Source organism: Panthera leo, chromosome C2 (assembly GCF_018350215.1).
Source record: "Panthera leo isolate Ple1 chromosome C2, P.leo_Ple1_pat1.1, whole genome shotgun sequence".
In the NCBI taxonomy this organism is placed as follows: Eukaryota; Metazoa; Chordata; class Mammalia; order Carnivora; family Felidae; genus Panthera; species Panthera leo.
Window position 1 is genome coordinate 75746198 of NC_056687.1, and position 576716 is coordinate 76322913.

Genomic DNA, 576716 nt, shown 5'->3' on the forward strand with positions numbered 1-576716 from the left:
CACACACCCAAATAGGCAGAAGTCGTCACAGATCAGTAGCATCCTCTGACTCTTGACCAAAAACAAAAACAAAAAGCAAATATTCCCTGGAGGAAAACAGCCACAGTAATCATTTTTGAATAATACTTCAAAGAATTAGAGTGCTTTTACTTCCATTATTAGATATAACTCCCAAAGACAAAGAAAGATCCTCATAATTTAAAGAAATAGATTCAGGGGCGCCTGGGTGGCTCAGTCAGTTGAGTGTCCATCTTCGGCTCAGGTCATGATTTTGTGGTCAGTGGGTTCGAGCCCCATGTCAGGCTCTGTACTGACAGCTCAGAGCCTGGAGCCTGCTTCAGATTCTGTGTCTCCCTCTCTTTCTGCCCCTTCCCCTCTCATGCTCTGTCTCTGTCTCTCAAAAATGAATAAACATTTAAAAATTTAAAAAAGAGATTAAATGAAATTTGAGCTTACAGATAACATCAAACTCTTAAAACAAAAAGCCATTCTTAATGAGAATCACCAGGTAAAACAGATAACAAATTTAGACCCTTAACAACCAAAAACTTCATGTATTAAAATTATCAATGTCAGACTATTGAAGAGCGCTATATAAAATATTTAAGAAATAAGATTAAAAAGCTATACATAAAGAAGAAACAAGAGATTTTCAAATGCAACCAAATTAGTGTCCAAAAGGAAAAAATACACCTTTTAAAAATGGAAAAAATAATTAAAATTAAAAATTCAGTGGATGTTTTACTAGCACATCAGACAGAGCTAACAGAATTTGTGAAATGGAAGCCATATATGAAGTGATTACCCTGATTATAATAATACAAAGACAAGGAGATAGAAAATATAAAAGGTTAAATGATAGTGGAGGTCACAATAGTTAGCTCAGAGTCCTAGAAGGAATGAATAGAGGTGACTGAGAAGAAAATTCACTGAAAACTGTCTGGAACTGATGAAAGACTTGTAGATACACAAAGGAACTAGTTTTGTTGGGCTTCCATAACAAAGTACCATAGACTGGGTAGGTTATAAACAACATAAATTCATTTCTCACAGTTGAGGGGGTTGGGAAATCTCAGATGAAGGCATGGGCAGATTTGGTGTCTTCTGGGGCCCACTTCCTGGTTTATAGATGGCCATTTTCTGATGATATAAAGTGTAAGGGAGCTCTCTGGGGTCACTTTTATAAGGGAACTAATCTCATTCATGAGGGCTCTACTCTCATGACCTAATCACCTCCTAAAGGCCCCACCTCTAAATACTAACACATTAGGGATTAGTTTTCAACATATGAATTTTGAGAGGACATTCAGTGTGTAGCAACTAGGTAGGATAATAAAAAAGAAATACACACCTATGTATAATGAAATAATATATCAAGGATTTATAGTGAAATTAAAGAACACTAAAGAAAAAGTGATCTTAGGAATAGCCAGAGAGAAAGACCGACCAGATTCAAAGGAACAATAATTAGGTGAAGAGATCTCGCAAGGATGGAAGCTAGGAGAGTAGAACAATGCCATCCAAGTTCTGAGAAAATCACAGCAAGTTAGTGTGTGCAGTCACAAGAGCCCCTGAACAATTGTTCAAGTCCCCTGAACAATTCCAGGGGAAGTGCCATTCATACAGACTTCAGTTTGTATAGCGTCCCCTAGAGTTAGCCAATGTGCAGAAGATAGAATTTAGGCTCCAACAAAACCAACTTTGAAAAATGACCCCAAATCTTTCAGGAAGTAGAGGAAGAAGCAATTTTAAACTTGATTTATGAGGTCAACATAACCCCATTACTAAAACCTGACAAAAATATTACAAGAAAATTAGCACAGATATAACACATAGCCACAAAAAATTCCTTAACAAACACTGAAAAATATATAAAAAGGATAACAAACAACAGCTAAGTGGACTTTATTTATCTTGGAAACAAGGTTGGTTTATCATTTGAAACTCATCAATATAATTCATCATATTAACAGAATAAAGGTTTGAAAACATTGATCACATGATCATCTCAACAGATACAGAGAAAACATTTGACAAAGTTGAACACCCATTCATGACAAACAAAACAAAACAAAAACCTCTCATCAAACTAGAAATATAAAGAACTTTCTCAGAGTGATAAAGAGCATCTACAAAAATCCCTATAGTTTACCTCAAAATGAATGGTTAAATATTGAATGCTTTCCTTACTAAAACTAGGAATAAGACAAGGATGTCCAATTTCACAAGTGTTATTCCATATTGTACTGGAGATCTTTGCCAAAATAAAAAGACAAGGGAATAAAAATATAATTTATAATGTTGAAAATATGCATATTCTATATATTCTACCCTGAGGCAAATGCTGTGGATAAAACTCTTACACATCACCAAGAGACACATACAAGAATGTTTAGCCTATGTGGTTTAGAGGAGCAAAAGTCTGTTAGCAACCCAATGCAATAGATAAATACATTTTAGTAATTAGCACAATAGAATACTATAGAGCCATGAAATGAATAAGTTAAAACTGTAGTTTTACATGGATAAATTTTAGAAACAGATTTTTGAGTAAAAAAGCAAACTGCAGAAGATTAAGTGCAATATACACTAAATGCATGTGATGATATACCAGATCTTGACACATTCTCTGTAGGGGGTAGCTGTTTTTTTTTCTTTTAATGTTTATTTATTTCTGAGACAGAGACAGAGCATGAGTTGGGGGAGGGACAGAAAGAGAGGGAGACACAGAATCCAAGCAGGCTCCAGGCTCCGAGCTGTCAGCGCAGAACCCGATGTGGGGCTCGAACTCACAAACCGTGAAATCATGATCTGAGCCAAAGTTGGTCGCTCAACCGACTGAGCTGCCCAGGTGCCCCAAGTAGAGTGTAGCTTTTTAGTAACCTCCTAACTACAGTAATCTACTCAATCCCAACATTATTTATCTCCAGTGCATAGATACCTAAGGACCTAATAATCATCACAAATATAGCTTTTTATATGATAGTGCCCTACTCAATAGTCATAATGACACCAAATAAATTTCAACTATTGTAGGCTGGTTTCAGTTCTTATGGTTTGGCCATAAGGCTTTTAAATGTTCTTGTTGCCAACCACGATGCATACTGTGCTATCAAACTGGTAATTATCATGGTGTTTCCATTCTCTCAACTCTTCCCCCAAGACCTGAGGTTATTATCTTTAAATCTCATTTCTTGACACAATGACAGAATACAAAGAAGGTTGTTAGAAAGTCAAGAGACTTGGATTGTATTCCTGTTCATTCTCTCTATATACCTACTGTGTAACCATGGGAAATTATCTAAATGTTTATCACTGAGCACTGTCAGTGTGGAAACAATCATGTTTACAGTTAGGGCAGTGAAACATAACAATAAAAGATTTCTGGGGACACCTGGGCGGCTCAGCTGGTTAAGCGTCTGATTTCGGCTCAGGTCATGATCTTGTAGTTTGTGAGTTCAAGCCCTGCGTTGGGCTCTGTGCTGACAGCTCAGAACCTGGAGCCTGCTTCAGATTCTGTGTGTGTGTCTCTCTCTGCCCCTTCCCTGCTCATGCTGTGTCTCTATCTGTCTCCAAAAGTGAATAAATGTGAAAAAAAAGATTTCTGGTCCCTGAGTAATATACAGCTTCCAAAGAGATGAAGGAAGGTACACAAGTAGTGACCACACAGAGCAAAGCACAGTACTCATTATGAAAGAAGCACAGATAATTCTATGGGGATCCCAATGATGAAGCAATTACATTTTGTATTATTAGTGGAGACTAGGAAATCCTTCATGATCGCAGTGGTATTTGAACTGGGAGTAGGAGATAGTGGTTGACCATTGTTGGAAATGTATTCCAGGTAGAGGAAAGTTACAGAAGTGTGTTGCACATACATGACAAGCTGTGACCAAAAGAAATACTCTGGATAAGAGTTTTAGAGGCTAAAGGAAATACAGGATTGATATAGAGTTTGCTATTTTTACTCTAAATCACTCTAAATTAAGACTATTGGATATAGTAGCTAAAAAATGATCTGTTCACTGTTAGAAGCTGAGAAGGGACCATGGCCAGCCTGGTAACTGGATGCTTAATTCACTGAACTGTATCATATTGATTTTTCTTTGTATTCTAATTTTAGGAACCAATTTTTATTTATATGCTCAGTAAATGGACCTTGACTACTATGAAGGGTCAAACATCTTTTGTACTCAGTTTTGTTTATTTGGGTGAGCCATAAAATGAGTACCTGATTACATTATGTTTGTTACAATTGTACAGTCATTTCATCAAAAGTTAAGATGTCAATATACCTGGTATCCTATGTTGAGTTTTACCTGTGATCTATGTTGAGTTTCATTTGGTGTCCTGTGTTGAGTTTTATTAGTGTTGAGTGTTGCCTATGGCTTCCAGAACTTGCTTTGTGATTAAAATTACATATAGTGTCAGTTTTCACTTTTTGCTCTTTTATAGGTTCCTATAAGTTTATCTCTGTGTAGTGGGGAGTCCAAGTATAACATATATTGTGGTGTGATACTTTTTCTTTGAGTGCCTAAGAGAATGAAGGAGACTTCTATCAAGTGACACTAAGGTTAGCCATTTTATAGAATTAAGTATTTCTTCCTTTCTCACCTGATATGCTTTTATTTATGGAATGAGTATTTCAATGTAGCAGAAAAATCACAGGATTTTGCAATTAAAAGATCTGGGTTTGGGTGTTGGTTTTGTCTGGGCTGCACTTGAATTTCTTCATCTTGTAAGATAGTGTATCAGTTAGGGCCCATTGAAGAGACAAACCACACAGGAATTTGAAAAGGGAAAGTTTAAGATAAAGATTATTAAGTATTACATGGATTGAAGTAATGAAGAATTGGCAGGTAATAAATAAATAGAGTTCTATGGAATGTAGGAATAGCATATATAAGGAGCAGCTGTTATCTGTAGGTCCGAGGAAGAGTGCTAAGGTAGAGTCCCCAACCTCCACCCTTGGCTGAAATCCAAATCCCTTTGAAAGAGGCAAAGCCATAGCTCATTGGTTGATGGAAAGGTCACTGAAGTACCTCACCACTTGGACTTGCTAGAAGCCTGCTTCCTGCAATACTTGGAGAGCAATACACATGGAATTGCTGAACCTCAAGACCTGCTGTAGAGTTGCTGGAGTCAGCACTGGGGAGAGCTGCTTGATCCTGGGCATTGCTAAGCCCCAAGCACTGTAAGAATTAGGAGCTGAAGAAGACTTCCTCTGTGGGAATGAGACATTTGAGTAACTGCATTCCCCAGAAGTGTAATGCTAGAGAAAGCATAGGTATGGTAGGAATTGAACCCTGGAAGATGCACAGAGAGTTGGGCTGACTGGAGCTTGCTGTGCAGGGTGGTGTAAGGCCTGGGATGCATGGTATTCACATTGGCAGATCCATGCCAAGGTGGTTACTGGGATAGTGATGGGACCACTAGCTCACTAAAGGATTGCACATTCTAGGCATATGATTCAGGCCAAACACCACTGGATTCGTCTCACATACTAGCTGCTGGCTTCTATGCAGTGACAATAAGAAGAAAATCAATCTAGTATAGTAGCTCACTAGCAAACAGGAAGAAAAACCCCTTCCTCCAGTGCCCTCTACTGACAAAACTTAATATTTTGCTTGCTGGAAAGGAAAGAAGCTGAAAAAGTTCAAGTCCATTATGACAGCACAGATAATGAAAAATAGATTTGAGCTGAGACACAATAAATTGATAACTTGTACAGATAAAGATGTATCCCCCCGAATGTCAAGATTATTGAATTAGATTTGAATTTAGAAGCATGTTGTGAACTCTCAAACAGAATACAAAAATTCACTGTTGGCTACAGCTATAATTTGCTGAGATTAAACATGATATTGACATAAATTTACAGCGTCAGAGTTGGATGGGTAGGTTGCATTTCAGCAAATCTGTCATTCTGGCTTTTAGGGGATTTATTTCAGGATTATATTTAAGTATTGTTGTACCTGAAATTAAACTTATTTGAGCCTCTTAAGCTAAAATGCCCTGCGTGTTGGTAGCCATTAGTCAGTATAACAAATAATATCTGTTAAAATCTAGTTATATGGCAGACATTAAAATGCATTTACTCTTGCTGATATTAATATTCTTAGCCCCATTTTTGAAATGAGGAGCTGGGGTAATGTAACTTACCAAGACCACACAGAGTTGAACAAAGATTCAAACTTTTTTTAAATGTTTATTTATTTTTGAGAGAGAAAGAGACAGTGAGTGCAGGAGGGGCAGGGAGACATAGAATCTGAAGCAAGCTCCAGACTCTCAGCTGTCAGCACAGAGCCCAACACTGGGCTGGAACCCATGAACCGTGAGAACTGAAGTCAGATGCTCAATCAACTGAGCCACCCAGACACCCCAAACCAAGATTCAAATCAAGGTTTTTCTCATCACACAATCTATGCATATAACTGAGAACCAAAGTTTAGTACCTCCGGAGACCAGGATAGTGTCAAGGTGCTGTAACTTGGGTAAAATGAATATTTTCTTTGGACTTTTAATGTCTATGTGTGGTCGGCCATTCTGGTATATATCATGTCTCCCACTCCACCACCACCACTGCCTTTTTTATTGGTGAGTGTTTCCTTTTGTATTTGGGTGTTCCTCACTAACACATGAATTTGGCACTAGAAGTAAAGAACAGATAAGCAGAAATTGATTTAGAGTCAGTCATCCAGCTCTAACATCAGAAAAGGCTTTTTTTACTTATTTTTAAAAATTTATTTATTTATTTGAGAGAGAGACAGACAGAACATGAGCTGGGGAGGGGCAGAGAGAGGGAGACACAGTCTCTGAAGCAGGCTCCAGGCTCTGAGCTTTCAGCAACAGAGCCCAATGCGGGGCTCGAACAGGTGAACTGCGAGATCATAACCTCAGCTGTGAGTTCATGACGCTTAACTGACTGAGCCACCCAGGCACTCCAGAAAATACTTTATTTACCCAGTGCAGAAAAACTGGATGAGGAACATTCAGGAAAAAACAACTTTCCTTCCACGACGTTGGTAGATGTCTGCAACCCTTTCACTAAAATGTGTTTTGGGCTAAATATATGACTGAAAAAAGTGTAGATAATCATAGAAACTTATATGTGATAGTCACAACCTGGAAATAAACCGTGCATCCATCAACCCTGGAATGGGTAAACATAGTTTACCCAAAACATACTTTAGGGGGCGCCTGGGTGACTCAGTTAAGTGTCCAACTCTTGGTTTCAGCTCAGATCTTGAGCTGTTTGTGGGCCCCGCGATGGGCTCTGTGCTGACAGTGTGGAGCCTGCTTGGGATTCTCTCTCTCCCTCTCTCTCTGTCCCTTCCCCACTCATGTGTGTGTGCTCTCTCTCTCAGAATAAATAAATAAACTTTAAAAATACTTTAAAGTAGTGAAAAATGAATGCAGCACTGCTATACACAACAGTACGGATGAATCTTGCGGATGTAATATTGAGCCAAAGAAGTTAGGAACAAAGTATATAAAGTTCAAAAACAGGAAAAAGTCATTTATGGTGCTATAAGTAAAAAAAATACCTTTGGAGGGTGTTGCTTGGAAAAGGGTATCAGGGAGGCTTTTGGGTGCTGTTAATAGTAAGTATTTGTTCTGAGTAGTAGTTGTGTGAGAGTAGATATTTGTAAATTTCATAGAGCAGAGTGGATAAGATTTATGCACTTGACTATGTAATGTTTCAATAAAGTTATAAAATGTTTAAAATCATATTTTTTGAAATAAGAAAATAGTAAAAAATAATATAGTAATACGATTGAATATTAAATAGCCATTGAATGAAGCTTATGAAAGGTTTTTAAGTAAAAAGAAAAAAAGTGCTTAGTTTACAATGTTGAGGAGAAGCAAAATACTGTCCAAGCTTGACTGCATGACATTATCCCCACTGTGTAAAACAAATGTCTAGAAAATTACTAGGAAAAGCAAAATCAAGTAACAGTACTATAGAAATGGGTTATTTTTCTTGTTTCTACTTCACTAAGTTTTTCAAATTTCCTGCAATAAATGTATACATGTTTTTAATAATCAATTGTAATAGTTATTGAGAAACATGAATATTTGGGGGGGAACTCTTCATCTTTAAAGACCCCTCTGTTTTCTCATTACCTAGACAATAAACCAAACCAATTTATCTGAATGCTCAAGAGCTCTGGAAAATGGCTCCAACCTGACCTTCTAGCTTGACTTTTCTCTGCTGCCCAAGCCTTCTCTATGTCTTGGCCACATTAGACTTCATCATTTTGTTTATTGATTCAACAAATGGTTTTAAGCATCAATTTGCCAAACAGTCTAGGTATATAGCAACAGATAGGAAATGCAATGATTTCTGTTGTCTTGGTTCCCATTCCCTCTCTTGGGGAAGGCAAAACATAAACAATCGTCTTGAAGATTTGGTTAGGTTGAAGACGGGAGAAATCCAGAGTATTACAAAAGCATATACAGCAAGAAGACCACCTCTGGTCTAAAGGGACAGGATTATTGCTAGAAAAACAGTTTTGCTTAATCAAAGATGGCAAAGATAAGTAGAAGTCTGCCAGTTGTGAAAAGGTAGGACATGTGATGGTGGAGAGTGGGGAGAACAATGGATTGTGGCCTCAAGAAGATTGAAGAATTGTTGAGGAGTGGTGGAAGGAAGTACTAGAAGGGTGAGAGGGCAGGAGTCAGAGTTGGGTGTTTGAGTTGAGGGTTTCAGAGGTGGTACAAGCCCACGTCTGACATGGAAGTGGGTTGCTTGGGGGAGTGTGTGTGCAGGGAAAGATCATTCAAGGTGAGGATGCCAGTCATCTGAGAGCCGATGTTGAATGGGTTATATGTGTGGATGCTGACCTCACTAGAAAGAAAGTGGGGGTGGGTAGAAAGAAAGGAATAACTCTGCTTGTTGGCTGCTGTTTGTGCTGTGTCCTGTCTCAGCTACCTACACTGTGCATCCTTTTAGGCCTACATGGGACTTGACTGATTCTATCAGACCATCCCTGAATTGCCCAATGTGAGGCATGCTTCCTTCCTTTGATTCTGCAGCATCTAATGGCTCATTACATGCGTTGGTGCTCACTAAGCATTTGCTGAATTTACTACTTCTGTGAGGCATCACTATTAGAAAAGGACATGTTGAGCCAAACGAACTCTGTGTTTTACATGGAACTATTGTTATGTTCCAGTGGTTCAGGCCAATTGATCTGCCTATTCTGAAAGCAGTTCTGTCTAGACAATAACAAGTCATGGTTTTCATTTTGTATAAAGCAAAAGAGTTGAGAAAAAGTTTCCACACATTTGTGCCAAAAAGGCAAAACTATGGTTTTTTAAGTAGTCACTTAATGTTTTTACTTCTGTTCAGTGTCTGGGTATAGTCTCGCTTTTCTGTAGATAAACCTGCAATATCAAATGAGTTGCACAGATTCCAGACAGATGCCTCCAATGTCTGGAATCAAGACAAATTATATCACTTGGCTGTCACAAAGAATGCCTCTTCTGATGTTATGGGGCAATTTGTTTAATGACACAATTGCTAGGCTGTGGAACAGATGACTGTCTCCTTTGTTGCTCAGGATTCCTGGGGCACTGCAGACAGCCAAGCAGTTGCAACATGATTGGTGTGTCTGGGTAACTGCAGTCTCAGTGCCTAAGTGGGCATGAGGGGACTGGCTGTATTCTGCTAAGGGCAATTGGTCTGCTGCTTTTAAGGTGGGTGGGAGGCTACTTCTTAGTGGCTGTGTTGTAAATCTTCTTGCTTGGCTAATTGCTTTTAGCCAAAAGATTCCAAGCTTGGGATGAATTCTTTAAATCTTGTCATATGCAATATGCTGATGCATGTAGTGTTGTTGGGTCCTCTAAAGAGATGAGTGGGACCCTCCTCACCTTCTGGGATTTCTCAGAAAAAACACAGATCTCTGATGAGCTAAAGTATAAAGGTGGAATAAAATGACTCCTTTATGGGGCGCCAGTTGAGCATCTGACTTAGGCTGAGGTCATGATCTCATGGAGTTTGAGCCCCATGTCAGGCTCTGTGCAGACAGCTCAGAGCCTGGAGCTTATTTCGGATTCTGTGTCTCCCTAACTTTCTGCCCCTCCCCCGCTCATGCTCTTTCTCTCTCAAAAATAAATAACCATTAAAAAACTTAAAAAATATTTTTAAATGACTCCTTTATAACATGTATAAGGATGTGACTGGGCAGAAGGACTCAGAGGAGAAGGCATGTGTTTAAATTTTCTCAAATAAATTGGGAGAGCTTCCTGGACTGTTCCAAGAAGTTGGGCTATGAAAAACTACTAATAGTCTAATACGCAAGAACAAGGCAGATCACTTCTTAAATTACTTAATCTCTGGATCAAATGCAGAGAGTATTGGGGACTTTATATTTTAATTTTATTTTTCATTCAAATATAATTAACATACAGTGTTATATTAGTCTCAGGTGTACAATGTAATGATTCAACAATTCTATACATTTTTCAGCCTCATCAAGAGAAGTGTACTCTTAATCCCCTTTATCTATTTTCCCTATGTCCCCACTCACCACCCCCCCTCCTCCGGGCAACTACCAATTTGTTCTCTATAGTTAAGAGTTTGCTTTTTGTTTGTCTCTTATTTCTATTTGTTCATTTGTTTTGTTTCTTAAAATTTACATACGAGTGAAATCCTATGGTATTTGTCTTTCTCTGACTTATCTCACTTAGCATCGTAACCACTAGGTCCATCCATGTTGTTGCAAACGGCAAGCTCTCATTTTCGTTATGAGTGAGTAATATACCATAGATCAATGGAACAGAATAGAGTCCAGAAATAAATCCACACTTTTAAGCCAATTAATCTAGAACCAAAGAGACAAGAATATACAATGGGAAAATGACAGTCTCTTCAACAAATGGTGCTGAGAAAACTGGAGAGCCACATGCAGAAGAATGTAACTGGACCACTTTCTCACACCATACACAAAAATAGACACAGAATGAATTAAAGACCTAAGTGTGAGACCTGAAACCATAAAATTCCTAGAAGAAAACATAGGCAGTGATTTCTCTGACATGGGGCCACAGCAACATTTTTCTAGATATGTGTCCTCTGGCAAGGGAAACAAAAGCAAAATTAAACTATTGGGGCCTTTAACTGGAGTCCACAGTATGCAGGAGAATCAACTGGAGTCTAACTTGAAATGCCCATTACTAGGTTCCAGCCCCAGAGATTCTGATTTAATTGTGGTATAGCTAGGGCTCAAGGCACATGCATTTAAAAAAAAAACAAAAAAACAGAAACACATTATAGGTGATTTCAATGTAAATGGTCCATAAGCCATTCCTTTCACAATCGCTGGTGTTAAATATGAAAAGGTGACTGTTTTTGTAAAATGGATGGTAGTTCCAAGGAAAGGAGAGATTTCCTGAGGGAGGATTTAATGGAAGAGCAGTAATTAGTCTCTACTTTAAACCATGGGTGGAATTTACTGCTCAGAAACTATGTAAATTTTAGTTTGAATGTGATCTGCATAATTAGTGCTCATTTTTCTTTGAATTTCTGACTGCTTCAAATCTTTTATGTAAAGAAGGGAAGCTAGGGTTGTCCTTCACCTTAAATTTTACCCGAGGACGGATTCATTGTACAGATATTTCTGTTGCCACTCAGAGAATACCTAGGACGGAGAATTCATAAATTCAGGATTTGCTTCAGTGACTGGAAGGTGTTCACGGCATTTTAAAATAGTCTTCTTAAACGTGTTTTGAGAGCTAAACTGAAAACTTGGACCAACTGCAGAGCAAAGCATTTTCCACTAAGTCCACGAGGTGGCACTCTCCTATCATTCCTGGCCTCCCATGCCTGGCAAGCGGGCCTGGCGATGGTGTGTCCAAAAGCAGAATCTGGGGAGATCTTGTCAGCATTAAGGAACAGGCTTGTTTGAATTGTTCCTAGAACATGCGGAATGACAGGATACTTTGCTCTTTTTCTACTTGTTCCAGTCTTGTCTAAATGTGAAGGTCACATTATCCAGTTCCAGAAACAATGTTAGGATCAATTTTGAACACAAAAACAGGCTCACACAAAGCCAAGAGGAAAAAAGACAAAAGAAAAAAAAGTAAGACAAAAAAAAACTGAGGTCTGTGAGTGAAAAACCTGTAATCCTAATAAATACATGAATGACAAAATTGGGAGGTAAGAGGAGAGAAGGAAGTGTGGCAGATGGTGAATTCAGGTTCAAAGACATTGAATCAAATATCTCTTGCTCTTTTTCCAAGGTCAGCTCTCAAGGTCAGACTGAACAGCACAGGAGGGAACGTGGACTGTGTGGCATGCTGGTCCAAGTTCTAGGGTTTGGCTGAAGAACTCGACACAGCCAGATTGATGGTCATTTTTCTATTTTTTCCCTCACAATCAGCTCGTTAAAGTTCATGCAAAAGTGTCTGTGATCCAGTAGAATCTTATTGCTTTATAAGACACTACAGGGACTCCTTGGAACTCCAAGAATCTATGGTCGCTGAATTTAAGGATAGATCCGTGAGTCCCTGGATGAGCCTGATGCCTGGCATTATGCCAATACTGCATCCCTCAGTACCAGTGCTTATCAGCAATTATGCGTGAACCCTCTCATTGCCACCTGCTCTGCTTGCTGCTCTCCTAATTCCCATAAGCTACAGAGCGTTGCATGTACATCATAGAGCAACACCTACCGTGAGGGGGAGTTTTCATCTAGGCTTATTTTGTGTGAAGCAAACGCCTTCAATATGAGCAGGAAGGGTAAAGCAAAGTCCGCACCAAAATGTAGATTATACTGAGCTAGAACCGGCGTTTAAAACAATTTTTGTTTTCTAAGCTTACAAAGAATATTGAGACACATTTTGAACCCAGGACCTAAGCAAAACGTTATTTGAGGCATTAAGCCAAAATGAAATTATTAGCTGCACATCCTCAAGCAGGTTGCTGATTGTGTTGCAAGCTGCTTTTCAAAATCTTCACTAGCCTGCAAGATAAAGTTACTTAGCTAAGTATTCAAAACTCACCATCAATATTTCCAGCCCTACTCCACACTACTGTTCTGTAATGGTTCAAGTTATTTATCTTTTTATGAAATATATATCTTATGCAGTATCATCTACTTTTTTTTGAAGACTTTTATATACAAGAGACAAAGAATATTCCATTCTGACTGTGATTTAGAGGCTACTGTGATAGAGCTGCGGAGAGCAATGAAATCCTCAGTTAAGGTTAGTCCTGAGTAACTATAATGCTTACACATGTAACAAAGAAGATGGAGATCATAGCAAATGTCTGGATTTCTCTGTAATAAGTCTTCTCTAAAATCCAATCTTCCCAAATAAAAGTCATTCTTTCAGCTTATTGATAGACCCATGTGGCTTCTGTTTTTCTATCTGGTAGGATTTAGGGTTTCTTTACATAGGGCTCATCTTGATTACCAGGCAGCGTTATTTTGGCACCATTCAATGACACTCTAATTGTGATCTATGTGACATACAGTAGATTGAAATTAGGTACTAAAATGTATGTACAATTAGTGGGGGTTAAGGCGAGTCAGCAGCAAAGGCTGTGTTTTATTGTCTTTCTCAGGAAAAATAAATTGTATTGAGTTAATGGGACCTAGGAAATAGAATTCTGCTACAACTCTGGAGCTTTGAACTACGAACAGAGACATTCTGTAATGGTTCGAGTTGTTTCTGGAAGCCCGGGGCAATCTTTGTGAGGTAATTGCTACCTGCCCGTCTTTGCCCCACAAGGTTCTGGCTTTAGAATTGCTGAGGACTCACTTGTTAAACAACTGCATCTCCTAAAGTAGAATTTCTCTTGCTGTCCCTTGCACAAGGACAAGTAGAAAGTAACAGAGCGGATCCAAGGGAGGAATCTGAGACCCTTCATTTGCCATTTGAAGAGCTCTTTTCACTCTGGAAATGAACAGTGCTCTCAGATTATCTTCCTACTCTTTACTCTCAAAGGGATAAAGAGTTTCTTGCTGGCTCTGGGGCTGTGACAACAAGGTGCCAGGAAAAATGTGCAGCATCACTGGGAGAGGTTTTGTAGGGGAGGAAACCAATGTACTAAAGAGAAGAGACTCACCTAGGATCAGAGAGTGAGTCAGTGGCTGAACTGGGGTTAGGATTCCAGTTCTCTGATTACATGATTAATAAATACCCTTTCTACTCACTGTATCCTCCATTAACTTCATTCATTCAGATATTCATTCATACTTGCCTTTATTTTTTCTCTATCTACTCAAGAAAAATAAAGAAATCTGGCTTTCATTTTTAATGTTTATTTTTATTTTTGAGAGAGAGTGAGAATAGGATGGGGTGCAGAAGGAGGAGGGGACAGAGAATCTGAAGCCGGCTCTGTGCTGACAGTAGTGAGCCTGACATGGTGCTCAAACTCACAAACCGTGAGATCATGACGTGAGCTGAAGTCAGATGCTCAACCGACAGAGCCACCCAGGCGCCCCCTCTGACAAGTTAGTATGCATTAAGGTACAGGATCCCATTTAGCTGAATCTTCAGAGATTAATAATTCAGGCAACTGAAACTCAGGGAAGTGAACTAATTTGCCTACTTTTCCATAGCTAGTTAAGTAGCAATACTGGCATTTTCTTTTTCTTTTGCCTTATACCATTATATCCTTACCAATACCCAACACACTGTTAGGGATTGGGAAATATATGATATTTATTGTACCTGGATTGAGGTACTTTATCCCAGAGAGTTTTCTACAACGTGTTAGAAAGGTAAGATGTGGTTACTACCATCAGTGAACTTGCACTTAACTTGGAGAGAGATGCAATATACATTAAAATTTAAATAAAACTGTAAGTTTTATCAAATTATCAAATTAGTGTATAATATTTTATGGGACAGAGAAATGTTATCAGCCTCACAATGGATGCTCATATGGATTGGTAAGTTAGATGGTGTAGCTGGTGAGTAAGGCATCATTTGTTTTATTTTCAATTTGTTGAGTGATTAACATGTATTAGAAGGGTAAATAGAGTTGGGTTTTCAAATGTGGCAGATGTTTGAAATCCTCTTACCATCTGCAAAACAGAAGATTTAAAGAGATACTGCCCTATATCTTTGTGCCCCCTTTCTTTTTAAGCTATAGTGATTCCAGAAAAAAAATTGAAAAATGCTTAAAAACTAGGAACAAAGAAGAGAGTTAGTGAAGGAAAATCTTGAAGCTCCGTACATAAAAAATTTAAACTTGTGATCTTATTCCCCCTGGTGTCTTTTGGCAACATTGCCCTATTTAGTGAACAGTATTCAGACTAACCCATTATTCCAGAAACCTAGAGATCACTGTTGACTCATTCTGTAGCTTCCACCCCAAACCGCATCTGCCTAATCAGTAATTACTATACTGCCACTACTTAAATCTTATTTCTTTCACCTAGACTGCTGCAAAATACTCCCAAACAGTCCATCCTGGGACCAAATGCCCCCTTCACTTGATATTTTCCATGACTTCAGTCAGAGTGACTTTTCAAAATGCATTTTTCCCCCACTTTATCTCATCAACTCTTCAAAACCTTTCAATGGATATCCTATTGCTCTTGTGACAAAGACAATTTTTTTTTCAGTATTAAAAAGTTTTCCCTTATTCTTTGTACTCTCACACCACAAAGTCTTCTTACATACTGTTCCCTTATCTGAAAAAGTGTTTACTTAGTTACCTTTATTCTCAGCCCTTGGACTTCAGGTCAACATTTACTTCTTCAGCAAAGACTTTCTTGACTACCCTCTGCTTGTATTATACTTGCACCAACTATGTGCCTTTCCTTCTTTGCAGATGCAATTTCACATTTAATTTGTATGATTATTTGATTCCCTTTTGGCTCTCCCAGCACTAGACTCTGAGGTCAGTTGTGGCAAGAACCAGATCTGGTTTTGCTCACTTCTGTATCCTCATGCATAACACAATGTCAAAAACATATGAGGAAATCCCTATATATTTATGGAGTGGATGGTCTGAGAACACGGGAATATTCTGATTCTACAAAGGAAAGATTAAAGAGTGGCTTAACAGGGATCTTCATGGGAAGCTGTATTACACTGAGAAAAGCTTGATGTTCCTTTTAGATCCACTGAGAAGGGGTAAAAGTTCTACATTGTATAAGACATAAAGAAATATTGAGATGAATTGCCAGTGGAGGCTTTAAAATCCATAAAAATAATACTGATCGTAGCAGAATATGTGTTAACAGGAGAGAATAAAGGCTGGATCAGTGGACTGAAGGGGCTGCTGTAGTCAACAAAGTTTCTATTTCAATAAAAACTTTCAGTCAACTTTACATTTCTGCTTGAATCTTAGACTTAATATCTGAATCTGATTGCCCTCATACATAAGAAGATGATAAAGTCAGGGGAGCCTGGGTGGCACAGTTTGTTGAGCATCTGACTTTGGCTCAGGTCATGAGCAGGTTTGTGAGTTTGAGCCCCACATCAGGCTCGCTGCTGTCAGCACAGAGCGCACTTCATATCCTCTGTCCCCCTCTCTCTCTGCCGCTCCCTTGCTTGTGCCCTCTATCAGAAAAATAAATAAACATTAAAGAATATTTTTTTAAAAAGGTGATAAAGGCAAATAATCCCCTGTTGGTTATCTATGTGTTGGGTGGTTCTGGAAGACCCACTTCAAAGAACATTCACACATATGACTAGACCTACATACTTAGTGCTGCAGGTGAGGACAAAGTGGACCAGGAGGGTTGTGCACACTTTATGACCCCTAGGCCCACAGTGTTTTGTTTAGTTCAGCTCTATGGAGGCGCTTCTCTCTGACCAGAAATAAATTCTATTCTTTTGAAACCAGAGGGCTTTATAAGGTCAGAGAGGCCTGCGGGCCGCAGGAACTCTGAAATGCAGCTCATGCACACAGGCTTCTTTAGTAATACTGTAAATACCACTGTGATTATGTACTGGTCAAGCATGAGCTTCTTTTGCTGGACTTCTGATCAGTTGTCTTTGTCATGAATGTTTCCCTCTTTAGTGATACCTGCCTGATTACAGCAATAACGCTGTGCCTTCTCTGGGGACTCTGCTCTGGCTTTTACCCTTCTAGGCTGGAGCTGGAGACCTCTTAATGAGTGATATGACTGCACTGGCATCAGAAAATAAAAAAGACCAGGAATCCCTGGTTCTACCTCTTGACTGATAAGGACAGCCAAATCTATTCTCCTATTTTCCTGAGGATGGTTGTTTTCTAGATTGGCTGCAGAGTTTCAGGACAGTTTAAAATAAACCCTTTGTAGCAGTCTTTACCTTCCCAAATCAATTTAACAAATGATCAGTGCAAGCCTTAAGTGGCAGATATGCAGACAACAAAGCATACTCATTGTCCTCAATCATTTTAACATCTGAAAGAGACATGCAATTAGGTCATGAAATGTCATTATAATGTTAGAGAAATGAAGAAAGTACAAAGTTGAGAATCATATCCAGTTGAAATCAGAGATAATTTCAAAGTACATTTGAGATTTTTTAAAAGAATACAGGGTGCCTGGGTGGCTCAGTCGGTTAAATGTCCGACTCTTGGTCTCGGCTCAGGTCATGATCTCATGGGTCGTGAGTTTGAGCCCCACATCATGCTTGCTGCTGTCAGCATGGAGTCTGCTTGGGATTCTGTCTCTCGCTCTCACTCTCTGCCCCTCCCCCACTCATTTGTGCACTCTCAAAAATAAATAAACATTTAAAAAATAAAAGAATGGTAGGAGATCATGAATGGGCGAAGATGAATAAAATAGCATCCTCCAGTTTGAGGTGCTAAGAAACAACTTGGGCGGTATGTCCAGAAGGCAATTGGAAATGAGAGACTTAAACTCAGGATAGTTGTAGGAGTTTGAGAGAAAAGTTTGGATTCATCACTACAGAAAATACTATTCCAGTTAATTGAGGTGATATGACTGCCAAAGAAGAATAGAATTCAGAGAATACATCTATTCAGGGACAAAGGAAAGAAGGAGAGACAGACAATGGAGCTGAACTAGGGTGTGTCAAAGAGTAGGGGGCAGTGCCTGAATCTCAAGGAAGCTGGCAATTTTAAGTAGAGGGTTTTTTAATGTTTATTTTTATTTTTGAGAGAAAGTGAGTGGGGGAGGGGCAGAGAGAGGGAGCTAGAGATCCCCAAGCAGGCTCTGCGCTGTCAGCACAGAGCCCGACACACAGGGCTCAGACTCACAAGCCTGTGAGATCATGACTTGAGCCGAAATTCAGAGTCAGACACTCAACCGACTGAGCCACCCAGGCACACCAAGTAGAGGGGTTTTATTCAGCAATGTTTCTAGATTATGGGCGGCTGAAGAAATAAGTCAATTTGGAATGGAAGTTACTAGCAAATATTCTCCCTCTCTTTTTTATAAATTCCACTGGCTTTTCCTTAGAACTTCTGGCTAAAGGGCATTGCTGCTGTCCAACTTGTTCTTTATACAGGAAGCAATTTTCTCTTTAATCGCCTTATATTTCACAGATGCCTTTTAATACCAACACTACTCTTCTACCTTCCTAATGATCTTGCGCCTGGGATTGTCAGGGCTTCATTGTCATCTTTGCAGCTCAACTGGCTTCTTTCTCTAGGCACTACCCTCCTTAATAGCCTCTCATTCCTCCTCCTTTTCACAGAGAGTTCTTCTTCCTCCCTCTGCTTATCTATGACCCTTTCTCCAGCATCTCTTGCTCCAAGTTCCCTCTAATGAATCTAAGACACATGCTGCAAAGATGCAATTCAGATTATATTACTCTCATCCTTAACAAACTCTATTGCCACCCATTTTTTAAAGAAGAAAGCTGAGCTCCTTGGCACAGCATAGAGTGACTCACTCAGGAATGTTTTTTCAATGAATGCATTAACATATTAATCTTCGTGTCCTTTGGCACCAATCCGGTTTGCCGTGGGTCCCCGTCTTTGGTCTTTGTGGTTTCCCAGACGCAATACAATGTTGGGAGACACAGCACCTCATATGTAATCAGCCATCAGAAAATACGGGCTGCAACCTAGTCTTTTCTGGGAAGTGTCATCCTAAGCATGACTTTTCCTACAAGTTTGAACCTATAAGCAAAGAAACCATTAATCAGCAAGCTCCTCAGAAACAGACATAAACTTAAAAGCTTATCTTGTAAGTGCGCTTATTTGGGGAAAGTAACTTCATCTGAATGGAACCAGTGGCTCTCCTAGCCCGGTTGCACATCAGTCCACCTCGGGAGCTCTTTACACCTACCCATGTTAGAGCCTCATCCCAGACTACTTAGCTGAGTTCATCATTGTTCCTTTCAAAAGAGGTTCTCCAACTGTGGGCCCACCTCAGCAACATCAGTGTCACTTGGGAACTTGTTAGATGTACAAGCTCTCGGCCCTACCTTGCACCTCCCGAGTCAGAAATCTGAGAGTGGGCCCCCCCCCCCCCCAATCTGTTCTAACAAGGCCCTCCAGGTGATTCTGAGGCATATGGCCATTTAAGAACCACCAATTTTCAGTACTTTGACTTTCTCCCACTGTATCCAAAGGGGCACAACAAGACGCAAAAGAAGGCATTTCTTTCTGGCACCTCACTACAACGCAGTATATCATTTTGAACCCAGAGGGCTGCTACTCCTTATCAGTTAATATTGGATCATTATCTAGGAGGAGAGTGAACTTCTTCTTTTTTTAAACGTTTATTTATTTTTAAGAGACAGAGGCAGAGTGTGAGCGTGGGAGGGGAAGAGAGAGAGAGGGAGACACAGAATCTGAAGCAGGCTCCAGGCTCCGAGCTGTCAGTGCAGAGCCCAATGCGGGGCTCAAACCCACCAAACAGTGAGATGATCATGACCTGAGCTGAAGTCAGATGCTTAACTAACTGAGCTACCCACGCGCCCCGAGAGTAAGCTTCTTGACAGGGCTTTGGCCACATCATCCTGGGGACATGGTCTCTTTTCCTTGGAGGCCCAGCATGCAGCATAGGGGCTGCTAGGAAGTAGGTGTTCAGCTGGGGCAAGAAGAAAACTTTGGGGCTTACTCGAGCTAACTGAAAGAAGTAGATACATCAGTTGTGGTGTGTTGTTTCCTTAAATTGTGTCATTTAAAAAATACTCTTTACAAGAAGTATTCATTTAAAAAATACCAGGGAATTCTAAAACTTAGTTAGTCAAATGGTAGTTATCATTTGTGCCTCAGAAACCATGATTAACGAGGTTTAACATGGTAACACATTGAACATCATTCTGCACCAGGAAAACTACAGAAACAGATCATATCAGCAGAGATGAAACAGAACAAGAAGAAATTCTCATTTTGACAAAGGCTTGGTATGCTTCAGCAGCAAAAGCAATCATTTATTTTGCTTTCAGAGTAACTTGCCTTTAAAAAAACCCCAGAATTTCTGATGGGGAAAGACCTAAGGATGTAACTAGGTAAGGTTCCTTCCATGATTGATGAGAAAAGGAAGGCTCAGGAAATTCCTCCATGGTGCCTTGGCTGTTAGTGCTGTCCTGGTACCAGAACTTGATTTCCAGTACCTTATCTGTCCTACCATGTGGCCAGCATGGTAACTTCCTGAAACTGCCTTCCTGAAACTTGCAGGCAGAGGAGGCCATGAGCCTGGTGATTATGACAGTGAGAAACCCAGAAGGAAGCCAGAAGAAGCCCGAAGGCCAAGGCTCTTTCAGAGAAAGACCTCCTTTGCTCAGATTTCCTTTCTCATAATTATAAGTGGCTTTCAATCTCAGAATTGAAATTTTCATTGTTTTTTACAATGATTTTACAAATAATTATTCCTTACTTAGTATTAATAGTAGTAGTAATGTATTTTATTCAGTTCAGTTTAATTTAGTTTTATTTAATTTAATAGTAATAATTTATTCCTTATGTGGTATTCAAAGAAATCAAGTTGTGTGTTTTTTTTTTTTTTTTTTGGTTTTGTTTTGTTTTCAGCTAGTATTGCTCTAAATGAAAGAGATCTCAGTTAAATGCAGAATATCCCCCCTACCTCCCAGCCTCAAGTGTTTTCTCTTCTTGAGCTTTCAATTTGTGGTTTAAAGATAAGAACATAGAACATCGGAGCAGCTATGTAACCCTTTATCCCACTGTGGAAAAGTGAGAGCAGGAGGAATAGGAGATATCCAAAATTTCATGGATGGAGTAATAGTGAGGGTAAGACGTAGAGCCATTTCTCCTAATTCTTTCATCAGTGTTCTTTGAACCCTTCAGTGGCTTAGGCTTCTCCACTGGGAGGCTTGCTCATAGATCTGAGATGCAGCTGGATAAAGAATACTGCTGTCTTCACTAAATGCAGAGAGACTCCACTGTAAGTTAGTTTATCCTCTTACTTTTTAGAAAAATTACTTATTTTTTTCAATAATCTCTACACCCAACATGGGGTTTGAACTCTTGGCCCAGAGATCGAGAGTCTTATGCTTCTCCGACTGAGCCAGCCAGGCGCCCCTATTCTCTTAATTTTGATATCCTGCTCATGGGGGTTTTAACTAGCCCACCATGATCTAGAGGGAAACACCCTGAGATGGGCTTTCCAATCGCTGTGGAGTCAAACTAGTTTGTGATTAGCAGTGACTGCTGCCTATGGTCCCTAAAATCAACTCACTTCCCATTCTCTACTCCTATAAGTGAAATCAAGTAGAACAAATAAGAACTCAACAAAAGTCCACTCTACATTAACATTGAACCACAGAACACTTGCTTCCTTTCCTCTCTACCAAACACACACACACACACACACACACACACGTGTGTGTGTGTGTGTGTGTGTATGCATGCACATGTATGCATACACACACATGCACAGTCCCATGCTTGCTCTGCTGGCAGTACGTGTGCAGCAAAGTGGTAAAGAGTGTGAAAGCTGAGTTCAGGCTGCCTGGGTTCAATTCCACCTCCACCCTTGATTTGCTGTAAGACTTTGGGAAATTATTTAATCTTTCCATGCTTTTTTTTCCCTCATCCTACAAAAAAAGCTTGGTTTGTCTCAGTTTTAAATGTAAAATTGATGTCTTTTACCTGCACTGAATAGCAGCTAATCAAGCTTCAGCATCATGGGTACCTCACTTGCACAGACCCTCTCATGGCCCTGGGAAAGGCCCTAGTAATGTGTTCACATGTTCATAAGTTTTTGTAAATTTGTAAAAATAAGAAATTTTGAGCACAATTGTTTAAGGTTGCTGGTTTTTTCCTTTCTGTCATCTCCTGTGTCAGTCGTCCCCTATGGAAGGACAGTGGAGTTATTTCTGTCATTTTTGGGATCTGGCTAAGAGGAAGTTGAGTTGGGGATGCATTTAATTTGGATTCAGTAGGATTATCATCATGTATGTTTACAGTCCCTTCCAAGTAAATCCTTGTTCCCAATACTCCAACTGCCCATTGTGCTGATTCAGTGGGGGCATGACACAGAGATGAGGGCCAGAGATTGTGTTGTGCTTTGAACTTATCCCAGTAGAGGAGAAATGTACAGAAATTAGTTTGTGGAAAATTCTTTCAAATTTTACAGCTTGTATGAAATAGAAATGGAGTTTTTCTTTAAATCATATTTGACAATATACCTAAATATTTACATAGCATTAACAATTGTGAGTAGTGAAGCTGAATTAAACACTTTTTAACTATTAATGATTAAACACAAATAAAGTTAGAGGCAACATTGAATCATTTATTTTCTCTTTAAAAAAATTGCAAAATTGTTATATGAAGAAACAATGAAAGCATATACAGACAAATTATAAGGAATAGGTATTAAAGCTGTGTGTGGATGTTGTGATGATTAGGGTATTTGTAATTTTTTTAAACGTGTAATTTGGTCTGATTTCTTATTTTTTTTATTTTTTGATATATTTTAAATAAATACTTGCTTGGTAAATAATTTTACATATTCTTGAACAATGGTCCCCCAAATTGCATAAGCTTCAGGCCACACAACACTTGGCTATGTTCCTACAGTTGTTCAAGAGATTGAGGGATTAAGGAAGACACTTTCTAGGCCTCATTGTTTCCATCTGTAAAGTGAAGATGGGAGGAGATTACTCCTGAGTACCTCCAAAGATCCTTCTATCTCTGAAGTTTTGTGATTCTGCCTTCTCTACACAATGACTGGTGTGCTAATGTCCCCAGATTGCCCTGGAAAAGAACTAATCTAAGAATGATCAATCAATGTCCTTTCTAGGAATTCCTTGAGTGGAACATATGGGAGGATTGATGACATCTGGATTCTCCAGTGTCTGGTGATCTGAAGTGTATCATTCCTGGGAACTGTGCGGGTGATCAGAGAATTGCTAAAATGATTTGGCATCCTCAGGAAGCTTACGAATTCTACACACCTCTCTGGTTCATTTCATTTAGGAAAGGTATATTTGTTTTCTCATGCTGCATAACAACTTATCAAACATTTTGTGACTTAAAACAACATATTTTTACTACATTCCAGTAGGTCAGGAATATTGGCACATCTTGGCTGGGTTTTCTGCTCAGGGTCTCACAAGATTGCAGTCACTGCTCTCATTTGGTGCTTGGAGCTCCCTTCCCAAGGTCATTCAGGTTGTTACCAGAATTCAGTTCCTTAAGGCTGTAGGACTGAGGCCTCATCTTTTTGCTGGCTGTCAGTCTTCTCAGTTTTTGCAGGCTGTCCTCAGCACAGTACTACTGGGGGGCACCTGGGTGGCTCAGTCAGTTAAACGGCCGACTTCAGCTCAGGTCATGATCTCATGGTTCATGAGTTTGAGCCCCGCATCGGGTCTGTGCTGACAGCTGAGAGCCTGGAACTTGCTTCAGATTCTGTCTCCCTCTCTCTACCCCTCCCCAGCTTGCACTCTGTCTCTCTGTCTTTCTCAAAAATAAATAAACATTGAAAAATTAAAAAAAAGAGAACAAATCTACATGGCTATCTCCATAGGCAGGTCGCAGTATGGCAGTGTGCTTCTTCAAGACCCAACAGGAAATTCTCTCTCCTGCTAAGGAGGAATCTTATACAACATAATATAATCCAAGAAGTGACTATCCATCCTATTCACAGTCCTACTCATGCTCAAGGGGAGTGAATTATATATTAGGGGGTTGGGGAAGCCATCTTAGAATTCTGCCTACCATAGAAAGGAAAAGGCAATATTTTTTAGTTCCAACCATGTACTTCTTTCCTTATGTTCTTTTATTGCTCAGAATAATTCTGTGAGACAGATATGATTATCCCATTTCTCATGATCAAGATAGTAAGACTTGAGAAATCAAGTAACTTTCCCAGACTTAAAGAGACAGAGTGCGGATTTGAATCCAGGTCTATCTGACTTGAAAGCCCGAGATCCTTGCAACATACCCCATGGCCTCAGGAATTATTTGCCTGTCTGCACAGAAGAGCATTTCATGGCCTCTCTGAGCACCTCAGCCACATGGAACATACAACCATCTCATCATGTGCCCTGCTCTTCCTAGGGGCCAGGAATTCATATATACAGGGCATGTGTATGAATTAATTAATACAGTGCATAAGGCACAGTTTAAATGTTAACCATGCTCCCCCCCCAAAGCTTTAAGTTGTCCAATTTACACTTTTCAATTTAATGTAGCAAATCTTTCTTGAGTTTTCCATGTAAAAAGTAGCTGGGACATAAAAATAAATCAGAAACATGTTCTGATCAATGGTTTTCATAAAGACCATCATGGCGGAATATATGGAGCACAGAATACAGCTGGGGGGCCCAGACTCAAGTGCCTTCATTTACCAGTCACTTCAAATTTTTAATCTGCAGTTTTTCCTCTATATAATTGTCTTATAAAGACACTTAGGAGGATCAGATGGAATGATTTATAAGACAACATATTGTTAATGGAAAATTATTGCTACTCAGGTCTTATAGAGTAATACATACAGACTATTCAAGGGAAGCATGAGTCTCCTGGACTGGGGGGACTTGGGAGGCTCCTTGGATGAGACTGAATTTAGGATGGGCCCTGTTTATATGTCTCAAGACCCTTTGAAGAAAATAAGGCTTATGTAGAATGGGGAAAATACTTACCATTTAATTTCACCATATTTATGGAAATATCTCTGGGTGTTGAGTCATTTCCATAGTATTGGAAACCTGTGTTTCATATGCAGCCCTGACCCATTTAATTACTTAAAATTCACTGGGTGCCTCACTGTAATTATAGTGATGATCACTTAAGTGACTTTCAGTTTGAGGACCCCCACCCACAACATTTTTAAGCACAGTTTTTTTAAAATTTCCAAGCTCAAATTATTTTTCAAAGAAGAGGGGTTTAGGGGCACCTGGGTGGCTCAGTCAGTTAAGCATTTGATTTTGGCTCAGGTCATGATCTCGCAGTTCATGGGTTCGAGCCCCACATCGGGTTCTGTGCTGACAGCTCAGAGCCTGGAGCCGGTTTCAGATTCTGTGTCTCCACCTCTCTCTACCTTTCCCCCACTCACGCTTTGTCTCTCTCTGTCTCAAAAATAAATAAACATTAAAAAATTTTTTTTTCAAAGAAGAGGAGTTTAAAATCATTTCCTTCTCAGTATCTTGCCTTGAATAACACAAATAATAGTAGAACTGATATCTACCCAAGTAAGACAATGTATTAATGTAAAAGCAAAGGAAAAGAAATGGGTAAACAAACAAACAAACAAACCAACGAACACAGAATTGGTTTTGTTTTGTTCTGTTTAAGCACAACACTGGAGATTTTCTCTATATATATTCCTCCCTGGCCGTATTAGGAAGGGCTTCTTGGAGGAAGTGGTTTGGAAGAAGTGGGTACTGTGATCTGAATGGGCAGAAAGGAGAGGCTGCTCAGGTCAGGGGGACTAACACAAGCAAGGTTGTTGTGCATTGGGAGGAGGATGCTGTCTGGCAAGGAGAAAAGGGTAATGGGTCTTATCTGAACAGAGTACTGTGGGCAAAAGATACCTCAGTGCTTTATAGGTTAAAGCACTTTATCCGTCATCCCATAACAACCAGAGCAGGAAAGCAGCGGGTATGTGCTCATCCTGCTCTTACACGTAAGGCAGTGGACGCACAGAGATGTCTCGTGCCTGACAGGAGAGCAGGGCTGTTTGTCTTGTTCAGTGCCTCGCACAGTGCTTGTCCCCAGGTGGTCAGAAAATGTTCATTGATTGAGTGAATGATAAGGTATAGAAAAATGGAGGTAAGGAGGTCAAGAGGAATCTATTGTAATAATGAAAATGTGTTTTCTGATGTCACATTGATCTTTGCGGGATGCTATGATAGACTCCTAAGGATTAAACTTTCCCCTGGTGGGGCACCTGGGTGACTCAGTCAGTTAAGCGTCTGATTCTTGGTTTTGGCTCAGGTCATGATCTCATGGTTTTGTGAGTTTGTGCCCCACACTGGGCTCTGTGCTGACAGCTCAGAGCCTGCTTGGGATTCTCTCTCTGTCACTCCCCTGCTCTTGCTGTCTCTGTCTCTCTCAAAAATAAATAAACTTTAAAAAAATTACACTTTTTCCTCTGGCAATTTCTTACCGCTAATAGCATGCCTTTTCTCTGTGATACCCCATAAAGATGGGAATCCTGACTCTTTGCTTGTTTATATTGCATTTTGTCTTTTTTTTTTCATTAGAAAGGCCATTCTTAAAGTTCCATAAAAATCCACGAAAGATGGGGTGACTGGGTGGCTCAGTCAGTTAAGGGCCTGCCTCTTGAATTCTGCTCAGGTCATGATCTCACAGTTCGTGAGTTCAAGCGCCACATCAGGCTCTGCACTGTCAATGCGTTGCCTGCTTGGGATTCTCTCCCTCCCTTTCTCTCTCTGCCCCTTCCCCTCTTGTGCTTGCTGTCTCTCTCTCTCCCTCTCCCTCTCTCTCTCTCTCTCTTTCTCAGGATAAATAAATAAACATTTAAAAAAATACATGAAAGAGATACCAGTGTTCTCAGTGAAATTTAAACACTGCATGTTGAGTAGATTACTGAATGCTTCCACTGCTGTGGACCACATGGGCTCCCCTCACATACCATGCATTCTCATGCTGGTTTGTCCAGGAAGTTCCCCTCCTCTTCTTCCACACTATCACCTGTTCATCAATGTCCTGTTTCTCCTTTAAAAATAACCTATATTGGGGAAAGGACTTTCTTGTTATACTTTTAAAACTTGCTCATTATAGAAAATGTAGAAAACACAGAAAAATATGGAGACAAAACATAAATTTTTCATAGAATTACCAAATAGAGATTAGTACTGTTGATATTTGCTGTTGGCACATCTATTTACAGAAGTTTATTTTTCCTGTATATGCATCTATATAATAATCGAGGCACGTATTTCCTAGATGTAAACTCACATATAAATTCTCATGCATAGATAATATACGTGCAATATGCAATTTTACATAAAACAGAGACGTATGAATTATACAGTTTTGCATTTCACATTTTCACAAAGTGTATTACATTTCCTTTTTTATTTGATTTGGTAATATGATTTTTAAAGATTGTTTCTTTGTGTGTATAACATGCTTTTTAACTCTTAATTTTTGTTTAGATATTTAGGTTGTTACCTTTTCACAATATCTCTCACATGTTTCAAATTGTCTTGTCTTGTAAAGTGGTTGAACTCACCTTACCTCCTATCTATTGAGCATGCCTCACTGTGCCTGGCCAATTCTGGTCTTGCCTTTTGAAAACGTGATCTAAGAGTTCATTTTAAATTGTAGTAAGAATGTGTCTTTTTTTAAAGTTTATTTTTATTTATTTTGAGAGAGAGATAGAGGAGGGCAAGGGCAGGGAGGGGCAGAGAGAGAGGAAGAGACAGAATCCCAAGCAGGTTCCATGCTGTCAACACAAAGCTCAATGTGTGGTTCGAACTCACAAACCATGAGATCGTGACCTGAGCTGAAATCCAGAGCTGGACGCTTAACCAACTGAGTCACTCAGGTGACCCAGGAATGTGTCTTATTTTTAAGGCTTGGCTTTACTGTCACCTCTTCTTCCATCTGAAGTTTCCCACAGCACTTTGAACAAGATCGTATTTTTTTATTCTGTAGCATGATTATCAGTTAAGTTTTGTTATCTCCATTAGACTCTCAACTACTTGAAGGCAAAGATAATTATTCATTTTTTGTCTTTGCTAGCACTTAGGGCAGGGTTTGGAGCATAACAGGTTTCAATAAACATTGAAAGTTGGCTGCTGAAATAAGTCCTTTGAGGAATGGGAATGAACAGGGAGAGAGCACAGGCAGGCAGAAGTGATCTCAGTGGTGCTGTCGGGTGGGCGCTGATGGAGGCCTGCATGAGGAACTAGCAGTGGGAGTAGAAAGGAGACAATAAAGAGACAATGTGGGGATAACATTGAGTGAAGCGTGGCTGTGTGCAGATGTGTGGGCACTGAGCTCAGGGTATGTGAAGAAGAGGTTACAGTCAGACAGAATGCCAGCGCTCCTATTTAATGACCAGGTGGAGGTTAAGGCTATAACCTGATAGTTGATGGGGCAAGTTAGTTGATGGAGCCAGTTTGACACATCAAGTCTAATGTTTCACCCACATTTCTTGATAATAAAAAGAGTAGTCTAAGTTATACTTTATAATAGTGATATATTGAAATTCACATATATAAATAATTTATAGCCTTTATGAAGTAAAAAAAAAATTTCTGAAGTCATTTTTTAAATGAGTAGAGTTGGCATTGGCTAAGGCTCAGGCTAACCTGTTTAGAGGTGACAGAGATGTTAAAATTAAGAAAGGGAGGTGTTAAGACCAGAGCACATTCAGGTAAGAGAGGAGAGGTCTCAGGAGGTTGTGATAATCTATCAGTGAAGATTTTCAAGAATCACCTGTCACATGATGAAGAGTTGGACAATTTGGACTTCCAACCCCAGGATTCTGTGATTCTATCAGAACTATTTTCTATTCAGCAGGTTATATATTCTGAACTGATTTGTCACATTTCCCTTGTCATTTTTTATCCTAAGAAGAATAACGGTGTAAAGACATAAAGACAGCATCTTGATTTTCATCACTTTTCTAGACATATTCACATTAGAAATACAGATATAAACCTGTGGTATATACCTTTAAAATTCTCCTTCCCACTTTTTCTTTTAATATAGTTTTACCAACAGGGAATAAAGCTATTTTGCTTCTCCCCTTTAGCTAAGATCTAATCAGCTCCTTTCTATTTTGACTTCTAAGAAAATCAACCTGCTACAAACCTTGAATTGAAGTGTTTCACCTTACTGCTTATAAGTGCCACCAGCTTCTCTATTCAGGCCCCAGCTTCTCTGTAAGTCTGAGGTTCATTGTGGCTGGTAAAGGCAGCGTTTGCTTTTGTTAGAGTGATCCAAGTAATTTCTCCATCCAGATCTCCTTTGTGCTGGAGTTCTGAAGATAACTCATATGTCATCATCCATTCCTGTGCTCCTTCAGCTTACAGGGTTTCTTCCAAGTACTGTTTGGTGCTTGGGGAAAGCAGTTTGACTCCATTGTGGCTTGGGGCTTACAGGCAACCTCAAATATCTCTTGAAATAAAGAAGTGTTCAGTGGAATTTAGAAATTATTGATATTGGGCACAGACCTAACTGTTCGAAAAACTCAGAAATTCAGCTAGCAAATTCAGATGCCCCCATATACTGGTTATAGTATAGAAGCAGATTTCTTGATTCTGTATTGATATGCATCTTGTCTTTCCTTACCTGTACTCACTAAGACTCACCCAGCACTACCCTCCTTATAGTATTTTCTATTAAAAGATAGCAGTTAGTAAAATGCTTTCCTTCTTTCCTCCTTTCATCTGGAGCCAAATACATAACCTTACACATAACAGGACCTAAATAAATGAATCGAATACCTTCTAGCCAACTTGTGTATTACTCTGAGAAATATTTGTATATTTTACAGTCACTGTTTAGAACTTGGAAATTGGAAACCAAATCAAAGGGTGGAGTGGAAATTGTTTCAGGCATTTCGTTTCAAGGAAGGTTCTAGTTCTTTTTTTCTTAAATTTTTAATGGTGAGAAACACATAACATTAAATTTATCATCTTTACCATTTTTTATTTATATATTTTTAAATTTTATTTTAGAAAGAGAGAGTGTGTGAGCCAGGGAGGGGCAGAGGGAGAAGGAGAGAGAGAATCTTAAACAGGTTCCATGCTCAGCACAGAGCCCATCATGGTGGGGGGGGATCATGACCTGAGCCAAAATCAAGAGTTGGACGCTTGACCCACTGAACCACCCAGGTGCCCCTACCATTTAAAAAAAAAAGAAATTGACGTCTATTTGTTTTTGAGAGACAGAGAGAGACAGAGAGAGAGAGAGAGAGAGAGAGAGAAGGGGAGGGGCAGAGAAAGAGGGAGACACAGAATCCAAAGCAGGCTCCAGGCTGCAAGCTGTGAGCACAGAGCCAGATGCAGGGCTTGAACTCACGAACTGCGAGATCATGACCTGAGTGAGCCACCCAGGTGCCCTGCCCCTATCACTTTAAATGTTCCATGCAGTAGTGTTAAGTACTTTATATTATGCAAGGGAACTCTGGAATTTTTCCAACTTGCAAAACTAAAACTCTATACCTACTGAACAACTTCTCATTCCTCTTCTCCAAGCCCCTGCAAATCACCATTCTCCTTTCCATTTCTCTGAATTGGACTACTCTAGGTGCTTCATATGAGAGGAATCATTCAGTGTTGGCCATTTTGTGACTGGCTTGTTTCAGTTGGCACAATCTCTTTAATCTTCATCCATGTTGTAGCATGTGACAGAATTTCCTTCCAGGCTCAGTAATATCTCAGTATATGCATATACCACACTTTGTCTATTCATTCATCCTTTGATGGACATTTGGGTTGCTTCCAGCTTTTGGCCGTTGTTAATATATGAACATGGATGTGCAAACCAAGGCCTGATTTTCAAAGTAATTATCCTACCTCCCCAAACGAATTTATCTTAAAATTCCTAGGGCTATTTAACAAAAATAGCATAGTGGCAGCTGAGATAATTTTATTACCCTGGAAAATCTGTATGTGGCTTTGAAGGAGCCATCTGGAATATCTGTACCTAGGGATATTTATTTGTTTACTTGTTGCAAAGAGTATCTAAAATGCTTTTCACTTCCTTTTTTTCTCCTTCATGGTATTTCTGGCACAATGCACTACTAGTATTTTTTCAGAATGGCATTAACAGATATCTTTTTGGGGCACCTGGGTGGCTTAGTCAGTTAGGCGTCCGACTCTTGGTTTCGGCTCAAGTCATGATCTCATGGTTTTGTGAGTTCGAGCCTGGCATTGGGCTCTATGCTGGTGTCGTGGAGCCTGCTTGGGAATCTCTATCTCCCTCTCTCTTTGCCCCTCCCTCACTCACGCTGTCTCAACCTTCTCAAAAATAAACTCTAAAAAAATTTTTAAAAACCAGTATCTTCTTAAATCTATAAATATTCTTATCGATCTTAACTCATTTATTAAGATCCACAAACACCAAAGTGTAGGCCATTTTGTGACTGGCTTATTTCACTTGGTATAATCTCCCTAAGCCCGTGTTTTATGATTTACAGTGATTAGTCTGTGTGAGGACTGCTACAAATAAGAGTCAGATGTCTTAGGCTTCACCAAGAGGTGGGCCTGACGTCGGCCTCTTCTCCCATTTCCTTCAGTAAACTTGGATATTTCAGTCCAATGTCCATTTGTGAAGTCTTAAAAAAAAAAGGAGGAAGATGCGTTGTTCTAGGTGTTTGAAGTTAGGTAAGCTAAGCATACTTCCTACCCTAAAGGAATTCATGGTCTAGTTGGGAAAACCACCATGTATCAGTGTATAAATGAAAGTGTATAAAAATGATCCAGGCGGCTTGAAGGAGGACTAATAAATGGAGAAATAAAATCCGGGCAAGTGTCAAGGAGGAGGTGACATCTGAGTTAGGACAAATACAGGAGATATAATTCCTGGTGGAGGGAGTAGCCCAGGCAGAGACATGGAGGTTTAAAGGCATACGAAATGTTTAAGTGAACAGCTTCAGATTCTTTATCTAATATTAAGTTGCTGCAAGACTTTATTCCTGAAGTCTGTTCTTATTTTTTCCATGAGTCTGTAAAATATACAAGTACTGGCTAAAAGTTTTTCTTCCCCCATTTGACCGTTTCAGACTCTGACATTGTCACCAGGTTGGGGAAGTATGGGATTGTGCCCACATTCCGAGTTCCTTCTCCCATCTCCTGGAGCACTGTTCAATTACGAGAACAAAAGAGAAGATTCACTGACAAGTTGTAGGTCCTTTACATGTTGCTAACATCCCAAGTAATGTTTTTTCTTTTTCTTTCTTTCTTTTTTTTTTATTCCTGATACTCTGATATTTTGCAATTTTAAAAGAGAACTCTCTTTGTGTTCGAATTATTTGTTTCGAACTCAGAAGTGTAAAAGTCAAACATCATTATCAGAGAGGTTGTTTTCATAGTAATTTGTTCCTCTTATTTTCATACATGTGAACTTTTATTCTCCTTTATTTCATACCCCCACTGCTTCCTTCCTTCCAACACACATTTAATTAGAACTCCTTCTTCTAAATGAGGAAATTAGATTCCCTGTCTTCTAGGAAATCATAATCTAGTACAGGAGGTAAGACATGACTAAGATACTTATCAATATAATGCAAGGCAGAAAGCTGTCTTCACTGTGAGAATGCCAGGAAGAGCCCTCAACATTCCAAAGTGTGTGTGTGTGTGTGTGTGTGTGTGTAGTGTAGACAGGAGTCCTTTTAGAAGTTCACCAGAGAAGTCGTAGCAAGGATCTGGAGGGGATTGAATAAGGAAAGCATTTTCCACCTGACCCAGCTTTATATAGTATTAACATCTTTTTTTTGGAGGGAGAGGGTTGGAAAAGCACAGATAAGGTTCTAAGACTTTCTTTGTGGTTAGACAGCTGAGTGCCTTGGGTTTACACTCTGGTCTAAACAAATATAAAATTAGTGGGCATATTTTTCAGGTGGCATCAGGCATGAGAAAAAGCTGTGTCCCCCATATCTGCTACTCTGCAGGTGGCTGCATTAAGTGGTCTTTCTCTCCGAAGGACTCACTCTGCCTCGTCTGGCTGAGTCCTAGTTACACTGAGGCTCTGTTAAGACTGTACCAGCGAGTACAGTTTAAGAGCTGCTCAGTATCTCCTCTTCATTTTTTTTCTCAATGTAGTGCTTATACCTTTTTTTCACAAGCACATACTATGGAGGCATCAATGAAATGATCTGAAAACCACTATACTGTTACTCAGATTTCTTTCCCAAATGAAGGAAATGTCCACCCTATTGATTAGAATTAACCTTGGATTTTGTTTTCTTTTTCCATCCAGATAACCCAAATTATAGATTGAAATTCCCATGCTTATTTAAAATATCATTTGTGTTTTTGTGTTTTTGACACCTAAGACAGTTATGCACTACCACATTTTAATGCAGAAATGTTAACACTTACCCACACCTACTCTTGTAACTCTCTACAAATGTTACTGGAAAATTCAAGGTGATCACATCATAATAAAAATAGCTACCATTTATTTAACACAATAAATGGCATGAACCATGCCAAGTAATTAATGTATTTTCTCACTTATTATTCAAAATAACATTAGTTTTTTTATTCCCATTTCTAAGGTGATTACCAGACTAAAAGTAATTAACCTAAGGTTCTATAACTATTTAAAGAATTTAAATTTAAAATCAGGATTCTGATTATAAGTCAAACTCTCTCTTATTCCTGAGACATTTGCTTCTTTTGAATCCTAATACTTCTTATGTAAGTGTTTCTCTTTCAAATAAAGCTAAAGATAAAAGTAAATGTGTATACTGTCTTTCCAGCTCTTAATATAATTACTGGGGTGTTACCATCTTTCCTTTGTATTACACTTTTTATCTTCCACAATTCTCAAATAATTTAGGATGTTAACAAGGAATATTACTATGTATTCCATCCTATGAAATGGGATCATCTCAGGGGTAAAATGGAATATCCATTTGAGTAGCTACAAAGATCTCTAAATTTGAAGTCTAATATATTTTCAGTTGTCTTAGTCCATTTGCGATGATATAACACGAATACCATAGCTCATAACTGGGTAGCTTATAAAGAATAAAAATTTACTTCTTACAGTTCTGGAGACTGAGAAGTCCAAATTCAAGGTGCCAGCACATTAGATGTCTGGTGAGCGCCTGGTGTCTGATTCATAGTGGTGCCTTCTAACTATAACCTCATGTGGCAGAAGGAAGGAATTAGGAAGCCCTCTGGTGTGTCTTTTAGAATCAGCACCCAAAGTCCCCACCCCCAAACACCATCACATTGGGCATTAGGTTTCAACATACCAATTTTGGCGGGGACACAAACTTTCAGACCATGGCACCTCTGTAGCTTCCTGACTTATCTTTTATTTTATGTTTTTATTTGTTCACTTTCAGATGAACAAAGAAGAGAATCTATTGCTTTTTCCTCAGAAGAAGATATTTTCCAAACAGACTATGGAGGGTACCAGTCTACCACTTTCTTTTATAGACGAGACGTTTATAGAAAGATGTCTTTCTTTTATAGACGAGAGGACTGGGCCCCAGAAAGGGGAAGAAAAGCCCAGGGTCTTAGGGCAGGTTAATGATAGAAGCCATACTAAATCCTGTGTCTTTTTCATATGTGACTTTGGAAAAGCCTGCGATGTTTTTACCTGCTTTTACACTAATGTGGCCACCAAGACGTTTCAATAACATTTGGTGAGAGTATGTGTAACATGTTCAAACTTAGTCTCTTAGAGCTTTGTCTCATGTGCTTTTTTTTTTTAAGTTCCAAACGCACTGCACGTTTGTACCTTAATGACACCCTCTGGCTCCAAAGCCCTGTCTCATGTGCTTTTTATGCTAATTTATATCCATGTAAGAAAGTAGTAAGACACTTCCATCCTCATATCATTTCTACATATTGAATTTTAGTTTAATGTGATTTAATTTTAATGTAATGAATTGAATCTGATCACCACTAATTCTCTTGTATCACATTTATCCCAATTGCTTTTGTTAAAAGATGCAATAGTATAGAACTTTATTAGTTAAACTGTACTGCAGTCACTTTTAAAGACTTTTCACAGCTTTCTGCTGCTTTGAAGATGAGGCACAAATTCCATAGCAATATATTCTGTTCTCCAGCAATGTGTCGCTGAACTTTCTTTAGAAACTGATTTCTACAATATGTCTCCACATATCTGAATCTTTGAACCCAATGAACTACCAACCAACACTCTTCAAGTGCTGTTCATTCAGTTATCATTCTGTTTGGTCAGTTTAGTTTTTTTTTTTTTTAATGTCTATTCATTTTTGAAAGGCAGAAGAGAGACAGAGCACAAGCAGGGGTGGGGTGGAGAGAGAAAGGGACACAGAATCTGAAACAGGCTCCAGGCTGTGAGCTGTCAGCACAGAGCCCCACGCGGGGCTCGAACTCACAGACTATGAGATCATGACCTGAGCCAAAGTCAGACACTTAACTGCTGAGCCACCCAGGTGCCCCTGATCAGTTAAGTTTTGTTAATCATGAGTTTGGCACATGAGCTCTAATAGTGCACAGGATACACTGGGTCCCTGGGTTAGAGGACTTTACAGCCTAACGTAATTGTGATGTTAGACACCTTCATGCTTTTCTCTTTTCTCTGTTTGGAAGGCCTTTTTTGGCCCCCTTTCTGGGAGGCCACATCCCACTTATCCTTGAGTGGGAATTTCTCCCATTATTCTTCCTGACAAAACCTTGAAGGTCTCTTCCAGTTGGGAAGAGTGGGGTTCATCTCAGCACAGAGTTTGCCTCTCATTGGTATGTGTTTCATTCTGTCAGCACATAGGATGCCCGATTTCATCCAGTAGACAGTAAGTTCTCTGAGGGAATAAACAATGTTTTATTTTCTCTGTGTCTCCCACATGCTGAGCAGTTTGGCTTGTGGTTAAATGCCCAGTGACTGAGGGACGGAGGGATGGATAAAATGTGTGGTAGAAAAAAATAGAGATAGAGGTGCAGATAGATGTAGAAAGAAACAAAAATACATACTTTGGTACTCCTACCAAATCTTCACATTGGCAACAGTTCACATTTCAGCCCTTCCCTAGTGCTCTCCTCACCTTAGCATTGAAAGTTACATATACAGGAGCCGCCAGGTGGCTTAGTTGGTTGAACGTCCAACTTTGGGTCAGGTCATGATCTCAAGGTTCATGGGTTTGAGCCCTGTGTCCGGCTCTGCTGACAGCTCAGAGCCTGAAGCCTGCTTTGGATTCTGTGTCTCCCTCTCTCTCTGCCCCTCCCCCACTCATTCTCTCTCTGTCTCTTTCTCTCTCTCTCACTCTCATAAGTAAATGAACATTATAAAATGTTTTGTTTTAAATGATTTTGATTTGGGGCACCTGGGTGGCTCAGTGGGTTAAGGGTCTGACTTTGGCTCAGGTCATGATCTCACGGTTTGTGGGTTTGAGCCCCATGTCAGGCACTCTGTGCTGACAGCTCAGAGCCTGGAGCCTGCTTTGGATTTTGTGTCTCCCTCTCTCTCTGCACCTCCCCCACTCACGCTCATGCTCTGTCTCTCTCTCTCTCAAAAGTAAATAAATATTAAATTTTTTTTTTTAAGTTACACATACAGGAGTCTCCCGGTTGGCTCAGTCAGTGAGCATCCAACTTTGGGTCAGGTCATGATCTCATGGTTCGTGGGTTCGAGCCCCACATCGGCTCTGTGCTGACAACTCAGAACCTGGAGCCTGCTTCGGATTCTGTGTCTCCCTCTCTCTCTGCCCATCCCCTGCTTGTGTTCTCTCTCTCTTTCAAAAATAAGTAAATAAACATTTCAAAAAAGTTACATATACATAAATTTATACACAAAATAGACACACAAATATATAAATACACACACACACACACACACATAGGCACATACACTGGAAGTGACCTGTTATAGAGAACAAAGACAGCCATTTACAGGCTCTCCTGACATGTGAGTCAAATTACGTATGTCTAAGACATAGGCAAATTCATGTCTTCACCGATTTCCCCTAAGGTATCGTTGTTTTTAAAGAAGACTTGCAGGCTAATGAACGCTCCAACAATGATTTGCAAATTTTGCATTTAATCTAATCTTTGACTCCAAAGAAGGACAAGGGGTGAACTAATTAAGGACGTTACTTATGTGACTATCAGATGCTACAGCATCCAATACATATATTAAAGGCAGTGCCTGCCATGAAATTACCTGGCAGAGGAGATCCTGAGGCAAGGTTAGTGTCCTGCCTTTCAGCTCACATGTGTTCTTGGCATGTGCTGCACCAGGTGTTTTGTAAGCAGTATTACCTGGGGAAGAAAATTCTCATTAGCATCACAAAGAATTCTGCATTTTGATGATACTTGTAGAATTACGAAGAGTACCATAAGTCTTTTATCCTATGCAGTAAACCAGTAAGAGAATTCCTATGGTGCTAAGGAATCCTGTTTTGTTTGAAAAATAGAACTTGGATGAAGAGGATGAGAGGAAGTGGGTGGTAAGACCACAGAGAAGAAAATTCCTACATTATATGCTAATTGGGGGCTAATGGGGGAAACTGTTAGCACTCCTTATTGAAGATTTTATAAATCTTTTGATCTTACCCAACAGGTAAGTTTAAATAGGGGGAGGGTCTGGAAAGTTCCAAAGAAGGAAATAAAGAATTTCAAAGTAAGATCACAAGTGGAGCGCAAATGCCTTCATTAATTGTGAATATAACCGTGGCCCACACCCTCAGCAGCCCAATCTCTGCATATGCCTATGTAAATCAGGCATATGATAATAATAATAATTAACTTACTGAGTAGTTGTGAGGATTGAGTGGGAAGTATGATATACATATCTCTTTTTATTTGCTTGTCTTTTTTAAAAGAAACCTAAAATCTGTTCTTCAGGTGAAAAATTAAATCTTCTACTGGGGAGACCATTGATCTTAGAATCGGGAAGCCTGAACTGGATTTCAGGCTAAGCCTTCAGTAGCTATGTGACCTAAGCTATGCTACGTCTTTCTCAGTCTTCAATTTCATAATCTTTCAAATGAGGTCATTGGTCTGGATGATTCTTAGGGTCCCTTCCATTCCAGTTCTTATGTTCAGTGATTGTATATAAATCTTTGTAATGAAAGTCTACTATTTTCATGTTCCAAATGGTCTTAAGGGACAAAAGGTTAAGCTGTTTGCCCGGGCTCTCTCAGTAAGCTAACAGCAGTTACGCATTAAAATGCAAACCCCCAGAATTTAGTGACTTGATAACTGCGTTAAGTTGCTTTTTTAGATACATATTTATATAGTGGCTCCCTAAGACTGAATACTCTGAAAAGAAAATCAGAGGTCGGTATTTTATGGATACTGCCAGTAGAATTCTTTTAAGTCTTACACTATTTTACTGGCTCTAGAAGAATTGGTTAGCGAAGCCATACACACTTTAATTACACAGATTATGCAACAGGGGGCTCTCCAACAAAGAAGAAAATTAGCAAGACACACATTTAGGCCTGATTCTGCTCCGAAAGCAGTCAGTCTTGCTCACAATTTTCAAGGCAGTAGAAGTGAGATGCTGTGCTATTATAAGGCTCAGCTAGGAGTATAAACTGAGGGGGGATGTCAGTATTGAGGATTACTTTCTGATTGCAGGACAGCAGTGTGATATTGGATGGTTAGTGCTCTGCCCACAAAGGCAGCCATACCACAAATCATGGTAAGGCATTCTGAGCAAGCTCAGACCTGCCAGCATCCTCTGTGGTGAATTTTTGGACTGAGCAATAATGGAAGGATAGAGAGAGAAAGCTTTGCTCCATGGATGAGCGCTCCACGTGAGAGCTAGAAAGGGTGAATAGAATCAACGTGGTCGAGTGGAGAGGACATCCCTTTAGAAGGCAACAGATTTAAGTAAGCCCTGCTTTTTTCACTAATAGCTATCACCTTGACTACTTGCATTTACTCATCTTTCAATGTTTTCTGTAATCTAGAATAATAATCATATCTATCATGCTTATCCCACAGGATAATTGTGAGGATTGAATGCTTGAAAAACACTTAAATCGTAAGACGGGATATGACTTTTTCTCAAGCAGATCGCTCAGTTCATACATATCTTTAGCTATTTAGAAGAAGAAAGCATGGGCCTGCTTCCAACCTTTCCTACTTGAGAGCATTTTTCATATCACGCTTGCCTGCCCTGCCAAGTACCTCTTTCCTTTTCCTATGGGACAATAAAGAAGAACAGCCACAACCAGCACCATCACCAGTAAGTCACCCCTTCCTTCTCCCTCACCACCGCCAGCACCACATATCTGGGAGGGGACCAATCTGTTAGTAAGAGGCTGGATCCAGACTTTCTGTGTTCAAATCCTGGCCATTCTCTTTACTGGTGGTATAACCTTAGCTGAGTTGCTTAACTTTTTTTGTTCCTCTGTTTCCTTGTTGATAATAGTAATACCCATATCGTGGGGTTGTTATGAAATTAAGTAATTGATCCATATAAAATGCTCAGACTTAGCACTCAAAAAGTATTTGCTTTCATTATCATTGCCTTTATCCAGAGTTATAGAGAGGTGCTTTGTGGTAAAAGATAACTGGTCAGGTTTAGTTCTTCTGGAGACTGAGCATGGTTGAGGGATGAAGGATAGCCAATCACTCTTTTTATTTTAGTTAACCACCCTGAAGTTACTTAGGAAGATAAAGGGAATATCCTAGTTTGCTTCTTATGACTAATATGATGTGGTGAGCATTATAATTAGAGCCACAGAATTTTAGAGAGAGAAGGGAACTCAATAATCAGCTTGTTAATCTCATTCTAAGAATGGGAAAATAGGTACATAGAGAGGAGGAATAATTTGTTCAAGGTTCCATATTGAGTAAACAGCATGAGAATGAGATTTCAGGTCAGACTAGGAGAAAGCCTATTAGAACATACTGCTTCTGTTGACTCTCATCACTGTAGAATTCTCTTTCTTTTTTTTTCTGAATGATTGCAAATGTGCTTATTAAAAGCCATCTAAAATTTCTGGATCTATATAGACATGGCATACAAGGAAGAAAAAAAAACAACCTATGAAGTCCAACTGTGATGAAAATAGCTTTATTTTGTTTTGTGCCATCCTCACAAGTAACAGAACACTTCATCATTTCTCATTATTCCTCCACTTCCACCCACTCAGAGACAGAGGGACCAAGTTTGAACCCAAATTGGGAGAATTTGGCAGCTTCAGAGAGTATCATTGGATTGGGGTCATTTATTATCATCACAGTCTTTGCTACAGGTACTAGTATACTTTTCTTTTCAAGTAAGTGGCCACATTGAAAATACCTGGTACTTTAGATTATATACTATTTTTCTTGTTGCTTAGAATCCCTAAAATTAAATGTCACTCCTGGTTCCAGGACCCTTCCAAAAGTAATCTTCCATTAGAAGATTCAAAACATGATGATCATCTGCTATTCTTTTTAAAATTTCTCATCTTAAGATGAGTACACTGATATACAGAGGTTAAACGACCTTTCTGTGGTCACATAATTCTCTTCTCAAAAACGTCACCTAGCAGGACTCATGCTTACTCCCAAATTTTGAAGATAATACTGTGTGTGCAGTAAGTTAAAAATTGCCAAATCAGGCAACAAGATGGCTGCCTTTCAAAATCCCTAATGTCACATATATGACAACTGTTGATCCACCATCTACAATCTCTCCATCTTCCTTCTTGTGTTTTGGAACATTGAATTGAGAAATAATTTTGTAAGAATTTTTCTCAGTTTATACTAAGTTTTCTCAAATTAGTTTTGAGTTTTCCAGAGTTGTGATTCTCCTTTTTCTTTCTAAAAAATGAAATCAAAGATACTATATTAAAAGCTGTGAATGTGTACATAGATTTAAATATGTCTTTCTTTCCACCATAAATTGAATCTTCAGATTTTTCTATGATTACTGATAGTAGAAATGGTAGATCTTGTAGCAGACAATGGCAACGGAGGCCAGTGTAACTATTTGCTTTCCATATTCTTCATTATGAGCCTAAAAGTTTACCCACAAAAGACCTTCTGTGCAGGGAATCTTACTAGAGTTCCTAATACTATTCTTTGCCTCCTAATCATTTCCCTTTGGCTCTCTGTTCACCTTTAAGCTATTAGCTTTTGGTTCCTTTAAAGTCTCTTGACTCACATTGGATCTTTCCTACACAGGAATCCAGAAGGACCGGTGACCGTCCTCTACGGAAGCCACTATCATTTTGACTAACACTCTAGGGGCTTTGACACTAACCTTTCCTGGGAAGCTTTCCTCACCTGCATTTTAATAGGCTCATGTTTTCTTTTCCTCACTGTAGAACAGTATACCTCATTGGAACATGATCATTTAACCTCTCAAGTGTTCATTAAGAAGCACCCCCCTTTATCGGCTATGTCCTATTAACATCATATAAAATAAATGTTAGCCCTATGCTTTCTTCATATGGCTATCTTGATATTCTTTCCCTGTCTCCTTGGATCTTACATTGCTCCTTTCTCCATTCTACCATCATTTTTTTTTTCACTAGCAATCAGTGTTACCATTCATTCATCCTTACCTTTTCACTTTCTTAAAAGAAAGATTTGCCAAGTTTTGCCTTGGATGCAGCCTGTAGTGGTTTTGGTTCATTCTCTACCCCGGTAATACCAACTGTAACCATTTTATAGAAAGTGCATCTCAGCTCTTGAGTCCTCCTTCTGTGGTATTGCTCTTGACCTGAATGCCTCTGATGATGGGAAGCTCACGTCCCCATTTTGTGAAGCCATCTGTTTCAGGGCTGGTCTGCACTTTTTTATATACAACTGCTTAACTGAATCCAAGTTTGCCTCTGGATGCACAGGATACCTCTTTCTTTTTTTCCAAGAACTCTTTTAGATGCTTGAAGATAGACATCATTTTCCTCATCGTTTCTTTCCCTGGCTCTCGTTATTAAACTAGTGCCTCAAATGAGGCCATGAACATCAGGAAACAAATAGTCTGGATGCTTCTGACTTAGATTCTGAGTGGCCTTATTTCATGGGTTATCTTAACTTTTTTAACACTTCAAGAATATAAATGGTTTCCTTATTAATTCATAGTGTGGATTCATCATCTAAAAACAGTCATGAAGGGAGCCTTGGATTTGGAGTCAGCTAAACTCGATTTCAATTCTTGACTGGACCCATACTTCAGACAATTATTTAACCTTTTTGACCTTTAGTGTTCTCATCATACATGTGGATAATAATGTTGACCTTACAAGATTACCATGAGGATTAAGTAATATAACCTGTATTGAGCCCAGCACTGTGCCTGGTGCATTACAGATGCCTGATAAATTTTAGTTTCCCTTCTCTTTCCTATACTGTTCTTCCTTTCCTTCAAATATTTTTAATCTATACCTTGAACATAGTTTTCATTTGATATTTTTGGAGGGTTCAAACTAAAAGGCATAAGATTTGCCTGAAATTAATAAGGACTCTGTAAGAAAAACCTAATGATTGCTTGACTAAATGAAAAGACTTTACCAAAGGCCAGTGTATAATAGAGGAAATCACAACATGAAGAGTAATTTGCAACTAACATCCAGATAACTTGATATGATTCACTCTCTGGAGCCCACAGCTCCAGACCAGTATTTAGGAGCCCCTATGAGATTGTATTCCTGTATGGCCTGATTCTATTTGGTAGGACATCTCTTCTTTTGAGAGTCAGAACAACCTTAAGCCTGGATGGATTTCTCAAAATCCAGGGACAGGAGAAAAAGGCATACCTTCTTCCTGGAGCTTTAAATGCAACTTCTTAGGCTCAGGGTTTTGTTTGTTTCTTTGTTTGTTTGTTGTTTTTTAATCTGATACCTGAAACTATGACTTTCTACTAACTTTGGAGAGTAACCCTTCCCCTCAGGAGAATGGTGTGAGTTTCCCCTAGGATTTTATCAAGATAACATCATCAGAAAACAGTAGTTCAATGTCTGTCCTATATATACAAAGGGTATAAGGGAAATATATTTCCAGAATAAGACCATGCGTTTTCTACTATAGTTATCAGACATTTGTTTCTTTTTATTATTATTATAGTTACTACTTAAATGATGCTATCAGAGACTCAAGGCAATATCACTATTAATAAAAGTATCCCTCAGGTTTTCTCTAAGGTAAAATTTGAGACTATTTTTATTTATCCTGAACATTTATTATTTTCAAGTTAAAATTAAATCAGCACGCAATTCAGAGTATCTCCTCTAGTCAAAGTACTAGCTCTTTACAAGAACAGAAAATGTAAATCATGATTCCCTCTCCCAAATTCTTTTCCTATTTTTTAAAAAAAAATGTTTATTTATTTTCAGAGAGAGGAAAGGAGAAAGAGCAGGTGTGCAAGCATGCACAAATGCAGTGAGGGGCAGAGAGAGAGGGAGAGAGAGAATCCCAAGCAGGCTCTGCACTGAGCCCAGAGTCTGGTGCAGGGCTAGACAGCATGAGCCTGTGAGATTGTGACCTGAGCCAAGATCATGACCTGAACGAAGATCAAGAGTCGGGCGCTTAACCAACTGAGCTACCCAGGTGCACCCCAAATTCTGTTTCTAATCTATATAGAATATACTTGGAATATTTTTGAATAATGAAGTCCAGTTATTTTAGCATGAAGTCAACATTCAGTCCCTGACTTTTGTCCTCAGCAAATGATAAATGCATCCAGTTACTTGTCTTTTAAAGGCCAGTTATGGCTATTTCCTTGTCTCTTTTTAGAGATGAGAGAAAGAACTGTCAAAATGAGAAAGGAATCTGTTTTCTTTTATTGCATTCTTAGCATATTCAATTAACCAGAGACAACATTCTAACTTACTTTTAAAGAAGTCTCTTTTCTTATGGTTTCTAGCTGATTGCAATATTTATAAATTATCTAGAATAGGTAATGACTGCTAATGACCTCATGAGATCTCTGCTATCTAACACTAGAATTTGAATACAAGTATCTTGTCCAAAACATTACAAAAATATTGCTCCTTCTTGTTTTAAATACTGTTTAAAAAATCCTTAGACAATAATCTTATCCTTTTCTATGTAGCTTAATACTGAAATGAATATTTACATCTATCTATCTATCTATCTATCTATCTATCTATCATCTATCTATACTGGCTTACATTTCATGGACACACAGTCATGTATACCAGTGGCCCCTTGATTTTATGTTGCATATGCTGGAGCAGTGTGAAAAATTAGGCACAGGGGATAGTTTTATGTGAAAAATATTTTTAAGTGAATGACTAAGAATTTTACTAAATTCTTTCATTTACTACTCTGGAATTCTTGAACATTTTCTTGTTTGCCTTCCCAGTATTCTGAAAGGAAGCTTGCTAAATATTTTTTAATTTTTTGAGTAATTTTTCTTATCCTAAAATGTGAATTTAGAAAATTTTGATGAAAGATGCTGTATTTTCATCCATCCTTCCATCTACTCATTGACTCATCCATTTAGTCACTCATTTATTCATTTGCTCATTCATATTTTTCTTAGTTTTAAAACTTAGTGCTATTTTTTCAACATATCGTTTTAACTAATCTAGGTCCTATTTAGTAGTCATATTATAGGCAAATAAACTTAGGTTTAGGCAGGCTAAGTAACTTCATGAAAAGACAAATTATTTACTCTAAAGTACATACTCTTTCTACTTTACATTTTATTTTTAGAGAATTCTAAAAACTTAGGACAGGAAATGACCTTACTGGTCACCTTGTCCAAACTCTCATTTGATCCCCTGACAGTTTTCCCTAACCACTGTGTATATTTCAGTTATTTCCAATAAAATCGTACTCAATATCAAACACCCATGAGCACAGGACCAGTGGGATGTTTCACTAATCATTATTTCAGAGCACCCAGGGCTAAGTGCATACAGTGGACAAAAATATGAATTTGTTACAATTTTCATAATGCAGTTTGAGTGTCAGTCATGTGCTGAGTGCTATATGTGACTGCTACTTCAACAAGATCCATTCCTTGAAATTTTTGAATCTAAAATTAGAAATGAGAGCAACGAGGATGGTCCATGAAGACAGCCGCTCAGTAAAGATGGCTGGCTGATAGCATGGATATTAAGATTATCAAGGCATTTTAAGATCATTTTGATCATATTCTGAGAGTTTAAAAGTTGACTACTTATTTTACCTGATGTCTATGGTCTCTTTTTTCTTTCTTGTTATATTCCTTCTTTTCTGTGAGTGAGTGAGTGTGTGTGTGTGTGTGTGTCTGTGTGTGTGTGTGTGTGAAAGAGACAGAGAGAAAGGGAGAGAGAGAGAGAGACAAAATGAGACAAAATGAGACCAAATGAGACACAATGAGAGAAGGAGAACAGAACGAAAACTATAGACCTAATTATGGGGGATGGGAGTGCTCAGCACAGGAATCTAGATACCATGTTCCCTCTTAGGCTATCAAATTTTAATAGATGGACTGAATTTAGGCAGATAACTGTAAAGGGTATTGATAAAGAAAAATGATCAACTTGGAAATGTGGAAGCTACCCCTGAGTTAGCTGAGTTTGTTTCTTGAGATAAGAATAAATGTTTTATTTTTTACTTAAGATGGATAGATGGATGATTAATTACTTCATTGATGAATTTATCCCAGAATTTATTGAGCATCTGCCATATACTAAATACTCTTTTAAGCAGTGGAGATAGGAAAGTAAGCAAAACAATCTCCCTCTCCTTATGGGTTTTATATTCTAATGGGATCTTCTAGCTACATTTCTTTCTAGAAGGAAGAGATCACTGTCACTGGATCAGTGACAGTGGAAATTAAGAAGGGGCTAAAACAATGATGAGTCAATGGAAGCAGGCTTTCTAACATCCTCAATCCAGCTAGGAAGGAAAATAACCAAGTGCCAACCATGAGGTTCAAGCCAAACTAATGAATACTTTTTAGGAATAAGAATGGAAGGAAAGTAAATTTATCCTCTTATAAATTTCTCCAATTCCTATTTTTATTTAGTTTTCCTGTAGTTTCTTATGAAGCTCAACTTGAATTACTGAGCAAAGGAGGAGGTCACACTCTCAGACTGAAGGGTATCCTTTCATGGCCAAGGGAGGGAACATCACCGCCACCCCCCCCCCCCCCCCCCCCCCCGCCTTAGCTCCCCAGGCCAGAGAGAAATACAAGCTGTGGAAAGAGAAGATTTGGGACACTTGAGTCCTTTCCCTTCCAATATTGAATGATCTCTTGAAGGTCATTTATGAGATGTGAAACCCTGCTAGTGAGTACTAGAGATTGATGGATGAAAGGACATTTAACATTCCCATTTTTTTTCTGTGATCTTAGTTAGGACATGAGAGACACTGAGATCAGAAGGCCTAGATTAAACTCCTAGATCTTCACTCATCTGTTGCGTGACCTTGGGGGAATTTCATCACTTATTTGAGTCTTAGTTTGTCTGTAAAACTGGGTTATTATTATCACCTTAACTCTTTGCTGAAAGTTATTGGGAGTCTCACTGAGATAATACATGGGAAGATGATTTCTAAACAGTAAATGAGTATCAAAATGCAAAGGATATTCACATTCTTGTTTTGTTAATTTTATTACATGATTATAATTATGCATGGTATCATGTTTTTATTGACATCCAGTACAACACAGAGGATAAAAGGGAAGCTCTGGAAATAAATTTCATGGGTTGCATTTGAACTTTACCAGATCTTAACTGGGTGACCTTGATTAAGCAACCGAACCTCTTTATGCCCCAGATTCTTCGTTTATAAAATGAGGATAAAGACAGAACCTACCTCATAGAGTTGTTATAAGGATCCAATGTGTCAATATTTGCAGTACACTTAGAACTGTGCAGGGTGCTTAGCATTCGTTCATATTAGTTGTATCTTATATTTCTTATCAAAACAGACATTCTTCAAAACACTGACAGTTTCTCTACTTCGGCAATAAGGATACCACTCTTACTCTATATCATAGAGAACAGTTAAATCGATTGTCTTTCATATTTTGAGAAATGACCAAAACCAGACAAACATATAACATGTAGAAATTCGATTGAACTATTGAATAAAGAACCACAAATAAATTTGATGTGTACAGGAATTCGCACGTTCTTAGAAAATAATTGTTTATATTGCAACCTATCTTTACCAACATCTGACAGAGAAAAGCAAAAGGAAATGGAAGTACAGCTACCTCATGGAATAAAATTCATGGAGAAATTCTGCCCGTCAAGCTTGCTGTGTCAGAGCCCAGTGAGCTCATATTCACCAAGCTTTGAGTCAGGGGCCTGATCTCAGAGCAGAATGATGTATGAGCAGAATTACATTCCTTTGTGTTCCTAACAGACAAGGACATTGACAATATTCCACTAATGAAAATTTTGTTTGCCATTACAATGTCAAGGTTAATCATTCATTTCAAGTAGATCCAGCCTTTGTTAAATACATTATGTCCAGGAGTGAATGATGATGTGTATGAATCACAAGGTATGTTTTTCTGTTTTGGGAAGTATGGGTTTTAGGGCAGGGACTTGATTTAAATGGATATTTTAATGACAGCATGCTCATTCTAATACTTTACATTATTATCACATCCTTGAGCCTTGTGGTGGCCCACTTAGATAGATATTGCTAGTGTCATGGTCACTGACCTGTTTTGCAGATGTGGTTGAGAGAGATTGAATAACTTGGCTAGTAGTATCCAGCTAATAGGTGATTAAAAGTCAAATATGATCATGATCACATGTATTGTAAGCTTGTTGAGGACAGGGAGAATGTAGAGGGGTACAGGGTTCCCCTTGGTAACTGAAACAGAGCCTTGATGATACTCTGTGCTCAGACAAGTTTTCAAGTGAATGACTACGATAGTCCTAACAGTTTGATATGGGAATTAGAAGGCTTGGCCTGTGAATAAGAGAAAGACTTCTTAACGTTCTGTGTTTTTTTTCCTTTTAAAACATGGAGATGATTAAGACTGTCCATGTTTTATTTGCTTGAGTGGAGATCAGAAGTATAAATACAACTCTATAATTATTCTTTCCATGTATATTGGCAACTTTCTCCAAAGTAATTAAAACTTCTTCCACCTATGATGTCATCAGAATTGTAAAGGGAAATTCTCCAGTTGTTCAAAGAAAGATAGCATAATATCAAGGTATTGATATCTCTGAGATATTGCCCTCTAAAAAATCTGATTGTTTTGCCTAAATCATCAGTAGACTGATTAAATCTCATTCCTGCCACCCAAATACTTCCTTCCATGGAGGAAGATTTCTGACATTTCATGGCCCAGCTAGGAAAGTTATGAATTTCTAGATATCAAAAAACTAACTTAAGTATTGCTTCCGGGCTAAACCGCTGTATACCTTGGTCCTAGATATCTTCTCAAAGGTCCCCATACTTATGTCTTCCTCTCATTGGGGAAATGGAGTAAATAAAGTAAACAATGTTCGGGATGACTTATAGGGCTAAGAAGCTAAAAAAGCACTTTGACAACAGCTGCAGAACTGCAAGAAGAAAAGTAGAGTCTTTGTTGTTTAATGGACTCGAAAACACCATATTCTTTTAATAGAGATCTAAGACAGGAATAGTGTCACTCTCAGAGAGCTCACATGTGTTGTTTTTATTTTGTTCCTTAAATGCCTGACTTGATGCTGGCATGTCAGGACAAAGAGGAGAACTTCAAACAAGTGTTGTCTGCTTTTTCATCTCTTGCCAATCACCCTCTTCTATCCTGTACTACTACATTGTTTACCTTCTGCATCAAAGCATCTTAATTTCTCATAAACTTACAGAAAAAAAAAAACCCAACACTACTCAATGATTAGAGAACACACATCCTCATCCCTGGCTTTTGGGTGGGGGAGGGTAGCACAGGACTGCAATCCTAGAGAAAGTACTAGATTTGGAGAGGTTTTTTTTAATTTTTAATATTTATTTATTTTTGAGAGACAGACAGAGAGCAAGAGCAGGGGAGGGGTGGGGGGGGGGGGACACAGAATCTGAAGCAGGCTCCAGGCTCTGAGCTGTCAGCACAGAGCCTCACATGGGGCTTAAACCCACAAGCCATGAGATCATGACCTGAGCTGAAGTCCGACACTCAACCAACTGAGCCACCCATAGATTTGGAGAGTCTGGAGTTATTTCTTCCTTCTAGTATTACCTATACTGTGTGTGTGTGTGTGTGTGTGTGTGTGTGTGTGTGTGTGAATAAAACTCTCAAACTTTGGCACATGAAAAATTTGTTAAAAACTCAATTCCTGGCCTCTACTCAGAGATTTCTGCTTCATGTTCTGAGAAACCATCAGGGATCTGCATTTGAAAAAAGCATCTCAAAAGGATATCATGCATTTTCTTAAAAAAAAATAAACAGTCATCATCTCTTTCACTCATTTGGCATTTTCCAGTTTTCAAAATGCTTGCGCACACATATTCAGTTCTGTGAGGTAGATGGGAATGATTATTCCCATTTTGAGGATAAGAAACTCCAAGTTTAGCTATGATTTCTTCAGGGCCTCACTACACACCCCTCTCTTTCCCATCTCCCTATAGTCCTCACCTAAGCTGACCTTTTCCTTTTTGGGTGCTGAGCTGCAGAAAGCAAGGAGCCCCCAAACAGCCAGTACTATCCGTGCCTGCCTTCTTCCAGAATGAGACAAATCTTCTGGTGGCCAAGGAAGGAAAATGATTTTATCTGTGAATTGTGAACATTTCCTTAATTGATGGTGTTACCAATGATTTTAAGAATTCCACTAATCCTATCCAGTTTTGAAAAATGTATTGAGTTCACTTTTGGAGAATAGGGGTGTGTGTGTGTGTGTGTGTGTGTGTGTGTGTGTGTGTTTCTCCTGTCTTGTTTTGTATTGTTAGAATCCCAAGTTCACTGTCCTTATTCGTATTGAACTGCCACAGGGGATTGTGTTCTGTATTGACAACTGGGATTCCCGCCTCTCAGGGGGCCTTGTCTATTTGATCCTCTTCCTAGCTGTCTTCACCATAAACTCCTCTGCCTGTGTTCTTCCCAGCAGCAGCATGGAATATCCAGACCCCCAGACACAGCAGGGTTGTTTGATACAGTGCTCAGTCCTAAATAGTCTTACAGGCCTCAATGCTTCTCATTGCCTAAGTGAATTTCTGCTAGGTTTGCACCCACATCTAGAGAGTTCTTGGGACCTGTCCTCTGGAACATTTTCAGTAGCTTCCAGGGCCTGCCTGTTCCTTGTCCTCTGTTAGGATGTTTTGAAGATGCACTTGTTTCTGTTGGAAATCTTCTGGCACTCCCCTTGGTGCTTAGTGGGCAGACTGAAGGGGAAGGATTGGATTAGGGATATTTGAAGATGAGTTGAAGAGAGATTGTAAGTAAAACTAATAGCCACCTCCAGACCTTAGCAAGAGTGGAAGGTGATTACTCCCTCACGTTTCCAAAATCTTTCATGCTGTTATTTCATCTTGGGTGACAAGATCATCTCTGCTGAGTTTTCCCTAACATCTATCTGCCCTCACAAGCATCCTGGAGACCTGACTGCTCTCCAAAGCTGGTTTTTGACTGCCCTTGTCCACAGTTGCCCTCTCACCCCTCCTGTATTCTCTTCTCTGTGCTTGCTGCTCACTTGATCCAACCTCATTTTTAAAGGATGGAACCTGCTTTGCAGCTTTCTGGATAGAACCAAGAAAACTGGGTTTCAAGGATGTAGAAGCACTTTATTCCAAAATGAGCTGAAGGTGGGGCCCAACATGAGGGCCCAAAAGGCCATTGTTACTTTGTCTGGTGTCCACTGCCCTCCCTCCTAAACAGAGAATTCTATGTGTTCCAGCTTATGGAAGAGAGGGTGTACTGCTTTCTCTCACTTCCTCCTCCCCTAACCCCTTGTTTGTGTACTCAGGGTCCTTTAACGGGCCGGTGGTTGTGTTTTCTCTTGGGGGAGGGATGGGACAGAACAGACCGGAGCTGCAGTTCCTTCACTCTGCCTCTGAGAATTTCTCATCCAAACCTCAATCACGTAGGATTGCGTAGAGAGGAGAAAAGGGGAGAGACAGAAGACAGAGAAGGGGGAGAGGGGTGACGGGAGGGAGGAAGGAGAAGAGTCTGGGAGCAGAGGGCGCCTGGGAGGGGAGGAGGACCCGCGCGCGCCGCGCTTCCCCGCGCTCCGGGAGCCCGGCCCCCGGCCCGGCCCCACCGGGGCGTTCGCGAGCCCTCGGGCGGGTGGGCGAGCAGTGCAGGAGGTACTCCGGCAGCAGCCAGTTCTTCGTCCCACCCTCCGTCTCCGCGGCCGTGTCCCCGCCTGGAGTTTTCCTGCGGAGCTAGCGCTCCAGCAGAGCGAACCGGCTGGGCGGCGGCAGCGGCGGCGCCCGGGAGTCAGTGAGGCTCGGCGCGCCCCAAGCCTCAGCCCATGAATGGGACTCCGCCCTGAGCGCCCCCTCTGGGGCCTGGGGAGGCGGCGGCGCGGCGGCTGGGGGAGCCCCGCTAGCCCGCGGCTCTGAGCGGCCACCCGCGCAGCAAGTTGGGCGAGTTGGCGGCAGCCCGCACCTGCTCCCTGGCCCCGGCCCCAGAGTCTGCGTCCGGCCCCGGGGGCGCGCTCGACCGCCTCCCGCCGTCGCCCCGGACGGCCTAGGGGCCCCGCCTGTGCTCCCGGCGCCAGACCATGGTGGGCAGCTCCGGCCGGGAGCCGCAGCCGCTTCGAGCCGACGTCGCCCGCAGCCAGCCCCCGCCCCGCCCGAGCCGACGCGCGGGGGTTCGCAGCGCGCCGGTCACTTCCTTCCTCGGCCGGGATGGGCTGCGCGGGAGCGAGTGATCGGCCTCGCGTCCGGCGGGTAATCCCCATCTGATCTGCTGCCTACGAGCTGCGGACGGCCGGGCCGCGCGAGCCTGGGGGGCCCGGGCACCGCGGCGATGACCTGATCCCGAGCCCGCCAGGGCGCCCCCTCCTTCCCTCTTCCCTCGCTCCCTCTGAGCCTGTGCAGAGACCGGCTCGGTGCGGCGGCCCCGGGCGGACCATGGCGGGGAGCTCCAGTTAAGGCGTGTGGGCGCCGAGCTGGAGAGGACACCTTCGGCATCGCTGCCTTTTGAGGGGGCTTATTTAAACTACTGAGTCATTCCAGATTTAGGATTCCCTAAATAATCACCAACTGTGCCCGTCTTGTGCCAGAAAGCGAGCAGAAAGAGAAAGAGCGCCCGCTCTTGGGACCCCGCGCATCCCGGCGCTCGCCTCTCGCGGGTTTCTCCCCGAGGGGTGCCTGGCCCTCGAGGATCTCCCTCCCTCCGTCCCTCCCTCTATCCCCGTCCCTCCTTCCCTCCCCCTCCCTCGCCTCCCGCTCTCTTCGCAGCGCTGCTGGTGGGGAGTCGCGCGCGCCGCAGCTGGAAACAGCTGCCCCCGCCCCGCGCCCCTACCCCGACTCCGGCTCACGGCTCCCACTTCGCGCCTCTCGGAATTCCAGAACTTCGGCGGCCGGCCCCTGGAGAACCGCAGCCGGGCGCGATGCATTCCGTAGACCTCACCCAGCCGGGACGGACCTCCTAATCTCCAGAACTGCGGGCCGCAGGGAGTTAAATTGCTGCCTTCCTCTCCTTCTCTCTGGCGGTTGGTGGCTTGTTTTCTAAAGGAACGTTTTATTCACTTTTTAGTATTTTCTACCGGGGGCACGCTACCCGCTTCGGTCCAGACTCTGCTTTGTAAACGGGTTTTATATGTATGTATGTGTAGATATACTTTGGACACCTTACAACGCTTGCGCCTCTCCAACGGGGGCACGGCTTGTTGTTTTGGACATCCTTCTTCCCCTTCCATTTGGTACTCTGAACGCAGTGTGACCAAACTCCCCACGGCCCCTCGGACGCGGATCGCCTTGGGGTGCAAGTTTGGGGTGCAAGAGTCTAGTTAACTGGAAGGCCTGGGACCGCCCCGCCCCCGCTGCCAGCGGTTGGGGAAGTTTACATCTGGATTCTCACACATTTTGTCGCCACTGCCCAGACTCTGACTAACCTTGTGGGCGTCGGGTTTTCGGTACTGCAGCCTCCTCAAATATTAGCACTGCCTCCCCGCGCCTGCCCTGTCCCTCCAGGCCGCCGAGGTCCTGCCCTCGCCCCGGTGGAGCGCGATCCCGAGGGCGCAGTGGAGCCCGGGGCCTGGGGCCCACGCTGAGCAGCTATGGCTGCGGCGATAGCCAGCTCCTTGATCCGGCAGAAGCGACAGGCGAGGGAGTCCAACAGCGACCGGGTGTCGGCCTCCAAGCGCCGCTCCAGCCCCAGCAAAGACGGGCGCTCCCTGTGCGAAAGGCACGTCCTCGGGGTATTCAGCAAAGTGCGCTTCTGCAGCGGCCGCAAGAGGCCCGTGAGGCGGAGACCAGGTCAGTAGAAGCCCAAGCAGTGGGCTCCCCAGAGCTGACACCCTACTCCCCTCTTTGCAGAGCACCTGGGGGCACCCACGGAAGGGAACCAGGATCTTCCTGTGCCATTCTGGCCCCCCTGCTCCCCTAATTTCCAGACGTCTCTTTTTCAATCACCCTCTATCAGTTAATAGCTTCTTGTCCCATATTCAGGAAAACACTTTATATCTTGAAGAAACCACGGTTTGACTAGGAGGAAAGCTATATGTGTGGATGCTCCTGGTCCCATATAGCCTGTCGAATTCTTGAGGGCAGCGACCATCTCATTCATTCATATTCCTCTCTCTCTCTCTCTCATCCATCCATGAATCGAGTGCTGACACTGCCTGCTGAGGACCTACATATAAATAAACCTTCTTCCCTGTATCTCCCATAACATTTAGCATAGTTCTGGACACAGACACTTAGACACCAGATGAACTTAAATTTATTCTTTTTCTAACTCTTCCTCCAGCAACACATGATATTGCATCTTTCAGACATTCCAATCAGTTCTCACCTCCCCACTTTCCCATATGCCCTTTCACTTCCTTTCACACAGACCTTTTTCTTATTCTCTTCCTCTGGCTACTCTCCTAGTTTCCCAGGGTTCTACTCATTAACTTTCCTGCCCTATTGTGCCCACCCTTTGTACACTCACAATTTCTTTTGGGACATTAAGGAAATAACATAGTATCTGCAGTTTGGCCTAAGGTAGTGTGAAGAAAACTTTAGACTTATCAGAGATTTTCTTATTAAGGCCTTTCTGAAGTTGATTCCCTTTGTCCCTAAACTCAAATGGTTGGTCTTTGATGGATCTTTATTATCAAAGGGAAATTGGATACCTTGATTTTCCAGGTGCTTACTCCCAGCTTAAACCAGGCCAGTTTGAGACAACAAATGCAGAATTGCCCAGATCTGTGCTTCCACCAGACTTTGTGGATCCTCAGGGTGTGGCCCGCTCTGTCATTTGCAATCCGCAGATACTCTCCCCTTATTGTGGACAACTGAAAAAAATTGTGGTCTAGAACGAAAGCTTGCTCTGTGATCAGTTGACTGGTTTAGGGTAGCATCTTTGCAACTCTGACGGTGATGTTTTCCTGGGTTCCAGAAATGAAACCCATGGGCTAGGGTCACGGGGGTGAGGAAGACATTTGGAAAGTCTGGACAGTGAGGCTCAGAATTAGTTTGGAAATTCAGGATTCAGTCTTGTGAAGAAGCCATCTCGTTTTCATTTCTCCTATGGATTTGCATGGCATGATTCACTCCACAGTGGACTCCTTTTCTTATTCTGTGATATTGATAAAATAGTAAATTTCAGGAGTAAACAAAACGATTGTGATCCTAAGGTGAGCACTACTAAAATCTCTGTTGTTTTACATACAATTAATATAGACTGTGAATGTCATAAACTGAAGATTTATATGAAAACAGAGTTCTATATTTACAGAGTATATAATTCATATTAGGGGAAAACAAAATCATTTGTATTGTGCAATGATCATTTGGGGGTTGTCTTCTCTGAGGGCTAATATGGTCTACAAGGAAATTCAAGTCTCTGAATTCAATGTGACTCTTACAGTTCAGTCTTTGAAGTACATTCTCGTACTCTAGTTGGGATAAATGAATGATGCTTGTGAATAGATCCTACTCAGCCTCCTCAGTTCTAAACGAGGCAGTAAAAATGATAGGTGGATGATATTTGTGAATGGATAAGCTAAACTCACCTGATCCTTGTGGAAGTTGATTTGGAGATGAACAATTTGCATGGCTGAATTTTTACGTGGGGGAAATTGCTTCCTGTGGCCCTTTCCTTGGCATCTCATTAGAAAATAGAATATGAGGGAATTGCTGAGTTTATTGTTTTCTTTAGTGTTTATTTAATCCGCTTCTCTTTCTCATTTACTTAGTGTATGTCTTGGCAGAGAGGATCCTGGCTGGTGACTTCCTTTAGCTAAAGTCTCACAGTAATAATCTGGCAGAGAGATGACAGGCCCAGTTAAGACATGCCCAGTGCAAGGCCCACATGCATGTATCTGTACACCATGGACTTCAGTTTGGTCTGCAGCTTAGCTTAGAAGAATGGAGTGTGGGGTGTGGAAAAAGATTTGGAAAGATGATAGTGTGCTATTATCGTTACTAACAAAGCCAAATAATTAGTCTGTTGATTTGCTGTCAGCAACCATGATTCACATAGCATGGGATGAGCCTATTTATAGAGAGATAGCACCTTCCACATCTCAATTCCAGGGAGATTCTTTTACTGGATTAGGAGGGAGTTGCTAAACACCAAGAAGAAAAGCTATTTGAGGGAATATGTTTTATAAGCATTTGATGTTACCTTCACTTAATATTTGAGTTTTATTCTTCAAATCACTTGCCCTTCTAAGTCATATCCTTATGAAACTATAAACTGAGGCACAAATGGTAATCAAAAGGTGAAACGGAATAACTTGTCCTGATAAAGAATTCCTACTCTGAACTTCTGTAATTGAGACACATGTTCCATTGACCAGACTTTCCAAAGGAATGAGGCTGAGGCAGTGAAACTATGTCACATGTTGGATGAGACAGGCCACGGTTGTATTTCTGATCTCAGGGCTGACTTATTGAGTGTCTCTCACTTTCTTGTCTTAGTTCACCAAATTCTGACATGTATAAGGTTGAAAGTTTATAAACACAGTGGAAAACTGAAATTAAATGGCAAAGGTTTCAGATTTTAAAATCATGATATTGCCAGTTAAAACGAGAAGTCAAAGAACAGGACCTCTCATCGTGAAATTCCAGTGCCATAGTGCACATCAGATGCTTAATAATGCTATCCTGGGAGCACAGTGTGATGGCTTGCCCTGGGACTGTACAGCACAATCCTTATTTAGATGAGAAATCCTAGAATCAGAGCAAGTTGGTGGTCTATGGAAGGTTACATAGCTAGATTGTGGCAAAATTGGGACTAGAACTAGATCCAGTTGATTTTTCTTGTCCGTGCTCCTCACAACACAACACTGAAAAAAGCAGTATAAAAAACGGGGTGTTCTCTATTAAAGAGGGAAGTAATTGTATAGATTTTGCATTTATGCTTACCATTAGGGATTGCTGCTGCTGCTGTTTTTGTTGTTGTTATTATTATTATTATTATTATTATTATTATTATTTTGTAATTAGAACATGAAGAGTGCAGAATACAGGAGGTACCATGCATTATACAATAAATCCATTAGTGAAGATGTGCAGACAGCACAGGAGTACTTAGCCCTTTAGGCACTGGTATTGTAGCTCTTTGAAAATGAGATGTTGCAGACCTTGACCTGGCAAGTTGGCTGAGGTCATTGAACCATAAAAAGCCTTTAGAACATTTCTGTTTGTGTACCTGTTAATTAGGAAAGGAGCATTCTTATGTTATTATTTAAGTCATTATTTATGGGTGAAATACCTGTCTGAGCGAGGCCTGCTAAAATTTTTGCTTAGATGATGATTTGGTGCATCTAGGCTATGACTACATCCATGTGAATTGCATAGCTTATTAATTTCCAACATTTGTTCTACTTTTGAGTAGAAACACCTGTACAATTGGTGGACTCCCAAAACATTTATGTTTTGACTCTAAAGTCACTGCAGGTAGTGGATAGCATTTACAATCAAGAAGGGAAAAATGTTTGTTGACCCTCTGACTGTGGGAGAGGCCATGAACCTTGGAGGTCATTCCTGTCACTCTTTCAGTTTTCAAATGAGAGCCCTCTGGAAGGAATAGAGTGATGAGAAAAGTCTTGATCACGTATTTTAAGAGATTTTTTTTTTGTTTTTATTATTTTTCTATGTCATTTAATTCCTTCCTTTAAACCAGAGCATTAAGAAAAATCAGCAATCAGGAAAAATTCCTCGTCTGAAAATATTAGATATTTTTCATGTCTTAAGTATTTGGTTTTATAGGCCCCTCCCTTTTGAAGATGATATAGTATATTTATACTGAGTGGATAAAATGAATCAAGTAAGTGATTATAATTTTTGCTAAATTTTGTTGCCTTTTGTTTGTCTTATTTTTGAGTCCTTATTTCTGCTTTTCTAAAAATTGTGTGTATTCAAAATATTTTAGTATCCTTCCAACTTGTTTTGGTAGATGTATAGAATTTAATAGCACACTCATTCAACATTTTACTATCAAATACATTCTTTTACATAGATGAAGAAGACATTACAGAAAATAGAAACTTCAGCAAGAAAATTGATGAGAAAGGGGAAATAATGCTTAATCATGGGATCTATGGAACATAAATTAGATTTTTATAAATTGAAATACTTTTGGTCAATATATAGATCAAAAATAGTTTCATATGACAGGTGATATTTTACATTTATAGCAAGTACTTTTATTGTATTTTCTTTTTTAAAAGTCTTACTCCTATCTCAACTACAGAATCAGCCTAATTAAATGATATTTGGCTTGATGTCTACTAAAAAAATAAAAAAAGCAAAGAAGCTTTTCACTTCAGAAACCCGCCGGAGGGTTTAAACTGAAATTTTGAATGTTTTTTTTTTAATCCTATTTTCTCTAAAGCAATGCATTCTCATCGATAAATTAAGTTTCCATTGTAAGAACATTTTAAAATAGCAGGTACTGTGATCTCTTAATTTCTTTCATCCCACAGAGATCTCATCAAACCATAACTCAGGATTAAATCTTTAAAGTTTTAATGAAGTTGATATTTTTGAATAGAATTAGAAAAACAATTTGCAGGAAATGAGGCAGTTTCTATATGTAGAAAAAAAGTACAGGTCTTCCTAGTATAGCACCACATTGCTTCTGTTCCTGGTGAGAGCATCTTTGTGTGTGGATACTACAGTGTGGATTTGGTTTGGGGAATTTGTTAATAGTGATTACTTTTTCTTGTCTCTTCCTTGCATGCTTCATCAAAATGTGTTTGCTATTGACTTTCCATCCTAGAATTATTTTAGATTTTATGAGGACTCTCAAAGACAGCCTCATTAGAGGGGGCCCAGTTCATTTACTACATTTTGCATTCTAATGGTCTACGCAGCAAACTAGAAAACTTTACTTGTTTAAAGAAAGATGCACCGTATAGAAAGGACTCTCATTTCAAGGCCACCTTCTATGCGTCTGTAAAAAGGAGAGCCTTAGATACAAAATGCCTATAAATTAATCATATATAATAATAACTTTTAATAACAATTAACTTGACTATATGACTTAAGAATTTACAGAATTTCTTCACAGCTTTTCCCCCTTTTATTCTTTAGAGCAATCCACTGATATGGGCAGCCCTATCTTTGTGATCAGAAAGCTATGCTTCAGAGTGGCAGGGAGACTTGTTCAGGTTCATGGAGTGAGGAAGTGGCTAAGCTGTCACATGACCCCCACCCCCTACACTGCAGGCATCTGCCCTTATCTTCTACTAAGTTGAGCTAAGAAGACTGAATGTGAATAACTCAATTTGATTTGAAGCTGGGAAATTCTTGTTGGGTGAATCAGATGAAGAGTTCAAGGACATGTGGAGTGTGATGACAGGTTTGTTTTGCTCTGTGTGTGACCTAGAGCCCCTAGGGGGGATCTCTAGTGAGGATGAGGCATGAATTAGAAAGACTGGTGGCTGGGTTGATGGGTGCTGGTCCTAGGCTCCTGGCTAAGGTGTCCCTCTCTGCATGCCAGGAGCCTCAGAGATGTCAAGTATGCCACTTGGGGCACCCAGGCCTCATGGGGAGACGTGGGTCCAGAGGGATGGGCTTTCTTGACTATAAGCATAAACAATTATTTCAGATGTTTACAAATGTGAAGAGATTAATATCAAGGTCAGGATTTAGTCTTCCTGTTTTTTTTTTTTTCCTTTTACTCTTTTCTTTTATTTTCTTCTCTTTTCTTTTCTGTTTAACTGATGGTAAAGCAGAGTAATTAAGTACATGGATTTTGGTGTGGGATCTGCATTCAAATACTGGATATTCTGGATATATTATTTGTAAGAACAGTAGGCACCTTTCTTATTATCTTGAAAGCCTCGGTTTGCTGATTTATAAATGAAGATATGATCTCTAACATTTAGGCAGGAAACATTTCCCTGAGGAAGAGTCATTTAAACTGAGTTCTGAAGGATGGGGCAGGCAAAGGGGAGTGGAAGAATATTCAAGGCAGAAGAGAACAACTTTTGTGCAAATTGAGGTTGGAGGGAGTTGAAGTGTAGATCGAATAACGTGAGCAAAGGTACAGGTAATGTTGGAAAGTGTGGCAAGGGCTGAGTTGTGAGGGATTTTGTATTTTAATCTAGGATCCATAAAAAGTCAGAAATAGGGGATGATATAATATGACTTGCATAGTTAAATGGACGCTCTGGCTTTGGAGAAGAGAACGGATTGTAGGATAGCCAGAGTAGAAGCTAAGGCATCATAAGAAGGCTAGGGCATAAGTCTGGGTCAGCAGTTCTCAAAGTGTGGTACAGAGGCCCTAGGAGCTCCTTGAAAACCATTCATTGGGCCTATGTAGTCAAAACTGTTTTCATAATAACATGTCCTTAATACTAATTATTTACTTTTTTCATTCATTCTGTTACAAGTGTCCAGTGGAGTTTTCCAGAGATTATATAGTATATCCACAATCATCTGGAAGGGCTGTTAAAATTTTCCTCCCTTTTCAACCATGTATCTTTGTGAGGCCAGGTTATCTTTATGTACTTCAACCACAACAACATATTTCAAGAGATTCAATGCAGAAGCAAGTTTAAGAATCCAGCTGATTTGTATTAAGCCAGGCATTAGAAAGATTTGCAAGCATGAAAACTACTTTTTTTTTAGAAATTTTTGTTTTGGAAATTGTAGATATATTTTATTAAAACATATCATGTTATTAATATTTAATAGGCTTATTGTTATTTTTAATCAATATTTGAAAATTTTTGTTGTAAGTTCTAAACATGGTAAATTTTGAATGACATAAGTCACATAAACAGAAGCTTTTTTGGGATTCAATAGTTTTTAGAGGTCTTAAAAGAGTCCTGAGATGAACAAATTTGAGAACCATTGGCCTAGGCTATAGCTCATGTTGACCTGAGGCATTCTGGCAGTCGCCATGGTTATGAAAAAAGGAGGGGGAGGTGGAATGAACAGAGCCTGATAATAGGGAGGTCTGAATCAAGAGCAGGTAAGGTGCCTGGATGATACCTGGCTGAACAATTCAGTAGTGAGTGGGCACTTAGTTCAGATGGAGGGGAGCTGGGGAGGAGCAGGGTTGATGTGCATTGAGTACTACTATTCCCAAACTACAAAGCACTATGGGATGCTAGGGTGAAAATTTGAGTAATGGTATTATTTATTATTTAATAGTTTTATACTATGATGAAGATCCTGATTACCCATCTGTATAAGGCTATCTACTTTATTCTTGAATTCTCACAGAAACATTTTAGAATACTTACTCTCCACCACTGATGATCTAGGGCCTTGCTTGCAAGGGTAATCCTATAAGCAAATACATTTCAGGCAGAGAAAAATATTAAAGAAAGTAGAAAACCTTCATAATTTTTCTAACCTTTTAAAATTGAAACAAAATGTTTAGTATCTAATTGGCGCTCAAAGACATTTAACCTGGTTCAGTCCTAAATATGTCCTGAATATGGTTTTCATTATGTGTGGCACCTCGGTGGATTTCATATGTGAGTTTAGACCAAGTTCATTGGTCTTTGTAAAATCAAGTGAGTTTGAAAAGATAAACTTTGTAAAGTCTTCCTTATTTTACCTGCCCAAAGTTAGTCATTTCATTAGTTTTTGGTATTTATATATCCCCTGGCTCCCTGCTTCTAATCATACTGTTGTTAATGTCTCTTAATTGGAGTTTAAGTGTTTACAATCTTTTTAAATGACTTTTCAGGGGTCATTTAGAGTAGAGAGAGCCCTAAGGCCTAAGACCAAACTTGGTTTCCTAGAGGAGAATGACATGAGACAAATAGGATCTGTGATCCAATCACAAAATGTTAGAGTTTAGAGATTATATAGGCCAGCAGTTCTCAAAGTAGCTGCAAAATGAAATCACCTGTGAGTTTTTAAAGTGTGCTAATGCTGTACCCGGAAAATCTGACTTAATGTGTCTACTCTGGGGCCCAGACATCAGTCATGAGTTTTGTTTGCTGGTTTTGAACTTCCTAGGTGATTCTGCAGGGCAGCCAGGGTTCAGAGCCACCAACGATTCCAGTACCATCCTTTCATATCTTACGGCCCTCAAACAAACAAGCAAAAATGGTTATTTTATTCATTAATGCCTTCAGGAACATATTCATAACCCCTAGAAACTATGTACACTATGTTAAATTATTACGATGATCCTTTCTTTTTGCTTACTGCTGAATCTTTCAAGTGTTCAATGGTGTCCAGAATCTGAGCCACGTAAATGTGGTCTGTGTGTGCTTCTTCTTTCTGACCAACATGTGAGTTCCTTAAGATAGGAGCTGTGCACCGTTCCTTAGTATTTCTCAGTGCCTAGCATCCTGCCCGTGTTGCTGCAGTTCCTCAATGGCTGTTAAAGAAGTGAGGAAATGACATACCTACTCACTGAATCTTACCTTTACAGCAAGCCCCAGAGGAAGAGGGTTGCTCACTGCTATGTCCAGTTGTCTCACAAGGATGCTGATGCCATCTTGGGGCTCCTCACATTCATGAATCCAGTTAGAAGTATGTAGATTATGAGTTTCAACTGAGGTTTGTTTGTCCTAGTCTTTTTTTTTTTTTCCGCACTCTGCCAGCACTGGAAATGGACCCATTTATTTCTTTTCTTTTCTTTTCTTTTCTTTTCTTTTCTTTTCTTTTCTTTTCTTTTCTTTTCTCTCTTCTCTTCTCTTCTTTTCTTTTTTAAAGCTCTTTATTTTTAAGTAATCTGTACACCCAATGTCGGGCTCAAACTCACAACCCTGAGATCAAGAGTCGTATGCTCCATCAACTGGGCCAGCCAGGTGCCCCTGGGCCTGTTTCGTTCTTTGAAAAAACAAGGAAACTCTATTAAAGGACATCTAAGGGCCTTATTTTAGCTTACGAAGTCATTAAATAGCTCCCCTCCCCGCAGGAGAAACACTCATGAATGAGGACATGACATATTCATCTGCTCCCTGCTTTTTACTTACACAGGACTTATAAAAACTATTTTCCTAGTGTGCTATTTAGGATATTCCTAACTGCATCCCATGTTTTAATTACTTGTAATGTGCTATTAAACATATCTTTGTCAAAGGTATTGGTCTTTATTTCTTTTGACCCCAATTTAGTCCCATCGTGTTCTTCAAGGATTACAAATTAAATCCAGTGCACTGTAGTGTTTAAGATTTTTTTAAACCTAAGGTCAAAAAGGGGATTGAAATGAAGTATGAAAGATTCAGGAGAGAAAAACTATGAGCTTGTATAAGTTATTATAAAAAATAAAAAAATAAAAATTTCCAGAAGGTATTTTTTTTATGGCTACTGGTGATTGAATGTTTTATTTTAATTTGGGGAATTCAAAAGATGACCCAGATCACCTTCACAATGCCCTAGAATCAGATAATACTCCTCAAATAATTAAGAACCAAGGGCAAAATTTAAGAAAGTACCAAAAGTAGGGTTCTATATTCAAATTACCTGGTTAGAATAAGTGTCAGATTCTGTTTCTAGGCACATAGAGCTAGCTGAGCTGTCTATATAATATCTATCCCATATGTGATATTTTGTTGGGGAGAAGACTTTAAGAAAAGACAGCCACCCAGAGTACCCGGGTGGCTCAGTCAGTTAAGTGCCTGACTCTTGATTTAGGATCAGGTGACGATCTCATGGTTTATGAGTTCTAGCCCAGAGTTGGGCTCCACACTGACAATGAGGAGCCTGTTTGGGATTCTCTCTCTCCCTCTCTCCTTCCCTCTCCTCCACTCCTGCTTGCTCTCCCTCTCTGTCTGTCAAAATAAATAAATAAACATGAAAAAAAATTAAAGAAAAAAAAAAGAAAAGACAGCTACCGAAAATCACATAAAGAGGTTGGAACAGAAAATGTTAGTCGTGTCTAAGTAATAAAAATGATAACAAATGAGGAGGATCTCAAATATCAAGGAAACCCAGATTTCTCACTATGGAGAGAGTTAAAGCTACATGGTCCTGCTTGACTGTTTCAAGAAAGACTGCAGTGGGATTTTGCATGCAGTGGGACTGTAGCCATGAGGTGAAGTGTTGAATGGCATATGAGGTGATGATGGTCCAGAAGCTCAGAATTCTAGGAAAGGAAGTCCTGTTGATAGAAACCCAGGCTTCCTCTGTAGTCCTTTCCTAATGGGGTATCCCTCAAAGATGTTGGAGGAGATGTATTTTCTCTTCAGGAGAGGGCTCCTGTTTGCCTCCTTGCTGACCCTCTCTTTCCCTGACAGGTCCCAGAACCATTATCATTTGTAGCTTTTGCCCAGGAAAGTAGTCATCAGCATCGTGGCTGGGCTCCTTTCACATTTCACAGCTCTGGTATCTTGAGAGGTTTGACTACACTTCCCTCTCCACCTATAAGCCATGAGAAAAACAGCGCCAAGAATGAAACTCAGTTTGAAATCATGCTTCTTTAGTTTTTCCACAAAATGTCCTTCTTTGAAGCTCCTGAGCTGTATTTTCTGGTTTACTACATGGATTCTTGAGTTAGAGTTTTATTCATTATAGTTCTGCTAATGGGGCTACCATCTTGGTTTGGAACCTGAAGATAAAGGTTCCTTGGACCACTTTTTATTTTCACCCAAACCAGAGTCCTGCCCACTCTCTTTCTCATGCTGAGCAAACACATTCAGTCCAAAGCTTGTTTCCATGGAGCTGTTGGGTACATACCCTGCAAGGGCTGGAGAGCAGCAAGGTTCATGTATCTTGGTTCGGTATTTGAATCCAGGAAATGCCTGAAATTTTGATTAAAAACTCTTGTTAGAATTGGCACTTTGTTGGGGCACCTGGGTGGCTCAGTTGGTTAAGTGTCCAACTTCAGCTCAGGTCACGATCTCACAATTTGTGAGTTTGAATCCGTGTTGGACTCTATGCTGACAGCTTGGAGTCTGGAGCCTGTTTCAGATTCTGTGTCTCCCTCTCTCTCTCTGCTGCTCCCCTGCTCACACTCTGTCTGTCTGTCTCTCTCAAAAATAAATAAACATGAAAAAATTGGCAATTTGATACTTTGTCTCATGCCATTACACAACTGCATTTGAGGATGAGTATCTGTGACATCTGCCTTGATGATGAGGGTCAATCTAATGGGGTATACAACTTAAAGTGTTAGTAGGTTTGAATTGGAAAACATCAGAGCTCGTTACAATCACCCACCTCACAGAGGAGGGAACTAAGACTCTGAAGGGGTAAGTTAGGTTACACAACTACGAAAGGCAGTGAGTACTGAAACTCAGCAGAGTACTGAAACTCAGCGTAAGCCTATGCCTTACTGTCTCCTGGGGGATATTGCCAATGCTAGTAGAAAGATCTATCCACCTATTCTTTGTCTTGAGCAATTCTAATGTGAGTGGTTGTTTTTAAATATCTATAGTCAAGTTATATTGCCAAACACCTTTCTAACATCTGTTTGCCATGGACTTGGGCACGGGATATAGCAATATGAGGAAGACCCTGTCCTTTTCCTTTAGGGAAATATATAATTAAGATTTGTTTACTCTGCCTAAATTTGTTCCAAGTAGTTTTGTTGTGTTCTTTTGGACAGTTTCTCCTTTAATGTCTATATTTCAAGAAAAATAACAATGTTCCTTAATTTAAAAAGTTAGCCACAATCTGTCTTTTAAAAATGCTTTGTGTGGGTTCAAAGCCTGGCCAAAGGCATACTGTTTTATTTATATAATGACAACATGAATGAACTGCACAATCAAGGTTTTTTCTTCATCCCTCCACACACAGTGCTCTGGTCAACTCCGACGTTGTTGACCTTCCTGGAACAGTTGCCACATCTATCCATTTAAGTTCCTTTTGTCTATGGTTGTTTCTGTTTTTTCCACGAGGGATGACATTAACCTCCACACCTATCTTCTACTTACCCACACATAGCCCCTCATTTATCCATCCTGGTACAGTACTGCCCATTATTTGAAGCCTAGCTCAACTGTCATCTCTTCTGCTAGATCTTCTCAGATCCTCCTGGGTAGAATGAATCACTGACAGCCTCAGGCTTCCTTTGGCTTTGTACCTATTCTCTGCAGCTCAGTCTGTCTTGTCTTGTAATTACTATATAAGTACCTATCTCTGTCTTTGGAATCTGAGTTCCTGTAGGAAAGGGGCCATGTCATGTCAGTGCTCTTTCCAAAGCAGGTGGTCAGAAATAACTCATCAAAACAAAATGAATTCCATTGGTGACTAATGTGCTCATGGCATCAATACTAGTAATGCTCCAGCAGAATTTCTGCACAAATGTGAAAATGCTGAGCAAGAAAAGGAATTAGTATTTTAGGCTACTATCACTTTCCTCTTATTTGATGTTATATATAAAAAACCATGTATTATCAATCCATTTTCCTTTGATGTACAGCATTATATACATACAAAAATCTCTTGTGTTCCCTTTCTCTTCAACCCAAATTCCGGTTGTCATCCCTGTTTCACTCAGTATATACTTTTCTCTCTCCTTTTCCTTACCAGAGTAACTACTTCTAAAGGGGGAAGTTGCTATGGGAATGCTAAAAGAGGGAGCATCTTTATATTAATTTAAATCTTTGACCCAGAAACTGAGGGAAAGTGGGTGGTATGGCCAATTTGGAAAAGGGCCCATTTCTATTTTGACTGGCTTTGGTTTCTTAACGTTAGGTTAATGAGGAATAACCTTTGCCATTGATTTCAAATTCAGTCATGTCTGGTCCTTACATTTATAGTTGAGACCAATAAGTCGTTTTAGTGTTAAATACTCTTAAGGGAACATATTCACTCTGGTTTCCACTTTCCTTGGTGAGGCTCTAAGTGATGGGAGAATACAATATTGATTGGGTCTAATGGAAAAGCTTTTTTCTGTCAACTCTTTATTACCTCATTGGTGTTTCTTCTTTCCTCTTCTCTTTCTCTTAAAGCTATTGATGGCAGCATTAAGTAAGTCTTCTGTGTATGCTACCATCCTTGGTATTTATTCTTTGCTTGGTTTGAAACCCAGCCTTTTTTTTTAAGAAGATACAAATAAAAGAGGTCTTCAACTCAGTCTAAGGTAACACAGTGTCACAGATAACATTGGCCGGGGAATCAGAGTCTTTTTGACCTTGGGGGGATCTTTTTTCTTCCCTTCAGCTTAGTTTCCTCATTTTCGGTACAGGGGTTATATCAGATGGTTTCTGAGATCCCTTTCAACTTTATCATTCTTGAGGTATGTTTCTGGTGTTAATACTTATAGAGGACAGTTGGTTGGATTCTAAAATTCTAAGATATCTGTTTGTCAGATGTAAGAAAATAGCTTAATGGTATGTTGAATATGAAATTGTGGAAGATTTGGCATTATATTTAATGGAATAGCAAAAAATGAACAAATATATTTTGCTTAACAACTCTCTTCTATCTTCTTATTTGTTCTTAGTCCCATTAATTTAATTGAACACAAATTGACTGTAGTTTTAAATTTTCCTTGTATTATTTTAGTTTTTAGCAATTCATTAGGCATTCAGAATAGACTATTACGTAAGCTTGGACTTCAGCACTGAAGGAATTCAATAAGATGGTGGAATCATATTTTGTTCTAATGGAAAGTACATTTACTTATTTACTAGTGCAGCTTCAAAGGGAAGATAACAATACAAAATAGACAGGAAAAGGAACTATGAGATTGAGTGAAAATTGAAGACTTATTTCTGAATGAGCTAATGTGAAACATATTTCACAACAATTATAAATTAAGCAGTGGAAATGTAGTAAAGTATAGAGTGCCATAGGAATTAGATTGCTAGTAGAGAAGGAAGTTATGCCTTCATTATATTATATGCCTTAATTATATTTCCCAGACCTTGGGATATACCTTTTTGGTACATTTTACAGCAAGATTTCATAATAAAGTAAGGAAGAAACCAACATTTACTAAATAATCAGGTTTGACATACTCTTAGCAATCATCGCATTTGTATAATGGACAGTTGGTGAAATTTAATTGTGCTCATTAGTGGTAAAACTATAAGATTTAGAAACTAAGGATATAATTGAAATATTTCCTTAAATGATAGTTTAGAGTTTTTGTCAGTTTCATTTAGATATATCACCCATATCATCTATTGTCATAGGCACTATTGGTATTTGACCTTTTCTTCTTTAAATGTTTTCCATTTCTTTATCTGTGCAGTATGGCTACAGTATGCATAGAGGAAATTCAATTTTATCTTTTGAACCACTGATCATGTTCTTTAACCAAAAATAAGTTGGCCTGTTCCTTCAATTTAAAGTCTAACACAAAGTAACTTTTAAGTCTTCCATGAGAAGGGATCTTTTTGTTTCTTTCTTTTTTATAAGTTTATTTATTTATTTGGAGAGAGAGAGAGAGAGCACAAGTACGTGAGGGGCAGAGAGAGGGAGAGACAGAATCTCAAGTAGGCTCCATGCCATCAATGCAGCCTGATGGGGGCCTCAAACCCACAAACTGTGAGATCATGACCTGAGCTGAGATCAAGAGGCAGCCACTTAACTGATTGCGCCACACAGGTGCCCCAGGGATCTTTTTGTTTCTAAAGAGAATGTCATAACAGTCAGGAGGCTCTACCTTACAGTGTTTACCAAGTATGAAGAATCTTCAGGGAAGCAGTTTGGAGGCCTCTTATGGGATTATTTCTTTCTATATAAATATGAATTGAGAATGAAAGTAAGATTCTATTGAATTACTGGCTGGTTTGCTGTTGATTATAACACAGAGCTAATAGTAATTTCTATAGTTTATGCTTATGTAGAACTTGGTTATTAACCTATTTTATGCTAAAAGAGAAAACCTAGTATAGTACTTGAAACATAGATGTCACATAAAAAAATATTTGTTGAATGAATAATCTTACCAATGACATAGACATAACAAAACCAGTTAAAACCATCAATTTACTGGTAATGACAGGGTAAATACAGATTATATTGATCCTTTGGGAGATCTGAGTTTGTCAGGTGACATTTTCTGATTCAACTCTATACTACATCTTAGATGAAACAGGACATAGGTAGAATTAAAAGCAAAACTATACCCATTAATATTGTAATCTTAGAGTCTCAAGATTCTGAGAGACTTTTAAGGTCATGCAGCTTACATGATATTTGTGTATTCTGACCCCATGAACACTGTTCACTTACTTACATGATCATACAATTATCTGCCACACATCCAGTTGTCTACTTATAATCTATCCAGCACTGTGGTGTGGGGTAACAGAAAAAAAGAAACAAGTCTTTCTCTTGAAGTTGTGTGTTAGTGGAAGGTACCGAACATCAAGAATTTCACGTGTTGTCCCGCCTTTTTCTTCAATACTTTAAGAGTTCTTTAGTTCTGTAGTTCTTTAATTTTTTCCATTTTTAAAAAAAGTCTGTGCATTATGTTTACAATTTACATAGGTAAGTTGAGTTTTATCTTTTAAATCATTGACCATTTGACCATGTTATTTTTACTGAAAATAAGCATGGCCTGTTCTTGGAATTTGAAGTCTTTTTATTTTTTATTAAAATTTTAAAAAATTTTTATTTATTTTTGAGAGAGAGAGAGAGACAGAGACAGAGCGTGAGTGGGGGAGGGGCAGAGAGAGAGGGAGACAGAATCCAAAGTAGGCTCCAAGCTCCGAGCTGTCAGCACAGAGCCCCACGTGGGGCTCGAACTCACAAACCATGAGATCATGACCTGAGCTAAAGTCTGATATTTAACCGACTCAGCCACCCAGGCACCCCTGAATTTGAGGTCTAATACAAAGTCACTTTTAGCATTTATAGCATTTGAAAAAGGATTTACAGCACCTAAAGTTGCATGACATATAGTACGTGTGTTGACGATTGTGATTACCTACTCCTGAACAAGCTTCCAATTTATTAATATTGTGGTAGAGGGTACTGTTTGGAATCACATATAATAATCCAGGTTTGGTTTGATAAACCCGGAATAAAATATCCTCAGCCTGGATTAGAATTTCTGTGAGGCCTTTAGGAGGTCACCTAATACTTCTGCACAGTAATATTTGGTTAATTGTTCTTGCAACTGCTGTTTTATAATGTGCTTTGAGAAAGGAACTTTATAATTTCACAGTAGGGATTTTATTATTTTTTAATGTTAACCAAACTCAGGATTTTCAGAAGAGGTTTTTGTCTGCATTCTAAATTAAGTCTCCAGTTGGTCTAGACCTCATGGAATTGACTCAGGCACTTTCACAGGTAGATTTCACAGCATGTAAGCTATATGCTCCAAGGCCTTATTGTGTTTAATTTTAAGAGTTCTGAGCATATCTTTGTTCGCAATTTCACTGCTACAGTCTGTGCACTAATGTAATGAAGAGACATACATTTTACTGGTCCCAAGACAGTAGTTCTTTTACTTCCTGTGCTCATACAAGCCCCACTCATCATCCAGACCTATTTTCCAAGTTAAATTCTTCACCTTCTCCTTGCTGCACCCACTTACTCTGTAGATACGTTTATCATAAAACTTGTAACATTTTATTGAAATGCTCATAGTTTTTGTTCTTCTGCTAGACTCTGAACTTGTTGACAGCTGGGTCCATAAAAGCAGGGTCACCTTTGTAAACAGTAGTGTTTGCCAAATGATACCTTTAATAGAGGTATTCCTGGGGGTTTTTTGGTTGTTATTGTTTGTTTCTCCTTTCTCTGCTATGGTTTCTCCTTGGATGGGCTCATCCTTATTGGCTTCATCTGTCTTTTCTATGGTTCAGGCTCACAGATTGACATCTGAGCTCCTTATCCAAATATCTAACTGCATGCTAGATACCTCCATGTGGTTCTAGTGGTAACTGAAATGCAACCTGCCTCATCTTGAATTTATTATTATTGTTCTCCAGATCTCAGTCTACCCTGTATCTTGTGTTTCCCACCTTAGTGAATGGTACTATCTGTGACACCATCTAGGCATTTAGCAAATATTATATTTAGTAGTTCAGTGACACCAACCTTCCTGTCTGCCAAATTGGCCCCATTTATCTTCGACTCACCTCCTCTTTAGTGTCACATCTAGTCATGGGTTTGATCTCTGCAAAGTTTTATTCCCTCATTTATTCATCAGACACTAACATGAGGACTGTCTAGGGACTGACTACTAAGGTATAGTAAGTTGAACCAGGTATAGTCACCAATATCAGACACCTTGATGATCTTTGTTCCATGTTATGTTTATCCCATCCCTGCTGAGATTTGGGGGCTTTTTCTTACAACGTGGAATGTTCTAAGTCCCCCACCTGTTGTCTCAACCTCTCTTTTCTTGACTCCGTGATCATAGTTTACACAGAATTAAAAAAAAAAAACATACTAAGTATTATGCTACTTCCCCATAAAAACCTCTGTAGTTTCCCAGTTGCTTACAAAAGCACCGTTAAGTGGCCTAAAAATGACTGTGGTTTCCTGAGATCTTGTTCCATCAGTCTCTTTATCCTCTCTCTGCATTTATCTGCAGCCCCCACACTCTGACTGTGGCATTTGAGCCAGGGCAGGGAAGATGAGCATGATTTCAGTAGAAGTCATTGTGGGCGGTAAGCGCATGAAGAAATGATGAGAGATGGGAACATGTATGGCTGCAGGTCCCAGCAGCTACTGATGGTCAAAAATACATAGCACAAAAAGGCTTTTCCCCATTGCTCCGTTTTGATATTTCCCACATAGTTTGTAATCTAAGTAGCCATTTTGGATGTGTTCTGTGGAAGGAAAACTCATGGATGTTGGAATATTTTTCATAAACTGAGGGAACTAAGTCAGTGATCGAGTCAGCCTAGGAAAGAGCTCTTTTTTATACACCTGGCTTATCATGGCACCTTTCTTAGTTTAGATTAAATATTTTAAAATTGAAGTGAGAACCTTAGAATATGATACTAAATATATATAGTTCTTACTTCTTGTTGCCCAGATATTATAGATGATAATTTTAATCTGATATATAATGTTCATTTCATCATTTGTTCCTTAGGTTGAATTTTCTGCCATTGTCTAGTTTAATTGTAGCTTATACCTGACACCTCTAGTTTATAACCTCTCATAGAAATAATGCATTTTGAAACATGGGCCTTGTACTTAATACACTTAGAAGAGAATGCCTACTTATTAATTTGTTGTATCAAGTAGAGACAAAATTGATTTTAAGCAGAATCAAAATAAGGTTAGAATTGATCTAAAATTTTGTCTTTTGCTTCTTTTAACCTTATGAAATCAATTAAACACTAAGCACTAGGAATGCTTCATTCCTTTTTAAAATCTAGGATTAAAAAAAAGAGGTAGTGTTTACGCTGAAGGGATAGCATTGAAATATATGTAAGCAGTTCCCAGACTTCCCCTGGAGGAAATGCTCAGTCCAGATGGTCCCAGACCTCAGGGGAAAAGTGTAGAATAGATGTTGTTAAATTAAGTTTTTTTTACATTTCTCAGCCATTTACTTGTTTCTTTGTAAGATCTTCTTTTTCTTCTTTTTCCTGTTTGTCTTTCTTTCCTTCTTAATTTTTAACTTGTTTGTTTTCAATAATTGGGTATCACAGGTATCAGTCACAAATAAGTGACAAAATTTTGACACTGCTTTATATTTCCTAAGATAGAAGTAAAAGTTTTTGCTCATTTTGTTTTTTTTTCTATTTCATATAGTTTTATTAAAAAAAACCTGAATTTTTAAAATATATTTTCCAAACTTGAGTACTTATTTATATAGTATTTCAGAGTCTGGCAGTGTATAGCAAGGTGCTTTCAAAAATATTAACTATCTGAAAAATAGGGATAAATTTATGATGGTTTTAATTAAAAACAAATGATATTAATTTTTAAATTTTTATTTTTCCTTCTATACTCCATTTATCTCCAATTTTTATTACAGTTGTCACTGTGTTGAAATTATGTGTTTATAATTCACGTCTTCCTTAATAGATTGGATTTTTTTTTTAATACATGGATTCTAGTTGTAGTTCCCATGACATCTACTACAATATCTGGCATATCATTACATTTCAGTAGACCAAAAAAAAAGTGTCTAATTTATGTCAGTTTTTATAACTTCGGTATAAATCCTGACATCTTCCAGTATAACAATTTATGTATTCCACTACACTGTTCTGGATTGTCTTTTTTTTTTTTTTTTTTTTTGGCTTATTTTCATGAGCACTTACATTTTATGTACTTTCAATTACATAAAATAATTAAGAGTAGTAACAAAGTTTAAATTCATGCATATCTATTTTGTTACTCTAATTATTGAAAGTAACTATCCTGATTTATTGAAAAGATGAAGTAAGACACAAAGTCTATTAAAAATTTGTCAAGGATTTTTCAAACAGAACTTGGCTTTTTGAATTAGTTTATCAATTAAGCCATTTTCCTTCTCCAAGCAGTAAAACAAAAGACATTGTTGATTGTCTAATCTTCCAACAAAATGGAGAGCTATACTTTCAGTTCATTTGAATCTTAGAATTTTAGGCTTCTGAGTAACTCCTCTCTGTTTCCTCTCTGTTACATCTATTCTGTGAAATCACAAAAAGGCCAATTCTGAGATGTCATTTGACTTCTTCTTCTGAGGTGTCATCATCAAATATTAACCAGCTTCTCTGTGGGGCTCTCCCACAGGCAGGCATGCCAGAGCATGTTCTGATTCACAGATAATAATGGGATCTGATTACGATCCTTGGATTTACAGTGCAGTCATCCCACGTCTGAGACAGAAACACTGTGGATATTTCTCTATATTCCTTCTCAAACACAGTGCAGATCCCTGCTAGCAAATGCCCTTTTTCATATTCGTATCATTATTATTCATATTACTGTTACAGAATTCCATGATGCCATGTAAGGAACTACTACAGCCATCTGCAGTGTTTAGAGATCAGGAAGCACCAGGCTGGTTAGTGTCTACCTTACGGAAGACAATAAATTATATAAAGGCACTAGCCCTGTGCCTGGAACATTGTAGGTTTCTTTTTGCAACCCCCCGCCCCCCCCATACTTTTGACTCTAATTCCAATATTCTTTCCATTACATAAGATTGTCTCCCTTACTCTTTACTGAGTCCATTAGAAATGCATTAGTTTCATTTTCACTTACCCAATTGGTCATTTTCAATTTGTGCTTTTTACACACTTCTTATTTCTGTTCATACATTGCTGTGTATGTAGAAGGAAAATTAGAAAAAAATATGAAAATTATGTAAATCACTCATATAATGATTGCAATCAGAACCTTGCTTTAACTTTCACATTCTTTTTTATTCTTCTGGATTTCAGTGAGTTATAGGACTCTGTATTTACAATAAGTTTAAACAAATGAGAAGAGTAATATTTGATGAGATTTGAATATTGTTTTGGAGGAGTGAGATGGATACGCATTGCATCCCTGGGTCATAAATCACTCAGAACTTAGATGAGATTTGTGTAGGGAAAAATTAAATAATGATATAGGACTCAAACAGCCATTGCCACAAATCATATTGAAGATATGCTCCCCAAGATACATTGCAGCTAGCATGTAGAGTGTATGTGCATATGTATGTGCATATGTGCATGAATACTTGCACACTAACAAACATAAACGTGTGAGTAAATGAGCTATTTAAAAGAGTGTCTAGGACCATGAAAAACCCACATAGCAATATGTAATCTAGGTCAGCTTAGAGCCATAGAATTAGTTCAGGGAAAACTGTGTTCATGTTCAGACTATGTCACTAAGTGGGTGGCTGTCATTTATTCTTTATTTATTCAGCCAATACTGTAAGCTTACCATGTGCCAGTAATTAGACTGAGTAACAGTGAGTTACTTCACCTCTCTGAGCCCCAGTTCCCTTAATGTTAAAATAATCTAATAAGAATAAAGATGAGTCTTCTAATCTTAGATAGAGGGTCTTTGTCCTGGACTCTACCCTGGCTTTCCTCCAGTCTGGTCTTTCTCTATGGGGCAAGGAGTCCAAGGGGTGAAGGGGTCATATGCACCTGGAGCCCATGCTTCTTCATTCGATCCCACATTCTGGGTATCTAGAAACCTAGAGTTCCCAACCCAACATCACTGAGCCCCCAGCTGGGGGCTGCGTGGGCTTCTCCCCCAGAGTCTGTGCTTCCAAGGGCAAATCACACCAAAAGGGGTACACACCTAGGCTTGAAGGGTCACTGAGGCTGTTTGCAGGAGGTGTGGATGGCGCTTGGCCGTGTAGGCTTCTGTGTCAACATGAATCCAAATGAGGCCCCTAGCAGTGTTGTTTGGATGGAACTGGGCAGTGGGAAGAGAAGAGATCTGAGGTCTGAAACTTGGGGCAGGTTCTCCCAGTGCCTGTTTGGCAAAAGATTCTGAGGAGCCCAAGAAATTTAAGTTTGATTCTCGCTTCTAGTTCATGAGAAGGTATAATATTCAGGAAGCAAAACTAAACATGTTTTATTGAACAGTTAGTTACCTTGATTTATAAATTTAAATAGAAGACATATGGTATGAGAGTCTCCATTTGTTCTCTCGCCCTGGGACCTACAGATATTAGAAGTGGGTTTGAGTAATACCTGCCTTAGAGATGTATTTTATGGAAAAAAATAGAATACATATACTTATATATATTCTATAATATATATATTCTTTATATCATATATTATAGAATATATTCTTTATATAATGTATAACAAATACAATATATTCCATATATATAGTTTAAATTAGAAAAAAATATACACAGATTTATGGTATGTTTTTACTTTGTAATAATATAGAAATAAATAGTAACAGAAGGCGCCCCTTGGTACTTAACATACAACTCTAGTATATAGTGCTCAAGATATTGTAGAAACACATTGTCATAGCCACAGTGAAATGCATTAAACATGACAAGCGTCTTCATATCTGTGTCTTTGCACGTGCTTCATAAAAAGCTATTTCTTCTTCCTTCTTCCCCAAATGAATCATATCTATCTATCTATCTATCTATCTATCTATCTACTTACCTACTTATCTGGCATCTATCATCTATTATCTGTTGCTACTCTATACAGATGAGGACGTTATAAAAGAGAAAGCAAGTGACTTACCCCAAAGTGACATAATTGGGAATACATTCAAGTTTTCCTGACACTTAAGACAGTCCCTTTTTGTTCTTCTAGCCTGCCTTAGGAATACACAAGTAGCTGGCCTTCCAGTCTGTGCAGATGGTGCTCTGAATGGCACCTCTGGAGCTTGGCAATGGGAAACCTGTGGTGACTCAGTGATAAAGTCATTACTCAGTAGATACTCAGTATAGTTTCAGATGTTCAGCATATATATCTTGTGTATATATCAGCATAAATCTTGAGTGAGAATTACCTGCTAGGAACAGGAGCCACCATATTGGGAACTCCTGAACACTTTTGCACCTGAATAAGCAAAATGACATCTGTTCTATCCTTCTTTCCTTCTGTCACAATAAATTTGTTTTTTTTTTTTCTTCTAGCTGAAACCAGTCTTCTGTGTTCTAAATTTCATCCCTTCCCGCCTTCATAGGAAGGAACTTCAACTCCTCTCTTGGATTCTTACTGCTTTCCATTCAACAGGCCTAAGTCTTTCTAAAACAACCAGACAACCTCACCACAATCCCCAATCCTTTGTAAGGTGCTTACTTTTCTTCTTGTTCATGTTCAAAGTTAGAATTCTCTGTACATACTGTCAGCTTTTCTTCACCTCTCACCTCACCTCATATTATTCTAATCTGACATATACTGTCACCACCACCAAAACTGCTCTTTCCATCGTCATTAATGACTTCCAGTTTGCTAAATCTAGTGGGTATTTTACAATCCTCATTTATACAACCTCTTGGTAGCACTCAGCGCTTAGCACAGCCCTCTCTTCTAAGCTATAAACCTGCATATCTAACTTGTATTTGGTGCCTAAAACTGAAAATATCCTCCACTGAATTTGAAGGTTTACGCCTATATCTGTTCCTCTTTTATATCCCTCTTCTCAAATAATGGCACCAATATCCATCTTGTTTAAATCAGAAAACTTGGACTCATCCTTGACATGTTAAGCTAGCTCTGACAACAAAGTTTTATTTGCATTCAAAGACTGGTAAGAGTGACTACTTTTATTTTTTTATTTTTTTTTTAACGTTTACTTATTTTTGAGACAGAGAGAGACAGAGCATGAATGAGGGAGGGGCAGAGAGAGAGGGAGACACAGAATAGGAAGTGGGCTCCAGGCTCTGAGCCATCAGCCCAGAGCCTGACGCGGGGCTCAAACTCACGGACCGCGAGATCGTGACCTGAGCTGAAGTTGGATGCTTAACCGAATGAGCCACCCAGGTGCCCCAAGAGTGACTACTTTGCCCTTTGGTTTACTTCCACACCAGCATATGAACAGTGCCAAGGGTATACATAAGAGCAAAGATACAGGTTAACATTTGCAGGTCCTCATTGCCTCCCTAATATCTCACAGAGATATCCTAAGCTCAGTGGTCAATGTAGCTCTCTCTCCACAGAGAGAGATCTGTATTAGGTCCGAGAAGTATAAACTCTGAGTTATGTCTTTCATGCCATTCTGGTAAGCGTGTGTTATTTTGCAGGGGGGAATAGATTAAGTATCTACTCTATTTTCTTATAAGAAAATTCAGGCTGTGCCATGGTTCCATACTTCCACTTTCTATTTTTACGCCCTCCCACACATTTCCTTCTCTGCCCACATGCAATTAATAACTAAGTGAAGACAATTTTACATCTTAAACCACTCTCCGTCTACAGAATACTGTGATGCAAACCTGTCCATCTCTTGATTGGTCTACTGTTGTTACAGTTGTTGTTTTCTTACTTATCTCCCTGCCTGTCTGTTGTTTCTCTTGCAGTGTCTACTGAGTTTGTAAAATATGGGTTAGGTTATATCGTCTTCAAGCTTAACACTTGTACATCTCTTTTCATTATTCTTTGCAAAAGTTAAAAGTTCAAAATACAACCATTCCTTCCAGAGGGAAATTTTCATAATCCAAATTTTGTAGTTGTATATATTAGATTAATATAGTTGGGAAATAATCCATATAAATTATATAATAATGAATGATAAATATTACATAATTGTAATTTATTTCGGTTGATTACTTATTCTAGGTTAGAAATTACAAAGGAGTAAAAATAATTCTATTGCTTGCTTGCTTGCTTGCTTTGAACGACTTTGTGTTTTGTTTTTTATAGCAATGTATTTTGTTATGCTACAGACAATAGAGAAGACCACACTAATAATTGGTAAGGAAAGAAAGAATATTATTACTGGACAAAGGTACATAAAATCAAAAGCTAGACTTGTACAGTGTTTTTAACAACTATACATTTGAAGTTCTACACCATTGACATAGATGGGAAGGGGTGGCCAGCCTGGGTAGAGATAGACCACTGTTTCAGTGGTTAATTTTTTATGGGCAAGTGCAGTAAAACTGTACCCTAAATTGTCCTTTCTACCTGGCCCTATATCTTGTGGTTTTTCAGTCTTGAGTTTCTCAGATGACTCCTGCTTTTACACTGATTCTTCCAGCATGGTCAATTACATTCTGGATGATCTGGACTCTTCTTGGGTCACATTCCATATGCTTAGTCTCTAAATTCCAGCCACACTTTCAGTTGTTTAAACTCATCACAGTCTTGTCTGTCCTTGAAGCTTTTCTTTTGTACTGCTGCCCTTGTGTGGAATGTTATCACTTTATACTTCTTAAATTTTCTCTCACCTACCTGCTCTATCAAGCTAATTGTGCCAGGTTCTTTAGGACTCATCTTCAACATTATGTCCTGATTTTTGACTCCTGTCTTAGTCTATTCAGATGAACTGGTTTACTTACAAGCAACAGACATTTATTTCTCACACTTCTGGAGACTGAGAAGTCCAAGATCACAGTGCCCATTGATTCACTGTCCAGTGAAAGCCTGCTTTCTCATCAATGGCCATCTTCTCGCTGTATCCTCACATGGTTGGAAAGGTGAGGGAGTTCTTTGGGGCCTCTTTTATAAGGGCACTAATCCCATTCACAAAGTCTCCATCCTCATGGCCTAAGCACCTCCTAAAGTTTTCACCTCCTAATACTGTCACCTTGGAGGTGAATGATTTCAACATATGAATTTTAAGAAGACACAAACATTCAGTAACTGAAACTCCATTGAGACCAGATAAAGTCCATCCTCCACAGCAGCCAGAAATCTTTTAGAGCACTTCTTATATTTGTAATAAATTCATTATAGAATTATTTAAGTTCTCTCTTTCCCTCTACATGGCCAACTTTATTAGGGCATGGACCGTAATTGTCTTGTTCACATGTGTATTACTTAGCTTAGTACCGAGGTCAGAGTGTTGGTGGAAGGAAGGGCCAGTGTAAGGATGGAAGGAAAAAAGGCAGGCAGTCAACAAGCTTAGGCTATAATTTTGTCATGCATCTGCCTTTGATATGTATTTTTCAGGACACATGTGGTCTTTGGTTATCTCTACCTTGTTATTCTGAGAATTCACATTATAGGTCACTGAGATAATTATTGCTTTATGTAGCAGGCACTTAGTTGCTGTTCGGGGAAATATGTCTATCAATATGTGGAACCATGTAGAGCTGGTCTGTTCAATATGGTAGTCACTAGCTAACATGGCTTTTGAGCACTTGAAAGTGGCCAGTTTGAATTGACATAGGCTGTAATTGTAAAATACACAGTGGAGTTTGAAGATTTAGCATGAAGGAAAATAATATAAAATATATCATTTGTGCTTTTTATGTTGATTACTTATTTTGGATATGTTAGGTTAAATAAAATGTTACTAAGATACTTTTAACCATTTATTTGCCTCTTAATTGTGACTGCTAGAAAATTTTAAATTATGTATGTGGCTGGCATTATACTGTCTTTGAGAGCATTGGCCCAGGTGTACAACACAGCATTCTTTCCTTTGCTACTACACCCTGAGGGAGAGGGAATTTCTAGTGAAATGAGGTAGCTGTTTTCAACGATGTTGTTCTGAGGAGTCTAAGAAGTTCTACTGGACTCCTTACTGTGCAACTATGGGCTGGTTTCCAGTTATTTTTACTGTCTTACTATTACAAGGAGAATTTCTGGACAAAAACACTATTTTGGAAGTAATATCATTATTACCTTCTCATAGCTTTATATCATTCATTTTGTCTGTGAATTTCTACTCCAAAAGCCACCATCTCTGTTTCCTTTAGTAGATTCTAGAATGTAGTTTGGTATGTTTTCCCTTAAGTAAATGAAGGTTAATGAAGTTTTAGACTTCGGATTAGCCCGTGAGTTTTCATGTAAAAGAGGATGTTAAAGTCAACTATAAATTATCTTGCAACCAATATGAAGTTCCAGAACTCTGAATTCCAAGTAGATGCCAGTCCATTAAGCAAACAGATGAAATATGCTTTGCCTAAAGGTTTATCTGCAGCACAGGCAATTGTAATTCTTAATAATGAGACAAGAAAGGGAAGCTTGGGCAACTGGAACTGAAACTACACATCACCCACTTAATTATTAGTGGATATTAATTATTATTGCTTAAAGTTGGAACTGATTTAGTGTTCTTACATATTTCTGGCACAGCCTTTATTTTAAATCTTGTTATTAATTTCTGGTGATTTTTTCCCTCAAGCACTGAGCTATAAAAAGGTGTCTGTTATATACTACTGTAGTGTTTGAGTCTGTTCAAATCTGTGTATTTCATGGCACCCAGTGACTAAAATATAATAACATCATCAGTCAAAAGCCTTATAATTGCCACCATTATTGTTTTAAAACCATAGAATAAAATATCTAAAAAAAGATCTTGACAAGCCAACTCCTTTAATATTACATAAGAAAACTGAGGAATAAAGTGAATTGCCCAAACGGCAGAGCTAGGACTAGAACTTAAACCTTCTGACTCCTGGTCCAGTGTTCTTTTTACTAACTTCTGTTGAGAGCATATTGGTGCCATGGTGTAGTGACTAGAAATTAATATTGTTAAATAGGGTAAATAAACCAGTATACTTAGGTATGTGAAATTTAAGAAAAATTCATAATTATTTGTGTGTGGGAAATGTAACATTCTTTTTTAAAACAATTTTTTAATGTTTTATTTTATTTTTTGAGAGAGAGAGGGAGAGAGAGCGTACAAGTGGAGGAGGGGCAGAGAGTGGGAGACACAGAATCTGAAGCAGGCTCCAGGGTCTGAGCTGTCAGCACAGAGCCCAATGCAGCGCTTGAACTCACGAACCGTGAGATCACGACCTGAGCCAAAGTCGGACGCTTAACTGACTGAGCCACCCAGGTGCCCCAGAAGGTAGCATTCTGAGAAGTAAAACGGATTGTAAGTTTCACTGATTTGTTGAGTATTTCCAAGAGAATTAAAGCTTTTTCAGTGCCCTTCATGTCCTCATACTTCTTCCTTTTATTGTTGCAGATATCAGCGTACCAAGGCACATTTTTGACATTATGCCTGGGTAATTCCTAACATATATGCTGCAGTGTTTTTTTATTTATATACTTAATAAATAGCCATACACATATGAGTTTATTACATAGTTATATGAGAAAGGTATGTATGAATTATTGGAGCTAGATAAGAAGTATTTCTGGTTCAGTAGAGTTAGAGGAAACACTACAAATAAAACAAGAAAGAACAAAAAAATGTTATATTTTTTAAAAAAATCAGAATGTAAACTTAGGCCAGCCAGACAAAGTTCTTAGAGGGCTGTTTTGCTAAAATGTAAAAAATGATCCCTGCTGTATTGCTTCTGGAAATTTTGAATTTAAGTCTACTAAAATTATGTTTACCAATAATCTGGGATTTACCTAGTTTCTAACTATAAAAGTAGTCCATATCTTTCCATTTTTAGAAAAGCTGTTTTAATAGGAGAGAGAATTCTGGTTGAATTTTGATGAATATGTAATACTAGAAAATTTATTTTTCCTGCACTGGGGCTCTATCCCTTCACTTGTAAAATAAAGAGGGGGAAGAAGAATAGCTTCCCCACCTGGGAGGTTGCAGTCTTCTAGGGAAAATGATACCTTTTTATATGTAGTATTTTCCTTAAAGCAATAGAATGAATTATTTCAAAAATATTTTTCCTTTAGGATTTGCTTGGGAAGATAGAACTAATGAACTCCCCATGGTACAACAGTCTCTTTGCATAGTGCCTGGCCCTGGTAGGCTCTCAGTTCCTGAATGAACGGCTTCTTGACACTTAGAAGGGATCAGACAGGTGTGCTCTTCTGGCTTAGTCCTTTAAGGTGTTTCTTGTTTTTGTCCTATTTGATTACTCAGTTCTAACCACAATGATGGTTTCAAATATTATATCGTTTTATTTCTGCCTCCTAATGTGCCATTTTTTAAACACAAGAGACATAAAAAACATTGATGTTGAAATGATAAGACTTTGACTATTGTAATCTGAGCTGTTACAAAAAGACTCGGCCTCCCGTTTAGAAGTAGGCAGATTTGCTAGAGGGAATAAAACAACAGCAAAAATTAAAATGCATAGCTGAGCTCAAAACCAAACCAAAGAGGGGAACTTCTCAGGTGCCAGAAATGTAGAGGGAATTTATATTTTTAGAGAAGAGAGCTGATTTCATGTGTTTCGAAGGGGATTGTCAGAGCCAGCCATGGGCATCCATATTTGGGCACTGGGTTTAGTCTTCTTGTAGGCAGCATATAAGCCCCAGGCCTGTATTAGGCAGACAGGGACATATGCTCCTTCTGAGAAATGGTGAGTTAGAAATATTTACACCTGGCAAGGAAAACTGATAGGAGCCCATCTAAAGAAAGTAATAGGTGGAGAGTGTTGCCTGTAAGAAATTAGAAACCTAATCCTGGACCACTCTGGATGAGATTCAGTATCAAATTGTAAAATATTAACAATATTTTCTTGTTAAGCAGGAATACCAATCTGAGAAGGTAACAAAAAAACTCTGCCGTTGGAGAAATCCACAGTGTCATGAGAGACCAATATAAACTCTTCCTGAAGTCTTGGAATGTTGCACATTCCAAGGCAACATAAAACAACTCCCTCTGAGGAAAATCTCATCGTCCAATAGTAGAAACCATACAAGGGTAAAACACAATAAGCTGAAGAATTCATACCCCTACATTCTAAATATTAGATGAATCTGAAACACATTTTAAAATTAACAAGAGTATTTTTAGAAATTTAATGTTTATTTATTTTTGAGAGAGAGAGACAGAGTGTGAGTGGGGGAGGGGCAGAGAGAGAGGGAGACACAGAATCCGAAGCAGGCTTCAGACTCTGAGCTGTCAGCACAGAGCCTGATGCGGGGCTCGAACCCACAAACCTTGAGATCATGACCTGGGCTGAAGTCGGACGTTTAACCAACTGAGCCACCCAGGCACCCTTAAAATAAAAATATTTTAAATGTTTAATCATTAAAAGAAGCAGGAACAGGGTGGTATGGGAAAAAAAAAGATTTAAAAAATCTAAGAATCATTATATCATAATTGCAATATTAGGAAAGAAACACATATTGTGTTGAACCAAATTTTTTACATTTTACAGAGGGAAGGAGGCATTGAAAAATGCAATGGTGAGTGGGATGCCTGGGTGCCTCAGTTGGTTAAGCATCTGACTCTTGATTTCTACTCAGCTCATGACCTCACGGTTTGTGGGTTCAAGCCCCATGTCAGGCTCTGCGATGACAATGCCTGTTTGGGATTCTCTCCCTCCTTCTCTCTCTGCCCCTCCCTGCTCTCTTTCTCTCTCTCTCTCAAAAATAAATAAACATAGAAAAAAAATCTTTAGAAAATGCAATAGTGAGCAAAAAAGACAATAAACATGTTGGTTTATCTGACACATAGTGATCAACAAAGATCCTACGACAAGACTTTCATGGGCTTAAAAAGAAGCTAGAACTGCTAGCCAGTGAGAAGTGAGTTTTATTTGGTAGCAGCTTAGTAATAACAGTTATACTTGGATTTCACTAAATTACAAATTTAAGTTAAATATTTAAGAGTAAGCACTAAAATAATAGAAATAGAACTGTAATTTCCAAATCAAGATAAGGGGGGAAACTGGAGGGAAAATAAAGAAAATGGAATGGATCCAATTGAAAGAACATAAGGATAAGTAAAGAAAGCAAAGAAATGCAAAGTAAATAGAAAACACAAACTGAGATGATAGAGATAAAAAACAACTAAGTCAGAAATTACAGTGAATGCAAAATGATTATAGTCATCTATTACAGGATCTGTTCAGATCAGATGAAAACTCAAAATATATAATGTTAGTATAATGTTGAATGAGATCATCAGATTGCTAGATGTAGGTATGTAGGACTTGATACATTTTAAAAATTTTTTTTCATTTATTTTAAGAGAGAGAGAGAGAGCACATAAGCAGGGGAGAGTCAGAGAAAGAGGGAGAGAGAAAATCCTAAGTGAGCTCCGCGCTGTCAGCACAGAGCCCAACATGAGGCTCGACATCACGAACCATGAGATCATGACCTGTGCTGAAATCAATAGTTCGATGCTCAACTGACTGAGTCACCCAGGAGCCCCATGACATGATACTTTCTATGTAAAAATGTACAACACACAAAATAGCACTGTATATTTTTGTTGAAACTTTCAGAGGAAGTAAAGGGATAGAAAATAAAAAAAAGAAGGCTACATACCAAATTCAGAAATATGGTTGGATGTGACTAGTAAAATAATAGAATGGAATTATGGAGATGACTATAATGTTTTAATTGTGTAAAAAATTTTTGCAGCAATTATGGAATATGTTAGTATTTGTTAAATGTGGGTGGTGAGTTCATGGACGTTTGAGAGGCAATAAGGAGTGGTAGTCTTCATGGTGGGTTCTGGTCCAGGTTTCTTGGCCTCAAATTCTCAAAGCCCTTCTATTTATGAAATGTGGGAACCTGGACAATTACTTGGCTTCCTTGTGCCTAAATCTCATGAACTGCAAAATGAAAAAACAAACCAAAACAAAATGAAACCTCGTAGACCTGGGATAAAGATTACATGAGTAAATACTCTGCACAGAAATCATCTAATAGCCCCTGGGGCGTGGTAAACACCTATTGGGGGCTGTTGTTAGTTCTATATTTTTCCCATTTGAAACATTTTGTGCTAAAAAAGAGAATTCAAAGAAATTAAACAGTTAATGAGTACGGAAAATTATCTAATCTGCAAATTATAATCAAGATATTCTTTACCAAAGCTTACATTGAAAATACTGATCAAAGCTCATGTATGGCACACAGAAGTTTTTAAGGCCTCAATATTGGTGTTAAAAGAGAAAATCTTGTGAATATTCTATCTACTTTGGTTTCCCATTTATACAATAAAGATGATCCACATGAAGAATGGGTTTTGTGTGGATGCATACTTGCAATTATTGCCACATTTATTCTCTTATCTTTTCACTTAGAAACAAAAAACACAGAGATCCTAAAATTAAACTATTTTTATTGGAACAAAGTGCAAGATTTGAAACAACAAAAATGAAACTTTTTCTATTTTTGTTTCTGTAACACGTAGATATAATGTCATATATATCTTAACGCTTAGTTGTTTTTCCAAACATATGGCAATTTAAAATTTTGTTGACAAATCGTGTCTTTTGTTACTAGGATGTGTCATATGTAAATGGGAAAATGTTGATTTTTAAAAATAGGTTACGGGTATTAAAGTCAAGCCAGCCTCCTCTGCAATGTTTGGGAGAATCATTAGCTAATGGGTAGATCAATCCCTGCACATTGAACCCTGACATATGCTTCTTGGAGCTGGCTATGAGAGAAGCAGGCATTGTGTGTGTGTGTGTGTGTGTGTGTGTGTGTGTGTACACGCTGGTGTCTGGAATTAGTGATCACCTTTGAGAGTATTGTCTGAGCACTCTTGTATGAAAACTCTGGTTCATGTTTTTGTCCATGGAATTTTTCATCTGTGTGTCCCTAATAGCCCCCCATTATTGGTCATCGTGGCAGTTCCTGGTACTTCTGTTTCTGTTTCTTTCAACTGGTCCCTGAGAACATCCCAAAGTGAATTCCTGGTACAGTGTACAATCCATATTTACATCACAAGTGTACCATCCACATTTGATAAGTATTTCTACTTCTCTTTTGTGAATTATAATATCAGGTTTTAATAAGTTAATTGCATTATTATGTTTGTGAATATTATATTTTTAACAATTTTTATTAGTAGATAGTGGTGATATATATAATCTATCAAAAATACTCCTCCCCTTTTCAATTGAACTAATTGAAAATAGCTTGTGAGTATCTTTTTCTACTTATGAGTCCCTTGGGTTTCTGGAATCCTGACTTGCAGCCACTGAACTGCTTCTAACACTGTCATTTTATAGATGAAACCTAAATCCAGAGATAGGAAACCAGTTCATTGAACAAATATGTATTGTATTCCTATGTTGTTAGTGGGCACTATGGTATATATGGGTATATTGTAGTGGATAAAAACCACATGGTCTCACCCTTATGGATGCCCATGTGTTTTCCCCAGTTATCCAGAGGGGGAAGTAGATATTAAACACATAAAGAAAATACATTCTAATTACAAATCAACATAAGTGTTATGAAGGGGGAAAACAGTGTGTGGTGACAGAGAATATGAATATAAAATGGATATGGATATGAATATGAAGGCAGATATAGATTGGGGTCCTAGGCAAGACCTCTACAAAGTGATATTTAAGCTGCGACTTGAAGAATTCAATCCACATAGAGGAAGTTGCATGTGCAAAGATCCTTAGGTCTGAGGAAAAGAAGGCGTGTGTGTCTAGAGCTTAGTGAGCCAGGGAGAGAGTAAACTGAGATGATGATAGAATGGTAGGCAGGAGCCAGATGGTACAAAGCTCTCCAGGCCATGCTGAGGGTTTGGCGTTTTATTGTAAATGAAATGGGAAGCTATTAAAGGGTTTAAGTAGGAGAGTGACAAGATCCAATTTATATTGTAAAATATAACCTCCACTGTAGTATGGTTTGGAAGGGAAAATGGGGAAGAGTGTCAGTGAGGAAGCTTTTGGAGGATTGCAGCCAGGATCTGCCAATGGCCTGGACACGGTGGTGGCTTTGGGGACGGAGAGGAGCAAACAGCTGGGATCAGACCTGTGGTGTCTGGATCCCCTTGGCCCATGCTTCCCACCGCACCAGCCTGCCTGGCCTGAACTTGCCACTGAGTTGAAGCTGATGAATGTGCTCTTGGAGTGCTAAACTGCCCTTCCACAGAAAGTATCGTTACCTCTTCAACTCACTCTGGTTGAGTCTGCAAATGCTTCTTGGTGGATGTTGTAGAAAAAGATGACAGACAAAGATCACATTTTACAACAATAGCATTTTACCTGCAGGTAATTTAGATTTGTGGTGTATGAAGGAATTCCCCAGGCCTGCCAACCTGGATGAAAAGATCTCCTTTGAGATACAGGACAGTTTTAGGACAAGCCTAGCATTGTGCAGCTTCTCTGATGTCAGGAAGCTGCCATGCTTGTGCTCTTCCAAATAATGTGTCCTGTTCATTTATTTCTAGTGCCAAAAGATGTGCCTCTGAAAAAGAGGCTTTAAGACTGTAACAGAGAATGTTTCTCTGTGCCAAGTGGGGATGCTTTCATTACACAAGACTTTCGTATGCATAGAAGTGTTTACATCCTCTCCCCTTCCTCCCCATCTTTTTGTTTTTTATACCAAGGGGACAAAAGTCATGGCTTCACCTCCAGTTGAGTGTTTGCTATTTATTCCTGGTCCCTTGCTCCATAGATTTCTACTGTTTCCGTGGCTTGATTACAGTTAAGGAAGAAGAGAGAAGTATCAGCATATTAGACTTCTTTAAGTGACAACTGATGATTAGCAATGAGAAGGTATAATGAGGATGGGGATCTGGCTTCAACACCTGGTTCTGGCATTTATTCCTGTCTGATTTAGAACAAGTGACTTAACCTCTGTAAAGCCTGTTTCCTGACCTATAAAAAAAATACCCAATTATAATGCCTGCCTTAAATTATTTCTATGAGAATGTAGAGAGATAATCCACACCAAGAGTCGGGTATGTGGTAAATGCTTGACAGCTGTTATCTGTGAATAAATCTCAGGAGAGTTTGCTCATTGCTCCTACTCCTAACCATGGGTCTTCCTATCAACTTTAATTCTGTCTGAAAGTTAAGCCTACCACACAGGCAGAGCTACTTCCTGGTCATACAGCACACCATCATGTGTATTCTTAATTCCTTAGAATGACCTTCAGAAACAGTTCCTAGTTCGGACACCTGGATTGCTCAGTGGGTTTAAGCATCTGACTCTTCAGCACAGCTGAGGTCATGATCATGAGTTCCAGCCCTATGTCGGGCTCTGAACTGACAGCACTGAGCCTACTTGGGATTCTCTCTTTCTCTTTCTCTCTCTCTCTCTGCCCCTCCCCTGCTTTTTGCACTCTCTAAATAAACAAATAAATAAACTAAAAAAAAAGCAATTCCTACTCATTCAAACAATTTCACAAGAAGCAAAGTATGTGTATGCACAAATTAAATAGCTTTCCAGATACCATATAAGTAGTGTGGGACAAGGCCAGGATACTTCTGGGAGGATGAAAAATGATTTCCATTTTAAGGGGCACAGAACAGCACAGCACATAGCTCATTAAAGAGCCCTGACTCCAGGGATTGGAAGATGTGTTGCCATGAGGTTTTCCCTTTTTGTTGTTCTGCTTCTTTGTCTATACAATGCTCCTTGACTTAGATCATGGCTATGCTGGTTCTAAAATATTAAGATTCTAGGAAAGTCTTCATGTTTGAAATTTCTTGTGGTCTGCATTCTCCAGAGCTCATTGTTGAGTTGTCTGGAATGCAGTGTTCATTTCCCTGGGTGACAGTCTGAGAAAGACCATAGAGTTATTATTCTGAGGTTAACCAGAGTCAAACTTCCTTTCATGAATGGATATCCTTACAATGGTAGATAAATAATTTGGCTTTGTGGGAATATTCACATTAAGCCTTCTTTCCCCTCACTTTCCATGATATTCTATACTTAAACAGGGCTTTCTTAGAAGACTATGATAGAGGGGCGCCTGGGTGGCTCAGTCGGTTAAGCCTCCGACTTCGGCTCAGGTCATGATCTCATGGTTTACGGGTTCGAACCCTGTGTTGGGTTCTGTGCTGACAGCTCAGAGCCTGGAACATGCTTTGGCTTCTGTGTCTCCCTCTCTCTCTGTCCCTCCCCCCTCATGCTCTGTCTCTCTCTCCTTCAAAAATAAATAAACATCAAAAAAATTTAAAAAAGAGAAAAGGAAACTATGATAGATTTGGAGGCGCATGGGTGACTCGGTTGAGCATCCAACTCTTGATTTCAACTCAGGTCATGATCCCAGGGTCATGGGATCAAGCCCCATGTCAGGCTCCATACTGAGTTTGGAGCCTGCTTAAAATTCTCTCTCTTTCTCTCTGCCCCACTCCCTGCTTGCATGCTCTCTCTCTCTCTCTCTCTCAAATAAAAAAGAAGGCTATGATAGATTTGGGTGTGGGGATGGAGAGTTCATGCATTTTTCTAGAACTTCAGGAAGTCTACACATGCTATCATCTATCAAAAACCACCAACCACAGTCAGCCCTTGGCTGACACCTTCTCTCTACCCTTACCATCACTGCCTGCCTAATGCCCTATGAGTCCGCTCCCTAGGTGGCTTCCTGACCATAGTGCACCCATTCTAATTCATCCTCCTCTCTTGTTCCCCACTTTGGCTTTCTAAAATACTGCCTTCATATGCCTCCCCAAACTTACAATCTTTTAATGTTTTCCCATTACCTCATACACTGATGCCTAATGCCTTTCATATCTGAAGTGGGTAGATCAAGACAATCTTCTGGCCTATGGGAAGAAGCTATTTTAATTTCTGTTTCTGTTTAGTGTTGGTCTCTTTAAGCATTTCAACTTTTATTTATACATTAATTTATTACAACTATTATTATACATATAACATACACGTAATTACAAGTACATTCATGTAATTTATAAGTAATATAGATATATGGAGGCTGTGGACCTGAATTCTTTTACAGATAGGGATGCATAATAAAAACAATTTAGAGATCATTGATTTAAAGGATAAAGTAAAAGTTACTAACTTTGCTTAAGGAACCTCACGTGTCCCGGACCCATATTTTTCTTCTGCTGTCACCTGCAGCCACTGCACACACTCCTTTGTTTTCCCATACTCTGTACCTGTCTGCTCTCCTAGTTCTTAAGCATGCTCAGCTGGGCCATCGTCCTGCTGATGCTGCTCAAAGCAAAATCCCCCTGCCTATTCAAGCCTAAGTTTAAAATGTTGCCTCATCTCGGAAGCCTTTCTTATGTACCTCTTGTCTCAGAACCCACCCCCACCCAGGTAAAATTAGCATCCCTTGCCTGTGATTCCGTGGCATTCGGCTTGTTCCTCTATGACAGCACTTTTCAAGTGCATTGCTATAATGATTAGTTGTGTATGTGTATCCCTGATGAGGCTATGGGTGCCTGCAAGGCAGGCAGTGCACCTCACTCATTTTTGTACCCAGCACCTAGTGCATGTCAGAAGCCAATAGATGGTGTTGAGTTATTTTAAATCTTCATGAGCATCTTATAGAGAAGAGTCTGGGAGGGAGGGGGATGATAGTATCAGGAATAAAATTGGTTTGGTACAAAAATCCCATCCCTGTTGGCATTTAAATCCTAGCTCAATTTCCCTGCCCTGACTCTTCTGCCTTTCCTAGCTCAGACTGACTGCTTCAGTGAAGAGGGTACTCTGGACAAGCGTGCCCTTTCTTTCCATTTAGCTTTGAGACAGCATGAAGGTTAAGGACTGCCCGTCTCAAGGTCACTTGGTTTCCATAGAAGTGCAAGGCAACCCGGGGCTTTGGAGACTATGCAGTTTATGGAGGATGCCGCTGTGCTTGTCAGACTGTGTTCAGTGTGGAAAGGTTGAGACTGAGAAAGGGGAGACACAGACTGAAGGCCGGAGGCATTACATGATAAGACTGTAAATAGCTTCCCTACAAATGAGGAACTCCTCTGAAAGTTACAGGTGACAATGAAAAACCCCAGATATAACTTATTGACTTCTTTTTTTCAGCATATTTCCTCACCTCCTCTGTGCCTGGCACTGTGTTAGGTGCTGTGACAGAGTGATGAATAATTCAAGGTCCCTGACTGTGAGGACCTCATAGTTCAGAAGCAAAGACAGAACACAGGGTAGGCCAGCAGCTATAACCGTATGGGGAGCCCTCTCCTAACCTGTGCAAAAGGCAGCTCCGCAGAGGGAGTGATTAATTGAGCCTCCGGGTGCCAGCGAAGGCCCTCAGAAGAGGGCTGAGGCTAGAAAACTGAGGAGGAGTCCTGGGCAGAGGAGGAAGGCAGGGATTGTGCATTTCGGGCAGAGGGAACTGAAGCTGCAAGGGTCTAGATCAAGGCTTGGTAAATTTTGTCTGTAAAAGGCCAGTTGGTAAATATTTTAGGCTTTGTAGGCTGTGGAGCCTCTGTTTCAACTACTTATCTCTGTCGTTGTAGAGGAAAGTAGCCATAGGCAAATATGTGAATCAATGGGCATGGCTGTATTCCAATAAAACTTTATTTACAAAATTGGCAGCGGCGGGGCTGTAGTTTGCCAACTCCTGGTCTAGACGAAGGATCTTCAGAGAACCTTTAATCTCATGGTTCCTAATCTTTTCAAGAATTAGGATTACTTGGCACTGCTGTGCCCTATGCCTAGAAGGCTCCCCTTAATGCTCTTCTAGATATCCCTGATGGCTTGCTACTTCTCTTCATTCAGGGCTCTGGGCTGCCGTCTTTTAACTACTGTGTCCACAATAGGACACACACCTCCCGTATGCTCCATCACTTTTCATTGCTTTCCTTTTCAAGATAGCACCTATACTCAAACTCTACCTTATATTAATTATCTGTTTATTTTCTATTTTCCTACTGGAACATAAGCTTCATCTTATTCTCCTATAAACAGAGTGGTGTGCTGGAGCCCATTGTGCTCATGTCTTCTCAGCTGCAGCTCTGCCTTCAGTGGTGTTATATGGTCATGGTAAATCCACCATGGTGGGAATATTTACATGGTGGAAATTAACCCCATGGGAATCACATTGGGGTGGTTTTTGCTTTTGTTTTTGTTTTTCGCAAGCTGGTTTATTAGCAAATCACTAGTTATCCCTGGTGCCTAGAAGAATAACCTCTACAAAGCCCAGTGCGCAATGAATACTTGTTGTTTGAATCAAATGTGCCACTAGTATCTGTTTATTGAGAAAATTGATATCCAGTTACAGATACAGAGTCCTCTGTGATTATTATTGCTACATAGGGAGTTCATGTCTCTCATGTAGGTAGCTGCCCATGGCATCTGTCACCTGCATGTGACTGATGGGGAGACTGAGGACTTGGCTCAGGACGTCACTCCCATTACCCCACAGGACAGATTCTGGTGGCCCCGATGACTCATCTCCAGCCTTATACACTCACTTCTACAAGGTGCTCCTTTCCCTGTGTCCCCTGCAGTCGGCTGAGTGAAGGCAGGGCCTCAATCCTGTGTCTCTTTTACTAAACAATATGTATTTTTAATGAATTTCTCTAACTGAGTGTGGTTGTGATTTTTGCAGTGTTTTAAAAAACCCAGATAAGGTCTAGCTTCTTTCAAATGTCTTACTTTATCCCATTTCTGATTTGTCTGGGGCTTTGATTTATGGTATGTCAGTGTGCCCTAGTGTGTACCCTTTAGCTATGATTGGTCCAAAATGTATCTGTTTATGAACAGTCTCCAACCCTAACAGTCCAATTTTGAAATCTGCAGCAGTGTGAGGCCCCAGAAGCACTTGACAAGAATCACATTTAACAGCCTCTTCAATCTTAGTTCCTTTAAGTGGCAACATTAAACCATAATACTGAGGCCCCCTTTCTAAACCCATAGAGACTGATTAGAAAACCCCATCACATTACTCCCACAATCCATGTTGAACACTTACAAAGAGCTTCATTTTCAGGATGCTTGGTAAACAATCTTTTCAATTCCCTGTCCTAAGCACACACTAAGAAACAGAGGAGTGAACTTGTATTTAGAGGGCCATCTGGCTGATCCCAAAGCTTTCCAGGACAGGCTGCTGGAGAGGACCTTGCATTGTCATGCAGAATGCCTTAGCTTTTGTAGACATCCGTGTCCTTCACAGCTGTTCTGATGTGGAGTTTTTCTGCTTCTCCCTATTTGCTTCTGTCCATGATAGAAAACTCACTCTTTCTTTGGGCAGCCTCCTCTCTCTTTAAATACAATTTATAGAAAATTCTTTTTTTACCTGCCTCCCTGTAACTTTCACCTGTTGGCCCTAGTTCTATCCCTGTGGAGCCACTCAGAACAAATTGGCTTCTTCTTACTTCTCTCTTCGGTTAAGAAAGTGAGGGCAGCTCTCATGTCCCCGGAGTCGTCCCTTTTCCAGGTTGCATATGGACTGTTCATTCAGCTATTTTTCACATGGCAGTCCTTTGTGCCCTGTTTATTTGGCTCCCTTTCATCTGGGTGTGTTCCAGTTTTTCCATGTCTGTCTGCCTTTCTTTCTTTCTTTCTTTCTTTCTTTCTTTCTTTCTTTCTTAAATGTTTATTTTTGAGAGAGAGAGAGAGAGAGAGAGAAACAAGCAGGTGGGAGGGGGGCAGAGAGAGAGGGAGACACAGAATCTGAAGCAGGCTCCAGGCTCAGCACAGAGCCGACGCGGGGCTCGAACTCACCGACTGCAAGATCATGACCTGAGCCAAAGTCAGACCAAAGTCAGACATTTAACTGACTGAGTCACCCAGGCGCCCCGCCAGTGTCTTTGTTAAAGCCACTGAACAGTGCTGGAGAGTAGCCAAGACCACAGACTCTTAAGCTAGAGCTGCCTTCGAATTTACTAGTTCTGTAACTTTGGGCAAGTGAGGGAGCTTCTCCGAATCTCCATAATCTTATCTGAAAAATGAGAAAAAAGGACCTTACACACTCAGTTATTGTGAGTATTAAATAAAAATAGGGTAAAATCATTAGGGGAGTGCCTGGTACAAAGTAGATGTGTTCAAAATATAGCCATCGTTATTGGAGTAAGTACTGTTAAGTCTCTGGATATGGCTTCCATAAGAAAGTTTGGGTCGCTATTGTAGTTTTATTTTAGCTTGGTGTTTACATGGGGCATTTTCTCTAATTTTGAGTGCAAATGTTGAATAGGTTGGCCCTAGATAAATACAATCTAATTTTGGTATCAAAGGTATTTGTTGTGTGTGTATATGTGTATGTATACTTCTTGCAGACTTTCCTGTAGCCTCTTCTCTTTTTTACCCCTGTACTCCAATAACTGACATACAACTCAGTGCTCTTCCTCCTCCTTCTCCTCTCTTCTTTACCTTTTGTCCCTTACCCCCTCACTTGCACAAGATATGGATTGTATCTTAGCTGCTTTTTCAAAGGAAAGAATGATGTTCATTCAGTGTATAGGAGAGTAGTTCTTGTCCTAACTCAACTCTGTGTTAGGTGGATGACCTCAGACAAGACACTTTCCTTCTGAGCCTCAAGTTTGCTTTTGTGTTTATTTTATTTTTCAATTTTATTTATTTGTTTGTTTATTTATTTATTTATTTATTTATTTTTTAGTCTTTGACATTGATGAAGGAAGGGATTTTGATGAAGGGAAGTGTGAGATTCCAAGGTCCTTTCCAATTCTAAAATTCATTTTGTTTTCTGCTGTCCAGTGGTCATCCTGAGATGTGTGATTGGCCCCCATAGTCCACCTGCTCTGGGTTTCCAGTATATACTTAGGTAACTGTTCCACAGCACTATGTGCTAAAGCAACAGGAATGTCAAGATAGCTCTTCCATGTCACAGCTCTTCTGAGTGGCTTTGAATTCAAACCTCTGTTGAAGGTGCCATGTCATCCTGAAGGGAAGCATTGTTGAGCATGAATTCCTATCCTTTACCGACTGTCTCACCCAACCTCTCTAAGAATTAAATTTCTAACCTGCTTTGTAGCTGTAATTATCACTCAACTTTTTATTGTGGAATGGTTTTAAATTTACAGAAAAGTTAAGTTAGTACAAAGAGTTCCCATTTAAACTATCCTCAGTTTCCCATATTAACATCTTATATTAGTTTGGTATACTTATGAAAATCAACAAATCAGTGTTGGGGTGCCTGGGTGGCTCAGTTGGTTAAGCATCTGATTCTTGATCTAGGCCCAGATCATAGCCCCGCATTGGGCTCTATGCTGACAGGGTTGATGAAGCCTACTTGGGACTCTCACTCTCTCTCCCTCTCTCTCTCTCCCCCTCCCCTGCTTGCACACTCACACACACACGTGCTCTCTCTTTCTCAAAATAAATAAGTAAACTTAAAAAAATCAGTGCTGACACCTCATGATTAAAGTCTGTAATTCATTAAGATTTCCTTAGTTTTTACCTATTGTTCTTTTTCGGTTCCAGGATCCCATCTACAATACAACATTACATCTAATTGTCCTATCTTAGACCCCTCTTGGCTATGACATTTTCTTAGACTTTTCTTATTTTTGATGACCTTGACAACTTAAGGATTCCTAGTCAGCTATTTTGTAGAATGTCCTTCAGTTGGTATTTGCCTGGTGTTTTTCTTATGATTAGACTGGGGTTATTAGTTTAAGGGAAGAAGACCACAGAGGTAAAGTGCCATTCTCATCACATCATATTAAGAGTACATGTTATCAGTATGATTTATGACTTTTGATGGTAACCTTGATCACCTTGCTGAGGTAGTGTTTTGTTTGTCAGGTTTCTCTACTGTAAGTTCCTCTGTCCCGTCCCCCTTTTCTTATTGTACTTTTTGGAAGGAAGTTACTACGTATAACCAATGGAAGTTTATTTCTTGTACACCTAAGTGTCCAAAGTGGGCATTTCTGATGGCTATTGCCTTTTTTCCATCAGTTATTCAGAAGCCCAGCATTCTTCTATTTTGTTGACATCCCCTAGGGCTTTGTCATCTAAATCCAGCCAGCATTAAGAGAATGTTTGCTTTTAAAAGCCTCGGCCTGAAAATGGCACACATCACTTCCACTTACATTCCATATGACACTCATTCATCTGCCAAACCTAACTGCAAGGGAGGCTAGGACATATGGTCTAGCTGGGTGCCCAGGAAAAAGAGGAAATGGATTTGGGAGAAAAGCTAGCAGCATTTGCCACACCATTTTAGAGTACAAAAGATAACAAACCAAATCCCTGCCACCTCACCATCTAGTAATATAGCCACCATTTCATTAAAAAAAAAAAAGAAGAAAAATAATAGAAGAACATTATCTTAGAATCATTTAAATTGGAAAATATCCATTGTTTATTTGTCTGGAATGCTCTTTCCCTGTTTTTTTTTTTTCTTTTTCTTTTTTTGACTCTGAAAATGCCACTTACTCTTCAAGTGATGGATGAGGTTCTTTCACCCAACCTTGAGACAGAATTAGTCCCTTACTCCTTGGTGCCATCATGCCACTCTGCTTCTATCCCTTATTTAACACCTACATCACACTAGTATTATATATAAATATGTTTCATGTACTAGACTGGGTGCTCCCTGAGGACAGCACAGAATATATTAATCTCTTAGATCCCTAAGGATAATCTGACAAATAAAAAGCATATTTATTGAGTGCCTCCAGGATTTTAGGTATACCAAAAAAGTGGTCTCATCTTTTAAATCCCTTTCTTTAAAATACGATAAAACAGCTCTTTTCCCCCCTCAGTTATAAAAACGACCCACACTTATGATAGTCAAGCCTTCGTGGAGGAGATCTTGAGCTGAGCCTAGAAAGATTGATAGGGTTTGATAGACGGTAATCAGGGTACAGGCCTGGCTTTCTATGACATTCTAGGTTCAAGGCATTTTTTCAATAGATGGTCAAGTCTCCTTTGAAACATCTACAGTGCAAGACATGTGCTTTCATAGATCATCACATAATTAAAACTCGGACTCTGAGCTGGTTCTAGCACTGCTTCTAGGCAGTTGGGGGCAGTATAAATGCCTGATGCTCATTATCTTGAACAGGAATTACCAACCTGAATTCCCAGGGCCCCAACAAAGGGATGGCTTCACCATAGCAAAAGAAGTGTTTAATTACAGCTACAGAAAGAGGAGCATGAAAAAAACAATCATCTGCTGGCATTAGTGACTCAGCTGCCATGTATCTCATTACCAACCCAAACATGACTTCTTAAAGTGACCTTATCAAGCTTATTAGAAATAAAATATCAATTATAAGACAGCCTGTCCCTTTCCTTCTATCCTGTTCTATCCTCTACTTGTAGCCCATTGTTTAATGACTTAGAAGCTTAATTAATATTTTACGAAAACAGAAATCAGAAGATATAAAGTTGGTTCTTAGTATGTTCCTTTACCTCACTTATGCTGTTTTCTTGATTTTCATCACTGAAAATAGACCTTAATTAGGCTTTATATTCTTATGGGTTTGAATTCATACTATCACCTATATTTATTCATTTTATTTCCCAGCAGTTATAATTAGCATAGGAATTATTTTTCCCTTTATATGAAAACTGAGCCTGAAATGTAAAATGACTTCCTCAGGAGCACGTGGCAATTGTGGCTCAAAGCTGGGTCTTCTGCCTGCATATATAGAATTAAGTATGCCATATTAGCACCTGCCTGTCAGTCAGTTAGCCTCATGACAGAGGCACACATGTTCTTTTTATTTCCCCCAATTATATATTTCCCTCAGTTATGATAGCCAAACTTTCTTGGAGGAGGTGATCTTGAGCTGAGCCTAGAAACATTGGTAGGATTTGATGGCGGCACAGGATATTGTTTTACAGTGAGGTTAGCCAGCTATGTGTTCCTCCAGCATGTTCCTAATATGTCAGATTGGGTGGACCCGTGGAGGCAACACACCGAACATTCCTTGATTTCTGCTATCACTCAGGGAAGAGGATTCTAATGTACCCCAAGTCAATAGATATTTATAGAAGGGATCTAAAGGTCACTTAGTTTGACTTCTAGATAGTCCTACAAATTAAATAAATTTATTTAACACACATATATAACATATAGTTATCAGCCAGAATTCCTCATTTCCAGTTCAGTTCTTTTTTTTCATAACCCTGCTTCATTATTCCAAATTTTCTTAGTACCTTCTCTGCTTATTAGGATTGCTTTCAAGAGGACATGTTTATATAGGTAGTGCCTTATATTCCTGAATACGTGTGATCAAGTCATATATGAAAAAGTTTAACCGCAGACATATGCTATAGAGAGCAGGTCTATTCCCAAAGAGTTAAACACACTGAATCCTTAACTAGAATTCTTATGTAGTCACATCAATCAGTGTGTTTGGTGTAACACACAGTACCTAGCATATTGTCTGACAAAAAAGAGATTTGGAGTAATTGGTTGAATAAATGGGTGAAGGAATGAAATTGACTGTCAGTTGAAATTCAGTATGATGCTGAATTTGAGGATAGTATGTTGCTACTTCAGGAATGCGTTAGAATAGTCTAATATTTGCCCAGTGCTGAAGTGGAGACAAAGATGGTAGTGATGCTATAGAAAATGAATTGTCGCTGGCAGCCAGCACCATAATGAGAAAGCTTTAAATATTTATGGTAGCTGATATGCAAAAACCCAAATGTGGTATACAAAGTTCAGTTTGATGGTATTAATGTGTAGGGAGTTTATAAAAGCTGAGGAACACTTCTAATGGTCACTTCTAGTGAGGACAGCTTCTTTCACTTCTAGTGAAATATTTAGAGAAATATACATGAATTTATTACTTCTTTTGGTACTGGAAAAATGACTTTTGTAGTGCTGAGGCTTCTGTCTGGTGAAGTATTTATTGAAGGTGAAGTTTATTTTCACATACTTTTCAGTGACATCTCATGGCCGTGGGGGTTTTGCTTTTTCCTGTGGTTCTTATCCAAGCCATTCTTTCTTTCTGGCTGAAGTTGATCAGAATTTCAAAACCCAGGAGTTTCTAATGGATAGTTTATATTCAGCAGAAATAGAAATCTTCCAGGGCCTGATTTTGACTACTGGAAGCTTAGGAATTATAGTGGCGGTTTGTTGTAAATACTGATTCTAGAATGAGACCATACAGTTGGTGGCATCTTGCAGTCAGACATTAGATGCACGAGGAAGAAAAATAATTCACTTTTTAGCACGCCTCTTTATTTTCCGAGTCATAATTAGTTTTTATCTATTTATATTTGGTTTCCTGATGCATAGTATTATGGCTCTGCCTCTAGAAGGAAAAAGAAGAGTAAAGACATGTTACTGAGATGCCCCTTTTCCATATACTTATTTCAATATTTAAGCCATTGGCATTGGTGACTTTAGAGAATTTTTGGACAATTTGCAAGTGTGTATTTTTATAAACAAAATAAAGACTTGAATAACCATTCTATTTTGTTTTGCAGAACCCCAGCTGAAAGGAATTGTGACAAGGTTATTCAGCCAACAGGGATATTTCCTGCAGATGCACCCAGATGGTACCATTGACGGGACCAAGGACGAAAACAGCGACTACAGTAAGGAGCATTAACTTCTCCCAGTCCAGTTAACGATGATCAAATGTGTGGTCTGGTGTATCTAAGTCTTAGGGTGTGGCCAGGCTGCCTTTTGAACTGTTTAACTGCTAGTAAGCTGGTGTCTGTCTTCTATCCTTTTTGCTGTGACTCCCTAGAGTAAAGACACAGTTGAGAGAGGTCACACACTAAATGAGAAGGTAGAGACTTGAAAGAGTTCCAGATAGTCAGTGGATAAGAAGATTGTCCCATTCCAGTGTTTATAGTCAATATGGTGATAAATATTTATAGGAACAAGGCAGAATTTCCAGCACAAGATGGTGTTTTAATCCTAGAACCAAATAGCGAGCATGTTATAATAATTTTCTAAACATCATTTCTGGCAGGCCAAAATTACTTCTTAAGGTAAACATTGAGTATATACATCTGTATATTACATGTGATTTCATTTTAATGACAAAATTATTGATTTTAATTTTTTCAAGTATTTATTTATTTATCTTGAGAGAGAGAGAACATGAGAAAGGAGAGGCAGAGAGAGGGAGAGAGAGAATCCCAAGCAGGTTCTGTGCTGTCAGTGCAGAGCCTGACCCAAGGCTCCATCTCACAAACCATGAGATCATGACCTGAGCCAAAATCAAGAGCTGGATGCTTAACCGACTAAGCCATCCAGGCACCTCAAATTATTAATTGTAAAAGAAAAATATATTAAAATAGTATGATGATGTATTGGTAATAACAGGATAATAAAGACTAGTAGACCTGAAAGTTTGTTTATAAGTTTTTAAAATAAAGTGCCACGTATTCAAAGTTTTTTAATAATATCCCTGGAATTAGTTTTTAACTAATTTAAGTATAGAGTTGACAAGTTTAATAACTAAACAAAATCATCAAGGTATGACATAGTAGTATATTTGCATTTCAGAAAAAAAAATGGAATATAAGCCTCAGAGCCAAGAGTGATCACTCTCATCATATCTTTTAGTTTCTGCAGAATCATACACAGATACCCAGGGGGAAATTCATGTTATCTTAAAATTATGCAGGGTGCCATATAGTTTCCTAAAGTTTGTTTGGATTCACTGCTAGATCGTTAGTGCCAAGCACATAGTAAATACTCATCAAATATATGTCCCATTGAGTTGTCTTCTGATGGATATAATTTTGTGGTCAGGGTGGCAATCTACCAAATTGCCTAAGATAATCTAAGAAGCCTTATATTCTATGGAGAAATAACTTTTAAATTAAAATTAAAGATTTGGGGGAAGATCTGCAACTCCTGAAGTGTGAAAATGTTCTTGTCCACCCTTTCTAAATCATTCTTTGTTCATTTAATATTACACGTTGCAAAATATGAATTACAATACAGAAAAGATCTTATTATAAAAAATTGCATCCCCAGTTTTCTGCAAAGTGGTTGATTAGCCTATTGTGGTTTGCATTGTTGGTTTGTGGCTGTAGGAATGCACTCTTTAAATGATTCACATTTTCAACTGAGTACCGAGGAATGGGGATGCCTTTCTCTCCATGTAAGATTTTCATCTATTGTATCTGTACTTCATGTAGATTTAGTAAGCTGTTAGTATGGGTGAAATGAATCAGGGAGATTGCTTCACTGTATCACCTCTGCTATCTCTGAGGTATCCCTGGACCTCAGTTTATTTTTCTATAAAATGAAGCAGCTCGAGATAATAATATCTTCTGTCAGCATTGTCCATTCAACTTTTTAAAAAAATTGAAAAATTATAAATTGAGGAGAATAGATTTAATCCCCAAGTAAGCCAAATAGCCACACTTCATTCCACAGGATGCAGCTGTAACCCAGACAGGCATCCTGAAGATGTATGACTTTTATCATGAGGTTGTGGCTGAAGGGCAAGGGCAAAAAATGTGAGTTCAACTGACAAAAATCCTTCCTTCTCCATTTCATAGACAAAGAATTAAACAGTGCTCTCTCTGCAGATGCTGGGTCAGGGTCTAGTGTAAATCCATACCTATATATTTATAAACATACATTTGTATGCATACATATATATGTACAAATATATATGCCTATGTGTGTATATATGCATAGTGGCATTGTGCATAACACATGTTGAGGGTGATACAGTTTGTCAAATACTATTAGAAACTGAATTAATAAATTTAAAATATTTTTTTCTTAAGATAAACAACTACACTCACCTTTTGATATATTGGTATTAAAAGTAGTTCAGGTATACAAAATAACAAGACTAGGATGAATCTACCTGGATGCCCAACCTCTGACTTAAAATTCAGGTAACAGTATAAATGCATTTGAACCCACTGTATGTTCTCCCAATGGAGTTCTGCTTTCCTTCAGTATCAGACGTAACTACTATCCTGAATTTAGCATTTTTTATTTCCATGCAGTTTTAAAAATACATTTATTTCATATGTGTATACTTAAATCATTCATAATATTGTTTTGCATGTTTTGAACTTTGTATGAGTGAGAGCATTGCTGTATAATTTCTATGTACTTTTTCTCCCTTATATTATGGTTGTGAGCTGCATAGATGGTGATATATTTGCTTTCTATTATTCATGTTCATTTTTGTAAAGTATCTCTTTGCATGAATATACCCAAATATATTTATCCATTCTCTTTTTGGTGGATAATTATCATTTCTATTTCTTATAGATATTGAAAACACCCTCCCTAACTATCCTTTATAAAATGACACATCTCACCTTGGCTCTCTCTATTCTGATATCCCCCCTTTTTTGTATTCATTGCTTTTATAACCACATGATATAAAACTATACACATACACAGTTGCTGTTTGTTTGTTTGTTTTTGATCTTTCTCCCAGGAGAATGTAGGTTTCAAGAGGGAAGAGATTTTGTTTTGCTCTTTGAGTTATCTTTAGAATGATCTCTGATGCATAGTAAGTACTCAACGAAAAAAAATGGAATGAATCAATGGATGTCTTCTTGTGCATATGTGCAAAATTTCTCTGAGTCATTGGCTAAATACTTCACTCACCCAAATATTTTTTTTAAACTTTTCTTCTGAAATAATTTTAGACTTCAGAAAAATTACAAAGCAATGCAGGATATTCCTATGTACTTCTCACCTAGTTTCTCCTAAGGGTATCGTTTTATGTGACAACAGTAAAATTATCACAATCAAGAAATTAAAACTGGTACAATACTATTAACTGAGCTATAGACGTTATTCAGATTTCACCAGTTTTTCAATTAATGTACTTTATTTTGATTCCTCTCCCCATACATACATATTTTCATTGAACAATTTCCAATAAAAGCAAATAATTTTTATTTATACTTTTTCTTAGTAGGGATGAAGGGTAGAAATATCAGAAGGATTAAAATTCTACTCATTTTTTAAAAAATAGAAAATTATAAGCTTCTAAGATGTGAAAATGACTTTTCTTTCTCTACTTGGTGTGGGCAGGAGTAAAAGCATTTGATTGTTTGAAAAAAAATCGTGTTACTATGAGCATCTGTCAGAATTGTGCTGTTTGGTTCACTAGACATCATTAGGTCCAACCAACCTTACCGTGGTATCTTGCATTGAATTGATAAAGACACCTGTTCTTTTGTTCATGAAGAAAAGACTAATTACATGTAATTGAGTACAAAAACAAATGGGTTTGTCAGCGGCAACAGATAAGAATCTCTGCAAATGTAATGATAACAAAAGATACAAAACTGTGTTGGAACACTGGCACACAAAAAGACAATTGCAGTTTGGAGAGTATTAATAGGAATATTTTACATAAAATTAGAAAGGTAATTATTCTGCTCTACTAGTTGCTGTAGGAGAAGATGCATCAGAAGAGGTCAAACATGCTGGGGTGAAAACAATTAAGATATTATAACCAAATGCATTCTTCTCTTTCCCTCTGCACAAAATATATGAGCAGCCATTTGAGTATGGAGTGAGCTGCCTGATAAATTAGTAGAATGGTCAAACTGGAGATATGCAAGCAGATGCTGTACTGGCACTTGTGGGGGGTTTTACAAGAAAACCCCATTGGTATGGGAAGGTGGGAGAAGGTGGTGGTGATTGGATAGTTTTAGGGCTCAGTGACTTCTAAGGTCTCCTTCAGTCCTGACATTCTTTTTTTTTTTTTTTTTCAATTTTATTAAGCTTTAAAATTTTAATTCCAGTATAGTTAACATACAATGTTATATTAGTTTCAGGTGTACAATATAGTGATTCAACACTTCAATATATTACTTGGTGCTCATCACAAGCGTGCTTGTAATCCCCATCACCTATTTCACCCATCCTCTATCCGCCCCCACCCAACCATCAGTTTGTTTTCTAGAGTTAAGAGTCGCTTTCTTGGTTTCTCTCTCTCTCTTTTCCATCGTTGTTCATTTGTTTTATTTCTTAAATTCCATATATGAGTGAAATCATATGGTATTTGTCTTTCTCTGACTGATTTTGTAACATTCTACTTTCTAGTTCCATCCATGTTGTTACAAATGGCAAGATTTCATTCTTTTTTATCTGTGAATAATATCCTATTGTATGTATATACCACATCTTTATTTATTCAGCTAGTTAGTTGTGGAGTTCATTCTGCCAGCCTTTGGGTTATTTACACTGATGTGTTACCTAGTTGTTTCCATGGGGTCAGGTGAGCCTAGGTCCTTCTACTCCACCATCTCCCCCAGAAGCCCCAGTCCTGATATTCTTTTAAAACATATTTTGAATAGGTAAGATAAGTATATAATACAAAATCTTAAGGACACAAAAGTGTATACAGTTGAGCAAAATAGTCCCTGACAGCCAGGAACTTTCTTGGCCCTCTATCAGGCCACGGTGTGCTTCTGTTGAATATACACAATTTCAAAGAATAGCAAATCAGACAAGTCCACTGTGATCATGGTGGATTAAGACAAAAATAAGACCGATCACTCTGTAATCATGTCTGAACACAGACAAAAAGAATAATGTTGTCCAAACTACAAAATGATCAACTATTTCTCTATCCTGGTTTATATGAGTGGCTGCTTGCTAATTCACTAAACACAGCTTTAGCTTTGCTCTGTTCATGTCTTTTGGTAATATTTATTAACATACCTAATCATAGAATGACACCCACTTTCTTAGACTAGTCCAGTTGAGAGTAAATCTACATTTCTTTGAGCCCTCCCTAAAATTGCCTAACACAAGACCAAATGCTCTAGGTCCTTTCTTACACCCTCTTACTAAGACATCCCAGGTCTAGCAACATGTGCATTTTTATTCTTTGCTGTGAGTCGTTAACCATGGGTGTGTTTCTTTGTCTGGGATACATTGCCATAGTCAAAAGCAATTTTCCGTTCTTCTCTTATCTGCCACGTGGTCACATTTCTTGGTATTCTTCTAGGTACAGTCTATTCATTTATCAACATATACAACGCTATGTGTTTGTATTTATATTTTCTCTCTTCATCATCTATCTACCTAACATTTGTTAAGCACCTTTTTAAATTTAAAGCTGTTATATCTACAAGATTTTTCCATATTAGTACATATTTAGGAGGAACAATTTATTTAACCTAACTCTCTATCAAAGGCCATTTCAGTTCTTTCTTATATTTTGTTAATGCAAACAACACTATAAAGAATATCTTGGTACATAAGTAATTTTGCATATGTACAAGTGTACTTATGGGATGGATATTGTACTTTTGCATAAGTAATTTTGCATATGTACAAGTGTACTTATGGGATGGGATAGAAACATAATTCCCAGGTCAAGGATATATAAATGCTTTTTTTTAGTTTTGAAAGATATCTATTTGCTCTCCATCATACAAATTTACATTGAGAGTGTTTGTTTCCTTATGTTGTAATCGACATAATGTGTTATCAAACTTGTAGTTCTTTGTTACCTAAAAAAAACACTTCATTTGTCTTATTATGAGTTAGGTTGAGCACTTGTTCATATATTTTAAGAACCATCTTCACTTCTTTTCTGGTAAAATGTCTGCTTATATCTGTTTCTATGAAATGTCTTTTCATTTGTAGAAAATCTATTTATATTTTAAAATATCAGCTCTTTGTTACATGAGTTGTAAATTTTTTACTTATTTTGTTGCTTGTCTCTGAATTTTTTTGGCTGTGCTTTATTTTATAAATATGCTTTTATGCCCTCAGCTTTTCTTTCTTATTTAAAAAGGCTTTATTGTTAGAGAAGGAGGGAGCCAAACCATAAGAGACTCTTAAAAACTAAGAATAAACTGAGGGTTGATGGGGGGTGGGAGGGAGGGGAAAATGGGTGATGGGCATTGAGGAGGGCACATGTTGGGATGAGCACTGGGTGTTGTATGGAAAACAATTTGACAATAAATTTCATATTAAAAAAATAAATAAAGTATCAGACAAGCTAATGGCAAGTTAAAAAGATAAATAAAATAAAAAGGTTTTATTCATTCCAAGATTGTTTTCTTAATGATCTGCCATGTTTTGATTTAATAAATTGTTTGACTTTTGTGCTTAGTATTTAATGAACACAGAGTCCATTTCTTGAGATATTTTGATTCTAGACATCTAATATTTCATGTTCCTAACTACTGTTTATAAATACAAACAGTGTATTCAGATTTTATGAATAAATTAAATTCTTCATGAGTTCAGCATAAAGAAACATTTCAGGGTCTTTTCTGGTTCCATACAAATTTTAGAATTGTTTGTTCTAGCTCTGTGAATGGTCTGTATCTGAGTTTCAGAAATCCAATTGGAAACTTAAAAATGTAGTCATCCAGTTATGTTTTCTATACAATACCAAACATATGATGTTTTGATACCACCAGCCACAAGTCTGTAGACACAGCCAAAGCCAACAGAAGCTCTATATTGCTAAACTATCAACAGAAACATGATCCACATGGTTAGTTGGGAAAAACTATCAAGGACATAAGGGATGCTGTGAAGAATTATAAAGATGTTTTTCTCCCCAGACAGGGGCCTTCCTGGACAGGCAGTTCATCTCCTTCACTTACTCAAGCATACACATTATCATTCTCATGGGAGAGTAAGGGTTACGCTATATCCAACTATAGGGATATTATTTTCTTCTACTATCATCTATACTTTAAGAATATGTCATCAGTTTGTATGTGTGAAATCACACCTACAAGTTGGATGAAAAGAAAACCAACGTATGTTTTCTCCTGCTGATTTTCTTTAAGCAAGATTATTTACATAATCTGAAGCAACATTGTGGTACATGTAATGTTGTTACTCTTGCAGTGGCATATTTTTTCATTATCAAAATTAATAATTATCTTTAGCTTATGAATGCAGTTACTTCACTTGATTTTTTTAATAAAGAAAAAATGCCTTTTGATTTTAATAGCTAGAAGGAGAGTAATGAACATTTGTTACAAATTTGGTTTTGTTGACTATGTTTTAATTTTAAAGACTATGCCTCCAGATGATATTTATGGAGAGCATGAACAAGAAACTATTTCCTTGAATAGTTTGCCCACTCACAGAAAATCATAGGGGGATAGCTTTCTAAACTTTTTGTAACCTTGACCTCTTTCCTTATTAGTCTTGTATTTCTTTTTAATCCTAAGACTTCTGTCCTCATGTGTTCCTCTAGTCAGTAAAGGAAAACATGAGCCATTTGAAATTATCCTTCTTGCTAGTTGCTCTGTAACTGTTTGTGGGCATATTTATAAGCAGTATACATAGAGGTTAAGAGTCTTCTGGGAGCAGAGCGCCTGGGTGGCTCAGTCTGTTAGGCGTCAGACTTTGGCTTAGGTCATGATCTCATGGTTCGTGAGTTCAAGCCCTGCGTTGGGCTCTGTGCTGACAGCTCAAAGCCTGGAGCCTGCTTCAGATTCTGTGTCTCCCTCTCTCTCTGCCCCTCTCCTGCTAGTACTCTGTCTCTTTATCTCTCTCTCTCTCTCTCTCTCAAAAAAATAATTTAAAAAAAGGAATCTTACACAAGTTACTTAACCAAGTGTATTCCTAGAAAGAAAGGAGGGCTAATGTTGTCTTTAATATATTCTTGGCTCTGTGAGGTGACCAGTGTGTTGACCTTGAGCAAATCACATAAAATTTCTCAGCTTTATACAATCTCTGATTACACAAAATGAGAGGAACAGACAGTCTCTCAGATTTTAGTAGCCTTTCCATTAATTCTCGCATAGAAGGGAATGTATGCTCAGAAAAACTGACTGGCAGCTTCCATTTCTTTAAATACCATTTCTTCTGAAAAGTATGCTGCCAGCAGGAAATCTTCACTTTACAGATCCCTATGTGATATTCTCAAGGTGTGTGTAAAGATGTGGAGAGTCACATGCATAAATGATAGAGCCAGAATTTGAATCCAGGCTATCTGACTTGAGATTCTGTACCTTTGGTGTAGTTATTTAACTTCTTCACATCCAATTCTCTCATTTATTAAGTGGGAATGATAATAGAATTTACATCATAGGGCTGTTGTGCAGACGAAATGGGGCAATTCATGAAAAGTGCTTAAAGTTACTGTGCCTAAAACACAGTAATTCTCAATTAATATTATTGATTGTTGTTACTATAATAATAATAATAATTATTATTATTATTAATCTTTGTCAGCATGGATGAAAGAGTGTTTGTTTGCAAGGATCTCATAGATCACAGCCATTTCAACTGAAGTAGAATCCTTAATGGTGGCAGCTATTGTTACACATGAAAGAGTGTAAAGGTGCTAGCTGGGAGTATTGAAGAGTGCTCTAAGTCAGTGGTTCATAAAATGTGTAGTCCCCAGCATCAGCATCATCTGGGAACATTCTTGAGCCTTAAGCTAGACATACTGAATTAGAACCCTGTGCTGTGGCTCAGCAGTCTGCATTTACAAGCCCTCTAGAGGATTCTGATACACTGCAGTAGGTATGACTGGTAACTCTCCTCTGCCCCCAGGGTTTGGAGTGTTCACATTTTCTGATTAAGGCAGTCTCTGTCTTGGGACTGCCATACCTACTTCTACTGGTACCTAATTCCTAATATAATAGGGAAAGCATAGGTCTGTAGGCATACTGCAAACCATGATGAGATTCAGACTTTGTAGTGTCTCAAACATGTACAGAATCGGTTATATATTTTTTTTAAATTTTCTAGTAGCCACATTAAAAAAATTATTTTAATTCCAGTGTATTTAACATGTGATAGATGAATGGATAAAGATGTGGTGTACATATATATATGCACATCTATCAATCTATATATGTTTGCTGTATATATTTATTGAGAATACTGCCTGTGTGTATGTGTATATATATGTACATATATGTACATACATACAGAGAGAGAGAGAATGGAATGTTACATTTGATTTATTATCTGGAGAGAATTAGAGCTCAATTCTAAACAGATGTGTGATCAAGCATAGGTTTGGGGGAATTACAAAAATATATAGGTAAGCCTGTGTCTTGGCCATTTTACACATGCTAATTACATTTATTTGGACTGACTTCACCCGTCTTATCCAATGGCTTATCTAGTAAGCCACTCTTACCCTTTAGTGCCCTTCTCAACTTTTATCTCCTTTATGTGAAGCCTTCTCTAACTTTCCTGACAATTGCCACCTTTATACAACACCCCTCACTAACTCACTTCACCCTACTGTGTTTGAAGCTTGTATATACCTTCACAGCTGCACAAGTCACATTCGACTGGCCATTCCTTATCTGTATTTGTGTTTCCCCTCGTAGAGTGTGATGTCCTTATTTGCCCTTCTGCCGAGCACAGCAGTGGACCGTTTCCAAGATCCCAAACCGGAGGGCTATGCAGATAGGTTTCATTTAGTTGGCATGCTTCACGGGGGAAAAAAAGGAGTGTATTCAAACAATGGATGCACCTCCTTTCCCCCACATTTTCCTCCTACCTGCCTAAGCCCTGAAGAGTTTTGAGTTTGGGATACCTCTTACTCAATGTTGTGAAATCAAAATGACTGAATACAACTTCAAAGGAAGAGTATAAACCACTTAAGTATCACTAATTGGACTGTGAGTCAGATAACCTGTTTCCAGTGCAAGTCCTGTCCCCACTTAGCTGAGTGTTCTTGTTTAAGCCTTTTGTTCCTGGTTATCTACTCTTATCCAAAATTAGGTGTTTAGAAAAGATTATCTCCAATATCCCTGAAAGATCTGAAACTTTGAAAGCCTATAAAATTGGCAACGACTTTTGTTTTTCTCTTTGAAAACTTGAAATTTCCCCTTTTAAACACATTATAAAAAGGCAAAGTTGTAAGAGTGGATAGTACAATAATTTTTGTGATGAGTTTGAAAACTGTAGTGAATTCACTCTGCCTTCAAAATATATACAGAATCTGACCACTTTGCAAAACCCCTATTGCCACTACCTAGACCAAGCTGCTCTTATCTTTGGACTTCTGCAGTAGCCTCCTGACTGATCTTGTTACTTACGGCTTTCCTCTTTTGTCTATTAGCCACACAGCAACCAAAGTGACCCAGTTAAAACATAAGTTGGCTAGGTCACTTCTCTGTTCAGTCTCTTTCATCACACATCATTAAGGGTAAAAGCCAAGTTCATTTTATGACCAGTACGGTTTTACTTAATCCTGCCCATTACCTCTTGTCAATTAGTCTTCTTGTTCCTCAAACATGGCAACTATGCTTTTTCTCAAGGCCTCCCAGCATTCCATGTCTTCCTAACATGTTCTTCCTCCGAATACCTAAATAGCCCTCTTCCTCATCTTCTTCATTCCCTTCCTCAAAAATGATGCCTTTTCATGTGGAGGCCTTTTTTGGTTAGTCGATAAATTTCAATCCCTGTCTTTAACACTTCATTCTGCCTTGGTGACTTGATATTTTCTTCCTCCAGAACACTTGTCACTGTCTAATATACTTATGTGTTTTATTATGTCCCTCCTCCACTAAAATGTTCCCCGTGTATACCACAGAGTTTCCTCATTCATACTTGCTTATGTTATTTTTTTTCCACTAATTACATCATCCTCTAAAAACAAGATCAATTGCCTTTTGTCTCTGAATTTTTTTTTTCCAATTTCTTTAACTGGAAGTCCTGCTTTTTCCTCTTTATACCCTGTACCTCTCTTAAGAAATTCATGCAGTTTGGGGCGCCTGGGTGGCTTAGTCAGTTAAGTGTCCACCTCTTGGTCTCAGCTCAGGTCATGATCTTGCGGTTCATGGGTTTGAACTCCGCATTGGGCTCTGCTGATGGTGTGGAGCCTGCTTGGGATTCTGTCTCTCCTTCTCTCTGCCCCTCCTTGACTTGTTTGCTCGCTGTCTCTCTCTCTCTGTGTGTGTCTCTCTCTAAAAATAAATAAATAACCTTAAAAAAAGAAATTTATGCAGTTTCATCTGTATATATTTATTATGTGTGTGACTTATTTACTTCTTTTAGGTTGTAAGTTTCTTGAGGTCCTTGACTATGTCTGATTTATCTCTGTGTTGGCATGTAATAAGGCCTTAATAATGGGTAATGCCTTAGCAAAGGAAATGAATAGGTTAATTTATAGTAATAATAGTATAATCAGACTACCATTTAAATTTGAAAGGCTTATTAGTTAGAATAAAAGCTCCACAGGGGCAGGGAGGTGTGCCTGCCTTTTGCACTGTTGTATCTCCAGCACCTAGAACAGTGCCTGGGACATATTAGGTTCTCAATATTCATTGAATAAATGAATGAAAGTGAATTCTCAGAACAATGCCATTAAAAATGAATATGACTTTGTTGAACAACACTCAGCATGAAGGATTAATGCAAATTGGATCACGTTTGCCTTTTGTTTTGAGAATGACAGACAATTTAAGAGACTTCAAAAATGGATAAGAAAGTCATTTTCCATTATGAAAATAGGAAGAAAATTGAGTATGGTTAGTGCAGAAAAGTGAACTTTATAGCAATAATAGTAAAAGAAGTCACTTCTGCACAGTTTTAAATATATCCTTAAAGCAATATGTGAATATATATTCATGGTGATAATTACAGAGGCATCATTTCTGAAAGTATGTAAATGGTACATTTACATACTAGAGAGAGAGAGAGAGAGAGCCATTGCTTTTATTATTCATCCAGGACCAGGAGCTAAATTGAAGCTGATTTTGTAGGGAACAGAAACTATAATACTCAGGTGCTTTAAAAGTAAGAAAAAAAGGGGGTGGATTCCTTAAAGTAGAAAAGGGCATTAGAGTTGTGATAAATTAGAGATTATTAAAATCTTTCTGAAATTACCTGCTTGTGGCTCTGAGATGTGAAGTTGATTTGGTAAAGGTAGACTAAAGAAAATTCAGTTCCATTATATCTGTATCCTGTGTTCATTCCTCAATACAAATTATTGCTTGAGAGATTATATATAGGTTTCCCTACATTCTCACACTTAATGGAGATAGTAATTAATAGCATTGAGATTTCTTATATGTGGCTGGTTTGATTAGGTATCCAGTTTATAGCAGTTTATTAAGGAACAAATCATAGCTTTATTCTGATATGAATAGATATTTTCCAGGGCATACTACCATGAACTATGAAAGAATTATATATTTTCCATGAGGGACTTAGAAAAATAAAATGGTAACCTATGTGCCAAGTATTACTTCTTAATATGAGTTTGGGGCATGTCAGATAATAATGGCTAATGTTTACTGAATAATTTTATAAATTTTATTCATTTAAATCTAAAACAGTTCTATAAAACAGGTACTATAATCATGCCCATGTTGAAGATGAATAAACTGAGGCATAGCAAGTTTAAATAATTAGTCACACACACAGATATTAAATGATAGATTCAGGATTTGAATTCAGTGAGTTTAGTTCCAGAGTTAATGCCTTTACCCACACTTTACACTGAATTTCTTTTTCTTGGTCAATATTTCCTAGCACATAATAAATACTTCCTTAAATCATACCATTGCATTTTCTCACAAAACTTTTTGAAAGTATTAAGAAAGAAGTGTGATTTACTTATAAAATATTGTGGTGGTTTATTTTAAGAGTATAAACATTGAACTTGAGGGATTTTTCTTCAATATGCTTGATGTATTTAAATTGTAAATTAAAATATTTTTTGGAGGGGCACCTGGGTGGCTCAGTCTGTTGAGCCTACAAATCTTGATTTGAGCTCAGCTCACGATCCAGAGGGTCATGGAATTGAGCCTTGCATTGGGCTCCGCACTGAGCATGGAGTCTGCTTGAGATTTTTTTCTCTCTCTCCCTCTCTCTCCCACTCTGCCCCTCTCCCCTGTTCAAGCTCTCTCTCTAAAAAAAAACCAAACTATATATATATATATATACACACACACACACACATATATATATATATATATATATATACACAGACATATATATAGATATACATATGTATAGATATAGATATCTAGAATAGATCTAGAATCTAGATCTATAATATTATATACATATACATATATATACATACATATATATATATATACGTATATATATATATATATATATATATATATATAATAGTAAACCATTATACAATAATTTTAAATGTTCTTCATTTGGTGGCCAGTTTCATGTATCTGACTTGGAAGTTTGAGGTGTGTAGGATGTGTGTATTTGTGTGTGTGCATATATTTCCATGCATTATTCAGTAGCCTAGATAGAGTGGTATTGAGCAGGCATTCTGCCAAGATCTAGTGAGGTTGCACTTAGTACATCTGCTTTCCCTGACACCAAGACAGTGTGGAGCACATTCCCATGTCAAAATATGTCTGTTCAGCATTACTAAGCCCACTCCATAGTATTCTAATTGAATTTTTAAAAATATCTTAAAGAAAGCTTCTCTTTGCTTCCTCTTACTTAGGTATTGGCAGAAGATACCATTTTACTGTTACCTTGGTATATACCAGGGATAGGTTATGATCCTTAAGGAAGCAGTGTGGTGTTGTGAACATCCCATAAAATTTCATAGACAGACAGTTATGGAAATTAACATGCATTTCTCCATTTACCAGCTATCTACCCTTGAGCAATTTGTTTAGCACTTTGAAACTAGTTTCTTATTTGCAAAATGGGAATTATATGTAAAGACTTAGAGTATATAACATCAAACTTACCCTACTGGAAGAGACTGCTGGACCCTACTGGAAAGTCTGAAAGAGGAGAAATCTATGTTGCCTAAAGTGTGATCAAGAGAGATTTCAGGGAAAATGTAGGACTGAGCAGAGCCATGAAGAGTTGTATAATAAGCCTTCTTGAAGCCTCATCTGCAATTTCAGCACCTGTCTGGGCCCTAGATCCAGGCTTCTTGTCTTTAAAAAAAATTTTTTTTTACCATTTATTCATTCTTGAGAGAGAGACAGATTGTCAGTGGGGGAGGGGCACAGAGAGAGGGAGACACAGAATCTGAAGCAGGCTCCAGGCTCTGAGCTGTCATCACAGAGCCCAATGTGGGGCTCGAACTCATGGACCACGAGATCATGACCTGAGCCAAAGTTGGACGCTTAACCAACTGAGCCACCCAGGCACCCTGAGTCTTTTTGTCTTTAGGAGGGTTTGACTGAAGTTGACTCTGGATAGGATTCAACCCCACTGCACTTGGAATTTCTTTCAGAGGGGTAGGAATGAAATGTTCCACATGGTCTCTTCTCTGTCATTTGATTCTGTTGCTGATGTAAGCAGGGGAAGTCCTATCATGATGCAAGGGGAGACAGTCTACTTCCCACCACGTCAAAATCCTCTAGAACAATGGCTCCCAAATTTTGAACATTAGAATCACCAAGGTAACTTAAAAAAAAATCTTATGCCCAAGTCAATAAAATCAGAATCTCTGAGGATCCAGTCAGTATTCTTAAATAACACAGATAATTCCAAAGTGCAGTCAAGAGTAAGAACGGTGATTTCTTCCGGAACATTGCTACTTATACTTTAGTGAGCAACAGGATCACCTAGAGGGTTTGTTAAACTACTGATTTGGGGGCCTTACCCCCAGAATTTCTGATTCAATAGGTCTGGAAGAAGGGCTGAATGTTTGTATTTCTAACAAGTTCAGCAGACCACACTTTGAGAACCACTGCTCTAAAACAGTGCTTCTTGAATCTGAAATGCATAGTAATCTCTTGGGAAACTCCTGAAAGTGAAAGTTGTGACTCAGTAGGTCTTAGTTGGGGCCTAAGAGTCTGCCTTTCCCATAAACTGCAGGAGACGCAGATACTGCCCACAACACGCTTTGGTCTACTGACTGGTAAGGTTAGAGAAGCAACAGTAGCATCTGGAAGCTAGTTAGAACTACCCCAGACCTACCAAATATGAAATTGCTTTTTGGCAATGCTGTACATTGGAATCATATGAAGAATTTAAAAAATATATTGATGCCTGGATTCAATCCTGGAGATTTTTATTTAGTTGGTATGGATGTGGCCAAGGTATTGGAATTTAAAAACAAACAAACAAAACTCCTGAAGGTTGTAATATGTAACAAAAAAAAATGAGACAGAGTTATACAATAAGATAATATTTTAAAGTACACTGCAAATCATTGCTGTCCTTTTAGGGAATGTTTCTTGATATTTTATTGTGAAAAAAGCTGGAGATGACCAGTAAATGGCCCCTTCTCGGTCCACAGCAGATATCAGTAAATTCTTTTGCTTTTTGTTTTGTTTTGTTTTGTTTAGACAGATTTTTACAATAGTCATTGTGGCCTAGCTTCATTTGTCTTCTTCTTCTTCTTCTTCTTCTTCTTCTTCTTCTTCTTTTTTGAGAGACAGAGTCAGAGAGAGAGCATGCCACCGAGGCAGGGAGAGGGGCAGAGGGAGAGAGGGAAAGACTCTTAAGCAGGCTCCACACTTAGTGTAGAGCCTGATGTGGGGCTTGATCTTCCGACCCTGGGATCATGACCTGAGCAGAAATCGAGACTCAACCAACTGAGCCACCCACACGCTGCTCATATGTCTTCTTAAGACATAGTTTTGGAGTTTCACATATGCCTGCCATGTTCATGCTTTATCTTCATTAAGACCAAGATATTGAGGGAAAACTGTATTCTAGTTACTAAGTTGCAAAGATGATTCCTATACAATTCCTGTTTTCTAGCTGCTCCTAGAAAAGTAGGTAAGGTTGGGGTTGAACCTTTATGTAAAATAAAACTTAATAATGCCAGGTAGCACTGGTACTACCAAGTGATTAGAAAACAAAACAAAACAAAAAAACAAAATGCTAGATTTAAGAGATAGGAGAGATCCCCAAAAGTCATGGTGCTCAGAGAAAGTGTACCTTAAACTGAACCTTGAAGAATAGGAACAAAATATGTAAGCTAAGATTAGGAGAATTCCCTTTCAGATAAAGAGGCACAGAATTACCGAGTGGAGAAAGGTCCTTCCATGTTGGGCACAAATGAACTGACTAATGGTTTTAGCAAAGAAATTATGTGGAGATATTATAGAACCATATTTTAGAGTGCCTTAACTGACAGCTAAGGGAATTTCAACTTTATATTTTAGGACATGGGGATCCAGTGACTATTATTGAGCAATTGCAATAGAATGATAGGTGAAATGTGGTACTTTGGAAAAATTTTATACCTAGGGATTATAGGAGAAATTAGCTAAAACAAATTTTCAAGTAGAGAATACTGATAAAATCATCCTCTTATTTTTCAAATTCTATTTTTCCTGCTCCGTTTCTAAAAATAAAAATCTTACCACATTTATTTCTATAGATCCACTTAATATTTTTGGAATTCAGCAGAAATATAATTTATATTTATATATTATACCATATCATATATATCATGTAGTATATATTTGAATCATGAGCAGTAAATACAACCTTTGAGTGTCAATGTCAGTATAACTTGAGTGGAATATGAATATTTTTTCTTTGTGGCTTTTTCACTGACTTTCCACTATTTAAATATAATTGCTCATCAGTATTGTGTGCATAAATTTTCAAAAGTGCTTTCTTGTTTTGGTAATTAATGATAATGAAGTACAAAGCTTTGGTTGTGCTTATCTAAACCATCTCAAGAAGTTAGCTTTTGTTGTCTGTGTTTAATTTTAACTAAAAGGAACTAAAGGTTTAATACTTTCTGAGTGGGGAATTTCTGCTTGGCTGACAAATTTATTTATTATGGTTCCATTTTTTTCTCTCTTTACCACTATTTAGGTTGTGGTTACTAGAAATTTTCTTTTATTTCTTAAGGGAAACAATATTTTATAGCTTTACAGCCACCAGAACATAGTTTCACACCCTCACCCTAGTCTGGCTTTTTAAAAAATATTTATTTATTTTGAGAGAGAGAGACAGAGAGAGAGAGGTTGAGAGAGAGAGAGAGAGAGAGAGAGAGAGACAGAGCACTCACACACACAAGCAAGTGGAGGAGGGGAAGAAGGAGAGGGAGAGAGAATCCCAAGCAGGCTTCTTGCTATCAGCGCAGAGCCCAGTGTAGGACTCAATCCCACAAATGGTGACATCATGACCTGAGCTGAAATCAAGAGTTGGACGCTCAACCGACATCCACCCAGGCACCCCTACATCCTAGTCCTTTCCTGGCTGATTTTGTGGCCCTGGGAAAACCACATCTTTGAGATTCAGTGCCTTCATGTGTAAAAAGATAGTTGCAGAGTGTACGAGTGTTTTTTTTTATTCTATTTTATAGACTTTTACCACTATGATTGCAGGTGCCATGTCTGTCTTTTACCTCAGTGTATTACAAGTGCCTAGTACAGTGTCTAGAATATATGGGATGAATTAATAAGTAAACCTAAGAGGCCATAGTGTCACTTTTGGCAAAGTAGTGTTTGATGGAAAATTTGTGGAAGATGTAAATCTAAAACCTGCAAAATGTGTGAGATTTCTTGGAGGGTGTTTCTGCCCTATGATCTTCTGGATTGACACCTGTGCTGTTCAGAGTTCTTCATGTGGACCATAAGACAAATCTGATGTATAAGACAAATTGGCCACAGTGGATGAGTGATGACAGGCATTTGCTTTCATTATCGATGGTGACATGCTTCATTTTTCATCTTAAGGGAAAAAAAGAGAGAATCACATTGAATTGACTTGTTAATTATGCAAGTTTTGAACATATCTGAAATAACACAGGAAAGGTCGTACGGTAATATCAGGTTTAAAAGCCACTGGCAGGATTTCTACAAGAGCTAAGACAACATTTCTACTAGCTTCTGTCCAAGAAAGGGAGGGAGCATCGTACTGCTCATTTTGACTATGCTGAAAATTCACCATGTTTGCTCTTGGCCAAAGCTTAGAAGAAACATTTGAAGTCTCTAACCTCCAAAGTGCTTATCAGTTCCATAGGTCAGTAAATTCATTAGGGAAATAAATCAGGCAGTTGTATTATTTGACCAATTGTTTGTAAAGTAAGACATCAGACTGAAAGCACTGAATCATTATACCCTAAACTATGTTGACTTTTACATGTATTCATTGTTTTATTTTAAACACATAGCTGTTTTTGCTTACTGGGTCTTAAATATATAAGATGAAACACATTGCTTTTTTTCTGCCATGACATCTTAAGAAACTTAAGTTAAAATATGAGATAATGATGGCTCAAGTGTGCCTTACTCCCCAACCCCATTGTGAAAGCTCTGGACCACATCAATAATGCTACTTTGTACTTTACTTTTATAGTTTAATACATATTTAAAAAAATATATTATCTTAACTCATTTTTATAACAAGTCGTTGAAGCATTCAGAGTGGACACTAATGCTCAGTGAGGTTACATTATTTCCAGGCACCAAGGTCACAAAGCTGTTAAATGTTAGAGCTAAGGCTCATGACTGAGAACTGTGTCCTCTGAACTTAAGTTCAGTCCTTATACTAGTTTTGTTTCCTTAAAAGCTAAAGTAGGAACACTCACATATTTCTCTTAATTTATGGAAGAAAAGCTATTTTAGAGAGTTAAATTCAGTGACCACAATTGTTCATGCTTCTACTGTGCAATGTACTTTGGATGGAAAAAAAAGCATATTTCATATTCTTGAAAAATTCCTTATTTTCAGGGAAATTCAGGCAAACAAATAAATATGAAAAAGCAGTGTGATACGTGTTATGTAATGCTGTGGAATTAGGATAAGGGAGCAATTCATTTGCCTGAATGAATACTCCATTGTACCCTAGTTTATACGACCACGTTTGTGTTGGAGGAGTTAGGAGCCAAGACTGTCTATCTTCTAGTTTGTTGACTATTCTGTAAGTTCATTTTCCTATTGAAAATGAAGAGGGGGGGAGGAATTGACCTTAATAAATGATAAAAGCCAGAAGTACACATTATTTTCATGACTAATGAAAAACCAATTGAGTATAACCTACGAATATTATCATAAATACCACAATTACAAATGTTATTACAGAGATTATATATAGGGTTATGAAGAAAAATAACCTGGAACCAACTTAATTTTAGGTTAAAATTTTTGTAGGATATATTATTCACACTCTGACAAAGTATCTTTATTGAGAACATTTTGATAAGAGGGAAATGATAATTTTCAAGACAATCTGATATGGAGAGTACACAGGTTATAAACCCAAATATCTCTATTCTCGCTCAGCATCTTCCACTACAAATTTAACTTGGCATTTTAGTGGGTCATAAAATTTATTTTTTTGCCTTGCCCATTCTGCACATTCAACCCAGAACTTGAAAACATGACTGTACTCTTTTATACCTGTTCATTATTACAAGCAATAAGGAGTCTGTCCTTAGAAGTTGCTTGGGAAGATACTGGATTTACCTGTTGTAAAGAAGAATTTGTAAGGAGCTTTTTTCTCCCTCCTTCACTTTTTCTTTTCCTCTCTTCCTCTTCTTCTCTTTCTTCTTGTATTTTCATTGCTGTCACAGTGTTTTCTGATGTATTTTGCATTATTGCCACCTTTTTGCCATTGGAAAAATTTGTGTGGATAACACACAGGTAGAAATGAAGTTGACTAAGAACATAGCACTTTGGCAAGGTACTTTTTTTAGTTCCAGTGTAATTTTACAAGATGTCTGATATCTGATTATAACAGATTTCCCAAACTCCTCATTTCTTCTTCAATCCTTCTAAAACCTGCATCACCCTTCACACACACTTCAGCCTTACACATCCTATACTTCTGTCCACTCAAACCCTGTGTCATGTAAATCTTCTGGCTTTCCCTTTAGATTCCGTATTTGAATATATTCTATGTGTGATAAATAATATCGATTTTTTCTTGCATGCTTAATTCTGGAAATATGACCAAGAAAAGCTATGAATAAGCAAACTTAAAGAGAAACCATTGCTGATTCATTTATTTATTTGGCAAATATTGAAGAGCGGCTTGTGAGACCAGGATGCTACATGCTAGGCAACAAGGATAATAACAATTTCCAGGGCCTTCAAATTGTACCCAGAATAGTAGGAATGTCAGGAAGAATTACAAGTGAAGGTTTATCCCCTAGGGACCACATCTGTTGGCTACATCACTATTTTCCCATCCCAAGCGTAACATGTGGCATATACTAAGTGCTCAATAAATATTTATAGAAAGAATACATATTTTTTTGAATTGGAGACATTATAGAGATACTTACAAGATACCATATGAGAGTTCAACTGACTATAGCTATGGAATCTTACCCTAAAGTTTAGGATGGCAATTTTCATTCCCTTCTGTATTCATTTGGTACCCAAAAAAGAAGTTAGGACTTTTTATACACTGAAGTAAAGCCAACTAGTGAGATACTTATTTTAAAAGTGACATTTTGCATGTCAGAATGCCTAGCATGATGCCTGAAAAAAAATTAGATATTCCATGAATATACTCTCTTTAGTTTTTCCTACCTCATGCGTTACTTTTCTTTCATTCTCTCCTGACACTTAAATTTCAACCTGATACTGATTGAAATCTTGTAGGTCCTAAAACTTACACGATTTGAGGCATTCTCTCAGAAAAAAATAAATATAACATGATGAAATTAAAATTGGATACAAAAGTGAGTAGGTTGAGAAAATAAATCACAAAGGATTAAATTTTAAAAAACTGAAAGCTATCACAAAGATGATAAAATCTAGGGAAATAATAAAATATTTTAATTACTTGGTGGATGCAAGTCTATTAATTTCTTTTCCATTATTTTGTATGCAGAATCTTTGGACATCTTTTTGTATGTCAAGAATTTCATAATGTATTTCCTGAAAAAAATAATTCAGTCTTTCCTGTAGCATGATTAATCAACAATTATCCTTGATTATTTTCTTTTAATTTATAAAAGTCTATTTTAGCTTCATAGCTCATAATTGGTCATTTCATGTACATGTTAAGTATTGTTATCAAATATGAGAATTTTTTTGTTGTATGATATCAGGGCAATTCAAATCCATTACCTACTTCCCCAAGTAAATAACTTTTGCCAGTCATTTATACATTATTATAATAATGCTACATATTCAACAATCACATAGCCTCAACTGCATGCAATAGCAATGTTTATGTCTCATGTGTCTGAGGCGGTCCACAAGCCAGTTCTGTTGATCTTGTCTTGGTTACGTATCTGGGGGTCAGCTATCTGTTGGTTAATCCAGAATTGCCTTGGCTGGATTTCTGAGGCCACTTTGTTATGTTCTAAGTATTTTATATCCCCTTCTTGGGATCAGTGGGTTAGTCTGTGCATATTCTTCTCAGTGCAGGGACAGAGGAGAAATGAATAAATGGGGGGTGGGTGGGAATGAGCTCTTTTTCAGACTCTGCTTGCATTTGCTAACAACCTATTGGAGAAAGCAAGTCACACGACTGAGCCCAGTGTCAAGGGATAGGGCAGAACATCCTTTTAGAGCATTGCAAATTTATATGGAAAAGCATATACATGTGAGGAAAAGTAAAGAATTGAATGTATGAATACAATTCATCTACTAGGGTTTTGTTTTGTTTTACCATTTTCCCTCATTACGTTTTTAAACAACAGCTTTGTTGAAGTATATTTGACATACAAAAAAACCCTATACATATTTAATATATACAATTTGTTAAGTTTTGATACATGCACACATTCATGAAACTATCACTATAATCAAGGTGATAAACATACCCATCAGTTCCAAAATTTTCCTCATGCCCCTTTACTTCTTTTTTTCTTTTTTAAAAGAAACACTTAATATGAGATATAGTCTCTTGACATACTTTTAAAGTGCACACTGTAATATTGCTAACTATAGGCACCATATATATACATATATATATCTATATATATCACATTTTCTTCATCCACTTTTCCATACATGGACATTTAAGTTGTTTCTATATCTTGAATATTGTGAATAATGCTGCAATGAACATGGAAAGGCATATATGTTCTCAAGATCCTGATTTCAGCTTTCTCCATATATCCCAGGAGTGGGATTACTACATTATATGGTGGTTCTTCTGCGTTTAATTTTTTGAGGAATCTCCGTACTGTTTCTATATTGGCCACACCATTGTACATTCCACTGGTGGTACACACTTCCAATTTCCCCACATCCGTGTCAACACTGTTTATTTATTTATCTATTTATTTGTTTATTCATGGTCATTTGAGGGGCTCTTGGGTAGGTCAGTCAGTTAAACATCCAACTCTTGATTTCAGCTCAGGTCATGATCTCACAGTTCGTGAGTTCAAGCCCTGCATCAGGCTCTATGCTGGTGGCGTGGAGCCTGCTTGGGATTTTCTCTCTCCCTCTATCTGCCTCTCCCCTGCTCATTCTCTCTCTCTCTCTCTCTCTCTCTCTCAAAAATAAATCAATAAACTGAAAAAATGTAAAAGAAATAGTAGTCATTTGAACAGGTATGAGATGGTATTTCATTGTGTTTTGATTTGCATTCCCTGATGATTAGTGATGCTGAACATTTTTCATGTACCTATTGGTCATTTATATATTGTCTTTGGAAATATGTCTATTCAAGTCTTTTGACCATTTTTCAATTGAGTTATTTGGATTTTTGCTGTTGACTTGTAGAAGATACTTATATATGTAAGTCATTAACTCTTTATTAGTTATATGTTTTGCAGATACAGTTTTTTCCCCCCATTTTTCAGGTTACCTTTTAACTCAGTTAATTGTTTCCTTTGCTTTGCAGAAGATTTTTAGTTTGATGTAGTCCCACTTGTCTATTTTTGCTTTTTTTGGCCTATGCTTCTGGTGTTAATATGAAAGAAATCACTGCCAAGACTAATGTCAACATTTTCCCCTATATTCTCTTCTAGGAGTTTTATAGTTTCATGCTTTATGTTTGGACTTTTAATCAATTTTGAGTCATTTTTGTGTGTAATATAAAATATAAGTCCAACTTCATTCTTTTGGATATGGAAGTCCAGTTTCCCCAGCACCATTTTTTGAAGAAACTATCCTTTCCCTTCATTACCTTTTTCATATACTTTTTCCATGTGGTTCAGTAATTGGGTTTGTTATGGATCCCAAGAATACCAACTCCATTATTTCAGTTTTCAAAATATAAGAGTCAGATTTACATAAAGGTTTAGAATGAGATACTCCTTTTGGAAAGGACAAAATTGAGAAGATGTTTGGATATCATATTCGATGCTTGTACTTTCTTTGGCTTATAATTATAGTCTTCGGCAAATGTTTACTGGGATCTTGAATATAAATAGGATATATATTACCCTGTTTATTCTCTGTGTGTGTGTGTGTGTGTGTGTGTGTGTGTGTGTGTCTTTCTCTCTCTTCTGTTTCTGTCTCTTTTTTCTTCCTCTCCCACTCTCTACTCTGTATTATACAGGTGTGGTTTAGATGTGATATTTGTTTGGGGAGCTTACATTCTAGTTGTGGTTAGGACAGAAACATATTTTTTAAGGAAGAAAATTATAAATTGTGGTGAAAACAGTCTAGATTCAGGACTAAGGCAGCTTAGGAGTGAGAGAAAACACTTGGTATTTGGTGTGTCATGTCAAGCATGGCAGGAGGTTCAGTGTGAAGATATGGGGAGAGCAGCATTCCAAGCAGAGAGAATGAAGTAAGCAGAAACATGGGGTTAAAGAGTAGGAAGAGGAAGATCAAATTACTAGAAGCAGTAAGTAAATATATTAGAGGAAATAATGCCATGTAGCAGAAATGTGCGACTATATATAATTTTGATCTTCAGGCTGAGATGTTTTAAGTTTTTAATTTCTTTTTGATATTAAAAATATGTTGATCTTAAGAAAAAAAGAAAAAGCACTTTTATTCCAATAAGAAGACCACAAATTCTGGAAATGTGTCTTTTCATGACCCTTATAATCAATAACATTTGATGAATGTAAGATATGTACATATAACTGGGGTAGAAATTGCAGAGACCTACCCTGAAAAGTCTTCCATTTTAGGGATGGAGACAGATGTGTAAACAAATGGCTATAATGCCCTGTCTTAAATGCTATTATAAAGATATACTGATGAATTACACAATTATGGAAAAGGAAACAGCCATCTCAAGGGTTTGGGTAAAACTTGTGGTGCAGTTGAATAGTAAAGACAGATCTTCAAAAAGAGAGAAGAAAAGAAAAGAAAAGAAAATTTAGCCTACTTAAAGATCAAGGGGGGACTTGGGAAACGGGGAAACTCTATAAAGCTGGTTTTGGTGAATGGAATGCGTGAGTAGCAGGTGATAAACTGGAAATGCCATTTGAAGCCATATTGCAAAGGGTGCTGAGGGTCAGAGTAGAAACTTTGGATCCATCCATAGTCAGTGTAGAGTACCTAGAGGTTGTAAGCAGGAAAATGGCATGAGTAGATTCCAGGGACTGGAACAATGGTGTGGCCCAGTTCCTATGAGTTAGGGCTGTGGCTTCGAGGGTGGAGAGGAAGACTGGAGACACGGGAGGAATTCTTGTGAGTAGCAGAGGGCTCCTGTGAGTTACAGCCTGTGCACTACAATGAAGATAAATAATAGATAAGAGTAAGTCATTTGCCACTTTTCAAGATTTTAGGAGGCAGATGCAGACCTTCCCAAAGAGAGTAGTTTTTAGCTTTTACCACTAAAAATTTAATTCCAAAATGTTTACTGATTTTTTTATAGACTTGCTAAATCTCCCAAAGCATACCATTGAAAAGCCATTATCACTTTCTGGTTTGCATAGAACTTTCACAGTTTCTTGCTTTTGTCCCTGCCTGGCTTTAGTAATTTTCACACTGTCCTCAGGTATGAAAAGTTTTCTAGTTGCTTTGTTATGACTGTTTCAGTTAGATGGATCAATATTCTTAGCATTTGTCCTGAGAAATCTTTAGGTGAGAAAGATGTTCTGCACAATGTTGGCTTTCATTGTTCTTTCTCATAAGAATTTTCACTGAACTTAATATTTTCCAGTAGTTGCATTTATTTACAATGTATAAATACCTTCCTTTAGTTGGTACCTTACATATTCACTCTGCTTCCTTTATCAGTTAGGATTACGGTTGGCTCCACATTACACAGACTAAAATAACAAGGCCTTATTTTTCTCCCATAAAAGCCAGACCCTAGGTAATTGCTGGACTGGTGCCATTGCTCCCCAAAGTCCTCGGAGACCCAACTCTTTCCAGGTTGCCTACCACCACTCCCTGGGGGGGGGGTAGTCTTTGTTTTCATGGTCTCAGATGATCCGGCCACCACGCCCCCATCCCAGTCCACACAACAGTAAGGCAGATGGTTGAGAAGAGGGCGAAGGAAACTTATAAGCTCTTTTTTTTTTGAGTTTATTTGTTTTGAGAGAGAGCAAGTGTGAGAGTCAGGGAGGGGCAGAGAGAGAAGGAGGGAGAGAATCCTAAGCAGGCTTCATGCTGTCAGCATGGAGCCCAATGCAGAGCTCAATCCCATGAACCACAAGACCATGACCTGAGTAGAAATCAAGAATGAGACGCTCAACCAACTGAACCACCCAGGCGCCCCCCCACAAGCTGTCTTTAAGGAAAGAGTCTTCAACTATGCAGAGACCCTTCTGCCAACATCTCTTTGGCCATTACTGAGTCCACAGCCATAGCCAGCTGCATGATATGTATGGAAAGGTAGCTAAGTAGTCTTAGACTTTGTGAAAAGGCAAGAATGGATATTAGGAGAAATTAAACTTAAAAACAAAGAAGGAGGAAACACATGTGAGAGAGCCAGAAAACTTTTGTTCAGGTAGAGTTTCACTTGGGTTACCACATTGAACCTATTTGTCTTCCTAAAATTAAGATAATCATTCTGTCCTAAATGATCCATAGTGTTCGTGGTTGAGGGTCAAATACAGTGATGAATTTATCAACACTTTGAAGATTAAGAGTTGCACAAAAATGAAGTATTATTTTTTAAAGTATTAAACAATTCTGAATATAAACTCAATAGATACCAGTGAGATGATGTCAGTTTTTACATCATGCCCTAAGGTAACCTTATTTGACAAGCAGAAGACATATATTAATGACAAATAACTCTTATATAGAGAGAACACCTCTCTGTTTATGAAACACTTTTAAGAATTTGATAGTACATTTGATTCTTCTATAAATACTCTGCAGTAACAATTATTATGTTCATTTTACAGATAGGAAAATAAAACAGAGGTTAAATGAATGGCTCAAAGCCATGTAGCTTCTGAGTGGTTACTTTAGAAACTATGTTGTCTGCAAACCTCACACTTTTTTTGTAATCTGTTGCTGCTCGAATCTTTATGCGTCACACTTCTTGTTTTCCATTTGGCAAAGTTTAGATATCTAAGATTAGAGTGACAGACATTCAGATGTTTATCCCTACTTTATCTATGTGGTATTCATTCTCACTTATCCCTAGTATGAATCAAATCTTCCCATCTACTGGTCTACACATACATTATCTTCCAGAATCACCTAACCTCCGGTCCCCCTAAAATGTTTTTCTGTTCTTGACTTACTCAAATTCTGCCCTTTCTTTGTGTCAACCTGGGTCCCATATTCCATGTGAAACATTTCCTGAATATTTCAGGCCACACAGATCTTCCATTTTCCTGAACTTCTGTAACATAGAAAATATATATAGAATGCATATATTATATTTAATTATAGAAATAAATTATACACTGTATCAGATTATTCCATATGTCTTAGCTTTCTCTCCCCAAGTAGACTTTAAGGTCTTGTACTTCTTAAGTTATTTCAGTAGCACAAGGACAGTGTGAAGAACAAAAACAGTTCACATTCAAATTGAGATGGCTAATAATTCTTGAGCATCTTCTAAGATTTAGTCTCAACTGTCATGACAAATGAAGAAACAGGTTCAAAGAGGCAAAGGGACTGGTCCAATGTCAAGCATCTAAGAATTGAAACCTGCTGTAGTAACCTGTGGTCTAAGTCTTGATCCTCTACACCCATCAACTGAACATTTGACTGGAAGTCAAACTGTGTGTGTGTGTGTGTGTGTGTGTGTGTGTGTGTATGAGTGTGTGTGGTTAGTTAGCTTACCATTCTACATTGAGAAAAGCCCAGAATAATCAGTCATTCCAGGTAGCCCTTGGTTTGATTTACATACATCTTAAATTCAACACCAAGAAGATGACCAGAACTGATGAAAATTTTATCAGTAGAAAAGCAGGATAAAAATTTCCAACTAAACTAGAATGTTAAAGTGAGCTACAGATATATTCTTTTATGCATGAAGCTGTGAGATATTTAGTTCATAGCCATGTTGCATCTGTAGTGCCTAACTATATGATTACTTTCTTCCCTTATGTATTACAAATTATTTCAGGGAAGGGACGATGTTAATGCTTATGCTCATTTTGTAATCAGAACAATAACTAGAGTAGTGCTAGGAAGATGTAATTCATCAAAATATATTTTTGGAAGAAAAACAGATTATCTTCTTATTTTTCTTTCTGGTATTTGAATACCTTATCCAAGTAGACATATAGATTGTTCAGTGATGGACAACCGAAATATTTAAAGACCACAAACCTGTTCTCATTTCATCGCGGGATACTGAATTCAGTTTAACAAGTTAATTTTTAATGGTTTTAGTGGTTTTGTGCATGTATTTATACATGTGTGTGTGTGTGTTTTCTGAGATATATGTCTATTACAGCTTAAGCTATCAATTAGAGATACATCTGTTTACATATCTACATTTACATGGAAAATAATTGAACTATAAAAAGAAATGCTCTCATTCTACCAATGTAACTAAGAATGAGTCAGTGATTTTTATGTTTATCTTCTGTATTCAAGACAATGTTCAAGACAACAGGGAAAAATCTGAAAACAAGAAGCTTTGGCATAGGTTTTAAAGGTCATATTTTATTATTACATATGACGGCAATTATGTTTTCCACTATTGAGAATGTTTTGGTTCAAATTATTTACTTGTTTGAAAAAATCATATTATACTGTTTGAATATGTGTTCATTTTGTGAAGCAAAAACGTGGGGCCCTTTGAGACCTTCTAATGTCACCCCTTTATTACAGATGAGTTTATTTGATTTACCTGAGGTCGCATAGGTAATTAAAAGTGGTGCAAAGATAAGAAGCTTGCTCTCCCCACCCTTAGACCTCTTCAGTCTCCCTCTCTCTCCCTACTAATTTCAGTTCATAGGTTTGAATTCTCAAAAGAGTCCTCTTAAGAAGCAGAATGATTTATTCAAAAGGTCACTGATTTTTTCCTCTCTGTCTTCTTTTTCCCTCTTCAGCCCTCTTCAATCTAATTCCCGTGGGCCTGCGTGTGGTGGCCATCCAAGGGGTGAAGGCCAGCCTCTATGTGGCCATGAATGGTGAAGGCTATCTCTATAGCTCAGTAAGTACCTTGGAAAGTGTGCATGTGCATGTGCTTGTGTGCACACATAAACTGGTGTTGACAGGTAGTGGAGTAACCATTCTTTTATGGAAGAAAATTAGAAGTCGAAGTCATTTTATATTTTCTGACCCAATGTCAGGATTTATTAAGATTTTATAATTTACAATGCAAAGGATCATGCCCTGTTGAGAAAGACCTAGTTACTGTCTATGCAATATAAATTCTCTTTGTCTGGCTTCCACTTCTAGAGGATAATTGATCTTTTGAATTTTACAGTTCTGTTTAATTCAAGGGGTAAGACGGGTTTTCCTTTCTCCTATTACTTCTCCTGTAAGCACAGAGGATGGCTTATGCAGTTAAATTCTTCAGAGAGTCTTTTGTGTCCTGTTGTGGAGAAAAACTTTCAGAATAGGTTGTGTTTTGTTTATATTGAATAAATCTTTTCAGTACCTAATATATCAGATTCCTGGCATAACTCGTCACTTCAAAGATGATGTGAATTTATGGAATGAGGTCTGGATTAGGAGCTGGACATTTGAGTTTTATTTATATTTCAGTTACTATTTCTCTTTGGACAAGTTACCTCCCCCTCTTTGGCTTAATTTCTGGACCTTTAAAGTGAGGGTGTTGGACACTGGGTTGTTTAACATCTCTTTTATTTCCAAAACTGACAAAATTAGGTAGTATCAGTAGCTACATTATGAGCACTGACATATTGTAAAGTAGTTAACTCTCCTCTGATGCCTGTCTGACTCTCAAGATAATAATTTATGTATTGGGAAAATGTGACTGCACTGAATAGATAGATATAGATATAGATATAGATATAGATACAGATATCTATATCTGTTCTCTCATAAGGAAATAGCCTATTTGAAGTTCATGAAGAGATATCCTTGAAAATGGAAGTTCTACTTACTAGATTCTAAATTAAATATTAAATTGTTTTTTAAACTTTTTTCCATATTCAGTTGAATGAATCTCTGCTGTACTATGCTTGTTTTTAGTAATACATCTGCCATTCATATTAAGATTTTTAAAGTTACTGTTTTATTACCGAGCATACTCAGATCTGAATTTGCATTCATATACTAGATGTGTACATACATATTATTTCAACAGTTCTGCTCAATATAATACTTACAGGTAAACACATTTTTGGTTAAAACAAAAATGATCTTTCATTTTTAATGTGACATAATTCTAACAGTTCTTAATGTCCAGTTATTATGAGTTTATATTTTAAATATAAGAATTAAAATAAGCAAAAAAGATAAAAGCTTGTTGTTTTGAATAATTCTAATTAGTTAAACTTAAAAAAAATGTTTCACTGTAGTACAAACTAAAACATGGAGATAATCTTAGGATAGTATTGACTTTAGGGATTTAACCAGTCATCAAGTAAAGAGCCAAAGCTATCAGTTATGCAAAAAAGACGGAGTTCAGATCTTTGGACCAGAGTTTATTTCCAAAGGTTTTAGAAGAAGAAAAACACAGAAAGTCTGACAACAGTACTGTAGGCAGAGCACAGTGTGTAGGAGCCTGTGCGTGTGTGTGTGTGTGTGTGTGTGTGTGTGTGTGTGTGTGTGTATGTAGGGCATCCGAGTGTAGAGAGATCTCCCTTGTTGGGTGCAATCTCAAAGTTCCTGAGAGGAGCCTGGATATTCAGTAGGAGTTAAGTAAACTGCATACTCTGAAGCAGGTTCAGAAATGCATTCTTTTTATCATTCTTGCTCAGAATTAAGGGTAAGGCACAGAGGTCTTGAGCCCATAGGAGGGGTTTCAAGAAATTCCTGATTAGATAATTTTACTGTGGGTGCTTTTTTGTAAAGGAGTAAATGCCTTAGACTGCCAATAATTACCTGGTGAGTTACCTATTTGGGGTAACCACATACTCAATTTCCTTTTCTTTTATTGCTTCATACCAAGAATCACCTAATTTCTCCCTTCTTATGGTAGAGGCTACTGAGAACAATTTTCCTTTGATTATAAGTATGCCATTGCTGACAAAAATCATCAGGATTCCTACTTTCAAAATCATCCTCTCTCTGGATAGAACTAATAGGAGTAAGTGTTGGTATTTAATTAATCTGATTTAATTTAATTTTTTAAATGTTTACTTATTTTTGAGAGGGGGAAGGAGCAGAGAGAGGGAGACGCAGAATCCAAAGCAGACTCCAGGCTCTGAGCTGTCAGCACAGAGCCTGATGGGGGCTTGAACTCATGAACTACAAAATCATGACCTGAGCTGAAGTCTGACACTTGACCGACTAAGCCACCTAGGCACCCTGGTGTTTAATTTTAAACAGTAGGCATAGGCCTGAGGCTTTCGTTATAAGACTAGAGAGAGCTGATCCTGGGGTAGGCAAACCTGAAAAAGAATTGAACATCAAGGCTCCATCACAAACACAGTACTGCTCAGCTATGTGGTATGCCTCAGCAGGATAGCACCAGCACAGCCAGGAGCCTGGTGGTGAGTTAAAAGCAGGTTATTAACACAAGTTTTCTTGAGGTGTTTTGGTGTATATAAAACTTGTGGGTTTTTTTTTTAAAGTCGTTTCCTATTTCATTCATGTTAAACAGTATAGTTAGGCACATCAACAGGGGCCATATCTGGTATGTGGCAAGGACAGGGGGCTGATGTGTGGCTGCAGCCAAACCCAACAGGTCTTAAAGAAGCTACTTAGAGTCCCAGCGGTGTGTCATTTACCTGGTTTGCGTTCATTTTAAAACTAGGAATTAATTCCCTTGTGACTTCTGATTTCTTCCTGTCACCAGGAGATAGGAAAGAGTAGTTAAAAATGGAGTGACTGCTGAGTAGCATAGAGCTAAAATGTAAAGATCCATTCTGAAAAATCTGTTTTGATAGCTGAATTTAATTCATGTGCATTTAGTGAGATTGTTGATGCATCTGGATTTGTTTTTGCCATTGTAGTTCATATTTTTTCTTTTGCTTCTGTGTTCTTTATTTATTTCCTTGTGTTGACACTTTTTCTCTATTCTATTTTTATTCTTCCACTAGTTTGTAAATGTAGCTTATGATTCTGGCTTTAGTGATTTACCCTTATTTTTTAATATGCGTTTATAAGTATATAAGATTATATATACTCATTATATATGCTCAATATTTTTTTGTTTCTGTCTGCATTCCAAACAGCTGGTTGACCTTAGGATGTCGTCTTGCCTAGTAAACACCACCACCCTTCTTGCCAATTTGATTAGTGAAACTTTAAAATAAAATCATATGCATGATTAGTTATTATTCTACAGATAATAGTTAAATTTACCAATCTTTAAAATAATTTCTATGCATATAGTTTTTGGTTTTGTGTATGTATCAAATTTGGCCTAAAGAAATCTTTGTTTTGGATATGAGGTCTATGTAGGTGGTGAATTCGCTTTGTCCTGGTGTCCATGAACATGCCTTCTTTTTGCTTTCAATCATAAATTATAGTTCAGATTGTTATAGGATTCTAGTAGACCTGTATTTTTCCCAGGACTTTGAAAATTATACTCCATTGGTTTCTGACATCTATTGTTGAATATGAGAAGTTTACCATCAGTTTAATATTCTTTCCTTTGTAGGTAATCTATATAGGAAAAAAAATCTCTTTATGTTTCATGTTCTGCAAATCCGACTATAATATCTTGTTGTGAATCTATCTTTTTTTTTTCTACTTGTGACAATACAATTTTAATAGGCCATAGTCACAATGCAATATCTGGCAAAAGTTCTATTACATGACTGAAACTCAATTTCAAGGGTTTTAAACTATTTTTTTTTATTTTTTTATTTTATTTTTTTTAATATATGAAATTTATTGTCAAATTGGTTTCCATACAACACCCAGTGCTCATCCCAAAAAGTGCCCTCCTCAATACCCATCCCCCACCCTCCCCTCCCTCCCACCCCCCATCAACCCTCAGTTTGTTCTCAGTTTTTAACAGTCTCTTATGTTTTGGCTCTCTCCCACTCTAACCTCTTTTTTTTTTTTTCCTTCCCTTCCCCCATGGGTTTCTGTTAAGTTTCTTAGGATCCACATAAGAGTGAAACCATATGGTATCTGTCTTTCTCTGTATGGCTTATTTCACTTAGCATCACACTCTCCAGTTCCATCCACGTTGCTACAAAAGGCCATATTTCATTTTTTCTCATTGCCACATAGTATTCCATTGTGTATATAAACCACAATTTCTTCTATCTTAAATTACATTGTTAGAAATTCAGAATGCACTTTTAATAAAAAGATGCATATTTCTTCAGTTATGAGATATTTTAATTCTTAACCCATGTACATTTCACTTCTCTATCTTGATGCTGATAATGCTCAAAACGACTTATGTTAGAAACTCAAATTTACCTACTCTAGAATTAATGCCATCTAATTTGTGATTTCAATCACTATGTATTTTTCATTTTTGGATGTCTAATGGTTTCCAAGTAATATCTACCTGATCTTGATTGATTTCTTCCTATTTTTACTATCTGTTCTTTTTATAGAAAGTTATTAACTCATTTATCTCTCTGAGCATTCTTATAATACTTTGTCAGACTTCCCCATACATTTAATTTCTTTGGTAGTCAAGTTCATAGTTTAATCAGTGATTTTGTTGGCTACCATTTTTAGAATTAGTTTGAAATTATTAGAATTCAGAATTCGTTTTTCATGTGGTTGTTATTTGGTCTGAAGGAACATTTCGCTACCCCTGCTCCTTGATCTTCTTCCTCTAAGGTCTGCCCTCACTTTCTAGTGATTTTTGTTGTTGCTGTTGTTGTTGTTATTGTTGTTGTTGTTGTTGTTGTTGTTGTTGCTATCCAGCCTTCAGTGGCCCTAGTTTAGAATAATATTTGAGTCATTTCAAGGCTTCTATCCAAAGGTAACATTGGAGTTAGGGAAGGGGGCCTGGGCGAGGTTTTGGCTAGGTCTAGTCCCTTTCATTGTGAGGCTGTGTCTATTACTGGTTCTACTCTAAAACACAATCAGCATTTTTATTTCAGCCTTTTTAGAGTTGGAGAGGAAAACTATCCCAACCACTGGTGGAGCAGGTAGCCTGGCTGCAGTCCCCATCCTCCACAGAGGGCTTTTGTTCCCATGGACTTGATCAGAGGCACACCACCAACTTCACGATATGGAGCTTTGCAGCTATAAACTGCTTAGTGTCTTCCTACATTCCATAGGGATACTTAGCTTGCTTTGAACCGGGTTATGTCATTTAGATCTTACATTTTTATATTTTATTCATCATTGCCATCTATTTCGAGCAGTGTGGGTGCCAACATAGTCTGAACTCGTGCTTTTTTCCTCCTCTTTTTAAATTTTAAAAAAAAATTCTAGTAGAAACATAAAATTTACCATCTTAACCATTTTTAAGTATACGTTACAGTCGTGTTAACTGTGCACACATTGTTGTGCAACAGACCTCTAGAAATTTTTCAACTTGCAAAACTGAAATTCTGTACCCATTATCAATAATTCCCCTTTTCCCCTTCCCCTCAGTCTCTGGCAGACACCTCTCTACTTTCAGTTTCTGAGTTTGACTGCTTTAGATACCTCATATAAGTGGAATCACATAATACTTGTCTTTTTGTGATTAACTTATTTCATTTAGTGTAATGTCTTCAAGGTTCATCCATGTTGTAGCATCTGAAAAGATTTCCTTTTTAATTGTTTGAGAAGCCTCCATACTGGATCCCATAGCAGCTGCACCATTTTGCGTTCCTAACAAGTGGACAAAAGTTTCAATTTTTCCATATCCTTGCTAACTTTTATTTTTCCTCCCTCCCTCCTTTTTTCTCCTTCCCTCCCTCTCTCTCTGCCCCCCTTTCTGTTCCTTCTTCCTTCCCTCCCTTTCTTTCTTCCTGTAACTTCCTCCCTTTCTTTCTTTCTTTCTTTCTTTCTTTCTTTCTGATAGTGGTCAACCTAACAGATACCAGGTGATATCTCACTGTAGTTTTGATTTGCATTTCCCTTGGATTAGTGATGTTAAGCACTTTTCATACACATGTTGGCCAGTTTTGGAGAAGTGTCTTTTTAAATCCTTTGCCCATGTAAAAAAATAATTTATTTGCCCAATAAAAAAAATAATGTTTATTTTTGGGATCACAGAGCCTGACGTGGCACTTGAACTCATGAACCACAAGATCATGACCCAAGCCAAGTCACTTAACCGACTGAGCCACCCACGCACCCTTAAGTCCTTTGCCCATTTTTAAATGTGTTTTTTGGCTGTTGAGTTGTGAGAGTTCTTTATATATTCTGAATATTAACTTCTTATCAGATATATGGTTTGCAAATATTTTCTCCTATTCTGAAGGTGACTTTTTCACTTTGCTTTCTTTGTTGTGCAGTAACTTTCATGTAATCCCACTTGTCCATTTTTACTTTTATTGCCTATGAGTTTGGTTTCATACCCAGTAAATCATTGCCAAATAAATCTTTTCTCCTGTGTTTTCTTCTAAGAACTTTACAAATTTAATATTACATTTAGGTTTTTAATCCATTTTGGGTTAATTCTTATATATAGCATAAGGTAAGGGTTCAATTTTATGTATTTATTTTTTTGTATATAGGTACCCAGTTTTTCCAACACTATATGTTGAAGAGACTATCCTTTTCCCATTATGTAGTCTTAGCACCCTTGTCAGAGATCACTGGACTATGTATGTGAGAGTTTATTCCTGTGCTCTCTATTTTGTTTCATTCATATATATGTCTGTCTTTATGCTAGTACTACACTATTTTGATTACTATAGGTTTGTAATATATTTTAAAATCAGAAAGTGTGAGTCCACCACTTTTTTTTTAAATCAAGATTGTCTTGACTGTTTAGAATGCTATGAGATTAGGATTTTTTCCTAAATCTTAGGATTTTTTTTCCTATTTCTGAAAAAAAAATGCTATTGGGATTTATGGAGATTACATTGAATCTGAAGGTTGTTTTGGGTAGTGTGGACATTTTAGCGATATTAAATCTTCTAACCCATGAACACAGATGTCTTTCCATTTATTTGTTCTTTCTTAATTTCTTTCAGCAGTGTTTTGTAGTTTTCAGTGTATAATTCTTTTGCCTCCTTGGTTTTTATTTATTGTGCCTTTTTGGAAGGAAGCCCCAAAATTTTTTAATGGCATTAGATGATACTTTTTGTAAAACTGAGTAAATAAAAGTTCTAGAAGGCATCACTTTCCCACACAAAATAAGCTCACAAATGCTAGAAACTTCTGTTCCTGAAACACCTTCTTTAGTAGTTCAGGAAACACTGCTGTGTCACAATCTGTTGGGACAGATTTTCCTACAAATCTTACCTTATTCAGATGGTGCCTGTAATGTTAACATTTTTGTTATTTAACCGGTTATAACTGACTTGAATTTTAATAGTGTTGATATTTCATTCTCTTCGAGGTTTACATGATTTTGAAAAATCTTGTAAAACAACCTAAATTTTCTCAAATTATCATAATGCTTAAAGGCATTTGTGTGGGAATGGGGGAGGGTTGCATTTTTTCATCATGCAGAGAAGGTATAGTCTGAATCTCCTCTTTCTACTCTTTTCTATAAATTTACTATAAGATTGGTATCTTTATATATTTAGAGTAGTTTGAACTGAGCCTTGCATACATAAAAACAATTACAGATAAGCATTGTTTGATGTAAATTTCTAAAGTCAGATTATTTTCAAACTGTGGTTAAAAACTGGCAATAACAGGGGCGCCTGGGTGGCTCAGTCGGTTAAGTGTCCGACTTTAGCTCAGGTCACGATCTTGCGGTCCATGAGTTCGAGCCCCGCGTCAGGCTCTGGGCTGATGGCTCAGAGCCTGGAGCCTGCTTCTGATTCTGTGTCTTCCTCTCTCTCTGCCCCTCCCCAGTTCATGCTCTGTCCCCTCTGTCCCAAAAATAAATAAACGTTAAAAAAAATTTTTAAAAATTGGCAATAACATATTTTAGATAATTATTATTATAGAATCATATGTGTAATAAAATATATAAAGGATAAAAGTAATACTACTATAGTTACATTGATGTTGCTATATTTGCCTTTGTTGTTGTTGTTGTTGTTCTGTGCCTGTGTAATTCTTAACCTTCCTTGTAATTCAGTTCAGATCTTAACTGATATGTGACCTCTTTCCATTACCTATATTGGTAAGAATTAGATGCTATTTCTGCTTTAATATCACAGTACTTATTGTCTGTTTTTCTAGTGGGAAGGAATTATATCATAGTCATCTTTGCTACTTGGGCCATATATTTCTCCCAATCACAACATTGAGTACATTCTCTGATAAAGGAAAGCTCTCAATAAACATGTGGACTTTTAAAGAATTGCCTGTTCCAAGTATAGATGGAGAAACAGATGAATAATTAACTATGATTACATTGGTGATCTTACAGTCCACAGCACAAATGCTGCTTTGTCCTCAAAGTCAACCTCAATAAACCTAAAATTTATTCAATATATATTTATTGGAACTCTACCACATACTAGACATTATACTATGTAGTGAGCATATGCAAGAGGGTAAAAATAGGCAAGATCCTTGTCTTCCTAGAGTTTTAACTTATCATAATAATTACCTGTTGCAATAAGTTTGGGCCAATACAAAATTAGAGAATACAGTCTCTAAGACCTCCTTTACCTCTAACACCAATTGTAAGTTTGGGTCTGGGGTAGTTCCCAATACCACTTTCTGGATTGATAATTTACTAGAAGGACTTTCAGAACTCACTGAAAACTATTATAAGTATTATAATTGTGGTTCTTGTTTATTATAAGGGAATGATACAGGGAAGCCAAGGGAAGAAGTACATAGGGTAAAGTACATAGGTACACATACCATGCATACCAAATACAGAGTTTCTCTTATCTTCTTCCTGTAGAATCAGAATGTATTACTCTTCTGATATCAATATCTGGCAATACACAAGGAATACTGTCAGTCAGGAAACTCACCTGAGCCTTGGTGTTAAGAGTTTTTATTGGGACTACATTATGTAAGATTGGTTGAATGATTGCCCATGTGGTTGACCTCAGGCTCCTGGTAGACTGATATGTTGCATGACTCAAAGTGCTAAACCTAAATCATATTGTTTCTCTCTGGCTAGCCTAAGGCCCTTAAGCAAATAAATATCAATTTTCAGAAGCCAAGGGAAAATGCCAGATATTTTTTGGATTAAAGGTTAAATTCTTTACCTGTATACACACCTATATAATTGAAGTCAATGCAATATTCTATTAATATATTACTCTGACTTGGTCTCCAGTCCTACCCCATTATAAACTAAGCATGTCCTCCCAAAATGCATGGGTTGAAGCTCTGATCCTCAATATGTTGGTATTAGGAGGTGAGGCTTTGGGGAGGTAATTAGGTTTAGATGATGGCATGAGGCTGGAGTACTCATAATGGTATTAGCATCTTAAAGGAAGAGGAAGAAAAACCAGAACTTTTTCTCTCTGTAAGCACACAAAGATGATGTCATGTGAGTATACAATGAGACTGTAGCTGTCTGCAAGCCAGAAGGAGAGCCCTCACCAAGAACCAAATCCGACTGCACCTTGATCTTGGACTTCCCAGCTTCTGGAACTATGAAAAATAAATGTCTGCTGTTTAAGCCACCCAGTCTGTGGTATTTTGTTATAGCAGATAAGATACCTCACTTCTGCCTACGATCTACTTTTCTTTCTTCAGCTTGGAAGAAGAAAATGATGAAAGAAAAGAAAGTTATGAGAGTAACATCTGGTATATCATCATTTGGGAAGTAACAACATAATTCAGTGCTTTGGACAATTTGGGAGCCCTGACATTTGAGTCTAGGAAATTGCACTTAGTAAGAATGCAGTTTGAATAGCTTGAAACATGTCTAGGACTTGTAACTAGGCTGAAAGTATTGGGTCTTTTTAAATGAATGGTTCAATGCACTTAGCACACACATCACTGGCATTTTAGTGATTGATAATAATTGAAATGTTTTAAAAAGGCTTGCTTTTCTGACTATAACCATTGTTTACTTACTTAATAAACTTAAAATAATTATATTGATAATGTTCTGACCTTGTATCAGTGATCTCTAAAATCTAAATTATTTAGCTTATGAACTATTAAGATTTTTTTTCAACTAAGGGATTAATGAAGGTCAAATTATATAAACACAAATTGAATTGCTTAACACTGCCTTAATCCATATCAATTATATTTGAAACTAAATCAATGATAAAGTAACTGCTTTAGGTCAGTCTATGTTCTAATACATAACCAATATTGTAAGCTGTCACAAGAGTAGCTCTAACAGTGATAGTCATAGCGGCAGTATTAATAACTGTGCTGGTACAAATAATATAGTTTGCTTAGTTTTTGTTATTTCGTAGAGGCTTTTAGATTTATATGTAATTTGCACAGCAGCTCTGTGAAGGCCAGGAATGGACCATTAAATATAGATGAAAAGCTGCAGTTTAGGAAGCTTGTTGACTTTAGTCCATCCTAGTGAGGAACAGAATGAAAACTTATTATCTAGGTCTTAACTCCAGAAATTATGAGATTTCCATAATACCATGATGCCCTTGGCCTTATATATAATCTATCTTTCCACTGTAGAATGTTTTCTCAATTTTTAACTGAGCTTTCAGATAAACAGTCTCATCTGGGCCTTGTAATGACTGTGATATTGCCACTGAAGGACAGAAGATACACTTGGGAAACAGAGCTTATGTGACTAAAATAAGGGTGCTCAGTACAAGGGAGGTAGGTCAAGAAAAGGAAATCCTAGTTCAGTGTTCATTCTTTAAATCAACATTGCTCATCTTGTTTGCTGTTGAAATTAAGGATGTGTCACTCTTTACTGTTACAACATGTCAAAATCATAATTATATTAAAATCAGAGCAGCCTATCACCTTGTTTGTGATGGCTTTGTTGATAGGTATCAACAGCAATAGTGACAACGGCAAGAATGAGAGAGAAATTTCTTAATGGACTCATGTCCTTTTGCACTATTTAGAATTACATGCCTAAATCTGGTGCTTCGGTAAGAGCAATCTCAAGATTGTGATAAGGTACTGACTTGACTAAGTCAAGAGTTATTGAGAAACATGGGAGGGGCCTTTGAGGAAGAAGAAAAGGAGAAGACCAACATTAAAAGCTAAAAGGGGAGCATGATTTTATGCCCACAAAATGACAATAGGAGAAAAGCACTTTTTATTCTCGAATTTCTTTTGCTTCTCACTATAAACAGAATATCCCAATAAAACTTTTCTCAATTTCTGCAAAATAAAATTTCTACAAACATAGCTTGCATATTTTGCACCTTGATGGGACATTATCTGCATATTCCCTTTCTTCTTGTTAGAATTACTGTTTTTTGTGTCCTTTCTGTCCTATCAGAATTAAACCCCTTGAAATTAGTGATTAGACCTAATATATATTAATACATCGTGTAGCACTGAGGACTGCAGTTTCCATGTAAGGGTATCTGTTAAAATCTTATTGAATCAGTTAATGGATGCAGTTCATGCAGTTTAATTCTGCAAATAATTCACTGGCCATCTGGTCTTAATGGTTTTTGTAATAATTGTGCTGATTTTGTCTCTATACAGTTTCTAGTTCAATTAACTGGTTCCACATTGAATAGGCTATGATGGTACTGTTGAAACATGGAAAGTTTGCTACAAGAGTCATTGCATGCTTCTATGCATTCAGCCTGGCATTGTGTTGTAGTTTTAAGAGCTGATCTTGTCATGTTTTTCTTTCTGTACCAAATACTGCTTATAAAGAAGGGGAACAAAGATTGGCCAGGGCTTCTTCCTGGGGAGCAGTCTGGTCATTTCAGGTCATCTTTCAGTGGAAGATTTCCATTTTATGTTGAAAAGAAATGGCAGATTTTTTACACAAAAATATGTAGAATGGGGGTACAAAATATTATCTACTCTAGAATTTGAATTTCCTCATCAACTGACTTCCTCATGGAATGTTCTGAAATATGAGGCATATGCAGAACTATTTCTTGGAGCAGGTACTTTCTCTGAAAAGTCCTGAATATTTAAGAAAGAGGAAGAGAAGAGAAGAGAAGAGAAAGAAGGAGTACCTTAGCCATTACTGCCAAATGAATCATAGAGTTGAATGGCACCTGGATAGAAAGAAGTCAAAGACCAAATCACAAAGCCTTGTTTAGCAATTAGTTTGTTAAATATTCAGTTTAGCGCATTTACATTTTTTCTTCCATACACATGTGATTTTCTTGAATTTTGTAACATTTATTTTTCATTTTAGGTTAGTTTCTGGCTATAGCACCTAGAAAAATTACTTATTTGCCTATTTTTTTACCCTCATATATATTAGTTAAGTGAACTGGGGTATTCTTTCCAATTAAAAAAAGAGAAAGAAAAGAAAAAGAAAAAGAAATATTCAATCCTGGCAGCTCAAGAATCTGGCAGCTGTTGCTTGCAAACATGTGACATGATTTTTTGTGTTGTTGGAATTAGGCTGTATTTCTTTAGGAAGAATCAACAGATCATTAGTTTTACTTTCAGTAAGGATTGAATAATGGTAAGCATCCGTCTTTAACTTACTATATTTTCAATAGTAAGTGGTGTTGTTTTTATTCTAAGAGTATAATGTCTGGAAAATATTAATACTTTAGCTCCAGGGCTAGCCTTAATTGTAAAAATTAGCATATATGTTTCTAATAACATTTTTCATTGAAAAATAAAAGTAGGATTAAGCTTCTAAGGCAGCACTAATGAAGACCTTTGGTTGAATCATTTGAAAATGATACTGAATTTTATATTTTCCCTTCTGCCTTGCTAGACCAACACGTATTCATTTATGCGAAATTTCTAGGTTGCATTCTTTTAGCCATTAGTGAATCGGTCAGTTTTAAGTAATATTTAAGAATGCAAGCTTTACTGAGAACAAACTGAGGGTTGATGAAGGGTGGGAGGGAGGGGAGGGTGGGTGATGGGTATTGAGGAGGATACTTTTTGAGATGAGCACTGGGTGTTGTATGGAAACCAATTTGACAATAAATTTCATATTTAAAAAAAAGAATGCAAGCTTTAGAAATAAAACTGGGTTCGAATCATAGTTCCATAACTTACTTTCTTTGTATCATTGGAGAAATTTCCTAACCTTCTAGGTGCAGTTTCCTTGTAAGTTACCCAGTGCTCTCCTTCTGAGGAGTTATAGCTTTACTATGGCTTGCTGGGCCAGGCTGATTGCCAAAAGAGATGCTCTGTCATTATTAGTGCCCTCCCTTGCCTTTCCCTCTCAGAAACCAGTGTGAGAATTAGTAATTTCATATGTAAATGTTTCTTAGTTTGTGATAAAAAAAAATCATCAAAAGATATGGATCAATTTTTCTCCACCCCCAACCCTCCCATCCCCAGCATGAGGCAGTTTTTCAATTTTGGGGACCTTCCTTCTTTAAAATGTCTCCTTATTTAACTCGCTTAGAGGGAAATCTACATAAAATAGGACTATAGACCATGATTTCTTCATACTTCAGGGAAGAGAAAAGAAAAAGGCATGATGAGTGCTAAATGCAAAGGGAATATAAAAAGTCAATTTTCAATGGATTTGAATGGGAGAGAGATGTGGTGAAGCAGAGAAACAGAAGCCAGTCGTTCCTATGACCAGGTCTGTGGAGAAGTTGTCTTTTTGAACAGACAGTTCTGAGAAAAAGAATATTAAAAAAATACAAAACAAAAAACCACCACCACAACAAAACAGTGTGTTATGTAGCCAAATGGGAATAACAGCAGACAGGGACAGACCAAAGGGCTACATTTCGAGGAGACTTCAAGCCTACAGAGTACCATAAATAAGGTATGCTAAAGTTTGTTTCTGTACCACTGAATTTTAAAATCTAGTAAACTGGAGAAGTTGTTTAGCTGCATGGAAATGTACATGTCAAAAGTGACATATGTCAGCCACTTCTAACTGGAAAGAAAGAACTTTATTTTGAGGCTACTGAGAACATAAATCTCCCACGAGGTGACCATATGTCCTGGTTCACCCAGGAGAATTCCAGTTTATGCATGATGTCTTAGTGTAGTTATTGAGAGTAACTGTTTGACCCTCATAAAAGTCCTGGATTAGGATTTGGGATTAATTATGTAATAACACCCTACACATGGTCCTAAATATGACTCAGTGGGTCATCTGAAGTAACAGTGTAGGTGCAAAACCTGTGAGTAAAAAAGAAAGTGGCACAGAGAAATATAATGCATTTATCTGGAAAACACACTTTCCCAGAAATGCTAGCAATGTCCATAAACTATATCCAGCGATGAGTATAGAACTATGTCACATAATCACCCCTAGGTGCAGTGAGTGAAGGTAAATATCTGGAGTGTTGTTGTTGTTGTTGTTTTTAATTTTGAGCTATATACCTGGTCATATATATCAAAACAAGGTTCTGATAATATGAAGGGGAAAATGGATATCAGGTAGGCACCTGACAAATGCCAAGCCTCTCCAGACTGAAAATCTAAATATATTTACTGCAAGACTTTAGAATGAGAGAGAGACAGAGACACAGAGACAGAGACAGAGACAGAGACCGAGTAAACAGATTAAAGAGGACATATACATGTGTCATCTCTTCATTAGGTCACCTAAGATATTTTGAATCACAATAAATATTATTTAAAATTTTTATGAACTACTACTAGGAAAGCTAAATATTGAACTCTAGAGACAAGAAGGAAGAGAGATTACTTGTAATTTTATTCAGGTCCAAATAGATTAGAACTCACCTGGGATTTGGAGACAGAAGCTTTCTGCGTATTCAATTTTCATGGCACATCGCTGGATATTTCCTCTGAAATTTATTTCTATAACTAGGACAATGAGGGATTTGCATTATTATTTCAACTTCCATTCTTCTGTCTCATTTGATGGGAAAAGTCTCTCTCTCTCTCTCTCTCTCTCTCTCTCTCTCTCCCTCTCACTCTGGAATGGTAAAAAGTCATGAGAGAACTGAAAGCCACCACCAAGGACATAGCATTACTTTGCAAAGGTGTGTTTGCCTATGGTTTCAATATAGCTGTTCCTCAAAATCCAGGGAACAGCAGTTTTTTTCCAAGCTCCCATTTCTCCAATATTTTATTACCTATTTATTTAAAGTTGGTAAAGTGGCACACATTGTCTTAGAGACTTGAGATGGAATGCAAAACACTTCCACTGTAGTGGGGGAGCAAGACAGCATGTAAACACATAAATATGAAATGTTCCATTCAGGATTAGTTTTATGAAAGAGAAATCTATTTCTGTAATAGAGAATAACAGAGGAAACTAATTTAGACAGGGTTGCCATATAAATGTCTTTAAGGAGATGATGTTCAAGCTAAAATCTTTAAAGGAGGAAAAGAAAGAATAATGCACTACACCAGGGTAATAGCAATACTAGTAGAGGAAAAATAAGTGCAAAGCAGTGATAGGAACAAAGTATTTGTAAACCTTACTGTTTCTATCTTATCCTTCTATCATAATTCTTGCATCTGAAGTGTGAATTTTAATGCATATTCGTTTTTATCTGCTTATCTATTTGATTTAAAATATTTTTACTTATTATGTGCTGAGTACTATTTTGGGTACTCTAGTTATGAAAGTGGAAAAAGACAGACACTGTGCTTTCACACTGTAATAAAAGAATGAAATTGTTAAGGGTCATAAAAGAAAAAAGCAGGTTGATAGAAACACAATGCATGTTATTTATTGGTATTTTTTCTGCAGTTTTAATTTTACAGTTAACCCTCATCACGAATTTCTTTCTGTTATTTGTATCATCTTTGTATTTTAACTCTTTTTTTTTTTGTAAAATCCAGGAATAAATTGTATATTTATTTTAAATTTGTATGCTATTTAATGAATGCTTTTCTCATTAATATTTCCAAGGGATTTTCAGGAACTTTCTTACTTATTAAAAAAATATTTCATTGGCATTATCTAAGACCTTGAAGTCTATTAGTAGTATGTTGCCCGAAAAAATATATTTTAAACGCTCCATACCACATATGAAAAAGTAACTCAAAATAGATCATAGACTTAAGTGTAAGAGCTAAAGCCACGAAACTTTTAGAAAAAAGCATAGAGCTAAATTTTCATGACCTTAGATTAAGTAGTAGTTTCATAGCTATGACACCAAAACATAGGAAATGAAAGAAAAATAGGTAAGTTTGTTTTCATCATAATTAAAAACATTTGGGCTCCAAGGACATAATCAAGAAAGTGAAAAGAAAACTCAGAGAAGGGCAGAAAGTTAGCAAGTCATATATATCTGGTAAGGAATGTGAATCTTGAATGTATAAGGAACTCTTACAACTAAAATAATAAAAAGGCAGCCAAATTAAAAGTGTGTAAAGGACCTGACTAGACATATTTCCAAAGAAAATATATGAATAGTCAAGAGCCTCATGGTAAGATGCTCAACACTCTAGCTATCAAGGATATATATGTTTAAGTCATAGAATTTTTTTCCTCTTTTTGGCTTAATTTAAAAATTGCAGATCAAAACCGTAAGTACTCACCATGTCATACCCATTAGAATGTCTGTATTAAAAAATATAATAACAAGTGTAGACAAGTATATGGAAAAATTGTAACACTTATTTACTGCTAGTAGGAATGTAAAATGAGGCAGCCACTTGGGAAATAGTCTGGCAGGTTCTAAAAAGGTTAAACATAGAGTTACCATATGACCTAGCAATTCTGCTACTAGGTATATAGTAGAGAAATGAAACCATAGGTCTGCACAAAAACTTTTGTTCACTAATATTCATAGCAACATTATTCATAATATCCCCAAAGTGGAAACAATCCAAATGTCTATCAACTGAAGAATGGGTATCTAAATGAGTAATGGGTAATCTAGAGTTAATTGTGGCAATGGTTCAACTCTGTGAATATAGTAAAATCCATTGAGTTATACACTTTAAATGGGTGAATGGTATATGACTCTTATCTCAATAGTGCTATTATGAAAAAAAGCTAATTATATTTAAAATATCAATTTAATCATGATTTCATAGAAATTAAAAGTAAATAAGATCATCTCCCCCATAAAGGATTCAATACACATTAATTGAATTGTATATTTTATTTGTTTAAAGTAACACAAAGGTGTGAATTTCCTCACAATTGGAGAGGTGTGATACAATTATAACACTCTGGTGTTGAAGCACAACATGGGAAGAGGAGGGAAACAGTAGAATCTGTGTTTTCATTGTGAAGCGGTGTTCTACAACTGTAAACACCACTGAATTTGACCACAAAATACTAGCTATGAAAGAAGAGTTTTTATATAAGATTAATATTTGCTGGGACTGGTGGTACTTGAATTTACATACTGAACTTGGACTTTTTAAAAAAATTTAAGTTTATTTAATTGAGAGAGAGTGTGAGTGGGGAAGGGGCAGAGAGAGAGAGAGAGAGAGAGAGAATCCCAAGCAGGCTCTGCACTTGACAGTGCATAGAGCCTGATGTGCGACTCCAACTCACGAACTTAGAGATCATATCCCGAACTGAGATCAAGATTTGTACACTTAACCAACAGAGCCACCCAGTCGCCCATTTTTTAAAAATTTATTTATTTTGAGAGAGAGGGAGAGAGAGAATCCCAAGAAGGCTCTGTGCTACCAGCACAGAGCTGGACTTGGGGCTTGATCCCATGAACTGTGAGATCATGACCTGAGCTGAAATCAAGAGTCAGACAACCGACTGAGCCACCCAGGCGCTCCTTACTGAGCTTGTACCTTTAAATTATTATTGTCTCGGGGCTTTAAAACTTATGCATATCTGTTTGTTAATAAGGTAGTACCTTTGGATAGGTATATGTTTAAATCACAGAATCTATTTTTTCTTCCTCTCTTTGACTCAGTTTAAATATGTTTTGTGAGTTATTCTTGAACATTGTGTACCTTAAAATTGCGTCTTGGGGCTATTTAATGGGAATAGGTATAGACATATATGCATCTATTTAGCAATGCACATTTTAGTTCCTTGCAGCACAGCATATTACTTCCTAGTACACATTTGGAAATTTCAAATTATGGTGCAGTTTTGAATATGAAAATTTCAAACAGGCTTTAACTGAAGTTTGAAGCTCATTAGAATATGTAAAGAAATATACATAAAGATATACTTTTTGGAATTAAATATTTATTTTTATTTTATGCATATTATGGTAGAATCACTCAAAGCTCATTTTCAAGAAACTAAAATAGCATACAGTTGAGGGGCATCATGTATCTTTTGTTCTGTTTAGCTTGTTTTACCTTCATCATTTTTAGTTATAATAAGCACATCTCAAGTCATAATAGAAGCCTATTTCGTGAAGCATGGCTGTTAATCCAGCTATTATCTCATGGAATTGTCACAATTATGTTACTATCACTCTTTTGTGTTCATTACAGCGTTCATTATGTCTGTTTTCAAGGCCAGCGGCTGGGTCAATCAATATTACTTTCACTCAGTGAATTGGATAAGATTTCATTTTCAAAAGATTTACCATTTTAAATATCCTACATCTAGTTAGCCTTGTATAGTTTAATTCAAGCCATCTGAAAATTAAAAAAAAAAAAGAACAAAAAATAGAAATGCTTTAAAACAAATCCTGAGATGCATTAAGAGTTTTAAGAGAGTTGAAACTTTCAATATAATTTAGACTAAAATAACATTTGGTAATTGATTCCTTGTATAGTCATTCAGTCTCTGCTTGAACCACCCCTAAAGACTTCTCATGCTGTGGTAGAGCAGTCTGGTGTAGTGTGAACAGTGTTTGGAATCAGTCACACTTAAGTTGTAATTTCTTTCTTGCCACTGCTTGACTTTAGGTGATTTACTTAATGAGTCCTCTTTATTATGTTTTTTTTTTTTTTAATCTAGTGCACTATATCTACCTTATGGTCTGTTGGAGGAATTTAAAAATAATAGGTAATACTCTCAGATCACCCAATAAATGTAGTATTCTCTTCCTCCCCCTCCATAAAATGTCAAGAAACTTGGCAAGGTACAAGATATTGCAGAATAGTATCTATATTTTTCATGTGAAAATGTATTGTTTATCTGTTTTGATAGTAGTGGAAATATAGTGATGTGTTTACGAATGTTCATCCTTGTGCTTTCTTGTGCTTTCTGCTCTCTCATTTCTTCCAAATCATCCCTGCAAACTCGGGAAGGGGCCTTATTTTGTCCCATTTTTTATTTCATCATCCTTAAGGTAAACTGGCCACTTGATGCCTTCCAAATTCTAGTAACTTCAGTGAATTCTAGTAACTTGCACTATCAAACCCAGAGTTCTGTGCTTGGCCTTCAAAGATCTTCAACCATTTGACCCCAACATAACTCTCTTGCTTCATCTACATTTTCATCCCTGTCTATAACATGTTTTCCTTTCTTTTCTTTCTTTTTTTTCTTTTCTTCTAGAGTCATTTCCTATATCTCACCTTTGCATACACTCAGTTCTAATGCCTATTTCTTCTAGTTTTGCTTATTAATCTCCCATTTCTTCTGTAAGAGCCAGGATACCTCCACCATGTTGAAACTGAAGAACTCAATTCTGCCTTAATTTATCCTTTTATAGTATGTTGTTTGTACCTTTTACAGCTCTTTATTCTGCCGTATGTTTGGTTTGTACTTTTGTCCCCAGAACTACATGACTGGCATCTTGAAGGCAAAGCCTGTGTTTGATTTATTCTTGCATTTCTATCTACTGGTTTCCTGAAAACTCTCCTACCTACTGCTCACCCAACACCTCCGCAGAGGTGATAGATGTCTATCACCACAGTTACTTTCACTTCCAGTGTTCTTCAAACACATGGAAAAGCTTTGGAGCCTGACCGAAGTCACTCTTGAAACCGTATCAAACTGAATATGTGGGATTTAATCTTAATAGGAGGGCTACAAGCTATGGTTTGTTTTGGTTTTTCCCCCATGGTCTACATTACAGAGGCAGGCTTTCTTTCCATTAGCAGCTATACTGTGCTTTTCTTTTTATTCTCTTCTTTTACCCTTTGTATATTATTTTTTATAATCTATTTTACATATTTATGGATTACACTTTTGCTTTAAAATAATGCGATACCCAGAAATAGAGTTATTTGCTTCATGGTGAATTGAAGGTGATTCTTCAATTTATAAAAATCAAGCAGTATTTCTATAACTTAAATATAATATTTACATTATATTTTATGGATTACAAATCATGTTTGCATCCATTATTTTATTTGATTCTTACCCTGTGAAGTAGGCAAAGGCAAGGAAAATTGTGCTTATTTTATGGATTAGAAAGTGGCAGTGTGGGGTCTTAAGGGATTTAACTAATGTCACAAGCTGGTGCCAGACCTTGAACTAATTTTTCCATGCCCATTTTAAGACATTTTCCATTGTATCATGCTGGAATATTTAAAATGCACATAATCTGATCTCTCAAAGTGATTTATCTGCAGTTTTCTCATAATGCTTTATCAAGTAAAATGATTTGCTATAGGTTTAATGTTTTAAAGGGCCTTATTTGGTTTGAACTTTTCTTTGATATTTTCAGTTGTCTGTTTTGCCATTAAATCTGCCAGTTTTCCTTAACGTCCAACTTGGTTTACCATCATCTCAGTTTTGAGTGTTCTAATGATGTAAGAGGTAATATGTTATCGGGACAGTTGCAAATAGGTTTCTGAATTTTTTCTGAGTTTACCTGTATACGATTTTCTGAGTTTACCTGTATGCCTGATTTTTAATGTGGATGTAACAACAGTATGGGGTATGGATTTTACTCTTGAAAGTTTTTAATGGTGTCTGCTAATTAATCATCCCAATCATAATTGAGCATTATAATTATAATCTGAAATAGAAGTATGGAGTTTAGGGTAGTAGATTATTATAATATCTTTCTTAAGATTTCTTAACTGCATTTCTTGGTCCTCATTCTGAAATCTATATTTGTAATAAACAGGCTATGTTTTTTGGTTTCTTATTTTTTATTTTATTTTAATTTTTTTTTGAAAGAGAGAGAGAGAGCAGGGAAGGGGAAGAGGGAGATCCCACGAGCCTGGGATCATGACCTGAGCCCAAATCAAGAGTCAGATGCTCAACTGACTGAGCCACCCAGGCGCCCCTGGTGTCTTCTTTTTTTACAAAATGAAGAGACACAGGCAAAGTCCCTACTATCTAAGATGTATTGACGGAGAATGGAAAATGGAGTTGTGCAGCCCTTCAGTCTCAGATGAAAAATGCCGAGGGAAGTAATTGGTCACATTCCAAGCTCTTTTCAGAGACTGATCCAGTAGTCCAAAATGGAAAATGAAGTCTAAAAAAAAAAAAAATTCCCCAAAGAGGCATGATTCATCTTGTGAGGCAGTAAATATAACTTTTTGAACACTGTTATTTATTTGACTACTTCACTGGAATCCAAGTGTACCTATCTCTGTAAATCAGCTTCTCAAAAACTCTTGAAGCCCAGCCCAAATGCTTCCCCTGACAACCAGCTGTTTATTGTTGTCATTGTTTTAATTCTCCTTGTATTGCGAGATCTTCAAATTCTACCAGTTCTCTCTCTGCTGTCAAGCACTGTGCCCAGTCTGGCCTTATTTTTTGGACCTATAGTTAATAAAAGTGATCATAGAGGACAATTAGACTAAATCAGTGGCATTTTTTTCTAATATTTACCAAAATTGGAATCTCTGCTGAAACATCTCTAAGATTGAGGGCTTTATTACCTAGACTTGTACACAGGGGATGGTTGTTAGGATCATATTCTTTTCATTGTGCCTTTTTGGGTCCTAATTCTTGCATCTGGAGTCACTGGGAATATATATTAGTTGCCTAGCAGTACTTGGTACATGGTTCCTATTCCAATGCTGGTGACTGTCATGAAGATCAACTGAGATTTTCTATCTCTATGTGTATTCCATCCCCATCTCAGTCATTATCCATATCCACATCTGTGTATACTTACCTTCCATTGCACAGAATGATGCTGGACACATAGTAAGGGCCTTAAGTGTTTTTTAAAGAAATTATTATTTATGTCTCACATGACACATTTTCAACCATATGTTGAACACATTTAAATACTGCAGGAAGCCATCGTGGTTTCCGTGAGAACATTCACCAGTTCCAGTTATTTTGCAAAGTAATAAATATTATTAAATAAATTAACAAATAAGCAATAGGATCATTAAAATTTGTAAATTGAAAGAAACTGAAAAATCATTTGGTTCAACCTCTTTCTTTCTCTCTCTCTCTCTCTTTTTCTTCAGAGTAGAAAATAGAACTCTAGACCTGGACTGTTTTCATCCCTTCATGATATAGAGCTCACTCTATCATTTTTATGTCTCCTAAAATGTGATATTATAATCTGTACAGGTAATGTTATATTAGTTTCTGCTTTGCGATAGCCCTTTCTGAATACCAATTGACTCTCTGGGGTCACCAAGAAACTCTTTATAGTAAGTATGTATTAGTAGCAATACAGGGCTGGGGAATTATAATTCATTCACTCGCCACTTAGAAATATGTGTTTAAGAAATTCTCTCATATTACTTTTGTGTAAAAAAACATTGATTGATTTTCCCCCAAAGTTTTTATGATTATTCTGGTGATTTCCCCCAACACTAGCTTATCTGATTTTCTGATATAAAATAGAATTACAGAGGGGCACCTGGGTGTCTCAGTCAGCTGAGCATCCAACTCTCGATTTTGGCTCTGGTCATGATCTCAGGTTCGTGGGATCAAGCCTGCATTGGGCTCTGTGCTGACAGCGGAGCCTGTTTGGGATTCTCTCTCTCCCTCTCTGTCCACCCCTTCCCTGCTCTCTCTCTCCCTGTCTCTCTCTCTCAAAATAAATAAATACACTTTAAAAAATAAATAATAAAATAAAATAAACCTACAAAAATAATGTTTTTTCTTTGGCTTTATACTTACACGGTAATAGCCTTGGTCTTTTTTATGTTTCAATAGGTGGCCTGAACTAGATCATAAGCTGAATCCATGCTAAGCGCAGCCATACATAGTGTAGGGGAACCAAGATGGAGTTCCTGGCAGAATTCTCATTATTTGTGCTTTTACTTCTGTTTGGTAGTCTTTTCTGTAAGTCCCAAAGGAATTTTATGCTATTACAAAAGGTTTTCCCTCACTGACGTTGACTCTTCAGCTCTTCTTAGAGGTGCATTTTGCCTCTGCTATTTCTTTTCCCCAGTGTGGGCCCAACCTTCTTTCAATTGAGGTCGCTTTGTTTCCTGTGATAGTACATTCCAAACATATCCCTACTTTATATTCTCACTAGTACTACTTATCATCAAAGCCTTTTGATAGCCCAATCTGTATGCAATTCTTCTAACATATATCTACCAAAGGTCCTTTTCCAAAATGTCTCATTCTCTGCTTACACAGAGAATACTTCCTTGGCCAAATTTTTGATGTTCAGTGCGATGCTTCTCAGAAAAAATGTTGCCCTTTCTCCATCATTGGGGAATCAGAACCTCTAACTCCTCTCAGTCAGAGGTTGAGGCACATTTTTAATATACCTGACAGAGATGGTGGCAGTCAGTAGATTAAGTCTTCTCTAATGGATAAATTTGTGCAAGAGTTTCCAACTTATTTTTCCCCTGACATCTGATAGAGGTCATATAAACTAAAAGTCATCCAGAAAATATTTGACTGTGCATTTTTGCTCATTGTTTTTATGTATGTTCAAGGAATTTTCATGTTTGTAGTGTCATTGGGTCTACATAAAAACCTGAGAGATTGATAAGGCCAGTGTATTTATCACTATATTAGAAATATAGTAAGTTGCTCAAAGGTGGTAGGAGTCACTAATGCCAATGTCTGAGCTAAGATTTTCATGTCAAGCTTCCTTCTTTCCCTTATTTGAAAAATGAATGTTCCATTGCTTGTAGTCATGTGGGATTTCTATTTAAGAATTTTATGTATTTGTTTATTTTTTGAGACCAGAGTATTGATTATAGTGTATGTCGGGAAGGATGAGTGCTGTGCTTTGAAGAGCTGAGAGCTGGGAATAGTCTGCTGGGAGGTGGAGTAGGAGGGAGACAGAGAAGGGCAACTGAACCTGTATCTCTGGGAAAGAAAACAAAAACAAACAAAAGAATCCTATCTCTGCTTAAAATTTACTTTTTATATTTAGCCCTTTAAGTTTGTATGAGAACACTGTTAAATTTTCAGTTTTCTTTGGTGTCCTCGAATGGTGCTTATCATCCCAGGCATGAAGAGATGGTGTACAAGAGTGGCAGTAGGAAACCATGAGTTGCACTCTGTGTAAAAATCGACCCAAGGATTTTATTTAAAGTAGTTGAACATCTTTGAGATTTGTGACTATGCGTCTGTACTCTTCTTGTTTTCTTCCATTTCCATCCTTCATTCCTCCTTCCTCTTCTCCCCATTTTTTCATCCTTTTCTTTTTTTCTCTCTGTCTCACTTTTATGCCCGCAATCCATCATTTTTTTTTGATATATTTATTTAGTGGTCTTTCACTGAACATGTGCTATATACAAAGTGAGCTGGATGCTTTGGATGTGTGTAATACAAAGGATATAAAACTGGAGGGGCGCCTGGGTGGCTTAGTCGGCTGGGCATCTGACTTCAGCTCAGGTCACGATCTCACGGTTTGTAAGTTCGAGCCCTGTGTCGGGCTCTGTGCTGGCATCTCAGAGCCTGGAGTCTGCTTCAGATTCTGTGTCTCCCTCTCTGTCTGCCCCTCCCCCATTCGCACTCTGTCTCTCTCTCAAAAAATAAACATTAAAAAAATTAAAAAAAAAAACTTGTGCTTTCACAAGAGCTTAGAGTCAAACAGGGTAAGTGGATGGTACAAAAATGAAGACATTCAAGTTCATTTCTGCCAATGTCCCAGGTATGGAATAAGCAATATCTCAGTTATTCAAAATGGAATATGGCGTTATGGAATGGAGAGGATGTTCTTGTCCTGGAAATGTAGTTCAAATCAGTAAGTCCTAGTGATTTGCATCCAGGAAAATACTGGCCATTGTAACCTGTTCCAAACTGTATAAAAGATTCTATTATCCTATCACATAAAGCATGGTGTATGTGATTTTATATATATATATATATATATACATATATACATATATATATACATATATATGTATATATGTATGTATATATATATACACATATATATATACACACATACATATATATGTATATATATATACACACATACATATATATGTATATATATATACACATACATATATATGTATATATATATATATCTTCAATATTAAAAATTATCATGTACAAATAAAGTTGAGTGTGAAATGAGAAACTAGCTATCCTAGGTCCCTTAATAAAAGTCTTCTTTCCCTTCCCTTCTATGCAAAAGAGCAAATTGCTAGTAAGATAAAAAAGATACTCTGTTTAGAAAGAACTATGAGGAACTATGCACTTAGGAGGGCTGCCTAATCAAACATACAACTATCCCATATTTGTATTTATGTATGGAGAGCGAAGGAGGGTAGTGATTTCAGGGAATGATGGAGAAGTTACATGGGAAGCAGACAAGTGAAAGTAGTCAGTGCTTAATGCCAATAAGGAATGTAGGCAACTTGAGGATAAGTGTCCAAAAGCCATGGAGGGTTAAGAGATTACTATGCACGATCCCTTCCATATGTGTGTTTTGGTTCTTTGTCCCATTGCTTTGGGGCCATTTAGTAGGAATAATAGCTTTATCCAATTTAACAACCCCTCAAGTTCTCATGCTATTAAATGATGAATGAAAATCATGTTAATTGTTGTAGTAGTTAACATTTTTGAATGCTTACTACATGTTTGGAATTTATAGATTTGTTCACTCAATCTTCACAGCAATTGCCTAAATTATGTGCTAGCATTATTTTCCTTGGACAGGTGAGGAAATAAAGATGAAGAGGTATATCCCAGGTTACTCAAATGGGAGATGAAGCTCTTAACTATATTAAATACTGATTCTCTAATAATACGAAAATGTCAGGTAATATTTATTTCCGTGGTGCTTGGTAGTTTCAAAGAACTCTGACATCCACCACTATTTACAATTCACACAACACTCCCATGAGGTATGATAAGTCAGGTTAATTATCCCTTTTTGACAGATGAAAACATTAAGGCTTGGGGAAACTATCGTGCCTAAGAACACATGGGTAGTAAGTGATAAAACTGACACTCCCCTTCAGGTCTGTCTACCCCAAGGCCTAAGTAGAATCCACTGTACTCTGCTATCTGTTCATAATCTAGGCTTACATAGACATGTCTAATTTTAGGTAGACTTCCAATCCAGTCGGCTAAAATCTAATAGTTTCTGCTGCTTGGGGATGTACATTTTCGTCTCTTAGTAATTATCTTACGCATTATGCAATCTTCACTGGAGTTGCCAGATAAATGAGATGTCACTGCACTTAGCAAGGATCACTGCTGCCGGCTCTCTATTGGTTTTATCTGTTGCTAGGAGGAGTTGCTGTCTCTCAGCAGCTGCCAGCCAGGCAGGCATTTCAGAGTGGAACTGAGCCCAGGTTGACAGTAGCTGGAAAAGGAACGTGTCCTAACCTGGCAAGGACATCCTTCAAGTCGATGTTTTTGTCAACTTGGCTGACAGGATCCCTGATTTTGATGCATTTCATTGCTTTTCACAAAGCCCATTTTTGTCCTTTTTCCTTTTTCCTTTGCTTAAATTTGTTTAGTTGCTGACAGACCATATTCATGCACCTTACAAAAGAATAAGTAAATTCCAATTAACATCTGAAATGCAGAAGAATTTGGTTCCAACTCTAGTGGGAGAGTGATATATTGTTTGATTAAAAGAAGGAAGAGCTATTTCTTCTAAATAAGGGTACACATAGTTTTCCTGGCAATTACAAAAAAGGGAGTTTAAAATGTTCCCTTTAGGATTCTGATGAAAGAATGAGAATCCTTCAATTTGGATGGCTTCCCATGTTTAAAATCCAGTTTATCTGCCACATGACTGAAGTAGATGCTGGGGAAGGAAGGGCATTCTGTTCATTTTTCCTTTCCTTACCTTTATATATCATGATCTGTCTGCCTGGAATGTTCTTCACCCTTCTTCACACCTTGAAGTCAGGCTCAAATGCAAGACTTGTGACAAAACTTTCCACATGGACCTCTATCACCCCTACGTCTCACTCCTTTCTTTGTGTCCTCAAAATGCTTCACTTATATTCCTATTTTGGGACTTCTGATAGTAAACCGTCTTTTTAGTCTTTATTTTCTACATGAAAATGTTTTAAATTCTTAGCACCTAGCTCTGTGCCTGATCCTAGAGGACAGCCCTCCTTTCACCCCAACACCAGTTCCTAGGTGACTAGTTAGTGTACATCATAAAACATTATTCTCTTCAGTTTTCAGATGGCTCACTTCAAGTTCAAGCGCCCTCAAAAGCCAAGCTTACAGGAAAATTATCTACCTATCCATCCATCCTTCTATCCATCCATCTATATCTTTGATCCCTGAAATATATTAACAGCCTTCAATGATACCCACACTTGGAGGAATTTGAGCAGTCTCTAATTACAGACTCTGGGAAATGGAGCACAGACTGTTTGAACTGGAAGGTGCATCAATTGGCCCATATGCTCTTTGGCAGATGTGGAAAAGAAAGCCCACAGAAGAGATGTGACTTGCCCAAGGCCACCACCCAGAGGGCTGGTGGCTGAGCTGTGTTTCCCTTCCTAGTGAGCATTCTATTAGTTGTTTCTCCCTCCCTCCCATGCAATTGTTCTACAAAGCAAGTTTTGTGCTTCATTACTTTTGTGTTTTCCTTAGCACTTTCAGAGTTGTCCATTTTGGATCCTCAGTAAATATTGAAATGAAATAAGGTTTCTCTTATTCTCTTCATCACCGTCTCATATTCCCTTCAATATAAAGGGTATGAAAGAGAAAACTTAGCTCTGATTTGGAGGCTAAAAAAAAGAAGAATTTGCCCAGTTTCCAACAAAAGATCAGGACGTGAAGTTTTGCCTCTACTTCCATATTTCTTTCCCTGTGCCCTTCCGTAGCTGTCTTCTAATTTCTTACTCTCTTTTCCTCTTCTTAAAATGCAGAATCTACCTTTTTCCATTAGGTTGAAAAGAGTAATAATTAAAAATAGCAAGTAGCATGAGTCTCTTTCTCTTTCATGAATTCTTCCCCTTCCCTGGGACACTGCTCCCTCCTCTCTGCCTGGCCAAATTTTCCTCGTCTTCCAGGTCACAGCTTCAGTTTCACTCACAACCATGCTACATGAGGCCCTCTTTGCCACAGTATTTTTTTTTCCTCCATAGTACTTGTGATCATTTTTAAGTTTTAGGTTTTTATGTGTTTGTTTTATTTAATGTCTGCCTCTCCAACTGGACTGCAAGTTCTACAAAGCCAGAGACCATTTGTAGTGTTTTACACCATTGGATATCCATATCTGGGCACATGGTACCTGATACATAATAGGTGCTCAAAATATATTTATTTAATACATGAATGGATTAATTATTATTAGTTCTTGTCTTTCTTTGCCTACTGATGTTTTAGTGGGACACTGCACCCTTAAGGCCCTACCTGCAAGATAAAGAGAGCACTCACTTCCCTGAGGCTTGCCCTAGAATGATTCCACTCTATGCCCAGTTCTAATCTGTTCCCTTCTATTTTTTAGTATTTATTTATTTATTTAGAGAGAAAGCACAAGCAGGGGAAGGGCAGAGAGAGACAGGGAGACAGAGTCCCATGCAGTTTTCATGCTGTCAGTGCAGAGCCCAGCTGGGGCTCCATCTCATGAACCATGAGGTCATGACCTGAGCTGAAATCAAGAGTCAGATGCTTACCCAACTGAGCCACCCAGGTGCCTCTGCTCCCTTCCTAATGTCACATACTCCTTTATTTTTTCCCTTAGTTTTTTCTGTTTTTTTTTTCCACAGTGAAATTTTAGATCTCTGTTTCTTTAGACTTTTAATATGGATGATAATTTCTTCCCTCATTTTGGCCTAATGCATTTGGCATGCTCTCATATTAACTGATTTCTGGATAACTTGTAGACATTCTTAACCTTTTCATGCTATGGATTATCTTGGCAGTCATGTGACTGGATTCCTCTTTCAGAGTAATAATTTTTAATGCATAAAATAGAAAATACATAAGATTTTAAAAACCAATTTTATTGAAATATAGTCATCTACAACTCTCACTTCTCATGACTTCCCTAGAAAAGACCTGGTTTAACCCAAATTGACTGGCCCCAGGCACAGTTGGAAGGTGGGAAGGTTGGTTTTCCATGATCGTGATGTTGGGTAAACTTACTTGGGCATCTGTGTTTATGGTAAAAACTGAGGTAAACTGTTAAGATGCCTTTCACACAACTCGATTATTAAACTTTTACCTTAATAATTAGCTTCAATAAAAGATACGTCATAGGAAATATGCAAATTGGGTTTAAAGTCAGTTTCACATGTGCATCTGTTGACATTTAAAGTGGATCATTATAATCCCACAAGTACAATTGGTGGCAGAGCTGGAAGGAGAGCTGCCGTGTGATAGCGTACATAAGATTTTCTAACTCCAGACACAATTTGCAGGTGCTGATTGCAGTGGTTCTGGCATCTTCTTGAGCCAGTCCTGAAGTAGCAGAGAGGTTCGCCTGTGTTCCCCTAGAAACTCCCCTAGAGTTTCCATTGGCTTTTGTGACACATGAACACAAATCAGAGAGACAATGGACCTCAATAGGACAGGTAGCTCAATGTGTGCATAAAAGAAAAATAAAGAGCATAAACACCTAAGCCAGGTTTGAGATTCTGAAATGAAATTAAGTCCTCCCCATAAAGAAATATCCAACACAATCAATATATCTGTGGCATATTGGAGAGTGCCTTAGTCTCAGAGCTGGAAGAGTTGAATTCAAATACTGACTCAATGCTTTATGCCTTGCACCTTGAGCAAAGGGCTGTATTTAAAACTTCATGGGACATTCCAGTCATTCTCATTGTCTAGATTCTCTCTCTTCAGATTTTATACTTATCTAGGGAATGCTTAATTTAATAAGCCTTTTTTAAAAAGGCCTATTTATTTATTTTGAGAAAGAGAGTGAGTGGAGGAGGGGCAGAGAGAGAGAGAAAGAGAAAGAATCCCAAGCAGGCTCTGTGCTGTCAGCACAGAGCCGAACTGCAGGGCTCTATGTCACAAACCGTGAAAGCACGACCTGAGCCAAAATTGAGAGTCGGATGCTTAACTGACTGAGCCACCCAGACACCCCTAATAAGCCTTTATTGAACATTTACAGTGTATTGACACCATTGAGACCTTGTTTTAGGGACTACACCATATCCTGCGTAATGCCTAGAGCAAAATTAAGCATAGAATGTGTACTTGAGGAATTTGCGTAGACTTATTACATGTTTCCATATAAGTAATAAGGTTGTCCTATACCTATTCTTTCAGCCTTATATTCAAAGGAGTACTAAATTTCTCCATTTTTTATATAATATATATTAGAAGGAGAAACGATTTTAGGAATATTTAAAATATATGAAAGAGCAAGCTGTATCCTCAAGCACTATAGAAGCATACATTTACATGCAACCAATCTGTATGGTGATCATAAGCCATTCTCATGCCGAGTTTCTCAGCTACATGAGTCCACTTTGAATTTACAGGGTGTGGTAAAAGTGATTTTATTTTAGCTACAAATCTCCTCATATTGATGGGAACAGAAAATCTGCTCCTAGATCTCAGCCTCCCCTCAGTTGGCTGATCTCCAATTTCTTCTGCCCATTGAAGCCAAGCTCATCCAAAATGCAGTTACCTCTTTGGTGAAGTGAAGTATTTTGAATCCTTACCAAGTATAAATGTTTATGCTTTCTTTTGTGCTCCCATCCCCCCCCCACTGTGATCCTGAATCATCTTCATTTTTCATTTCCTGTCTCTGTTTAATTATAAACTCCCTGAGGAAAAAAAAATGGCAGATTTATTTTTTCTCCTTTTTGCTAAATCATCTAATTTAGTACCTTACAAGTAGTGGTGTTCAATATATAAAGTTGAGTCATGAATGTATGGATAAGTGGGTGAACAAAGTTGAAAGAACTTTGAATTTATTAAGTCAATGAAGATTCTTGGAATGAGCTCTAGGCTGTCGTGTGCCATGCGTTCTGTTCAGTCTTGGGTGTAAGTGAGGAACTTTTATCTACTGCCATAGCACTGGTTGTCTAAGTTATAGTAATGCTTAAACATGAATTCTTGATGTTAAAGAACATATATTGAGTAGTGTAGGGATGTTACTACTATTTTTGAGAACATATGGAAAAAATCTGTGGCGCTTAAAAATTTAACACTCTTTGAAATAAAGAAGTGAACTTTTGAGATATATAGTAGGCATAAAGAATACAGTGTGATTCTGCTATCGGTGCCTAAAAAATATTAGGCACATATGAATCATATCAAAACAGCACTACCGATTTTGGGGATGCTAGAGATTCTATTTTAGTCTCAAACTGACTCCTTTATGGTTTCATCCAAAACATTTCTTGCTTGAAATCCTCTGTTTTATAATCTAGTTTTCCTTATCCCCCCCCCCGCCCCCCGCAAATGAGTATTCTGAGGATTAATTATTGCAAAGCACTTTGCAAATGAAAGGCCTATATAAATTCTAAGTGGTGCTGTTGCATTGTAGGTGATGTGCCAGTGAAATATTGACAAAAGCCCCTGTTTGCTAAAGCCTGCATTGAGATATTAAGCTCCTGCTGTAGAACAGTACCTCTGGGGAGGCTTATACATTCTTTTCTTTAGATACGTGAATTGGCAATTAAAAATAATTATATTGTGGTACCCCATGTGATGCCAGTTAAGAAGTCTTTACTGAACAACATGGGATGTGGTCTTTGAGTTTCAATTACCAAAGAATACACTTTTCTCTTCCCTCCACAAACAAGGTATTGCGTCTGAAACAGTCTAGCGGTCCAAAATACTGCTTATTTTTTTTTCCTTTTTAAAATTCTTGTTTTATAGCATGTTTTCAGAAAAGTGAATGAAACATTTCAGGCCTATTTGTGGACTGTGACTCAGATTGCAGGAGAATTCTAGCTACATAGGTTTATTTCTTTATTTTTTTCTTTAAAGCAAGCATACCTGTACATTGAATTTGGTAATGTAATTCTGCTTGATCATGTGTGCTGGAAGAATCGGTAGTAAAAGGTTAGCAATACTCTTAAAAAAAACAGATTAGCAATATCCTTGCTGTTCCAAAAAGAAGCCTAGATAACTAAACTTACACAAAGCAATTTGAAAGAAGTTTGACTATCTCGTTTTGGGTTATTCTGCTGACTACCTGGAATTTTTTTTCTATTTGTCAACTTGTATGTAAGCCTGTGTTCTCTGGGTTTGGGCTAAAAGGGGTTCAGGAATCATGATACCCATGCAAATGGGATAAGAGGATTAGACCTTACCACTCCAATACTCCATCATATTCTCTTCTGAATGTAGGGTTAAGACTTTAAAAATATTTTGTTTTCAGATTTGAAAGTATCAAATTTGCATAAAATTTTTTAAGGGATTGTGAAAGCTTCATACAAAATTATAGATGACTTGTGTGTGCTAGGTTTGTAAAGAGCAATTATTTCATTCATTATGAAGGCATAATACTGGTCTCTCTCTTTATATATATATATATATATATATATATATATATATATAAAACATTAAGAAATATTTTTATATAAAAAGATAAATGTTAATCTCTTACATTGGGAGATTTTGTTTCCTTATTAAATCATGACAATTTTTTAAGACTTGGTTTAAAAGTAGAAAGAAATATCTGTATTGCAGTGTTTTTATAAGCCAGACTTTTATTGTAATGGCTGTCAAGTAGGAGAATGTTGTGATAAAAATAGTCTCTGTACAAACTCTTGATTTTGACAAATATTCCAGGGAAGAAATGATTTGATTTGATATAATATTGATTATTATTTGAAGAGCAAATCTAGGTTTAGCTTTAAAAATATTCTATCGAAACAACCATTATGGGTTGTTATATTTTGCTATAGTTTCCTGTTAAAACACTTGATTAGCTTCTAAACAATAGTGTTCCTGCTGTGATTATATCCAGTTCCTCTTAGTTGGACAGAAAGTTAGGGAAGAAATGTGGATCTTAATTAGATCCATCCACATTTGGATATCCTGTCTTTGAATTCTTCTGACATTTAATACATTGTTCTATTTTAAGGTCTTATATCTGTTGATGGGTTCTACAGGAGAGATGACATCTAAAGTCTGTCTATTCATAGGGCAGTAATTATAAATGGTTGGGTGAGGCCTGGGGGGATATTTGGCCTACAGTTGGCAGCAATGTTTATTCAAAGGTCACGATGGTCTAGTAGTGTAAATGTTAATAAAATTTCTCATTTCCTGGTGGATTGGTAAGTGAACTAGGAGTGAGGAAATCCGACTTCTAATTCCAACCCTGCTACTGAGGCAGGCCAAAGAGTGCCATGTATTGCCAGGAGGCTCCAGTCAGGGTTCTCTTGGATAGGCCTGTCCTTGTAAGCCAGAGAGAGTGAAAGAGATGTAGCAAGACAACCAGGGAGCAAAGCAGGATTCATGCTCCCTTTCTCTAAATAACTCTGAACCTCAAAGCCCCATTACTTTATGTCTCTAGAAACAACATATTGCCATCTGCATAGACCCTTAGACTTTGTAAGATATTAAACCTGTGAGATTCCATTGGTATTATTTGAAGACAAAGTCCTATGGCCAACATTTTAAGGGTCCATGTGCCAAGAAACCACACTTCATGATGACTTTCTTATTCTAATGCCGATAGGAACTGTCAGTGGGAAACCATATGCATGTATAGAGAGATATTGTATTGTATATGGCAGTAGCTGTGCAATCTGATTCAAGTGTCTTTGCTCTGATTCATTTGGAAGATTACTGTTGCTTATCTCATTCTTTTTTTTAAGAGTTACAAACTTTTACCCATCCAGCTATTTCTCTCTTTAAACTAAAATATGTTGTAATGTTGGGAAGAAAGAAAACCAAGAAAAAAACACTCTAAACATTCAAAAGAGACATTACAATGTCTTTGTATGAAATGTTTTGTGTCTGCTTATAAGTGAAGAAATTATTCTGCTGTCATATGATCTGATATCTCTAGTTCTACCAACCTAGATTGTTTTGTTTTCTTTGTGTAAGTATATAGGAAGCTACCCAGCACAGGAGAAAGGGGAAAGAGTGACAACAGTCAACAGTGAATGAGAGCTCAAAAATGCAACTCAGTGAAAGGAAAAGGCAAAGGGATGTTAAATCCATATTAGAAAAGTTTCCACAGAAAAAGGAGGAGAGTTTGAATGGTGTAAAAATCTCCAAATCTTTAATCATACAAAGCAATCCAGCATGTTACCCTCAGTAAAGTTCACTTTGTTGAAGTTTTACTCAACTGAATTGTTCTCTTCCAAATTTCACACATTTGGTACTTCTGATGTTGATACAGAAGACGTTACATTGGTAGTAAATCAAAACAGTAGAATACCCCCTAAATCTAACTGGCATGGAGGACATGGGGATGCAGTGATGGAAAGATATATTGTTTTATTTAAAAAAACTCTTTTTTATTAATTTTTTTTGAAGTTTATTTATGAGAGAGACAGCACGAGTTGGGGAGGGGAAGAGAGCAAGGGAAAAACAGAATCTGAAGCATGCTTTGGGCCCTGAGCCATCAGCACAGAGCCCTATGCAGGGCTCGAACCCATGGACCATGATCTGAGCCGAAGCCAGACGCCCAACTGACTGAGCCACCCAGGCGCCCCAAAAAACCCTTTTAAATTAGGTTACAATTTAGCAGTGGAGAGAGGTCTGGAAAACCCCAGACACTTACACTTCATTTTCTCTTCTGTTCAAAAATTATAATAAGTGATTTTCATATAATTTTCTTTTATTTCCCAAGAGAAAGGATTTTTCCTCTTCTACACCCTGCCTTTATTTTTTCCTTCAGAAAACATCACAAGGGCACAGAGTTAAATTAACCAGAGAAAACTTTGATTGACTTAAATGAAATCTCCCTCCCCCACTTTCATCTTTCCTTCTCATCTGTCTGTGGATAAAATGTAAATAAAATTCTGAAAGAACATCTAATTAAAATCACCCCTTAAGAGGTCTCTTGTTCAACGAATGTAAGTATTAATGTGTGTGGGTACATGTGTATATACACCTATATATGTTTTTAAGTAAGGATTAATTTTACAAGCCATAAAATTGTATAGACCTTTAAAATATTTTTCTCCAGGGGCACCTGGGTGGCTCAGTCAGTTAAGCGTCTGACTTTGGCTCAAGTCATGATCTCACAGTTCGTGGGTTTGAGCCCTGCGTCAGTCAGGCACTGTGCTGACAGTCAGAGCCTGGAGCCTGTTTCAGATTCTGTGTCTCCCTCTCTCTCTGCCCCTCCCCTGTTCATGCTCTGTCTCTGTCTCAAGAATAAACATTAAAAAAAAAAATTAAAAAAATATTTTTCTCCACATTTATCTCAATACCTTAGACATTAAGTGAATTATATAAATATTTAAATAATGAATTTTTTCCTTTTATATTCCCACTATTAATTTCCCTTACAAAACTTGGACAAAAAAGGATGCTGACTTTGCGGAACATATTGTTTTACGTCTGTGACTGTGTGATGCCAAATGGGTCTATGAATACTGAAAAAAACCCATTGGTTTTTATTCTAGATACTGTGCCCAACACAAAGCTACCACACATTTGAAAGGAAGACATATGGTTTGGCATTAGCCAGCTGCGTCACATCTGAACAAAGTCAGCCCTTAGAAAGTCACTTATATCATGCTGAATGAACTTTTGATTCTAGGCAATGATAATAAGTGGTTTTAAATTTAGCACGGAAATAACGAAAACTTGGTGTGAATTTTAGCCATTTCATATTTTGGTTGGGCGTAGCTGCACATATTTTCAGTTTTGGCTGTGAAATCATTATCCATTGCCTTCCTATTTCCACTTAAATAGAGGTTTGAACTGGGTTAGACACATGGTTCCAATGCTAATTTGATACAAATATTGTCAACTATAGCATACTTTGCTTTTATGAGGACTTTGTGAAAATACTTTCTTTTTTCTTTTTAATTAAGATTCACAATCTGTTCTTCCAGGAGTTTATTGTCAAAGGTTACATAATTTTGTTATTTTGTCTTTAAGCTTAGAAATAATGTATTTCTATAGCTAATTTATTTCTATACATTTATTTTCTCTTATTTCCATAGGTTTCTCACATTTATACATACTACCTATTAATTATACCTTTTGATCTATATTAGTAAGCCAGTAATTCCCAGGGTATTTATTTGGAGAAAAAGTCAGATTTATAGGGAGATGTTTTGGAACACTCCTCTGGCTATAGTGCTAATTTAAAAAAAAAAAAGAAAGAAAAGTAACACCTATAAGATTTCCAAACTCTTATGTTCATAGAATAATTAATAAATTATTTCATATGTTTAGCTACTTTCAGATATTTTTAATATCCAAAAAGCTCCCTAGTCAATGATATTAAATCACCAGATGACCATTTAATAAGCCACTTATTCATATACAAATAATTTATGTGCATTGTATGAACTGGCAAAATGATAATTTAGGGCTATTTAGTAAGCAAAGGCTAATTGCAGTGTATATGTAGATAGATAGATAAACCTGTATATCCCTGGTGTGTGTGTGTATATATACATACACATATGAACATAGATTATGTGTGTATATGTGCATGTACATATATATTTTTGCATGTATATATGTGTGTGCATATATATGTGTGTGTATATACATATACATACGTAACTTTATAGCTATCAGAGCAGAAGTGATTATAAGTCCCTCAAATACTATTTAAAATTTTTTTAAAATGTTTATTCATTTTTGAGAGATAGGAAGAGACAAGAGTGCAAGTGTGGGAGGGGTAGAGAGAGAGGGAGACATAGAATCTGAAGCAGGCTCCAGGCTCTGAGCTGTCAGCACAGAGCCGGACACAGGCTTGAACTCATGAGCTGCAAGATAGTGACCTGAGCCAATGTCAGATGCTCAACCGACTGAGCTACCCAGGCACCCCTAAGTCCCTCAAGTGATTAACAAGGACACAATCTGTACATAATTAGGTGGGGGGCATTTTCATTTTTAATTAAAAGTCACTTTAATAAAATGTAGCATAAGAACCTGTTTGTTTTATATAGCAAGTGCAAGTTTCCAGCTTGTCACATGAAGAAATACATATCATGAGGTGGAGATTTGAGAGTCAAGTTCTGACCCTGATATTTGCTAGTGTTGCAATGTGGACAAATCAATTCTCCTCTGTGATCTCTGCTTCCATTCTATGAAATAGTGATTCTTGTCTTTGCTCAACCAGCTCATTGGATGTTCTGAAGATCAAATGAAGTAATGACTGTGGAAGGACCCTGGAAACCCTAAAATGCTACCTGTAGGTAAATGGTGGTACAGTTATCAAATGGTCTAACACTCAGCAAGTTTATAGGGTGCATTGAAAAATAAAGGATCCTTATAATTTTTGTAGGCTATCCAGAACTGAGATCAGAACCCTTAGTCACAAAATGCCTATTCTGCCCAAAAGTCTTGCACATGATCAAGAAATACCCTGTTATAAGAAGATTTCTAACTCATTTAAAGGACCCCATGATTAATGTGGTATTATTTACCTTGTGATACTGGTAAATCACAGCAAATTCAGTGGTAAGTTTTGTAGGTTCGGTCATCTACGTAGTAAGTCATGCATTTCTTTCCTGTATGCAAATCACCATTTATAAACCTATATGACCTTTGACCCCTGTGTAGCTTAAGACTAGAAATCAGAATGCATTTTTTTTTTTAAACAGCAGGGTACATTATTTAGTTTGAATATGTTATACTTCCTTCATTAAAGTATTACTGTGCAAAAATGAGTAATCATGATTTGGTAATATTATGAAAAGACATTCCTTTTCTTAAATTACCAGTTATCAATTGCTGAAATATTTTAGCAAATGGGAAGTGACATGCTAATAACTGTAGCTGCCAATTATTTAACACTTGATATATTCCATGTATGTGTGTTAGCTGTTTACATGCATTGTTGTATTTAGTCATTAGCACATTTAGGTGCTATAAATGCTGCTATAAACTCCAGATGAGTATTAATAGATGAGAGCCTGGATTTTTGAAGAGAAAATAAATTTATTTAGGGTTGCATGGCTAATAAATGGTAGACCCCAGAGCTGGGCTTATCTGGCTTCAAGAGACTTTCCCTTAATCACATTAGACCTGAGAGTTGTCCTCCATAGACACATGTTACTAGCACAACGTCCTTTCACTTATTGTTTTATTAAAAAGCCGTAGCCCTTTCACTAAAACCATATTGATGTCAACTGACCATAGAGATATGACTGATAGGCAGTGTAGTGTAGGCAAAGGCTTGGGAATGAGCTGTTAGAAGACCTGGGTCCAAGGCTAATTTCGCATATATACAGAGTCATCTTGCAAATGTCAGCTGATCTCCTTGAGTTTCAATTTTTTAACTCCAATGGGAAGATGATAAAAACTATTCTTTGGGGTTATTGGAAGGCTGAATGAGGCACTGTCAGCTGTGTTATAAAATAAGTTACTATAATTGGATGTAATATCTCTTTCTAATCTCTACTGGGTAAATTTTACTTATTTCCCTAGTGAAGAGGGAACTGATATTTACTGAACACCTAATATGCGCCAAGTGCTTTATTTACACTAATTCACATTAACTACAAACTTGTAAATTAGATGTTATTACCCTGATTTTGTAGTGAGGAAACAGAGGCTATCTCTCACACCTCATGCCAATAATAAGGGTAGAGTCAACAATTTCATTCTAGTTTTCTCTTTTCTTCTGTAGTCTGGGGCCAGGTCTCTGCAGTACCCAGCACAACCCTAATTTGTTTCTCACATATGCTGACTTTGAATGGTCTTTGTATTTGCCTGTTAGAATTCTCTACCTACTTCTTATTTATTTTCCTCCTTGTCTTTCAATGGCTGTTTCTTCTTATTATTCTTTTTACTCTTCTTTTGGCACAAAAATTGAGAGGTACTATTCTGCCTCATCTCATCACCAGTCACATTGCCTGTTTTGTTTTCTTATAGCACTTGTCACTGTCTGAAATCATTTATATGTTTATCTAGGTATTGATTGACTCCTCTAGTAGATTATAAACTCTGTGAGATCAGGAGCCTTGTCTATCTTGTTTGCTCCTGTGTCCCAGCACTAAGAATAGACTTGTCACAATAGGTATACCATCAATAATTGCTGAATTAATGAATAATGTTCATTAATTGTTGTTTCTTAAAATGTGTTTTCCATGTAAGCTGAGGCTTATCAAATCATTTTAAACTTTAGGTGTTTTAATGTTTATTTGTGTTTTCCCTGAAAGTCACCTGATTTCCTGAAAAGATTTCTTGGTGCTAATAGACTTGAGTATTTGGTGAATAATTTGAATATGTGCTATTACAGCAAGGACACTGTGATATAGGATCTCTTTGGAATCATGATAAATGGTTCTTGACCATGATAGAAATTAAAGCATATAAGACATGGTACACATGAAAAGTCATGAAGAAGTTTAGAAAACCTTTCAAATGCAAACATAGTGCTTAGGTTTTGAGTATACAATTGGCACCCAATCTTTACAGTACAGTTCCAAATAGGAAAATGAATTTATAACAGTGGTCCTGGTGCCCGGGTAACAAACACAAGCTAGTTTTGGGATAGACTCTCTAACTGGAGATTTTGTCTACTTTGTTATTGAAAACCCATTATTAAAAAGGTTGATTACTAAATAGATGCTTGAGGTCATCTATCATAGCCAGTTTCCTAATTATGAAAACATGATAGTTGATGATTCAAGAAATAGGATGGCTGTAGATGAACTTTCAGACTTTTAGCTAAAAATGCAGAATCATCAATTAAGATACATATCATTTGGGTTTTGAACATAAATTTAATATGGATATTACAAAAGATCACATTGTGATTTAGTAAGGATACTTTAAAAAAATAATCAAAGGCATAAATCAGTTTTTAAAGGAAGATTCATGAATCCCTTGGGAGAATAGCTTCTCTGTTTTATATTCATCTTAAATGACACCCAGATGGTTTATATAATTGTGCCTCAGCTTTAATAATATTTCTGGATAACTAGGTGTAATCTGCATTAATTGCTATAAATTGCTCTGATTCCTTGCTGTGAAATATTTTTCTTCTGTTAGGTAATTGTTTGTATTTTGTGAATGATGGATTACTGTTACACAGAATAGTATTACAATTCACAAACTTATTTTTTCAGTACCCACATTTTGCTTGAAAACTTGTCACTTCTGCCTAAAGTTATTCCTATTATAAACACCCACATCCTGAAGCAGTTTGGCAAAATTTTCATGCAAAAGCCTGTTCTTCAACTTATATCTAGAGATGATAATGCCTTATGAAATACTGTCAGCTTTACTTTTCCTTGATAACCGGAATCATCAAAGCAAGTTACTTCACCTGGAAGTTCTTTTTGGCTCAAGGTGAGTTAAGGAAGTATCATTTATCTTGCTTCTATAGGGTGTTTATATCTCTGTTAACATTCACCATTCAGTTTTGAAAAAAAAATACAGTATGTTTCTTTCCACTAACAGTGAGTTTCCCAAAAGCAAGTGATCCAGATGCCATACCAACTTTTGTAAATTCAGGTTCTAGCATAGTTCTTGGCACATATTAAGTAAGTAGTTGATAAACTTGAAATCTGGGTAAATAATTTATTCTTTTCAGATACATTCTCAGAAGCACTTAAGGTTTTGCATTTATTTGCTTCTTTATCCAATGGCCCCAGTCTGTTTTGGGGTTAGTGGTTTTACCGCTTCGGCTAGTTTTCTCACGTACTCTATTCTTCTTTGTGTTTAGCCTTCAGATCCTTTCTGGTGGTTGCTGTTTTTAATCTTCTTTGATGCAACAGACCAGATAACTAAGCACATTAAAACAGTGAGCTAAATTTTACAGACTATTAACTTCTGAATAACCTCTGAACAAAGCTATATGCTTAGCATTGTGGTAAGAATCATGGTGGTACAAAGAATATATAAAACACGTTTCCTCCCCAGTTTATTTGGAGAGGCAATGTGTAAAAAGAGAATACAACTGGAGTGTGAGATAATATATATTCAGTACTGAATTGTGCTGTGCAGATGAGAGTAAAGGAAGTGAGGCCAAGGGAATCAGGAAATCAGTGAAGGTTTAAATTATGGCAGGCTATATGATTAGATCTAAATCTTGAAAGTTAAACAAAGAGAAACAGTAGAGGTGATTGACAGTATTGAAGTTATTTGAAGGAAAAAGTTTAATACAGCCAAATAGTAGGTTTTTCTTATTTTAGACGTAAGAGTCTCTAATTTCTTCTGGGTCATTTAGGGAATTCCATTATGTTTGGCCATTAATTTTCTTTTTTAGCATTATTTTTATTTGTAGATTGCTTTACTATTTAGAATTGGAGCAAATGTAAATTCTAAAGAAGACATTTTGAAAGTTTAGAATGGATGATAATGTTTTATACCAAAAAACTGACTCACAGTTTTATACCACAAAACTTACTCACAGAAGATTTACATGTCTGCAATAAGCAGTAATGCCTTTACACATTACAAGTGTGTCAGGGCTCAGCCACACACGTATAGTGCCTTAAATGTCCCTGTAAGTAGCCCAAACCCTCCTTTGCAATCATGAAACACTTGTCTTATTTGATCAATTGATGATAAAATGAAGACAATCTGATAAAAAAAATCAATCTCAGGAGCACACTGAAACAGTAATAAAAATCATCTTAAGTGCTTTTAAAGTATAAATTATTACAATTAATGAAATGAATTCGTTCTTCATTTGGCTTTATGAATATGTTCATCCCACCCTCTCATATGTGTCTATTTGAACACTGTTTAAAAATTCAGTGATGGAGGGGCACCTGGGTGGCTCAGTCGGCTGTCTGACTCTTGCTTTTGGCTCAGGTCATGATCTCATAGTTCATGAGTTTGAGGCCCCCATAGGGCTCTGCGCTGACAGCATGCAGCCAGCTTGGAATTCTCTCTCTCCCCCTCTCCCTGCCCCTCCCCTGCTTTCTCTTTCTCAAAATAAATAAATAAACTTAAAAAATATTTTTAAAAAATCTGTGATGGAAACCTCTCTATCCTTCATTAGTATGCATACCTAAAACAACCAAAACTCTGGTCATGATTCCAGAAGCCAAAGAACTCAGCCAGACCTTAGATCACTCTGAGTAACTTGGCAGGGGGTTGTGGGGGGAGAACAGATCTCTGGGTGTTTTAAATTCTCCATAACTCAGTAACACCACAGTGCTCAGCACTAGTAACTGTGAATGGAAACTTTTCCAAGTAGAGTCTGCCTTTGATGCATATGTGTCTTAGAGGGTTTTATGATTTGGCAAGAACTTTAAGGAGGTTGACACATTGGGGAGAAAAAAAATTCCATCATAAAATTCACTTCTCTCTGATAGGTGCCAGTAATACACGTGATGGAAAATACAGCCAGATATCTGATGCCATACCATTTGGAGCATAGAGATTATTTTTTTTTCCTCCTCAGCTTCTTTAAGTTCATCTTCTAACAAAAGCATCTCTTAGTTCAAGATTTGGTTAAATTATCACCTCCTTTTTGAAATCTTCACTTGCATTAGCAAAATGAATGGCTTCCCCTAAGTTAGACATTCTGTGCTTTTACCAGTCAAAAGGGTACATTTTTGTTTAATTGAACATATCTCCATCTCCTAAGCTGTGAATTTTCCAGGGATAGGCACCAGGTTATGCTGATTTTTAGATCTCTAGCACATAATAGATACTCAGACATTTGTCATCATAGTGAATGAGCACACTTAGGTTCTTAGTTGGTTTGATTATCTCTGGTTATTTCCACTAAAAACAATATAACCTTGAAATAGCCTAGAATCTTACTTTAATACTTTCACAACAGGATGTGTTTGCAAAGAAGTGGTATTTCATTTATTTCACGCAAAAAGTTTTAATTACTAAGGGTATCCATGAAAATAATTATGCAGTTCTGACCAAAAGGTGGTTCACAGCATGAACTCTAAATGTAAAAGTATAATTAGGTTCTAGTACATTTCAGTGTTTATTAGAGTGGGATAGGAAATGAAGCACGAGCTTTAAAATTTAAAAGAATTTCAGATTACAATGTGAAAAAAACAGCAGCAAAACAATACTCACATGATGGATTCTTAGAGAGATATTTATTTACATAGACCATTTTTTAAAGAGCCAATATCATCTAATAATATTTCATGTACTCATTTTGCTTATTCCCTATAATAAATTGATATTCTTCATAACTCATTGATTTAGAAAATAAGTTCTTGACATAAATAGATTTGTTTGGAATTATAGTGAGAAGAGCACTAGATTTGGAGTTAGGAAGCTTGAATTTTAGTGCTGTCTTGATCTATTATGAAATATAGGATTGTGACCAATCCCTCTACTTCACTGAAGCTCAGATACTTCATCTCAACATGGAGATAATTCCAGTCTCATAGGAATTAATTGCTTACCTACTACTGAGTGCTGTGGGGATTAAATCGGGTGATTCATGCTTCATACCATAATGGACGAGTGTGTAATTCAGAGCCTGAACAGCTCCTTCATTTGTCGGGTTATATTAAATCTCACATAGTAAGTAGTATACGGAGATAGCCTGTTATATGTTTAGACTGTAATGCATCTTTAAAAACATCTTTTAAGTTTATTTATTTTGAGAGAGAGTGAACAAATAAGGAAGGGGAAGAGAGAGGGAGAGATGGAGAGAGAGACAGAGAGAGAATCCCAAGCAGGCTTCACACTGTCAGCACAGAGCCTGATGCAGGGCTCAAACTCACAAACCCGCACCCCGACTATAATGCATATTTGAATATAGGTTACTTTCCCCACTCACACACTGGTGGAGCCTAACGGGGGTAGCTTTGAGGCAGTCCATTCAGCTTGCTGAGTGTGACTCTCAGTAACATATATAATTTCAATGTCACCACCAATCTGATGGGAGCTGGAACTCTCTGCATAATACTAGGGTCTATGAGTCAAAGGTGCAACCTTTCCAGTAGTTTTCTAAGTGACTTCAAGAACTTATTTTAAAATTACCACCTCAGGGCACAGGGTGCCAGGGTGGCTCAGTCAGTTAAGCATCTGACTCTTGATTTCGGCTCAGGTCTTGATCTCATGGTTCTTGAGATCAAACCCCATGTCCAGCTCTGTGCTGACAGTTTAGAGCCTGCTTGGGAGTCTCTCTCTCTCTCTCTCTCTCTCTCTCTCTCCTTCTGTCTCTGCCTCTCCCCCCACTCATATGTGCTTTCTTTCTCAAAATAAATAAACTTTTTAAAACATTAATGAGATATTAAACAAACAAACAAACAAATAAAAAAACTACCACCTCAGTGATTCTATGTCTCTCTGAAAGCTGATATATTACAATAGGGTCTGTCCAGAGTTGAATGTTTTCTGATTTATTAGACACTTGAGATTTGGAATTTTGTTCTTTTTACTCCCTAACTGTATTGATCTGCCATGAGAGTCATGGTAAACATTACTCTTTCCCTGTGGAAAAGAAGATAAAAAGCAATTCTGCATTGTGACCTGATTCTAAAAAAATCCAAATAGATCAATATACTTTCTTCTTCTTCTTCTTCTTCTTCTTCTTCTTCTTCTTCTTCTTCTTCCTCCTTATGCCCTCTGTTCCCATCCCCTGCATCTAGCTAGAGACTTACAATCAGAAGGCAAATTGCAAAGCCAATATTGTACTTTTCATAATTATGTTGTTATCTGGTATAAAGATTATTTGAAGGACAGAATAAGGAAAAACTATAATGAGAGAATAGATGAGAGAATATTTCTGCAAGGAAATGTTTGAATAACCCAATATCCCTTGAGAAATATTAATTGATTATCCATGATAAGCAAGGTGCCTTGTGATTATCAAGATATCATCCAGGGTAAAAGGTAAATACTCCATCCTTCTCCAACTTTCTAATCTAGAAAGGATGATGAAATTTGGATTATTGATTACTGATGCCTCTTTTCCAGATTCTGATCAGTAAAAAATATGGTCAAGAATGCAAATGGGAACTGAATTATCTGTTTTATTATTATTGGCAAGTGCCTGATAGTTGGAAAAGCTGCAATGCAGCATTTATCGTTGACTGGAGACAAAGCATGAGGTTAGTTGTGAATCTCTGGATGTAGACCTTAGAGTTATAGCCTCCCTGTGAGGAAAGCTGTGTCAGGAAAGTGGTCCCAGGTGCTGCTACCCATTCTGCTATGCAGTTCTCTGAATGATCAGGAATGAAGCAAATGATGGTAGACCTCTACTTAAACCTCAGATGAGAGAACCTGGCCTCTGTTTCTGAAATACTGACCAAGTGGAGATAGGAGAGGAAAGAGGAGACTTAGTCTCCAGGAAGCAGGTAGTGAATTAGATGGAATTGTGCTTTTCCCCCACCTTTGAACCTAAATAGCCCTATACATTTTTATATGGCCCAAGAAACGTGAAATTCTGACCAAAAAGATTGTCCACTCCCCCTGTGGAATAAAGTCATAGACATAGCAACTGAAGGTCCATTGTGGTAAAAGAGAGTGCTGGTAAAAATTTACTCTTCTTAGAGATAGTGGGAATATCTCATAACAAGGAGTGATAAAATGTATATACAGATGATTACTATAACTAAAGTCTCTTAAAAATGTAAACACTATAACTAATTATATATCGGTGGAAATCCTCTTAAATCCTCTTTTGAAAGAACTATAGATAACCAAATAAATACTTGTACTCAAATTTTCTTTTTGATCTCATCTTTTTTTTTTTTTTTTTTTTTTTTTTTTTTTTAACGTTTATTTATTTTTGAGACAGAGAGAGACAGAGCATGAACGGGGGAGGGGCAGAGAGAGAGGGAGACACAGAATCGGAAGCAGGCTCCAGGCTCTGAGCCATCAGCCAGCCCAGAGCCCGACGCGGGGCTCGAACTCACGGACCGCGAGACCGTGACCTGAGTTGAAGTCAGACGCTTAACCGACTGCGCCACCCAGGCGCCCCTTAAAATTTTTTTTTTTTTAACGTTTATTTATTTTTGAGACAGAGAGAGACAGAGCATGAACGGGGGAGGGGCAGAGAGAGAGGGTGATCTCATCTTTTAATGAAAAGTTCAGTTGCTTCTCCAAGATCAAAGAAATCTGAAAAATAATATTTTGTTTGTGAAGAAAACAAGATAACTCACAAGGCTTTATTCAGAGAGAATCACAATTGAAAGAGAACATGCCATACTGTTTTTATTAATATTGCAAATAATATAAATAATAATGACAGTTATATACTGAGGCCCCATATGTGCCAAGCTTGCATTAGAACTTTCATGGTGGTTACATTTATTTAAATTTTTCAAATAATATTCACAGATATGTTTTATGCCATTCACGTTACAAAAAATTATCTTATACATCTGTTGTACCTTTATTTTTGAAGAACTAGTTTAAGAACCATGTCTTGTGAGAAGTCTTCCATAATTTTTTCTCACCTACATTATTTCTTAGTTCCTGGAAATCCTGTAGTACTCCCTGCAAAACATAGTCAGCACTTATCCAACAGCACAAGTCTTTCATTTGATCTGTTTGTAGGTATATTTCTTATACCTCACCTCATGGGCAGAAATCAAGCTCTGTTTCTTTGCTTTCCCCCATAAATCCTATTTCACCTAGTACCTTACATACAATAAATCATTAATAATCATTAACTATTAATTAATACCCTCCTGAGTTAGATTTTAGGAGGATTTGATGCCTTCAATTTGAATTTTTATTTGTTTAAATATGTCAGTAATTCATAATTATATGAAAGGTAGATATATTTCATTCTCACGCAGAGAAAAATAACTTATTTCTCACAGTATTTTAACATTTTATTTATTTATTTTTAAGTTTATTTATTTTGAGGGGGGGAGGAGGGAGAAAAAGGGAGAGAGAGGGAGAGAGAGGGAGAGAGAGAAACCAAAGCAGGCTGTGCACTGTCAGCACAGACCCGATGCAAGGATCAAACCCATGAACCATGACATCGTGACCTGAGCTGAAACCAAGAGTCAGATGCTTAACTGACTGAACCACCCGGGCTCCCCTTCAATATTTTAACATTTTAGATCATCCATTGTGGATATTGTGCAGTTCATGATAAATAGACATTTCTACCTGGCATATTTTTAAAAAAATTTTTCTAAATGCTGATTTATTTTTGAGAGACACAGACTGCAAGTGGGGGAGGGGCAGAGGGAAATGGAGACACAGAATCTGAAGCAGGCTCCAGATTCCGAGCTGTCAGCACAAAGCCTGACGTGGGGCTCGAACCCACATGCCATGAGATCATCACCTGAGTCGATGTTGGATGCTTAACTGAGTGAGCCACCCAGGAGCTCCTGCTACCTGGCCTAATTCTAAATTGAGCAACAGTTCTTATTTTGGCAGTTTTCTTCTCTAATATCTCCTTCCAAGATATGTAAAATAATTATATAAAGATAGAATTTGCTGAGAAAAAGAATCATGTGATTGAAACATCACATGTTTGGGAATCAGAAATCTTGCTGTATTCCTACTTTAGGTTATAATTCATGCTGGAACATTAGGAAGTCCTTTCATGATTATTCTACTAATAATTATGGGATGGTCAATGTATCAGTCTCTGGAGATATTGTAGTGAGCAAAATGTACAAACATTTATACTTTTGTGGGGCATAAATTCTAGTTTTTCTTTTTGGGCTTTGGTATATTTCCCTTTAGAAAAGAAACTCCCCATTTGATAAAATCACTTGATAGAATGAGAGGATAGGAGATGAAACTCTCTTAAGATCCTTCCACGTTTAGCATACCAGAATATGATTCTGTAATTGGTTGCGGCAGTTAAGGACTAGAAGTTATGATTGCAAAATGGGAAACATTGTCATCTTCCAAGATATTAACAGTTTAGGTACATGTATACCTTAGTAACTATAAGGGCAAATATCTTCCTGTCACCACTAGCAAGGAAGCCATTCTCCAGATAGGGGACTTTTGCTTCAGGTACAAGCCAGGCAAGCTTTGGTTCAGAGCTCTCAGTATGGTTTCTTATTGATTTGCTAAAATAGAGAACAATTCCAGCCTTCTAAGGGAGGAACCATTAAAAATGGCAAGATGAATGATGTTAACTTACACAAATGTGGCAGCAGAGTTTGGGATCATCTGCAAACTCCGTTTAACCTTATTGGGGAATTTAATGAACACTGGACAGCAGTAATCAATCTTCAGAGTCTCATGACATAACGTTACTAATTTGCATTATTCTCCAGAACCATCTTACTAACATTCTGTGCCCTTTACATAAAAAATAAGACTGAACCATGGGGTTTTATTGTAAGCTCAAAAAATATTGTCTCAGAGACTATCTGACCTAGCTCATGCTGAAAAGAAGTATCAGGTGAATCAATGCTAGATCTGAGAGAACAACCCTGCAATCAATTAAGTAAATTATTTATTCATGTTTTATTGTAAGTACACCATAGCTTATAGTCACTGGCCACAATATGTACCTATAACATACATGATGTTGTAAATAACATAATATAAACATACTGTGATAAGTGATCTAATCATCCTATGTACCCAGTGGTATGAGAACACATAGTTAAGGAGTGACTAAATCTCCTTAGTTAAATACTTCAGAGAGGAAGTAATACTTGAACTGGGTAATGAGAATGTTGAGGCTCTTCTTGTTCTGTGAAAAGGAGGAAGGGCATTCCAGACAGAAGGAATGCACATATAAAGGGGAAAATACACGAAAGTGGTATGGATCACCAGTGCAAAGTAAACTGCTGACCTCTGGCTTCTGGTCCTACATGTAGAGAGCTGAGAAGTCCTCACTGCCATCTTCACAACAAGAAGAAAGCTGGACAAACTGAAAATCAATAATTCTTGTTAGATTTACTGTACAATTGAAGTTATAAGGCACACCACAAACTGAAAATGGGAGGATGAGAAATATAGAGTCAGAGTTTACTGAGAGCAGAATCTACCACTGGATCCTGGTATGAACATGTGAAAGGTAATGGACTAATTGCTAGGGGCTGAGTATGGATGAGCTTGAGAGAGAAAATCTCCTGAGGACCTACCTTTCATGGAGGGCACACTTCCAAGAATCTTAGCTTCAGGAGCCAAATTAAGTTCTTGGGGTAAAATGAGAGAAAAAAAGTCTTATATGTATCAGGGACGGGGGAAGGTAATCAATTTGAAATACACCAAGAGCATATGTTCTCACTGAGAGGGCCTGCCCTTGGAGGAAACTACTTCATCAGAGCCCAATTGGCATGGGTTTTGCCAAAACTCAACCAAGAGGGAGAAGGGAAATGTATAATTGCAAAGCCCTCTAGTCTTCCCTTCTCAAATAAGGATGTGGAGGAGAAACTGAGAAGCATTTGTGAAGGTCACAGCCCAAGGGCACAGGCCCACTAAAAGATGAGAGCTAACCATAGGGATATATAATGTTTCCTTCTTCCCCACATCTTACCCCCACACGACAGAGCTCTGTAAATATGGCAGATTACATTTGAAAAGAATTGCAAAGCTCACACTCTATTTAAGAAGGAGCTTTCAAGGAAAACCAAGGACAACAGGGAGACATTGTATCAAAGACAAAAACCAAAGAAAATAGAGACATTTTTAGCCTCTGACTCCTCCAGCTATAACAAACAGTAAACACAGCCTAACCCCTAGCCAAATAAAAATAAAACCTACACTAAAGTCCTGTTTACCTCAATTTATTTTACCCAATGCATCATGTCCGACCTTTGACAAAAAATTACAAGATGTGTTTAAAACACACACACACACACACTTAGAAGAAACAAATCAAACATCAGAAACAGACTCAGATATGGCAGATATTTTGGAACTATCAGAACAGGAATTTAATAGAACTGTGATTAATATGATGAGGACTCTAATATAAAAAGTGGACAGCAAGAACAGATGGGTAATGTAAGAACAGAATGGAAACTCTAAGAAAAACATCAAGAGGAAATGCTAGAAATAAAAAAAAAAAATCACTGACTGAAATGAAGAATGCTTTTGATGAGTCATTAGTAGACTGGACATGACCAAGGACAGAATCAGGGAGCTTGAATATATATCAACAGAAACTTCCCAAACTGAAAGATAAAGAAAAGAACATCCAGACAGAATATCCAAGAACTATGGGACAGTTACAAAAAGTGTAACATGCATGTAGTGTGAATACCAGAAGGAGAAGACAGAAAAGAAGTACCAGAAGAAATATTTGAAGTAATAATGTCTGGGAATTTCCCAAAATTAATAAAAATGCTGCAAACCATACATGCAGAAGCTCAGAGAATACCAAGCAAGAAACCCAAAAAAACCTACACCTAGACATATCATATTCACACTGCAGAAAATCGAAGAAAAGAGAATATCTTGAAAGGGGAGAAAAGGGAACACCTTGTCTATAGAGGAACAAGGAAGAAAATTGTCTTCAGAAAACATACAAGCAAGAAGAGAGTGGAGTAAGATATTTAAAGTGTTTAAAGAAAAAAAAAAACTACTAATGTGGAATTCTGTATCCAGAAAAATTATCTTTCAAAAACTTAAAAAGAAACAATGACTTTCTCGAACAACAGTTGAGGAAATTTGTTGCCGGTAGATCTGTCTTCAAAGACCTGTTAAAATAAATTGTTCTGAGAGAAGGAAGATGATATAGGCCAGAAACTTGGATGTACATAAATAATGGAGTGTCAGAGAAGGATTAGATGAAGGCAAAATAAAATATTTTCTTTATCTTTAAAAATCTGTTCAAATTAATAAGAGTAACAATGTATTTGGTGATCATAGTTTAAGGATAAATGTAATGAAAGCAATTTTATAAGGGAAGGAAGGGAAGAATTGGGCATACTCTGTTATAGGGTACTTCCGCTAACTGCAAAGTGGTATAGTACTGTTTGAAAGTGACTTAGAGGGGTGCCTGGGTGGCTCAGTCAGTTAAGGTATAACTCTTGATTTTGTCTCATGTCATGATCTCACAGAATGTGTATTCGAGCCCCACATCAGGCTCTGCCCAGTGTTCTCTCTCTCCCTGTACCTGCTCCTCCTACACTCACTCTCTCTCTCTCTCTCTCAAAATAAATAAACATTAATAAAAAAAGGAAGTGGGAGTAGCTGTTTTCATTTCAAACAAAGACTTCAGAGCAATGAAAATTATCAGGGATAAGGAGCAGAATTACATAATAATAAAAGAGACAATTCTCAAAGAAAACATAATACTATTCAACGTGTATGTGCCTTAAACAACAGAACATTGGAGAATGTGAGGCAAAAGCTTACAGAACTTCAAGGAGAAATATAGATGAATCCACTATTAAAGGCATACTCCTATACCCTTCTATCAGTAATGGGCACATACAGCAGGCAGAAAATCAGTAAGGATATATTTGAACTAAACAGCACCATGATTCAACTAAATCTAATTGTTACTTATGAAATACTTCATCCAACAACAGCAACATACACATTCTTCTGAGACTTACATGAAATAGTTACAAGATAAACCACATTTGGGGCCATAAAACACACCTTAACAAATATAGAAGAATAGAAATCATACATAGTATGCTCTGAGACTACAATGGGATTAAGCTAGAAATAAATAACAGAAAGGTAACTGGAAAAATCCCAACATTCTTGGAGATTAATCAACCCATTGGTCAAGGAAGAAGTCTCCAGAAAAATTGAAAAACATTTTGGTCTAAATAAAAATAAAAATAAAACTTGCAAGAATTTATGAGGTGCAGCGAAACCAGTGTTTACAAGGAAGTTTATAGCATTAAATGCATATATTAGAAAGGGAGAAAGATCTAAAATAAAAATCTAAACTTCCACTTTAGGACATGAGGACAAATTGAATCCAAAGTAAGAAGAGGAAAAGAAATAATAAAACTTACAACAGAAATTAGTGAAATTGAAAACAGAATCAAGACAGAAAATCAACGAAACCAAAACTAGTTTGTTTGAAAAAAGAATCAACAAAATTGATGAACCTCTAGCCAAACTGTCCAAGTGAAAAAGAGAAAAGACACAAATTACTAACACTAAAAATCAAAGTGCAGCCATTACTACTGACTGCATGGATATTTAAAAAGGATATAAAAAGAATGTTATGAACAACTCTATGCCAACAAATTTGATAGATGAAATCGATTCTTTCCTTAAAAGCACAAACTACCAAACTCGTACAAGGAAAAAGATGATTTGTATAGGTCTGTGTCTGTTAAAGAAATGAAATGAATAGCCTTCCCAGACAGAAAATACCAGTCCCATTTTATTGGTACACTCTACCAAACATTTAAGGATGAAATTTTACCAAATCTCCACAATCTCTTCCAGAAAATAGAAGCAGAGGAATATTTCTTAACTTATTCAATGAGGATAGCTTTACCTTAAAATAGCAGGAACAGACTAAGATATTACAAGAAAGGAAAATTCCAGACCAGTATCTCTCATGAATATACATACAAAAATCCTCAACAAAATATTGGCAAATGAAATCCAACGATTTCTAAAAAGAATTGTATGCCATGACCAAGTGAGATTTATTCCAGATATATAAATCGGGTTTAACATTTGAAAATCCGTTAATATAATCCATCACATTGACAGGCTAATGAAGAAAAGTCATTATTATACCAACAGATGAATAAAAAGAATTTGACAAAATCCAACACCCATTCACGATGAAAACTCATAGCAATCTAACAATGCAGGAGAGCTTTCTCAACTTGATAAAGAACACCTACAAAAAACCTACAGTTAGCATCATACTTAATGGTGGGAAACCAGATGCTTTCCCCCTAGGATTGGGACCAAAGCAAGGACATGCCATTCCTATTCAACATTCTGCTTCAACACCATACATAAGTCCTAGCTTATTCAAAGAGACAAAGAGAGGAAGTAAAACGTATACATATTGGAAAGAGAAATAAAATTGTTTTCGTTCACAGATGATCTGATTATAGAAAATCTGAAACGGCAAGAAAAAACTAAAACTTTAACTTGAAATTATAGCAAGCTTGCAATATGAAAGACTAACATACAAGAGTCAATTCCTTTCCTTTATACCACAATGAACAATTGGAAGTTGAAGTTCAAACTATAACATCATTTAAGTTCATGAAAATAAAATGAAATACTTAGGTATAAATAAAAAAAATTACAACATCAGTATGAGGAAAACTACAAAACTATGATGAAATCATGTTTATTATGGATAAACAATCTGTGGTACACCATTCAGTGCAATAGAATGATATAAAATGATAAGAAGAAAGAGCCCCAGAAAGAATATGGAGGAACTTTACATGCCTATTGTGAAGCAAGAAAAAAAAAGTCTGAAAAGACTATATACTGTATGATTCCAACTATATGAATTGCTGGAAAAGGCAAATATATAGAGACATTGGAACAATCTGGTTTGCAAGGTTTCAGTGGGAGGGAGGAAGGGAAGAATGAAAAGTTTGTGCAGAGAGCAGTGAAACTATTTATATGAAATTGTAATGGTGGCTACATTAGCTTATGCTTTTTTCAAAACATGTACAACTGTACAATAGAAAGAGTAAACCTTAGTGTAAACCATGGGCTTTATTTAATAGTAATGTATCAATGTTGGTTCATCAGTTATAACAAATATAGCACACTAATGCAAGATATTAATGATAGAGGAAGCTCTGTGTGTAGGTACAGGTGTATGGGAACATTCTGTACTTTCTGTGAAATTCTTCTATAAACCTAAAACTTTCTAAAGAGTGAACTGGACTGGTTAGTGTGGGAGATAAGAGTGAAAAATTAATTTGAGGTCATTTTGTGACAGGCTTTGTGAAAGTTTGGTCTTTTAAAAAATGCTTTGCTTAGTCCACAATAGATTTGAGATGGCTCATGGAAATTGACAGTACAAAAGGAGCATGTCAATCATAAATGAAAAAAACCAAACCATAAAAAAAATGAAGATTAAAATGGGAGGTTCATACATTTATACATATGCAGAGCCTGTAGGCATCAAAGCCTGCGGGGCTTCTGTATGTGACACAACAGATTGACCCAGTGCTACTAGGAAGCCACAGTAAAAACAGAGATATGGTCATTTACATAGTTCTTATTGTTTAAGTTTGCACCACGGCAAATGTAGCTACTCCTTAAAGAAAATTTTCAAATAGCATCTCATAAGGCAACTGAGGGATGGCACAAAACATGAAAGAATTCACAACCAGAAGATAACTCTACTAGTAGAAATTATTTTTGGTTCTTTATACCAATGAGTGGAGGCATGTTTTATATATAAGTGTCTAGTAATTTTGTACCTTTCTTTCCTCTAGGTTCAGTTCACTCATTCATTTATTCACAAAATATGCGTCAAACATCTACTATGTCCCCGACATTTATCTAGATATTAGGGATATATCTCAGAACAAATGGAACTTAAACACTAGTGCAGTAATCAGACAATTGTTAAGAAATATTTAGCAGTGAACTTTTTTCTGCGGGATCAAAATGTATCCAAGTATATGATTACAAGTGGAAAAAATTGGGTACAGACTGATATCAGGTATTTACTTTTCTTCCATTTTCATTTGTGTGTGAATTTTTAATATGAATGCAGGGAGATAAAGCATTAGTGCAAGTCAAAAATGTTTCAGAGAACAAGTTGCAGTGGTTCAACTTTATAGCAGTTATAAATAAACTTGTTAAATTTTTCTGGACAATGCCAGCATTTGCTAACTAAATGATGTTTGTAGCATTTTTATCATATAACAGATTTTATTCTTCGCCATACTTTTCTGAGTTGTCCTACATGCCAGTACATTTCTAATGTAGTCTGTTTTCTGTTCTGTTCTGTTCTGTTCTTGTAAGTTTGTTATTAAAATACAGTAAACTATTTTTTAAAGTATAAGTGTTGAAAATTTAACATATATGCATTTTATTCATTTATCCTATATTAAAAGCACTCTATATCAATGTTCTCAAAGCACATGAAGGAGAGATTTATAGCAAATGAATGAGTAGAAGTTTGCTGTGTGTCATGTCATCCAGATGAGTTAAGGTGGTCTTGTTTGTATTGTATATTATTATTAGAGATTTATGGGAGCGACTCTGTATGAAATCTCCGAGAAGATAGCTATTCCCATATCATCATCTGCAGGGTAGTTGTAGTCCGGAGGACTTTACAGAAAGTACAAGGATTGGAAACACTGAAGCCTTTCCACCCCGGGATTGCATAAAGACTGTAGGGAATGGATTTGGAAGGGCTGAAGCTACATATTTGTTATGGTGTAGGTAAACCCTGGGTGTATTTCATCCAGAGGACTACCCCCAATCCCTCTGGGTCTCATGAGATCTTTGAAACCTGTTTTTCCCCATGTGTTGCTAATTGCCCCTGGTGAGATCACAGTGCTACTGTTAGAGGCATGGGGACTTCTGTGAAGTCATTATGTGATGCTGTGTTTGGTCTAGAGAATCTCAAAGGTGTTACAGAATGACAACTTATGGCTAGGGCACAATATCCCCATAGCTCTTGTAGTGGATTGAATAGGGTCCCCCAAAATTCATGTGCACCTGGAACCTCAGCATGTGACCTTATTGGAAATAGGCTCTTTGTGTCTCAAGATTTTATCATACTTGATTTAGGATGGGCCCTAAATCCAATGATGTGTGCCTGTGAGAAGATTAGAGGGTGCAGAGACATAGGGAATGAGGCCGTGTGAAGACAGAGGCGGAGAGTGGAGTGTGTGGTTACCAGCCAAGGAATGTCGGATATCCTCCCTACCAGATTAGGAAAAAGAATTCTTCCCTAGAGCCTTCAGAAGGCTTCAGCCCTTCTCATATACCAATTTCAGACTTCCAGCTTCCAGAACTGTGAGAGAATAAATTTCTGTTGTTTTAAGTCACCCAGTTTGTGGTAATTTGTTACGGCAGTCCTAGGAAACAAATACACCCACACGTACTGAATGTGAGAAACTAGAAAATACGAGGAAAATATGCAACCAAAGTCTAGGCCTCATCATTCAGTGCAGTAAATATAAAGTAAAAAGCAAAGTTTCTCTTATAGGCGAGATCTTCCCAAATCCTATGTGCAGTAAAACACAACCCCAAAATTAGTGGCACTCACAAAAGGCACAACTTTTACACATTTAAACATTTAAAACAGTCCTTGAATGAAATTCATTTGATGTATCACTTCTAAGCATGAAATGTTTTGACTGAAGCTAGAATATCTCAACATATATCATTATTATTTTTGTCCTTTTTTTTGTCAGTTTTATTTTGTGCTTATCAATAGTCTGAGTCAGATCCTAGCTGTCCTACTCACTTTGAGCAAGTTATTCTTTCTGCCTCAGTTTCCTCATTTGTCAAGTGGGTTAATAATTAATAGTCCTAATCACGTGATTAATGTAATAAGTCAATAAAGGTGAAGCATTCAGAATAGTTGTTTGGCATATAGGGAATTCCTAAAACATGTTAGATATTTAAAGTTTCTGCTCAGGGGCGCTTTGCAGGCTCAGTTGGTAGAGCATTCAACTCTTGATCTCAGGGTCGTGAGTTTGAGCCCCAACTTGGGTGGAAAGATTACCTAAAAACAAAATCTCAAAAAAAATTTTTTTTAAAGAGTTACTGCTCAGCTACTTAAGATTTGTTCTGGAGAGGCAGTAGCATCCTAACTGTTGACTTTAAAATAAGGAAAGACTTAAAGGACAGGAAATGAGTTTCTGAACAACAGTATTATCTAATCATGGTAAGTATCATTAAAATATATGGAGATAAATTAAAGCACGGAGTTATTTTCTAATCTTACAACTAGTAAGTAAATAGGCCAAATACCATGTTTCAAATTTTAAACTCTGAATACTTGCATTTCTTATTTAATGCTAAGCTATGACAAGGAAATAAATGTGTTATCTGCTCCATTAACTGAAATTTGTTCAGGAAAAAAACAAAAAACAAAAACAAGCCTCATTACATTTGCATAGTAGGATTCACAAAAAGAGCTGCCAAAACAGCTGTGCAGTTCTAAAAATAATAATAATGAATCTAAGTATAAACCCACCACACTCTCCTAAAAAATTACATTTAGGCTTCTTTGATCTTTGAAATTGTTGTATATATTCATCAGTTGACAGGTTATAGAAGATATTTTTGATTGCATGTTAAGATAACATTTTTCAAAAGAGGATATCCTCGGTAAATGTAAATGTTAAAAGTGTCTCTTCAGCCATATCAGTCAGATGCTAAGCTAAATTGTTTGCATTATTTAATATGCATTACCTGCCCACCACACACATATTCTCTCAGAGCTGGAAATCAAATCCCAAACTGGGAGAGACTCTTGGAGACTCTCCAGTCCATTTTTCTAATTTAATAGATGCGGAAACTCCCACTCAGAGAAGGGAGGTTATTTACCCCATACCACAGAGCAAGGTCCTGACTGACCTGCTATGTTTCTTTCCTTCCTTTTTATCTTTTGCTTTATTCTTTATAAATGTTTATTTATTTTCGAGAAAGAGTGCAAGCGGGGGCAGGGCAGAGAGAGAGGGACACAGAGGATCCATCAGAAGTGGGCTTTGTGGGGACAGTGGAGAGCTGGATGTGGATCCAGATGTGGGGCTCAAACTGAGCTGAAGTCTGATACTCAACTCACTGAGCCATCGGGCGTCCCTGGCTTTATTCTTTATATTACAGCTGACTCTTTCCTAATAGAAGAAAGTCCATTCAGGATTGCTGGTTGAGATTATAACTCAGTTGCTTTTTCTCTATGTCATATGCCTTGTGTTTAGGACTGTGGGCTCTGAGCCAGGCTGGTAGGGTTTGATTATGGGCATATCACTTGCTGGCTGCTGACTTTAATACTTCCAGACCTCAGTTTTCTCGTCTATAAAGTGGGGAAGATAATAGTGACTATTTTGTAGTATTTCTATGAGAGTCAAAGAAGTAAATATATAAAAAGCTTAGAAGAGTGTCTAGCAATTAGTCATTCAATTAAAATGAGCTATTAATAGTTTCATAGGAGCTCTCTTAAACTCTTTTCTCCATTAAATGACAGACACATTTATCTCACAGGGCTGCTGCCAAGACTAAATAAAGTTCTCTATGGGGATGTGCATAAAATGTATATAGAAATACATGTCAACTCATACATTAAACAAGCATGATTTATAAGAAAAAATCGAAATACGACTGGATTTTTGTTTCAATGTCCTTTGGAAACTTACATGCTGGAGAGAACCTTTTCCATGTGCCCAGATTAAACCCATCACTTAAAGTTATATAACACTTATTCCACAATTCAAGTTGCCTAGTCCAGTATAATGTATATATACTTCTACATATATTCTATATATGCTTCTATATTCAAAGGTTATTCATTCTCTGATCCTACCCTGTGTCAGGTACTAGCTGGTCATGAAGCTACCACATCCTGCACTCACCTCCACCTCCCACACGCTGACCACTGTGACTGAGGGCTTCAGGATTAGACAATGGAGAAGGAGGAGCAGGAAGGAAGTCAGCACTGACTTGATTGGTGTCGCCATAAGAAACCATTTGGGGGTAACTCTGACTCTCCTGTGCTTTTCTGTGGGTTCTTCAGAGATTTCCCAACCTGGCTCTCCAACTACAGTTCTGTCTGCCCTGTGATGATTTCTAATCTTCAAACCACCACTCCCCCATCAGCCCCCAGTTTTTCATTTTTCACTCTGTAAGACTTTCCATCTTGGAGACCCATTGCCCTCCCATCCTGCCCTCTTGGATTGGAATTAAAGTGACTCTAGGCTGGTTCTTTCTACCATGTGGCCAGTACCCGATCCATAAAGAACACTCAGGTTCTTTACCTTGGCCAACTTCAGGAATGCAGGTCAGTCAAAATATAACCTTTCAATCAGCTCCTCTCCTTTGTTCTCTAACTTTCCCAGGTAAGCATGTATTTTGTCATTGGTCCACTGTGCTCTTCAGTAAGATGAGAAGAAGATTAAAGTTTCTGGATGGCCCTACTGGAAATCTTTCTCTGGGTTTGAAATGAAAAGATGAGCAAGCCCTACCTCACCCTTCAACTTTCTTTATCTTGCTTTTGGAATTTAGAGCAGTATAACAAATTTGCACATTGTTTATTTTTCTATTTTCATATTGTTTGGCATACTTTGGAATTTGTATCTATCATAATCTGATGCCTTACTTAAAATTTACAGCTTTTAAAAATCCTGTTATATGCATTCAGTCAATATTTGTTAACCAGTTGATAACGTTCACTTTTCCAAGAACTGGTTAAAATAAACGCCTGGAATATAGTTCACAGATAAGTTGAATGTTTATCACAGCATCAGACCAGTAAGGAGGAAACGTGTGTATGGGAGGTAGTGGGGGGGGAGAGCTGTGACAGCCAGATCCCCACACAAAGGCTAGAAAGCAGGTTCTACTGCTCTGAATGCATTCAAGGAGGGAAGAATATTTAAAGACCCACAGACACAATAGTGAGTACCACAGCTTGGCCATTGCTTGCTTTGCAAGCAATGTTCTTATTTACCCAGTTATAATCAGTGAAAGGTTTTACTTTCCTGAACAACAACAACAAAAAACACATGGATTTCAGGTGCTATCATCACATCCTCCCCCGCCCCCAACACACACACACACACACACACACACACACACACACACACAGTAACTATGCGAAGAGATTATATTTTAATTAGCTTGACGGTAGTAATAATTTTACTAGGATTTGTATATCAGATCATCATGTTGTACAACTTAAATGGATACAATTTTTATTTTTAAAAAAAGCTTTGCATGAAGACCCCAAGGTGGCTTAGCCAAATAGGTTCCCCCACTGTAGACCAACTGTCATTCTTTGTTCACTTTGGGAAACTATCTTTATCTTCTGTTGGTTCTGCAGGCAAAGTTATGCATATGGATGGAGATACTAAGCAGAGTGCCTTCTCCTTGAGCCAAAGAGAAGTAATAAATGGTTTATGACTACACCCCAAATTTGGCTTTTCCTGCCAGCTTATCATTTTTACCTTTGGCCTGAGCTTGTCTGTTACATCTGAATAAACTTGAGGCACCCCTTTCATTTAGAAACAATCTCTTCTCTGATAGGAACAGCAGTGAACTATTTTATTGATAGATCTAGAACATTTAAATAAGAATCATTTTCCCATAAGGCACTTTGGCTATGAGTAAGTTTTTGAGAAAACACAAATTTAAAAATAAACCGCAACCCAAAATTGGTGGATCCACACCCTAAAAACTTGCCAGACTACTTTCACAATACTGTGATTTGCTCGGGATGACAGTTCAAACAGTCTTGCTCATTATACACAACACTGTATATCTAGAATTCATCTATGTTGTTGTATAGGTGGGGGTCTGTTCACTTTCCCCACACATTTTTTTCTGAGATGTGTGTTATCGTAAAGGAGAAGGAGACATTAACTGCTGCTTAGGGACTGTAGTCCCTAGAATGAATATAGCAGAACTGGTGAATCCATTCTCTCAGAAGGCATCTGGGTGGTGGTTTTTGTTTTTGAACACTACATGTAGCCCCATTTAGCTCTAAGGTTTAATTATCCTTAATGAATTGCTGAGTTTTAACGTTTGTAACCTAGAAAGGTAAGTAATTCTTTTTGCATCTCCTGTTAGTAGGTGCCAGATTTATATAGTTTGCTGAAAACTAGATGCTCTTGGCAAAATAATTTCTATTAGCTTCAGATGACAAGGAAACAGGGATTGCTGTCCAGCCCAATAGTGTGACAGTAAGGAGACACCCAATGTCATGATCTATAAGTTTTAGTGATTTCCCAGAGAGCAAGAAACAAAGTTTGAATTCCTTGGCCTGATATTTATATCTCTCCAGATTTGTCTTCAAAGTACATTCCCAGTTGTTCTCACCCTAGGCTTTATTTAAACTTCACTTAACTAGAAAGGATATCTGACACATCTGATCATTGAGTAAACGCTCCATTCTTTTCCTATTATAATTTCCTGTATTGTTTTTATAAATCTTTCAAGACCCCACTCAGAAGACACTGCCTGTAGCCTTTCCAGTTCCCACAGATACATATATTTCAACTTTCTCTTACATATACCTATACATCAATGCCTTCACTTGTATGAAAACTCTGGTGCCAGGTGCTGAACAGAGAAAATAATAAATATTAATCACATTTAATCTGAAATATTAACACCCTGATTTATCACCTATATTATTCAATAGATCTGACTTCAGTTTTTAAGGATTTTTTTTTCCATCAAGAACAATCAAAGGAACACATTCCCTAGGCCATTGAGACATTTTAAGGAAACATCACAACTGTTGGACTTAGCACTGATGGCATGATTGGAAACAAGAACATGAAGCCCTCTATGGTGACTAGTATAAGGGAACAGAGGTTATTTGGAGATGGTTTATGTTTTAAGCAACTTCATTGCTGTATAGTCATGCTATGTCCTGATATGCCTAATTGGTAATCAATCATTCGAATTTAAGTAAATGCTAATATGTACTTACAGTATTCACATATTGTAGGCCTTGACTTCAGAAAAGCCAGACAAATAGATACCAGCTGTAAGTGAAAACCACCTCTTTATTATTATTTCTTTTTCCATTCTCATTTCCTCTCTCTCTCCCTCTTTGTCTCCCTCCTTACCCCCATCTGTCTCTTTCATCAGCCACGTTCTTGAACCCTATCTTTGCTACCACCAAATGTTCCTTATGGTTTGCCATCAGTATAAGCACTTTCCAATTTTTATTACTAAATAGGTTCTCTCAAGTGAGTTAATAGGTACACTTTGAAAAATTGTGAAATATATAAACAGTTGGCAAATATGAGGTACTTTATGAATTTTGCTATGTCGTTTATTTCTGGTATGGTTTACTGTACACATTTTATATACATGCATACTTATCACTGAATTCCTCAATATAATATTTCAGTATGTGCTTACTGAATTAATATGTTATTTTGCAGAGGTTATTGGGGAATTTTTACTCTGTTCTCTCTAAGCTAAGAATGTATGGGGAGATTTATCCTACACTTTCATTATCTCTCTGGATCTAGAAAATAATCCTTATTAACTCCACTTTCTCCTGTTTTTCCAGACTTACCTTCAAAAATAGAGTACAGAAATGTTTATAGGACATCAAGAAAGGTAATTAGGATATGTTAACCTTGAGGCATCTATTTTAGGTTTTATGTTCATAACAGTCTTCCTCAGCCTATGTAATTATCTGGCTAATGGTGATCAATCATTATGATGCCAATGACAGGCATTTTTCATTATTTCTAGTTCTATTTTTTAATCACTAACTTGACATCCTGAAGACTCAGATCCTTGAATCAATCCACTGAGCAGGAAGGGCACAGGCAGCAAACAGACAAACCAATCTTGCTGTCTCAAGGTTGTACTCAGATTGAATCCCTTCATCTATTATTTTTTGCCAGCATTTTTTTAAAGAAAAAGTTTTATAGAAGTAGAAGTATATTTTTCACTTTTGACACCCTGTGTCAGAAATACATTCATTCATTCATTTAGCATTTACGGAGGGTATGCGATGTGCAAAACCCTGGGAAAAAATACTTACCTCTTTGAGATGGGTTGCTGTCCAGCCACATACACGGATACACAAACTACTAACAGTGTGAGGAGGTGTCCCTTGACTCCCAGAGCTTAAATCTGAGTGCAGCATGAGCTGTTGGTGAGAAAGGACCCTAAATAGAGCATAGCGCACTGGACTCTTCTGTGGGGCTCCATAGCCTGTGTTGAGAACCCACCATCAATCAGCCCAAGGCAAGCCTTGTCTTCCACCCCCCCCCCACCCACTTTTTAACAACTTGGCATTTTGTGAAGTTTTCTTGTAAATGTATATACCGGTTTACCCTGGAAGCTCTTCAATGTCCTCAATAGCAGTGTGTCTCAACTTTTTCGATGTTTGTAAACTTAGAATGCTCAGTGCAGCTGTTTGAATGAATTCCCCCGTTAACTCATTTATGTAACAGTGTGAGTGGTTCCGTAGCTTGTTGGAAGATTGATATTCTTATGAAGGGAGAAAATCCCTTCACAGAGAATTCTACTTTGCTCTGCACAAAAGTGATTTACTTGCTCTTCAGTCTGTGAGAAACATGGTCCTTTGTACCTCATTCACTCTTTACCTGCCCAGAATCCAATCTAGCAAAGCGGGTTCTTAAGATTTATTCATCATTGCTTTCTGCTCATCTATAAGGGTTCTGAAAAAGAGATGGAGATTAAGACAGATGATGTTTTTCTTCTAACAATGGACAGGAGTTTGTCTGTAAAACAGAATATGGAAGTGATGGTTTAGTCAAGTTCAGCAAATCACAAGTTAGAGGACATCAGACTAGGAAGGTACCTTCTAGCCTCACCCATGAGTGTGTTTTCAATGGCTGTGCTCAGTGGGGCTATTCTTGGGCACTCCAGCTGATGGGAAGCTCTCTTTCTTTCAGTGTGCTGATTCATTGGCACAGAGGGGAACATCAAATAAATTGGAGCTTTGTGACAAGGCATAAATATCTAGCCTCATCTATATGTAACTTCTTCATTTTACTCAAATACAGAAATAGCATTTAAACCACTAGCAAGCATATCAGTATATACACACAGCCCCCTTTTCCATTGTTGAGGGCTTTTTATCCATTTAGTGAAGTGGTTTGTAACTTTCTGATAATTAACCCCAAGTTCCTATGTTTATAATCATGCAGAAATATTTCATAGATTACATTTTGATATAGCAGTTTCACAGAATCAGATTATGGATACACATACCTCCTCTCTGCCGTTTCTCTGTCTTCAAGGGCACAAAGGTACTCTTGAAAGGAAACGAGCCCTCTGTGGAGCTTAGCTGTGACCAAAAAAGTAATAACAGTTATTGAAAATTCCTGGAGTAAATTGTGTTTGTATGAAATATTTTTTTTTTTCATTTTGGATTTGTCCCTGAGTGATTATCTCATTTTCAGATGGCTCCAAGGAACTTGGGCTATTAATTTTTTTATGCAGCACTCTGAATTTTCTAGGACTTGCCATCATTTTTATTAGTCATTTCTAATAACATCACTGGGAGGAAAGTCAATATTCTTCCTTCTCCTATCTGCCTGGAAACCCTAGACGTGGAGAAAAGAAATGAGCAGGAGCAGGTCAGATTCCATACCAGCATCATTCTCAAAAGGGCAATTTTTAAAAAGCCATTTTAAGGAGTATGAGCAGACCAAATATTTTGTTCTTGGCTGGGGAACTGATTTCTTTGGGGTTGTTCTTCTCATAGTCCCTCAACACTGATGCCCCCAGCATCTGTACCTCTTCCTTGGAACACACTGAAAGTCTTTCAGACCCCTACATTAAATTGTTTTCCTGTTTTTTGTTTTGTTTTTGTTTTTGTTTTTGTTTTTACTACAGTATTCCTAAATCTGATATGTAAGAGTGGATTGATCTAATTTGGGGAAAGTTTTGGGAAGGACTTCCCCAGAGTAGCAGCTTTTGAGTGGATATCAGCTCCTATAAAAGTTAGGAGAAAACGAGGTAAAGGTTGGAAGGTGCCATTAGCAGGGAGAGGGAAGAGAGGACAAGTTGATGGGGAAAGATAACCAGGGAGGAAGATGGGACATGGTAGACTGGGTTTTGTAGGCTGAATTTTGAATACTGGTGGAAGGCCTTGATAGCAGTTTTAATTCTGGAACTCAGGACCCAATCAGGCTTTGTCAGTCAAGCTATTTAACTTCCAGCAAATGAATTGATAATCAGTCACAAGATACCTGGTTGATAAAGCAGATATGGATGTAGTCTCAGGAAATGTTTAATGAATGAATGATATGGAATGCAGAGTAAAAGAATTGGAAAAGAATTTGAATCTCTAAATTCATATAAAGACAGCAGATATTTTGGATGTCAGCAAAAACACTGACACAAAGAAGTACCTGTGGTTTTGAACATGAGGCCCATTCTTCCTTGGTATTCCAGAATAATGCATAGATCTCTTACTTAGAAAATGGTCATCATATTTTGTGCCCAAAGTTAATAACTTTTGGGTGACATTTGGAGAGAGATTTGTGACAATGTCCAATTGATTGATCGTGGGCCAGTTTCTAAAGAACCATCTTCAGAGCATGCAATGAGGTAGCCTGCCAATAATCTAGCAGAGAAACTTAGAATGGCAAGAAGAATTTATTCATCAATTCAATTTGAATTGAATTTGAGGTGTGTTTAGTAGAATTCTACCATCCTGTCAATACCAATTGTATCTGCCTGTTACTCTTACCTCTGAATTAGTGGGTACTTTTCTTGGTATCTGATTTTCAGACCAGCATTGTCTTATCTATAATATGGAAGAATGTACAGGTATAGAAGTGTGGATACATATTTGTCATTTTAGTTTACCTTTGCTGCAAGCGTGAAGGATATATAAAGTATAAGGTATATTGATTCTCATGGGCTTTTGGGGCTTGGTTCACCCAGAATTAGTTTATCAGCTCCTGTAATGCACCCACTTTATTTTTGTCCCAGTACCTTTCATAAATCTTGCTGTGGTTCATAATACTTTAGATTGAGGTTCTCTAATGCCCTCCCCTTTTTTCTCTTAGTTCATTTTGCCAATTGATAGAAAGGGAAAGAGGGAATTTTATGAAATGTTCATATAATTTGGATAGCATGAGCAGAGAATTTTAAGAAGGTCTAGTTTTTTGCTCATGAATTGATTTAACAGTTGCAAACTAAGGTGCAGGAAATTAAGTGCCATATTACATGCAGCCTGAGGCTCCTTGGAGACAAGAAAAATGCTTTTACTTTTCAATGAGCTGTGGGAAATTGTTCCAAAACCATCAGGAAAGGCTTTATTCCTGTGAAAAAGAACTCTGTGGTCATCAGAGCAGAAGGGACTTGAATTTTACATTGTGAAAGGTTTCTACTGAACAAACCACTGGGTCTTGACTCCATTGACCTTGGAAGATAGGAGGGTATGGAGCACAGAATTGGAATTGTAACCCCATGAAAATTATTCCCTTTGCTAATACTGCAGTGTTACAAATATTTTATGTTCTATGTAAATGAAACACTCAGCTACTAACCTGAATGAATATGCTGTTTCTCTTTATCACATGGGACTCAATAACAATGCTCAAACTCTTTGACCCATTTATTGAACTCATAGAAATTTCTCTTAATAAATAATTTCAAACAAGAAAATAAAACCATATACCTGAAGATATTTTTCACAGTATTAGCTATCGTAGTAAAAAAAGAAAGAATTTTAACACCCAATGGTATAGGAATTATTAAATAAATTCAGATGTACAGAAGTAAAGAAATATTCTATAGCCCATAAAGGTTAAGTAGACTGTATAACTGTAGAAAATTGGTTCCAGTCTAATGGAATTCTCCTAATATAGGAGAAATTAATCGCTAGTATAATAAGTATAGCTAACATTTATTAGGCCCTTTTTGTGCCAAGTACTATTAAGCACTTTACCTTTATGCATCCTCAAGATAGGCCTATGAGGTAAGTATTATTATTATCCCTGAAATAAAATCAGTTAACACTGTTAATTAATGGTTTTTACTATTTAAATAGATGACTTAATAATGTATAACACTTGAAGACAAAGTTCAAACTTTATTAAACTAGGCCATTCACATATTACAGAAGAGAGGAAATCTTCATCCCACATAGCTACCTCTTCCATTTGAACACCCACTCCCACAGGCCTGGTGTTAGGTATAGTGTTAGGTAACAGCCACCAAAAAGTGCCAGATAGTGGAAGAGTAGATTTTGAAGAACAAAGTGTTTGTGGAAAATTGAAAACAACAGGATATGCTAATCTGTAGGTGAGAGAATTGTAGCCTGGGTAATATGTTCATAATCTGCCAGCCCCTAATGAAGAAATGACAAGGATAATAGGTATAACTGACATAGTAAAATGTAATTTAAACATTAAGAAGAACTTCTGAACTTTAATAGTATTGTGTATTCATGTTTTAAAATAAAAGCTGTACTTTAAAACCTATAGCTACCTATCCCTTGGAGGAGTGCAAATGCTCACATAAAGAAAGAAAGAACATTTATGGGCGAAAGTGAGAGGTGAAGTACCTTGTGGAATACAGAATATACAATTGGGAAGGAGAAACATTTCTGTTATACTTAAAGGTACATTATGAGAAATTTGTGATTTTTTTTTAGTGTAAAATCATCTGTAATGTTTTTTAACGACTTTGAATAGCATAGAGTTGTATTTTATAATTAACGATAGTCCTGTGAAGCTTTTTTTTTTTAACTTGAACTTCATGAATAGGTTCAGATTGATACATTCATTACCCCCTGAAATTTTACAGCAAGTTTACCTATGAGCATTTTCAAGGGGGAAACATCTATGTTATTTATAAAATATTCTTAAATATCTGTGATGTCAAATTTACCAGTGTAGCATTTCCACTCATATGTTGTAGGAAAAGAAGGCTGGGTGGTAATTATAGTAGATGATAGATAGATAGATAGATAGATAGATAGATGATAGATAGATGTCTAGTGTGTATAGTTGGAGAATCTTGTTGATTTTTTCTAATGTGAATCTTCCCAATACAAGGTGGGAAAGTCTCAGTCAAAATGAAAACAGATAACACAAATACATAAATATTCAAAAGTCTTTACCCCATGGTCATTGAGGAGCATAATACATAGGAATTCGACACTGGGACCACAGCTCTACCTTGTGCCTTGTGTATGACATAAAAATGGTTCAGGGCTTTGGGTCCTGATGACCTAGGCTTCTTTGTGGGGATACCGTGCTGTCTCTCAGATGAAGTCATCTCTCCAAGGACTAAGGCCCAATTAAACCTGCCTTGCATACTTTGGTGACATCTGTGGTTGCCATTGTTGGAAGTCTGTTGTCATTGTTTAGAAAGCCATCTTTTAGGTTTTATGTTTTCAAAACTTAGAGGTACAAAAAATTTAACCTAGTATGAGATGTCATCTGATTCCTCAAAACATAGGTTTCTTGAAGCAAATAACCAGTGAGAAGAGAGTTAGTCCTCTTCTACAACTCATTTTATTGATTTATACTTTAATAGCAAATTTATTGAAATATAGTTCATATTCATTGCCTTTTTCGTAAGTTTTTTTCCCTTTCATTCACTGCAAAAAAAGTGTGAGCGTGTGTGCAGGGGTGTGATTGCATGTGGTATTTAAAGATGGAGCAAATTGACTTTTGGGAAGAACCTAGTTAGTAGAACCACTTGGGTTTGTAATGTAGGATGAAGTAAGATTCATTGTAGGTAGCAGAAAATAAAACATAATGTATTCAGTTTCTAATTAACATATTAATTTTATTAGTTACTTTTTCTTCCCCTTAGTGCCTTCAGTGACTCTGAAAATTGCTATTGCCATGACATTTTGTAATTTAGACATTAAGGCCAAGAGTAAAATGCATGTCTTTATAAAGAACATAGAGCAAGATTATATACTTGACAGATGTACTATTGCATGTTCGTTGGCAACAGTCTTTCTCTGAGGTTCCTTTGACTGAGACTCCCAGCTTATATGTTGTCTGTCTATTTGGGAGGGCAATAAACCTCTCTGAATACCCCCGCATGGCTTTCCATTTGTGCATTCATTCAGTTTTTCACTTGTTCAGCAGACATTAACCAACTGTCTGGTAACATATGATGACCTATCTATGCTTGATATTATGGGGACTACAAAATTAATAAGAAATGATCCCTGATTTTAAAAAGGAATTTGTAAATAACTGAAGTACAAGGCAGATGAGGATCATACGATAACAGACTGGTAAACAGAATGCTGTGGGAACACAGACGGAGCAATTTAAATTGAGAGATTGTATAAAGTTGTATGCAAAGGTAGCATTTCTTCAGGACTTGGAAGAACATGTAGGATTTTGGTAGGTAGACAAGGGTAAAGGGTACCAGGACTTCCAGCATGAGGGAAATGTTGGTTTATTGAGTGCTTTCTATATAAATTAATCATTTCCTATGAGCCAAGTTATTTTTCTATCCCCACAATACAGAGAAAGAAATGGAAGCCTGTAGAGGTTCACTTTGTTTTCAAGCCAAAGAGGATTACAAGCAACCGAACCACCTCCAGTATTTGCTGAGCTAAAAGATGGTATTTCTTTTGTTCGTCGTCATGTCTCGCACACTGATTGGCAAACTTTTCTTCAAGGAGAGGAAAATAAGTATTTTAGGTTTTTCACACTTAATCTGTGTCACAATTACTCACCTCTGCCTTTGTAGCTCAAAAACAACTACAGACCATGTGTAAATGAATGGGCATGAATGTGTTCCAGTAAAAACATTCTTCAACTGAAAATTGAATTTTACATAATTTTGACATTTCATGAAATCTTCTTTTTTATTTTGTTCAGACATTTAAAAATGTTAAAACCATTTGTTGCTCATGGCACTACAAACCAGATAGTTGGATTTGTCCCAGTGAGACATAGTTTGTTGACCCCAATGGCATATAACGGGTGCTTAATAAATATTTATTGTGAAAAATAATTAGTGGAAGAAGAAATGCCCGACTTCTTGCCAAGGCCACTGCATCACACAATGCCTGGGTCCTCCATTTGACTCTTATTGATGTGTGTTCACTCTGTAGCTTGAATGGTCAGTGGCCCTGTAATCCAACACTGAGGAATATAATAGTGGATACCACTACATTTTATACAGATGAAAAATAGGTCAAGAAATCAGCTGAGATAAGGCTTTCCTTCTGTTTTTGAACCAAGAAATATCTCCAAGTCTGTTGTTGAAATAAGCAAAGATCTGTTGTCCCTTAAGACATCTTGTTTGTCCATCTTTAAAGGGTAGGAGCTTTATGGGACACCTGGGTGGCTGAGTCGGTTGAGTGTCCGACTTCAGCTCAGGTCATGATCTCATGGTCCATTGATTTCAAGCCCCACGACAGGCTCTGTGCTGACAGCTCAGAGCCTGGAGCCTGCTTTGGATTCTGAGTCTCCTGCTCTCTCTGCCCCTCCACTGCTCACTCTCTGTCTCTCTCTCTCTCTCAAAAATAAATAAATGTTAAAAAAAAAATTAAAGGGCAGGAACTCTCTGTATTATTTCCTATAAGAATTGAGTTATCTTCAGTGGTCTCCTTTTCATTAAAAAATGAAAATGGCCCTGAAAATTGATTTATTTATAAAGCGCCCATGATGCACATCTAATGATATCCTTAGAAAGCACAAATGAGATTCAGCATACTTGAATATCATTGGCAAGAGCCAGTACACCTAAGTATCCTTGAAACAGACCAGTACTGTTACAAAAGCAAAGGCAAAGCCATGGCATCAGAAAGTGAATCCCACGAGTGCACTTGTGATGAACACCTGGTGATGTATGGAAGTGTTGAATCACTGTATTGTACACCTAAAACTAATATTACATTATATGTGAACTAACTGGAATTTGAAAAAACCCAGAAAAAGAAAGAAAATGGATCCCAGGGACATTTTAAGTTTCATGAGACATTTTGCTATAAGTTCCTAGGGCAAGAATCCTGACATTCCATCCTCGTTGGTCTAAAAGTAGAGTTTTTATTATCCCTTTCATATTAGATAGAGCTTTTCAAACAGGTCTATCTGACTTGAAAATCTCTAGGAATCTAATAATTATGCAGATTCCAAATAAAGTATAAAGAGTGACCTTGGCAACTTATCTATCCTCTCTTTATCTCATTTGCCTCCTCTGGAAAGTGGAATAATAGTGGCCTCTTTGGATTGATGCAAGGATTAAATGAGATAATGGAACTTTTTAATTATTTCAATTACTCTCTTTTTAGAATTTTTATTTTTTTTCTTTTTATACACAACAGAATTAAATATAGAATTCAAGTTTTCCATCTCTTTGCAATGTTTATTATGAACCCAAAATTTTCTTCTTGGACTGTTTTGGATTCCACATTGAGTGTGAACAAATAATTTCCTATCTTTGTTCTTACAACACTTGTCAAAAAAGTAAGATGTACCCAATTTATTCTTTGGCTTCTAAGAAAAGGTTTCTTTCTTTCTTAAAAGTCATTTTGTTGATGGGGTGAATTAACACAAAATATTAAATCAGTTTAGTTACTATGTGCTCAAAGAACATTTATTCATTCTCCAAATTCTTTTTTTTTAACTTTTTTTAACTTTTTTATTCATTTTTGAGAGCTAGAGAGAGACAGAGCATGAGTGGGGAAGGGGCAGAGAGAGGGAGACAGAATCTGAAGCAGGCTCCAGGCTCTGAGCTGTCAGAACAGAGCCCGGTGTGGGGCTCAAACTCACAAACTGTGAGATCATGACCTGAGCCAAAGTCAGACGCTCAACCAACTGAGCCACCCAGGCACCCCTCATTCTCCAGATTCTTGAATATGCTATATAGTTACAGTGATTTATGAAATCAAATCTGAATATCTTATATCAGATTTTCAGCAAGAGCCTAACTCAAAATGAAGTATTAGTTTACATGATAGGAGGATTGATTCATTTGATTTTTCCCCAAGGGAAAACAGTGTTTCAGTCTTTAAAGATGAAGTATTGCACATCAGTTCCTCGTTAGCCTTCATAGAGTTCACTGTACTCTTTAGCCTTCATGAGGAGAGTTCTCTGTAATCTACAAAATGTTGCTCTAATGCTCATTTCCATTGTGTAGCCGGATGCTCATTGCTTAAGATGATTTTGCATCAAAGAAGAATAGGAATAAGATGTTTTGTTGGACTGCATCAGAGTATCAGAAGACATCTTTAGACTAACATGCTTCTCCGTTTGACACTAAAATCAGTAGACCACTAAATAAGGTCTTACTTGAGTCTTTATGTATAAGAAGTTTATTTCCTCTTATTGGAGTTTAAAAACTCAATTGCTTTTACTTCAATTCAGAGAAGTCCATGGCATAGCCAGCTTGTATGTTATTGTTGTGTGTAAAAAAGTGTGTCTCAACTTGTCTGTACCTGAGACAATTGCATGGAGAGTTAAAAGAAAAAAGGAGCCTCATTCCAGGACTCAAAGGCATACTTAATTGGTTTGGAGTGTGGCCCAGACATAGTTTTTTCATTTTTTTCCCCTTTTTAAAAAAAATTTTTTTGAAACAACATCAGATGAGTTTAACATGTAGTTTTAGTTAAAACCCAACAATATCTATTAGTACTTCTCAAACTTTAATGTGTGTATAAACCACTTAGGGATTTTGTTGAATGCTGGCTGATTTTTTTGTAGGTTTGGTAGCAGATATTGGTGGGACCATTGTTGCTGATCTAAGGATTATGTTTTCAGTAAGAAAAGTCTAAATTAAGGCCCAATTCTGTTAGGAAACTTCTAATCTATGGATGACCTTCGTCAAAGTACTATTTATGAAATAGTTAACTTTTGCTTAATTAGTTACTCAAAATGATTTCATACTGTACATATAAAAAAGGGACCATTTTTTTACTGTCACATTGTTTAATTCAGTCCGACTTTGTTGAACACCTATTATAGGCTTGCTTCTTTGCCAGGCTTGCAGGGAACATAGAGTAGAAAAACACAAACCCTATGCTTAAGTAGCTCAAAGAGGAGTAAAGGGCTAGTGCTAATGACTGTGATTCAAAGCGAAAAGCATTGTAAGAGAAGTAATTTTTTTTTATTTTTTGCTTACTTTTGAGATGTTATGTATTTTTGTTAGAGATACATTTTAGGTTTTAGAAATTCCTCAAATCTAAAGTCCTTTTATTTTTTTTTCCTCTGAAGGATGTGGGAAGGGGCGTGGTTCTTACAGATTTTCATCTATTCTGTTGATGGTTATAGCTAAAGTATCTGGAACAGTGCTTGACTAAAAAGCCTTGAAAACTGTGGGTGAAATGAATGATTGGTAACATATCTGCCATCTAGTATTTAGGGACAGTGACTTGAAACAGGTAGTGTGACAGGAAGCCAATAGTAAAGGTAAAGAAACGTAACACATCATGTCACACCTAGGACAATTTCATTATGGGGACAGTGGAGGAAGAATGGAAGAGAGTATTTGAAGAGCAACTGATATAGATCAGACATTTAAAAACGATGCAGAGTTGTGGATCACTCTGCCCATTCTATATATTAGGCAATCAAGTCCCCCAGATTCTCCAGCTGCTATGGTCAAGAGGTTGACTGTTCAAGCAGTTTGGGGTTGTGTGTCCAGCACAGTTGGTCTTCTATTGGAAACTCTGAACCTATAGATGAATAGGGATCATGGGATTTTTGTGAAGAATTTAATAAGTTCACTTGGTCATTGATGAAAAAGTTCTCTAAATACAAAATCTCCTCTTCCAATTTTTGACCTTAGTTTTAAGTAAGCCAGCTTTTCCTCTGTTTCCATTTTTAATTGTTTTTTAAAGTTTTTTATTCATTTTGAGAGAGTGTGTGAGCAAGGGAGGGACAGAAAGAGAGGAGAAGAGAGAGAGAATCCCAAGCAGGCCCCACACTGCCAGTGCAGAGGCCAACGTGGGGCTTGAACTCACAAACCATGAGATTGTGACCTGAGCCGAAACCAAGTCTGATGCTTAACCAACTGAGCCACCCAGGCGCCCTCTGTTTCCGTTTTTTAAATGATCAAAAGCAAAAAGTGAAATGCTCTAATGTACTTTTAGGATTTAGTGAGGATAATGAATTATACAATATACTAGATTTTGATTTCTTCATGGGAAAAATAACTATAATACATTTACGTCATTTCATAATATATAATTACATACTAAGTTATATAATAATCATCTAAGTGTCTCCAGCCAAATCTAAAAACTGTTGTGCGAATACTATAATTTTTAGTCCTTAAGACTTGTTCAGTTGAAGGTACTTTGTTAATCACCTTTTGTCCTCAAAAACTAGTTTTTGAATATCTTTCAAGAAATTAACAAAGTGATCAGCAGCTCAGTTGCCAAGGGGGTTAAGAGCAAAGTTTATGCCTCCCCACGGCCAGCTTACTTGTACAAAACAAATGTCAGAGGCAGCACGTGGGGAAACTTGTAATGGTTTAATTTACATGTATGGAGTCAGCACAAAATTAATAGCAGTCTGTCACTAAGGTTTGTTAGCTAATTGCTGGGTTTTAATGTTAAGTAAATGAGTGTGAATTTTAGCAACACTGTTTAAGAGCCTCTTTGGGAGCCTACTCTTTCCATTCTTCTTGGCACGCCTTGGGTTTCAAAGCTATTTTCTGCATACATTTCTTAATTCTTCAAGTATTAAGGTAGCAGCCTCTGTTGTCTTTGCCATTTAACCCCCTCCCTCATAAAATCAGCTCGTTCCCTTTCAGGAAAATAGGGAATAAGGCAGAATTTCCATGGGCCACTGCTACTCTTTTCTTCTTTACATACCCCTTTCACTGTAAAGGACAAACAATTCCGATTATCCCACAGGCCCCTGGAGAAATGACTTATTGAATTTTCTGTAGTCTGACTGTACATAAAATTACTGTAGGTAGGGGGATTTCATTTTGCTAATTTAAAGTTTCACTATTTGTAACCAGTGTTTTAAAAACATGTCCTATGATGTAAACAAATAGATTGTTTTTTCCTCCCACTGCCTCCCTGACACTGTATTCAGCACTGGAGGGGTGTGGGGGGGGATCATTTTCTTCTGCCCCAGGATGTAATCTCTGGCAGCCCTGTGGCAGCTCTATAGCCCTCCTGGTACTTTAAGTCACAAACACAGTGTCAACTCAGTAATTAGAATAGAGTCCAAGGTATTTATTCAAACTTCTGAACTTGATTTATCACAGTTAAGTCCTTCCTTCTTGAAGTCTCTTATATCCTAGTTCTTACTGTCCAGCTGCTGTATTAGGTGTTTTGTGGGAGGAGGGGAGGTGGAAACAGCACAGAACTCATTTGTCTAGGTGGCTTCATAAACCCTGGGCCTTGGCAGATTTTACAGCTGAGGTCTCTGGGTGGGTGAGGCCAATCTAATAAAACCTGTCTTTTTCTTTCATGAGTGCTTTTACGGAGACATTTAAGGACTGATTGGCTGCGGGGTTCTCTCACCTGCAGTTCCCTTGACTGGTATGTCTGTGGCAGGTGGTTCCTTGGTAGATCCCTCCACAGCTCCTGCATACCCTGTGATGCATGCTCAACCTGTTTGTGATAAGCAGCTACTACCCCTGCTCTCTAATTTAGCCCATCCCAGGTGACCTCTCTTCCCCTGCCCGTTTCTCTGTCTCTTTCTCTGTCTGACACAGCCTACATCTTAATAAAATTTAACTTTCTTAATTTAACTTAATAAAATTTAACGAGGCCCCAGTCCCTCGTATCCTTCTGTTGAGGAGAGGTAACACCCCTCAACCCTTTCTCCATAATGGGGGAAAAAGAAAAATTCTAGCACAGCAACAGCTTTCTCTGGAAAAACCCGATAATCAGTTTTCTCCAACATCCTATATCTGACCTTTGGACCTCACTTTATATCTTGTAGCCAAGGGGCTCAAGAGTAATGGAATATATTCCTTTTCATCATGCATGTCAATTCTGCATATGCAGATTTGTATAATACAACAATGCATTCTGATTGCCACTATCTTGGTTCTTCAGTTAAAGCTGAGGCAGGAATCCCAGTTAAATACGTTACATCTTTAAACCATTTTGAGGTTAGAGAGAAATCTATTTATTGTGTTTTCTTAACCATTTATTAGACATTATTAATCAGATAGAATAAGAATTTTGTAGGAGATCAAAGATGTATAAAATAAAGCAGTTGTCTTCATGGGCACACGACCTAATTGTGAAAAAGAGGTATGTTATAAATAGTTCTAGATGATGCATATGCCTATGATATAGTTGGTCAGACTACCCTGATGTGGCATTTTGTAGTTTGGCAATTCAGATGGTTTGTTACTCAACAAAGGGAAAAGCTAAAGAGTTTGCTAAGCATGGGCACATTTAGCAGGATGATTTTGGTTTGGGAATTGGGGGAGTTACTCATCATTATCATAGAGATTCTTTAGAAATGGAACATTGGGGTGGGGAAGGGGAAAAAAACTAACAGTTAGTTAATCTACATTAGGCTACTGATTGTATAATAAACTTATGCCAAGGCTAACCATTTTACTGCAATTTCTGTCTTCAGAAAGCATCCACAGTGAAGACGGTTAAGCCTTGGAGATATATCTAGGGAAGTATCATGTAAAATCTCTGCTACAAGATGGGCTAATGGTTAAGGATTCTGTCATTAAGACTTAAAATCCTGGACTTGAATCCCTATCTTCATGATGAAATCCAACCCTGGGCTTATTTTCATTGCCCTATCCTATGCTTAGGCAAACTTTTCCTTTAACTGTGACAAAGTTTCATGTGATTCTTATATATTGTATGAAAAAAAAGGAATATTTGGTTACATTTTTCAAAGATATATTTTTTAAACTACTCTCAATTTATAGGTTTCCTTAGAGAAGAAAGTAGGATCCATCCCGGTACTCCACGTATAAACATTGCCTTGAAATCTTTTTTTTTTCTGTCATCTATACAAAGCCTGTGAGAGACTTACTGCATTTTACTTATAACTTAGAATTTCCTTTTTCCAATATAATGTGTTGGGGTTTTGTAATAGCATCATTGTGTCCACTGTACTCAATTCTTTCTTTTTTTCCCCTCTATTTTATATATATTTTGGTAGCAGCGTTTCACAAATACAAAGTTGCTCTAAAACCATTCAACCAGAGCCTCAACATCTATTCTTATATTCTTATTCATCACCTCAAAATAATAAAAAAATAAAATAAAATTACAATGCAATTGTTAACTTACTATGCAAGATTTTCATTATAAAGATTTCCTTTTTCAATTTCTTAACAAAACCTTCTCTGATACTAGACCAATATTTTTCTCATCTGATTCTGTTCTGCAGCCATATTAATCAAGCTCAACTCCATGACCTTGAAAAAGGGACTAAATAGAGGACTTGCCCTTGGGTATAATGAATTGACACAAGAAAAGCCACTCTGGTTAGATCGTAAATGCAACAAAGTAATTTGCTTGGAATCTCAAGAGAATGATTTCTGTAGACTCTATTAGAATGTATTCAGCTGAGTAACTGCAGTCACATAAGTAATAGTGATAGTATTGAAGATGAGGGGGCTAAATACAAATGCATACCCACATACACCCATCACATATACATATGATAAAATCTGATTCAGTAGTGACACATATCTTGAGCGCTCATGACAGCATACAATATTCAATTAATTTAGAGACACAAAATTGGTTTTTGGTTTTCCTTTTTTTTTTTTTTTTTTTTTTTGTGGAACAAGGATGTCTTTCATATATCATTGCTAGAGTAACTTCCAGCTAATAATCTGCTAATTTTTGCTCTTCTGCTGTTGAGCCACACTAATATTTTTATACTTCCTTTTAAAATTATACAACTAGGGGCGTTTGAGTGGCTCAATCAGTTAAGCATAGACTTCGGCTCAGGTCATGATCTCACAGCTTGTGAGTTAGAGCCCCGCGTGGAGCTCTGTGCCGACAGCTCAGAGCCTGGAGCCTGCTTTGGATTCTGTGTCTCCCTCTCTCTCTGCCACCTCTCCCCTGCCCCCTCCCCCTCCCCCGTCCCTGCTCATGCTCTGTCTCTCTCTCCTTCAACATTAAATAAACATTAAAAAACATTAAAAATATAAAAGTATACAACTAAAATACTTCAAATTAATTTGAATCTTCATATGGGTTACAACAAAAGAATTAAAGCAAAATATTAAAGATTAGAACAAAAGACTAAGGTAGTAAGTATTTATGTTTCCCAGACATTTAAAAAAATGAGTCAACTTCAAACTACTTACAGTTTTAAAAAATGTTTATTGTAAATAAACTATATGATTAAATCAACAATGCTAACTGCTATTATTTACTTTTTCATTATATTTAGATCATGTATTATATTTTCTCATTTTTTTCTTGGTTCCAAAAATACCTTTACACACAATTAATTTGTGATACTTCTGTTCATTTTGCTGTACTTTGCCTACTGTCTTACAAATATGGAAGCTTCAGTCATCCTAAATCACAGAATAGTTTAAGTATTGGAATTCAAGTGTTCATTTCCTAAACATTGCTGCAGTGTCCAGCCCTCCCAGAAGCCCAGCTGAAGTTTAAAATTAGAATATTTACTATCATTTAGAATTAGCTCAACTTATCTTGTGTAATGTGTAACTTTGTAGATCTTGGTATTAAATGAAGAGAGAGCTAGTATGTATTATTACTACTGGGATACTGTTCTAAGGGAAACTGCTGCCAAAGTGGTATTTTCTTGCTTAATCGTGGGAGAAAAACTCCCTAGTCAAGTGACTAGGACATTTGGCTAAGTCAGCCAACCAACAAAATCAGCACCAAAAATTCCTTCATGATATAGATGAACTACACATAATAATTCTACCAGAGGTTAAAACCAAAATGTCTCTGCTGCAGAGGATATGGAGAAAGCCATTCAATGAGAAAGAAAATTTTTAAAGTCAAAACCATAGGGTAATGTTGGATTAAGGATTTATGAGACATTACTCAAAAGTCTGGATGTACATGATGACAGGAAGTATGTGTGCAACTGATATAGGGATTAGGACACCATCTATCCCTCTGATACTGATGTGGAGATCAGTTAGGTGATGGACAGGCTATATTTTGATTGCTGTTAAATAGAAAGTTGACTCTGTCTAACACAGCTGCAAAACTGAGACATAAATTGAAAATTCTGGTTCCATAGCCAATTGCCAATGCCGTGGCTCTGACAGGGCTTTACCAACCAGTAAGATTTCCCCAAAAGGAGATGAAATAGAGTACTTAGTGAATCCAATAAAATCCTGGAAAACTAGAAAAGGCATGTAGCAGTAATGATACTGATTTCATAATTTAAAGGGGAAATGAGTTACATATTACCTTTGCATACTGGCTCATGGTTCAACAAGGACCAAGCACTAATAGGATCTTCTATTTTAATCTATCAGAGCATAATTGCAGTTTGTGCTTTGATGGATAACAGCTATACAAGTATGAAATTTTCTGAAAGGCAATAATGCTTGAACCACACTTGGTAATTAGATTTGATTAAAACAAACACTAATTTCCACATAATCATGAACCAGATCAAAGCTAAAAAAAAAAAAAAAAAATGAAAGTCCAAAAGCTCGAGTTACTTCAGTTCAAATTGCCTGAGTTTAAGAATGCTCTCAGAGGGTGCCTGGGTGGCTCAGTCGGTTAAGTGTCCGACTTCAACTCGTGATCTCATGGTTTGTGGATTCAGGCCCTGCATCGGGCTCTGTGGTGAGAGCTCAGAGCCTGGAGCCTACTTCCAATTCTGGGTCTGCCTCTCTCTTGGCCCCTCCCTTACTCGTATTCTGTCTCCCTCTATCTCAGAAATAAACATTAAAAAAATTAAAAAAAAGAATGCTCATTATCCACATGTACTACCATCTTTCCATCTGTGCATTTATCCATAAATAAATATATCAAATAAAACCATAAAGGAAATTATTCTCAAATAAGAGTTTTAGAACTTACTTGACTATTTTTACGCTGTTACACAAATACTGTATTTCATTTTGGTCCAATTAAAATGGTTCAGAGATAGAGTATATTGAAAGAAGAAAAAAATGTTTTTTTTTTAAAAGTTCTTACATTAAATGCATTAACTATGTAACATAAGCCATACTAACTGGAATACAAATTAGTGTGTATCATTTTTAAAGTAAAGGGACATGGATATGTATGCATGTCCTACTTACTTTACAAAATATGTATACATGAATAAGATATTTGTAAACAAATGTATAAGTGAATATGAAACACAAAAATAGCCACATATTAACAAGTCTGTCGGCTAGAGAGGAGCGTGTGTAGTTGTGTATGTGTGTGTGCAAATATAGCACTGGATTTGAGTAGGTGGTACAAATCAATAAGAGGATAAATTATTGTAAAAATACCAAGGGATTTCTCCTGCCATATAATCTTTTAAAAAGAAAAAAAAAACAGTGTATACTGGGTCAGATTATTGAAAGCTTCAATGATTTAGTGATTATAAAATTCTGTAACTTTGTAAATCAAAAGCTGGGAATGAAAGGAATGAGTCAGTTGCATGGGAAGTAAGAGGCTGCTGCACGGGAGCTAGTTGGACACAGTGCTGATAGAGGGTCATGGCAGGACGAGCACGGCTAGCTGGTTTCTGTATTCTCTGGCCTGCACCAGAGTATTTATGATGGTGAATTCATCATTTGGAATAGCACAACCAGACAGAAGCACAGCAGAATAGCCACAGCAGAAGTGACATGCAGTTTCCTTCCCCACCAGAACTCCTGTCAGAAAACTCCATAAATCTCATTTAATGGGCTGTTTCGCTTCCCCTTAGAATACCAACCAGGGTCTCTCCAGGTGGGTGTACTCACTAGATGCCTTACAACCCCAGGAAGGACATTAATGGCCACTGCAGGGCTTCCACAGGCTTAATATACACCCTTTCTAGGAAAACTGTATGTGCTTGGCTATGTTTAGATTAAATGTAACAGATTTCTCTCTTCTATGTTGAAAATTATCTGGGATCAGACATAAGAAATACATAAATTTAGCCCTTGGCAAATATAATTGTTAGTGATTACTTTTAAACAATTAAATTGGGTTTACCTTGGGGTGCCTGGGTGGCTCAGTCAGTTGAGCATCCAACTTTGAATCAGGTCATGGTCTTGCTCATGGTTTTGAGTCCTGCGTCGGGCTCTGTGCTGACCGCTCCGAGCCTGGAGCCTGCTTCGGATTCTGTGTCTCCCTCTATCTCTGCCCCTCCCCTGCTCACACTCTGTCTCTCTCTCTCTAAATAAATAAGCATTAAAAAAAAAACCTTTTAATTAGGTTTACCTTTAATGATTCATCAGAGGTTGCAAATAAAAAATTTAGAAATAATAGTGGGAGATCAAGTAGTGTTTGTAATTGACATGCAAAACAGAATCTGACTTGAATCCAAATTTTATCGCATTGAGTGTGAATTTAATTCATTATAAAAATTCATGCTATGATATACATGTCAATATTATGCCTATAGTGCTTTGATAATTCAAACTTTTTTGGGTACCATAACCATTCCCCCCCTATAAACTGAAGTTTTGGCAAAGTATTTTTTTCAAGGTCTCACAGGTAATAAATGATGGAATCACAATTCATACCCTGATCAGTGTGCCTCCTGAGTTGAAACTCTTCTTACCACTTCCCATCAGTGCCTCTCGTCTACCCTAGGCTATAGTGTGATACACACTGTAGTAGAACCTTACCAAAAATTGTGCAATGTTACCTAATATTCCAAGCAATATGGAGATGTTTTATATGTGTTTAATGTAAACTAAATCATTAGAAAGTATGTATTCACTTACTTGTTATTACTTGTTTTTATTAAATTATTAAACGCTTTAGAGCAGAAACTATTAGAGAACTTTAATTCATTTTTCTACTGGAAACAGTTAATATCTTCCAACTTGATATTTCCATGTTTACATATTAGCTTGACAGTTTTGGCTTTTACCTATTTGTAGAATTAGATATTTTGAGTTTAAATGTATATTATAGGCTGTTCAAACGTATATTACCAGTCCTACCAAATCTGATGCATTGTCTTCTGCACATGCTTACTTAGAGCCTCTGTGATTATCTATTTTTTTTATTTAAAAATTTCTTAAGGTTTATTTTTGAGAGAGAGGAAGAGAGAGCATGAGCAGGGGAGGGGCAGAGAGAGAGGGAGACAGAATCCAAAGCAGGCTCCAGGCTCTGAGCTGTCAGCACAGAGCGCCTGATGCAGGACTCAAACTTATGAACTGTGAGATCATGACCTGTGCCTAAGTCGGACGCTTAACCGACTGAGCCACCCAGGTGCTTCGCCTCTGTGATTATCTTAAATGATAAATTTATCAAACACCCTATACTGTCTGTCACTATGCTGAAAATAGCTATAACACATGAAATTGAATGCCTACTGTTAGTTTTACAGAAATGCATAATACTACTAAGGTGACATTACATATAGCTGTTTCTGAAAGTAATAAATGGAAAATAAATGTTATGCTAATGATAATACGTGATCAATTCCCTTTCTAAAGTGAATAGTTTTCATATCTGAAGTCATTCTTTGCAGAAAAGTCTTTGCGTTTTTTATGCTGGAAGTCTAATGAAAACTTTAAACTTTCCCTGAATTAACACAAGCGGGCAGGGTTCAATATGTAATTTAAATAACACCCATCTTCTCTTCCAAACCTCAGGCGTCAGCCAAACACAACCATTTTTTCAATTCTTTATATTAATTCGTGTATTGACTTTAATTTGTGTTTCTGGACACATCTTACAGAAAATCAATAGAGCATCCTAATCTCCTCAAAATGTTGGCTTCTTCCTGTTGGCTAAAGCAAAATTAACCAATGCTTTTTCTCCGTCCGTCTTTCTGTCCTTCTTTCTTCCTTTTCTTCCCTCCCAATTTCCCCCTCCCTTCCTGTTGCCACATTTTAAAAGTAAGTTTATGTAATACACATTGCTCTTGCCAGGATTCATAATTTGTCAATACTGTCTTATTTTCTCTTTCTCTGTCCCTGCGGTTCAATAGGATTAGTTCCTTGTCTGGGAGCAAACTCCAGGATCAATAAAATGGGTCTATCAGCTCTCAGAAATATTTTTTTTGTAGGTTTAGAATCGGTGACCGAGTACTTTTGTGAAGTATCAATTGAGAAGGAGATTTCAGGTTTCAGGAGCTCTAGGAAATCAGACCTGTCTCTTTATCCAGATTCAGGTATATTTCTCTAACACTGCCAAAGTAGGAGATCAGATGATTTTTTGATATATTGTAAATGCCATTGGTCAAAAATGATCTCTGAATTCATTGATCAATTCATAAATACATTTTCAAGAGAATGCATTTCTTACTCCTGAAATATTTACTAAACAACTAACTTGTCAGTAGGATTTAGTTCCTTTCTGTTGCTTTCCCTCATATTAAGACTCAACCATTTCCCTCAGGGTATAATGAGAACAATGCTAGGAAGGCAATAGTGTGAAAATCATACTTGATATAATGCTTTTTATTATGATTAATCTCTTTGGGGTTCTTGTTTTTTCAGTTTCATGGAGGTATGTGTCTCAAGTGAATTAAGTAGTAGTTTTCAGAATATGTTTTCTGATTATCTAGTCACAAGTTTTTACCATGGCTGACATTGATCAAAATAAAAATGATCATTGTATACTTGAAGACAAGTGATTATTTCTGAAATAGTTGCAAGTAAAAAGCACCTTGATAGAGCCATTGATTATAGTTAGAAGCAACAAACCTAAGTACACACATTTTTATCCTCTTTGTCTCTCTAGGGTTGGAAATACTATATCCTTTCTTAAGAGCCTGGGTGTTTTATCATCCTGCCAATAAAGAATTTCTTCTTTGGTTCCATTTAAAACATCTCTGGCTTGCTTATTTTTGGAGAAAGAAAATATCTTGTCATAGTTCTCATTAAAAAATAATTTCGTGATTTTCAAGATAGACATATTTTTAACTATTTCCTGTGTAGATTCAACTTAAATAAAGTTTTAAGCATCACTTCATAGGGACAGTGTGTTGTTATTAAAACTTCTTTATTTTCTCTATTTAGAAGACAGTATAAATATGAAAGATTGTTATTTGTGGTGTGAACAAAACCAGGTAGTTGTGTTTAAGAAAATCTGTCAAGGGGAGTTAAATCCAAGTTTTAGCGACTATAGCAGTAAATAGTTCTTCTTCTTCTTCTTTTTTTTTAATCTCATAAAGGCATTGATCCAGAACATTTAGTGATTACCTAATGTGTGCTTGCTATTGTGCCAGATATCAAGAATACAAAAAAAAAAAAAAAAATCACACTGTACTCTACATAACTCCCAATCTATGTTTTAAGAAAAATCACAGAAAAATGATTAAATGTGTACTTCTTATCTGGTTCATTAGTCTATCACCAGTTCTCAATACTAAGTACTAAATAATTACATATACTTTATTTCTGTGATATAATTTATAGACAAAGTGCTCAAGTCTTAAGTGTAAAACTTACGTGTAACCACTACTCAGATATATGGAACCACTGCATCACCCCCAGAAGTTTTCCCAGTGCCCCTTCACAGAAAAAAAAAATCCACCAAAAATTAACTACCATTTTGATTTTAACCACATCAATCACTTTTGTCTGTTCTTGAACTTCATATAAATGGTATCATATTACATATGCTCATTTGTATGTCTTTTTTAATTTCAATTTAATGTTTCTAAGATTCATCATGTTTCTTTTTATTTGTTTTATTTAATAATTGTTTTAAGACTTTATTGTTTAAAAAAAAATTTTTTTTTCATTTTATTTATTTGAGAGAGAGAATGAGAGCAGGAGGGAGCGCTAGCTGGGGAAAGGGCAGTGGGAGAGAGACAGAGGGAGAGAATCTTAAGCAGACTCCATGCTCTTACAACCCTGAGATCATGACTTAAGCTGAAGTCAAGGGTCAGATGCTTAACCCACTGAGCCACCCAGGCACCCCAAGACTGTATTGTTTTTAGAGCAGTTTTCAGTTTATAGCAAAAGTGATGGGACAGTATGGAGATTTTCCATGGAATTAATTTGTTTTGAGTATCTCTAGTTAGTTCATTTTTATTGCTTTTTATAGTACTCCTTTATATGCATATATCACACTTTGCTTAGCCATTCTTCTGATGATGGATACTGGGTTTGGGGATATTATGAATAAAGCTGCTAGGCACATTTTAGTCTTTTTTTTTGGGGGGGGGTGGCCATGTATAGTCATTTGTCTTTGGAATTTACATAGGAGTAAATTTCTGAGTCATATGGTTGGTGTAAATTTAGCTTTAGTAGATGGTGCCAAATATATTTCCAAAGTTGTTTAATCAATTAATACTCCTATGGTACACATTTAGGAATGTAATAGTACAATAGATTTAAGGGCAGTCCAAGGCATGACTGTGTTACAAATTTAGGAATGTGATAGTAAGATAGATTTAAGAGCAATTCATAGGCATGACTATGGCACAAAACTCAACTTCCTCTGGCAGAGTCAAGGTAGGTTTTCATTAATGGCAGCATTTGCATGGAGCACTCACTGCTCTAAGGGAAAGAAAAAAGGGCAGGAGAGTAGATATCAGGTGCTGTTCTCACACAGAAAACTATGTGAAAAGATATGTTAATTTGCTTGACTGTAGTCATCATTTCACTATGTATACTTATGTCAAATTATCATGTTGTATGCCTTAAATATATACGTTTTTTTAAAATGGATAAGTAGGTCTTTCTAGGAGAATCTTGTTAAGTTGCATGAGTTGGATTGGCCTGGAATATTGGATCTGAAGCACATTTGTGCTGTGGTGAGGCAAAAGAGATTTCTGAGAAAGGGACAAAATACGTTAATTTTTGTCCCGATATATTTTCCTTTATTGATGCATCTTTAGTTTAAGATCTTTAATTTCCTTTATTGAAAGCCCATTACCTTAGATAATGACATGTTTTCTTCCAGAAGAAATAGTATCCCTTGCTTCTGCTTTTTCTAGATATCACTATCTAGACACTAATAATTAAATATCACACACTTGATTTCTGCATCTACAAGAATTCTTTCTCTCCAGAAGAAGAAGAAGAAAAGAAAAAGGTCTTTGGCTCTTGTGTATTTAATTTTCTATGTTTGATTTTAAATAACAAACATCAAAGTTATACTTTTCCTTTGTAGCTCAGCATAAATTTAAAAAATCTTCAAAGTAGAATTATTTGTCCCAGAATTTATTCAAGTTTTTTAAGTTTATTTATTTTGAGAGAGAGAAAGAGAGTACAAGCGGAGGAGGGGCATAGAGAGAAGGAGAGACAGAATCCTAAGCTGACAGTGCAGAGCCCAGCGCAGGGCCATGTCCCATGAATGAAACCATGAGATCATGACCTGAGCCGAGATCAAGAGTCAGACACTTGACCGACTGAGCCATCCAGGAGGCCCTTCAATTTTTTAAAGCATGAAGAAAACATCTATTTTACATGTTCAGATTCTCCAGAAAAAGATGTTTGTAGATACAATCCCCTATTAGTTTTGATAACGAGTATATCTACATTTCTAAAAAGCAGTTTTCTAAATCTTTATAATTATCATTGAATTAGTGTTAACAGGAAATAAAAATTATTCTCATTAATTTAGGTATATAATGTATGATCAGAATTTAAGGCAGAAATATACTTTATAATTTAATTTTTATGATACTTAAATATTACTTATCAAAAATCACAGTTTTTAATTGTGGCATTATTTTCTCTTGAGGTGTGTAATAGTAAGTGGATTTTTCTCTGGTGAAAAATTATGAAGGTGACTTGTTTTCTCATCTTGACTGTAACTTACATCAAACCCATCAAAATAATGGCTCTCAATTTTTTTCTGTGTGTTTACTTAACAAGCTAAGTATCTAGCATTTAATGCTAGAATATATCCCACAATTGAAAGCGTGTTTCTGGGAATGTTTTTCTCTTGACCAAATGTGGCATATTCAGGGCTAAAGAACCAAATTTAAAAGATTATCAGAATAAACAGACATAGAAGGTCCTACCTTGGCATCCCCTGAAAAGTTAGGTTGTGTGTCAGATTTACTATAAGCCCACATTTAATATAAATGTTATTGGAATTCTCAGTGTTTCCAATATTAAGAAGAATCTAGAATTGAGTATATATATATATATATGAATCAGTAATTTTGTTTTTAGAAAGTCTTTTAAAATATCAGAGCAATGACATCCATGTCTAAAACATTCTTATGTTCTGGTTAGACTCTCTCATTGGTTGGAACTTTTTTGGAGTAAATCGAAGATCATGAAGCCATTCAATGTCTTTGATGCAAAGTAGTTAAAAGAAGCCCTAAACCGCCTTTGGTCAGTGTGACATAAAAAATGGATAGAATGTGTTATAATGATTGCCTCATTGTTCAGACAGCATTGAGAAGGCCACCTTTTTTGTAGTCACAATGCCATCAGAGGAAACGAGGGTTTTGTTCTTTCCATTCTGAAGATACTTTGTGAACAGTCTCCACTTATCAAAAGAATCAGAGCAAATAATGTCTTTTCAAGCACCACACAAAAATAATCTATGTTCACTAGCAACTAAAGCAAGAGTTTTCAGTCATTCATAAGAACAAGATTCTATGTGTTGGGGGGGGGGGGAAACTCTTCTATTCCTAAGGTCTCTATATTGCATGTATAAAGATAATATTTCAGACCCTACCCGCTGCTCATAAAATGTAGAGTAATACTTTTCCTATATCTTAAATACACTGGGGGAGCTGAGTCAGGAAATTGTACCACACATTTGACTCACAGGAATTGTTTGACCAAGTTCTATCTTTTACTCCCATGTTTATTGAATACCTGCTGCATGCACTGTTGTATAGAAGCATAATTGAAGACAAGTTTTTAAAACGGAATACTGGATTTGCACCTGCTTTTTCCATAATAGTATTTTATTAAGTCATCTTGCATTCATTGAACATCTGCTTTGTGAAAAGACACTCTGCCAAGGGCCATAAAGGTTATTTCATATACCCTCTCTCAAAGAGCTCATGATTATAATTAAGGTAGTATAGTGTGTTGACTTACATAGACTTTACAATAAAAAAGTATCTCCACATTCATTGTTGAATAATTAGAACAGTTCCACTTTTGTCAACAGTTCCATGGTTGACAGATTTATCATGACTTGTACATTTGATAACCAAATCTTATGTCAAAAACAGCTGCTAAGACTAAAGTATTGAAAATCTTGGCTAACCAATAGTTAATCACTGATTGTAATGGTAGCTAAAATATAGCAATAGTAAATATGGTTCATCAACTAGGTAGGATTTGGTGACAGACCAACTTAATTATGTTTAATTCTGAAAAATTGCCTTCTGATATATATAATCTACAGTAATATAATGACTATTCGTCCAGAAGACTATTAAAGGGAAACTTTTGGATCATAAACAATACAACAATAAAAACAAAAACACACCTTAACCATCTGAGATACTCAGGATAACTTAAAGCCACATTCCAGAGAATGTGATAAGTATATTCAGTGTTAATCCTTGTACAGCATGAATAGTGATACTTCCTACATTCAGATAACTTGAAGATGTCAGGATAGATGAAAGCAGTTGCATGGAGAACACGAAAAATGTCATATCAGGCCACATCTATACATCTCAAAATAGCTTCAAAGAACATATTTGGTAATTGTCAAGGTTGTCCTCCACGATAATGTTTTAATTTCAGTGTATATCTTAAATATGTCCAGGTTCTTTAATGGCTGTTCATTAATTTCCCATTTGTGATTTTCATTTCAATCTCCGTTGAACTTGTATATCATACCTAATGGATGAAATCCATCCTTTGGGAAATAGATGTTGATAATTTGGGTCCACTGATACCAAATAGTAGTAACCAACAGAAAAAAATATATATATCCCTCCCTAAGAGTTTTTATGACTGATCATAGAAGATAAAAGGAGAAAGAGGGGCACCTGGGTGGCTCAGTCAGTTAAGCGTCCGACTTGGGCTCAGGTCATAATCTCACCCTTCCTAATTTTGAGCCCCACGTCAAGCTCTGTGCTGACAGCTTAGAGCCTGGAGCCTGTTTCAGATTCTCTGTCTGCCTCTCTCTCTGACCTCTCCCCCCTCCCCCTGCCTCATGTACACGTGCCCTCTCTCTCTTTCTCAAAAATAAATAAACATTAAAAAAATTTTAAAAAGGAAAAGAAGAAGAAGAGGAGTCTTGAAAGGTCAGATAGTTTAATTTGTTAAGCAGTATGTGGGCTCCTAATAAAGAAGGTCTTCAGATATTGATGGCAGCAACTCTGCTTTCAGGAGCTAAACATTTTTCATTGTCAACATCCTTCATATTGGTAAGGTCTTATTTAAAGCCAAATTCTACCGCACTTATCTGGTCTTAGTCTCTCCACAAAGCCACACAGAAATTGTTGACTGGCTCTTCCTCTTAAGTGCTTTCCATATTTAATGTGTTCAGTTTTTCATACATTCCTCATTACATATGGTAGAATCAATAAACATAAAACAAAAACATTAATTAAGTTCTTGACCCTGAATTGTCATGTTCCTACACTGACCTTTAGGTATGTTTTTCAGAAAGCTGTCAGCAAAATGTGTGCCATCTTACAGACCCACGTTCCTGGTATTCTCTCCTTATACTGTTTTGACAGTGAAAGAAGTTGGCTGACCTTTAAATAGTATTGTATGCATGCTTGTGAGGAGAGCGGAGTCTATTGAGCCAAATCTGCTTGCATGCATGGGTAACCACAAAATACAATGACCTTTAAGCTAATAGACTCTGAATGTTTTTGTACCCAGGTAGAAAGACAAAATTGCTTATCAATTTAATACTTTATAATGAAGAAATAATTCTTCAGTACTGAAGTCTTTTTGGGAGGCCAAATTAGTAAATCTGCTTGTTGAGTATTTGGGATTAGTCTGGAAAGGTGCCTACAGGATTGGGCAGGCGGCATTTGTCAGCGTGTCTCAGCACCCTCACAGATCACCCACCTTCCATGCTCAACATTCCTTCTGTTTCTTGGAAGTTGCTTTAGGTTTCCTTATCACTTGAACATTTATATCAATTGGAACCAGCCACTACATGGGGAAGCCTGTCATAATATCTGAAGAATGAGTTCTTCAAATCTTTAGTCAAGGAGAGTATGCCTCCAGCTACAAAATATTAACACTTTCAGGACTCCATAGGTGGCAGAGTACAAGATTCAGTGTAATTTATATTTACAATGGTTATGCTTGGTGCTGAGTCCCTGAAAATTCCCTGTACAAAAGGATTGGCCTCAGTTATATATTTCCCCCTTACTATATAATTATATTCGCTCCCTTTGTTGAAGATCAGCTTTTTCCTACCTTGCTTTTAGTGGTCATTGTTGTCATTTTTGGTCTCAGTGAGTCTTTTTTTCTACTATTTTTGTACTCATACTAGTAATTATTATTTTAAGAAGATAAATGATGATATTCACATTTTTTGATATTCATATTTTTAATTCATGAGTATTTACTGTGGATTGGAGCATGCTTTTTGAAGAATCATTTTCAAACTAGAGTTATCATTTCTAGTTGATGTTTTGAGATTATGTTTATGTTCTGAAGGTATTAAAAACATGACAATTTCTAATGAGATGGGATTTCCAAGGAGCCAGGAGTTCTAGAGACTTGGATATAAATTCTTAAAAAGTACCTAATGTTTTGGCTTTGATGACTATTGACACAATCACAACAGTATCCCAGGCAAACTTACTGAAAGTTGATGAGCAAAGTAGATATGAAATGGAAAACTCCAGAGGCACCTGGGTGGCTCAGTCAGTTAAGCGAGCACCCAATTCTTGATTTTGGCTCAGGTTATGATCCCAGGGTCATGAGATTGAGGCCCATGTCAGACTCCATGCTGGGCCTGGAGCCTGCTTAAGATTCTCTCTCTCTCCCTCTGCCCCTCTACCCCACTCATGCTCTCTCTTTCTAAAAAGAAAGTAATAATAATAATAATAAAATAAATATAAAATAAAATAGAAATGGAAATCTCCAACTCTAAAATCAAAACTTCATTCATCTTACTAATTACATTTGTTTTTACTATTATATTTATTTAGTCTTTTAGTGGATAAGTTCTATGAACCAAAGACTTGGTTGTTACTCTTAATTCTAGGAGGTCTGGCAGAGGTAAAGTTTTCTCTGGTCTGAGAAGACCTGTCTAAACCTCCAAGAATTGTTATTGCCCTCCCTCTCTTAATCTCCTCCTACACTTATTGCTATGATTATTATTCTAACACAGGCCAACTGCATTAAATTCTACCATTTCCTGGTCTCCCATATGGTTACCATGCAAATTCCTTAAGAGCAAGGACTATGACTTTACATCTTTCTGTTGTCAGTGCTCTCCATCCTATCTGGCATACCCAATAAAGTTCTGCTGAGTAAATAGTAAATTGTGCTTGAGCAAATGTGCAATTATTGCCTGCTTAAATATTTCTGAGGTTCATGCTTAGCAGAAAGGGGCATCAATCACAGTTACAATGGGAGTCTTGAAATTATAATCTTCAAAAGGGGGAAAATGTTGGTTTGTTTGGGAGATAGAATCCTGTCTGTGAGGAGAAAATAGCCATTTGACTCAGAGAAAGTTCAGACACATAGGGCTCTGGATCCATAGGGTAAAACTATACTAGTAGCTGTACCTATTGGGTTTATCTGTCAACATGAATTTTAAATTAAAAAAAAAAGAATCATGTAGGCTTGGATTCTGGATCTCAAAATCAGCATTTGTTTTGGCTTCATTTGATCCTGTTGTGCATGCCTTCTTTCATGTTTATCAAACTGAAATTTTTCAACTACTTTCAAATGATGCATTACCTTTTGAAGAGGTAATATATCCACTTAACTCAAAACCACAAGATATGAAACAGTATTCATTAAAAAGTCTCCATTCTACCTGTCTTCGGCAACTCTTTCCTATAGGCTATCAATTTATGTGTAGGCTATAGGGTTTTGTTTTCATATGTAAACAGATATGTCTATTTAACCCACTTTATTACAAAAGGTAGTCACACTATCACTCCACTTTTCATTTTCCACTTAGCTACATTTCTTGGAGATCATTCCATACCAGTACACAAGAAGTTTCTGTACTTTTTAAGCCATGTGGTATTGCATTATAGATTTAGTCATACATGATTTTTTTCAGGCCCATATTGGTAAAGGTTTGCTAGGTTTTGTTTTTGTTTGTTTGTTTGTTTGTTTTTTGCTGTTATAAACAATAAGTGTCATTAAACAAAATTATTTGTGCACATTTTAAGGTATATCTGTAAACTACTAAAAGTGAAATGGAAAGCAGAACATTTGTGCTTTTGTATTGTCAAAAACTCCATAGAATGGTACAGATTTACACTCCCTAAAGCAATATATGACAGTGCCAGTTTTTCCCCAGCTTCACTAACACAATGAAATTTGATGGGTGAAAAATTTTATTCATTGTGGTGTTGAGTTTTACTTCACTTAAGATATATAATTTTTATTATATTGCAATATAAATGGCTAACAGCTGTCTTGATTTTTTTTTTTTTTTTTTTTTTTTTTTTTTTTTTTTTTGGTCATAGTCTTTGCCTTTGTTTGTGTTTAGATCTTTACCTTTTACTTATTGATTTAAAGGAACTCTTTATATATTATGAAAATTGGTCCTTGGAAATGCTTCCTATTTTTCTTCTTAACTTTTGACTTAGTTAATGGTGCTTTTTGTGGTACAGAAATGTTTGCATTTTCATGAATACCAAGTATTTGACAAACTTGGCAACAAGATGATATCAACATTTTTTAAAATATTTCTTTTATAGCTTCTGAGATTTTTAAAAATCACACTGAAAATGCCTTTCTTACTCTGATGTCATTTAAATTCATTGAAAATGTGTAAATTATGATTTTAAATGTTATGCTTAAATCTTATATATTGGAATTTATTCTGAGATAATTTTTTTTCCATAAAGCTACCCAAGTGTTTCAACACAATTTCTTAATTAATTCATCTTTTCTCTGGTAATATGAAATGCCACCTTAAATGTACACATATTCTTTACTTATTTGGATTCTGTGCTTTTAGGCTGCTTTATTGTACTGATTATCTATTCAAATCCCAGTGCCACACTGCCTTAATTATTATTGCTTTACATGGTTGTTGTTGTTTTTTTAATATCAGTACATCTACCTCTCTCTTCTACCCCTCCCTAAGTCACTCTTCATTTTCATGATTGTCCTAGCTATTATTTGTGATTAATTTTTTCAACTTTCTATTTCCTATTGGTATTTGTTTCAGATTGAGTGTTTGTTGACATCTTTAAGTAGCTGCATCTGCCTGTTTAAGCACATGGTATTCTTTTGTAACCTCAGAAGCATTTTGATGTTTTCTTAATATAGATCCTAAAAATTTACTGTTAAAATTTGGGATACCTGAGTGGTGCAGTCGCTTAAGCATCTGACTCTTGGTTTTGGCTCCGGTCATGATCTCATAGTTCATAGATCTGAGCCCTATATTGGGCTCTGTGCTGACAGTGTGAAGCCTGCTTGGGATTCTCTGTCTCCCTCTCTCTCTCTCTCTGCCCCTCCCCTGCATGCTGTCTCTAAATTAATAAATAAACATTAAAAAAATTCCTAAGTATGTTGTATCTTTTCCCCATACTCTCTTATAAGGGAGGTTATTTGTATACAGAAAAGATAATTATTTCTCTATAATTATTTTATACTGAGCCAACTTTTACTAAATTCTCTCATTGTTTTTACTAGCTGCTCAGTAAAATTCACTTTTTTTTAAAGGTGAACAATTTTAACAGCTGCAAAGTAGTATCTTTATAATAATACTGATTTTATCTCCTTAATCTCTTTTTTCTAAGACCTTTTTCTCTTACTCAATTATATGGCTAAGTATATACGGGAGAATGAAGCAGTGTTTAAATAGTCGGGGTCAGTTTAGGTTTTTTAGATAGATTTTGACAAGTTTCTCTTTCTTCTTTGATAATCCATGTGTTAGACTTTCTGTTTTTGTTCATTCCATTTTGTTACAGTATCATCAATTGTATCCAGGTTTTATATTAATTTTCAGAATTTATTAAAATCATCTCTCTTGATTCTTTTATTTTCCCTGATTATTATTTCCTTATTGTTTCTTACACTGGATATTTGTGCCTTTTCCCTTTATGTTTGATTGGGATGTTGCAGTAGTTTTGAGTGGGGTAATTTTGACACCCCTTGCCCCAAAGAACAATTGACAAGGTCCATAGACGTTTTTGGTTGTTACAGTGGGGTAAGCGGAGAGGCACTGGAATCCAGTAGATAGAGGCCAAGGATGCTGTTCCACATAATGCAAGGACATCACTTACAACAAAGAATGGTCTTCCCTGAATACCAAGGTTAAGAAATCCTGGCAGCTACAGATATTTCTTATATTAATAGTATTTTATTTTTCAAAGAATCTGCTTTTGTATTTATTGAATAATTCTATCATTTCCTTTCTAATTCATTGATTTCTGTTTTAATAATTTTAATAGTGTTCCTTCTGCTTTCCTTAGGCTTCATTAATCTTTTAACTAATTTCTAAAGATGAATGCTTAATATTTATTTTTGTACTTATTTTTGTACATAAATATTTAATGCAATGATTTATGTTTCTGAGCAATGTCTCAACCATGCCCCATAGACTCCGATGCAGTATATTTTCATTATTGGTATTTAGATTAAGTAGTGTAATTTTTGTATTGATTGCTTTTTTGACTGAGGATATACTTATAAATATTGTAAAATACCAGGTTTTGTTTTCCAGTTTTATTATTAGTTCTGTCACTATATGACCAGAGAATGTTGTCCTTATTCTTTCTCTGGTTTTATTTATGTTTTGTGTGTAACCATAAATAAGTCAGTTTTATGAATGTTCTATGGTCATTAGTAAAGAAGATCCACTTTCACTTTTTATTGTGGTATGCCTTATTTATTAGTGTTCAAATTTATGAAGGTTGTTATTATGCTATTTGGTACCTATCTGAGTATAACTTCTTAATATGTATAGTTTTGTTAAAATTTATTTTAGAAATTTAAATGACAGTTCTTGCCTTTTTAAAACACTTTTCTTTTTGCCTTGAGTTCAACCTCATTTATTAGTAAGACAATGACTTTTGTTTTCCTTTTGTTTACATTTGCCTGACATATTTTGTTGCCATTATTTTATTTCAAATTTTCTCAAGCATTTTGTTTTAGGTGTGTTTCCTCTATTTAGCACATAGTGGGTTTTGCTGCTTGATTCGACTTGAAAGTCTTTTTCTTTAATATGTCAGTTTAACCTACACGCATTTTATTCTGTAAAGAATTTTTTTCATGACAACCATGAGCCACTTGGAGCTATTAATAGGGAATATATACTATAGTTAATTATAATTGTATCATATTTTTTCATATTCTGCTTTTCTGTCTTTAAAGTTTTTAGTACTGTTTTGTCTACTGTAATGTATGCATGTATGCGTGTGTGTGCGTGTGAGTGTGTGTGTGTGTGTGTGTGTGTGCTTCTGTTTGTTGTAAGAGTGATATTCTGGACCTAGTATAACTTTTATGTTCTAAATACTCTCAGTCCTCTGTTTCTGTAAATGATATTTGATTCTCCACTATAACCAATGATGGAATTAATATCTTCCTTTTAATATTTCTCTTTCCTCTGCTTCTGCACCTGATTTTAGTTAATTATATAATATTTTAGAGTTTTACTTAAAACTGTTAAGTAGACTTATACTCCATTACTCATTTTGAGGTATTAAAAATATCCCTTAACCTTGGGATTAGAAGTCTGAAAATGACCATTCTTAATCACTCTCCCCCGACGAGGCTATGTATTATTTACATTCTCTTCTGTCACCTCAATCCTTACAATACGTTTAAATCTTTGTTCCACAAATAAGTAGATTCAGCTTTCAGTACTGATATTTTCACACAGTCTTTCCAAAAATATATCTCTGCTGTGTGAAATTCTTCAAGAAGCACCAATGAGAACAGTATTCCCTGTATGTTACGTGTTAAAAAATGTGTTTGTGTTAGTGTTTGTACTCAAACAACACAGTGGCTGGATATTACATACTTGGATTTTTCCTTTTTTCACATGAAGATTTTGTGGGCTCTACTCCACTGCCTTCTAGAACTGAATGTTGCTGTGGAGATATCTAAGGTCAGCTTTATTTTTTTCCCTCCTGGTAATTGAGTTGTTCTTATTTCTTGACAGCTCCAAAGGATTTTTTCTTTATCCTTGAGGTTAGTTACTTTAAAAGGATATATCTTAAAAAATAAAAAAAAAAAAAAACTTGGCCTTTTCATGACCAACAGCATAATGATAACATCATAAAATGAAAAACTATAAGTAATATAAAAAAGGATAGATAAGGAGCTCTGGGAAATTGGAAAGAGTTTTATTTTTTAACTGAAAAAATAGCGGGCTAAGTTTTTCATAGGATTTAAGCTGAGACTTGAAGAATTAGGACATGGGAAACTGGGAGGGAGCAGGACTCAGGTGGATGGAAATGGGAAATTCTATGCTATCATCACTGTGCATGAGGTCATCTATATTACTAGATTCTGAGCACCTTGAAGTCAATAAATACTTCTGCTCTGTGTTTTTATCCCTTCCAACTCCCAGCATGATCCTTTGCATGGAATAGGAGCTACATCAATATTTATCATTGTATATTGTTATCCTTATTTGTAGCAGATAAACATATTTAAAATGTTTTTCACAGTAAGAAATGATTTTATCATCAGAAAATCATCTTAATTCACTGAAAACTCAGTATCCCCAAATAGAGAGAGGATATCAGGGAAAATCAGGCAAATCATCTTAGCCTCGCTATAACATTGATTTCACTTCTCTTTTCTGAATGACAATTATTTTCAGCTCTGGGCTACGAAACCCCAAAAAGTTCTTTCATATGTGGTAATTAGATATAGGATTCATCACTCATTGTGCTTCTATTGAATGACAAACATATGGAAAAATCAAGCATGAATGCACCTGTTTTTCCCTATTTCCTCTGAGCCTTCAGCACACTAATGGATTTCCATAAGGGTAGGGATTTAACTTGCATAAGGTCTATGAAAAATTCATAAGACAAGTTTCCCTGTTGAATTCCTCTCAACCAGCAAGGCCAGGTCTTGAACTTCCATGAAAAGACTTTATTATTTCTGAGAGCTTCACCCCCACACAACTTACTGTCAAATACAACTCCCTCGCCTTTCATTTTGCTCACTCCTACCAAGCCCTCAGGTATTCACTTGCTTAAACTTGCTTGTGACTTGAGTTGCATGGTCAGCAGGATTAATGGTCTATTACACACTTGGAGAACTCTTTCTAGAATAAGCTTCACATAATTAATGCTTTTGTCCTAAATTGGTATTAAAAGAGCCAACTGAGTTGCAGTAATTTCTCCGATCATCAGTCTCCTCACTAAAATTCAGTGTAGGAGTTCAGGGATTTGTCCTTAGTTCCTTAGATGGAAGAATAAGTATATTGAAATCAGTAGTTCTGAGATAGTGCAAACAAAATGAATCCATTTGTATGTTGTTTTTTTTCTTACAGTTAATCTTGAGAGTGTGATAATGCATGAGGGCTATCATTGGTATACAAGTCAAAGAGAGAATGAATAGAAAGGAGCTAGCATTTTTTTCATCTCATGGATATGTATTGGGCTCCATTGATACTTTTGAGTCCCGCATGTCTCTAGATGCTGTACATGGACATAATGTCATTTTGCAAGTACAAAGACTAGGAAACGTTCTGCACTGAGTGAGCTCATTCTGTGGGGTTGACACTTTGGTTTGTATGATTCTATAAAACCTCTGCTCCTTCCAGAATGTTGGGCTACCTTCCCAATTGAGTACTGTTTGTAGGGAATTTCCTTCCCATCAGGTTTGAAAGAATTAGATCACCGTAGGCTTGACTTGGGATGAACACCAGCCATCCCAGCACTATCCACAGATTGCCATTGATAAGGTTTTTCAGAAGGATTAGATGTGGAATGACCTGGGGAATTCACTGAGTTAAACTTTGGAACCTTTGAAGCTGCTTTAGGATGATAAAGTAATGTAATTGTAACAAATACCTTGGATCCATTCCCAGCTTTGTTACCTTCTAGAGATAGCTCACTTCATTCCGAGTCTCCATTTACAGTGCTGTCTAGTGGCAGAGTGTTATGCATATCAAATAAGATAATTGAAGTCTTTTTTTCAATGAAACTTTTTTTTTGTCCATCCCTCTTATTCTATGGGTAACAAAACTGAGGCCTGATGAAAGAAAACAACTCACCTCAGAGATACCAGATTGTTAGAGAAAGAACCTGAACCAACAGATTAATAGATAAACTTATTCCCCATCCATTGCCTTCATTGTAGTAGGAAAGAACAGCCATGCATATAAAGTCTGGGTTTCAAAGATATACCCTTGTGAGTGGGAAGTCACAGGAAAAAAAAAAAGTCTTTCATTTACTATTGAATTCAGAGATATTATGGAGCCTTTGTCTGAATTTAGTTCAAATGAATATTTATTGAGAATTAATTGTGTCTGAGGCATTGAGCAATGAAATGAAACCAGAAGTCCATCAGAGGAATTAGCTCTGCATACCATATGCAGTAAGCACTACTGAATTTGGTGTCTATTTTCTGAAGTCAGTAATTCATAATGTGTGAGCTGCTCAATCTAGTCTTGCTGCCTGGTTGTTTTCTAGTTTTACGTACACCTGCTTTCACTGTAACATCCTTAATTTAAAAACATGAAAGTACAATTTTAAAGTGTTTATCTTGAGTTCCATAGAGCATCTCACAACTCAAGTTCTTATCTTTTTCTTTGCTATTGATGCTCTGTGACTATTGATTTTTAAATATTAGCTTAGTGAAAAGGGGGCCTATCATTTGTCCAAATAGGCAGTTTAAGATTTTCCATGGATTTCAAGGTTTGTTCAGTATGACAGAAAGCAGTATCAATAATGTATCAACAACATTTAAAATAAAGAGAAGAGTTAAGAATTCTGCCAGAGATAATTGCTGAGGCCAGAGAGAATGGTGTAGCTTTTCCCTTCACAGATAAAATTAATCAAGGATATTATTCCAGGCGAACTTTCAGTTTTTGACATTTAATCAAATTTAGCAATGCCTAGAGACTATAAATCTAAACTATTTAATTCAGGTGCTTAAAGATTAGAAAGGTAAATGATTTTCTTAAGTAGGTCATCCTTAGCTTAAAGTGCTCAGTTTTTATTAAAGCTTTCATTTCTTGTTTTGGAAATTCTAAGATCATATCTACAATCTTTATTTTTCAATTCTGTTTTCACAGACTGAGAAGCCATCTTTCCTGATATACTAAATTAATCTGATTTGTCATTCCTTGCATTTCAGGGTTTCCTCCTGATCTCTTAAAATTATACACTGAGGTTTTACCCTTGTGACAGTAAAAAAAATAAAGGGATAAAAAGGAAGAATCCTTCTTTTTCCCCCCACCTAAAATTCCAGGTCAGTCTGACACAGGATTTCTTCAAAATTAACTGTGGGTACTCAAGAAAATTAAATAACAACCTTTGTTTTTTCCTGCTCTGAGAAAGAAATAGAGAATCTTTCTTTGAAATTCTGAGAATCTGAGAATATTTACCTCCAGGTCTGTTTAATTGTTGTTACTGAGAGTTTCTTACTAGTAGCTCTGCATCAAAAGCATTTTTCTCTAATTCTTGCCAGGTTATAATATTATCATTACCATTTCTCATGGTGCATTTTACACATTTGTTTATTAGGCAATGAACTAAATATTTGAGGGTACTCTGTCCCCTCCAATGACATGAGGTCTAAAATATGCCACAGTGGTACAAAAAAAATTAAAAAAAAACATAAATCAACATACTCTTGATTTGTGGAGGTCTGACAATCAGAATATGAAAGAGTGATACCACATCTTCATCTATGTAAATAAGTGGCCTTGGCTGTGGAGTCATCGAAATTTTGCATCACATTATCCACACATTCCTAAAATGGGTCTATGAGAAAGTTAACGTGTATATATCTGATTCAGTAGGTCTGGAATGGAGTCTGGGATTCTGCAGTTCACTTCAGTTCCTAGGGATGTTGATGTCCTTCCACTGTTTATGGATCAAGCTATTAAGTAATAAACTTTACCATATGCATAGCACTTTAGAATTTACAACATTCTTTCTCACATAATGTGCTATCTAATTTTTACAACAATTAAGGGCACCTGGGTGGCTCAATCAGTGAAGCATCCAACTCTTGATTTCAGCTCCTGTCATGATCTCACAATCATGGGGCTCTGCGCTGAGTGTGGAGCCTGCTTGGGATTCTCTCTCTCTCTCTCTCTCTCTCTCTGTCTGCCCCTCCCCCACTAGTGCTCACTCTCTCTCTCAAAATAAATAAATAAAACCTTAAAAAATAAAAATAATTTTTATGATAAAAATAATTTTTCTGTAGAGCAGGTAAAATGATACGTATTTATTTTACAGATTAGAAAGCTGAAGTCAATATGATTTTTCCAAGCTTTTCAAGTACGGGAACTACTAGTTGGTAAATATAGCCCAAGAATTCTCTTTCTCAGATTCCACAAACAGATCTCTTTCATTGCTGTAATGTTCCAAAGTTGTATGAGAACATGCTTTAGTTAGCTTATATTCCTTGACCATTCACATTGTTTATAATTGCCATTTTTGTATTTTTCATAGAAGTTTCTTTTTACCTCATTTTTATGCTACTGAAAATTTATTTTCTCAGTCCGTAAAACCTGTTATTTATTTTCAGACTGTTGCATTGTGTTACTTAGTAGCAAGTATTGTTTGGCTTGTAATCTGGTAACACCACTTTTAAGACAATTTTAGAATTTCTAAGAGATAAAAATCAGTTATTATCAGGATATATCAGATTATCTGATATACAGCAGTGAGGTAGTAGGAAACACTGGAGCCAAAACATTTGCTTACAAATTTTAGCTCTTCCATGCCCTTTGTGAATGAAAGCAGCCAGGTAAAAAAACAAATGTGAAGGATTCCCTTCCCCCCACTCCAGTTGGAAAAAGCTACAATTTTCTTTCCTTTTCTCCCCAACTCTTATTTTATACAGGAAATTAGCATTATACCAACATGGCTTGGTAGGGTAGAAAGACATTGTTTAGTTCAAATGAGATTCTTCTATCAATTAATTATGTGTGCTTAACCTTACAAGACTTAGGTTTTTTGTTTTGTTTTGTTTTTTGTAATTTCATTCATTTAGATCCGTAATATTTCTTGTGCTTCAACTGTATGCCAGAGGCTAGACTACTTATGCTTGGTATAGGGATGTCCTTCCTTTCAAAGAGCTCACAGTTGTGGGGTGGGGAAACTCATATTATGAGCTCCAAGTAGCCCGAAATTATTTGGGCTACTATAACATGAGGCTTATGCTACCGATGCAAATCCCAAAAATTATTGTAAGAATTGAATAGAGTAACCTAGGTAACGTAATTGACCTCTGTGACTGGAAACTTTTATAGGCTCTGGTAACATCAGGTGCCCCTCCTTTCTTTTCTCTCAGACTCAGGATTAGACAGTTGTACCAAGTAATTACTTAAATACTGTAACCAACAGTAAAATGTAAATTGGTGGAACAAGAGGTATTCTTTTATATCAATCTTGGTGGTTATAGTTCCTTAAGCAAACATGGATTTCAGATAATATTAGAATATGATATTCAATTCTCAGTATTATTTTCCTAAAATAGTGATGATGATTCTCTTTTTATCTTTAATACGACAAGAATTTATCATTTCTTATTCTGAGGAAGAAAATACCCCAGGTCATCATGATTGTGAAAATTTCCCATTATTTATGAGGATCACATACACATGTGCTGTGCAAAGGTGATGAGCCTTGACAGGCTTACTGAACAGAAGGAATGCAGTTGTGGTGGGGGCAGAGTTAGGTACATTTCATCTATCTCAGTTCCTAGGTATTGTTAATGTTTGTGATGCAGTTGGCATGACTATCTGCTAAGTCTGCTTAGCAGAATGACAATGTCAGGATGCAGAGAATGTAGATTTTTACCCTGGTAGTAGATTATACATGCTTGACGTCATCTCTAATACTTAGTCTTTTTTTGATTTCCTATACACAGAAAGACATTTTAAAGTAATAGTTCTTGGGGCACCTGGGTGGCTTAGTTAAGTGTTCAACTTTGGCTCAGATCATGATCTCACAGGTTTATGAGTTAGAGCCCCACATGAGGCTGGCCACTGTCAGCACAGAGCCAGCTTCGGATCCCCTGTCTCCCTCTTTCTCTGCCCGCCCCCTGCTCACACACACACACTTTCTCTCTCAAAAATTAAAGTAAATAAATAAAAACATTTAAAATAACAGGTTCTCGGGGTGCCTGGGTGGCTCAGCTGGTTAAGCACCCAATTTAGGCTCAGGTCATGATCTCACGATTCGTGAGTTCAAGCTGTGCATTGGGCTCAGTGCTGACAGCTCAGAGCCTGGAGCCTGCTTCAGATTCTGTGTCTCCTTTTCTCTCTGCCCCTCCCTGCTCGTGTTCTCTCTCTCTTTCTCTTTCTCTCTCTCTCCAAAATAAATACTGAGAATTTTTTTCTTAATTAAAAAAATAATGGGTTTTCTTGTAGAAAACAGAAAAATAGAAAGAAACTAAAAGTTGACTAATTAAAAAAAAATTCTCCTGGCTCCTACTATGTACAGTTCTCTTTCAGTGCTTCTCAATTATAACTTTGCTGAGTTGCATCCATTTTAAGCAAAAATTGAAAATAATGACTATGTATTATGGACTTCAATCAGAAGTAATTGACCTGTATTTATCAGCAATGGGTAGTTGGGAATGAGTGGCCATTCCGACTTTGCTTTAACTTTCAGTCAATTCTTCTTCAATTTCATATGGCTGACACTTACCTCCTGCTCATGTTCTGTGGTCTGATAGGTTTTTACCAAAAAACTTAATGGAAATTTAACTTTACAGGGTAGAAAGGAACATTTTCTCTATAGTTAAACATAGCTTCCAATATTTGAACAATCAGATAAAGAAGAAAACAGGAAGCAATTGATACACATTTCAGATATTCGCTCTGCTTAATAGTCTGCTTGCTTCTGGAGACAGGGACAATTGAACTGGCATCTTCATAAGAACAGAAAAAAGGACATCACATAAGCTAACAACAAAGACACAAGATACAGGATTAATGTTCTAAATGTTAATAGTACAAGAGTTATGCTTCCTGGGTTTTACTTCTCTTTCTAAAATTGCTGCAAAAGTAGTTATTTTACTGAGTGCAGCATGAGGAAATGGGGTAGTTGTAAGACTTTATAAGATCTTTATAAGATATATATACATATGGGTTTGTGTGTACAGTTTGCCTAAATGTGTATTTATTTATTTATGGCTATAGTAATGGCATTTTAAAAAATGTTTACTTATTTTGAGAGAAAGAGAACACAAGCCAAGAGGGAGAGGTGGTGGGCAGAAAGAGGGAGAGAGAGAATCCCAAGCAAGCTACATGCTCAGCACAGAGCCGGACACAGGGCTTGAACCTGTGAACAGTGAGATTATGACCTAAGCCAAAATCAAGAGTTGGGCACTTAACTGACTGAGCCACCCAGCCAACCCTGCAATAATGACATTGTGTGTTATTTTTGTAAAAGATAGAATCCTGCCTTACTGTCATTTTAAGGATTTTAGTATGCTGTGTTTCAAATGGACATTGCCATATGTAAAAATTAAGGTGCAGTGTTTTTGAAAAAAAAAATAGTTTGCAATTCTACCCAGCATTCACTTATGAAGTACTGATATTGTGTCATACAGGATGGTAATAGCATATGAAATATATATATATATATATGTATACATGTATATATTTATATATATACATGTATATATACATAAGAAATATGGTTTCATATACAATACAGGATGGTAATAGCATACGATATATATATTCATGCATAGAAGCTATAGAAGGCTATAGAAGAACGTGTCTCACATGCCAAGTCAGGAAGTTGAATTTTCACTGCAGACAGTGAAGGAAACAATAGAGACTTTTTCTTTTTCTTTTTCTTTCTTTTTTTTTTTTTGTTGTTAACTGAGATATAATTCACTTAGCAAAAAAAAAAAATCACCATTTGAAAGTATACAATGCAATGAATTTTAGTATATTCACAAAGTTGTATAACATTACCACATCTAATTCCAGAGCGTTTTTATCTCTCCCCCACAAAACCCCATACTTCTGGCAGTCACTCCGCATTTCCATCCTCTCCCAACCCCTGCAAGCCACTAATCTACTTTCTATGTCTATGGGTTTGCCCATTCTGGATATGTCATATAAATGAATCATATAATATGTGGCCTTCCGTGTCTGGCTTTTTTCATGTTTTTAGGATTCACACATGTTATAACATATGTCAGTATCTGATTCTTTCCATGGCTGAATAATATTCCACTGTATGGATATACATTTAATTTATCCATTAATCAGTTGATGGACATTTCATTTGTTTCCACTTTTCAGCTATTATGAATAATGCCATTATGAACATTTGTGCACATGTTTTGCATACGCATATGTTTTTAATTCTCTTAGGTGTAGATCTAGAAGTAGAGTTACTAGTCATATGGTAACTCCATTTTTAGCTTTAGAAATTGTGAGGCTTGTTTCCAAAGCAGCTATACCATTTTACATTCCCACTTGCAATATATAAGGGTTTTAGTTTTCTTCACATCGTCATTGGAGGATGAGCACATTGAAGTTTTGAGTTAGAAGGATCATCTACAGAAGCAATGACAGTTTTAAGGTTTAAGGTAAATTCAGTTTGGGACATACTGACTTGCTGGCAGGTTATCTACAGGGAGATGCTAAGTGGTGAGCTCATTTTTTTTTTTAACTGTGAAATTGCAGTCTTAATATTGCAGCATGGCTTCCTTTTCTCTAACTTGTATCTGTGCAAGTGTGGCCTATGGTTATGGGTGGGCCAGTGCTAGTAACAACAACAACAACAACAAAATCCTGGGATGCCTGGGTGGCTCAGTCAGGTAAGCATCCGACTGTTGATTTTGGCTCAGGTCATGATCTCATCATTTGTGAGATGGAGCCCTGAGTCAGGCTCTGCGCTGACTGAGCTGCTTCTTGGGGTTCTCTCCCTCCTCTCTCTTCCCCTCTCCACCCCTCAAAATGAGAAAGAGAAAGAAAGAAAGAAAGAAAGAAAGAAAGAAAGAAAGAAAGAGAAAGGAATGAAGGGAGGAAGGAAGAGAAAGAAAGAAAGAAAGGGAAAGAGAAAGAAAGAAAGAAAGAAAGAAAAGGAAAGAAAGAAAGAGGAAGAAAGGAATGAAAGGAGGAAAGAAGGGAGGAAGGAAGAGAAAGAAAGAAAGAAAGAAAGAAGAAAGAAAGGGAAAGAAGGAAAGAAAGAAAGGAAGGGAGGAAGGAAGAGAAAGAAAGAAAGAAAAGAAAGAAAGAAAGAAGAAAGAAAAGGAAAGAAGGAAAGAAAAGAAAGAAAGAAAGAAAGAAAGAAAGAAAGAAAGAAAGAAGAAAGAGGAAGGAAGGAAGGGAGGAAGGAAGGAAGAGAAAGAAAGAAAGAAAGAAAGAAAAAGAAAGAAAGAAAGGGAGGAAGGAAGAGAAAGAAAGAAAGAAAGAAAGAAAGAAAGAGAAGGAAGAATGAGTCTTGGGGACCTCCTCCAGACATAGAAAATCAGAATTCTGCATGTGGGATTAGGAATTTGTGTTTTAAACACTTAAGTACAGGTACTTCAGCTGATTCATTTACATACTAGAGTTTAAAAACTACCACTCTAACCTACTAGTATAAGGAAGAGTGATTGCAAGAACCGCACTGACTGTGCTGCCCCTATCTGCTCAGGAGATGATGTACAGTTGATAACTGGCATTCCGGTTCAAGTCTGACCAGCATTATGCCACACACTTCACAGTTTTTGTTTCATATCATTTTAATACATTTTTGAGGTGGGACTACTATAACCTTCATTATAAAAATGAGGAACCTGGCCTTAAAGGTGTAAGAAGTAAGAGATGGCAAAATTGAGATAAACCCTAAAATATCTTTTCACATTATCAAACCATATTAGAATAAATTTTATTTACTGTATGTAACAAAAGTTGCTGAGAAAAGGAAAGACAAATTTGTTCTAACTGTGGGTAGGGGTCCTTCACATTTTTTTTGAACTGACTAGAGGAGAAATGTCGATTTAAAAGCAATGGAATTCTATGTTATTACCATCATCATCAGCATCATCATCCAGAAGCACTTCTCAAGCTCCTTTTCACTGAGCTATGTGTGCAGTGCACATTGCAAATATAGAAATGCTATATCAGTTTGCTTGGTAGTAATAATGGATTTGGTAATTGGATTTCAGAAAACACTGCAACAGCTCTCGTTTGATATCTTACAAAATCCCAACCCGGAGGCAGTCTCTCAGTGGTAGATTTAGGATTGGGCAGAGGCAAGGTGACCTTGATTTTGTTGCATACGAAGCTGCCGTGGGCTTGCAGAATCCTAACAACTTACTCTGTATACACTTTATCTTTCTTTGTTTTATGAGCTATGAGAAGGTGTCTTCTGGACACAATTTATTACATTAGGCAGGAGGATTTGTGAAAAAGTCATTTTTGTCACTTTGGTAGTAATACATAATGTAACAACATCATTATATTATTTTAGTAGTAAATATTGTAAGTAATTAATGTAGTATGCTACATATCATATTTTCTCATTGATGATGATACATCTTTAGGTGTTCAAGGGCACTGATTATCCTGGTTTAATTTTATGTTCCTCAATACATTTTTCATATAATAGAAAATTAAGACAACCATATAATTTATCATCTAAACCTCAATAATTTTCAAGTAAAATCGGGCATCGTTAAGAATGTTGTCAGGACTATAGGCAAAAACTGGAATTTTACTCGGCAAATTGTATGTATAGTCACTGCATATTAAATGATGAAAAGGCATACAAATTAGTTATCACATTATCTGAGAAACCACAGGGTCAGAGCTCATGAACTGCCTCATAACTGATAATAGAAACCATCTTTCTTGATCCGTTATTATATTATTTACCTCTTTATTTTAAGAGCAATTCAGTGGCAGAAATAGAAGGCAACTGAAGAATAATGTGAGGGAAAAAAAACCTAGGTAGGGCAATATCTATATGCTAATATTTGCTTGTTAACCATTTCTTTCACTATTCCCAAAATAGAGTTTTTAAAAATGGCATTCTGCTTCAGTAAGAGTGCTTTGTGTTGTTTTTAAGTATAGTCACTGTAAGTTTCCTAGGTAACCTGTAATATTCAGTGTTCAGGCGCCTTTGATAAGTAAAATGTGTTGAAGGTATGTAGCTATAAGAAACTGGTTTACCTTAGATGATTCCAAAATGTCTCTAATGTGGTTTTATTTGATCTGAAATTATCAGTGACCTCAGATTCACTCTACTAAGCTACCTACCTCTGATCTAGGGGAGAGTATGGTCAGAGGTACAGCACAGAATATATAGGGATGAGTAAGGATGGTCTATTCAGCTGAAAAGGACAGGAATGAAAGATTCCCAATGGCATCACAATGGAGATACTGAGTTTTAATTCAACACTCATTTTTCTGAATTTTAATGCCTAGTTCCTTTTGCAGGAAAGATAATGAAAGGGTGTTGAGTTTTAGCCTATGTTCACAAACAGCCAGAATGAGCAAACTATTTGGTGATAAAACAGCCAAACTGGCTGATTGAATATATTTTCCATTTTCCAACTTGTTCTATTGGGATGATTTGATAGGTACCGGCCAATGTAGTCATAAACATACATGTGAATCTTTATGCCATATGCCATAAAAGTATTATGTATTGATAATGTCTTTTCATCTTTGAGTCTAGAGGAAAGACAAGACATATTTTCACAATTCATTTGATAGAAGCCAACTGTAGCTTCTGGGGGACATGACACCAGAGCTAGGTAAAATGTGACGTACAAGAACAAATGCTAATTCTTATTCTTTCCTGTTGAGTTCCCAGATGCTGACATTTTAGTATTGAAAAACACAAATCTGGAATCCAAGAATTATCATGTTCAAGGAGTTTACAAAATCCTTTCAAATAGCTACAAAGGTATTTGCAGTAGGAAGTTGATTCTCTTCTGGATATTCTCATAAGCTGTTTTCAGCAAAAGCACCTTATCGAAGTCTCTCCAGTGGAGTTGGTTATCATGAATAATGTGTCTCAGGGGTCTTTGTTGAGCATAAGAGACCAAGAAACCTTGCTTTCATTGATTTTCTTTCACCCTCAGGTAGTACTGTTATCCCCACATTGATGCCCCATTCAGTATGGCCCCACCGAGTTTCCCAAGCCCAGCCTTTCTCAGTTTATTTACATTCTCTCCAGATTTATGGCCAGTGCCTAAATATGCATCACACTTAGCATTTCTTTTCACTCTTTACTCCTGCAATTTCCTCTTCTTATTACCCCTTTTCTGGTCAAAACTGAGTTTGAATTCTAAGGCATCTCAAATGCCTATCTTTCTATTTCACAAAAGGTTTTTTTCTTGTTGTTTTCTGTGTTCTTATTGCATGTGTGTGTGTTTGTCTTCTCTAAATCCTCACACCATTTAGCCTTTATGGTGTTCAAATTACAATTGCTGTTTTATGATTGTTTTATCCTACCTTTATACTGATAGCCATTACTGAAAACAAAGATTGCATCTCAAATATCTTTGTAATATTACTTCCTTATATTTTATGGATCAGTAAATGTTTGTTGATCTGAATTGCATTTTACTTTTAGATGTCTAAGACTTGGACTATATTTCTTTCTTTATATTAGCCATGAACATTGTTCCCCCAATTTGCTCTATCTTTAAGTTTTTCTGAATCACTTCATCTAAAGTTTGGTTATTTGAAAGACTACTTATGATGTTCTAAAGGCCCATGCATTTGGTTCCTATGCTGTTCGTATCTCTTTCACCTTCCAATACCACTGGTGTTTGTATATGTTTCTTAGTCTAAAGATGCTGAATACTTACATGTGCTGTCATGATTCCCACAGTATCTCTCATTTGAGAAAGGCCAGTGTCTTATGAAACAAGTCCTGTTAAACTCTATTTACTATCAGGTAATCATAACATTTAAACCTAGTCACCATCTTCACTTCAATAAATCTTTGATAAAACTCAAAAATAAAACCCCTAGTTACCATTTTCCCATTGGCTGATCTCTGGAACATGAAAAATGTTTAGTAGAAAAAGAAATACTAATAATGTATGAATAGGGGCATTCGTTTTGGGAGTGAGGTTTCATCGAAGAGAAAAAGTCATCCTACTCAAATAAAGACAGAACCCAGAGAATTGCATGTTCTTGATAGAATCCAGTTAGTACCAAAGATAAACTGCTCGGTTTGGCTAAGACCCAGTCTTAGCTCATTACCAGTACTCTTCTCTTTAAACCAAGTTCTCATGGAATCACATAAGTACATTAATTTTCTTCTTTGTCTTTCACATGTTTGAGACAAGGTCTTTTAAGGTACTTGTGGTTGACATATGTTCAGAAGGCTTCATTGTATCTCATTTTACCTGATAAAGAGCTGATGATAGAGGAACCACCTTGAAGATGTAAAGGAGAGGTTTTCTTACTTAATTATCTTTTTCAGTAAGCTGCTGGAATATTGAATATAATGCTTCCAATTGATTTTAAATCTTTTAAAGAAATTTTTGAAAACATTTTTGTGTCTGTAGATATTTAGGGTATTTTTATGCAATGAAATATTTGCTAATTGTCCATAGCTTACCATATTTTTACCTCCTAGAAAGCAATTATTATTATTTTTGCTAACTGAATCAGTTCCTGACTGACTATGAATATTTTGTGTGTGTGTCTGTGTGTATGTGCATGCACATGCGTGTGTGCATCCCAGTATGTCAAGTGACATATGAGAGGTGGGATAAACACCTAAGTTAGGCTAGAGTAGGTACAAACTACTTTAGATTTGATGTATCAGAAAAGAAAGATCTCAGGGGGACTTGATCCTTGAGACAGTTACAGCATGAGAAGAATTTGGAGTAAGTGGTAACAGAAGAGAAGATTTGGATAATTCAAGTGGAAAGAAAGCATAAAGTTAAAACGTAAAGTTAAAAATAAATATGGAGTAGGGAAGTTTAGGGTATAGGAAATTGTTTACAGTTTAAGATTGCAATGGAAGTTGAATGGTGAGATAAAAGTGTAGGAAGATAGGGGTGCCTGGGTGGCTCAGTCGGTTCAACATCTGACTTCAGCTCAGGTCATGGTCTTGCAGTTCATGAGTTCCAGCCCCGTGTCAGGTTCTGTGCTGACAGCTCAGAGCCTGGGGCCAGCTTCAGATTCTGTGTGTCCCTCTGTCTGTGCCCCTCCCCTGCTCACATTCTGTCTGTCTGTCTCTCTCTCTCAAAAATAAACATTAAAAAAAATTGTAGGAAGATAGGTAAGAACCAGGTCATGGAATGTGTTTGATACTGGATGGAGTAGACTGAACTTACTTACTCAGTGGTGAGTCCCTGAAGAAATCTGAGCTGTGGTAGTTTATGGCCTGGTTTACACTTTAGGAAGATTAAACTGTCAACAGTATATATGATTGATTGAAGTGAGTAGGTATTAGAGGCAGGGAAGCTAGTTAGGAAACAATTTTAATAATCAAGATAAGAAGTAAGGAGAGCCTGAACTGGAACTGTGGTGGTGGGACTGTAAGGAAATAATGTGTGTGAGTAATACTGAGAAGGTGGCCGGAACACTGGAAAGGAAAATGATACCTGAAGCTTGGTTGGTATCCTTTTTTTGTCATAATCACAAACAAGAAATGTAAATGTATCTGTCAGAAATGGAAAAATTGGGTGTAGGAAAATGAAAAAAGCTCAGTTAGGGGTCAGCAAATGCATAATGAAGTACAAGATGGGTCACTTAACTCAGTGAAAAACAGGCTATGGTACAGACAGATAAAGTCGTCCGTGTTACAGTGTAGTGGGTCTGAAACTTGAATGAGCACCAGAATCATCTGGAATGATTATTAAAATGCAGATTCCTGAACCCCATGCCCAGAGTTTCTGATTGTGTAGGTCTAAGTGTGGCCAGGTAAGTTACATTTCTTATGTATCCCAACATAAGGTTGATGTTACTAGTCAATAACTTTGAAAATATCTATTATTCTGCCCAAACAAATGTACCATGAGGCACATGGGAATCATTTGAAGGGCCTTAAAAACATACCTGGGCTCATACCACATTAAATAATTCTAGGTGGCTTTTTTTTTTTCTTGAGTTCTTCAGGTGATCCCAATGAAGAGCCAGACTGAAAACCACTACTCAGATCTTCTGGTATTTAAGAAGATAAAAATTTGTATTATATGTAAATGTTTCTAATTGTTATAACATTGTATTGTCCAAAGAAAACAAGTTTGGCTAGTTGGCACTTCTGCATTTGTCAACCCATCTACATTGACTAGGTGTGACATATAGCTTAAGAAGATGATAGGCATATGGCATCTCACTGAAATGTAGGGCCAGGACATGGAAACTAGGCTTGCATTGTGCCCATAGATGTGGGTATGTGTCTATCACCTTATAAATGTGGAATATATCTAGAAATCAAATGAAAACCAGAATGTTTTATATTGTCCAAGTTATTTGGACATGTTTATATTTGGAATGTTTCATATTGTCCAAGTCTTTCTTGTTTTTACCTTTGCCCATTTTTAGTCTAAGTACTTTGTTGTATATGCAGCCGTGGATTATATCACCCAGATTAACCAGCCCAAATGATGCCTCCATTTTCTTTTCACATGTGACAGATGCCCTCCCATAAGATGAACTCAAAGTTAGTGTCTTCTGTTTATCCTCAGACATTTCACTTTTTAGGTCCATGATACCATTTGGCTTTGTGACTGAGAATATTGGCAAGAACTCATTAATAAGTCACAAGTTAGACATTATTAGTGGGAGTAATCTGAATTTGATTCTTTTAAATCTTTTTTTTTTTTTGAGAGAGAAAGAAAGAAAGAAAGAAAGAAAGAAAGAAAGAAAGAGAAATGGGTGCCTGGGTGGCTCAGTCATTTAAGTGTCTGACTCTTAATTTGATCCCAGGTCATGATGTCAACGTCGTGAGATCGAGCCCCACGTTGGTCCCCATACTCTCTTTTTAAATGATTATTTTTAGAGGGAGAGAGAGTGAACAAGCACATGAGCAGGGGGAGGGACAGAGAGAGAGGGACAGAGAGAGAGAATCCCAAGTAGGCCCTGCACTGTCAGCACAGAGCCTGACACGGAGCTTGACCCTGTGAACAGTGCAACCATGGCCTGAGCCAAAATCAAGAGTTGGACTCTTAACCGACAGAGCCACCCAGCCAGCCTTGAATCTGATCTTTTTAAAATAAGATTGGAAAAAGAACATTGTGAATGTTTACAAAACTGTTTAGAGCAAAACATTTAGAAAAAATATCTTCAATTTGACTTTACATCTTTTGCTTAATAAAATACTAAAACTTAATTATATGTTATTCATAAAAGCACTTTAAAAATGATGGTAAAAAAAACTTGCTAATCATTGAGATATATTCTCACAGAATATTGTGCAACACCATGTGTTTTCTTTGATTTCCATTTCTATTTACCCACAGTAATAGAGTCTAACTCATGTGCTCACTGTAGGGTGGAAAAGTTTTCTTTCTTGCCTTCTAGGTTCTTTGACTGTTCTAATAATTAAATTGATGTAAGACAGATTAATAGGAGAAAAATAAACAAAAGTTGAATAACGTATACCTGCTGTACACATGTGAGAGACACAGGAAAACAATGTAACTTCCCGAATGGCAGAAACCATCACCTTAGCTACCATCCCCAGCTTAAGATATAAGATGTTGGGGTTGGGGTGCATGGGTGGCTCACTTGGTTAAGCGTCAGACTTTGGCTTAAGCTTCTGACTTGGCTCAGGTCATGATCTTATGGTTCAGGAGTTTGAGCCTCCTGTTGGGCTCTGTGCTAACAGCTCAGAGCCTGGAGCCTGCTTCAGATTCTGTTTCTTCCTCTCTCTCTGATCCTCCCCCACTCACATTCTTTCTCTCTCTCTCTCTCTCTCTCTGTCTCTCTCTCTCTCTCTCTCTCTCTCTCTCTCTCAGTCTCTCTATCTCTCTTTCTCTCAAATAAATAAACATTAAAAAGAAATTAAAAAAATAAAAGATGTTGGGTGCAGGCAGTCAGTTATGGGAAGTTACCATAAAAGCACAGTAAACAAAGGTAATGTTGTTGTACAGATTTAAGTCATTGTTCTCTTCATTGCTAAGGGTTCTCAAAGTTTAGTCATTCCCCTTTTCTTGGTTCCAGAGGAGGAGACCCTTACAAAGGGAGATTTCCCTTATGCTGGTAAATGTCTCCTACAAAAGGGTAACTTCTCAGTTTCCAGAGCTTTATCTGTGTCTGTTTTTGTTTTTATTTTTGTTTTTATTCTTTTAAATCACCTGCTTAAAATAATCAGTATGCCAAAGAAGCATATTTTAGGGTGACATAAAATCACCACCGCTTTTCCTCCTAGATTAGTCTCTTGTGCTTGGTTTGACTTTGATGACCAGCTGGTACCAAGTGAAGAGTGACAATTAAGCCAAACTTGAGAAGAGTATGGAAAAAGTTAATTCTTGAGTCTAGAAAAATAATGGTCACAATGAAAACAACAGCAGACACTTATGTAGTACTTACTGTGCCAGGCACTGTTTTATGTATATTACACATATTAACACATTTAATTCTCCAAACAAACCTATGCAGGATAAGGAAACTGAGACCAAGAGTGGTGACTAAGCTATTAAGTGGCAAGGTGGGGATGGAGGGGCCAAGGGCAGGCCATGCCAAAATGGGCCACTTTGGCATGAACAGTATTTCAAATTAAAAGCAATCCAAACCCAGCAGATTCAGAAAAAGCTCTTTACCTCCCTTTCAACAGCCTGCTTTACCAGGAAGAGAGCTGTTAACAGAGATACCTCTTTACCTAAGAAACATAGCTGCATAATAGTACAACCCTTGTTTCCAAACATCTCCTTCTACCTTCCTGCTAATGATTTTTCTCCCTTTTGTACTCTGAAAATTGTACTCCTCCCCTTAGCTTCAAGTTATCTATTTTTGGAATTTCCATGTCTGTGTGGATTCCCCATATGTATACTATTAAATTTGATTTTTTCCAGTTAATCTGTCCTACATAAATTTGATTCTTCGCCCAGCTAGAAGGACCTTAAGGGAAAGAGAAAATTCTTCCTCCACAACAGGGACTTCAACTCTAGTCTGTCTGATTCAAAGCAAATGTTCTTAATCATTCTCCTAGCATATTCTTGATGTATAGAAAGTACATGTTTTTCTTGACATACAGATTAAAAAATAGAACAAACAGAATAAAATGATCAAATTATCTTCAATGAATTTATCTTGTCACACTCATAATATTCAATTATTACAAAAACTTATCACCCAGTGCAGTGAAAAAAAACATTATGAAATGAAGTGATGGATTGGAAACCAGAGCTTACTTTTAGGTCTCCTGTGCATTGTCTCTAGTAGACTAAATAAATACTGCCTTTCTCTGGGTCTTCCTTTTCCTCACCTCAGAGTGTTGGTCTTGAAGATTCTTTTTTGAACTCCAAAATCTTATGAATTAAATTTGTTTCTAAGATAAAATGAAAAAAAGGACATGAGCATTGTCTGGAAATTGTTTTCTACCTTGACAGCTATTGTTTAGAAAATACTGTTGATAATTTTCTGAATATGAAAGTTTTCACAGAAGTTTCTAGTTTTCTGGCATTTTATTTATTTTTTATGTTTATTTATGTTTGAGAGAGAGACAGAGAGACAAAGAGACAGAGAGCCAGTGGGGAAGAGGCAGAGAGAGAAGGAGACACAGAATGTGAAGCAGGCTCCAGGCTTTGAGCTGTGAGCACAGAGCCCAACACGGGGCTCGAACCCACAGATCATGAGATCATGACTTAACCAACTGAGCCACCCAGATGCCCCTTGATTTTCTGGCATTTTAAAGATATTGTTTATTATATGGTGTGAAGACATTTGTATTTTAATGGACAGCAAGTTTTTAAAAAATATATCTTAATTATATAATACATAATGTTTCGCAGAACAATGAGTAAATTCATTTACTTTCCATCTAAGAGGGATCCTATTTTGCATTTCAGACTAAAAGCTGGGAAAACAATTTCCCTCTTATTGTTAAAGACAATGGACAGTTAAACAGGGAGGGTCCTGGTTGACAAGGAATAACCTTCATTACCTGGCTGCATAGGTAACAAATGGCTTGATGTGACACTGTCCAATTTATAAGACATTCAGGCCAGCAGTAATTTGGGAATAGTTCTTTATGCCTGGAAAGAAAAGAAATAGTCACTTGGAGAAACATAAATGGAAACATATAAGTTACAAATTTTATGTAAGAAAAAAATTAGGGCTATTCTGTCACAGAATATGACCATACACAGTGCTGTCTTTGTAACAATGGTCTGGAAATTGGTTTCAGGGAGGAAAGTAAATATTCCTAAATTTATTATGAGATCTGAGCTCCTTATGGACTCTATTCCTTGGGTGTAACATAGTGCTTTGGACATGATAGTAAGTCAAATGTTTGAGCAATGAATGAATTATGACTACATTTAGCATTTAATGTTGATAATAAGAAAGTGGGATGCATACAGAGGACAGCATGATGAGAAGGAATTTTAAAATTAAGTTGTATGAAGAAAGGTTTAAAAATCTGGAAGTGTTAAATGAAGTTTTCAAGGAAACTAGAAAGCTGTTTTTGTGCAGCCAAAAAATTATAATATATCAAAGAGTTGGATTTGTTTCATATGACTTTAAGGGATAGAACTAGAAAAAAAAATTGGCAGAATCTTTTCTATACAGGAAAAAGATTTTGGAAGAAAGAAAAGAAGCAATCTAGCTGTTCAAAGATAGTCCTGGGCTATTTGGGAAGGCCCTAAGAGCCTCATAGATGGAAACCTGCTAAGAGAGTAGATAGAAATCAACAAGAGTGCTGTGGAGGGCATTCCGGTATTAAATAATCTTGCATTTATTGGTTTTAGGGGGCCTTTTTTAAAAAGGCTTATATGACTAGGAGTCAAGCACTTAAGTTTTGGACCCAATGCTATGAGTAATGAATAGTGTTGTGGAACAAGAATTCCTGTCCCCTCAAAGGTCCTTCTAACTGGACTAAGAATATCAAATTGGTGTGAGATAGAATAACAAAAGACAAGTAAATTTAAGAGCATCCATATGGGGAATCCACACAGACATGGAAATTCCAAAGACAGTCAGTCAAAATGAGGTATGTATGTCATTCTGAACTAAGGAGAAGGGGGTAGGGGTCTGGGATTCCAGAGAGAAGGAATGCACTTCACAGGGCCATAAGAAGAGTAGATGTTCGATAATTAGATATTTGTCCTACTGTATAGATGGGTCACTCAGATAAATTTATCTCTGTTAATAACATTCATTCCGGGAAAGACCCTCAATTTAGATTCTTCTGTGTGGTTAAGGGAGGGACTAAAGTTTCTCTTGAGTCTGCAGAGTCTCAAGTGCCTTCAACTCAAAATAATCTACATGTCAATGTGGCACATTCTAGTGAGGGGCTGTCCTGAACCCCTCCGGTAGTAAGGGAAATCTTAATTGAAGAAACGTAATGATTCTGATGAAGCATTGCCATGAGAAACCCGTCAATTATAATACTAAAGATTAGCACCTTGTAGTAGTGGAGTGAGAGTGAGAACAGCCTCTTAAATTACTGGATGATGAGTATTAAGCATTCTTCTCCCTTCCTTTCATCACTGGCTCAGGAAGACAGACTCTGGAATGGAAATTAGTGTGCAGCAGTTTTACTAGAGCGTGAAAGTGGTATCAACATCTATCAAAGGGAAGCCAAGAAATCTGGATTGAGCAGAGGAAGTGGTTAGATTACAATAAAGTTATGATGGTATGCCTCAGTTTTGAAGCTCGAATAACAACTCTGAGCCCTTCTGAGCTGGGATGAGGAGGATGGGCCTCTCTACCTCCGTGTTTTTCGGTCATTGGTCACCGAAGAGACCGTGACCTTGGGTGAGGCAGCTCTCTTCAGCTGACCTTCGCGGAACTGAGAGCATTAAGATATTTCTGCCAGCTGTGCTGCCAGTGGCTCAGGAGTGAGTCCTCCATCCTGAAGAGGGGTTTGGCTTGCACATGACAGTTCCCCAAACAACTGTTTTTATATAACTAAATTCAGAGGGGCAAATATACCTTACTCAGTGAATGATTCCAAAATCGGTTGTTTCCAACCATTCATGTGGTCACAGCTGTCATTGCTGTTTGGCTTTGTCCTAATGTTCATATTTAAGACCACCATTGCCACATGACCCAGTGTCAAGCTGGATAACTTAATGATGTTTATGATTTAGCATTTTTAACAAAGTTTAGTAAGTCAATTACCAACTCTCTTTCTCTGTGTTGGTTTACACTCTCATATAAGTTGCTTAATCATAACAATAAAAACTACGTGGAATACAGTAAAATGTGACCAAACTGGAAACCAGACTGCAGTTAGAGTTCTACTATTATTACAAACATGTGTAATGTATGATAATGTTGGCTTTGGGCAGTCATTTCCCTCACTTCAGACCTTCCTTTGGCAAAAATAGCATTCTCTCCAAAATAGCATTTGCAAAAAAGAAAAAGAAGTAAAACACTCTAAGATTTATGGAAGAAAAGTTATTTTGTTTAATCAAATATTCACTATTGCCTTTAGTTATCATTTTTTTATTTGTTTCTGGGTTCTCCCACTTTTTTAAAGTTTATTTATTTACTTTTGAGAGAGAGAGAGAGAGAGAGAGAGCATGGGGGAGGGGCAGAGAGAGAGAGGCGGAGAGAGAGAATCCCAAGCAGGCTCTTCACTGTCAGCACAGAGCCCAACACGGCTCGAACTCATGAACCACGAGATCATGACCTGAGCTGAGACCAAGAATCAGATGCTCAACTGACTGAGCCACCCAGGCGCCCCTCTCTCACTTATTAAATATAGAATATTGGGTAAATGTTTTGCCTTTTATGACTCCTAATTTTCTCAACAGCAAATTCAATGTAACATTGATCTCACATGATTTTGTGAGGTATAAACAAAGGTGAATTTGTAAATACCTATGAAGCATGATGCATGATTGTGTGGGTGCTTGATTAATGTTACAGCCCCTGTCTCCATTGAGGAGAGTGCATCGGTGAATTGAGAAATGGCCTAATTAAGAGTTTGACAATTTAGTAATATGCATCATAATGTTTGTAAATTACATTGATACACAGGGAGGAAGGTAACTATTTAAGGATATGCAACTCCCTTTCCTTGGCTTGGGTTTATCTTCCCCTGGTACCTTCTGAAGTTCTCCAACCTTGGGCTCAGTCCTCAGAGACTAGGGTGAGCTCCCTCATAGTCACATGGCCACAGCCACCATAATGACCAGTGGAACTAGAAGCACCATTGGAATAAATGGACCACGAACATCCAGTCTACCCAGAGGCACTGCAGTCACATTACATAGGGGACGGTTCAGTTGCATCATAAAGTCTCTAGGCAGGCTGTCTCTCTGTTAGGCCACAGAAAGACAGTGCTTGTCATATTTGATAAATCAATTCTTTGGAACATAAAATTCTATACTAATAGATACTACAAGTTTCATAGATGAAGCAGTTAAGATGTAGTAAAACAAAGAGTTTGACTAGACCTATGAGCTGGCCTTGCCTCTTCCAAGCTGGGTGGTCTTAGGTAAGTCGCTGGACGCGTTGAAAACTGTCTCATCATCATGGAGATAACATAGCAAAATTTACCTTAAAAATCACTTTGCAAATGAAAGAAATATTTATACATGAAGAAATAACATGAGATGAACATTGGTAAAATATAAGAACTTAATAATTCTTGTTGGGGGAAATTCTTATTGGGTGTGGAGTTCTAACCATTTAGAAGGTATTCCCTTTTCCAAGGGTGATTCCTCTACTGATTTATGCAGATCTCCCCACTGACTACAAATGCAGTTTCTAAAAAAAAAGAGTGGGAGGCACACTCTTTCAGCTCTGGCTCTGGCTCTGGGAAAGTTGTGCTTTGAAGGAAGAAGGGTGAGTGACAGCCTTTTCTTGCTAAAAGGGTAACAACATTCTGTGTGGAACCCTCTTCGACAGAACTTTTGACATTGATTAAGAATTGGCACATCATATCCTGACAAGTTTAGCCGGAGGAAGAATACGGGACAAAGACCATTGGTATTATAGCACTTCCAGGACTGGCACAGAGCACACAGCTTTGACGAGAGCAGTTGTCACAGCAGACAGGTCATTTGTTTCTATGTTTCTCTTTATATTACACATCATTGATGCTATGCATCTTATCCCCATTATCTTTTTTCCTTTTTCTTTCCTTCTTTTTTTTTCTTAAAGTCCCATTTCTGTGAATTTTTGTGTTGAAGAAAATATGCAAGGAGAGATTATCAGGCTCCAGGATGTCACAAAGGGAGGGACATTATTTGTGACTTTTAAATGACAAATCTTGAAACTGCTTTGAGTACAGGCAGGATAAAAGGTTGGTATTAAATGTGACCTTTGATTTTAATGGTCTCAAGCAGAAATCTTCATTTTGACTGTGCAAATTGTACTGTAAATTATTAACCCAGTTCACTGCATTTTTCAAGGACCGAGGGAGAAAGGGCGGGCAGACAGAAGCAAAAACTATTTTTTTGGTCACCTACAGTCTTCAAAATAACAAATTATTTGAACTTAACCATTATTCTCCCCACACCATTTTTACATAACACGTTTAAAAACAATTTTCCTGAAAGCAACTGGCAGAGCTAAACTGGACCTTGTTATTTTATGGCAAATCCCTTCCCTCCTGCAGTCCTCAGTTTCCACATCTATAAAATGACAGTGTCAGTCTACATGGCCAGTATATTTGTTTCTAACTCTCCATCTTATGACTATACAACCTTCCTGTTTTTATTGTCTGTGAACAAATAACTGTTAATCATGACAAAAACCCCAGCAACTTACAGCCAAATAGGTGATACAAAAAGCATCAACTTGTCTAAGATCTCAGTATTTAAAGGTAGGCCCTGCTGTGCATGTCTATATAAATGACAGTGTTGCAGCATGAAGAAGATGCATTTGCAAAATAAGTTAGGCAAAACAGAAGTTAAATTGCAAATATGTGTTGCTCAAGTTGCACAATGGGCTATTTGGGGCAACATCGTAGGCTGTTTAATGTTCCTGTGTATAACGTGGGAGACTTCACTTGGTAGCAAGAGTCTAAACTTTTGTGTTTTCCTATTTCTTTTAAAATATGCAGTTATGTAGGGTTTATTATGTTCTTTGGAAGGAAAAAAGATTTTGAGTTTGCCTTTTTTTAAGCATTTAGAAATTACCATGCAGCAGATCCTATACTTTGTTTAGAATTTCTTTTTGAAATAGACTTTGTGGCATCACTAACTCAGCTGGCATTGATTTTGCATCTCCAGAATTGATCTTTTGCCTAAAATACACTCAATCCACTGCCTTCTCCTTTCCAGTTAATGGTAACTCTGCCCTTCCTATTGGTTAAAATAATAAAAAACAGAACAAAAAATAAAGACACAGTAAGAGTCTTGAAATGATCTTTAGCACGTCTCTTTTCTCCTAAGCTCACATATAATCTGTTGGGAAAATCTCATGGCTCTATTTGTTCAAACCTAAGCATAATATGATGACTTCTCACTTTGTCCACAGTTTCCACTATGATCCAAACCGTCAACACTTCTCCTCTGGAGTTGACTCACCTGCTAACTGATCTTCTAGCTTCTACCATTGCCTGCATGGAGCCTAATCCAAATAGCTGCCAGAGTATCCTTTCAAAATATATGAGACATCATGGCATACCTCTGGTTTAAATCCTACATCTCCGCTTTTCACTAAAAGGCAAATATCTTTCAAAGGCCTTATAAGGATATGACCCTTCACTATGTTTTTGACTTTAATCTCTTTATTGTATTTCTTTCTGCTTATTTTTCTTCAGCCTCCAAGGCCTCATCTCTGGACGTTGGTCTCATCTACCTTGATGAACTGTGAATCTGCTAAAATTATAACATCGCCCCAACATATCCCAATCTTACTCCCTATTATATTTTTAATAGCTCTTACTTACTCTAATGTAATATTTATTACATTTATTGTCTCCCTTCCACTCTCTGCCAGAATATAAACTCCATGAGGACATATTTTTATCTGTCTTCATTGCTGTATTCCAATAGGCTCAGAAATATCAACTAGTAATTATTTAGTTAATTCAATAATAGCTACCAAAATCAGGCAGAAATACTGCAATTGTCATTCATGTTCAATTTAATAAAGTCCTAGGTGCTATGCAACTTTCCATCCTTCCATCTGTTTTTTGTGACTGTAGTGTTGACTTTTCCAGGGTTTTATTAACATGAGGATATTCAAGGTAATTCCCTTCTTAGAGCCCCCTCCAAAGCCTCTTGTATTACCAGGTCTTTCTATTCTGATATGAACTATTCCCAGCTCTGGGTGAGCATCAAAAATTATTTCTAGTGGTTCTTTCCCTAGTATTGGGAAGTGTCCTCTCATACATATATAGGTCAGCTCCCATTCAAATGGTATTACAGAAATATGGAATATTCCTCTTTCTCTCTGGTACTCTTCCCTGCAGTTATAGCCACCTTGGCTCCACTTATGTCTGATTCCTCAACTCAGTGAGTTTGGGGGCTACCTGGGTTCCTCCTTTTTGTGTTGCTGCCTAGTAACTTCTTCCTGAAGTAATGGTAATGCTCAACATATTTGTTTCCCTTCTCTCAAGGATGGCAGTTGTTCACTGCCTGTTTTTCAGTGTCTGAAAACCATTGTCTGATTTTCGGAGTTTAAGGTGGGAAGGTAAATCTAATCACTGTTATTCCAACATGGCCAAAACAGAAGCCCATTGGAAAATTACTGAAACCATTTTCTTCAAGTTACTTTCTTTAAACAAAGGTACATGTAAGTGAATCAGGTAATAAATGGAATATAGCAATATGACTTATTTTTACATGTATAGAACCTGCAAGTTATCAGCAGGAAAGCAATAATTTTAAGTCAAAGGGTTTTATTTGCAACTCCATCAACTGCAATCATTTGACTTTGGGCAGGTTACTTTGAGTTTTAATTCCAATTTCATCATCTGTTTACATGGGGAATAGAAGTCCTGCTAATTTGTCACAAGTTACATCAAGGATTAATGTGATCATATATAGAAAATTTCCTATCTCTAAAATCCTGCACTCATAAGAGGGGATATTCTTATTCTCATTACCGTTATCTGTCAAACTATAATATTCAGGGTGATGGAACATTTCTTCTTAACTCATTTAATGCATGCTTATCCTGATAACTTACGTAGACAAGAATACGTTCTATTGTAATATAACATGTGTCAGTTAGAATTAATTTTCACCTTAATATAACAACAAAAATTCATAATACTTGTGGTTTAAACAAGACTGAAGCTTATTTCTATTACATAAAAGAGGTCTGAAGGTATACAATTATAGTTGGCATAGGATTTTCAGAGGACATTGTGAACCCAATTTTCTATTTTATTGTTTTCCCACCTTCAGTGATAAGCGTTCGTCACCTCTCATTTTAAGGTGGCTACTGGAATTCTAGACATTGCATCTACATTTCCATAATGGCAGCTGGAAGAAGCAGGGGCTAACAAAATGTTTTCCTAGAAGACAAATCAGCTCATTTTAATCAGCTTTTCTGGGCATGCCAAACATCCTTCTATTTACATTCTATTAGCTTGAATATAGACAGATGACCACATATGGCTACAAGGAAGGCTGATAAAGTATGATTTTTATTTATTTTTTCTATAAAGTACTTGTTTAACAAAGAATGAATGTTGATACGAAACTTTCAGTTTCTGCCAAATAACTTTTATTTACCAAGAAAGAATTCTCTGAACTAGTTTCAATGTAAGGTATTTTAGAAGGCATAATATATGCTGATACTTGATGTATGTGCAATGAGACACTCTTAGACAAATAGCTGTTAGGATAGTTCAAAGAATATGCTGAAGGCATTCCTCAGAGAGGTTTCCCAACAATGTTTTGAGCTATTGCTGAAATCTGTGGGATGCATTCTATGGAAGAGTAGAAAACACATTGTCCTCATCTTAGGAAATAGCTATTGCTGTAAATCATATCTAAAACATTTTGTAAATAAAATTATTTTTTTCACTGATGCACAATAACTTCAAAAATGTTTTATTTTCATTCCAAGATGATTTTTAATAAGAATCTTGAGACTGTATCTTTCCGGTTTTCTTGACTTTCTCCACCTCTACTCTAAAGTGATACCTAAATGCACTAAGAAATTTGCTATTTAAAGGTACTCTGAGATCCTGAAATGAATCCTTTTGTTAAGGAAGAAAATGTGTTCTCATTGGAAATAATGACCCTGTAACTGATCTGGACTTACATGGGATTATCCTTTGCTTATCTTTGTGAGTGTGATTTTCACTGGATGTCCCATAGGCACCTCAACTTCAGCGTGTCTAAAATGGTGGCAGGAAGCCCAGTTAGGAGGCTGTAAGTCTTGACACCAGTTTCTCTCCACTTCAATTCATCAGCCACTGTGATGCCAGAGGAATATTTCCTAAAAAACAAATGTACTCATTTCACTGGCTGCTAAAAACCTCTGCTGGATCCCATTGCCTGCTGGATAAATGCCAAGCCCTTTAGCAGAGCATTGATGGTCCTTGACATTTTGGCCCTAACTGCTTTTCCAGCCACATCTCCTGCCATTCCCCTCCATAGGCCATATGCTGTAGCCACATTTCACTTCTTCCCACTCTCCAAATATACCAAACATTTCATACTTCTCTGCGTTTGCCTTTGGCTGTGCCTGAATTGTTCTGTGTCCAACACCTTTTCTACCTGAAGAATTTATTTTTCTGCAAGCCTCAGCTCAACTGTCTCCATTCCAGCTCCTGAAAGAAAGTCAATCATCTGTCTCTTTATTTCCAGAGCAATCTGCTCCTACTTACATTTTGTTGTAATTATCATTCTATGTCTGTCTCCACAATTAAACTGTAAGCTTAGGGGCCATGACATGATAAATTTTTCTATATTGGGGGTGGGTAACATTTAGATGTTTACTAAATCCCAGATACTATATACTTTACAAATAATATATCATTAAGTCTTCTAATATAAATTATAATTATAACGTTTTATTTCTACTTCACTGAAGAATAAATGGTTGTTCAAAGATATTAAGGAGCATTCTCATGGCCAGTGAAGTCTACAGCCTGGATTTAAATCAATGTCTGATACAAAAGCCTAGATGTTTTTCCCTTTATATAACATGCTCCACCCTCAGGACTTGGTACCATAATTGATATGTATTACATGAAAAATGCATGAAATTGAGTTTAAGCTGTCTCCAAAATTCATGTTCACCCTAAGAGAGTAAGGTTTCCCCCCACTGAGGTTAATTAAAGGATGCTCCAGAGGCAGTTTCCAGAGGGGCTTTCCAGGAGAGTTAACAGCCAGGGCAGAGCTTTAGAGAGAGAGCAGTTACCCTTTCAATTAGACCTGAAACTATTGCTTCATTTTCTCCACCAACTGTTTGTTTCAGCAGCAGCAAGGCAGATTTTTTCAAAAGAAAAATAAAACTTACACAATGGGATTCCCATCATCCACTCTGTCTCATTAAAAACTTTATTTTTCTTTTTGGTAAAGTGTACAGTATAGTATTAGTGATATGTGATAAGGATTGGTAGTATGGTTTAGAAACATTCATTTATTAATGTGGATCAAGATGTAGTGCTGTTAAAAATGGGCTAAAAGACATAAAAAAAGAAGTGCATTCATGCTTCTTATATAATTAAGTAATCATAACTTGATGGATACAAGCATGAAACCTATTTATATTTTGTTTTGCTTTGTTCTTCCTATCACTACTTTTAACTTCATTTTGTCAAATCCCCCTTCCCTGCTTCTTAATGCCATATGGGGCAGATTCTATGATTCTCCAACCACTTGGTTCACTTTAGAATAAAATTCTAATCTCATGACTGATTTCAGTTTATGGCTCTTCTCCTTTGGAAACTAAAACTAAGATCCTTAACTTTATGGAGTGGTGGGAAAGAGGGTTCCCCCTGGTAACTTCCATTACCTATTCTGGGCCTAGAGGCTCTGGTGGTTCAGGAAAGGGGAAAAGGAGAGGAAAGGCAGAAATCTCCTTGTGACCAGACACACAAGATAGTGGAGTGGTATGCATGACTTTACTCTGGCTTAGCCTGGTTCTTTCTGCCGAAAGGACTACAGCTGGTGCATTGTCTCCATATAAACACTATCATGGTTTTCCTGGAGTAATGTTCAATTTCCTGGGATCCTCTGATGCTGAGAACCCTCTCAGGGAGATAACTATTTCTCTGATTGCCCCATCAATGGTAGACAATACTAACAACTTCTGATAAAGCATCCCCTTTTTTTACCCACAGCCAACTGGACCTTCAACATGTAAAGTCAGGGGATTCCAGGATCTCTGGAGTGATGTTACTCCCATCTTCTTTCTTTGCATAGCACACTACTGCAAGACCTTCTCAATGATCTATTCTAGCAGACAACCTGATTTCCAAGTCTCTACACTAGAAACAAGCACCATTTTCTATATTCTCTTACGCCCAAACTCCAGGTAACACAAATCACATTCTACCAAGATTTTGTTAATCACTCCCTGTTTTAGGACTATTAGGACAGAGATGCTTATTTGCTCAATTTAGCAAACGTCCAGTCAGGGAATAAGATGGCAGTCTCTCCTTGGCATCAACTCAAGTTTTAAGAGTGATATCTTCTTGGGGGCACCTGGGTGGCTCAGTCGGTTGAGCGCCGACTTCGGCTCAGGTCACGATCTCGCGGTCCGTGAGTTCGAGCCCCGCATCGGGCCCCTGTGCTGACAGCTCAGAGCCCGGAGCCTGTTTCAATTCTGTGTCTCCCTCTCTCTGACCCTCCCCCATTCATGCTCTGTCTCTCTCTGTCTCAAAAATAAATAAACGTTAAAAAAAAAATTTTTTAAAAAGAGTGATATCTTCTTGGACCATTCCCCATTTGGCTGTGGGAGAGATATTCTTCTTCTCCTAACCCACAAGGAGGGAAAAGAATGGATTGCCTTCATGAACCCTGCATTCCTCAAAGGCCTAGCTCAATGAACACCTTCTCTTATCACTAATCCTTTTCTTGTATTAAATGGGAGGGAGGGGTGAGGTGATGATTGATGATAGTAATTGGTGGTAATTCTTCTATCTCTTAGTAAAGCACAGTAAAGGGTGTATGGCTCTAAATCTAGGAAACTTCTTTAGAATGTGGAGTTCTCAATGCTGAATATTTTAATCCTGGATTTAGCTACAATTCAGGGATCACATAAATCCATTCAACAACCTGTTACATTTAGGATTTCTAAATTAGACTAATTATTTTTCTAATGAATATTATAATAAGTGGTCATGAAATATAATAAAGGATACTCCTCCCATTATCCATTCCTAGGCTACATCTGTGTTATGGACAAGGAGCAGCCCAGGCTTAGAATAGAAGGCGAACAGTAATCATCTGTAATCAAGAGAAATGCAAGGGGTAATGAAGAAGTATACACTTCTGAGGAATAATGGACATTCTCAGTACAAATCTGAAGAAAGGTGAACACCTGATATTGTGGGGCCTATGTAAAAGGTTTTAAAAGCCTGACTTCACAGGTTATTAAAAGGCAGTATATGCATCTGACTGGGGAATAGCACTTCCTAATTCTTGTTTCAAGAAATTGTAACTAATTTCTGATACTTCAAAACTGAATTCCCCAATATTATAGACATTAGACACATATGGCTATTTAAATTTAAATATCAATTAAATAATATGAAATAAAATTAAAAATTCCATCCCTTAGTCACAACAACCACATTTCAAGTGCACGAGTGGCTTGTGGCTACTCTATTGGACAGTGCAGGAATAGACCATTTCCATCATTGCAGAAAGTTCTGTTCAAGAGTGCTGCATGTTGAAATTCTTACTTGCTTGTGATAAGAAAAAGATGTTTTCCTCCATCTGTGTGCTCAGATCTACTAGTGTGGGGCCAAAAGATGAGCAGGAGTTGACATGGACCAGATAGATAGAGACCTTGAAAAGAAAACTTGAAGTTTTTATCCAGTTCCTTTTTTGGGTGGTCTTTGACTGACACTTCAACTAATTGAAAATTCCTACCTATCAATTGTTCATCATTTTGATCAGAGAATTCTCAATTATCAACTTGTGAGATACCATTTATTTACAATATTGTGAATTGTTTAAAATGGTTGACTGACATGAATAATTCTTTTCAGTCATACAAAGTCCTGACCTTTATTTGCTAGAAGGGCAATCAGTTTTACAAGTAGGGCTCAGAAACTCCTGAGATTGAAACTATACTTAAGAACATAAGCTGACTCATTTATTAGACACGCTTTAGCAATTTCAAGTGCAACATGTCTAGATGTCCTTGGACATATAGATATGTGATATTTACAGAAAAGTTCAACTTGGTTTTCCACATCTTAATTTTACCCACACTTTTCAATGACACTGTGTGAAAATTAATGAAAATGAAGCTGTGCCTCATTAGTCCATTTCACATCATTCTAATTACTTTTCATTAGAGAAAATCTTGTTTAGAAAGATAATTAAGCTAGGTCAAGATGAAAAACAGGTTATAGGATAAATGCATATAAAGTCACAACTTATTAGGAAAGAAAATCCCCAATTAGTTTTACTGGTCACCTACACTAGTGAAAAGCATATTATCTTTTCTTTCCTTTCCTTTCCTTTCCTTTTCTTTTCTTTTCTTTTCTTTTCTTTCTTTTTTTAAAAGTTTACTTATTTATTTTGAGGGAGAGAGAGAGAGAGAGAGAGAGAGAATCCCAAGTAAGCTTTGAGCTGTCAGCACGGAGCCCGATGCAGGGCTCAAACTCATGAACTGTGAGATCATGACCTGAGCTGAAACCAAGAGTCAGGTGCTTAACCGACTGAGCCACCCAGACACCCCTTTTGTCTTTTTAATAATAGACTTTCTAACAGGTATGAGATGTTATCTCATTGCGGTTTTGATTAGCTTTAATCTGATGGTTAATGATGTTGAACATCTTTTTATGTACTTCTTGGCCCTCTGCATGTCTTTTTTTGTAAAAATGTGTATTCAGATCTTCTGCCCATTTTTAAATTAAGATTGTTTGTTCTTTTGCTATTGAGTTCCGTGAGTTCTTTGTGTATTTTGATATTAGTCCCTTAGAAGACATGTGATTTGCAAATATTTTTCTCATTCATTAGGTTAATCCTTTTATTGATTATTTCCTTTGCTCTGCAGAATATTTTTGGTATGATGTAGTCCCACTTATTTATTTGACTTTCCTTGCCTTTACTTTTGATATAAGATTCAAAAAACTCATCACCAAGACCTGTGTCAAGGAATGTACCACCTATGTTTTCTTCTAGGGTTTTATGGTTTCAGGTCTTACATTCAAATCTTTAATCCATTTTAAGGTAATTTTTGTGTTTGGTATAAGGTGGTCAAGTTTTATTCTTTTGCATGTAGCTATCCAGCTTTCCCAATACCATGATTGAAGAAATTGTCTTTTTTTTTCCATTGTATATTCCTGGTTCCATTGTTGTAAGTTAATTGGCCATATACATACATGGGTTTACTTCTGGGTTTTCTATTCTATTCTATTGATCTCTCTATGTGTCTTCTTTTATGACAATACTATACTGTTTTAACTACTGTAGCTTTGTAACCTAGTGTGAAATTGGAAAGCATGAAGCCTCCAGCTTTGTTTTTCCTTCCCAAGATTACTTTTGCTTTTCAGCACTTTTGTTTGTTTGTTTGTTTCATAATTCCATGCAAATTTAATAATTTATTTGTTCTGTTTCTTTGAAAAATACCATCATTTGATTTCTATAGGGATTGTACTTAATTTGTAAATTGCTTTGAGTAGTATGGGCATTTTATCAATATAGTTTTCTCTAATCTGTGAGCACAGAAAATCTTTCCATTCATTTATTTCTTCGTCAGTTTCTTTTGTAATGTCTTATAGTTTTCTAAGTACAGGTCTTTCACTTCCTTGGTTCAATTTATTTCTAGGTATTTTATTATTTTTGGTACAAAAATACATACATTATTTTTGGTAGATGAGATTATTTTATTTTTATTTGTGATAGTTCATTATTATATTCATTATTGTATATAAAAACACAACATATTTTTATGTATTGAGTTTGTATCCTGTAACTTTATTGAATTTATTAGTGCTCAGTTTTTTGATGAAGTCTGTAGGGTTTTCAATATATAGTGCTGTGTCATCTGCAAATAGTGAAAATTTTACTTGTTTCTTTCAAATTTGGATGCCTTTTTCTTCTTGACTAATTTCTCCAGCTAAGACTTCTAATAATTATGTTGAGTGAAGTGATGAGAGTGGTTATCCTTGTCTTATTTCTGATCTGAGAGGAAAGGCTTCCAACTTTTCACCATTGAGTATGATGTTAGCTATGAGCTTGTCACATATAGCCCCTATTATGTTGAGATAGGTTCCCTCTATACCCACTTTTATCATAAATGAATGGTGAATTTTGCCAGATGCTTTTTCTGTATCTGTTGAGATGATTATATGATTTTTAATCTTCATTTTACTAATGTGTTATATCGCAGTGACTGACATATAGATATTGAACCTCCCTTGCATCCCTGGAATAAATCCCACTTGATATGGTATATAATCCTTTTAATGTATTGTTCAATTCAGTTTGCTAATAGTCTTTTGATGATTTTTACATCTATTTCATTGGCTTGTCATTTTATTTTCTTGTGACATTATTGTCTGATATTGGTATCAGAGGATTGCTGGCCTCATAAAATGAATTTGCAACAATTCCCTCCTATTTTGTGGAGGAGTTTGAGGATTAGTATTAATTTTCATTTAAATTTTTGATAGAAGTCACTAGTGACTTTTGTTTGTTAGGAGGTTTTTGATTAGTGATTCAATCTGATTACTAGTAATTGGTCTGTTCAAGTTTTCTATTTCATTATGATTCAGTTGTGATAGGTTGTATGCTCCTAGAAATTTATTCACTTTTTCTTGGCTGTCTAATTTATTGGCATGTAATTGTTCATAATAGTCTCTTATGATCCTTTGTATTTCTGTGGTATCGGTTGTCACATCTCTTTCTTTTCTGTTTTTATTTATTTGAATCCTCTCTTTTTCTCTTGGTGATGTAAGTAAAAGCTTGTCAATTTTGTTTATATTTTCAAAGAACCATCCCTTAGTTTCATGGATCATTTCTAGTCTTTTTAGTCTCTATTTCATTTATTTCTGCTCTAATCTTTATTAACTTTTTTCTAGTAACTTTGAGCTTCATTTGTTCTTCTTTTTCTAGTTCTTTGAGTGTAAATTTAGGTTATTTATTTGAAATGTATCTTACTTCCTGAGGTAGACATTTATTACTATGACCTTTCCTCTTAGAACTGCTTTTGCTATATCCAAAAATTTTTGGTGTATTATATTTCCACTTTCATTTGTGTCAGGTATTCTTTTTTAAATTTTTCTTTCAATTTCTTGTTTGACCCATTGGTTGTTCAGTAGTGTGTTAATCATCATATATTTGTAAGTTTTCCAGTTTTCTTCATTTAATTTCTAGCTTAATGCCATTGTGGTGAAAAAAGATGCTTGATATGATGTTAATCCTCCTAAATTTATTAAGACTTGTTTTGTGGCCTAACATATGATGCATCCTGGAAAATGTTCCATATGCACTTGAAAGAATGTATTGTATTGTCTATTTCTCCCTTTAAGCCTGTTAATATTTGCTTTATATATGTAGGTGATTTTGTGTTAGGTTCATAAATATTTACAAATGTTATAGCCTCTTGTTGTTTGGCCCTTTTATCATTATGTAACGCCCATCTTTGCCTCTTATTAGAGTCTTTGTGTTATAATCTACTCTATCTGACATAAGTATAGCTACTCTGACCTTCTTTTGGTTTCTGTTTGCATGGAATATCTTTTCTATCCCTTCACTTTTGCGTGTTCTTACATTTAAAGTGAATATCTTGTGGGCAGCATATAGAGTGGTCTTATTTTTATTTATCCATTTAAACACTCTATGATTTTAACTGGAGAATTTAGTCTAGTTATATTTAAAGCAGTTATTTACAGGTGTGTACTTATTGCCATTTTGGTAATTGTTTACTGACTGTTTTTATAGTTCCTCTATGTTTCATTACTTTTCTTTTGCTTTGTGATTTGATGACTTTCTTTAGTGATATACTTACATTCCTTTCTCTTCCTCTTTTTTTTTAATGTACCTACTGCAGACTTTTGTTATATCATTTCCATGAAGCTTACATATACCAACATATATTAATTTGATAACAAATTAAGCATGATTCCATTGTTACTCTCTTCTCCATGTTTTGTGTTTTCATTGTTACATTTTACTTGTATAAACCTTAACTAATTATTGTAATCATAGATATTCTTATTGCACTTGTCTTGTAAAACTCATACTAATTTTACAAGTGATTAATCCACTTACCTTTACTGTATATTTGTCCTTCCAGTGAGATTTATTCTTTCATGTTTTCCTTACCAACTAGTTCCTTTTCTTTTTTTTAACTTAAATAAGCCCCTATAACATTTTTTAAAGGCTAGTTTAGTGATAATGTTTTTAGTTTGAAATTATACTTGTTCATTGCTGGTAAGTAAGAAAGTAATAGTCTTTGGTATATTAACCAGATATCCTACAACCTTGCTATAATTGTTTATTAGTTCAAAAAGGTTTTGTTGTTGTTGCTGCTTCTTTTGGATTTTCTACATAGGCAAACAATCATGTAATCTGAGAACAAAGACAGTTTTATATCTTTATTCCCAATCTGTATATATTTTATTTCCTTTTCTTGTCTTATTTTATTAGCTAATACTTCCAGTAGGATGTCAAAAAGGAGTAGTGAGAAGAGATATCTTTGCCCTGTTCTTAATCTTAGTGAGAAAGCTTTGAGTTTCTTACCATTAAATATGATGTTAACTGTGGAGATTTTATAGATTTTTTTAATTCAAATGCAGAAATCTTAAGTTTTAAAATTTTTTGACAATTATGTTAGTTTCCATTACTTAGATATTCGCTATCAGGTAGAAGAAACACCCATGACTTCCCAAAGCCCTGTCATCAAAACTCTATTTGGGACTTTCCTCTAATTCTTTCATCAGAGCTACAGCACCAATCTCTGTTCTTGAGAGCAAGGTCATCTTCTCAATCTCTAGGTATCTTCCCTTGTTATTTCTTCTATCTTACATCCTCTTTACATCTGATCTTTTTGTTGTGTATCTTACTTTTTCATTCAAGAGCTCAGCTCAAATGCCACTTGTACTTGAGACATTCTTAAACATCCCCAAATAGCTATGAAAACATGGCCCATGTTTTCATGGTTTATGGTATATCTAAAAATGTATTTTATATGCTTAATGTTGTGTAGGGGCTTTGTTTGTCTTTAGTGGATTTATATTTTAGAATTTATTTCTTTGGTCTATAAAATAAAGGAGAATTGAATGTTCAAACCAATTTTTAAAAATATTTTTTAGTGTTTATTTATTTATTTATTTAGAGAGCATGAGTGGTTGAGGGACAGAGAAAGGAGAGAGAAAGGAGAGAAAGAATCCCAAGCAGGCTTCACACTGTCAGTGCAGAGCACAATGTAAGTCTCAAACTCACAAACCATGAGTTCATGACCTGAGCCAAAATCCAGTTGGATGCTTAATTGACTGAGCCACCCAGGCATTCCTCAAACCAATTTTTATGTGAATTATTATATAAGGATTTACAGAGAATCATGTTATATGACATTAAGGTATAGACATACTTTTTCAAAATTCATTTGAATTTGTTAATTATAAAACTTCCAATGGGAGCAGGTTTTGTGAGGTGATATATTAAATTTTTCTCTCATTTTACTAATACGTATTAAAAATTCAAGGGCCAGCTATAGAGAAACCTCAGTAACAAAGCTCTTTATGCTTCCACATAGGAAACATCTTTGATATATCCACTTTTATCAGCTAAATGAAATAAATGCTGGAATTTGACAGCACAAACAATTCAAAGCCAATGAGGTTATTGACATTGAAAAAAATATTCATATATAAGAGGTTATTAGGTATAGAATTTTTATTCGTTTTATTATTTTTTAATGTTTACTTATTTTTGAGACAGAGATAGAGACAGAACATGAGCATGGAGGGGCAGAGAGAGAGAGGGAGACACAGAATCTGAAGCAGGATCCAGGGTCTCAGCTGTCAGCACAGAACCTGACATGGGGCTCCAACCCGTGACTGCAAAATCATGACCTGGGCTGAAGTCAGATGCTTAGCTGACTGAGCCACCCAGACACCCCAGGAATAGAATTTTTAAAAGAATGTATTTTTAATAACTATCAATAGATTTATTCTTGGCCCATAGAAGAAAATAATAGTTTTCCAGAAGTTCTAAGTGTATATTCCATAATTGTAAATCAATGTACATGAACATAAGGCTATTATTAAGAAATTCATTTAAAAAAAAAGAAATTCATTAATTATTGTTCTGCTTGTTCTTCTGTTGTGAAGAATATTCATTCATTTGCTCTCTCTGACTGACAGGCGGTAATGACTCCCATAAGCTAATGAGACATCAAGTTAAATAAATATGATTTTGAGTTATTGTTAGTGTAAACACGATTTTAATGAGTTTCTATGCTAATAAAGTCTCTCTATTGATGGGTCAATGCTGGTGTTATGCATAGAGGGATGAAATAAGACTCAGTTCCAGGGCCAGCTCTGCAGCATCCTAGATCTGTGACCTTGGTGGAGCTACATCACCATGGAGTTGTGGTGAGGATCAAATAAATTAGCAGACACTGGCATTCCATGTTTGAAAGAGACAAGTGTTATTTAAATTCATGAAAATAAAATTTATAAATCTGTGGAATAGGTTTAATTTGATGACTCACATTTTCTTTTTTAGCTTGCTTTTGCCCCCTTTCACCCTATCTCCATTCCAGTTGTTGTTTTCCATTTTCATTCACCCATTCAAACAGTGAATATTGTTGACCATCTGTTACATGTCAAACCCTAGGTAAGCTCTGCGTAGCTCCTTGAATCCTACATATCTTCATTTCTTTCCCTAAGGATCCAAGTGTTAACTAGCTAACTTGGCAAACAAATTTATACTGATTGCCTTTATTCACAATTAACAGAGTGTGTGGGCCTTTCTGGGACTGTGACACTTACTTTGAAGATGTTGTGTGTTTTATTAACTTTTTCATCTGGCTATCAAAAATATTTTTACCATCCATTAATATACTCAGCTGGTCTACCCACTTATTTTATCTACACAAAAGCCTGGTTCTTCTGGTTCTCATGGAGTCTACCATTGATCTTTTGATCAATAATACAAAACATCAACTCTGTCTGACATCAAGAAACTTGAGCACAGGCCTATAAGAGACAATTAAATTCATGGTGTTATAAAGAGTCTACATATAATCTTGTTGCCCTGCATTCCCTATCTCACTTTAATGGCCATGACAGAAGTGGGCTATGTTTGGGTCCACTATCATACGGCATATTACTGGTAGAGTTAAGTCTACCTCACCAAGCACTCATTGACACTGTAATTTACATTTGTGAGCTTTTGATAATTGGTAGCATGTGAACATGCTACAATAATTAACGTAAGGGGAAAAAAGTTAGGGAATCCATTTGGCCTTCTGTGTTGAAGTTTTTTGGTTAATTAGTGTAACATGTAAACCTCTTGGGTCTGGTATTTTTCTGGGTTAAACTGGAGGGGAAAAAAAGTAGCACATAACAAGTGTTTTCATTCTTGCTTGATTAGCATTTTCATTTTCATCATGATTTTAACATCTTTATGTTCTGAAACAGTAATTTCTGTTGCTTTCTTGATTGGTATCTTTAATCACTACTGGTTCCTACAGTCAGGAAACAAACCTTTCATCTCTAGGAAATTGTTCTGATAATCCCTCAGCCAGTACTTGTGTATGATTGGCCCTTGGCACATGGATCCTTCTGGTTGCCAACCAAGAAAATACCCTTCATTCTATCTGGATTGGGATGGTATCATTCTTGAGCTTTCCTGGTTTAAGAGTACATGATATAATTACTTTCATCTTCACTGTTTTCACTGAGAGGAAAAGAGCATAGTTAGATCTCACAAACAACTACACTATCTTTTTTTCTTCACCTTTCCAGATTGACAAGGAATATTGTTTATTGTGTCTTGTAATAGCCACTTACAAGATTTCACTTTTCTCAGATGGTCAAATAATTCTCCTTTATTCCTAAACTTCATGTACTGACTCACTGCAATCACTGCTTAGGTGGGCTACCTATATCCATGGTATGTTTCTGATGAAAGGCAACGTATACATCTGACCTCTATCTGCTGGCTTCAGAAAGCTATTTGGTGTTTTAGACAGTGCTATTTTTTTTGTCTTAACCAACCTCCCCCGCCTCAAGAAAAAAAGTAAGAAATCCCAAATATGTCTGATCTGTTCTATGTCCAATAAGAGTTGTTAGTCTTAGATGAAATATAAGGTGGATAAATAGAACAAAGTTTGGCAGGAACGCAATTGTATGTGTCTGCCTTGTTAGCATTTCATTTTAAGCTCATAAGCTACTATACTTAAAACAGATCTTATAGATTGTCTTTTTCCTTTTCTTCCCCTGCCCCATTGTACAGATGAAGTAAGAGAGGCCAGGAGAAGTGAAGTAACATCTTAACATTTACAATTTACAATTTTTAATTTTTGAAAATTATTGTTACCAGCTCCATCTGTTTCCTGTTTGTTCATGTTTTTTGCACATATTTTCCTTGGTACTGTGCTGGGATGAGCTTAATTAGCTTACTACTTAAGTTGATTCTAATTTATCTGAAAAACACATGCATAAAATATTCCAGAATGGAAAGCTTACATAAGTTAGAAATAGCCTGTTAGTTATCTATTACTGGTAATGGAGAAACTACCTTAAAAGGTAAAAAGATTTGTGCCACTGAAAGTGCCCATAGAGGGGCTCAGTAAAACAATATGTGGATCCTGAGAAACTTAACAGAAACCCATGGGGGAGGGGAAGGAAAAAAAAAAGAGGTTAGAGTGGGAGAGAGCCAAAACATAAGAAACTCTTAAAAACTGAGAACAAACTGAGGGTTGATGGGGGGTGGGAGGGTGGGGAGGAGGGCACCTTTTGGGGTGAGCACTGGGTGTTGTATGGAAACCAATTTGACAATAAATTTCATATTTAAAAAAAACAATATGAGACTTCTCTTTCAGAATAAACACTAGGGTGTTGATCATATTTACATCTTCATTGTAAAGAATTAGGATTTCCTAGAAACATCCATCAGATGTTTACATATTTCTGGGTAGTTGAGTGAGAAGTTAGTTCAGAAATTTGGGGGCCATCAGATTTAAAAGCTGATTGTTTAAACTTTTATTATATCCCCAATATCTGAACTACAACCTAGTTTTTCTTTCCAACATCCTTAGCATCCCATTAGATGCATTGACTCTTACACTTACAAGAGCTATTAGAAATGATCTTGTCTTTTGCTTCTCTCACCCCATTTTATAGATGATGTAAGTGAGGTCCTGAGAGGTAACATCTCAACATTTACACATTTAGTGATCATTAGTACTGATTTTAGTTTTGTTTCTCCATTTCCTCAGTGGTTTCTAGCCTCGTAGCCTTGTTCTAAAGTGCGATTTCATTTTTATTCAGGTTACAGGTTAGAGAATAAATATTAATTAAAAAAGTAATGAAAAAAATATATTGTCAGTTTTAAAGGCCATTAATTCTCTAATGGCCATCAGTGAACACTTCACTTGTAATTAGGTGCTTGAAAACATTTTGGTCTTAAAAAAGTTGAGTGTTGTCTCCTAATCTTATCTATGTGATTAATTTGCTTAGCTTATCTTTTTTACCATAATGCAAAATGCTTGGCTCTTTGTCTTTGGAGTTGATTTATTTTTCTGAGTTATCTCTGGGTTCTTCCTCCTCTTCAATATTTGTAACAAAGCTATAGAATTAGGAAATCTGTTGACAACACGTTAAGTAGATATAATGAGAGGTAATTCTTTTTTTAAAGTTGTTTTGTTGGGTGACATTTAGAACCTGCTGAAGAAATTTGTACAAGATATAATCTTCTTTTCTCCTGTGAATACCTTTACTGTGCCATCCTAGTTGGTCAGTCTGGCACCACAAGGGTCCCTAGGACAATAAAGAAGCTTGTAGTTTTCCATTCGCTATTTTCAAATGCAAGGACTAGTAAGTCCCTTATGATCTCTATGGTGCTTTACCTTAAGGTATTTTATAAAACATGGTAAGAAAGGAAATATAACAAAGAAACACTGTTCTTTGAGTGATGTTACATTTGATATTAAATTCCATATAATTAAGGCTTAGTTTCATCCCTAGTATAAAAAACCACAACTGAATAATCATTTTTAAAAGTTACTAAAGGAAGACACGTGACAAATATTTAAAATTGATTGTCTGATCCTGAGGTTAATAGTAACTGTCCATAGTGTTTTATGTAGGTATTGAGAAGAATGTGGAATTAAAAACAAACAAACAAAAAAAAAGTCACTAAGAGCACATTTTTCTTTCATATTAGCACTTTGTAGAAATATTTATAGAGAATTGCACATGCACTTTCAAAGTAGAGACCGTGCTTGGCCAATCCACAGCAACCAGTAAGAGTAATTCATTATCATTATTTTTTTTTAATGTTTATTTATTTTTGAGACAGAGAGAGACAGAGCATGAACGGGGGAGGGGCAGAGAGAGAGGGAGACACAGAATCGGAAGCAGGCTCCAGGCTCTGAGCCATCAGCCCAGAGCCTGACGCGGGGCTCGAACTCACGGACCGTGAGATCGTGACCTGAGCTGAAGTCGGACGCTTAACCGACTGAGCCACCCAGGCGCCCCTCATTATAATTATTTTTAGATAATTAGTTTCAAGGGAAATATTTTTAGAAAGTTACTTTTCTTTCTATTTCTAGTAAGTGTACCTCCTATCAAACAAACATGGAAATCCCAAGGATCCCGTTTCTGATTTGTATTAAGGCAGAGTCTACTCAATAGATACTAATTTTTTCCCCAAATTTTTACCCACTGTCGTATGAAAAGTATTGTTTTCTGTGACTAGTGCTTATGTTATTGCAAAGCAGGCACTTGCCTTTGCAAATATGGCCTCTGTAAAATTAATCTATGATTTTACTCTGTATTCCTAGTTTGTGTTAAAAAAGAGTGCTTAGAACTGTCAAATTATAACAAAAAAAAACCTAAATATTTAGACTCCAAAGGGGGAAAAGAGTATAAAATGCGGTCAAGTCCACTTTGATGGTTCACATTTCGAGTCCCATTCTCCAAGGAGAATGAAAATTGTGCAGCCTGGCATATTTTGGTTATTCATTCTGTACTTGACATTCTTCATGGGTCAGACCTCTTGCCAACCACTTTCATAGATACTGGGGATTTTTTTTTTTTATCTCCTGACCAATTCAGAATTTCTACTGTACCACTGAGTATTCTTACCCAATAAGCTCTTCCCACTCTTTATAGTGATCTCTTACTTTCAGGGCTCTAACACTTTGTTCTCACACTCACATCTAATATCTGTGCCTGAGGCATTATAAAGTATGGCATTCATCTAGGCCTTTAAAACAAATCTCAAATTTTTCTTAGGTACAGTCTTAGAAATAACCTTTTGCTATCTTTTAAAATTAATCGACTCTGATTTTCTCTTTGATCATTTAAATTGAGTCTATGTTAGTTGAAATAGAGCCCTTATGAAAAATTAAACTTAAGGCCAGTGATAAATTAAATGTAAAAGAAGAATTTGTTTTGTTCCTATTGCAGAACGAGAGTTCCGGGTGCCTTTTTGAAATAGATAAGCAATTGGTGGACCCCACTGTCCCTATTTGGGACTGCCCACATCCATCCTAACTGTGGCTCCAGAGCAACCACAATGGTAAAGAGTTTATCTTATAGGGATGTTTCTCTCTATTAAACACTTAGGAACATAAGGACAGAGCCAGCCATTCTTACTTATTTTCCCCAAACCTTAGCATGGTATCTGACCCAAAGCAGGAATCCTATAAATCCTTGGTATATGAATTAACTAACCTTACAACTGACATTGGTTGGGGTGTCTGGGTGACTCAGTCAATTAAGTGTCAGGCTCTCGATTACGGCTCAGGTCATGATCTCATGGCTGTGAAATTAAGCCCAACATGAGGTTCCACACTTAGCATGGGGCCTACCTAAGATTCTCTCTCTTTCCCTCTGCCCCCTATCTGCCTCTCTCCAAAATGAAAATTAAAAAAAAAAAGAAAGAAACAAAAAAACTGATATTGGTTGTACTGTGAATATTTTCATTTCTTATTGGTGAGAAATCTGAAAAAAGGTGTATTATGTAAAAATGATTGTTTTTTTACTAAAAAAATACATAGTAGCTTTTTTAAAATGCCTCAGATTATAGTTTAATGGGAAGTAAATGGAGACTTGATGAGGCTTCAAGTATAGTATTGATTTTTAGATAGTTACAAAAGGTGCATTAGTATGATTATCTTCTCAGGAAAAAATGGCACATACTCTAGATGCATCTAGATATGCTATTCTGCCTAGAAAGAGAAAAATGCCACCAATTATTCAGTTTTTTTTATTTTTAAGATGCCAAAACATCTAAATATATGAAAATAAGCCCATATGGAAAATAAGCCACATATCCTGATGTGTAGAGCTATGAAGGAAAATTTTATCCAGAGTAATGGGAATGGGTAAGTCCCTGATATTTCTAGTATCAGCTCAACTCTCATTCATGCTTTCATTTTACAAGTGGAGAAATTAGTATCTCCAGGGTTGCATAGCTCCCACCCAACCTGATTCACTAGTTAAGGTTGCCACATGATCCCTCTAGGCATGTTAATTTATGATCCTTGCACTAGATAAAAATGCACTAATCTCTGAGCCAGTGTACTGAAAAGGCTCAACGCATTCTTGTGCATGTCCTTCAACAATTTGGGCAGCCCACAAGATAAGCATAATGAGCTAACCTCTTGTTATCTATTTCATGAATTTCTGACCCCCTTGAATAGATTTCTGCTTTATGTAAATCAGCTTCTTGAAATAGTAGAAAACTATACATTTTATAAAAATTATACCTCCATTTTAAAAATTCTCAAATTTATTTTCAACAATTATGTCAGGAGAAACACAGATCCAATGCTGTGTGGGTGGTGAGGATGGTACATAAACAAATTATAATATTTGGAATCAAAACACCTTTACAAAGGGATAAGGGCAAAGGCCATTTTCCAGCATTTGAAAGTATTTCAATATGGATTGGTAAGTCATCCTAAAATAGGTGGAATCATGATATTATTCCCAGTTATGTTGAAAATGACAGATGACATAGGATGAGACCATGAGTTATAACCTTGAAATGTTACCAATCTTAACCAAGGTAGCTCTTAGCACCTGTCTTAAGGCAAGTGGTGTTTGGTAAGACCGTCAAATTAAAATATATATATACATATACACACATATATATGTATATATGTGTGTGTGTGTGTATATATATATATATATATATATATATATATATCATTAGGGCTTTGAGGAAGAAAACTGATTGTGGGAACTACTTAAAAGAAAAAGAAATTAGAATCACTGTTGAGGAATTTGTCCTTTATTGCCTCTAAAGAAAATGAGCACCCTAACTGAGTCCAGTGTCTGTGTCTAAGGTAACAATAGAGGGATAGTGTCAGTAGAAGATCTGAGGTCAAGAGTTGACGTTATTCTTTTTATAGCACAGATTAGATTATACAGTAGACATTCATCACTGGGAGCCATATTTTAATAGGTTCATTGCAATCTGGAACATACCTAGTGCAAAGCAAGCAAGACCATGAGGTAAGTAAAACCATATCATGCAGAATGATTGACATACAGAGAATGTTTAAGAAAATATGTGGCACCTATGGAACCTTTTCTGGTCTCTGAAAAACATGTGTCATGGGAACCTAGATTATCAAGACCAGATTTCTGATTTACCTGGAGAAAATCTTACCTTGCCCTATGGACTCCCTGCATTGGGACAGTTATAACAACCAAATCTAATAGAACTTCATTCAAGGCATAGTTGCCAGAAGTATTCTTGACATGGTTATTTAAAAAATTGCAGTGTTGTCATTAATTCTATTTTTTATCAGCAGTTCCATGATACAAAATGCTTCTTGTTTAAAATACCAAACATCTCAATGCTATATTTACACAGTGATATATATATGAGGATGTGTTATGTAGATAAAAAAATAGATGCAGGTGTTCATAAATACCTGTAAAACCCACTTTTAGTACAGCAAAATAAAATTTAAAATGTTTTTTCCATTTTGAAAATGAATCTTGAGGAATTTCTCCACGCAGCCTTATTTCCCTGTAAACTCAAATGGTTTTCCCTTTAAATTTTAAAACACTTTGATTCTATGATTTCATGAAAAAAATGCATAATGTAAATGTGGAGGGTGGGAAAATCATTGCTAATAACATTAAAAATATGTTTTAAGCAAGAATATTTTTCCTATTGCCTGCTTTATTTTTAAAAATATATGTATTATGATTTTGTTCTGGTAAAGGGTGTGTGTAAGAGACCATAAGAATGAGAGAAAAAGCAATTTTCCTTCCTGGTGGGGAAGCCCATAATCAGGAGTTCCATTTGGGTTAGCTTGTCAGAAAATCACAAAGCCAAGAATCATTCAGTTCTTTCTGTGCTAAGTGAAAATTTCGGTTACCAAGACTTCAAGTTCTAATAGGATAGCTCCTCCGTTAGGGCCTAGAAAAATTTTTAGAGTAATTTTCTTATTTTCCGGGGAGACTCTCCTACCCTATTTGTGCATTTCTCTGTATTCCTCTTACTTGTTTAGGGATTCATTATTTTACTTATGCAAATATGAATATTCTCCTCCACATTGTGTCAGGAGAGTCACCAACACTGGAAGCACTGAAAAAGAAGTACCTCCAGAAAAAAAATGCTGGGGTGTCACTATAACAATCTGGTCTAATTTCAGAAACCTAATTTCACAATTCTGGTCTAATTGCTTTCTCTTGGGCTCACTCTCATGAAAGCCTAAAGAGAGGAGCAGAAACAATGAATGTTCTTTTGAAGAGGTTGTTACACATCACAATAATGCACATAAATGACAATCCCTTGCACATCTAGGGTACTTTATAATTTACAAGACCTTCTCACTAACATTATCACGTTTGTATTCTGATGCCTTTCAAGGGTAAGATATTGATTGAATGGGGCTTACGAAGAGTATTTCAAAGAGAATTGGGATTAGAAGTTGTCAAAATCCAATCATCAGTATAATGTTGGCTTATGTGAAAAGCATATAACTCTGTTAAAGAATTAATTTTTTCTAAAATGTGGTTGCTTTAAAAATATCTTCAAGACACTAATTGCTTGCCCTTTAAAATAGTTTTTGATGCATATGGGAATTTTTGAAACATAAAACTTCATGCCAGCTACAACTTGTACAAAGTTGTTTGCTTGCTACTGACATAATAATTGTGAAACTTAAACCCTTGTTTGATCCTGAAGAACTGATGCCGATAAACAAAGTCTATGCAATATAATCTCAAAATAAATTATTATTATTCTCAAGACTACTTATCCAAAAACCAAAACAACAGGAAAAGAAAAAGAACCTTTCTGTTAACTCTTATAAATTACTCACCCCACCTTAGGTGTTCTCAGTGTTCTCCTTCACCTGTCTCCAAGGTACAAAATATGGAAAACTCTTTGACCTTCTATGTTTCATATAGCCTTCCTCCCACCAAACATATCCTGCCAAATCTGAATCCTCTTTGAAGAGTGTTTTAGTTTGCTGGGACAGCCATAACAAAATACTGCATAACATACTGGCTAACAATACCACAGGCTGCAGAGTTTAAACAACAGGTATTTGTTTTCTCACCAGTTTGGGATGCCAGAAGTCCAAAATCAAGGTGGCAACAGAGTTGGTTTGCTGTGAGACTCTTCTATTTGCCTTGCAGGTAGCCACTTTCTTGCTGCCTCTTTACCTGGTTGTCCCTCTGTGCATGAACATCCCTGCTGTCTCCTCTGTTACTTAATCTGCTCTTCTTATGAGGGAAGAAATTGGAATCGATTCAGATCCAATTCTACCAGGCTCATTTGACTTTTAATTTTTTTAAAAAAGTTTTAATGTTTATTTATTTTTGAAAAAGAGAGAGAGAACATGAGTAGGACAGGGGCAGAGAGAGAGGGAGACATAGAATCTGAAGCAAGCTCCAGGCTCCAGGCTCCAAGCTGTTAGCACAGAGCCTTACGCAGGGCCTGAACCTTCAAATCAAGAGATCATGACCTGAGCGGCAGTTGGATGCTTAACCCTCTGAGACACCCAGGTGCCCCTTAACAGGCTCATTTTAATTTTGTTACCTTTTTAAGCACCGTATCTCCAAATATAGTCATATTCTGAGGTACTGCGAGTTAGGGCTCCAACATGTGAATTTTGGAGGTACATAATTCAGCCTATAACAGAGAGCAAAGGGAGGGGAGGAGCTCCTCAGATGTATACTTTGAAATCCAACTCATAAATCAGTGAATTTGATGACCAGCTAATCTCTGCTCGGACAGATCAAGTTTCTTTTTCATTTCAGAACAGAAAAATATGCCTTTGTCACTGAAGAGAATGCTATTGCTAAAGGGATTAGCTAATATTGTCTTCCTCTGATGGATTCCTCCAAATGTGGGAGTGACATGGGGAAAGAGAACAGGGAAATCAGGGCAAATTGAAAAGCCCCTCCTAGGCTGCTCTAACAAAACAAGACGTTTCAGAAAACAGAGACTGAAACCCAGAAAAGCTACAAGCTATTGGCTCATATGAAAATTCTGATGTGTTTTTTTTGACATTAATGCACCAGAGTCCCAGGCAAGCCTACTCTAAATCTGATAACAAGCCCAAGCACCAAGTGCCCATAGTGGAGGAAGGGGTACATGGGTAATATGACTCCAATAATTCCTAGGCAGGGGAATGAAGACCTGATGTGGCCTGAACTTCAGACTTCTCATAAAAAGTTAGAAATCATATTTCTATATGAAATTTTATGAATTAGAAAAAAAATTGGGGGGTTAAATCAAGAAAGGCCATGAGTCATAGCTGGGTGATTACCCATATTCTTCCCAAAGCACATTCAACCATATAGCTTTGGATTCTAACAAACTTGTAAAATAAGTATTGTAATTCAGGTTTTACATATGGGAAAACTGAGACTCAAAGAAATTAAGGAAATTGCTGGCTTTACCCAATGGATAAATGGCAGATGCAGCATTTGTGTCTGTGTCTGATATCAAAATTAGTATTTTAATTCAGATATCATATTAAATATTACTCCTAAAAGCTTACTTCTGAGATATATTTAACTGTCCCACACAGTTTTTGAAAAAGAAAAGAAAAGAAATAGGAATCATGGGACCCCATAACTCTCTCAGTGACACCGGCTGAAGTCTATTACAACCAAGTCACCACTGTTCCACCTACTGGCAGCATTCTCTAATTGGAGGTTAAGAACCACCTCTGGAAGACAACTTAAAATTGAAAGAAAAATGTGTACATAGTTTCTGTGATCCCACACTAACTTTTGGAAATGCTAGAGTAATCTTCTCCTAAATGTGTTAGGTTGTTTGTAGCATGGAAGTCCTATGCTTAGAATTCATGCCATTAGATCATCATTTAGGTCAGACTATCTCACTAGTGACTCTTTGGACTTGATTCATTCATAAAATCACACGATTATTGGAATATTATAAATTGATTTTGGATTAATACAATCTTTCCCTTCCCTTCCCTTCTATTCCCTTCCCTCTCTTCTCTCATTCTATAGCAACTAAGTTCCTATGCTTTCTTTAAGGTTCAAATGCAGCCTCTTCCAGGAAGTTCTTCCTTGTCCAAAAGGAGATTTTATTATTCAGTCTTATGCCTCACAATATTATAAAATCAGACTAAAAGGGCTATTAATATCCAGATAATTAACTGGTTATCGGAACACAGAATTTAAATGTTAGCTGAAAGCATACATGGATTGTATAATTATTTCCGTGGTTATCCAAAAATTAAACATCAAATAAGCTCTTTTGTCAACCTCACATTAACCTTATTTTCCTCTACTTACCTTAGCTGACCCAACTATAGCTGATGCATATATAAAATATATATTGAACATGAGAATACAAGCAAATATATACTTGTAGTTTTATAGACCTTTTTATGAGAAATTGTTAAAAATACATAGTATCTAAATTTTTGCCATTGCTCAAATAAAGACTACATGTGTCAGAAACTAAAACTTGTCAAGTCTAGCATAATATCTCCTTCACATATTGTTCTGCTCTCCCACACAGTAGTTTTAAATACAGCTTTTCAGAAGTTGAATGCTAGAAATTTGCATGCTGATTCTATTAGAGAAAATGGTCAAATTCTATTCAGACTGAATATAAGCTAAATTGGTGAGGCGCTGTGACACTTTGCCACTTGGCTTCAAGTTAAGAGAATGTCATCAGTAGTGAGTTTGGCTTCCAAAGCTGGGTCTTTCCCTTTTATAAAATGGTTTAGAAAAGTTCCAAGTTTCCTTTTGGCTTCATTTCTAATAATCCAGACTTCTACCAAGAAGGAAAAAAAATTTAAATGCCAAACTGCAAACTATCTGAAAAGAGCAAAGACTGTTTGAACGTGTTGGGCACACTTCAGGGAAAACCAAAGTCAAATACCAAAGTCAAATACAGTTGCACCTCAAACTTTACAACTAAAGTTGTAAAAAGAATTTGAGATTAATAGAAGAGGAGATAGGATTCATTCTAGACAGTGGCTCTTTTTCATTTTTAAAAATTGTTTAATTCATTTTTTTCTAATTTTATGTTTTTATATAGAAGCATGAAAGTGAAAATAGGTAATGAGTCTAAATTATTATTCAAGAGAAATTGAATTGATGTTTTTTAGTCAGTGATCTGAAAATAAAATTCTTTATTCATTTGGTATTTCCTAAAAATGGCTTTAATAAAATTGTATAAAATTGTATAAAAAATGTATAAAAAATTGTATAAAAAATGGAAGTATAGCCTTCTTTCTAGCAGCTTCATATGTATAGAACCATGTATATATATATATATATATATATATATATATATATATAATATGTAAATATATATAATATATATATATAATATGTAAATATATATAAATATATATATATATGTAAAAGTTATGTATTCCTAAGTTTTAAACAGCATTTTATATAAGACTTTATGGGGGTAGTAGGGTACTGTCCACAAGAACTAAACAAAAACTGTACCATTTTAGAGTATATCAAAAGAATAGGTTTACTCTTAAATGACTCACATGTAATTCTAAAAGTATTAACATAAAAAAAGAATCATTAGCATTCTGTTTTTATTCTTCAAGACCCAGAATACCACTTTTTTTTTTGCTAATACATGTTAATGAATTTTATCAAGTTAAAATATATTGGAAATTCTACATAATTGGTTCTCAATTTGGGAAAGTAATAATATCCAGGTGCCTGGGTGGCTCAGTCAGTTAAGCATCCAACTTCAGCTCAGGTCTTGGTCTCCTGGTTTGTGAGTTCAAGCCCCGTATCAGGCTTGCTGCTGTCAGCACAGAACCCGCTTCAGATCCTCTGTCCCATGCCTCTCTGCCCCTCCTGTGCTCACCCTCTCTCTCTAAAATAAATAAACATTAAAAAAAAAGAAAGTAGGGGTGCCTGGGTGGCTCAGTGGGTTAAGCATCCAACTTCCACTCAGGTCATGACCTCACAGTTGGTGAGTTGGAGCCCCACCTCGGGCTCTGTGTTGACAGCTCAGAGCCTGGAGGCTGCTTTGGATTCTGTGTCTCCCTCTATCTCTCTCAAAAATGAATAAGTATTAAAAAATTTATAAAAAAAAGAAACTATTAATATCTCTTATAGACACCCTACACGAATTTTCATCTTTTGTAAGCAAACAGAATGTGAAAATGATGTTGCTTTATACCTGTGTTTATTCTGTCATATTGTAGGCTCCTTGAGAATGTATAATCCTGTTTACTTTTTTTTTATTTTTTTTTTAACATTTATTCCTTTTTTGAAAGACAGAGAGAGACAGTGTGAGCAGGGGACAGGCAGAGAGAGAGGGAGACACAGAATCCGAAGCAGGCTCCAGGCTCTGAGCTGTCAGCACAGAGCCCGATGTGGGGCTCGAACTCACAAACTGAGATCATGACCTGAGCCGAAGTCGGAGGCTTAACCGACTGAGCCACCCAGGCGCCCCAATCCTGTTTACTTTTTAAAAAATGTTTCTCTTTCAGATATTCCTGAAGGAATAAATGGTATTTCCGTTTGGGCAATTAATTTGTTGATTGTTAGCTGTAATCTTTCAATTATAAACCAAAGAAATAAGAAAATGTATAGTTGGATTATAAATTTTGTTTGCATATTCGTTCAAAGGAGGCTGAATTCCAGAAGATATATCAGTACTAGGCTTGATGAACCATTACAAAGGCTACTTCACCAAACTATTCCAGACATTTGCAATAGGCTATAGTCATCATTCATTCACTCATTCACATTTATGGAAAAGCTACCAGGTACCAGATACTTGCAAGATTCGAAAAGTAAGAGAGAAATACTAATCTCAAATAAGTTGTCCATAGTAAGGTCATATTTGCAAATACATATAATATGAAATAAAAATGAACGTTAAGAGAGCCACGGACAAATTGTTGTGGTGGGGTGGGGAAACTTGGTGGCTCAGTTGGTTAAGCATCTGACTTCAGCTCACATCATGATCTCACATTTCATGAGTTTGATCCCCACGTCACTCTGTCTCTTGTCAGTGTGGAGACTGCTTGGGATTCTTCCTCCTTCTCTCTCTGAACCTTCCCCACTTGCACGCTCTCTCTGAAAAATAAACAAACATTAAAAAAAAATTGTGGTAGGGATCAGAGGGGAAAAAGATGATATTCAGATGACAGAATGAGAAGATTTTGGGAAGGGAGTTGAATTTGAAGTAGGTCTTTAAGAATAATTGAGAGCATACTAATAATTGATATTTGGGTTTGCAGCTATCGGTGGGAAGACTTGCCACATGTGAAAGCACAGCAGAAGCAACAAATGAAATATGTATATAAAATGTGATAGAATCTGTGGGAGATGAAAATGTATATAACATATAATCTATTAACATGGATGCACCTCTATGAGGTAATTTAGCAACCTGATGATGAAGGTAAAGAACATGAATTACCCACATATGTCTGAATCTTTTATTTTTATGGATTTGCAATCAAACACTAAACAAATAGGAAGACTTGTAGGTAAACGTTCATGCTAGCAGAATCATTTCAGCGGTCCATCATTTTTGTTGGGTCTGAGAAGATGCTTTGAGTGACTGACTTGTCACCCATTAGTTTGCAAAAGAAAATGACTCCAGGATTAAGTATGAGTCCACAATCACAAACAAATCAATGTACACTAATAAGACCACTAGGTAGTAGAATGACTGGTAAGTTTCAGAGTTTCATAGACCTGCCCCTGTTCTTTGACTCAGTGTTCTCTTTGTATAAATACTAATTCTACTTTGAAGAACACACTCTCTTCTCCATTTACCATCCCTAGTTAAAACCATTAGTCAAATTACTCTGTTCTTATTTTGTTTATGTAAAAACTGTCACCCATTTTTGCCTTCTGCCTCTTGTTAGGTTACCAATGCCTGTTTTATGTAATAAAAGCAAAATACCTACAACCAAAATGTCTAAAAGCAAAGTATATTCACTATGTATGAGGTAAACAAAGTGACCCTGTTATAGCAATTGAACTGCATTGGTCAAAATCATTTGATCAATGGAAAATACACACAATTATAAGTACAAAAACTATTTTACCTGGTCATCCTTCTCTATGAAAAGGCATAAATCATAACCAGAGCACTGTGGCATAACCAGCAAAGATCTCTAAACTGGATACTGTATTCTAATTCTGACCCTGCTATTATCTAGCAGCAGGATCTTAATTGTTTTATGTCCTCCCTCTGGAAACCTTGATTTCTTCATCTATAAAGTGGAGCATCAGACTATATATTTATAGCTTTAAATTTTAAGGATTCTATATTCACCATAAGGACAGAATTTATGAAGTTCCCTTGTTTTAGCACCTTTTATGAAATCAAACAAGTATGTTTATCATCTATCTGAATGACCGTATATTCAAAACATGATAGAGGTAAATTACATTCAATAACCTTGGACTTCAGAGAAAAGCATTAAGTGAACCAGGCCCCTTACTTTTCATTTCTCTTTAGTGGTAAATGTGTTTACTTTGAATTATCCTTCTGAAGGCTCATCATCACAGCAAGGTGCATTGCAGAAAAGATATTTATAAAAAAAACAAAACTATAAGTCTAGCTTTTCAATTCTATCATAACTATTTGTCTAGCAGATTACTCTTTAGGCTGTCAAAATAAAAGTGACTGGTGTGACTGTATGTGTGGGCTTGATTGAGACTGAACAGAGCACACCTGTGAAATGTGGTTTTATAGCAATGCCAGGGATAGAATATCAGGTCTCAGTCTGCTCACACCTGCTAGGTGCCTGCATGATACCAGGATTCTTTCTATTTGCTTTTTTTTAAATCTTAAATTCCTTCTAGATTAATAAAAGGTTTTGTGATGTGTGCAATACCTTACAACAACATCACAGCAATCCTGCCTCACAGGTGTTCTGCAGCCACAGTGCCTCCCAGCCCACATTTCTCATTCATTGACCATAACAGTAGTTCCTCACTGAGAAATGTTCCAGTCACTGAGTGTTGTAATCACTGCCAGGAAGATATTTAAATGAAAATGTAATTTAAACCCAATGAACAAGCAACACAAGCAAATTCTGGGGTTATTTCTTCCAGTGACAGTGGGAATATTTATGTAGCCTGCCTACAGTGACTCATTAGCCCAATAAAAGCCCTTTACTGCATATTCACAGGTGAATGTCCACCATTCTCTGGAGCCCACAGTGTTCTTGGCAGCTTTGATTGAAATTTGGATAGTATTGCCGGAGAATTTTGGGGTTCTCTGGATGTTGGGATTGATCCAAGTCATGGAAAGGCTGAAAAGTGAAAGTAGAGTCCAAATAAGGGCAATGATTTTTATTTAATGTATATTCCTTGTACTAAGACTCAAGGTTATCCTGGCACTGTAATCACTGGAACATGAAAAATGGGGTAAGGAATCCTGTTTATCCTCCTCCGCTCAACTAGTCCATTTGGATGGTGGCTTTAATGGGAGCTTCGTTGATCCTCTTCCTTCAGTAACTTTTCACAGGAAGTACACCATTTCTTGGTATGGGATTGGATGATCTTAGAGTATATCCTTGTAGTCATGAGGCTTTTGTTTGTTGTGTGAGCCAGAGTAAGTAGATTTCAATTTCAGAGGCTAAGTTTTATCACATTTAAAATGGAACATTTTAGGGGCCTCTGGGAGGCCCAGTCGGTTAAGCGTCCGACTCTTGATTTCAGGTCAGGTAATGATCTCACCGTCATGGGATTGAGCCCCGAGTCAGGCTCTGCACTGAACAAGGAGCCTCTTGGGATTCTCTCTCTTCCTCTCTCTCTGCCCCTCCCCCACTCATGTGCTCGCATGCAATTGCACGTGCGCTCGCTCTCTCTCTCAAAATAAATAAACTTAAAAAAATAGAACTATTTTAAATGCAGCTGTACTCTATATTAGAGGTCTGAAAGCCATATTTAGCTAGTAGGTTAATTTTACTTGACCAACAGCTTTTTCCTCTCTTAATTTATTTTTTGTAGTGGTAATACATTCACAGAGCAAAGCAAATCTATTTCTTACAGCTTTATTCTCCAACTTCCCAGATCCCTTCCCAGGAGACAAAATACCAACACAAGCTTCTTGTGTATCCTTCAACAGACTTCTAAGCACAATACAAGCAAAACCTACTTGTGCATATGTGCATATATATACATATTTAACACAAATGGTAGCATGTGTGTTAATGCTAACACAAACGGTAGCATGCATTTTATATGTAGGCACACACACATAAATTGCTGCTTTTATTTAAAAGTGCATCGTAAAGATCTTTCCATAGCCATACATAATGAGCTGCTTTATTGTCTTCAGCTGGTATATAATATCCCATTGTGTGGACGTGCCAGAATTTATCTAATCCTCTATTGAAGGACATTTGATTGTTTCTGTTATTTTGATATTGCAAGCACCTTTATTATGAGTATAATGTTGAACATACTCCATTTTGTACACAAGCCATTATATCTGCAGGTCAAATTTCCAAAAGTGGGTCAATGGGTGTTTGCATTATAATATGAGAATTTATTTGCATTCCCTAATGGCACTCCTTTGGCTGCATCCCACAAATTTTGATGTTTTGTGTCTCATTGTTATTCAGCTAAAACTATTTTGAATATCCTTTGTGATTTCTTTCTTGACCCATGGATTCTATATAAATCTGTTGTTTAGTTCCAAATATGCAAGGCCCTTAAAGATATTTATTTTATTAATTTTCTAATTTAATTTTGTTGTCAGTGAACATACCCTGTAAGATATCAGTCTTTTGACTTTTTATATGGGCTAGCATTTTATCTTGGTGGACGTACCATGTGAACTCACATAAATATTCATTTCGCTTTTGTTTGGTAATGTGTTCTACAGTATTAATTAGGTCAGGTTGTTTGAAGTATTCTGATTTTCTAGATCTCTACTGAGTTTTGCCATGTGTTCTAACAATTATTGAGAGAAGATTATTAAAGTCTGTAGTTATGATTGTGGATTTATTTGTTGGCTTCTTTCAGTTCTGTCACTTTTGTATATCTTGAAGTACTATTATTAGGCACATATATAAGTAAGATTATTGTGTCTAAGTCCTGATGCACTGACCCCCAGTTGTTATGGAATATTCCCTTTTACCTCTGACAATACTCCTTGTCTTGAAGTATCCTTTGTCTGATATTAATATAGCCATATCTGCTTTCTTATGCTTACTATTATTGTATATATCATCTCTATATTTTTATTTTCAACCTCTATGAGACCTAAGGATATCACTTGCGGACAGAATATTGTCTAGTTTTACATTTTTGTTTGGTCTTGCCTTTTCATTGCAGTGTTTACTTTGTTTACATTGAAAGTGATACTTGATATGGTTGGCTTTAAATCTACCATTTGCTACTTGTTTTCTATTTATCTCATCTGATTTTTGTTTTTCCATCTCTCTTATTATTTCTTTTCAATTAGTGTGTTTCATGTTCCATTTAAATCCTTATATTGGCTTCTTAGTTCTACTGTTTTTGGTATTATAATTATAGTTTTTGCTCTAGAGAGTATAATAGGGATTCTTACTGAATTACAGCCTACTTAGATTGATAATAAGACACTTGACATAAAATATAAGAACTATATTCGTGAGTTTGAGCCCCACATCAGGCTCTGCGCTGACAACACAGAGCCTACTTGGGATTCTTTCTCCCTCTCTCTCTGCCCCTCTCCCACTCACGCATGTGCACACACATACTTTCTCTCTCAAAATAAATACACTTTTAAAAATATATAAGAACCATAAAACAATATATTTTAACTAAACCCCTGTCTGTTCTACAATGTCATCACACACACACACACACACACACACACCCTCACATTAGAACCCTTTCAGTGCAATTTTTTTAATTGAAAGGAGAAAAAGTATATTCTTTCATATTTGTCAACATATTTATGATTTCCAGTGATATTTATCCCTTCCTATATAACCTAGTTACTATCTGGCATCCTTCAGTATGAATAACAACTTTAAGCATTTATTATAATTCAAGTCTGATGGAAGTGAATTTACTTTTTTTGTTTATCTGAAAATATTTTTACTTTACCTTACTGATTTCGAAGGATATGCGCACTGGATGAGTTCAATTTGCTTTTTATTTTAGCACTTTAATGACTTAATCTCATTATCTTCTACTTCCCATTGTTTAGCGGTGCTTGATGTGTCCTTTTCCCTTATCTGCTTCATTTTAATTTTTTTTCTTTATTTTTCATGAGTTTGGTTATAAAGTACCTGACTATGGTTTTGATGTATTTATCCTGCTTTGGATTTGCTTAGCTTCTTCAATTTAGATCTATAGGAATTTTTATATTTACTGTATTTGGTAAATTTTAACCATATTTATTCATTGTTTATGCTTTATTCTATTTATTTTGTGTCCGAATAGGTTAGACTATTTGATATTGTCAACAGATTGCTGAGTGTGTGTGTGTGTGTGTGTGCGCGCACACATGCGCTTATGTGTGTGTTTAAATCTTCATTTAGCTGTGTAATTTAGCCTGGATAATTTTAATTAATCTGTCTTCAAGTTCATTGATGCTTTCATTTGCCAGTTTCCAGTTTGTTAATAAGTACCTCCAATATTTTTTTTACCTCAAATATTGACCTTTTCAGTTCTAACACTTTCATTCAGTTCTTTTTTCTATCATTTCCTTTTTTATTCTGCTGATATATCTTATTTGTTTACTCATTATGTCCTTATTTATCTTTAATTCCTATAGCATTTACAGGAGCTATTTTATTTTTTATTTTTTTAGTTTTTAAGAGACAGCAAGCAGGGGAGAGGGGCAGAGGGAACGAGAGAGAGAATCTCAAGTAGGCTTCACATTCAACGTGGGATCCAACACGGGGCTTGATTCCCTGGGATCATGACCTGAGCAAAAATGAAGACTTGGATACTCAACTGACTGAGTCACCCAGGTGCCCCATAGGAACTGTTTTAAAGTCCTTGCCTGTTAAAGACTGGATCATCTGGATCATCTTATTTTTTTTTCTTTATTGAAATTCTTAATTGGCTGATTGTGGGTTACATTGTCTTGCTTATATCCATGTTTTATAATTTGTATAATTGTATATTAGACATTTGTATGATATGTTGTAGACTGCATTGCATTATCTTTTGATAAAGATTGTGTGTTTATTTCCTGGCATTTAGATAAATAACTAGTAAATATTCTTGATCTTGTTGGTGTGTGTGTGTGTGTGTGTGTGTGTGTGTGTGTGTTTAGGTCTTGGTTATTTTGTTTCTATCTTTAATCTGGGAGGGTGCAGGGGGACCCTATTTACAATGTGATCATTAAACTGTGACTTTTCTGAGGTCTCCCGTGAATGTCCATTATCAAGGTCTCTGCTTTCTGGCTTGTCTAGAAGTTCAGCATATCCCAGCCCTGCATAACCTGGAAACTGTTGCCTCATATACTTGTCCAATATTCATAATGGATATATCAGGAAGTTAAGTTTCATACTTAATATTATGACTTCATAAAAGTTGACACCTAGAGTTTTAAAAATTGGAAAATTTCATGTAAAAATATATTTCCAATCTTACTTGATAATTTCTGGGGCCCTTTAGAATATTCAAATGACTTCCCAAAAGTATAATAATGGTTTTATTTAAATATGGGAATTTGGGGGCACCTAGGGGGCTCATTTGGTTAAACATCCGACTCTTGATTTCAACTCAGGTCATGGTCTCATGGCTCTTGGGTTTGAGCCCCACATCAGGCTCCATGCTGACAGAGCAGAGCCTTCTTTGGATTCTCTCTCTCCTTCTCTCTCTCTGCCCCTCACCCGCTCGCATATAGTCTCTCTCTTTCTCAAAATAAATAAATAAACTTTGAATATGGGAATTTGAAAATATCCCCACTTTTATCTTTACCCCCAGAAAGGAAAACAGAAGCTGAGACACCAGAGGCATGCTTCATCTTTCATGTATCTGCTGAGGGTATTCAATGTACTTGCCTTGATTTTCAAACTCATAAGTATGTACTGTATACATACTTCACAGCAACAATGGTGTTTTTAATGGAGAATTGCACTGTTCCCTCAATGTCTGCTCTCTTGTCTCTAGAATGTTCAGAATCCTAGAAGTAATTTTGGTGATAACAGTTAATTGTAATATGATATATTCTCTTATTCACTGGCCTTCTCCAATTGCTCATTCCCATACTCACAAGCTTTTGGCTAGAGGCCAAGTCAAATGGCTATGTGGTATTATGCCTCATTAGGAGATGTTAAGAATCTGAAAATTACCACATCACTTATCTCAGATTGATAAAAACATCCTCTACCCAGAAAAGAGAAATAGCCAGATTTATCTGTGTACTCTGTTTAACCTTGATTAGCCTGTTAACAGGCAAAAGAAACTCGACACATTATTTGAATTTGAGTGACTTTTCTCAATCTTTTGCTCAGGCTAACGCTTCTCATTTGTGATATCAGATATCACCTAAAAAAGTATATCTAGAAGTACATAAAGTGAGTGATAGGCCAAGGACTACTTAAAGCACACCTTTACTGTCTTAATTATTCAACCTTATAGTGAAGGTATGATTAGTATTAATTTACAGATAATAAAACTGAGCTTCAGAAAAATAAAATAACTTGTCCAAGTTAAGAAATTGGGGATTTGAATCTTTATGTCTGTCTGCTTCCAAAATTGTTTCTAATATACCAGTTTTCATCATTTTATGATGATATAAATTTACCTTGTTGTCTTGTAAGATATTGCAGGGACTATGTTAACAAAGAAGCTTTATTTTTAGAGAAATTAGCTCAGTTTTCCAGTAAAAATTATCTCAAAAGTGTATAGGTAAATATTCCATATCTGTTGAGGTTTTTTTTTAAGTTATAAAATTAGATTTGTTCTAGTCAAAGCAACTCAGTTTAAAAAAAAATGCTTCATTTGAGATAATGTATTTTAGCATTTTCTTTGCCTCTTGTCAGGATGGAAAACAAAAGTTCTCTTGCTTGACTGAATATCATTATGTCTGACAATGCACTTGGCAAAGCAGCTGCTAATACACCAAGGATCTTCAAATTCTATACATCTAAAAGCCATTAAGAAAGTTAGCCTACCAGGAGCTTCACATCCAAATATTCAAAGGAAGTATCTACCTCTGGAGTTATAACCAAAGGAAGTATCTACCTCTGGAGTTGTTGGACATAAATTGTGTGGCAAGAATCATCATGTTTTTTAATTTCTTTCTTCCTTCTATACAACCTAGTAAAAAGCACAGCAAATAAGGGAGATGCTTTTATGCATTAAAAAGAGTTTAGATTTTGGTTTCTAATTGGAATGGAAAAAAAAACAAAATGAGAAGGCCCTTTGTATTTAGTATGTTTCAAAAATTAGTAATTTTTACATATCATAAAGTCATTAGTCATAACTACTTATATAATAGGCAGGTTTTTTCCTCTGATTACATTTCCTATTATGTTTTCTTAATAGTAATATAGTACCACAATTTTTGGTAGATAAGCACTGTTTTTAAATACCAATATTTTATGCAGACTCCTTAATTTCAAGAAATTATTTAACTATTGAATATGAATGCTAAAGCTATGGAAAGTTTAAATTAAAAGGGACATTTGAGATCACTTAGTCCAATAAAATTCTCTTTATGCTTAGGGGAACAGGGAATTTAAGACAAAGTGATCTTCCGAATTTAAACACAAATTACACATATACAGGAATAAAAATCTAGGTTTCATGAAGTTTTTTTCCAGCAAATTATTTTGATTCAGAGTAGATTGTTTTTAATTCCATCAACTATGGAGAATATGAGGGAAATTAACAATCATGGTGCTTGCTTTCATGGAGCTTAATCCATATGTAATATCATGCCAACTAGTGTTAAGTTATGGAGGAAAAAACAGCAAGATAAAGGATTAGAAAGTGAGGAGGAGGTGCTGAATTATGCAAGGTAGTCAGGAGAGCTCTCTGAGATAGTCACATCTGAGCAGTGACCTGAATGAAATGAGAGATCAAGCCGTGTTAATATGTTATTGAAGATGTTTTCAAGAACAGAGGATACCAATTGGGAAGGACTCGAAATGGGCTCTCCTTGTTGTTTTGAGAAATGGCAAGGAGAGCAGTGGCTGCAGTGCTATGAATGTTCATTCATCCATTGCACATTCATCCCATGGAGCATGGTAGCTAAAGCAGTAAGGAGGAAATGGGAATCTATAAGGCACGGGATGAAGATAAATTGTAATTGCACTGCCATTTAATTATATTAACCATACAGGATTATTCAAGTCGTCTTCCTGCTTCAGTTGGGAAGCATACATTTTGCAAGTAAAGCTACTAGGAGGAAAAGCAGTTGTGAGTGATATCGCTCTAAAATGTAGTGACTTTTAAGGTTATGGTGTCAAGTCTTCTATGTAAAATAAGTACTTTCAAATGATTGTGTAGGTCTTTATAGGTATCAGAGAGCTTGCACATGTGTTATGTAATTTGATCATTATAGCTCCATGAGTCTGTAGCAAATGTATCTTCAGTTCATAGTAGAGGAAGTTGAGGTTCAGACAGGTTAACTGATTTGCCAAAGGTTAGTTTGACAATGTGGAAAATTGTTTAGTGGATAATAAGCCAGAAATTTAGAGAATCCAAATGATTTTGCAGAGAATATTTATTGCGCATTTCTTCACGTGTTATGAGTAATAGTATTTTTCTATTCTGTTCATTTTATATTTATTATTATTATTATTATCATAAGAACTTGCAAATGGTTACTTTGAACCTAGGCAGTTTTACAAGCAGTATTTAAATAAAACATGTAAGTATGTGCATTATATAATGGCCTATAATAAAAAGTGCGAAGTAGAATAAGTGAGTTGGAGGGAAAACATTTTTTATTGAATAAATTACATGATCCCAAAGTGTTATTTTTTCATCTTGAACAAAATTTGTCCACAACCTATGAATGAATGATTGTTATTGGTGTAAAATTGTCATGCATTATATGTTAGCTAATTATGTGGAAAAAACTTGATTTTGAAAGAGGGCAAAGTTTTAGGAAAGTAATATTTGTCATTTTACTTAATCTTTGCCACATTTTTACCCTTCTATAGCTTTTTTATTAACAAATAACATACATGGGGCACATGGGTGGCACAGTTAGGCGACCGACTTTGGCTCAGGTCACAATCTCACGGTTCGTGGGTTTGAGCCCCGCATTGGGCTCTGTGCTGACAGCCTGCTTCAGATTCTGTCTCCCTCTCTCTCTGCCCCTCCTCTGCTCACACACTGTCAATCTCTCTCTCTCTGTCAAAAATAAACATTTAAAAAATCAAAAAAGAAAACAAATAACATACATGGAGAGTGTGCAAATTATAACAGAGCTCAATTAATTTCCTAAAGTGAACACACTCATGTAACCAGCTCCCAGACCAAGAGGTAGGCCATTCCCGACATCCCAGAGTCCTCCCTTTCCTTCATTCCAGTAACTACCCTCGCTGAACACTATCCTGTGTTCTATCACAATACATTAGTTTCACCTGCTTTTGAGCTTTATGTAAATAGAATCATACAGTGTGTGTAGCAGTTATTTTTGTTTGGCTTCTTTTGCTCCACATTATGATGATGAGAATCATCCATATGACTGCTTACAGTTGTATTTTGTTTATTCTCACTGTTTTGTAGTATTTTGTGATTATCTGAATGTACTACATATCCATTCTGCTATTGATGGCCATTTGGGTTGTTTTCATTTGGGGACTATTATAAATAGTGTTTCTATGAGCATTCTTGTATATGTCTTCTGGGAGAGAGAGAGAGAGCAAGAGAGAGAGGGGTTTCATTGGTGTATAAATCCAGGAATAGAATTACTGGATCATAGGATATACTTATATTTACAAACACTGCCCAGTTTCCAAAATGTGTTTTTTTTTTACCAATTTATTCTCCTATCATTTATGTATAAGAAGTCCACGTGTTCCACATCTTTGTCAACACTTGGCATTATCTATCTTTTTATTTCAGTTGTGTTTGAATATAACCCATGCTGGATTTTTTTCCAGCTTTTTTGAGGTACAATTGACAATTGAGAATGTATATAAGATTGTGAGATATTCAAGACAAGTAAGCTAATTAACATATCCATCACTTTGCATAACGTCTGTCTTCTTTCTTTCTTTCTTTCTTTCTTTCTTTCTTTCTTTCTTTCTTTCTGTGTGTGGTTCTAACACTACTTTATGGTCCAACAACCAGTCCTACTAGGGAATATATCCAAAGGAAATGAAATCAGGATCTTCAAGAAATATCTATGTATCCATCTTCATTTTAGCATTTTTCACAATAGCCAAGTTAGGGAAACAACCTTAGTATCTGTTGGTGGTTGACAGGTAAAGAAAACTGGCACTAATACATATATAGCAGGATGTTACTCAGCCTTAAAAAAAAATCCTGCCATTTGCAAAATCATAGATGAAGCTGGTGGACATTAAATTAAGTGAAATAAACTATATTCAAAAAGATAAGCTCTGCTTAATCTTATGTGTGGAATTTTGTGTTTGTTTTTTTTTTATTTTTTTAAATACGAAATTTATTGTCAAATTGGTTTCCATACAACACCCAGTGCTCATCCCAACAAGTGCCCTCCTCAATACCCATCACCCACCCTACCCTCCCTCCCACTCCCCATCAACCCTCAGTTTATTCTCAGTTTTTAAGAGTCTCTTATGTTTTGGCTCCCTCCCTTTCTAACCTCTTTTTTTTTCCCCTTCCTCTCCCCCATGATGTTCTGCTAAGTTTCTCAGGATCCACATAAGAGTGAAAGCATATGGTATCTGTCTTTCTCTGTATGACTTATTTCACTTAGCATAACACGCTCCAGTTCCATCCACATTGCTACAAAAGGCCATATTTCATTCTTTCTCATTGCCATGTAGTATTCCATTGTGTGTATAAACCACAACTTTTGTATCCATTCATCAGTTGATGGACATTTAGGCTCTTTCCACAATTTGGCTATTGTTGAAAGTGCTGCTATAAACATTGGGGTACAAATGCCCCTATGCATCAGCACTCCTGTATCCCTTGGGTAAATTCCTAGCAGTGCTATTGCTGGGTCATAGGGTAGATCTATTTTTAATTTTTTGAGGAACCTTCACACTGTTTTCCAGAGTGGCTGTACCAGTTTGCATTCCCACCAACAGTGCAAGAGGGTTCCCGTTTCTCCATATCCTCTCCAGCATCTATAGTCTCCTTGTTCATTTTAGCCTATATGTGGAATTTTGAATAAACTTGTAGAAGCAGAAAGTATAATCATGGATACAGGGGCTAGGAAGAGAAATGGGGACATGTTGGTCAAGGGGTTCAAAATTTTAGTTATACAAGATGAATAAGTTCTGGAGAGCTAATGTACAACCATGTGACTCAAGTCAACAATATTGTTTTCTATAGTTGAAATTTACTAAAAATGCACATCTTAAGTGTCTTTACCAAATGTTTTAATATGATAATTATTGCCCCACTTTATTCATGGTAAAACAAAGATATATCAGGGCGCCTGGGTAGCTCAGGCGGTTGAGCGTCCGACTTCGGATCAGGTCATGATCTCACAGTCCGTAAGTTCGACCCCCACGTCAGGCCCTGTGCTGACAGCTCGGAGCCTGGATCCTGCTTCTGATTCTGTGTCTCCCTCTCTCTCTGCGCCTCCCCCACTCATGCTCTGTCTCTCTCACTCTCAAAAATGAATAAATGTTACAAAAAATTAAAAAAAAACACAAAGATTTATCAAAATTAAGTGGTATGCCCAAGACCATACAACTAGAGAAACAGAGTCAATACTGTCATTCAATTCTGTTTTATCACACAGTCTTTTCTGTTTCCTTAGAATATTTTTCTTTAATTCAACAAGAATAAATTGAATGCTGAATATGCTGGGCTTCATAATAAGCATTGATGAGGAACATGGTTTTGGAGCAAAGCTCAGAATGTCTAGGATAGGAACAAGAAAAAACACAATACAAGAGGCAAAGTGCATTAAATACTACAAAAAAAAAAGCAATTCTATAAGAAACTAAATGAGGGAAAGTTCACAATTACCTATAATGACTGAGAAAAGCGTTTGTCATGGTTCAATTGGATAGAGAAATAGAACAACCTGAGGAAAGTACAATTTGAGGACAGGAAAGTATGGGCATGTCAAGGAATTTGGATATGATAAAAACACAATTGGCAATTATAGCCAACCATGAAAAAAATATAACATTTTAACCATCAAATATCCTCAGTTTCTGTCTCCTTGTTCCTCATGGTATTTATATATAAAGGAGGTGAGAGGGGCCATTCAAATGAAGGTGAGAGGGGCCAAGGCTGGCACAGTTATAGGCTGACCGAGGAGGAAAGGCCTCATCCTGGGCAATGGCAGATGCTAAGACTGGAGGGGAGAAGCCTGAATCTGTGTAGGGTATCAATGCAGAGAGAAGAGTAAGGAAGAAATTCAGTATTGAAGAGGGATCAAGGTAGAGTATGAAACTATGAGATTGGGGATCAGAGAGAGAAATTGTATAGAGAATAGGTAAGAATCAAATGAAGTGGGGAGAGACTGAAAGGAATCCTGAACGGTTGGCCTGGGTTTAAGTGGTGTTCCAACATTCCTTGTCATCTGGATTGAAATGGGCAGGTATTCTTAATTTTCTAGGACAAGGCAAGAGTGAATAGGCATTTGGAATGTGAAATAGAATTGGTCACATAGTGGCTTGTACAATGCTAGAACAAAAACATCAGTTGTTTTTCGTTGCAAATTCTACTAAAAGAATGAGTGATCAAAAGTAATTTTGGGACCCTATCAAAGGTCATATTCATATTCCAGTGAAATCCAGGTCAGCTGAAGTTGAATACACTTAAGATTTGGAAAGATTTTTTTAACTTTTTTTGTTTGTTTGTTTTTGTAGGATTTGGAAAAGTTCTGTATAATAAATGTGGAAAATAAACATAAAAATAAAGCATTCCACATATCTATATACATGATGCACATGTGGAGATGTTTCTACTTCATCAACAAATATTTTTACAAGTCTTGCTATGTACCTACATTGAACTGATTGCTCAGGATAATAGATATGAACACAATTTATGAGATGCAATATGACTGTTTAATCTTTCAAAGATGGAAAAAATCCTCCTTTTTATACTTGTTCATTGCTCTGCTTTAATTAGATGCACTGGATTAAGGTAATCCAGGATTTTATCACCTTTAGCTCTGAAGTCTATTCGTCTCCACTACACATTAGATTTATTGTCGTTGTGAACCCACTTGCTTTTTAACCTCAGATCCTCTTCTGAATGTCTGTGACTGCCCGAGTGTTTGCTGAAAGCTTTAGCTAATGTTTTTAAAGTTTATTTGTTTATTTATTTTGAGAGAGACAGCAAGTGGGAGAGGGGAAGAGAGAGGGGGACAGAGGATCTGAAGCGGGCTCTGTGTTGACAGCAGAGAGCGTGAGGCAGGGCTTGAACTCACAAACTTTGAAATCATGACCTGAGCCAATGTTAGACACTTAACAGACGCCCCTAGATATTTTTTTTAAACAAGTATGTATGTGTAATTTGTTTTAGTATGGTGGAAGTAATATATGCAGAATAAAGCTTAACTTACAGCCTAGGGCCCTGGATGCTGCAGCAGATATAAACTTCTGTGACAAAAACACAGAATTAAGTGTCTAGTTACATGATTGATTGTATTTTTCTTGCTATAAATAAAAACTGAAGAAGAATAATGAGTTGGAATTTTTGTAAATTCTGAAAGCTTACAACATGCTTCCACATTCTTCGTCTTACTTTCCATAAAATAATTTATAGTTGCACATGTAAAATTCAAAGATTAATCACTTACCTAAAGTCTCACATCGAGTAGGTATGGATCCAGAAGCAAAATTCTGATTTTCTTATTCTAACTAGCTGGACATTTAATTTCTCATTACACAATTGGGGCACCTGGGTGGTTGGGTAAGTTAAGTGTCTGATTCTTGATTTTGGCTCAGATCATGATCTCACAGTTTGTTGGATGGGGCCCTGTATCAGGCTCTGCACTGAAAGTGTGGAACCTGCTTGGGATTCTCTCTCTGCCTCTCTGCCCCTCTCCCTCTCACACTCTCTGTCTCTCTGTCTCTCTCTCACTCTCTCAAAATAAATAAACTTAAAAAAAACTAAAAGAATGATAATAGCAACTGTATTGTAAATTTTTAAATGTACAACTTCGTATTTATGTTGAAATTATATAGTGTAAAAGTTGCACTTAGAATGATTGTCCAAGTTTGCTCAGTGTTCTTGTTTCCCTCACTATTTCTAGAAGTGCCTACACTAAGCTTCTGACATTTTTTTCCACCTGAAATGTTTTGCCCTAGCCAGATATTAGTTGCCTTATTTCTGAACTCTGACTCTGTAGCCTCCTTGGAATGACATTAAATGGGGTACTCCACTTGACTTTCCGTTTCTTTTTTTTAATGTTTATTTTTGAGAGAGAGAGATAGAGGGAGAGAGAGAGAGGGAGAGAGCACGAGAGGGGTAGGTGCAGAAAGAGAGATGCACACAGAATTTGAAGCAGGCTCCAGGCTCTGAGCTGTCAACATAGAGCCCGAAATCGGGCTCGAACTCTTGAACTGTGAGATCATGACCTGAGCCAAAGTCGGATGCTTAACCAACTGATCCACCCCGGCACCCCGACTTTTCACCTCTCATTCGGACCTGAGTGCTGTGTCTGGGATCCCCCTTCACCAGCTCAGAAGTTCAAGACCCAGTCCCTGCCTAATGCTATTCCTGGCTCATGTTCCTGCCCAATATCCTGGACTTTTACTGTTTCAAGAACAGACTTTAAACAATTACAAAACCAAACAGAAACCTCATAGTTCATCATTTACTCAATCAAACTGTTATTTTTAATCATGTATACAAGACAATGGAGTAATTATCTTTGATGGAAGTGGGTTTTATGAGGTTGTATGATGGCTAGTCTCAAATCAGCAGCCATCACTACTATCTAATCTAATATCAAGATATTTCCATCTCCCCCCAAAAAAGACAAAAACAAAACAAAAACAAACATACAAAATTCCTCTCTTCTCATTTACCTGACCCCCAGCTCTTGGCAACCAGTTATCTAATTTTTTTGTGTCTGGACTTGCCTATTCTGGATATTTGATATAAATAGAATCATACAATATATGGCCTGTTCTGTCAGCTTCTTCCACCTAGCATAATGTTTTTGAGGTTCATCCATATTGTCACATGAATCAGTACTCCACTCTTTTTTGTGGCTGAATAATATCCCATTGTATGGATGTACCACATCCTGTTTATCCATTCATTCATTGATAGATATTTGAGTTGCTTCCACATTATGCATAATGCTGCTGTGAAGATCTGTGTACCCGTTTCTGTGTAGACGTGAGTGTCCATCTCTCCTAGATATGTACCTACAAGTAGAATGGCTGGATCATATGGTGACTGCATGCTTAACTTTTTTGCAGACCTGCCAAACTGATTTCCGCAGCTGCTGCATTGTTTGCATCCCCACCAGCAGTAGATGAGGGCTGTAGTTTCCTCACATCCTCACCAGTACTTTTTATGATCCATCTTTTTTATTACAGCCATTGTAGCAGATGTGAAGTGGTCTTTAGTCTTTCGTTTCTCTGATTCTTAAGCCAGTACGTTTACTTAAAATTGAGAGTGTCCTATGGCATTATAGTGTTATTATCAATATAGTATAAATAGATATGCATATAAATATTATAAATATGTCAATAATATATATTATCTATCTATATTATGTATGTGTAGATTACACATATACACATACATAATGTTTACAACCACCTTTCCATTCCCCTTCCCATCTTTGTAGTCTCACTTTTTTGCTCTGTAATTTTAGAACCACTTTAAATTAAGAAAGCGTCTTAACCATTGTCTTTTTTGTCACTGAAGGCCTTCACCAGCACCCATCGACAAGTCATTGTAGTTTTCTGCAAAGGAAGCTAAGGGACTAGTCTGTATCACCTAGAAGGACATGATTTCACGCAGCTTTAGTCCCACATATACCTCAGTCACTTAACTACAGGTGTAACTGCATGAAACCATTGGGGCCTTACACTTAAAGGGTTACAAGGAGGAGATTCTTCCAGCACATCACAAAGGCAGCAGGGATGATTGTGAATCTGTTTTGCATATAGGATTCTTATTTACATATAGCTAAAGAAGATGTTATCACAATTGTTTTTCTTCTGCTTATATTAGAAGGGGAGGAATTTCTTCTCTCCATGGAATATACTTTGTCCATTTGACATGTTAGGATTTGATTTTATTGTATTGGTTATAAAATTTCATTGTAAGTCACTAAACAAGACTCGGGCAGAAAAGGTGATTTTGAGAGGCAGCGATTCTAAAAGCAATAAATGTGAGTTCTGGCATTGGTGCAGTAATTTTTTTTTTTGGTGTAACTCTGAATTAATCATATAACCTTTTGGCTATATCACTTACTAATGATGAAGTTGAAATAGAAGATATTTAAGATTCCATCTTGAATTCAACTTTTATTCTATGTTTCACTGAAGATCACACAGTGTAGTGGTAATATTTTTTTTCTACTGCTTATCTCTGGGTGTTTTGTTTTTATACCTGAAATTTCAACTACTAAATTTAAAAAATGTTACAGAGAAATGAAAGGGAAAGTTACTAACATTAAGCAAAGAGGTAGTGTACTGGTGATTTAATGCAACAAGTTTTGACTGCATAGTAACTTTGTGTACATATAAGGTGGTCCCTTCAGAAACATCTATGAGCCTGCGGGTGCTGTGGTTGTGTTTGATTTTGATTCCCAGAGATACATTTTATATGATAAGGATCACTAAAATGTGCAATAGTCATTCTCTTAAATTTATAAAAGATTTTACTGGCACCAGATCTGGGCACAGCTTTGAATGATGTTAGCCCAATGGGTGATTCAAACCTGAATAGTTGTCTTCTGTGAAGGAAAGTTTGTCTAGAAAGGAAATCTTGGGATGCCTGGGTGGCGTGGTTGGTTAAGTGTCTAACTCTTGATTTCAGCTCAGGTCATGATCTCAGGGTTGTGAGATCAAGCCCCACATCAGGCTCTGTGCTGACAGCACAAAGCCTGTTTGGGATTCTCTCTCTCAAAATAAATAAACTTTCTAAAAATTTTTTTAAAAAGAAAGGAAATCTTGCCTCTTGATTTTGTATGATGAATCTTTATAACCAAGTGCTATCAGAAATTATGTGCTATTGCCTCTGATTTGTTCTTAACAGAGAACCTATATTTCAGGTTCATTGCATTTAAGCATATGCTAGTTAACTTTTTAAATCCGTCCTCTCTTTTGTATCTCCTTTTCTTCTGCAGGATGTTTTCACTCCAGAATGCAAATTTAAAGAATCTGTATTTGAAAACTACTATGTGATTTATTCTTCTACACTGTATCGTCAGCAGGAATCAGGCCGAGCATGGTTTCTAGGACTCAATAAAGAAGGTCAAATTATGAAGGGAAACAGAGTGAAGAAAACCAAGCCTTCATCACATTTTGTACCAAAACCTATTGAAGGTATGAAATGAACTTCTTTTCTTTTTAGACCCTGATCTGTGTGTTGATGACAATTTGGTTCCTTATCCCTTGCTCAGTGTAGTTTGCTTGGAATGCAACAGATCCAAAGTTTCAGAAAACACAGTGGTACCTCTTCCTTAAAAAAAATCTGTTACAAATGCTTGGCATTTATTTTTAAAACTGCTTGACTATAGAAGCTAGAATATTCCTCCAAGTAGAAAAAAAATAGTGCTAGCTACCATTTGGCAGGTAATTTCCTTCTTTGGTGAACACAATGAATCTCAAGCTACATTCTTGAAAAACCAATCATGCTATGATAGTGCTGTAAAGTTTGCAAAAAGCCTTTAGAAATATGTTTGTATCCTAATCTATACATCTTTGTAAACAGATCTAAAAATATGATGTATTAATTTTTCTTTGTATTTTCTAAGGAAAGGAGTGTTCTATTTACTGTGATCAATAAATATTTACAATATTCAATTTTATCCTTCTCAGTTGAGGCTATAACCTCCTTTCTCATGATCATTTAATATACTGTTCATTTATTTCAAATTGGTTCATGGAATAAATAATTTCATGCTAGGTCACCATTTTTGGTGACTTGTTCCTTAGGTAAGATGAGACATACCATTGAGGTAAACACTTTTACTGAATTCAGCCAAGCTTTTTAATACAGCCTAAGAAAATAGCAGTGACCTAGACGTTTACCAATAACATTCCTTTCTAAAAGTCACATTATTAGTCATTAGAAGAATTAGTTCAGCCTTCTTGTCTGAGAAAATGAGGAAACTGAGGCAGTGCATTGCAATTCTGTAACTTAGCCAGGCTTTCAATGCCCTATCTACAAGATATGGTCAGGTCAAGCAGTGTAGGGTCACAATGTCTGCTGCATAGTACCTATGACTGTAACAGTCAACAAACATTTGTTCAATCGATACTGTGTTCAAAGCACTGGGGGAAAATGTCCCTGGTCCTGCTCAAAACTCTTCTCACACTTTGTACTTTTAACTACACAAAACAGAACTTTCCTTCTTATACTCCTTTTTCACTGTTTGGGGACACGTGTAGTTTTTTTGCCCTCCCCTCCCCACAAGATTCATCCCCTCATGTGCCTGAAAATGCCTATTAGTCTTCATAAAGAATGAATTCAAGAGTCACCACTTCTGTGAGAGCCTCTCTCCTGAAGTAAAATTAAATATTTTGTCACTTTATCATTGTACACAATTCTCTCCTTTAGAAATGACCACATTATATTAAATTCACCTGTTTGCCACACTGTCTCCTTTTATCCATGGTTAGACCATTTTTTGAATGCATAGAATATGTTTTATTTTTTTCCCTCATATATCCTTGTTTCTTGTACAATATCTTGCATATCATAGAGAGATCTCCAATAATCTGTTGTTAATTGAGTCAGTGAACACAGGAATGAACAGAAGAATAGGTAAGTATAAAGACAAAGAAGAACTATATGCTCCAGATAACCTTCTAATTCTTAGAGATATGGAATATGTTTACTAATTGTAATAGTGTAATGTAAAAAGTGATGTATTACATGTTGCCAGAAATGATATTGGGATTAGGAAAAAGAGCTGTCACTTCCACCAAAAAAAAAAAAAGATACTGAAAAGCTGATTACTTAAATGAACTTCAAGGCTGGCCAGGTTCAGACCATTAGATGAGAGGTAGAGATCAGGCAGACAAAAACACTTCAGGTTCAGCATGAGTGAACTATGAAAGGTTTTGTATCATTTTTTTTAATTGGAGTATAATCATACATGTTGTATTCATTTAAGGTGTACAATATAATGATTCAACAATTCTATTAATTTCTCAGAGCTCATTAGGATAAATGTACTCTTAATCCCCTTTATATATTTCGCCTGTTCCCCTACTCACCTTCCCGTGTTACATCATTTTTATTTGTACATTTAAATTGATTTTTTTTTGTTATAGGAACACATGAGCACATGCTCATTAACAATTTTCAGAAAAACCAGGAAACTGTAAAGCAAAGGAAAAAATCTACGTGTTTTATTTATTCCTTTTATGGATAATGCTTTTCATACTGACCCCCCAAAAAAGAAAAAAAAACCCACACCTATTACATGCCCTACTAATCATGACTGCTATCTGCACTTTGGCTGCTCAAGCTTCTTGAGACTGTATGATGATGTACACATTTCTAAGAGTAATGTATACAATGACCACATTTCTAGTCCCAGAGATGCCTAAATTCTATATGTATTGCTTCATTTCAGTACAGATATAGGAAGAGACAACTAGACATTCCTGTTCACCTTAGAATTAGATTTGGCTGTGTACAATGCAAAACGCATGGTAAGAGCAGTTTAATCATCCAGAGTTTTATTGTGATAAACCAAATCAAGAAACCTGCTGTCCAGGGCCAGTTCTGTGGCTTCCCAATTGTTAGGGACCTCAGCTATGTCCAGCTCTGAGCACCACCTTCCTTAGGATGTTGCACAGTTATGCCCTGCACCGTCAACACGACCGTGCAATGGGCCTGGATCTACTCTTATACCCATGATCCAACCAGCATATGCATTCTAATAAGAGGGAAGGAGAAGGATGTAAAAGGCAGAGGCATTACCCTGTGCCAGTGTTCTCTTCAGCAAGGTCCCCATTAGCTGCCATGTGATACCTACCTCCCACACACCACAGCTCAGTCAGGTTGTCATACTTAAGTGCAGACAAGCTAAGAATACTATATCTTCTGGATGGCTACATACCAAATAAATATTCTGTTATTTTGAGAGAATACCAGAAGGGGATTGGGACAGTTAGAGTCTCTGTTTCAGCCTGCCATCATCTTAACTTGAGAATAACCCTGATTTCCTAATTTTCTTATTGAGAGATTTTGGTTGTTTTCTTTTTATTTTTCTTATTTGTGGATATTTTAGAATGATCTTCATTTTGTTCTGAGAAAAAAAAATAAAGTCCGTTTTAAATCAGATTCACTAATACTTGGATTTACTTCCAAGGCTCTTGGTCCCTTTTGATCGTGGGAATGAAAACCTAGGTGTGAAGTATATGGAAGATAATGAGAATCACTTTCAAAGATGGAAACAAGAATGTAATTTCTTTCAGCACAAAGACCTTTTAATTCCCTACAAATGTCTTTGCCTTTTGTCTTAGAAAGCAAGGTCCACTTTTTTGAACAGATTAGCTAACTGTTCTATAAATGCTTACTTTGTACAGGTATTGTGCTAAACATTTCTCAGTTATTGCCTCTTTTATTTTTCATTCCATTTCCATGAAGTGGATTCTAATATCATCCCCATTTTACAAATGTGGAAAATGAAGCACAGAAACATTAAGTAATTTGTCCCATATTGAGTGGCTTGTAAGTGACAGAGGCAGAGTCCAAGCCAAGGCATTCTGACTCCAGCAAGCAAGCGCTACATCTCTGTGAAGATGGATGAAATTGCTTACAGTCTGAAGTCTGAAATGGAACCTCAGCATAGCATAAGACCCTGGCAAATGCTTTTGGATAAATGTATTCCATTCGCTTCTCTCCTTTTTTAATCGAGAATATACTTGCTGCTTAGAAATAAAAGCCTTTTCAGATTCATGGAGCTCTTCATGTTCTAAATATTGTTGACAGACACATGAAATTGATCAGTTCTCCCATACCTAGTTTGGTTTTTATTTTAAATTGTAGTTATTTATTTTGAGTGAGACAGAGAAAGAGCAAGCGGGGGAGGGGCAGAGAGGAGGAGAGACAGAATCCCAAGCAGGCTCTGAGCTGTCAGCACAGAGCTGGACACAGAGCTGGAACTCACAAACTGAGATCATGACCTGAGCCGAGATCAAGAGTGGGATGCGTAATTGACCAAGCCACACAGGTGCCACCCATACCTCGTTTGTAATTTGATACCATTGTTACGATGCAAAAATAACGCTTTCCCAATGATTCTTCATGCAGCTGTGCTTTATAATATCAAATGATATAATTATGTAATAACCATTATTATCAAAGATATGTACAACGGAGGTTTTGTTAGGCATCAAGAACTGTGCAGTGAGAACTTCTTTCTCCTCACTAGGATCCCCAAACTGTTCATGCCACCACTTTATTACTACGATTACTAGTCTTACTGCATCTATGTGCAATTTATCGTTTGCTAGGCAGGTTGTATATGTTACATTCATTAAACCTCACAACAGCTTTATGTTATTACCCTCATTTTATAGATGAAGAAACTAATATTTCAATAACGAAGTTAGTGAGCCCTGTCCAATCACAGGGCTAGATAAATACAGAACTGAGACTGCAGTCTAGGAAGCCCACTGTCAAAACCTATACATCTATTCCCTGTACTCTACTGCCCTTTAATCTGAAGTAAGCCTATGGATATGCTAATACTTAGAAAAGTCAGTGATAGCAAAGCAGAAATGTTATATACCATGGCACAGCTTGAACAGTAAGCTAGCTCCAAACCATGCAAAATGGAGAAAGGTATACATGATATGATGAGATAAACTCGTATCGGTAGATAATCAGATAGGATAGTTATGGGAATGCCATGCTAAAACTAGGCAAGAAAGAATTGATAATACATTTTTTTTTTTTTTTTTGCTTAATTTTAACAGGCTCCATTTCCTACTCTGCAAAAGAAAAATTTGGAGCAGCTGATTCCTAAAGTTCTTTGACAATGACATTCTGTGCAGTCTTTATAAGACCTTAATTGTAAACCCATGTTCCTTCATGGAACCTAGCTTAGGACTTATAAACAAAATGATTCTAAACACATTTCCTTTATTGAATTATTGAATGAAAAAAGTACAATTTTATGAGCTATTTCCATGATGGATGATTTGTGATTTTGTTTTATTTTTTGTTTTTTGTTTTTTGGGGTTTTTTTGGAAGCAGTAGGATGAAAAACATTCTAAGCCGTAACTCATTGTAAAGAAAGTCTTCGGTAAATTCTTCCATACATCGGTTATAAAGCACATAACTAGAAGACACTTTCAGAAAAGGAAGAAAATGACGGCTTCATAAGAGGATGTCCATATTGATGGCTAACCAGAAAGGTTGTTAGTTATTTTTAGTTTTTAAAGGAATTTTTGTAAACCTGTAAACCTACCACTGTATGGTTACCAACAGAGTCCAGTACTACGGACTGTAAATGTCCTTTTAGGAAGGGAATTGGCCACTGATAGAGGAAAAGTCAGAGGAGGTTTGTTTTGTTTTTCAAATAGCTCTGTCTTTTCCCCACGTCCTGATGATGATATCATTTTGAATGTCATGATTCCCAAAATTAAACTCTGCCAGTCCCAGGATCTTTAAATCCCACACTGATTACATGATAATAATTACCCACCAGCCCCTTTCCCATCATGGCCTCACTCTCCACCCTTCGTTTACAACACAGGCGGTGTTAATGAAGGGTTGCAAGGGTGTCTGTTCAGACGGATGGACTTGATATTTAAACCCATTATATGTACACTTGCACGTCAACCTTTACTTTACGTGGGTCCCCTCCCCTGGAATTTAAGACAACAGCATAGGCTTCATGATTCCCAATTTTGCCCTTTCAGAGCATTGTTCACACAACAGATAAGTAACTCCCCCAGATTTAAATTGTCTTGGTGGTAACCTCCCCCTTTAGCTTTAGATACAGCAGCCAAATACTCATTGACAAAGAACAGGATACAATCTCCTCCTTTTCTCCTCCCTCCTCCAAGAAGCTCATTACTCAGCTCCTGCAGGTGGTTGGCATTCAGAATCTAGTTCCTTCCTCCTAAAAACAATGTGTACATTTCCAAAGGTTTAAGCTTCATGAACTTAATCCTGGAGAGAGAAATATGTTTCTAAAGTAAAATTAGTAAATATCAACTGAGAATCATTGCTCAGAAATATTAAACTGGAAATAAAGGAACATTTGCTGATTTCCACCAATGTATTTTCAAGTGGGGAGACAAGACTAACATACACACACACAGGTAAAATTATCCGTTTTTCCTGTTATAACTGTTGACTTAAGCTAATAGAACCTGATTTAAGTGCCAGGAGTATAATGTAGATCAGTGTTTCCCAAACATGAGTATCTGAACCATCTGAAGTGTTCAAAAAGCTATAAATTCTCAGGCCAAGTCTCCAGAGTTGTTCTGATTTTATTGTCCAAGTGATTATGATGGCAACCAGAATCAAGACTTAGTGTCCTAAACTGAATTTGGTGATTCGAGGCTTATTTGGATTAAATCGAGATGTCCATAGGCAATTATTTAAATTTATTCAAATTATTGTGATCAGTATATTGGACTAACATAGAGAAAACTGTCACTCTGACACCATGGAATTAAATATATCAAACATGTCACATTTTGCCATTTCCTACTGCTATTAAGATGGCTGTATTTTAGTGCTGAGTTAAATTAGTATACAGAGTAAGTTAGAGGTAACACCAATTATCGCACTATGTCAACACTGAGAAAAAAATAACCTAGTAGAAATCAATTAATCAAGAATAAATGTCTAATTCTTCTGATCAAAATTTTGCCAATGATTTTCTAAGAAATTTTGAGAAAATGATTTGCCCTCTTAAACCTCAGTGATCTCTGAAGATGAAGTTGATTATAAATGCCATCTGTTTCATAGGAATAATATGAAGATTAGACATTGTAAGAAAGCTGGATATCCCAAATCGGTCAGATCAATGCAAAGTGTCCTTTTCATTTTCTCTCAGAAACTGGACATAGTGTTATTGGGCTATGTACTGGATAAATGCTGTGAGATGCGGAATTCATAAAGGGATTAGAGACAGTGAAAGTTGAAATTTGGAGGGAAAATAATCTCTTCAAGAACTCTATAATGGGGTACCAAAGAACTGAACAAATCAGGGGTCCTAATGCTTTAGACCTCTAATTGGGAGAATACTAATAGCAAAATGATTTTGACATTTTTATTTCAATTGCCTGGAAAGAAAACTGTTGTGTTTTCCAAAATCCTCTTTTAGACCCAACCATACTAAAAGACAAAGAAAGATGGAGGAGGAAAGGGTACCGCTGATACCCCTGATTGTTTTAATTATAGCAAAGACAATAGCTGTAATTTCTCTCTCCTCTCTCTCTCTCTCTCTCTCTCCCTCCACCTTTTGAGTTTTGGATCCCTGCCAGCCTGTGACACCTTCTTCCCCCAAACCAGTATAACTCCTTCAAAGCAGCATTTTCCTGGCTTTGAATATAGTCTTTAATAAAACCCTCCTGCCTCTCCCTGACACATTCTTCTTCCATATCTCTGTCTCTCCTGCACACAAATGTTGCTTCTGATCTCTTTACACATGAAGATATAGATCTTTGTGTTCACAATGTCTCTTAAGTCTTTATAATAAATATTTACAGTGTGCTGGGTGAGTTCCTTTGGCAATACATTGCTTCTGAACCAGCGCTTAGAATTCTTCTCCAGTTCCAAAGGGATCCCATGTGACATTAATTAAGGTGTGAAATTGCTTCATGTTAATTGCTCACACCCTTCCATGATCTGCTATTAAGACAATTAAATATCTTTAATGGTACATTAACTGACAGAGCAATCTAACCTTTCCACTTCTTAGAAATTACAGAGGGCCAAGGAAAATTCAATTGAATTGGTAGTAATAAGAAGATTAGTCATATTTCATCCTTCTTTGATAGAAACTGATGTAGGATGGGGGTTCTTTATAGAGTGTCATTTGTGAACTTTATCAGAAACTGGAGTTGTATTGCTTCCATTTGGAAATAATTTGTCAGCAACTACAATTGCCTTCCACACAGGTTTTCCAATCTCCCTTATAGAACCATGCTGACCCTCAAAGATTTCCACCTAGTTCTCTCCATAATTACAACAACTCTCACTTTCTAAATAATTGTCAGGAATCCAGCAGTAATATAAGTAATAATTAGTAGCAGCTGTACTGCCTTATATGCCATTTGTGTGGCTCGTTGTTATTTTCAGCACAAATGATCGATCGTGTATTGATCAATTGAGTATCAATTGATAGTCACTAACACTTTGAGAGTATGAAGGTTAAGATTATCATCCCAATTTTAAACATGAGGAAACTGAGTTTAAAAGAGGTTAACTAGCTCACCCAGGTTCGTATAGTTAGAAAGAGGCAAAACTATGACCACAGCTGTTATCTATCAAAGACTGCCAGAGGATCCCATAAGCTGCTGGAGGCTTGACCAATGGGTATATAACATACAGGCAACAGTGACTTGGCAAGTGATTTCAGTGGTGTGGGAGAATAAGCCTAATTAGAGTGGATTCAAGTTATCACAGGAGGTAAAGAAAAGAAGAAAGTAATATTAAGTCACACTTTGGAGGAGCTCTGCTGTAAAAAAGGAGCAGAGAAATAGGAAGCAGTAGCTGAAGAGAAATATGCGAGTTACAGTGGGGTTTATTGGCTTGTTTGCTTAGAGCTATTACACCATATTTATAGATTGATGGGAACATGTGGGGAGAAGTGACTTTGGGCATTAGAGGAGAGATGGTCACTGAATTATACTGACCAAAGGGAGTGGGCTCCAGCATGGAAGTGGCAAGTGGAGGGCCAACTTTAGACAGGTGCAGAGAGGGTTCAAGCTCTGTAACAAGCAGGGAGCCAGAACACGTGTGAGCGGATATATGCAGGTGGGTCGTTTTCATGGTGGATATACAAACACTTCCTCTTCTTCTTTCTACGTGAAATGCAAAACAAGGTGGTTTACTGATAAAAAAGGAGGAAGGAAGGGAAACATGAAGGAGAGAGAGGGAGAGGAAGGAGAGAGAAAGTCAAGAAAAGAAAGAAGACAGGCCTATTGCCTGAGTCTGAGGAGAGTTTGAGGAGTTAAGTGAAGGCATGTAATATCATGTGGGAAGAATGGGAGAGGAAATTGGCAAGAGAAATGCGGTAGGGTTCCAGGAAGTGCTGAGCACCCCCATGAGGACTGGGATCAAGATCTTGACTTGAGACCAGTCAAGAAAGATTTATGTGTTTGTTTTTTCTCAGACATATTAAACTATCTGACTGTAAGCTTAAAGCAGGAACCCTAGAGCTAATCACACACGAGTTTTAATGCTGATTCTGCCCTATAGTGTCCTGCAATACTTCCAGCAAACTACCCTTTCTGTTCTCTAGTTTCCTCAGTTGCAAAGCTAACCAATGAAAGTATCTCTCTTTTGGGTGTTTAAAAATAATCATAGTGTATATAAGGTGCAGATATATATTAAGTATATCTTATACTTAATATTATACTTATAATATTAAGATATAATATTAAGTATATCTTAATATTATATTAAGATATAATATTAAGTATATCTTAATATTATATTAAGATATAATATTAAGTATATCTTAATATTATATTAAGATATAATGTTAAGTATATACTTAATATTATATTAAGATATAATGTTAAGTATATACTTAATATTATATTAAGATATAATATTAAGTACTCAATTAATATTAGCTATGGTTGTGAGGACACTGCTTAGGAGGAGAGGACCCACTGGATGGTAACTGCATCTGGTTTATTACAGTTGTCTGATTTATAAATAACGGCCACTTTTGAGATTCCACTTTTTTCATACTTTTAAGAAAGGCATTATTTTGGTTTGTTTCCCAAGAAAAGTTTGTAACTGATATAAATGTGACTCTTGAATGTTAAAAATTACAAACAGGGAATCTGAGCTAGTAAAGTGGCAAAGAACGCTTGCATATTTCTGATAACTGCATTTGCAACAAAGGTACCCATGAAAAGAATATAATAGAAGAATAGTAATTGGAAACCATGTCCTGGAAATCCTGTACCTAATCTTATAAAGAGGAGATGTGTTTTATTTTTTACAAGATTTCAATGCTCAGTGATATATATTAGATCTCTCTCCTTTCTAACAGTATAATCTTGCATTTAAAAGTAAAGCAAAAAAGAAATTAATAAAACAAATACTATGTAGTATTCTAAAGTTGGTAGCTTATGGTCTTGTTATGACCAAGTGTAGCATCTTATTTATGATAGCAGGACTGCATGGCTTTCTAGAGGAATATAGCCAGTGCATCTCAGGTGGCTGTCAAAATGACAGACTTCACCAGGCCAAGTCACAACGTGACATCATACAGGTGTGATCTGTTCACATTAATAAATTGAACTGGGAATTTCTAGTGATTTCTGTGTCTTAAAGTAATGCATAATATGGGCTCTGCTATTAGAAACTTTGTGTGTTCTCGTGTCTGCACATGAGGAAGAATATTCTCTCACCAAATCCCTCTACCTCATTTTTACTCTGAAAGCTACAGTGAATCCTTCTGCTTCAGTGTACTGTGGATCAAGAAAAGTCAAAACATGAATAAAAGGAGACACCCAAAAGAAGGAGAAGAGAAGGGAGAAGGGTGGTGGGGAGGAGAAGAAAAGAAAAAAATCAAAACATATATCAAAATGGAGGGAAAAGAGAAAGAAAACTGAAATGAAGAAAGAGTGTTACAGAATGAAATAGATATGCTTCCCTTTTCAGAACATTATCTCCTTTTATCATTTATCCAAAACTATTATGATACCACATGTGTTAGAGGAATAATGATATGTATCTCAAAAACATCCTGTGGGATAAAAAAAGAGCAAGTATTCTTTTTTATCCTGCTTTAAAGAAGAAAGAGGGCATGGAATGCGATCAAGAACCAACCAGAAGTGCCAGGTGAAACAGAAGCAGTGTTAATCAGGCATTGTATCATCAGGCACTGAACATTCTTGATAGCTGGATATTGAGACTCTGTTGAAAAAATAGTATAAAGTGAAATCAGAAGGAAACACAGTTGGAAATCAGTTCCATGCCAAATGGTAGCCATTAAATCATACCCACTGAAAATAAACTCTGTATCACAAGTGTAGTCCACAGAGTCTTGGATGACACATGGGTAGATAATAACATCTCAAGTTGCCTAAATCAGAGAACTTGTGTCCAATGGTTAAATGGGCATTGGCACTGAATCTGAGTTTCTGAGAACTGTGATTGGGGAGCTGGGAAAACAAGAAATACAGGGAGTTGGATTTTTTGTTTGTTTGTTTCACTTTATTCCCAGGCTGGAAATTATTCCTCACCAAGAGTAGCTGAAGTGGGCCAAATGCATACAACAGAGGGCACCAGAAGAATCTATTCAAGAACAAAGAGGTTTTTAAAACATTGTAGAGCTTCCTAAAGCAAGATAAATCTATTTCTAATGAAATAATAGCTTATTGTAATAGAAAGTGATGGAAAAGCACTCCCCCGTAAATATCATTGTACTTTGAAATAATGCAAATTAAGAGATCAGAGGTCATTTCAATTACTAATAATGACCTGATTATCAGGAAGAGAAAAACTTAATCTTACATAATTGCAGGGATTATTTAGGAAGACAATTCTGCAGCTGCAGAAAGAACTATTTGAAAATCAGAACCTAGGTGGTTTCCTAGACATGCTTCTTAAATATTTCCCATAATAGAGGCACCTGGATGGCTCAGTTGAGCGTCCAACTCTCGGTTTCAGCTCAGGTCATGATCTCATGGTTCATGAGTTCAAGCTCCATGTCGGGCTCTGTGCTGACAGCGTGGAGTCTGCTTGGGATTCTCTCTCTCCCTCTCTCTTGGCCCCTCCCCTACCCCCCCCCCAAAAAAAAAACCCAAAAAACCTAGAACACATTTTTTAATAAAAAAGATAAAGATTCTCCACAATTTCTTAGGAGTATATGTTTGGAAATCAATACCAGAACTCCAAATTCTAGTACTAGTAGCTATATAAAATTATTTTTTTATTGTAAAGTATATGTGATGCTCATATATGGGGTTAGTAACTCTTGATTTGTTATTTTTTGTTTGGTTAGTCTTCTTAAGTGCTACATTAAATTCCCCACAAAACAAAAGGATAACCCTTCTTAACATGTTAGCTTGACCAAGTGAACCCCACCTTTCAATTGCAGTCAAAATTATGGTACTTGGAGTATATCAGATATTGTGCATGTTAGATAAGCAGCAGGTCTCACATGTAATGGTGCCTCAGCTAGGTTTATTTCTAAGAACTTAACAATTGTGTTTCCAAGATAGCAGAACTCATGAAAGTTTCAGATGCTGCCAACCATTTCTTATAGAATCTGTGCAGTAAGATTCAGTTTGATTGATTCTTTCTGACTAATCTGACAGGCTGTATTCAGGCCATATAAACATAGTTAGACATTTTTCCAGATAATGAGATTGAATAAATAGATTTTTCCCTATAAACTCCTGTATTTGATGGACATATTTTTTAACTCTTCATTCACTATCAAATTGAAGCTGACAGATATCAGGATAGTGGTTTAAATCTAGCGTGGAATTCCATAATTCTGACACAAGTTAACCCTGCCAGGTTTAACCCTCCTACTTCTCTATCTTACCCCATTCTTCAACCAGTCACTTTTTCTTACATTACCTGCACTTCATTTCCTCACTCTTCTTCAGTAACCTGGCCATATCTCTAACTCCTCTGCATCAAGGCTAAATCAACATCAGATAGCTATTGTGATGTCCTAATTTCCATTCACCTCTCTACCCTGGCTCTGAACAGCCTGTGATTTGTGTGCATGTCTGTGCTCTCCTTCTTCACCCTGAGCTCCATGAGGGCAGGAATCAAGAGGTCATTTCTTGCAGTTGCCAAGGAATTTAGCAGAGCTCCCAGCACAAATTAAATGTGCACCCGTTTATAGAATAAATGAGCAAATCAATGCTTGAACAAATGCATCTTTAGATATTTGTTCACAAAAGAGTAACTGGAATTGGAGGAGGGAAAAGAAAATGAAAAATCCATATTGAATGAAAGTGATACAACATTAGTTAAGCCAAGTTCATCCTACCAAAGGCATCCAAGATACTCTGCCTCTACCAAGTCTACATATGAATCTCGGGTCCAGTCGGGTCAGAAAATATTCTCCACTGTCCTCCTGTTGATCAGTAATTTAGAGCGTTAGCTCCAGTCAGGACACCTGTAGAGAACAACAAACTCTTCTAAGATAGAAATGTCTAACAGAAATATCATATGAACTACATGGGTAATTTAAATTATCTGGTATTCACATTTGAAAAATAAAAACAAGCATGTGATGTAAATTTTAATAGTATATTCAGCCCAAAATATCCAAGATATCATGTACTCAGTATGTAATCACTTTAAGACATTACTACTGAGATAGTTATTCTTTTTGTGTGGTCTTTAAATTCGGTGTTTGTTTTATACTTGCAGCACATCTGAATTGGGAATAACCACATTTAATGCTGAGTGACCACATATACCAAATGGATAGTATATTAGGCAGTGCAGTTCTAGGGTATTCTCATCAGATTTTCCTCTTACCAACTCTATAACCCCTCAGTTATATCTCAATTGTCTCTGTCTTGCTGTGCTTCTAAGACTAATACTTTTGACTATTAGGGAATTGTTGACTCTTCCTATGCAAATAGAACATTTCTGGCTTTAATAGTCATCTCTTTGTGTATAGCTTACACTCGTTATTTGTGTGTGTGTGTGTGTGTGTGTGTGATTTTTTTAAGTGTGTGTAATTATTAATTGTGTTAAATAGACACAACATAAAATTTACCATTTTAGCCAAAGTAAGTGTACATTTCAGAGCCATTAAGTAATTCACATTGTACTTGTACACGTTACCATTCTCCCTTCCCCCAGCTCCAGGAAACCACTATTCTCCTTCCTGTCTCTATGACTACTTTAGATATCCTATGTTAATGGAATCATAAAATATTTGTCCTTTTGTGTCTAGTTTACTTCACTTAGCATAATGTCCTCAAGATTCATCCACTCTTGTGTCAGAATTTCCTTCCTTTTTAAGGTTAAACAATATTGTATGGTATGTATGTACTACATTTTGTTTATCATTCATCCATTGATAGATATTTTGGTTACTCCTGCCTTTTGACTATTGTAAATAATACTACTCTGAACTCAGTGTGCAAATACCTGTTCACATCCCTGTTTTCATTTATTTTGGGTATATTGAGAGGTGGGATTTCTGGATCATATGATAACTCTATGTTTAATTTTTTGAGGAATCATCATATCATTTTCCATAGTGGCTGTACATTTTACATCTCTACCAGAAATGTACAGTGTTTTCAGTTTCTTCACATACTCACCAACACTGGTTATTTTGTTTTTGTCTTCATTTTTGATAATAGCCATCCTATTACATAGGATTCATCCTATAGTGGCATTTGTTTTCATTAACCTTTTTTGGATGACATTAAGAATATTTAGTAGAGGTAAGGCCAACTTGGATCTCAATTAATATATGAATATAATTTAAACGTTGTCTGATATAAGATAATCTTTTGTTGCATTTTTTGATGAATTGCTCTCCTGCTTTTGTTAAGAACTCTTGATTAGGATTTTGAAGCCTTACATTCTCATCCTGGCTTTGCTGCTACCCACCATCTGACTTTAGGAAAGTTGCTTAGTTTCCTTTATATTTAAAAACGTGGATAAGAATTTCTCACTTTATTCATAAGGTTAATATGATTATCAAATGAGTTAGTCAATTTAAAATGTCTTTGAGAAATCTTGCATAATAGATTCATTTAAGGGATTAAAAGTTTATTTACGAGATTATCATTGTGGTTACGTTGTACATCAATGTGATGGGTTTTACATTTTGCACATCTAATGCACTTTATAGAACAGTTATACCTTCTGTTCTCTTCTTGTACTCTGTGTCATCTTTTAATTGTGTGCCATTTAGAATAGTACAGTTATGGAGTGTTGATACAACTACCCAAGGGAGCTATATTACTGGGGAGAAATGTTTTGTCCTTTCTTTGCTTTCTAATTGGATCGTGTTCTTTTAACTACATTTTCATTCAAAATTTGATTGAGATTTGTACCCCTTGATTTGTCAGCTTCTTGAGTTAGACAGTATTACAGACATCCCAGAGTCTATCAATAATAATGAAAATGAAAGCCCAAGAAACTAATCTTGTTTGACAAAGTTTTTGCTCTCTTTGTTTATACTTGCATGTAATTCCTTGATTGACTCAAGTTTGTTTTCTTTAAAGAAACAATTCTTTCTTTAAACAGAAATACAGAAATTCAAATATTTATTTGACTTACTGAAGGGGGATTTTCAGCAAACTGAGAAACCCACTATTTACTCTTCATTTTCCAACTAAGATATATGGACTAGTTTTTTTCAAAACCCAGAATTTTATTTTTCCATTTGATGAAAATACTGGAAAGTTAGTGAGTAGGCCTGGAAGAAGAGCAACTTACATGCTCTGCTATGGTACTAATGAGTTTTGTTCTTTTTGAAACACTGAAAATTTTCAGATGCCAATTTTAAAAAACCTCTTTAAGGACTTGATACCAGGATGGCCAGCAGGGTTTAGTTATTGGGAAAGTTGTCTACAGTGGTAATTGTAATGGCAACATTTCACATTGTCATAACTGAAGTATTTTATGTATTAGTGAGAAATAGCAAAAAAAGAAAAGAAAAAGAAAAAGAAAGCAAAAGAAAAAGCAAAAGAAAAGATAAAAAGTAAAAACAAATGCCCTGGGAAATCTAGAACATAAGAACATAAGGAAACTAAAAACTAAGTAGTAAAATAAGAAATTTAGCTATAAAATTATTTTTAAAAATGTATTCTTTTTTAAATCAGAAGTAACATCCTTCATGTACCTCTAAGTTGGGAGTTTAAGAAATTTGCAGGTCAGAGACGCCTGGGCGGCTCAGTTGGTTAAGTGTCTGACTTGGGCTCAGGTCATGATCTCACGGTTTGTGGGTTTGAGCCCCGTGTCTGGCTGTGCTGACAGCTCAGAGCCTGGAGACTGCTTCAGATTCTGTATCTCCCTCTTTCTCTACCCCTCCCCCTCTCACACTCTGTCTCTCTCTCTCTCAAAAATAAATAAACATTAAAAATTTTTTTAAAGAAATAAAGAAATTTGCAGGTCAAAATATATTGATTATGTATATTTTTTAAAAGATAATTTTTGTCATTCTTTGAGACTCTGATTTAGCAGCTTGTAGTCAGTCCTGGGGATATATTGGTTTTTATAGTTGACTCACTGGCAAAGTAGGAAAAGCTGTGTTTATGGCATCATATGAATAGCTTTCTGATGGAATCACTTCATTACTTCTGAGTTCCCTGTGCACTTACTTCCCTGTGCAAATATCTATATTTGCATATATAAATGTATGCTTTAATTTTGGAGATTTTAACACTTTCTCTGTAACAGAAATATAGGTAAGAGACATTAGACTTGAGGAATTACAAGATTTCAATAGGATCTTCCACATGGATCTTCTGTCTTTTGGAAAAGAAAGTAGAAACTTAAATTATCTAATGGCATCATCTGAAAATTACAGAATTATTTCTGAATTCATTTACTCTGTGCAACTTTGCTACGTAAGCCAGAGGTCTTTTGGGATGTTGGAGAAGCCATTTAGTACAATAATTGAAATACTTTAAAATCTCATTTAAAATATGTATGTAAAAATATATATATGTAATAATTTTGCATGATATATTTAGCAAAAATAGTTTATATATCCCTTTTGTACTACCTGAAGTGAGGTTCAGTTTGCCAAGATCAGCATCATCTGGGAGCTTATTAAAAATGTAGAGGGGCACCTGGGTGGCTCAGTCAGTTAAGCGTCTGACTCTTGGTTACGGCTCGGGTCATACCTCATGGTTCTCTGGTTTGCGCCCCGCATGAGGCTCCGTGCTAAAAGCATGGAGCCTGCTTGGGATTCTCTCTCTGCCCCTCCCCTGCTTGTGCTCTCTCTTTCTCTCAAAATAAATTTTAAAACATGTAGAATCTCAAGTCCACAAAAACGTGTATCAAAATCTCCATTTTAACAATATCCTTGAATGTTTCAAAAGCACGTTATTGTTTAAGGAGCTCTACCACTGAGATGTTGTGAAAAAACCTGTCTCCTCTTCACTGAACTAGTGTAATGAGACCATTTCTTTTTTTTTTTTTATTTTTTTTTTCAACATTTTTTATTTATTTTTGGGACAGAGAGAGACAGAGCATGAACGGGGGAGGGGCAGAGAGAGAGGGAGACACAGAATCGGAAACAGGCTCCAGGCTCCGAGCCATCAGCCCAGAGCCTGACGCGGGGCTCGAACTCACGGACCGCGAGATCGTGACCTGGCTGAAGTCGGACGCTTAACCGACTGCGCCACCCAGGCGCCCCTACCATTTCTTATGTCTTAACTCTCTTAATCTAGTTTTGAATTTAGAATACCTTTAGCAAAAAAAAAAAAAAATTATCACTGTGTTCTCTGAAATCTGTTATTCAATATTTTCATGAAGAGATCAGCTCCTTCATTCTCTTAAACATCTTTGGACACTTCCTATATTCCCGACATTTAATCCTCATAAAAATTCAGTTTTTCAGTGATGAAAATGTGTCCAAGTTAACAGAGCTGGCAAGTGACTGAGTAGGGACATGGACCCAGGTAGTGTGGCTCCCAAATTGGTGCTCTTTTTTTTTTAATTTTATTTAATTTTATTTTTTTAATTTACATCCAAGTTAGTTAGCATATAGTGCAACAATGATTTCAGGGGTAGATTCCTTGATGCCCCTTACCTGTTTAGCCCATCCCCTCTCCCACAACCCCTCTAGTAACCGTCTGTTTGTTCTCCATATTTAAGAGTCTCTTATGTTTCATCCCCCTCCTTGTTTTTATATTTTTGCTTCCCTTTCAAATTTGTGCCCTTAATCACTGCATGACATCCAGTCAGTCATAACCATGCTCAGCTCTCCTGCATCATGGCAAAACCCAAGGGAGGAAGCTATTTGATTGGTAATAATATTCAGATTACCAAAGCACTGCAGCGATGGTTTAATGGATGGAGGGACTTAACTCTTTGTTCCTAAATCAAGGATAAAAATAATTCCTGATATTTGAATGAAATACTTCATGTGCTTGTATATAGTCACATATGTCTATTTCACAACAATATAATGAATGTTTTAATGTATTCCTTATGCTGATAGATCCTGTCTTACAAGAATAAGAACTGAATTCTTATGCATTGAAAAAAATATTCTTTTTATGCAATAATCTAGCAACAGCCATGATAATTCACAGATGACTAACCTTTGGAGCCAGACAAAACAATAGAGGAGAGAGAAACTGTCTTATGTAGATGTGAACTAAAATTTCACAGTTGCATATTCAAACTCGAAGCAATTGGGAAAATGGCGTTGTTGATTTATTTCTCTGCCTTCCCTCCTATTATCACCTCTTATGTAGGGTGCCCTGAAATTTGGTGCAAAATATTTCAATTTGATATAACAATGTCATATTTCTTGTAGTAAGGTAAAGATTAGGAGCATGTATATAAGGATTTTTTTTTTTCCTGTGCAAACTAGATTGCAGACTAAGGACTAAGAAAATATCTATTTCTATCCTTTTAATGTTATGCTCGCAATGTCTCTAACTCCTGTTATATAGGTTAGCAGACAGGTAAGACTCAAGCCTTATCTGTAAGAGAACAGAAACCACTCTATGTCCACAGTTCAAGAAGACTTAAAAGGTTATGACCGATAAAACTAGTAGAGGGTCATTTATATCCACTAAATATGTTATCCAGTTAAAACTAGTTTTTACACAGGAGAGAAGAGCTCATGGTGAGAGTGAAGAATATTGTGAAATTAAATTTGAGATGTTTATGGAAGCCAAACTGATGCCACTATTGTAATAAGTAATTGATGTAATTTTGCTTTTCAGTGTGTATGTACAGAGAGCCATCGCTACATGAAATTGGAGAAAAACAAGGGCGTTCGAGGAAAAGTTCTGGAACACCAACCATGAATGGAGGCAAAGTCGTGAATCAAGATTCAACATAGCTGAGAACTCTTCCCTTTGTCCCTCTCTCATCCCTTCCCTTTATCCCCTCCCCTTTACCCATTTCCTTCCAATAAATCCACCCAAGGAGAGGAAAATAAAATGGCAACCCAGGACCTAGTGACTAAGATTCTGCACTCAAAATCTTCCTTTGTGTAGGACAAAGAAATTGAACCAAAGCTTGCCTGTTGCAGTTTGGTAGAAAATGCACATGCACAAAATTTTAGCACACATAAAATCAAGGGAAAAAATAAATCAAGACGCCACAACATTGTGTTGTTATTAATAAAAGGCCAATTATAATGAAGACATAGCTATAATAAATGTGAAATAAAGTTATTATCTTAAAGAAAAGGGTTTTGGAGATTTTAACTTAGAAATCAATGTAATACCCTAAATAACTTAAACTTTGGATAATGCTATGATGTGTGCTGTGTTTTGAATTTGAATTTTCTTTGGGCATCTGGAATTGACACATAATTACATACTGTTTCCAGGATTTTTTTTTTTACCATGATATTGAACATGTACAAATTATAGATTCTTCTAACACCTGTATGGTATAAGCCAGGAATCATTTAAAAGTTTAAAATTTTATTCTTGAAGTTGTTACTTAAGATTGTTTCATGCAAAGGATAGACTTCTGTTGAACTTAATGGTGTTAGCTGATATCATTCCTTCATAAAAAAGAATTTCAGATTCACCTAGGAGATTATCATATTTTTATCAAAGGGATTAGTCTAGGATCTCATTTTTTTTTTTAGTCATTTAGAAAAATAAAATGTGTTCTAAGGCTGAAATAACTTTTGGGAATTCTGTGTCATTGCCATGCCTGGGCAGTGATGAATAAGTTATATGCTCTTATCATTTGGTCTGATTTTTTACATTGTACACACATTTGAGAGTAGAGGTGCATGTCTAGCTGAATTAGAGAGTTTTGTACCATCTCTTGCAGCAGGAAAGAAAGAAAAGGAGTTTTGCATGAGGAAATAAGTTTTAGGAAATTGGTCAAAGCAAATTGTAGTTGCCTTTGAAACTTACTAGAGTTTTATGTATGTAATATTTTCCAAACTTCACCAAGAAATTGGGAGGCATGGCTGTGAAATTCCTAACCTAATATCTTATGAAGCCAGTGGTTTGCTTGTTGCTGTATATCCTTGTTAATAAGTCTAGTTGACAATAAATCTGTCTCCTAGAACACAGAAAGGAACTTGATACACTGAGTTTTCAAGGGGCGTAGAGAAACAATATGGAATTAACAGTTATGGTTCCAACACACAGGGTTGTGTGAGCTTAAGGCACTCGAAAAGAAAAAAAAAAAAAAAAGAACTCAGTGTAAGGACCAGGCAATACTAAAGTATTAGAAAAATATTAGGGAAGAAATGAACATTATATGACCGCCTTGGAAAAAAAATAGGTCTACATAGTCCTACAAATCAGGATGGTGTAGAGACATCCAAATTCAAACAAAACAGAATGTTAAAACTGTATGCAGAATTATGGATATTATCAATGAGAAGACGTAGCATGTTACTTCTCCTATAGCTCTACTGTCCAGCATGTATTGTTCCAAATATGATTCCCTAAAATATATACACTTTGCAGAAGCTCTAGGCCTTCACTTAAATGACCTTGCCATTGGTTGCTGTATTCTTTCAAAGTCAATGTAGTTCCCCTCACTCTACACAATCATTATTCTTTAATAGTGGTTTGTGTCCTTCACCAAGTACTTAATTTATGTTATCAGGAGGTTAGCAGCAAATGAAATGGAGGAATTTGCCTTATCGGTTGTAAAGAATAAAAGTTATGCATCTAGGCACCTCGGCAAGGATTTTGAACACACCTTTGCAAAAAGATATTTGTTTAACAAAATATTTTGAAAGTAACAAATAAAGACATTTAAATTAAAAAAAAAAGAATGTTGCTCTTCTAGGAAAAGAACACACTCGTAAAAAACTTACAAATCTGGTTGTATTTCTCCTTGTCACTCTTGATTCAACTTGCTTTTAAACACACCTGTCACTTCTAGGACCAAACAAACCCCAAGCACAAAGCCTTGTTTTCTTTGAAAAAATTCAAAAAGAGTCTTCTACAAAATGGGTCACAGGCTCATTTAGCATGAAATTACTTGAGCTTTTATGGTGATACACACACACACACACACACACCCCACAAACTCATCAGTAACACAATTGACAGTTTCACAAAGTGTTATAAATTACACTGATGATTTCATTACAATATATTTAGTCTGGTTAAATATTAAGAAAAATATGATGGCGATATGAACTGCAACACAAATTCTCCCTCTATTTTCAATGGCTGCCCATCATTTATCATCTGGATTCATATTTGTCTTCTTCCTCGTAGCAGTTAAGAAGCAGGAGTCCAACCACCTGGTTTCTATATTGGGTTTTTTTTTCATATCATTTAAGCAAATGTTGACCCAGTAACTGTTCAGAAATTAGCTTTGCCTTATTTACAATTAATTTTGAAGAATTAACTGGAAAGCTCACCTTTCTTTTACATATTAATTTGACAAAACCTGTAGTTGAGAGCATAGGGTGAACGTTTGCTTAACTGCTGCTTACGTTTTAGGTACATAAAACCTTTAATAGAAAAAATCAGTATTCACAGTCTTAGTGTTTTTTTTTTTTAATTACCAAATACAAACATATAATTATCCTATTTCTTCCAAAAATATGAGCCAGTTTAAATAGTTTGTTTTCCAGGCTTCTTCCAAGTAAAATAATTCTTTGATTTTTATCGTTCCAATTTCTGGGTCTCAATTCATTCATCTCTTAAGTTTCTATAAGTCAAATAAACTCTTTTTTTTCATCCATTGGGATATTCTCAGGAAAAATATAACTTTCAGTAAAGCTTTGTAACTGACTATGTACATATAAGTTAAGATGTGTTTATTCCAAGAGTCCTCATTGTAACATGCTTCAAAATCAATGGGCTTAAGAATGAAAACAATACTTTTGAGAATCTCAAAACAGTTCTTTGGTTAATATACTTGATTTTTTAGCTAGAAGTTTGAGGTATGGAAACAAAATGGTGCTGACGTTCCATTTGCTAATTCAGAGACTTGTGCTTCAGGAAACTGGAGGACAGCAAGCCATCCTGTACTTGATCACAGTAATAGTTTGGGTTTTGAAGTTTACATATGAATTTCATAGCACATTTTTAGCCACTATGGATTGGCACAATAAAGAGACATCGATTTGATGTAAATTGTGATGCTTTATGGGCCTCATTTTAATCCAGGTAGCTTTTTAGAAAGATTCTTCAATTTAAGAAATGACACTGCTGTAGATAGGTATTATATGTATGGATGATTGTCCTGTGGTGCCACTAGCAAGAGATGAGAATATTAAGACAGAAGTAAAGAATGAAGAATGACATTACGTATTGGAAATTTGAAGGTCCTAATTTGGGACCACTGATTTCTTGACAAAGAAACATAGCTACATCAACAGTAATTTTTTTAAACATGGACCCAGAAATAGCAAATCTACTATTCTACCTTCATGGCTTAGTCTACAAGGCCTTGCTCTGAGAAGGTTTCCCATGATGTTACTTAATTTCGTCTGCACAAGGTGAAACACACTCAAACATAAAAATCCCCTGCTCATTTTAATATCATAAAAGGCTGAGATTATTTCTCTGTCATAAAATTGTAAATAGCATTTTTTAACTCAGAGTCACGTTTAAAACAGTGGATTGTTCTACAAATATATATGTGTATATATACATATGCTTCTGAAATAAGGATATATAGAGTTTTTATTTGACTTGTGTTCTTTAGTCATAGCTAATCAAAAAATAAAGAGGTTAGAATGCAAAACTTTATATACAAATGTATATTTCTAATGGTAATATAAATTGCCACTTTATAATAAAAAAAGGAACAGATGGAAATAATTATCAAAACACATGCTCCTTCAGACTTAAGTGATTCTGAATTCCTCTTTGATGTAGAAGTATTTTTTTTTATTTTTGAAAAGTTATCTTAAAAAGCTATACTTCCTGATCCAGATTCCATGATAAGTCATATCAGATTGAAAAGTTATGTTTAAGGGCAGGAAAAAGATGCTAAATGCAAATCTTTATTTTTCATGATTTTTCCTTGCAGCCCAAGTTAAAAATTCAATATTTAAAATCTAAATTAAGTGAAAATTGTTAATATTCAGAGATGATATATTAAGCTTCAGTAACAGAAGCAAAATGTATTTAACATATAATAGCTTTAAAATAATTTCATAATAAAAATTGCATCACTAGATGTTTTATTAGTTGGAAAGAATTAGTTAATGTTTCTTTGTCTTTGCTCCAAGCACAACTTAAAGACAGTGGCATTCATTTTACTTAAAGTTGTTTAAAAGTCCAAAATACACTCCCATGAATAGAATTGGTATTAGCTCCATTATAAGATTAAATGTTACAATTTTAAGAAATTATTGACACTGAAATGTTTAATAAACATGTTGTATGAGAAAATTGAACAAATTAATGTTTCATTTTTGCATTAAAGCACAGATTATTCAAATCATTGTTTTTTGAGATCAGATTTGTAAAATGTTTATATATCACAACCTTCCTGAAGTAAAAAGCAATTAAAATCTTGAGATGCTCATGCATGTAGACAAAATACTTGCACTTTTTTTTTAATATTAAACTTCTTTGGGAAGTTAATGTGTTTATCTTATAATCTGTCACTGAAAAGGTTCTATGCCTTATTTTTTTAAAAAAACATCAAAATTAGAATCATAATAAATCAGCTTTTTTATTGAACATCATAGCCAAAGCAAAAATTACTTGCTCAATATGAAGTTACTGGTGGTAAAGTTAATGTTTTACTTTTTCAGGGTTAAGAACATTCATTTATTCATTGATTCATAATTTATTAGCTAGAGATTTGGTTGAGTTTAAGGATTGTAGCCTGAATTTTAGTCTCAAAAAAATCCAAGAAAGGCAGACACATAAATAAATAATGTAAATACCTGAAAGTAAGTGTTACAATAGGTATGTGACTAAACTTTTATATACAACTGATAATGCAACAGTGAGGCCTGCAGGGAAGACAGGGATTGAAAAGAAAAAAGGTATCTACTGAGTAATAAAAGAGAGATGACAAGGGGCCCCTCAAGTAGAGGAAATAATTTGAAGAAAAGTTGTGGAGACATGAAAATCGCGACTTACTGGGAAATACAAATAAAACAATGAAGGAGGGTTCAAATGAGGAGGTGGGGGGACACTGAGTTAATACCAATAAAAATGAAAAGTTATTCAAAGTTTTGTCAAGGCGCTCTTTGGATTTGTTTTAGCCTCCGTATCTGTTAGGATGCTTGTGGTTGCTTGTAACAGAATCCCCAAACCAAAATGGCAATTCTCCAGGTTCACAGCATCACTGCCTGAGGCTAAATTTGTCTGCAGCTTTCAGCTCCGCCCACCTCCACCTGTGATAATGTCCCTCTTCAAGTAAGGTATTCTTTCACAAGTTGCAGATGCCACATATTTATATCAAGTGCTGTCTCTTACAGTCTACCTCCCTCCCCACCAAAAAAAACAAAAATATTTTCTAAAATTTCATTGGCCCAAATTGGGTAATGTATCCATACTTGGATGAACCACTGAAGCCAGAAATTTGAGATGAATTGACTAGCTTAAGTCAACCTGATCCTTTTCTTGGATGTATCTGTTGGATGTATTTTCCCCAAGAAGATACAGGTCTGCATAGATGAGGGATGAATATTTGAGTGGAATTCAGGGTCCATTTATCAAGAAGAAATGGAAATGAATATGGAGTAGCAAATAACAACAAATTTCCATTACTTGTTAATGACTGTATTTCCTCCCACATCTCATTGGATTTTCTGAAACCTGGTTTAGAAAAATTTTGCAAATATTAGTGGATTAAAGTTACTGCCATAAACCACGATGTGTGTATGGGGGGGGGAGAAAATAAAGGCATTAGAGATTCAATTCCCTAAACATGATTAAATGCCCGCTATGCAAAGGCACTGTGAGGGTCACTTAAGAAGATACAAACCAGTGTGGTACATTTGACAACAATGTAGTATATATCTGTCAGTGCTTTTAAATGAGCATTACAAAGAGGACTAGAAAATGCATCTTGGCTACTTTAAATCAAAGGTATATATCGTATCTACTTTTTCATAACCATAAAAAAAGAAGAAAAAACCTGTAACGATTAGACCATTACAAAATATCACCCAACAGTTATTTTAAGTCTTCAACTCAGAGCTACTTGGGATTTCAAAGTCATCTGGGATGGACATACATACCATTCTTGAGTCTTTTCTCTAGATTATAGCATATATTTGAACAACGAATGACGGTAAGTATATTAATCTCCCAAAGCAGCCTATTATACATGGCAGCAGTACTGGTTTTATAAATTTCTACTTTATATGAAGTAACTTGTTCTTCTGTAGCTCCTACCCATTGTTTCATATTTCACTCCCTAGGACTAGTCAATGTCAATTTAATCCTTCACCTATAGAAAAGTAATACAGATATTTCAAGATCATTGTCATTTCTTTCCCAATCTTCAAGGGTCTCTACTCATGTGAAATATCTTCAGGTATTTTAAATGTTTTATTTGCCATTCTGTTTACTTCACTCAGAGCAAATTCTAGTAACTTGGAGTGCATAACTGAACATGATATTCTCTATGTAACTGGTCCAGAGATGCTCCCTCATTCCCATCATGGTAACAGTATTAAATTAAGATTGCATTAGCTTTAAAAAATGTTTATTTATTTTGAGAGAGAGAGAGAGAAAGAGGGAAAGCTCAAGTCGGGGAGATGCAGAGAAAAGGAGAGAGAGGATCCCAAGCAAGCTCCACATTGTTAGTACAGAGCTCTATGCAAGGCTCAAACTCACTAACCATGAGATCCTAACCATGACCTGAGCTGAAATCAAGAGTCAGACAGACCCTTAACCAACTGAGCCACCCATGTGCTCCTCTGCATTAGCTTTTTTAACAGTCTCATAAAATATTTTTTTTAATTCAGGTTTATTTTTATCAGAACACCTAGGCATTTTCATCTCTATGATTCAAATTAAGATGGAAGTTTGCTGATAGACTCATAAAAATAATTCTAATCTGATTGTCTTTGAGAAACATAACATACTCAGAATTTTCCAGATGTACGACAAAACTCCCATTCAGTGATTAATCACAAATCATCTACTTTGTGTGATTATCTTGTGTGATCAGATCAATCTGTTTTGGGGGATTAACCACAATGCCCTTCATCTTCTCATCTCACTTAAACCGGGGTGAGGTTTCAGAAATGATCATTCTGCTGGCAGTTCTTTGTCTTAAGGAGTAGGTGCCCTTATAGAAGACACACGGTTTTGCTCCATTTTAAACTTTCTCTCTTCTCTTTAGTCTCCATTAATTTAATTAGCAATACCCCCAATAATTACATTAATTAGACTTTAAGAATTGTTACTTAGCTTCTCACTGATTTCATTTTTTTTCATTCTGTAATTTTAAATTTTGGCCTACTTATTTCAATAATCAATTACGCATCTCTTCAAATTTCTATTCAAACTTTTCTTCTCTGAGTCAGCTTGCAACATTCTTGTGCACACTCTCAAAAGCTCTTAAGCTGGTAACAATTCTGAGGCTTTGAGGACATGAGAATGCCTTTTTGCTTACTTTGGCCTGTGAATGACACCTGGGTGGGTATCAAGTCCTTGAGTTACCTTCTTCTGTAAAATTCTCTTAATGTGTCATTGACCTGTAGGCTTTTTTTAGGGACATACTATACTTTAATTGAAATTAATATGCATTCTCTGGAAATGAGCTTTCATAATTATTTCTTAAGAATTTAAAATGTTGGGGTGCCTGGGTGGCTCAGTTGGTTTAGCGTCCGACTTCGGCTCAGGTCATGATCTCGCGGTCCGTGAGTTCAAGCCCCGCGTCGGGCTCTGTGCTGACAGCTCAGAGCCTGGAGCCTGTTTCAGATTCTGTGTCTCCCTCTCTCTGACCCTCCCCTGTTCATGCTCTGTCTCTCTCTGTCTCAAAAATAAATAAATGTTTAAAAAAAAAGAATTTAAAATGTTATTGATATTGTCATGTTATCTTTCTAACTCATTTGACAAGCTTATCTAGAAAATAATATATTATCTAGAAAATAATATTTTAATTTATGTGCTGTGTCTCTTATATAGATATTCATGCATTAGCCCTACCATTCCATTGCAAGCTGTCATCTTCAAAAATATGTTCCTGACCCAGAGAAACACACAGACACATACACAAGGAAAACACTGAAAGAAGAGGTCTTTAATATACAAACTACATGTCAGCCTATCTACGCTTTGGTTTGTCTTTGTCAACCCCATTTTCATCCTTGGCTTCATTTTTTTTTTTTTTATGCATCTATGCATTTTCAGATTGCTTGACTAACTTAGCTCTGAATTCGTTAACATTTTTTTACCCTACTTTTTTGAGTGGCAGTTCTTTTCCTTGGCCAGATAACTCTGGAATAATAACACAGATTCTATCGGCTCAGCACATCTGGTTAAATAGGAGAACATCCATTACAATACCCTTATGTAATGGTTTCACTGAGGTATAACCCCACCCACACTATACCAGATAGCCTGTGTTGGCACATCTCAACACACATACAAACTAAGCATGGAATTATGGGCAAGGGAGACATTGACCCACTTGACTAACCCACTCTCCATCTAAAATGCTAGAGTTATTTCTGGCCTGCCTCAAAACAAATGACTATGGTTTGTTGAATATAGCCAACATAATTGTGGACTTTCAGAGAGCTATCCACTTCTCTGACAGAGGATACATAGTTATCCGGAACTTAGTCTTAAAAGCAAAAATTGAAGGGGTTAGCTCTCCCTTCTTACTTCCTCCATCCATTGCCTCTACAACTAGACCCAGGTCTGGTCAAATGTATGCATCTGTCTTCCACGTGAAGGACTCTAATGATTAAATCATCAATCAAAATAATTTAGTTTTCAGGCCGTTTCCATTTATTTAAGGAAACAAAATGACCTGCGCAGTTCCTATTATTGGACCTATTCAGTGGTTCTTATCCTGATAGCATATCAGAACTATGTAGGCTCAAGCTGCAAGCCTAGAAAGAGGATTAAATTGGTTTAGAATGAAGACAGGTGATTCCATTCTGTAGGAGTTGAGAATCACCCCACTAAATAACCTCCTAAAAAAAGCATAACCTGTATTTATTAAGTGCCCATTTAAGACTGGATGAATCTGGATTTCTAGACACCTTGTAAGTTGTAAATATCCATGAGACTTATGAGCAGAAGACTCCCTTCCTGATAAAGCTTAGATAGTTTGAATAGCAGGTGGTGGTAGATGCCACGCCACTTCCATGTCCCTGCCATTTTCTGGCATCTTGCCTAATCTCCTAGAGATGATTAGGTATATTCAGAGATTTGAAGTTAGCCTCATGTTAAATTCATCTATATATTTGCAATTGATTCAAGGACAATTTCATCTGTCTGAGCTCAGAGAGATATTTATCTAAACAGCTGCATCAAATGGGTGCTTACATTTCTGCATAAGATGTTTGGTTCTGGTCAATAAGCGTGGCTGCTGTCTTGAGATAGTAGCTCCCAAAGTCATCAAGGGCATCTATGAATTATCTGGACCTTTATAGAAAACTGGCTTTATTTCTCCTCTCTCCTGTCATGGCTCACAATGCCGTTTTGTTTAGGGTGAACATGCTAAGACATGCTTCTCTGTTACTTGGAAAGAAGTTCACTTTCTCCTGACAGTGTAGTTTTAGCTATGATATTTCTCTTAGCATCGTAGTCTGTTTTATTGTCTTGGATTAGACCATCAATTCCTGGGACAGAATTTTTTCCACACTTTGACTCAGAGCATACTGTCCTCTGCAAACAAAATTGTCACTCCTAATATTTTCTTTTCTGCCCAGCACTATCCCCTAGAAACCAAATAAAAGGCAACATACGACTCTTCCTCTGTTACATGCACACTGACTAACCCTGTCACAAACAAGAGAAGAGTACTCTGTGTGTGTTCCAGAAGGGTAAGCAATTCAGTGGTATTTTTTTCTGTACTTTACCATTTCAGCCCATCTACTCTGTATTTCTCCAGTCCTGTCCTTATCTTTGCCATCAGAAACACAGCCTGTCAAAGTTCTAAGTCCCCTTTGACTTGCCCTGATGATGAGAAAGGAAGAGTTAGAAATTTATTTCAGGTTGTCTTGAGTTGCAGTGCTTAGAATCTACTAAATACAAAGAGAGTGCAACAAAAGAACACACGTGGAAACTAGCTCAGGTTCTCTGTCTCTGTCAGAATGGCAGCCAATTATCAGGAAAAGCCTGGGGAAACTTGGTCCTCTATTTTCCAACAGACGGAGGCTGGAAATTGGGTCAGACCTACTATATTACTATAGGGCTTGATGCCATTTCTTCCATCTTTGACTCTCTCCTTATATGGCTATTGTTTTTGTTTTTTGTTTTTCCAATGGAGCTCCTAGTAACACATTCCCTTGGCAGAGGCTTATGACTCCCATCCAGTGAACAGTCCTGACAGGATGCAGCCTCGTTACCCTTATTTTGTCATAACATCATCATCGTATCTCAGCAATACCATAGAGGACTGAAACAGAGTATTTGGTATAGTAGTAGGCCACGATACTTATGACATAAGAAAAACTCTCATCTAAATCTAGTCAGTGTAGGATCTTGAGCAAGTTAATTTCTCTGTAAATATCATTTTCCTCACTGTGAAATGGGAGTAGCTTGTAAAGTAGGGATTAATTTGATTGTCTAATTTTTCTTATCCACCTTGAAAATCTTTATCTGGTAATAGTTATGTTTTGTCCATTTGCATTTAATGTAATTATTGATATGTTTGGATTTTATTTGCTTTTTTATATTTGCTTTCTGTTTGTTCCTTCTGTTAACCTTCTGTTTTCCATTTCTTTGTTTCTCCTTTCCTGACTTCTTTTGGATTATTTGGTGCTTTCTCTAGGGATTACAATAAGCATGTTTAATTTTTACTGTTTATTTAGAATTGATATATTACCACTTTGGATGAAATGTAAAAACTTTACCTCCATATAGGTTCCTTTAGCCCCTCCTCTTATATTATGATTATCTACATACCTTGAAAACCCTATCAGACAAACTTAAAGTTTGCACTTTTAACCTGCACATACTTTAAACAGCTTAAGAACAGAATAATCAATTATATTTACCTCGGTGTTTGGCATTTTTTCTTTGTTCTTAGTTCCTAATGTTTGCTTTTCATAGTATTTCCTTTCGGTCTAAAAACTTTTCTTCAGTAATTTCTTAGAGCAGGTCTGCTGGCAATGAGTTCCCTTAGTTTTCCTTTATCTTAAAGTGTTTTTATTTCATCTCTATTCCTGAAGCATATGTTCACTGGATAGAGAATTCTGGGTTGAGAGCTCTTTTCTTTCAGCACTTTAAAACCGTGGTGCCACTTCTTTCTTGCTTCCATGCTTGTTCTCCTCTTGGTAATGTGTCATTTTTCTCTGGGCACTTTCAGGACTTTTTTCTTTCCCTTTAACTTTTAGCAGTTTGATTTGATATGTCTGGATGTGAATTTGTTTGTGTTTATTCTGTTTGGAATTCACTGAACTTCTGGAATCCACAGTCTAGTTCTTTTGCCAAATTTGGGACACTTTGAGACATTATTGCTTTAAATATTTTTCCTGCACTGCCTTTTTCCTCTTCTTTTGAGATGCCAATCACATGAATGCTAGATTTTTGTTGTTCTTGTTGTTGTTGTTGTCATTTACCCACAGATGTCTAAAGCTCTTCTCATTTTTTCAATTTTTTTTCTCAGTATTGTTCATCTTGAATGGTTTTTATTGATTTATCTTCAAGTTCACTGATTCTTTCCTCTGTTACCTCTATTCTGCTATTGAGCTGGTCAAGGGAGGTTTTTGATTTTAATATTGGTTATTGTGTGTATAGATCTACAATTCATATTTGGTCCTTCTTTATATCTTCTGTTTAGTACTCATTCTATGTTTCCTTTGGTTTTAAAAGTCAGATAATTCTAATATCTTTTTAATTTCACCATTCATGTCTGTTGATTGCATGTTCCCATGAAAGTTGAGAATTTCATGCTAACTCACATGTCAAGTAATTTTTTAATTGTATCTTGGACATTTTGAATATTATATTATAAGGTTGTGAATCTTCTTTAAATCCTTGGACAGTGTTGACGTTTTTGTTTTTATAGTCAGTACCTGGTTAGGTTAAGTCTTTAAGTTCCAACTAGCCTCCTGTGTCTGTGGTTCCAATGCCAGTACACTTTTCAAAGCATTCTCATTGCTATATAGATCTGTCTGGTGTATATGCCACCTAGTGGCCAGATTTAGACATGGGCAGTGGTATATCAGTTCTCAAAGTCTTTTTATGCTAAATAATATCAACTCCACAAGTATACAGCTTGGAAAAGAGTCCAAGGTTTACAAACAATTATTTGGGGTTGATCTCCTTAGTTTTTTCCTGTCCATGACCTTCTCATACTTTCTGGTTCCTGGGGGCTCCTCTATTTTATCTTTCAGCTAGAAAACTAGAACTTTAGTTATCCTGCTCTCCAGTGCACTTCTGAAGTGTGCCCACATCATGAGCCAAACAATGGAAGGACAAATAAGACAGAAAGCAATGGGGTGGGGTTGGCCCCACCTTCTTGGAATTACATCTCAACTGAAGGTAGAGGAAGGTTCTACTCAGAGTTTTGGCTACTGTGGGTTCTTATTATGCCACAGGATTACTTAGGGGCTGGGCCAAGAGAAAAGGGAGATAATACAACAGGAGATTTTCACATTGTCTCGGAGTAGTATGATTTCCCTTTCTGCAACTTGAACCAGTTTTAAAGGGCTTCTCCCAAGTTCTCTCTGTCTACTACAGTGCAGTGTTGGCTGGGAGATGTTGGGGAAAAAAAATAATAAAGTCATCATCAATTCATCAGTAATTGAATTCCAGACCTCTTCCCCAATTTGCTTACTACTTTACAGAGTCCTCAAAGAGCTGCTCTGTGTATTCTGTCCAGATTTTATTCAGTGCAAAACACAGAATGACTGGTACTAACTGCATCTCACCCAGGCTGGACTCCTAACATTCTTTAAAACTCGAAACATTTCATGATGTTTATTTATATTTTAATTATCTTATTTAAAAGTCAGTTTACTGAATGTGCCTTCCCCATTCACTCCCCTTAAAGGCCAGGTACCAAGCAAAAATAAAAAAACCAGGAAAATGGAAATCATATATTAAATATTCCAATACTCTACCAATCTTGTATGATCTGAAGAAAAGTGAAGTGTCCCATCTAAGCTATCTGCCACCTGAATATTAAATGTGATATTATATTACTTTCAAAATATGTATTTTGAAATAATATTTTAAATAGTAAGAGATGCAAATAGCTAAAATCAGCTAATTTCTGTTTAGTCTGATTCAGATTTAGAAATTTGAGGTGGGGAATGGCTCTTAATTGGATACTTTTAAAGATTGTTATAGGATCATCCTACAAGCCATAGTTACAGTTCAGTGCTTCAAAATAAATATAAAAGCCGGCCACCCGTAAAAATGTATAGAGTCATAGAGTCAAAACACCTGACATCTTTTTCCCCAGAAAAATCTGTATCATGGCTTAAGTAAGTGGGGCACCAAGGAGCAAGACTGCAGCGACTGCCATCATGATGCATTTCTTTTGCAAATCAATTACACTCCATATACATAATCATGTCAGAGCCTAAGAAAGTGCAAAACTTTTTCACAGAATACTAAAAAGATTGGAAAGAAATCACTTCTTTGATACCCACATAATAATTATGAAATATAAAATGCCAGTAGAAACACATATGCACTGTATCATTCTTGACAGGTCCTCGGAATACAATATTAATGTATTTAAATTAAGGGTCAATTCTCATATTTGGCTCATGTGAGACAGTTTTTTAAAAGTAGCTAAAGGTTTTCAGTAGTCATCTGATTTTTAAGAAAAAATAAAGACAGTATGATTAAATAATATGCTTCTCAGACAAAATCATGTTAGATTTGCATTTTAGATGTAATTCAATTCTTCAACTTTTTACACTATTTTATTTCTTTGTGCACCAATCTCTTCTATTGGACTTCAGCTAGGTTGACACAAAACAGCATTTAATAAATATTCTTCAAATTGTTTGAAATATGCAAAGAATCAGTCATAAAATTTCAGTAAGAAGTAATGAGTTTTTTATCTGACCATATCAAAGGAAAAAAATTCCCGGCAAGACATTTTTTTTAAAAAACAGTCATGAAAAATTTATTTTAAGCAAAACAACCCTTGCCATTTAACTACAGTATGTGGCATTCACTGTACTACTGCTAGTTGTTTTTTTTTTTTTTTTTTTTTTCCCTCCTTTATTCAAAGTTGCTTTACTGGTGAAAAAATTTAAGCCAGTATTCTAAGTGGTGTGTGGGAGTTTTCTCTGAGCACATATCTTGTTGCTATATAATAGGATATGTGCATATATTTTAACTCCCACATAATCTTCTGAACTGCTCTGCTAAAGTCTGTACAGCATATAATCTAGTTAGATGGTTTCTTCCTGGGATTCTGGTTGAAATTATCTCAAGGCTGAATGTAACTTTCTGTAGGGTTCAGATTCAATAAGAAGAAATTTCCCCCTTTCTATCAGCCAAAATCGTCACTCTTAGATGAATGTTCAGCATTCTATGGTTACCCAGGAAGTAAATTATTTAGAATAGCATCCACCCAATAGATAAATAATGAGAGCCACATACGTAATTTAAATTTTCAAGTAGCTATATTAAGGTAATAAGGAACAGACAAGATTAATTTTTATAATACAATATATATAACCCAATATAGCTAAAATATTACCATCTTCACATATGATCAATATAAGAATTATTAATAAGCTATTTTAAATTGTGTATGATAAGGCTTTGAAATCTATGTCTTAGTGTCTTTTTTACCAATTCCTTTCTGATCCAAATGCCTCTTTTCCCTGAAACAGTCCCTAATCCTCTGAGCAAAGGAAGGATTTTGAATCCATACATCAGATTATTTGTGCCACAACTAAGTTACTTTATTCATTTTTGTCTTATGTTTTCATTATCTTTAGATATGTTCTTAACCTCTACTAGATATTTTTCTTAATAACGGTTTGGAAGTATCTTAATTTTTCCCCTTTATTTTGAAAACATGATATATAAATGGCACCCTTTTTTAGAATCTGTAGTTTTGAGGGTTCCTGAGTAAAAAAGACAATAGTTTTTCATCCCAGCACCTCGCTGTTAACTAACGGTATCTTCCTTGACTCATGAGTCCCTTTACAGTTTCAGTTTAGAAGAAACTTAGTTCCATGAAAACTAACTTCATCTATGCAGAGTAGGAAAATAAAAAAGAACATTGCACATATACCCTGTGAAGTGTCCTGAAAATTTTCTTCACTAACTTTGGAAAAAAAAAAAAAAAAAAGAAGCTAGATATCAATATATATCAAGTGCTTAGAATTAGTCTTCAGTCATGAAAATGATTTTCTGGCTCATATCCAAATTTGTTTATTAAAGGGGTTACTCACATGTAATGTGTGTATAATTTAAATACATATCTAAAAAGGATAATTTCAAAACTAACTTTAAAATAATTTTAGAAGTTAGTTTCTTCTTGTGAATTACATGAATGTTTAGTCACATGGAAGAGCTGTTAGGTTGTTTTTATGAGTAGAGAGAGAATCTCACCCATGTGACAGCTATAGTCTTCATCTTGATATAAATATATATATATAATTTATTTATATATTTGTATGTATTTATATTTATATTTTATATATTATTTATATTTATATTTATATTTATATTTATATTTATATTTATAATATATAGTTTATATATATATAATTTACATATATATATATATATATATATATATATATATATAAAATTTGACCTAAAACAGAGTTTTGATTTGTGAGTTAAAATCATACGTTAAAAAGTGAAAATCCGGGGGTGCCTGGGTGGCTCAGTGGGTTAAGCGTCGGACTTTAGCTCAGGTCCTAATCTCACAGTCCGTGAGTTCAAGCCCCGCATCAGGCTCTGTGCTTCGGGTTCTGTGTCTCCCTCTCTCTCTGACCCTCCCCCATTCATGCTCTGTCTCTCTCTGTCTCAAAAATAAATAAATGTTAAAAAAATTTTTTTTTAATTAAAAATAAATTTAAAAAAGTGAAAATCCACACACACAAAAAAAGAAGGAAGCCAAGAAAACAGGCTGGTACTGTACTTTCAGCAACATTTCAGTATAATATGGAAACATAATAATAAAAACACCACCACCACCAATAATAGTATCTATCATATGGATAAAATGATTCAGAAGTGAAGAAAGTATATGGAAATGGTAAAAGTCTATACAAAGCATGACTATGCTGATTTCTCCTTACCTTTTTACGGTCTTTTTCTATCCCGCGTTCTTAGGGGTTTCTTGCTGATATCAGCATTTAATAAGATAATCCATAAAACTGCCAGTGGGACTTGCTTTGTTCCCAGGCAACAGAGGCTTATTTTAAATACGGTCTTTCAGAAGCCATGATTCATCACGGCTGTCTAAGCCTGTAGTGACATTTCACAGTGGAGATCTTGAGAGAACTGAATCTTTCAGGTGCCCTAACCAATTCAATTGAGCTGGTAGTAACTAAACAGCTACATTGTACTTTCATATTCACTCGCTAATTGGTAAGTGTGAGCCAGGCCCTCTACGCAGAACAGAGATACAGAGATACATCCCTCATAGGCCTCACTGTCATGGATTTTCCAGCATTCCATGGTGCAACTATACAAAAAATTATTTTCACACGTGATAGAGTGTATGTAAGATGCTATAAAAAGATATAGATTATATATTAGAAATGGAGGTAATAATTCAGTGGAGGAACCCAGCATTCCGGCAGAAGTAGTCTGAGCCAAAGATACAAAGTCACAAAAATGCAATATATGTTCAAGGTAGATGGGCCTCTTGGTTACAAGGCCCTTTATTTCCATTGTCCCAAAACTGTTCTATTCCATGAAATTTTCTTTTTGACCACCATAGGACCTATTAAAAAGGCACTGATTTTTAAGATTTTTCATAAAGTTGAATGCTTGGTCTCAGGCTAAGATTAAGTGAGAGGAGAGGTTTTACCACGTACTGGAGCATGCAGTCACAACTTTTTGGCTTTGTGTGCTTACCAACTCATCTATGTAGTAGCCAGAGGCTGTTTACATATTTTCATTTCATGATATGGCAATGTGTATTTATCTTCTTATTCATACATTTTGCAAGATACCTCAATTTCAAATTCATTTTGACAAAGTGTGATACTCTTCCAGCATTTTATAAATGATAAACAGCAAGGTGGAAAGGAGATTGGATTCATCATGTAAAGGTTAAATAATTCTGATTTTGAGCAATGAATATCGGTTGCTCTTTTTAGATGTGTTTGAAGAATTCTTGTCATTGAGGAAAACATTTATCAAGATTATCATTCTTCAAGATTAGTTATCTTGAAATCCATTCAAGTGCAAAGAAAAGGGTGAAGAAGCTATGGGAAACAGATGACTATTTTGCATATTAAGTTGTTTTGAAATGTACTGTTCTTGCCACAGGAATAATGGCTATCTTTAAGAAATACTACAATGAGGTATTTTTGCAAAATTGTATCATAGCTTTGGGTTAGCTTGCAATGTGCAGAAAAAGGAGTGTTGAGAAGGCAAAAACATCCTTCAAAAACAAAACAAAATAGGAAAAAAAAAACCCTCTAAATCCTAAGTAGTTTATTTGAATGAAATATTTTTGTTGCTATTAAATTTACATCTAATTTGCTCTGCTCTGTTCAGGGTAAATTCTGTTATAAAAAGAACAATAGTATACCAAAAGTAATATATTAATATATTTTATTGTTTTCTAAACCTGACTTTTCATCAATAATTTGAGCAATTTTAGGGAAATTAATATTTTTTAAATTTGTCTCCTCATTTGAAAACTGAAAGAATTAAACTAGATGACTTCTCTGGGGTGCCTGTGTGACCCATTCAGTTAAGTGTCTGACTCTTGATTTTGTCTCAGGTCATGGTCCCAGGGTCGTGGGATCAAGACCCATGAGGGGATCCTTGCTTAGTGTGGAAACTGCTTAAAATTCTCTCTTTCCATCTCCCTCTGCCTTTCACCTGAATATTCTCTCTCTCTAAAATAATAAAAAAAAATCTTTAAACTAGATGACTATTGAAACTTTATATGAAATAGTTACAATAGAGATGAATTCAATATTTAGCAAGACTGGTTTGTAATGTCTAGATAGATATAGGCAAATAAATTTAGACAGATGAAAAAGTTGATAATTACACATGAAAAACTATGTTTATACATATATTATGCATATGAAAAGTAATAGATGACAAAATGGATATACATGTTAGGGAAAATAAGGGTACTTGAATGGTCAAAAAAAAAAAAAAAGACCAAGTCATAGTGGAAATGGCAGGGATGGAATGTCACAGAAAATGACCATATAGGATAGAATAAAGATGGCAGGTTTGTTGACACTGATAATATAACTTACTCCCTTTCTACATAAAAGAAACTACAGATGTTTCTAAATCACATTTCCATGATTATTGCTGTTGCTAGTGGTATTGTTGTATTATTAATATTGTTATAATTAGCATTTAAACAGCAGGGGTAGGGATGGATGCAGAATGGCTTCAGCATCATGAAGGTGAAGGCCCCCAAGAAGAAAAAAGAAGCTGCTCCTGCCACAGATTGCATTTGAATTTCCAAGGGCTTAATAATGTATCCATTCCAGGCTTCCCAGTTGTATATAACCCGGGCATCTAATTTACAGGTTGATTGACCTTTCTTTGCCTAGTCCTACTATCATGGATAATAACAAAATAGACTACCAACATGGGGTGGGGTGGGGTTCCTAAGAGTGCCTAGCCTATGTAAGTAGTTTTCAAATTTGTTGTTTTTTTTTAATAGATTTTTCTGTTTTAGTATAATCTCTTTCTATTGCTGTTTCTGTTGGATCTTTTCCTCAGACAACTTCCTCCGTACCCTTTGGAATTTAAATTCCTTTGAGGTTAGAGGCATTTTTTTTTTCAGTCATTTCATCCCCTTATTTTCAAACCTGGCTCCTCACACAGAAGATATGTTTAATGCATTTTCTGAGGGAGTCACAATTTTCAAATTCTGATAAAATTCTTAGCTCTAATATTGTACATCCTTAACTTGTCCACAACATCGTTTATTGTGGTAATTTGTAGATAGACAGATTTTCCTCTTCATTAAAATAAGGTCATAAACTCTTGCTGAGACTCTCAGTAACTTTAAAGCTATATCACATGTGAGAGAACTTCAGATCATTGCATGTTCAGCAACAGTACAGTGCATAATTCCATACCCACAGGTCATCAACATAAATGTGGGGCTGTATACACATTTATGGAAAAGTGATTTGTGTTCTGCTGAGAATAAATATTATTTTACTCTATATATACATGGAGCATGTGCCATGAAAAGTCATTTTGGAGGCACATGTGATATATACCTGTCTTTGTAAAGCTTATTTTCTAGTGAGGGGAGACAGATAGTAAATAATAAAAATAACAAGCAGGTCAATTGTAAACTATGTTAGAAGGTGTTAAGTGGGGCAAATAGAACTAGGATAGTAGGATCTGGTATGTGAGCAGAGGAAGGTTTTGCAGGCAGTTTGTGATTTTAAATAAGGGTAGTTAGTGTAGGTGTCATTGAGAAAACAGTGTCTGCAAAACAGAACAGAAAGAAAACTATTTTGGCTGAAGAGAGGTCAGAGGGGCATTAAAAGTGTCAGTAGATAATGTCATACAGGTAAGAACTGGATATGTTGAATATTGAAAGCCTTTGTAAGAGCTTGCTTTTATTCTGAATAAATAGGTCACTAGTAAGGAATCTTAAGCAGACGAGTGCCAAGCCTGACATTTGGCATGTTAAGGGGAGGGCAAAACTTGGAACACTGACACCAGTGACAAATCTATTGCATGATAAGGTGAGGAAGGACAGTGACTTATGACCAGAGTGGTAGCAATGGGGGTGGTAAGTGTCTGGATTCTGGATACATATTTAAGGTGTATCCAGTAGAATTTGGTGACAAGCTGGAAATAGGTATGTGAGAGAGAAAAGTCAGGCTGCATATTACTACTTGAAAATTAACACTGTCTGTGGGTTACTGTAGGTGTTGATAGATGCAGTTTGAAGAACATTAGTTTTATGTGACTTTGTTACTCAGTAGATGTCTTGTTTTGAAAAGCATTGATGTTGATATTCCAAACTCAAGACAAATAGACTTTATCAGCCATAATATGGCAAAAAGATCTGGGCCACAAGTCCTCAGTAAATACTTGAGCCCCACTCACATATTGATGACTGTTTTTTTTTTCTTTTCTTTTCTTTTCTTTTCTTCTTTTTTCTTCCTTGAGATCTTCCCACACTATCTTCACTCTGTTAATCACCACGGAGTTGTTGCTATGAAACCTTTCATGCCAGTGTTAGAGGACTCTCCAATGCAGCCCAACAGCCCCATATATGTACTGTATTATACCAACACAGCATACTGTATTTGCTTACATATTTGAATTTCTGCCTCATCAGACTGTAAGATCCATGAGGACAGGAACTGTATTATGTTTACTGCTGTACTGCAAGTGTCCAGCATTGTGCCTTTAGTATAACAGGTGCGTAGAGATTTTTTTAATTGAAAAAAAAAAACAGATTAATAAACAAATCATCAATGCCTTGTCCTGATGAATTTCTGTCATGCCAGTTACCAAATTCAGATATATCCCAATCCATAATTGAAAGCTAAGGAAGAAATTCATAATTAACTGGATTAGTTCATAGGACTCGCTGCTAACTCATACTATGATATGATAGCTACTTTCCCAATGTTTCTTTGTTTGCTCCAGTTGACTCTCAAGTCCATGGAAAATATTTCCCACTTTCATAAAAGTCTTTATGCCATCCCTATATTTTTGTACAAATGACTGTCTCTGCTATGTTAGTGAAAGCCCAAGGCTATTGAACCTCATTTTAGTTACTTTTTCTTTTTGTTATGGTTATACATATTTTTATATATCTAACAACCTTTTATTTTTTTCTAACTCAAGAAAAGAGATATGTCTCTACTTTAGGATTTTTTCCTCCTTGTATTATTCTTTTATTTTCCTTGTATCTGTGTTCTCTCCTGATTCCTTAGCCTATTGAAATGTGCATGTCTCTGGCAGACTTAAACAAACAAATGCACAACAAACCTTCATATTTTATAGATGCACACAATATTATAGCATCTCTTTATTTTCACTATGAAACAACTTGTAAGGACGTTGAACTTCCTGTATCCAAGACCTCAGCTCACACTCAGGCCTTCTTGCCTTATATCCTCACTTGTTACAATCAATTCATAGAATGAATTATGGAAGTCAGGTCCATGATTTGTTTCAGTCTGCCTATACTCCTCCAGAACACTCCTGTCAAGTGATTGGAAATTATTACCAAACTAGCTCTTGTCAAGCACACTAAAATCCAGTTAGACTACCAAGTTTTTTCATTTATTTTTCAATATTCATTCTCTTTATTCCTTGCAGTGTGTGTCAGTTGGCTGTTCTGCACTTTCTAATTCTTACATATCTCATTTCCTTTGGTTTCCATGATCCCTATTTCTGTTGTTTCTTCTCCTACCCATTCAATATTTTTTTCTTCTCCAGTCACTTCTCTTAGGCCTCCTGCACATGGATATTACCAAGAATACATCTATAGTCTTCTTCTTACATTTCTCTTTATTCTCTTCATGATCTTATCCACTTTTACCTTATCAATCACACCATATACATGAGTTACTCCATCTGATGGTTCTTGGATATTTTCACATGAAGTTTCTAAAACTGCTGTCTAAAATGGTAGCTACTAGCCATATATGGCATTTGGAATGTGCCTAATATGAATTGAAATGTTCAGTGGGTATAAGGTTTACATTGGTTTTAAAGACATAGTACAAAATGTAATGTAAAATATCTAATAATTTTTTGTATTTATTATGTGGTGAAATAATATTTTGGATATACTAGATTGCATAAAATATAATATCACATTACATTTTGATTGAATAATGCTATTTGCAATAACTCCAAATATGTCCCAAATTCCCTCTCAAACAAGCACCTCCAGCTGAGTTTTGATTTTGGAGGGGACAGAAGCTCTTTTCCTGTCTCCTTGGCTTTAGTTATGGATCTTTGACATTCTGTCTCATAAACTTTCTCCACCCTATACTGACATCCCAACCTTTGTCCCCTTTTAATGAATCATCAAGCTTTATGATGTTTTCCTTTAAACTTATATTGACTCCACCTTATTTTCATCTTTATGTTTGCTTTTCTGTCCTAGACAATTTTAGTAACTAAAATCACCCCACCGTAGAATCCTTCCTCCTTTAAACTATCCTATGTACCATTTTTTAATAAAACTCATTAAACATAACCTTCCTCTACTCAAAAATTTTAATGGTTTCTTATATTAGTGAGTAAAGTTCAAGTCTTTTAATCACTGTTGAAAACTAAAAGTCTTTCCAATTTTGTGCTCTACATAGTTTCTTTTCCTTCATTTGCTTTGAGTTATGTCTAGTTTTGCAAGTTTCCAAGTACTGCCATATCTTTCTACCTTTTCATCTTCATTTATTGAAACCAACCAATTCTATTTTAAATGTTATTGTTCCCATAAATTTGCCCACAAATAGCCTCTCCCAAGTCTTAATTTTCACAGAACTTTATATTTTGTGGCATTTCCCACTTTTTACTTGTTTGGAGTTTTCTCATTCATTATTCATTTTCTATTTAAGATGTTAAGAGCAAGAATCATAGCTTAATTACGTTTATACCCATATCCAAATGGCTATCATGATGCCTACTATGACAGGTGGTCTAAATTATTTATTGGATAAATAAATGTGTGAATGAATTAATGAACAATGATATAATCATGGTTTCTAATATTAAGGGTTTCTTCTGGAAAATTTCCTTCCTATGGCAGTAATGGCCCAATTTTTTAGGTATTGCATTTTGTTTTTTCTCCCAACTTAATATGCAAATCATTGACTTTAGCAAAACAAGTATTTCATCTGCTGATGAAAATGTTTAAGACAACAAAAAAGGGGCATATTAAGAATCAATGGAAGCTGCTACATCTGTATCTTTTGAACACCATCTGTCTCCCAAGTTGTTAGATGAATCCAAATCCTATCCAAGTTTTGCTGGTCTGCAACAGTAAAATGCTTCAATGGCAATTCCAAACAGATTGAACATGTTTCAATTAGACAATTTAGTTGTAAGAGCATTGTCTTGGCAGATAACCCTCCAGGGATTATAATGAATACAGCTTAATTGGTTTATTAAGTAAAATTTACAAAAGCTCAGAGCCTTGGTCTGAAAAACTTTTAGGCATTATTGAAGTATGAATTTTGCGTGTGATAAATGGGATGAACACTTACTACTGCAGCAGATTTGGTGAGTGGTTGTAGAAGCTAGATAACTACCTCAGCCAGCCAAGAACTAGTATCTGAGAACATAAGAACATTTTCTACATAGCTGAGACACATTAAATATACCCTTGGTACTAAAACTGAAAATTAAGTCTTAGTATGGCATATTGCAAAGAAATCTTGGTCTGAGAATCAGGATTCCCAGATTCTATGTCTAAAATTATAAAATATAATTAAGTTTCTTATTTATTTGGCATTATAATCACAAATATCATTATCATTAGATAGTCCTGAAAAATAAGTCTTCATATTTGTACATATTAGGAAGTATACAAAATAAGTCTGGGGTTTAATCCTTACATAATTATATCTGTATTCCTCTACTTTAAGATGTAAGAATATGTGTTTTTGTGGTGAATGTGTGTTTGTTAAGATCACTTCTCTAATGTTATGTGATGACAAGGCTGCATCATAAACAAGCAAAAACCACTTTGCACTGGAAAGAAATTTTTACATCCTGTATTTCTAAATCATCCATTTAACAAATGGAGGGAAGAGAAAGTCAGAAAGGGCAAGAAAACCTTCCATGAAGATAGTTCTCTAAAATCAGAAACCTAGACAATTGCTCAAGTTGATTTTTAAACCAATGTACTTGGTTTCCCAGTTGACTACTTAGGTAACTTTTATAAGTAACTAGCAAATACTTGTTTCCAATGCTGTGACACAATGAAGAAAATCAATAGAGCCTCTAAAGGTGAAACAGTGATTTAGGAAATTAAAAAAACAAAAACAAAAACAAAAAACAAAGAAAAACAGTCTAGAATTTCCTGACTCCAACACTTTGTACTCAATTTAACAGGAAATTAACCATGATTTCCAGGAAAAACCTTTTTATCCCTCTATAATTAGAACCACCACCAGGATCAGATATCTTTTTTAAGTTAGAGCTTTATTCTACAATATAAGGGTAATATAATGTAGTTTATATCACTATGGGGATAAAAGTCAATTAAAGCCTAATTCATATGTATTGTAACACCCTACTATGTTTAAAACATTATTTTACAAAGTTTTCAAAATATGCATATGAAAAATATCTAATGTTTGTGTTAACATTGTACTTTTAAAATTCCTTGTACTGATTGAATTCTGTCCCCACAAAAGAAGTATTGAGGTCCTAACTTCTGGTACCTGTAAATGTATCCTCATTTGGAAATAATGTCTTTGCAGGTGTAATCAAGTTAAGATGAGGTCGTTCCGGTATTGGTGTATTGGTGGGCACCAAAACAATAATGCTGGGTATTGTCATAAGAAGAGGAAGATGCCATGTGAAGGTGTACACATGCAGGAAACTGCCAGGTGACAACAGGTGGAGAGGTTTGAGCGTGCAGCTGCCAGCCGAGGAACACCAGGAATCTACAGCCACCCCCAAAGGCTAGGAAGAAGCAAGGAAGGATTCTACAGAGTCTCAGGGGGAGGATGGCCCTGCTGACACCTTGATTATAGACATGTAACTCTCAGAACTGGGAAAGAATAAATTCCTGTTGGTTTAAGTCACCCAGATTTGGGACTTTATTATGGCAGCCTTAGGAAAATGAATACATTCTTTTTCATAATTACCAATCTTAAATCATTCAAGGCCTTCTCTCATTTGAACTTGGACTTCCAAAGACTGTAATAGAACATTCCAGAAAAAGGAACTGTAATGAAGAAGATCGCAGGGGCAGGGATGAAAGACCCATGTGGACGTGGCTTGGAGTCGGTTAGTTTCGGCACTGCTTCCAATTGGAACCATGGAAAGTGATCAGGGCACCGTCAAAAGTAAGTATGGCTCTTTAAAGAAAAGAAAAGAAAACAAAACAAAACAACCAAAGCTGAAAACAAATGGGCTGCTTGCTTCCATTTTATTCATCTCCGTAGTCCTAGGAAGAGAGGTAGGATGCGCCCATGTATTATTACCACTATTTCTAAAGAGGAAAATAAAAAATTATGTAATTCAGGTAACTTACAGCAATAAAAGTCTTGTTTTTTCAACTTCATTGGATCTTAACATTGCAGAATAGGTGAAGGAAACAGAAAAACAAATAATTATATTGGGGATGTAAGACTCTATAATCACATAAATCCCCTCATTTTTAAAGGATTGTGGGCAATTTGTAAAAACAGCAAGTGCAAGTCACAAAGTCCTATGTACTTAAGGCTTCCCTCCTACTCTTCCTTCTTAGCATCTCAATTGAGGTTAATTGGAAATTAATCCATTGAGGTCACCAGGGAGAAAATCTGTCAGAGTCATAAAAAATCAGAAGTCTGTATATTACCAAATCTTTAATGATAAAATTCCACTTTCATGACTATTTTCGGGGAGATATTTTAATGTTATCATCTTGATCCTCTTAAAATAATAACAACTCACATGTGCCAGGAACTAAATGCTTTATATGAATTCAATTTTAACAACCATCCTCTAAGGCTTTTGCAGATGATGAAGCAAATTTAGGATGCTAAAAGAATTTTCCCAGACTCACACACCTCATGAGAGGCAGAACCATTTCCCCAGTCTTGCTCCAAGGCTTGTGTACTGAATCATTATTCTCTTCTGCCTCGGAAAGCTGGATGCTGTATATGCTAACTACCCAAATCCCATATAGTTACTTTCTCTTATATCTATTGTTTTCCTCAATCCAAATAGTCATCTTCACATATATACAATGTCATCTTCAAGAAGCATAGGGTCTCTCCTGGCTATGGCCTGGCGACCAGCTCCCTCTGTAGGCCATCTCCAGCCCCGTTGTCCCAAATCCCCCAGTCACAACCCTCCCAGCCTGGCACTTACAAGATGAATGTGGCCACACAGTGTGATCCAGAGATCATCGTGCTCTCAGACTCTAATTGCTGCCTCTCACTCCATTCCCTGCCTCCAGAATGGTTGGGGATAGTATTTGGAAGATGGAAGACTGAGGAAGGGACTGACTGAGCTAATGCCCTTTTGGTGGTGTTTCTTTAAAAATGAAACAAAATAAGGGCACCTGGATGGCTCAGTGGGTTAAACATACGACTCTTGGTTTCAGCTCAGGTCATGATCTCATGATTCGTGAGTTCACTGCTCTGACAGTGCGGAGCCTGCTTGGGATTTCTCTTTCTCCCTCTCTCTCTGCACCTCTGTAGCTTGCACTCTCTCTTGCTCTCGCTCTCTCTCTCAAAAAAAACCCATAATAAAATGAAAGCAAAACCTTTCTCTCTGGGGTGCCTGAGTGGCTCAGTTGAGCATCTGACCAGCTCAGGTCATGCATGAACTTGTGGTTTCTGAGTTTGAGGCCCATATCGGGCTCTATACTGACAGCTCAGAGAGTGGAGCCTCCTTCAGATTCTGTGTTTCCCTCTCTCTCTCTGTCCCTTCCCTACTTGCACTCTGTCTATCTCTCTCTCTCTCAAAAATAAATAAAGATTAAAAAAAAACCTACTACCTTTCTCTCCATAAACTGTAGGTGACATCTCTCTGCCTGCTCTGTTAAGTCCTCCTCCATACTGGGGGTGGGGGGGGAGGTCACAAAATCTACACAGGTGTAGCTCTTACCATCTTGACATGGCATGATTACTTATTGCAGTGTAAACACCTTCCTATCATGTCTGGAAGGACCTTGTGAGGCTCATTGCCAATCTCCCAGATTTCCAGGTAGAGTGCTTTGTTTCTAGTGTATATACTCTTAAATTATGTTGTGTAAGCTAAAGAAGAGAAAGTAATAACCAATTATTAGTGCATGAATAATTACTTAGATTACCATGTGTAGAATATTTCTGATTGGGAAAGACAATTTCTCTCCATATTTATGCCTTATGAATTCCATCATCAGTAAGAAGGGGACTTTATGTTACCTGTCCTGACAGTGTCACAAAGTATGCAACTCATACTCTAAATTGATATATCAATAAATATGAGATGGTATTACTAATGTTTTACCATGATCTTCTGCTGTTTACTTAGTGCTTGCTCATAATTTTTTAAAAACTGTCTATTTTGAGAGAGAGCACACACGCATAAGAGCAAGGGAGGGGCAGAAAGGGAGAGAGAGAATCCCAGGCAGGCTCAGTGCAGTCAGCAGAGAGTCATGGTAGGACTCGATCCCATGAATCGGGAGATCATGACCTGAGCTGAAATCAAGAGCCAGACACCTAACGGAACTGAGCCATCCAGGTGCCCTTTTGTTCATATTTTATTGTATTTTCCAACTTCCTTCTTTCTTCTAAGCTAAATGTGAAAACAAATTTAACACGGTAACATTTCCCCTACTTTATTAACTTTCCTACTATAATTCAAATGTGAATATATTAATAAACTTGACATTTTTCTAGGTAATAGACTTTTTTTATTGCCCCAAAGAAGTGATCATTTGAAAGTGTATGTATATCTGTAGTTCTTTTTCCTCTTTTTCATCCTTTGAAATAAAATAACATTCTCTTCAACTACAGGAGATGATTGCATGGGGGAATAAATTGTCACAGCAAAAGAAAAGGTTGTTTAGCTCAGCTAGTGTGCCTGGGTGTCGCTAATCTTCTAGGACATCATTGAGCTGAGGCTTCTCCCACTGATCTTCCAAATAGTACCTTTAAGCTGAGGACAGAGAACATTAGCGTCTGTAAGTTCATTTACTAATTAAAATCAGACTATTTCTACCTGGTTAAAGATAAACTTTTTTCAAAAATTTTAGTATTGGGGCACCTGGGTGGCTCAGTCAGTTAAACGTCCAACTTCAGCTCAGGTCATGATATTGCACTTTGTCAGTTTGATCCCCACGTCGGGCTCTGGGCTGACAGCTCAAGGCCTGGAGCCTGCTTCAGATTCTGTGTCTCCCTCTTTCTCTGTCCCTCCCCTGCTCATGCTCTGTCTCTCTCTGTCTCTCAATAATAAATAAATGTTAAAAAATTGAAAAATATAATATTATGTTCATGAATGAGAGAAATTTATAGATAAAAATGACACAATCACTCTATTTTGTCCTAACCCTCCATTCTTACCCTGGAAGTTGATTCCTTTTCCATCCCCTCCTTTTCAAAAGCTTTTGCGCTCTGAGTTTCCAGGCAGAAGAGAAATGCCAAGATGTCCACTAAAGATGATTCCTATGGAATCACTGACTCCAAGAACATTGCGCATTTTTATGAAAAGTGTCTGAGAAAATGAGATTTGACCTAAAGGTCATGTGAATAATGGTCAGGCTTTCTCTTATCTAGTTCTGTGTTCATATTGTATTGAATTGGAGAAACAAAATCATGTTTCTCCCTACTGTGCAGAAATTTTACTATGGAATTTCTGTCCTTTTGAGTTTCTAGAAATCCCTGTATCAGAAAGATACTTGAAGATACCTGTATCTTGGCTCCTAAAGACTTGAACTGAGATGTTGTGAGCGACAACAAGTTCTTGCTAAAGGTGCACAGAAGGGGCACCTGCTTTGGTCAGAAAGAGTAACACAGAAGATAGCAGATTATAATTACTTTCCTTTGTGTTAGTGTCTTGGTAACATCACTCAGGAGTTCAGCTTTGCCTTTGTCATTTGAGGGATTGAAGAGAAGCACTAAATACCTTTTGTAACTGCTATAGGTGAAGTCCCAAATCTACTAATTATTTGACATACTGCAGAAGCCCTGCTGCTGTGGGGATTTCGGTATATGAGACGGAATCTGGAGGAAGTGCTTGAAGGAATTAAGTAAAGTGGACAGTAAGCTTTATATGAAGTCAAAGTGGGTTTTTATTCTGTAACAACCAAATTCCTGCTAATATTAGACTTACCTAACACTTCAACAACTCATATTTAGATGAAAAATTCCTGTCTTTAAAAGTCTAACATGGCCAACTTAACACTTACTGCCATTTACTTTGTATGAGGCCTCATGCTAAGCAATTTAGGAGAATAAAGAGATAAATAAGACAAGAGTCCTGCTCTCAAGAAGCTATTATCTGTTTGATAATAGCCTCCTTGCCAAAGTACCCTGTCTCCTAGGGCTTCTGAAAACACTCCAGCCTGTGATTTCTCAGCTTTAAATGTCATTTGTCTTATATTTTTAAAGGAATCTCTATACCCAACGTGGGGCTCAAACTCACGACCCTGAGATCAAGAGTTGTGTGTTCTACCAACTGAGCCAGCCAGGTGCCCCTAATTGATCATAATTTTTCATGTTAGTTTTTAAAAAGACTTCCATAATATTCTTTGAAATAATTGGAATTGGCAGTTATTCTAACTGAATACCAAAAAGCATGACTCTAATATTCCATAAGCAATCTTTCATATATGAACATATTTCTTCATATTAATTTTGCACATTTACAGGACAATGACCAATCCTTTGTATGTTGACCCTTGGCACCAAAAAATCTTATGGTAGCTTCTAATGGCAAATATTATGCCAAGTAAGTTCAAAACCATAAAGAAAAATGTTTCTATTTGAAAAATAGGCAACGTAGATCTGGCATACACAGTTATTCTCAAATAATCAGAATACTTTATTAGTCTGAATATTCAATTCTTAGGATATGTCTGAAAGCAGCTTAATGTTTTTGTATATCTATATATGTGTATATATTTGCACTTCCCTCACATATTCCATTTTGAGTACTTTCCTCAGCATAGATTCTGTCTAAATTACCAAAATGAAGATTTTAGATATGCTTTCCATTATTGTAGGGTCTAAAATTTCAGCATTCAAGACAGAGAGATGGGATGAGATAGTCACTTCATTAAATTGCAGATGCTGATCAAATAGCCCTACTTTTTCTGTGTCTGTCTCCTAGTTCTCTTCAGAAACTGGCAGATAATCTCATAATTATCCAAACCGTTCTGGTCCTGTACATATGTATAATAAAGACTCACACCATGAGTTTTAGCAGCTCCACATTCATTTATTATCAAGACTAGAGATGCCCTCCAAAAATCATGTTTTAACTAATTCTACATTGAGGATTCAGTGGGGGAGGGAAGACAAATTACATTTTTTAAAACTCTTGTACTTTTTATTATTTGAGTAACAGAGAGAAAGATATTGCATAAGGAAGGAATATATTGTTTAAACATTTTTAGTGAAAATGTATATAATTAGTTTTAGTTCTGCTTCTGGTTGAATAAAAGGCTAGTGGCTTTTTCTACCAAAAGTCTCCATGAGGCTACAAAATGGTGTGTATAATGTAATGTAATGGTACACATTTACTAATATTAATATAACACAATAAGTTAAGTATGATGCCATTAATAATCATTAATGTTAAACTCAATAGCACTGTAATGGTAATAACACAATGTCCTCTATCTATTCAGCCATGATATTGCACCACCAAATAAGTTTGTTTTCAGATTTCAAAATCAATCCCCCTTTCCCTCAGGAAGTCTTGATAACTCAGTAAATGTCATAAATATCTGCATATTTTTGCAGAACATAACATTGCTGAAATGTTTCTTAGAGCAAAGCTGTTGGTGAGATAAGCTGTTGGAAGAGCCCTATACCTGGTAACAAATGCTCTGGGTTCAAGCTTTAGATTCCTCAATTAACAAATGGAACATTAGCCAAAAATTAATTTCTATGAATATTAGGCTCATTTTCTTGAACACAGGGATATTAATTTTGTCTTACGGTGCTATAAGGATACACTAGTTCAAAATCAGTTTGCAAACAGAAATGCTTTGCATGGCTGCACATTATCATCATACATAAATAGTTTGCGTGTGTTTGTTGGTAAGGAAAAATTGCACTGGATGTTAAAATGGTAAGGAAGACTTTCTTTGAAACTATTATAATAGAGGTCAAGGTTATTGCAACTGGGGAGACAGACTGACCTTAATTCTGCTGAAACAAAAGGCTGGAGGATTTTTAAACACTGGGGTGCACCAATGGAAAAGTACTAGACACTTTAGGGGGAAGATTGCTCAGTGTGATTAGGCTGTGTTTGCTAATTGACTCTTACTGAAGTTAGGCTCCTATCTTCTCCACTAAGACTGGGAGGCAGAGGTCCTATCTTTCTTAAAGATTATGTCTAAAAGGGAAGAAGCTGGGAGAAGACTTGCATCTCAAGAAGGCAGAGAAAGAATCTACAATGACAAGTTTTCTAATGGAAATGTTCCAAGAAAAGGGAAGCTAAGACTCTATAGTTAGGAGGAAACCTGTCTACAGCTTTAGTCAAGCAGAGGGGACCTTTAAAATGCCTTGGTAAATGTGTGTCCAGATTGTACTATTCCAAAGGCAAGAACAAACAGCTAACTCAGCAGTCACAGATCCACCTTTTGTTTTCTTTGTTTCTGTTCACCACTGACCAGAGTTCAGCCATCATCACTATTATATTCTGAGATTTATTTTTTAGTGTTGGAGTTGTAAATGCAAAAGCAATGGCACGCAAATCTTTAATTAAAAAAAAAAAAACAAAGAAAACAAAGGACAAGAACTTTTTCAGTGAAAGTTTTTTTCCTCCCTTGAGATTTATTGATGTTTGTATCTGGATGAACTTCTGTGTTGATAAATGTATGCAGGCTTTATCCTTTGATTCAGGTAAATAAAGTAAGAAAAGTACACAGTGTTGACAAATTCCTCCAGACACTGCTGCCAGGAAGAGGCTGATATCCATGCAGTCACATGCCTCTGAACAGCTTTATTTTTCCTGGGTCCTTGTTCTGTGGTTCTGGGGGAGGGGGGCAGTATTTGGCCTTCCCCATCCTTTCTTCTATGCTCTTGCATTTTGATTACAAGGCTGAACTTAGATTTGCCTAAATAGCACCTGTTTAATATGGCAGGGCTGTTTTCTGAACATGTCAAAATGTTGACTCTCAACAGTAGTTTCTGATATACCAGTGATCTGAGTGCTCATTGATTGAATAATGATATTCAGAATTTAAATTCTAATAATTCATAATAGTAAGAAAATGAAAAAACAATCAAAACAATTGTATTTAATACTTCACAGTTAGTCATAAAGCACCACATGCATGAATTTCTTTGTTCCTTAACAGCAACCTTGTAAGTTTAGTAAATTTTGACTTCACTTTACAGACAATGGCATATGCTCAGAGAGATTATGTGACATGTGAACATTTTCACAGAGGTTAAGGGTTCACAGTGAGGTCAGGAATTCTGTTCTGCAAGAAAAGAGAAATAACATAGACGACAGTCCAGAGTAGAAGCTCTAGAAACACACTAGACCTTGTGTGCAAATTCCTGATTTAAGAATGGCTTTATGTAATTAATTCAACAGCTATCAAATCTTCATTTCTAAAAGAGATTTTGTGAGAAGTTAAGGAGAAAACATGAAAAACGTCATGAATGTTTTACACACAGTAGAGCTTCATGTAGACTGCCTTTCTACTTTCTACCACACTCTCTTTTCTCCCTCTGCTTGCCAACCCATTGTTCTTTCTATGGCCTTTTTGTTAAAATGTTTAAGTGAGATAAATTTGAACATACCATCTTAAAATTTTGAAATCAGCCTTCTTTTAGTATATTTTGCATACAATAACATTTACCCATTTTAACTGCATGCTACGATGAGTTTTGACAGATATCCACAGTGGTGTAATTACCACCACAATCAAGATTCAATTAGAACATTTATACCACACCGTTAAGTTCCCCTGTGACCCTTTTTGTTCCCACTATCTCCATCCTCCATCCTCACCTTCAGCAGCTGGCAGACTAATAGTTTTGTCTTTTCCAGAATATAGAAGTGAACATGTTAATTTCTAAAAACAAAATCCTTCAGAGATTTTAGCAGTGTTAAGTGTGCAAATATCTGTCTTCCTGTCAAAAGCCCATAACTTCAGTCTAACCATTAGAAAAAAAAAAAACATCTGAAAAATCCCAACATTCTACAAAATTGATCACACTACACCTCTCACTGTCAGGTCTCAAACACAAGGAAAGACTGAGAAGCTGACATAACAAAGAGGAACTTGAGGAGACATGACAGTTAATTGTGGCCTTAAACCCCACATGGAATCCTGGAACAGAAAACAGGCATTAAGGTAAAAACCTGAGGAAATCTGAGAAAAGTATGGAATTTATTGAAAATGATCAATATTTGTTTAATAATTCTAACCAAAATGCCATACTAATGTAAGATATTACTAATAGAGGCAAGTGGGTATGGGAACAGGGGAACTTCAAACTCTCCTCACAATTTTTGTGAGTCTAAAACTGTTCTAAGATAAAAAAGTTCTTTAAAAAGATAAACCAATCAACTGTTGCAAAACACTCCATCCAAGCACCTAACTTGAAATTGAGAAGTCACTCTCCTCTTTTCCATCTCCTTCCGTGACATTTATCATCAAGTTCTAATTCTACCTCAATTTCATTTTAATTATTTCTGCTTTCCATCTGTCTTGTTTCCTCCAACTTTGATCTCATTACATCTTCCTGGACTATTTAACTAGCACCATTGCCACCTGTTTCAAATTAAGAAATCAATTAATCAATGAATTAATGAATTAGAAAAGAATAGGATCGGTTAAAAAACAAAACTCAACTGAGTAAATGTGAAGATCTGATTGGCTTTTTTTAGTGACTCATGAATCAGACAGCACCCCATCCAGCAAGTAGAGGGGAGCTCCAAGGGGCTGTACAAAATGGAAGGTTTTTCTAGGAAGGAAACTAGGGCAAGAAGTTATGAGAAAAGAGAAGAAAGAGTTGTTTCAGGCTAGATGGATTTCCCATATGGGAAAGAGCTGGAGGTCTTATTTTGCAGGTTACCTCATCTTCCCTTGGGGGTGGGGAGGCCCCTGTGACAGATGACCTCACTGATGCTGATCAGAAAATTTCTGACTGTTTAAGACTACATTTCTGGGGGAGACTGACACCCTGAGTAGGTTAAGTATTAAGTCCAGATTTGGTGATTTGGCCTAAGTGACACCATTTTGACCCTGTGGTATCCTTTTAAACAATTGTAAAAGATATTAACAACTTTTTAAAAGTTAAGGTGATGAAGTTATCATTTGAAGGTCCTGAAATCATTTGGGGTACAAAAAAAAAAAGCTATTATGATTAGGAAGAAAAGATTAATTAAGCTACTTGCTTTGGGTTTTTTTGCTATACTTAGGCTGCTTATCTTCGTCTTTTTCCCAGAAATATTATCTCTCAAAATTCTTTGCCAAAATATTATTTATGTGATTGTCTCACAATGTCTTATAAGAACTTGCTTTGTAATTAGGGCCTTTTGGTGATTGACTTTACCTACTTATGGACTTGGTGTTCCAGGCATGGACAAATAGTAATGTAAAATATTCATATTGTATACTTGACAGTCTATTGAACTTTCAGGAATTATTATTTAAGTTATTTAAGTTGTCCTTGTTTCCTGGAACTAGAGTGAATTCTTGATGAACTATAACAGAACAATTCATTTTACTATGTATCCACTAACGAATGGCCAAAGATAATGTAGACTGTTCATGATTGTTTTTTGTGGGCTAACATGACAAAAATAAATATACACTGATTGCAAATTATCAGAGCCAGACTTTTTAAAATTGCATGGTATGATATTTAAATTTGGCTTCTAATCTTCTTTCACCTTTGTATTTGGCTTCCACAGTGCAATCGTATGACAAAATATGATTCACCCCATAAATATTCATGTTCATTAACCTTTTTCAGGAGCGCACTTAATGCATAAAGTGAAGTCAAGTTGCACTGGCTATGTTAGTCAGCTCATATCCACAAAAACACACCTTCTCTCCAGGTAACATGTTCATTGATCCTTTCATAGTTAAAAGATTTTGTTTTAATTTGTGAAGCTTGGTGTGTTCAGTCAGTCAGAGGGTTTGACAAGGAGCCTGAGGGAATAGGGAAGAAACATTTGATTTTGAGGCTCAGACTTTTTATCTGGAAGGGACTTAAAATGGCATCTACCAGGAACTTCACTAGCCGCCTTCAAAACTACATGGTTGAAAAGGCAGCCTTTGATTTCTCTTATCTCCCTGTAAGGCATGCTTATCAGAAAAGATTAGAGGTACAGAGTTAATGCTACCAGCAGGACTGCTATCCCTGAAGCTTTCATTAACCAGCTACCACAATCTATTCTTTCACTGTTGTGAAACAATTGATAACGCGCTTTATATTTCTCCATCTACCTGGCATTTGTGAACATTCACTTTGGAGACAACACCAAAAGAGCAATCATACTCTTAAAGGCCAAAACCAAATTATTTAAATACCTACTGAGGATAAAGAAGTGAAGAATTAAGACATTCATAAAGGATATAATGGAAGGGGGAGGATTGAGTGGAAGAAGTTGTGCCTGGAAAGAAATAGTAAATTATTTTGGTAAGCAAAAAAGAAAGAAAGAAAGAAAGAAAGAAAGAAAGAAAGAAAGAAAGATAAGAGAAAGAAAAATAAGTGCAAACAAACAGAAATGTAAAGGTAAATTATAAACATATTGAAAGAAAAATAAGATAAAAACAGAGAGGGAGGCAAGCCATAAGGGATGCTTAAATACAGAGAACAAACTGAGGGTTGCTGAAGGGGAGGTGGGGGAGGGGATGAGCTAAATGAGTGATGGGCATTAAAGAGGGCACTTGTTGGGATGAACACTGAGTGTTATATCTAAGAGATGAGTCACTGGGTTCTAATCCTGAAAACAAGACTACACTGTGTGTTAACTAACTTGAATTTAAATAAAGGAATTTAAAAAAAGATTAATCAAACAAAAAAAAAAGAAAAAAAGAACGTATTGAGAGAAAAATTCATGTGAAGGTGTAACAGCAAGCGCTGTAATGATCTTAAGGGTTATTGCTTCAAGTTATGGATGACTTAGGCCTTTGATGGGTAATAAAACTAATTTATTTTCTTTGAGACTTGCAGACGACTGGCCTCGGGGAATAAAAGACCAGAATATTGCTGGGCCACAGAAGCCAGCAAGTCTATGTGAAGCCCTCTTAGCTTTCTGAGTAGCCCAGCAATTTTTAGCAAAATATTTTTCTTTTTTTAGGTCACACAAATGACTTCACTGGCCTCCTATTGTGCATTTGTAGACGTTGCCCTCCTTTGCTGAAGGAACAGAGTACTCTTGCACAACCCAAGGGTACCAAGGAACCAGACCTACCTACAACCCCCTCATCCCAGACACCAAGGAACTAGAACTTCTTGCACAACCTCTGAGCACCTCACGGAGATAACTCTGTAGCTGACATCATTGAGTCTGCATGTAATCAAGGAATATTACAGACCGACCCCTGCATTCCCTTAACTCATTAAACCCCTTTAAAAGTCTCTAAGCCAGTCAGAAACCTGGAAGTTGGGCTTTGGACAATAGTCTGCATCTCCCCAGGTGGGCGGCCTCCTGAATAAAATTCATATTCCTTTCCAGTCAAAAATCATCTCTTGAGAGTTGGCCTTTGGAGCAACTGGCAGACAAACTTGGATTTCCAGTAACAAATTTGGCTAGCCCGCCAGGAGACCCAACATTCCAGTGCTGGGCAGCTAACGCAGTCAGCCCAGCAGCAGTCTAAGGCTTACTATCCACTCCCAGGCTAGTATTCTGATGGTCACCAGAGACAAGCTGGGCGAGGTAGTAGCCTAGAAAGGGAAACTGGGGAGACTGACTCTGTAGTTGCAGAGACTGTTTTTGTCTTGGGGAAACTCCCTCTCTTTCTCGAGTGGTGCCAGCTGCCAGTTGCACTTTTTGGTTTGAGTGGAAAGGAAAGGAGCTTTAGGGGAAGCCAAGGAGATTCTGGACTGGGTAAGAACGTCGGAGTGCACACGGACACAGGTTTCTCATTTGTGGCTTTTGGGAGAAAGTGAAAGGGACCTGAGTAACAATCATTGCATTTGGAATTTGGAACAGATCTGCTTTGGTGTGTGAGTTGTGTTGTGTTCAGTTTGTGTATGATGGGAAGTCCTGTCTCCCACAACAGCCTGTTGGGCCACATTTTGAATGAATGGAAAGAATATAGACAGAAGGCCAGGACTAAGTAAAGGATGATTTTTTTTTTTATTATTATTATAACACCAGCTGGCCTATGGATATCAGTGAAGCCCCCTAGCTTAGGAAAAAACAAATGCTCATAGCTTCACCCAGTCATAATTTTGTTTGTTTTGTCTTCTTTCTGAACTTTTGCCTAGGAAGATGAAGTATACTCCTCTGTTTCCAAAGCAAGTCCACTTGAACATACTTTGAAGAGAGGGTACAGAGGGCTAAAATGCAATCAGAGAAAAAGCCTGTTTTGCAAAGAGAAGAGACAGGAGACAGAGATAAAGGAATATTAGTTCAAACTTTAAATCTGCCTCCAGCCTTCTTGGCAGCACGCCTGCCCCCCTCCACCACCATCTCCCCCTTCTGTCTCTGAGCCACCATGGGCTAGGTACACATAACCAACTCCTATGCTATCCCTGGTGCCCTCAGGCACATTGGCTCCTGCTCCTCCCTCCCTCACTATTGAAGAGCAAAAAGCACCTCAAATTGTTAGGCCACCTCCTTATGCAGTTCAAAGTGAAGCATCTCTAAATTAGCATGAAGGGGCCCAGGGCCCCCCCTGGACTTAAACTGCCCACTTTGATTTCCCCACAGGTACCCCAAGTAAAACTGATAGTGGGAAACAAACTGATTGACTTTTAGTGGACGCAGGTGCAATAGATTCAGTATTAAAGCTAACAAGTTCATTGGTGTAACTCAAATAGACATGTTTTTAGAGTTATCTATATTAAATATAAAACTTTTATTCAACCAAGGTTTGCTAAAGGTCAGATAAGCTCATGTTATTTCTGTTGCAATTTGTCAGAAAAAGATGGCTTAAAATACGAGTTATTTTTGTCTCATAAAATTCACATGGGTAATTGTTAAGATAGCTATCAAAATCTTTGGTAACCTGAAACTTTGAAGTTTTGCTAAGTCATATAATAAACTTGGTTGCATTCATTGGGTATATAAGTCTTTCCCAAATAAGATAAAATACTGAACATTAATTAGTAAGCATAAGAATTATCTGCTTTTGACTTCTTATTGAAGAGAAACTAAAGATTCTTGGATCTGTTGGAAAACATGCTTTGTGCCTTATGGAAAGGTTATACCATGAAAAATTCATGTTCCTAAAAATTATGAAATGTTTTGCTATCTAAAGAATCCTGGTGTAAATTGGGGTGTCAGTTGGCTCAGTCAGTTAAGTATCCAGCTTTAGCTCAGGTCATGGTCTTGCAGTCCATGAGTTTGAGTCCCACGTCAAGTGTCAAGCTCTGTGCCAACAGCTCAGAGCCTGGAGCTTGCTGCAGATTCTGTGTCTCCCTCTCTCTCTGAGTCTCCCCCACTTATACTCTGTCTCTCTCAAAAATAAAATAAAAACATAAAAAAAATTAAAATCAGTTAAAAAAATAATAAAGAATCCTGGTGTAATAGACAGTTTACAATTGGTTATACATAATTTTCACTGGAGATTAAGGTTTCTAAGAGTTAAAATTCTGTTAAATATAATTAAGCCTGATGGAAATAATAAGGAAAGCAACTCTGTATGTGGGAAAGTAGGAGATGTGTAGAAAGGTAGAAGAAATGAGAATAACATTTTTGTTGAAGGAAAAGATGGTAATTTTCTCCTAAAATGAGACCAGTTCTTCAGAGAGAAAAGGCTTAGGACAAAATCTGAATGCAAAAGAAGGTTGTAGAAGGTGAAGGGGAAGCTTTAGAAAAGAATTTTATGTGTGGTCAAGACTAAGTCAAAATGAATGTATTTTAAAAGTAAATCGGGATAAGATTACAATTCTACTTTACTCTGTTAAAAAGACAAATTTTTCTTGGATTGTTGGTTTATACTTGATAAGAGATTATAAGCAAAGTTAATTCTTTTCTTTGTGCTGAAAACCTAAGTTGCTCTGTTTTGTCTTTATCGGGTCTTTGGTTACTTAAGAGAACTAAAATTTCTCAATATTAAAGCAGCCAAGTTTTGCTAATCACTATATAACCCTATGTATTTGCTTTTGGAATCTCTTACTGCCACCTTAGTTAAAGAAATAATTAAGTTTTAAGTTTTGTAAATGATCTGTAATCCTATTTAGGCATGTGCTTTATAACTTTCTAAGGTTTTTTAAAACAAAATTCCCAAGATTCGAATTCTAAATGAAATCATTTTGACTAATTGAGCTTGTTTATTTTGTATGCTAAAGTACATGGGAAGTATGGTCAAACAAATGATGATAAAATGGGTTATATTGTATGAGTAAATGCTTTAACTATTTTAGAAATTACATGCAATTCCTAATGTTTCTAATATGTCCTGATATAAGGTCATCACTTGAATTATTTAAATGTTATGTGTCACAGAAATAACCATATTTCCTTATCAACTGCACTATAATGATCTCTTGTCAGATCTTTAACCATGTCCATTTTTGAGTCTTTTGTCATTTATACTTCTTGTTTTGATGCTCTTACAAAATGTGTTTTGTCTTCAAGGAGATTCATGAAAAGAATTTTTGACAAATACAGGTTTCTGATACCTTTAAGATCATAAAACTAAGCTGAGTAAAAATTTCCAGAAATAATGAAAAATGCCATTCAAACAGAACAAGAATTAGTAGCATGAGACTGAATATATTAAGATGATGATAGCTTTTTGACTCTCATTTAAAACATTGCTGGTTCTCTAATGTGTGCTCTTCCATATTTAAGAAAACTTTTTCTTAAGATATCTATGACTTACAGAAATATGATGAGACATTCTTTTGTGAACAAATTGAAGCATTTAACTTTTCTCCCTACCTGAACCCTCCCCCAAATTCAGAAGATTTCAATGGATACTTCAATGAGACTATGATCTTCTTGTAACAGGACTCCATTGGAAACTTTATTACCAAGGCTTTGACTGGAATTCATTTTTGAGAGGGACATGCATAGACTGAGATATGACTAGACAGCTTTAAGGAACAAAGGTTAAGGTTGACTTTATGGATCCAATAAAGCCCCTTGATTGGCCTGATACCTTGCTTACAGAGTTCCCAGCAACCTTACCAGGTGAGCAAAGAATGTCATTTCCTCGCAGGGAAGGAAACCTCAAAATATTCTGGAAACCTCAAGAAGAATTCACCCAAATCTACAGGTATTGCAGGCATGTCTTGTGGCAAGTATTTGGCTTGGCTTCTGGCCTTGAGAGTTTATTAAAAGTTCCATATACAGATTCCTTATAAAAAGTTCCAGCAAAGCAAATTTTAAAGAATCTATATGGTCTAGAACTATTCATGATGAGCTTATGCAAAAACTAGGCCAAGTTTGTTAAAATTGGACTGTTTTTCAAATGAATTAGTCTCAATTTGGCTATCTTTGGGAATGAGGGTGATGTTAGAGAGGAAAATTATGTTTCAATAACACACCTTATTGATGTTAAATTCTAGTCATGATTAATTATCTTTGAATGTTTGTTCCTTGCCTGAACTAGACAACTTAAAGTAAACTTCAAGAAATTGACACAATAGCTCACATACAAACAATCTTTATGCTTGTTACTCTGTGGGGATAATATAGGACCCCTTTGGCATATGATTATTTGAACAGCTTAACAATGGGATGAACTCCCTGACAATTCTGTAACTCACTTTTCACCTTGACCAATTCTATGTGGCCAGGATGAAAAAGTCACATCTTAAAAGTCAGAGTGTACCCCACTCCATGGAGTTAGTTATGGAGTTGTGGAAATAGTAGATGGTCCCACTTTTCTGTGATTGGATTGGATGATGCACTTGGGAACATCCATATGCCCAGAAGTCTTCTCCCACTTCCCAGACATTCCTCATAATTAGGATATTGTTTAGGGTAGACATCAAACAAAAATGGCTTCTTGGTGGTTTTATCCCTTAGTCATATTTGTCCTGGGAACCACCTCTACTGATGTAAAATTGCAAGTAGAAGCTTTAGCTGAGCATACAGCAGCCTCCTTTAACCAAACCTGACACTCATTCACCCACAAATTTGAAAGGTGTCTCTCCAAAACTGAATGGCCTTTGATATCCTGACCGTAGCTAAGAGGAACCTGTACTCACATTGAAACACAGTGCTGGATGTGTTCCAAATTACCTGAAAAATGTAACTGAAGTCATAAAAAGTCTAGGCAAACACATCATAGCTCTAGATACCCTAGCTATAGATTCTTTTAGCAGTTGGAAAAATTCAATACCTTCCACATGGAAATATACTCTGTTAAGCATGGCTATATTTCTTGTTCTCCTTCTCTTTGGTTGTTGTTTGACTTTTTGCATCTGTCAAGCAGGAGCTCATGCTATTCGGACTGGCTTGGAGATGCCCTCACTGTCCCCCTCAGTGCAAATGTCGGAAACAAGATTCTCCCGCTCTGTAAAAGTCTTCCACTCCAAAATCCCTGTATTATCCCCGATCAGCAGGAAGTAGCTATCGAAGATGGACCTTGACCATAATCTCATAGACATAGAAAGATGAAATTGACAGTGGGGATTTGTAACTGCATTCTAGCTGGTCTTAAGGGTTAACTTGCTTCAAGTCAACACACTCCTTGCTGGCTGACTTAAGGCCCCTGATGTGTAACTGAACTAATTTACTTTGTTTGAGATTTGCAGACCACTGGCCTTGGGGAATAAAATACCAGAATGTCCCCAGGCCAGAGGAGCAAGCAAGTCTATTTGAAGCCCACTTAGCTTTCTGAGTAGCTCAGCAGTCTTACAGCAAAATCATTTTCTTTTTTAAGATCACACAAATTACTGACCTCCCTTTGTGCATCTGTGGACCTTGCCCTCCTTTGCAGAAAGAACAGAATAATCCTGTACAACCCCTGGGTACAAGGAAACAGACCTTGCAACCTTCCCCTCCCCCATCTTGGGAAACAAGGAACTAGAACTTCTAGTACAGCTTCTGAGAACCACACAGAGAGAATTCTGTAGCTGACATCATTGGGTCTACATGTAATCAAGACATGTCACAGACCCCTGCACTCCGTTAACTGATTAAACCCCTTTAAAAATCTCTGGGACAGGCAGAAACCTGGGAGTTGGGCTTTGGACCAGAGTCTGCCTTCTCCCCAGGTGGCCAGCCTCCTGAATAAAGCTCATATTCCTTTCCAACCAAAACTCTTGAGGCAAATGCGTGGCTCAATAGGTTGAGTGTCTGACTCTTGATTTTGGCTCAGGTCATGATCCCAGGGTTGTAGGATCGAGCCCCACATCAGGCTTGGGAAGGAAAATGAAGCCTGCTCATGATTTTCTCTCTCTCTCCCTCAGCCTCTCCCTCATGCTGGTGCGCGCTCTCTCTCTCTCTCTCAAATAAAACAAACAAACAAATAAAACTCATCTCTTGAGTATTGGCCTGTGAAGCGCCTGGCAGCCCAACTTAGGTTTTGGTAAGTTGGTAACAAATTTGGTAACAAATGGAAAAAAAAAGGAACAGATGGTAGGGGCAGCAATTTAGAAGCGAAAGAAAGGGGAACAGTTATCTAACACTCATTAGTACTTTCAAAAGGAAGGGAACCTACAGGTAGTGGTGGCCCAGCAGAGCCTGAAAGGCAAGGATAACTGGCTGTGCTTCTCCTTATCTACTCCCCGCTTCCAGCCTTTACCCTGGAAGCCCTTCTACTGTCCCAATGCCACAGATTCCTGGCATGAATTGCCCATGGCCATTTAGACTAAGCTGTTGTATTACATCTAGTACTATGCACTCACTTTGGCATCCATGCTGACACCTGTGTTGTCAGGTAATTGCCATAGGGGAGAATATCATTGGAGGATGGGCAGGAGGGAAGAAGAGAGGTCAGGTCATCACTGGGCAACTTCCAATCATGGGTGCAGACTGAGGCCAGTAATGTTGCCAGGCAATAAATCCCAGCATTCCCTTCATTCCATTCCTTAAGAAGTTCAGATGGTGTGCAAAGAGGTTTTTTTTAATGTTATTGTTATAAATTATTATAATTTATTATTATTATAATAACCAAGCATACCATTTTCTTCCCTTTCTCCTTCTCCAAAGTAGCATAGTTCTTTTTTGTTTTTGTTTTGTTTTGTTTTTGTTTTTTTGAGAGAGAGAGTGCAAGTGAGCAAAGGGCAGAGAGAGAGAGAGAAAGAGAAGTGGGATTCACCTGATGTGAGACTTGAACTCAGGAACCATGAGATCATGACCTGAGCTGAAGTCAGATGCTTAACGAATGAGCCACCCAGGCAACCAGCATAGTTCTTTTCTAAAGTCAAGGGTCAGATGAACAGCTCTGAAGAAATTCACCAACTCTCCATGCTTTCAGTCTGTTGCCCCCTACTAAAAGTGGGAAAATAGTCAAAAGGAACATTCTACATGAGGGTGGGAATGTAGGGAAGGTGTCGGAATGCCTTTCTTTTTCTCTCATGTAGACCTTTAGGACAGAAAGGTACAGCTATTGAGTCACAGTTCAGCGGGGGCTGTCATTAGTGGCAGACCACACAGCCAGGTGCCACAGTTTGCCACTAGCTTCCAGCCTCCTGTTCCAGCTGCCAGGAAGTGGAGGGGTGGTGGAGAGGCTGACTCAATGGAGCAGAGCCAGGGAGAGTGATAGGCTGCCAGGTTCCTCTCTGCTGTGAAGAGCCAGCCTGCAGCTGGGCCCATCAAACAGCTCTGCACATGGCCTGCAGAAACTTCAATGTAATTTTCAAGGTGGCGGAAACTGTAGAGCCCCTAAAAGAATAACATGGCATGTCAAGGGTCCCTGATAACTTATCTTATTGTTGGCTTTTGAAAAAGGAACCACCAAGCATGCATGCTGAAAACTAAAATAATGATAGCCAGAGATGATGAAATAATAATTATTAATCATTCTCAGCACACCTCGGAGTGATGTAAACAATATGTTGCCAAACCACATGACCTTTGCCATGAGAGATAATGTGAGTTTTCTTGTTCTTAAAATTTCCAGGTTAAAAAACACTGTGCTTATGTCTCACCCCAGCCCTGGGAGTCTGGCAGGGCAGGGATTATTAACCTTTTTACGAAGATTAAGGACCTGAGATCAAGAGAATCCGTAAAAGTGTAATTGTTCTCTGACCACCAGTTCATTCATTGCTCTTTCTACTTAACCACACAATCCTACGGATCATCTTCCAAATAAAGTTGGCTGCAGAAGGGAAGAATTATTTCTCAGTGTAGCATTTTCTAAAGAACTATCAGCAAAGCATAGGTTAAAGCTATTTGTGGTTTTGATGGGTCCAGGTCACTATCTTCCCTGTTTTCTACGTTGAGGCAATGTCTCAGTTTGGGCTGGAGCTCCCAACATTGCATCACATTTTCCAACGTGATCATCGAATGTCTGTGTGATCTTAGACTTTAGATTCCCTATGTAGAAAATGAAAGGTTCAGGAATTTTTTCTTTTCCTTATCTCCCTTCCCCTACCTTGTGTTTCTTCAGAGGTTCTCCAACAGCTCTCTTGGTAGGGGCCATTGAGCAAGAGACAAGAGCAGAGGCGTGTTAGACCCCAACCCACTGCAGCTAGTGTAGCCCTATACTTATCTGTCAATTGTGCAAGTCTTTCCAGTCAAGTTTTATCTGGGGTATTCCCATCTCAAACATAAAAGGTTTGGAAATGACAGGGGCAGATACTTTCTAAATTCCTTCTGGCTTTTGCTATCCTAGAGTCATAGAGACCCTACCAACATTTTAGGTTTTGCTTGTAGTGTACAACTCTTTCAGGATAAAATCTCAGTAGCTTGATCAAAATACGTGAGGGAAAAAACATCCCAAGCCTTTTAACAAGCTGTCTCAGAACATGGCGGCTGAAGGGCATTGCATTTTATTCCTCATTTCCCCCCCTGAATCCTTTCCATAGGCCAAGTCTGCAGCCAAAGAAGCAGAGAATGGGGAGCTGCTATATTTGCCTCTGTTTGAGGGGGCATGTGCTCTCTTTCCTCAAAAGACTCATTTCTAAAGTGTGATTAATACCTACCTATAATATCATTGCAAATAGTAAATGGAATAAAATAGTAAATGTGCTTAGCACAACCCCTAGCACGTTTTGGTGCTTACAGAGTGTTAGCTTTCTCCCCACTCATTTCTCTGACTTAATGCATCCTAAGATCTTCACCAACATGTTAGTTATGCTAATCTTTTTTTTTCTTTTGAGATAATACACCATTTTAATCAGCAATGAATATTTCCTCCTGAAGATGTGATCAAGTGTTACAAACTCATATGACTATAAAGACCAGGTAAGTAATGTAAACTAATAAAATGCCCCAACTGCAAGGTAATATATAGTGATTTAGACTGTGGCTACCTAGTTGTTTTATCCGGGTGAATTTTGCCATTAGATCCAATGGGTTCAGAGAGTCTGGATTTCTACATTTTCATTGGAAATTACCCATTTTATTTTAGTTTATTTACTATTTAAACAAATTTTTTAATGTTTATTTATTTTTGAGAGACAGAGAGCATGAGCATGGAAGGGGCAGAAAGAGGGGGAGACACAGAATCTGAAGCAGGCTCCAGGCTCTGAGCTGTCAGCACAGAGTCCAATGAGGGGCTTGAACTCACAAGCCATGAGATCATGACCTGAAGTTGGATGCTTAACTGACTGAGCCATCCAGGGGCCCCAGAAATTACCCATTTTAAATGTTAGTTTATTTTCTTTAAATCAAAACACTTCTATGAGGTGACCTTGGCAAGCTTACTCAGTGTTCATTATAGTCATTTGGGACTTGGGGAGCTAAGTGGGAAGATTCTGAATTTAGTTTATGTAAGTTTCTAATTTATACTTCTATAATATTGTACTTGAGGTTCCTGGATTACTGAATCAATATAAGAGCTAAGACTGACCCTGAACTTTTCTTCTCATCCACTCTTGTCCTCCATTCTCCAAGTGACAGCTAATTTAAATGGAGATATTTCAAGGCCTGGATTCAAGGGTCAAGTCGACAGGAATAGAAAGGAGTCATGGTATTGACTTTGAATGGGTCATTTTCTAATAAGTTATGCAGTCCAAAAGTGAAGTGAGTTGTCCAAAGACACCCAGTTTAAGTGGGGGTGATAGAGTTGTTAGTTGTGCACATGTTAATTTTGGGGTTTTGGTATTCCAGAATTCAGAGTTTAGGATTATGCCACTTATTTGATCCAAGTTTCCATGTGCTATCTGGTACTAGATCCCTGTTGCCTAGACAACCTGTAAGGTCATCCGGGGAAAGAGTCCTCAAAACTTAAAGTAAGACTCACTTAGGAGGCATATTTTTTCTTTGTAGCTTTTAAACTTATTTCTCCTTTTATAAAATTTGTAATTATAAATCTGTTTTTGAAAGAAGCAAAAATATAAAGGAACAGGGAAATACTTTGTCTACATGAAATTACCCAGACATAGCTATTATTTCGTCATATTCCCTTTTGAAAGGAATCCTGCTGAAATAAACATAAATAGTTTTATATGAACGTATTTTGAATATATGAAATTTCTGGTAAATAAAAGTAAATTACTATTTATTCTGCTTATTAATTTTCACTCATATATTATTATTCTCATTGTCTCTTGATTCTTTCATCCCTTTAGGGGTGTTGTTAACCCTGACTGATGTTAGAATCAACAGAGAAGCTTTTGGAAAAAATATTTATGTCCAGGCCTGACGCCCAGGTCAGATACACCAGGATCTGGAAAACGATGGGGCATTAAAAAAATATTTTCATGTTGAAATAAATTTAGGCTTTGAGAAGAGTCACAAAAATGGCACAGGGAGTTCTTATAACACCTTTACCCAAGGTTAATGGCTTATGTAAATGTAGTAGTTACCAAACCTAAGAAGTCAACATTGGCTAAATACTACTTAACTTACAGACTCCATTTGAAAATCACTAGTTTTTCCACTAATGTGACTTTTCCTTCTCTAATATCTAATGCAGGATTCCACATCACATTTAGTAGTTACATCTTCTATTACTCTTCTCCAACCTATGACACTTCCTCAGTCTTTACTTGTCTTTCATGGCTTTTATACTTTTGAAGAATTCTGTCAGGTATTTTGGAAAATGTTCTTCAATTTGGAATTTTCTGATATTTCCCAAGATTAGATTGGTGGGCAAAAATACCACAGAGGTAATGTGCCCTTCTTAGTGTATCAATATATTTTATTAAAGGTTATGTCACCATTGATAACTTGGTTAAGGAGGTGTCTTTCAGATTTGTACACTGGAAATTGTCATTTCTTTTCCTGATACTCAATAAACATCTGGGATGAGATATATTGAGACTATACAAATATCATGATTTTCCTTAAACTTTAACCTACTGATTTTAGTATTCCATGGACCTTGCTTGCCTGAAGCAATTGTCACTGTGATATTCTAATGTTTTTTTTTTTTCTCTTTCCATCTTTGATTCTAAATTTATTAATGGGAATTCTTCTGTAAGAAAGAACTGTAATACCTCTTCTCCCTCTTGTATTAATTTCATCATTTGTTTATATGATGAATATTTTTATATGTTTATATATGAATATGTTTATGATATGATGAATCATGAATATTTTTTTTTTATTTTTTGTGTTCTAACCTAATACATTAGCTATTTATTGTATTGCTCAAAGTGTTGCAGGTTTGACCATTGTCAACTCTTTCAGGGTTGGCTCTGAAGATACTTTTCAACACTGCTTTATCTCATATCTCTCTCATTTATTTATTTTTCTGGCATTGCATAATTTTGTAAAAGTGTGATGTATATATTAAGGTCATCTTTTTTGCATATGAGCATTTGCTTTTAATTCTATCAGTTTTTACTTCACATATTTTAAAACTTTGTTGTGAGATAATTTCACAATATAATTATTATTATATTTCCTTAGAGAATTGACCTGTGTTAGGAAGCAATAACCCTGTTTAACCTTGATATGTTCTTTATTCTGAAGTCAAATTTGTCTCTTATCAACATATCTCCCCTAGCTTTCTTTTAATTAGTGTTAGCATCCCTTTACTTTAAATCTATGTTTTTATGATAAAGGGATTTTCTCAGTAAATATATTTTGGTGTTGCTTTGTTATTCAATCTGATAATCACTTTAAAAAATTGTTTTAATGTTTATTTTTGAGACAGAGAGTGAGCAGGGTAGGGGCAGAGAGAGAGGGAGACAATCCGAAGCAGGCTCCAGGCTCTGAGCTGTCAGCACAGAGCCCGACGCGGGGCTTGAACCCATGAACCATGAAATCCTGACCTGAGCCGAAGTTGGATGCCCAGCCGACTGAGCCACCCAGGCACCCCTTGTTAGGTTAGGTATTTTATATTTGTTTCCTGTGTTCTTTCTTTTCTTCTCTCTTACACCTTCTCTTGGATTAGTTGAGCATATTTTTTATTCCATTTTATTTCCTTTATTGCTTATTACTTCTATCTTTTTTGTTAAGTTTTGTTAGTGGTTGTTCTAAGGATTACTATACATATTTAATTAATCAGTCTACCTTCAAATAACACTATACTCGTCACTTGTTTTGTAAGTCTTTGTGCCATTGTTTCCATATGCCAGAAACACAAAATAGATTGCTACAATCTTTGCCTTTTATTTTTCATATGCTATAAACACAAGCTTGCTACAATTTTTGCTTTCAGTGCTCAGTTATATTTTGAAGTAATCAAAAAGTAGAAAAAATAAAATGTTATACTACATTTATTTAATTTTCAGTTTTCTTTATCTTTTTGTATAGTTCTGAGTTTTTGTCTGGTATAATCTTTCTGCTTGAATAAATTCCTTTTTTTATATCTTGTAGATTATGTCTACTAGCTATAAATTCCCAGAGTACTGTTTTTTTCTAAAGAAAGTATTTCTTCTTCACTCTTATAAAATAAGTTTGTTTGGCATGGAATTATAATTTGACAGATTTATTTTTCTTTGACCCTTCAAAGACGTCACTTTCTTGTTTTCTGCATGATTTCTGGAAAAAAAAATGTCTCTTATTCTAATCATTGTTTCTCTTTGTGTAATTTATCTTTTTCCTCTGGATATCATCCAAACTTCTCTCTCTTTTTTCCCCCAGCCATTTAAGCACAATATGCTAGGGGTGTGTGTGTGTGTGTGTGTGTGTGCGTGTATTTGGTGTTAATGTTCCTTGCTTGCTATGCCTCACAAAGGATCTACTTGTTACTTGTTATTTGATATGTGCAAGCATGGAAGAGGGTGGGGGCATTCTCTGCCATGATTAAGCCTCTTCCTTAGCCAGGCACTGCATCCCTGGGAGGTGAAAGTGTGGTCTTTTCAGTGTTCCTAGCCATCTCCTTGCACAGTCCTGAGCCCCGCATGCATTTAGTCCTCATTACAGCCACACATGTCAATTAGAATAGTCGCGAGTAATTTCTTCTTGGCAGAAATCCCCATTCTATTTAGTATCAGGGCTTTGCAATTATATTTGTAAGTTACGAAATACATAGTAGGTATTCAGCAAATGATGGCGTTTTTCCTCTCATTTCCACTTAAAGTGTTATACTTAGGAGATATTTTCAAGAGGAAATGGGTATCTTGGCAAGGGACAGATTTTCTTCACTTGCTAATATTGTTTTCAACCTAGGCAGACTGTGGAGTCCCTTTGATTTGTCATTCAATACTTACTTATTTACAGACTCAGCAATTGACAAGGTCACCTTGACCTTCCTTGAAACAAACTGTCCTGTTAGCCCACTGAGCTCTAGCTGTTTAGCTAATGTGGTTTCTGGGGTTTGTGGGAATCTTGCCACTTTTATAAGATTATTCATGCTCCCTTTGCATTCAGGTACACAGCTAGCATAATTCACATGCATATTCTATAAACATTTTCTCCAAAGACTGAGACAAGATTTACTTTTCTGAATAAATAGCTTTATTTATTTAAATTGTTTTTTAGTAAAATTGGATTGTTAATGGGCAGATTTTTTTAAATTAACATTTCGAAAAATGGCATCTTCAACGTTAATTTATATATTTTATATAATTTTGTTAATGTACAGAACGTTTATAAAATGGTTTTAGTATATATTTGAGGATTTTCCTGTTGTTTGCCTATTCATCAAGTTGATTTCCCCAGTCTAACGAGAGAACATTAAAGATTAATAGAAATTAATGCAATAACCTAATTGGAAAACAAACTCTTCCCATGTGGTCAGTTAATTCTTATCTTTCTCTGAATAATTGTATTCTGTTTATTATTGGAACAATGGATACTTTCATCAAGACCTACACTTCCAGTTGAAGGGCATTTAAAAAAATCAGAGAGATAGGAGATGAATCACACACATTCTTGTATTAATTTTTAAGGGCACGTTTTACGAGAAATTGCCCTTCTGAAAGTGCTATGTCTACTTCAAATTACTGAGGCACAGTGTGTGGCCATGTGAGCCAGGTGACTTGTGTACTCAGACAATGTGCATGTCTCCATCACCAATAACGTGCTCCTTTAACTGCAGGCACGGCTGCATCAAGGTCTTCCTGGAGCAAGATCTACTTCTTTATTTCAGATTGTTATTTGATGTCTCTGCTCTTCTTTTATTTTGTCCTCGGGAGACTGTGTCTCTCATCTTTCAAAGAGATAAGATTTTTTGGTGCGCTTTGATTTTTCCGGGAGTTTTTGAGTGCATCAATCCATTGTCTCTTCTCTTATATAATCATTCCCTTCATCTCTCTTGTTGCTACCCCAATGCCTACCCTATTCACACATCTTCCCTAATATTCCCACAGTCCCCCATGCACCCTTCCTGGCCATGCTTCCCACTATATATGTCGCCTTTTGTGGATTTTTCCCTATTCACAAAAAATGAAGTCTAATTACTTCTACTTCCTCACTACCTAAACTACGAGTTTACAGAGTCACTAATTCTACCAAACTTGTTAAGTCCAATAGTGATCCCAAAACTCTTCTTCCCCACTTCTCCTTTTCCAGAGAAAATCACTTTCAATTCTTTTTATGTTCACTTTCATATCTGAAATACCATACTATCTCCAAATACAATGATTGTGTCATTACTTCTTGTTTTTTTTTCAGACTTGAACATTATCTATTCACTCCCCACCATGAAAGAGTCTAACGATATGTGCAAACTTCCATCTCTCCATACTCCCAGTAGAGAGCTATTATAATTTTTGGTTAGATTTTTTTCAGTCTCAGAAATTGTTGTTGAATGATTTTGTTGTTTCTTGGCTCTACTTTTTCCATATTTGGACTACCTTTTTGAGGTACCTTCAGGCTTACAAAGATTCTATTGAGTTTCACATTTTTCTTCTCATTTTAATTTCTATAGAATATTTTTGTTTGTTTTCTGAGCGATTCCTTTTAATAATATTCTAGAGTTTTTGGTGAATCAAATATATCATCTTATTTCTTTAAAAATATAGATTATGCTTAAAAAAGTTTTTTTCCTCTTCATGGTCTCAGCTTTCTCCAAGTTGTTTTGTTCAATCTACTATTTTGGACTTCCTTTTCTGTGTGAGAGACTTTCCTCAGGAATCTGTTGATCTGACTATATCTTCATATTTGAGATTGTTATGAGCTAAAAGCTTGATTAGCATCTCTGAGGTTGAAGATGGGGGTTAATTGGCTATTTTTCCGTAACATGATTGGACTAATTAATTTGTCAGGAAATCCCAGATGTCCAAATATTTAGGTTTTTCTTTCTTGGGGGAGTCAGACTCCATGACAGGACCCTTCCCATCTCTAGTCTGGGTAGGAAAGACCTCATTGCTGGTATTTGGGGGAGTGGGAAAAGAAGACTGTGAGATCAGCATTTTATATGCACCAAATTATTTGAACCCCTGTTTTCATAAGCTATATCAGCCCTTACTGTCCTTGGAGTGCCTTAGTCCAGACATCCTCCTCAGTGGTCAACTTGGTTAAGCTAGGAAATGCATTTACCAGAATGTCTTACCTTGAACTGTTCTAGGTTAGATTTGGCCAAAAATAAACTTTAATAAGACTAACAAGGAAGAAATGAAGCATCTCTTAACACACTCTGAAGCTCTTTTGGTGTATGCCATACTCAGCACAGGGGATCCACAGGAAGCTAGAGGCTTCCATGAAGATTCACAGGGGTGGTAGCTACCTAGAAGTAATGACGTGCCATAGACCTTTCCATCAGCTTCCTCTTAGATGTTGGACATGCTTGGCTTCTCAGATTGACAGATGATTTCTCTGGTTCCCCAACTCCTCTCACCCACGGTTGTGCAAAATCTACTCTCCATTAACACACACCTGATTGCATCACAATCCCTTCTGCTCCCCCATCTGAAACTTGACTGATAAACCTTCAGTTTTATCTTCCTCAGTGGATAAACCTGCCTGCCATCTTCTGCTCAGAGGTGTACCAGCTGTAAGCTGTCTTAGGCACATTTGGATTCCTAGATGGAACTCACATGATTTGAGAGGGGATTGTCCCCCACCCTTCATCATACTTCACTTTACCACCACTTTCAGAGTTCCTGGTGCTGTGGTTCCTCAAGTTAGTTCCTGGCTCCTCCCTTTGCAGTCTTGGGATTTAGCTCGCTCAGTGCAAGTAGTCTGTTGTCTCTATTCCACCTGCTTCCCAGCAACTACAATACTGCGACATTTAAAACACTGTCTCTGCACCCATCTCCCCATCTTTATAGACCTGTGACTTAAAGATTACCTGTTATTTCAGTGGGGTTTCTGAAGAGAGTGAATCAGATAACCTGCATTCAAACTATCTTTACTGAAACAGTTCTGTTCACTTCTGAAACTTTATAATCTGGCTACTAGCTCTCAATTCTACTATTGTTCCTTCCTTATGAATAGCCTAGTTGTCAGATCAAAAGCCATCTTTCCCAGTCCTTGTTGCCCTTTATTTTTTCAACAGTATTTTATATGACTGATCCTCCCGCTCATGTATTTCCTTTGCTGCCTTCCTCTTCTCTTCTTCCTCCCTCCTTTCCTTTTACTATGTCTTCACCACCACCACCATTTATGGAGCATCAATATTTGCCTGATTTTTAGTTGATCATTACCCTTTCCATACAGAGGATGGAGGAAACTGACACCACAAGTTTGGAGAGTAGAAAAATAAATTACAGTGTGCCCTCACTGATAGTATCAGAAGAATCCCTCCCACTCACGGATGAAATGACAGGCTGTAAATTACCTCATGCTATTAGGGCCTAAAGCAGATAGGAAATCAGTCTGCATGAATGCTTCCTTCTAAGGGGGCCTGGCTGTCCATTATTTCAGGGTTCTTAATTCTCTGCAGAGCATCTGGTTAATAGCATGTGGGCTTTGGTTCTGCTAGGCTAAACACTGAACAGGAAAATGCAGTGAGGACATGGAGAAAGGTCCTTTTCCAATACACTGGAGACAAGTGTTCAGTCTGAGGGAGGAGATGGCCTTCTGTTTCTGTCACAAATCCTGAACTGAAGGACAAAAAGAGCAACAGTCCCTAAAGGAGTACCCATTACCTATTGTCACTATGTGGAACTTATAAAGAGACTGGAAATGTTTTATTGCAAATAAAATCCTAGTATGATTTTTTAAAATCATTTTTTAAAAACTTCATGTTACCTTTACGTAGGGAAACATAGATTGTTTCTTTAGGTTCACTTTAATTTAAAAAAGACTTAGCTATAGAAACAAAGAGTATGTCTGAAAGGGATTAGAGAAATTGAAAGATGAATTTTTGGTGCATTAAAAGAAAAGGAAGCGGAGCCTGGGTGGCTCAGTTGGTTAAGCACCTGACTTCAGTTCAGGTCATGAACTCACAGTTCATGAGTTTGGGCCCCGCATCAAGTTCTGTGCTGACAGCTCAGAGCCTGGAGCCTGCTTCCGATTCTGTGTTTCCCTCTCTCTTTGCCCCTCCCCTGCTCACTCTCTGCTCTCTTTGTCTCTCTGTCTCTGTCTCTCTCTCTCAAAAATAGACAGTAAAAATTTTTTTTCTTAAAAAAAAAAGAAATAAAAGGAAGAATTTTTATATGAGAAAATTCAAGCAGTAGCAGCCACCATTTAAATTACAAGTATCAGTGAATCAGCAAGTGATTCAAAGTTCTCTATGTTGTGATACAACAACAGCTGATCTGGTTCGTGTTCACCAATTTTTATTCTTCTCTTGATCCTCCCTGTCCTGATTTAGGTAATTTCCACATAAAACACTTGACCTTTCCAGAAGAAAAAAAAAAACAAACAAATAGATGAAATAATGTTTCTTATAGTTTGGAAAAAACACTACTTGCTACAAAAAGATAGGACAATTGTCATTTATCTCCTTTATATTCCAAAACTAGACTTGGACATAGTAAATCCTCATTTTTATCTATTTTGTACTTGCAAATTTACCTACTCACTAAAAATTATTTGTAACCCCGAATCAATACTCAATGGCTCCTACATGGTCATTCTCTGACATATGCAGAACAACAAAAATTTTGAGTCATCCTATGTTCATGTTCCTAGATGAGACTGAACAGGGTTGCACTCTGCCTTCTTGTTTTCTCTGCCATATAGTAAACAAGTGTCCTTTCTTTGGTCTATTAGTGCCACATATTTCTCATTTTATGTTTTCTGTTTACGATTTCACTGTTTAAAATAGCCCCCCAGATGTCTGAGTGGCTCAGTCAGCTAAGCGTCCGACTTTGGCTCAGGTCATGATCTCAGGATTCATGGGTTAGAGCCCCGCGTAGGGCTCTGTGTTGACAGCTCGGAGCCTGGAGCCTGATTCAGGTTCTCTATCTCCCTCTCTCTCTCTCTGCCCCTCCCCTGATTGTATTCTCTGTCAAAAATAAATAAATAAACATTAAAAAAATAAAATAGCCCCCAAGTGTAGCGCTGCAGTTTTGTCTAGTGTTCCTAAGTGTAAGAGGGTTGTGATGCACTTTAAAAAGAACACAGGTGTGTTAGAAAAGCTTCACTGAAGATGTGGTTCATTCAGGCATGAGTTAGAGTGAGTGAGTTTAATATTACTAAAGCAGTGACATGTAATACACAAGATGTCTTTAAACAGAAACACATATACAGCAAGGTTATGTATTGATTGGTTGACAAAAATGTGAGTGAGGCCCACAGGAAGCAAACTATATTTCCTCTAGAAGCAATGGTTCAGTATTTGCTAATTCAGTGTTTGCTGCAACTTTATAGAATATAAATACTGTGAATAATGAGAACTGACTGTATGTACATAAAGAGAGAGAGGTCAGGAAACTAATTTGATGCCCATAATATCTGTACTACACCAAGTAGTTTCCTGTAATGTATGTGTTTGTTCTATACATTTTGCTCTATTCCTGAGTTCTCTCTATGGGTTAATTCAACATTCATTTTCCACCTCCCCAAACATCCTCCCAATAATCAAAAGTGCCTTTATGTGAAACTGGAAGGTTTTATCTTTTCTTTGTTGTTATATTCTCTTAATTTGAGAGTATTATTCTTTATTGAGCTTTGAAACACATACCTTAATCTTGCAAGAAGCTAAAGGATTATAGGAGACATTTTAGAGACTGTATGGCAAAGGAAAACATTGAGAAAGTTTCTTAAAGTGGGTGCTAATCAGGGGGTGCCTGGGTTGCTCAGTTGGTTAAGTGTCAGACTTCAGCTCAGGTCTCTGTCTCATGGTTCTCGAGTTGGAGCTCAGCATCAGGCTTTCTGCTGTCAGCACAGAGCCAGCTTCGGATCCTCTGTCTCCCTCTCTCTCTTTGTTCCTCCCCCAAGTGCACATGCACACGCAGTCTATCTCTCTCTCAAAAAATAAATAAACTTAAAAAATGGGGGATAGTTCAATTTAAGGATGATTAAGAATTAAGTAAGTGAAAATGAAAGGAGAAGGATTCCTAGCAAAGGGAACAACCCTGCATTAGGAAAGGCACGTTTGGGATGGAGGTAATTGGTGTGACCCTGGTATAGGTGTCTGAGAGGACATGGGGCAGATTGGGTGGGAATGAAGGCAGAATTCACCATATTAAGAGGGTTGACACTGGGAGAGGAATTTTGTCTTCGTAGAAAGCATACAAAGTGGGGACATTATACCTTCTCATTGGCTTCTTTGCTCATTTGTTTATTTCAGAATGTGCTCTCTTGTTATGTTGTGAAGGATGAACTAAGTATGCAGTTAGGAGGATATTTTAATATTTTTAGTGTAAAATGCTGAGGGCCTTTGCCAGAGCAGTAACCATGTAAATGAAGAGAATTAGAATTGAAAGTGTTAACAACTAACTGGGTACTGAAAGGAACTAAAAAAGAGGAGTCTAGAATGCCTCCCTAATTTTCATATCTTTATTGTAGTCCTTCCTCTCCTCAGTGTTTCTAGGTTTCATGAACAAATGTTGTCTAAGCAACTATTACATGCAAAGTACTGAGTAGAAACTGGGACTATTACAATGATTTAGACATGATTCTGCCCTCTTCTAAGAGGAGAGAGAGAGAGAGAGAGAGAGAGAGAGAGAGACACTAAGCAAATAAGTGATGTGAGTACCACACCAGTGAGCTGGGATTCTTCATTTGTCAGTTATAAAATTTAGATGATTTTGCATATAGGCATGTTGTAGGTCTAACATTTTAGATTCTTTTATTCCCTGCAAATCGATGAAGACTAGTGCAGTTATTGCCAGTCCCTTATTTGTTAGTGAGGTATGGCCTTGAAAATACATTAAACCACAGAATGGTATGAGATCCTTAAGGAAAAGAATTACTGGATTGCCACCTGCATATCTCATCTATTTTTAAGGACTACATAATTTGTGAGATTAATTGTAGTTTCCCAGTTGTGGTCATCAGGTCAGGTCGTCACACTATGTGGGAGTGAGAGAAGCAGTATTAATTGGTTAAAGGGAGAATTTAGCTAGCGATGTAATTAAAACGGCGGTCTAGGGGCTCGGTTGAGCGACCGACTTCAGCTCAGGTCATGATCTCATGACTTGTGAGTTCGAGCCCCGCGTCGGGCTCTGTGCTGACAGCTCAGAGCCTGGAGCCTGCTTCAGATTCTGTGCCTCCCTCTCTCTCTGCTCCTCCCCTACTCATGTTCTGTCTCTCTCTAAAATAAATAAACATTAAAAATTTTTTTTCTTTTAAAAATGGGGGTCTCAGTCTACTCTTATCATGGAGGCATAGTCTCTGGCACTGGATGGCTCCCAAATTTTGGCAAGGAGTCTGGCTTTTGTACTCTGGCACCCACTAGTTATTTGAAGTGGGCTACCATTAGGGAGGGCTTGTGAGCTACGGGAGTTAAGCAGCTCCCTTAGAGTGAGACCGTCTGGTGAAGGAGAGAGCTGTGAATTGCTAGTTATCAACACAGCTCACACTAGCTATAATATTGCATGCCTGGACCCTGAAAGGGGACCTAAATGGGGAAACACAGTATCTAATGAAAAATTCAAAGCTGGTTATGCCTACATAATGAAACCTTCACTGGCATAGCCATTGTAATTTACCTATCGTTGGACATATATTCACCTCATGTGCATTGCAACTTTGTACAGCCATAGTAATTATCCTCTCTGAATTGGTAATGAGGTATGTTTTTTCATTTGTCATTTTATCCTCAAGTAAATTCCTCTTCTGTTCTATCCTCTTATGCTTTTCTTCTCTAAATCTTTTGTTTTTCTCCTCTAAGGCTGATTTGTCCCCTTTTCCTCAGGAATGTGTCTTTCATTCATCTCTCTTTTTCAACGTTTGCAATGACTTTACATTAGAGCTAATGTTTCGTACAATTTTGGACAGAATCTAGAGGTGGCTCCCCTGGAGTTAAGGCACTCTGTAATGCTAGAGATGATATCTTGCTTATTTTTTTGTCTATTATATCTCCAGTGTCCATAGTGGCAATAATGTCCCCTCCATCATTTAATAATATAACAACTAAAGTGATAGGTGAGTATGTGAGCACCCTTCTGATTTTTTGTTACAATTAGGGGTGTCCATGTGACCAAACTTGTGCTTGTGCTATCCTAGTATAAGTAATGCGTACGTCTTCTGGTATATCTCTTTTAAGGTGCTTACCTTGGACTCTGTTTTCTCCTTTGTGATGGGTGAATAATGGTAATGAATTAAAGCACACTTGGAAATTTCCCACCAGTCTTGGATTGCTCACTTCTAAACCATAATACTAGAGACAAAATAAGTTTTGTTATGAAAAGCTACTGTATTTTGGATATCTTTCTAGATCTTGAATTTTTAAACATTTCCTGAAAACAAAAACAAAAGTGGGATCTGGAAGCAGGATGCTATTATAAAAACTAAGATTACATGTGACATGCACAGAGTGACAGATGGAAAACTCACAAATATTGTGAGTTGGAAACTGAAGAATGTTATTATGCTGTGGCAAAATGTCCAGTGAAACTGTTGTTGCCATAACTTGGGAGGCAGACCATGTGCTTCTGAGACTAAGTCTGAGGAAATCAGCTGGTAAAAATCAGAATGATTTTGTGTGTTGGCCACTGCTTATGCTGTGAGCAAGTGACTACCAGAAGGAAATGGACATAAACTTGCCCATGTGGAGGTGAACATCGAAGAGCCCTCTTAAAAATTTAGAGTGGCTAGAGAGTGAAAGTGATGGAAAGTCCAGAAATTTGGGACTTTTCAAAGTTAAAAAATCTATATCTGTGCCTGAAATAGCAGCAGACATTCACTGGAACTGTATTTCCAGTGAAACCACAAGCCTCCCACAAGCCTCAGCAACACTTGAGCCCCTAGACCTTCACTGGCAAAAAGTGGGCTGTGAAAGCTGCCTGGTCCCCAAAGAAGGAATATTATCCAATGCGTCCTGCTTCAGATTTGGTCACACAGGATAACAGGCCAGGGTATCCTATAAGCAAGGGTTATGGTGAACAATGAATAAAGGAGTTATTCACAGAAGGCAGAAACCAGGGATGCCACACATGTGAACCAAGTAACCTACCCCACAGCCTACAGGGAGAGTCTTGATTTCTATTTATCAGGCTTTTAAAACTGCTTTGGAACATGGACTACTCTGTTTTTCCTGTTCTTTCCTTTTCCTGAATGCACATTTTATTACAGGCATACTATTCTTATTCTGTTACTATAAAGTAGGAGAGAGGAAAGAAGGCACCTTGACTTTTAAGAGATAAATTTAGATATGGGGAAGAGGATGGCACTTTATGAAACCCTGGATTTGGGCTGGGTGCAGTGATTCATGGATAATTACTTAGGTGGCCAGAATTGTTCACTGGGGAAAATTGTGAATGCCCCGAACATACATTTTTCCAGGCTTTCTTTTAGAACCAGATGAGATACTCTGATTTTTAGCTAAGCTCATAAACATACAACAGGCTGTGTTTCCTAGTCTTTCTTGCTGCCATTTGTGAACATGTAACCAAATTTTGGCCAATAGCATATAAGAATAATTGACATCTCCAACTTTCAAGTCATCTCCTTAAAGATGCTTTTGTTGGACTTCTTCATTGTCATTGACTATGAAAGAGCAAAATTGGTAGTTACTGTAAAGGTGTTATGCTTAGAATGCTATGCCTCCCAGTCTAGGGGCACTGACCCTTCATGAATCACTCTGGATGCTAGGTGAAAAATAGATTGTAAATTGGCAAAAATGGAAACATAGCAGTTTGGAGGTTTTTCTAGGAATTTGAACAAAAGATTAGATACTGGCTTGTACAAAAGTGGTAGTATTGGAGGTGATGGGAAGTGGTCACACTTTGGATACATTTTGAATTTAGAGCCAACAGAATTTCCTGATATGTTCTATATGGAGTGAAGAAATGGTGTTAAAGATATTTTCTAAGATTTTGGTATAGCTAACTGGAAGGGTAAATTTTCCATCAACTGAGATATAGAAGACTGGAGATAAATAAAAGAAAGCTCAGGGGTTCATGTTTGGACATGGAAAGTTGGAGATGCCTATTAGGATTTTGGAAAGGCTGTTGGCAATATGAACTGGAAGCTCAGCAAGCAATCTGAACTGGGGACACACATTTGGAATTTGTCAGCAATTATTTTAAATCCATTTTGCCAATTTTTCATTAAATTTTTTTCTTTGAAAAATTTGTTTAGTGTTTACCTTTTTTTGAGAGAGAGACAGAGACAGAGACAGAGCGTGAGTGTGGGAGGTGCAGAGAGAGAGAGGGAGAATCTGCAGCAGGCTCCAGGCTCTGAGTTGTCAGCACAGAGCCCAGCTTGGGGCTCGAAGTCACAAACCCTGAGATCATGGCCTGAGCTGAAGTTGGATGCTTAACCAACTGAGCCACCAAGGCACCCCTTAAAATTTTTTTCTAATATACAGAAAAGTTGTTGTGGACATTAAGACAATTCATCCCTAAGTACTTCAAATTGAATTTTCTAAATGGAAATAAATGGAAATAAAACACATTAGCAATGTCACACATAAAAGAACATACATTTCCCAAATATTACTTACTATCAAAGCCATATTCATTTTTCCATTTATCCTATACATTTCTATTACCTTCTCTTTCTCCAAATTAGAATATGGTCAAGGTTCAAACACTGCACATGGTTATTTTTTTTTTAATTTCTTTTAAAGTTTATTTATTTATTTTTTTGAGAGAGATAAAGGTAGTACGAGTAGGGGGAGTGACAGAGAGGGAGGGAGAGAGAGAGAGAATCCCAGAAAGATCCATGCTGCCAGTGCAGAGCCTACATGGGGCTTGAACTCACATAACTGTGAGATCATGACCTGAGCTGAAACTAAGAGTAGGATGCTTAACTGACTGAGCTATCAGGTGCCCCTATGTCTTTTAATTAAGAAGAGTTCCTTCACATTTTTGTCACATTGACTTTTCAAAGTTACCAGATCAATTTTCTTATAGACTATCTCACATTTCATACTCATTTTTTTTTTTAATTATGTCATTACCTTGTTCTTATATATATTTTCAGTAAACTGAAAGTGAGGTCTTAATTCTGTTTGGGGTAAGCACATTAGGCAAGATAGCTTCATTGATGGGGCTGTGTACTTTATATTGTATCATAATTAGAAAGCAAATAATTCAGTTGTTCCCACCACTAGTGGTGCTAAATTTAATCATTCCTCTAAGGGAGTGATGAACAGATATTTACATTGTAAAGATACACACACACACACACACACACACACACACACACCATAAAAGCCTGTCTGTGTGTACATGCACACATGTGCACAGGAGGGATGATTTTTTGCACTGTGTAAATATCCTTTCTTCAACAACATTTTGCTAATTGTTGTAGCAATTAATGATCCTTGCCTGAATCAATTATTTGACCATGGATTACAAAACTGAGATTTTAAAATTGTAACATTATATTTAATATAGATTTGCTAGTATTCTTCTATAAAGAACTCTTGTCATCAAATGAGAAAGAACTCATTTCTTCATACAAAGATAAGGCAAATGTTTTTACTTTAATTACCATTTTTCATTAAATCTTGGTAAAATAGTCTGCTTCCATCATGGCAAATCAGTTCCTTTTCCTCTTCTTTTTTCAAGTGTTCACTTAAAATTTCTCTATTCACTCCTGATATTTATTTACTCAATATTTTATAACTAATTAAAAGTAGTGATTTTTTTTAATATTAAACTTGACCCTTCAGGCTGGTTTCTATATCCCTTTCATACATACCAATTAATATTGGACATTCCCTATCTTTTTGGCAAAATAAGATGTCCCAGGGGTGTCTGGGGGGCTCAGTTGGTTACGTGTCCGACTTCGGCTCAGGTCACGATCTCATGGTTCCTGAGTTGGAGTCCTGCGTCGGGCTCTGTGTCTCCTTCTCTCTTTCCCTCCCCTGCTCGCACTGTGTCTCTCTCTCTCTCTCTCAAAAATAAAGTTTAAAAAAAATGTCCCAGCATTACCTGAATGTTTTCAGAGAAGACACCTTTCTTCAAGAACCCCCGGTCCCTTTACATAGACAATGGAATTTGGAAACCAAGATCTGCCTTTAAGTAGACTCATTGCTGCCGACACCTTTGTTTCTAGGTTCTTTCAGTGGATACAATTAAATATACATATATATATATATTTTAATTTTTTATTTTAACATTTATTTACTTTTGAGAGACAGAGCATGAGCAGGGGAAGGGAGAGGGGAGACACAGAATCTGAAGCAGGCTCCAGGCTCTGAGCTGACAGGCTGACAGCAGTGAGCCTGATGTGGGGCTCGAACCCACGAACCACGAGATCATGACCTGAGGCAAAGTTGGCTGCTTAACCAACTCAGCCACCCAGGCACCCTAAAAATATATATTTTAAAGATAATGAGTATTAAATTGATATTTGCCATTCTGACTCAATGTTATAAGAAGGACTCTTTTAACTTTCGTTGAGTTTTCATAAAGCTGCTTACAACCTACAATATTTTTGGAAAATAGAACTTCCACCAATTCCACCTATTCAAATATAAAGTTATCTTAAATTTCCAATCCAGAGGTGCCTGGGTGGCTCAGTCCATTAAGTGTCTGACTTCAGCTCAGATCATGATCTCACGGTTCATGAGTTTGGGCTCTGTGCTGACAGCTCAGAGCCTGGAGCCTGCTTTGGATTCTGTGTCTCCCTCTCTCCCTACTCCTCCCCCACTCATGCTCTATCCCTCTCTCTCAAAATAAATAAACGTTAAAAAAAAAAAAACTCTTCCAAGACAAATTTGCCAGTGCTTCCTTATTTTGGAAGAGGTTGATGGACGGAAGAGGGTGCAGAAGAGTGTGAAGTGGATTGAAATAAATCCAGGTATTGCTAGCTCAATGGCATTTTTTTTTTTTAGAATGACTTTCTGCAAGGAAAATGGGATAAAGGAGAGAGTAATCCAGGAGAAATAATTCTTTCCTTCTTTGGCTGCTGTAATTTTGGAAACTAGCATAATAAATCTTCTATTAATAAATATGCATTATGCAAACAGATAAATATTCTTTTGAAACTTTTCAAGATTCTGTACTTACTAATCACAATCTGATTTCCTTCTTGTCCACTGCCAACAAAAATTACTCTCAGTAAGGCCACCAGAGACCTTCATATTTCTGTGCCTAATAGGCTGTTTGTGATCCTGATCTTCCTTGATACTTTTGTGACATTTGACCAAGTCCACCTTTATAAGAAGTTATGCTGTCATGCTCCTTTGACTTCTATGACACAGCTCCCCTTCTGTTGGCTTCTTTCTAACCCTTAGCTGCTTTTTCTTAATTTCCTCTGTGTGCCTCTCTTTTCCCACCATCCCTTTTTTTTTAATTTTTTTTTAACGTTTATTTATTTTTGAGACAGAGAGAGACAGAGCATGAACGGGGGAGGGGCAGAGAGAGAGGGAGACACAGAATCTGAAACAGGCTCCAGGCTCTGAGGGGTCAGCACAGAGCCCCATGCGGGTCTCGAACTCACGGACAGCGAGATCGTGACCTAAGCTGAAGTCGGACGCTTAACCGACTGAGCCACCCAGGAGCCCCTCCCACCATCCCTTTAAAACCGAAACGCTCCCAAAACAATCCATTGGTTCTATGTCTGTTTTAATGTATGAGCTCCTTTCATTTTTATCAGTATACTTTATTACTATTCACTAGACCTGAGATGAAACAATTACAATTTATCACTTGCCTAGCTAATGAAAACAAATAAACAGAAGTAAAACATTCTGAATATTTCAATAATTTTCTTTTATTTTATGGAGCAGTTTTGCTTTCCTCTATAGCAGGTTACTGGTGGCTATGACAGAGGCAAGCCAGGATACTTGGGGCCTTGAATAAAGAATGTGAATCATTTTTTTATACTTCAACAGGACCAAGTTTTATGACGATTTCAACGAAGACTTAGGTACTTTAAATGTGGTGCAATCATCTCTGCTGGACTTATTTGGGGAACAAAAGATATTTGAATTCCAATCTGATTTTCCAAATGAAAATAGGACCTGAACGCTGATATTTAAGTTATCCTTTAAGAACAACTGCCCTTTAAATACATTTGGAATAAGTGCAGAGGAGACAGACATGGTTCTTCCAATAAAACCTCATACATCACATGAATATGATAATTATTCATGTAATAATTGCGGTGCCACACTGTCACAGGTGAGGTCAATTTAATGGGCAAATGGGCTGCCAGGGAAATGACCTTCAACCCTACCTTTCATTTTTCCAAGGTTATAACTATGATTCATTCACAATCATAATTTTTTGTTTTACCTTTGATATTATTTCTTCTTTATGATTCACACTAAACAGCTGCTTAGTTATAAAACATTATCACCAAAATATGGTGAGTTTTTTTGGGGGGAGGGGAGTATTTATACTTCACCTAATTAAGTAAAAAAAATTACTAAGCTGCAAGAATAACTTAGGCAGATTATAATAGGCTTTTCCATAATTATAAAATGTATCTTTAGAAACATTCCAATTGGTGGAGGTTTTAAAGCTTGGAATTCTAAGGGACTTGTTAAAATTCATGTGTACTAATATCTCTGCTATTCAGTTACCAGATTTATTTCATTGATTTGTGTTAGTGACCGATTTATTCTCTTGCCATATATGTGACAGGGAGCATTATTAAAATCAATGCAAAGCATTTGCCAAGATGAAGAAAATCACTCTTTATTCTTTCAGACATATTATTCTAATCCAATGGAGGTTTGTTTAACTTAGAAAGGAAAAAAAATAATGCCATATCCAGAGAAGCAAAAGATGAGATTGAAAAGCCACACTTCATGACAAAATTTCAAAGAACATTAGACTTAAAATTGATACTGACAGAAATATCATAGAAAACACTTGACGGTTATTGTGGGGATTTTAATATACGTGGAAAATACTCATGTGCACCATGCACTAGCACATATTTGTTTATTACACACGAGCCCATTTGCTTAACCACATCTGTTAAATATCTACAATGTAGAATTTTGAGTTCGGCTCTGAGTTCATAGAATTTCTAAATATTTGGAAGTATCTAACTTGTGGCACTCTAGCATTGAAACACCTGTTATCAGCACTATCCAACAGAAAATGATGATTACCACATCTGGAACTTAGGAGTTCTATCAGCCACATTGGAAAAGTAAAAAAGAAACTGGTGAAATCCATCTTAACAACATATTTTATTTATCTATCAATCTACACAAAATATTACCCTTTCGACAATATATAATTAGTATAAAAATATTGAGGTATTTTATATTCTGGTTTTATCTTACTTTTTCTAAATCCACTACATATTTCACACATTTAGTGTATCCCAGTCTGGATGAGTCACATTTCAAGTGCTCAAAGCCACGTGTTGCCCAGGGGCTACTGCACTGGGCAGCCTACCTCTATGATCCTTGCCTTTTATTTACCTTCCAAGTCTGTCCATATTCTTTGGTTCGTGACAGCATCACTCCAACCTCTATTTCCACGGTCACATCTCCTTCTCTGACTGATTTTTTCATGCCTCCCTCTTATAAAGACCTTTGTGATTACATTGGACCCACCTCCATAACCCAGGATGATCTCATGTCAAAATAATCACATCTGCAAATTCTCTTTTGCCCTATCAAGGACCATACTCACAGGTTTTGAAGATGGACATATTTAGGGAAGGCATTCTACCTACCTCAATACCTCATCTGTTCACGGCAAGGTTAAGTATAGAAAATTCTCCAGGAACTATATATTAGTCCTAGCTCAAAGACTTAGTGATTGAATTTAAATAGTGACACTGATATGAATGTAGTCCTTTGCCATAGATGTGCATAAAATAGTAGTAAGATGATCTTTCACTTTGCAAAATACAGTAACCCATTAAAAGGCTTTTAGTAATTAGCAATGGCCAAATGTGTTGATTCACAAATTTTCTTCATTCTGTACAACTCTGCTTATTGGTAGCTGTTTGTATGTCTGGTCTCTTTGTCCACATCTAATTCCTCTGAGTCTAATCTCTCTCTTTTTCTCTCACCTGCCTCTTCACCAGACCTCATTTGATTCTCCAAATATGCCCAGCTTCCTCCTACCATAGAGCCTTTGCATATGGCTTCTTTCTGCCTAGGATGCTCTATACCTTCCTCTTTGACTGATACAAGTTTTAAGAAATGCATTTTTAAATGTTTATTTATTTATTTAGAGAGAAAGAGAAAGTGTGTGCATGCACTCATCGTCGTGGGGAGGGGCAGAGAGAGAGGAGAAATAGAATCCCAAGCAGGCTGTGAGCTATCAGCACAGAGCTCCACTTGGGGCTCAACCTCACAAACTACAGGATCATGACCTGAGCCAAAATCAAGAGTAGGATGATTCACTGACTGAGCCACCCCAGCATGCTAAGAATTTTTTTAAAACTACAGGTACAAACCAAATTTCTCCCCTCCTTGTCTTTCCCTTTTTTCCCTGCTGTTGCAGTAAGCATTAGCCTGAATTTATCATTCGTGTGTGTGTGTTAGAAAAGTACGAGGCACAGGCCTCTGGTTACAAAAATCTTCAGAGATATTGTCCTCACTCCAAGTCCAGTTATAGACAGGTATCATTTCCTAGATTACTATTCCACAAATTGTTCAGCCAGGTATGAATCCAGACATTACTCAAGGATCTCAGTTCAGTTCCTCATTTTGTGTGGGGTCCACAGCCTCCTCAGCTCCCCACACATGACCATGGGAACACAGGCCCTGGTGCTATCAAACCACAGTCACCCTCGGGCAGGGCAGTTTCAGCTCATTAGCTGACTGCTCTGCTATTACATGTCCCTGCCTGTCCCATCATGTGGCATTTCTCTTTCTTTCTTGCAAACTCAGCTCTACATATAAAAGGATGTTGGCTATATTTTGCAAAGCACATGCCTAGATTTTTGTGGAACATTTCTGGCCTTTTTGCCCCACATTCCTAAGAGCAGAAATACTCTGTACTCACATATTTTCATTTATGTTATGAGGCTTAATTCTGAAAACTGTATTGTCGTCCACATTCTGGAGATAAAAAAAATACTCATCTATATTCTGGGGAATAAAACTGAGGCTATGGATAAACCACAAAAATAGAAGAAAAAGTAACAAAATAATGTCTGTGAAAAAATTGTTTCTTTCCTCCTTCCAGGTAGATCTGAGGCACGTGCTATGTCACTGACATTACCATGCATTTTGTGCTCTGGCTGCAGTCATTCAACAAGCAGCTGCCACTCAGAGGCTGGTGGCTTCCCAGGCCAAAAAAGAGAGAAGGATAAAAGAGATACTATTTCAACTGTGGTAGGATGGAAAAGGAATTGGTGCCAGTTCCTGTGATTTATTACGTGCAGAGGAACCCAAGGACACACCAGGAGACTGGCACGCTCAGAGCTCCTGTGTCCCCATCTGAAAAAATAGTTTGTGGCATGTCATATGCATGCTGCAAACTCAGATTGCCCAGGAATTTTCACTGCTATTTATGTGCAGTGGATACAATTACTAATAAATGTGTCATATGGTACTGAGCCCTATACATACTTTTGCAGCAGTTTCTTTTATTTTGGGTATTTGCTGGTGTGCTGGGAAAGGGGAATATGGTGTTCAGAAATCATTTTTAAAATGCACAGAATATGAGGGGCGCCTGGGTGGCATGATCGGTTAAGCGTCCGACTTCGGCTCAGGTCATGATCTCACGGTCCGTGAGTTCGAGCCCCGCGTCGGGCTTTGTGCTGACAGCTCAGAGCCTGGAGCCTGTTTCAGATTCTGTGTCACCCTCTCTCTCTGCCCTCCCCTGTTCATGCTCTGTCTCTCTTTGTCTCAAAAATAAATAAACGTTAAAAAAATTTTTTTAAATGCACAGAATATGACACAGCAGTTAAACAAATCCAATCTTAGAAGGACATCAGGAAAATACATACATAATTTAGCTGCCTAGGTGCATGTGTATTTAAATTTAAAAATCAGGTTATATTTTCTGGCTTTCATTACTCCTCCTTTTCTCTCCCCACCCCCTACTCTATCTGATGTCATCTTTTTTCTCTTTGTAATCCTCTTTCTCATCCTCGGGTTAAGAGATGATGGTAGTTGGCCCAGGATGCTAAATAAGCTTATAGGATTATGACGATTTCATTTGGTGAGAGAGAGGATACGAAATTTGAGAGAAAGTGGGACACCAAGACAACCTCAAGTGTTTTTGGCCTAAGCAAATGACAGGCTGAGGATGGTTTTACTAAGCATGGGGCCCACTTTTGGATATGCAGGTAACAAAAATGGAGAGACAGTCAGAAGTCCATTTAGGACTTATGAAGTTTGAGAGACTATTAACCAAGTAAAGATGTAGAGTAGGTCATTGAAACATGGAGTTGAGGAGTTAGGTCCAAGCCAGGGTGTGAACTGGAGAGCTTTGACCCTGAAGGTGGTTCAGAAAGTCTTGGGACTGGATGAGATCACCAAGGAATTTGGGGTAGACAGAAAAGGGAAGAGAAGTCTGATGCCTAAGCCTGGAGTATATATATATATATATATATATATATATATATATATATATATATATATCGCCTGGCTATTTTCAGTTCAGAAAAGGTCTCTTTTCTCCTCTCTGTCTCCCCTTCCCTAGCTCTGTATCCCCTCAGCACCTAACCACTTAGGAAGTATGGTAGTTCACCCGACCAGCAGCAGAGATCCTGATGATGTGAGGCATAACTCATCAGATATTATGGTGCTACTTAACAATCTCTGTCAATATCTAACTCTTTTTTTAACGTTTATTTATTTTTAGAGAGAGCGAGCAAGTGTGAGTGGGGGAGGAGCAGAGACCAAGGGAGAGAAAGGGAATCCCAAGCAGGCTCCACAGTGTCAGCACAGAACCTGTTGTGGGGCTCGAACTCATGAACTGTGAGACAATGAGCCAAAATCAAGAGTCAGATGCTCAACTGACTGAGCCACTGAAGCGCCCTGTCAATATCTGACTCTTAAAGTGTGATTTTGATGTGAAAGAGAATTTAAAATTTTAGCATAATACATTTTTATATAAGTATCTATTTTGTCTATTTTCATTTTGATAAATAGTTTATATATATTTTAAAAATATTTCCTTAAATTCCTTAGTCGCCACTCCTCTGAAACTCTTTCTTTGTTCAAAATTTCTGCCACTTGTATAGATTGATCAACATATTGTGAAGATTAGCAGTGAAAACAGTGTGCGTGCCATGCAGTGCTTCTGCGGCACACTGACTGTGACTAGTTATTGCTGGAGATCAGCATCTCTTAATAAAGTGTGGCTTTAACTGTGGTGAGGGTTCTGGGCTTATCCAGTGTGCCTCTGACAGAGCAAGGCTAAACTCCAAGTTACCCACCACTGAAAAGGGAAAATCCATGTCCACGCTCTGTGTTCTCTTACTTTGAAAAGAACCTTCCCCTCTTGATCCCTGACAGCCTATTGTCTCCACTATAGTGTATTAATTTAGTGACCTCATTTGTCATCAAATGTCATCAAAAACAAAACTGGTTTTAAAATGACTGGTAGTTAGGGTTCCTGGGTGACTCAGTCGGTTGGGCGTCCGACTTCAGCTCAGGTCGCGATCTCGGGGTCCACGAGTTCGAGTCCCAGGTAGGGCTCTGTGCTGACAGCTCAGAGCCTGGAGCCTGCTTCCGATTCCGTGTCTCCCTCTCTCTGGCCCTCCCCCACTCACACTCTGTCTCACTCTCTCTCTCAAAAATAAATAAACATTAAAATTTTTTTTTTTAACTACTGGTAGTAAAAGACAAGGGGTCAAAATAAGCAGGACTAACAAAAGAGAGGGTCTAGGGTAAAGAGAAGTTGAATTTTAAAGTCCTTCTGGGTACAGATGATAACTTGCCTCACGTATTTTACAAACCAAGAAAACAAACAAATGTGTACGTTTGACTTCTCTTTCTGGTGTGAAATATCTATAAAAATAATTCAGATTTCACTTACTCTGTTCACATGAGTCTTGCTCTCCTTCTACATTTGATTTGGAAGCAAAGATGTTTAAGCTTGCATTTTCTCTCTGTAATTACGTAGCTATGATGTTGGTGTTTGTCATTCTATCTTTTCAGCCCTTAGATTCCTAATATAAAGAAGAAGGATTGAATAAGATGGCTTCAAAGACTGCTCCCAGCTCTAAAATAATTTCACCTTATGGCAATAAAATACCTTGTTCATTTGTGGAGGACCCTAGCAAAATAAAGTTTTAATTTTAAAGTAGTTTATCAAACCAGTTAAAGAGAGGTCATTTATTTTATGGCCTACATCAGTGCTTTTAAAACATTATTGTCCATTTGAATCATCTGGAGACTTTATTAAAATGAAGATTCTGATTTCGCAAGTCTGGGGGGGCAGTGGGGAGGCCTGAGATTCTGCATTTCTAACAAGCTCTCAGGAGATGCTGCTGCTGCAGTTCTAACCACCCCAGTTTAATTAGCAAGGGTCTGAACTGTGGGGGATCCAATGATTATAGACATATTTACACATGAGGTCTCTCAGACATACAGACCAAATTGTGATGACCCAGTGTTTTATTGCAAAGATTAAGTTTATATGGTTTTCTCCCGGCTAACATCAAATCAAACCAAATCCATTTAGAATAATTATCTGAATATTTTATTTGCACTCAGAATTAAATAGATTTAATTGTAATTAATTTTTATATAACTTATTTATTTCTTTAACTGATTGGTCCCCTGTCAATGGAGTAAAAATATGATGTACTGCCTCAACTTGCCACCTCCCTCTCCCACAGAAGCACCCCAGAATGCCAACTTCACTCTTTAGAAAGTCATCATAATGATGTGGGTGGGAATAGTCACTGTATGAAAAATCCCAGTACAGGTGCAATGGGATTTACTTTCAATTTCCATTAAGCCTCCCCCTTCCTCTTTGTCTAATTTATGTCAGATCCTGGACCTATGAATCTCATATTAATTGGGACAGCTGGTCCCTGCCTCCAAGCCAAAGAGGAAGTTGGAAGATGTTTTATTAACCACTGTCCACCCAACACACATACATACACACAGACTCTCCTCAGAAATAATTAGTCAGAATGCCAAGGGAACACGTTGCTGAGTCAACTGACATAGTTCTTCTGGGAGGAGGTTTTATGCTTTCAATCTGATAAGTGTGCTGTATTCTCAAAGAGAAAATCTTTCATGAACACTAACAATCAACATCATCAAGACGTTCTTGTAGTTACCCAAGTAACTACAAGTGATTACAAGTGATTCTCACTATGTAATTCCTAGACTCAGACTTCTGTTGGTAGGCATCTGCTGAGTCATTGAGTTCACGAGTTAGGTTCTCTTTCTAATGAAGAACTGAGCCATTATGCCATTTCAGGTTCTAGAATAATTTCTTGTTCTTGTTCTTATTCTTGTTCTTCTTGTCTTTATGGTGGGACAGATCCCAGAGATTCTGATGGAGCTAGAGAGGACAACTGGACACTCTACTAGATGGAGGTGTGAAGCAAAAAGAATTAGCTAAGGAACTTAGCTGAAATGTAGTTCATTATTTTTTTTTCTATATCAAGCTCCTCATTCTGGCATTCTGATTCATTAAGTTTAAGTAGGATCTCCAAAATTAAATTTTAATAGGCATCCTATGTGACTCTGTTGCAAATGTACACGGGACTATACTTTGATAATGATTTTATTACTCTAAAATATCTTGGCTCTTAAATCATTTCTTATAAAAATCAACATCTGAAAATATGTCTGTTAGAGTAGCAGAGACTCTTAGTTATATAGAATACTGCTATTCATATCAAACTTCACATGTAAATTTAACACAAGTCTCTGTTTAGATTATAGCTGAACACATGCTTCTCATTGTTTCAAAGGTAAGAATGAAGCCTGTATTGCTCATGTGAATTTTGGGTGGCAAAGAATTGAGGGACATGCAAAGAATTTTTTTTTAAATCCAAGTTTTCACCCGAATCCAAAACATATATTTTTAAGTATGCTCCACACCCAATATGGGGCTCAAACTCACGACCCTGATATCAAGAGTCACATGCTCTACCCACTGAGCCGACCAAGTATCCCCAAAACATATTTTTTACCCAATTTACTTTAGATACTTAAAGTCGATGTTACAGATGTTGCTTAGAAACACACACACACAACACACACACACAACACACACACACACGCATACACACTGACAGAATGGCTGTCTACTGAAGAGGGCCCCTTCTGCTCTGAACATGAAACGTATTTCAAATCATACATCTTGATCTCTCAAGCTTGTTAAAGGATTCCTTCACACTTTCTAGAAATGATACAACTTTCATTTGCTACTGCTTAAATGCCTCTGGAGACTTTATTATTATTTTTTAACTTAGTGAGGACAAAACACAAACCTATTTTAACTGGAACATATACATTCTGCTTACTTAAAATTCCTGGGAGGAGTGAAATGCTGTCCTGAACACAGTATAGATTTTTTAAGACTATAGACTACTTAAGGATCAACATGCTATATCAACACAGGTTCAAACCTCTTTGATGAAATGTAAGGCTATAGAAAGAAAAATAGGCAAAAAACTGAATTTCTAGAATTAATTATAAAATGTTTACACAAATTTTTGTAATTACTTTTGCAAAGTTATTTATAGAAAAATTTACAATTAATTATAAGAAAAATGTTGTTAAAAGTGTTCTTTTCTAGGGGCGCCTGGGTGGCTCAGTCGGTTAAGCGGCTGACTTCGGCTCAGGTCATGATCTCGCGGTCTGTGAGTTCGAGCCCCGCGTCGGGCTCTGTGCTGACAGCTCAGAGCCTGGAGCCTGTTTCAGATTCTGTGTCTCCCTCTCTCTGACCCTCCCCCGTTCATGCTCTGTCTCTCTCTCTGTCTCAAAAATAAATAAACGTTAAAAAAAAAAAATTCAAAAAAAAAAAAAAGTGTTCTTTTCTAGAGATTCCATTGTGAGTGAAAACTTTGAGTAGAGGAAGGACTAGGAAAGCATAATTGAATTTTAGAGCTGAATGGGTCCTTTGAGAGGAGGAATCAGAAGACACAGTTTCCAGCACCAGCTAAGCCTATTGACTTAGTGACTGAGGTCAAGTTCTATCTCCTTTCTAGATCGATTTTCTTCTCCAGTATGACTTCTTACGAATGGGAATGTTCATTTCAGTCGTTTCCAGCCTGAGCTGTATAAACTTTCTGGAAACAGAAGTAGTTTCTGTATTTGAAAAATACTTATCAAAAACTAAAATAAAACACCAAAGACACACACACGCATACCCGCACAGTTATACTCAGAATAAGAACACAGAGGACTATCAAAATATAAAAATGACATGTTTTTTTCATTTTGATTAGAATTCAAGTTACTTAGTGGGACAATATTTAGTAACATGCAGATTAGAAAATTTATTGATGATATCATGAGAAGTTATGGACTAGAAAGGTAGGTCAATTACTTTCACTGGTGCCACAGATTACAAACAAATAAGGTGTTTTGTTTTGGTGAAAAACTGGGAATCAGTAATTAGTTACAATCCCTTTATTTGACCTAATTTATGTATGTATGTATGTGTATATGTATGTATACTTCTGTTAACATTTATTTATGATATTCCACATAGTTCAACATCTCAGTTATGATAACAGTCTTCTCATAAATGCCTACAAGGTTTACATTGGCTATGAAGTAGATGGTGACAAATGTATAGACTTTTGTAGGGAACCCATAATTATGCTGAAAACTTGGCTACATGGAAAAAAATTAATTTCTTGTGTTAAAATTAAAAGACATTAGGAGAACAACGTCTACTGATGAGTGACATGTTGGTTAAATACAGAGCCAGAGCCAGAGTTAAGACTCCTGAATCTCAGTCCAGGTGTTTCTACTGAAGAGTATAATTGGTTTATTTTTTTATAAAAAATTAATATATTCATATAATAGCTATATTTTTTCAGTAGTAAATATATTTCATTCATTTCTTAGGTGTAGCTAAAATTTCCTAGAGCACTTGGAGAGAAATTGTATGAAATGCCTGGTATCATAAACATCAAACTCATAATAGGTCTTCTTTAAAAAAAAAAAAACACTTAAGTTTTATTTATTTATTTATTTATTTTTTAAATTTTTGTTTTTTAGCGTTTTTTTGGGGACAGAAAGAGACAGAGCATGAACAGGGGAGGGGCAGAGAGAGAGGGAGACACAGAATCTGAAACAGTCTCCAGGCTCTGAGCCATCAGCCCAGAGCCCGACGCGGGGCTCAAACTCACAGACTGCAAGATCGTGACCTGAGCTGACGTCGGACGCTTAACCGACTGAGCCACCCAGGCGCCCCTATTTATTTTTGAGAGAGAGAGACAGAGTGCAAGCTGGGGAGGGCAGAGAGAGAGGGAGACACAGAATCTACAGCAGGCTCCAGGCTCTGAGCTGTCAGCACAGAGCCCAGCGTGGGGCTTGAACTCACAGGCCATGAAATCATGACCAGAGCCAAAGTCAGATGCTTAACTGACTAAGCCACCCAAGTGCCCCATAATAATAGGACTTCTAATTGGGTAGAAGAATGACATAGCTAGGTGGAATGACAGGACTGTGAGTGGCCTCCAACTATATTAGTAAAATTTTATTTCTTAACTCAAGTAGTTAGTACACAAGTTTGCTATCTAGTGTTTTAAAAATACCTTAAGTAATTGCTAATTAGATTTGTAAAAAGGCATGATATTCTGCAAAGCTAAAATTAGTATTCATGTTGATCTGTATAGTTTATGGGGCAAGATTTCTTCTGATTACTCTTGGACACACATGCCCTCCCTCTCCACTATGTGTTTATATATAGCTCAAAAAAAAAAAAAAAAGGCAATTGCATATTGTGCAAAAGGTGTCATGTTTCTCTAATTATATAAATAAATGCAATACATTTTTGGTAAAGTTTTCTCTTATATTTTCATTGGGGATTTATAGTTATTAGAAATACCATTTTTATCAACCAAATCTAAATTCACTCTACATTTCAAAAGAGTCATGTACTCCAGAATATTACATGGTAAATAGTCTTTCTTTTTAAAGACAAGACAGATGGGGAAAAAATGACAATTTTAAGCACAGTGGCAAGATTATACACTGATGTATGAAGTGAAAGAGTTCTTATTAAATTTTGAGGAAAAAGAGTAAAAAATAGGAAAATAACTCTAGTTATGACTCTAAATCCAAGTGATGATTAAATACAAGTTTTTCTTTACATTCTTATTTTAGAGGTGAAAAAAGTCATTCAGAACACAGGTAAACTGTGGTAACAAATTGTTTTACTTCATTGGGGAAGAAAAACTTGCATCAAATCAAAGGAGGTTATCTTTGTTACGGACTACTGACTAAATGCTACCAACTAAAATTTGTGCCAAACTTATTTTCTGGCTATTTTAAGAATTTTAAGTTTTTTCACTGAAAATCCTTTTTATTTCAAGGAAAAGAATAATTCCATCAATTATCCTAAATGCTAAATTAGAAACAATGTAAAAGTGTCTTATTATTTATAGACATTTAAAGACAATTTAGAAGGTTATTAAATATAACACTCATTCCACTTCTTAATAGCCATCCATTTCCTGCTGGAATCCATCTGGGGATGAGAAAATCCACTATATTCTGAAGCAGCTTATTCTATTATTGGGCAGTAGCATTTTTCCCTATACTTAGCTGAAGTATTCCTTCTTGTCATTTGCTCTGAGGCATATAATTCTGAATCTTGAGAACTTACAAAAACTGAATCCCCTTTGTCATGAAGACTTTCCTTTGGCATTAACAAAATATCATTAGTTCCTTCTGATATTCACATTCAGTCAAATTTTGTCTGAAATCATCTGCCTTCCCTTTGAAGATGCTACAGTATCTATGTTTGCAAAGTAACATTTATAACTTGAGAATTAGGTGTATACCCAGACATATGAATTATAAAATGGTTTTGCCCTACTGAGACAAATACTGGATAAATACGGAGACAAATACTAGAAAAATAGATAAATAAACCAACGTAGGATACAAGACTCTAATCCTTTCTTCTGGCCCAATTCTCCTGTTCAGCATCTACATGAAGAAACATTTTAGATCTTCTTACTCTCCACTACTCCAACCAGACAATATGTAAGTCCCCTGTCTATATGTAATCCTAGACCAGATCTGGTGAGTTCAAGTGTGGCCTAATAGCACTCAAGTTCATACAAGCAAACACCAGTACCAACAATAAAAACACCTGCAAGATGCTTCCAAACTATGATGTTATTAAAATTTCTATTTGAATATATTCTAGGGTATTAAGAAATCACAAAAAATCTTTTTAAACTTTCTATTTTTGGATAATTGTAGATGCATGTGCAATTGTAAGAAATAACCTAGAGAAATCCTATACGCTCTTTACCCCGTTTCCCCCATAGCAATGTTTTGTATAATCATGGTACAATATTACAACCAGAAAATTTGCATTGATATAATCCATTCATCTTAGATATCATCAGCTTACATGCGCTCATTTTTGTGTCTGTGTGTGTTGCCACAGTCAAGATAGAGAACAGTTCCATCACAAGGATGTCTCATGCTACTTTTTTATAGCTACCACCAACTCCTTTCTTCCTTTCCCTAACTGTGGCCAGTAATAATCTATTCTCCTTTGTATTTATAAGAATGCTATATAAATGGAACCATACAGAATGTACCCTTTTGAGACTGCCTATTTTCATTTAGCATGAAGATCCACCCAAGTTGTTGGGTGTAAAAATAATTTGTTCCCTTTTTGTTGAGTAGTATTTCATAGCATGGATGTACCACATCTTATCTAAACACTCATCCACTGAAGGATATTTGTGTTGTTTATTTTTTTGGCTATAATGAACAAAGATGTTTGCATACTTTTGTATAGGTTTTGTGTGAATATGAATTTTCATTTCTTTGGGATAAATGATCAAGAGTTCAATTTCAAGAGTTCAGTTATAAGTGCAAGTTTAGTTTTTTAAAGACAGTATCAAAATGTTTTCCAGAGTTTCCTGTCAGCAGTATACATGTGACACTACACGCAAAACTGTTTCCATTCCCAAGGAACCCAATGCAAGGGCATTTAACTGTTAGTTTTGGTTGTTATTGACCTAACATTCCAACAATCTCACAACTGGAATTACACTACACTGCTAGGGTTTTTCTCTCATTACCTCCTTGTGATGGATAATTTGTTGAGGTGCCAAGATACAACCTCCAGAATCAAGGCTTTCATCCCACCAGCTGCTGAAACTATTGCCTACTAACACTCCACAAGGGCAAGCCTCTCCAAGAATTGCTCTGGATTACAGAGAGCTGTTTCACTCAAAACTACACGCTACCCCTCGAGGGAGACCATGTCCGAAGCTGGTTGCTGTGGAAGTACAAAGAACTAGCCCTCTAGTCTCAATCTGGGACAGTTCTGTAGGGTCCTTCCAGCTTCAGTTCTAGAGCTCCTCGTGGGATCAGCTGAGGCCTGTGTTGTGACTGTATCTCAATTCAACTCCTCCCTCTGCCCAACCTTGCTTTTTCACTTCTGGGGTTGATGTTTAGTGCACACCCCTAAAAAGAATTCTGCATGTAAAACTGTCTCTTTTTCTAGGGAATCCAACCCAAAGCAGTTAGTACCAGGAGGCAGACGCTAAAGTGGAATTTGGGAGTTGCACCCCTACCTGGTCGTGGTGAAGGACTGATGGCCTTGGCATGCTGCAGCAGTAAAATTGTTCAAAGCTCCTCTGATGAAGAACTGGGAAAGAATACCAATGAAAGAGAATGCTCTCCTGGTTCAGGACAGCAGCGAATTGAGCAATACAGGGAAAGTAATCAGTAAAGGACTATGGAATTGGATGGTCATTGCTAGTTCTTATGGATGTATTAGAGAAAGACAGTAGAGGGCTCAGTGTAATTAATCATCAATTGAAGGTGAAATTGGAAATCAGAAGGTGTCCTTGATAGCTTATACATTTATTTAATCCGGGTAAAGGAGCATAATTTGACAAGCATGTTAGAAGTTTGGTAAAGTTCATGAATGACAAATGGTGGTACATAAACCCTATAGAGATTGAGATTTCTGCCAGACTAGAGAAGTTAATAAGTGTTCAGAGGCTTAGGGCAGCTGTTGACAAACTTTTTCTGCAAAGAGTCAGATAGTAAATATTTTAAGCTTTACCGGCCAGTCTCTATCACAACTACTCAAATTTGCCATTGTAGCATGAAAGCAGCCATTGCTAATTCATAAATGAATGGGCATGGCTATATAAAAATAAAAATTTGTTCACAAAGACAGGCAGCAGGAAGGATTTGGCTTATGATCTGCAGTTTGTCAATTCTTGGTGTGGAGGGCATAAGGGAACAGCCCATAAATAATAAGTAAAGGAAAAATTAATCTATCTTTCACCTTCTACCACTAGGAAGGAAGCACTATCTTTTATAGGCCTCTTTGGATTCTGGAGATAAGAAATTTCATACTTGGGAGTACTATTTTGGCCCATTTACCTGGTGACATGGAAAGCTGTTGGTTTTGAGTGGGGTCCAGAACTGGAAAGGGTCCTGTAGCAGGTTCAGGCTGTAGTATAATGTCCTCCAGTAACACAAGAGATATCTATAGAAAAAAGAAGATGCCATATGGACTTTAGAGTAAACTCCAGTAGGAAAACCAAACCATCACAGCTATTTAATGGTTGACCTGAGGTTTGAATATATGTTTGCCTGGCTTGTGAGAACAGACACTTTTCTTAAATCCCCTAAAGCACATAGCAGAGTCTTGCAAAGCATAGAAAAAAAAAAAAAAAAGATACTTTAGTGTGCCAGTTGTTTACATGGTCTGATCAATTAGAAAGTATTTGTTAACAACTATACCTGCTCTGTGCCTGACACACATTGCCAATAAAGAGCTTTTTCTTGAATACATTGAAACATACAGGTGTTGTGTTTTATTTATTTTTTATGCCCGCTAAATTTTGAAATACAGAGCTTCAGGTTTAAAAGGCTTCCAGATTATAGGAAGAAGCTCCATTAAGAGTCATGGTTAGCTTTAGATTTGGTAATTAATAAGGATTTTCTTTTTCCAGAGTCCCTCACAGTTGTATGGATGCCTAACATACTCCTTGATCCAAGGGAAGAACTTTTTCTCTTTTTTTCCTTTCTGATTAACAGAAGTATTATGCAATGTTCTAGTCTGGTTTGCAAAAGAAAAATCTTAAGGCTTTGATACCAAATAAAATCAAATTTGTGGGAAAGCTTATATACTTCTGGAAGGTGTTAAATGCTCCATAAGAGCAGCAAACCTGGGTGGTCAGGTGACATACCAAAGTTATCTGGGCTGGTCTTGAGCCTGGAATTGGAGAGACACAAGATCCAGTGGTGGGCAGATAGCTGCTCCTGCTCCTGTTGGGGTAAGGAGCTTCTTGGCTACCCTTGAGATGGGATTTGCATCACAGAAAAGTTACAGAACCAGAAGACTGAAGCTGAAGGGGGGAATATGCAAACTGACAATACAAACATAAAAACATAAGGAATTTTTATGGAGCCAGTTATACCTGTAGGGAGTGGAAGACAATCTAATTTACATCCAGAGTAAACACAGGGGCTTTAATCTCTGGCCTTGGGTTTCTGGGTGGAAAATGATGAGGCAGCAAACACCTGTTGAGAGCTTATTTTGTGCTAGGCACTGAGATAAGTATTTTATACTTATTCTGCTTACTCTTCACAAGAACTCTATAATACCAGTAATTTTATTATTTTATAAACGAGAAAATTGAGGCTTAAAAAAAGATAAAAACTTAAGATTCCAAGTTTGTTCTAAGATCCCAAATATGATTTATGTGCTGGTTAAGAAAACTTAAAATAAAGGGAATCGTGTTTTCCTTTTCAGGCCAGTTGATTCATCCCATCTCTTTGGTACTAACAAGAATGTAAATTATAGGTGATAAGCAAGTGGCAGTATACCCCAAATTCTTCTTCCTAGCCCAGATTTTGAATGTTGTTCCCTATGGTTCTAAAAAATTTGACAATGTCTTGAATGGTTGATATTGGACTAAAATTTTCACTGCTTGGATTTTCTCTTGCTGTTAGAAATGGCACAAAAATAAGAAACTTTCTCATGTATATTCAGAGAGAATGCATTCTATGAAGATACTGAAACTTATTAGGAGTGACTGATCAGTCCTGATTTCCAGTGGTCTGCAGAGTGGTCAATCCAGTGTGGACCAGGGTGGCCCCTAGTTTTGGAGCAAGTTTGTGCACAAAGTGGATCTCTGTAAAATTTTTTATTTTTTTTAATTAAAAAATTTAATAGTGGTAAAATACTAAGTATTTTGAATGAAAGAATGAAGTATAGAAGGCTTAAAAGGGTAAGGAAGGGCAAGAGAGAGCTTGGAACTGAACACATTACTGGGCCATGGCAAAACTCATGGTAGGAAAATGGAGAGGCCAGTCTTAAACCAGAGAGTACCTGAGCTGAGTATTCCATGTGCATGGCCTACTCAACAGGTCTAGTTAACACTGGGAGCTTCCTATAGAAATAAGTGGGTAACAAAACCCTTTGAGTGAATCAATGAGTGTTTCAAGTTCCAAACATGTAACAAGCAAGAAGTCCTGCCATTAAGTGGCATGACACCAAAAAATAGGCCAAACCTGAAGGTTACTTCAGTAGTAACATATAGAGTAAAAAGAGTAACTTTTCAACAATAGGTATAGATGAGTCATCATAATATTTTAATGATTTGGATTAAATAAATATTAAATTAAGCCATAATTTATTTTAGTATTGTGCCAGGTAGGACTGCACACACACACACACACACACACACACACTCACCAGCAAGGTGAGGTGAGGTGCTCCAACCTCATACTTCCGTAGGGATCACTGAGACTTTTTTCTACGTGAATGTCAATTAGAATGAGTTGATATAATGTTTTTCCATTTAACTATACTCTTGCTGATTTTCTGTTTGATATATCTATCAGTGACTGGTAGAGGTGTGTTAAAGTATCCAATTATCATAGTGGATTTGTCTATTTCTCATGGTATTCAAGTATTTTCTCATTGCACACTAGTTTTTGTCTCATATATTCTGATGCCCTATTGTTAGGTCCATATGTGTTGAATTGCTTTGTCTTCTTTGAGAATTGATACCTTTATCATGACACAGTACTCTTTTATATCCCTAATAATTTTTTTTGCTCTGAAGTGATCTTTAACAGAAATAAATATAGCTTTTCCAGATTTCCTTTGATCAAAAATGTAGCATGCTACATTTTTCTATATCCCCTTACTTGTTACATTTGTTTTTATATTTATGGTAGATTTGACAACATGTAGTTTCTTCTTTTTTTAATTCATTCTGACAATCTCTTTTAATTGGTATATTTAGGCCATTCACATTTAAAGTCATTACTGATATAGTTGGATTAATATATACCATTGAGGAGTAGGTTTTTGGTATGGAGAACATTGTGTATATTTAAAAATGGTTACTTTCCTTTGCCAGAACCATAATGGAATTTTTCATGACTCCTCATTTTGAGAAACTTGAAAGTATGGGTGCATCACTGAGATTGTGGCTCCCCAAAGCTTCTCACACCCAAATACATACTCAGCCTCCAGCAATTCATCAAAGTTATCATTACAGAGGTAAGAGTTAAGATGGAAGAGAAGCAGGAGAACCCTGGGCTTTCCTTGTCCCTCAAACACAGCTGTTTTGAGATCAGATCACTTGCAACACCCAGAAAATCAATCTGTGGAGTGGCAGAAGAATCTCCACAGCTGAAAAGAGACAGCGTGGCAGGCATGAGGTACATGGAAATGAATTGGGAAAGAGAAAAACAGTGGTGCCATGGAGTGGAGGGAAATTTTTCCATGGAGAGACAAAAGGGAGAGGAAAAAAAAGAGGGGTTGAGAAAGTGTGGGATCAAGTTCACACCAGAAGAAAACCTCTTGGTTTAAATACCATTAAGACTCTATAAATAGGGGAGCAGAGAGTTTGAAACTCCTCAGCTTGATACCTGGTGGAGCTCTGGTTGGAAGGGTGAATCCCCAGGAGCAGACAACGAAGTCCAAGAGGTCCTGAGGCCACACAGAGAGAGGCAGTTCCCCTGTTGACAGGCCATTTGGCAGAGGCTGTGCAGCCATCCCACAGGCAAAGGTCCCAGCGGACCTGGAGAACAGCCACATTTGCTGGTGTTGGAACAAGAATGTTAAGGGTCTGGAGGCCCGGCACCAGATGTGCATTGTGATTTACCATAATCCTTGAAATGCTGCTATATGATCACGTGAACTTTGTCTGGGGTGAACTGGCACCTGGCTGCAGTCTCTGGGCATCTGCAGCTGTGTGGTCAAACGAATGTTCCTGGGGGCAGGCTGGCACCTGGTCGTTGCTTGGAGATACCCCCACCCCCTCAGAGGGCCTTAGTGGGTCAAAGCCATGGGGCTCTCAGAAGTTAGCAGTTTGGAAACACAGCCCCATCTGAGATAAAACTCGGGAGGGAGGTGCTGCTTGGCAGGCTGATGGCTTGGTCACAGACAGTATAGAAGTGGAGAGTAGATGGAAGCTGGAGACAAAGGACGGGTGCTTGATTGCCAGTGGGTGAGAGCAGAGTTCCGATATTAGAGACTGGGTAACTGGGTGATGCCATTTTCACCTCTCCTGTACATGTGCATGCATGCCTACACACACCACAATGATCCACCCCAGTAAGCTAAGCAGTGTTATCTAGTGGAGAACAGAGCTGTTACACCAAACCTCATCCAACTGTGCCAGCCATGCACTAGAAGAACACAAGTCTCTCCACCTGCTTAGTTTATGGACTAGAAAGTGCTTCATAGATTGACTTCTAAGGGAAACTGGATGTAATTTCAACGTATTTCCTTCTGTTCACTCTCCATCTATTCATTTTTTTCCTTTTCTTTTCTTATTCTGGAATACAGAAAGAGAAAAAAAATATTTTTATTTTCCATTTTTATAAAAAATATTTTTCTTTAATTTTTTCTACTATATTTTCTAATTTTTTGTAAATTTTTAATTGTATTTTATTTTAATCATTTCATTGTATTCTACTTTATTGTATTCATTTTTAAATTTTCAAACATTTTCCTTTTTTTCTTCTTTTTTTTACTTTCCCTTTTTTGGCTATTCTATCAAGCTTCTTTCAACAACCAGACCAAAGCACACCTAGCATCTAGCATCCTTTATTTGATTTTTTTGTGTGTTGTTTTTAATTTTTAAATTTTAATATTTTATTTTATTAATTTGTTTTCTTCCTCCAAATGAAAAAATAAAGGAATTCACCCAAAAAGAAAAAACAAGAAGAAATGACAGCCAGGGACTTAATCAACACAGATACAAACAAGATGTCTGAACCAGTATTTAGAATCACAATAATAAGAATACTAGCTGGGGTTGAAAAAAAAGCATAGAATCCCTTTCTGCAGAGATAAAAGAAGTAAAATCTAGTTGGGACAAAATTTAAAATGCTGTAACTGAGACGCAATCTCGAACGGATGCCATGGCGGCAAGGATGGATAAAGCAGAGCAGCAAATCAGTGATGTAGAGGACAGACTTATGGAGAATAATGAAGCAGAAAAAAGGAGGGAAACTAAGGCAAAAGAGCACAATATAAGAATTAGAGAACTCAGAGCATTAATGGAAGATGGCGGCATAGGAGGATGCTGGGCTCACCTGGTCCTTCTGATCACTTAGATTCCACCCACATTGGCCTAAATAACCCAGAAAACCTCCAGAAGACTAGCAGAATGGACTCTCCGGAGCCAAGTGTAGATAAGAGGCCCATGGAAGAGGGTAGGAAAGGCGGAGATGTGGTGCGTGCTACACAGACTGGCAGGAGGGAGCTGGGGTGGTGGAGGGGCAACCCACTGGGCAAGACAGAGCCCCCGAATTCTGGCATGCAAAAGTGGAAGGGCCAGACTCCATGAGTTCTGACAGCCAGTGGGACTTAACATCTGGAATGTTAAAAGTCAACAGCTCTGCTCTCAGAGAGTGGGGAGGGCGAGAAGACGCCGGGAGGGAGAGTTGTTGAGTCCCAGAAGGACAAAGCTTGGCAGGAGAACAAAGGCGCTGGCAAACATCATTTCCCTCTCCCATCATCCAGCCGGAATTCCAAAGGGAACCAGTTTCCGTCACCAAACTTGCTTGCACTGCACAAGTGCCCAATGCTGTGCTTCTGTGGATCCATCCCTCCGACAGGTGTCCTTCCCTCCCAGTGCTACAGGACCCCACCAGCAGGGGACCAATGAAGGCAAAGCTAGCTAATCCTGTCCCTCCCACCCCTGTGCACCTTGTGGATCCACCCCCTCTAATATGCCCTTAGTCAGATCCCACTGAAGCAGCACCACAAGCCTGGCAGTGTGCAAGCAGCCCAGACAAGGGCCACACCACTCCACAGTGAGTCCTGCCCTTGGGAGAGGGGAAGATACACACCAGTCTGACTATGGCCCCAATGGTGGGCTGGAGGCAGACATTGGGTCTGACTGCGGCCCCGCCCACCAACACAAGTTTCTCCAGACAGCACAGGGAAAGTGCCCTGCAGTTTGGAGCTATCACAGGGACTAACCAAAATGATGAAACAGAAGAATTCTCCTCAGAAGAAACTCCAGGAAGTTGCAACAGCTAACGAATTGATCAAAACCGATTTAAGCAATATAACAGAACAAGAATTTAGAATAACAGTCATAAAACCAATTGCTTGGCTTGAAAAAAATATAGAGGACAGCAGAGAATCTACTGCTACAGAGAGCAAGGGACTAAAAAATAGTCACGAGGAACTAAAAAATGTTATAAATGAGGTGCAAAATAAAATGTAGGTGACCATAGAATGGATTGAAGTGGCAGAGGAGAGAATAGGTGAATTAGAAGATAAAATTATGGAAAAAGAGGAAGCTGAGAAAAAGAGTTAAAAAATCCAGGAGTATGAGGGGAGAATTAAAGAACTAAGTGATGCAATCAAGCAGAACAATATCTGTATCATAGGAATTCCAGAAGAAGAAGAGAGAGAGGAAGAGGCTGAAGGTGTACTTGAACAAATCAGAGCTGAGAACTTCCCTGATCTGGGGAAGGAAACAGGCATTGAAATTGAAGAGGAACAGAAAACTCCCTTCAGACATAACTTGAATAGATCTTCTGCACGACGTATCATGGTGAAACTGGCAAAACACAAGGATAAAGGGAGAATTCTGAAAGCAGTTAGGGATAAATAGGCCCTGACTTACAAAGGTAGACACATAAGGGTAGTAGCAGACCTATCTACTGAAACTTGGCAGGCCAGAAAGGAATGGCAGGAAATCTTCAATGTGATGAACAGAAAAAAATATGCAGCCAAGAATCCTTTATCCAGCAAGTCTGTCATTCAGAATAGAAGGAGAGATAAAGGTCTTACCAAACAAACAAAAACTGAAGGAATTCATCACCACTAAACCAGCGCTAATGGGAACTCTGTGAGTTAAATGTTGCAAGGACCACAAAGTACCAGATACATCACTATAAGTATGAAACCTACAGACATCACAATGACTCTAAACCCATATCTCTCAATAATAACACTGAATATAAATGGACTAAATGCTCCAAACAAAAGACATAGGGTATCAAAATGGATAGAAAAACAAGACCCATCTATTTGCTGTCTACAAGAGACCCATTTTAGACCTGAGGATACTTTCAGATTAAAAGTGAGGGGATGGAGAACTATCTATCATGCTATTGAAGTCAAAAGAAAGCTGGAGTAGCCATACTTATATCAGACAAACTAAACTTTAAATTAAAGGCTGTAACAAGATATGAAGAAGGGCATTATATAATAATTACAGGATCTATCCATCAGGAAGAGCTAACAATTATAAATGTCTATGTGCCGAATATGGGAGCCCCTAAATATATACAACAATTAATCACAAACATAAGCAACCTTATTGATAAGAATGTGGTAATTGCAGGGGACTTTAATACCCCACTTCCAACAATGGATAGATCATCTAGACACAGAATAAAGAAACAAGGGCCCTGAATGATACATTGGATCAGATGGACTTGACAGATATATTTAGAGCTCTGCATCCCAAAGCAAAAGAATATATTTTCTTCTCAAGTGAACATGGAACATTCTCCAAGATAGATAACATACTGGGTCATAAAACAGCCCTTCATAAGTATACAAGAATTGGGATCATACCATGCACACTTTAAGACCACAATGCTATGAAACTTGAAATCAACCACAGGAAAAAGTCTGGAAAACCTCCAAAAGCTTAGAGGTTAAAGAACACTCTATTAAAGAATGAATGGGTCAACCAGGCAATTAGAGAAGAAATTTAAAAATATATGGAAACAAATTAAAATCAAAATACAACAACCTAAACGCTTTGGGATGCAGTGAAGGCAGTCCTGAGAGGAAAATACATTGCAATCCAGGCCTATCTCAATAAATCAGAAAAATCCCAAGTACAAAAATCTAATAGCACACGTAAAGGAAATAGAAGCAGAACAGCAGATACCCTAAACCCAGCAGCAGAAGAGAAATAATAAAGGTCAGAGCAGAAATAAACAATGTAGAATCTAAAAAAAACTGCAGAGCAGATCAATGAAACCAAGAGTTGGTTTTTTGAAAAAATAAACAAAATTGATAAACCTCTAGCCAGGCTTCTCAAAAAAGAAAAGGGAGATGACCCAAATAGATAAAATCATGAATGAAAATGGAATTATTACAACCAATCCCTCAGAGATACAAGCAATTATCAGGGAATACTATGAAAAATTATATGCCAAAAAACTGGATAACCTGGAAGAAATGGACAAATTCCTAAACACCCACACACTTCCAAAACCCAAACAGGAAGAAATAGAAAATTTGAACTGGCCCATAATCAGCAAAGAAATTGAATCAGTTATCAACAATCTCCCAACAAATAAGAGTCCAAGACAAGACGGCTTCCCTGGGGAATTCTACCAGACATTTAAAGCAGAGATAATACCTATCCTCCTCAAGCTGTTCCAAAAAATATAGAGGGAAGGAAAGATTCCAAACTCATTCTATAAAGCCAGCATTACTTTGATTCCCAAACCAGACAGACACCCAGCAAAAAAAGAGAACTACAGGCCAATATCCCCGATGAATATGGATGTAAAAATTCTCAACAAGATACTAGCAAATCGAATTCAATAGCATATAAAAAGAATTATTCACCATGATCAAGTGGGATTCATTCCTGGGATGCAGGGCTGGTTCAACATTTGCAAATCAATCAACGTGATACATCACATTAATAAAAGAAAAGATAAGAACCATTTGATCCTGTCAATTGATGCAGAAAAAGCATTTGACAAAATTCAGCACCCTTTCTTAATAAAAACCCCCAAGAAAGTTGGGATAGAAGGAGCATACGTAAATATCATAAAAGCCATTTATGAAAAGCCCACAGCTAATATCATCCTCAATGGGGAAAAACTGAGAGCTTTTACCCTGAGATCAGGAACACAACAGGGATGTCCACTCTCACTGCTGTTGTTTAACATAGTGTTGGAAGTTCTAGCATCAACAATCAGACAACAAAAGGAAATCAAAGGCATCAAAATTGGCAAAGATGAAGTCAAGCTTTCACTTTTTGCAGATGACATGATACTATACATGGAAAACCTGATAGACTCCACCAGAAGTCTGCTAGAACTGATACATGAATTCAGCAAAGTCGCAGGGTACAAAATCAATGTACAGAAATCAGTTGCATTCTTATACACTAATAATGAAGCAACAGAAAGACAAATAAAGAAACTGATCCCATTCACAATTGCACCTAGAATCATAAAATACCTAGGAATAAACCTAACCAAAGATGTAAAAGATCTGTATGCTGAAAACTATAGAACACTTATGAAGGATATTGCTAGAACAAGCAATCCTAAAATGTGTATGGAACCACAAAAGACCCCAAATAGCCAAAGTAACATTGAAGAAGAAGACCAAAGCGGGAGGCCTCACAAACCCAGACTTTAGCCTCTACTACAAAGCTGTAATCATCAAGACAGCATGGTATTGGCACAAAAACAGACACATAGACCAATGGAATAGAATAGAGACTCCAGAATTGGACCCACAAAAGTATGGCCAAGTAATCTTTGACAAAGCAGGAAACAATATCCAATGGAAAAAAGACAGTCTCTTTAACAAATGGTGCTGGGAGAACTGGACATCAACATGCAGAAGAATGAAAGCAGACCACTTTCTTACACCATTCACAAAAATAAACTCAAAATGGATGAAGGACCTGAAAGTGAGATAGGAAACCATCAAAACCCTAGAGAAGAAAGCAGGAAAAAACCTCTCGGACCTCAGCCACAGCAATTTCTTACTTGATACATCTCCAACGGCAAGGGAACTAAAAGCAAAAATGAACTATTGGGACCTCATGACAATAAAAAGCTTCTGCACTGCAAAGGAAACAATCAACAAAACTGAAAGGCAACCAACAGAATGGGAAAAGATATTTGCAAATGACATATCAGATAAAGGGCTAGTATCCAAAATCTAAAAAGAACTCAGCAAACTCCACACCCAAAAAACAAATAACCTAGTGAAGAAATGGGCAGAAAACATGAATAGACACTTCTCTAAAGAAGACATCCAGATGGCAAACAGGCACATGAAAAGATGCTCTACGTCGCTCCTCATCATGGAAATGCAATTCAAAACCACACTGAGATATCACCTCACCCCAGTCAGAGTGGCTAAAATGAACAAGTCAGGAGACTATAGATGCTGGCGAGGATGTGGAGAAACGGGAACCCTCTTGCACTGTTGGTGGGAATGCAAACTGGAGCAGCTGCTCTGGAAAACAGTGTGAGATTCCTCAAAAGATTACAAATAGATCTACAGTATGACCCAGGAATAGCACTGCTAGGAATTTACCCAAGGGATACAGGAGTACTGATGCATAGGGGCAACTGTACCCCAATGTTTATAGCAGCACTTTCAACAATAGCCAAATTATGGAAAGAGCCTAAATGTCCATCAACTGATGAATGGACAAAGAAGTTGTGGTTTATATATACAATGGAATACTACTTGACAATGAGAAAGAATGAAATATGGCCTTTTGTAGTAACGTGGATGGGACTGGAGATTGTTATGCTAAGTGAAATAAGTCATAGAGAGAAAGACAGATACTGTATGTTTTCACTCTTATGTGGATCCTGAGAAACTTGACAGAAGACCATGGGGGAGGGGAAGAGGGATAAAGTTAGAGAGGGAGGGAGGCAAACCGTAAGAGACTCTTAAAAACAGAATAAACTGAGGGTTGATGGGGGGGGGGTGGGAGGGAGGGGAAAGTGGGGAAGGGCATTGAGGAGGGCACCTGTTGGGATGAGCACTGGGTATTTTATGGAAATCAATTTGACAATAAATTTCATATTAAAAAAAAAAGAATTAGAGATCTCAGTGATTCATTAAAAGGGAATAACATCAAAATCGTAGGAGTCCCAGAAGATGAAGAGAGAGGAAAAAGAGATAGAAGGTTTATGTGAGCAAATCATAGTAGAAAACTTTTCTAACTTGGGGAAAGACACAGAAATCAAAATCCAGAAAGCACAGAGAACTCCCATTAGATTCAACAAAAACTGACCATCAACAAGGCATGTCATAGTCAAATTCATAAAATACACAGACAAGGAAAGAATCATGAAAGTGGCAAGGAAAAAAAGTCCTTAACCTACATGAGAAGAGAGATCAAGTATGCAGGAGACCAGACAGAAACTTGGCAGGCCAGAAAGGAATGCAGGATATATTTAATGTGCTGAATAGGAAAAATATGTAGCCAAGAATTCTTAATCCAGAAAGGCTGTCATTCAAAATAGAAAGAGAGATGAAAAGTTTCCCAGACAAATAAAAACTAAAGGAGTTTGTGATCCCTAAACCAGCCTTGCATGAAATTTTAAGGGGGATTATCTGAGGGGAGAAAAGATGAAACAAAATAAAAAAGACCAAAAGCAACAAAGACTAGAAAGGACCAGAGAACACCACTTGAAACTCCAACTGTACAGACAACACAATGGCAGACAACACAACACAATAAATTCATATTTTCATAAATCCACTCTAAATATAAATGGACTAAATGTTCTAATCAAAAGACATAGGGTAACAGATTGATTAAAAAAAAACAAGATCCATCTATATGCTGCTTACAAGAGACCCACTTTAGACCTAAAGACACCTTCAGATTGAAAGGGGATGGAGAACCATCTCTCATGTTAATGATCTCCAAAAGAAAGCTGGAGTAGCCATACTTATATCAAACAATCTAGATTTTAAAATAAAAACTGTACCAAGAGATGAAGAAGGACATTATATCATAATTAAAGGGTCTATCCACCTAGAAGATCTAACAATTGTAAACCTTTATGCCCCCAACATGAAAGAACCCAAATATATAAATCAATTAAGCACAAACATACAGAAAATCATTGACAATAATACCATAATAGTAGGGGACTTCAACACCCAATTTACAGCAATAGACAGATCATCTAAACAGAAAATCAACAAGGAAACAATGGCTTTGAATGACACACTGGACTGGATGGACTTAAGATATATTCAAAACATTTCATCCTAAAGTAGCAGAATACACATTCTTCTCTAGCTCACATGGAACATTTTCCAGAATATATCACATACTGGGACACAAATCAGCCCTCAACAAGTACAAAAAGATCGAGGTTATACCATGGATATTTTCAGACCATAACACTATGAAACTCGAAATCAACCACAAGAAAAAATTTGGAAGGATAAAAAATACTTGGAGACCAAATAACATCCCACAAAAGAATGAATGGGCTAACCAAGATATTAAAGAGGAAATTAAATAGTACAAGGAAGCCAATGAAAATGATAACACCACAGCCCAAAGCCTCTGGGATGCAGCAAAGATGGTCATAAGAGGGAAGTACATACCAATCTAGGTCCTCCTAAAGAGGGAAGAAAGGTCTCAGATACACAACCTAACTACACCTTAAAGAGCTGGAAAAAGAACAGCAAATGCAACCCAAAACCAGCATAAAATGGGAAGTAATAATGATTAGAGCAGAAATCAATGTTATTGAATTAAAAAAAATAAAAAACAGAACAGATCAATGAAATCAGGAGCTGGTTCTTCGAAAAAATTAACAAAACTGATAACCTCCTAGCCAGTTTGATCAAAAAGAAAAAGGAAAGGACCCAAATAAAGAAAATCATGAATGAAAGAGGAGAGATCACAACCAACACTGCAGAAATACAAACAATAATAAGAAGATATTATGAGCAATTATATGTCAATAAATTGGGCAATCTGGATGAAATGGACAAATTCCTAGAAATATAAAAACTACCAAAACTGAAACAAGAAGATATAGAAAATTTGAACAGACTCATGCCAGTAAAGAAATTGAATTAGTAAGCAAAAATCTCTCAAAAAACAAGAGTCCAGGGCCAAATGGTTTTCCAGGGGAATTCTACCAAACATTTAAAGAAGAGTTAACAGCTATTCTTTTAAAGTTGTTCCAAAAAATAGAAATGGAAGGAAAACTTCCAAATTCATTCTATGAAGCCAGCATTATCTTGATTCCAAAAGCAGACAAAGACCCCACTAAAAAGGAGAATTACAGACCAATATCCCTGATGAACATGGATGCAAAAATCCTCAACAAGATACTAGCAAATTGGATCCAACAATACATTAAAAGAATTATTCACCACGACTAAGTAGGATTTATACCTGAGATCCAGGGCTGGGTTAATATCCGCAAAACCATCAATGTGATACAGCACATCAATAAAAGAAAGAACAGGAACCACATGATCCTCTCAATATGCAGAGAAAGCAGTTGACAAAATAGAGTATCCTCTCTTGATAAAAAAAACCCTCTCTTGATAAAAATCCCTCAAGAAAGTAGGGGTAGAAGTATCATACCTCAAGTTCATAAAAGCCATACATGAAAGACCCACCACTAATATCATCCTCAATGGGGAAAAACAGAGATTTCCCCTAAAGTCAGGAACACAACAGGGATGTTCCTCTCGCCACTGTTATTCAACATAGTATTGGAAGTCCTAGTCTTAGCAATCCGACACACAAAGGAATAAATGGCATCCAAATCATCAAGTAGGAAGTCAAACTTTCACTCTTTGCAGACAGAATGATACCTTATATAGAAAACCCGAAAGATTCCACCAAAAACCTGCTAGAACTGATCCGTGAATTCAGCAAAGTTGCAGGATATAAAATCAATGCACAGAAATTGGTTGCATTTCTATACACCAATAATGAAGCAACAGAAAGGGAAATCAAGGAATTGATCCCATTTACAATTGCACCAAAAAACATTTAAAAAAACCTAGGAATAAACCTAACCAAAGAGGTGAAAAATCTATGCACTGAAAACTATAGAAAGTTTATGAAAGAAATTGAAGAAAATACAAGAAATGGAGAAACATTCCATGCTCACGGATTGGAAGAACAGATGTTGTTAAAATGTCGATACTACCCAAAATAATCTACACATTCAATGCAATCCCTATCAAAATAACACCAGCAGTTGCGTGGGGGGATGGGCTAAATGGGTGATGGGCATTAAGGAAGGCACTTATTGGGATGAACACTGGGTGTTATATGGAAGTGATGAATCACTGGATTCTACTCCTGAAACCAATACTGCACTATATGTTAACAAACTTGAATTGAAATTTAAAAAAATATATCATTTAAGTATTCCTACCAGTCCATGGTTTCAATGACTTTGGCTCCAGGTAGGCAGATCTTGGCTGTGTCTTTCTACATATGTCCTTCTCTCCAGATTTTGAGGTGTTGCCCTTGCCCTCAATTCCCTGATACAACAAAGAAAATACAGTAGATTTTTGAACAACATAGCCTTGAAATGTGTGGGTCTATATATATGCAGATTTTTTTCAGTACATACAGCACAGTACTGCAAATGTACTTTCTCTTCCTTACGATTTTCTTAATAACATTCTCTTTTCTCTAGCTTGCTTTATTATGAGAATACATTATATAATACATATAACATAAAATATGTGTTAATTGACTGTTTATGTTATTGGTAAGACTTCCAGTCAACAGTAGGCTCTTAGTACTTAAGTTTTGGGGAATCACACAACATGCAGATTTTTGAGTTGGTACACCTAACACCCACCCCACTCCCATTCTTTGAAGGTCAATTATAATTGAGTTTTAGTTTGTTCAGCTTTTTCTTGTTGTCATATTAGGAGAAACAAATTCTAAACTCTTTAAATTTCAGATCTGAAACCAGGAGTCCAGACTCCTTTCTATATTGCTGAAGTCAAAGCCTAACTTTACACTCTAGCCATGGTGGTAGCTATGATATCTGGCAATATATGCAAGAAGCACAGGGGCAGGAGAATTATTTTCAAAGCAAAGGTCTATGAACTACCACTGTGATCTATGAATCTATGAATAAGTTACATAACATCTTTAAGCTTTTCTTATCTATAAATTCAATCTTTTTGCCTAGATTATTTGTTGACTTAGGTAAAGCTTATGAGTAGATCAACTCACTTTGGTTTAAAAAAAACCACAAATGTCTAAAAATGTATAAAATAATATCAAATATTTATTTATTCGATGTAGAAAGTGAAGTTCTGTGATAATTTTAACCTCCAGATATTTAAAAAAGTCATTCTAATCCATATATCGCAGAGAATACTGGGCTCTCAAGTCCTAGTCGGTTAATAAGAACATCACGATGTGAATAGCATTTTTAAATTGATGCCTGAATGAAACATTCAATAGCACAGCTTCCAATTCTTAAACATTTTGAATATTGAACGAGATAAAAATATACCCAGGACTTAGGAAAGTAATTAATTTCTCCTTCTAGAATCTTTTATATTAATAATTAATACAACATGTATAGTAAAAAAAAACTTTTCTCTAGATATTACATGTCATGTCAAAGTTAATTATTGTAATTTAACTATGGAATGCTTTTAATCACTTAATGTTAATTGCTCTTTTCTGTCTACCTACCCATCTGTTTTCCTGCCTATCCATTAAAGAGGAGGAGAAAACTAAAAAAAATTTCTTAACTAGTGCTCTGTTGTTTCCTTCTTAAAAGTTTCATATCATGACACAAGAAATGATTCTAAATACTTTAGAGAAACTTGGATGATACTGAAAACTTTTGTAAGAATATTTATAACATATCAAGTTAAATACTTTTTTTTAATTTTAGAAAGAGAGAAAAAGCATGAGTGAAAGATAGGGGCAGAAGAAGAGAAGAGAGAGAGAGAGAAACTTAAGCAGGCTCCACGCTTACCATGGACCCTGACATGGGCTCAATCCCATGACCCTGGGATCATGACCTGAGCTTCAATCAAGAATTGGACGCTCAACCGATTGAGCCATCACCCCAAGCTAAATACTTTTTATCTCCGTAACTAAAAGTTACACAACTCACACTGAATTTAGTCAATGTCATTGAGGACAAATGATTTGCCAGACATTAATAATACAAAAAAAAAATCTTATTCCCAATTTAAAGGAGAGTAGACCTAACAGGAAAAATATAATAAACTAATCATGTGTTTTTTATATGTTCTATTCCAGATGTATATAGAAAATACTGTGTTTGGAGATGATTTAGGCAGAGAATTGAAGTGGGGTCCGGGAAGTCTTACAACAGGTAAAATGTGTCTTAAAAAGCTATGATAGGGGCACCTGGGTGGCTCAGTCGGTTGAGCGTCCGACTCCGGCTCAGGTCATGATCTCACAGTCTGTGGGTTCGAGCCCCGCATCAGGCTCTGTGCTGACCGCTTGCTCAGAGCCTGGAGCCTGCTTCAGATTCTGTGTGTCCTCTCTCTGCCCCTCCCCCGCTCACACTTTGTCTCACTCTGTTTCTCACAAATAAATAAATGTAAAAAAAAAAATGTAAAAAAAAAAAGCTATGATAGTTTTACAGATTGCCTTATTTAATTTTTTAAAAGTTCATTTTTTTCTAACAGAGGTGCAATTGAACAATAAGAAAAATAACTTCTATGCTTTGTGCTGTTTTAGAACAGGAAGGAACTACAAAAGAGGTTATGGATTGTCTTTCCCCTGACAAATTCAAGACTAAGAGAATCTTCTCCTGTTAGAAAGGCTTTAAGGAAAGCTGACTAGAGATAGGTTAATGAACACTGTTAGTGAATGACCTTACCGGGTCCTCCAACCAAACATTTCAGTGATTCTGTGATTTTTAGACAGTTGCAAACAAGCTTTGCAAGTTTATGATAAAATTTGCAAAGCAGCTTATGGTTTGCAAGGATTAGTGGGGCTCTGTGAGCCCATGGATTAGCCTTTATGTTTTAATGTGCCTGCCCTCACAGAGAGAAATGACACTGCTCCTTCAGCTTCAATAGGCTATGCACTGTCAGTTATATTTCCAGTTCTGGCAATACTGAACTCTTTATTACTCAGTCAGGCTTATTGTGGTCAAGGTCATACATAGTGTTGCTAGCTGGCAAATATAGAAAAAGGTGAAGGTAATTGCCCTTATAAGAGATGATTAAGAATAAGTTCATAAAGGCATAGAATCTTTGAATGAGAAATTGCCTGAAAGGCACTTAATTAAATCTCCAGTTGGATTCAGGGATTTGCTCAGGGTCTCATCTGATCTAACTTTAGGAGGATGAGAGAGTAGAGTCTTCACAGGGAAATCCTTTAGACAATCTTTGTGCTTGCTCAAACATATAGCTGTGTTATTTCTGGTCACCCTTTGGACCAAATGGCTTAGCTCTCCCAAAGAAGAAAAATAGTAGACAAAAGGAAGAAATACTGAGAAGAAAGGTAACTATATATATATATATATATATATATATATATATATATATAACATTATGCATACTTAATTACTAGCCCTCAAGGACACTAAATCCAAAAGAGTAATATATTTAGCAGTGGCAGCAAGTATTCAAGGGATTACAATTGATTCCAGAATCACTCAGGTTTGTCCATGGATGCCCATGTGGAGGTTCAACACAGAAAGGGCACTGATTCCTACTTCAGGTCCACCACCACCTTCAAAGGCATGAGGGAGAGGTAAAGAGCCCTGCCATCTACACCTTTAAGAGGTCAGCATGTCTGTGAAGCAGACGTTTTAATCCACATGTACACTGGAGCCCCAAACTCCTTCATATCTTACTAGTGATGTGTATCATGAACCTGTGGGTCAGAAGAGTAACCATTTATAAAACACACTTGAGTTATTATGAGAGGCTGTTGTTTCCCAGGGAAGTGTTGTTTGGTAATTAACCATAATAAAAATGTACTTGGTGATAGCAGTCTCTTCCCGTTCTTCTTAAAAATGGTTCACAAACTTTCCACAGGAATCTAAGAAAATATATGTAACTTATTGATAGGAATGTATTATTGATCAGGTTCTTCTCTAGTTCATTTAATTATTCCATCTGAAGAAGCTATGGGGCCCTAGGATCCAAAGACCATTTGTACTTCCTTTGATATCAGACAAATGAAAATTGTATACATTCTAATTGGATATTATTTTGATACATACTATTTCCCACTGCTGCATGGTTACAAACCATATCCCTAGTGTTGTATAGCACTAAAATTTACACATCATAGGGATGCTTGAAGGCTTACAACACCCTCCATTCTCTAACCTTTATCAAACACACTGGATCTCATGTTTAGCCAATTCATAAATAGATGATTTTTCGCATTCTGGATTTTGGAAGGATTTTGGTTTTCTTAAAGATGTAAGTGAATGTTTGAAAATATAGTGCATCTTCATACGTACAGCAATTTAAATTTTAAAAAATTGTCTATATTTTTAGAGACTGGGACAATATTCATCTATTATATTTCCATTTTGTTTTTACTTGTGTTTCATTTGGAAGGTTGAAATGCCTGTTTTGTCCTGTATCCTGTCACTAAATGACCAGGAGATCATCAGTTGAATTTCAATAGAAAAAAAAAATTAAGTGTTGTGCCAATTGCAGAACTTTGGCAGCATAATAGTGGTATTCATGAGGTTTTCTGTGCTATACATAGGGTTCTAGCACTGATAATAAGAAAAGTTGTAAAGTCTTCTTATACATACTTAATACATACTAATCAAGGCAAAAAGGACACAAATGGGCTAATCTGACAGAAAGGGGCATGGATCCTTGGAAAGAAAGATCAGAAATTGTTATGGAAAGATTCCTTGCTTTTTCCCCAGCTGCCTCATCTTAGATGGAAAATCTGTGAGCAATAGAAGAATTTCCAAATGTCATATTAGTAGAGCTTGAATTCAAAGGATTCTTTAAAAAATGGGAAAAATTAAAATTGGGGGAAATATGTAATTTAATTTTGAATATCTTTGAGATGCATATACACTTTTTTATCAAACAATTCATCTCTACTTTTGAAGTGAAAAATTTGCACCAATAGTTTGAGACAGTTTTATGGTGTAATTTGCCTGATAAGATTAATTTTTTTCCCCCTAAATAACCTTTTCTATGACACTATTTGGTTATAAATTATTTTGACCTCTACAGAACACACTTCAGTCTGCAGAGTAGTGTTTTGGGGATTTGTATGGAAGATGGCATCAAGGTGATTGCAGAGGGAGGAAGCTTCATTGCCAGAAGCTCATTCATTAATTTCCAGACAGATTCATGGTTTGTGAATCAACCACCAAGAACTCAGAACCGCTTGGCTAGGAATAAGAGTGGTTGTAATAGGTTCAGCGACAGGCATCTGTTATGCATGTCAGAGAGCAGTATGGTTCAGTGTTCAGTGTTTTCATCCTTCATGTATTTCCAGACTTGAAGGAAAATGTTAAATTGGGTTGAGTTAGAGGAATATTTAACAGTAATCATGACCTTGTCATTTCCTATCAATATTGCTGATATAAACAGTGCTATTTCACCCCACTGGTATTGATATTCTAACAGGTAATTTGTGTTGTACCTATATGCCTACTTTCCTAACCAAATCTGTTCTATATTAGTCATAATTGGTAGTATATTGGCTGGATTGATTGTAAGAAACAGAAGCCATGGGGCACCTGGGTGGCTCAGTCGGTTGAGCGTCCGACTTCGGCTCAGGTCATGATCTTGAGTTTTGTGAGTTGGAGCCCCTCATCGGGTTCTGTGCTGACAGCTCAGAGCCTGGAGCCCTCTTCGGATTCTGCGTCTCCCTCTCTCTCTGCCCCTCCCCCGCTCATGCTCTGTCTCTCTCTCTGTCAAAAATTAATAAACATTAAAAAAATTTAAAAAAAGATACAGAAACCTACTAGTTAACTCAGACTAAAAGCAATTTATTAGCAACATGGTGGACAGCCTTTGAAGAATGAAAGAAAATATGAACACTCAATACTCAAAAGGAAAAATAAAACAGAGTAGTCCTTAGGAATAGCTGATTGACCCAGCTTTGTCAATCCACACCTTCCCCATCATGGAGGGAGTACATTTGTTGATTTTGCCTCCAAGATCACTTGCAATATGGTAGAGGCAGTTCCCTAAATGAAAATCAAGGTGCTTTTATCAAAAGGAGGAAGGAAATATGCTGGAAATAAAAAATAACACATGTCCACTACTTAAACCTGTAACTGCAATTCTTAATTAATTTCTTTCTGTGAAGAAAGTTTGACATTTACCTCCTTTTTTTAAAATAGTTAATTTAATCTTATAAAATTTAAATCCAAATTAGTTAACTTATAGTGTAATAATGGTCAGGAATAGAATTTAGTGATTCATCACTGCCATATAACACCCAGTGCTCATTCCAACAAGTGCCTTCTTTAATGTCCATCACCCATTTAGCCCAGCCCCCATTGCAACTCTCCTCCAGCAACCCTGTTTGTTCTCTGTATTTGAGTCTCTTATGGCTTGCCTCCCTCTCTGTTTTTATCTTATTTTTCTTTCATTCGTTCTATGTTCATCTGTTGTGTTTGTTAAATTCCACATATGAATGAAATCATATGATATTTGTCTTTTTCTGACTGACTTATTTCATGCGTAGCATAATACATTCTAGTTCCATCCACATTGTTGCAAATGGCAAGATTTCATTCTTTTTGATGGTGCAGTAATATTCCAGTGTGTGTGTGTGTGTGTGTGTGTGTGTGTGTACATATCTTTATTCATTCATCAGTCAATAGCCATTTGGGTTCTTTCTATATTTGGCTATTGTTGATAGTGCTGCTATAAACTTTGGTATGCATGTGCTTCTTTGAATCATTTTTGCATCCTTTGGATAAATACCTACTAGTGTAATTGCAGGGTCATAGGAGAGTTTTATTTTCACTTTTTTGAGAAATGTCCACACTGTTTTCCAGAGTGACTGTACCAGTTTGCATTCCCACCAACAGTGCAAGAGTGTTTCCCTTTCCCCACATCCTTGCCAACATCTGTTGTTTCCTGTGTTGTTCATTTTAGCCGTTGTGACAGGTGTAAGGTGATACCTAATTGTGGTTTTGATTTATATTTCACTGATGATGAGTGATATTGAGCATCTCTTCACGTGTCTGTCAGCCATCTGGATGTCTTCTTTGGAAAAGTGTCTGTTCATGTCTTCTGCCCATTTCTTCACTGTATTCTTTCTTTTTTTGGGTGTTGAGTTTGATAAGTTTTTTTTTATAGATTTTGGCTACTAACCCTTTATCTGATATGTCGTTTGCAAATAACTTCTCCCATGCCTTCAGTTGCCTTTTAGTTTTGTTGATTGCTTCCTTCACTATGCAGAAGTTTTTATCTTGATGAGGTCCCAATAGTTCATTTTTACTTTTGTTTCCCTTGCCTCCAGAGACATGTCTAGCAAGAAGTTTCTGTGGTCGAGGTTAAAGAGGTTGCTGCCTGTTTCCCCCTCTAGGATTTTGATGGTTTTATGTCTTAAATTTATGTCCTTTATCCATTTTGAATTTATTTTTGTGTATGGTTTAAGAAAGTGGTCCAGGTTCATTCTTCTGCATGTCGTTGTCCAGTTTTCCCAGTATGATTTGCTGAAGAGACTGTCTTTTTACCATTGGATATTCTTTCCTGCTTTATTGAAGGTTAGTTGGGCATATATTTGTGGGTTCATTTATGGGTCCTCTATTCTATTCTGTTGATCTATGTGTCTGTTTTTATGCCAGTACCATACTGTCTTGTGATTGCAGCTTTGTAATACAGCTTGAAATCCAGAATTATGATGCCTTCATGTTTGTTTGTTTTTTTTTCAACATTACTTTGGCTATTCAGGGTCTTTTCTGGTTCCACATAAAAATTTTATTCTTGTTTATTCTAGCTCTGTGAAGAATACTGCTTTTATTTTGACAGAGATTGCATTGAATGTGTAGATTGTTTTGGGTGGTATCAACATTTTAACAACATTTTTTCTTCCAATCCATGAGCATGGAATGTTTCTCCATTTCCTTGTGTCTTTTTCAATTTCTTTCACAAACTTTCTATAGTTTTCAGTGTACATATATTTAACCTCTTTGGTTAGGTTTATTTCTAGGTATCTTATGTTTTTTGATGCAGTAAATAGCTCTCCTTCTCGCTCTCCCTCTCTCTCTTCCTCTCAAGATTTCCCTCTCTGTTGACTCATTTTTAGTGTATAGAAACACTACCAATTTGTATGTTGATTTCATATCTGTGATGTTGCTGAATTCATGTATCAGTTCTAGCAGTTTTTTGATGGAGTCGTTTCGGTTTTCCACATAGAGTATCATTTATTTTGAAAACAGTGGAAGTTTGACTTCCAATTTGTATGTCTTTTATTTCTTTTTGTTGTCTGATTGCTGAGGCTAAGACTTCCAGTACTATGTTGAACAACAATGATGAGAATGAACATCCCTGTAATGTTTCTGACCTTAGTGGGAAAGATCTCAGCTTTCCTCCATTGAGGATTATATTTCTTGAGGGTTTTTATCAAGAAATTCATGCTATATTTTGTAAAATGCTTTTTCTTCATCTTTTTAGGGGATCATGTGGTCCTTATCCTTTCTTTTATTAATGTGATGTGTTACATTGATTGATTTGTCGATATTAAACCAGACTTGCAGCCCATGAATAAATCCAACTTGATTGTAGTGAATAATTCTTTTAATTTATTGTTGAATTTTATTTGCTAGTATCTTGTTGAGAATATTTGAAGAAGAAATATTCAAAGAAATCGGTCTGGGGGCGCCTGGGTAGTTCAGTTGGTTGAGCATCCGACTTCGGCTCAGGTCATGATCTTACAGTTTTTGGGTTCGAGCCCACATCAGGCTCTGTGCCAACAGCTTGCTCAGAGCCTGCAGCCTGCTTCAGATTCTGTGTCTCCTTCTCCCCCGCTCATGCTCTGTCTCTCAAAAATAAATAAATGTTAAAAAAATTAAAAAAAAAAAAGAAATCGGTCTGTAATTCTCCTTTTTAGTAGGATCTTTGTCTGGTTTTGCGAACAAGGTAATGCTGGTCTCATATAATGAATTTGGAAGTTTTCCCTTCATTCCTATTTTTTTGGAACAACTTCAAAAGAAAAGATATTAACTCTTCTTTAGATGTTTGGTAGAATTCTCCTGGGAAGCCATCCAGCCCTGGACTCTGGTTTGTTGGGAGATTTTTGATTACTGATTCCATTTAGTTACTGGTTATGGGTCTCAGGCCATGCATATTTTCAGACCACAATGCTATGAAAATTGAAATCAACCACAAGAAAAAATTTGGAAAGACCACAAATACTTGGGGGTTAAAGAACTGAAGAATCAATGGGTTAATCAAGAAATTAAAGAGGAAGTAAAAAAGTACATGGAAGTTAATGAAAATGAAAACACAGCAGTCCAAAACCTTTGGATGCAGTAAAGGCGGTCATAAAAGGGCAGTATACAGCAATCCACGTCTTCCTAAAGAATAAAGAAATGTCTCAAATACACAATCTAACCTTACACTTAAAGGAGCTGGAAAAAGAACAGCAATTAAAGTCCAAAACAATCAGAAGAAGGGAAATAATAAAGATTAGATCAGAAATCAATGATATCAGAATAAAAAAAATAGAACAGATCAACAAAACTAGGAGCTGGTTCTTTGAAAGAATTAACAAAATTGATAAACCCCTAGCCAGATTCATCAAAAGGAAAAAAGAAAGGACTCAAATATAATCACACGTGAAAGACTAGAGATCACAACCAACACAGCAGAAATAAAACAACAATAAGAGAATATTATGATCAATTACATGACAACAGATTGGTTAATGTGGAAGAATTGGATAAATTCCTAGAAACATATGAACTACCAAAACTGGAAGAGGCAGAAATAGAAAATTTGACATGTATGTCCTTACGAGAACATTCATTCATTCATTCATTCATTCAAGAAACATGTGAATGCCTATTTTTTCCAGATCTTATGCTAGTCTTTGAACTGTGAAAAAGAGAGATGTAGTCCCCAGTCTCATAGGATACATGTATCTCCTACAGAGATATAGTCTCTCTTTACTAAATACTCTCACTGATAGCATGAAATAAGACTTTCTTATGTGGAATGATCAAAAATGTTTCAGGTAGCACATTTATTGTCAATTAATTCTAATTGGAAGGTAGTTGGTTATCAGTATAGGTTTTAGGAGTAGGAAAATAATTTAAATAAAAATGTATTGAAAGAAAATTATTCTATTAGTGGTCTAAAGAACAAACTTGGATTGGTTGTAGGGAGAAGCAGAGGAGGCTGGGGGGCCAATTAATTACCAGAAAATTATCAACTGCTTTCCTTCTAATAAGGTACAGAAAAAAATAGAAAAATAATAAAATATTAACATTTACTTATTGAGGTCTTCAGTGATTTATATATGTAAATTTACTCTTTCCCACATTGTTTTTTCTTTATAACTGCAGTAAAGAGATACAGGTAAGGTCACTGAGATATAGAAAAGTTTGCCCTAAATTGTTTTTCGAGTGAGTGGAAGAGGTAGGATCAACAGAGGTTAACCTACCAGTACTTTGTTTCTTTAACATTCTTTAACCATTTAACTATTGATAAATGGAGAAGATTAAAAGGATGCATTATGCAGAAAGAAGAGATATTAGTCAATAAGCTTTATATTTTTGACTGGGACTAACTATGGAGGTTGATAGTTGGGTTTCCTTATCTCAGAGACAGATCTCAATGAGTAGTAATAATTGCCTTGTATCCTTTGTAGTATAAATATTAACACGCATTTATCAATCAAGATTTTATTATAGATTTATGCAGATTAACTTTATTTTTAACAGTGGAGAATTAGATAAAATGCTTCAGATCTTCTGTCACATCTCTGTCACATCTACTACTCTGTCATATCTACTGACTCATTCTCTAGAGAAACGTGGTTGTGAAGTTTGAATTTTATTTCTTAATGTATCTTGGCTTGTTTTCATGTATAAAGGATGGTATTCTCTGTACTGCTCGTTTTTGCATTTAAAATGCCTCATTTGAACAGCTTTGATTGATCTGTTTTTCCTGTTGGGAAGGTTATTATAAAGTTTATTTAGCACCTTTCATATTTCCATTTCCCATTTCCCTGCAAGTCACACTCATTTTTAAACGTGGCAGGCAAGGATCTGTTAAGCCACATTTCCACCTTTGTAACAATCAGTGTAACCTATGTCAATGCTAGGGAAAGACCTAGGTCTTCTATCTTACTTTTTATTTTCCCCTGCAATTGAGACTTTTTTTATTTTTCAGTTTTAGGCTAATTTCCCAGTTAAAACATATTTTTAAGTTTTCAAATAAAGCATTCCTTTTGTATGGAGGGAAACATTTTAATACTCTCCCATATTTCTATTTTATTCCTTGAAAAATCAAGATGTTGGCAAATTAAATGTGTCCAGAAAAGCATAATCAATATAGTGAAGGGTTAGTAAATTATCATGTACAGAGGACAGATTAAAAGAGAGAGGATATTTAGTTTGTAGAAGAATAGTGTGTATTATAAGCTGCATTCCTCATTTGTAAAAATGAGGAATGCTTATGCTGGGTAGTTTCAGAGAATAAAACTAGTTACATCCAAATTAAAGGGTAATTTATTTCAGTTCAATATAATGAAATATCTCAATAAATCATATTGTTATTATGCCTCCCATTAATTTATTATTCATTTGTTAATTAACATTTATTCAGTTCTGGGTATAGAAATTAATAAAACATGCATTTTACTCTCATGAAATATATACTTCATCCAGAGTGATGGCTTATGCAACAAACAGAGTATTAGTCTTGTAGTGGAGATGAGTACTGAGTCATCCTTTGGGGGTTTGTGGACAGTAAATACCTTGACTCATCTAAACTATCCTCTTTCACAGGTTTGCATTAGAGGATCCTCAATAATAGGAAAGAAATGGACCCACTCATCATAAAGAATAGACTTCCTTGATGTGCATGTATACTCCATCCCCCAGGGAGTATTCAAGAAGTATTCGAAACATGGCCCAGTCTGAGATGCAGTTGAAGGTATAAGACATGGCTCAGTCTGAGACACGGTTGAAAGCATTTCAGTATTGATAGGAAGTTTGATACAGATGAATAATTCCTAAGAGCTTTCACAGCTTTAATTTTGTGGACCTACACCTAAAATAGGAAAATGGAAATGCATTCTTTGCCTTCTTACCATCTTAGCCTTAAGAGGTATAGTTCTCTATGGAATTCCCAGAAGATAATCTACTCATATGAGATCTTCACATCATCAAAATCATGGTAACAATTTGAATGTCAAGTAGGTAATATAAAAATAAATACTGATTAAGTCCAATTATCATGTAATATTGAAAACATTTTCTCCAAATAATGCAATGCCTTTATGAAAACAGGACTGGCAACAAAAGCAGCCAAGTATCCCCCTAACATTGATTATGTTTGTGAAAACTGCTTTGTGAAATATGTTCTTCTTAAAATTCAGAATTCCAAATAGGGGAAGGTTAGAATAATGAGGCCATTAAAATGACATGCTGATGGTGATCAATTAAGATATATTATAGCAATATAGACCTTCCTAAACCTGCTTCACTGGGAAGTCTATGTGTAGGACACAGATCTTCATCTTAAGTAAACGTTTGTCTGTGTTTATGGATGTCATCTTGTAGGTTTAGATGCTGCACTAAATTCCACAACAAGGAAAAGGAGAGAGACAGAGAGAGACACACAGAGAGAGAGACAGAGAGAGAGAGAGAGAGAGAGACAGAGAGAGACAGAGAGAATTCCCCCAAAGACAACTGCTCCTTGCAAAGAAAAAAAAATTGTAATTTATTTGTACTCAAAGTGTAGTGTTATGATGGATGTTTATAAAAAAAACAAAAGAACATTTGGATCAAAATTTAAATGCTTGGGGAGTGATATGTTTTTAATAGTTTGGGATGAAGTAGTCCTGGAAGGAAAATTATTTGAAAATAAAATACTTGATCTAGTATGAATTTTATGGTTTATATACCATTTTAACAGCAAATGTAATCTCTCTCACTCTTCAAAATAACCCTGTGAGGTCTTCATTAAGGTATCTTAAGGAAATAAGTCTTGCAAGACTGAAAAGATCTGCCTAAAGTTACATCATTAGAAAGTGTCAGACCCAAAACTTAAGTCCACGTCTTCTGTCTCCCTTTTGTGTTCTTATCACTCTACATCGATGAGGACCTCATCTTTGAAATTATATGAAAAGTCAGCAAATTAAGGGTAGAGAAATGACTCCATCTGACAACATTCGTTTGCTACCACTGCTGCATTCAAAGGACCACATGAGAAACTTTGTGTATATTTTGAGTATTGTAGGAAAAATTTTCCTTTTCTGAAGACGCTGTGAGCTTATAAGAGAAAGTAGGAAAATGATAATGGTCATAAGGAAAATTATAAGAGAATCAAAGGTACTAATCCTCAATTTCCTTTTTTTAACTTAATAAGTTTTTTGTTTATGTTTTTTATTATAAAAGTATACAGAAGTCAGAAGGAAATTATGCATAGTTCAACTATGCAGAGGTGATCACTGTTGATATTTTAACTTTTTTCCAGTTTTTATTCTATGAATTTTTATGTAGTTGAGGATCATGTCATAGTTACATATTGTATATTCACTCACATAATATTGTCATAATAATTTTTCCATATCACTAGAATTCTTTGTAAGTAACATTTTTATTACATACATAATATTCCATTTAATGGAAAAGGTATTTAATTGCAACACTTTCCTAATGTTAGATATTTAGGTTGTTTTCAATGTGTCACTCTTTTAGAAAATGTTAGGATGAAAATGTTCTTCTTTTGAAAGTAGAATACCATACCCTATATTGCATTGTTTTGTTATAGAAGTAGATTATGATTTACATAACATAAAATATGATTTATATTATATATTTATAGCAATATAAAATATTATCTTTACAAAACAGAAATTATTAGAATGAGTAGAAACTGTAAACCAGGATAAATAGACAGATAGATGAAACGGAGAAGAAAAAAAAGGAAAGATTGATAGATTGATAGATAATTGTAGCTTAAGGAAGAAGGCATAAAGAGGGCATTCTAAAGTAATATATATAGAAGCCAGAAGGAATATATTTTCTTGGAGGATAAGGGGTATTGTATATAAAACAAGACTAAGAACTATTGCGTAAATTTGGGGGGATGTATATGATTTTTAGAGATGTTAGAAAGAGGCAACTGAAGTCCTCTTTAGATATTTGATTAGTAGGGAAGTCTTGGAAACCTGATGTATTAGGGTCCAGACAGAGACAGAACCCATATCAGTGATTTCACAGAAAATATTTCATATAGTAATTTTAAGTGGGTATAAAATTGCCCACTATTGAAAGAGTAAAAGAAAACTCTAAGGTGTAGGAGAGATGGCAACTGCTGGAAGCTGCCAGCAGAGGGAGAAGCTCCGCTCTTCTGCACATGGTGTCTTTGGTGTCTCTGAGCTCAGGAGAGAGAGGCATCCTGGGTCTGGTACTCAGACCTCTGAGAAGGGGACCCTGCTGCTATAGAAACATGGGGAGCCATCATGGGGACAAAGACTTGCTGAAGTGCTACTCACAGGAACCACAAACTGACAGAGATCCCTCAGGACAACGAAAAGCCAGGAGCAAATTCTGGCTTCCTCTTCCAACCCTGCAGCCTTTCTCAAGCTCCCTCTATTCACAGAATCTGTTAGGGAAAAGCCACCAAAGCAAAAACTGGTCTCAGGACCAGCTTCCCAGAGGACACAAGGGTGGGTTTGGAGCAGAAAAATATTTTGATAACTGGCATAGCCTGGGACACCTGGGTGGCTCAGTCACTTAAGTCTCCCACTCTGGATTTTGGCTCAGGTCGTGATCTTGCGGTTTGTGAGTTCGAGCCCTGCATGGGGCTCTGCGGGTCGACCTGGGATTCTGTCTCCTCTCTCTGCCCCACTTTCACTCGCTGTGGCACTCTCTCACTCTCTCTCTCTCTCTCAAAATAAATGAATAAACTTAAAAAAATTGGCACCACTCATATCTTCTGACATGGATTGAATAAATAGATCATTGAAGGCAATACACCTATTTAGGATAAGGCACTCAGAGCCAAGACTCACTCCTTCTTTTCTTCTTGGATTGTGGAAGTGAAAAGGCTTCATTCTGATAAATTCAGTTACCATCTTCCTGTGCTTTTAAAGAAAGAGATCTGAAACTCAGGATACACAGGTCAAAGCTCCTACTCTGCCACTGGATTATGTTATGACCCTGAACAAATTATTTACATCGCTTAGACTCAGTTTACTCTTTAATAAAAGGAAGCTATGTCTTTTGTATCTCATGAAGTTTTTGTGAGGACCAAAATGAGATAATATCATGAAAGCACTTTGTATGTCACCAAATCATTGATTTCCTTTCCAAATCCAGATCGTTTCTGAGTATGACAGGGTGAATTTCTATAATATCACTTTTCTCTCCGATGTGTATTATAAACATTGATGGATTTTATGGGTTAATCTTGTTTAGTATGATTGAAATGTATCACTCTCTTGCCTGCCTATTTTTTCCTTTCTTTCTTTTTTTTTTTTTAAATATGGAACACTTCACGAATTTGTGTGTCATCCTTGCGCAGGGACCATGCTAATCTTCTCTGTATCATTCCAATTTTAGTATATGTGCTGCCGAAGCGAGCACTGTTTTTTCCTTTTTAAAAAAAAGTTTATTTATTTTTTTTTTGAGAGAGAGAGAGAGAAGGCGTGCACAGGTGTATGTGCACACAAGCGGGAGAGGGGCAGTGAGAGAGTGAGAGTGAGAGAGAGAGAGAGAGAGAGAGAGAGAGAATCCCAGGCAAGCTCCATGCTGTCAGCACAGAGACTGATCCAGGGATTGATCTCATGTCCCTGAGATCATGACCTGAGCCAAACTCAAGAGTTGGATGCTTAACCGACTGAGCCACCCAGACACCATTTGCCCTTTGCCTGCATATTGTATAGTAACTTCAGTCCCCACTGCCTACATTGTAGTCACATGCTATTTAAGCAACAAATTACATTTTCATCCTCACCTACATTTGCTAAAGTCTTTCTCCATAATATATTTTTGTAAAAATGAAAATAGGCATAGCCTCGTTTGACCTTCTATAATAGAATAGTTTACTTTGTGTGAACACACTGTGTTTTCATGTTTGTATGTAAATCTCTTTATTCTATCACTTATTAATGATTTGTCTGTTTATAACATTCTCCTTGTGAGATTGTAAGCCCTTTGATATTGGAGGTAGTTTTTATTTATTTTTTTTAAATGTTTATTTATTGTGAGAGAAAGGAAGAGAAAGAGTGGGGGAAGGGCAGAGAGTGAGGGAGAGAGAGAATCCCAATCAGGTTCCACAATGTCAGCACAGAACCCTACGTGGAATTAGATTTCACAAACCATGAGATCATGACTTGAGCTGATGTACAGTCAGGTGCTTAACGAACTGACCTACCCAGGCACCCCTAAAGGTAGTTTTTATATCTGTGCTTCTTACAGTGCCTTGCAGGTCACAAGCACATAATTAATACTTTTGCATAATATATTTGCAGAAGACTTGTCAAAACATTATGTTCAATTTGATATAAGAGGTGAAAGAGACAAAGAAACCAAAGATTACAGGTTTGTGAGTCTAGAAATGATGGGAATTTTTATGTAATATAGAAATTTGAAATAAATGATGGATTAGAAGAAAGTTATTAACCCATTTGTCAACATGCTCAGGTTTGGTTGTTAGGAGAATGCTTAGTTGAAATGTTTTGATCAATTAAGAGACTGTTTTTAGAGGGTTGGCAAAGGAGAACTAACTGAGGGACAAAGAACAGAAAGGCCTAGGAGAGTGTCATTCACCTAATAAAATGTATTGAACATATTATTTTGTGCAAGGAATCATTGGTGACTACAATTGATATGATTGCCAACTGTTGTGAAACGTACAGATTTAGTGCTTTAAACTGGTAGAAGCAAATCCCAGAAGTTGGTGTCCTTTCATATTTATTCATCCTTTCAACAGATATTTGCTTAGTACCATTCATAAACATGTTGTTGCACTACATTCTTGGGGATATAGCAACAAAGAAATCAGAGAGCCTCTGAGATAACTGCAATTAGTATATAAAACCCTGGGGAGCCAGCAGGCAATGGTGTTGAGGCTGCTAGAGGAAGAGGTCTCCTTCAATAGTGTCTGAGCCTGGAAACTTTCTTCTATTTGTCTTAGTCTTCTTGTGAACAATAATCCATGTTCTCTAGCCTCTAATATATCTGACCTAATCATCAACTCCTGGAAAAAAGTATGGACACTGCCTAGAAAAGTACTGCTGGTCTAAAAAGTAGGTGTCCTAGATTCAGGGAATTCCTATCTTGCTAAAGCCAAAGTGTCTTAAGTTCTCTTCTCAGTAGATATTTTTTTTATATTTCAAGGGAGCAGACCACCTGGACACATCTTGAGCAGTTGTTGGGGCATGGTTTGGCTGCATTTGTCCCCATATTGAGCCCTGTGTTTCTAGAGCTTAGTTAAGAGAAGAGATACATTTGCATTAATCACATTTCTGTTCAAAAGCTATTTCCTCAGAAATATCTTTGTATTAAAAGAGATGTCACTCCCTATCCCTTTACTCTTCATTATTTTTCTCATGTTATTAATTGGCATTATCCTCTATATCATCGATTCTTTATATCTATTCTATTTATGGTTTGTCTACCCATTTGAATGTAAATTTTATGAAAACGGAGATTTAATTTTTTTTGTCATTATTGCATCTCCAGTGCCTAAAACAATGCCTGACATATAATAGGTATTTGATACTTACAGGATGACTTTGTTGAATGGAAGACTAGATTTTTGTTTAAGTTCTCCGCCAAAACATCATTTTCATTGTTTCCTTTGCTAAAGATTTTCTTCCACAGGTTTCTCTAGCCCTTTAATATAGGGAACATTCCTAGTACTTGACATAATTTTATAGCTCGATATGGGGTCCAAAATCCAAGCTGGTATCTGGGAAAAAAAAGATACTTTATCTAAGGGACCCAGGCACAAGAAAAGGAATTAAGAGTCTCATTATCGAGTCAGTACTCTTAAATTAAGAAGGGGCTCTTTGGCTAGAGTTGGTACATATCAACCTTCCGTCAAGTAGGCTTGAAGGGTCATTCTCATTAGTACTGATCCAAAGCTCCTTACACTCCTTTCACCTAAGTCTGGATTTTAGCCAAATCTAGACTGAAATAATCTGAAGTGAAGAGTGAAGTGCACCACATGAGAGGAAAGGCAACTGAACTATGCAGAAGCAAAGGACACTTTGAGTTTCTATGTAGCTGTAGCAACTGGAATCCAAACAACCAGTTTACCAAGACATTCCATCAATGGTTACCTGAAGAGTTACAAGGACTTAACTTGCATGACTAAAGTGACCAAAAACCTTAGTCAAATGAGCAGCTTGTTCAAAAGGATACATGCCCCCTATGTTTATTGCAGTATTATTTATAATAGCCAATTATGGAAGGAGCTTGAGTGTCCACTGATAGATGAATGGACAAAGAAAAATGTGGGACACACACACACACACACACACACTGGAATATTATTCAGCCATAAAACAGAATTAAATCTTGCCATTTGCAACAACATGGATGGAGCTAGAGAGTAGAATTGCTAAGTGAAATAAGTCAGAGAAAGATAAATACCATACTATTTCACTCATTTGTGGGATTTTAAGGAAGAAGAACAAAAAAAAAAAGAGAAAAAAAGAGAGACATACAAAACAACAACAACAAAAAAACAGACTCTTAGCTATAAAGAACAAATGATGGTTACCATAGTGGAGTGGGGGGAGCAGTTGGTGAAACAGGTGATGGGGATTTAGAAGTGCACTTGTGTTGAGTACAGGGTGATGTATGGAAGTGTTGAATCACTATGTTGTATACCTGAAACTAATATAATACTGTATGTTAACTATACTGGAATTAAAATTTTTAAAAATGAGCACCTGGTAACAACTTTTAAAACATAATACAATGAATAGTCATATGTATGACCAAGGACTATGAAAATATCTGTTTTTAGAAGTTTCAGTGATTATTTCTTTCTGGTATTTAACATTTACCATCCAATGCACAACAAATACATTTTTTTGCAGCAATATAGTTGGAATCTAAAACCCATTAAATCTCAGTTTGTGAGTATCATGTTTCTCTAAAGTTTCACTCAGCCTCTCAGTAAATACTTAACACAAGAAGGATGGGGTAAAATCCTAACTTGCTAATGTTTGAATATAAATACCAATATGCTAGGGCACATATCCAAATGGTTTATGCAGCTACATGAATAAAACTGAATTAGTCTGGAGCTTGTGGTCAAGAATGTCTTTAATGTCAGAGAGGGTACTTAAAGGTAGTGCTACCCTCACTGGTGATGATGAGTTTATATGTCATTGCCTGCTTTCTTGCCTTCTTTTGCTCTGGTTCAAGCAGAATGAAGGATTTTTTTTTTTGTCTAGATGAGATTATCTATAAAAAAACCTTTCAGTCTCAAGCTTCTTGTACCCTCAAACTGTGCTCCTAGGAGTCTTCTGTGTTCCTCTGAACATCATCGAACATCAAAGTCCAGCATGGGAATTGAGGAGATTTTAGTCAGGCATGCACTTCATCCAGAGTAACTCCACTTTTACTTCATTTACATACTGGAGTTTGAAGTATATTTTCACTTGAACAAAGTGTTTTGTGAATAAAAACAAAAAAAAATTTGGACACAAAGAGAGTAGAGTGGGACTGGGTATAGGCCAATGACTCTCCAGAAAAAAGAACTGGTCTTTGTTAATTATTGATATATCTTTCAATTTGATTTTGGTGATTCCAATGGTCTCTGCATGAAAATGTGGTTAGATCCATTACCTCTATTACTTTTTTTGTATTAAAATATGGTTTGTTGTATCACTCAATTACCAATGCAAGAGACCAGGGCAGGAATTCACGTTCTAAGAAAAAGCACATTAATAAATAGTTTTCATGAAAACAGCGGTTTTCTGTGGAAAGGAATATTGATATATCTGGGCATGCAACTTATTAATTATCTCTGAAGTTAGCTATGCATGATTGACTCTGATGTCTATCACTAAGTATAAGAAAAGTCACTCATGAGAATATATTAACCATGTTCTAAAAACATATTATAGAGACTGATTGATTTAGTGGGAAAGCTTACTTCATATTGACACATACATTTAACTAAGACAATGAGAATGAAAAGAAAATGGTATTTGAAGGTAGGAGTTAATGGAGCAAGGGAAATTGGGAATGCAGAAAAATCACAACCTGAGCTCAAACCAGAGAAAACTTTTGAGTTATATTTTAATGATTATTTGATAGAACACCTTTTTAACACAAGAAGTATTTAACTTGGCATTAATTTGAATCTTAGGTTCTGTGCCTTTGAGAGGCTATGGATTATAATGAGATATAATTATAATTATAATTATAATATATATATATATATATATAATTAAAATGATATATAATTATAAGATTATAATTGGAAATTAGAGAGCAGTGACTCTCATTATAAGGACCTCAGATAAGAGGGACATTGAAAAGTCATTGAGTTGAATACCAAGGGGTTGGAGTTCTGAGCTAAGCTTTACCAAACAATCCTGACCATAGACAATTAACATTTTCTCTCTTTAGGTCTCAGTGTCTATAATTTCAGGAAATAGAATTAGTCATTCCTAACATTCTTCCCAGCTCTATCATTATATGAATTAAAACAAAATAGAAAGCTTGGACTCATGGCATATGTGATATTCTATCTATCTGTCTATCTATCTATCTATCTATTCATTCATTCTATTTATTTATTATGAAATCTAGTTGAGATAAAAATAAAATTGATTTTACAGCAATCTGTGTGCAGAGAAAAACAGTTTGAAAACTAGAAGATAAATAGAGGGAGTGATTGTCAGAGGTTATTAATGAAAACACTGAAAAGAACATATCTGGCATCCATAAAAAAGGGACACTGTCCCTCTCAAATTATTTCTGCTTGAGAAGAGAGTGGTCTTTTGCTCCATCCCTCTTTTTATTGGTTCTAATAACTAGAATTTAAGTTTCACCAAATTTGAACATGATTTTAAAAATTCAAAGAAAATTCTACTTCTCAATAATATCTCCTTTCCTAAATCACCAGTATGTATGATAGTTCATCATTTGAGACCTGAATCATTCAGAGTTCTTAATGCAAACAGCAGAAGTTACTCTTACTAGTTTTAACAGGAAGACTATTAGGTAGCCCAAGAAAACTTGTGTGGACCAAGAACTAAGCAGAAATGCTACATATCTAACAGTCACGTGCCCAGGAAACCCATATCAAGACTAACACCAAGGAAGTGTTATAGTAATACACCATTTCTACCACTTGATACTTATAGCTGAGCATGCTCAGAACTCTAAGAAAGCCATCTGAGGAGAAACAAATACCTTTGCTTCCACATTTCTCAGCAAATCTGATGTATTCACGTGTGATTATCCATGAAGGCTGAACGATTTCAGTGTGAGGTGCACAGTATTCCAATTTTTCATGCCTTTTACCCATCTCTGCATTAGATGAGGGCATTGGAAATGTGAAGTCACTGAATGGTAGAGCCTCAAGATGGAAGCTGCTTGGATTCTTGAGTCTCTGGATGGAAGAAATCCAAAACTTGACAAAGAACATAAGTATCTGACCACACAAGTAAAGAACAGATCTTTATTGTGTGAATTCATTGAGCTAATCCATAATTAATTTATCGGTTATCTGTTAAAATATCTAATGCAAGTTACTATAATAGCACATGGAAAGACAATGGAATTAGTCATGAATATATATGTAACACAGGAAACTAGTTTGATTAGTTTCTAGTCATCTTTTCTGTCACTGGTCACAATGTTGTGCTTATTCATGGATGACTTCCTTTCTACAGTACCATTCCTTGTCCCTTTGCTCTCAGTCAGGATTTTATCTTTACCTGGTAGGGGACCTAGGGAGGTTTCTTAAACCTTTATTTTGAGTGTTTGAACCCATGGATCCTGTTTGTTTAAGGTTGTTATCATCTTTTATCACTGAACATAGAAGGAATAAAGGGCTCCTCTGTGTTCCAGAGGATTTTTTGTGTTTCAGACAAATTCCTTACTGGCTGAAAAATGTAACACCAACCTTGCCCCTTTGATAATCAGGATCAGTTGCTTTAATAGCAGTCTTCTTTGTCTTCTCCTCTTCTCCTTTCTCTCCTTCCTGTTTCCTCTCCTTCCTCTCCTCCTCCTCTTCTTCCTTCCTCACTCCCTCTCTCTCTCCCTTCCTCCTCCTCTTCTTTTCTTTTCTTTTCTTCTTTCTTTCTTTCTTTCTTTCTTTCATTCATCTTTCTTACTTTTTGCCTTTGTATTCAGTGATAAGCAAAGTGGGAAATAGTCAGTATTCATGTCAACTCATAATTAAGTGACCCTAATAAATTTTTTTTTCTTATGTATTAATATCTTTAAGCTAGCAAAGTCCAAAGTCAAGGAGGAAAACAATAAATACCACCTCTATTTCCAACCATTAATTTTGGTACCCATATATTCTGGTCATGAGAGATACAGCCAGAATAAATAGTCATTAGCTCAGTGAGTGGATCACATTATGAAAGAAAGCACTTTAACTTTGGATGGTAATGTTTTCTAGCTGGTGCTTTAACTGTGTCTTCAGTTGGCAATTCCATATACCAGATGCCAGATGTTTCTGTACGGTTGGATAGCCATTACCATGAACATAAGCCTATTGTATTACTTCTGATGTAAGGTGTGTTTGGAAGCAATGTTGTGGGTGTTCTCACAATAGTGAATTCATTAAGTCCATAGTGCTGTTGTCAGAGAAACAGTGGGCAGGCAGGGAAAATGGCCGTATCTATTCCAGTGAGGCCAAATCATTGCCCCTTTCATGATGGAACTGGCCCAACATATTCAACTTCACACAAGACATCTTGCTAGTTCCCCTAGCTATTGGCCCCCTTTTGAGTTTAACACGTTTCTCTGATTCTGGCAGGTTAGACAGTCAGTATTATCCTCACCTTCATGAGGTGAGATCCGTGTTGTTGGGCATGTATTTAACTGCTTTCCCTGACTCTATACTCATGTTGTGAGTCCTTTGAGCAAACAGTAGAGTAAATGGGGAGTATGACTGACTGCAACCACAACACTGTTACTACATTTCTGTAACTCTAGTCCAAAAGGGTCATTTTTAGTGAGTATTCACATTCTGACCTCTGGATTATACCTCTTTTCCAGTCTTTGTCAACAATCTTCCAATCTTATTTCTTCCATGTGCCTTGCCGCTGATTCAAAACATTAGCCATTGCAGTGAATCAGTAGATCTATACCTCTGACCATAACATTGAATATACTATGGTTTGTTTAACCATTCATCCATTGAAGGACACCTGTGTGCTTTCCATGTTTTGGACATTTCAAATAAAGTTGCTATGAACCTGTGTTTCGTATGTTTCTGTATGAACTTTGCTTTCATGTTTCTGGGATAAATGCTGAAGGATGTAAGTATTGAGTTGTTTCATAGGTATAAGTAGTATATTTACTTTTTAAAAAAAATAAACTGCCAGACTTTTCTAGAGTGGCTTTCCAATTTCCTATTCCCATTAGCAATGTACAAGTGATTCGGTTTTTCCATATCCTCACCAGCATTTAATGTTGTCACCATTTTTATTTTAGCCATTCTGGTAGCTGTGTAGTGAAGTGTTGAACATTTTTTTTCATGAACTGATATGACATTTACTATGTGAAATATAGCCTCTTTGGTGCCATGTATGTTCATGTCTTTTGCCCAGTTTCTAATAGGATTTATACTTATTCTTATTATTATTATAAAATGGTGAGTTATAAGCCTATTGTACACACACACACACACACACACACACACACATATATATATATACACACACATACATACATATACACACAATATATAGTGTTTGCTCGAAGGACTCACAGTCAGGGAAAGAAGTTAAATATAAACTCAACAACATGGACTATACCTCGTGAAGATGAAGGTAATACTGACTGTTCAGTCCATAGATTTTCTTTTTTATGCTCTCCACAGTCTGTCACATGCAATAGCTTTTCGTTTCATTTTGCTTTGTTTTCTAATAGGACTAACCTACTACCTTTTCCTTTTATAGACTACAGTTTTTGTGTCAAGTCTAAGAACTCTTTTTGTAGCCTTACATCCTTAAGTTTTCTGTTGTTCCTTGGTTTTTGATGACAGGTGAATTCAAATTTTTTTGGCCACATTTCTAAGAGAATTTACACTTTATACTCATTTGATAGATGAAGGGAGGGCATGAGAGGTGTGGACAAGGATGGGAAGTGTAGTGCAGTAGGAAGATCACAGCCTTTGTTGTCAAATAGATCCAACATTACATCACAGTTTGGCCATATATTGGTTATGTGATATTGGTGGCTTTACTTATCTCTGCATCAAAATAAGGATAATAGTATCTATGTCATGGGTAACAGATTAAACAAGAGTCTATAGCAGAAATCTGGGCATTTGGTTTATGCTCAATAAACAGAAAAAACTAGCTGTCAGTGTTAATATTATTAATCATAGTCACAGATAAGGTCACGTGTCAGCGTTTATTTGTAGAGGAATTTAGTTATAAGATATTCTTTTCTCATATTGGCATTCAGGACAATGAAGAAGCCAAAACCTGAGATATTATCTTGTAGTAAGAGAGGATTGTTTTGGGTAGCAATAAGGAAACAGAAATTACCAAAGAGGGCATAACAAGAGGGAAGAGTATATGTTGGGAGGTGTGTTAGACGCTTTCAGTGTCTTGTGTTCTCTGCATTGGGCAGAAAAAAATTTCCAGCTCTTTTGTTTTGGTGGGGTCATATTACTACATCTGACTAATGGGCAGTGATGAGAAGTAAGTAGGTTTGGGTCCTGAGTCACTTTTAGAAGGGAGCTGGCCTTTAAAGAAACTTGACATTCAGAGGACTTTGAATCAGTGAGAAATAAATGTTTCTGTGTTAAGTGAATATTTCAGTTTTTTGTCACCACATCTTGGGCTAGCTGATCCTTACGAGTACAGAATATTTTCCAATAATGGTCACAGCTTATCTTGGCAGAACCTCTTACTAAAAACTGTCTAACAGGGTGTTTGTCAATATTTTTACATTTAAATTCTAGACTTGTTGGTAGTTCATTCAAAGAGATTAAATGTGGATTAAAAGCAAAAAAATGTAGAAAATTTAAAATAATATTAAACTATAATATTTATTATGTGTCAAAATTACCTAATTCAAATTATCAGTATAATATGTTACAAACAATAAGTATAAATTATCTTTTAATGTGATGCTTCATCTTGATGGGTTTTAATTATTTTACAATTATTTCCCGAAAATTTATTATTTAATATTTGTGTAATTTTATGCCCATTTTGCATTTGGTGTGAGAATTAAGAATTCATTTTGTTAAATATTTGTTAAAATATTTGCAGGATATTTTTGTTAAAATATTTGTAGGATTTTGTTAAGGTATTTGCATTTGCAGGATTATCTTCTTAATATTAATCTAGAACTCACAAAGGAACATATGTAATTTTAATATGATACCATGATATCAAATACTCTGTAATAAAAGGACAACGATTTTGGTACTAATGTGATATTGAAGTAACATATAAATAATCCAAAAATATATAAAGTAATCCAAAAATAATTTGGATTAAATCCTAATCCACCAAATAACTGTTTTTACCTAAAAAGTTAATAGTTTGTCTTTATAATTTAAAATGCTTCATAGGGTTTTGGTCATTGATATAATCCTACCCTGTGATTTACATATATTTGCCAACAATGCTAATCTAGAACAGCATATTTCAAACTTCAGGTATTTTATTTGCAAGAAATATTTTCTCTTTTTTCAAATATAATAATATTTCTTAAATATTAACATTCATTTTAATTCCCAGATATAACATTTTACCCTTATGGGGAGCTATCCTAGCTCGATATACAAAACTCAATGTCCATAATACCTTTTAATAATTTAGCAGTTATTTGGACAGCTAAGTTTTGACAGTGTTAATTTATAATTTACACTATTTCCAGTATGGTCAAATTCAAATTTTAATTCAGTAGGTAAAGTTTTTACAAACTTCTTCATTAAAAAAAGAAGAAGAAGAAGAAGCATAATCTTTGTGTCTGCTTAAGATTATACTACAGTTTATCTGTTGGCTCTCTTTAATACAGGAAAGTTTAGGGGATGCAAATGCACTCAGCCAGAATGGACCACAATGAGCTGTGCTGATGGATGTCCTGAGAGCAGTCTGATTTCCTGGGACCACTGCAAACAAGAAGAAGCATTTCACACCCTGGAAAGTGACTTTGAGGCTTAACAATATAAAAGCTTGGGGCTGGCTCAAAGTGCCACAACACTTGAGTTCCTCCATGATCTGACACCAACCTGTCATTTTGTCTGCCACTTTATCAAACTCGACAGTATATTCTCATTTTGTGGGACCAATCAGCATTTCTCCCACAAAACCATATTTTTACTAACTTTGGGCACCCTGGCTTATGTCGCCAGCCTGAATGACATTCCATTACTCCTTCCTCCTCCCTCTCCAGGGGATGAAGTTCTAATTCTTCGTGGCCTTGGGCCCTCAACTAACAAGGAAATATTCCAGATATTCAAAAAGCTTTTTATAATATTGAAAAGCCTTCACATCTATTGTCTTATTTGGTTCACACAGGAACATTTCCAGAATTTTAGGTCAGAATCAAATTTGTTTAAAATACAACTTTTCAGATGAGGAAAATAGAAAACAGAGCTGTGTTTTGATCCACTACAGATCACATAAATATTTGATGAAGAATTTGAACGTAAGTAATTTGTCTTAAAGCAGAGACCTTCTTTCCTCTCAATACCATATATGACCCCATAACTTTTTTTACTTCACACAAAAAAATGTATAATTTAAGAATTGGAATAGCTCTTGAAAATACAATTTAGTTATCACTGACTCTTGCTTTTTCTTCGTATTTTTTTTCTGGTAGGCTTCCTTGAAAGATGAAGTGGCCCAAGGCTGACGTCAGTGAATTAGAGCTCAAAAAAGTATTTGTGGTTGAATATATACCAAGGATATACTTTCTGCCATTGAGAACTGTGACTTTGTGATTACGTTTGACACACAGTAATGATGAAAAAGAAAACAATCTTCCTGAAGTTCCAACATGATTGCCAAAGACTGGTTTTTCAAATGGCAATTTGCTTTTTCCTCGTTGTAAGACAACATTTTACTTATCCAGAAACATTTAAACCAACTGTAATTCCAAAGGGGTCAGGGATTATAATGTAGGGTTTGAAATGACTTGTCAAAGGGCTAAGCTCCAGATTTAGAGTTTCACGAGAAACTTTGATTTTCCCAAAGTGATACATGAGCCTTTGAAACGGCTTTGCTCTGCTCACTCATCTGATTTCCCTGTGGAGCACACAGGCTTTGTAAGTAATTTGATCCCCAAAGAAACGCCTTTGGGAAATGCCAAGCCAGCACAAATCATGAGGCTTAAAAGTGCCTGCTGCTCTACCACTACTACTGTGTGTCTTCTTGAAATTTCTATACCTTTATGTGCCACAAAGAGGTTGAAACGAATCAGAAAACCGTAGCTGAGAGATTACATTTCGTCAGTCCTTTTATTCTTATCTCTAGTTTCTAGGCTTTTGGACAAGTGCAGTGAGATGAAAGAAGGCCCCTGTTGTCTTACTGAAAGACAAAGCCATGGTTCCTGGTGCTCAGGTACAAGTCCTGGGTTGAATATATCACAGTTAAATCCTGGGAACATCTTAGTTCTCAGCTGGCAGAGAAAAATGCAGCTGACACACAATTTAAGGGTGTATAAGTGGGATGAGAGAAAAAAATTAAAGTGACTTGTGGGTTATTATGGCCACAGAGGGGATTGAGAGGGCAACTGGAAGTCTTTTATTGGATTATTTCCACTCTTGTTGCCGTATATATTTTGGAGCTTGTGGAACTATGCTTCACTATGTTGTTGAGACAGAATGTTGAACCAGGACTCATAGATCTGGGTTGCAATTATGGCTTCCATGCTGTTGTCAACCTTAAAAATAAAATAGCCACTTATTTTAGTACCAAGATAAGTTTATTTGGGAATAGCAGAGGAAATGCAATTCGGGACAAACTATGTCAAATCATAGGCAAATCTGAAGAGACGGAGAGAAGTCAGCTTTTATAAAGTTTTGGAAGGAAATTGAGAAGAGTGGCTTTAAACAAAAATTCATTGGAGAAGAACAAGGGTTGGAGGTTATAGTGGTTTCTCATTTGCTGCAAGTGATGGTTAGTGCGCTGCTGCTAGGTTAAGGAGGAAAGTTTCTTCTTTTTCTTAAAAGCCGGAAATGAAATTCCTATGTGAAAAATGGCCTCCCTTGTCAAAACAATTCTTATCTTCCTTCTTCCTGCTGTTTATGCAAGCTGCAAGGAATGGTATGTGCAGGATAGCTACTCACTTTGGGTGTCCTGACTGTTTTAAATGAGATTTCCTTTACTCATGGTCACATTGTCTACCTCTATAACTTTGGCTAAATTACTTGGTTTCTATAGTGATCTCTTTTCCTTTTCAGTAGGAAAAATTTGACAATATCAATCTTTTATAGCTCTCAGGCTCAAATAAGATAATGGTTGATGAAAACCTTGGTATCTCATAAATCATCAAAGGAATGTAAGGAATTGTTGGGATTGCATCATAGAAAGTGTGTGACATAGCAAATCTTCATATTTTTTGCATTTATGTAACCATACTATACTACCACATTTTTGTTTGATAAGATTGTAGCTTTCAATAGGTGTACTCATAAAATTGAGAACCTGAGACTAGGATAGTAATGTGGCCTAAGATTTCCCTGGTGGTACAGGATTTTACCAACAGGGCCTTCAGATTACAGGTGCTCCACTTGTTTACATTTTGAATTGGATACAATGTGCCAAAGGGATAGGCAAAAGGCTCTGCTAGAAGACCATTCCTCAGGAACCAACTATAGAACAGTATTACAATACTTTTCTCCCCTTCCTTTTTTCCTTCATTCCTGCCACACACAGCCATGTGCTTAAAGAAACATTTATTCTAGTGCTTAAATTTGTTTGTGGAAGAAGTCATATTTACTATGGAACAATACTATCATATAGTCATAGAATTCTCATACTACATCACTATGAATTTCATATAAGTCCTTAGATAATGGAATATCTGATATCCATAATTTTTTTTAGCTTATCCATTTCATTGAAGAAAACTCACTGTGTTGAAATAGAAGCATCACTGAAATATGGAGAAGGTTTGGTACACTGGTTTTTAATAATCTGCAAAAAGATGAAGAGATCTGTTAAGGATGGCCAGGCAAAACCCTTTATTTGGCATTGGGAATGGGAGGGAAAGGGGGCTCTCTTGTGTGTGGACATCACACCTCTATAAAGGAGGAGAGAGTGCCACCCCATGTGCTCACCACCCCCACAGTTCTTATAGTCAAGACTCTTATTCAGGGAAGATTATAAAGATGAGGAATTCCATGCCAGCCACTTAAGCAATTTAAACCAAGTTTACCTTAACTAAGAAGATCTAAACAATTTTATAGAGAAAAAACAAAGAAACAACACTCAAATAGTATACCTACAAATTAGCGAAGCAAATGACATTGGTCTTCCCATGAGCACATGAGCTCTTAGTAGACAATGGCATCAAAAGTTCTGAGGGAACAAAAAGATTTAAATCTAAAATATTCCTTATGGAAATTACCAGTTAAGTGTTTGAGCCAAATAGATTTTTTTCAGACACTGAAGGGCTCAAAAACTATATATAAAAATAATATAAGAATATGTAGAAGCAAAATGAAAGTGAAATCCAAAAAGGTAAAACCATTTGGGAAGTGGCCTTCAGTGCTTATTTCATATGCTAAGTACACACACACACAGTCACACACAAAAGTTTAGCATCTGCCATTGAATATACTTAAGACGGCACTTTTACCTTGCCTCAGTAATCAAGGAAAAGACTTGGATTCTTTTAGACTAGTTTAAAGAGGTATTATGGAAATGACTCAACATTAATGCTTTTTAATTTACTTTTATAAACCCTATATTTCTTAACAAACATAACTCCTTGATTTTTATGCTTACTTCTGATGCGTTGCAAATGGCAACAGCCAATCCTTGCTGTATGAAAACCAGCCAGTAACAAATTTTACTTACTCTCAGTTTGCCATTACTTTCAGTTGCTTATTAAAAATTGAACAATCAGAAAAAAAAGGACAATAAATGAATAATGGTTAGAGTTATCCTGAGTGGTAACATTCCAATTTTTAAGGAAAAAAACCCTTTGGAAAAATCTCTTGAAATTATTTTAGTGAGGGATAACTCACTAAACTTAGTGAATTGATAACTCATATATCAACTCATTGCCAGAGCAAGAGCTTCTGGACTCCATTTCTTGGCTATATTTTTAAGTTTATCTTTTAATATTTATTTATTGTGAGAGACAGAGAGAAAGAGAGAGTACACAAGTGCATGAGCAGGGGAGGGGCAGAGAGAGAGGAGAAAGAGAATCCCAAGCAGGCTCCACACTCACCAGGGGCTTGAACTCATGACTGTGAGATCATGACCTGAGCTGAAATCAAGAGTCAGGCTCTTAACCACCTAGGCCACCCAGGTGTTCTGTATTTTTTAATTTAAGTGGAATATATAAAATGGAGAAAAAAAGAATGCATGAGGGGGTATGTTGCTAGGCTGAAAGCAATACCGGAGAGACTTGATTCTGAAAACATGTATGTTAATCTTATTTGATGAGTATTATTTTTTTTTAAGTTTATTTATTTATTTTGAGAGAGAGAAAGACAGAGCTCATGAGTCAGAGGGTCAGAGAAGCAGGGAGAGAGATATTCTCAAGCAAGCTCCACATTGTAAGTACAGAGCCCAACGCAGGGTTTGAACTCACCAACCCTGAGATCCTGACCTGAGCCAAAACCAAGAATTGGATGCTTAACTGAGCCACCCTGGCACCTCTCTAATGATTACTCTTTTGCTGAAACAATACATGTTCTCAAAATGGTGGCTTTGGGGTCTATTGCTTAGCTTTGGCCAAACCTCAAAGTGAGAAATGTAGCCCACAGTGTCTGGAGGGAAGGTAATACTTATCTAGAACTTCAGTATCTAAGTAGTGAACTATGATAGGAATGCAAACCTTTTATTTAACAAGTGCTAAACATTTATTTAGCACTGCCTGTGTTCCAGGCACTCTTCTCTTTCTGTTGATACAAGCAGTGATCAAAACAGGTAACATTTGTTGCCCTAATTGAGTTTAAATTCTAGTGGTACACTACAGAAAAAGTAAGCACCAAAAAAGTAAAGAAAAATATGATATATTCCAAGGTGATAGATATTATTAATAAATGAAGCAAATAAGAAGGTGAGTGCTGTAGACTTGGGTTTCATTTTAGAGTGTTATCAGGGAAGATTCACTAAAAAATGACAGAAATCACAAAAGTCCAGTGTGCTTCCTAGAGAATGAGTGAGCGGTGAATATAAGGAGGTGAGTTCACAGAGTTGAGGGCAGGTGGTAGATCAAATTGGATTTTATAGTTCTATAATTTCAATATAGTAGCCACTGGCCACATGTGGCTTTTGAGCACTTGAGTGCTTGACTGAATCGAGAGTGTTGTTTACACACTAGTTTTAAAAGACCTTTAAAAATGTAAAATATCTCATTAATAATGTTTATATTGATTTATATGTTGACACGATAATATATTGGATTATTGATCCAAACAGAGTATCTTTAAATTTTTACTGGCCTGTTTCTTTTTATCTTTTAAACCAATTACTAGAAAATTGTGGCTAACTTTACATTTCTGTTGTAGAACATGGTCACAGACCATTCTAGGAATTTAACTCTTACTCATAGGGGATCCAGGAGTGACTGGAAGGTTCTGAATCAGGAAGTGACATGATTTATCTTAATAGGATCCCTCTGGCTGCTGCTGTGAGAATAAACTACAGAGGGATGAAAGGCAAGTGATGACATAGGAGACAACTTCAATAATCCAGGCAAGAGGTGACTCACCGCGGACCCCAGTGAAAGCAGTGAGGATTCCTAATACTTTTCCAAAATGTGTCCAGGAACATGTGGTGATGAACTAGATGTGGAACTCTAACCTGAATAAGAATTCCTAAAGAGAGTTGCTGATGTAGACAGGGAATTGACAAGCTCAGAAGAGAGCTCTGGTGTAGCTGGTGGTGGCTATCTGTTTTTCTCAACAGGGGATGCCTGCACCTGAAAATCAGATGCAGAGAATGGAAGTGAGACAAAACATTTTCTCTCTTCTGTGGGATCATCTGCTTTCATCTGGTTCATGTGACACATTATTAAAGAAAGTGCTTCTCAGCCCAACACTTCTAAGCCAAACAAACTGTCTTTTGGTGTTCTTTCATCTTGGATTTTAAAAATCTTCATAGGTAGTTTAATGATAATTTGATATATAAGGCCAACACCCATGCTTAGTCATAAATCCAAAATTCTAGTCTTGCAGACATGAACAGCATTTTAGATAAAATTTCATGCCAGAAATAACTGGAAATGTGTGTGTGCAGTAATCCCCCCTTATCTGTGGTTTCCGCTACCTAAGGTCAACTGCAGTCTAGAAGGAGATGATCCTCCTTCTGACGTATCATCAGAAGGTCACTAGCAGCCTAACACTGTCATATGCCTACATCATTCACCTCACTCCATGTCATCATGTAGGCATTCTATCATCTCACATCATCACAAGAAGGAGAAGAGTGAGTACAGATACATAGGGTTTGTTACCATCTACAGTTTCAGGCATCCACTGGGAGTCTTGTATCCACCACAGATAAGGGGGACTAGAGTATATGAAAAATTTAACTGGACAAAATTTAGCAGTGAATTAATCTACCGCACTAAAAAAATGTCCTAACCCAAAAGTTCCTGGTGCTGGAGAAAACTTACTCTTTTGTGTCTCAGTGGAAATCATTTCTATTTATGGTCCTGCCCTGCCTTTTGAAATGAAAATTATTCATTTTATGAGTTGTCAAGGTTTGGAAATAAAGTTATTCTTGGATATCTTAGAAACATTACTTGGCTTTGCTGAATAATAGTAATTTATTTGTTCTTGAAACTATTTGGGAGAACCAAAGTGTGTGCGTGTGTGTGTGTGTGTGTGAGAGAGAGAGAGAGAGAGAGAGAAGGAGAGAGAGAGACAGAGACAGAGAGATAGAGAGACAGAGAAAGAGAGAGACATAGAGAGAGAGAAATACCCCAAATTTTATGTTTTCACCCAGCAAAAAGTAAATTGTTAAAGGATATGATAATTGGCATACTATATAAAAAGAGCATATAAGGATTTAAAAAATTCTAGTTGCCTAATAGTAGAACAATCATCTATTATTTAAATAGAGATACCTGAGAGTGAAAAAGTATGCTAAAATAATTAAAATATATAATTTTAAAAATTATATAATTATTACCCAGATTTAGCCAAAGTCAAGGTTCAGAGCATTGTCCTCCAGACTGCTATGCCTACCCAAGACTTTAAATATCAACAGCACAAAATAATATAATAATAATAGTAATAATAATAAGAATTATGGCAATTTTCTGGGAATGAGGCTTTGAAGGAGGTCCTACTCTGTTCGGCACACCCCAGCGGCAGCTAACCTGCTGTTTTGCCCTCTGACTGTGGGCTGTTTGTAACATGCCACTAAGCTTGCTGCTCCTAACAAGATTCAGGCTTTTCTCTTTTATTATCATTTTTTGAGTATATGCTTTCCAGATTGTTACAAGCCTTTGGAATATGTCCAGAGTTCTGAAAGGTTTGAATATGACAAATTTTGCCAGTGTTTTCACCGCTTCTGTGGAGGAGATGATTTTCCTACTCCGTTGTTTTCACTGTTGTCCTCCTGTTCTTCTTTTTTAAATTGCAAGATAGGCAATTTGATATGAAATGGCACATTTACCATTTCAACCGTTTTAACTGTACAGTTCGGTGCCATTACATTCACACGGTTCTGCAAACATTACCACTATCTCTGGAACTTTTTTGACATCTCAAACTGAGACTTTATATCCATTAAACACTAACTCTCCACTCTCTGTGGTCTTCCTTTCTGACCCTGGTCACCATTATTATATAGGTGACTCTATGAATTTGACTATTCTGTGACTTCATATAAGTGGAATTGACACAGAATTTGTCCTTTTGTGTTTGGCTTATGTCACTTGGCATACCATCTACAAAGTTCATCCATGTTGTAGCATGTATCAGAATCTCATTCCTTTTTAAGCCAAATAATATTCCATTAAGTGTATATAGCACTTTTTGTTTATTCATTCATCAGTCAGTGGACATTTGGGTTGCTTAACACATTCTGGATATTGTGAATAATGCTACTATGGACATGGGTGTACAAACATCTGTTAGATTACCTGTAACATCTGTTACATTCCCACCAGCAATGCACAAGGATTCCAATTTCTCCACAACATCACCAACCCTTGTTAATTTCTGGGGTTTTATTTTTATTTTATTTTTGGTAATAGCTATCCTAACAGGTATAAAGTGATATCTCATTGTGGCTTTGATTTGCTTTTCCCTAATGATTAGTGACGGTGAATATTCTCTCCATGTGTTTATCCACAATTTGTATATCTTATTTGGGCAAATGTCTATTCAAATCCTTTGTCCACTTAAAAAAATATTTTGTTGTTGTTGCAGGAGTTCTTTACATATTCTGATTACTAATACCTTATCTGCAATAAGATATCACATATATTCTTCCATTCCATGCGTTGCCTTTCACTTTATTAATAGTGTTCTTTGGTACATACTGTTCATTTTTTCAATCTTTTTTTTCTCTGTTGTTCTGATTGGATAATTTCCATTGACTTAACTTCAAGTTTTTACTGATTGTGTTAGGGCTTTGCAAAGAAACAGAACAAATAGGATGTGCACATATAGAAAGAAATTTATTTTAAGAAATTGGCTCACGTGATTCTTTGTGGAGGCTTAGTGAGTTCAAAATATGATGGAGGTAACTCTCAGGCTGAAGACCCAAGAAAGATTTGTAGTTTCAATCCAGGAATAGATAGAGTTGCAGTTGAAAGCCTAAAGCAGTCCATTGGCTGAATTCCATCCTTTTCCTCAGGGAAGTTCCTTTTGCTCTACTCAGACTTGGAACTCACTGGATGTGGATCACCTGCAATATAGAGGGAGATCTGCTTTATTTAAAATCCACCAATTTAAATGTAAATCTCATCCAAAAATACCCTCACAGAAAAACAGCCAGAATAGTGTTCAACCAAATATCTGGATACTATGGCCTGGCTAGGCTGGCACATAAAATTAACCATCATGCTGACTTTTGCTTCTCTCATTTCCACTGCCATTTAGTCCTTCTGGGAAGTTTATATATTTTGATTACTGCATTTTTCCACTCTGAAATTTCTATTTTGTATATATGTATATGTATATATATATATATATATATATTCTATTTATTTATTGATAGGTTCTATTTTAATGTTTGAATCAAGAGCATTTGCAATTGTTCATTCAAACATTGTTTTAGCAGCTTTTTTTTTTAATCTTTTGGAAAATCTAAAATCTGTGTCATCTCAGTGTTGGTATCTGTTGATTGTATTTTCCCATTCAGGTAGAGGTGTGTGTGTGTGTGTGTGTGTGTGTGTGTGTGTAAAACATGCTGAGATCCAACAATCTTCCTTCTCTGCAACATCCCCAGAATTTTTCAGTTTCTAGGTGTTCTGGAGGACTTAATATGACAATCCTGCTATTTTTAGAAATAACTGCTTTCAAAGTTGATCCTCAGGTGACATCCAGGAATTTGGATTTTAAGAATGAAAAGAATGTCTGAAAAGAAAGCTTCCCTGTGCTTAAACTCATTATGAAAACTACAGTTTATGCTAAACATTGTTTTTTTCCTCTGGGAGTCTGGAAGCTTATTTCGTGCTAGGCAGAGTGCCTATGTGACCAGCCCTTAAGAAAAACAGTGACAATTGAGGCTTTACTAAGTTTTTCTGGCAAACATTTCAAAGATGTTGCCATAACTCATTGCTGGGGAAGTGAGCAAGTCCTGGGAAACTGCACTGGGAGAGGACCCTTAAACGCTTACATCTGGTTTCCTTTGACTTCACCCATGCATTTTTCCTTTTGCATCTTTCTGCTATAATAAATCATAGCCATGAGTACACCTGTATAATGAATCCTTTGAGTACTCCTAGTGTATCACTGAAAGTTGTGGTGATCTTAGGGACCCCTGACACTCTGTACTCTCCTGACACACATGTATCTTTGTGGTCCTTTGGGTAGAAACTACCCAATTCTGTGATCTTGCCACATTGAGGACCAAGTGGTGGAAGCAGAGAGAGAGAGACATACAACAGATCCTCTCTTCTTAGAGCCACATCTCCGCTGTATGGAGAGGAAGATTTCCCTATCTTAGACTTTTAGATACTCCCCCCCCCCACCTGTTACTGGCCAAATTTCTAACAATTTTCAAGTTGTCTTCAATGAACTACTTCCTCTCCTGTCCATGAGTAGATAACCTTGCTTCTTCCTATATTTCCTAATTCATGATTTTATGTTGAGTATTGTATAAAAGAACTTTTGAGCTAGAAGTCAATAATATTCACATCCCTTCTCCCCAATATGATGCTTTTTATTATGTCATAGGGCAAGTATGTGTATGGTCTAAGGAAATCTAATTGGAGTGACCTCCTCTGAGCTTTCTTACAGTTCTATTTACAACCAGTTTGCCTCTGGTTTCAAATATTTTGAAATCAAGTATTTTAGATAAGATTTCAAGGCAAGACTTTACCCTGGGAGTAGTTTATTTAAGACTTTCTTTGAGAGTAAGACTACTTTGGGAGTATTTTAACTCGGCTTTCCCTTTAACAGGCTTTAGAATGTAAGCACTGGTGAAATTTCAGAGATCACTTTTTGGTGCTACACTCAAGGTGCCGACTTTCTGAGCTGTGGCACTATCTCTGCCTGAAATCCTGGGTGCCGATTTTTCTGATCTCCTTGGGACTTCTGTTCTCCAGTTCTGCCTCAAGCTCTGGATATTTACAGATATCCCTCTATACCTTCTGCCTTTCCACCAGCCTTCAGGGGCCACTTTAGTGAATGGCAACAATGCCCAGTTTGCCTCACACAAATTTTCCTCAGGTCTTCTGGCCCACCGCAATCTTGGAAGGGTTGCTGCAGTGAACTTAATGAAGCCCCAGAGTGCCAAAGAGATTGTTTTTACTTGCCTACCCTGCCCTGAGCCTCCAGTAAACTGCTTACACATGCTAAACAAGCTGTACCCTTCCGAAAGATCTCGTAGCTCTGGGTCCCGCCCCTACGTTCGTGCAGTCAGTGACAACCGGTGAGACAGAGTAGCAGATATGTGCAGAGTAGCATTGTGGATGGGGCTCCGAGGGTTTCTAATCCAGCATACCAGGCTATTCCTGCCCATTAAAAGTCTGCTAAATGTTGGCTTTTGTTTTTACCTCTTAAGGCGAATTTCTTTTCCTTCTACTCTACAAGAGATGAAAGCAACCATGAATCTCTTTGCCCCTAGACAGAACTTTTTACTTTTTGAAATTAAATTCATTTAAGTTTCTTTGTATCCTTTGTTATCTAACTGGTAGGTTTTTTTTTTTTTTTTTTTTTTTTTTAAGTATAATTTTGTCACATGTATGGTTTGCTTTAATTGTCAGGCTGGGGGCAATTGTCTCTTACAACTTTGTACTTTATAGGAAATTCTCAATTTTGTCTATCCTTGAAATTCAACTAAATTCGGAATCATACAGAATATTGTGCTTTGTGTTCAGCTTAATTTTTCTCATTATTAGTCTCCAAGATCAATCTATTTGTTGCATTGTACATCCTTATTGCACAGTATTCCATTGTATCCAATGTGTTCTTTTTCAGATGGACGTATGGATTATTATCACTATGGAACAATTATAAATTAAAATTGTGGTTTTTTTTTAAGAGAGAGAGAGAGCAGATGAGTGGGGGAGGAGGTCAGAGGGAAAGACCGAGAGAATCTCGAGTAGGCTCTATCCTCAGCACAAAGCCAGACACAGGGCTCAATCCCACAACCCTGGAATCGTGATCTGACCCAAAATCAAGATGCTTAGCTGAGCCTCCCAGGAGTCCCTGGAGTAATTATAAATAAAACTTCCAGTAATATACTTTTCATGTCTGTTGACCAACATATATGCTCTCTTCTCTTGGAAATGTACCTCCCAATAGAAATGCTGGGTCATGAGGTTAGCCTATAATTAACTTCAGTAGATATTGTCAAGCAATTTTCCAATATTTTATATCAGTATACACTCCCACTAGCCACATATGAAAATTCTAGTTGCTCTACGTCCTCATCAACACTTAATATTGTTATTTTTTTTAATTAATTTATTTATTTTGAGAGTGAGCACATGAGTGGGTGGGGCAGAGGCTGAGAGAGAGAGAGAGAGAGAGAGAATCCCAAGCAGGCTCTGCACTAGTAATGGGGGGCTGAAGCTCATGGACCATGAGGTCATGACCTGAGCCGAGGGGAAGAGTTGGACGCTTAACCAACTGAGCCACCCAGGAACCCCAGTATTGTTATTCTTTAACTTATTTTAGTGAAGATCAGTTGGTATTTCATTGTGATTTAAATTTGCATTTCCTTAATGAATAATGATGTTAAGCACTTTTTAAAAATGTATTTTGAGAGAGAGAGAGAAAGACAGAGCATGAGTGGGGGAGGGGCAAAGAGGGAGGGGGATAGAGAATCGGAAGCGAGCTCCAGGCTCTGAGCTGTCAGCACAGAGAGCCGTGAGATGATGACCTGAGCCAAAGTTGGATGCTTAACTGACTGGGCCACCCAGGCGCTCCAGTATTTTTTTTTTAATTTGACATAGTTAATAGCTGACATATAATAGAAGAATAAGAATAGTTGACATATAATGTTATATTATTTTCAGGTGTACAACAAAGTGATTTGACAATTCTATACATTACTCAATGCTTACCACAATAAGTGTAGTCACCATCTCTCACCACACATTATTACACTATTATTCTGTATGCTATACTTTTCATCTCCATGACTTACTTATTTTAACTGAAATTTTGTACCTCTGAATCCCCTTCATCTACTTTACTCATATTCCATTTCCCCTCTGGCAATCACTAGTTTGTTATTTTTATTTATTTTTCTGTTTCTCTTGTTTTGTTTGTTCATTTGTTTTGTTTTTTAAGATCCCACATATAAGTGAAATCATACGATATTCGTCTTTCTTTGATTTATTTCACTTAGCATGATATATTCTAGGTTCTTCCATGGTGTCACAAATGGCAAGATCTCATTCATTTTTATGGCTGAGCAATATTCCATTGTAAATATATACCATATCTTCTTTATTCATCTGTTGATGGACACTTAGTTTGCTTCCATATCTTGGCTATTGTACATAATGCTGCTGTAAACATAAAGATGCATGTATGTATCTTCATGAATTAGGTTAAGCATTTTAATACACTTACTGGCTATTTGAATATCCTCTTTGTGATACAGTTATTCAAATCCATTGTCCATTTTGTAAATTTGATTGTTGCTGTATATACTTAATGATTTGAAGAAATATATTACATATATTTAGAATAAATACTTTTCACATATTCATATTGCAAATGTCTTTTCCAGTGTGTGACTTGCCTTTTTTACCTACTTATGATAACTTTTGATGAAATAACATTATTTTTAGCATTTAATAGTGTTTATATATATGTACAAATGTGTGTATGTGTATGTGTTTAATTTTTCCTTCTCTGTTATTCTTTGTATTCTTTACAGAATCTACCCAATGCCTTTCTTGTTTTGAATAGTATCCTTTTAACACTTTATACCTCTATGCCCATTAGTAATTTCCTATTTAATTTTCATTCTCATATTTCATAGCTTTTAAAGTTAAATTTTGCAGGAACTGGGATTCTTAGGGAGGAAGTGACTTCCTCAAGATCTCACATCAGTTGGTGTTGGAACAGATTCCAAATCAAGATTTTTTTGATTCTGCTGATATTTCTATGTGCTTTCCATTAACAACCTCTACATAATAAATTAAGCATATACATGAAAAGTTTTTTTATCACACTCATCTGCAATTTACTTCCTCAAAATGCAGGCTATTTAATTTTTTGGACAGTTTAACTAGTTTTCTATAAGTGACCTGACAGTTTCAAAAGCTTCTGCGTATCTGAAGCTCTTTATTCTTACCTGACAGAGCTATAGAATGGTTCTTATGGTAACTTTGCTTCTATGAAAGTTGACAATTTATGTCTCCCCAAAAGCACCCTTATTTTTCCTTTGCTCTCAGGTCTGATGTTCCAATCTATTCAGTTGCAAATGAAAAGAAGAGAAAAGCAAGGCAAGGCATCATAAAAAAGTACTGTATCAAAGAGGAAAATAAAATCTTGTGACTATAGTATGAAATAAACACTTGGGTAAAAAAATTTAGAAATATATTTCTAATAACCTGGCGGATCCTATTTTAACTGATGCTATGAAATCTTTCACATTTCATGTTAACATTTGTAAGTGATGTATAAACAATAACAGTGGGTATAAATATTTCTCAAGATGAATTTGCACAACTCAAACTGAACTATTTCAATTGACTAAGATATCACCCAGCTTTCTAGCTATAATTAATACATGCACTTTAAATGTCATTTGCACCTTAAGTTAATCATTAGGGGCTGAGAGGCTCAAACAAATTCATATTGCAACAAATGCATATAAAAGCCTTGGAAATGACCAATATGGTCATACCACAGGGATGCCATTTACTTTGTAGTTCACATATTGTATGTCAGTCATAAGGTTTTTTTTTTTTTTAATTAATGTGTATTTATTTTTGAAAGCAAGAGAGGAGTGGAGGGGCAGAGAGAGAGGGGGAGACACAGAATCTGAAGCAGGGTCCAAGCTCTGAACTGTCAGCACAGAGCCCGATGGGGGGCTCGAACTCACGGGCCGCGAGATCATGACCTGAATCAAAGTCAGACGCTTAACCGACTGAGCCACCCAGGCACCCCCATAAGGCTTTTTAATGGAGGTGGCTATAAACTGCAATAGTTACCATTTCCAGTCACCCATTCTTGAAATAGTGATGTAATCTTTGACTCCCTCATATCCCTGGAGTCTGATATCTAATCAGTTGCCAAATCTTGTTGATTTGGCAGCAGTAGTGGAAGTGGAGAGAGAGGGAGATTTATCACTTGTTCTCTATTTCCTCAGCTATTATTACTGAGGAGGTATCATTATTGCTTCCTTGAGAAATTGCAAGACTCCTCTGGTTTCTCATTTCTCCCCCCTCTTCTTAATCTAATTCATTTATGCCACCTGGTTAGTTTTTTCAGGCATACTGACAGGATGCAGCTTTGGCTTTGTTTAAAATCTCCCAATAGTTTTTATTTTATTTTGACAATATAATCCCAATGCATTAGCCTGTTACTCAACTTTCTACATGGACTGGCCCTAAACCTTTTTGTTTTTTACTACGTTTCTCCAACATTCCTTTAATATACTTTATATTCAACTTTCCTAACTGTCTAAGATTTTCTCATGATGTGTCATTGTTTATTGATGTCTTCTATCATAAGGTTTTTAACCTACCCACCCTGAAAACAACCTTCAAAAACATGTTAAAACACTAAGCCACTTTTAAAATGATTTTAGTCATTTTTTTTTTTAATGAACACAAACACTCACAACCTATTGACTCTCAAGCAATCGAAGGGAGATTATTTCAGCTCTGGCAAGTATTTATGGATGTTAGAATAAATCAAACTCTGTGCTGTGTTAATTTTTCTCTGGTGGGATAAACCTACTTCTGACTTCTTTCTATGATGTCATCTTTCGGCCAACAGGTTTTCTTCTGGCCCCAGGAGAAACTGTCATGATCCAATTAAATATATCAGATAACGTGAAGAAGCCCACATTAACTAAAATAAGAAATAGGCAGAGTGGGCTCATTTCTCTATGGTTATCTACATTTCCACTCACATAGACCTTTATGTCTGTCCAATGGATTCCCTTTTATGTGTCACAAGGAAACAATTTCTCTCTAACAGGGAAGACAATATCAATGAGTAAATTCCGTTAATGATTCTGATTTTAATGAGATGCAAACTGTCTTCTCCTGAAGAGTTTTAAAAGGTGACTCATCCCCAGGAACTGGATTCAATGGGACTTCATTTATTCAAAAGCTTTTAGAAGTGGTATTCCACATAATTGAATTTTTTTAGATAGTTCAGGTTTATACTCTAAAATTTTCTTTTTAAAAAAGTCTTTTCAGAGAGAGGGGAAGATGGCGGCGTAGGAGGATGCTGGGCTCAGCGCGCGTCCTGCTGATCACTTAGATTCCACCTACACCTGCCTCAATAACCCAGAAAACTGCCAGAGGATTAGCAGAACAGAGTCTCTGGAGCCAAGCGCAGACGAGAGGCCCACGGAAGAGGGTAGGAAGGGCGGCGAGGCAGTGTGTGCTCCACGGACTGGCGGGAGGGAGCCGGGGCAGAGGGGTGGCCCGCCAGCCAAGCAGAGCCCCCGAGTCTGGCTGGCAAAAGCGGAGGGGCCGGACGGACTCTGTTCCGACAGCAAGCGCGAATTAGCGTCTGGGAGGTCATAAGTTAACAGCTCTGCTCAGAAAGCGGTAAGGCTGGAGGACAAAGGGAGGGAGAGCTGCTGAGCCCCCGGACGACATAGCTCAGTTTGGTGGGGAACAAAGGCGCTCGCCAGCGCCATCTCCCCCTCCCATCCCCCAGCCAAAATCCCAAAGGGAACCAGTTCCTGCCAGGGAACTTGCTCGCTCCGCGCAAACACCCAGCTCTGTGCTTCTGCGGAGCCAAACCTCCGGCAGCGGATCTGACTCCCTCCCGCTGCCACAGGGCCCCTCCTGAAGTGGATCACCTAAGGAGAAGCGAGCTAAGCCTGCACCTCCTGCCCCCATGCACCTTGCCTACCCACCCCAGCTAATACACCAGATCCCCAGCACCACAAGCCTGGCAGTGTGCAAGTAGCCCAGACGGGCCACGCCACCCCACAGTGAATCCCGCCCCTAGGAGAGGGGAAGAGAAGGCACACACCAGTCTGACTGTGGCCCCAGCGGTGGGCTGGGGGCAGACATCAGGTCAGAGTGCGGCCCCACCCACCAACTCCAGTTATACACCACAGCACAGGGGAAGTGCCCTGCAGGTCCTCACCACTCCAGGGACTATCCAAAATGACCAAACGGAAGAATTCCCCTCAAAAGAATGTCCAGGAAATAACAACAGCCAATGAACTGATCAAAAAGGATTTAAATAATATAACAGACAGTGAATTTAGAATAATAGTCATAAAATTAATCGCTGGGCTTGAAAACAGTATAGAGGACAGCAGAGAATCTCTTGCTACAGAGATCAAGGGACTAAGGAACAGTCACGAGGAGCTGAAAAACGCTTTAAACAAGATGCAAAATAAAATGGAAACGACGACAGCTCGGATTGAAGAGGCAGAGGAGAGAATAAGTGAACTAGAAGATAAAGTTATGGAAAAAGAGGAAGCTGAGAGAAAGAGAGATAAAAAAATCCAGCAGTATGAGGGGAAAATTAGAGAACTAAGTGATATACTAAAAAGAAATAATATACGCATAATTGGTATCCCAGAGGAGGAAGAGAGAGGGAAAGGTGCTGAAGGGGTACTTGAAGAAATTATAGCTGAGAACTTCCCTGAACTGGGGAAGGAAAAAGGCATTGAAATACAAGAGACACAGAGAACTCCCTTCAGACGTAACTTGAATCGATCTTCTGCACGACATATCATAGTGAAACTGGCAAAATACAAGGATAAAGAGAAAATTCTGAAAGCAGCAAGGGATAAACGTGCCCTCACCTATAAAGGGAGACCTATAAGACTCGTGACTGATCTCTCTTTTGAAACTTGGCAGGCCAGAAAGGATTGGCACGAGATCTTCAGTGTGCTAAACAGAAAAAATATGCAGCCGAGAATCCTTTATCCAGCAAGTCTGTCCTTTAGAATAGAAGGAGAGATAAAGGTCTTCCCAAACAAACAAAAACTGAAGGAATTTGTCACCACTAAACCAGCCCTACAAGAGATCCTAAGGGGGATCCTGTGAGACAAAGTACCAGAGACATCACTACAAGCATGAAACATACAGACATCACAATGACTCTAAACCCGTATCTTTCTATAATAACACTGAATGCAAATGGAGTAAATGCACCAACCAAAAGACATAGGGTATCAGAATGGATAAAAAAACAAGACCCATCTATTTGCTGTCTACAAGGGACTCATTTTAGATCTGAGGACACCTTTAGATTGAGAGTGAGGGGATGGAGAAATATTTATCATGCTACTGGAAGCCAAAAGAAAGCTGGAGTAGCCATACTTATATCAGACAAACTAGACTTTAAATTAAAGGCTGTAACAAGAGATGAAGAAGGGCATTATATAATAATTACAGGGTCTATCCATCAGGAAGAGCTAACAATTATAAATGTCTATGCGCCGAATACCGGAGCCCCCAAATATATAAAACAATTACTCATAACCATAAGCAACCTTATTGATAAGAATGTGGTCATTGCAGGGGACTTTAACACCCCACTTACAGAAATGGATAGATCATCTAGACACACGGTCAATAAAGAAACAAGGGCCCTGAATGATACATTGGATCAGATGGACTTGACAGATCTATTTAGAACTCTGCATCCCAAAGCAACAGAATATACTTTCTTCTCGAGTGCACATGGAACATTCTCCAAGATAGATCATATACTGGGTCACAAAACAGCCCTTCATAAGTTTACAAGAATTGAAATTATACCATGCATACTTTCAGACCACAATGCTATGAAGCTTGAAATCAACCAAAGGAAAAAGTCTGGAAAACCTCCAAAAGCATGGAGGTTAAAGAACACCCTACTCAAGAATGAGTGGGTCAACCAGGCAATTAGAGAAGAAATTAAAAAATATATGGAAACAAACAAAAATGAAAATACAACAATCCAAATGCTTTGGGACGCAGCGAAGGCAGTCCTGAGAGGAAAATACATTGCAATCCAGGCCTATCTCAAGAAACAAGAGAAATCCCAAATACAAAATCTAACAGCACACCTAAAGGAAATAGAAGCAGAACAGCAAAGGCAGCCTAAACCCAGCAGAAGAAGAGAAATAATAAAGATCAGAGCAGAAATAAACAATATAGAATCTAAAAAACCTGTAGAGCAGATCAATGAAACCAAGAGTTGGTTTTTTGAAAAAATAAACAAAATTGACAAACCTCTAGCCAGGCTTCTCAAAAAGAAAAGGGAGATGACCCAAATAGATAAAATCATGAATGAAAATGGAATTATTACAACCAATCCCTCAGAGATACAAACAATTATCAGGGAATACTATGAAAAGTTATATGACAACAAACTGGACAACCTGGAAGAAATGGACAAATTCCTAAACACCCACACTCTTCCAAAACTCAATCAGGAGGAAATAGAAAGCTTGAACAGACCCATAACCAGCGAAGAAATTGAATCGGTTATCAAAAATCTCCCAACAAATAAGAGTCCAGGACCAGATGGCTTCCCAGGGGAGTTCTACCAGACGTTTAAAGCAGAGATAATACCTATCCTTCTCAAGCTATTCCAAGAAATAGAAAGGGAAGGAAAACTTCCAGACTCATTCTATGAAGCCAGTATTACTTTGATTCCTAAACCAGACAGAGACCCAGTAAAAAAAGAGAACTACAGGCCAATATCCCTAATGAATATGGATGCAAAAATTCTCAATAAGATACTAGCAAATCGAATTCAACAGCATATAAAAAGAATTATTCACCATGATCAAGTGGGATTCATTCCTGGGATGCAGGGCTGGTTCAACATTCGCAAATCAATCAACGTGATACATCACATTAACAAAAAAAAAGAGAAGAACCATATGATCCTGTCAATCGATGCAGAAAAGGCCTTTGACCAAATCCAGCACTCTTTCTTAATAAAAACCCTTGAGAAAGTCGGGATAGAAGGATTATACTTAAAGATCATAAAAGCCATTTATGAAAAGCCCACAGCTAACATCATCCTCAACGGGGAAAAACAGAGCTTTTTCCCTGAGATCAGGAACACGACAGGGATGCCCTCTCTCACCGCTGTTGTTTAACATAGTGCTGGAAGTTCTAGCATCAGCAATCAGACAACAAAAGGAAATCAAAGGCATCCAAATTGGCAAAGATGAAGTCAACCTTTCGCTTTTTGCAGATGACATGATATTATACATGGAAAATCCGATAGACTCCACCAAAAGTCTGCTAGAACTGATACATGAATTCAGCAAAGTTGCAGGATATAAAATCAATGTACAGAAATCAGTTGCATTCTTATACACTAACAATGAAGCAACAGAAAGACAAATAAAGAAACTGATCCCATTCACAATTGCACCAAGAAGCATAAAATACCTAGGAATAAATCTAACCAAAGATGTAAAAGATCTGTATGCTGAAAACTATAGAAAGCTTATAAAGATAATTGAAGAAGATTTAAAGAAATGGAAAGACATTCCCTGCTCATGGATTGGAAGAATAAATGTTGTCAAAATGTCAATACTACCCAAAGCTATCTACACATTCAATGCAATCCCAATCAAAATTGCACCAGCATTCTTCTCGAAACTAGAACAAGCAATCCTAAAATTCATATGGAACCACAAAAGGCCCCGAATAGCCAAAGTAATTTTGAAGAAGAAGACCAAAGCAGGAAGTATCACAATCCCAGACTTTAGCCTCTACTACAAAGCTGTAATCATCAAGACAGCATGGTATTGGCACAAAAACAGACACATAGACTAATGGAATAGAATAGAAACCCCAGAACTAGACCCACAAACGTATGGCCAACTCATCTTTGACAAAGCAGGAACGAACATTCAATGGAAAAAAGACAGTCTCTTTAACAAACGGTGCTGGGAGAACTGGACAGCAACATGCAGAAGGTTGAAACTAGACCACTTTCTCACACCATTCACAAAAATAAACTCAAAATGGATAAAGGACCTGAATGTGAGACAGGAAACCATCAAAACCCTAGAGGAGAAAGCAGGAAAAGACCTCTCTGACCTCAGCCGTAGCAATCTCTTACTCGACACATCCCCAAAGGCAAGGGAATTAAAAGCAAAACTGAATTACTGGGACCTTATGAAGATAAAAAGCTTCTGCACAGCAAAGGAAACAACCAACAAAACTAAAAGGCAACCAATGGAATGGGAAAAGATAGTTGCAAATGACATATCGGACAAAGGCCTAGTATCCAAAATCTATAAAGAGCTCACCAAACTCCACACCCGAAAAACAAATAACCCAGTGAAGAAATGGGCAGAAAACATGAATAGACACTTCTCTAAAGAAGACATCCGGATGGCCAACAGGCACATGAAAAGATGCTCAACGTCGCTCCTTATCAGGGAAATACAAATCAAAACCACACTCAGATATCACCTCACGCCAGTCAGAGTGGCCAAAATGAACAAATCAGGAGACTATAGATGCTGACGAGGATGTGGAGAAACGGGAACCCTCTTGCACTGTTGGTAGGAATGCAAATTGGTGCAGCCGCTCTGGAAAACAGTGTGGAGGTTCCTCAGAAAATTAAAAATAGACCTACCCTATGACCCAGCAATAGCACTGCTAGGAATTTATCCAAGGGATACAGGAGTACTGATGCATAGGGGCACTTGTACCCCAATGTTTCTAGCAGCACTCTCAACAATAGCCAAATTATGGAAAGAGCCTAAATGTCCATCAACTGATGAATGGATAAAGAAATTGTGGTTTATATACACAATGGAATACTACGTGGCAATGAGAAAAAATGAAATATGGCCTTTTGTAGCAACGTGGATGGAACTGGACAGTGTGATGCTAAGTGAAATAAGCCATACAGAGAAAGACAGATACCATATGGTTTCACTCTTATGTGGATCCTGAGAAACGTAACAGAAACCCATGGGGGAGGGGAAGGAAAAAAAAAAAAGAGGCTAGAGTGGGAGAGAGCCAAAGCATAAGAGACTGTTAAAAACTGAGAACAAACTGAGGGTTGATGGGGGGTGGGAGGGAGGGGAGGGTGGGTGATGGGTATTGAGGAGGGCACCTTTTGGGATGAGCACTGGGTGTTGTATGGAAACCAATTTGACAGTAAATTTCATATATTAAAAAAATTAAAAAAAATTAAAAAAAAGTCTTTTCAAATTCGATAACTCCTTTTTGTTTTGTTTTGTTTTCTATAGTACAGGGCATTGGTCTATTTTTGCTGATCTTGGGGGTTATCTTTATGAATATACATTAGTAAGAGAAATATAGTATAACTTGGTGGCTTGAATAACTCATCTAATGTTGGGTGGTCAGCTGGCATTTCTTTCATAATACACTTTCTTTCCACCAAGAATGTTTTTCTTCCTCTGATTTCCTTCTTGTTTCCTGCCTTTATCCTTTGTGAGCTAAAAAAGAGGGGGGCAAATAAATCAAGAATTGTATATTATATATAATTGTATAGTATTTTTATTTGGCAGTTCACATTATAAAACACATATTTTTTTAATTTAAATTCAAGTTAGTCAAGCAAGGGCACTTACTAGATGGTGGTTACTATGCTGTTTTTATGTTGCAAAAGTTATAATTTTTCTCTACTAGAAGCAAAATGTAATTCTGGATAACTATCAAACAATTAATTCTTTAAAAAAAATTGTTTATGTTATTTTTGTGAGAGGGAGAGAGAGAGAGGCAGAGAGAGAGGGGAATAGAGGATCCAAAGCAGGCTTTGTGTTGACAGCAGAGAGCCTGACGTGGGACTTGAGTTCATGAACTGTGAGACCATGACCTGAGCTGAAATCAAAGTCAGTTGCTTAACATACTGAGCCACTTAGGTGCCCCACAAGTAGTCAATTCTTAGAAGATGCAGAATAAGGATGCTTAATGGACAGAGTCTACCAGTGCCATATTCATGAAGACTCAAAGGCATTCTTTCCAATGAACAATTACTGAAAACGGTAAGAACTTTCACTAGCAGACGTTTCTAGCTGAGCCCAAACTGAGCTGACAGAAAGCAGGCTTTTGGATTTGAGGACTTAAAAACTCTGAAGAGAGCAGGTCTCCCTATCTCTCTCCTTCATCTGACCTTGTTACAGAGCAAAAGCAGGGAGAGATGAGGATAACAGGAGAGTTGATACAGGTACTGCCTTTCCACTCAAAGTAGATTTAATGCCCTAGAAAGAGAAATATTAGTTTTGAAGCTCAAGGATATACCTTCATAAAATATTTCATAAGTTTCTGGGAATAAAGAGTATTCTTTCTTGGTGTGGATGACAAAATAGGACTCCTCATTTGAAAGAGGGAATTTTACATGGGACCAACGATAACTATGGGATTGAGAATATTAGAGTGTTCTCCTAAAATACTTATTTTCATGGTGGTTTCTTGGAGATCAGAGAATGATATGAAAATGGAGTATATGAATGAAGAGAATAAAAACATGGGAACCATTTCATGATTGTCAAAGTTGACTTTCACTTGTGAAACACTCATTTAGGACTCCCTGAAAAATGAAGGTAGGAGATTAATTGAAAGGACCGAAGGTCATATGTGATCACACTGTGTGTGGAAAATAGGGAAGCAGAAGCCAGGACAGGAAGGGAGTGTATATGTGAAAAGAAGTGGAATTTTGGCTTATTGGTAAGTATATAACTTCATTAATATCTATAGTCTGGAGAGACCTGGTATTATTGTTCAACACTCAAAATACAGATTTCTATTAGGCACAGATGGGTCAGTGGAATATTGTGGAAACTTTCTGCTATATTCAAATGGAGAGATTTTTGAACTATTAGGGATTAAAAGAATGAATTGTCTTAGATCTTTTATTAAAGAAAGGTTCCAGGAGGAGCCAAGATGGCAGAACAGCATGGAAGTTTTTTGTGTGTCTCACATCCATGAAATACAGCCAGACCAACACTAAACCATCCTGCACACCTAGAAAACTGATCTGAGGATTAACAAAACAATCTGCACAAATTAAACCACAGTATTCAGCAGGTAAAAAGTGCAGAGAGATGAACTGGGGGAGAGAGAAGCTGTAGCAGGCAGGGAGCCGCTTTTGCGGGTGGAGAGAGGACAGAGATGGGGAGGGGGTAGGGAGGAGAATACGGGAAAAGCACCCCTCCCCAAAAGCATTTGGAGAGAAAGTGGAAAATTGGAAGCAGCCACAGGGACTAAACTAAAAAGGGATAAAGGAGAAAGGAGAAAGGAGAGGGTTTAAATTCCATTAAGACTGCAAACAGGGGAAGCACAGAGCCTGAAACTCCGCAGCTCGATACCTGGTGGTGCTCTGGTGGCAAGGGAGAATCCCCAGGAGCAGAGTGGGTTCCGGGAGGTTCTCGGGTCACATGGGGAAAAGAGGTTCCATTGCTGGAAGGATATTTGGTAGAGATTGTTGAAGCCACCTGGTTCCAGAAGACCCTAGAGAACGGCCACATTCGCTGGTGCTGGAACAAGGTCATTAAGGGTGAAGCCTGGTGCCAGATGTGTGTTGTGATTTTCCATAATCCCCGAAATGCTGCTGCTACACTATCTCACAAACTTTTTCTGGGGTGTGCTGGTACCTGGCTGCAGTCTCGGGGCACCAGCAGCAGCAGGGTCCAGCAAGCATTGCTGGATGCAGCCGACATTCAGCCATAGCTCATTCGGCCATTGCTCGGTGATACTCTCCCTCAGAGGGGCGGAATGGGACAAACCTGCAGTCCTTCAGAAGTAAGGTGCCAGGGAAAACAGCCCCATCTGAGACAAAACTCGGGAGAGAGGTATTGCTTGGGGCCTGGTCACGGAGAGTGAAAAAGCAGGGAGTGGACTAAAGCTGAAGATGGAGGACGGGTGTGCAATTGCTGATCAGAAATAACAGAGTTCCCATACAGGGTAGGTGGGTGACACCGTTTTCACCGCCTCCGTGCATGCGCATACGCACCTTGGAGCACTACAGCACTCCACCCCAGTAGGCTAGCAGTGCCATCTAGTGGAGAAGAGAGCCATTACACTGAGCCCCGCCCAACTGGGCCAACCTTGCTCTTCAAGAACACAAGTCTCACCGCCGGTTTAGTTTATGGACTATAAAGTGCTACATAGTTTGACTTCTAGGGGAAAACAAGTAATTTCAGTCCTATTTCAATCTGTTAGAAGGTCGATTTATTCAATTTTCTTTCTTTTTTTTCTCTTTTCACTTCTTTCTCTTGAATACAGAAAGAGAAAAAATTCATTTTATTTTCAATTTTTATTAAAAATACTTTTCTTTAATTATTTTACTATATTTTGTACTTTTGTGTAAATTTTTTCAAATTCTATTTTACTTCCATCATTTTATTTTAGTATACTTCAATGTATACTTTTTCAAATTTTCAAATGATTTCCTTTTTTTCTTTTTGTTTTTTCTCTGTTTCGTTTCTTTTCTTTTTCTTGAATACAGAAAGAGAAAAACTTAATTTTTATTTTCAATTTCTATTAAAAATATTTTTATATTTTTACTATATTTTTTTATTTTATGTAAATTTTTTCAAATTCTATTTTACTTCCATCATTTTATTTTAGTCTACCATAGTGTATTCACTTTTTCAAATTTTCAAGTGATTTCCTTTTTTTTCTTTTTTCTCTTTTCCATTTCTTTTTCTTGAGTGCAGAAAGAGAAGAAATTCATTTTTATTTTTAATTTTTATTAAAAATATTTTTCTTTAATTTTTCTACTATATTATTTACTTTTGTGTAAATTTTTTCAAATTCTATTTTATTCCTATCATTTCCTTTTAGTCTACTTCAGTGTATTCATTTTTTCAAATTCTCAAAAAATTTCCTCCCCCCGCACTTTTTTTCTCTAATCAAACTACTTTCAACACCCAGACCAAAACACACCTAGGATCTAACATCATTTATTCGATTTTTTTGTGTGTGTGTTTTTATTTTTTTAATTTTAATATATTTTAATTTAATTTTCTTTAATTTTAGTTTTTCTACCTCATTAATTCCTTTTCTCCCTTCAAGATAATGAAACCAAGGTAGTCACCCAAAAAGAAAGAGCACAAAGAAATGACAGCCAGAGATTTAATCAACACAGATACAAGCAAGATGTCTGAAACAGAATTTAGAATCACAATAATAAGAATACTAGCTGGAGTTGAAAAGAGAGTAGAATCCCTTTCTTCAGAGATAAAAGAAGTAAAAACTAGTCAGGATGAAATAAAAAATGCTATAACTGAGCTGCAATCACGGATGGATGCTGCAGTGGCAAGGATGGATGAGGTAGACAGAGAATCAGCGATATAGAGGACAAACTTACAGAATATAATGAAGGAGGAAAAAAGAGGGAGATTAAGGCAAAAGAGCACGATTTAAGAATTAGAGAAATTAGTGACTCATTAAAAAGGAACAACATCAGAATCATAGGGGTCCCAGAAGAGGAAGAGAGAGAAATAGGGGTAGAAGGGTTATGTGAGCAAATCATAGCAGAAAACTTTCCTAACCTGGGGAAAGACACAGACATCAAAATCCAGGAAGCTCAGAGGACCCCTATTAGATTCAACAAAAACCAACCATCAACAAGGCATATCATAGTCAAATTCACAAAATACTCAGGCGAGGAGAGAATCATGAAAGAAGCAAGGGAAAAAATGTCCCTAACTTTCAAGGGAAGACAGATCAGGTTTGCAGCAGACCTATCCACAGAAACTTGGCAGGCCAGAAAGGACTGGCAGCATATATTCAATGTGCTGAATCAGAAAAATATGCAGCCAAGAATTCTTTATCCAGCAAGGCTGTCATTCAAAATAGAAGGAGAGATAAAAGCTTCCCAGACAAACAAAAATGAAAGGAGTTTGTCACCACTAAACCAGCCCTGCAAGAAATTTTAAGGGGGACACTCTGAGGGGAGAAAAGATAAAAAAATGAATAAATAAGTAAATACAAAATAAATAAAAAATATCAAAAGCAACAAAGATTAGAAAGGACCAGAGAACACCACCAGAAACTCCAACTCTACAAGCAACAAATTAATATCTTTCATTACTTACTCTAAACGTCAATGGACTCAGTGCTCCAATCAAAAGACATAAGGTAGCAGAATGGATAAGAAAACAAGATCCATCTATGTGCTGTTTACAAGAGACCCAGTTTAGACCTAAAGACACCTTCAGATTGAAAATAAGGGGATGGAGAACCATCTATCATGTTAATGGTCAACAAAAGAAAGCCAGAGTAGCCATACTTGTATCAGACAATCTAGACTTTAAAATAAAGACTGTATCGAGAGATGCAGAAGGGCATTATATAATAATCAAGGGGTCTATCCACCAAGAAGACCTAACAATTATAAACATTTATGCGCCAAATGTGGCAGCACCCAAATATAGAAATCAATTACAAACATAAAGAAACTCATCAATAGTAATACAATCATAGTAGGAGACTTCAACACCCCACTCACAGCAATGGACAGATCATCTGATCAAAAAATCAACAAGGAAACAATAGCTTTGAATTACACACTGGACCAGATGGACTTAACAGATATATTCAGAACATTTCATCTTAAAGCAGCAGAATATACATTCTTCTCCAGTGCACATGGAATGTTCTCCAAAATAGACCATATACTGGGACACAAATCAGCCCTATCCAAGTACAAAAAGATCGAGATCATACCATGCATATTTTCAGACCACAATGCTATGAAACTCGAAATCAACCACAAGAAAAATCTTGGAAAGGCAACAAATACTTGGAGACTGAAGAACATCCTACTAAAGAATGAATGGGCTAACCAAGAAGTTAAAGAGGAAATTAAATAGTTTATGAAAGTCAATGAAAATGATCACACCACAACCCAAAACCTCTGGACACAGCAAAGGCAGTCATAAGAGGAAATTATATAGCAGTCCAGGCGTTCCTAAAGAAGGAAGATCTCAGATACACAACCTAACCTTACACCTTAAGGAGCTGGAAAAGGAACAGCAAATAAAACCCCAAAACAACAGAAGACAGGAAATAATAGAATAGAACAGAAATTAATGCTATTGAAACCGAAAAAACAGTAGAACAGATCAATGAAACCAGAAGCTGGTTCCTTAAAAGAATTAACAAAATTGATAAACCACTAGCCAGTTTGATTAAAAAGAAAAAGGAAAGAACCCAAATAAATAAAATCAAGAATGAAAGAGGAGAGATCACAACCAACACAGCAGAAATAAAAACAATAATAAGAGAATATTATGAGCAATTATATGCCAATAAAATGGGCAACTGGAAGAAATGGACAAATTCCTAGAAACATATACACTACCAAAACTGAAACAGGAAGAAATAGAAAATTTGAACAGACCCACAACCAGTAAGGAAATCAAAGTAGTATTAAAAAATCTCCCAAAAAACAAGAGTCCAGGGTCAGGTGGCTTTCCAGGGGAATTCTACCAAACATTTAAGGAAGAGTTAACACCTATTCTCTTGAAGCGGTTCCAAAAAAAAAAAAAAAAAAAAAAAAAAAGAAATAGAAGTAAAACTTTCAAACTCTTTCTATGAAGCCAGCATTACCTTGATTCCAAAACCAGAGACCCCAACAAAAAAGAAAACTACAGACCAATTTCCCTGATGAACATGGATGCAAAAATCTTCAATAAGATATTAGCCAACTGGATCCAACAATACATTAAAAAAATTATTCACACGATCAAGTGGGATTTATACCTGGGAGGCAGGGCTGGTTCAATATCCACAAAACAACGTGATTCATCACATCAATAAAAGAAAGGACAAGAACTATATGATCCTCTCAATAGATGCAGAGAAAGCATTTGGCAAAATACAGCATCCTTTCTTGATAAAAACCCTCAAGAAAGTAGGGCTAGAAGGAACATACTTCGAGATCATAAAAGCCAAAAATGAAAGATCCAATGCTAATATCATCCTCAATGGGGAAAAACTGAGAGCTTTTCCCTAAGGTCAGGAAAAAGACAGGGATGTCCACTCTCACTGTTATTCAACATAGTATTGGAAGTCTTAGCCTCTGCAATCAGACAACACAAAGAAATAAAAGGCATCCAAATCAGCCAGGAGGAGGTCAAACTTTCACGCTTCACAGACGACATGATACTCTATATGGAAAACCCTAAAGATTCCACTAAAAACCTGCTAGAATTGATTCATGAATTCAGCAAAGTTGCAGGATATAAAATCAATGCACAGAAATCGGTTGCATTCCTAGACACCAACAATGAAGAGACAGAAAGAGAAATCAAAGAATCGATTCCATTTACAGTTGCACCAAATCCATAAAATACCTAGGAATAAATCTAACCAAAGAGGTGAAACATCTATACACTGAAAACTATTAGAAAGCTTATGAAAGAAATTGAAGAAGACACAAAAAATTGGAAAGATTCCATGCTCCTGAATAGGAAGAACAAATATTGTTAAAATGTCAATGCTACCCAAAGCAATCTACATATTCAATGCAATCCCTATCAAAATAACATCAGCATTCTTCACAGAGCTAGAACAAATAATCCTAAATTCTGTATGGAACCCGAAAAGAACCTGAATAGCCAAAGCAATCTTGAAAAAGAAAACCAAAGCAGGAGGCATCACAATCCTGGACTTCAAGCTGTACTACAAAGCTGTAATCATCAAGACAGTATGGTACTGGCACAAAGACACTCAGATCAATGGAACAGAATAGAGAACTCAGAACTGGACCCACAAACGTATGGCCAACTAATCTTTGACAAAGCAGGAAAGAATATCCAATGGAATAAAGGCAGTCTCTTCAGCAAGCGGTGCTGGGAAAACTGGATGGTGCCATGCAGAAGAATGAACCTGGACCACTTTCTTACACCATACACAAAAATAAACTCAAAATGGATGAAAGACCTAAACTTGAGACAGGAAGCCATCAAAATCCTTGAAGAGAAAGCAGGCAAAAACCTCTTTGATCCTGGCCACAGAAACTTCTTACTCAACACATCTCCAGAGGCAAGGGAAACAAAAGCAAAAATGAACTACTGGGACCTCATCAAAATAAAAAGCTTCTGCACAGCAAAGGAAACAATCAGCAAAACTGAAAGCCAACCAACAGAATGGGAGAAGATATTTGCAAATGACATATCAGATAAAGGGTTAGCATCCAAAATCTACAAAGAATTTATCAAACTCAACACCCAAAAAAAACAAATAATCCAGTGAAGAAATGGGCAAAAGACATGAATAGACACTTCTCCAAAGAGGACATCCAGATGGCAAACTGACACATGAAAAAATGCTCAACATCACTCAGCATCAGGGAAATAGAAATCAAAACCACTAGATACCACCTTACACCTGCCAGAATAGCTAATATTAACAACTCAGGCAACAACAGATGTTGGCAAGGATCTGGAGAAAGAGGATCTCTTTTGCATTATTGGTGGGAATGCAAGCTGGTGCAGCCACTCTGGAAAACAGTATGGAGGTTCCTCAACAAACTAAAAATAGAACTACCCTATGACCCAGGAATTGTACTACTAGGCATTTATCCTAGGGATACAGGTGTGCTGTTTCGAAGGGACACATACACCCCAATGTTTATACCAGCACTAACAACAATAGCCGAAGTATGGAAAGAGCCCAAATTTATCTTTTGATGGGTGAATGGATGAATGGATAAAGAACATATGATACACACACACACACACACACACACACACACACAATGGAGAATTACTCGGCAATCAAAAAGAATGAAATTTTGCCATTTGCAACTACGTGGATGGAAATGGAGGGTATTATGCTAAGTGAAATTAGTCAGTCAGAGAAAGACAAATATCATATGACTTCACTCATATGAGGACTTTAAGAGACAAAACAGATGAACATAAGGGAAGGGAAACAAAAGTAATATAAAAGCAGGGAGGAGGGCAAAACAGAAGAGACTCATAAATATGGAGAACAAACTGAGGGTTACTGGAGGGGTTGTGGGAGGGGGGATGGGCTGAATTGGTAAAGGGCACTAAGGAATCTATTCCTGAAATCATTGTTGCACTAAATGCTAATTTGGATGTAAATTTTTAAAAATGAAAAATAAAATTAAAATAAATAAATAAATGAAAGACTTGCTGGGTAATGGAAAAAAAAGGAAAAAAGAAAAAAGAAAAAAAAATAGAAAGGTTCCAGGCAAAATGAGAGGAGACCACACTACTCATTTCCTTAATATCTATTTGTTCATTTTTCTGGTTAGAAGAAATACATTCAAATCTTTAGGCTGGACCCAACAAACAAACTGAAAAAGAAATTTTTCCAATTACTTGCTGGGTAATAGAAAAAAAGGAAAAAAGAAAAAAGAAAAAAAAAATAGAAAGGTTCCAGGCAAAATGAGAGGAGACCACACTACTCATTTCCTTAATATCTATTTGTTCATTTTTCTGGTTAGAAGAAATACATTCAAATCTTTAGGCTGGACCCAACAAACAAACTGAAAAAGAAATTTTTCCAAGATATGTAAGACAATAATAGCCAGTTATTTTTAACGACTATTATGTTCTCATGTGTAAAAAGTTATCAAATAATTTATCAAGGAAGTACAGAGAATCAGGCACATGTTTGAAAACCAGTTTTATCTAGAATGATCTATGGATAAATGTACTAAAGAAGAGGCATCTTCTGGAAATCATAGAGTATTCAAGCAGAGAAAGGCATAAACTTCAGAGCTGACCTCATTTTACAGGTGGCGAAACTAAACCAGAAAGGAGAGGCACATGTAAATCCTAAACAGAAGCTTTTTTCACTCTGTTTAATTCTTTTTTTCTCTTTGCCATATCCCTATGCCTTGGAGATAATCTCAGGCATGATATTAAAAGGTAAAATACGCTAACACCTAAAATCTAAGCTAATCATATTGATGCTACAGTGGGGCAACTCAGCATTATGAAGAGAAATTAACCTGGTACATCTATAAATGTGCCATTTCATTGATGCTTCTAATATTGACCTAAACAGAAAATAATTTATTTCTGTCTTTAAAAAGTGTATGTCCTATATAGTTGCTAAACCAAAAAGTAAAGGTAACTCATTACCATACTAAATAAAAGGAACTGGAGACAGGAAGATCAAGTTTACTTACAAACTTTATAATGCCAAGTAAGAGAGAGAAAATTAGGATTGTAGGTATTTTTAAGTATCCTACAAAGGGAAGAAATGGGAAATCAGTTTGTTAGAAAAAAGCTGTAACCTGGTTAAAAAGCATTTGACACTAGGAGCAAAAGGAATTACTATAGGATTTGCCTTTTCTCAAGTGATATATTTCCTTTCCGCTTTAATAATAGTGTCACAGTAATTGTATTTCCCCAGGAATGTTTTATGCAAAAGAAGCTGCTCAATATGAATTCCTGTTAATAGTCTATAGCTCATAAAGTAATAACTTATCTGGGTACATCAACAAAGGAAGTTTAAAATTGTATAGTAAAACCTTATGACTGGACTAGCTATCAAAGAACATAGTTTATGGCTTTGAAAATGGAAAATGAATTTATAGTTTGAAGTGCCAAAAGATAAGCTTGTACCTGAATATTTTGTCCCCAGTTAACTGATAGCATGTTTTCTGCTTGAGGTAAAAGTCTGGAATCAAGCTTAATATACATTATAAGAAACTGTCCCTTACATGTACAAAAAAATCAAATTATTTTAGAGGCCTGATTTCTGCTTTGACAGTTTTATAAAAGTATTTCTCAGTTTCTATTGACAAGATGCATGCTGTGCATCCATTATGCACCACACGTGGCAATAGGAACTACTGAGAATCCAAATATGGTGAATGGCTCTGTGGGTTTATCGTCCACAGGGAAAACACATGCTAATGATGACATAAAGTTCACAAGGATCTGCTGAAACAGATACACAAATGGAAGGACAGAGGAATATTAATTTTAGCTTGGGTAGTTTGGAAAGTCTTTCAAGAGTTATGGTTTGAAAAGTTGATTTTGAGCTAGGAGGTGAACAGAGCATTCCAGGAAGAAGAATGATTTGTGTCCACAAACAGGAAAGTTCAGAGTAAATGCGGAGAGAGGAAGTAATTGGATGAGGCTGCAGGACAGGAAGAAATTGGTAGAACCAAGGGAAGCTTCTGGGTGGGTGGTGCTTCATTTTCTGTCACTGTCAACCCAATACATTCATCACATGGCAACTATAGGGGAGCACACTAATGAAAGCTCCAGGAACAGCTCATCAAAGGGATCTGAGCCTGCAAATTAGAGATGGGCAGATGAGCAATCCTGGGCGCTAGGCTTGCAGCTAATTAGTAGCAGAGACTTCTCTGTATCACTTGTGTACTCCTTTCCATTCCTTCATCTTCCCTCAAGAATGAGTTATCTAAACCCAAGATATCCTCATTTTTGGTTATGTTCCATTGATCTCCATTCCTTTATTTACCTGGTAGTTCATTCCTTGACGTCTGATGTTCATGCTACTCACAAGTCATTGCTTACTGAAAGAAATATCCTTCATCTCTTCCTTGGTTTAGGCAGTCACTACTTATCCATCAAGATTCATCTCAAATGACACTCTTTTGCGAAGGATTTTCTGAAAGCACGTAGGTAGAATAAGTCTCTCACTCCACTCCAAACTCTTGGAGCATTCTGTATCTTACACCTCTGTAACATGTGTAATTGTTCTACATCAAATAAGAAGGTATATCTAAGTGGGATCCTTAAGGCTGAATGCCTCATAGAACATGTTAACATCGTCAGATTGATTTAAATAAATCATAGAGCTATCTACTTTTTTTTTCAACGTTTTTTATTTATTTTTGGGACAGAGAGAGACAGAGCACGAACGGGGGAGGGGCAGAGAGAGAGGGAGACACAGAATCGGAAACAGGCTCCAGGCTCCAAGCCATCAGCCCAGAGCCTGACGCGGGGCTCGAACTCACGGACCGCGAGATCGTGACCTGGCTGAAGTCGGACGCTTAACCGACTGCGCCACCCAGGCGCCCCCTAGAACTATCTACTTTATCAACGACTGGTGAGTCCCAAAAGAACAAGGCACTCCACATCCTTGTTGCTGGGAACTAAGCCTTGTTTAGCCTGACCACATATTGACTAAATAAGTGGTTAAATAAAGGGAAGCAGAGGAACCATTCTTAATTGGTTCCCTATTATATATGAGGAATATTTTCCTCACACAGAGTCTATTAAACTACAAACTGGTCTTAAAAAGCTTCTGAGTATATATATAAATATCATATTGTCACTAGGAAAAGCACAGAGAATATCTTTTTGTTCCCTTGCACCTCTGTACAAGTCACCACATACAATAGTACATATGTGAGATCACTTGTAAGTAATCATCTCAACGAATGACGTTCATTTCCACGGCAGCATTAATCACTTCTTTTCACAAAGAATGTACCACTTCCAGCTTGGGAAGAAAAGCAGAGAAGACATTTTTTGTTAGTAAAGAGTAGGTAATCTGTGATGATCTATTCTGTAGCTGCACGGAGTAAGTAAGTTACTACAATATGCTTAAAATATTTATTTTCCTCAACATGTTATATTGTTTCAGAAATTACAAAGCAATGTGTTTAAGGCTTGTATGTTGCATTGACATTATTTTTTTGTCTAATATGTGAAAATTTCCGTTAATGCCAATAACTTTTGCATGAGAAAGGGATCAGATCATAAGACCTAGACGTGAAAGGTGAGGGGCATTTGGGTGGGTCAGTCAGTTAAGTGTCTGACTCTTGGTTTGGGCTCAGGTCATAATTTTGTAATTTGTGAGTTTGAGCCCTTCACTAGGATCTGCACTGACAGCACGGAACCTTCTTGAGATTCTCTCTCTACCCCCTTCGCTCTGCCCCTCCCCCTCCTCTCAAAATAAATAAATAAACTTAAAAAAAAAGAAACAAAACATGGGAAAAACCAAATCTCACAATATACTATAATTCTAAGGCCTTTGGTGCATAACTGAAAGGTCTGCAGGATATAGGATGATGAATATGACTGTTTTATTGCTTAATAATGGAATCAGCTGAAACTTTAGATAATAGAGCAATAAGCTATTGGACACAATAGTTCACTACACATTCTTTCCAGCCACTTTTTTTTCCCCACCATAGTTCGTTTCTGATACCAGAGTCATCTCTTCCTTCTGTGCCTATTTTGTGAAAGACAATCATGGAAGAGAGAACCTTTTGTTATAACACTTCCTTTGCTTTTCCTTTTCCTGATTATGCATTGACAAAATTCCCAGATTCTTTAATTCAAGATCATGTGTGAAACAAGATAGCATATTTTATATCACCTACTTGTAATAAAGAATTTGGCTGGCCTTCGTCTCTACTGCCTGGAAGGTAACCTCTAAATCCTTGGAATTTCCCAGAGTGTCCTTGTTATTCATGGTGAATCTTTCAGGCCACATCTGATAGTTTATACTGAAAAAGTGATTCATAGTAGGCCCCTGGGTGTTTATGCTAAGAAGATAACTCAGGATGGGAGACAGTAAAGCCAGAAAGACTAACCATGTGAGTAGAGAGTTGTGTCTTTGAGCCATATGACATCAGCCCAACCTCTGGGGAGGAGTGGGAGACTGGGGATTAACTTCAACCCTGTAGTGAATAACTGAATCAATCATACCTACATACCACAACCCAAAAGAAACCTTAGACACCAAATCTCAGTTGGATGTCCCTGGTTGTCAATATTCTAAGTACTGTCATGCATCAATGTCCTCAAGGGTAATGCGACCCTGGGGATAATGGGAGCTCTGCAGCTAAGACCACCCCAGATCTTGCCCTATGCATCTCACCCATTGGTTGTGAAATGTACTTTTTTTTTTTTTGCTATAATGAAACTGTAATCTTAACCATAGTGCATTCCTGAGTTCTAGGAGTCTTTCTAGAATATTCTTGAACCATGAGAGTGTTTAGAGGTAGTGGAAACCCCTAAATTTATAGCCAGCTGGTCAAAAGATAGTGTGACCTGATGATCCCTAACTTATGGATGGTGTTTGAAGTCAGGGAAGTCTTAAGGGGGACTGTGCCTTTAGCCTGTGAAGTTTGGCCCAAGTCCAGGTAGCTGGTGTCCGAAGTCATTGTACCTACCTTATTTTTCCCTCAGGTTGAATTTGAGCTCAGGCAGTGTTAATAATGTTCCCAGTGTCATACAGTATTAGCAGAAAACTTGGGATGATGGTCAGGCCTCATTTCCCTCATCCCAGTGTTATGTTGTACCATGCTAGATATTAACTCACAGTCTCCTCTTCCTCTCCACAACAGAATTGTGATAGAGAAGCAAAGAAATGGGCTGCCAATGTAGGCAAATCTCACGTTATGATGCCCTCTGATGGCCACTTGTAGCTATTATGTAGGAAGGTTTAGTGGGTGCTGGGCACTTTGCTAAGCATTTTACATCCATGAGCTTATTTAAACCTCATAACTCTTGAAGTATCTCCACTTAACAGATATAGAAACTGAAGTTTGTGGAATGTATGTCACCTACCTCAGAATGCAAAAATAATAAGTCACAGAGTTTGAGTTTGGGGGAGGCAATATTGAGTCTTGAGAAAACAGATTCTGAAGGCATCCAACCTTGTTTCCTGTATATACTGGCTTGATTTGAATTGTGAGATGTTTTACAATTTACCTTTCAATCTTTTCTACAGAGAAATAACAAATTTGAAATTTGAATGTAATGCAATCTCTCCCTCCCAAACCTTTTTCCTCTCTAAGTAATGCAATTTACATGGCACTTTTGTTAATTACGTTAAGTTTAAAAAGAATTATCAAAGAAATAACACCCCCTTCAAAATAAGAACCTGGACTGGAAGTTATATGACCCTGAGCAAAGTCCTTAGCCATTTGATGAGTCTGGTTCTTCTGTTAGGTGGGGTTAATAATGGTATATGCTTCATGAAGTTGCTGTGAATCATAAACTCTTTAGCACAGTGCCTGGCACATAGCAAACACTGACAATAATTATTAATAGAATTGCATTGTCAAAAATGATTATAATAAGTCAAGCGACTCAACTGTTATTACTTAGTCAAATATATGCTTCTGTTTTGTATCCTTGTTTGGTAGAAGAAAGAATATTGAAGAGGGAATCAAATGATAGAGGAATTAGCCTGATGCTAAGCTAGCTGACTCCAAACTAGCTGACTACTTTAGAGAGGGCAGCTCTCTGAGTCAGTGTGAGTATCAACTCACATTAGAAGGTATGTCTCCATGAAACCCTTAAAGTCAAATGCCTGATGGAACATGTTAACATTATCTACCTATTGATATTGAAGCTGTAGAAACCAGCCTATTCACTCCACCAGTATAATAATTAGTATTTTTTAAAATTTTTTTAACGTTTATTTATTTTTGAGACAGAGAGAGACAGAGCATGAACAGGGGAGGGGCAGAGAGAGAGGGAGACACAGAATCTGAAACAGGCTCCAGGCTCTGAGCTATCAGCACAGAGCCCGACGCGGGGCTCAAACTCACGGACTGTGAGATCATGACCTGAGCCGAAGTCGGACGCTTAACTGATTGAGCCACCCAGGCGCCCCTCCACCAGTATAGTAATAGATTGGTGAGATTTGGCTAAAAAGAAAAATAATTTTAGACTGCAGCAGAATGCAAACATAATTTGAGGTGGTGAACATACGTGAAGGAAATACTAAGACACAGAAAGGGATGCGTGATGGAAGTTACAAAAGGGAAAACAAAGGAGCCAGTATTCTTCCTCACTAAGGCCAGATCCTTGCTGCACTGCTGCTGTGCTCAATTCCTCCTGGCACCTACATTGTCATGATTAAGTAGGATAAATGTTTCACACTGAGCTTTGGAGTGTGCAATAGAAAAACAAGACTGAATTACCAGGAATAGCAAAGAGCCACTCTAAATTAGTTTGTGTCTCAAGGACACAAGACTATGTGCAGAGGTGAAAAGCAGATAAAAGAAAAACAGACTATTCACACAGCAAACACAAGTTGTGAAACTTAACTTTTCTCAGTTGATGGAAAGAGCTGAAAAGAAGACCTATTCATTGCTTTTCAACAGCTTGATGCCTTCCTTCTTTTAGGGATATGTGTGAGTGCTAGCTCCTCATTTATTTATAAACGCTGCAGAGCAATTAGTAGCATAATGTGGGAAATAAACATTTTTTTAATTAGAAGACTTATCAGATAGCCAGGTGGTTCAGTGACTCAATTTATGGTTAGTTCAAGAAAAATAATACTGTTGTCTAAAATATGTATACATTTGAGGGCAAACTTTTAAAAAAACAAACAAAATGATCTGGATAATGGGACTCATTTATTAGTGGAACTGTGTGTGTGTGTTTGTAGGTGTAGGAGAGGGAGTCAAAGTTGTCAGCCTGAGCAACACAATAACCTTGAATTTAGTGAGTCAGAACTGGTGTTGTAATAAAACGTACCTGTAAAGAGTAGCATGGCTACTCCTGCTATAAGATGCCAGCATGAAGCACCCTGTCACAACTTCTAAGACATCCATAAAGAAAAAAAAAATCAAAAACCAAAATTGATTTTAAAAACTAATAAATGTGATGCAAATGAATCATAATAATAAGCTATCCAAATTTTACCTTATGGTAGATCTTGCTTTTCTTCTTAAGATGCATCATTCCCCAAAATATTAGTTGATTAATATTTACTCATGTAGGTAGAAGCTAGATAGCCCAGAATTCAACTGGGCAGTGAGTGAAAATTAATGAAGATCGCTCAAATGAGAGCAAGCAAAGCTTATTTATTTAGAGCTCACTACAGAAAGGGTCAGCCACCATCATTTACATTCAGCAGAGACTCAAAGGCATGCAGTGCAGTGGGAAACCTTAATGGTGGATAGAAGGGAAGATTTCAGGTATGTCCTGATTGGAGGCTATTGGCATAGGGAAGTTGTAGTCTGGATAGCTAAAAGCAGGACATCCTAAGTTTTGGTTTCGTTATATATTTGGCTTTATCTGTTTAATACTAAACTGGAAGTGGGAGAAAATATTAGAGAAGCTACCAATTATCAGTGAAGTCCTGGCCACTTTGGGCTGATTGCTCAAGGGGTTATTGTTCAACTTCCTGGATTGGTAGTACAGATAATAGTCTGCCCTCCTAGTTGGATCACTATAGATAGTAGTTTGGCTTCTTGGGTTGGTTGTTGCACACTGTGAACCAGAGTTTTATCTTTATATAGAGACTGGTCATAGTGCATTTGTATAGTTAGTCTCTTATGTAAGTATTGAATCTGAAAGTGACATGTGACAATTGGGAGGGATAATCCTCACGAGAACAGTACCATAGAAGTCAACAGATATGGGCAGGCCACCAGTAGCAATCCTTGCTAGCAATTTTGCTTTTCATGTGTTGGTTATATCAATTTAGCTTAATGAAGAACCAGTCAAAAGGAGGTGGGGAAAGATGCCACCTCAGTAGTACAGTAGTACTTTGGATGAAAGCCAGCTTGAGATTTAGAAGCTATGCACATCAACCTGTTCCTCAGCTATAGATTTGAAGAAGGTAACACAATTACCTACAATGGCATGGGAGAAATAGCAAGGGTTGTCCAGTAACAAAGACCTGGCCTTTTTTTGAAGATGAGTAAGACACAAAACTTCAGAAAATCATCAAGAGTTTTAACAGAAAATTTTAACAGCCTCAAAAGAATAACATAACTTCTGAAAAATGTGCTACTGCAGGATCCAAAAGGAAATTCCAGGAATTTGTTTTAAGATCTTCATTAGAATCAAAGAAGACATGACTTCTGTGAAATGGATCTGACAGGCAGAAGGAGAATTTAGGCTGATGAAAATGGACAAAGAAAATATGAATGGTGATGGAAAAACACAGAAATAAGGCAGCAGAGTATGAATCTTCACTGAAAGTATAAAATCATTGGTACACCTCACAAATTTGAAACTCTCAGAATGAGGAGAAAAAGGAAAAAGGTGAATTTTTATAAAAAGATGAAAGATTGATTGAGATGGCCAGTGAATAAATCAACAGCCTATAGATAATTGATAGTCCTGGAGGAGAGGCAGAAACAAGGAATGAAAAATGCTATCAAATACTAATAGTAATACTATGAAATAAGTACAACTAACATTTGTTAAGTGTCTACTATTCCTCAAGTTATGTGCTCTGTACTTCATTTGGATTATTAAATTTAATACACATAATGGACCTCTGCATAGTTTTATATTCGTCTTATTTCAGAAATAAAAAAATTGAACTTAAAAGTATATAAGACTATAGTATATAGTCTTATATATAAGAACTATAAGTATATAAGACTATTCCCTGAGGTTATTAAATAAAGCCTTCTTCATATAATTTTATTTTAAAAATCAATAAAAACATTAACATATATATCCTGTCAACATTTTTGTATTGTTGATTAAAGACCAAAAATATACGAGTAGTCTAGCTTCATTTCCTGTCTCTCTCTTCATTTTCCTGTCTCTCCCTTCCTCTCTCCCACCCTCCCTCAACATACAATTCTCACTTGATTTGTCCCACCTCCACAACCAAATAGAAAAGACCTCTATGTTTCTTTAACAACTATTTTCAGATGTAGTTTGCTTGACCTGTTGGTTGCATTTGCCACTGTTGATCAACCCTTCTCAAAACTCTGTTTTCTTAGAATCTTATGGTGCCACCCATTTTCTCTTTTCACATTCTATCATGTCTTTTTAAGCCTCCTTTTTACTTGTGGACAAGAGTTGGTATTATTCCTTTGCTTAGTCATTCCATCTGAAACAGCCTTTTCTATTTTCAATACCCTATGAGAAGTTATTTGGCCTCGCCAGTGGCTGTCAAGGTTACCAAATTTCTCCTCTGAAATCCAGACTCTGTATCTTCTTGGATGTCAATATTCATCTCACACAAAAATGATTTCTAGATTCTTATCATATTTTCCCCAAAAAAGGATGCATCTCCTTCAGGTTGTCGTGACATAGGAAATGGTATCCCACCATTGGGTGCAATTGCTTAAGTCAAACATTTTAGAGGCATCTTTGTCAACTTGACTTCTTTGACTCTGACTCCTGAACTCTTGTGAAATTCTTTTATTAGTATGTTCAAATAAACCAATTACAACCACATATCTTCTTGTCTACTGCTACTACCTCACGGTGAACCACCTGGATTATTGCAGTGGTCTCTTAACTTCTCTGCCCATTTCTATAACTACAGGGTTCTCCCCAACTCTATCCTCCCACTGTCTGACTATCTCCCACTCAGCACCCAGAAGAATCCTTTTAAAAGGTAAATTACAGTATATCATCCCTTGAAGTCATTTCTAATGACTCTTCATCGCAGTTAAATAAAATCCCAAATCCTTGATCTTTCTCCAGAATATCTCTCTACCTCATCTCCTAGATGTTTCCCCTTCTTCATTCCATTCTAGTCATCCTGGACTTGCTGATCACATTCTCACCACAAGGTCCTCACACTTGCTATTTCTCTGCCTAAATACTCATCCCTCAGACATTTCCAACACTCATTTTCACTGCAGTTAAGTCTCGATTCAAATTCTTTCATCAAACTCTATCTCCTCCTCTAGTAGATAAGCTCTATGAAGTCAGCAATGCTGTCTTTTCTTCACTGGTGTATGGCTAGACTTAGTGTGTGTCATGTAAAAAAAAAATGTTTTTTGGAGTGACTGAGACAACCTCAAACTAAACATTTCCATCATCAGAACACCATCACCTTTATCCAGATTTAAAAACTCTCTAGGGACAAAGTACACGACACTGTGAGTTCTTCCCTTCTAAGAATATTTCACATTCTCCACATGCTTAGGTGAGAGATCTGTTCAGCTGTGAACTCAGGGAAGTAAGAGGGTAGCCATCAGAGCCTGAAGGCAATGCCATAGAGAAGTAGTTCTCAACATTTAGTGCATCACAATCACCCGAGGTATTTTACAACACAGCTTTCTGGTCTGGGATTTCTAGCTCTTCTGATACTATAAATCTGGGGTGGGACAAACAATTTGCATTACAAGTTTCTAGTAATAGTGATGATGATGGTTCAGGGACTACATTTTGAGAATTACTGTCTATGAAGGTGACACTGGGGGAAAAATCTTGTAACTATTTGGGAAGGGAAAGAAAATAAAAGGAAAGTGAAGCACCCATGAAAGACAAAGCTTTCCTAGACATATCCACTTACTTCTGTCTGACACCATGCTGTATTTGAAAGGGAGAGACAGAAAGGCAGAGACAGAGACACAGGGGGAGACAGAAAACATGGCCTGTTAGGAGATAAGAACTCTAAACTGAACCTCACTCTAAACTACAAGTGTGACTTTAAACACATCTTTTTAACTCTGAGCTTCAGGTTGTTGATGTGTAAAGGGACATACAAATATGTTTCACTCACATTAGTTGTTATAAGAATTAAATAATGTTTCTCTGTGCAAAACCTTGGCACAAGTTAAACTTTCAAAAATATGTGCCCTGTTTCCATTTTATAAATTTCCCAGACCTTGTACTTTTCTATATCCAGACAATTAATTATTGTTTATATTCTAATCTTATACTTTCACCCAAAATTAAAAATAGGAATTCCAGTGTGTTTACATCAAAGTATCTCTTCCAAACTTGTTGTCACTATGATGATTTTGTGTTTATTATAACTTATCCAGCATGATGATGCATTTCCCAAAATTTTGCTAAATGTAATAAAAAAATAAGACTGCAATGCATCTACATGGTGTGCTCACCTGGGGACCTGTATTCCTGGCTATATAGAACTGACTCAGCCAAATAGGTAGCTACATGAGCTTAAGCAAATCCTTTTACCTATGGGTCTGTTTACCATATGAAAATTTGGATAATGTCTAGTGTTTTAGCATCTCAGGATGTTTGTAGGGATATGGCAGTTAAGAATGCTTTCAGTTGTGAGTAATAAATTCTGCTAGCCTGGACTGAATAAATAAGGCTTAATATTTCTCTTGTTTAAAGAAAAAAAAAAAAGCTCTAGAAAAGGCAATCCACGGTAATATAGGCGATCAAGGATGTCATCAAGGATCCAAGTTCTGTTTATCTTTATGCTCTGTAATCCTTAGTATAGGAGTTGAAAAACTTTTTCTGTAAAGGGCCAGAGAATATGTTAGGCGTTTGGGGCTATAAGGTCTCTGTTGCCACTATTTAACTTTGCCTTTGTAGTGTGAAAGTAACTATAGACAATACAAAAATAAATGAGTGTGACTATGTTCCAATAAAATTTTATTTACAAAAACAGATGCTGGGCTGGGTTTGTCTGGTAGGCTCTATCTTACTCATCTTTCTGACCTCAGTATGGGTGCTGTACCTCCAGAAATCACAGCTACATTCCAGTTTAAAAAATAAAAAGTGTATGTCAAAGAGGGTGGAACTCAGAAAGGGCATTTCTCCAAGTCTATTCCTCCCAAGGAAGCACTCACTCAATGACTTGTTATTATATCATTTTGGTAAGAATGGGCCTTATAGCTGTTTGCTACCATTCAGGTTCATTTCTTTCTAAGTATCTTCCTCTCACCTCCTCTGTCCTTCAGAAATTGTCAAGTCACTTACATTGGTCAAGGAAATTTAAGTAAAAATGATATATGTTATTTCTGAGCTGTACCTTATGATCCCAATGTAGAAGTTGTCACATTTTTCCCCCTCTGTTACTGTCTGCCGAAGACTCCAGATAACAACTATATATGCCTGGTTCCTGGAGTGAGAACCCATGAGTTCACAATGACTTTCCTCATATATGAATCCTGAGTTGAGAGATGGTTCTTCATTTTTTAAGCCACTTATATTAGGCAACTGTTATTACAGCATAACTCACTCCCCCCCTTGAGGTATGCAAGGTCACATAGACACTGAGGTAAATAAATGTAGCTTGTTAGTCTCTGTTGTAAAGCAGTGGTTTGTGTTCCCTAGACCAGCATCAACATGATCACTTAAGATTATGATAGAAAGGGAAATTCTTATCTCTATCCCAGATCTGAATCAGGATTTTGTGACTTAATAAGCTTTCTAAGTGGTTCTACAGTCTCTTTGCTATCTTTGTAATAAAGGGAGGAAACAGAGGAAGGGATTGTAATAACTTTTGGCTCATTACACAGTGTGTGCAAAAATAATAAGTAAAACCCCTCCAAAGTACTATATCATTATGTCATTTGCTGCTATACATCTATACCCAAGGGAAAGGATACAGATGACAGTAGACACTGAACATATTGCATAACTTTGTTCAAATATTGTCATTGCAAACTCTCATTTTTCTTAAATAAACCTTTAATTTATAATTATAAATATTATTTCATAAAAAGTACATTATTGTTTACATAAATATAGAATGTGCAGAAGACATTAGATGTATATGTTCAAAATAATTAAATTTTATTTTAACAGTTGATGTGGAAAATGCTAGTTCTGCATTACTGGTGTTCATGCCAATGAATAACTTAAGGAAGCCTCCAGCTGAATATGATCTTTAGTTAAAAAATATATGTATTTGTTGAAGTATCTTAAATTGAGCCCCAAATAAACTGAAATAGAAGATTGAATCTACTTTAATTCTGTTTTACCTTTTTTTAATTCTGTGAAAATGACAAGGAAATCATGCTTTAAAAAGTTAAATATATTTGATAATCTTATCTTAAAGTTATCTTAATGAGATGGGAAGAAATGGAGAATAGATATGAGTTGTGAATGACCATCACTGCTCAAATATTCTTTCCCTTCTTGAAAAATTATTGTGGTTATCTGGAAAGAAAAATAGAACATGAAAAAAGAGTAAGAAGACAGTTGCCTCCCCATGTCATTCTCACTTTCCCCATCTGAAAAATAAAGTAGTTCTACATATCACACAAGGCACTTGTATAAAAGCACATAGCAAAAAATGTGTTTCACAGTATGAGATTGTTCCATGCATTTATTCATGTGTCCAACAGATATGAAAAGTAAATTACTACATGCAAACACTTTGAAAAGCATCACAAATACACATACCGCATGAGGTTAAGTATAACACCTACAAAGAGCTTATGTTCAAAGGCAAGAAAACGAATAACCTTAGAATAACTCAATAATTGCTATAAAAGCGAGAGGACTTCCAGGGAAGATGGGAGAGTAGGAGGATCCTAATGTTCGTCCTGTGCCACAGATACACCTAGATAACACCCACATCAGTGTAAATAACCTATAAAACAATGGAAAGACTGGCAGGATAGACTCTCCATAACTAAATGTGGAAAAGAGGCAACACTGAAGAGTGTAGGAAGGGCAGAAACGCAGTCAGGAGCCAAACTGAACTCAAGGAGGGAGGGACATTGTAATCACAGGGAAAGGAGAGGAGCAAAACTCACATCTGCACGCCAGGCATGGGAGACCTGCACTGGAGAGATGAATCTCCTAACACTTGGCTTTGAAAACCAGAGGGGATTAACATTGCAAATTCTTACAATCAGTGGGGCTTAACACCTGGATTTTTAGAAACCAGTGGGCTCTTCTCTGGGAGAGCCAGAAGGCAAGGAGAAACTGATTCCCAGCCCTTAAAGAGACAGCATAAAAGAGCTTGCTGAGATAAAGCACAGAAGCAGCAGTTTGAAAAAATACCTGGGGCATACAGGAGGGAGATTTGTTTACTAATCTCAAAACTTACACTGGAGGGACAGGGATTTTAGGAAGACTTCTCCAAGAACAAAAGAGCTGATTGCTGCCATCTCTCTTCCCCCAGTTGGACAGATACAAGGATACCTGTGAGAACCAGTACAACATGAAAACTCTCTACCTAGCTTGATAACACCATGTCCCTCCCCTGCACTCTTCAATGTATCACCCCTTCCAGCCAGGCCTCAGCAGAAGTTTTCCAGGCAACTGCAGGACCCCTCTCACAGTGGATGGTCATGGCCCTTGCTGGAACAGGTGTCATGGCCCTGCCTTCTCCTGTGGACATCTCCTCCACAACATACCCCTGGCATGAGTCCATATAAAATCATGCCACAAGCCTGGCAGTGTGCAAGCAGCACTGATAAGGGCCAGCAACACCCCAAAATGACTCCTGCACTGGGGATAAGAAAGATAAACACAAATACCAGTCCAAATGTGGCCCCAACAGTGGGCTAGTGGCAGATATTTGGTCTGACTGTAGGCACCTTCCACCAATGAAAGCCTCTCAGGAAACAACACAGGGAGAACACCCTGCAATTTCACACTACTACAGCTCTGAAAAATGCCTGATCTGGCCCAACTGAGCCCAAGATGGCCTCAGCCTGGCTCATTTACAGCACAGGAACAAAACCCTGCCCACAACAGCCAAACAGAACCATTGCAGATGACTGAACTGAAGGTAAACATGGCTCATCCACATAGGGTGTGCACAGCACACGTAGGAAACACCCCCGAAGCTCCAGGTTCTGATGAACAGGGGATATTGCACTGTAGGGCACTATAAGAGCTCTCCTTCATATGGCTGCTACTTTCAAGAGCAGGAGAAGTAGCTGACTTCCCTAGCAGTTAGTAACAGACATAGAGAGTTGAAAAAATGAGGAGATAGAGGAATACATCCCAAATGAAAGACAGGTCAAAATAACAGCAAGAGAGCTAAAAGAAATGGAGATAACTAATATGCTTGCTAGAGACTTTAAAGTAGCAGTCATAAAGATACTCACTGGACTTGAGAAAAGAATGGAGGACCTCGGTGAGACCCTCAACAAAGAGACAGAAAATATAAAAAAGAACCAATCAGAGATGAAGAACTCAATAACTAAAATTTAAAAAAATACATTAGATGGAATAAATAGTAGAACAGAGGAAGCAGAAGAATGGATCAGCTACCTGGAGGCTAGAGTAATGGAAAATAATCAAGCTGAACAGGAGAAAGAAAAAAGAATAATAAAAAGTAAAAATAGATTAAAGTGACACCATTGTCTCAGTGACAATGAGACAATGACTATAGTGACTCAGTGACACCATTAAGTGTAAAACATTTGCATTATAGGGATCTCAGAAAGAGATGAGAGAGAAGAGGGGATAGAAAATATATTTGAATAAATAACAGCAGAAAACTTCCCAAACTTAAGGAAGGAAACAGACATCCAGATCTAGTCAGCAGAGAGGGCCCTCAACATAATTAACCCAAGGAGGTCCACACCAAGACATACAGTAATTAAAATTGCAAAAAGGAGTGATAGAGAATGTTAAAAGCAGCAAGAGAAAAAAAAGCTACATACAAGTGAAACTCCACAAGGCTATCAACTGATTTTTCAGCAGAAACTTCGCAGGTCAGAAGAGAGTGGTATGATACATTCAAAGTTCTGAAAACAGTTATTAATAAAAATAATGAAGTAACTGATAGTTATATAACAATAGTAACAACAAATGTAACACCCCACTTACATTAATGCATAGGTCATCCAAACGGAAAACCAATAAGGAAACAGTGGCTTTGAATGACACATTGGACCAGATTGACCTAACAGATATATTCAGAGCATTCCATCTTAAAACAACAGAAGAATACACTATTTTCAAGTGCACATTCTCCAGAATAGATCACATATTAGGCCAGAAAACATATCTCAAAAAATTTAAAAAGATCAAAGTCATACCATGCATCTTTTCTGACCACAAAACTAGAAGTAAACCACAAGAATAAATCTAGAAAGACCACAAATACATGGAGGTTAAATAACATGCCATTAAGTGATGAATGGGTCAACCAAAAAATCAAAGAGGAAATGAGAAGCACCTGGGTGGCTCAGTTGGGTAAACTTCTGACTCTTGATTTAGGCTCAGGTCATGATCTCACAGTTGTGAGATGGAGTCCCACCTCGGGCACCATGATGGGCATGAAGCCTGCTTAAGATTCTCTGTCTCTCTCTCTCTCTACCCCTCCCCCATTCTCTCTCTTAAAAAAAAAGAGAGGAAATGAAAAAATACATGGAGACAAATGAAAATGAAATCACAATGTACCAAAATCTTTGAGATGCAGCAAACGCTATTGTAAGAAGGAAGTTTACAGCAATACAGGCCTAGATCAAGAAGCAAGGAAAATCTCAACCTAATCTTATACCTAAAGGATCTAGAAAAAGACTAAACAAAACCCCAAAACCAGTAGAAGGAAGGAAAGAATAAATATTAGAGCAGAAATACATGAAGCAAGAACTCAAAAATCAATAGAATAGATCAATGAAACCAGAAGCTGGTTCTTTGAGAAGATCAACAAAATTGACAAACCTTTAGCCAGATTCATAAAAGAGAGAGAGAGAAAGAGAGAGAGAGAGGGAAAGAACTCAAATAAACAAAATCAAGAAATGAAAGAGGAAAAAGAACAACCAACAACACAGAAATACAAAGGCTTATAAGAGAATATTATGAAAAATTATATGCCAACAAATTGGACAACTTAGATGGAATGGATAAATTTATAGAAACATATAACCTTCCCAAAACTGAATCAGGAAGAAATAGAAAATTTGGGGCACCTGGGTGGCTCAGTTGGTTTTAAGCGTCTGATTTTGGCTCAGGTCATCATCTCACTGTTCATGGGTTCAAACCCCACATTGGGCTCTCTGCTGTCAGCATGGAGGCTGCCTTGGATCCTCGGTCTCCCTCTCTCTCTGCCCTTCCCCTGCTTGCACTCTTCCTCTATTTCAAAAATAAATTAACCTTTAAAAAACAGAAAAATTGAACAGACTGATTAGCAGCAATGAAATTGAATCAGTAATCAAAAAAAAAAAAAAAAAAAAAACAAACTCCCAACAAACAAAAGTCTAGGACCACATGGCTTCACAGATGAATTCTACCAAATTAATAGTTATTCTTCTCAAACTACTATAAAAAATAGAAGATGAAGGAAAGCTTCCAAATTCATTCTGTGAGGAGGCCAGCATTACCCTTATACCAAAACCAGATAAATACACCCCACCCCTCAAAAAGAAAAAAAAAAGAGAGAGACAGAGAGAGAGAGAGAGAGAGAGAGAACTACAGGCCACTATCTCTAATGAACTTAGATGCAAAAATCCTCAATAAATATTAGCAATATGAATCCAGCAATACATTTAAAAAATAATTCATCATGATCAAGTGGAATTTATTCCTCGGATGCAAGGTGGGTCAAAGTTGCAAATCAATCAACATTATATATTATATCAACATGAGAAAGGATAAGAATGATATGATCATTTTAATAGATGCAGTAAAAACATTTGACAAATAACAATATCAATTCATGATAAAAACCCTCAACAAAGTAGGTTTAGAAGGAATATACCTCAACATATTAAAGCCCGTATGTGAAAAACCCACAACTTACATCACACTCAATGGTGAAAAATTTTAGGCTTTTCCCTTAGGATCAGGAACAAGACAAGGATGTCCACTCTCAAAAATTTTATTCAACATAGTATTGGATGTTCTGGCCACAGTAATCAGAGCACAAAAAGAAATAAAAGGCATCAAAATTGGTAAGGAAGAAGTAAAACTTTCACTATTTGCAAATACTGTATACGGAAAACCCTATAAACTCCACCAAAAAAAAAAACCACCAAAAACCAAAAAACTAGAACTGATAAATTTATTCAGTAAGGTCACATAGTACAAAATAAATGTACAGAAATATGTCACATTTCTATATACAAACAATGAGGTAGCAGAAAGATAAATTAAGAAAATAATTCCATTTATGATTGCACCAAAATAATAAAATACATAGAAATAACTTAACCAAAGAGGTTAAAGACCTATACTCTGAAACCTATAAATATTGATGAAAAAAATTGAAGATGACACAAACAAATGGAAAGATACTCCATGCTCATGGACTGGGAGCACAAATATTGTTACAATGTTTATACTAGGCAGGCTGTATGCTTCTCTCCACTTGACAGATAGTTTCATCTCATGGTAGAGTGCCAGCCATGTCCCCAAGACATAATGGTGAAGGTAAATGGATTTGCCCATATTGGGTGTTCGGTTAACAGGACTGCTTTTAACTCTGTGGATATTGTTGCCATCAATGACCTCTTCATTGACCTTATATACATGGTATATATGTTCCAGTATGAGTCCACCCACAGCAAATTCAGTGGCACAATCAAAGTTGAGAGAGAGAAACTTGTCATCAGTGGAAAGCCCATCTCCATATTGCAAGAATGAGACCCTGCCAACATCAAATGGAGTGATGCTAGTGCTGAGTATGTTGTGGAATCCATTGGTGTCTTCCTCACTGTGAAGAAGGCTGTGGTGTCTTCATCATTGTGGAGAATACTTGACATGTGGGGCCAAGACAGTCAACATCTCTGTCCCTTCTGCTGATGCCCCCATGTTAGTGATGGGCATGAACCATGAAAAATATGACAACACCCTCAAGATTTTCAGTAATGCCTCCTGCACTACCAATGGCTTGGCTCTTTTGACCAAGGTCATCCACAACTTTGGCATCATGGAGGGACATATGACCACAGTCCATACTGTCACCTCCACCCAGAAGACAGTGGACAGTCCCTCTGGGAAGCTCTGGTTTGATAGCAGAGGGGCTACCCAGAACATCACCCCTGCTTCTACTGACACCACCAAGGCTGTAGGCAAGGTCATCTCTGATCTGAATGGGAAACTCACTGGCATGATCATCCATGCCCCCACCAGTGGATCTGACCTGCTGCCTGGAGAAAGCTGCTAAATACAATGACATCAAGAAGGTGGTAAACAGGCATCAGAGGGCCTCCTCAAGGGCATCCTGGGCTACACCAAGCACCAGGTTGTCTTCTGTGACTGTAACAGTGACACCCACTCCACCTTTGATGCTGGGGCTGGCATTTGCTCTCAACAACCACTTTCCCAAGCTCATTTCCTGATATGATCATGAATTTGGCTATAACAACTGGCCTCCGAGGAATAAGAGTTCCCTAGACCACCAACCCCAGCAAGAGGAAGAGAGAGGTCCTCAGCTGGTGGGGAGTTTTTGCCCCAACTCATCTCCCAACAGACTGAGAATCTCCCAACCTCTACACAGTTTCCATCCCAGAACCCTTAAAGAAGGGGAGGGGCTTGGAGAGCCCTATCTTGTCATGTACCATCAATAAAGTATACTATACCCATACAAACAAACAAACAAACCAAAACCTATACTACCCAAAGAATCTACACATGTAATGCAATCTCTATCAAAGTAGCAACAGCATTTTTCCCAGAACTAGAACAAACAATCCTAAAATTTATATGGAACCACAAAACCCCCAAATAGCCAAAGCAATCTTGAAAAAGTAGGACAAATCTAGAGGTGTAACAATCTCAGATTTCAAGATATTCTACAAAGCTGTAGTAATAAAAATAGTATGGAACTAGCACAAAAATAGACACATGGATCAACAGAACAGATTAGAAAGCCCAGAAATAGACCCACAATTACATAGTCAAAGGTCACTTTCTCATCCCATAACACAAAAATAAACTCCAAATGGATTAAAGACCTACATGTGAGGCCTGAAACCATAAAACTCTTAGAAGATACCATAGGTAGTAATTTATCTGACACTGGCTATAGCACCATTTTTCTAGATAAAGCTCTTGATGAAAGGGAAAGAGAAGCAAAAATGAACTATTGAGACTACATAAAAAACAAACAAACAAACAAACAAAAAAACCTTCTGCATAGCAAGAGAACAATCAGCAAGACTAATAGACAATCTACTGAATGTGAAAAGATATTTTCACATAACATATCTGATAAAGTATTAGCATCCAAAATATATAAAGAATGTATAACAGTCAACAAAAACCCAAACAATCATTAAAAATGGGCAGAAGGCATGAACAGAAATTTCTCCAAAGAAGACCTACAGATGGACAACAGACACATGAAAAGATACTCATCATCACTAATTATCAGGGAAATGCACATCAAAACCACAATGATATATCACCCCATACCTGTCAGAATGGCCAAAATAAAATCACAAGAAACAAGTGTTGGCGAGGATGTAGAGCAAACAGAACCCTCGTGCAGTGTTGGTGTGAATGCAAATGAGTGCAGTCACTGTGGAAAACAGTGTGGAGGTTCCTCAGAAAATTAAAAATAGAATTATAATATAATCTAGTAATTCCACTACTAGGCATTTACCCCCAAAAAAACAAAAACCCTAATTTGAAAAGATATATACACCCCTGTTTATTGCAGCATTATTTATAATATTTGCAATCACATGGATTGAGCTAGAGAGTATAATCTTAAGTAAAATAAGTCAGTTGGAGAAAGACAAGTACCATATGATTGCACTCATATGGGCAATTTAAGAAACAAAACAAAGAAACAAAGAAAAAAACAGAGATAAACATAAAAACAGACTCTTAACTGTAGAGAACAGATGATTACCAGAGAAAGGGGTGGGTGGGGGCATGGTTGAAATAGGTGAAAGAGATTACAAATACACTTGTCATGGTGAGCACTGAGTAATGTATAGAATTGTTGAATCACTATATTGTACACCTGAAACTAATATAACTCTGTTAACTATACCAGAATAAAAAAAATAAATTAAAACATAATTACTATAAAGCAGATATAAGATGTTTCTGTGTCTCAATCTCTTCCCCTAGTTTTTCCAGATCTCCTGTCAATTTCTCAGGTCTGATTCTTTCCACTTACAGGGATTAGTATAGTTGCCTCCTTACTTCTTTCTCAAGTTCTAGCGTACCTCACCTCCAAAATATCCTCCACTTGACTGCTGGGCTACTGTAGGGAGTAGTAAGTCTGAACATTTATTCCTTTGCCTACAAAATCCTTCATAGATTCCCAATGTCAGCAAATAAACTCAATCTCCTTAGCTTAGCACGCTGTCTCCTGACCTGGCCTCTGTCTAGGAGTATCATCTCTTTTCACTCCTTTAGACCATTGCTAAGCTCTAGCTTTATTGAACTGGTTGAGGTTTATAATAACTGGCATATTATTTGCCATACCCACCCAGGCCTTCACTCCTGTGCTTCCCTTCTATGTAGTTAATGCATCATTGCACATTATTTTAGCCTAATATTACCTCTGCAGAAAGGTCTTCCTGTCAACTCTACCTGCTCCCACTTAAAACCAAGTTCCTCTTTATATCACATCAGACTGCCATTGATAGCCTTTTTTGTCTCCTTGTGTAATGTTGGTTTCCTCCATTAGAGTACTCCTCTTTGAGGCAAGGAACCTGTCTATTATGGTCACTGTTTTATCTCTGGAGTTTAGTGCAGTTTCTGTTACACATAATGGCTATTCCACAAATACAGGTTGAATGATGAAGTAAATGTGCTCATAGAACAAACAGATTTGAGGGCTCAGTGGGACTCATCTGCATTAAGAAGAAAAAAAATCAGGGACATTTGACCTTGGTTCTAAATCCAATTTTCCAGTAAAACAATTATACTTTTAGCAAGATGTGATGGCAATTTAAATTGGGACAAAGAATCCATCCAAATCCCAAAACACATTCCCCCTCTTTTATGATGTTGACCTATACTCGTGACATATTTGGTATAAAGCTCTTAATTTCTTGATCCCCTCTTCCCTGCAGGTTAATCTAAAATTCTATGCCTGCCTGTATTGCTTTTCTATAGAAAACTGTCCTACATATCTTCAAACTAATTCTGTGACTTCTCAGTGACAAACACGATAAGAACACTAAAAAATATTTGCTTTTTTCAATATTTCTTAATTTATTTTGTCACTGTTTATTTGGCATGTGATTCACAGACTTATTTAGTCATTCAATATTTAATGACTTGAAAGGTGCTCTGTGCAAAGCACTGTGGGAGGCACGAGGACGAAATATGGTCCCTTTCTTCTCTGAAAATGCTCAGCATAAAGTAGGGGATATAAACATTATTAAACTCAAACATTATTGACAATAGCTTCATGACATAGTAAGAATCTCAAATGCAATTGGAGGAGGGAGACCTGAGTTCTCCTCTCTAGATTGAGCATTAAATGACTATGATATTTGCAAGTAACTTTAACTTTCTGGGCCTTAGTTTCTTATTTGTCATAAGGGATTTGAATTACATAAACACTAAATTAGTTTTCTAATTTATACAAATTGTTGTGGATTTAAGAAATTAAATTTTAAGAAATAAAATTTCTAGCAATGTGGCAAATATTAAATAAATAGTAATTCTCAGTTGGCAAATTTCTTTTGACATGCACCTTCCTATAAACTGTTAGCAGATGTGTAAATTGGTGTAACCTATTTATAAGACTTAAAAACGTGAGTTGAGCATGCAATTCTAATTTACAAGAAATTCTGTTAAAACAGAATTTTTAAGCTATTTAATAATTGCATAAATATACACAATTAAGAGAGCAGATGAACACTTCATGGTGCATTTCAGCCATTAATTCTATTTTTGGAAAGTATTCAAAACCCTTACAAAGTATTAGACCCTCTTTTAGGTGATGCACTTATAACTTAATTCTTGCCACAAATGTATGAAGTAACACTATTAGTATGACAACATTACAAATGAGATTATAGTTAAATAATTCACTTAGTGTATGTCTAGCGTGTAATAGGGTCAGGATTTGAACTGAGACAGTTTACTCCATAATCCAAACAGAGCTGTGCCAAGCTCTGCTTTTCCATGGGGCAAAATAGTATGACGTAAAGCAAAATATAGAGGATGAATCTGAGGTAAAATATAGGTGGAAACAATCAGAAATAATAGGCAAGAATTAATGAGTATGTGAGGACAGTGGAAATGGAAAAAGAACAGATAGCTTGAGATATATGTGACAGGATTGTGGAGAATCAAGAAATTGAATGTGGAGGGAAATAGAAGAAATTATGGGGGTTAATTAATAATGACAATAACTATACTAATGCTGCAGCTCCTATTTATTAAAAAGCTACCGTTTCAAATACTGTCCTAGTTATTTAACACACTGTCGTACAAATTAACAGGATTTGATTAGTAGAGATAATTAAGTTGAATCCAACTTCAAACTCATGGGGTTTGAAGTGCCCAGGGGATATGCTAACTATTGAGGTATCTTTAGATGAGAGTGAATGATGCAGAATGAATCAGAGAGAATCTGGGAGATTTCTCCTCCTCAAGAGAAGCAGGAATCTCAGAAAGCAGAAATTTTAATGGTATTTCTAGTTTTCTATCTATTGATTTATTGATCTATCTTCAGTTTTACAAGCATTAATTTTGTAAGTTATAAGTCACAATATACCCAAAAGAAGTCACCTCTTCATTTTTTTGTGTAACTGATTTTTCTCATGAGACTTCACTCACTAGGTGGTGATCAAAAAAACACAGACACACACAAATAAAAAAAAAAAACACAAACGGGCAAACTGTTTTAAGCCATTCCTCCTTTTTGAACAATCTGTGTGATTTTTTAGTCTTCTGTTACAAAATATTTCAAAATTATAGAAAAGAGTAGAATAAAACATTATAACCTCAATTTATCCATTATCTACACTTAATAATCAACAGCATTTTACCAAGTTGATTTTATCTTTTTTTTTTCTTGCTGTGGTATTTTATTTTAGTTTTTAAATGTTTATTTATTTTTGAGACAGAAAGAGAGAGAGAGAGTACACAGCAGGGAGAGGCAGAGAGAGAGAGATGAGAGGGAGACAGAAGATCTGAAGCGGGCTCTGTGCTAATAGCAGAGAGCCAGATGTGGAGCTCCAACTCACCAACTGTGAGATCATGACGTGAGCCCTAATCAGACGCTTAATCGACTGAGCCACTGAGGCACCCCTCTTGCTGTGTATTTTAAATTTAATCACAAACATCATTACATTTCACCTCTAAGTATTTTGAATGCATCCCAAAGAAATAGGGACTTTTTCCTTTATATCTTTTCTATAACTATTATACCTTGAAATTAATGATATTTTAGTACCATCTAATATTCACTCTATTTTTTAAAATTCCCTAATTGTCCTCAATGAGCATCATATTTGTTCAAAGCAGGATCAAATAAAAGATCATAATTGCATTTTATTTTACCTGAAAGAGTCCTTTTTTTTTTTTTTTTTTTTGATCTAGAAGAGTCTCTCCTTTTCTTTTTATACCACCAACTTGTTGAAGATAGCAGGTCAATTGTCCTATAGAATGACACATATGTAGCTTGAACCCTTCTAATAAGAAAACTTTGCAGATGATGCTATATGCTTCATATTGCATTATGTCAGAAGGTACATGACTTCTGGTTGTCCCACCATTAGTGATGCTAAGATTGATTACTTCATTAAAGAGTTTATAAAGTTATACTTTCTCTTTGCAACATATATTTCATGGGTCATACTTTATATCCATTCAAATATTCAGTCCTCTGTGAACATATTTCACTCAATAGTTTTAGTGTGCATGGGGATCCTTGTTTAAATAAATTATTTTATGAGGGTTACAAAACATGCAGTTTCTTTTGACTACATATTTAATCTTTCAAACATGTTTCCCCTTATACACACATACACACATTTTACTCCAAAAAGTGATATTTAAGTGTATGAGAGGGCTTACCATGTCCTTGAAGGAAAAAAATATAGGGCCTCAAATCTACATGGAATCTGCTAGATTCTCTCTCTTTTTAAATGCTTATTTACAGAGAGACAGAAGGAGAAACAGAGAGACAGAGGGAGACAGAATGAGAGTGGGGGAGGGGCAGAAAGGGAGACACAGAATCTGAAGCAGGCTCTAGGCTCTGAGCTGTCAGCACAGAATCCAACACAGGGCTCGGGCCTACAAGCTGTAAGATCATGACCTGAGTCGAAGTCGGACGCCCAACCAAATGAGCCCCCCAGGTGCCCCTAGATTCTCTTAATTATCAGTATTCTTCATCAGTGGCCTTACTGTTTGGTCTCCTAGAGTTGGCAGCTCAAGGTTCTCAATGACACTTCTGATCTATTCTCTTGTGTCTCAGACAGGGCTGGTCGCTGCCACCTATCTGATTTTATCTCATCTAGGCTCTTGTAGATGCAACTTCTGCATGTCTACCACATTACCTATCTTGCCAGGGCCTAAACTGTCTATGCCAAATTATTGTTGTCAGGTTTCATCACTCTGTGTTACCATGGTCTAATCTATGGAAGGACTGTTGCTACCAAATTGGCTATAATCTGTGTACCAGAACCTAAAGGGAACAAGGGAGTCTTTGGTCCTTTCTGCATAGACAAAATGAATATGGCTTGGGAAATATGACCATTGTTTTGGTTTGCCTGGATCTGAAGTATTTCCCAGCAAGTGAACATTTCAGTGCTAAAACTGGGATAGTTCTATGAAAACCAGAACAGATAAGCATCCTATCAGGAAAGCTAAAAAAGAAGCCCTCTGTCTAACAGTGCCATGCTGCAGGGGACACTTGGCTGGGGTTGCTACAGGTTGGCCTTAGACAGATATGTATAGTAATCTCCTTTCAGGGACCCTCTGCCTTCAGCATCTCCCTCAACAACTCCAAACACATCTCTCTCCTCTGGCAATTTGGTCTAGGTATGGAACATGGGAAGACTTGCCTAGCTCTCTGCTTTGCTGCCAAAATGGAACCCTTTCTTCTTCCATAATCTCAGACAAAATGGAGACATTTTTGTTTTTCCTTTTCACTTTCTCAATACCCGGGATTTTCCCTAGACCATTAGAGACACATACTAGGTGTTTCCTTCTGCCAGGTTACATTCTGACGCTAGCTTCACAGCTAAGCCTTAGTAGAGATAGAACACAAGAAATAAAGGTAGCCTTCTTGATAAGGAAGCCTGCACTGCAAAGTGCTTCAAAATCATTTTATCTCAAATATACATTCTTCCTCATAGGAATTCATATCTCTCATATGCTTTAAAATATAATGACAAATGTATGAGGGCTTTGAAAATCATGTTGCATTAAAGGAGAAAAATGTTCCTGAAGAGATGACACTAAAAAATTTTCCCCTTGCTATTTTCATTATGTGAACTGGCTGGATGATAGGTTGAATGGAATTTAAAAGCATCTAGAGAATATTCTGATACTTGGTACTTCCAAAGTCTTTGTGAATACTTCTATTTCTCAGTCACACCTTATCTGACATCCATCTATATGGTAGATGTTATGTGGCCAATGAAATTCCGTAATATTTTTTAAGCCATATGGCAACTATGTCTTCTAAATTCTCTCAAGTGTTTTGACTCATGGAGATATAGGGCATCACGGGTACTCTGCAAAGAAAGTACAATGATTTATACTAGTTAGTAGAGGTGGGACATAAACTTTGTATTTCTGAGGTTTTGTTCAACACTGTTTTCTGTTACAACAAACTGTTGATTAGTTCTCTATGGGACTAAAGGCTTCTGGAAGACAATGTACCTTCTGGAAGAGAAAGCACAGGAGATGATCTTTTTCATTTCTTTCTCTAAGTAATTTGGTAGATTAAGAGATAGGGCTTAGAATAAAGTTGTAAAATTTAAGGGGGTGCCAAAAAAACTTGGTGAGCAAGGTATTTGAACACAATCTATTGGTCAAAATTAATGCAAAAATGAATGATATATCAAATATTAACATTTATTTTTTTAAATTTTTAATGTTTATTTTTGAGAGAGAGAGGAAGAAAGAGAGAAAGAGAGAGAATGAGCGGGGGAGGGGCAGAGAGAGAAGAAGACACAGAATCCGAAGCAGGCTCAGCCTCTGAGCTGTCAGCACAGTGCCCGATGTGGGGCTCGAACTCACCAACCATGAGATCATGACCTGAGCCGAAGTCGGACAGCTAACCAACTAAGCCGCTCAGGCGCCCCTCAAATATTAATATTTAAATACAGATGGGATAAGTATTGTGAAGTTTCCCTTCTGCCTTAAGCTGTAATATGGCTCTACATGGCACTCTATAGAGTCCTTTAAAGGACTTTCTGTCCAGCTGCACAAGGTCAGGGTCAACTCCTGCAGTGGTTGCCACAACAGAAGATCCCTGCCTTACCCATGGTCTCACTCTTCCCCACTCACATGCATAACAGAGTGAGGCGGAGGAAGCAAAGCCCAGATATTTTGACAAATCAAAAAAAAAAAAATTCTAAGGCACCGCTTCCTCCAACTCCCCGTTTGACTGGCCAGGCTTTATCTCACATGCATTTGTTTGACTTCTTTCTCTGCCCAATTGTTTCTTTTACCTTCCTTCACAGGTGCTGATCCTTATAACATCTTGCACTTCAATCTCTGACTTACCATCCATTTCCAGAGACCCTAACCTGAGACTGGGATGAAGCCTTAAAGCCTCCCTCATTCAGGTATCCCAGTTTTGATTGAAAATTTGAGTTAGCAGGGTGCCTAGGTGGCTCAACAGGTTAAGCACCCAACTTTTGATATTGGCTCAGGACATGATCTCATGGTTCATGAATTCAAGCCAGGCATTGGGCTCTGTGCTGACAGTGTGGAGAGCCTGCTTGGGATTCCCTGTTTCCCTCTCTATGTGCCCCTTCCCCACTCATGCTCTCTATCTCAAAATAAATAAATAATCTTTGATAAAAAAGAAAATTTGAGTTAGCTTGTTTTAGTTTCTCTTCTTAAAAATCTAAGGGAAATATTATTTATAACGCTGTCAGGAGAATAGGAACGAACTATAGACAAGTTTTAAGCAAATGAATACACACATCTGCAATCAAACAGATGGAATTATAAATAATAATCGACCATAACTACAGTGTAGTTTTATTATTGACAGTCAGTCCTGTCTCATGCACAGTTAAAGCCCTGTGCTTAGACATATTAGAGTACTGATTTCTCATGGTAATTGTTCACATTCTCCTTTTTTGTTTATACTTCCCTTTTGGTTCCTCTATTTATCACAAGATCCCATACCACACTAGCTACATCCTCACATGATTCACTATTGTGGATAGTCCCCAAAGCTTTGGTCAGAATGTACTCAAAATTCTTGAATAAAAAAGAATTTCTGTTCCATATACAAGACTTCAGCTGCATTTCTGTTTAATCTATTTCTTCTTCTTAGTAATCATTGTACAGATTTATACAAATGCTGCAAATTCAGGAAATATTTTCCCCTTAAAAGCAAACATGTTTAGCTGGCCAAGAAGCTTCAGCAATATTTCTTTTTATGAATGACTTACAAAGGGATTACATGGGCTTCCAAGAAAATGAAAAAAAAAATTTTCCTACTCGAAGCAGGAAACAATATGGTTTGGGTTGAGTGTTACCAGAAAAATGATCTCCTCTGAGGTACAATCCTTTTCACATATAGTATTTTTCCCACTCCCTTCCCCCTGCCTCCCTTCCTTCTTTCCTCAATTGCAGAGCCCTGCCTTACCTGAGATTCTGCCCTTTCCAAGTTGCCCACATCTGGGAAATGTTGCATCATACCTTATACATTCCAGCCTCAATGGAATTTCACTCTTAGTTGTTTTGTGTTTATGACATACAAGTTATATTTACATCTAGTTATAAATATGTTTTTTCTACCAGAATACAAAAAAAAAAAAAATCACTGGTGGGACTCAAACTTGGTATTTGGCAGTGACTAATCAAGTCACTTTTATGGATTTCAACTTTTTCTTCCAGCATATGGCGACATTAGCTGAAATATTGTTGAAATTTGCACCGTCAAAGTTACAAAGTTGAATGATAATGTGGTTTCTCTCGAGAAAGCACAGCTTTGGAGAATTGCATGTAATTTTACAGATTGAGCAGAACTGTGTGCATGTGTGGGGACTATCAAGTGAATTATGGATTTGAATTTTAGGACTTTTATTCAGTAGCTAGAAGGCCTGGGACATATCATACAACCTCTCAGATTCTTAGTTTATTCATCTGTGAATGGAGATAATGGGGATAATAATAACTAACTAGCCTGGATATTAAGAAGATATGAGAACCCCTTCCCCCCACAATAGTAATCCATGGTTTATAGTAATTACTTTATATCTGCTATCTATCATTACCACTGGAAAATTTACAATATTTTTTAGCCCACTTTCTTTTTTAACAGTTTTGCTTGACTTTTAGTTTCTGAGTTTATACATAGGTATTAATTTGCACAATTTTGTAATATGTAAAGTGCTTTGAGCTCTCAGAGAAAAGCATTATGCAAGTAGAATATTATTATTCACTGCACTGATGTGTGAATGCTCAAGGCTCCTAGACACATTCATCTTAAAGGATGTATTTATTAACTTCAAAATCTACATGAACCCTGTAAATGCACACTTAATAAACACTGACAATTTATAAGTTTTCACTTTTCTGTTAAAAGTAAAATAATAACAAAAAGTTAATGTAACACAAAATTTATGACATGATTGTAAAATGTGAGCATTTTAATCTTTAAGTTAGTATTAACCTCTTGCAATTTAAATGTAGGGAATTATAATAAGAGATCTTGCCAATCATTGACAATTACAGCCAAAGTCCTGTCTATATACATTTGAGCTATGTACATTTCCTTATTATTATATCATCTTACATTTGCATTAACTTGACACAGCATTCTTGTATATATTTCTAAATCTCATAATTATCCTGTGAGAAAGCAAGCCAGGGATAATTAATCCTTTATTAAATAACTGAAAAAATAGAGGCACAGAGAGCTTAAGTCATTGGTCTATCACATTAGAGTCTTATGTTCATACTATATTCACTCTATTGATGGAAATGTACAGAGCATGTAAGGAGGATCATCATTGGTTCAATTTGTTTGAAGTGTAGATTTGAGGTGTGGGTTGGAACAGTTGAAAAGATACTTGAAATTAATGCTAAGAAATTTGGGTATTTAGAGGCACATGGGTGCATCTGAGGCTCAGACCATTAAGCATCAGATTTCGGCTCAGGTCATAATCTCACTGTTTGTGAGTTCAAGACCCAGGTCAGACTCTCTGCTGTCAGCACAGAGCCCACTTCAGATCCTCTGTCCCCCTTGCTCTCTGCCCCTCCCCCACTCACACACTACTTTCTCTCTCTCAATAATAAACATTAAAAAAAAAGAAATTTAGGTATTATTAATATATTTTTTAAATTTAAATTTAAATTTTAAGTAACTTCTATATGCAATGTGGGGCTCAAACTCACAACCCCAAAATCAAGAGTCACATGTTCCATTACGGACCCAGCCAGGATCTCCGAAATTTGGGCATTTTTATGGATAGAATGAGAGAGGAAAAATTGAAGGCATGGCAAATGCTCTCCTCATCGGAACCGTGCTCTGAGATCAATATGGTGGAGCATGAGGATAGACAGAAGGTGAACAGAAATAGAGGCAGACTAAGTAATTCGAACAGTTCAGAAAATAAGGTAATGATAAACAAAACCATTAAGGAAGCGGTATGAAAGTGTGACTGTAGAGAAGGCTAAATTGTTGAAATACTTGGGAATATAGGAATTGTAGAGAATTAGAGAGGATACAGTGATGAAACTCCTCTCCTTTACATTGAGTTCTGAACCAATTAGGGAGAAGGGCACGGGGTTCTAAAAGATAGAGATAAGTTAAATCTGCTTAATGGCTAAGGTTCCTGGTTTGGACACAAGATAGCCAATCAGCTTGCTGTATTTGAACCAGTCTTTCGCATTGTCATTGGTATGAGTGGATAACTTTAGAACTCACTGGTGTGGACTTCTTTGGCAAACAGACATGGAGAAGTGGTGTATGCCTAGCATGTTTGCATTTGTGAGCAATTTGTTTCTGAAAAAGGAGGGAGGGGGAAGCTGAAATAAACATGTTTAGTATTTTCTTCTAAACTTGCTAATCAGAAAATCTCTTCTCTTCCTGAGACAAATGAATAATAAGGGGTAAGGAAAGATTCCGACTTTTGACCAAAGCATGATTCTGGGCAAGTCCCTCCACAGGGAAATATAGAACTTGGCATTAAGTGAAATGGAACAAAATCATCTTTGAAAGATTTAGCCATTTGGAAATAATCAGTGATAAACTCAGCTTAAAGCAGGGTTTCTCAGCCACAGCCCTAATCACATATTTGAGCAGATAATTAATCGTTGTAGGCGGCTATCTTGTGCATTGTAGGTCCTTGGCCTCTGCCAATATCATATCCCCAGTATAACACCCCAAAATGTCTCCACACATTGCCACATTTCTCCTGGGAAATTTCACCTTTCCCCTCCATCCTATTGAGAATGACTGGCCTAAATGGCAAAGGCTATGAACCATGGCTTTGTGTTCATCTCAAGGATCTAAGTCTTAATCTTCCTAAATTAATTTTCATGAGTCTCTGCAAAGTGTATTACCTGGCTGTTTTTATCTTAGATGTAAATGACCATGTCTATCAATATGAGGGAAATACAATTTACATTAGACCTCAAATTTTAGAAAATACTTTGATAGCTGGATAGCTGGGAGACCACTGATGGGAATTCATTATACATAATTCTTTCCTAGTTTGGAAGGATATTCTTTGGTTTATAAAGTGTTTTTAAAATCCTCTTTGTCAGAGATGGAAGATTGTACTTATTATACAAGGACGTACATAGGAAAAAGGATCCAGGTGCCACTATGATTAATAACACCCTTGTCATTATTGCCATTTTCTCACAGGCATCTAATTATGTGTTTTCTGAAGATATTATTTCAGCATGGGGCTATAGTTATATCCATCTGGAACAGGAGGGAATGCCATTGTAGGAAACATGAAATAAAAACTAAAACACCATAAAATACTCGACAATCTTCAACAATTTGGGTTAGAACAAACAGCATTAGGATTAAAGTAAGTCTTGTGTTCAAGAACCAGTTTTGCTCCTGACCTGCTTCTTTACTTTGAAAAAGTCATATATTTCTGGGACTAAGTTGATGCATGAAAGCCAAATCAACTCTCCACAATGCTGCATAGTTGGCTAGATGGGGTGGAAATCTTTCTCTGATTTTTATTTGTCCTGAAGACATAATTGTCACTTAGATTTGTTTTCAATTCCCCAATATTGGTAATCCCGGGCATTGGCCTCTGTCCTGGTCACTACAAAAGTCAGTTTCCTGTTAGATCAAGCAAATTCCCATTAGTACAATAGGAGTTTCCTGCCTCAACATACTGCTCTGGTTTCTCATTCACTTAAATTCCAGCTTGGTCATTTTATTCCCTCTGTATTTTTAGCTCTTTGTGGCCTTTTCAGAACATTCCATTGTTTTTTGTTTTGAGTATAGCTGACACACATTATTACATTGATTTCAGGCGGACAATAGAGTGATCCTACAAGATTATACATTATGCTGTGTTCACAAGTGTAGTTACCATCTATTGCCGTATGACACTATTACATGTAAAATGCTGTGCTTTTTATTCCCGTGATTTACTCATATTCCATAATTGGAAGCCTGTATCTCCCACCCTCTTCACCCATTTTGCACAACCTCCCCAGCGCCTCCCCTCTGGCAACCATCAGTTTGTTCTCTGTATTTATAGGTCTGATTCTTCTTTTTGTTTATTCATTCATTTGGTTTTTATTTATTTGTTTGTTTAGATTACACACTAGTGAAATCATATGGTATTTATCTTTCTCAGTTTAATTTATTTCACTTAGCATAATACCCTGTAGGTCCATCCATGTTGTCTCAAATGGCATGATTTCATCCTTTTTTATGGCTGCATAATAGTCATTGTTTTTAATGATAAGTTAGTTGCCATTATTAAACACTGGAAATATGATACATTTAATAGAAATAATTGGGAAAGTAAACTGAGTCATAGAATAAGAAGCACTATAATGTAACTATCAAGAACAATCCTACAAAAGTTTTAGACTATTTCTCTCTGTTTTTAACAGGGTAGTTAAAAGTATTCATATTTTTATCATATTCACTGTATCACTTTATATTGCATTTTTGTCTTTAAACTGTTTTAGAAGACATTTAATAAATTTAAATGGATATTTATAACACAGGTGAGAGATGTAAATGTTAATAGTGACATGAAGAACCTGTACCCAATTTTTAAAGGCAATACTATAAATTTCTTTTTTAAACCAAGATAACAATAAATTTTGTTTTCATTATACCCTTACTTTTCTGCATCATTTTTATTCTTCACTACATCACAAACATTTTTTGTGACATGAAAATTTATATTAACGCACATCGTTGATTGAATAACATTTCATAAATTGTATATCATAATTTAAATTATACTAATATTAGATATTTTGTTTTCACATTTTAATAAATAATGCTGTTATTCATTTGTATGCATAAGATTTTGTTCATATTTTTGAATATTTGGTTCATTAATCTAAAAAGTAAATTAAAATATTAAAGAACAAGTACTTTTTTAAGATCTTTGATACAATGTGCTTAAATAATTTTTTAGAAAAATTTGTAATGATACTATCATAGCTCTGATTAACAAGGTGGAATCTCTAATCAGACCACAAGAGTTAGAGCCTTAATTTACTTCTAGTTAACTGTGTGCTTGGACAAGTTCTTAATCACTCTGTGCCTATCTACTTATTTATTTTTTGTAAAGTGATGTTAATAAGTACCTACTTCATAAGGGGGTTATGCATATTTATAGATTAATGCTATTTGTATAAATACACTGTATGGGAAAGATTTAGTACAATAACTGCTTGATAAATATTGGACACAATATATAATTGTGGTGTACTAATGGCATACCCTTTTGAACATTAATTTATATATTTTGTAAAATGTTTTCTAATATTCTAGTTAAAGATTATATTATTTCAACTTTCATTACTTTGAATGCTACTTATTTTCATATATGTGTTAACTGTTCTTTTTTTAATATACCAGAAATGCATGCCTTTCCCATTGATATTAAGGGATATTTTTATTCTTATGAATTTGTATTTACTTCATAACTTCCAAGAAATTTAACCATTTTATGCAATGTTTTGCAATTGTTTCTCTCATTTTGTAGGTTTTCATTTTGCTTTTAGTTTTATGATACAGATTAAGTTTTTTTTAATATAATAAAATATTTGAAACTTATCCTTGTTGACTTCCCCCTTTGATTTTATGTTTAAAATATGTTTCCTCATCTTGTGGAAAATTAGTCTACATTTTCCTTCAGTTAAGTGGTTTTATTTTCAAAATTAAATACACCAGGGATTTATTTTTGTCTAAGTTAGTGTATTATTTATATCCCTTATTAATTTCAAAGGCTTTTCAGAAGAAATTCTTCAGAAGAAACTCTAGGGTTTTGAAGCAAAAGAAATTATTATTAGAAAATGATGATAGTGTCTCCCTTTCCAATAGCAAGAGCTCTTATTTGTTTACCTTACTGTTGTTTGTTCCAGACTTAAGGATGTGCCACCACTATTTTTCTGTTAAGTGTAATATTGGCTACTGGATTTCAGAATAGCAGACATTCTTTATCACATGAAGAAAATACCCTTCCATTTTCAATACACTCAGAATTTTCATAAGGAATAGTTGTTAAATCTCACTAAACTTACCTACGGCATTGTTACCTATATCTTTCTGGAGGAGATTTCTGGAATTATGTATATTCTGTGTTACTAGCTAGGGCTTTGAACCTAATGTCCTATGTTTTGACTTGTGCCATGTTCTTTTTCTTGCTAAGTTAAAATTCTTGCTATTAATTTTTCCATACAACAATAGAAAGAAAATGACGATGATGGTGATGGTGACAATGACAGTAATTAAACTGAATGTTTCCTGTATACAAGCTCCAGGGCTAAAAATTCCACATGCTCTATTTCATCTAATCATCTCTTTTTTGTTTGTTTTGCTTTTTTAACGTTTATTTACTTTGAGACAGAGAGAAGGGGGGAGGGGCAGAGAAAGAGAAGAGAAAGAATCCCAAGCAGGCTCCTCACTGTCAACATAGAGCCCAATGTGGGGCTCGAACTCATGAGCCAGAGACCATGACCTGAGCTGAAATCAAGAGTCAGACACTTAACTGAGCCATCCAGGTGCCTCTCATCTAATCACCTCATTAAATGAACAAATAGTGACAGAGAAGAAATAAGCGATATAGAAAAAAAAAAGAAAAAGGTAGCTTGTAAATTGGGACTTTCATTCAAGACCATCAACTGTATTTCTTGGCATGCCTTGCTTTTATAATTTTTCATTTCAAAAACACAGTTTACAAGATTTTGTTTTATTGCACGTTTTGTGTTCAGAGGCCAGAGTACCATTTTCCATATATGTCCATTTTCATCATTGTTTGGATGGCTAAAATCTCTACTGGATGTTTGGAAGAGAAGGATGATGGGGCACATGGGGAAAGAGATGGAAAAAGAGATTCCTAGATTACTGTTAGCTCATTTGAGAGTTCCTGTGCATTTGGAGAACGGTAGTTTATTTCCCAGGTTAATTGAGCCTTTCTATCCCAGAATCATGGGAACAACAGAGTTTAATAATTTTTTTCTAGTATCTTTGATGCTATTTGTACTACTTTCTATCAGAAGATGGAACATATGGTTACTAGTTCATAATAGTGTTTCTAAACTTTCTCTCATAATTAACGTAATTAGGGTAAAGTCCCTCTGGATTTTGGCATATGTTTTCTTCCATATTTAGTTCATAGTTCTGCTGTACTTTCTTTCTTTTGTTTCTTTTGATATTCATTTTGATAGAATTAAGGGCAGAGTTCTACCAAATTCCCTGGTCACATAACCTAGAAATGCCTATAAATCTAGTTTACTATTTAACTATAAAGAAATACTGGATTTATTGAGTCTTACATCTAGGATTCTTTGGACAGATATAATAATTTTGTGAATATATTAAAAATCATTTCAGGCAACTGTCCAGTATAATGTCAAAAAAGAAAAGGTGATTGAAGATTAACTTTCTCCTCACTCTGGAATAACTGTAGTGTTGCTGGTATTAGATGAGTCCATAAGACACCTAAATAGCATTATAATTTTTACTTGCATATTGAAATAAGAGATTAATTGACTTACAGTCATGGAAATGTTAACATATCTCAAATGACTAAATTTAGGTGACCTGAAAATGGTGCTCAGTTGAAATATATACAGATATGAAAAAGGGCATTGTCAATTCTTCCCTTCAGGTATAAAAAGAGGTGTAAGTTAGATTTTCTTTTTATGTTTTTTAATGGTGAAAAAGGAAAGCAACAATTTAAAAACTGAAACAAAGCATCTTATACTTCCAGCCAAGATGAAGTATCAGGAAGATGAATTATCTACCCACCAGAAATAATCTAAAAAGCAGACAAATATACATAATGACAGTTTTCAAGACAGTGGATATCAGGCAAGTAAGGACAGTAATCCCTATAAGAGCCTAGGATTACAATATGAAGATGTTTCTGGGATGTGGCCCATGGAGGGAGTAACAAAGGCAGAGCTGGCAGAATATGTGTGCTAAGAAGACAGAGCTGAGAGTCAGGGACATTGACAAGTGCAGGACAGAGTAACAGAGAGGAGTGATACATCCAGAGACAAAGCTATGAGATCTGTGGAGTATCCCCTTCAAGCACTAAGTACTGTTCATTGCATGTAGATGAGAAAAACCTGAAGCTAGGGAAAATCTAACTGGAAGAGTTAGAGGCAACAGTGCTCTCCATCAGACAGGCTGAGGACTAGTGACTATTTTCATCAGCCAGATTGGGAAAACTCATAATTGAGAGGGTCACTGGATAGAGTACTCAGAAGTTTTGCCTCAGTAGTGGCAATAAGTAGCCTACTGTGAATACTGCTCAAGATCCAGCTAATAATCTTAAAAGCAAAACCTTAAAGGATTAAACTGTTCCCAAGTATCTTAACTACCTCTGAACAAAGCTCAAAAATATTTATAAAAATACAAAAATACCTAACACCTAGCAAGGTGAAATTCACAATGTTTGACATCCATTAAAAATCATCAGGCATACAAAGAAACAGAAAAACATAATCCATATAAGGAGAAAAATCAATCAGTACAAACTGACCCAGACCTGTAACCTACCTTACCTTAGCAGTAAGAGATTTACAGACTCCACCAAAGAATACATACAAATGGTAAATAAATACATGAAAATATGTTCACCATCATCAGTCATTAAAGACATATAAATGAGAATCATGATGAAATACTAATTGTAAAATCACTAAAATTATTATTACAAGTTATTAGTGAGGATGTATGAGAAATGGTATTCTCATATACTCTTGATGGGAATGTAAATGGTATAATTATATTGGAAAACAGTTTGGCAGCTTCTTAAAAATTTAGATATAAACATACCATGATTCAGCCATTCTATTCTTATTAGTAGACAATAATTTGAATACAGTTTTATACCAATAAAACTGTTATTCCCATTTTAAGTAAGTCTTGTATGGACATGTGATTTATTTTTCTTGGGTAAAACTATGAACTCCAAAAGGTTAGGGCTTATCCGTCTTGTTCTCTTTCCCACTTCATACCTAGCCCTGAATCTGGCCATTCTAGGAGTTTAAATATTGGTTGACTCAAATAATAGATTTATTGGAGACTTTGTCTTATCAACAAGTAAATGGATAGTTGAATATCAATACCATGAAATATTACTCCACACCAAAAGTGAATGAACTATTGAACTATGTAAATACATGGATAAATCTCAAAATAATTATGCTAAGCAAAAGAAGCCAAATGATAAAGAGTACATAGTATTTGATTCCATTTATATAACACTCTAGAAAATGCACATCAATCCATAATGACAGAAAGCAGATCAGTAATTATCTGGGGAGTCAGACAGAGAAGTTACAAAGAGGTCAACCTAAGTGTCTATCAATAGACAAACAGATAAGGAAGATGTAGTATACTCCACACACACACACACACACACACACACACACACAGTGGGATATTACACATTCATAAAAAAGAATGAGGTCCTTCTCTGACCTCAGCCGTAGCAATCTCTTACTCGACACATCCTCAAAGGCAAGGGAATTAAAAGCAAAAATGAACTACTGGGACCTTATGAAGATAAAAAGCTTCTGCACAGCAAAGGAAACAACCAACAAAACTAAAAGGCAACCAACGGAATGGGAAAAGATATTTGCAAATGACATATCGGACAAAGGCCTAGTATCCAAAATCTATAAAGAGCTCACCAAACTCCACACCCGAAAAACAAATAACCCAGTGAAGAAATGGGCAGAAAACATGAATAGACACTTCTCTAAAGAAGACATCCGGATGGCCAACAGGCACATGAAAAGATGCTCAACGTCGCTCCTTATCAGGGAAATACAAATCAAAACCACACTCAGATATCACCTCACGCCAGAGTGGCCAAAATGAACAAATCAGGAGACTATAGATGCTGGAGAGGATGTGGAGAAACGGAACCCTCTTGCACTGTTGGTAGGAATGCAAATTGGTGCAGCCACTCTGGGAAACAGTGTGAAGGTTCCTCAGAAAATTAAAAATAGACCTACCCTATGACCCAGCAATAGCACTGCTAGGAATTTACCCAAGGGATGCAGGAGTACTGATGCATAGGGGCACTTGTACCCCAATGTTTCTAGCAGCACTCTCAACAATAGCCAAATTATGGAAAGAGCCTAAATGTCCTTCAACTGATGAATGGATAAAGAAATTGTGGTTTATATACACAAAGGAGTACTGCATGGCAATGAGAAAGAACGAAATATGGCCCTTTGTAGCAACGTGGATGGAACTGGACAGTGTGATGCTAAGTGAAATAAGCCATACAGAGAAAGACAGATACCATATGTTTTCACTCTTATGTGGATCCTGAGAAACTTAACAGAAACCCATGGGGGAGGGGAAGGAAAAAAAAAAAAAAAAAGAGGTTAGAGTGGGAGAGAGCCAAAGCATAAGAGACTGTTAAAAACTGAGAACAAACTGAGGGTTGATGGGGGGTGGGAGGGAGGGGAGGGTGGGGAATGGGTATTGAGGAGGGCACCTTTTGGGATGAGCACTGGGTGTTGTATGGAAACCAATTTGACAATAAATTTCATATATTGAAAAAAAAAAAAAGAATGAGGTCTTGCTATTGCACAACATAGACAAACCTAGCGGGTAATATGCTAAGCAAAATAAGTCAGACTAAGAAAGACAAATATGATATCACTCATATGTGGAATATAAAAAAATGAATAAATAAACAAAAAGCAGAGTCATACCTATAAATACAGAGAACAAACTGATGGTTGCCAGAGGGAAGGTGGGTGGGAGAATGGACAAGCTGGGTGAAGGAAATTGTGAGATACAGACTTCCAGTTATGAAACAAGTACATCACAGGAATAAAAGGCACAGCATAGTGAATACAGTTGGGGTATTATAATAGTGTTGTATGACTGCATGGTGACAAATAATAAGTACACTTGTGGTGAGAATAGTATAAAGTATAGAGGGGGCGCCTGGGTAGCTCAGTCAGTTAAGCGTCCGACTTCAGCCCAGGTCATGATCTCACTGTCCGTGGGTTCAAGCCCTGCGTCCAGCTCTGTGCTGACAGCTCAGAGCCTGGAGCCTGCCTGGACTCTGTGTCTCCCTCCCTCTCTGACCCTCCCCCACTCATGCGCTGTCTGTCCCTCTCTCTCAAAACTAAATAAACCTTAAAAAAAAAGTATAGAGAAGTTGAGTCACTATGTTGTACACCTAAAAAATGAGTTAACATGGGTCAACTATACTTAAAAAAAATTTTTTTTTAAATAAATAAAAATATGTTATTTAACTTCGAAAAGAAGGGCATGAGGAAATCTTTGGGCATGATAAATACATTTACTCTCTTAATTGTGATGATGATTTCATAGCTATATGCATACATCAAAGCTTATCAAATAGTATGCTTTAAATGTGTAGTTTATTATATATCAATTATGCCTCAATAAAACTGTTTAGTCACATTTTCTTCCTCCAAATAAAAGCAATATCTATAAAATCTAATGATCTCATTCTAGGAACAGGAATGTATTGGGGATATACTGATATTTGTTTCCATGCTTTCCTTGTTTTTGCTGCCTTACCTTCTGCCTTTTATTTAAATTTCTTTCCTAGGATTCTTCTGTCTTTGGTCCTCTTATTTTCATGCCTTATATGCCCTCCTGCATGATTTCTTTCTTTTAAAAAAATTTTTTTTCAATCTTTATTTACTTTTGAGAGAGAGAGAGAAAAAGAGAGAGAGAGGGGAAGAGAGAGAGAGGAGGGGCAGAGAGACAGGGAGACACAGAATCCGAAGCAAGCTCCAAGCTCTGAGCTGTCAGCACAGCACCCAACGCGGGGCTTGACCTCATGAATGTGAGATCATGACTTGAGCAGAAATCGGAGGCTTAGCTGAATGAGCCACCCAGGCACCCTCCTGCACAATTTCTTTATACCTGTCTTTGGCCTTCTTATTTCCATGCCTTTTATACCCTCCCTGCAGGATTTCTTTGTACCTCATGTCTTCAATCCACCAAATCTCTTTCCAATTCATGTAAATTTCCACAGCTCCTAATCTAAACATCAGTGTATTTCACATTCTCACTTAGATGCCCACTAGCACCTCAAAATCAACATGTCTAAGGATTAATATCTAAAAACATTAAACACCACACAGTGAAACAAGTGTGTGTCACGTGGATACTCATGTGAAACTATATAAATGACATTCCATCACCAATGATGTGTTCCCTCCTACATTTTTACTTGACTATATTCAAAACTTGTAAACTAAATTTTTTTTAATAGAAAATGTAGGTGATAGAGGAATACAATGAGTGGATAAGCAAATATCTATCCAAATACTCTAGAGGCAACCAGCCCACTTTCTTCAAAAAGTCCGTATCAAAAAACAAAGAAGACTGGAAGATGTTTCGGGTATAACAACCAAATGCAATGTGTGACTACTGATTGGATCCTGGTTTGAATAAGCCATCTAAACATGGTCCTTGGGAATAATTAGGTGATTTTAATATTGGATATTACAGGGTGTTTGAGAATTTTGTTAATATTTTTGATGTGAATATGGCAATGACATTATGAAAGTAATGTTTGTTTTTGTTTTAAAGATAGAAAAGTGAAGATTTCTCCTTTTTTTTTTTTGTCTAGCTTTGCCCAAGTTTGCCATGTATTATTCTGGGAACTGTTTTCCTCAGAAGAAACTTCAGTCAACTGCTCTTTGTCATGAGTATAAGAAGATTAAATAGATATAAAGAAAAAAAAATTCCCGCATCCTTTATTCTTAGCAACTAAATATTAAATCTGTGATCTTGACAATGTGATTCCAGTGTTTGCTCCTGCCAAACTGAAGCAAAATTTTTATCCTGGAAAAGCTGTATCTTCGGGTTTTCAAATGAAATCATCTGGAAATCAATACATGACTTTACAGGGATAGATTTCTGTGATGAGGAATATAGTTCAAATCATGATGGATGTTAGAAAACAGGTAAAATTCCTAAGCTCACTCTTTTTTCTTCTTTCTTCTTCCCTTCTCTGTCTGTCTCTCTTCTTGCTCCTCTTATGGATATAATAGTATTAAGAATTGAGGATGATAACTCACTTTCTTAATGTAGTATTTATTTCAACAATAAATTTTCTTTCTATTATCACATTTCATTCTTCTGGAAACCTTGGGATCTTTAGGTGGCTAGTATGTTTTTTATTACTGTTTCCATATTTTGGGGAGCTGAGGTTTAGAGATGACTACATCTACCAACTTTGACTGTACATTTTAGATTCATTTTATTCAAAAATACTCATAAATATTTGTTTTTCTAATTTCACATTGAGGGATTTTATAATAATTCTGTTTCTATTTTTTAGCAGGTATGTGCATTTTTGCATGTTTTTAGGTGATCTCAATTCATGTTAAATTTCATATGAAATTTTGAGAGCTTCTGCCATGATAATAATCTGAAAATAAATTAATGCAAATGTGATCTAATATGTAAAGTGGTGCTATTCTATAATTATAAAAGGCAATTTACTCTTCAGAAGTAAAATGCTGTAAAAACATTTTTCTCTTGAATAAAAAATATTTCTGCCCATTTGTGCAGCTAAATAGACTATTTCTATTGTTTCCAAAATGAGATGGAATCAATTTATTTGGAAGGTTTAAGATGACAAGTTTTATGGTAACATAAATAATTCACACATCTTCCTATGCTATCCCTTCATCTTCATGTTCCTCACATACTTAAAGCTGTGTTGGAATTTTTGAGTGAATGCATACAAGCTCACATGTCTCCAGGCATACATGATATGAATAAGTGAAGTGGTATTAGATGTGCTTACTGTCTCATAATTGATTAAAAGATAGAAACATAAATATTTAGTGTGACATATTTAACGAATAAGAAACAAATCAGAAGAACTGGTTTCAGCTCTAATATGTAATGAGCTTGGAAGTAGTCATTCTCATTTTAACAAGAAAAAAGCTAAATGAGTGGAAAATCAACAAACTCTTCTTAGATCCAGCTGAAAATTAAGGTCACAGGGGAAAGCACTAGTCCAAAATCTTGAGACACAGGCAAATACAGAAAATGATAGTCACGATCTGCTTACTTGAAGCAAAATCTGCTGGAGCTAGTAACAGGATCATTTAAATGGTCATTTTGATGAATTGCTGAAGACTCAGATATGACACAAATATTGGAATTATCAGGCAAGAATTTTAAAATAGCTAGGCAAATCAATGGATTCATAACAAATGGTAGTAGAATAATTGGGTGTACAGAAGCAAAAAGAAAAATAATAATGAAGGCATAGACCTTAAATCTTTCATAAAAACTAACTCAAAATCAATTATAGACCTAAATGCAACTTAAATTAAAAACTCTGCCCTCCAAAAGCACTGTTAAGAAAATGAAAAGACAAGACACACACTGGGAGAAAGTATTTGCAGAACACATAGTCTGATAAATAACTTGTAATTATATTCAAATTTTGTATCAACATTTACAGAGAACACACACTCAATAATGAGAAAACAATCCATTATAAAAATGAACAAATTTTCTGAATATACACCTCATCAAAGGAGATATGCAGATGGAAAATAAGTATATGAAAATACGTCCCATACTATATGTCATTAGGGAATTATAATCAAAAACAAGAATGAAATACCACTATTAGAATGACTAATATTTTAAAAAATGATAATACCAACTGCTGGTGAATATGTGAAGCAACAGGAACTCTCATTTATTGCTTGTGGGAATGCAAAGCAGTACACTGGTTTGGAAGAAAGTTTGGCAATTCCACTCATAGATAATTACTCAATTGAATTGAAAACTTATGTCTACAGAAAAATTTGAACACAAATATTTATAGCAACTTTATTCATAATCACCTAAATGTGGAAGCAATCAAAATGTCCTTCAAAGGTTCGCAGATAATCTATGGTACATCCATACAATGGGATATTATCCAGTGATAAAAAGAAATGAGCTATGAGGTCCCCTCCAAAACATGGAGGAATGCTAAATGCACATTGATTTGTGAAATAAGCCAGTCTGAAAAGGCTACATAGTATATGATTCCAACTATATGATATTCTGGAAAAAAACCGCAAAACTATAGAAACAATACAAATATTGGTGGTTGCCAAGAGTTTGGAGGAAAGAGAAGAGGGATGAATAGGTAAAGCACCAGAGACTTTTAGGGTGGTGAAACTATTAAGTATGACACTATAATGGTGGATTCATGATGATATGTATTTGTCAAAATCCAACAAACTGTACAACACAAGTGAACATTAACGTAATCTATGAATTTTGTTAACCATTGCTTTTTATTAATTCATTCATTACTTGTAACAAATCCACCAGACTAATGAAAGATGTTAGTAATAGGGGAAACTATATGGGTGGGGTGGGGATATTGATATGGGAACTCTGTACTATCTGCTCAGTTTTTCTGTAAGTCTGAAACTATTTTTAAAAAATAAAATCTATTAATTAAAAAAATATAGATGACATGATACTGTATATAGAAAACGCTGGAGACTCCACCAAAAATTGTTAGAACTAATATATGAATTCAGTAAAGTCACAGGATATAAAATTATTCAAAAATCAATTGCATTCCCATACACAAATAATGAGTTATCAGAAAGAGAAATTAAGAAAAAAAAACCATTTACAAAAAGAATAAAATGCCTGAAATAAATTTGACCAAGGAGATGAAAGACCTATACTCTGAAAATTGTAAGACACTGGAAAAACATTGAAAATGCCACAAATAAATGGAAAGATATACCATGCTCATGGATTGGAATAATTAATATTGTTAAAATGACCCAAATCCAAAGCAATATACAGTTTCATTGCAATCCCCATCAACATACTAGTGGCATTGTTTACAGAACATTTTTCAAAGAATCCTAAAGTTTGTGTGGAACCACAAAAGACCCCTAATAACCAAAGCAATCTTGAGAAACAGGAAAAAGCTACAGATACCACACTCTCTTGATTTCAAACTATGCTACAAAGCTATAGTAATCAAAACAGTATGGTACTGACATAAAATCAGATACATAGATCAGTAGAATATAATAGCCCAGAAATAGACTCATGCATATATGATCAGTTAATTTATGACTAAGGAGGCAAGAATGTACAATGGGAAAAGATAATCTCTTCAAAAAATGCTACTGGGGATACTGGACAGCTACACACAAGAGAGTGAAACTAGACCACTATCTTATACCATATACAAAAATAAATTCAAAGACTTGAATGTAAGACCTGATATCATAAAACTACTAGAAGAAAACATACGCAGTAAACTCTTTGACATCAGTGTTAGCAATATTTTGGGGGGCCAGTCTTCTCAGGCAAGAGTAACAAAAGCTAAAATAGACAACTGGGATTATTTAAAACTAAAATACTTTTGCACAATGGAAGAAAGCCATTAGCAAAACAAAAAGACAACTTATTAAATGGGAGAAGATACTTGCAAATCATTCCTCTGATAAGGGGTTAACACCCCCAAAATATATAGAATTTATACAACTTAAAAAATTTAAAAATGGGCGGAGGACCTGAATAGATGTTTTTTCTAAAGAAGATATGTAAATCGCTAACAGGCACATGAAAAGATACTCAACGCCACTAGTCACCAGAGAAATACAAATCAGCACAATGAAATATCACCTCACACTGGTTAGATTGGGCTATTATTAAAAGGACAAAATAACAAGTGTTGGTGAAGATATGGTTAAAAGAGAACCCTGGTACACTGTTAGTAGGAATGTAGATTGGTGCAGCCACTATGGAAAACAGTATGGAGTTTCCTCAAAAAATTTAAATTTAAAATACAACTACCGCATGATCCAGAAATTCCACTTCTAAGTATTTATCTGAAGAAAATGAAAACACCAATTCAAAGAGATATATGCATCCCTATGTACATTGCAGTGTTATTTACAAAGCCAAGATATGGAAGCAACCTAAGTCTCTATAGATAGATGAATGGATAAAGAAGATGGATATATATATATATATATATATATATATATATAATGAATATATATGAATATATATTCATGCATATATATATGAATATTATATAATATTCATATATATAATATGAATATATATGAATATTATATAATATTCATATATATGAATATATATATTAATATATAATATGAATATATATATATATATAATATGAATATATATATATATATATATATATATATATATATATATGATGAATCAGAAATTTTTTTCCAGGGGTTCCTGGGTGGCTCAGTTGGTTACGCCTCTGACTTCAGCTCAGGTCATGATCTCACAGTTCATGGGTTTGAGCCCTGTGTCAGGCTCTGTGCTGACAGCTCAGAGTCTGGAGCCTGCTTCAGATTCTGTGTGTGTGTCTCTCTCTCTGCCCCTCCCATGCTCACGCTCTGTCTCCCTCTCTCTCTCAAAAATAAACATTAAAAAAATTTTTTTAATACAATTTTTTTCTTCCAATAGAATCACAGCAAAGATCATTTTATTTTCATTCAAGAATAATAAACTGTTATCAAATAATTTTAAAAAAAATTTTAATCTTTATTTATTATCAAATAAATTCAAATGTAAAATATACTATTTAAAATAGCATAAAAATATAAGATACCTAGGGATGATTCTAACAAGAGATGTATGATTTTATGCAGAAAATAATGCAATTTTGTTGAAATATATTTACTGAGTCCTGAACAGATATATCTTCTTGATATATTGAAATATTCAACATCATAAAGATATACACTCCATAATAATCTGTACATCTAGTACATCTAACAAAAATCCAAAAATTTATAGGAAATGTAAATAATCAAAATAATCATGAATAAAAAATTTCCCCACAAAACTGCACAACTGGCAATAAAATCATAGTAATTAGACAGTGTGTTACTAACCTAGGTTTAGATACTCAGACCCATGGATCAGAATTTATAGCATAGAGACAGGCATATAAACATGGGCCCTTAATATGACTGAGGTGGTTTTACAGGGCACTGGGGAAAGGTTTAACTTGATAATTTTTTAAAAATGTCTTTTATTTTAAAAGGGAGAGCAAGCAAGCAGGGTAGGGGGAGGGAGAGAGAGGGAGAGAGAGAATCCCATGCAGGCCCTGCGTTGACAGCAGGGAGCCCGACTTGGGGCTTGATTCCATAAACTGTGAGATCATGATCTGAGCCAAAATCAAGAGTCAAATGCTTAACTGACTGAGCCACCCAGGTGCCCCTAAAATTGATAATTTATGTGAAAACATTTGTTATTCATGTTAAAAAAAATTAAACCTGTTTCATACTTTACATAAAACTCAATATTCTTTACATTAAATACATAAATGTAAAAGCCAAAACTATAAACAACTAGAAAACCATATGGAGAATATTTTATTACCTTGGTATAAAAAGTATTTTTTAGACAAAATACAAAAAATCACAAAGGAAAATATTGGCAATTTAAAATTGGTAATTAAAGTCATGAACTTTTTAAATGCAAAAAAAAAAATGTCTCAGAGACATGAAATATTGAGCCACAAACTGGGAAAATCTATTTTCTACATATAAACCTAGCAAAGAATTAGTGTTGTAAATACATCAATTAATAAAAATAAAAAATAGAACTGAGAAAGTAGACAACAATTTCAAAAAGTTAGAATATCTAATTAATAAATAAACATATGGAATAAACATATTAAAAGATGTTAACCATCAATACAAATAGAAAAATGTAATTGAAAAACACTTGAAGATACAACTTCACAACCAATTTCTTGATTGATTTAAGAACAGTCATTGATTTTCACTTTGTTCAACTTTCTTCTTGATAAGAGTTATGACTTCTAAGCTTTTTACTTGTCAGAGCTAAAACTGGAAGTCTTGTGTTTCTATTCATTTTTTTTAATTTTATTTTTAATTTTTTAAAATTTATATCCAAATTAATTAGCATATAGTGCAACAATGATTTCAAGAGTAAATTCCTTAGTGCCCCTTAGTGTGCTTCTATTCTTTAAAAAAATTTTTTTTTAATTTTATTTTAGAGAGACTGTGAGAAGGAGATACATTTGTCTTATGCGGTGTTGAAAAGGATGTGGAAGAACTGGAATTCTCACACTGTGCTGGTGAGAATGTAAAACACTACATTTTGGAACACAGCTTGGAACTTCCCTAAAAAGTTAAACACACACATATCATATGACCCTGCCTTTGCACTTCTATTTACCCAGTGGAAGTTTATGTCCCTACTGAGAGGAATAACAAATTGTAATATGCCCAGCACAAAGGAATGGGTTGTTGATCCATGCATTAATATGGATGAGCCCATAAATAACTGTACTGAGTTAAAGAAGCCTGAAAATAAGAATATCTTCATATGTCAAAAATTATCAAATTGTGTACTTTATAAATGTGAAGTTTAAGTCAATTTTATCTTTAAAATCTTTTTTTAAATTTTTTGTTAATGTTTATTTATTTTTGAGAGAGAGAGAGACAGAGTGCCAGCAGGGGAGGGGCAGAGAGAGAAGGAGACACAGAATCCAAAGCAGTCTCCAGTCTCTGAGCTGTCAGCACAGAGCCTGATGTGGGGCTCGAAGCCACAAACCATGAGATCATGACCTGAGCCAAAGTCGGATGTTTAACCAACTGAGGCACCTAGGTGCCCCCAAAACCTTTCTTCTTTAATCCCCAAAATATTTTTTTGTAATTGTGAAAAATCATTGAAATGAAAAAATCCTTAGAAGGTAACTTATAAAGGTAACTTAAGAAAAAATGGAATGACCAATTTATCCTCCATTTTTTTTTAGTGATAAAATTGCTTAAAATCCTTTTGCAAAATCACATACAGTGTTCATATGGTTTCACCAAATGGTCACAGAATGAATCATTTGATCCTATGTAAATTTTTCCAGGGAATATCCAAAGTAACAATACCCATACTATGAGGATATATCAATTTTCTTTATATCTATTTTAGAGCCCTTTTCTCAGAGAGGGCCATTTTATTTCTGATTATTTGTTTTATGCCTTTTAGATCATGCATGTTTGCTTTAGCTCTTCTATATTCTAGCATTATTACTCTAATCTAGTATTTACCACTTTTATTTTGTAACAACTTTTAATTTACTTTAGGGATCCATCAATGTTGTGGTTGTTCACTTATGATTACAAATCATCACTGATTATTTACTGATTTCTCACAAATTCCCAACATTGCCTTTCTTCAATGTGTCCATATTCGTTTTTCCCACATTTCAGATAAGCAGAAGTCTTTTCGTCTTATGAGGCCTATATATCAGGTTTTTGTTGATGTGATTTAGTTTGTATTTCTTTTGAGCAGACTATCAGTAAACAGCAACGTTCATCCAAGCCACTGCTTTTCCTCCGTGCTGACACAATTAAATCTGGTATCCTGCAAAGATCGCTTGTCTGAGTGAGTGTAGCTTGCAGCTCCTTGTCTCTGCCAGTCATCAATGCAGAACGTGGCCCTTGGGATTTTCATAGCCATTTGTGCCTCCCAGACTCTGCTGTTTCAATTAAGACATCATTAGTTGGGCCTACATAACTGTAGCACACATTTTTTTTAATGCATTCTGTGCAGTCTGACAAAATATGCCTACTCATTCTCTTCCTTTTAATTAGTCCCACATTCACTGTATTTGGTAATTATTCATCACAGTTTGTAGTTATGAGGGTCAATATTTGGTAACTTCATTAAGTATGGTAACTTTTGCTATGTATATTGCACTTTTTGTCTATGTAGTTGTCTCAGAGAAGAAAGTTAAAGAACAATTTTTTTAAGATTTGTTTGTTTTTTTTTAGGTATCTATAAGGATATTTTTATAATATTAGAATTGGGAAATTCTTAAGATATGAAATTGAGAAACTATAAGTCTAAATTTTGACAGATTTCTCTTTGTGGAAGAAAGAAAAAACTCACATAGAATAAAAGACACATAATCAAATCCGAAGGAGAAAAGAGAGCCAGGATGAAAATATATATAAATATATGTAGTAGACAAAGGCTCAATACTAAAATTAATGGGAATAAAACAAAGAACTAGTGCAATAGAAAAGATGGCACAATATATAAATCAAGTTTAAAAATGTGTTAATAAATTCCAAGAAAATGCCCAACCTCACAATTAAGTAGGGAAAATAAAATTAAATAATATTTAATTTCAATGTTTCATAATTCTGCATATTTAAAAATTGATATCCCAAATGTATGGAAATAGACACTTCTGTGAGATTATAGACAGGATGCATATAATATGCATATATTTTTGGAGGCTGTCTTTGTCAGTTTTGGCTGCAATAACAAATTCTCATAGGTTGGGTACTTAAACAGCAGACATTTAATTTCTTACAGTTCTGGAGGCTGGGAGGTTCAAGATCAAGGTGCTGGCAAATCCTGTGTCTGGTGAGAGCCTGCTTCCTGGTCTGCAGATGGCCTTCTTCTCATTGTACCTTTTCATGGTACAGAGCAGAGAGAGAGAGAAAACAAGCTTTGTGTGTTCTTATAAGGGCACTAATCCCACTCATGAGGGCTTCACCCAAATGACTTAATTACCTCCCAAAGGCCCAGCATAACATCAGGGATTAGAATTGCAGGGGGCTATAAACATTCAGTCCATAAGTGAGGGCATTTGGGCATTATCTGTTAAATCTAACAACTTCAACCCAACAGACTTTGACCCCCAAATCCTACATGTAAAAATCCCTATGATAACAGTATGACACAGGTGCAAAGACAGATGTATGCACACTGACAGATTCATATGATGCATTTTTGTAATAGTAAAAAATTAAAAATATCCTAAAATGTCTACAGATAAGAAACAATAAAGTAAATGATCATACACATATAATATAAAATAATATAAAATTCCTTGGTAGGAATGAGGTAGGTTTGTGTGTGGGGTGGGCACTAATATAGATGGGTCTCTGTAAAACTTTAAGTGAAAAAAAGTAACCATAAATCACAGTTACTAGAAATTTTAAATTGAATATTTCAATAAGTCCTGATAATATGAGATTGTTATTGTCCCCAAATTCTATCACATGTCTCAAAGTGGGACCCCTAATGCAAAGTGATAGTAAATTGCAGAATCAGGATTTGATACCATAACTATCTGGTTTCGGAGCCTATTCATTCTTATCACATAGGCTTATCACCTGCCCTTGTTGTGTGTGGTATTTATATTCCCATGACCTAGCAAAGTAGCTGACTCAAGGTTCTCAACCCCTTTTAAACAGATGAACAAATGAATGAACACTGTGATTCATGGTATTGTGTTTTTATGCAAAGACAAGACAGATTTCTGTCTTCTAGAGTTTCACAGTATACAACACGAATAAGCCATAACATGATATCCCCCAGAGCATGAGAAAAGTAAAAATAAAGCTCATGCAATAAAAGATGAAACAAAAACCATATAACATGGCTTGTAAGGAGTGGAGAAGTACCCAAAATGGTGTTATAAAAGTGGCACTTGAATAATCCCTTGATAATTGGGTAGGATTTCACCAAATAAAAATGGAGGGATTGAGAGATAAGGTAGAGAAACAGCAAGCAATCCTAATTAATGAAAGGCACAAAAACACTGGAGTAAGGAGATTTTTACAAAACTGTGACTAGTCCAGTCTGCTTGAACTAAAACAGTTTAACTTTAAAATCAGGTCAGAGAGATGGCAACTTTGTCTATTGGCAAATGGAAGAGTTTGAAATCATTTGTACCTGGGGGAATATGAGCAGAGGCTATGTTCTAGGATGATTATCCTGGCAGGAGCATGTTGTGTGGGCTGAAGCGGGGGGGAATATGGAGAGATAATCTATTTACGAAGTAGTTTCAACTATTGGCATGAGAAGCAACTGAAGCTTAACCAGAAAATGGGTAGTACAAAGAGAGGGAGACTCAGATTAATGAGCAGAAAGATTAGGAAAAATTTTACCTTATTATGTTCACTTTGAATTTTTTATTAAATCTTGGGGTGGTGTTCAGTACTAGTTGTTACAGAAATGGTGGATTCTGACCAAGAATACAAGAATCCAGGTATTAGGCTGAAAGGATCAATATTTCTCATCTAATACACCAAAATACATCTTTATACTCTGTCTCAAGAGTACAGGTAATCTATTAGCTAATAAAATTCCTAACAAAGACAAATCAACACCTTGCTTATATCCATAAATGAGACAGTAAGTTGTTTTTAATTAACTATGAAGACAATTGAAGTCATTCATTTCTATATTATGTGGTATTTAGATCAAATGTGCTCCTTTCAGACAGTCAGACTTTTGATAAATTTGATAGAAAATCATGGTCGGTAACAACTGAATAGAAACAGATGGGCTGGAAGTTTTCCAAAGGCCTTGCACAAAATATTTGTTATAAAAGCATGAAGAGAATTTTCCCAGAAAACTGATTTAAAATTTACTGCTTTGTTCATGCTTAAAAATGGCAGATTATAGAGCCGAAATTTCTTTACATTTTCTCCTATTTAACAAATTTAAAATGAAAAACATTCTAATTGGGAATCAGCCTGCAGTACTAAGTATCTATTTTAGCACATATACTTTTACTATTAAGGGCAGGGTGAGGAAGAGGAGCAAATGAGACTATTCTTTCAGTGCTGAAACATCAGAAGACACCTGCATTTCATCCTATTTTTCAGCCATTACATCCATTAGAGAAATGCACTAACAAGTCATTGTAGATAGAAGAAAAAAGAATAACATGCTCTGTACTCTTACAGAGAAATTTTTGTAGTTTTCAGAACACTGCCCTATATTCATAACTCGGTTTTATTGATGTGGTGGGAATTTAGTGAAAGCTTTAATTTTGTATGAACCAGCCAGAAAGACTACACTTTTCTTGCATTTTAGTATGAATGAGAACAACATCTTATAGCAGCCTAGAACTGCTAATTTCAGGGAGATTTTACTTTGGTGAATCCTGTTTGTTGTATCTGGAATAAATTTATAGTCAACCTTACCGAATGTAATCACTTTGGTGATTACCGTAATTAAATCACTTTGGTTATTAAAGACCAATTGGATGCCCTCCTCACCTGGAGTTACAATATCCTCTGGTAGTTATTGATCTCAATGGGGCCACATTTGTAAGATGGGAAGAAGTAAGCACAGAAGCCTAGAAAAGTGATAAATGAAGGAATGAAAGAAATAGGGTTCTAAGAGTTAAAGAGGGAGAATTAATCTGAATATGAAGCATAGAAAGAACAGATGCAGATCCTGTTGGTTTTCTGTTGGTTTTCTCCTATAAACACCTCAATTGTAACTAAAGGTTCTTTCTTCTACACCCTGCAGGAAGCACACTGAGATTATTTATGAACAAATGAATGAATGCATGCATGAATGAAAGAGTTTATGTACTTAACAGACACTTAAATGGAGTTTATTATGTACCTAGTACTGTCTTAAGCATGTTACAATTTCTAATCCCTATAATTTCCATAATTACCCTAGAGGTAGATAATATTATTCCATTTGTTAGTTTAAAACACTAAAGCATAATTTAAGAAACTTGCCCACATTATAATCACAAAAGTCTTTTTTTTTGAAAGGCTTTCAATTTACATTGAAGACTCCATTGAAATATCTGTGATGTAATTCAGTCTAGTGTACTTTTCAAACCACTCCACACAGGTTATCTTCTTTGACCTTCACAATACCCTTGAGATAAATAGGCCAGGAATTATTATCTCTACTTGAAAGTTGAAGAAACCTAAGCCCAGAAGTTTCACAGGGCTTGCTCAAGGTCCAAAAAATGATGGATCCGTCCTTCAAACTTAAGCTGAAGCTGTCATTCAACTCTCTTTTTTTAAAATGCAAGTCCAGCATTCATTCCACTATACTCACAATAATAGTGTGAAGTTTGTTGCTGACAATTACCTACCTGTGAGCATCCCATTATGCTTTGTAATACAGACCCACCCCATGTAATATTTCTCTTTCATACGGAAGAAATAACAGACACTGATTCCTCAGGCTATCTCAGGTTGTCTGTCACAAACCAAAAGCAAGCCAGCTTTGACATCATGACCCAGGACAAGATATCCCTGAACAATCTGCCATGTGTGTGTCCATTCCAAGTCCTCCCCTCTTTGATGCTACAGTCTAAACTTAACCTCATAGCAGACATTCAATAAGCTCTACTTATGAATGGTCTTCTCATGGGGGATTATTGAGCTCTATAATACCAACATTTGTATTTAATGTTGTGATTGATAGTAAAATAATCTCTGCCTACTTTCACTAGAGAAAGTCATGAAAATTTATACATTAAAGATAATGAACTGTATTCTTTATCAAGGCTATCCCTTAGGAGGAATAAAGGAAAAAACTGTCATGATTGTGTTATTACCTTTTAAAGAGTCAGAGTCCACAAGCTTTATTTGTTTAAAAAGTTGAGAATCAGCATTTTAAGTACAGAAGAGAAATAAAATTCCTCAACTTACAAGAATATCATAGAGAAATCCCCCCAGTCTAGTTTTCCACCAATTTTTTGAAGCACCACCCTCTACTCAAAACCGAAAGACATGTGTTGCCTTTACAAATCACAATTTTCTAGTTCTGTAGGTTTCTCATGTTACTTAGTTTACATACAAGACACTCTCTATTCTACCTTCCCTTCTTGAATGTTTAAAACCACCGTTAAGGTACCCCTAAAAAGCAAGCCATCATCTCTGAACTCTCAAAATGCTGGCAGAGCATCTCTCGTGGTCTTCATTACATTCAGACCTGTGGATAGTCATTATGCACATGCCTTTTCTAATACACTTGAAGGATTTGTCTATGTATCTCTCGAAGGATTTGTACAAAGTCACATTCAACTTATTGGTTCAAAATGGGGAGTGAAGTCAGATATTTAACTGACCCAGATTCTTTCTATTGGACTACACTGGATTAAAAAAAAATTTAATAAAAAAAAGAAGGTAGAAAATAAGCTAACAGACACACAGAAACTCTAAGTTCTGAGTTTCCATTTCAGAATATTACTTCATGCATATTGTCATCATTAATCCATTATCTGAAGGCCAGCTAGCTATTGTGGCTATAGGATTTTAAGACTTGTTTTATTATTATTGCCTTTTTGGACCCCAAAAATAAAACATTTAATTTAAAAAGAGAGCACATATGTTAATTTAAATCTAATTATAGTTTATTTTAAGTGAACTTAACTGACTTTTTTTTTCTTTTTACACAAAATACAGACTAAATTCACAAGCAATTTTCAGTTGTCAAGTTGTAAGCCAAGATGATTCATCTTCTGACTGCTATAAAGCATTAAGGATCATGAGTACTCATTGTGGATTAACAATCTCTACAGCAAGGCAAAAGAAGACCATAAGAGACTCTTGAATATAGAGAACAAACTGAGGGTTACTGGAGGGGAGGAGGTGGGGAAATGGGCTAAATGGGTGATGGGCATTAGGGAGGTCACTTGTTGGAATAAGCACTAGGTGTTATGTGTAAGTGATGAATCATTGGGTTCTACTCCTGCAACCAACACTACACCGTATGTTAACTAACTTGAATTTAAATAAATAAAGTAAAAATAAATAAATACAAAATAAAATAGAAAAAAGCACATATTGATTATTTAGATTAGTATAATCACTGAGAAGCTGGACATTATTACATCTTACTCTTACATTTAGAGAGAAAAGGAACTGCCACTGAAGAGAAAAGGAACTGAAACGGAATTTAGTCCCATTTAATTTATCTTTACTGAACTCCATAGAGCATCCTTCTAGACATTCATTAGGGTAAGTTCTTCTAAGGTCAGACTTTTCTCCCAACTTCTGAAAGTCAGTACAATTCAAACTAGTAATTTCCACAGATGTTCTCTATTGCAAAACTCTTCTCAAGTGGGCCATGTATCAGTGCAGTTTTTACCACATCTTATTTGGCTAGGAGGCAAAAATCATAAATTGGCAAAAAAATAGGGCATATATAATGTATATTAAGCATTATCTTCAGATGATTTGTATATTTCAGCATTTTGCAAACATAAATTACTATCTAATTTTTATTCATTATTCCTAAAACACTCCATGGTATTTCAATTCCCTGCTTATTGAGGTAGATTAGTCATTTATCTTAGGAGACACAAATAACTGGCATTAGAATTTTAAGCCTCTAAACTCCTGTCTGCTTACCTATGCTGTCTCTCATTTACATTTTCACATTCAGGAAATTTTTATTTTATCTGAAATAATAAGTTGACCCATATAGAATTCTTTTGATAATTTTAAGCAAAAAAAAAAGGATGATTGCATTCATGTGTGTGTATTTCTGTGTGTGAGTTTTGAGTTATATTGCAGTGTGTGGGGTGGAATTTGAAGAGGGGCACATAAATACAAGCATAGACTATATCCAAAATATGGATATTTAGAAATATTTGGATGAATTCTTCTCAAGTGTTAGAGAAAATACAGAACCAACTTCAAATAAGTACTTTGATTAAAGTAAATGTCAAATTACTTTTGCATTTTTGCTAATTAAAGCAAACTTCTTAAAAGTTAATTGTGACATATTCAGGCCTTTTGAAATTTATTCCGATGTTTTCACCTTCTCAAGTAATGGAAATACATCTTTAGGAAACTCAGAATCTCAAATTTAAATAAAACAAAATATATACATGCTAGGCACCAAGTGCCCTACTGATGGAAATAGATATGAAAGAGAAAACCCAGAGGTGTTTTCTGACATTTGTGGAAAACTAAAACATGCATGCCTGGAACATTAAATAAATGTAAAAATGTAACAGCATCATTCTACTGAAAGAACTGTGAAGTCCTCTTTAACTCTTAGAGTCCAAGTTTTCATACTTCTGAAAGGCAGAGGTTTACAGTGAGGGTCAGGGTTACTTATAGAATTTTAGACTTTTCAAATGGGAAGGTGTTCTGAGTTAATACAGGAATTGTTAGGGATAAATGTAAGTGAAGATGTAAAACTAAAGGTAGACAATACTCAATAAAGTACTCAATAAACTTTTGATTAGGACTTTTGCTGAACAGTGTATACTTAATACTTTGGGAGGCTAATGCACAATGGTGGAAGCCCCTAGTACACTGTTAAATAAAGCTGAGAATCCAATAGCTATAATATCAGTCAACCATTACCCTTCCCTAGCACAGTCATAACAAAATGCAAGGAAGATTATCTTTGTAACCAATGGAGCAAGAGGGGAAAAAAACCAAAATCAGCATATTTATCTCTGGGATGTTGCACATATAAGTCAACCATCAATATGAACTGCAACTCAAATTCACATCACCTGAATGGTCAAGTGGAAAAAAAAATTCACTCTGTTTAAGGTTGTGGAGGGACTCCTAGTGGTTCTAGGCCACTTTAAGAAGAAAACCTAATTCATCTCTGAAGTTTACTAGGTTTCCAAATAGTCCTATAAATAATTTCAAGCAAATTAAGCAACTCATAGTACAAATAACTATGCAAACAAGGAAAAATATACAATAAATAAACCCAGAAGAAACAGACTCAAAATTATATCACTTAATTAGGCCCAGATGTTTATTAAGTTTACAAATATAGAAGTACTGAAAACTATAGAAAATTATTTAAAAATCACCAAACCATAGAATTTCCAGAAATAAAAAAAAATCTTCAAGAATCCCAAATAAAATTCAATAGAAGTAATTAAATAGAGTAGACACAGTTAAAGAAAGAATTAGTGAATTGGATAAATAGCACTAAAATGAAAGCTGTGAGAGGTTAAGACAGGCAAGTTCTAAAACATTTTTATTGGAGTTTTAGGAAGAAATAACAGATTGGAAGAGTGTTAAAAAAGAATGGGTAAGTATAATCATTAATTGATGAAAGAATCTAATCCACAGATTCAAGAATTCTAGCCAATTCCATATATGATTATAAAACAATATCCACACTTAGACACTTAATCTGAAATATAAGAAGAAATAAAGCTCACACAAATGGTAAATATGTGGATAAACTAAATGTGCATTAACTACATAAAACAATGTTGTTTTATGCATTAAAAATTACAGGATGAAAATGTACAACAGTAGGTCAGGAGTGAGGGTAAATAAAATAAAAATGTCCTAATTCCCCACATTGTTGGGAAAAGTTAATTTTATACATTGGCGAGTTAATTGTATATGTTATATAATTTCTAGGTATCATTGAAAGATTACTAAATGCATAAGTTGAAAACCAGTGTAGGAAAAAATGAAACAATAATGATAAAATGATAGATACAGAAAACATAAGAAAGATAAAAAGGCAAGAAAGGAAATGAAAGGCAGTATACAGAAGAAACAGGGTAAAATATTAGATATAAACCCAAATATCTGTTGTTAAAATATTTAGAAATAAAAGCATTTTACGTGTAATTAAAAAATTGTTAGACTGGACAGAAAACAAATTCAATCTGTAATTGCTATTTATAAAAAGATGATGTATAATATATGGACACTGAAGGACTGAAAGCAAAACATGGAGGAAATCTTTCCATGTAAATAATAACTAAAAGAAAATTGATAGGCTGTTTTAAGTTTGAATGAAATGGATTTCAAGGAAAAAGGTATTGTTTAAATGTGAAAATAATCACTTCATAACAATTAACACTTATTTCACAGGGAAGTTATAACAAGTTTAAATTTGTAAGCTCTCAGTAACATAGCCTCAAAATAAATAAGCCAAAATTGATGAGATCACAAGAGGAAATAAACAAATCATAGTGAAGAGGTTTTTTTTTAATGTTTATGGATTTATTTTTGAGAGAGAGAGAGAGAGCAGTGAAGAGGCAGAGAGAGAGGGAGACAAAGAATCCATAGCAGGTTCCACGCTGTCAGCACAGTGCCTGTCATGGGGCTCGAACTCATGAACCATGAGAGCATGACCTGAGCTGAAACCATGAGTCAGATGCTTAACCAACTAAGCCACCTAGGTGCCCCCACAGTGGAGAGTTTTAACACACTTTCTCAGAAACTGATAAAACAAACACACATTTCAGTAAGGATATGGAAATTGTTAACAGCATGATCAACAGAATGAACTTAATGGATATATATTGGACACTGCATACAATAACAATACAATCCAGAGATCGACACATACAGTTGTGTAGACAATTCATCACACCAGTCAAAAAGAGGCTACATTCATTGAATAAATATGAATGGTGCTCCCTGCCATTGTACAAGAAACAAAAAGCAAGACACTACATGATAGCACTACACTTGTTCAAAATACATAGTGAAAATATGAAAACTAGGCCATATTCTTGACCATTTGCTTGTTATCCAATTGATTCCAAAGAATAGTTAAGTCTAAACTCCTGGGTTAGGAAATTCCAGTCTTAAGTTACTTCAGAATGAACATCGTGTCTAATCCATAAGGCATTATCTTTATGAGGCATGATATTGGTTTTATTTATATGCAAATGCTAAGTGAAGAGCATTGGTATCTATAGTCCAAACTTTTGAGTTAAACATATCTGCATGAATAATAATGACCAGATTTTAAATTTATTATTGCTGCCTAGGAGAAATTTAGATAAGAATAGAACAATATACAAGAGACCATCACACTGTGGGGAGCTTGCAAAGCAAAGCTTATAATTTGGGGCTTGATTTTATATATACTAAGCAGCACATAAAGTTTTCATGGCAGGGTATTAACATGTGCAAAGTAAGTATTTTAGAAAATCTGGGACATATTACATAGTGAAGAAACTGGAAGGAAAGCAAATCAGTGAAGAAGCCATTATAATACCTGCATGGCTTAGCTAGGTTGTAGTTCTTGATGGTAAAAGGACATAGTCTAGCTTGAATAAATAAAAATTATCCCCACATAACTTTGAGAAAAACATTTAATGTTAACAATCTATTATAAATAAAAGAGAATATTCATAGCAATTGGCAGCAAAGAGAAACATTTGGTTTATAAGAAGATAGTAACCATCAAAGTAAGATACTCCTCAATCAGCTGAGAATGCATCAGGTCAATTTGAATAGAAGAGAGACAGTACATCTTCCTGGTGACCTAGTCTACTTTGTCTTTAACAGAGAATAGGCTCAAAAATGGTGTAACTCTGGAACATTCCAAATAGGGACGAGTCCATTGGCAAATACATCTCTTTTGGGTTCTTTATATAAATAACTGACACTCATGTCCATACTACTAACTAATTAAAATAAAAATGTATATTCTCAAGATGAGAATAAAAGTATTACTGTGTCAATAGTTTCCTAGCATATAAGCAAAGAAGGATAAGAGGAGATGGGATTTAACTTTATACTTAAAGTATAAACTTCAAAGGCAGTAAAGTTAAAGAATAAGCAGCTCATATCCAGGCTGTTTTCATATTTGTCCCAAAGTTCAGAATTGTTATTCTGATTTTTCCCAGAAAGATCACCTTTTGTGCTGAAACCTTTGTGCTGAAACCTTTGTGTTGAAACCAAGGTTTATATAATGCCTCAAACAAATACTCCTCAATCAAAAAGTTAAAGCTACTTATTGCTCTCAATGGAATGACCCTCAGAAATATAATTAATGAAGTAATGTTCCTTTGTATGTTATATTGAGCTTAAGTTGATGGGGATATTTAGAATTAAGGATAATTTGTATGTATAGTGTAAACAAAGGCTATTTATTTTATTGGGAAAATTTGGGGGACATTTCTACAATGTTCTTATCAATTTGCATTTCCTCCTTTTTTTAAAAAAATGTGTTTTATACAGTTATAATAGCCATAAATTAAAACCCTTAAATAGTTTATGAGTTTATGAAATTAAAACTTTTAGCTTATAAGAATGATGGTATTTATATTTATCTGTTTCTATATTTAAAAAATCAGTTAGAAATTATATTTAACTCTAGTCATTGCAATATCTTATTCCATGTTTTGAGGGATAACAATAAGCATCTAGAGGAGAAGCAGTATAAAATTGAAAAGGCTAGTTTTTAAGCCTGAGTAATAGGGAAGTCTTCAACAAACCACTTTTTTGTTTTGTTTTGTTTTTGTTTAAAGAACCTAATAGTTTCATTGTTTTTTTGGGGGTTATTTATTTCTTTATTTATTTTTTGAGAGAGAGAGCGAGCACATGTGCCTGCTCATGAGGAGGGTCGGCGGAGAGGGGTGTGGAGAGAAAGAAAGAGAGAGAGAGAGAGAGAGAGAGAGAGAGAATCCTAAGCAGGCTCCACACCCAGCACAGAGCCTGACATGGAGTTTGATTTCATTATGGTGAAATCACGACCTGAGCTGAAATCAAGAGTTGGTTGCTCAACCGATTGAGCCACCCAGCCTCCCCCAACAAACCACTTTTAATCCCCTTTTCCCATCCATAAAGGGAATCCATAATATGAAACCAACATCTATAATATGTCATTTTATACATTTATATTACATTTTTACTAAGTACACTTATTTCAGAATGGGTACCGTTCTAACTGACTGTGAGTTGTGTTGTATTTGTTGCTGGATTCCCTGTTCTTCTATAGTTGAAAAGATCTAACACTTTCAAATTAAATTGTTCATCTTTAAAAAGGAAACTGAATTTTCTAGGAAGAAAACAGGCAGAAAAATAAGTACTCATTAGCTGTGCTATTCAGGGCTGAAATGAGTGTCTGAAAATGGCCAGATGAAGTTTACATTTAATTTTCCCAAAAGGGAAAACTGGCCAAGGTATTTTGGCAGGTGTCTCTCCAAGCAGCCACATTTTCCCAGGGAATGTCTGTGTGTAATCCTTCCTCGTCAGTAGTTCACAAATAATGAACACTGGTCCTAGCTCTCTGCAGATGCATAATTTGGGCTTTTTAATCTGAGTGTTTTGTTGTTATTTAATTTTTTGTTTTAGAAGATCATTCCCTCCTGTAGGAAGGTTAGGTAAGATTTTTAATATGTCATATTTGAAATCATTTTATTATATGTTGTCTTGAATTTAGTCAATGTATATATAGAGAATACCTACTGTGTGTAAGACATTGGGCTTTGTGTGTGATGATGAATGAGGCGCATTTTTTTTTTGTACTTAAAGAGCTTACAGTCTAATGAAAAAGCCCTAAAAATGAAACAATAGTGCTCTGCCTAAAAAATAGCAGTATTCTCTGGGAAAATACATAAAGGAATGACTAACTCTGCCTGGGGGTTATAGGGAAGGCATCACATGTGCGTTGACATTTTTTCTTTATCTTTAAGACTGGGTAGAAGTTTGATGAGAAGAAAGGGGTGAGAAAGAGTATTCATACAGATGGAACACTGTGTTTAGAGATACCATTTTGTGAAAAGACCTAGTACACTGGAGGAACAGCGAAAGAGATTTTTTTTTTTATTAGAAAGAGTGAGGTAATGCTGACAGCATCAGTGAGCAGAATATATTGAAAAAGAGAGACGCTATAAGCCAGGAAAAGGCATCAGAGATAAATGCTATTGAGATATAATGAGGGCTTGGAATGTCATGGTATCAATAAATTAATAGAAAAGCAGAACATTTAAAAATATATTTCTTGGGGCACCTGGGTGGCTCAGTCAGTTGGGCATCTGACTCTTCATTTTGGCTCAGGTCATGATCTCATGATCATGGGCTTGAGCCCCTCATTGGGCTCCATGTTAGGTATGGAACCTGCTTAAGATTCTCTTTTTCTTTCCCTCTGCCCCTCTCCCCCATTGTGCTCTCTCTCTCTAAAATATATATGTATATATTGTATACATGCATATAATTTCTTAAGTATAAACGATTTTATAATGGTCTTAAAGTGATTTTGGTGTACACAATGAATACTTTAGAGCAGTTGTTCTATTTATTCATGCCTTAAGCTGGCTCTGATGTTGGCATTGGGACTAGTATGGAAGAAGCAAATGCTTCTTCAGTCACATTCCCCAAAAGTGGCATTTTTAAAATATTTAAAGATATTATGTTAATTTACAAGGGTGAAGTTTGATGAAAATATAGTAGAGTAAGCAATATAAGAGTCTTTCTGTATAGTTTGTGACTGATATATAAGTGGTTGCACCATGCAATACACAGAACACATGAGAATAGTTGGTGACACATTATGGGTCTTCTCCATCACCACCTCATTAGCAGGATCAGTTTTTGATCCTGGCCCTGCATGGGACTTCCTCCCCCTGATGTCATAACCTCAAATATTTTCTAATTTATTTATGCTTAATGAATGTATATAAAATGAATGGGTTTAAAAATGAATGTACAATGGCAAGATTTCATTCTTTTTGATTGTCGAGTAATACTCCATTGTGTGTATGTACCACATCTTCTTTATCCATTCATCCATAGATGGACATTTGGGCTCTTTCCATACTTTGGCTATTGTTGATAGTGCTGCTATAAACACTGGGGTGCATGTGTCCCTTTGCAACTATGTGGATGGAACAAGAGGATATTATGCTAAGCAAAATTAGTCAGAGAAAGACAAATATCATATGACTTCACTCATATGAGGACTTTAAGACACAGAACAGATGAACATAAGGGAAAGGAAGCAAAAATAATATAAAACCAGAGAGGGGGACAAAAACACAAAAGACCCTTAAATATGGAGAACAAACAGAGGGTTGTTGGAGGGGTTGTGGAGGAGGAACGGGCTAAATGGGTAAGGGGCATTAAGGAATCTACTCATGAAATCATTGTTGCACTATATGCTAACTAATTTGGATGTCAATTTTAAAAATAAAATTAAAAAAATGAATGTACAATGGCAAAAGGCCAACTGAATATGTAGAATACTGTATAGAGATCTAAAAGAAGTAAACAACCAGATGATTGATCTCAACAGGTGAAGACAAAAAGTAATTCTGCCATATGTGCAAAACACAGAGGTGATGATCACAATAAATTGAGGGTTGACTGCATAGTCTACATGGGAAAACAAAGAGGATTCTATTAATGGTCATTCCTGAAGGACAGAAATGTATGTGTGCTGCTTGTGCTGTGGCTGGTAGAAGGGGCAAAAAGATATAGGCTGGGGCTGAAAAGATAGTCAAGGATCAGACCACACAGAACTCTGGATGACATTAAGATTTTCCCTTTATCCTGAACACAATAAAAGTACTGAATTCTTTTTAAGAATATGGGTAAGATGAGGGGTGCCTGGGTGGCTTGGTCGGTTAAGCGTCCGACTTCGGCTCAGGTCATGATCTCACGCTTTGTGAGTTCGAGACCTGCGTCGGGCTCTGTGCTGACAGCTCAGAGCCTGGAGACTGTTTCAGATTCTGTGTCTCCCTCTCTCTCTGCCCCTCCCCTGTTCATGCTCTGTCTCTCTCTGTCTCAAAAATAAATAAACGTTAAAAAAAATTAAAAAAAAAAGAATATGGGTAAGATGATAAAATTTGTATTTCAAAATTAACACTGTCTGTTGTAAGAATTTGATAGATGAGGACCAGAGTAGATAATAGAGAAACCAGTCAAAAGTTTTTTTTTTTTGTAGAGATTTGGATAGCTTTCTTAGACTATAACAGCAGCCTTGTAGATAGAAAATGAAGGACAATTTTAAGAGACTTACAAGTTATAAAAGACAGGAGTTAATAAACTGGAAATAGAGAGTAATGTTGAAGAAAAGGAGATGTCAAGATACACAGTTTGCATTACTGGATAAATGGTGGGGTCTTCCAATAAGGTAGGGGAGAATGGGGTATGACCAGGTAGGTATAGAATGCAGGCAAGAGTATAATTTTGGTTTTAGAGATACCCAAAGGGAGATGACAAGTACATAAAATGGTTTAGGATGGAGATATCAATTTGAAAGTCATCTGCAATATATGGTAGCCAAATAAAATTTCCTACATAAAATGTTTAGTATGAGAAGGAAATATAATCTATCAGTAAGCCTTGAAGAATTCCAAATACTTAATGGATAGGTTGAGCAGATAACCAAACAGGCAAAAGGGCTAACTAGAGAGTATTCTGGGTCATGGAAACTAAGGGAAAAAAAGAGTTTCTAGAATGAGGGAATAGCAAATTGTACCAAATGTTGCCAAGTTTCACATTATATATGGCCCGAACTGTGTCCATTTTGTCTGGTGACTTGGAGCTTCTTGGTGACCTGAGGCAGGGCTGTTTTAGAAACATAAATGGAAACCAGGCTGGAGTGTTTTCAACAGTAAATAGTGGGAGGTGAGTAAATGACCAGTGTAGTATGAACTAACGTCTTTGAAAAATCACTTTGAAGAGGTAGAGAAGGAAGAGAAGGAAGAAAGAAGATATTGAATTCAAGGGAAGATTCTTTCGTTGTTTTGCAAAGACTTTATTTTTTTCTTTTAATAGAAAAGACCTGATCATGTTTTAGTCCCTGTGAGAAGAACCCATTTGAGAGAGTAAAGAGGTAATAGAGTGAGTTTCCTGAGAAAGCACAAGGAAGTGATATTTTGAATGGAAGAGAGGCAAAGAGAAAATATGACAGTTGGCATGCAGATGGGAAGTGCATTCCCATGAGTACAATCACAACTTGATGAATTAAACACTGGGCTTTGAAGGAAAATAAAGTACAAATAAAGAACATGGATCACAGTCACACACTACTCGCTAGAGCATAGGTTGTAGGATGTACTCAGTTCCAACCAGTTCTAGAGGTTGTGTGAAGTTATTTGTACTTCACTTCTTTGTCTTTCACTCAAGTAAAGCAGATTGGAATGCAAGTAGAATGAAATTATTATTGGGATAATTCAAATCTTTGAAATTATTTTTTAGGGGCACCTGTGTGGTTCAGTTGGTTAAGTGTCCTACCTCAGCTCAGGTCATGATCTCACGGTTCGTGAATTCGAGCCCTCTGTGATGACAGCTCAGAGCCTGGAGTCTGCTTCAGATTCTGTGTCTCCCTCTCTCTATGGCCCTCCTCTTCTCACACTCTGTCTCTCTTTCTCTCTTAAAAAAATAAACATTGAAATTATTTTTTATATATGTAGTTTATCATTAGTTATAAATCACTTGCAATGCATTTCAAAACTGGGAAAGACGAAATGATATCAAACATTGAAGGTAAAGATTGTCTCTCCAGATGATAGTCACTCCCAAACATGTATGTTTTACACCTAATAATATGAAAGGAGAAATAACTTTTCTTGTACAATAGAAAGATGATAAGACTAGAACAAAAAGATATCCAACACACTCACCCTTAAAAATCCTGTTTATGCCTATAAAATGTGTCTTTAAGCCTTACAAGATGAATTAGTTAAGGTCCTCAGTTTTTCCTGGGTGGAAATATCCTGTTTGGGGGACTTTACACTTCAACACTTCACTCTATTGGTATCATAAAATTGTGTATGCTCATCTGTGAGAGACTTAGAAGACTTTCTCAAAAGTACTAAGGAGGAGGAGAATTCCATCCATAGAAGCAAGGTTGATTTGGTCCAGAAGTTCACTGTCTCAATTGAAACATAAATTATTCTTAAGCTGAAAGGAACCTCTGTAATCACAAGGTCTCCCAGCCTGGATCAATAATATTTTCAGAGAGGCTAAGTGTGATCAAAAGAAATGGAAGCTTGAGGTTATTTTTCGCCTTTCATTTCACAATATCAAAACAGCTCTTTCAGCTTAGTCATACAAAGAATCTAGAGTTGATGAATAGAGCTCTAAATAACACTCAGAAATTATTGGTCAACAAAGAAGCAGGATTAGATACAAGATTATGGATCTAGGTATTCCATGTTTGAAAGAGATATAGAGACAATTATTATTTTATTTTATGGTTATTTTTAGATAATGTAAAGAGAAATATTTGGCTATATCCTAAAACTTCACAGTGGTAAAATACTGAGGTGCCTCTCATTGGAAAGAAGTTGACTATTCTGATGAGTCTTGGATATTAAAGCTCTAAGGATCTTAAAAGGTGTTTCCAAGACCAAATTATACCAGAAGATGTAGAGGATGTGAGGTGCCCTGGCATAACCAATTAGAGTCACAATCATTCCCATTGGGTGAGAGAAGAATACTATATTATTATTTTAAGGAATTTAAGACACATGCAAGATTTTAGACTCAATAATCTTCTAAGTCTATCCTATAGAAGCAAATATAAAAAAGTTATAAACAGTCTACATACAGTGGCAGCATAATAAAAGCAACTCATTTTTTTCAGACACACACCTGGAGGATTGCAATGCCTTACTTGATTAAGTGATTGTATGTGAGGGTCTCAAACCCTGAGGAAATGGACCAAGGATGACAGATGAAAATGTGAAATGTAATTGCCTGTTTGTAGCTGAAGCACTGATCAAATGGCTGAACAGCTAACAGAGTGTACTCAAGGAGACCTTGAAAGAGACGTAACCTAGCCTTGAATTTTCCATTCAAGTATCCTAATACATAAATATAAAATCTAAATTTTTATCCAGCTTGAATGAGTGAATCTGGCCTTTTTAACAAGAAGACAACTATTTTGACTATTTTCCAATGGTGCCAATGAGGTCTATACCCACCACTTTGAACTCTTGTGCCAGATATTCCTTGGGGGAATTATCAAAATTTCACTTTGTGTCTGAGAGAGGCCATGAGAATATGTGGAGATAGAAAACATCCATATTTGTATATGTACAACATTCCAAACCTATGCTTTCCAAGAAAATACATCTCAGTATTATTGGTTTGTGTTTTCAGTCTGGATACATTTTCCGTCATAAATAGATATGCATATATTGACTGATTTGTGTCAAAGAAAAAACACAAAAATTGCAAAACTTTACACAGATGTTGATGGCAGCTTTATTCATAATTGCCAACAGTTGGAAACAATCAAAATGTCTTTCAGTAGGGGAATTGGTAAATTATGGCATATCTAGGGGTGCCTGAGTGGCTCAGTCGGTTAAGCGGCCGACTTCGGCTCAGGTCATGATCTCGCGGTCCGTGAGATCGAGCCCTGTGTCGGGCTCTGTTCTGACAGCTCAGATCCTGGAGCCTGTTTCAGATTCTGTGTCTACCTCTCTCTATCCCTCCCCCGTTCATGCTCTTTCTCTGTCTTAAAAATAAATAAACGTTAAAATTTTTTTAAAAAAAATTTTATAAAAAAAATTATGGCATATCTATACAATGGAATATTATCCAGCACTAAAAATAAATGAGCTATCAAGTCATGAAAAGACATGGAAGAACCTTACATGCATATTTCTTTTTTTTTAAATGTTTATTTATTTATTTTGAAAGAGGGAGAGAGAGCAGGGGTAGGGAAGAGAGAGAAGGAGAGAGAGAATCCCAAGTAGGCTCTGCATTGCCAGAGCCTGGTTGAAATTTTGCAACCCGACATGAGGCTTGGACCTACAAACAGTGAGATCATGACCTGAGCCAAAACCAAAAGTGGGATGCTTAACCGACTGAGATACCAAGGTGCCCCAAAAGCATATTCCTAAGTAAAAGAAGATAATATAAAAAGACCACATAGAGTATGATTCCGACAATATGACATTTTGGAAAAGGCAAAATAAAGATAGCAAAAAACATCAGTGGGGGTTAAGAGTTGGGGGCTGGTGGAAAGTTGAGTAGGCATAGCACAGATTAATTTTAGGGGAGTGAAAATACTTTGTATGATACCATAATGATGGATACATGTCATTATACATTTTTGTCCAAACAGTAGAATGTATAATATCAAAGGGAACTGTAATATCAACTATGAACTTTGGATGATTATGATATGTCAATGTAGGTTCACTGATTGTAACAAATGTACTGCCATGCCAGGAATGTTGGTAGTTGAGAAGGGTATGCAGGGTGGAGGGTATATGAGTATTCTCTGTACTTTTTGCTCAGTTTTTCAATGGACCTAAAACTCTTCTAAAAAGTACAGATTATTTAAAAGGAGGACAAATTGTAAGCCTTTATGGCCCATGCGGCTCTTCTCATAGGTTGTGGGTAAATGAGAGAAAGAAGAATAGTGGAGAGTACTGTTTATTACTGAAAAGAATTAGAAAATGATGAGCTTATTTTCCTTTTTTTTATAGCAATACTATTTGAATTAATCCTGACATTCTATGTATTAGTCATCCCAGGAAATTTCAACTATAGAATAAACAAAAAAGTGGGGAAGGTGTGGATGAAAAGAGCAGAAACTGGAGAGACGCTTCAATGAATAAAAAATTAACACTAGTTTTGAATTATGGTGAATTGATATGGTGCACATACTATTCCTCTTGATTTAAAATTTAAAAAATTAAGAAAACAAATGATAATAGTGAGAAAACCAGTAGATGAGATTTCAGTATATATTTTAGTAGACAAAATTAAGGTAGAAGACTGTTGATTGGTAAGTAGCAGAGAAAGGTGAAAGATGGACTATGTATGCCAGGGTGAACTGAAAGCTGAGAGAGATCAGTCTCTCAGGGAGGCCCATTGAACGTTAGTTAGGCTCTGGACTCAGAACCAATGAACCAGATAAAGGCGGTAACATAGTAATGAATGCAGGTGGCTTACTGAAAGTCTTTGAAGAGTAAGCTATTTTTCTTTCTTCATAATTATTTAGAACATCCTAGAGCTGGCCTGAGGAAACTTACAAATGAGTTGAAGGGAACTATCACGGTACAAATCAGGAACATCTTCTGAAATTTGGTGGAAAGAACTGAAAAGAATAGGAATTGTGAGTTTGGATCCAAAGAAAGGAGAAAAAACTCTGGGTACAAATCTTGATTTTTAGCGAAGAATATTTATATTACCATAAAATTTAAATGATGTAATTTGGTTGCCAATTTTTAGAATCAACGTACAGTTAAATATTTAAAGTTAGCTATGGTTTCAAAGTCGAATGTAAATGTTAATCACTCAAAAAAAATAAAAGTAAATGTATACCAGACAGGCCTTGGAAGTGCTACTGGAGTTGCTAACTAAATGGAGAGCCATTTGGAGGACTATGGATGGGGAGACAAGTAGGGGGTTTATAGATGATGAAGTGAGAAAATCCAGCATTAGGCATGTTATCTAAATGCTGAAGTGACAAAAACTTAGAATAGTGATATAACTACTGGATTTAAAGAGGTGGGGTGGTAATGCACTAAGGTAAATCCTTACCTCTTAGCGCGCAATTAAGAGACAACGCCTAAATTCATAAATCAGGAAGTAATAGAAGCAAACCATCATTTAAGCTTATTGGTTGCCTCTGAGGAGCAAGACTGGAGGAAATACGTGATAGAACAGTGAATTATTATTTTTCTATGAGCCCTTTTGTAATATTTGATTTTTAAGATTATCTGAGTTAATTACTTTCATTAAAATTCGGCAAAACTAAATACTGGTGATGTCACCTTACTTTGTGGAAAAACATAGTAGGAAATCATATTACAAAATGAATCTGTATTTGTTATGAGAAAGTATTTAATTGATTGTGCATCTTCTAGATTATTTCCTGCTTTTAAATTCTGAATTGGAATAGATAGTATTTCATGAGGCAATCTTAGCTCTCCAAAATGTGAACCTAACTTGATCCCTTAACAAGTACATTATATTGTATTCCTTTGACTACAGCATATGTTTCAAATTTCCTATCATAAGATTCAATGAACACATTCCACAAACTAGCTTGAATCAGTCTTTTTCACTAAGCATAGTTGTATGTGCAGGTTTTTGAATAAGTCCCTGCCCATTTCAACCTTGCCTCTGCCATATACCTATTGTATGTTTTGGGATAAGCTGTGTGAGCCTGATTATATAGTCTTTAGTCTTCCCTTTTGCAAAATGGGATCATTATTGTTTCCAGGGAATTGTTTTCAGAATAATGCTTAGCATTATTTCTGGCATGAAGAAAGTGTTGAGTAAATATTAATTGTTACGAATATTACGGGAGTGCTCCATCTATAGAACCTTCTGTATGTAGCCCACACTACAGTAACAGTGTTTTACTCAAATGATTATAATACTTTATTTTTGTAGTATTCTGTTGGTATAATCATTTATTTAACATTTCGCCCTTCTTTGTTTAAATGTCTCTCATTTATAAATATAGATTATGTCTTTTTGAGAAGAGTAACCATGTTATATTCAACTTTGTGTTCTCTAACTCACTGGTATTATGCCTGATATATGAAATACGAATCAAAATAAAGTCTCTTAAAAAGAAAATAACAGGAAAAAATGAGAAATTATGTGGAATTCTTAATTAAAATTTCCGAATATTGGCTTTAGGAACATAGATGTATTTACAATTTCCAGGGATTTTTTTTTCATTCACTAACTACTTTAATCTTCAAAAGTTTGGTAAGAAAAGTAATTTCTTTATTCCCTTTTTAAAAATAATGTAGAATTATTTAAATTAAAAAAAGTAGAATCATTATTCCCTTTTTAAAAATAATGTCAACAAGGGACAATGAGGGTTCTACATATTTACTGATTAAGAATTAAAATAATGAATACTAATAATAGTGATAGTGATGATAAAATTACTCCCAGGTTATTTCTTATAGTGTGCTGTGTCTTATTTGGAAACTGTTAGAAATGGTTGAACAAGGATTGAAACACGTCATAATTCTTAACATTGTGTTCCACCACTAAGTCTCTTCTCTCTTCCCCTAATGAAAGAAAGCTAAAGAAAAACATGATTCATTTGCTCAAGATGCTAAAACCCCAAAAAGCACTATTTTTTGAAATTCAAGAATGACATAGAGCATAGAATGCTGAGATGTTTAAAAACTACTAAGGATGTATGATTAGGTATAAAATTTATGGAAATTGCCTAATATTGATTAGATCAAATGGCTTGAGGATGTTTGGGTACCTTTGTTAATAATAGGAGTTTTATTGCATAATAATAGAGGTTTTATTTTTATTTAAAGTCCAGGAGTTATTTTTTTTCATGGGCATAAATGTTATTCCCTTTAATGATAGAAAACAGCAACACTCAGAAGAAAATTGAGCTCTGTCCCACTTCTCTGTCTGCCCTTGGCTAAATCCCTCCAAGTATCTATGTTTCCTCTCCTCATTGGCAGCATGATGCTCTCAATGTTCCTTCCTAGTTTAACATGCCACGATTCTATGAAAATCATTGTAAAATAAAATGAGGAACTAAACAGCAAAAAAACCACAAGGAGACAAGTAATTACTAACTACTTTATGGCAGAGTACTGTCCTTATCCAGTGTGGTATGTTTTCTGTAAGTTCAGACTGACTTGCTGCTATTCATAATTATACTAAAATTTATCAAATGGATAAAAATTGAAATTGTTATGTTGTGATACTATAGCTATAAAAATAAAGACGTTTCTTTGAGCTGAAAAAAAAAAAAAGACTTTACACTTCCACAATGATTTCCATTTGAAATGACCTTAGAGAAAATGGCTTGCACTTCTTCACCCTAAATTACAGCACATTCTTCCATTGAACTAAAAAGTTTTATTTTTAAAGTTGAAACTCCCTTTGGGTGATTGAACTACAATGCGTCTGTAAGACTCAGAGCCTGCCAGAAGGAATGCTGTCACCAAGAGAGGAAGATTAATAGTAGTAATAGCAGTCCAGATTTGACCCTCTGATAATCTGAGATCTCAGAGGAATAGCTACCTCAAAATTACTGTTCCTAAAATGTATTTACAGAGAGTAACTAGGGCAGTGAATGAAGTTTCAAACTCTAGCAAAGAAGCCTGAAATTTAAAGCTATTTAATATTGAAGGATGCAGGTATAGATTAAACCATGTACGTTTTCATTTGAATCACATTTCTAGAAGTAGTAGACAGATTATTCTAGGAACTCCTAAACAATGTAGTATTTTATCAGATTTTTATTTCGAGATTCTATAAAAATAGTCTTATCACAGCAGCCTGTAGTAACATGAACAGTGAGAAAAAGCCAAGGAACATCTCTGTTAAAAAAAATAGTTTTTAGGCCTTTTAGATGCACCATATGTCACTGCTGAATCTGCAGCTTTCAAATGTTCATGGCCAAGGTAGAAATAAATACAGCTTATTCATTCCAGCAACCAGAATTTTTATTTGTAGTAAAACATTGCATGTGGATCTTCAAGCTCCAGATTTGATCCTCAGTTATAGGCATTCGTTATTGACTCGAAAGTCTTCCCCCAAATATCTAACAAGTGCTTATAAAATTTTAGTCAATATATTTTGGGGAAACAAATGCGTGTTCTGCAGCTTGCTGCTACTTTTGGAACTGTCTTGCCTTACGGAGCATTGTCACTGTAGGACTGAAGCATATGTGAAAATTCTAATGATGGTACATAACTCTCCTCCCTGTTTATTTGTTGCTTCTGTTTCTCAGACTGCCTCAGGATAGCACACAGCTGAGGGAAGAGGCACACAGAACTGTTAACAGCTTGACTTCAAGGTAATAGACAAAACATTTGCTTTCACAATCTCTTCTGACATTTGATAGGATAGGAAAGTTAGAGCTAGGTGTGGAAAAGAGGGAAGTTTAGTCTATCAAGTGTTTTCAGATCCCATGCACAAATGACAAATGAATGGTGACTCTTTTTAAGATACTTTCACAATAAGATTAAAACTAATGGGGCTATTCATTACCCTTAATTACATTCATAAACATCTGGTGATTAGAACACACTCATAAATTAACATACCTTTAAATTATATAAATTAGATGGCTTAGGGATGCTTTGAATACTTATGAAATTAGTGAAACAAAATCTGTGGCAAGTAATACTGCCATTTCCTATGTGTTGGTAACTATATTTTTAAAATCCGTTTTGGGGAATAAATGAAGTAAATTATATGAAGAAAAAATTGAAAAGGATACTGAATTATTTGGGAATTATTTGAATTATTTGGGAGGGTCCTGGCAAGATTTAGACAGTAAAACCTTAGATTGCAAGTAACTTGTTCTGCCTCTGTTCTGCAAGGCAAGCAAACGTTCCTAATACATTTTAACCTGATAAACAAGCGATGTCTTGCACTATGAGTAGTATGTCACGCCAAACATCGTATGATCACAACTGAGCCAATAGTTCTTGAAGTTTGCTTCGATATACAGATGCTTTGGATTACAAGCATGTTTCTGGAAAGAATTCGCTTCGCAAACCAAGGTTTTACTGTATAATACACAAAGCATTGCTTCTGTTCGAGCCGGACCTGACAACTGAGGCTTTGCCATTTTGGGGTCCCACATTATCTCTTTTGACTACTGAATGCCTAGAAAGAGAGCCAAAGTCCCTTCCACCATAACATTCTAGAGTTCCATAAAAACATAAATTAAAGAAAATGTATCTATACTAACTGGTTTCACTAATATGGGTATTACTTTTTTTTTCTGGCTTCGCCACATGGAAGCCTTATTTATTTATGTTATTATATACACATAAACACTTATCTGAAATACTTTTACAAATAGTTGTAACAATATGCACACATACACAAATTTTAGGTTCACTTGAATTCTAACACTATGTTGACATCTCATATGAATTGTTAGCAATTTATTGTTGACTATCATATTTATACTTCAAATAATTTAAAAACAATTAATGAGAAATTTTAAAAATGCTTTGAAAATTTTAACCAATTACTTGCAATGCTTGTTAAAAAAAGGATATTAACATAATTCATTATTAACATCTGTTTCTAAAATTATACTTAAAATGCCAATCTTAAAATGTCAGATCCAACCATTGTATTTCAGGGATCCTCTAAATAGTATCTTTTTAGATATGACCTTCAGAAAAATCTGACCTGCAGAACAATCCAGGAAATAATACATTTCTGAGTTTTCTCCCACAAGCTCTCCATATATTAAAACATTCATGGAGCATCTTCTGTGTGAATATCACTCATCTCTAAAAGGTGCTTTGACACACACAAAGCAGCTAAACGACAATCTCTAATGATCAGGATACCTTGTAGAGAAGATTATAGGTAAAACCTAGTAATCTGTCTGTGTACTAGAGCTTTGTCCCAGCTTATATACATGCAGACCCTTGGAAGGAAGATAACAATCTATTGATAAAATAGTTACTTCAGTGATTGACTTAGAGGAAAGATGCTTCTAAAGGTAAAGGTTTGCAAAGGGAATAACTGAACATGAACCAGGCGTCTTCAAGAAACATGATGAAACCCTTCTTTCCACCCATGCGCTCACTTCATGTCTTTTGTTTTGATTGCTTTCATTGCAGTGTTCACAGGCAAAAACTTGGACAGACAGGAGTTTCTCCTTGCTTCTAAAAGGCATTTCATAAAACCCCTTGTATTTCTCAATCGTGTTTTCCTCTTGGGAAGCGTATGGAGATTCTACAGAGATCATCCTTTAACAAACTTCAGAGAATAGTGCTGATACTCGAATTATTTTCAGTTGTTTACAAATAGTAAAAAATGTATATATACATATATATATATAATTTCTTTATCACATTGATAATTAGACTAAGTGACCAGTCTGATGTATTAACCATTTTCCCTATATCTGATAGATTATTCCCATATAATGCTCTGATGTGGCCTGAGGAATTCCTGCAGAATAAAGTGTATGACACATGGTAGGAATTTAGTAGACATATGTTGAATGGAATATTAAGGAAATGAGTTAGTCTTTTCAGTTTTATTATTAAATGTCTACACTACACCTATTTTTTCTGAAATATTTGGTTTCACCTACCATTTACTTCATAGATTAACATATGTCCAGTCTTTTTAAATAATGCATTGTTCACTTATTGATGAACTGAAACTGATTCATTTATTCAACATGAGTTTATGAATATCTTCTTTATGTAAAGTAATTTTTTAAAGTAAACAAAATACATTGCATGCCCTTGAGTTTACAAATCATTTCAGGGAAACCTACATGGAAGCAATTAGTTTCATGATTATCATTAAGATTTAGAAACATGGTGTAGAAACAAACTGATTTTTATCTATGGATCAGAGACATTTTCAAAGAAACAGTGATTAATATTCCACAGGATAATAGTGGAGAATGGGCATTGCTTCCATAGAAATTAAGCACGTGAAAGAGAATAAAAGCATGAAATAACATGTGGTTAGGGAATTTCAGGTATTTTTGTATGGTTGAAATACAAGATGATGTTTGGAGTATAAGATGATACAAGGATTGGTTACACATAAGATGGGAAATTTCTAGTAAAAGTTGAAATGAGAACAATGATATTTAGAGAAAATTATTCGAGAGATCTTCTCTTTTCTACACATTCTAAGGTTTTTTTTTTAATGTTTATTTTTGAGAGATGCAGGGAGAGAGAGAGAGAGAGAGAGAACATGATCATGGGGGGGGGGGGGGGGAGACAGAAAATCCATAGCAGACTCTGTGCTGTCAGTACAGAGCCCAAAGCGGGGCTCAAACTCACAAAAAGTGAGATCATGACCCGAACTGAAATCAAGAGTTGGATACTTAACCAAATGAGCTACCTAGGTGCTGCTATACATACTAAGTTTTAATTTGGTTCAAATTATATGAGAAAACCCTGGATGTTTACCTATTTGGCATAACATTGATTTCTTCCCTTCAACTCATATTTCTTCTGGAAGCCTCACTGAGGTATGTTGACTATATCTTTCAGCCTTATAAGAAATCATTAAACATTTTTATATAAATCATATTTTTATTTTTTGTAAATTCACAGTTGAGAATTTTTTCTCCCCAAAATCAGTTATCTAACATATTAAATGTATTTTAATATTTAGTTTTAGTAAATTCTTTATCTTTTTTTGAAACAATGGTAAATTACTTCCTTTGTGGTAAAAAAAAAAACTGTCTAGTTTGCCATGTTTTTATTTTTTGCATAAAACATGAGAATATTCAGATGATGCTTTGTAAGTTAGGATATTGGTTTCTTTCTGTTTACATTGGCTTATTTTTAATTTCTCTTTTCTTATTTTTATTGCTTATGTCTCTAGATAAAACATTTTCCAAATTATTATTCCAATGTGTAGGAGTAAAAGAAATCAACATCTTAGCCTATGGTAGTATGCTTCTATTAATATAATTCTATTATCCCAATTTAAAAATGTTTATTTTCCATAATTATTCAAATCAAAATATCCTACAGATTATCATGTTATTTAAATATTTGTAGAATATAGTAAATATACATATTTTCCTATTTGAGGAGTTTATTTCAATAGGGTTTAGATAGCATGTTCTGAAGCTGTTTCTTAGGTTATTTTGTGCTTTTTAACATTTTTAAAAAATAAAATTTTTAATCATGCTAATATTAGAAAGGTATTTAATATAATAATTAATATATATTAATATGTATTAATAATATATTAATATATAATATATTAATTTAATATAAGAAATGGATAACAATAACTAGCCTTCTTTTTAATAATTGTAGGAAACTGTATGTTCTGTCTGTGATCTAATGGTTTAATTAATGAACATTTCTTTTGGTTTGTCCATACTTCCTCTTGCACACTTTAGAGGCAAGAGAAAATTGGAATAGAGTTACAATTTAGTACAGAGAACACATACTATTTATATATAAATTAATAATACAAATTCTTTAAAGATAAGAGTAAATAAAACAGCTTCTGCTTCAGGGAAACACAGACAGAATCAAGTAGCAGGGGTAACAGTAATACTTACTGTCAGTAGAACATAGTGTGAACATTTGGTTTCTAGAGATGGAATTGGATCCCACCTCTGCCAATTACAACTTGGGAGCCACGGTGCAAGTTATTTTACCTTTCTAATTCTCAGTTTTCTCACTGTAAATATGCAGAATTATCAGCACATTCTTTTTAGGATTGGTTAATGCAAGTATTAAATGCAAATTGGTTTAAGAGCTTAGCAGTTTATTATTATTATTATTATTAGAACCATAGTAAGTGAGATTTAAAGTGCTACAAGGAGAGGACCAAAATTATAATTACTTTTGAGGGATTCAGAAGGCAGTCGTTGAACTTAGCCATAAGATTTAAAATTTTTGACAAGTGCAGTTACTCAAGGCAGTATGATCAAAGAATTGGAGGCAGGAGAGCTGGTGGTCAAGATTGAAGTTTACTTGGAGTATGGGGGTCATATGAGGAAATACTGAGAAATGAGGCTGAAAACATAAAGATCAGAGTGTGAAAGGGCCTATTTGTCAACCTGTCTCAAAGACTACTTAATTGTGTCTCTCTCTTAGATGTTGAACTGTTTTCTCTACAGATTTTTAAGCAGGTTGCTAAATGATTTCTAGTCACATAATCTTTACAATATTAAGTGGACTTAAAGCCCTACAAAATATTATGGGTCTTATATACAAACACTCAGAAATGATCACATTAACATCCTCCAGGCACACACACACACATATATTTCAAGGCAAACATTTAGTCGCCATGTTTAGCAAATATTGCAAACAAAAATAATATTTATGAAAACAAAAGGCTGTATGAGCAGATTTTGTGAAAGGCAGGGTGACTGTTGAATACTCAGAAATGGATACTCAGAATAATGATTGAATGACTAGGTTATGACAAGGTTAGGCCTCATTTTGTAGAAACGGTCTTATTGTTGACTTGCCCTTTTCTCGCTGCACAGACTATAGGCAACAATAAAGACGGATAATGTTATGTAGACAATGTTTCTCTGTACTATTAAAGTCCACAAAGTAAGAGACACAAAAGAACAAAGAGCTGTCTTCTCACAATTGATTCTGTCAGCTACAGTCTCTGTAGGGGATAAGAACATCCTAATTTGTATGTATCTTCCTCAAATATCAAGTTTCCAGTGGTTTAAGACTAAACAATTCACTTCAGTAAACCTCTATGGAGCATCTATCCTAAACCAATTGCCATGTAAAGCTCTGGTGGAAAGATCAAGGGGAACGAATGACAAAGGCTATGTATATGAACTCATACATTTCACACAAGGCATACTACCCTAAGTGCTAAGAATAGGTATCAGTGGACTCAGGAGGGAGCTTTATTCCTCGGTGGCAGGGCAGAGATGGGTCATGAGTCACAGAGGGAGTAAAACATAAGTTGTAATTTGAAGGATGGTTAGGATATTGATAGCTTAAAATGTTTTCCACATAGGGAATATTTTGAGAAATGATATAATTTAAAAATCTTTCAGGCAAAAAATAGAGAGTAAGAAAAAAACATAAAACCGCAGAAGTCCAAGTATATTCAAAATATGGAAGCAGCCCAAATGTCTATCGATAGATGAATGGATAAAGATGTGGTATATATACCACATATATGGTACATATATACATAGTATATGTATACATACTGTGGAATACTACTCAGCCACAAAAAAGAATGGAACTTTGCCATTTGCAATAACACGGATGGATCTAGAGGGTATAGTGCTAAGTGAAATAAGTCAGTCAGAGAAAGACAAATACCATATAATTTCACCCATGGGTAGAATTTAAGAAACAAACCATGGGAACAAACAAAGAAAAAAAAGAGACAAACAATAAAACAGACTCTTAAATACAGAGAACAAACTGGTGGTTGCTGGAGGGGAGGTGGGTGGGGAGATGGGGAAATAGATAAAGGTGATTAGGAGTACATTTCTCTTGATGAGCACTGAGGAATGTATAGAATTGTTAAGTCACTATATTGTACACTTGAAACTAATATAACACTGTATGTTAATTATACCTGACTGATGTTTTGTGTTTTTTTAACGAAAACACCTAAAACTGGAGAAGTCCAGGTATATTCAGGAAACAGAGCTAACATGGCCCTTTTGCTTACCATTCCACGTAATATTGCCCCACATAAGCCTCACAACAACATACAAAGTAAAGATTACTTATCTCCATCACTCAAAGAAAGATGAAATGACATGCCCTAGGCGAGATATCAAGGAAACTGCACTCAAGTATATCCATTTTCTCTTACTAGTACCACGAAGTGCCTGGGATGGGATAAAGGGAGGGAGGGGTGGGGGACATGGCTGGAACATGGAGGAAGGTACCCAGGTTGAATGTGAGGGTCACATGCTAGAGTACAATACTGGAGAGGACTGGCCTTGGAGAAAAATGGGGACTCTGAAAGCTGACCGCCAGGGGTACATTCTTGCTACACCTTTTGTGCTCCTGTCATTTCTGGCAGTGATTTAACCTCCCTAAGCTAATATTAATAACAAAGGGCTTTTGTGAGAAGTAAATAAGAAATGTAAAATTCTTAGTATAATGCCTGTAAGTTCTGTAGAGATTTATAAATATTAGCTGTCATTACCCTTATTAAAATTGTGTTATAATTATTATTACAACTAATTTAGTTATGATGTACTAAATAATAGAGCTTATACTAGCCTTCCTTAGTGCTGCCTTAGGAAATTCAAATGTGGAATGACCTTAGTTAGATGGAGAATCCCAGGACCATTCCAAATTCCAGTGGCCAGTTAACTTACATGCTCTTGTAGCTCAAGGAATCAGAAGAGTTTTCTTATTAATAGCACAGCATGATTCCTATACCTTATTACACCATATATTTAATTCTTCCTTGTAGTGCAATTTTTAAAGAATGTGGTTATAGGTAATTATGTAAATATATTTGCCTCACCTTCCTCACACTAACTGAGAGCGCACTGGTGGCATGACCTAGGTTGAAGTCACCTTTGTTTGCATCTTCATGATTGGTTTGTAGTAGATTCTTAATAGACATTTGTATAATGAGTGCCTGCTTGGGTGAATGGAGAAATTACACAAGTTTAGAAAATTATCCAAGGACCTCATCATATTTCTTGCTAAGTAATTTTCTTGTTCTCCATAAATAATTCTTCAGGAAGTAGTAAAATAGGTTCCTTGAGCTCTTGCTGGGCAGTTTTTATTCTTAAGGGTGGGGCATTCTTAAAGAGCTTCCTATTTCAGCCTATAAAACAATAAAGTTGATAACTTAGTTCAAAAACAATAGACTTGAGTTAGGTGATCTTCAAGTGATGGGGACTTAAGTAGTCTCTTATGTCTCAGCTGAATTACAGATTCTCTAGCCTCAGTGACTCTAATACAGGAAAAATGTCAGAATAGGTCATCTTTGGACAGAGAACTAATAGCACAAGTAAAAGTGAGAATAGATCATTGTGAGTGTAGGAAGACAAGATTTGAGAGTATGGGTTTATTATTCTTGCTCTTTGTAACAGAGTGCATATATATATATATATATATATTTATTTATATATTTATATATACGTATATAAATTTAGACTTTTTTAGAGCAGTTACAGGTGAACAGCAAAATTGAAGGGAAGGCACATAGGTGCATAACACCTCCCATTATTAATATCTCCATCAGAGTGGTACATTGTTACAATTTATTACAATTGCTCATCTGTTTTGTTTAAATTGTTATAATTGTTTAATCTACATTGACTCATCATAATTACCCAAAGTCCATAGTTTACATTATATGTCACTCTTGGTGTTGTACACTCCATGGGTTTGGATAAATGTATAAAGACATGTATCCATCACTGTGGTATCATATAGAGTATCTTCATGGCCTTGAAAATTCTCTGTGCTCTGCCTATTCATCCTTCTACCAACTCCCCCAGCTTCTGGCAATCACTCATCTTTATACTGTCTTCATAGTTTTGCCTTTTCCAGAATGTCATACAAATCATGCAGGATGCAGCCTTTTTAGATTTTTATATTGGCTTTTTTTTATTTAATAATAAGCATTAAAAAAAAATAATAAGCATTTAAGTTTCCTCTGTGACTTTACATGGCTTAATAGCTCTCTCCTTTTTAGCTTTGAATACAGGTTTCTCATGCTTTCTGAAAATGGTGCATTTCTATGAAATCCTTCATAAACCAAAACAGTGTAATCAAAGAGTAGCCCCCACTTACCAAATGTTCATGTTATACCACTTTGCTTTTATGAAAGACCTATATTAGTATCTGTTTTTGCTAACTGAAGAGAAATCTGAACAGATTTTTGCTTTTACCAAAAAAAAAAAAAAAAAAAAGAAAAAAGAAAAAAGAAAAAAAAAGCCATTTAGGGTACCACAATTTATATACCTGTTTACCTACTGAAATGCATTTTGGTTGTTTCCAAGTTTTGGTAATTATGAATAAAGCTTCCAAAAACATCCATGTGCAGGTTTTTGTGTCAACATGTTTTTACCTCCTTTGGGAGCATGATTTCTGGGTTGTATGGGAAAAGTGTGTTTAGTTTTGTGGGAAACAGCTAAAACTACCTTCCAAAGTGGCTGTACCATTTCACATTCATGAATGAATACAGCAAATCTTGGTATTCTTTTTGCATTCATGTAATCTCACTGTACTACATTTTTGTTTGATAAGATTGCAGTTTTCAATAGGTGCACTTGCAAAATTGAGAATCTGAGACTGGGGCAGTAATGCGGTCCAGATGGCCTGGGATTTCACCAACAGGGCCTTCAGATTTCAGGTGCTTTACTTTGTTTACATTTTGAATCGGTATGATGTGCCAAAGGGATGGGCCAAAAGGATCTGCTAGAGGGCCCTCCCTCAGGAGACAACTAGAAAATAGTATTACAATACTTTTCTCCTCTTCCTTCTTTCCTTCACTCCTGCCATACACAGCCATATACTTAATATTTATTTATACGAATAAAGGAAATATTTACTCTGGTGCTCAAATTTGTGGAAGAAGGCAGAATTACTATAGAACAATACTATTATATAGTCATAGAATTTTCATACTACATTACTATTAATTTCTTATAAGTCCTTAGAAAATAGAATATTTGGTATCCATTAATTTTTTTTTTAACTTATCCATTTCATTGAAGAAAACTCACTGTGTTGAAATAGAAGCATCACTAAAATATGGAGAAGGTTTGGTACACTTGTTTTTAATAATCTGCAAAGAGATGAAGAGATCTGCTAAGGATGGCCAGGGAAAACCCTTTATTTTGGCATTGGGAATGGGAGGGAAAAGGGGCTACCTTGTGTGTGGACATCACACTTCCATAAAGGAGGGGAGTGTGCCACTGCATGTGCTCACAACACCCACAGTTCTTATAGTCAATATTCTTATTCAGGGTAGATTATAAAGAAGAGGAATTCCATGCCAGCCACCTAAGCAATTTAAAGCAAGTTTGCCTTAACTAAAGACAGAAGATCTAACCAATTTTATAAAGAAAAGTTAAGAATTCATTTTGTCAAATATTTGTTAAAATATTTGCAGGATTTTCTTCTTAATATTAATCTAGAACTCACAAAAGAACATATTTAATTTTAAGAACTTTGTAAAAACACATTAGATTTTTTATGATCATATGAAAAACAGAATCTGTAATCATAATTTAAGAAATTATTTTTTATCTAATCCTACTTTTCTATATCCAAGAATAGGCCATATATATATATATATATATATATATATATATATTCTTACAATAAAATATTGCCTGGGATATTAACCTGAGCTCAACCAACTAAGCCACCCAGGTGCCCCTCAAATGCATTTAATTATATCTTTATTGACAGGCAAAATGTTTGTGCAAAATATTAAAAAATAAAAAGGATAGAAATAAAGTTTAACAGTCTCCATTTTACCTCCTGCAACTCTCAATCTCACCGCTCTGCCTGAATATATTCACTCATAAGGGACTGGTATGCATATTTCATTCCCTCTTTAACATGAATTATCTATCGACCATTTATCTATTTATCTACCATCTGTCAATAACTTCATCTATGTATCTCAGACTGTGCTCTTTTAAAATTTATTTAACTTAATATTATTTGAAAATTTTTGATACATATTATTAACTCATTTAAAAATGGAACTTGGATATCATAATATGGACATATTGTAACTTATGTACTTACAGTACATAGTGTACTATAAGTACATAAATGTGCTTATAGTACATAATGTACTATAAGTACATAAATGTGCTTATTAGCACATTTCCTTAAAATGATGGTTTCTGATTTTTCATTATTGTAGGTGTTGTTAAGATGACACTTTGTATAGTTTTTATATATATAGTTTGCATTATGATTATTTGGGCAGAAGTATTTCTGTAGCACAATTTTCAAAACTGTAAACATTTAAAGTGTTAATATAGGCTCAAATTTGAATTTGGGAGTCTAGTATTTTTCTTCTAATACAAGACCTAAAGCTGACCTATTTGTAGTTTTCTCTTGGTCAGTAATCAAAGCAAGATTTAAAAGACCTGAAACAGGAGCACCTGGGTGGCTCAGTTGAGTATCTGACTCTTGACATCAGCTCAGGTCATGATCTCACAGTTCATGAGATTCTCCTGCGTTGGGCATCGCGCTGAGAGCATGGAGCCTACTTGCGATTCTGTCTCCCTTTCTCTCTCTGCCCCTCCCCCACTTACTCTCTCTCTCCTATCAAAATAAATAAAAATAAACTTAAAAAAACAAGAACTGAAACATGTCTTGTCATGGTCCCCCACTTGGCATCCTATCCCTGATGTTTCTGTCTCTTACTAACACGTCTGATTTTTCCCCATATTTTCATCTCCTAGCTTAAACTCTTTTCAGTTTGATCTCTTCCTCTGAAATAATGCCAGATTACTGAAGTCATTTTCACCTTAGAGATCTAAAAATCCTCCTGATTTTTTTTTCAAATATCTCGTTAATTAGAACTCTTGTCTCTACATTAATAGAGGACATAATTTGGAGTGAAAGCTAAAAGGCCCTGCTAATGGAGTGCCAGCATTATGATGAAATCACCGTATAATCTCAGGTTATAGTGGCCAGAAGAAGCTGGCCATATGTGTTGTAAATTTCTCTGGGAGGAACAAAAAGGAATATGTGCTTCTTGTGTAGGCTGACTTCTAGAGAGGAAGTCTAGAACTGAATCAAACATGTCCTGTTTTTCACATGTTCACCGATTGTGTAAGTTACTATACTCTCCATGGGTAAAGTAAGTAAAGGTACAGAGAAAGGCCAGAAATTATAACTGAATCATCTCTAAGTGGAAGGAGATTGGTGTTTTCTCTAATTCAACTAATAAGCAATTCACCTTTCAACATCACTTTCATGTGTGGCTGTCAGTACTGGCTGTCACCTGGGTTGTTTGTCTCCAAAGATCTAGGCTGAGCTTTTTTACCCAGTTATCTAGGTTACAAAAGCAGAAGGGGTGAGGAGTGGAGAGAGACTGAGTGAGTGAATGAGCTAGCCACAATGTGCAAGCACTTTTTCAGCCTCTAATTATGTCACATTTGCAAATATCCTATGGACAAGTCACATACCCAAGCCAGTCCATGTGAGAGGAAACAATAAAAAGATGTTATTAATAGCATAGCAGGGATGCCTCTGTAAATTACTCCCATTACCAAATTCACAGGGAGGATTTAAAGTAACTGAAAAAAAATTAAATGACTTTAACTTGATGATTAAAGTTCAGAGAAATAAAATTCCAAAATTCTCAAAGACAAAGTCAAATACCCCTGCTTTTGTGCCTTAAAATATGAGGAAAACAACCTTCTTTCAAACTTCTTTTTCCATTCAATTTCAATCAGAATCATCTCTGTCTGATGCCTAGTCAAAGTTTGGTCTTCTTCATCACTAAAAATTGACGATTTTCCACTTGCATATTTTTTTAATATGAAATTTATTGTCAAATTGGTTTCCATGCAATACCCAGTGCTCATCCCAGCAGGTGTCCTCCTCAATGCCCATCACCCACTTTCCCCTCCTTCCCACCCCCCATCAACCTTCAGTTTATCTTCAGTTTTTAAGAGTCTCTTATGGTTTGGCTCCTTCCCTCTCTGTACTTTTTTTCCCACTTGCATATTAAAAATAATTATGCAAGTTCTCATGAATTGAATTAGTCTCTGTATCCTGCTTTTAAGGACTCCAAAAGTTAAGAAACACATAAAATTTTACTACCATCAGCTCCAAACCCACAGAATTTCAAAAACAAACCAATGTCTAGAGTGATATTCCATAGCAAAAAGTTCCCAGAAACTGGTGCATAATTCAGTTTAAGTCCTTGTTATTTTTGCTGTCTATTATAGTTAACGAAGTAAATCTGGGTTTCAACCTCACCAATCTTTATCAATCATACCAGGAATCTAGGACCTGTGGGAGAAATTTCTCATCACCAGTGTCATGTTGACATTAAGTGTGTACTATACCTGGGAGGAAACCTACTTATGTGCATTTCTCCTTTCTCTGAAAGTTGTCATGCAGTTGTGGATTTTAAGCACTCTGGTTCTGCACTGAATGTGGGCTTAGCTGGTATTTGAGAATCTAGTTCCTTTTGTGATCACATGTTTTTGCTTTAAACCCCTGGCTGATGTCCCTGCCTCTAATACAGAAAGTGAATAATAGTGATGGTCCTGCATATTAATTTTTTTTTAAATCCATCTTCTGAAGGGGATGCTACACAGCGGTCTCCAAAATTCAAAGTCAAGTTCACTCAGTTAAATCTTATGTAACTGAAAAAGCCAGAGCCAACTCCAAGTCCTAGTGGGTGGAAGTTTATAATTATTGTACCTAAATGACTATTTCATCTACTGTTTCTTGGTCATGAATGAAAAATAAAAATAGCGTAGAGAGAAAATTTGGGGCTGCTGCTTCTCAAGCAGTACCTATTGATGCTTGGTACCCAGTTAACACATTGCTGCTCTATAGCAGTATAGAACTTTGTTGTGTCTGAAATTTAGAGCTGCAACGTTTAGATGTGCCTGAGAAACACAATAAGACCAGCCAAATTATCTCACTCATCAGTGTCTTAAAGCTTGTATATGCCATGCTTGTTTTAAGGTGAGCCTTAGGAAAAAATACTTAACTCAGTAAAATCTACCTGGCATGAGTCAGGTAAGATGAGGAGGTTCACATACAAGCCTACAGTGAATTTTTGTTGTGTCTTCATGTGACACTCAACATCCATAAGACAACCACTACATGGTAAAGAGTGTCAGCAAGTTGTAGACTCTACCAACCATAGAAGTTGTCAAACATAAATACCTACGTCCCCTTCCTAAGGTTTAAGGCTTAATAAATGCACTGGGGTCATACAAGTGTTCTTAAGCACTTTTTAAGTTGGTCCACAAAGGCTGGTCCTATTTCTCACATTCCTAACATTTGTACAGATTTTTGGCTTAGGGTTTTGGAAGCTATTAAATGATACTTTTCTTCCTTTCTTGAGTTCAGAATCAATTGAGCAAGAAGGCATAGCAATAAAGCAATGTACATGAAATGACTAGATCTACTACTGGTAAAAAATAGACCAGAAAATGTGACTTAAAATTTGTGAAAAACACTACCCAGAATAAAACATACTCTCTAACCCTGCAATCCTCTCCATTAGAGAACTTGAGGGGTTTTTTTAATGTTTATTTGTTTGTTTGTTTGTTTGTTTGTTTGTTTAGAAAGACAGAGAGAGAGACAGAGAGCGCCAGAGAGAGAGGGAGAGAGAGAATCCAACAGGATTCCATCTCAGGAAACTTAAGATCATGACTTGAGCCCAAATCAAGTGTTGGACGCTTAACTGACTGAGCCACCTAGGTGCCCCAAGTTTTGTTTAAATCTCATATTGCTAACCTTAGAACATGGAGGAGCAGAGCATTTGTTTAGTTAACATGCTGCGTCCTCAAAAAAAGTATCCATAACAAAGCCAAATGTGCTCAATTACTTCTCCATGGAATATAAATTTTGAGCAGAACGCCACAGAAACAAAAGGAGAGGGGAGTTGATTGATTTTACGGCAGGGTTCCAGTGAGATCACTTGAGAGGTCCTGGCTGAGATAGTTGCAGCAATCCTGGTTCCAGGCCTACCCTAGACCTTGGTGGTCATTTTTTCCTCCAAATTTGACAATATCTGATAAACACAGTTATGTCACCCAGAGGTGATTTTGTGACTTACAACATAATAAGTCTATTCATATATTTAGTTTGTTGTTTACTTTTGCTTTGTGTTTATCTCTTTAATTAACTTGAAATAGCTTTAGTAAATGCTGTGAATTGAGCTCTATATTTATGTTTTTCAAGTAGACAATTTTTCAGCACTACTCATTAATTATTTCTTCTCCATGCCACAATTTATAAAAGATTTGAAAGGAATACACTACTGATGACTAGTTTTAAATTTTGGTATTATGGTGACCCCTGGTATTATGGTCCTGAAAATTTGAAGATGTGGAAAATAAGTTTGGGTTCTGAGAATTAATCAGAAACTATACTATCTAATGAATCTCGCTGATGGCCCATGAATATGTAAACCTATTTGGAAGAGACTAATTTTTCTCAGACCAGCAAAATGTATATAATCTTCTTTAATAATATTAAAGAATAATATTATTTTATTTAATAATATTTAATTTAAATTTAATATTTAATTTAATATTTTAAATATTTAATTTAATATTTATTTAATAATATTATTTTATTAAATATATTTTAATAAAAATTATGATTCAAAGGGAGGCTTCCTTAGTCATACAACCTAGAAAAAGCAGTCACTGAAGTTAACATAAGCAATGTCTACCCAAACACTGTTCAGAGTCAGGGAAGCTTGGATCACTGGACTGAACACACTTCTGCTCCTAAAGGTGAAGCTGTTTCTTTGGTGGGGAGATATACACCAGGCCATGGCCAACAGAGTTGAGACAAAAACTTTTAAATATTTCTACTTCCTTGCAAAAACAAACCAATAATGAGATATTTCAAATTCAGGCTATTAAACTGATGCTGTTCTGACTCCCTGATCATCAACATAACTTCTGAATAGAATGTGTCCCTTGTATGTCTATCCTCAGTGAAAATTTATTGATCAGAAGGATTTTGTCTACTCTCATTTTCTGATACAATGATTTTTCATTATAAATAAAATGGTTTCTTTTTGGGATTTGTCTTTCCATATGGCTTGACTACATGCAGTGTAAAAATAATATTTTCCTTGCCAATCAACAAATCAACCAACCAACCAACAAACTCAACCTACTGGGGATAAAAAAATTCAAAGCGGTAACTCAAAAATTTGAAGCAAATAGGATATAATGGAAGATCTGCATAACACTGTAAACTAATGATTCAGCTGCAAAGATGATAAGCAAGTAAAGGTGTCATAACCAGAGATCATTTTGAAAATTCTTTTTTTTCAGGTTATTAACATTGTTTAATTCACTGAAAATCTATTGTATGTAAAAACATGGCAGAATTTCTTTTCTCTCCACATTTCCAAATACCATATTATGGATACTAAGTAATGCTAAAATAAGTTTAAAAATATCAGTGTTTTAATGTAACCTGATTTTAATCAGACATTTCAAGAAAATTTGAGGCCAATATTACCCAAGAATGTAGACATTAGAATCCTCAATAAAGTCTTAGAACATTGAATCTAGTAAATAATTAGAAAGAGTGACTACATAAAATTTATCCCAGGTATGCAGTTTCGGGAATAATCAAACAATTCAATTCAACATAATGACTGACCAAAGAAGAAAAACTGTGTAATAACATTAACAGATAAAGACAAAAACAGGGAGGGAGAACAGAGTCATAAAATCTCAGAAAATAGTACACCTTACCTTATTTTTTTTTATATTTGCATGGCTTCAAGAGCCACAAAACTAGAAAAACTATTCCTATCCATCCTTCTCTATGAAAGTTCAAGAAATGTATTTAATTTTAATACATGCAGCAAATAACATTTATCATGTTCAGGGAAAACAGTAGCTAAACTGGAGAAGATGCTAGCATAAAAATGTTTTCCCCTGATAGTCATCTACAGATGCCTTAGGCATATACCATGAAATTCTAAGTCTTTTGCTATAATGAATAATTAAATGATTATAGAAGTCAATGCTAACATTTTTTGTTACTGTGCTTAGTTTACATATATTTTTATCTTAAAATATCCCAATATAATCTTTCAGACATGCTGGTATACCTAATTAGAAAGTAGAACTCATATTAACAATATTTAAACCTAGACTTTATTTTCACTCTTAGACAAATATCTCACTATGTAGCATGTTTTGACAGTAACCATAAGGTTTGATGTCCCCTGAAATACTTTTCTTACAGGCTGGTCATTTTGTTTATCTTCTACTCAAATGTCTACAATCGCCATTTAAATACAGTTTCACAGGTAATGAAAGTTCGACCTGAGAGATATTTTGAAAATCGCTGCCTTGTCTGTGCCCCTAATATCTCTGACTGGGCTCATTGGATACCCTTTTCTGCATAATAATCATGAAATCTGAGTAAAATATAAAACTCAGATCTCTGGGTTGGTTGAAGCTTGGCTGACCCAGTTCTGCTACACACTGTGGCGTGTAGCCTGGCTCTGTTTATCCCGTCAGTAGGTCAAGAGAACAGCTGAGCTCCGCACATCTAATATGACCAACATGCTAACTGGACATGTTCTCGCAACAAGGGCAGACACAGAAGAAATCAAGCAAAACCATACACATGTGTTAAGGCCTACACTCATAAACAGTATGCTTTTACTTCTACCCGGATTCTCTTGGCTAAAGTGAGTCATGTAGTGAAGGCAAGTCAAGGGTCAGAGTACTCTCTGACTCATGACTCTCTACAATGAGGCCATGGTATGGGTGTGGATACAGGGAGGCATGAGAAATGGGGCCATTAATTTATTCTGGGGAAATGAAAAAGTCACTTTCCCAATAGCATATGGACCTTACAGACTAGAGTATTATTTTTTTTTTCTAAATCGTCTATTGAAAATGCATGTCTCTAGGAATGCCTCATGGAGAGGTACCACTTGAAGAGCACAAGCTCAGGTGGCCCTTAGCATAACTTAGTGTATTTTTTGCTCCATCTATTTAAATTGTCTGCCTCACATGTCTCGATTCAAGTCCTAACTCTGTGACTATTTAGGTCTATGATTTAGGACAGTAGTTCTGAAACTTTAATGTCTTCACAGATATCTGACGGACTTGGTGAGACACAGATTACTGGGATTCTGTGCCAGCGTTTGATTCAATAAGGTTTGGGGTGGGGCTTATCCTGCAGACCAGGTATCAATCATGCTTTGAGAAATATTGATTTAAGAAATCCAAAAAGTGGATCATTAGTAACTACGATAGCTGGATTCTGTTTCAGGAGGCCCCAGCATTCCTTACTCTTTATTTTCATTGTTTTCAATTTTGCAGGTAAATGATTTTCCTCATCTTATTCTACTTGCTTCATCTTCTATACACAGACATCAATAAATCTGAGGGGACTTTGTACTTCAGCTGACTTTGGGTGATTTACGGTCGCAGATTTCAAGCCTTTGTGAATATCTAATAAGCTTGTTTGCCTCATAAGCTACCTGAGCAAATTTAAGAGACAGAGTCTGCCCCCATATTAATTAAAAGCTTCCAGTATTTAAATCCATCAATCTAAATGTGATTCAATTCAGCAAGCAAGTATTGAGTTTCCACTCTAAGATCCTCAGCTTAGATGTTGTTGGGAAGACAGGGAAGGTTAAGGAAAGGACTCCACTAATTTTGTATCGATTAGAGAATTCCCTCAAGTAGCAGACATTAACTACCATAAACTCCTGGGGATATAATGCCAGGAAGGAATTATTCACTTCTTGAGGTGCATTTGAGGGATGACAAAAGGGTGAGCTGGTAAGTGTGGTCATTTTCAAAAAGAAAATGCAGACTGAAGAACATGGATATAGCAGTGATAGGAATTGATTCACATCTTGTTATTAGTGTTGCTAAGAATAACAATTAAAACAAAAATCCCAAGTTCATTCAGGGGCCCAACCATCTTCTGAATTAACAGTGTCTTTTAAAAAGAATATTTTCTATTATGATGTTTTAATCTTCTTTGCATAACATAACTAAATCTAATATTCAGGGGCTATAAGAGTACCAATATTATCCATTGTACAAATGAATAAATCAGATCATTAAAAAATATGTATTCTCAAGGTCACAGAGCAACTCAGCAAAGGACATGGAACTAAAAAAATTGATTTGTGACTTTCTATCATTCTTAGATGCTAAGCAAAATTTGCAATCTTTCTCCTTAGTGAAAAATGATTATTTAAAATATTATGCCTACAAATTTTTTTTTTTTTTTGCTGTAGCATTACTGTTACTCATAAAAGTAATCTGACTTTGCCAGTTTCGGTTTCCCTTTTACGCTCTTATTTATCCTGCTGCACAAATTTTCATGGTACTCAAAGCTGACTACTAAAAGTAATATTTATAAAGCAAACTTATTCATAGAAAAAACAATAATGTCTCGGATATGTGGAAATGTAAACCTTCTGTACACACCAATCCTGGGATAAAAAAGGAAAGATGTACAATGCTTTTTATAGTTGAAAGAAAATATTTAAAACTTAAAACATTAAAGACTGAAGAGGCATTAAAGGTATTTTAATTCAATACTATTAATTTACAAATGATAATAATAAAAAAAAACTATGAAAAAAATGACTCACCCAGTATCACACAATTTGTATTTTATTTGTGATTCAAATCAGAGGCTGCTGTATGAATTAAATTTCACCAAAAAATTACTTAATACTTTCTACGTTCCCAGACCAGTAAGCAATGCAAATATGAAAGAGAATAGTCTTTACTCTAGAATTTACTCTGCAATAGACAAATAACATTTGTGTTCCTTTTACAATGAACACTACAAATAACTACAGTACAAAAAAAGAGTAAGAAAAGTGTTTTACAAGAAGTTATAAACAATGAGTTATTTGGATGAAATATAACTGATATTTATTTGCTGGGTGTGGAGGTGAGGGAAACAAGGAAATGTGGAGAGAAGGCTTTTGAGATACATACACTAAATGTACATCAGATTTTGGAAAAGCATTTTAAAGGAAAACATGAGCAAAACCACTGAAGCAAAACTTGGGGGCATGTACAGAAAAACAAAGTGTGTGTATAAAAGAGTTGTGGGAGACGGGCTTTAAAATGAAATAGAGGATAGATCTTGATGAGTGGACGGAGGGGTTGTATGAAGTCCATCTTTTGGATCACTCTATATCTCTGATTGGAAGGTTATGCTTAGAAACTAGGATCAATAAAATCTCACTTAAACATTCAATCAACTCACCTGTTCTTTTTTTAAATTTCCAGTTCATATTCACAATTATTTATTATCCAGTCATTCAATGAACATTCTGTGCAATGTATTAGGTTAGGTTACAAGAATTTAGAGATATATAGACATAGTTCCTTTCTTCAAGGAAACTGCAGTTAAGCGGGATGAACAGCTGTGTAAGCAAAGAGTTAAAATATAATTTAACAAAAGCTAAAATGTAGCTTTGTATAGGCTACTGAGAAACTATTCTGTTTTTTCTGAAAAACTTCCCAGAGAAAGGTACATGTAATTTAATGCTTGAAGAAGGAAGAGGAGTTTTCCAGTTGGATTAAGGGGAGGAAGAACATTTGCACACAGCATTCACAGAGGGCATGTGTAGAATTGAGTGAAATAAAGATATGCTTATGATCATAAGTATTTACATACTATTAGAGAGGGACATCTGGTTGGCATACAAGCTGGCTCAGTCTGTTAAGCATCCAACTCTTGATTTCAGTTCAGATCATAATCTCATGGTTTATGGGTTCGAGCCCTACACCGGACTCTGTGCTGCCAGTGCGGAGCCTGCTTGGGATTCTTTTTCTTTCTTTCTTTCTTTCTTTCTTTCTTTCTTTCTTTCTTTCTCTTTCTTTTTCTTTCTTTCTTTCTTTCTTTCTTTCTTTCTTTCTCTCTCTCTCAAAATAAATAAATGAATAAACAAACATTAAACACTATTAGAGAAAGGGGGCTATGAATGCTAGATTGTCCCTTCTGTACAAAGATTTTTTTTTTTCTTCTTAAGGTCCCTGAAGAAAAAGAAATGCACAAAAGCCAGTCAATATAAATTTTCTTATTAGCTACATCTTTGACCCCACTCCCAGTACTCTATTAAGCTCTACTTTATCACACAGAATGGTTACTTTATCTGGCCTAGAGGCTCAAACCATTGTGGTTCAAACAAGAATGTTAGAATGTACCACTTCAATGAGACAAGAAGCTACCTTTGCTTTCACTAGACAAATAGAAGCAGAGAATTACCGAGGGCTTAAAGGAGACCCAGTGCCTACAGCTCAGCCCTGACCTGGTCAACACAACTTGTTCCTGGGCTTCTCCAGCAGGAGAGTTAGTATCTAGCCAGAGTGGGTATAAAGAAGGAAGAGAAACTCATCAGAGGAGAGAGAGAGAGAGAGAGAGAGAGAGAGAGAGTCGGTTTGCTAGGAGCCCAGGGCTCTTACCATAGCTACTTAAGAGGGAAGAACAAAAAATCAATACAGCTGATAATCTTCCCTGGATTTTATCTGTTCTTCATTTATTCAACAACAATCAGATTTGTATTCCAGAAAGAAAACTCAGGTGGCAATGTGGAAGCTGACTAGTTTTAAAAGCATAAGTAAGTAATAATAGATATTTCTGTAAGAAATATTTCAAGTTTTCCATAATGTCCAAGTCTGGACACTTATGTCAAGGGGATTGACTGTATTGTTTACCAGGTCAGGGTGTTACAGGCTGGTGTCTCTGGGTATCATTAGCCCCATAAAACCCCATGATCATATTGGAAAATTCTGCATAAATTACTGTGGGGTCATAATGCCACAGCTAATTTAGTACATTACAAAAATTGGTGCAAAATCCACCAACAGTTACTGTAAATTTGACTTTATAGAGAGCGTTAACATTTTTTGCCTCCCTTCCCCAGCTTTATTGAGGTATAATTGACAAAGTTGTAAGATGTACAATGTGATGATTTTATATACACACATATCATGAAAAGATTCCACCCATCAAGTTAATTAACACATCCATCAGGTCACATATTTACCTTTTTGTGTGTGAGAGAACATTTAGTTTCTAATCCCTTGGCAAATTTCAATTATTCAATACATTCTTTTCAAGTATAATCAACATGCTATACATTAGATCCTCAGAACTTATTCATAAAGTTTATATCCTTAGACCAATCTCTCCCTATTTCCCTTACTCCACAGGTTCTGACAACCACTGTTCTACTCTCTGAGGCTATGAATTAGATTTTACTTTTTTTGATCCCATATAAAAGTGATACTGTGCAGTATTTGCTTTTCTATACCTTACTTCACTTAACATATTGCTAATTATACTTAGCATAACGCCCTCCAGTTTCATCCATGTTGTTGCAAATAGCAGGATTTCCTTCTTTCTTAAGGCTAAATAACATTCCACTATGTATGTTATATCTTACTTTTTTTTATATACTCATCCATCCAGACACAGAGGTTGTTTCCATACCCTGGCTACTGTGAATAATGCTGCAATGAACATAAAAGTACAGATCACTCCTTGAGAGAATGGTTTTGTTTCCTTTGGATATATACCTATAAGTGGGACTGCTGGATGATATGGTATTTTTAATGTTTTTTTCTTTTTGAGAAATCTCCATGCTATTTTCCATATTGGCTACACCAGTTTGCATTCCCACCACTAGTGTACAAGAGTTCCCTTTTCTTCATATCCTTAACAACACTTGCTATCTCTTGTCTTTTTCGAAATAGACATCCTAACAGATGTGAGGTAATATCTCATTATGATTTTGATTTGCATTTCTCCAAGTATTAGTGATGTTGAGTATCTTTTCATGCACCTGTTGGTTACTTGCATGTCTTTTTTTTTTTTTTTTTTTAGAAAAATGTACACTTCGGTCTTTTGCCCATTTCTAAATTCGATTATTAGGATATTTGCTATTAAGTTGTATGAGCAACTTATACCTTGTATATTTTGGATATTAACCCCTTATTGGATTTGTGGCTTCCAAAGATTTTTCTCCCATTCCATAGGTTAACTAGGTTCCCTAGGTTGTCTTTTTTTTTAATGATTTTATTTGCTGTGCAGGAGTTTGATATAGCCCCATTTGCTTATTTTCCCCTTTGTTGTTTTGTATTGATGTCAAATCCAAAAACTCATCATCAAACCAATGTCAAGGGGTTTACCCTGTAATTTTTATTACAAGGGTTTTACAGTTTCAGCTCTTATGTTCAAGTCTTTAATCCATTTTAAGTTGATTTTTGTGTATTGAGTACAAGAAGGATACAACTTCATTCTTTTGCATGTGGCTGTCCATTGACCTCTGTGTCTGGTTTTACGTTCATACTATTTTATTTATTTTTTAAAGTTTGTTTGTTTGTTTGTTTGTTTACAGAATGGGGAAGGGGCAGAGAGAGAGAGAGAGGAGAGAGAATCCCAAGGAAGCTCCACACCATCAGTGCAGAGCCTGATGAAGGGTTCAATTCCACGAACTGTGAGATCATGACGTGAGCTGAAATCGAGAGTCAGATGCTTAACCAGCTGAACCACCCAGGCATCCCACTATGCTATTTTAATTACTATACCTTTGTAATATAGTTTGCAATCAAAGAACATGCTACCTCCAGCTTTGTTCTTCATTCTCAAGATTGCTTTACCTATTTGGGGTCTTTTGTGTTTACACATAAATTTTAGGATTGTTTTTTTCTATTTCTGTTAAAAATGCCATTGGCTACTGATAGAAATTACATTGAATCAATATATTTCTTTGGGTTATGTGGGCATTTTAACAATATAATTATTCCAATCCATGAGCATAGAATATCTTTCCATATATTTATGCCTTCTTCAATTTCTTTCATCGTTTTATGGTTTTCAATGTACAGATCTTTCACTCCCTTGGTTAAACTTATTTTTCAGTGTTTTACTTATTTTGTTGCAATTATAAACGGTAAATGGGATTTTTTTGCTAGTATATAGAAATTCAACTGATTTTTGTATATAGATTTTGTCTCCTGAAACTTTATGAATTTGTTTATTAGCTCTAAGGATTTTTTTTTGGTAGAGTTTTTAGATTTTCTATATATAATATCATGTCATCTACAAACAAGGACAATTTTACTATTTCTTTCTGATTTGGATCCTCCCCCCCCTTTTTTTTTAATTTTTGTTTTCAATTGCTCTGGCTAGGACTTCCTAGAATAAACGTGGCAAGAGGAGGCATCCTTGTCTTCCTGATCTTAAAGAAAAAGCTTTTAGGTTTGCACTGTTGAGTATTTTAGCTGTGGTCTTATCATGTATGGTCTTTTTTTATATTGAGGTACATTCTCTCTAAACTCAATCTATTGAAAGTTTTTTTTTTATCATGAATAGGTGTTGAATTTTGTCAAATATGTTTTCTATCTCTATTGAGATAATTATATGATTTTTGTCCTTCATTTTGCTAATGTTTTATATCACATTGGTTGATTTGTGGAACCATCTTGCATCCGTGGCATAAATCCCACTTAATTGTGGTGTATTATCCTTGTAACATATTGTTGAATTTGGCTTGGTAATATAAAGTTGGTAAATTTTGTTTATGTGTTCATAAGGGATATTGGCCAGTAATTTGCTTTTCTTGTAATGTCCTTGTCTGATTTTGATATCAAGGTAATGTTGGACTCATAAAATGAGTATGGAAGTTTTCTTCACTCCTCTTTTACTTTTTGGAAGCATTTGAGAAGGAGTTTTATTAATTCTTTGAATATTTGATATAACTTAACAATGAATACATCTAATCCTGGATTTTTGTTTGTTGCAAGGTTTTTGATTACTGATTCTATCTTCCTAATAATTCTGTTCAGATTTTCTATTTCTTCATGGTTCAGGGTTACCAACCTCATTTGATATATGTACTTTCTCATTCTTGCTATGTGTAAGAGTTGCTTAGCTAGTTTTTCAATTTCTTTGAGATGAAATTGTTCTGGGTGTAGCTGTACATTGAGTGTGTCCTTGGGAGGAGAGAAATTCAGAAGACTCTTAAGTTTCCATCCTGGTTGACTCCATCTGAAAGCCTTAAAATTTTAATTGGCTATAATCTGATTTGTTCTTACTACTTAGCTAAATTGTTGTCAGTTTGAGTGAGTTTGAAAATTAGAATAAAAATGTCCTTCTTGGTTGGCATCAGTGAAAAAACAAATCTAATATTTATTTGCCAAAGATCCAAAATATAATAAACATTTAGTATAAGAGATCGATAGAGTCTATTCCTAGATTCAATTTTATTTTATTTAATTGGCAATTCCTGCTAAGGTGGAGGGGAACCGTAGGTTTACTTCCTATTTAAAGGAAATATGTGATAGGTCTTCTGAATTATAAGGCTTACTTACCATTACTGCTTCAGCAGTGGGACTTACTGAGTTAGATTTGTGTTTACATGGAAATTTTATTTAGATATTTTAATTATTTCTTGGATAATGCAGACTTGTTTCAGCTCTAATTTCAAGTATTTGGGCTGCCTGTCAAATCACCTTACCATCTAATTTTAATGATCTCATTTTTTATTGACATTTCATTATCATCCATAATATTCACTCTTTATAGGTATATGATCCAGTGTTTTTAAGTACTCACAAGTTGTGCAATCACCACTAATTCTAAAACATTTTAATTACCCAGAAAGTAACCTGTACCCATTTTCAGTCAGTACTCATTTGCCTCTCCTCCTAGTGCCAGGCAACCTCTAATCTATTCTTTATTTCTCTAGATTTGCTTATACTGCATGTTTCATATAAACGTGATTGTATAATATGTGGCCTGCTGTGTCTGGCTTTTTTTGCTCAGAATCACATTTTCAAGGTTCATCCATGTTTTAATCTGTAATAGTATCTCATTTAATTGTGTGTCTGAATAATATTCTAGTGTATGGATATAAAGCCCATTTTGCTTATTCATTTATCAGTGAATGAGTATTTTTGGCTGTTTCTACTTTTGAGGTAATATTAATAATACTGCTATAAACATTTGTGTACCAGTTTCTGTGTAGACATACATTTTACATTCTCTTAGGTTTATACTTAAGAGTGAAATTAATGGGTCATATTTTAAATCCATGTTTAACTTTCCAAAAATTTCCAAACTGTTTTTCATAGTGACTGCACCATTTTCCAATCCCATCTACAGGCTTTGATGGTTCCAATTTATCCACATCTTCATCAGCACTTGTTATTATTCAGCCTTTTTATTATAATCATCCCAGTGATTGTGAAGTAGCATTTTATTGTAGTCTTCTCCAATGGGTAATGATGTTGAGTATTTTTTCATGTGCTTATTGGTCATTGGTCTATCTTCTTTAGAAATATGTCTATTCAAATCCAATATTTCTTGGCAAATTTAATCACATTTTATTAGATTTTAAAATATCCATAATAATATTACCACTCTAAATGCCTCCCAATACAGTTACCCTATGTGTACATACAAACATTTTTCCATTATTAAGCCACAAGATTTGGGATAGTCAGTGGACAGAACTTGCAGTGAAAAACTGAGAAACTGGCACGTTGGTCACATTTATTCAAGAGCCTTTTATTTGTCAGAATTTTATTAACTTTATATGAAGTCAATTATAAGATCACCCCAGGAGATAGTTGAATGTTAATGATGATCAATTAGAAAAACTAGAGTCAGAGTCAGTGAAGAAATTGTTTAAAAAATATTCAAAATGTGAAGATTTTAGCAAGTATCCAAATATCCACATAATCCATTAAATAATTATCTTTTCCAGAAATGTTATAAATGGATTGTTTATTGGCTTTGCTACTCTCCTATCCTGATTCCCTTCTTCTAAAATAAACTTCTTGATGTACTATATAATGTGCATTGGATGACCTAAAACATAATGCTCACAGATAGATTACAAGTCCAGAGGTTAGGAAAACACAAAATTACCAAAATGATATATTGTAATCACTTTTGGTTATCTTTTTATCCTTTGAGAGTTAGTTAAAAATAACACCTCAGGTATATTAAATGTCCTTCATATTGCCTAAATATCTGGAGATAAGAAGTGAAGTTGAGGGTCTTTGTGACACATTTCTGAATTTAGACTTCATAGGGTTGGTTCTACTGACATATTTTCATCTTCTGGTACTTGACTATGAGCACATAAAAATGACTTCCAGGGGCACCTGGGTGGCTCAGTCGGTTGAGCGTCCGACTTCGGCTCAGGTCAGGATCTCACAGTTTGTGAGTTCAAGCCCTGCGTCGGGTTCTGTGCTGACAGCTCAGAGCCTGGAACCTGTTTTGGATTCTGTGTCTTCCTCTCTCTGCCCTTCCCTGCTCATGCTCTGTCTCTCTGTCTCTCAAAAATGAATAAATGTTAAAAAAAATTTTAAAAAATGACTTCCATTAGAGGATAGAATCAATGCTCAAATTAGAATAGCTCCAATAATGAGGTGAGCAAGGGCAGAATGGGGAAAACTTATACGAATAATTTGGTGAGACTTGTTTGGGAATATTTCTGCAATTGTAATCAGTGTCATATAACACAAGCTCCTGTTTCATAATGTGGACCCTACTTTGGAAAATGCTCAGTCTTATATCAACCACTGATCCTCCTTGATGTGAAGAAATAGCAGAAAGATTCCTACTGAAATGTTCTATTGTAATATGCAATAAAATATTCAAATACTCATTAATGTTTGACCTGCTGATTATCTTATAGCCCATCAAATCTCATTCTTCTCCACAAAACCCATTGCTTTTATCCTGAATAATTAAAATTTTAAGATTCTTTCTCTCTCTCTCTCTTTTTCCAATCGAGTTAAAACAGTACATCTTTTAAATCTACATGAGCAAAGACAGGCTGTTACAGAGTGAATATTCTTTGGTTAGCACAGAGATGTGTAAGTATTTTGTGAAAGCCAATTAAAAGAAGATAAAGTAGGAAGATATTTTTTAAATTATGTCATTGAATTAAAATAGAATAGAAATGAGGCCTAGATGTTTAGATAGCACAATTGATTTTAGTATCTTTTAGCTCTATCATTTTTCCCACAGTTCCCTCTTTCCCACTGTCCCCTTCTGCTATATGATTTTAATTAGTTTTATGTATATATGTGCATATGTATATGTGTGCTTTGCCACAATAGAAGCAATAGCTACAACTCACGTCCTGAGACTAGGATTATAGTAAACATTCACACTGTTATTTATCTTGAAGCATCAGATTTCTCAGGTTTTGCAGCTTAAAGCCAAAAGTCCTCCTCACCTTACTGTAGTGCAGGATTTTGCAAATAAATCTCAATGCTATCAGTTCAGTAAGTTAAATAAAGATTGTTACAAGTTTTATTTGACCTTGCAGAGGTTAGTTTGTCTTTCTGGTATTTTGTTACTTCATCCATAATATTAGAAAATGCAAAGGAATCTAGACAAGGTAAAGAACTGGTCTCTTCTTTATCTAAAATCTGTCAATAAATGATTCTATTTACTTTCTTGGTGTTGCTAAGCAGGAAAGTCTGTCACTTAACAAACCTCTCTTAGCTGGCATGAGGCCAAGGTAATTTTGAAAATCATCAGAGTAAGGTCACAGAAAATTAGAATTTCATTGAAATTCAAGCCATTTGCTTTGAATGATAGATTATAAAGTACACGAGTAGGAAGCAATATAATAAGTTTATATGCTGATGAACCCTAAGTTTTGAATTACTTTAGAAAAAAATCCTAAATATCATGGCAATAATTAATTTAGTTGACATTTGTGACACAAAAAATGGTTTATTTAAATCAGTTTTTTTAATTGCCTGTAAATGCAAAAGTTTTGTTTCCATGACTCCAAAAAGTCTGAGTGAATATCTTGTATGGACACATTTTCTTTTGCTTTTTTTATGTAGATCTATCATACTACAGGGGAAATAATTTTTCCATTTCATATGGCAGAAAATATAGCCAATAAGGATTCTCATTTCAATAATGATAAAACTAAAACACATTTGAAAAAAAAAAAAAAACATTTAACCTCTTTCAGCAATAAGGATTAGAAAATTATAAATAAAACAACACTTTGGCACAATTCAGCTATTAATTATTCTCTAGACTATTAAGATTGATGACAGAGTATAAGAAAGTCTTACCTTTATAATGTCAAAAGTTCATACATGTTGTTCACCTTAGTTTTTCTTGCTTTCTATACATCTTGGAAACCTGCCAAAAGAGAGGTCACACTATATACTGCATTCTCCAAAGTTCTGTATTAGTGCAAGTTAACTTTATGTAATCATGAAAATCATTTTAGCAAATTAAAAATAATTGGCAATTGTATCCCCTTGATAAACAGAAATTTTTAAATATCATATAGCAGAAATTATATTAATGATGCGTTATTAAAAGCTTTTCCCAGAAGACAATAATGGCTATTATAAACACTATTTTTCAATACCTTACTGGAGACCTAGTGATTACTAGAAAAGAAAAGAAAAGGTACAAACATAGAAAAAGAAAAAAAAAAGTTGTCATTATTTGCAGAGGGCATTATTTTGAATTGCAGACGTCTAAAAATTCAAAAATCTAAGTATTATAACTGATAAATAAATGAAGTAATTTTGCTAGACATGAAGTTAATTGTGTTGAAATAGAGTGGCAACATTTTTTTTAATTTTAAAAATGATACTATTTACAATAACATAAAGAATACTTAGGACTACACCTAACAAAGGATATGCAAGACTTTTACTAAAAACTACACAATATTGTAGTAAAAAAAATTAATAAATATAAGGAAATGCCATGTTCATGGATTAGACGACACAGTGTATAGACATGTTTGAGTCTTAGCTACGAGGGAGGCTGAGTTTCCTGGCTTCTACCTTGATGATGCAGGAATCTGAAGCTTAAAAATTTGCCAAACCAAAAAAAAAAAAAAAAAAAAAAGAAGACTTTTGGTCAGAAAAACCATAAATGTCTATTACAACATTTATCTCCAAAGTTAAGCTATGGGAGTTGGAAGTTTTTATTTTAATATCAAATAGAAGTAGTTTTAAAAATGTTTTAGTAATGGAGGAAGGGCCAAGATGGCAGAACAGCATGAAAGTTTTTTTTGCATCTCTCATCCCTGAAGTACACCCAGATCAACACTAAGCCATCCTTCATACCTAGAAAACCGATTTGAGGATTAACACAAAATCCTGCAAAACCTGAACCACAGAACACAGCAGGTACACAGCACAGAGAGGTGAGCTGGGGGAGAGAAGCCATGGAGGGCAGGGAGCTGTTTTTGCTTGCGGAGAGAGGATGGAGATGGCGTGGAGAGTATGGGAAAGCATCCCTCCCCTGCCCCCGCCCGAAAGCAGCTGGAGGGAAGGGACTGAACAAAAAAAAGGACAAAGGAGAGGGTTTAAGTTCCATTAAGACTCTATAAACAGGGGGAACACAGAGTCTGAAACTCTGCAGCTCGATACCTGGCAGTGCTCTGGTGGGAAGAACAAATCCCGAGGAGCAGAGAGCGAGGTCCTTGGGGTCCTGGGGTCCTCGGGCCACACAGGGAGAGGTGGTTCCCCTGCTGGGAAGACATCTTGTAGAGGCTGTGAGGCCACCCCAAAGGCAAAGGTCCCAGCAAACCCTGGAGAACAACCACATTTACTAGTGCTGGAACAAGGACATTAAGGGTGAAGCCTGGTGCCAGATGTGTGTTGTGATTTTCCATAATCCCTGAAATGCTGTTACGTGATTGCATGAACTTTTTCTAGGGTTGGTTGGCACCCAGCCACAGTTGCGGGGCATTGGCAGCAGAATGGTCCCATGAGCACTCCTGGGTGCAGCGGGTGCCTGGCCGTTACTCGATGAGACCCTCCCCCAGAAGGTCTGGGTGAGTCAAAGTTGCAGTCCCTCAGAAAGGAGGGGTTGGGAAACACAGTAGCATCTGAGATAAAACTAAGGAGGGAGGTGACACCTGGCAACCTGACGACTTGGTCATCGACAGTATAAAAGTAGATAGTGGACAGAAGCCAGAGACAAAGGAGGGGTGAGTGATTGCTGGTCAGGGAGAACAGAATTCTGTTCTAGACTAAAGACTAATGCCATTTTCACCCCTCCCACACATGTGCATACATACCTACATGCACCACAACAATCCACCCCAGTAAGCTAAGTAACGCCATCTAGTGGAGAATGGAGCCATTACACTAAGCCCCGCCCAACTGAGCCAATCTCGCTCTTCAGGAACACCACAAGTCTCCCCAACTGCTTAGTTTACAGACTATAAATGTTTCATAGTTTGGCTTCTAGGGGAAACCTATGTAATTTCAATCAACAAAGACTAGAAAGGACCAGAGAACACCATCAGAAACTCCAACTCTATAGGCAATATAATGGCAGAAATTCCTATCTTTCAGTACTCACTCTAAACGTCAATGGACTAAATGCTCCAATCAAAAGACACAAGGTAACAGAATGTATAAGAAAACAAGATCCATCTATATGCTGTTTACAAAAGACCTACTTTAAACCTGAAGACACCTTCAGACTGAAAGTAAGGGGATAGAGAACTATCTATCATGCTAATGGTTGCCAAAAGAAAGCTGGAGTAGCCATACTTATATCAGACAATCTAGACTTTAAAAAAAGACTGTAACAAGAGATGAAGAAAGGCATTATATCATAATTAAGAAGTCTATCCACCAAGAAGACCTAACAATTATAAACATTTATGCTCCAAATGTGAAAGCACCCAAATATATAAATCAATTAATCACAAACATAAACTCATAAATGACATAATGTATAGAAATGTCAGTTTCCCACAAACTGATGTATGGATCAAAAATGTAATGTCAATAAGAAACCCCAAATCCCCCAAATTAGTTTTAGTGGGGGGGTGATTAATAGCTGATTCTAAATTTATATGGAAACACAAGCAGCAAAGAATTACAAGATAATTTTGAGGACAAACAAATTTGAAGATTTGTATTAATGGATATCAATACATATTACAAAGCTGTAATAAAAATATTGTATTGGTACAAGAATGGATAAATTGACAAAAGATAGAGAGTCCAGACCATACACATATGGTCACCTAGTTTATTGCAAAGGTGACACTGAGGTATAGTGGGGAAAAGATGATTTTCCTCAGTAAGTAGCACTGGAACAATTCAATACTTCATGCCAACACAAATATTAATATATGATAGATAAAGATATAAATATAAAAATAAAGCTTTTAGAAGAACACAAAGAAAAATTTATTGATGAACTGAGATAAACTGACACAAAAATAGGTAGGCAAAAAAAATTGACAGTTTTGAGAGAGTGAGAAGGAAGGCATGGGCATGAGATAAGTGTAATGTACACCTATGTGTCAAAGTTTTATGTAATATATAAAATATGCATAATATATAATATATATTAATATATAATATTAATTGTTATAATATTAATTGTTTTATATAATATAATAATGTAATAATATATATTACATATATAATATATAAAACAAAATAATAGTAAAATGACAAACATTTTCAATAGGGAAATGAACAAAGAAAGACTTGAAATGCATTTTATAAGAGAAGATAGCCAAATGGAAAGATGGTAAATATTTAGGCCATAAAAGAAATGCAGATTAAAGTCAAAATGTGTTACCACTACCTAACTTGCCAGCACGGATTAATTTTTAAAAATTAATAGTAAATTTTAGCCAGGTTATGAACAACTTGAAATCTTGTACCCTGTTGATTTGAAGTTTAAGCCTGTATAAACATTTTGGAAATACTATTTGATATTTTATAATCCAACAATTCCATACCTAGGTATTTATCCAACGGAAATGCTTATTTATGTTTATTTTTTAAATGTACATGAATACTTATAACAGCCTAGTTTATTGGAATATCCATTAACATTGTTAGTGTCCATGTCTGTTCATGTAGTGAATACTATACAGCCATGAAAATGGAAAATCTCAATTAGATACATAAACATAGATTGTTTTCATAAACAAAATGTGGAGCAAAAGAAGCCAGGTGTAAGAGAATGTATTATTTCACTTATAGAACAGACAAAACTTATCTGTGTTGGAAGTCAAAGTACCTTTTAATCTTATACAATATTGTGATTAGAAGGGGGAATAAAGGGAATGTCTCAGGTGCTTGTAATTTTAGATGTCTTAATATATAAGGTGATTTTATATGTATATTTAGCTTATGAAATATTAACTGCATTTCATAATTCTCATTTTTCTATTTTCCTCTATTATACTTCAGTAGAAGTATAGAATATAAAGTGATCTGGCTGTCACAATAATCCATATATTTATCCATTTAATCTTTATTTTTTGAATTATTTATTTAAAATAAATTACTGACAGTGAATTTCTACATGAACGATATAAAATGAAACTTTGCAGTTCTCATTATAATATTGTCAGAATATTCTCCACAAAGAAAGCCATGTTTCTTTTCTTTTTTTAATTTTTTAATGTTTATTTATTTTTGAGAGAGAGAGAGACAGAGATAGAATGTGAGTGGGGGAGGGGCAGAGAGAGAGAGGGAGACACAGAATCTGAAGCCGGCTCCAGGCTCCGAGCGGTCAGCCCAGAGCCCGACGTGGGGCTGGAACTCACGAACCCTGAGATCATGATCTGAGTCAAAGTCGGATGCTCAACTGGCTGAGTCACCCAGGTGCTGCTCCCTATTATATTTATACATGGGGAAAAAAAGAAAATATGATGGTATCCCTATAGCCTTAACTGTGTTTGAGTTTATCACATTTTTTTTTTGTTATTAAAAGGAAGCTGTTAGTATTATAAACATTTTTTTTTCATTTGGCTTTAAATATCGACTTCCTATTTTTTTCTCTTTTGACCATATCTATTCATAGTCTTTCGCCATAGATAAGCTAGGAATTTAGCTCTGTGTTTAAATTTCAGTCTGCAAAAATATCCCTGCCCTCATCTTCAAACAGAAGGTGTATACTGTGCCACACAGTTGCCAGATAGTCATAAGCTGGGAAAGCAATCTAATACAGATTCTGTGCTGTGTAATTATTAGTCCCAACCTGCTGAGTCAGAGTTCATTAGAGAAAACATTAGGGGGCTGTATGTCTCTCACCGATTGTATGAGCAACATCAGTGAACTTTAATGGGATTTGCATGCACACAGTCAGGAGAGTTCCAATAGGCAAACTTAAAAATAACCATTTTCTAACCGCAGTGATACAGTGCAGATTTTCCGGTCATATGGAACTCTTGGGAACTAGATTCATTTAGCCTTTGCCTTCATTTAGCACAGAATACCCACAGGAAATCATTATGGCATTTTAAGTGTGTTTGCTATCGTGTGTTACTGCTTACACAAACACAGAGTTATGCTTGCATGCTCAATTTTTTAGGCCATAGTATTTTACAGTTGTCATCATCAAACTCTGGCTTTATGTGGTTGCTTGGATAGGGGAAAAATTGTATTTATAATTGAAGTAAGTCTCAGTTTTGTCTGAGACCTTTTTGTTTTATCAGAAGTTTTTATAAAAAAAACTTATAATTAGAAGTTTTATATTAAAAAAAAAAAGCATAGCCCTCTTTTCTTAGTAATGTGTTTTTCCACACGTCCAAGGCTGGATCTCTGGAGTTCACTAAGGAGCTGACCTATAAAGTCTGGGCCTCTAAAGCCATTAGGCTTATTAGTGGCAAGTTGTCTTCCTAATTTTCGGTGAGATAGTGTCCATGAAAACCATGATTGCCATGTCCCTTCTCATATACTCCAGCAGCTCACTCTAGCACATTACAGAACAAGGGTCCTTCCACCACTTACACAAAAACAAAATGGTCTCTATACTGCTTTATCCAGAGTTTTAAGAAGCACAAGTCAACCTTTTAGGGAAATAGAACTAATAGTGTTGCATGTTTAAATTTTTGGTATGAATCCGTAAACCCACTCTGTAAGCATCCCAGTAATTAACAGTGTATCCACATTAGGCACTCACTACAGACTACAGAGCAGTCAGTGGTTCTCAAACATTTTAGTGCGCATCTGATCACCTGGAGGGTTTGTTAGAACATAGATTGCTGCTTCTCCCCCCTAAAGTTTCTGATTCATTAAGTCTGCCTGAGACTTACCACTTCTAACAAGTTCCCTGGTGAAGGTGAAGCCATTGGTCTTTAGATCTCACTTTGAGAATTACTGATGAAGACAAAAGCAGTATCCCAAATACAACTTTACTACTTCTCCTCCATTCTACAAACCCTATTGGAGGGCACATTTTTGAGTGTGATGTTATTTTAAGAATAATCTTATGTCTGTTTATTTACAAAATAAATCATTTAACAAGTATATTTTATTAGTAATACATTTTGGCACATTCCAAGTGTACTTGAACATGGCAGTTGAAACTGGCTTCTGGAATGACTCCCAGGGGAACAGACTCCAGTAACCCTCCGATGCTAACCCTTGCCTCTGCCTTCCTCGAATGTCTGTCTTTTCTAGCCCCACCTCTCACTTCGGTTACTGCTCCTTGCTCTTCTACCTCACATATTCTCCGTATGCAGAATGTTTCAAAGTTTTACTGTGCCTTCTGCATATTCCAGCACCTTCCCTGCAGTTTCTCCACTGGGTCAAGCCCAAACAGTGTACAGATTGTTTTTGATACATTCATGTACTAGTAACCAAAGACCCTCCCACCCTCCCCACCACATACAACCACTATTTTCTCAAACAGCTCCTTTGTCCTTTGATGAGTGGAAATCTCTGAGTAATTGTATTCTAGCAAAAGTTAGAAGTCCCCTTGCCACGGTCTCTGCGAGTCTTTCCACGAATGAACTTGATGAGGCATTCTGGAGCTGACACAGGAAGCAGACTTATCTTTCCTATGCAGCCCACGGGAAATGCTCTTTAGCACAGCACAGTGTGACGTATAGCCTCTGAGGCTTCCTGGGCAGGGCATGGACATAGGCTTCTCCAGGAAACCAGAGAGACGCTCATCCTCCCATTTGGAAGGATCTCAATTCAGCGTAAATAGCAGAGTACAGAGAGACTCCATTCCACCCTTCTCAGAGGTGCCTGCCCTAGAGTTTAGAACATAGGTCAAGCATGCATCATAGCTCCCAGTGTAGATAGTAGATTTAAGCTCTAATGATGATTCTGAATTAGGAGTATAATTAATAAAATAAATTCATACAAAGGGTGATTGTATGTCAGCTACTTGCTGTGGTAAATAAGAGAGGCTAAGGCATACCATCTGAATGCTATTCTGTTTTCTTTCACAAACTTGTCTTAATTTTTGTACGTTAAGTTAATTTCAAACTACACTAAAAACATTTGAGCTCACAGAAGGTTGCCTCTAGTTTTAATCTACTTTAATTATTGTGTATTGTTTCCTTTAAAGTCATGCAGCTTTATTTACATTTAATGGAAATCACCTTTAACTCAATTCAGGAAAGCTTCCAATGAAAACCTGCTGTTCCCTTAGCCTTGAATGGCCTTGTCTCTTCTACCCCTCTCCCCATCCCTTCTCTGTCCATGGAATTTCTCATATTTTAAGGCACAACTTAGGCTCCTACCCCAATTATTTTTTTCATCCTCATATCCCTTGTCTTCTAATGGAAGATTTTATAGCACTTGGCCTTGATTAAGTCATTTTTTTTATTCTCTATTGGTGCCTAAGGAAGTACTTTGCCTATAGAGGTGATATATATTTTCTGTTACTAAAAATCATCAACCCAGGGGTGCCTTGGTGCTCAGTCAGTTAAGCGTCTTGACTTCATTTCGGCTCAGGCCATTAGGCCATGATTTCATGGTTCATGACTTCCAGCCTTGCATGGGACTCTGTGCTGATAGTGTAGAGCCTGGTTGGGACTCACTCTCTTGCTCTCTCTCTCCCCCCTCTCTCTGCCCCTCCATGCTCACATGTGCACATGCTCTCTCCCTCCCTTTCTCTCTCTCAAAATAAATAAATTTAAAAAATCATCAATTCATTAAGCAGTTATTGAGTACCAACTTTGTGTCAGGCCCTATGGAAGAGCCTGGCATTACAGGGAAGAATAATACACGGTTTCTCTCTTAGAGGAACTCACAGCCTAAGGGAAGATGCATGCAACTCAAAAAGCATAAAGCATTACAATTTCATAATAAATGTACTTCCAGAGTGCTTTGAGACAGCTCTACAAATGGTATAATTCTTTAATTATCAGGAATCAGGGAAGACTTTGCATAGGACATGACAAATAAACTAAGTGTTAGAATAGGAAAATCACTGGAGAGGAGGAGGGGACAGGAGTTTTCATCCAGAGTTACCAGCATGCAAAAATCACAGTTGCAAGTCCACGTGATGTGCTAGAGTTACAGTAAGTAGTTTCTTTGCTGGCCAGTGCCATACACTGAGGGCTGAAGCTGAGAAGAATTGCAGGATATGTATCAAATACTTTTGCCTTTCTACCGGTGCAGTCTTCCTTAATGGATGTACACAAGATAGGAATTAATGAGTGGAAAACAACACACTTACCTGTCAGGAAAGTACTCCTTAATTCCTCCTAAATCTCATCCTTGAAAACAGAGACAAATCAGTCAGGTTAGTTGAGATTCAAGGCAGTAGTCATATCTTCTAGAAGCATGACATCACTTCTCATTTTCATTTATACAATGGGCACTTATTGTGGATCAGCAAATTGCATGGTTCTGGGCTGATTACTATTGAAGGTACAAACATAATTCAGTCAGTATAGTAGAGGAAAAGTGCAGACACAAGTAGTGGTAAACACAGTTTCTTGCACATAGGAAAGGCGTAGTGTGGGAGTGTAGAGCAGAACATGATGAGTCACAGCAGGGGCAATAGGGGAGTGCTTCAAGAGAAAAGCAGCAACTTGAGCGAATTTTATAAGCAGAGTGGCACTGAAATAGGGAAAGAGAATCTTAGCCAGAGAAACTGGAATAGTCAGTGGGTTGTAAACATGTGTAAGTTCAATACTCCAGAAGGCCCATCTTGATGTGGGAGCTTCCTGCCTTACCCTTCAGAGCTATATACACTAGTAAAAACAGAATAATATCAGCCACTGACTAATTGTGAAACATCTGGACACCAAGAAAACGAAGCACCTAAAAAGAAGATCAAATTCAATATGGGTTCATCCACAATGTCATTCAACCAAAACTCAGACATTAAATAAGCAGCTTATTTAATTTTTTTTAATGTTTATTTAGTTTTGAGAGAGAGAGAGAGAGAGAGCTGGGGGAGGGGCAGAGAGAGGGAGACACAGAATCTGAAGCAGGCTCCAGGCTCTAAGCTGTCAGCACAGAGCCTGACGCAGGGCTGGAACTCACAAGTTGTGAGATCATGACCTAAGCCAAAGTTGGACGCCCAACCGACTGAGCCACCCTGGTGCGCCCCAAATAAGCAGCTTATTTTAAAAGAAACAATTACTGTGAACTTTTTTAAAGCAGCATGCAAATTGTTCTCTGCTGCTGCCAATAAGACATAAGCTATTAAAATAAATTATGTAGATTTATCTTAATAATAATAAATGAGGACATCATTTTAATGGAGTGCGAGATGCTTCCATAACTGGCCGCATCAGCATCTTTAGCGTTCCAGAGAAGCCATCCCTGGCTAAGCCTTGTTTAGGATGTTATTTATTTATGGTCAAGCTTCCTTAGATTTGGAAGCACTGAGGCAATATGCTGACAGGTCGCATCAACAGAACACACTGAGTAAGCTGACCTTTGATATTCCTTGGAGTGAGAAATATTTATGAGGTTAAATTTTCTCTGAGAGTGTGAAGCCTAGAGGAGAACTGTTACTCAGGCCCTGACACTCAGTAGAAAGAGCAAGCACATGGAATTTGGAGTCAGAAGGTCTGAAATCAAGTTGTAGTTCTATCACTTACAAGGCACTTTGTTGCTTGACTTTGACGAAGGCACACTCCATCTCTCTGAGGCCCCATTTCTCCCTTCCAGTACAGGGATGACTAACATCTGCATTATCAACAGGTTTGCTGTGAGGATCATGAGTAAAATAAGTAAAAGTGTTCCATATAATGTATATAATTGTCAGTTCATGTTATTATTTTGCAACCTCAGTAAAAGGAAGTGAGCTATAACCAGGTTGGAATAAATCAGGGATCTTCTTTTCTTCCTGCGTGTTAACATTACCTGCCCAGAGGTCTCATGAGAGTTTGCTTGCTTATGCTCACATTTCCTTTTTTGTTTTCCTCCTAGGATTTCTTCTAAAGAAAAGCCATTTAAAGTGACAGTTTCTCACTCTTAAAACCTTTGCTATTTCCTCAAACTGCAAGGCTTCTCCCATTACCCCATCTGGTATTTGATGTAAAATATACACCCCTGTGATGTGCTAATTGTCTCCAGGACAATTGTGGTCTCCCAATTGTAATTAGTTCTTTTTACACAGTTTCTTCCTGCCATGGATAGTATTTTTCTGACTAAATGATAATATGGGATTGTCTGTATCAGAGCAACAGTTCATTCTTTCCAAGAACATACATTTCAGAAGCCAGGAGAAGGTCTGTCTTCTGTAAAGGGTGGCAGGCTCTCTTACCACCCTATTGTTACACCTTTGTGGAATTAATGTACCCAGATACATGATGAGGGAGACTGCTCTGAAGTAGAAAGCAATTAAGATTCCAAACCATTCTTTTATTTTAGCTATAAAGGAACAACACAAGCTGAATATAAATTATCCAAATATAAACGCAGAGATGATTAAAATTATGAATTTAGCATGTCTGAATATAAGATTTTTTAAATTTAGAAATCACATATAATCTTTATATGCGATAGGTCTTTGTGTAACACTTAACTTATAATGTATTTTAAATCCATTATTTGTTAGATACATCATAAAAAGGAGAAGATTCCGGCAATAAGCATGATAAAATCTTAGCCTTGAGATGGGAAAGAAAATGATGTGGGAGGCACTTTTCCAGGGACAGTGAGAAACTCACCTCCCAACGACAGCTCAACAGAGCCAAGGTAAGGCAAAAAGGCACTGACACACAAAATCGCAATATGTTAAAACAAGTGGTGTTGAGATACAGACAGGTTGCTGGAAGAATAAGAAATTGTAAATGAAGATTCTGGCAATGGAAATGGACAGGATTAAATATATTAAAAAGAAACTGGGAAAGTGAAACTGGCAAAATTGAGTAAATGTTTTTAAATGGAGGTAAGGAGTTAAAAGAATAAATAGTAAAGGATAATTTCCAGGCTTTGAGTTTGGAGTAGTAGGTAGTATCAATAATTCATAAAGGGACTATGGTGGAAATGGGTTTTCAAGGAAGGATAAGAGTATATTGATAATTTGAAAATTCTGAAATGGTTATGTCTTTGGGGGTATTCAGGTAGATATATCCAAAAGGCAGTTAAGGTATATGTATGCAGAGCTTAGAGGAATGCTAGGCCTAAATTAACAGATTCAGAAGTCATTTATACATAGACCTAATTATTCCTAGTAATGGAAGAGAAGTGAGGAGAGTGTAGAAAATGGAAAATACATCTGAATGATACTAAGGGCAGAGAGAGGAAGACAATTTAGTGACAGAATCTTGGGGGGAAAAGTTAAGAAACAAATTGTGAAAGAAGGGATGTTACTGACTCAATGGAGGCATCAGTTTTAGGAGAGAAAAACTGGTCAGTAGTGTCTAGTACTACCAATGTAGACAAGGGTTTTAGGGGAGTCACTAAATGTAGCACCTGGGATGCCATTTTTGACATAATGAAAGCTATTTCTTTCAATGGGGTAGTTTTAGTTGAAGCTACCAGTGGCCTGTTGAATGGTGGGAGAAAAAATTATTAAAAACACAAAATATAGACAACACTGGTAAGAGAAAGCGAGAAAAGATGATGGTTATATGGGGAGCAACATGCAGGTTCAGAAAGGGTTATGAATTTTTGGCCTGAGGAAGGAAAAATCTTGAGGATTAGTATAGCCAAAGGGAAATAAGCCAACAGAGAATGGGCTTATAGGTAAAGGAAAGGAAGGAGATAACAGAGCGCCATAATATCAAGACAAGTTGGCATTCAAGAATTGGTGTTTAAAATTCACTTTTTTGTTTATTTTTTTAAATTTTTTTTTATGTTTATTTATTTTTGAGAGAGACAGAGACAGAATGTGAGGGGGTTGGGGCAGAGAGAGAGGGAGGCACAGAATCC

The 576716-nt window shown here is 36.5% G+C and overlaps 1 protein-coding gene, 1 non-coding gene and 1 pseudogene across 3 annotated transcripts; 2 read left to right on the forward strand and 1 right to left on the reverse strand.

Moving 5' to 3' along the window:
• The first annotated feature begins 52038 nt into the window (after positions 1 to 52038).
• On the forward strand, positions 52039 to 313295 carry FGF12 (fibroblast growth factor 12). Of its 2 annotated transcripts, none has more exons than XM_042955264.1 (5): positions 52039 to 52490; positions 98760 to 98870; positions 127433 to 127536; positions 293674 to 293872; positions 312617 to 313293. In XM_042955264.1, the coding sequence occupies exons 2-5, from the start codon at positions 98819 to 98821 to the stop codon at positions 312733 to 312735; spliced, it is 474 nt and encodes a 157-aa protein (XP_042811198.1). In that variant the 5' UTR covers positions 52039 to 52490; positions 98760 to 98818; the 3' UTR covers positions 312736 to 313293. The 2 variants fall into 2 exon arrangements, with proteins under 2 accessions (XP_042811198.1, XP_042811197.1); XM_042955263.1 differs by having other exon boundaries at positions 52414 to 53256; positions 312617 to 313295.
• A 107719-nt stretch (positions 313296 to 421014) lies between these two features.
• Positions 421015 to 421121, reverse strand: LOC122198952. Its single transcript, XR_006193240.1, has one exon. It is a non-coding gene; the product is annotated as a U6 spliceosomal RNA (small nuclear RNA).
• A 60443-nt stretch (positions 421122 to 481564) lies between these two features.
• Positions 481565 to 482715, forward strand: LOC122229293 (annotated as a pseudogene).
• Positions 482716 to 576716: the final 94001 nt, after the last annotated feature.

Bases quoted from the DNA above. Each gene is read 5' to 3' on its own strand.
- FGF12 (XM_042955263.1), top strand. From the start codon at position 53,058: ATGGCTGCGGCGATAGCCAGCTCCTTGATCCGGCAGAAGCGACAGGCG. The intron at 98,871-127,432 runs GTAAGGAGCATT...TTCCCTCTTCAG, and splicing joins GGACGAAAACAGCGACTACA to CCCTCTTCAATCTAATTCCC. The intron at 293,873-312,616 runs GTATGAAATGAA...TTTGCTTTTCAG, and splicing joins TGTACCAAAACCTATTGAAG to TGTGTATGTACAGAGAGCCA.